Source organism: Phalacrocorax aristotelis, chromosome 1, assembly GCF_949628215.1.
Source record: "Phalacrocorax aristotelis chromosome 1, bGulAri2.1, whole genome shotgun sequence".
NCBI classification, from domain to species: Eukaryota; Metazoa; Chordata; class Aves; order Suliformes; family Phalacrocoracidae; genus Phalacrocorax; species Phalacrocorax aristotelis.
In genome coordinates this window covers 202106591-202624242 of record NC_134276.1, presented here as the reverse complement: position 1 = coordinate 202624242, position 517652 = coordinate 202106591, and the positions used below count along the sequence as shown (strand labels likewise).

Here is a 517652-nt window from a genome sequence, read left to right as displayed (position 1 = left end):
TGGACTTTTCCAAGGTGGATGAGCCACTTATACATGTTCCTTTTCTGGGTAAAGTATATATTATATATGTTTGATAAATAAGCCTGCTGTGTGGTGGTTGAGGTGAAGCTGTAGCTCACCTTGCCTGAGGGAGGCACGTACTCTGTGCTCCCCAGTGCCTCATGGACTCAGGTCTGTGGGTTTGTTTAAAAACAAAACAAAAACCCAACCCCCCCAAAACCCCTTTGATGTACTTATATGTCAAATTTCCTTCCAAGCCTTGCAGTGAGAGATTGCTGTTTGGAGATAAGGTTCTCTTACTGTGGGCATGTGTTGCTTCATTTGTGGTTGATGGGACCTTCCTGAGGTCTGGCAATATTTCTGGTACCTCTGCTGCCCCTCAAGACAGCAATGTGTGGGTAGAAGTCTAGTAATCAGTTTTAAAACTAATTGTTGATTAGAAAAGTAGTATCAGTGGAATATGTTACATAAAGAACTTGCATGTATGTTGTGGTTTAGCGGCAGCTCAGCCCCACACAGTCGCTCGCTCACTCCCCCACCGGTAGATGAGGGAGAGAATCAGAAGGGTAACGCTCGTGGGTTGGGATAAGAACAGTTTAATAATTAAAATTAAAAGAAACAACAGTAGAAATGCAATGTAAAGGAGAACAACGAGAGGCGCAAAGCCCTGGGGGAGGGGGGAAGGGAGGGGAGAGGGGGAACGAACCGCCGGAACAAACCGCACGCGCCGCAGCCGCTCGCCGCCCGCCGACCCGACGCCGCGCCGCCCCCGCGCTGCCACTGCCCCCCCTCAATGTATTGGTCATGGTGTCACATGGTATGGAATGAACCTGCCATTGGCCAGTCGGGGTCAGCCGCCCCCACCATGGCCCTGCCCCTCCCAGCCCCGCCCCCGCCACGCGGCAGAGCGCGGGAAGCTGGAAAGGTAGCCGACCCCCACAGTGAGGAGAATTAACCCCTTCTCAGCCAAAACCAGCACATTCTCCACCCCTTATTCCATACCATTTACACCATGCCCAGGTCCCATATGATGCAATACAACCGTACCAACCACCACCCCTCCCCTTCCCATCCTTTAACATAATACACAGACATCATTCCCTTAGTTCATGGATCTTCCCTGTAAAATGTCCATTAAAATGTCCATTGAGTTCACCCAGTCCATGACTCTGGGCTCCATCTGTTGTATCAGTCTTTCCGGGTGGGAGAGATGGTGTGTGGCGTTGGGTTGCTGCATACCGAGTCAGTCATCGTTCCATCACTGCTGCACGGCTTGTTTCATAGTTGATCTTCCATGGGTTGGGAGGCTCGTACTCTGATATCATTGATACAACACAGAGGTGACACACAGTATTATATAGCAGTTCACATTGTGCCATTCAGTTCATTGACTGTTTTCACCCAAAATCAAATCCCCTTGAGGCACACATCGGATTTCTCCATCCTCCCGCATCGCCCACCAAGTGCACCCAGGTCCTCGAGCAAAAGCAATCCCACGAATGGGTTTGCCTTTGCCGGAGGCAGGAAGAACCCAGACTGTTTTGCCCAGCATACTTTTTGTGTGCACTACAGGGACTCTATCCCCTTCCACAGTATGTAGGATTTCTGACTGGGCAGGGCCAGCTCGGTTGGCAGATCCCCTCGTGTTGACTAACCACGTGGCTTTTGCTAAATGTGTATCCCAGTGCTTGAATGTTCCACCCCCCATTGCTCTCAGTGTAGTTTTTAACAGTCCATTGTACCGTTCAATTTTCCCAGAGGCTGGTGCGTGATAGGGGATGTGATACACCCACTCAATGCCGTGCTCTTTGGCCCAGGTGTCTATGAGGCTATTTTGGAAATGAGTCCCGTTGTCTGACTCAGTTCTCTCTGGGGTGCCATGTCGCCACAGGACTTGTTTTTCAAGACCCAGGATAGTGTTCCGGGCAGTGGCGTGGGGGACAGGATATGTTTCCAGCCAGCCAGTCGTCATTTCTACCATTGTAAGCACATGGCGCTTGCCTTGGCGGGTCTGTGGGAGTGTGATATAGTCAATTTGCCAGGCCTCCCCATATTTATATTTCAGCCATCGTCCCCCATACCACAGAGGCTTTACCCGCTTCGCTTGCTTGATTGCAGCGCATGTGTCACATTCGTGGATAACCTGTGCAATAATATCCATGGTCAAGTCCACCCCTCGATCACGAGCCCACCTGTATGTTGCATCTCTCCCTTGATGGCCTGAGGTGTCATGGGCCCACCGAGCTAGAAATAGTTCACCCTTATGCTGCCAGTCCAGATCCACCTCAGCCACTTCAATCTTGGCAGCCTGATCTACCTGCTGGTTGTTTCGATGTTCTTCAGTGGCCCGACTCTTGGGGACGTGAGCATCCACATGCCGTACCTTTACAACCAGTTTCTCTACCCGGGCAGCAATATCTTGCCACAATGTGGCAGCCCAGATGGGTTTGCCTCTGCGCTGCCAGTTGCTTTGCTTCCATTGCTGCAGCCAGCCCCACAAGGCATTTGCCACCATCCAGGAGTCAGTATAGAGATAGAGCACTGGCCACTTTTCCCGTTCAGCGATGTCTAAGGCCAGCTGGATGGCCTTTACCTCTGCAAACTGGCTCGATTCACCTTCTCCTTCAGCAGTTTCTGCTACTTGTCGTGTAGGACTCCATACAGCAGCCTTCCATCTCCGGTGCTTTCCCACAAGGCGACAGGACCCATCAGTGAACAGGGCATATTGCTTCTCATCTTCTGGCAGTTTGTTATACAGTGGGGCTTCTTCAGCACATGTCACCTCCTCCTCTGGTGATAATCCAAAATCTTTGCCTTCTGGCCAGTCCATAATCACTTCCAAGATTCCTGGGCGACTGGGGTTTCCTACTCGAGCCCGCTGGGTGATCAGTGCAACCCATTTACTCCACGTAGCATCAGTTGCATGGTGTGTAGAAGGGATGTTTCCTTTGAACATCCAGCCCAGCACTGGCAGTCGGGGTGCCAGGAGCAACTGTGCTTCAGTACCAACCACTCCTGAAGTAGCTCGAACCCCTTCATATGCTGCCAATATCTCTTTTTCAGTTGGAGTATAGTGGGCTTCAGACCCTCTGTATCCCCGACTCCAAAACCCTCGGGGTCGACCCCGGGTCTCCCCAGGTGCTTTCTGCCAGAGGCTCCAGGTAGGGCCATTCTCCCCAGCTGCAGTGTAGAGCACATTTTTTACATCTTGTCCTGCCCGGACTGGCCCAAGAGCTACTGCATGGACTATTTCTCATTTAATCTGTTCAAAGGCTTGTCGTTGCTCAGGGCCCCATTTGAAATCATTCTTTTTCCGGGTCACTTGATAGAGAGGGCTCACGATCAGACTGTAATTTGGAATATGCATTCTCCAAAAACCCACAACGCCCAAGAAAGCTTGTGTTTCCTTTTTGCTAGTTGGTGGAGACATGGCTGCTATTTTGTTGATCACATCCATTGGAATCTGACGACGACCATCTTGCCATTTGATTCCTAAGAACTGGATTTCTCATGCAGGTCCCTTCACCTTACTTTGTTTTATGGCAAAACCAGCCTTCAGAAGGATTTGGACTATTTTCTCACCTTTCTCAAAAACTTCTTCCGCTGTGTTGCCCCACACAATGATGTCATCAATGTATTGAAGGTGTTCTGGTGCTTCTCCCTGTTCCAGTACAGTCTGAATCAGTCCACGGCAAATGGTAGGACTGTGTTTCCACCCCTGGGGCAGTCGATTCCAGGTGTACTGGACGCCCCTCCATGTGAAAGCAAACTGTGGCCTGCATTCTGCTGCCAGAGGGATTGAGAAGAATGCATTAGCAATATCAATTGTGGCATACCACGTGGCCGCCTTTGACTCCAGTTCGTATTGAAGTTCTAGCATGTCTGGCACAGCAGCACTCAATGGTGGAGTGACTTCATTCAGGCCACGATAGTCTACTGTTAGTCTCCACTCTCCATTAGACTTCTGGACTGGCCATATGGGACTGTTAAAGGGTGAGTGGGTCTTACTGATGACTCCTTGGCTCCTCAGTTGGTGAATGAGTTTATGGATGGGGATCAGAGAGTCTCTGTTGGTGCGATATTGCCGCCGGTGCACTGTTGTGGTGGCGATTGGCACCTGTTGTTCTTTGACCTTCAGCAACCCCACCACAGAAGGGTCCTTTGAGAGACCGGGCAAGGTAGACAGCTGTTCAGTTTCCTCCGTCTCCAAGGCAGCTACACCAAAAGCCCACTTGTAACCTTTTGGGTCCTTGAAATACCCTCTCCTGAGGTAGTCTATGCCAAGGATGCACGGAGCCTCTGGGCCAGTCACAATGGGGTGCTTCTGCCACTCATTGCCAGTTAGGCTCACTTCGGCCTCCAATACAGTTAGCTCTTGGGATCCCCCTGTCACTCCAGCAATGCTGATGGGTTCTGCCCCTATATAGTTTGATGGCATTAAGGTGCACTGTGCGCCGGTGTCCACTAAAGCTTTATACTCCTGTGGGTCGGACGTGCCAGGCCATCGGATCCACACAGTCCAGTAAGCCCAGTTATCCCTTTCCTCCACCTGGCTGGAGGCAGGGCCCCTCTAGTCCTGATCATGGCAGTCACAACTCACTTCCTGTAAATGTGAATCAGGAGTCCCTCTATTACACTTAGAAATAAAATCTGCGCTTCTACTCCTCTGTCTGGGGACTTGCTCGCTGGAAACTGGAGCAGCAGCTTTCCTGGAAGAGCCTCCCTGAGTGACTGTTCTTCCTTGCAGTTCATGTACTTGTGCCTGTAGGGTCGAAGTAGGCTTGCCATCCCACCTCATCATGTCCTCTCCGTGGTCACGCAGGTAGAACCATAGGGTGGCCCGTGGTGTGTATCCCCTTCTTTGAGCCAAAGGACGCTTATTCCTAACAGCTGAGACACTGCTCTGTCGAGGTGGGGAGTAGGACAGATCTTCTTTGAGTTGCTGGACCTCTTGGGATAGCTTCTCCACAGCAGAGACAAGCGAGGAAGAGATATTTGTGTCGTAATCCCGGAGCCTATTTATCACCTCTGCCACCGTTGGTGTCTCGTCATCTTTCCAGGACATCACTGCCAGTGAGTTTGCATGCGAAGATGGTGCACTCCGTACAAACTTCCGCCACATGGGTCGTGTGCACTCGGCTTCATCTGGATCTTTGGATGACCGTTGATCATCCAGGTCACCATAAATCACCTCAAACACAGCTAATTCCCTGAGATACTGGATGCCTTTCTCCATAGTTGTCCATTTTCCTGGAAAATATGTAACATCTTCTTTAAAGGGATACCTTTCCTTCACTCCAGACAGGAGTCGCCTCCAGAGGCTGAGGGCTTGTGGTTTTTTTCCAATTGCTTTGTCAACGCCCCCTTCCCCAGAAAGGGATCCCAATTGTTTGGCTTCTTTTCCCTCTAGTTCCAGGCTACTGGCCCCATTATCCCAGCATCGGAGCAGCCAGGTGACAATGTGCTCACCTGAACGACGGCTAGAATCTTTTCGCATATCTCGCAACTCGCTTAAGGACAGGGATCGGGTGGTCTCTATTTCATTTATTACTTCTCCCTCCTCTCCCCGCGATGGCCCTGGTTCTTCATCATCCCGTTCTAAACGAGTTGATGTCCGCTTCCAATATTTCGTCTTGTGTATGGGGGCAACTGATACTGGTACGGGTTTATTTTCTGAGCTAGCTCCGGTACTTGTTGTGGGGGTTTGAGTGGCTGCAGTGCCTGTCCTCAGGGCTGGATTGTCTAGAGTGCCAGTCACTTTACATTTCAATCCAGAGACATTCTCTTCCCCCTGGGGGCACTGAATACTGTTGAGCAGGGCTCGGTATGCATGGGCCAGACCCCAGCATGTTGCAGTTATCTGTGTCTCTCTGGAGTTCCCAGCGTAACAACATACTTTCTCCAAATATTCTACTAGTTTTTTAGGATTCTGCACTTGTTCGGGGGTGAAACTCCAAAACACTGGCGGTGCCCACTGCCCTAGGTATTTGCCCATGCTATCCCACATGCCCTGCCACTCGTAACTATCAAGCCTCGGGGCAGATTTCTGGGTGATATTCTTAAGTTGCTTAGTCAAAACCAAAACAACATGCCCAAAAACTAACAATAAGTGCACCTTAACCACCCAAGGATGTTCAAGATACAAAAACGTTGTTGTAACAAAGGCACAGACATCATAGAACAAAGTTGCAAAGGTATTATTCTGTATTTCCTCCATATAAAATCTCTCAGAGGAGGAGGTATAATTGCTAATTGCCTCAACGAGGTGGTATCCGAAGTACAGTAACGGTTTCAGCAAAAACCCCAAATACCAGATAAAGCTGAAAACGAGTGTTTGTATAACAAATCTTGTAGGCAAAACATTACTAATCACAGCAGAACACAGCAGACTCAACAAACCAACGCCGATTTTTAACACCAACTGCAAAAAGGACAACATGGTGCTGTGACCAGCAGCTGTTGTTATCTCCAACCCTTGAGCCCCACGTTGGGCGCCAAAATGACTGTTGTGGTTTAGCGGCAGCTCAGCCCCACACAGTCGCTCGCTCACTCCCCCACCGGTAGATGGGGGAGAGAATCAGAAGGGCAAAGCTCGTGGGTTGGGATAAGAACAGTTTAATAATTAAAATTAAAAGAAACAACAGTAGAAATGCAATGTAAAGGAGAACAACGAGAGGCGCAAAGCCCCGGGGGAGGAGGGAAGGGAGGGGAGAGGGGGAACGAACCGCCGGAACAAACCGCACGCGCCGCAGCCGCCCACCGACCCGACGCCGCGCCGCCCCCCCGCTGCCACTGCCCCCCCTCAATATATTGGTCATGGTGTCACATGGTATGGAATGAACCTGCCATTGGCCAGTCGGGGTCAGCCGCCCCCACCATGGCCCTGCCCCTCCCAGCCCCCCCGCCCCCGCCACGCGGCAGAGCGCGGGAAGCTGGAAAGGTAGCCGACCCCCACAGTGAGGAGAATTAACCCCTTCTCAGCCAAAACCAGCACAATGTACCACTTAAGTATGGATGTATTAATTAAGGGAGTAATCTCTCCAGTTGAACTGGACTTTTGTTAGACATACATGTTTCGGGGGAGTATGGATTTACTTGAAACTTTTGCTTAGATTGCAATGTTTGGTTGATAGAGATGCATAATGTTCATTAAATAGCTAACAGGTCACTAATTTTTTTCATCAAAATAAACTTTAAGAAACAGTATTTAGTAATGCCTCTGAAACCACATCATCCTGGATAAACTCTCTCTGGTCTGTTGGTGTATTGATCTTAAAGCTTGCGTGTGTCATCATCCAGTGTTTCTTAGGGTTTTCGTGCACAAAGAAACTATTTTCTTGGCATCCCAATTACAGCCTGTTAACTAGGACTGCCCTTGTTAAGCGGTGAGCTAGTTCCTCTCTCTCTCTCTGAAGCACTGGAAAACAAATACAAATGTAAGAGAGCTTTACAAAATAGTGACTCATTGTTTGAGATGTGTGGAATGTGTTACATCTGGACTAAAACAAAGATTAGCTGAATTAAAGATATTGAAAGATATTTTTCCTTTCTGTAGAAGCAGTAATTCAGGCATAAAGAAGAACTTACAAATTTATTTTCTAGATTAAAAGCCTCATTGCTGGCTTCCTGCAGTTTTGACAAGATCATTTTATCTTGCAAATGGTATGAATGCAAATAGAGTCTTTCAGGTTGCATCACTAATCAGCTTCCTCCAGTGTCTGCAAAATTGTAGCCATTGCTGGACTTCAGCAAAATATTTTTAAAGGTCAATCTTCATAGTTTATACAAATCAGAAATGCCAGTTGTGAGTTACAACTAGTGATGTGGATAAAGTCATATCAATACAACTTTCAAATCCGGATCTTAAACTGCATTTGTGGCTGTTTTGTGTATTTAGCAGAGCAGCCATACTGCTGCTCTGGGCTTGCTTGCATCATGGTTTATATAGGAATGCACAAGTAGATGTATTAGTTTCAGTGAATAAAAGTGGAAAAAAGTTGTGGATTTCTTTAAGGAAAATTGGGGACCAGGCCTTTCTCCTGAAATATGTTGAGATTTCTGTGTGCTGGATGCATACCACTTGAGTTTATGTGTATATGTGTATTACATATATGTTTCTGGTTTGCTGCTTTTAGAGCCTTTTCTGTGTTACTTCTTTTCTGGTCAACTCCATCCCAAACAACTGTCAGCTGTTTAGCAAACTTAAGGCCAGAGTATTGGACAAATAAGTAGAAAGAGAAAGCAAAGATTAGAGCTAAAATGTAATCTTGATTTAAACTTCAAAAGATTTTTTTTCAGTCTCTTAAGAGATCTCTACTGCAGTTTCTTCAGTGTGTCCTAGTTAGGCATCGAGGGGGGTTGTTTTCACTCCACCTCTCTTGTTGCTTCTTAAATTCCAGATGACTTTAACTTCCAAGCACTTGTGTTCCCTTGAGGTTTCCTTTTCATATCTTTTATGAAATCTGCCAGATTTATGTAGCAGCTGGTTTGTTCTTGAGGCTGCGTGCTTTGGGTGTAAAAGAGTTATTTCCCCTTTTTGTTTTTAATGAGATTGGTAGCTAACCACCCAGTTTGGACTGTTCTGTATTTATCCTCTTAGACTTGGATGGGACTAATAATACTCATTAAGTAGTATATAATCTCTGGTGTGTGAACATCGAGACAGGTATAAAGACATAACATGACATGCTAACATAGCAGAGACTAATAAATTGTTCTGTCTGGTAATGCTTAAGAACAGATATCTGCCTCCAGCTTTTGCATTCCTGTATCACAGCTGGAAAATTGCATGACATCAGAGATCCCTGGAGTTATGACACACTTGTTCAAATGAACTGGGTCCTTACTGCTTGGTGGTGACATTACCAATAGGATTCCTACTGGTTTAGGCCACCCTGCTTTTTTCTTTCCTGCTGTAGCTTATGAACACCTTGAGGTAATGTGGAGCTATGTGGAATATTAAACATAGCTTGAAGACTGAGATTTGGCTTGTAGTGAGAATATAGAACAACGTGAATGTTTGTGTTTTGCCTTGATCATTGTAATTTTAATACACATACATTAGGAAGACTATGTCCTTATTTGTCACCTAATTTCAGTGAAAAAGTAGCAGCCTGATCACACTGATGAGTATTTTTATTGTATAGAACTTGGAATGAGGCCGCTATTGCACACACTTTAAGGCTGGATTTTAATGTTCAGATCGTTGTTAGGAATCACTAGCTTATTGTAATGACTGTGTGAATGTTGGTGTCTGACCACATGTACTTGGTACAATCACTTCTGCATTATGCCTGGTTTCATCACATATGTATGTAATGAGCTTTTGGCAGCATTATGCAATATCAAAACTGAGCAGTCTGTCTATATTTAGCACTTCAAGATTTCCCAGTTGTTGAATTTTTTTCTTGGCTACTAGCCAGTACTGACATGGTATCTTATATTTTATTTTTCAAATGGATGATAGCTGTCCCTGTGGAAGGCACAAGAAGACAGGGAAAGCAAATTATACTAATGCATGAGCTTAGACAGTACTGTAAAGCCAGTTGTATTGGGTCTGTGTCACAAGGTTTTGGTAGTGGGGGAGTTAAAAGGGTGGCTTCTGTGAGAAGCTGCCAGAAGCTCCCCCATGTCCCATAGAGCCAACACCAGTCAGCTCCAGGATGGACCCACTGCTGGCCAAGGCTGAGTCCATCAGCGATGGTGGTAGTGCCTCTTGGATAATGTATTTCAGAAGGGGGAAAAAACTGCCATGCAGTAAAAACAGCAGCCAGAGAGAGGACTGAGAGGAACAATTCTGCAGACACCAAGGTCAGTGAAGAAGGAGGGCGAGGAGGTGCTCCAGGCGCCAGAGCAGATTCCCCTGCAGCCCCTGGTGAAGACCATGGTGAGGCAGGCTGTCCCCTGCATCCCATGGAGGTTACAGTGGAGCAGATACCACTGCAGCCTGTGGAGGACCCCACGCCGGAGCAGGTACATGTGCCCGAAGCAGTCTGTGATCCCATGGGAAGACTGCTGGAGCAGGCTTCTGGCAGGACCTGTGGTCCCATGGAGAGAGGAGCCCACGCTGGAACAGGTTTGCTGGCAGAATTTGTGACCCTATGGGGGGCCCACACTGGAGCAGTCTGTTCCTGAAGGACTGCACCCCGGGGAAGGGACCCACGCTGGAGCAGTTTGAAGGACTGTATGTAGCCAATGGGAAGAACCCACATTGGGGAAGTTTGTGGAGGACCTTCTCCCATGGAAGGGACCCCACGCTATAGCCGAGGAAGAGTGTGAGGAGGAAGGAGCAGCAGAGACAACATGTGGTGAACTGACCACAACCCCCTGTGCTGCTCAGGGGAGGAGGTGGAGCAAAGCAGGAGTGAAGCTGAGCCTGGGAGGAGTGGGGGGAAGGTGTTTTAAAATTTAGTTTTTATTTCTCATTACCCTGCTTTGACTTGATTGGCAATAAATTAAATTAATTTTCCCCAAGTCGAGTCTATTTTGCTTGTGATGGTTACTGGTGAGTGATCTCTCCCTGCCCTTACTTTGACCCACAAAGCTTTTATTATATTTTCTCTCCCCTGTCCAGCTGAGGAGGGCAGTGATAGAGCAGCTTTGGTGGGCACCCACCACAGTCCTTTTTGGTGCCCACCACATTAGTCTTGCCTGAAACCACAGATGTCTGAAATCTTCAGTGTGTATCTTCTACCCACCTTTATAGCAAATGTTGGGTAGTTGCAGACTCCCTGCCTGTTCCATCCTGTTGTGTACAGCTGGCACGCTGTGCCAGATAATCTGTAGCTCCTTGAGTAATAATTTGCAGCAATTGTAGGTTCTGGAGCTAGGCAGCTTGTGGCCTAGGTTAATGTTGCCTCCTCTTTCCACTGGTGTTGGTAAAGAGCAAAAAACTATGCTCGTGTTTCTGAGGCAGCTGAATAAATAAAGGAACCAGCTTCTTGAGATCCAGGCATCTCAAGCCCAAAACTTGTAACATGGCTCCCAAGCTTCATTCCTTTGCAGGTGGTAGTGCCCTGGAGGACTGGTTGGAGGGGATGCGAACTTCTGCTGTCTCCATGAGTCTGCGAGAGTTTGCTAAAAGTCTTCTGCAGTGTGTTAATTAGTTAGACCAGAGGAGAATGGGAAGAACAAGATGGTCCCAGTAAGCATCTATATTGTACAGTTTTCCTAGATTTTCCTAGGAAAACCTCGTGAAGATATCAATAATATCTGTAGAAGTGATTAGGGATTGTAGACTGAGCAGTCTTGTCTTGACTGGCAGAGTGGCTGAGCTCTGATAGTAAAGTAGTTGTCTGGATGGCTCTTTTATGGGAGCATGGGAAAAGTGGCAAAAAATCTGTCAGTCTATTTCTCTGCATCCCTCCGCAGCTGTTTCTCAGGATGGTGGTGTTCTGTGTGTATGAAATTCTGTGTAACCTGTGTGCTTGTAGATTCATAGTGAGCATACGAGCTGGGTAACTCCTCAGTTGTAGCCCTTTGTGCTGCTGTGAAATAAGCTGTTTTCTATATAGGCTGGGAAGTATAATCACCCTTTAACAGTACTTTCGATGTTAATATTCAGACTTTGAAGGTATGCTTATACAAGCCTTGGGATTGTAAAGATGTATAAAATTGTGAGCTTTTGGAGAACATTTAATAGAGCTTTTCTAATATTAGAAAGCTGCGATTCAGTTTTGTCAGTAGTTCTGGTTTAGGAGTTGCTACTTACAGATCAATTTTTAGTTAGATGTCTTTTTTAAAGTTGCCTGGATGCTCATACTGAGGATGTTGGACACCGTCCAAGGACTGCAGTTATTGACTGTGTAGGCATTATGGCTGGGTTTGATGGAAGACTTCATGACACTTCTCCCTCTGGGTTTGTGAACCGGTGTTTTCACTGGAGACTTCTGTGTGAGAGATATCTGTTCCCATGAGCCTCTTCTCAGGACCAAACTGCCAGCAAAGGCTAGGGTGGCGGATCTGTTTTGTCCATGGTGGAATCTACTGCTGATGGCCTCTAACTGGCAGAATAATGAGTTTGTGGTCATGTTGGATCTTCTTTATTTAAACTCCAGTCTTCATAGTAATTGACTTAATGAGTTCCTTCAATTCCAGGTGAGGGAGTAACAGTTTTGTCTGCATGTAGGATTAGTTCAATTATGTTGGCAACAAGCCTCTTTTGTCTAAGAACCCAGAGTATATGAAAGAGAGTTGATGGCTTCACCAAAGTGATAAACACTGCCCTCAGGGAATTGTGCTACTTTTTGGCATGTTGGATTATGAACGGATGTGCTTTTTAATTTTTGGAGTGGTCAGCTGCAGTTATGTAGACTTTTTGACTTTTAAGTGTTCCTACCCGAAGTAGTAACCGGTCAGGTACAATATGTGTTCAGTTGGGCTTTATTGATCAGTTGAGCTGATTGATGTAGAAGGGAAAAAGAAAAAGCATTCAAGGGGAAGACAGTCAGGTATGCATATGCACATGTGGTCCCTCTTACACCAGCCTGAGGAGCTTGGCTGGCTGGGCTAAAGAATCCTTGGTGAATTGATGCTTCCTGAAGTTGGTAGATATCCTGCAGTTTTGACTTAATGTGCAGCAAGACAAAATCTTCTGGCCTTTGCTCCCCTGGGGTTGCCAGGCTGAGTCTATGCTGCAAGCTGACAGGGCTGTCAAGCGAAGGTCTCAGGAACAGCCATGCTCAGCAAATCTGTCTCGTTCTGTGGGGCTGCATTTCCCAACTGGTGTGTTCGAATCCCACACTCTTCCTACTCTGACTCACCACAGTTTTCACTGTAGCTGGTGGCATCCTCTACCTTTTTGAGCTGATTACACCTGGCTCTGAGAGTCTGGGACTCTTTAGGGACAGGAGTAATCACATTGGTAGTGCATCCGGTGACAGCTTCATGTGGAATCCAGGCATTTGTCAGGCAGGTCCCCCTCTTCTTGGCAATGCAGGGATGTGGCCGAAAGGCCAATCCAGAATTTGAAGTGGTAACAGGATGCCTGAGGTGCGGCTGGCCAGTTGCTGAAGGTTAACCACTGCAGATGTAAATCCTTCTAAATATAACATAAGAATTAAAAAGCTTTTGTTGTCTCTCCTTTGTTGAATGGGTAATTTCCTGTAAGAAGCAACTAGTCATTTCCCTTTTTTTTTTTTTGTAGATGAAGCCCCCCGCCCCTCCCACGAGAACTTAAAGAGCCAGGGAAGATGAGATTGGTGGACAAGGTTTTTTTTCTTGCATGTGAGCTTGAATTTTATTTTTCTTGTAAATGGGATGTCATGGACCAAACTGTAACTATTCATGTTCAGGCCATACTCTTGGACTGCTTAACTCTAAGATGTTACATGTATAACATGGGGAAGTACTACTCTGGTTTCTCTTTCTTCCTCATTCTATGTGTTTGTGCAACAGGAAAGATTTGGCCCTAAGTGCTCAGCCACATGGCCATGCTCAAGAAGTGTCAGCTCACTTCTGGTAAGCCTTGTCTCTCTTCAGGGCCTGTTCTGTGTTCCCCTGGTCCTGTTCTTTGGCCATGACTTCAGCCTGCATGGCATGCCAGGTCTTACCTGTACCTCTGAGAGCCTGCTGCTGCACTTCCTCCTCAGCCAGTGCAGCTAGTAACACTGAGCAGTGACGCATTTCTGCCCGTGTTGAACAGAGGCACATGTAAAGTAGCTGATTTTAGCCATCCTCTTTATGTGTTTGGTTTGGTGGCCCCTCTCCTTGTAACTAGCCCTCCCCTCACTCTCTAAAGAGAGAGGACTGTGGGGAATGGGAGTACCAAGAAATATTATTTGTGCTTGGTGTGATTTTCTGCCACTGTGTGTGGTGGTGGTGGTTGCAACTTCTTGACTTTGTCATGTAGCTTCCCAGAAGCTATGGGCCTGTGTAGGCAGAGCATCGTGTAACCTGTACACTGTGCATTGATTCTCACTGTAGCCTGATTAGTCAATACACCTCATGGAAACTGCTGAAAGACTTTGTGATTTCCCAGATCTTATATTTCATAGGTGTCAGCAGAAGCAATGATAGCAGCTGTGTATCCGAAGTCTTGATAGATGGAGTTGATAATTGAGTAAATTTGAGGTATCTTGCAGAAACTATGAATGGGAGGGTCAGTAGAGGGTGTACCAGGAAAACACAACATCCAAAGCAGGCTAAAAGAAAATTGCAGCACTAAGGCCGTATACCCATTTCCCTAAAATGGGCATTGTCTGTCTGGTGTGGAATATAATAGTACTTTCCCCCCATCAGGCCGATTATAAAGCTTGTGGAAGTGGTACCACAAATACAGCAGGTGAACTCTGGACAAAGACTAGTAAAGCTAGCTTTCTTTTGAGTGTAAAATCACACTTAAGTATAGACTTGAAAAAAAAGTCTAATGTAAAACCTCCTTTTTTTGAATAAATATGTTCAGTATAGTATAGTATACAGCTAGACATCCCTGTAGCTGAAGTGCTTTGCCACTTCATGCTTCAGTATTGTGTTACTGTTTGTGTGATATAGTTGGTGTGAAGCTTACTAGCTTCAAGCAGTTATCCCAGTGTTTTTTGTTACCCCTAGCACTTACGCTTTGGTGTGACCTGAATTTTGTGCAGTATTTAAAAAGAAAAAAAGGCAAGCAAATCTTAGTCTATTTAAACAATTTTATTAGGTTGTACACACATGACAAAGTTTCAGTCTAACTTGTTGCTCAGGAAATGCTAATGTCCTTAATTAGTTTGACTTTTTCCCCAGAAAAACAGCTAACTGGTTTTGAACAGCCACATTGAAATCACCTTCAGGAGTATTGTAATTTGTGCATCAGCCATGAATCTGCAGAGGTCTGCATGGGTCATTGGCTACACAGAGGGCCATGAAGTTGTGGTTCCTGCAGATTTCTGGTTGCTGTGTCATCCGGGTTGTGTCACTCATGTTTTGCAGTTCTGTGGGCAAATACATGGTGCCTGGCCACAGTGTTGTGTGAGGAAGATGTGGCGATGCTTGAGGCAGTCCACAATCCATTTGGAGAACTGGAGCAAGCTGTAGCGTGGCTGCACCTCTGATGTGGTTCTATGCAAAGTGCTTGTTGGGACTGAGCTGCCCCCTTTCAGAGGGGGCTGATAAGTGTGCCCCAAGTAGGCACTCTGGGGAACAGGTGCACACCTTGCAGTGACCTCATAGAGATGCCCAAGGAATAGGAGGTGAGCTCCCTTGACAAGGACAATATATTTCCTAAGGGCAGTCTGACACCTGAATAGTAATGTAAACATCTAAACTGAAGCTAAAATTGTGGCCAGAATAATCTGTGCCTTTTGTTTACTGAGTCAGTGCAGTCTGGGGTGTGGCTTAGACATTGATGGTGGCAGTGTCATAAGCAGTAACATAGCAGCTGCCTTAGCAAAACAGCAAGGAATTTTCTTACCATGATTTGTTTATTGGACTTATACTTTTGGCAGTCTTGTGACAGAGCAGTCAAAGTGTAGAGCAAATAAAACCTCCATGAGTGCTAGCAAGGATGGAGATATACAAAGACTTTCGCAATTAATCATGAACCTACTGAGGAAAAAATGTGTCTGTTCTTCCAGATTGAAATAGTATTCACACTCACCTGATTCTGAACATTGAACGGTTATTTTTTCTTTTGTGTGTAATTTTCTGTAGCTCAGTACCTACCCACGCAGTGACTTGGAAGTGCTCTGATTCTTCTTCTGTTCTCCTGTCACTTTTTCTGGCAGTGTGGCCTGTGCTGTTGTCACACAACAGTTCCTGCAGGACACTCTCTTCTATTTCTCTGGATGTGACCTGTTTTCATTTGCTTAAGCACAGCCATTACTATAGCCCTACACTGAAAGGCAGGATATGTGATATAACTGAAAAGGAAATTCCAGTGGGGCTGTAGGACTCATTGCCTTACCGTACAAATGTGTAGCAGAGTTAAAGGAGCACAGGATATTCCTCAGAATTCCCAGAGCTAAAGCAGTTAAGCTTCTTTTCGAGTCTAAACATTTGGGCTATGTGGAATAAATCTTCGGTCACCTTATCCTAAGTCTCTCTCAAGGCTTTTTGCTCTTTATCTGAAGCATTTCTTGTTGGCCACAGGCTATAACTCCAGATCAGCCAGTGTTCTGATTTAATGTAACAATTTCCAAGGCCTTATCCTCCATTGCATAATGAATATCATAATGCTTTCTTGGAATTAGTGTAATATTATACATGAATGAAGGATGCATTGAAACATATAGAAACTTCCTAAGTGAATGCAATGATAGATTTGAGTCTACTGTAATTGAAGTTTTTTTTAACTCTGTGTAGCCATTGATTGGGATAGGAATTCAGAAAACATGCAAAAAGTTCATCAGCACTGCCTGCACTTGAGAGCATGGGGTGATAGCAAGGCAGTATGTGGGCTGTGGAATGAGGGAGTGCAGATCATGGGACTGTGCTTTCTGTTCTGAACTGTGCCTCTTTACTGCCCTCAGATGTAGGGGTGACTGGAGCAATGGGCTCTGCTCTGCATATCCATAAACACTAACCTAATAGTCTTACAAATGAATAGAATTTTCTTCAATGCGATTTTACCTTGACTTAGCATTTTCAGGAGTCATGTATGATCTTGGTCCTTTGCCATCAGACCTAGAGGGAACTGGTGATGGTAACAGTTCCCATGTTTCCCTATTGAATTCCTCTTTAAAAGAGAGGTAGTGTTGACTAAACTGTCCACATGAATAAGCTTATGGTAGCTGACTAGCTGGAAATCTTCAATAACCTGGCTATATGGTGACCCTTTCTGAAGCTGATCCATGTATGATATGGATTTGATGTAGCACTTTTGGTTCTGACTGTACTTATGCAAGTGAGAGTCTCAAGAAGTTTTAATCTAAGTGATACTGCATTTTACTTCCTTTTCTTCTGTAGAGGATTGCCATGATGAGCTGCTCTTACCACCACCCAGTGAGCTCCCCCATCTCACCAAGCAGAGCCTTACTGCCAATTCTGATCTTCCATGACCTTTGATTTTCTTTCATTTTGCCTTCTGTGAAGAGGAAATAACTTTAACTTTCTGCAACATTTTTCCTATGAGACTGATAGATGCATTTAATCACTGAGAATGCAACTTTTTTTTTTTTATTATTTTACTGGCTAGGTGTCCACTAAGCATTAGCTATACTCAACATTCATGAGGAGTTTTTCCTAGACTAATCTTGTTTTTCTTCTTGAAAATTATGCCCAGGCTGGCAGACCCAATCAAAGCAGTCAGTTGTTTCAATACTTCATTCTCAGCTCGTGGCTTGCTCATACTAGAGAAAATTCCAGTTTACGCACTGTTTGTGAGCAACACAAACTTGGTTGAAGCATGGCAAAACGCTCTCTAAGAAAGGTATTCTGGGGGTTATAGGTTAGGAATAAGGAAGAATTACCCTGGAATCCCAAATGGCAAAATGCAGCCCCAAAAATATCTCAAGTCCCATTTTGTGATGTCCAAAAGCAAGGATTTATAAGGACATCAAGCCAAAAAGCTATTGTTTGCATAGTAGAAACTTACTGAGCATGTCTATGGAAGTGGGAACTGTTTTTAGCATTGGGCCACCAACATGGCCAAGGACTAGGAAGACCTGCCCAGTGAGGAGAGGCCGAAGGAATTTCTTCAGCCTGGAGAAGACCACTGTGGGGGGGGGGGATCTAAAAGCAGTCTGCCAATATCTTTGAGGAGGTGGAGCCAGGCTCTTTGGTGTTGCATGGTGGGAGGACATCCAATTGGTTTTCTGAAACCAGCTTGTGATGGCAAGGTTTCTATCTCCTGTTTCATGTCATCTTGAAATCTGCAGAACAGAACGTCTCCTGTGTGCAGTTGTCAGCACAGGTTGTTTTTGCCTTTGTCCAGGCAGGACTGGGAGGTGGGGTGGGCGGAGAAGCAGATTGCCCCTCTGTTGCTAATCTTCATTCTAAATGTGACTGTTTTTGTGAAATCCATGGTGCAGCTGGCAAACTAAAGACAATTGCTCGTATTGGCATGTTTGATTCATCGGAACCGTGAATATTGTGACCTGATCTCTTGTGACAGTTGAACTGTTACTTTTACTTCTGTTTTTTAACAGTTTACATAACCTGATCCTGACCTTTCTTACATGCAAAAATAAAAAAAGGAAATTGTTATGGTTATATTTTTTTACTAACCTTTCTCTGATACTGTATTGATATTTTTCCAGTTGTGACAACTGATTCCCATACATCTAACCAGACAATGTGGCATTGTGACTTCTGCTTTTTCACTGAGCTTGTTTTATCCACATGTAAAATGGATCTGGAATCTGCTTCTTTTTGACCTTTGAGTTTTAGACACTTATTTCAGGACTTAGCATTGTTATTTCATTGACAAGTCAATATTCCATGGTAATTAATCTCAGAATCACAGAAGAGCTGAGGTTGGCAGGGACTTCTGGAGACCGTCTAGTCCAACTCCTGCTCAGAGCAGGGTCACTTAGTGCAGGTTGTTCAGGCCTGTGTCCAATTCAGTTCATGGAGACATTCAAGACCCAAGGCTTTCTGAGCAGCCTCTTGCAGTGGTTGACAACTTCCCAGTAAATTTTTTGTGCTTAAATGGCATTTCTTGTGTTTTAGTTTATGCCACTGCTGCTCATCCTGTCAGTGTGCACCACTGAGCAGAGCCTTACTCTGTTTTCTTTACTTTCCCCTTTCAGGTATTATCTATCATTGATATGATACCCCCTGAGCCTTCTCATCCTGAGGTTTCTGAGTACAGTTCCTGGGGTGGGTTGACCTTGGCTGGATGCCAGGTGCCCACCAAGCTGCTCTATGACTCCCCTCATCAACAGGATTGTGGGGGGAGAAAATATGACGGAGGAAAAAAAAAACCCCAAACCTTGTGGGTCAAGATAAGGTCAGTTTAATAAAACAAAAGCAAAAGCCATGCATGGAAGCAAAGGAAAACAAAAGATTTATTCTCTGCTTCTCCTTTATTCTCTAATTCCCATCAGCAGGTGATGTCCAGCTGCTTCTTGGGAAGAGGGCTTCAGGATGGGCAGTGGTTGCTGTGGAAGCCAAAAGTTGTAATAACAGGTGTCCCCTGTCCCCCTCCTCCTTTCTCTTAGCTTTTTATTGCTAAGCAGATTTCATGGTATGCAATATCCCTTTGGTCAGTTTGGGTTTGATGTCCTGGCTATGTCCCCTACCAAGATCTTGTCTGCCCCCAGCCTACTCAGTGACTGGGGAAAGTTGGATAGACAGTTTTTGTGCTGTGCAAGCACTGGTCAGCAGCAGCCAAAACACTGGTGTGTTATCAACACATTTCTAACTACCAATACAACGCACAGCACTAGAAGGGGTGGTATGGGGAAAATTAACTCCATCTCAGCCAGACCCAATACAGTTTCTAATATCTTTACCTTCTCACACCTTGTTCCAGACTTAGCCATCTTTAATTTAGTGATTCTAATTTCAGTTTCAATATTCCCATTTAAATATCTGGCTACCTCTGTCCTCATCCCTCCTCAGCAGGGAAAAATAGGTATTAATCAAAGAATTCTGGAACAGGCTCTCCAAGATGGTAGTCTTGGTGCCAAGCCTGACAATATTCAAGCAGCATTTTGACAACACCCTCAGACACATGGTGTGAATTTTGGGATTGTCCTACACAGGGACAGGAGTTGGACTCAATGATCCTTGCAGGTCCCTTCCAACTTGGGGCATTCTGTGATTCTATAATTCTAGAAGCAAAAAGTGATTGCAGCCACTTTCTTAAATAGTATGATAATACATAGTGCTCTGAGCACAAGCTGACTAAGAGTGAAGTAGCCATTATAGCCTTTGGTGTTTTGTGCTAGGAATGCCTCAGACTTGTCTATAAGCAACTGAATAAAGTCCACAGGCATGTATCCCTTTAAACTGCCAGCTTTCCTTTCTAGCTCTTCATACTCTTAAGCTTCTAGTACTGTGTGGCAAAAATGTAGTTTGGTATATACCATGCATTTCTGCATGCATTCTATCATAGAAAATGTAGTCCTGCCTTTGACCTTCCTTCTCAGTTTCTGATCACAGACATGAAGCACTGATCCTAGATTTTTGTCTAAGATCTGTTCATAGCACATTGCATGCTTCCAGCCTTTACACCTTTCCACATAGACCTTGCTCTGATGGTAGTGAAAAAAACCCCAGTTTTCTAACAGCCAAGGCCTTGTGCCTCTGTAAATATTCCCCAGACCTGCACATCATTCTGCAGCAGGGACCACATAATCATGTGCCTTTGTTAACTGTGCAGCCTTGCAAGAGGCAGAGTAGGCTATAATTCTGCTGTGGTTTGTGACTATACGATATATAAGCAATGCTCACAAATGTTTATTGCCTCATATACCTTTCTGACATCTTTAGCATTGTAGTAATGTTCATAATGTGAAGTGAGGAATCAGGACTTGGATTATATAGTTTTTATTTGGCTTAAAAATCACCCACCCTTTTTTCCACTCAGGAGGAGTATGCGTGGATGACAGTGTTATCTTCCTGACCATCCCAATTGATCAGATAGCAATTTTGTTTTGCTCAGCTGTTCTGCATCTATAAGATCCCCAGTGCCTCACCAGAAATGCACTTTGAAGCTTTCCTGTGGGAGTTGCTTTTAAGCTGAGGCTTTACTGCTGGCCCCTGCATCTTCTACATTATAGCTGTGTAGCTGCTATGCCTACTTCCAGCCTTAAACCTCCTTGATCCTGACCTTGGCCTGTGGTTTGGCTTCCTGGCTTGGCCTTGGACCTGGTTCATCACTATGGACTTGCTGGATGATCTCTGCACTGTGCCTGCCCAGATACCTGTCTCTGGATGCAATTCTGACACAGACTTGCCCTGCCCTTGCTGGGGAGGTCCCTGCTGCCTGTCTTCATGCTCAGCTCCTGGCACAGCTCTCCCTGCAGAGCAGCCAGCTCTTGCTACTCCGTGGCAGCATATCACAACCTGAAGGGTTACCTGGCCTGCAGGTGTGCAGAGATCATGACTAGGGGTTTGTAGGATTCTGTAATGCATAAGGACATGGAGGCTTTTTTCCTCTGAATTTATCTAAGTTATTACAAATTACCACAACTACCACAAAAATAATCACTAGCAAGTATACGTATGAATAATAAATTGAATTCAAATATCAAGCTATCACAAATTACTATCAGCAACCAATAATATAGCAACAATCAATAGTACGGCAGAAATCAATTGTGTAGCAACCATCAATATAATAGCAACAACCGAATACGTAAATACTATTACAGGTTACTACAAACCTATCGCTAGTGAAGCAAACTTATCAACAGTATAACAGCAGATATACTTACGGTGGATTATATATATATACACATGGTACCAAGTGCATTAAACAGATTCCAGAAGGAGCCAAACCATCTGAGAGGGATGGACAAACTGATCCCAGAGGGGAACCCAACGATCTCAGAAGTGAGAGAACAAACCAAACTGACCCCAGAGGTGGGCCTAGATGGGGACCAATAAAATAACAGTCTCACTGCAAAGCCGAGCTATGTCTTGGAGTTTGGAGTCAGTCAGGTATCCCTAGCAGTGGTCCAAGATCCCATAGAAAGTTTGCATGGAGAGTTCAACCCATTTAGGAAAAGTAAAGTATGTGCAGCACTGGAAGTTCTCAGAGAAAAGGTCTACTCTGGATAAAAATTAAGTCTTGCATCATAGAGACATAAGAGGGTGTAGGACACCACTGCTTCCAGCAGCCAATAGATGCTGTTATTTTCTATTTTTTACCAGTAACAGCCAATAGATGATGGTTCTTGTTCTTTCAGACCAATTTTTATTTTCCCAGACTGTTTCCTCTTTTTCAGATAAATTGTTGTTGCAGTTTCTTGGTTGTTTTTACACTTATGGATGGTATCTTAGGATGTCTCTGGTTTCTGGGTGCTCAACCGTCTACTTCAAAGAGGCCAGCTGTGCTTTTCAAGGATATTTCTAGTTCCCAGGCTGGCTGGCGTTTCTCTGTCAGCATTTTTCAGCAGACATTTTCTTTTGCTTGTAACTTTTTTTTTCCCCTTCTAACCAGGCCACCTTTATGGCTGCTCACATCACAGGATTAGGAGAGGGACACTCTAGGGCTCTATTTACAGTATGAGTGCAAAGGAGGCACCAAAAGAAGGCATAGGCTGCCAAACACCTCTCCCCTGAGACCTGCTTGGTCTAAGTCAGGGCTGGCATCTGAGGGCTGAGGCTGAGAGATGGGCTAGGAGCAAAGCAAAGCCTCAAGTTCCACTTGGTGTGGGCTGAAAGAAGCTGCCGAGGGAGATTTGGGCTGCCCAAAGGTGTCCCCCTGAAAACATTGGTTTTGGGCTGTTGCTGGGATTCTTGGCTTAATGCTCTGTCTATGCCCATCCTTAGGGTTAGGAGAGAGGCAAATCATAGAGCTCCTGTTGTAGTAGGGCTGCAAAGGGGACTCCAAAGGAAGGGGCAGGCTGCTAGAAGACACACCAGGTGCCTCCCCAGGAAGCTTTTTGTCTGAGTTATAGCTGGGGTCTGGGTCTGAGGCTCATCCCATTCCTAGGATTAGGTTTAGAAATTAAATCCAGCTGGGAGCTCCAGGTTGACCGGGGTTGTAAAGGGCCCATTTTTGCCTTCTGTTCTCAGGCATCTCTGATGTCTCTTCTGAGAATCATTTTCCTTTCTTGGGCCCCTTGCCCCTCTTGTCTACATTCATTATCATGTTTGGAATAAAATTTCCCACTTCATGTTTGCATTCAGTCTGTCCTTGGTATCAGCCATCTCTCGGTTCTTCCTGTCAGTTGTGTAGCATTTCTTCATCCTTCCCAGCTTTCGTGTTGACACTGATTTGGGTGTTCTATGATGCTTATAGGGTGAGAGATCAGGAAACAAAGAGAGACTCTGGGTCAGTTGTGAGAGGACTGAATGTTGTGGTATGATACAAGCATATTTCAGAACTGAAACTTCATCTTTTTGACAGGAGAGGGAGGCTGTGTGCAAGGAAAGATTGTAGGCTGTTTCTTCTGCATTGCTGGAAAGGAAGCTGGTCTTCTGGAACAGTTCTTTTCCCTGGACCATTGCTAGTTCTGGTTGGTTTTTTTTTTTCTGTTTCTGCTTTCCCATTATTTTACTTGCAGTGCTTTACATCACTGGTGAGCCCGCAAAGGCTGTGATAGATATTGCCTGGGGACTCTACTCTGCAAGCTCTTTCTGACCAAGTGCAGTGTCAGTCAGGTCTATTTTTCCATATTCAATATTGTCTCATCGTACTACCCCTGGAGAGGGGAATAAAAATGTAATTATAGGAGACTTCATAACCACCTTTTCTGTTTTTGCACTCTGCTTTGAAAATCCCATGCATATTTATGACCGAAGGCATAGTACTCTAAATAAATATTTTTCCCTGTGTTATATCCCTGTTCTGCGTGTTTTAAGCCCTGCGATTGGAAAGGGGGTGGTGTTAGTTTGAATGACAGGAAGTGCTCAGACAGGGTCTGTCCAGAAGTGATATGACAGTTATTTGATTCTCTCCTGGAAGAAATGCTGATAAATGGTCCATCTGCTTTTATCTCATAGCCAGCAGGGTCTCTGTGGTGTTAATGGATTCATTGCTTCAGAAAACAGTGGCAGGGCAGGTATTCTGCCTTGACCTTTTCAGCTCACATTTTAGCTGTCGGGGCTTTTAATTTTAAAAACATGATGTACTGTCCATGGGCCTGAGCTTGTTCTCTGTACATGAAAGTGCATCATCTCCACAGTCTCCAAACAGATGGGTGTGGACAAGCTTACTCTTCACTGGGTAAAAAGCTGGCTGGATGGCTGGGCCCAGGGAGTTGTGGTGAATGGAGTTAGATCCAGCTGGCGGCTGGTCACAAGCAGTGTTCCCCAGGGCTCAGTGTTGGGGCCAGTTCTGTTTAATGTCTTTACCAATGATCTGGACGAGGGGGTCGAGTGCACCCTCAGTAAGTTTGCAGATGACACCAAGTTGGGCAGGAGTGTCGATCTGCTGGAGGGTGGGAAGGCCCTACAGAGGGACGTGGACAGGCCGGATCGATGGGCTGAGGCCAACTGTATGAGGTTTAACAAGGCCAAGTGCCACGTCCTGCACTTGGGTCACAACAACCCCATGCAACGCTGCAGGCTTGGGGAAGAGTGGCTGGAGAGCTGCCCGGCGGAGAAGGACCCAGGGGTGTTGATTGACAGCTGTCTGACCATGAGCCAGCAGTGTGCCCAGGTGGCCAAGAAGGCCAACAACATCCTGGCTTGTGTCAGGAACAGCGTGGGCAGCAGGAGCAGGGCAGTGATCATGCCCTTGTACTCGGCACTGGTGAGGCTACACCTTGAATATTGTGTTCAGTTTTGTGCCCCTCACTGCAAGAAGGACATTGAGGTGCTGGAGCGTGTCCAGAGAAGGGCAACAAAGCTGGTGAAGGGTCTGGAGAGCAGGTCTGATGAGGAGGGATTGTTTAGCCTGGAGGAGGCTGAGGGGAGACCTTATTGCTCTCTACAACTACCTGAAAGGAGGTTGTAGTGAGGTGAGTGTTGGTCTCTTCTCCCAAGTAACAAGCGATAGGACAAGAGGAAATGGCCTCAAGCTGCGCCAGGGGATGTTTAGACTGGATATTAGGAAAAATTTCTTCATTTGAAAGGGTTGTCAAGCAGGGGAACAGGCTGCCCAGGGAAGTGGTTGTGTCCGCATCCCTGGAGGTATTTAAAAGACGTGTAGATGTGGTGCTTAGGGACATGGTTTAGTGGTGGACTTGGCAGTGTTAGGTTTATGTGTGGACTCAATGATCTTAGAGGTCTTTTCTTTCCTAAATGGTCCTATGATTCTATGAAATGTACCTTTGTGAAAGCAGGTGCCCTACTTGCATTTCAAAAAGGTGCTAGGTATTTGATGGTATGCTTTTCTGCAAATGTCATTGGCTGTGTTCCTTAAAGTCAGCTTAAGCGTGTTATTTACATATGTATATGTTTTATACGTGTGTATGAATATTTCCATGATATTGTAAGAATATTAAATTATAATGAAAGTGAGATTTTATTTAAAGAAGTTTGTATATATAATATGTTAAATTGGGCTGACACCTAGTGGTGTACATACTTTTAGTTCAGCAATATAAAGTTTATGGATCCTTTGGTCTTGTGGGTCCTCTAAGTTAAACTGAGGCTGCTTAAAACTATGCTTTTCTCAGGAGAGGCCAGAGAAGACCTGGATTTGCTCAAAAGAAGTGCTGTCCAAGGACTTCCTGCCTTCCAACTTTCCTGAAATTCCTGCCTTCCTCCTGCCTGCTTTTCCCTCTCATAATCCTTTGGGGTGCACTGCTTTGCCATATACTGCTAGGTCTATATGTTAACAGAGCAGATAAGATTACGATAGTAGTACTTCAAAGCCCATATAATTTTTTCCTGCTCTTTCCTGCTGAATAGCTGATGATGTCCTTTGTGAGTCTAAATTAGAAACTGAAGGAGATGTTCAGGATGTTTTCTGCCAGTATCCAGCTGATTTAACAACTTCTGTTAAAGAGACGAAGCTTTCACTTGATCAGACCTCTAAGGAAAGAAACCCAACTGAACAATTAATAAGTGGGACTTATGGCTGGTTTCTGAGGTGCAACATAAAGCCTAAATTCCTGGGCACTGACTTCAAGGTTATCTTGAAGAGGACTGGGAGGAGGAGGGTTAAGAGCCAGCTGATCCAGAGGGAGCTGCTGATCTGTGGGGATGTAGCACTTGGCTGTGATGGACTTGCAAGGGGATGTATGTTTAAAGAGGAGGTCCCCATAGGTGAAGGTCAAACAGCACTGAGTGCATGAAAACATGAGTCAGAAAGAATCAACACTTTCAGAGTGGCTGAAATATAGGGACCCTGGACATAATAGGAAATGTGGGCTGTTTGTTACTTAATATGGTCTACTTCATAATGTTTAGTCTACTAGAAGGTACTACCTCTCCTTATGCTGCTTAGACCATCCAACCTACGCTACAATGCACACAGAAGCAGCTTTGCTCATTGGCTAGAGGCCAACACACTGTCTGACCTGAGTAGCACTGCTCATCTTGGGATTATTTCACTTCTTACTTATTTCATTTTAAAGTATTTTCTTAATAACTGGAGCTAATACTACACAGCACCAGTGGGTTTACAGGGCCAGGTATGATGCATTTTGCCTGTATCTAGACCTTTGTCTGTCTTTTCCAATTTAATTTTTATGGGTTTCTAATTGTTCTGTAATGTCTATCATCAACTTTTATAAAGAGTACAAAAAGACAGGGATGCAAATAAGCATTAATCCCCAAAACAGAATTTAAGAATGTGGCACCAGGCTAAGTCATAATCCAGCAACATAATTTTTCCCCTCTCTGTCTGTTCATTTACTGGTGAATTGATCTACACTGTTTTTAGTACGGAAGAAAGTTCTTGGCTCTTACATAGGCAGTTATTCATATAGGTTCAGTATTTATACTAGATATATTTTGGCAGTTTATAGAGAAAATATCTTATTGGATTTGCCAATGATTATAAAATATAAACTTTCCACTTTCTACAAATCTTTTTAGGGTTAGTAGGTTTGTTTTTAGTTCTTCCAGAGAATGCATTGTTGTCCAATACATGTTTTTGCACTAGTTATAAATCAAAGGCATTTTCTGTACAAGAGCCTGTTTCATTAATTCAAATATTAAAATTGTTTTAAGAAGCACTCACCAGATTTGCAAGTGGCTAAAATGACAACTAGATAATCAGGGTTCTTAGGTCTCCAAACGTTCTGGTGCTATATCAAGTAACTGAAAGGTAATAGCTAAACTATCATGTAGCAGGTCCTAGTTTACCACTGAAATAGTATAAAACTTCCCATTCCATTTACCAAGAGGACATCTCTCTAAATTATTTATCTATTTATTGCCTTTCTCAAACTGGAAAAAATTTTCAATCTACTAACATTCTCAGAGTAAAATAAAGGAATACTAGTTGGTAATGCTCTTAATTAACCAACTACTTTTGTTAAAATGTTGGCTGAAATTGGATTAGCCTTTGTCAGCAATGACAGGGTAAAGCCTGTCATCTTTATTTCTTTAGTTAAGCTAGTAGGACTAGTGTTAACTTCATTCATATTCTTGGGAAACTGAGTATTTAAGTGCTTCAAATTAGTCTGTTGTCACTGCAAGGGGCTACTGATCAATATTTTTTCTCTTGATCATTGGAACAGCTTTAATCCCACTAAAGTTTTCTGTAAGAATATTTTGACAAATTACCTACTGTATCAAATGCATTATTTATTTTTACAAGGTTTGTGTGACATTATGCTGCTACGATCAAGTAATATTTTAATCTTGTTATTCTAATTTCATAATAATTCTTAATTTCTATCACCAATAAGAAATCAACGGTGAAACACATAACAGGAGTGAAAGGGAATATTCCTCTGGTTTAACCCCAGTCCATAATTTCCAAAGTATAAGTTAGCATCTCTCTTTTCTTCAGAGATAGACTCCACATATTCTCTGTCCAACTTCTTAAGGTATCTTGTCAGTTCTGCCAAATGGACTTATTTTCCTTTTTTTTTTTTTTTTTAGTTACAATTAAATTCTCAATTTTTTTTACCTTCCGTACAACTTCTGGACATGCCAGAAGGCAGTATGGGGGCACCTGAGGTATACAGTTAACCTCAGAAATTATTTAACACAGCACTGTGATAGTCCTTATCTACCAATAGCAAAAAACTAATTTTTTGTCATTAGTGAATGAAATACAATCAAGGCCTGTGCAACCTGTCATATATGATGTGTCATAGCTGTGCTGACTCCAGGGTGAACTGATGCTCCATATGCTGCAAAAGTTGCTGGAGGTAAATGAGGGTTGTGCTGCAACAAGTCTGGAAGATGCCCACTCTGCACACTGTAATTTGGATTAGACCAGAAGTCTGTCGGTGTCATGGAAGATTCTCCAGTCTTTGTTCCCTACTCCTGTTCTTGTCCCTCAGTGAACTCCTTTTACTGCCCAAGACATCTCTGGCTTGAATTTGGCATGTTGTTTCCTGTTCCTGCTGGAGGTACGAGTGGTGCCTGCCCTGAGACAGGACTTGTGATGGGGCCCCATGTGGCAAGAGGATTGTGCCCTGCTGCCACATCCTCTGCAGCATCACTCCCCTCCCTCTTCCAGCTTAGCCAGGTGCCTGCCATCCCTGTTGCTGCTCCTAGTAGTGATTATCTTGGATATTCCACAATGCTGATACAAAGAAATTATAATGGCACTGTCAAATACTGTGATAGAGCATTATTAAACTGATTTGAAAAGCATTATGGTATATAAACTTTCTAATGGTACACTTCCAGCTACTGTGCATAACTGATTATAGTGTTGAAATTACATTCCAGTTACCAGAAAATTACTTAAATCACTTCATTAAATGCACTGCTGTGTGAGCAGTATAATGTGATACTCAGTGTGCTGTCACTGGTACTGAGTATGTAAACATAGCACACTTATGTAGTTCTTATACTGCTTGTGGTGGTGATATGGAAGACTTTGTGTTCTATTTACACTGGCTGATCTTATCTTAGCAGTAAGATGAAAGCCACAAGCCACAAGAAAGTCAGTCAAAAATCTCAGTTAATGTTCACCGCAAGCGTGCCAAGCCCTCCATGCTTTTGCCTCTTTCCAAAGAGGGTATGTGTATCAAAGTGTTCTTGAGAAGGACAGCAGAGCCTTTGGCACCAAGGGTGCAACATTGAGTGCTTCCAGTAGCACAGCTGCTTGCTGTAATGTGCATTTATCTTGGTGTTATCAATACTGGCAGTGGTTGGCTTTCTGGCAGGCTTCCTACCACATCAGTGGGTGATGTTCCAACTCTGAAAATAAAAGGGTAAATTTTACTTCTTTTCCTTGCATTCTGTTAACAAGAGTACTATATACAAGGTCCTTACTGTTTTACTCAGCATTGCCGGTGTAATTAAGCCCCTCTCAGAATTGATTTGGCATTCACTTCAGTCACTGAATAACGCTCTACATCATATCAGGGGCGGGGTACCTACAGCAGTAGTTGGCCTGTCTGCTGACTTACTGCAGGACCTGCTAGAAGGGGAAGTGTGCAATGGGCTCTGCAAGATCACAGGAAAGAAAACATTTATTTGGAATACACGTGTGGCCCTTTTGTAGCCATCTCTTTAAAGGAGAAAAAAGATTAGCCAGAAGTTTACTATGGAAAAATACTGATTTAAATAAGCTTTGTCTCAGCTGAGTTCTTAAACAGAAAGGCAAATAAGGCCTTCATATGGGTTGGTCATTGCCCTGTCTGCCTGAGCACTGTGATGCCTCAGGAACGAGTGTCCTGAAGCCACTGCTCAAGTCCTGGCCCACATGGTATGCCAGGATAGCCAGCAAAGAGGCATGAGGACCGAAGAAGTTGGGGACTGTGGAAACTGAGAGGCTTTGCACAGAGGAGAGGGAAGCAAGCCTGACTGGGAAGATGGGATTCCATTCGAGGGCTGGAGCATGGTCAAGTGAGGGCCTGATGTAAAGGCCATGTCACCCATGCCTGTCCTGAGCTTCGGTAGTATTAGAGACCTGGTGTTAGACCAGTGGTCACGCACAATCAAGTGCTGCCGCATGTGCCTGCAGTTGAAGCATAGTAGGGAAAGGCATGTGACCATCCTCCCTGATATGTTACTAGCTCACTTTTCATTTTCTTCTGTGTGATGCTGGTATAGATTGCAGCACTGTGCTTTAGTATTCCCCTGCTACGCTTGCCCCAAAATAATGGGTAAGGCCACTTCGCACTTTGCTAAGTTAGTGTTTATATGGCAAGATAGGAAGGATGAATATAAGATGCCTTAGAATAGGGTGTTGAAACGTGTCTGAGCTTGGGAAGCCTCAAGACTATTGGCATGGGCAAGTGGCAGACTGTGGCAAATAAGGTGATGTTATGTTAGCAAAGTCTCATCCATACAACCTCTGAACAGCAATCCTTGCTATCAGCTTACCCCAATCACTCCAAGGTTTCATTCTGGACTGAGTCACTTGAATCACTGGGGTACTTATTATGTAGATGAGGAGGCTGGCTACTCCCAGGCTTGCTTCTTAGGGTTATTTTGTACAAGGACACAGCCTGTGAGGACTTTTTGCTGTTTCCTGTGTGAGAATGGTTAAATCAGTTGGCAGTATGTACTCAGTCTTAAAACTGTATGCAAAGCTACACTCACTGCTGCTGGTTCAGAAAGTTTGCAGCGGTTCATGTGAGAATTTCATGTGTCTGACTCATTGTGAATGAGGTTATGAGTGACAAAGTACCTTGCAGCTATTTTTCTTTTCTCCTCCTAAAGAGTAGGAGGAAAGCAGAGATATTCCTCCCCTCCAGCATAGAAATAGCATGCCTGGATTTGATCTATTTTCTTTCTTTTTTTTTCCTTAATGCACAAAGCTAGGTTATAAAATCCATCTGTAGGCTGCCTGGAAAGTTTCTCTGAACTTCCTTCAATAATCAGCCATCATGTTTGATGCAGCCAGTGTCTTTAAACACCACTGGTTATAAAAGGTGTGTGTTGTATAGAAGAATGCTGCATTGCTTTCTCTTGGATAGTCAGCCAATAGTCCCACACAAGACAAAACTGAAGCACGTCATTTCTCAGTCCAAAGTACTGCTTAAGAGTATTATCTGAGGTGGTTTTGTCTGCTGTGCAAGTGTAAGAGGTCTAATATGAAAGACTCATGGACTTCTGTTACTATTCAAAGTGTGGTGATTTCCCTGAAGAGTTTGTAGTTGAGTATTCGATACCTTGCATTTAACACTTTCAGGAGGTCTGACATCCTCCTTCCTCCATGGTAAAAAGCAGAATTCGGTGTCTGCAAATATTCTTTACAATCAGGCTTTTAATTCCTTTTTTAGCTTTTTGTAATCAGTGAAGTGGGACTTATTCTTGTTGATGTATGGCCTCAACCTTTTGATGAATACTATCCCCACATGTCTATTATTGAGCTAAAATTATTCCACATTTAGATGCATGAATTGGGGTATAATGACAGGAGTGAATATTTAGGGATTGCAAGAGTATTCCAGAAGTTCCTGTGTTCTCAGTACGTTGGCCAGCAGTTGTACTTTCCATAAGATAAACCTGGGACAAAATGAACATGAGCAAAGACTTTAAACCTAGATGATTAGTACTATTGTCAAAACTCTTTTTAAAGTATCAGTGAAGAAAAACTAGTTGAAGTTTTATAAACTATTAAAATATTTATGAAAATCACTGAACAGAAAAAAATGCCCTTTTTACACTTACTTAGTGGGTGTTAGTGGCTGACAAATTTCAGTAAGTCTTAATCTCTGCTTATGTTATACTCAAAGTTTTAGTATTGTTTCTCAATTCTGTGTAGTTTTGTGCTAGTCATCTGAATTTCGGGGTCAGCAGCCAGGCAAAAATTTCTTGGTCCGGTCTTGCTGGATGGCATTGCTTTTCAATGTCAGAGGTTTCCAAATCTATTGCACTGACTTTAAGTTAGTAATTTTTGGTGGGAGGACTGTTTTGCTCGTGTTTTTTTGTCATGAGTCAAATTGAAGCCTTGTTTTGTGCAGGTTTTGTGCAGCTTCTTGCAGTTGTATTTTGCTAATCTTTTCCCACAAAATAGCGGATAGAATGAAGTATGTCAATGGATTGGCCATGACTAAAGTCTTTGAAACTGAGAGTTGATTTTAATACTTACTAGCTGAAATGATTTCACTCCTATTTTATTAGAAAAATATTTCTTCATGTGACTCTATTGCTTGCCCCACTGAAATAAAGTTAAAATTCCCTGTATTGCTACTATAGATTTTCTTTTCTGCCTTCGAACACATTGGTTGGAAATGGCTGTAGATAAGTCTTGTTCTTATTTTATCAATTATGATTTGGTTTAGTCTTTTTATTGGTAAAAAATGGTGCTTTGAGCTATTTTGAAATGTGTGCACTGGAGGATTTTGAATTCAACCCATTTTGGCATATCCTATTTTCTGTTTGTCTGGAGATTGTTCAAGGTTTTTACTGTGTAATTAGTCGGGTTTTGGCTTTTGGATGGAGTAAAAAAGGGAGACTGTGAAGCATTTTGTAACATAGCCAACTCCTCCAAAATATCTGTTACAGAGCTAGTTTAATTTAAGAAACTGTAATTAGCTATCTTTTTCATCATTCTGGCACAAATGGCATTCTTTGAAAATTAAGTATATAGGACAGAATATTTGTAGTGGAACATAGACTACAGACAGATCCAGATCTGGATCATGGCACATGCAAATCTTGCCCATTTTTCTGTCAAAGTCTTCAGTAACTTCTTAGAATTCAGCTTGATTTTACAATACTTATCACAGATAGACTACTTCCAAACACTACTGGATGAAATGTTCTTCACTTCAGGTACATCATAATCCAAAACTAACCACGGGCAATGATTTACTCTGACACTGGCTGAAGGAGGACGAAAACACTAAAGTAATTGAACAGCAGTCCATGACTTTTACTTGTAATTGTATAGATATTTATAGCAATGTTGTATGCACACATATCTGCACATCCTGAGATGAACTGTGTCCAGTTGTGGATATGTGAGTTCTGACCTGTGCTCCTGTGGACAGAGATTCCAAAATTATTTGGTCAGTTAGGGACCACTTAGGTAAAAGGAAGGAGACTTTCTCTTGAAGGATTGAGCAGTTGACCCCTCTTTGTCCCAAAGCTCAACGTTTTCAAAGGGCAGCCCAGATTTAGCTTGAAGATAGCTCAATGTTCAGTTGTTGTCAGATCTGCTTTGAGGACAAGCATTTGACACTGCCACTAGGTATGATATGAAAAGCATAGCCTACCTCCCAGATATATCTGTGCTTGGCCAGCCCATGACTGAATGCAGATTTTTATACTTTCTAGTCATGGAGTGACCTTCTGATAGATGCACAGACCCATAGAGATCTAACCCTACTGGTTTCTCTGTGCCCAGAAGATACATATTCTGCAACAATGACATGTTCTTTGCCTCATGAAGTCTGTCCTTGTTCCAGTCCTTCAGTATTTGGTCCTGTCTTAGGATCATAGAACGGATTGGGTTGGAAGGGACCTTTAAAGATCATTTAGTCCAAACCCCTTGCCGTGGGCAGGGACATCTTCAACTAGATCAGGTTGCTCAAAGCCCTGTTCAGCATGACCTTGAAGCTTCCAGGGACAGAGCATACACAACTCTGGGAACCTGTTTCAGTATCTCACCACCCTCATAGTGAACTATATAAAGTATATAAAAGTATACGAAGTGTATAAAACAATATAATCTAAATCTACCCTCTTTTAGGTTAGAACTGTTGCCCCTTGTCCTGTCACTAGAGGCCCTGGTAAAAAGTGTATTTCCGTCTTTCTTATAAGCCCTCCTTATCTACTGTAAGGCTGCAATAAGGTCTCCCTGAAGACTTCTTCAGGCTACACAACTCTCTCAGCCTGTCTTCATAGGAGAGGTGTTCCAGCTCCCTGATTATTTTCGTGGCTCTCCTCTGGGACCCACTCTAACAGATCCATGTCTGCCTTGTGCTGGGGGCCCCAGAGCTGATGCAGTACTGCAGGTGGGGTCTCACCAGAGTAGAGGGAGAGGATCTCCTCCCTCTACCTGCTGACCATGCTTCTTTTGATGCAGCCCAGGATATGACTGGCTCTCTGGGCTGCAAGTGCATGTTGCCAGCTCACATCTAATTTTTAATCCACCAGTATCCCCACCTCCTACTCTGCAGGGCTGCTCTCAATCCCTTCATCCCCAAGTCTGTACTGCTACTGGGGGTTGCCCCAACCCTGGTGCACGGCCTTGCACTTGGCCTTGTTGACCTTCATGAGGTTCCCATGGGCCCACTCCTTAAGTCTGTCAGGGTCCCTCTGGGCACCAACCCTTCCCTCAAGCGTATCAACTGTATCAGCTTGGTGTCATCCGCAGACTTGCTGGCAATGCACTCAATCCCACTATGTCATTAATGAAGATATGGAACAGTACCAATCCTGACGCAGACCCCTGAAGGACACTACTTGTTACTGATCTCCGTTTGGCCACTGAGCTTTGACTGCAACGCTTTGGCCACGGCCATCCAGTCAATTCCTTACCCATAGAAGAGTCCATATCTCTAATTTAGAGACAAGGACATTGTGTGGGACTGTGTCAAAGCCTTACAGGAGTCAAAGTAGATACATAAGTTGCTCTTCCCTTGTCCACTGATTCAGTCACTCCATCATAGAAGGCCACCAGGTTAGTCAAGCACAATTTGCCCTTTGTGATGTCAGAAATCCTAGAAAACAAATATGCCCTAACTTGTTAAGGTTAAATCAATGTGTGACAGATCTCTTTGTTAGGAGAGCACCAGTTATGTGCACAACTGGTAGGCTGTGGTCTAACAGTCTAGATTGTCCAATTCTATATATAAATCATGCCTACTAAATTCATTCATAGACCAAAAAAAAAAAAAAAGAATAAGCTCAGAATTCAAGTATTAGGTTTTATAAGGCTAGGTCTGCAAGAAGAATTTAATAGAGTATTTATGATTATAGTAATTTGCCATTATCGTTGTTTCTGTCAGATTGCTTCTCTTTAGGAGCTAAAAAGAAAGCTAAAGTCTGCTTTTGATGGCAAAATTATTATCATTCCTTCTTTTTTATTTGCTAATTGAAAAATACACAGATGAGACTTAAATGCTCAGTGTTAGTATATCCACATTATCCTATTAGCACAGAGAGGGTTAACAAAAAATGTACTTCAGCCTCATTCATCAGCCTTACTACCCTCCCTGCAGTCATCACTGTATTTAGACGTGTTGTTCAGTCTTGCATTGTTTTTTCACTTCCTCTGCAAACATCAGAGGTGAACCTGAGGTTTTGCTTTAAGCATGGTTCTGTTTTGAGAACTGTTTTGTATTCTACTTCTTGTACTAGACCTGAAAGTGTTCATTAGGGCAAAAGTGCTCAGTGTGCACATTCCTTACAGATGTTGCTGAATATAATCAGTGTGAGTATTGCTTCCTGATACTGCCATAATATGTTGAGCTATCTTTAGCAAACTAAAATCATTGTTTATTTGGAAGACCGTCATGCACTATATATTTGCTGTCAGGTCTGCATTTCCTGCTGATGAACACATCTTTGAGTAACATACACTTGTTTTGGAGGTAGTTACCATGAAAATCTAGTGACTGCTGCTATTCCACGCTAACATGCTATTTTTCAGGCTTCAGTTGCTTTGGCAAACAGTGAAAGCACGGAACTGATGAAGGTAGCAGCCTGCAAACAAAAGAAATGTGGAAATTTTATGAGCAGAGCATTTCTTGTGGAGTCAGGATAAGCAACTTTTGAGTGGTTGCCAAACTTTAAGCAAACCTTATACTGCTAAAGACCACAGTACCCAGCATTTTTGTAAATGGCATATGCCTGTGTGCTGTGGTATAGTCAATACAGTTTTATAAGTGTCTTCCTAAAAATCTGGAGGCATTTTGCCTCCTTGTTTATGAAAATAAGTAACTGAGAAACAAAATTTCTTGTCTTGTTTGATGTATCTGCTGATGAAAAAGGACTATAATACAGTTTTTTCTGCATGGAGGACCAAAAGTTCACTTGGCCTTTGTATGTTCACATTCTATTGTACACACAGTGGGAAAGTCATTGAATATTGCAGCCATAATTTTTGTTTCCATGGTCTTGCACATCAACAATGTGGCTATGACTTATGTCACGAATAGTTAAAACAATTTCTGTGGATGCTACTTGTTCCTCTCTTTGCAGCTGCTGTTCCTGTCACAAGAGTCCTTTCACTGCCTTGTGTAGAAATGTTGCATTTCCCAGGCTTATTCACAGCTCTAAAGTCATCATGCTCCATTGTGAAGCTTAGTAGATGCAATTAACATCATCCTCCCTCAGCAACATCCTTTGCTTGTGCTCTTCTCTTTCCTGAACTGTTCATCACTGAATAGATATGTTACTGTATAAATCTATGGTATCCTGACATCTTGAACACTTTATAATTGGTCCTCTCATCTCAAGAAGAATATAGTAACACTGGAAATCTTCTATCTAGTAGACCTAATAGATAGAAATCTTCTATCTGATCTATCTAATAGATTTTCTGATCAAGTAATGGAATAATTCCTGTATGAGGAACAGTTTGCTGAATCCGAACCCAGACTCCTCGGTCTCAATGAGAGAACTGATCTGGGTTATGTATGTATGAAGCTGTAAGTGGCACAAACTGCATAGGGAACTTCTTCCATCCTCTTTCTGTGTAGGAATTAGCGGGTGTCAAAGCCACCTAGCCTGTGGTAGGTTCAAATCAAATGCAAAATTTAATTCATTGTAAGATGCTATTTAGCTGTGGAACCGCTCATCACAGGACATTGTGGATGCTAAAGATTTATTTGTGTTCCAGAAATGGTTGGATTAATTTACAGAAGAAAAATGTGTCAACGATTATTAAGTACAAAGATTCATTTCTGGCTCAGGAAGTCCCTGAGGTGATAATTCCTGGAAGCAGTGCCAAAGCTTGGACTGCTCAGATCATACCTTGACATCTGGCAGGTCTGTTCTGAACCATTTGTGTAGTGCTGTAATCTGACGCTCAGGGCTTTACTGTGCAAATGCTGGGGAGAAATTTGTACCAAAATACCCCTCCAGCTGAGGAAATGGAAGGTATCACCACAATGAGAAATAGTCCCAATGGCTCAGTGAAGCTGAGGGGGAAGCAATGTGGAAACCAATAAATATAGTATCACAAAATGTTTGAGATTGAAAGGGACATCTGCAAGTCATCTGGTCCACCCTCCCTGCTCAAGAAGTGCCACCTAGAACTGGTTGCCTAGGACCATGACCAGACTTTTGCATATCTCCAAGGAGGGACATTCTACCACCTTTCTGGGCAACCTGTGCCAGCACTGAGTCACCCTCACAGTGAAAGTGTTTCCTGATGTCCAAATGACATCACCTGTGTTTCAGTTTGGTCCATTCCTGCTGGTCCTGTCACTAGGCACAGCTGAAAACAGCATAGCTCCATCCTCTTTACACACTCCCTTCAGGTCATTTTCTGAAAGCTGCTTTCCAGCTGGGTGCCCCCCTGGCATCTGCTGGCGCATGGGGTTGTTCCTCCCCAGCTGCAGGACTTTGCACTTCTTGTTGAACTTCATGAGGTTTCTGTCAGCCCATTTCTCCAGCCTGTCGAGGTCCCTTTGGGTGGCAGCACAACCCTCTGGTGTATCAGCCACTGCTCCCAATCTTGTGTCATCTGCAAACTTGCTGAGGGTACCACCACCTAGATCATTAATAAAGATGGAAAACAGGATTAGCCCCAGTATTGACCCCTGGGGTACATTGCTAGTTACTGGCTTCCAGCTAGACCTTGTGTCACTGGTCACTACCACGTGGGCCTGGCCATTCAGCCAGTTTTCAGTCCACCTCCCCGTCTGCTCATCCAGCCCATACTTCAACAGATTCTTTATGAGAATCTTGTGGCACACAGTGCTGAAAGCCTCACTAAAGTCTAGGTAGACTATATCTGCTGCCCTTGTCTACCAGGCTAGTCATTTCATCATAGAAGGTTATCAAGTTTGTCAAGCATGACTTGCTCTTGGTGAATCCAAGATGACTGTCTTCTTTCATGTGCTTGGAAATGGTTTCCAGGATTTGTTGCTCCATCACCTTCCAGGGATCAAGTTGAGTCTGACTGGCCTGTAATCCCCTGGGTCCTCCTTCTTGAAGATATGAGTGACATTTGCTTTCCTGTAGTCTTCAAGCACTTCTCCCAGTCACTGTGGTCAATAAAAGACTATAGAGAGTAGTCTCGCAGTGACATCAGCCAGCTCCCTCAGGTTCATCTTCCATCCCCAGGCAGAAATCCATGCACTCCGACTGCTCTTTTACGTAAAAGGCAAGCCCCTTCCCTCATCTTCCCAGCCTGTCCTTCCTAAAGAGCTTCTATCCCTCCATTGCAACAGTACAGTTGTGAGAGCCATCCCACCATATGTCTGTGATCCCAATGAGATCGTAGCCCTGCAACTGCACACAGATCTATAACTCATCACATTTATTCCCCACTCTGTGTACATTAGCATAGAGGTACTTCTGTGCAGCACCCCAGCGCGTTTGCTTACTAAAAAAGGGTTTTGGGAATTTCTCCATAATGGTGCCTTGCAGGCATTTCCTTGCTTTACCTGTAAACACTGGAGATGACCATGCCTAAGGCTGTGCGTTGTTGATTTCATGATTCTTTCCTTTCACATCACCCTTTGCTTATTGACTCTGTCACTCCCCACTCCTGCACTCATTTGAAGGGGTGAGGAGGTATTTAGAGCATAGCTGGCTAAGCCTAAACCACCTTTTTGATCTGAAATGCCAATAATATCAATGATACCTATGCACTGGGGTAGAAGTGGGTGTAAAAGTGTATCAGTGCAAAAGGTTGATATTTGTACTAGCAGTACAGAGGCTTCCATCTCTGACAAGCTGAAATTTATTTGTGGTTGAATCCAGAACAGGCATTTCAGCACTCACAGCCTTTTTCTGATCCTTACTTCCTGGAGAATCAGTGTCCTTTATAGAAAACTTTCAAAGTTTCTCCTAGCGAGGCTAATTTCCTGCCTATGCAAGAATAGTATAAGCGGTATGTGGTAGCTTTGTAGTTTGCTAATGGCTTCATGTGGACATGCTGTGCTTATTGTACTTTATCCAGAGCTAATAGCTGGTTAAGGATGACAGTCAGCTGAATGGATGTGATTCCTAATGCGTGCATAAAGCCAGAAACTTACAGCTATCTCCATTCAGTGATTATGTGACTGTTGATATCTTGACTAATGGCAATATAATGATGGCAACTAAGTGAGGGTCTTGTTCCTGTGGAGGTATGGGAGTAAGGAGTGCTTGACATCTAGCCTGTGAAGGACTACCTCAGCTCACAAGCACATGAGTTTAGGTACAAAGCTGAGGCAGCTGTATTATGTTATTCAGGTAGATTTTGGACGTACCTTTTAGTAGAGGCAGCAATAGTATATCCAGCCTTACTGGAGAAGGAATTTATTTTATGCATATCTAAGAGACACATCCTAGAGAGGCTAAAGTCTTGGGCAGTGATGGGTGGGCACTGCCTCCTGCTGAAGATAAAATTTAAAAAGGTTCCTTTTTTCTGTCCTGCTTTCCTTGCACATACTTCATTCAACTGCATAACCCAGTCTCTACTTGTATTTTGTTAACTCAACTGAATTCTTCCTTACCAACCTAGAAAATATTTGTATTAGTGTCAGCACAGAACAAATATTATTATGGAGACTCTAAGGCAAAATGAAAATAGGTAACAGCTTGGTGACGTGAAAGAGGGCACTGGAGTCTGGAAAAATAGAAAAACAATGGTTTTATACTAAACAAATGGTCAAGCACTGGCTTGAAGTTATTTAATATTTTTGTCTACTGTACAAAAGAAAAAGATGGTGTGAAGGTATCCAGAATCCTGGCAATTATTGGACAGAATCTAATTATGTAACTTTTTAGCAAGTATGATTTGAAGGCCATGGGAACTGTGGCTGCTATGTGTAGGGCAGACTGACAGACGTGATCCAGTCAATGCCAAAATTCAGCAGCTACTTAATGCATAATATGAAATGCTCCCAAACCTTCATTATTTTCCTGCAGATATAACAGCAATCAATAAAAAGTTACGGCATTATGTAAATTGAACTTAGTGATACATGAAATTGTTGATGAGAAGCCAAGGTGGAATACCTAGGAGCCTGTGTTGACTATCATGAAGCCTTTATCTTTTATGATGCTCTTAAATATATTTTATGTCATTTATACTCTTGTAGTACTCCTGTAAACTTGCTGCTTTAGACAGGTTTATGCTGCTGTCTTTGTGCCATATTGCACACCAGATCTCAGGATAAAACTTGCAGTGATGATGCTGTGGAATCTAATTGGTTTTTAGGAGCTGAAGCCATGATGTTTGAGTTAGGCAGTATCTAAATTGAAAGTCTAGAAACAGCTCTGTCTTGAGCGTTGAAGCAGGAAACAAGCAACACTGAAGCAGAGTCTAAGTAGTGTAAGATTATTGCTAGTGGTTGAAAATTACTGGCATGTGACAAGTCATACTGGTGCTGAGCAGTTCAAGTTGGAGTGGGTAAGTATGGTGATAATGCTAAAACTGCTACAGAAGTCAAGAAACAGTTTCAAAAATGCCAGTAGCTCAGCAGGTTGAGCCCCTGGTTATTACTGAATACATGGGTAATCAACACCGAAAACTCATACAATTGGGCTTTGCAGTTAGATCTGTATGCATGAAGTGTCGTACTGCCAGATGCAGCATGCTTGGTTTCAAAGGACAGTGCAATGACACTCTGGAAGGAAACGCTGTCGTCTTCTGCTCATCAACAGGCTTCAAGTGCAGCTCCTGACTTAGAGAAAAGGTTTTAATACTACAGTCCCTGTTTAAGCTCTTTAATCTCTACCTTCTGCCAAAACCAAACTCAACACAGAAATCTGTTTGGACAGATGGAGGCAAAGACTGTAATTTCATACAGTTTCATGCTGTTGATATTCTGAGCATTATCCTTTGACCTGCCTACGAACAACTCACTTTGTCTTTCCCATTCTTAAATTCCCATGCCTAAAATTCAGTTTTGTGTGACAGCTCTGAAACCAAAATTAGAAAGTGATTCTAATTTCCTTCCTCCAGCTCTTGCTCAGTGTCACAAGCATCCAATACATCTGAAATCTTTCTTTAGAGAAGTAACGTTCCTCTGCTTCCTCAGCTCTACTGTGTGCTACCACAGATGACAGTTCAGCTGACAAAATAAAAAATTGCATCACCCACTGACATGTGTTAACTCCTTCTTGACTTCCGAGGATGGCTGTGTTCTTCTGGATGGTGCAAAACCAGGTCTACAAGTGTGAAATCAGTAGGCTGTAAGAATTGTAGAGTATATCCACTGACTCCAAAGTGTGTAAAGAAGGGCTTACTTGCCTTAGAGGGAAAAGTCCTCCAGGGAAGATATTTTCAGGACTATTGGAACAGTGTAGCTTGGGGTAGTGTCTACCGAATATAGCTGAGCTTGAATTTGTAGATGTTCGTCAGATCTACTACTTCAGGAACTCCTGGCAGAGGAGGAGGAGGATGTTGCCTGGATGCATGAAAAGGTGGCAGATTAACAGCTTTATTCTTCCCCTTTTGGGGGATTGTTGAGTTTGATCAAGATGCCCAAGCTGAGTGGTAGCAGGAGCCATTGTCTCTCTGCAGCCTTATCTAGCCAAAGAAGAGGCAGAAGATTAGAAAAACAGACATAACAGAATTGAGTGAGACATCCAAGTCACTCATGCGTAAGAAGATTCCTTCCGGATACAGAAGGGAGGTGCAGAGGCAAGATACCTGATGCCAAGATGAAGGGAGAATGCAGGAAAACTACATTGTTGTGAGAGTAGCATTTGGTGGTCATCAGTTGGACTGAGAAAAGAAAATGTGTCTGTCTTGGGCTTTGAATGGATACACAGAGAATGATGCAGCCATGGTGGGCACTGATGTTGGCATTTTGCTGCACTTGTAAGCCTCTCATATGCTCTGTACAGGATGGGATATCCTAGAGCCCATCTTTTGTGGTAGACGTGATTGGATCTGTGCTGCAAATTCCAAAAGAAGGTACTACAGCAGCTGGAGATGAGGTTCTTTTTTTCAGAACTAGAGTTATTGGCTGGGCTACCCTCTTCAAGCTGCATGGGCAGATGTCAGCCTTACTGATCTCTCTACCAGTTGTTCTAGAGACAGTGCTATTAGTGTTCACTAAAGGTTATGACACTTGAACTATGTATAGATGGAGCAGTGCCCAGACATGTGGTTTTCTTCTAAGCAGTAGTGGTAGCAAACATGCCTATTTAAAGAAAATCAGTCTCTCTGCATTATATACAGTTTGAAACAAAGGACTGTTCGCAATGGGTGGTATGAATGAGGCCCCTTTTGGCGGGAGAAGCCTATTTAGCTGTATGAGCATAAGCTCAGGGCCAGCCATAACGGCTGCCCAGGGCATTTTTTTCAAAGGTCACTGTTTCTTTAACCACAGGTCTGTATAGCAATGTCTTCTGCCTCTGAACATAGGCAGAAATATCATCTTCTCAGGACTGTCAGGATTGTCTATGGATTTCATGGCTGTCAGGCTGTTACTAATGCCAGCTGCAGAGTTTTTAATCTTCAAGGTACAAATTATATCTGGAGCTGAGCCCCCAAAACTGTTTTTCTGCTTTTGACACCTCCCTTTCTGAGTTATGTGCAAATGGCTCTTCACTTGACGGCACTGACCTTTCAATTCAAAACCGTAGTTACTTCCTTTAGGAAACTATCCCAGGGCCCACTGCAGAACTTTTGTGTATTTGGGGAAGTAGCCGCACCTGGGATTGGGGCTGTTGCCATTCACCCAGTCCCTTAAGCTTTGCCATCATGTGGTCAGCTGACAAATGCACATACTGGCCAAGGTCTTGCAGGTGGTCAAGGCTAGTGGAGGTGCATCAGTGAATGCTTGTGTGATTATGTCAAAAGGAGATGCACAGTATCTGCCAAGACTTAGTCTGGTATTTGAAACTTGGATAGGCTGGTATCTGTGCCTGGGAAGAGGATCTTGGCTTTACCTTTCTGGTGAAGAGAGGAATTCTAAAGACCTAGCTGTATCTTTCTCGGTGGTCTTCCAAGGGTGATGGGGAGGTAGCCTTTGCAACTGATTTCTTGTAGGAACCTCATGGGAGATAAAAAATGGGATATAGTTCTTGCTGATGGCCCCAACACAGCTGAGTAGCCCCTGGCTGGCAGGGCCTTCCCAACCTTATGTAACAAGAGTGTTGGGGAGCCAACACTCAAATTACACAATCTTTCCCCCCCAGCATGCTAATTGTGGACATGCACGGGTTTCCCTGCTCTTCTTTATGAGTCAGTGGTGGCATAGCTCCAGAGGGCAATGGTAACCCTCATCTCCAGCCATATAGCATTGTGGGAGATGGTGTGTTAGGGCTGAACAGCAGATGTTAGGCTCCTTGATATCCAGAAAGTTGTGGTACCATTATTGTTCATCCTGTGTGTATACATTAGTCATTCCCATCAGAAGTAGAATGGTGATGGATCAGGTGAGCTGGCCTGCCACAGCAGTACCATGCACCTCAATGGGCAGCTCAGGTCCTTAAATTGGAGTAAAACCTAGGACCTGCGGAGCAATTCTTGTGAATCCATCTGCAGGAAAAAGCCAGGCCCACAAACTGGGGACAGATGTCACAGGCTTTCTGGCAGGAGTACAAAGAGCAAATTCAGTGGATGTAGAGGTATCAAGACCAGTGTGTGCAGATGTCATTGCAAAGAGTACTACACAAAGGTAGGAGCCATCCTTAAGGCGTCTATGTCTATGATACGAGCAGGCAAATGGTGCACACAGTGCATGTGTTGTACTAAGAAAGTGTGCAGGTGAGAAAAAGACACCTAACATTGTAGAATAGATACTGAGCACTGCAAGTGCAGTGTGGGCGTAATAGAGTAGACGTGGTCTGTATTGCACTGTTCGGGCTGCGAGAAGGAAACTGCCCTTCAGGGGAGATGTTTGTGGCCTTGTAGATGTAACCTAAGGTAACTGTAATGCACCTAACTACATGCAGCTTAAATAGGTATGTCTAATGAGTCAAAGATATTTTTAAAAGCCATGTGTGAAGAAAGTATATTTTAGACTAGCTTTCTACAAAGTGTTGCCTTTTACCTCTGGTCAGCATAGTGTTCTTCCAAACCAATAAAGTTTGTATATAACATATATACATCATTATGTATTCTCTTACGCATGTGTTACTAGCTTGGGAGGCTAACTCACCTGTAGCCTTCCCCATTCTACTTCTGATGGGAACACAAAATGTACGTGCACAGGATGAACAGTGTGAACAGATATATAGATAGATAAAGATAAAAATATGTACAGAGAGACAGACCACAGTAGCAAGAAACTTTGATAAAATTTGTTCTGTAGGAGGTCTTTTTTATCTCTGGTAATAGACTTACGTTTCTGTGGTATGGATGTATTTCATACTTTTTACGTATGTGCTGGTTTTGGCTGAGAAGGGGTTAATTCTCCTCACTGGGGGGGTCGGCTACCTTTCCAGCTTCCCGCGCTCTGCCGCGTGGCGGGGGGGGGGGGCTGGGAGGGGCAGGGCCCTGGTGGGGGCGGCTGACCCCGACTGGCCAATGGCAGGTTCATTCCATACCATGTGACACCATGACCAATATATTGAGGGGGGGCAGTGGCAGCGGGGGGGCGGCGCGGCGTCGGGTCGGCGGGCGGCTGCGGCGTGTGCGGTTTGTTCCGGCGGTTCGTTCCCCCTCTCCCCTCCCTTCCCCCCTCCCCCGGGGCTTTGCGCCTCTCGTTGTTCTCCTTTACATTGCATTTCTACTGTTGTTTCTTTTAATTTTAATTATTAAACTGTTCTTATCCCAACCCACGAGCGTTACCCTTCTGATTCTCTCCCCCATCTACCGGTGGGGAGTGAGCGAGCGGCTGTGTGGGGCTGAGCTGCCGCTAAACCACAACAGTCATTTTGGCGCCCAACGTGGGGCTCAAGGGTTGGAGATAACAACAGCTGCTGGTCACAGCACCATGTTGTCCTTTTTGCAGTTGGTGTTAAAAATCGGCGTTGGTTTGTTGAGTCTGCTGTGTTCTGCTGTGATTAGTAATGTTTTGCCTACAAGATTTGTTATACAAACACTCGTTTTCAGCTTTATCTGGTATTTGGGGTTTTTGCTGAAACCGTTACTGTACTTCGGATACCACCTTGTTGAGGCAATTAGCAATTATACCTCCTCCTCTGAGAGATTTTATATGGAGGAAATACAGAATAATACCTTTGCAACTTTGTTCTATGATGTCTGTGCCTTTGTTACAACAACGTTTTTGTATCTTGAACATCCTTGGGTGGTTAAGGTGCACTTATTGTTAGTTTTTTGGGCATGTTGTTTTGGTTTTGACTAAGCAACTTAAGAATATCACCCAGAAATCTGCCCCGAGGCTTGATAGTTACGAGTGGCAGGGCATGTGGGATAGCATGGGCAAATACCTAGGGCAGTGGGCACCGCCAGTGTTTTGGAGTTTCACCCCCGAACAAGTGCAGAATCCTGAAAAACTAGTAGAATATTTGGAGAAAGTATGTTGTTACGCTGGGAACTCCAGAGAGACACAGAAACTGCAACATGCTGGGGTCTGGCCCATGCATACCGAGCCCTGCTCAACAGTATTCAGTGCCCCCAGGGGGAGGAGAATGTCTCTGGATTGAAATGCAAAGTGACTGGCACTGTAGACAATCCAGCCCTGAGGACAGGCACTGCAGCCACTCAAACCCCCACAACAAGTACCGGAGCTAGCTCAGAAAATAAACCCGTACCAGTATCAGTTGCCCCCATACACAAGACGAAATATTGGAAGCGGACATCAACTCGTTTAGAACGGGATGATGAAGAACCAGGGCCATCGCGGGGAGAGGAGGGAGAAGTAATAAATGAAATAGAGACCACCCGATCCCTGTCCTTAAGCGAGTTGCGAGATATGCGAAAAGATTCTAGCCGTCGTTCAGGTGAGCACATTGTCACCTGGCTGCTCCGATGCTGGGATAATGGGGCCAGTAGCCTGGAACTAGAGGGAAAAGAAGCCAAACAATTGGGATCCCTTTCTGGGGAAGGGGGCGTTGACAAAGCAATTGGAAAAAAACCACAAGCCCTCAGCCTCTGGAGGCGACTCCTGTCTGGAGTGAAGGAAAGGTATCCCTTTAAAGAAGATGTTACATATTTTCCAGGAAAATGGACAACTATGGAGAAAGGCATCCAGTATCTCAGGGAATTAGCTGTGTTTGAGGTGATTTATGGTGACCTGGACAATCAACGGTCATCCAAAGATCCAGATGAAGCCCAGTGCACACGACCCATGTGGCGGAAGTTTGTACGGAGCGCACCATCTTCGCATGCAAACTCATTGGCAGTGATGTCCTGGAAAGATGACGAGACACCAACGGTGGCAGAGGTGATAAATAGGCTCCGGGATTACGACACAAATATCTCTTCCTCGCTTGTCTCTGCTGTGGAGAAGCTATCCCAAGAGGTCCAGCAACTCAAAGAAGATCTGTCCTACTCCCCACCTCGACAGAGCAGTGTCTCAGCTGTTAGGAATAAGCGTCCTTTGGCTCAAAGAAGGGGATACACACCACGGGCCACCCAATGGTTCTACCTGCGTGACCACGGACGAGGACATGATGAGGTGGGATGGCAAGCCTACTTCGACCCTACAGGCACAAGTACATGAACTGCAAGGAAGAATAGTCACTCAGGGAGGCTCATCCAGGAAAGCTGGCTGCTCCAGTTTCCAGCGAGCAAGTCCCCAGACAGAGAAGTAGAATGCGCAGATTTTATCTCTAAGTGTAATAGAGGGACTCCTGATTCACATTTACAGGAAGTGAGTTGTGACTGCCATGACCAGGACTAGGGGGGCCCTGCCTCCAGCCGGGTGGAGGAAAGGGATACCGGGCTTACTGGACTGTGTGGATCCGATGGCCTGGCACGTCCGACCCACAGGAGTATAAAGCTTTAGTGGACACCGGCGCACAGTGCACCTTAATGCCATCAAACTATATAGGGGCAGAACCCATCAGCATTGCTGGAGTGACAGGGGGATCTCAAGAGCTAACTGTATTGGAGGCCGAAGTGAGCCTAACTGGCAATGAGTGGCAGAAGCACCCCATTGTGACTGGCCCAGAGGCTCCGTGCATCCTTGGTATAGACTACCTCAGGAGAGGGTATTTCAAGGACCCAAAAGGTTACAAGTGGGCTTTTGGTGTAGCTGCCTTGGAGACGGAGGAAACTGAACAGCTGTCTACCTTGCCCGGTCTCTCAAAGGACCCTTCTGTGGTGGGGTTGCTGAAGGTCAAAGAACAACAGGTGCTAATCACCACCGACAACAGTGCACGGGAGGCAATATCGCATCATCAGAGATTCTCTGATCCCCATCCATAAACTCATTCACCAACTGAGGAGCCAAGGAGTCATCAGTAAGACCCACTCACCCTTTAACAGTCCCATATGGCCAGTCCGGAAGTCTAATGGAGAGTGGAGACTAACAGTAGGACTATCGTGGCCTGAATGAAGTCACTCCACCATTGAGTGCTGCTGTGCCAGACATGCTAGAACTTCAATACGAACTGGAGTCAAAGGGGGCCAAGTGGTATGCCACAATTGATATTGCTAATGCATTCTTCTCAATCCCTCTGGCAGCAGAGTGCAGGCCACAGTTTGCTTTCACATGGAGGGGCGTCCAGTACACCTGGAATCGACTGCACCAGGGGTGGAAACACAGTCCTACCATTTGCCATGGACTGATTCAGACTGTACTGGAACAGGGAGAAGCTCCAGAACACCTTCAATACATTGATGACATCATTGTGTGGGGCAACACAGTGGAAGAAGATTTTGAGAAAGGAGAGAAAATAGTCCAAATCCTTCTGAAAGCTGGTTTTGCCATAAAACAAAGTAAGGTGAAGGGACCTGCACGAGAAATCCAGTTCTTAGGAATCAAATGGCAAGATGGTCGTCGTCAGATTCCAATGGATGTTATCAACAAAATAGCAGCCATGTCTCCACCAACTAGCAAAAAGGAAACACAAGCTTTCTTGGGCGTTGTGGGTTTTTTGGGGAATGCATATTCCAAATTACAGTCTGATCGTGAGCCCTCTCTATCAAGTGACCCAGAAAAAGAATGATTTCAAATGGGGCCCCTGAGCAACGACAAGCCTTTGAACAGATTAAACGAGAAATAGTCCATGCAGTAGCTCTTGGGCCAGTCCGGGCAGGACAAGATGTAAAAAATGTGCTCTACACTGCAGCCGGGGAGAATGGCCCTACCTGGAGCCTCTGGCAGAAAGCACCAGGGGAGGACCCGGGGTCGACCCCGAGGTTTTGGAGTTGGGGATACAGAGGGTCTGAAGCCCGCTATACTCCCAACTGAAAAAGAGATATTGGCAGCATATGAAGGGGTTCGAGCTACTTCAGGAGTGGTTGGTACTGAAGCACAGTTGCTCCTGGCACCCCGACTGCCAGTGCTGGGCTGGATGTTCAAAGGAAACATCCCTTCTACACACCATGCAACTGATGCTACGTGGAGTAAATGGGTTGCACTGATCACCCAGCGGGCTCGAGTAGGAAACCCCAGTCGCCCAGGAATCTTGGAAGTGATTATGGACTGGCCAGAAGGCAAAGATTTTGGATTATCACCAGAGGAGGAGGTGACATGTGCTGAAGAAGCCCCACTGTATAACAAACTGCCAGAAGATGAGAAGCAATATGCCCTGTTCACTGATGGGTCCTGTCGCCTTGTGGGAAAGCACCGGAGATGGAAGGCTACTGTACGCAGTCCTACACGACAAGTAGCAGAAACTGCTGAAGGAGAAGGTGAATCGAGCCAGTTTGCAGAGGTAAAGGCCATCCAGCTGGCCTTAGACATCGCTGAACGGGAAAAGTGGCCAGTGCTCTATCTCTATACTGACTCCTGGATGGTGGCAAATGCCTTGTGGGGCTGGCTGCAGCAATGGAAGCAAAGCAACTGGCAGCGCAGAGGCAAACCCATCTGGGCTGCCACATTGTGGCAAGATATTGCTGCCCGGGTAGAGAAACTGGTTGTAAAGGTACGGCATGTGGATGCTCACGTCCCCAAGAGTCGGGCCACTGAAGAACATCGAAACAACCAGCAGGTAGATCAGGCTGCCAAGATTGAAGTGGCTGAGGTGGATCTGGACTGGCAGCATAAGGGTGAACTATTTCTAGCTCGGTGGGCCCATGACACCTCAGGCCATCAAGGGAGAGATGCAACATACAGGTGGGCTCGTGATCGAGGGGTGGACTTGACCATGGATATTATTGCACAGGTTATCCACGAATGTGACACATGCGCTGCAATCAAGCAAGCGAAGCGGGTAAAGCCTCTGTGGTATGGGGGACGATGGCTGAAATATAAATATGGGGAGGCCTGGCAAATTGACTATATCACACTCCCACAGACCCGCCAAGGCAAGCACCATGTGCTTACAATGGTAGAAACAACGACTGGCTGGCTGGAAACATATCCTGTCCCCCACGCCACTGCCCGGAACACTATCCTGGGTCTTGAGAAACAAGTCCTGTGGCGACATGGCACCCCAGAGAGAACTGAGTCAGACAACGGGACTCATTTCCGAAATAGCCTCATAGACACCTGGGCCAAAGAGCACGGCATTGAGTGGGTGTATCACATCCCCTATCACGCACCAGCCTCTGGGAAAATTGAACGGTACAATGGACTGTTAAAAACTACACTGAGAGCAATGGGGGGTGGAACATTCAAGCACTGGGATACACATTTAGCAAAAGCCACGTGGTTAGTCAACACGAGGGGATCTGCCAACCGAGCTGGCCCTGCCCAGTCAGAAATCCTACATGCTGTGGAAGGGGATAGAGTCCCTGTAGTGCACAAAACAGTCTGGGTTCTTCCTGCCTCCGGCAAAGGCAAACCCATTCGTGGGATTGCTTTTGCTCGAGGACCTGGGTGCACTTGGTGGGCGATGCGGGAGGATGGAGAAATCCGATGTGTGCCTCAAGGGGGTTTGATTTTGGGTGAAAACAGTCAATGAACTGAATGGCACAATGTGAACTGCTATATAATACTGTGTGTCACCTCTGTGTTGTATCAATGATATCAGAGTACGAGCCTCCCAACCCATGGAAGATCAACTATGAAACAAGCCGTGCAGCAGTGATGGAACGATGACTGACTCGGTATGCAGCAACCCAACGCCACACACCATCTCTCCCACCCGGAAAGACTGATACAACAGATGGAGCCCAGAGTCATGGACTGGGTGAACTCAATGGACATTTTAATGGACATTTTACAGGGAAGATCCATGAACTAAGGGAATGATGTCTGTGTATTATGTTAAAGGATGGGAAGGGGAGGGGTGGTGGTTGGTACGGTTGTATTGCATCATATGGGACCTGGGCATGGTGTAAATGGTATGGAATAAGGGGTGGAGAATGTGCGGGTTTTGGCTGAGAAGGGGTTAATTCTCCTCACTGTGGGGGTCGGCTACCTTTCCAGCTTCCCGCGCTCTGCCGCGTGGCGGGGGGGGCTGGGAGGGGCAGGGCCATGGTGGGGGCGGCTGACCCCGACTGGCCAATGGCAGGTTCATTCCATACCATGTGACACCATGGCCAATATATTGAGGGGGGGCAGCGGCAGCGGGGGGGCGGCGCGGCGTCGGGTCGGCGGGCGCGGTTTGTTTCGGCGGTTCGTTCCCCCTCTCCCCTCCCTTCCCCCCTCCCCCGGGGCTTTGCGCCTCTTGTTGTTCTCCTTTACATTGCATTTCTACTGTTGTTTCTTTTAATTTTAATTATTAAACTGTTCTTATCCCAACCCACGAGCGTTACCCTTCTGATTCTCTCCCCCATCTACCGGTGGGGAGTGAGCGAGCGGCTGTGTGGGGCTGAGCTGCCGCTAAACCACGACAACGTAAAATCTACATCAACAAACCCAGTAAACGGGGCCTACTTTAACAGCTATTAGGTGGTAATTAGTCTCTTTTGGGGAACCATTAGAGCTCCTCCTAGTGCCTTTGGAGTAATACTGTAGAGGAGCTGTACCAATTACACTCAAAATATCTTGCAATTTTCACAGAAATAAAAAGTAATTAACAGCTTGCCTTAGTGTTCTCATTATCTAAGTTCAGAACTGTTTCAGGGCTAGGATTTTAATTGGAAAATGACTGGTAAGCTTTCCCTTAAGAACGATTTCTTTTTTCTTTTAATGTGTCTCTCTTACATAAACAGATTTTAGAGTACTTGTTTGTAATCCCACTGCTGGGGAAAAGAGTTACATCTTTGCTTTATTAGAGTAAGACAAAGACAACTAGAAGAGCTGCAAAAACCTGTGCATTTTCATGGTAAGACTATTTAAAATGTGTAATTATTTTCTGTTATGTTTTCAAAACAAGTGTATACTATAAAGGATACTAGCCAGTTAATTGTAGTTAGAGCCTAAGCTTTGTAAGCCATTAAATCGAACTACTTTATTTTATATTACTTATTTTTCTTAGACTCTGAATTGCTTCGTAAAGCAAAAATTTACTATAGTGATGACTTACAAATGCTAAGTAGCACTTTTGTAATAGCATATTAATATTTACCATAATCTTTAGAAATACAAGTATATTAAAGTTTTACGTGACATAGTTGAAGCATAATTGCATGTTCACTTTGGAAAGTTCCACTTATTCCTTATGAAACTAGGGGACATGTCATTACTGACTTTGCTCACGTTAAAATCACACTGCTGCCAAAAGGCAGCAGCAATTGCTTTTGGTTTAATGCAAAATCATGTCTTGGTGGAGTAACACTGGGGGCTTAAACCTGGTGAAAATCTTGACTTCTGTCTACTGACCTATTCTTGAGCTTGATCAAAAAAACTGGCATTGCATTGGGTACTTTGGATGACAGTGTGCTAGAACTATCCAGCTTTGGGAAATGTGAATGTTTTGGCAACTGAAACAGGTGAAAGAAGAAAAAAACTTGGAAAAGATTTAGTTTCTTGGAAGTGTTGACTGTGGTTTTATCTCCTTGTAGGTGCAAATTGAGAATGTTTAGGTAATTAAATGTATCGCTCAAACATTTTCACTGTGAATTCATCATCTTGAGTCACACTTTTCTAATTTCCTGTATTCTTGTGAGAGCAGTTTTAAAAAGCATGCAATCATTTAATCCTTGAGATAACAGAGGATCCAGGGCTCTTGACAAGCCAGTGGGCTCATTAGGACAATAGCAGATCACACTAATGAGTGGGGTACCAGCTGTCAAGTGATGCAGCACCTGGTGCTGGAGGTGCGCATGGGATGAAGATTGACTTTCATCATATTTCAGCTCATTATAAAATTGGTTTCACAGGCCACTTGGATGGTGTGTGCACTGCAAGGACTGTGCTAATAGCAGTAAAGCAGGCAATCTGTTTTCAGAGCCAGTTATCTTTCTTGCTACTGAAGAAACACTGCACCTACCTAGAAGTATTTTAGGTTGCTATGGTAAAACATTGCTTACCCAGGGACATAAAGAGTGGGAATTTAAGTCTTAACCTTTGAGTGGTATCTCTCTTTCTCCCTGTGAGAGTCACTGAGTCTCTCCTAGCCTTTGAAAGGAGACCAAAGTTGACCAGGACTACACAGTCCTGGAACCAAACACAGCGAGAAGAGGAAGAATCTACTTTGCAAGTTACTGCAGGGATGGCATGTTGAAAGCATTTGTCTCTGAGATGTAAGTGGCTGATGGTAGCGTTCAGGGCCATGTATGTCAGAGTAGGATTCCTTTACTTGCCAAACTAATCTGTAATGAAACAAGAGATTTATCATGGGTAGAAAAGTTGACTGTCTTATAGGCAAGTGTTTTTGTTTCTTAAGCTGACTTCACCAGGACGGTGAAGAAAACTTAAGAATACCAAAAGATTCTTCTTAACATTTTGCTTTACAGTATTTTCAGATCAACTGTAATTACTTCTTCTGAGGAAGAGTGAGAGGTTTTCTTCTGTGGAAAGTAGTTCTGTATTTTTCCATAATTTTTTTAAAAAAGAAAAAAAAACCAAACCTGAAAGCAAAAGTCCTTCTGAGCTGTTGCAAAGTCACTTGTTACAAGAATTGACATATGAGTTGCATTGCAGAATGGGTTTAACCCCACTGAATACAGACAGCTGGGGACTCCCCACCCGAGGCATGCTTTCAAGTTGCATGTGGGGTGTTTTGGTGTTGGGAGGTTTTAAAATAACACTAATTCTGCAGCCTGTATGTGCTGAGCATTGCAGGATATATTGTCAGCTTCCTCCCTACTGTCCCATTAATGGAAGGAAGCTCTCAGTTTGTAACAGAAGCTCTTTGATCAGAAGGAGACAGATCACATTCTAGTACGCATCTACACAATTTGTACCAAGAAAAACTAAGAGAATTCCAGGTGATAATTTTTAATCTGTGTTTCCTTAAATGAATTTGTCCTTTGCTAGTTGTGAAATTACCTATAAGCCAAGCCTTTTTTTCCTATTAGGGTTAAAAGGCAGATTTTAATGTGATGCACGACACACAAAGTATACTGCCTTAGCAATGAGCTGATGAAAGCATCTTCATCATCACCAATTGCACTATTTGCATAGAAGATATTGTTCAGTTTGGGTGAGCACACTGAGATATTTCTGAACTGACTTGGACATAATTTTTGTAAGATGTCATCTGGCTTGCTATAGGCTTATCTCTGTCAACAGTCACAGATGATATTGGAACCATATATCTCAAACAGACATTGAGTTTCTGTATCTGTTGAATCTGAAGCTGTCATGATTCTAAATATTTTTATAGCCTTTCTGTTTGAATTGTGGCTGACCATTGTAAAAGCAACCACTTCTAAGTAGATATAATTACAAGATTCCTAAATTTGGGTATCTGCTTCACTTGCCCCTATCCACATTTGTTCTGGACGTTTCCTGTTTCCTTGGAAATTCAAGCTTTCTCACTATTTGGTCTTGAAATGTTTCTGGTGAATCTGTTTTCAGGTGTGACTTTTGATTAAGTGAATGGAAATAAACTAGAAGGTCAACCTTTTGTTGTGAAATACTCCAGTACTTGCAGACACATTACATATGTCATGTTTAGAATGATGGGTTAAGTATTAAAAGGAAAGCTACACTTTTCCATTTGAGTTGTTTTGCTATCAATTTAAGGTCTGGTTCAGGGATATTCAAAGTATACACACTGTATACCATCTCTCGTAGTCTTTTCTTCCATCTCAACAGGCAGCATACAGCCTTTATTCTCTTGGTGAATTGCATCTGTTCTGTAGTAGATGGAGAACTGGTAGAAAAATGGCTGGAGTAGTTATGAAGGTAAGAAAAAAAACAGAGGAGTTATCCTGCTATGACCTGCATTTCATATTCCCTAATCTCTTCTTTCAGCTGTTGAGTTGCTTTGCTACTTTCAGTGTTCCTAACCCATTGTATTGAGAAGCGTGAATACACAAAAATAAGGTGTAACCTTAGACCTATATCCATTAATGTGTAGCATAGACCTTAAACCTTAATATGTAGCTTAGACCTAGCTTTAGACCTACCTCCATTAATGTGTAGCATTAAGTGTCATATCTTTTCTTTGCTACTTCTGTGGTCAAACTTACTTTTTAATAACATTCTCTGGAGGCTTAAAATTAAAGTAATCTAAAACATCTGTCAGTGGCAGAAGAAAATCTATTAAACAACAGCAGGTGAAAATCTAAGAGCTATCTTATGCTAATGTTACACACATCAGTTGGTATACCAGAAGTGTGAAACCTCATTTTGAATCATCTTGCAGTCTTGATTTGAAAATGATTTTTTTCCCATGTACTAATCTGCTCTGGAGTAAGATGGAAAAGACTTGTGCTGCACGCATAATTCCTGTGCATTTAAACTAGCCCAGGCTATGACTATGCATTAAAAAGTAGGCAATGGAAGATTTTCAAGTTTCTTTAGTTTGATGTTTTATCTTAAACTTCCAAAAAGCTCATCACTCTCTCACTAGCAAGCTAGTTTTTAAAAACGGTTTGTTTTCCTGCATGGCCATTTCTGCAGCTTAAATTCTTTGTTTATGTCTGTTATTCTTAAATGGCATGTGATTAAAATAAAGCCTTAGGGCTTTCTCAAAGCCAGTTCCTAACATCTGACAAATACCATAGTACTGTGTAAATATAAAATTATTACATTAACAGAACATTAGTACCAAGAAACCTTGTGGAAGATGAAGCATGCACTTGGTTGGTCTCATACTAGCAAACAAATTGTATTTGGAAAGCACATGGGGCTCCATATTATTAAGAACTGGACATTTTCCTAATGTTCTTTTCAGACAAGTCAACTGTAGAATTATCCTTTCCTTCTGACACTGAGTTTAAAAGAAAAAAACCATACTTCTTTAGCAGATACCATGTTTAACCCCCATAGTTCCAAGTAGCTCTGATAATGACTAAGCATACTTTCAGGACTGTTTATTAAGATTCACTCCAAAGCTGGGTTTGTAGATGTGGCCACCAATGGAAAACAACTTTATTAATAACTAATAATATAGGTAATTTGGGTGGATATCCTGGGCAGTTTGAAATAAATAATAAGATTGGATTAAGGATCTGGGTTCTGTTTCTTTACATTTTATTTGAGAGATTAACTTTGTCTCTATTTTTATTACCTTTTATGTCATGTGTGTTTTATGATATTTATAAAAGCTAGTGTTTGGTAAACATTACCAGAGAGTAAAATACAAATTCAGTTCAATATAAAATATATTTATAATATATTCCAATATTTATAAACATATTTCTGTGACTGTGAATTCAGTTAACATGCCAGGCAAGCCTCTGGGCACAAAGGAGATGCATCAGAGCATGAGCTGTCCTTACAAACTTGCAAATATGGTTGTGTTAGGCTAAGCGAATCATTGCTGAGGCAAATGAGCACCAGACCTGGGATACTAAAAGTAGCTCCTGGCCATAGCCTGTGGTTCAGCCGGGGAGGAATGTAGCTGGGAGAGGGCTGCAAAAAAGCATCATGACAGGATGAGATGGAAAGGAATAGGCAAAGTCGTTTCTGCAGTGGTACAGACAGCCTAGTTTGACAGGGTTTGACAGGCCTGCGACCTGTGGCTACCAAGGCTGAAAAAGGAGAAACAACTATTAAAAATAGGCGTAAGGGAAAGAATTTAAAAACAGCCAAAAAAATAAAATAGCCAAAACTAAACCCGAAACAAACCCTGATGGGTGATGAAGGGACTCGTGGATATTGCATGGCATAGGACTAAGAATGTAAACTTTGCCTGGTGTTTAAATTAAGTCTTTGCTGAAAGCCCAAAAGGAGCAGACTTGGTTGAAAGATCATTTCAGTCACTTACTTATACTTAAACAAATGAGGTCAAAGAGAAACTGATGCATCAAACTGAGGTGGGGAGGGGCAATGCCAGATAATATATTTGGGGTGATGCTGCTACAATATATTTCACAGTGGGATTAACATGTCTTTCATCACTGATTTGTCTGGAGCAGAGTAGGCAACCCTGTGTGTCAGCTTAGTCCATTTTTCTTGTTTTACCGACTAACTTTCTTGATGTAATAATTTCAAAAACTGTTGAGTTTAAGAAAGGCACAAGTAACTATTCCAGGACTTGCTATCTGCCCTAATACAGTATTGTCTTGGGTACTAGAAAACCAAAAAGCATTGTTTTGTAAAACAACCCTGAATACAAGTGCTTGTTGTCGTACTGTATAGATCACCAGCCCCTGGTTGGTAAGCAAGATTAGTGTTGTAAGCACTGCAGTAGTGTTGTGCGTTATACCCAGGAAGTCCTAAGAGAGGAAGAGCCAAATTCCACAGGGAAAAGCTGTATCTCTCTTTTATTAATTTATGTATTTAGTTTGTTATCTTTATTTGAACCAATTAAGAGCAAATTGAAATTGGGCCCAATTTTCTGACTATACCACTAAGCAGCATGCTTTATCCTGTTTCAAAGTATGACCACGTTGAGACTTGTGTTTTAGTGCCCTCCCCAGCCACAAGCACCCTGCACAAGTCAAATACATAATTATCCCCCTAATCTTGCTCTTTGCTGAGCTTGTGCTCAGTCATTTTGGTGATTTTCTTCACAGAGTCCTTGAAGTTGGCTGTTAGGAGCTTATTCCTCTCCCACCAGTTATGAACATCTCAGTTCCTTCCTCAAGGTCTGCACCAGCAAAGGCTTTGCCTGTTTATTGGATGCTGTGTAGAAATCAGTTGAAGCCTGATGGAAATTTCAGATATCTCATTGGGTTTCCAAGAATGCAAGAAATGCCCTATGGGGTCAGACCAGTCTCTGATGGTGGCAATCGGAATGCTGTTTAGGGAGAACACAAAAATATGGCTGCTTTCTGTTCCTATTCCACTTGCACTCCTCTAATATCCGCATTCATTTTGCGAAGGATGTTAGAAGGGAAACTCCTGGTCTGTTCCTTCAGTATCTGTTTCTGGACCTCTTGTCCATGAACTTGTACAATGCCTGCTTGAACCTTTTGCCTCTACAGATTCCTGTGGCAACAGATTCCACAAGTTTGCTACAACCCATGAAAAAAGAAAGCAGTGTATACATTTTAAACTGGTGCCCTGCTATTTTCAGTGAGTGATCTATAGGTCTGGTATTTTAAGGCTTTGGTGGATAAGTTGTGCATTTAACGTTTCCTCTGCCTTCATGATTTTGTAAGCTGTGCTTGTATGCCCCCTCAGCATTTTTAGTTTTCCTTGCAAGGCAGCTGGTTTCTCCCTGTCATCGTTGCCCTTCTGTGCTCCTTCCCTATCTCTGCTATTTCCTTGCTGAGATGTTGAGAGTGGGGCTGCAAATGATGCTTGAGATGAGAGCTTAGCAAGGTTTTGCATGGAGGCAGAATGGTGCCCTGTGTCTTGCTTTGCTGCCCTCCTGGGTATCGAAGACAAACTGCATCATCAGCTGTTCAGTGCTGCGATGCACAAGGCCTGGTCCCAGCCATTTCCTTTTGCATCTTCCTGATCTTGAGACCATGTCTTGATGGTGCTACCCAGAAGTGCAATAAGCACAGGCCCCTGAAAGTGCCCTGGGGATCATTCTGACCCTGGCATGTGAATTCTTGCTCCTTTTGGAAAGCTGCAAATAGGGTTTACTCCTCCCATCTGGAGGCTGACCATCCTTCCCCACAGGCTGGTGGGTGACCAGGGTGATTCCCCATGGGTTATGTTAGCACAGTCACAGGGGTGCATGGAAAGACTCCCCAGAATCCTGTTTGCAGTGGCTCTTGCCTGGTGGCTGCTCACACTGCTGGATAGGGAGGGAAATTTCTCATTTCCGGCAATGTACATCAACTCCCACAATTTATTTTGACTTCTGCATTTTCTTTCATGAAATGTTTAATTCCTTTGCATCACAGGCTGTTTTCCACATTAGCAATTCACTTTAATACACATTGCTTTTGAAACTGTCAGATTTTGAGAAGCAACTAGTAAGGCTGAAATAGTTTATGTGACCAGAAACTGAAACCTGAATATACTCAGTCATTTCTGCAAGATCTTCATTAACATTTATCCACAAACAGCTATTGATATTTTTTTTAGAAAAGCATCTTATTCCCAGAGCCATATTACTGCAAAATTAGAATATATTTCTTAGTGGGGCTGATAAAGAGTCCCTGAGACCCTTGTCCTGTATGTTCTTTCTCTCCCACTCCCTGCCATGACCCAATTCTGTTCATGTCAGAGGCATGGAGGCAGATGCTGGGAACGGTCCTTTCCAACTTGGGAAACAGGCTGAGGTATCAGCTGTTGGGAGGCCCGTGCTGCTTTTTAGCAAGTGGTTATTTGAAAAGTTATTCTTCATTTCACTGTGGGCATTGCTGTTGTGAAATGTCAACCTACGTAAATGTGACAAGAAAAGAGGGTATGAATGCATCTTAAAATGCATTGTTTTGGTTCCAACTTCTTCAGAGGGCTCCCCTTTGCCATCTTTAAGAGGAATGTACTAAAATATGGGCGGCTACTAGGTGCTGCCTTTTGCCCTGTTCTGTTCCTTCCCAAGAGGCATTCATGCTGGTGCCAAAGAAGCTCCTGGCTCTATGGGATTTTGGAAAGTCAGCTCCAAGATAACTGTAACTTGTGACTCCTTTGGTCTTTAGCTCCTTGGGGAAATAAAAAGCTGATGCCCCTTTCTCTTAGCTCCTGTTGCACAGAGAAGGCAAAGGTCAGGCTGAGGGACTTGGGTGGTCCTGTACTAGAGCTCATGCAGGTACTGGTTAGCTGCTAGAGGGCTATCGACACAACTAGGATCTGCACAACTAGGCATAAAACATGCCAGTTACACTTTTCATCTTTTTGGTGTGAGGCCCCTGAACACAATCCCTAATCCTGGAGTTTGACTGCCTGTGCTCAAGGCTGGTGCTGACATAGTGCCACTGCGCAACCTTGGTTCAAGTGAATTATGTTCAGGTGGGTTATGCAAGGAAGAGCTGTGAGAAGCAGCGCCTTCACTCAGGAGTTGCATTTCAGCTTAGATCCCTGCCCTTGTTTATGCCTGAGCTATGTTACAGCCATGTCCACCTACCCTGCCAATCTGCACCTGAACTCTTGGCATGACCTTGGATCAGCCTCATTACTATGAGCTCGTCTGGCCATCACTGATCCCTGGCTGCCCTGGCTATCCTCACTGCACCTGATCCTGACCCTGATTTGTTGACCTGATTTTCCTGCTTAGCCTTGGAGCTGCCTTATTGCTACGGACTTGCCTGGTGGATCTGCTGACCCTGGTTGCTGTCACTGGACCTGCTCTGCTCATCTTGTGCAGGTACTGGGGGACAGCACACTTGGCAGTGATGTTACTGCCCGTGCCTGCCTTGCTGCCTCCCTCTGGTCTAATCTCCCCTTCCCCAAGGATCTGTTGCTATAATCTTTCTCCCGGCATGAGAGTAATGCCTTCATTTCTAGTTCTATTTGGTGAATGCCTATCTTATGAAATAATACTTTCCTTTAATTCAGTATATTCTTTGGCCCGTTATTCTGTTCAGGTATATTTCTGAATATTTAAAAACTTAACCAAAAAGCCCAGAGCTTTTTTCTTGCTGAATAACAGGTATGAGCAAATCTGAACCTTTAAATATTTATACATATAAGTAGAATCCCTTGAAGCCATTGTGACTTCTTAATTGAATTTTTTTAAGGATCAGTCCCTAAGATAAATTCATGTTGCAGAACACATCTGGTGTGGTAATCTGCTGTTGTAAGACTGCTGCTTACAACAGAGGTAGTCCATTCTACAGTGCAACTGTTTTACTCTGTTTCATCCAACATGGACAGTTTGGGGACACAACTTTTGTCATGACTGAATAAAAATGAATTAATAAATTATTCTTCTGGCACAGGAGGGTTTGAGGACCAACTGTTACCATCTTCAGGCATGGCTTACTAATAGAAGATAGCTTATAATGCCTATATGAACTTGCAGTGTGTTGAGTGGCTTACACTAAGTGCAATAAAATGGAAGGCTGTAAGCCAAACAACAGTGCAGACACGCTACTAAGTATTGAGGGATTCAGTGGCACCTGGGCTACCTATTCAACATGGCTTCATTAGTGTGATGTTCAGCACTACATTAATAAAACCTCCATCTGAATGACAAATCAGCCGAAGCAGAGCTCTGTGCTCGGGTGCCTAGGTGTACCCTGCTCTAGGTCAGATATATACACCTGAAGCTGCAGCTTGTGGTACAGACATACTCTCACTTCTTCCAAAGCCAGCCACAGTTAAAGCTGTTCAGTGCTTCCTGTTGGAAATAAGACATAGTTATAACTTTGACTGCAGTTTGTGATTTGTCTTAGTCTGCATTTTTCCTGAAAATGTCAGTAAAATTTTCCAAAGAGTAAATGATGGAAGAAACTTGTTGATTTGACCATGTCAGTAACCAAATACCCAATTTTTGGGACTGAGAAGACCAGCTATCTCTTTGCTTTGGACTCAGATGATGATGATTGCTGGGTATAAAAGAGGACTTTAAATCAGCTCTCTGTTTTGCGATTTCTAAAAGAGACGTTAAAACCTTCCAGGTGAATAAAACGGTTGAGAAAAAGATTTCAGTAGAGACTTGTGAGAGATTCTCAGCTGCTCAGAAGATGAACTTGATGTGATTATGCCCCAGTCCAGAAAGTCTGGCCTCAAGCAGGCATTTGTACTGCTCCTGAGCAACAGGTCTGCTTTGGTGGTTTTCATAAGCTCATTCGTTTTCTTAGAGTCAAAGTCTCTAGAATGGAAAGTTCATCCCTTTCGTCAATGAAAGAGACCTTAAATCAATGGCCCGACTCACCATAGTGACCAATTAGAAAATAAAACTAGAACAGGGTGTTGGCTTTTAATGTTGCCTCAGAAAGGGAGAGTGGACATAGCTTCCCGGAGAGTAGCAGTGTAACCACACAGGCATCTCAGCACCTGGAAGTATCATCCAGAAGAGTTCCGGATGGACACCCAATTAATAGGGAACAGAAGCAGGTCCCATCCCAGGGTACCAGTCCCAAACATCTTTGCCTTGGGTCTAACAAGTGGTGATCCTAGGCTGCATCAGGAAGAGGCTGACAGTGGCAGCTTTCATGGCCACAGGCAAGGTAGTACCTGTGAGGAAAGAACATTGCTCATTTGTGGTCCCCCCACAACAAATCAATGGTCCATTTTAAAAGGCTTATTTTGTTTCATTAGTAATTATTTTCCCTGGTGATCTCAAACATCTAGGAGGATCCTCTTATCTCCTCTCTCACCCTCAGTCTCTGATACTTTCTTTGATCTCTGTTGATCTCTATTTCCCAACCTGTTATGAGAATCTGATGACTAAAAATTATTTTTTTTTTGTCCTTTCACATAACTCCCACATAACTGATGCAGAAATTTCAGATGACAGGCACTGTTGCATTAGTACTACAGAAAGTTCCAGTATAATTTGCGGTTCTATGGTGCCCTGCCTCTCTTCTTTGTTCACTTTTTATGAATGAATTTGAGGAATCAGCATGCCTGTAAGAAATAATCCATCTTACAGCCTATCTACTTTCCCTTCTTTTTCCCTGGTGGGGAATAAGGAGGACAATGCAGCTAATATAACTGCAAACTCTGTTCACTTTACATGCCAGTTCCATTTTCCCTATCTCTGGTTTTGTCTAAACTATAAACTTTCAGGGCAGGATCTGTTTTTTAATATTGCTGTTTGCTCAAAAACTTAACATTGTTTTGAGGCTCCGCTGGCCCCAAAGCACAATGTAATATACGCAGCAAGATTATTGGGGAAAATGGAAAGATCACTGTGATGCTGGAGTAATTTTTCCTGTTCAAACAGAACTTATCACCACACCAGTTTGTGTAAAATGTGCTACCTGGAGGAGCAGGAGAAACAGCACTGTCGGAGATGTAATTTCTGCATGGAGAGTGGCAGACAGCCTGGTCTGCAGGGACCAAAGTACGTCTGGCTTGGAGGAAGTGAGCTGCAGTTGAGGGAAGGTGTTTGTCGTGAGGAGGCTGTACTACTCCCTGTAGAGGAGTCAGAGCCCAGTTCACAGCCATATTCATGAGAGACAAGCCCATCCTGGCTTCATCTGCATGTCCATGGTGAATGACAACAGTTGCAGAAACCCAAGTCTTTCCTGATCTGGTGGTCCCTTGCCCTCTTCCAGCAGCAGGGGAGGGCTGGAAATGGCAGGCAGGATGCCCAGGATGGAGGGTTTTGCGGCATGTTCACAGACAGGGTGGGCTGCCCACCTGCAATGGGCTCTGAACCTTGCACCCACATTAAGGGGTGGTGTGAGAGCATGGAGAGGAAGCAAAAGGATTACCTGTACCCACAGATGACTGCTGGGATAGTTCACCCGTTCCCATTGGCTCCAAGCAAGAAGGTATGTGGGTGCTGAGCCAGCCTGTATCCTCCAGGGGTTGCAGTCTTCAGGCATGGGTTGAAACCTCAAGCTGGCAGGGCAGTAATAAATGCTTTTCCTGAGGCAGGCTATTAGCTGTGTTGGTGAAGGCTGGTGATGTTTAGAGAAAGAAGATTCCAAGTAGAAGAGAACCCCATCTACTCCTCTCACCCCTGCCTCATAGAAAGGCAGGATCGGGGTACAACTCTAGAGAGTGAGCAGCTGTGTTATACCTCGCAAGGAGCCCAACTCACAAGAAGGCTTGGGATGCATCCTGCCTGGGGTGTGGGGCTGACACTTGGAGGCAGATCTAGACTATGTCTTCCTGGAAAGAAACCTAGTAAAGGTCTGTCCTTCTGTCCTGTGCTTCAGCAGAAGTTCCTCTTAACAAATGCCAGGCTGGAAGCTCTTTGACACACAGCTTCCTCATCAGATTACAAACAAGTGTGGTTGGGCTTTTAAAGCAACATCGATCTCAATAGCAAGAGGGAGCATAGGGAGGGATTGTGCCACAAACTATTGGCTATTTACTCCTCTTCTCTTAACTCAAATACCATGGATGTTCAGAGTTTTTTGCCTTAAAAGCTGCTGCTTGTTGATTGATTCTCCTGACCTAACCCAACCCAGCTGAACCAGTGTCTAAAACTTAGATTTTCACCTGTCACCATGTCTTCTTTTTCCTGTCACTTTTTCTCCATCTTCACTACCTGAAAGTTTCCAAAAGCCCACAACCCTATTTATTTGTTTGATTCTGACTTCCTCCTGCTGTACTTCAAGCTTCTTTGATTCGTCTGCCATTTTTATCCTCTTCTGTTTCTCTTTTTCTTTTCTTCTCTCTCACTCTTACATTATCTACCATGGTGCTTGTCCTGGTTTTGGCTGGGATAGCTAACTTCTCTAACGGCCAGTTTTGGAGAGCTGCGTGTAAGAATAAAATGATGACTCTTCTTCATTTGGCATTGGTCCTGAGCCATAACTGCCCCATTGCTCATAGAACCATATATTTTATAACAGCGGTAAATGCATTCGCCAAATTGTGTTCCTCAAATAGTTCTTGTTCACTTAGAGATGTTCCACCTGTTTACTGTTATAAAAATATAGACCAGTTAAATTCCTACTTCTTTATTGGGTGTTTCCTTCTGCAGTTAAAGTTATCATCAGGATTAACATATCGCTGCAGAATTGCAACAAATAAAATATAAGTTTAGTAGTCTTCAGTGTTGAGAGTAAGCATGCATATTTCAGTGTAGCCAAACCTTTCACACTTTCTTAATATGTTTACAGTCTCATGGTCTTGTTGTGAAGACTATCAGTCTTGTTGCATAACTCAGGATGCAATCCTTAAATGTGTTACCTCCCCAGGCCCCTACATTTACATACCTCCGTGTGAGCTCTTTGGCTCTGTTCCCCTAGGGTGCATTCAGGATACCTGTACAATTGACTAGCAGTAGGTACCTGCCATTTCTATGTTAACTGCTGTCAGAGCTAGAAGCCACACGTATCCTAAACTGCATTGCTAATGTCTTAGAGGGAGGCTGAATACTAAACTGTCCTTATTACCTTGTCTATTTCATATGAACACATTAATACATACAATGCATATTGCTTTATTCTCTACTGGCAATACCACATGTTGCTTTCTGTTTTGCATCTGTGCCTGTATTACACTCGGGGCTGTGCCTCTCAGGGACCTAACTGTTTTCTGTAGTAAATGCTTTAGTACAGGCAGCATGCCCAGTCACTTATGTCAAGGTGGGTATCACGCCACCTGCTTCAAGCATGTAAGCAGAAGTGCTGAGGCAGGAGATACAGCTCTCTATGTAGTCAGCAGAGAGGGTCTCCTGCTCTGACAAATACAGTTGTGCTAGTGAGTGAACTCGAGTGCTGATGTCTAATAGGCCAAAGTGCACAATTTCAGTTCACTCCAGCCTCTGTTTTGGAGCAAACCAACTGGACCCGAGACAAAGCCTTGGGAATGGTTAGGGATGGGTTGCTCCCGGGACCATTCCTGGCAGGCAGTATGAACGTGGCTGCACCAGTTGTGGCTCCCTGCCTCGCACAGTCCTCCAGTGTGGTCCCAGCACCCCTCGTGCCACACGCACTCTTGGTGCCAAACAGACACCTCTGGCATGGAGGGCAAAGTTGTCTTCTTATTCAGGGCACCCCTGCACTCCCTCAGATAAATGTTCCAGGGATAACAAGGAACAACCTGGTGGCCTGGCGACCATGGCACCCTGCGTGTCTGTAAGGAGCAGAAATGAACCTCTCATGTAACTTGCCAGGGGCTGCTCCAGCAGCTTGGCACTCTGCACTGAGCGGTTCTCCACATTAAGACACCTCTCAAGGCTGCCTGCACCAAGGCTTCCAGCATGAATGAGATATGTGGCACGGGTGAGTTTGGGCTCCACCACAGCACTAAGTGACCTGTGCCAGCTTCTCTGGTTACCGGCAGGAGGAATAGGGTGCAGTCAGGTACCATCTTCCCCCAGGGGATCAAGCAGGCTGACCTGTAGTTCCCTGAATCCTTCTTGTTGCCTTTATTTTAAAAATATGTGTAATGTTAACCTTCTTGCAGTCATCAGGGTCCTCTCCTGCTTGCCGTGATTTCCTGTAGATGGTAGACAGTGACCCTGCAAGGACAGTGGCCAGCAATATCCACACTCCTGAGTGACTCTGTGGGTTTGTATGCATGCATGTTGTCTCAGTGGTCCCTAACTGCTGCTCTCCCATTGCCCTTCTCTTCTCAGCCGGTGCTGTGGGTGCAAAGGTCAGGGAGCACAATTCACATGTGACAACTGGTGCAAAAAAATGTGCTGATTACTTTTCTGTGTTGTATATCACCGTATTGTCTCTCCCATCCACCTGCGGACCCATGTATACCTGTAGGTATCTATTTTTACCTTGCTATACTTCACGTCCCTCACTAATTTTAGTTGCAGCTGGGCTTTAGCCTCCCTGATTTTACCCCTAAGTGCTTGAGCAGTGCTTTTTGCTTCTGCTTCCTGCATATTCCCTGTCTTTATTTTAGTTCATTAGGATGGTCCCTGCCTGGCTAAATGGGCTGTCAGCTGAAGTTTCCTATGCTTCTGCACAAGGGGATAATTCATGCATGAGCTCTCAGGAAGTTCTCTTTAAAAACCAATTAGTTCTTCTGGGGACTCTTCCCCTTCACGGCTGCTTCCCACAGGCTATTTCCTGAGTAAGCCAGTCTGCTCACCCTGAGTCCTAACTCTGCTGCTCACCTTCCCAGCTCTCCTCTGCATCTGTCACCTCGTGGCTGCTGCAGCCCAAGCAGTGCTCTGACTGCTCTCATCCCCACTCCATCCCCGCTCCTCAGCAGAAGGTCAAGCCAGCCTTAAGCAGAAGGCCATAACTGTCCCCCTCTTGCATTTGTATTAGGAAAAAGCCACTACTGCACCCTAAGAACCTCCTGGACTGCCCGCCCGATGCCACGCTGCCCTTCCAGCAGACAACCAGGTGTCTGAAATCCCCCGCAAGAACAAGGGCTCCAAGTGGGAGACTTCTAGCTTGCAGAAAGCCTCAGCCCCTGCCTCCTCATGGCCTGCAGTCTGCAGTACACACCTACCACACAGGCCCCAGGCTTCTCCTCACTCTGATCTTGACCCAGAAACTCTCAGCAGGCATGTCTCTGGTTTGATACTGGGGCACTCTGTAGCCAAAGGGCTCCTTAATGTAAAGCGTGATGCCCCCTGCTCTTCCCTGTCTGGCCTTCCTAAGTATCCTGGATGCTCTCGTGGCCACGTCCCAGCCACATGCACTGCCACACAGAGCCTCTGTGACTCTGGAAGCAGAGACTCTGCCTGGCGGTACAGCTGCTCCCCTTTATTGCCAGGCGCCCTGCATCGGCGTACAGGCGCCTGAGGGAAGCCTTGGAATGCCTGCCTGTTTGAGGCAAGCAGAAATGGGATGGGATAAAATCTGCCTTCTTTAGTCATATAATCTGTAGCTGTAGAGGGAAGCAGGTGTAGGAATTTTCCATCATTAGCGAAAACAGCCTGGTACCTTGGAAGGCCTCTAGCAAGAGACCCCATGCATTTAACTCCCACCTGTTTTTTCACTTACAGCACCAAGTCAGAAATGTCTCCTGGATATGCCCAGGGCCACGTGGTAGCATAAGACTGTAGGCAAGAGTACCCGCTGAACTCACAGAGGCTTTTTAAAAATCAGCAGCATTTCTTTGTGATGAGTATCAGCGACTGATCAACACTTCCTACTGACGGCATTAATCTTCCCATGAGATTAGCACGTACTCATATCAATTGCTTTGAAGGGGTCAAGAATCACTGTTAATGCAATTTTCATGAGTGTTTAATGTTATATTTTAAATTATCAGTGGCAGGTGTGATGCTTGTCAGGGAATTTGTTAAAATGTCTAGAGGGAGTTCCATAAAACATTTCACAGAGGACCTATTTTAAAAATGTAGCAGATTTTAATACTTGCAGCCTAACAAAACAGACTGAAAAAAGATGTCTATCTGCAGTGGTGGAAACAGGACTTTTGAAGTACAGATACAGAAAGAAATAAGCAAGGAGGCAAAGAGAAGTCCCAGCTTGCTGCTGCTCCATCCTGTTTCCCAGCCATGGAAAGTGCTGGTTTTCACCTTCCATGCGCCAGGATGATGTCCCGGCATGTACCAGCTGACTTTAGGCACTCTCTGTGCATGTTTTGACTTTGCACAGGGAATTCATGTGGTCCAGTTTCCTTTTCAGACTTGCTTATCCCTCATTGTACAGCTCGCTCCAAAAAAACACCAAACAAATTTTGATGGATTCACCATCTGTCAGATCCAGAGGATATGACCAGCTTAATGAGTCAGTGACTGAATGCCTCCCAGTCTGTTTCCAGTTTCATTTGCAACCTCGGTTGAAGCACTTTTGCACAGTGTTCTGCTCAGAGGCAGTGCAACATCAGGGCTGATGGCAAAGCCGGTGTTTAACCTGCTGCTTAAAACATACGGTTTCCACCTCTTGGGACTTTAATTGGATGGCTGGATTTTGCTTTGATGAGGTAAGATCTTACAAAGTGGTGAATTCATGCAGGGTCAGCTGTTACTTTTCTAGGAATGCCCAATAGCGTGTGGTCATACATAAGCCTAAAAGCCTTTCTAATTTATTTTTCCGTTTTATTTCATTAAATGATGGACAACTGATCTGCTGGTCTGATATAATCTGTAGAAGGATTTGGTTTAGGAAGTACTGCCCACCTTTTAGAAAAATGGACTCTTGTAAATCAAATTTGTTTAGTGAACAATAGAATTAAGGGGGTTTGGACTAAAAGTGATGGTTTTGCACGTGGTTGCCTTCTTCCCACGTGTGTCTTTCATACATACCAGATGCTAGGTGTTGGCAAAGAGGATTACTCTCTGATCCCAGGGATCTGAGCTGACTGAGAGAGGATCTTCTGGGCCTCTCTGCAGCACTAAAGGAGGGTTCTGTTTGGCAGACAGACAAACAGCTCTGTGTTGACAGATGTCGTTTGAAGATCTCGTGTATCAAGAACAGCATTTCCCTGGTATCTTGTGGGCAGTGTTGTGCCAAGTCCTTGATCTGTATGCTGCCAGGTGTTGTAACTAAGCAATTATAACTTTTACAGGGCAATAACAACTTGGTAAGGATTGTAACCTGGCAAACCATCTTTTCAAGTATGTGAATGTAAAAATTCCAAATTGTACAGTAATGAAAGTCTTCCCCCCTCCCCTCTGTTTTGCATGGCCACTGGCTTTTGGTGTGTGCTGGGTCCTGATTTTTAAAGCCATGCATCTAATCAGGCTGCCCAAATCTCACCTCTGGATGCCTGCAGACAGGCGAGTGTACAGCCCTCAGTTCAATGCCTGCAGACCCACTTGGGGCACATTTGGATTTAGCAGCACACTCTCACACTGGTGCTGCTGAATCTGTCAGAGGCTGTGTTTCAGTCAAATCTCGTTAGATCTTTCTTTTGACAGCCAAAAGCAGAAAGGAACTGTTCTCCTGCCAAAAATCGAGTCCCTGATCTAAAGACTGAAAATACTGGAGATCTTAAAAATAGAGAGAAATTTAACTTCAAAAAACTCATGTTTCTTCCAATTGCATTTTCAATGGGTCTGAAGTGGGTTTGCTGGAATTCATATATTTAGCATGAGAGAGTGAGCAATTATGCAAAATATGAGCTCAGATGATTGCTTTGGTAGTTACCTGGAATTAAAACAGCCCGTGGTGTAAAGTCTTAGGAAACCTTAGCTGTACTGTTGCCAGGTCTGCCTGTCAGGCAAGAAACCATCATCCCACGGTTTGTCACCTTCTGTCTGCAACCACTACCATCCACACCCTTTTCCAGTGCTAATACTGTAACTCTTCCTACTTGTTAAGCAATTAATCTCTTCACACTTGATCAGTAGGAGTAAATGAATGGTGTTGGTAGGTTCCTTACCAATAAATTCTGACGTTACTTTCATTTTGAAAGGATTTTACAGAGGAGGTCAACAGTGTCGTCCCTGTTTACAGATTCAGATAACCAAGGTAGAAGGTAAATAATTGGCTGGAAGACACCCTGCAGGCCAGGACAGCCAGGAATTGAAGTCCCACGTAACAGGGTCCAACCTAGGAAGAGCAACTTTTATTGAGATATTGGGAGTAGGGTCTAATCGGGATCTGTACATATAAAGGAGCCCCCAAAGCAAACACTGGCTTAAAAAAAACTAAAGCTGCACTGAGAGCTAAGAGAGAGATACATTCAGATAAATGAACAAAATGACGCTGTCAACATAGTGAAAATGGCTGGAGAAGGAATGTTATACAGGGATCAGAAAACTATGGAATATATCTGAAAGTCTCTTCTTTCCAAACAATGTTGCGAGAATTGGATGAACTTTGGAACAAAATGAAGTTTCAAGGCAATACACAGCTTACTTCAACTTGTTTCTACTGCTAAATTCCTATTTACAGTTCCTGTTTTTCTTTTTTGAACTAGAGTGTTCCTTACTGTCCCAACCTTTTATTACCAATATACAATCATAAACTCAGAAAACTGACGTGATCTAGGATCAGGGTTTTTGTCTCGTCAAGGGCAGAAATACTTTTCTTATAAAACGGTACCTAACCATATTCCTTGGCCCACTGAGAATGCATAATTCTGTGTAGAGAAAAGGTTTCTGAACCTCGAGAACTACACACAATCTTAACTTGTAAGAAAAGGTTTTGGCATTACTGTCAGTGCTTTTCCCAGGTTCCAGACATTATGTAAGCTGCTACTATAAACAATATTTGCTGATCTTTTCTGCATATTCAGCTGGGTGATTCCCCGGAGCCCAGTGCAGTGGTATTTCTAAACTTACATAGCAATTCTGTTTGTGGTAAAATAACGTGAGTATCAGAGCAGGTTGCTTATCAGAGTTTAAGGCATCGTAACACCAACGAACAAGAAATCAGTTTAGGAGCCTAAAGAGGTTGCATGCTGTATTGCTGAATCCCACATGAGGCTAAAGCCCTCACGCCTACCTAGTCAGCACTGACCGAAATGGGAAGAATTCTTGGTTTGGGGATTTGCTCCTTGTATAATTCTCTTATTTTAATGCAACCACAGCTTCACGTAAAGAATATAACCAGCACTGACAAGGCTGGACCTTCTTCTGCCAGAGTCAGATCCTTTTCTGCCTCATTGTCCATCTAGCCCCATGGCCTTTACATTCTTGTCTGCAGAGCAACCCGATTTCCTCTAAGAATCCATCTTTCCTCATTTAACCTACAGCATTCTTGAGAGGTGACAAAGAGACTGAAATCCTCCTGGGCTGAAGCAAATCTGTGATTCAGGCCTCCCAATTCCTGGGTGAGGCTATCAACCATTAGGCTATCACAGAAAAGTCCTGCAGTGTCTCACCGTGCCTCTTGGCTGGACTGACATCCCCAGGAGATTTAGGCACTAATCCACCTGCTTCTGAGTACCAAGGAAGGGACAGGAGCTAACACCCAGCTCTTGGGGCTGTGGGGAGTTCTGGGGACATGCACAAAGCACTCAGTAGTTTTCTGGAAGGCATCTTCTGATGCATGCCATATATCAACAATGTAAAAGCAGTAAAATCCTGTAAGTATTCCTGCCTTTTGCTGAAACACAAAAAATTGAGTTTCTTAAAGCTGGACCAGTTCTCTGACCTAGTTCACAACACCACCTTGCAAACAATTGTGCAAACACACCTTAAAGGAACAACTGAGGCAGTGCTGTGAATATAAACAGTGTTTCAATTAAACATTTAAACTCTTGAAAGCATAACGTCATGCCTAAAATCCACCCAAATCCTTCTTTGGATCTGACCCCCCGTCTTAGATTACTAATCGTACCTAATACATTTTGCATTACTGTGAAATCATAAGTCAGCTCTTATCATGAAATCCAGTACTAAGGAGAGACGATCACAATAATGAAAATCTACACACAAACCAAACAAATCCTCCTCCTTTCTCAGGAAGTCAGTCTTTAGTGTAGCGCATCCTGCAGCTGAACTTCTTTGTTGTGTTTCTTTAGGGAAAGCTTTTAAGAGATAAGCTTGACAGCATGATCTGATGAGAAATTTTATCTGTTTGTGACTCTGTTGGGTCAGCAATGGAAAAAAAAAAGCTTTTTGTTAACTCTCTTGAGTCTTTATTAACTGTAACATAGAGAATGCCTCCAGCTTCTGAGATGGCTGTTAAAAATGTTGACAGGTTGTTTTTGTGACAGCCAGCTCTTGTGACAATATTCTGTGAAAGCATTCCTTCTAGCCAGCTAGGGATTTGGTGAATATTTTGTTTAATATACTGTGTCCTGCATTTTTTATTTGGGACTTACATATAAAAAGTATTGAGCGCTGTGCTTGTTGGGCAAGTCTGGAGACTTCTGGAACATGACAGATCTCTCTCCTGATGGCTTTGTAGAAATGTAAGCCAGTCTGCTCATGGAGGGCTGCCAGACGTGAGGGGACAGTTTCCTGTAGTGCAACATAACTTCATTCCTGATGCTACAGCCTGGACTGGATCTTGGTCTAGTGCTGCATCAGGACCTAATGATCTGTATAGGAATGAGGAATGCTCTGTGCCAATCACACCATATTGGCCAAATCTTTATTAAAAACAACTGAATGTTAATGTGTTTAATTTTTAATTAGTTCCGGCTTCTCAAATGCATTAATCTGGGAGCTGACCTCTTGTATTTATACAATACTGCTTTGAGGCAGAGGCAAACCACCAAAGAGGCTGTGTACAGCTGGCCGCTTTGGACTTTGCTCCCTCTTCTAATTTTTAAATTCATGTGGCTATGACTAGTACTGCGCTCAAGGTGTGGGCTGAGAATAACTGATCCAATTAATCACTGAAATTCTCCATCTACTGGCCAGCCTCATTATATGGACCTTTACAGAAGACAGCCAAGTCAGTAGGAATATTTTAATATGTGCCATTAGATCAGGCACAAATGATAATCATAGAATCATAGAAGAGTTTAGCTTGGAAAAGGCCTCTAAGATCATTGAGTGCTCTCACAATCCTAGAGCTGCCAAGTCCACCACTAAACCATGTCCCTAAGCACCACATCTACACGTCTTTTAAATACCTCCAGGGATGCGGACACAACCACTTCCCTGGGCAGCCTGTTCCCCTGCTTGACAACCCTTTCAAATGAAGAAATTTTTCCTAATATCCAGTCTAAACATCCCCTGGCGCAGCTTGAGGCCATTTCCTCTTGTCCTATCGCTTGTTACTTGGGAGAAGAGACCAACACTCACCTCACTACAACCTCCTTTCAGGTAGTTGTAGAGAGCAATAAGGTCTCCCCTCAGCCTCCTCCAGGCTAAACAATCCCTCCTCATCAGACCTGCTCTCCAGACCCTTCACCAGCTTTGTTGCCCTTCTCTGGACACGCTCCAGCACCTCAATGTCCTTCTTGCAGTGAGGGGCACAAAACTGAACACAATATTCAAGGTGTAGCCTCACCAGTGCCGAGTACAAGGGCACGATCACTGCCCTGCTCCTGCTGCCCACACTGTTCCTGACACAAGCCAGGATGTTGTTGGCCTTCTTGGCCACCTGGGCACACTGCTGGCTCATGTTCAGACAGCTGTCAATCAACACCCCTGGGTCCCTCTCCGCCGGGCAGCTCTCCAGCCACTCTTCCCCAAGCCTGCAGCGTTGCATGGGGTTGTTGTGACCCAAGTGCAGGACGTGGCACTTGGCCTTGTTAAACCTCATACAGTTGGCCTCAGCCCATCGATCCGGCCTGTCCAGGTCCCTCAGTAGGGCCTTCCCACCCTCCAGCAGATCAACACTCCTGCCCAACTTGGTGTCATCTGCAAACTTACTGAGGGTGCACTTGATCCCCTCGTCCAGATCATTGGTAAAGACATTAAACAGAACTGGCCCCAACACTGAGCCCTGGGGAACACTGCTCGTGGCCGGCTGTCAGCTGGATTTAGCTCCGTTCACAACAACTCTTTAGGGCCTGGCCATCCAGACAGTTCTTTACCCAGCAAGCGTATGTCAATTCAGGCTATTAGCAGCCAGTTCCCCAGGAGAATGCTGTGGGAAATGGTGTCAAAGGCTTTACTAAAGTCCAGGTAGACAACATCCACAGCCTTTCCCTCATCCACTAGGTGGGTCACCTGGCCATAAAAGGAGATCAGGTTGGTCAGGCAGGACCTGCCTTTCATGAACCCATGCTGTCTGGGCCTGATCCCCTGGTTGTCCCGTACGTGACGCATGATGGCACTTGCGATGTGACTTCTTTTTTTCACAACTCTTGCACCACACATGGAAGGCAGCTCCGCGTGCCCCGAGGGAATGGGCGTTTCTCCCCCATGCCCCGCCAACTGCTGACCGGGTCCCCTGGCCTCTGCCTGGGCCCCATCTTCAGCTTCGTCTTGGTGAAGACCCCAAACAAAAATGCTTAAAGGTGGAACTATCAAAACACCATGCTCTACTTCAAGTTTAAACACGAGAACAAGCTCCAAACTTTTCTTCTGTACGGTAACGGACCAGTCCCTGCCTGAACAACTGGTCGAATTTTTCCCTTTGCACCCATCGCTTAAGAAAACGAAAAACGTGAACTTTAAACGCTGTACTGAGGATCCACGTATTAAACTAACTGGGATTTTCACGTAGGTCAGCCGCTCAGCCGCCCTCCATCCAGCAGGAACACCCCCAGAGCCAGCGCCGCCGACGCAGCGGGCTGGGGGCGCCGCCCCTCGGGCTCCATTCCCGCACCCCTCCCTCTCCCGGTGCCTTCCAGCGTGGCCCCGCCGCTTGCCAGGACCTCCTGCCAGGACCTCCTGCCAGGGCTGGGCGGGCGGGACCGGCAGCGTCGCGGCGCTCGGTGCGCAGGCCCATCCCACGGCGCCTGCGCACCAGTGGGCGCCACGGCCAGGCGGGCGGGCCCGCCCCCTGGCGCCCGCCGGGCCGCGCTGCCGCCGTCCCCGCCCGCCCCGCCTCCAGCTCCGCCCGGGCTGGGAGCGGCGGCCGCGGCGGGCAACTTCCCCTCAAGTCTGTTCGGCGGCGGGGACTATGCGACCCGGCTGAGCGCGTCCCGAGAGGGGCGGGCGGCGCCAGCAGCAGCAGCAGCAGCAGCAGCAGCAACAGCAGCAGCCCCGCCGCCGCCGCCGCCGCCACAGGCAGAGTCGCCCGGCAGCCGCCCGCCTCAGCCCCCTCCTCTCCCCCGGCCGGGGCAGGAGCCGCCGCGGCCGTCCCATGTCCCGCAAGGCCAGCGACAATGTGGAGTACACGCTGCGGAGCCTGAGCAACCTGATGGGCGAGAAGCGGCGGCGGCAGGCGGACGGGTCCGCCGGCTCGGGCGCGGCGGCGGCGGGCGAGCGGAGCCTCATCGCTGCCGAGTCGTGCTCCAGCCTCAACAGCGCGGCGTCGGGCGGCGAGCTGGAGCGGGCGGCGCGGCGGCAGTTCCAGCAGGACGAGACCCCCGGCTTCGTCTACGTCGTCTCGGTCTTCTCCGCCCTGGGGGGCTTCCTCTTCGGCTACGACACCGGCGTGGTGTCGGGGGCCCTGCTCCTCCTCAAGAGGGAGCTCAACCTGGACGCCCTCTGGCAGGAGCTGCTCGTCTCCGGCACGGTGGGCGCTGCCGCCCTCTCCGCCCTGGCCGGCGGCGTCCTCAACGGGCTGTGCGGCCGGCGGCCCTGCATCCTGCTGGCCAGCGGCCTCTTCACGGCGGGGGCCGGCGTGCTGGCCGCCGCCCGCGACAAGGAGACCCTGCTGGGGGGACGCGTGGTGGTGGGGCTGGGTATCGGTGAGTGCCGCGCCGCCAACGCCACGCCGGGCTCCCTCCGCTGCTGCAGCACCCCCCGCCCCACTCCCGCGGGGGCACCCGGCCCCGCTCCCGGGGTGACCCCGGCTCCTGCCCCGGTGGGGTGGAAGAGCTCCCCCGGCAGGCGGGTTTCACCGAACCTGAAATCCACCCCGTCCCCGCGCGTCCACAACCCACTAACTGATGTAAGGCAGCCCCACGCAAAAGGCGGAGGCTGGCCCGTGGGGTTTGAAGTGCTGGGCTGCTGGCGAGAGCAAGGCGTAACCCAGCTGAGGTCGGGAGAAGGGTCTGCTGGCGAAGGGGCGAGGGTGCGTGCTTGCCCGCCTCGGTTTTCCTTACCCGTGGTGTAGCCCTGGCCCCTTCCAGAGAAGGGCTGTCCGGTTTCTGTACGAGGAGAATGGTCTCGCATTCTTTCTGCAAATTCATCTTTAGGGTGGTCTGGCAGTGTTAACAGCTCGCACCATAAGCTTTGCATCTGAGATGTTTCTGGGAAGTCAGGAGTGAGGAGGAGACCATGCCTGTCTTTCTGAAGTGTAAATACCTTTCTTCTGATTCCCTGCACAGCTTTGCTTTTCATTGGGCACCAAAGGAATGTTTTTGGGACAAAACGAGGTAGTAATCTCAGGTCAAATGAGATGTCGCTTTGGAAGGCTTTGGCTTTCATTAATAGTGCTCTGCAGAACTGAACACGAATTGGTGCTCTTAGGCAGCCTGTCTCTATGCCTTGTGTAACTTGCAAGCAGTAGGCTCTGATAAAACTTTATAGTTGTCCCGAAGAACCTGAAGTGGTGAGAGTGTTTCCTCTAACCTTTGAGACTGGTTTCTGTGCCAGCTATATCCTAAATATCCCCAGAATTTTGGTTGCTCTTCTGCTGCCATCCTGTCAGGCAGTAATTTCAATGATACTCATCATCCAAGATGGGCTGTATGAGGTTATTCAGAGTCCTTGGACTACAGTATGTATTAAAAAAAATTAAAAAAGAAGTAGTAAATCTTTCTTACTGTGATCTTGCAACCTTTCCTTTTTAAGTGCATGAGGACAAATTGAGAATTAGACTTGTTTTCCTCTCCGTAGCAAAGTTCTGTGTCTTAGCCATTGAATAATTTTTTTAATTCTCTGCCTAGCTATAAACACACTTGCTGTGATGTAATTCGTGGTCTTGTTAAGGAAGAAAGTTAGTGAGTCATAATATGGGCTGTCAGAAATAAAATTGGCTCTAGCCTTGAAAGGGCTTGTGCTGATTTCCTTGTACAGTAAGGGACATCATCTTCAGCTTGCAGTTTTCTTATCCTGAGTTGGGTGGTTGTTTTATTTTTTAAATGCTAGCCCCGTGCATTTATTTTTTAAATCAAGACTTCAGACTGAAGAATGTTGATGATGTTACTTATAACGTTCAGGAGACAAGAAAAATAAATTTGACTATGAGATGGCAGAACAGGTAGTTTGATGGCAATATGTAGCACATACATTTAGCAGTAGATGCTAAAAATATAAAATTTGACGTCCTTTCGTGTTTGTAAAGCTTCTCGTGTTCTTTGTTGTCCATAACTTGTCGCATTGACAACTTCAGGGGGAAGAGAGAGGAAAGGAATGGATGGTTTGCTTGATTCTTGCGTATGTGTGTCTTGTAGAGAGATACAGAGGCATGCTGGAATTGTCTTACAGTGGTGCAAATAAATGACATTGGTATTGTCAGAGGGATATGAGACTTGGGGCTTAATACAATATATAAAACACAGAAATGGCAATTGGGAACTAGGCGTTTTCTTTCATACAGTACAGTTGTAGATCTTGTATCTGGGGAGAGAGATCTCTCTTTGGCCTCTTTCCACATCAGGGACAGAGGTGATGGGGCTCTAGAGAGTTGAAGTAAGGACTGAGAAATGTTCTGAGGATTTTGGAGCACAAAGATGCTAATTTATATTTTAAAAATATGATTTTTTTTTTCTTTTATCAAAGGTTGCTCCTCCTCGTGATGGAGCTTATGGCCAGAAAGAAAGCATTACCTTAAATTGCTGTGACTGAAGCATCGCAAGAGACTCCAAGAATGCCAGAGTCCAATCCTAACAAGGTTTATTTTACAAAAGAAAAAATTATTGTGGTTCAAAACTGTTCTCATAAAGCAAACTGCAACAATCTCTACATTAAATCCCCCACCAGAGGGAGTCTGGATAATTTCATGAAGGCATTAGAAATTGGTGGAACTTTTAACCAGTTTCTTCCCTTTCTTCTGTTGGAGCCCTCTGACTATCTTTTTACTGCCCGCAGTGAGCAAGAACTTCTTAGCATTGATGTAAGGAGGTCACTCAATAATGTGCCGCTTCAGTGACTGTGCGAACTGCTGAAATGTAAGGGTGCGATGGTGTAGTGTTAGGAAATGCTTTCCTTCCTGCAAACCACTAAAAACTAAACAACTGTGTATAATTTTATATATTTTTGAGGTCTCTTTCCTGTAGCTCTCTCCCAACTGCACATCAAGAGATCTACTCCAGAAATGTGTGTTTGCTTGCATTTAATAAATGAATTACTGTGTTATGGGCAGCACTGTGGTGCTGTAAAAGCAGATGCAGTTATGGTTACCTATGGGACTTCATTCTGCCCTCACTGGTACTGGGCTGATCTGTGTTAATTGCATCCATGTGAGAAAACGGTCATTTTTCTCATGACTGAGATTTATAAAGGGCTACAGTTAAAGTTTCAAGGATGAAAACCACAAGATATGTGCTGAAATGAGGAATGTCTCTCACTTGTCTGTCTTGTCCATTTCTTACCATTTTCTGTAGAGCTGTTTTGAGGTAGAAAACCTCTCCTTTTCTCCCCAGCAATTACAGGAGGAGATTTTTCTGGAAAATAAAGATCTTCTCTCAAGGACAAGCCAAAGTCCTCTTTTGTTGCAAACACTGAATAGATTTTTATGGTTAGAAACAGTTATGTTCCCCTCCCCCCAGTGTAAATACAAAATATAGGGAATGCAAAAAAAGGGAAACCACATCAGCATTAGCTTAGAATATGCTTAGATCTTTTCAGGTCTGAACTTCTAAACATATAGTTTGTGACAACTCAAGGCAAAATGGCTTAAGAGCAAGGTTGTGGCCATCATTCCCTCCCCACACCCACCCCTTCCTGAGCAGCTGTGGTGCCCCTGACTCTTTAGGAATTTGACTGAGCCTGGTGTCAGGAATGCAATATTTGGACAGATATTCATTACAGCAAATGTGGGCAAAATTCAAACATTTAGGAAATTGTATTGTGTGTGCTCGGTAGTGCTTTATATGAGCTTAGCTGGCAAAAATGTCATTGGTACAAAGCATAATTGGACCTTTTGCATCTGGTAATGTTGGCCTGTTGCTGAAGCGTGACCAACCGCACTTGGTATGGGATTGAGGGTCAACATAGGTTTGCCTTGTGTTTGCTGTGGTAGTTTGCACACTGGGCAGGAAAGCCAGGTTCTTTACTTGCCTCACCTTTGGTCTGTCCAACAAAAGTCTGAGAACAGGCCAGAACTGAAACACCAAAGGTTAGAGCTAGGCATGGCCGTACATGAGAGCTAATTTTACTGAAAACCTGCTGCTGTGAGAAGGGAGGTGGAGAGTGAGTAGAGGAAGCACTGGAACTAGACATAATAGAGACTAGAAAGGATAATAATAATAATAAATAGCTGTATCTGCAAAGTCACCTCTTCCTTAGACTGTAATCAGTCCAATGTCCTAATTCTGCAATCACTTTGTTGTCTGAACCCGTTGGCCAGATGTGTTTCAGTGACTTGCCAGTCTGCAATGGGAGCAGTTTATCCTGCTGTCATCCGAGGATGCTGAAGATTTTAAGCCTGCAGATGATGTCTGTGGGAATTGGCATGGTGTTTTGGGTAGGGTGCTGTTCAGATCGGTTTTTCAAGAACATTTATGTATCTACCAGCTGTGGAAGGATAGCTGTTTGAGCTATGCAGAGTTCAGGAAGTGACAGAATTAAGCTTGCTCGTGCAGAGTTGATCTCTATCTTAATGTACAATCATTAGCTGGATGATTAGATTCTCCTGTCTTGTTGAGCATGCAGAATAGATGGTGCTCAATTAATGATCAGCTCTTCAGTGTTTTGTTTCTTTACTCAGTGTGTGGCTCAGACGTTACTTAATGCACGTACTACCCAAGCCCTTGTGGAAGGAGAGTTATGTCTTGGGACTACTGTGTGTGCATGCATTCTGTTACTAGGTCTGCAATGCAATGGACACCTGACTGGTTAGGTGCCTAGCTGCCTCTCTGACCCCTGGCTTTGCTGGTATGTGATGTCTGTGGTATTTTTATTTTAAAGTCTGTATTTGAATGTGACATATGTAGTGTCCCTAGTAGCACCTTTTTACTGCACATGTAGGTCATTTTCTTGAGCAGAAAAAACAAGGTTGTACACAGAATTAGGCAGGAGTGAAAAGTGCTGACATATGGTTCAGGGCTCCCCTGGTGGGACTGGCTTCTGCAGACAGTAATGTCCAGAAGCAAATAACAGAAATAACCAAATTTAACCAAAGCACTTGCATCATGTAGCACCTGCTCTGTATTATCTTTATAGTGGTTAAGTAAAGGTCTACTGAATCAGCTGGAGTACCATGTATGCTGTGAAAGTACTGGAAAACAACCAGTATGACCTGTTGCGTATTAAAGATGAGGATATGCATGCTGTGGTGTTTTTTTTTTTTTTTTTAGTGTACTGCTGTACTTTTTCAGGTGCTGTATATTTTATCTTGGGAAAAATGACAGGTTGATCTCTTTCCCTGCCTCCTTCCCCCAGTCCAGCCCCCCATGAGAAGATCTAAAGCTTCAGTATGTTTTTATAAGCGAGTGTCCACCAGATTTTTTTAAAAGGAGTTTATACCTTAGTGCATTTTGGAAGGGAGAGTCACCCTCAGCCCCCAAATATGCTGTGCTGCTGCTGCAGATGCTTGTAATTTTCAACCCAGAGATTCATAGGCTATTTTTTACCTCCAGAGGCAGTGATTTGTTAGTATAAGCTTGCAGCAGGGGTGGAGGGGAATGGAAAGACAAACAGCCACGTTGTTGGAATTGACTCTTATGCTGCCACTGACCAGAGAAGCTCACCCAAGTTTCCAGGATCTATAGCTACTAACATTACTGTGTGCACTCAGGGTCGGATCTCTGCATCTTAAGAGCTTAATCTGTTCTTGTGCAAAAGCATCTGGGAGGATACATTAGCTTCTGACTGGAGCTCTTGGATTTGAGTAACTTGTTTGGCTGAAGTTTATACCGGTCCCATCAGCAGTGGCCTGAGGCAGGGCGTCTGAGGACAGTCCAAGCAGCAGATTCGAAGTGCTAGCTGCTGTTTTCTGCTCTGCACTGTCTGAATAGGCACTTAATTTTTTTTCTGAGTGAATTAGTATGTACTTTGCGAATTGTATCCTGATAAGCAGTGAAAAAAGTAAAACCACTGCAAGTAGATGCTGAAAAGAAAGGAGGTTTTAAATTATCTTTTCTCCTTATTATCAGTAGACTTCAAGAGAATTAATTATAGCAGGTGAATGCTCTTAAGTGAGTTTTTATAGAATATATTGTATTTCTAAATACATTAATTTATTTTAAAATGTAGTATTGTAGGAATCCTAGGGATTATTCCATGAAAGTTTGGTAAGTTTTTGGGTTGCAAATCCTACAGAAGTCATCAAAATTGATGATTTCTGCTTAAGACAACTGGAGTGAAATTGGATTTCTGTGGCTGTGTTGTATGCTGGTACCACAGAGGTATAATGGGCCTGATGGATAGCTTTGCAAAATTCTTTTACGGGTCTTCATTGGTGAAGAATTGAGTTTTCATATCTGATCTGTACAATCAGTGTTGCTGGTGTGAAGCTTGTGAAGAGGCTGTGTCAGGTGGGACCATCATTGGAGCTGCTGAAAACCTAAAACAGGGACTGTGAAAAATCAGGGGAGCAGAGTTCTCCCTTTGGTTTCTTTTTGTAATGGTTATGCCTGCAAACAAATAGCAAGAGAAGTGGTTATTAAATATCTCATAGAGATTTTGCGCAACACAGCTCTGTATGAGCGTGTAGTTATTTCACTACTTAAGCTAAATGATCTTTCTCTAGGTCTTATGATGCAGCTTGAATGCAAACTCTTTTAAAATGTATTTTGCTTATGATAATTGAAGAAACAAAGCTTTAACAAACACACTTTCCTGTTTTTTCCATTTCTGATCTTCCTCTGATTTGTTGGCTGTTTTAGGCATGTGGTTTCATTAAGGATTTATTCAAAGCAAATGCCTGTTCTGAAGGTGAATTTTTCGTAGGTGGTTTCTCATTCTGGTGTTTGTATAGCCAGTCACTAAAGTTGGGTTTCTTAGCTCAGGGAGTATGACCCTTCTTCCTTCACAAGTTCCTTACAGATGTGCTGCCCATGTGGATGAAATGTCACACCGTGACCTTGGAGCCCCCCATGTGTCTGGCTGTGGCTAGGCCACTGAGTCCTTTCAGCCATGGTGTTAGCAAATGTGTTCCTGCCTTCCCCTTGGTTTGGTCTCTTACTTGGCTAAATAGCAAGGGTGCCTGCCTCTTCTGCAATTGGGGACAGACTTCCTCCTCATGATCCTCCCCTTCAAGCAGCTAATCCTTGTTTGAAGTCCCATGCGTGCCCTAGGGACTGTGCCTGGGTTGACTTTCCTGGGAATTCAGCCATCTCTTCATGTGGCTGTTGTGGTAGTGGGATCAGACACTGAAACAGTTCTGTGGATTTAAAAAAAAAAAAAAGAGAAAAAGTATGCTTATTGGTACATGCAGCTTTTTACCTTGGGCTTGTCCTTTAGTTGTCCCTCAGGGGTCTTCTCCCCCCTCCCCTAGAGATGGGTCTTCCAGTTGCATATATTCAGGAGCTGTCAGCCCTGCTTCTTTACATGGACTTTCTTCCACCCTCTCTGATTTTTCCAGTGTAATTCAGCAAGGGAGCAGCTCTCTGGAGGAGGTTTGCCCTCTGTGGATAATCTGAAAGGTTTCTTGGCTCTCATTAGAGCTGATGTTTTCCAGAAGCACCTGGCACCGACCTTGGGGCTCGTCCTTTGCTAGTAAGCATTTTACATCACAAGCGCGTTCTACTTTTGCTCCTGAGTGATGAGGCAATTTCAAGGCAAAAAAAATTTCCAGGCAGTGTGGAAAACCTTGATGATACCTGATCCTTTTAGCACACGGGCTGACAGACACTCTGCAAGGCTGAACAGTCTTAAGGGAGAAATAGGGTTTCTCTGGGAGGCAATTGCTTTAGGCATCAAATCTAGAATTTTCTGGTCTCTTTTCAACACACTATTTGGGAGATTCAGAGTTTTCACAGGTCTCATGCCAACTGGTAGCACTGAGGAGCTCTCTAATCAACATCCAGCCAAGCACATACAGCTGTGTGCTCGGTTGTCTCTGAGGCAGTAATGAAGTGATTGTCAATCTCCAGGTGATGGACACAAAACCAGAAGATGCCAGAAATGGTAGAGGACCTGCTGTGTAAACAAAAATGTGTATCCAAAATTAGATTAACCTGGCAATTGCCTGTATTTTCATAGTCTAGACTAAAGTAAATAGCTTTAGAAACCTATACCATAAGTGGGAGCCCTAAGGCAAGAGTTTTCCAGCCTTCTCCCAGAAGTGGGAGTTTCTGCAGGCTAACCTTTTCTGTCTGATACAGAAACAAGGAGTAACAACCCTTTGCTTTCCAGTTTCTTTTGGTCAGGTGCCTCATGTACCTGTTTTTTTCCACTGTTGCTTTTCTTGCAAGCTTTCAGGGAAGCAAAGCCAATAATTGTGGTTTTAATGTGCCTATGGACATAATCACTTGGGGAAAAGAAGATTATTTTCCTGCAGCTGGAAGGAAGTATTAGGGATGCCTTTGGTGATTAGCCACAGCTCTTCTACTTTCCTGTCGTACTCTGGAAATCCAGGGGAACACACTCCAAGTTGTCCAACAAGCTGTCCAAGAGCAGAAGAGCTTGCCTGGTGTTACACAGGTTGTATTGCCCGTGCTGTGGGCTGTGTGGTGTTGTAAATTGGGAACATATTCCAGTGAGTGCTGCTCTGAGAGAAACATCTACTGAGGTGATCGCTGGCACAGGCCAATGGAAGAAGGTCTTCAATTTCTGATTGCTTATAAGAAATTCTCTCCTGTTCCTTCTCTCAAATGCTTGTTCTGTTCCAGAACAACACAGAAACCCTGCAAACCTTGAACAGTCTACCTTGCTTAGTAACTTCTGATAGTTTTCCAGGTGTATTTTTGTAGTTTTAGCACTCTTGGTTCACCAGGTAAGACCTTTGAATGTAGGCATACTTGAAGGCACCAACAATTTGAAATTTAAATCCATCTTGAACTGATTGTACCCCTAATGAATAAGTGGATGTTGGAGTTTTGGGTTGTGGTTGGGGTTTTTTTTTTCCCCCCTCCCTCCAATGTGTTGGTTGTTCCTGCCTGACTGTCGTCTTCATGCTGACACAATCGTATTGTGTTCCGTTTTGGTCCCCTCAGTGCAAGAAGGACATTGAGTTGCTGGAGCGTGTCCAAAGAAGAGCAATGAAGCTGGCGAAGGGTCTAGAGAGCAACTGGGGTTGTTTAGTCTGGAGAAGAGGAGGCTGAGGGGAGACCATATTGCTCTCTACAACTACCTGAAAGGAGGTTGTAGTGAGGTGGGTGTTGGTCTCTTCTCCTAGGTCACTAGAGATAGAATGAGAGGAAGCTGCTTCAAGTTGCACCAGGGGAGGTTTATATTGGATATTAGGAAAAGCTTCTTCCCTGCAAGAGTGGTCAGGCATTGGAACAGGCTGCCTAGAGAGGTGGTGGAGTCGCCATCCCTGGAGGTATTTAAAATATGTGTAGATGAGGCACTTCAGGGCTTGGTTTAGGAGACATGGTAGTGTTGGGTTGACAGTTGGATTTGATGATCCTAGAGGTCTTTTCCAACCTTAATGCTGCTATGACTCTGATAAAAACATGAAGGTGACCTTAAGTAAGTGTCATTAAATGACTTCATGTTGCTACTGCCAATACATTAGTATCGGAGCAGTGCCATCATTCATAAGCCATAAATCACATTTATTGTAATCAAATAGAAGAAAATTTAGGTATTAGTAGTATTTGAAAATGATAGTAGTAATCTTGATTTGTGCCCTGCTCTGAACTGCCTTCTGCAGCTCGGTGGGTCCTGCTGTGGCATCTGTCCTGCTTCCAAGGGTGAGAGAGGAGCAGAGCTACAGGTATTCCTCCTTTGCCCTAGTACCAGAGCAGAGCTGCTGTGCCCAGAGGAGCAGGAAAGGAGGAGGAGCATTAGTGCCCTCCTGTTCCCACGCCCTGTGATAGAGTTCAGCCTCCAAAGCAAGACTGGCTGTTGGAAACAGGGAGCTCCTGTTTTTCCTCCTTCTGTCTTAACTCCCTTAAATTACCATTGATTCTTGTCCAAAGCATGTAATAGTACTACAATTCTTGGTAGTTATCTGTGATTCTGTGCGTTTTTTAAACAATACTATGCAAGATTCAAACAGTATGGCCCATTACTTTTTCACAGCTCTAATCCTGGAGGAACTGGCAATACTTTATCTGGAGAAAATATAGCTGTTGTTTTACTGCCTTTTGAGCTGCACATTCAGAAATGGATAGGCAGTCAGGATTCAGTAATTTCTTTAAGGAAGAGTTAGGTGATCCTGAGGCTGAAGACAACTGCCTTCTGAGCATGTTGCAGTTTTCTCTTGTGCTGCTGAACTGGCAGTTGTAGCATAGGCTTCACATTCTGCCGTTCAACAGCAAGAATTATCAATGGAAGAAAAAAACCAAAAGCTACTATCTTAAAGGTGCCCAGAGAAAGTTGGGAGCAAAAGCTGTGTTGAAGCTGATAAATGTACTTCATAAATTACTTATTCCTGAGCTTTTTACAGGAAAAGTAGTAGATAACTGTCCTGGTTTCAGCTGGGATATTGATATTGATGAAAACTACGACTATAACATTGAGGCTGGAGGAACTTCATAAATCTAGAAAGATAACTGAAGCACAGAGCCTACATGAGGTGTTGGAGGCAGGGAATATTTGAACATTTAACTGGAGTGCAATTGAGAACGGGGAGAGTTGGGAATGTAAGTTCTGGTGTAGGTGGTGGAGGATGCTGTATCAGGATCCCAAAGTCAGATGCCTCGAGTCAGAGCTAGTACTCCTTTGTAATCTACTTGTTCAGCGTGTGATAATAGGAGAGAAACACTGCTTAAGGTATTTTTTTTGTGGGATTAAGGTTCAAGTCTATGAGCTATATTTTTCTTCTTAGCTATATTAGGACTTTGCCTGTGATGTTGAACTTAATTTTCTCTTTGTAGCCACCCACCTATGAAGTTTTGTTTAATCCATGAGGTTAAGGAGATAAAATCGAATGGACTCACTGCTAAATACTTGCTCTCTTGATTTGGTTGGTTAATTTTTATTAAGCGTTGTTGGTTGTAGCTATGATGGATCCTGGAAAGAGTTTAACATCTGAGAAAGGCAGTGTGGTAAGAGGTGAACTAGAGTACAGTGTGAATGGAGGAAGTACTGGTTAAGACCAAAGCTGTGTGTACTTTAAGCATGCACTTCAGCAAATGTTTGCATATAAGCGACCTTTTTTGTTTGTTCACAGGTCCTTGATTATTGGACTGTTGAGGTCAGTAGTAGCTATGCCAGCACAGGAATGGGGAATCTGCCTGAGGGGAAATGGTAAGTCTGGTTTTATTCACTATGAGTTCAGCAGCTAAGTCTTTTGCCTCGTAGACTCCTGCTCCTGCATTAATCATAGGCGCTGCTGACCTCACCAGTCCAATTCACATTGGAATGGCTTGGTGTGAATGGAAAGCCAGAGCCACCCAGACAACTTCGGGATCCTGAAGAAAGGGGTGGAAAAGAATAAACATTGTACATAGGCATTCATGATGTTTTAGCCGAGGGATTCAATTGCTGTGGTACTGTTTTCAGCTGAATACTGGGGTCTGGTTTTGTGCTGTATGTAGTTCTTGGGTAGGAGGAGAAATAAGGCATAGAACGTAGATCCTTTCTCCTATAATGATTGACTGGCATGTTCCTGGAAAAAAATCATTGGTGCATATAGCAGAAATCTGGGCATGCATTGAGCATCTCATTACACAAATAACGTGAACTTCTCTTTTAGTGAATGGGTATGTACCTGACTAAATTGGCTGAAAACTTGGACAAGAAGGTACTATTTATCTTAAACCCTAATTTTGGGGCAGGGCACAATAGTTGTCTTCACCTGTACATTCTATGTGATTACCTCTGTGCATCTCACTGTCCCACAAGTTCAGGGCTTCCCTCCTCTCCTGACCCCAGTCTGCAGTTTTACTAGCTAGGATGAACAAAGTAGTATCATATTCAACAGTGTGCGTGCTTCTGGAAAAGCTGTAGTTTCAAGGTATAAATTTTAGGTCAAGCTCGGTTGTTGTTTTGCTTTCTTTTGTGTTTGCTGATGCTAACTTTAAGAACAGACGCAGCTTGTGTTTTGGCTTTGATTCTGCCTATCCCCACCTATTTCTGAATCTTCCTTCCCTGGAGTCAAAAGCTGTCAGTTGTATTAGTCTGCAGGGCCTCTCCCTGATTCAAAGTTAATTGCTTGCCTGACACCCAAGTACTATCTGGGCGATTACTCATTTTCCTCTTAATGTGGAGTGCTCCCTTGCACAGAAGGAAACAGTGCTCTGAGCTTATAAACACAGCAGTGCAGAGAAGGTTTTTCCTCATAGCTCAAGAGCAGCAGGCCTGTCTCCTCTGTAATAGCAACTGTATCTTTAGCAAGATCTGAGCCACCTGTTCAGAGTATTTATCTTTAGTCTGTTCAGAAGTTAATTCTCAGTAATTCACCCTGTAATGGTGAAACTTCTAAGGGACGTCTTCCTAGAGGCTCTTTCCAGGATAGGTGAAGTGACACTGTACACGCTAGGTGTGGTGGGCACTTCTTATGGACCACTTTGTTATAGTCAAGCTATTCAGTTTTTCAACTTGTCTAGCTGCAGTGGCTTCTTATCCCCAAATTTCCCCTATGAAGGAGCTTCATTTGGACTGGGATATAGGGAAACCATGCTCCTTGCACTGGTGCAAAGAAGGGGAGACTGAGGTGTGAGTGCTAAAGTAGCACTACTTGAACCTCAGTAACTCTGCTGCCATGCTTGTCTTTCCTGGCCTATGTTGGTGAAAGGAACGTCCCATCCAGGCTGCCTAGACAGGCATGTTGGGAAGTAGGAATCCAGACATCTGGAGAACTCTGTGTGCATGCACAGGAAGAATTGAGTAATGAAATAAAATGATATTAGTGGATATTTTAATTAGGAGTTGTTTGTATTTTTGTGTTGAGAAAAAAATGTGATTGAAGGTGGCTGTGCAAGAGGATACAATAAACCAATTGTGCAGATTTTCAGGAGTTGTGTGTTGGGAACAGTTTCCACAGCTGTGCTCTGGAGGACAGAACAAGGTACAAATAACTGCTTTGAGGTATGGGGCCATCCTTTCTGCTTCTTTAAAGCTTTTTGTCAAGTGGGAATATATAGTTCTTGGCTCAATTCTTTCTTCATTCAATTTTTATCAAGTAGGGATGTATGTTTCTTGGCTTAGATAATGTGGACTTGTATGGTCTAACACTTGCACAGGGTAATTAGTTTTCATCTGTGCTGTGGCAATGAGCAAGAGAGATCTTCAGGAGGCCTAACTTGGCACTCACCAGTTTTAAGCCAGGTGATTCCACTGACATTACAGCAACATCGATTTCTTTACCTCATAATCTGGTAAACTAATACAGTACTTTACAAGAGATATTAATCTGTTCACCAGGTAATTGTAGGTTCATATAAAATTAAGTCTAAGATAGACATGGATGTCATACTGAGATACAACTGAAAAATACAACTTTAGGCAGATTTGTTAGAGAAGTTCATATACTTTTAAGCTGATATTTGAAGATGATGTGAATTGGATTTCTTTATAAATGCTTATATTCATCTTCTATGGTATTTTGCTTACAGCAATGCTCTGTTTCTTGCTTAAAGCAAATGATTCAGTTAGTTGTAGTAAAACATAAAAATGCCAGTATGCGTACTTCTCAGTCTTGTACAAACGTTCCCAGTGTAGCTGAATCATCCAGAAGCAACGTATGGCTCTCTTTGTTTGGATTTCTCTTTGTCGTACATTATCAGCACTAAAATACATGTATCCCTTAAGCAATAATAGGTTGAGAAGTATTTGATGTACTCTGTCTCCTTTTCACAGTTGCTCTGTGAGTTCTTTGGTTTGGATTTCTATTTGTCATGCATTATCAGTCATTAAACTACATACTTCCCTGAAGCAATAATAGACTGGGAGGTGTCTGGTCTGCTGCATCTCACTTTCACAATTGCTCTGTGTGTTCTGTATGCGGCAAATTTGTCCTGTTACAGGATCTGCAAGCATCGGTTTCCTAAGTCACAGTGAATTTTGCCAGTGCAAATACCAGCTTGGGTTACCTGTCCTAGGAGCTGGAACCCATGCAGTTTGCTTGTGTGCTGTAGAAGCAGTAGTAGCAAGGATACTATTGCAAGGAAAAGAAGCTATTTCATGCTGATGCAAAGACCTAGAGACGCATAGCCTTGAACTAATCTTGCGATAACATGAAGTTTTTTGTGTCATACAGTTTTGTGGTCTCAAGGCTGAATGACAAGCCTTATGTTAAAATAAGTTAAATACATGCAGGTGTTTTTTTACTTTGCCACTCAGAAGGCTTTCTAACTTTAAATAGTGCAGTAAGAAAATGGCTGTTGTACTGTCAAAAGGCCTGACTTGCACATTGTGAGACCCTAAATGTCTGATGCCCTGTCTTTTGCTAAGTAAACATAAGAATATCTGTAATTCTTGAGTTTGTCACTCCTGGCCACTTGATCTTAAAGTAACTGTGGTACTTTACGTCTCCATTTTTCCTTCTGTAGAGTGGTGTTGGTGTTTGCTTGCATTTTGGAAAGGCATTCTGGGACTTACTAAAAACAAATAATCATCTTTACTTCTATCAATTATAACCTGTTCAACACTACAGTTTCTGTGAATGGATTTCATAGTCTGATATTCAGTTTCCTGGACAACTTCCTTGATAGTCAGATCTCTTCACTTTCCCTCCTTGCTGTGTGTTGGGCCTTTAGACAGGCAGTACCATTGGTGGTACTAGTCAGAGAAGCTATGCACCCAGCCTGATGTTCAAATCTTTCTGAAATGCTGGTAAATTATTTGTTATAAGTTACAATTAATGGCTGTTACATAATTCCCACTGGCTTTGTAACTGTAGGTAACTCAACAGAAGTGTAAACTGTGCATTAATAGATACAATATGCAAATTGTCATGTACTTCTCATTGCACAGAAAAATAAGATTGCCTAAAATCAACCCAACTTTATAAAGCATTCTTAAGATGTATTTCAGTGGCATAATGTAGACTTAACTTCAAGAATGTGTTCTGATGTGCAGTATCACCAACTATGCTTATTCTTGAATTACTCCCACGAGCCTTTTCTGTTCCTTACAAGCAGTTGGCACAAGAGTCGTTAAAGGACTTTGCTACTAAATACTTTTGGTAATTTATACCTAAACTTGAGTTTTCTGATATGGTATATCGAAACACTGCTCAAAGGGACTGTCTTCAAGAAGGTCTTCAAAAAGGTCTTCAAGAAAGGAAAGCTATGTCAACTCAGAGTGAGCAGATGAATGTGGATGTGAACTTGAGAGTATTTGAAAGGTGGATCATGCTTCATCTGAAGATGATGAGCAAAAGACATTTGAATTGCTGAAAGCACACTGCACTGGAAGCATGGTCCGTGGAAAGGTCTTCTACCTGTTATATTACTGCAGTAGGTCATGAGTATTAAGGAACCTTGTCCACATATAAACCTGTCATCAACGTGTGTGCTTTGCAACGGATTGTAAACTTTTATAGGGAAAATACTGTAGGTTTGTTGTTTTCTTACTGCATACAATTATAAGTCGTACTAACTGGGCAGGTAGGAGTGGGTAGTGAGTAATTCAGAGATCCAGTCACCTGTGAGCTATTTTATGCTTTGTTGCTGGTTCCTAGTGCTTTATTAGAAGCCATCACAACTGGTTTCTTTCCTACTCACAGTTACTCTATTAGCGCTCAGTTTAATAATCCTTCTCCAGAAGGTAATTAATTCTGCCTCCTGATGCTGCCCTACTGCAGTACTGTCAGCAGTCCCTGTCTTTTGTTTTGGGAAGTAAGGAAGAGGATGTAGACCAGAGACATTTTTCAAATACAAATAAAAGTAATTGTTTTACTTTTGAGTGAAAACTCAGGTTAATGTAGCTAGGTTTTACTGTAATTGATGTTTCAACTAGATCTTGCTTTATAAAAACTTAATTAAAAGATCAGGTGAAATGGGACCAGATTATAGGGACAAACAAAATAGGAGACAGTAATTACTTTGTAGGATTTCTTTGGAAAGAGTGCTGTGAGGATTCAGAGCTCCCTTCCTGCTCTGATGTTAAGATTTTCAGTTATCCTCAAATATGAAAATTTCTTTTTTAATTTTCTCTGTGAAAGTAGAGTAATGCCATAAGTGCAGAACTTGCAGTTTGTATTTCAGAGAGATCCTGGATTTAGTTGTTTTTCTTGTTTGTGGCTTGTGCATGGATTGTTTCACTTAAAACTTGAACCCGACATGAGAATGCCTTGTCACTTTGAAAGAGAACATGGCTTAATTTCTAACTGTAAACCTTCCAGTTTTAAGGATGGAATCTGCTTCTTAGTGGGAGCAGATATGAAGGAGTTCAAGTTGACAGGAGGGTCTCCATAGTACCCATGCCTCAGAGTACAAAAAAGTGGTGGCACTTAGAGGCTGGGGGACAGCAAACTGAAACAGCAAAATATTTCATTGCCCCGTTAGTCATCTTGCGACTTGCAGTGATTTATTGCAACTTGTACAGTGCAAATTGCAGGGAAAGCAGATTTTATCTTAACAAGGATATTTGCTGCATCTGTATTAATTAGAATGGGACTGTCAGATATGCCATTTTAAATGCCAACTCCTAATTCTTAAAATTTCTTGTTTTCACTATTCTCTTATTGGATAGGGACAACACAGTAGACTGCCAGGTGAGAGAATCAGTGCAGTGCTCCGAGTTACAGAAGGGCATTTTAGATACCCGTCTTTATTTCGTTTTAATTTTTAGGTTGTCTAGAGTTACCAGGGTCTTGTATCAGTTAACGAGATTTACTGAGAACATCATAATGTTTGCCTAGCTTTCACTGCAGGCTGACCTGCAGCTCTTCCTGGATCGTCCCCTACTAACATGCTTGACGAAGGAAAACAGGGCAGGAAAGAGCTGCTCTGTGGCAGGACCTTAGGAGCTGTGCTGTGATCTGCAGTTCTTGCATCTGTTTGCTCTAAGCACTATCATTAATAAGGAGGTCTGCAAAGTAGAGTTTGGAATAAAGCAACCAACCCTGTTAGCAGAATTAACATCTGTTGTTTGGAAGATGGCTGTCTATTACAATGTGTCTAGAGGACTGCAAGTTGTCAAAAGGTGAAAGCCATGAGAGTGGCATCTTGCAGGTTTTCCTGGGATTTTCTGTCCTCTACCAGTCTCTTCCCTGAGGCCTTGAGACTCGCAACCTTGTTTTTAGGAAGCTCTTTGGCAGTCAGCTTCCCTGATAAAATTTAGCAGTAGTTTCTTCCCACATACAGCATCCACCCACTCCTGGTTAGCTGAGGCTTTCCTCAGCTTTTTGTCCCCTAGATGTTGGTAATGGAGTAGTTAATCTGTAGTTAATTCCTTTTTCCCCTTCAGTGCTTGACAGCTACTGTCTTGGATTTTTTTCCACAAATGCAGCAGCCTTATTCTTCACTTAGAACATCTCCTTTTTGTCAGTATGAGCAACTGGTGGAAGTAAATACACACCAAAATAGGTTAAAGTACCCTTGTACTTTAGGTGGTCGTCCTAATAGTCAAAACTCTTTCTGAGACTTAACCACTTTACTGGAGAGATCCTTACCTGGGATTCCTCCAGAGGATGTTCTCGTATTGCAGTTGCATTTCACTGGCACCAAGCAGCTGCTACTGAAATGGTAGCCAGGAGACTCCAGACCATGGGGAGAATTTGCATGAAAGCTAGGCATTAAGCTGAGCTGCTTCTCATAAAGCAAAGAGATGGGCAGCACTTGGACTATAGACTCAAGATGTTGACTTGACCTGTGTGCACTGGGAACACCCTTACTCTTCCTAGCATGTAAAACATGCATGCCATGGAAGATATCTGGAGGAAGAAGTACTACACTGATTTCTGCTCCTTCCTCCCCCACCCCCAATACTGCAAATATAGACACCATTTACTTTCCCATTTGGTAAAAAAATTTTGTTTTATTATCTCTAAATGGATCACTTGTGTTTGTAGACACAATCTTGTTTGTGTATGAAACCTCTAGTATAGAAGGAAACTGAGCAGTCACTGTGACTAGTGGATTTTCATTATAATAATGGTTATACTTACATTACTGTCATGAGTGCTACTTGTGTTATAATGATAGAATTGAATCATTTTTTAAAAACAGGCTTTAGGCTGTAAAAGGCTTACAGGGCTTTTTTTTTGAGCAATAGTTATAAAACCATATAACTGGTACCTGTCTTCCTACAAATGATGCTGTTTCTTGCCCAAGTGGGTAACTAAATATAGTAATTCATATCAAAATATAGTTTTCTGTATTGATGGTTGCAATGTATTTACCCATTACAAGCACAAAACTATGGGGAATGTAAACTAGACAGACAGTATTTTTATCAAAGGCTTTCCAGAATACTGAATGAACACATTCAATGTTAATCCATGTTTTTTGTCTAAAATACTAAGTTTGCAATGAGATTAGTCTTTCTAGATTAGTTTTTTTGATTAAGGGCAAGTGGTAGGTAAGAAGGTGCATTCTTCTGCTCACCTTCATCTTAAGATGGGTGTTGGAGTCAAGTGCTGGACTTTTCGATAAATGATAAAACCTAAAGTAGTTTAGAGAAAGGTTAACCTGTTTATCTGTTTTAATAATTACACTTGTAGAAAGAGACACTGTTAAAACCAAGTTACTTCTTTGCTGAAGAGGGCTTTCAGGTATAAGTTGGAGGCATGCTTTTAGCTGAGCTGTAGTTCAGCTTCTAAAGCTTGTTCGTGTTTGTTTAGATATCACTCCTCTTAGGATTATTGTAAGTTGGATAAAGCATTACTGTAGTAGAACTAGGAAAGAAAAAATGGTTTATAAACAAAAGTGCAAAATTGGAAAGGAGCATTCATTTTATGTGTAGCTTTCAAATCATTACCCTTGTAATCTGAAAATAAAATTTCTCTGCACAGAAAATCTTTGCTAATCCTTGAAGTGTTCAACTGTTGTTCTGGGGTTTTTGGTGTGGCATTGTTTTTTTTCTAACCATGTAAAGACTGTACGGTGTTCATAATGCTGGCTTTCTAGTGTATATGAGTGGTTATGCAGGGGAGTCCTGCCAAATCTTTCTGGGTTGTTATAAAGCCATACTTCCCTGGAAATAGCTGTTAGCTTGGCTGAGTCAGCAGAAAGAGCTGATCGTCAGCCACTCAGTTAGCGCTTGTTGTCATCTTGTGCCTTAGCACGAGTCCGTGTCAGCCACCAGATCAAGTCTTGAATGGGAGATGGAGTAGCTGAGGTAGATACGCATCCTGATCTGCTGCCTTGCTGGAAGGGGAGGAGCCACTGGCTGGGGAAGCAACTCCTTGTCTTTGGCAGTGACTGCCTGAGGACTCCGCCAAGTTCTTCTGCCTGTTCTTCATCGGTGTAAGCAAGCGGCACGTATAGTGCATAGTCCGCATGTGCTAAAGAATGTCTACAGCAAAGCGCTGCTTATATCTATTACTATTTATTTGAACTAAAAGCTTCACTTTAAAGCAGATTAGGTAATACTTGTCTTACATGTTTGTACAAGCTGTCATAAAGAAAACTACCATGATGCATTTATAATTTTCAAGTGAAAGAAAAATAAAATGCTCTTATTTTCTGAAGTGAGAAGCTTTTGCAATATGGTAAAAATAAAGGTTGCACTGAGTAGTATAAAAATCTATGTTGCTTCATTCTTTCACAATGAAGGATCTTCCGCAGCTTGTAAGTTCCAGAATCTGTGCAAGTAGCGCTAGATCAAAATTAATTCAGAAACAAAACAAATCAGGACTTATTACTAGTTGCTTTTGGTAGCTCTTAGTCACTTTTAGGGCTGATTTTTAATATTGTATGCTGTAACGGTTCAGAAATGCATTTCACAATTCCTGGTACCTTTCAAGTAGAGGGGACCATAGCAAATTCAATATTGAAAATTAATGATACTCTTTCCCCTGCGTGCCTGTGTGCACACACACATACTTTTTGAGAAAGTTTTTCCTATGTAGGCTTTCCTAAAAATGCTGTTCCAGAAATAATTAATCTGCTCCTATCTAGATCACTTCAGAAAAAGAAGAAAATCCATTTCAATGTTGAAAGTTGCTAAATACAAGTTGATAGCTGCATAGGTGATCCAGCAAAAGACTTTTTAACTGTCTTGTTTGTTGAAACGTAGGTGTAGGGTAGCAACCAATTACTTTGCTTATGTATTTTGAAGAAACTGTTGCTGATGAGCTAGCTTGATGAATTACCTGTTCAGTTGTTACATTTTTATAATGCATGAAGTGGGTAACTGGTTTTAAACATGCCAGCTTTCTGGAACTACCCCTGTGAACTACAAGCACAGGTTCCCATTACGGCATACTGTGAGAAGGAGGTCCCTCTGTAGGATACCTTGGAACTAGGGCAGCTGAGTGGGGAGATGCTGACTGGGCATTTCACAACCTGGATTAAAAGGAATATGTGCTGGCCATAAAGAAAGACTGAATATGGGTAACTAATTCTGGGTTTCTGGGGAGCGGAAACTGTGATCTGAAATCTGTAGTGCTAGGCATGCTCTTATGCTTTGGACAGTTGCAAAGATCTCTGCTTCAAATTTTCTGGATGTTTACCTTGACTATTTTGTCTCTGGCTAATTAAATCCCACTCTCTTTCCCTCTGACTTTGCCACTTAAAATAAAGTTTCCCTTTATGTGTTTTTGGATTACTGTAACCTTGAATAATCTTAAAATAACTTTGAATAGAAAAAAATTATTTGTTTTAAAAATTCTCTCCCCAAAATGAGCTGTTCTATGTATAGTACTAACGCTGAGGCTGAGGTTGAATAGGACCCTACAGTTAAAGTGGTTCAAACACTTATAGTTACTTTCATCTGACCTTAAAAACTTTCTCAGTTCTATTTGCTTTCATGTAAAATTCTCTTTCTGTTCCTACGGTTTGACAGTTTTCCTACAGAAGAATTATTTTCTCCTCCTCTAGTTCTCCAACTTACTATTTTGGTATCCACAGATTGTGACATGATTTGTATCCCCCTCTGCATTGGGAAGTGATTTGGTAGAACAGAATGCCTGCAGTTTTCTGGCTGTGGGTAGTATTTTTTTATTTACTGCATGTGTATTATTAAAGATTCCTGCAAATTTTTTGTATATATTCAAATTTTTGCCAAACTAAGTTTTCTTTTAATAAACTGAGTAAACTTGGTTTTATTTTAATAAGCTTTCATGCTCTAGCCTGTACATGGTAGGTTGTCTGTCTTGCTTCAAGTGTCATGGCTCACTTATTTTCCCATTTCATAACGACCCAGTTTCCAGATTAAAAAGATTCCTTGACTTGCAGAATTTCAGTGTAGGAGAATAAGGACTGTGATAAATATTCCCTTCTTGATTACTCAATTCATTGAATATTCATGTGTCTCTATTATGATATGTGGTTTCCTTATGCTCTTCTTGCAAGATGCTGCCCTGAAGATGTCAGAGAAGTCTTAGCACTTTTATTATACAGGAATTGTACTCTGTGTTGGCATCTTAGTTTTTTATGATCTGGGTTTGCATCTGTATTTTTTTTTGATCAAGGGAGAGTTTGAAACTTGAAATTACTTTTGTGTGTAATGCAATTCACAAAGGCTGATGCTATCTTTTTGGGGCGTTTGCATTTACAATATGACAGTTGTGGTTGTTTCTAGTGAATACAATTTGAGTTGTTTTTTTTCTTAGGTGAAGGAGGATTTTGTACACACGACATTGAAAAATCTTCTTGTGGTCAACAGAAAGAATTATTCATCCAGGCTTATTAAGATATGTTTGTTCTGTAAATTATAAACAGTATCAACTAGTGAGGAGCTTCATTTATTTTTCTTCAGATAGTTCTGGGCCTTGGACTTCACAGTTGGATGCCACATAGTAACATACGTTTTTTTCACTAATTGTATTATTAGTTACTCTGGATTGGGCTAGTGGCTAGATAGGGACACAGAGATCTGTGATTACTTACTGTATTAGATGGTCAGCAGTATGGGTTCTTTAACTATGATGAACCAGCTCTCTCTGATTTAATAAATTAGTGTTTAAATAAAATACAAAACTTGAATGAAGTCTGCTGAGGTTGGACCCCTATTCTAGAGGAGGCACACCTAGACCTGCCCGTTACTGTGATTTATGTTCTCACTAAGCAACGTGGTTTTAGTGCTAATGGCTTGTCCCACTGCCCTTACGTATTTCAGAGCTCTGCTCATGCCGAGTACAGTTGTGCCACTGCTAAGAAATGTACTTTTTCTAATCTGATCTAGGGGAGAGATTGAAATGGGAAAGTGGGCTGCCAGTCATCCTTGAAATAACTTTCAGTAACCAGTTATAAACTGCTGATAATGCCTTTACTAGATATGTGCAGTGGGTGGAAAGGCTAGATATTAGAGGGGCCTTGAGCTTTCCTCTGATGTTCTCACTCAAATACAAGCTGTTTCAATGAAGACTTTAACTTCATCTGCTAGGGAAGTGGTTAGTGTACTAAAACAGTGTTCAAATGCATTGCTTTCTCAAGTATTTCCTATTAGCATGTTTAATGAGGCACTCTAATGTCCCCTTAGGTTGACTGTTATTACTAAAAACTGCGGTGTTAACTCTAACAACAAAAAAGGACTCTACAAGAGTATGAAAAGGCTTAATTTTTGTTTAAGTTGCGCTGTATAATTAAAATATGTTGTGGAGTTGTCTGTAGAATAGAGGTGGCTGGTTGTTGACACATGTCCTGTATGTGTGTTTGAAAGCTAATGGTCTTTTAAATATCCTTTGCAGGTAAAATGTATCCATTTTCTCAATGACAGGCATTTTTCTCTGCACAAACTAATTAAATTGATTCTTCTTAGATTGACAGTAAAGAATGTAAAATTATTGTGGAACTTGTCACTTCTTTCAAAAAGTTAACCAGCGTGTTGCCCTTGTCCTCTTGAATATTACCACTGAGATGTGAGCAGTGTTCTAAAATTGTGGGTTGGGAAGAATGCTATTCTTGTCAGAAATAAAATAAAAACCTTAGAGTATAATCTGTGGGAACACAACTGAAAGAAAATACTCAATGAAAGTCTCTTTGCCTGTATAATCTGATGTACTTCTGGGATCAATAGTGTTTCAAGGCACTAAATTTAGATTGCATGTCCAATATCCAAGATGTCAGAAGTTTATCAGATTTCCTGCAAGGTTGCTGGAAAAAGACATTAGCCTGCTGTTTAGTTATAGCTTGGCAAGTTTCCCCTGTCCACTTTAGAATTTACTATTTAATTAAAAAACAAACAAATAACAAACAAACCTTGAATTCATATTCAAACTTTCTCGTAGCATAACAACCTCTGTTAAGCTTTTTATTAATATTTAATTCCTGATTTTCTTTGCCATAAACTTGCTGCTTCATCAGGTTGCCTCCACAAATTCTCCATCTGTGGAATCCCTTGCCAAAGCTTCTCGGAATCCTTACAACTAGTACAAACCGCTATGGGCAGCTTCTTAATGAAGCGAACTTTTGAAGTTGGTGGCCTTAAATTCTAAGGTTTTAATGATAATTTGCTCTTACAAGTTCATGCTAAGATATGTGAAAAAACAAAACTACCACCTTAGTTAAGTATCTCAGGACAGCTTTCTATGTTAGTGAAGAATGCCTCATTCCCACGAGTATTCTCCTAAAAGGAGGTGTTTTAGTAACTGCTGTTTCTGCCCCTTTATTTGGAACTCCTAACAATACAAATGTCTATAATAAGCTGTGACTGTTGGCTCAGTTGCTGTACTCTGAAATAGGATCAGGGCTATCTCTGCTTTTTGTTTCTTGTGATTATTTCACATCCTGATTTTAGTTTCCAACTGGACAGTCTGGAGTCCCATGGCAGTTCAAGCCAGTCTCCATTGTTAGTCTCTCCATTTTAGACTGGATATAAGGAAAAAATTTTTTACTATGAGGGTGGTGAAACACTGGCACAGGTTGCCCAGAGAGGTGGCAGATGCTCCATCCCTGGAAACATTCAAGGTCAGGTTGGACGGGGCTCTGAGCAACCTGATCTAGTTGAAGATGTCCCTGCTCACTGCAGGGGGGTTGGACTAGCTGACCTCTAAAGGTCCCTTCCAACCCAAACCGTTTTATGATTATCATGTGTAGTCCTGTCTATGGGCCAGTACAGGCTTTTGATCTCATCATCAGCTCTATAAGGGAGCCAAGTGGTACAAACCCCTCAATGGGCAGGTGGATATCCTTTTAGCTGGTTGTATTCCCTGATTTACCTGGTGTTGACACAAAGGGTCAGCACGAGCTGGAGGGAAGAACCATGAGGCAAAGAGACACCAACTCCAGGATGTGCCTCCTTAGCACTTCTGGTTAACCATCTCTTTATTCCTAGGCATGAAAGGCCGATTGGGTTGTGTGAGCTTTTTTTAAAGTTACCCAATTCCTGTCACCTATCTCTTGTGTTTATGAACCTTTTGGGTAGCAACCTAAACAGCAACAGGAATCCTTCCCAATGTTTTTGTTGCTCCTGATGCTGATTATTGGCTGACGCCACTGAAATGACTGTCACTTACATCCCCACTACCTTGGAGCTTTTATGCAAGGAGTAAAAGTGCATCTCATTCAATATCATGTCTCCAGCTTTTGTTGCTCATCTGTTTGCGTGACACACCTTCCCTCATGTCTGCTAGACACATGATAGGAGCTGTAGTGCAAGCCCTGGTCTTTACAACATGCGTTTATATCCATCTGTTCCTGCAAAAAAGTCTTTAAAATTATTCCATCTCCCTAATATTTAGTCCCAAAAACTTTTATAAACAAGAACTTGGATTCCTTCTTTAGTCCTTTTGTTTTGCTACCTTAATTTCATTTCTTCAAATATATTTTAAATTCTCCTAATTATCATAGGAGTTATCCTTCATGACCATTTTATCCCTCCTGTCAGTAGGTTTGTTGACTTAATTCCTGAATTTCTTAATGAATTCTTTTAATGCTTACATGTTGATACTGAAAATACCTTTCTGGATGGTAATGTGATTCTAAGATGCCTTTTCACACCTTCTTTCTATTGATTGTCTTAAAATTGAGCTGTGCACTGGCTTGCCTCTGCTTTCCAATGGTAAGTCTGCAGATTATAGTAGCAGCTCCAGTAATTATTCTCTTAAGTGACCGTAGCAGTGAAAAAACGTACAATGATTTCAGTCCAATGTGCCATCTAATGCTTCCCGTATAATAATTAGATGCATCTTGTGGTCTAAATTTAAGGAACCTTTTATTATATTTTTTTCTGAACTATATTCTTTAATGAGGGCAGAAGGTTAATGCCTTGGCTACTGAAGTGGATGAAGATTGGTCTTGCCTGCTCTCTCTCCTCAGATTTCATAGCTGTGATGCACAATGTAGAGCTTAAACTTTCTCTGACAGATTTCCAGTTAATTCTTTTCATTTTCTTTTCCTCACATCTTGTCACTTATCAGCTTTATTAGTTAGGCAGTAACATAGTTGCCTGCAGCAAGAATCTTTTATTTGGTGTGAGCCGTTTAACAGGGAGGGCATATTAGAATAAGTCATCTAAGTGTAAATGAAAGCATTCTCATATGAAAGATTAAGACGATTACATTGCAGCCATGTTTATTTTGCTAGGAAAGCTGTTCTTTGTTTTCAAAAAACTTTAATACCTATCTATTAAAATAACTACATAATGAATACTGGTTATGTATCTTAGAGATTTTTATAGTTGATTAACATTTAGTGCCTTGCTTCCAACTATGCCTTTTCACAAGAACGTACCCTCCTGTGATCTAGTGTTTCTTAAATTGAAATTAGAGGAGGAAAATCTGTAGAACATTGATGCATTCTAAGGCAATTGAAAGCAAAGCTGTGATGTAAATAACATTATAGAATCTAACAGATTATTTCCTTAAAGTGGTCTGATTTTTCTTCCTTAATTTAATCTGTTTCAGAATAGCCTTTTTTACTCCAAGTGATTTTTTTAGGAAGAACTTTGGTTTTGTGTGTGAATGCTTGCTGGATGGCAGCCAGGCAAACTGGAGAGGCTTTCCTAATTGCCTCCTCCCGTTTCCTGAAACCTCCTGCCAGTCTGTTTCAAGCTCAGAGAACAAAGCATATGTTTTGATATCTACATGATAACTGGAAATACAGAACATGAATTCATCTTCTGAACTGAGGTTTTTGTTTGGATGATTTGAACTTAGAGGTTTTGGGAAACCTAGCAGAGGAAGTAAGGTCTAATCACAAAGCCAAAAAGGCTGGTTTTGACAGCAATGTTGTGAAAAGTCTCTGGGTGAGAAAGTTGACATGCAAGTCTCAGAATCACAGAATTGTTTTGGTGGGAGATCCACGTGTGGAGATGGTCAAGACCTAACTGAGCATGGTCCTGGGCAGCCTGCTTTAGCTGACCCTGCTTGAGCAGGGCTTGGACTAGATGATTTCCAAATGTCGCTGTCAATCTAAACAATTCTGTGTGATTTTGAACTAATACTGTAACTCCTTAGATTTTCCTAGGAAGTCATGTGCTGTTTGTTGCAGGTTTGATAATAAATAACTTCAACTATTGTAATAATGCTAGCTGAATAGCTAGTATCATTGGCTAGATTGTGACAGGACTGTTGAGGTGTGCAAGCTTCCTTTTCCACTGCTAATTCCTGTAGTCATTAGCTTTGTGGCAAGAATACAGCAGAAACAGTAAACCTGCTGTCATCGTGGCTCTTCTTCGAGACACTTGACGGACACGTTTTAACCTTCACACTACCGTTAGGTTACAGCAGTAGGCTTTGGTTTCACCTGGAAGTGGTAAGTGTTGCATTGGCCAGGGCTAATGGTGGTAGTAGCAGTGTCCCAGGACTGATAATGTGCGCTGAGTGTTGGCAATAGCCGTTGGTCTGGTCAATGGTGTGGCTCTGCTTTTTGGATGCATGAGAAGCAGATTTGGCTGGCATGTTTTGAACAAGATTTCTCTGCAGATACTGTGTAACAGCAGCCTTTGTTAAGAGTTGAATGGGGGAAAAAGTAACTTTTACAGAGCATATATTAGTTTTGGTTGTGAACATCTAAAAGCTTTCTAGTGAAATCCATGTAAAGGTGTGCCATCTTTATGTTTCAAATTAGCTTTGCTAGATGATTATCTATCTCAGAGATACCCTTCTTGGGTGTATATGTTATTTTTCTAAAGCTATTAATGGTATCTCTGTTTGCAGGGCATGGGGGAGGATGAAGGCAAGGGACTGACTTTCAGTAGCTGCCCTTGAAAGATGGAAACACAGCTATATTTTTCTTCTCTGTATTTATTGCAAGACCCTGTTCTGTTTCTATACCTGCCGGCTCCTTGTTGCAGGACTTGGTATCTCATTTCATTCCTGCTGCTCTGCATTCAGTATTCTCTCATTTCCATGTTACTCTCGCAAACAGCAAGGAAGGTGCTTTATGGGCCAAATCAAATGATAAAATAGCCACTGGCAACCACAGGGTTTTTTTTTCTTTTTTTTTCTTTTTCTTTCCATCTTGGAAGTACCATGGCTTGTTAGTGATGATTGGTCTTAACAGAGTAGCAGAGAGGAAAAAAACTGAAAATACCCTCAAAAAAAACCTCAAAAATGCCCTCCAGAGATACCAAGCGTCTGGTCCACCTAGTCACGAATTCCCAAACCTGGTGATTATTAGAAGCTTGTTTAGGATGTAGCAGGGGAATTACTCCATGCTTCTTTTGCTGCTGAGCCTTTCCTAGGCTTCTGCTGCCTGTTGCTGGCAGAGACCAGGACATGGGGCTTTGGCCCTGGCCCTGCAGAGCTGGACATCCCGCCGGGCTGGCCCTGACAGTGAGAAGATGGCCAGGCTGCAGTGGGGGACGGAGCATGAGCGTGTGAGGTGCCATGCCTGAGGCAGAGGGGCGGTCAGGGGAGCGGGAAGGCCTGGCCTGCCCAGACCAGGGTTGCTGCAGCGCCAGGGACCTTCCTCTCTGCTCCGGCATGAGCTGCTGCCTTGCGCGGGCCCTCGGTGGCTTTTGTTTCCAGAAAGCAGACATGCTTCTATGCTTTCCCATAAAGGCTTTTCCCTTACGTGCACACTATCTACATTGCTTTAATTGTCATTAGTTCAAACAATGATGTAAAGGTTGTGAGAGAAATACCTGTAATGGTGGACTGCATTTTGAGAATTTGCTTCTCTGTCAAACACACAAAGGGCTATTTGAATGCTCTTTTCCATGGTGCATTCTGGTTGGCTTTGAAAAATGGTTGAATAAATTTTTAATGTTTTGAGGTTTTTTTTATTCTCCTGACATTTTTATGTGTGTGTTTTTTATTCAGTGTGGGCTGCTCAGTCAATAGGAGGAGGTGGCATTGGTGCATCCTGGGATGCTCTGCCAGGAACTGGGTTGTTATGCTGAGAAGCTGCTGTGAGCGTTTACCTATTGTAACAAAAGATCTTCTGATGCCATTTTATTATTAAACAATCTATATTCCTCGCTTGAGCTTTTGGAGGCTCCCAGCAGTTCTGTCAGGCTAACTTTGTTGCTAAAGATGACTTTGTGCTCTTAGTTTGGTGAGTCAGCCAGGCAGCAGGGTGCTGGCCAAAGCCTCTGCCATTTTGTGATGAAGCCTTTCTGCTGTGCATAAGCTGGAAACCGTAGCTGTGCTTCAGGAACCTCCTGCATGCCTTTAGGTGACTCCCTTTCTTGCTGGGGGTATGGCACTAGCCCATGCTGGTGTGGGGCTGTCGGTGTGGACGTGGTGGAGCTGCCCCAGTCTGGAAGATGTGATGTCCCTGCTGCTGCTTGGTTGTGCTCACTCTGCTCAAGTTATATCTCAGCTGGCTTCAGTCAAAATGTGTTTTTGTGTGTGTGCCACCAATGTACTTTCAGTTTTAATTACAAAAAAAAATTTGCATTGGTTTTCACTGTTGGTTTGCCTAAGGGAATAGGGATACACATTTTCTTCAAATGAGAGCATGAATTTCTCAGTGGATTTAGACCACCAAAGCATGTACTGCACCCAGCTCTGCTCTTTATATGCCATTGAACTCCTGTTTTGAAGGTGTGTGTGTGTGCGTGCACGCACGGTCCTGTATGTGTTCCACTTGGCACTTCTATTTTTTGCACAAATGGCTCATTTAGAGCCATTGCATAATTTGTAGGAAATACTAGCAGTGTTAAGACAGAATAAAAGGCACCTGTACTTTAGCTTCAGTCCTTGCTTCCTTGTGGTGGTAGAGTTTTTTGCACTGTATATGGAATATTTTAAACCAAGGCAAGAATCAAGAAAGATAAGAAACAATACATTCTATATAACAATAATGAAATTATACCGTAATAATAATACTAATGCATTTTCTTGGAGGTGGATACTGTGCTAAAGTTCTCTTTAAAGTCACTTATGTTTACTTGGATTGTAGCATCTCTTTGTTTCAAAACTATTAATATATTTATGCTTTTCATTTAATCTTAGTATACATGCAACATGAATTGAAGTGAGTTATTCCTTGTATCATTACATCAATCCTTGAACTTGCAATACAGCTGTTAGCAACCAGTGTGTGTACCTGTTCGCTCTGGGTATTCTTCTAGAGTTCATTAGGTGTATTTTCTTTCATTTCATCTTTTGGAACCTGGAAAAAATTTTTTTCCAGCTTGTTCCATTTAAATGGTATAATATTTTATGATGAAAAAGGAATATGGTATCTCTTTCAATTCTATAACTGTAATTTAATTTATTCTTGTAGGTGTAGCATCTATGACTGTGCCAGTGTACATCGCAGAGGTTGCTCCACCACACCTAAGAGGCAGATTAGTCACCATTAACACTCTGTTCATCACTGGAGGGCAGTTTTTTGCAAGCATCGTCGATGGAATCTTCAGCTACCTCGCAAAGGATGGATGGAGGTTTGCGAGTCTTCCTTGCTAAAAGCAAAACTGGCGTCGTTGTGATTTGGTTGACAGCTATTATAATTCTTGTTGGTAAAATAGAGTTTATGTATAGAGTGATAAAACCGTATACTGAAATGGAATTTTAATTATTAAACTCTTGCTAAATAAGATCCATACGGCTTTCACTTAGGCTTAATATTCACAGTATACTTAGTTTTTCTGACTTTACTAAACTTGAAAATGGATGAGCAATAAATATGCGTCAACAGGCTTGAATGATTTGTCATGATGTTTATGAAAGGAGCTTGCCTTTTGCATTTAGAATAATACATGCTGATTTTTCAAAAGGCAAATTTCCAGCAAGTATGATGCTGTATGCGCACAATAGATATGTATTTTGAATATTCTTAATCTAAGCAGTAATAATCCAATTGAAATTGAAGTGAAGGATATTGTAGCATAACTTTATAGTTAAAAGTTTAGTCTTTAGAATAATACAAATGTCTTTTACTCTACTTTCTGGATATTATTTTCTTCCTGTAGGCATCATTAGATGTTTCTGGACTGCAGCCTTATACCTACCTTCTTTATGGCGGTCTGTCATTTGAGAGAGATGAGAAATTTCAGTGGCTCAGTGTTTTACTTGCAGTGCTACTTGAAAAAAATAATTAACAGAAATGTGTAGGAGGAATAACTTACGCGTTCCAGCTTCTGGAAACTTGTGCTTCATTAGGTGTGTTTTTCTCTTGAAACAGTTTGGGAAAGGGGAGCATGTTGTAGGGCCTTTGATTTCTGTTGCTGCAGCCTGGAATAATTTTCCTACTTGAAAATCCTAATTTGAAGGATCATCCCCCCAGCCCAATAACTTTCAACATAAATGTTATTGAGTTCTCTTGCTTCTGATGGAGCTGGATAGGGATTTCTAGGTGCACTGATGTTTGAGGTTTAAGTGAGGAACAATTAATTTGGGACTTGGTACATAGAAGAACTTGGAAGGTGATCTTTTTATAGTATGTAAAGAAATATGCATTAGAACAAAAAGCTAATGTTTTCTTCTTAATCTATGGTTCAATTTGTGTATGTCTGAAGATTCAAGAAGTTTGAGGTTTTTACTTCTTGTCCGTGTGATTGTTTCCTTTGCCTCTCTTGTAAAAAGATGCCACATTTTGACCTTAAGAAAAGTCACTTCATGCTGATCTAGTTTCGTTTAAGTTTCAGCTCTGCCTTACGCTTTCTGAAAATGCATTAGCTACTTTAGCTCAAGTGAAAATAGCATTTCACATTTTTACGTGAAGCTTTTGATGACCTTTTCATTTTAATGCAGCTGCATTCTCTGGCAGACTCTATGTCCACTAACAGAGAATGGAGAAAGAGCATTCACTGAAAGAAAAACTTAGTTCTATAGTATTGCTAATGCTTTTCTGCAGTTAAGGAAATGTGCTCAATTTTGAGAAAAGGATTGACAAGTACAGTTGTATTTAAATGATTAATAAGGGAAAAATGTCACTCCAGTTTGTTACACACAAGTTACCATCTTTTTGATATGTATAATTCAGGCCTTTTAATCTATCTGAACTGGAAAAAATTAAAAGTAAGATCCAGAATCTGAGGGTTGAGTAAGACTAGGAGGTTGGGTGTTTGATCTGAGCTGTGTGAGACTTTTGAAAATCTCCAACTATGGTCGTTTCCACTTCTCAAGACAACTTGTTCAGACGTTCAGGCACTCTTACTGTGAAGAATTGTTTTCCCTTATCTTTGATCTGAGCTTTCCTTGTTGCAACTTTTGACTATTGACTGTTGTCCTTTCACAGCATACATCTGAGAAAAGTCCGTCTCCATCTTCACTATGAGCTCTCTTTAAGTTGTGAAAGATGCAATTAGATCTCTTCATCATCTCTTTTCTGGGCAGTTCTCTCAGCCTCTTCTTTTATGTCATACACCCCAGTTGCACGACTGTCTTAGTGATCTATTGCTATTCCTGGTTTGTAGCTTGCCCTCATCTTGGTGGTCCCAGTCTTCCAGATTCAGCACAGTGTGTTGAATAGTGAGGAGTAATTGTTTCTTGCCTGCTGGCTCATGCTGGATAATTTTTGCTAATTCAGTAATACTATGTGTTACGTACAGGCCAAGTACTGTTTGCTGGATTGAGTGGAGCGAAGTGAAGTGAAACTGTTGATGATGCATTGGGCAGAAACTGAGGTCATGGTAGTGATGAGGGACCCAAAGATTCTCAGCTGTGACGCTGGAGCTGTTAACTGGGGGCTGTGTACTTGGCTGTGCTCAGCTAGTTTACTGCAACCTAAGACTGAGCCGGGAACAGTACAGATGGTCTGTCACCTGGAAAGAATGACCAGCAAACACATGGGGAGAAATCACAGATGTTCACTCCTGAGTCATCACGTATAAGAAGGAAAATTACAGCAATTATTGTAGTTCTTAGTGACTGAATGGCTACGTATTGGATTGCTACAAAAAACAATACAGAACTTTACTTTTCTCAGCTCTGCTTGTTCTTGGTATTGCTGGATATTAAATTAAAAATAAACCGAAGAAAACAAATATTTAACATGACTCTTATGTCAGGTTAGCTTTATAAACCCTGCTAATGCCATCTTAATAGTATTGCAGCAGTATGTCTGAGAAGGAGAAATGTTACAGCAGGCTTATTAAATTCCATGCTGGATTTTTTCAGGTCTGCTAGACATCTGGCTTCAAATGCAAAGTCTTGTACTCTGTGTAGGAAGGAACTATATTAGATTTCTGAAAGCTGGCTTACTGCATGAAATGTCTAAAATTGCCTGTTTTTACTCTAAATTGGTTATATCAAAGTTGCTTGATCTGGAAGTTGCAACAACTCTTGAACTTGCAATGGATGTTGCTCTTACCTGAAGATTTTCCTTCTCACCTCTTCCTTGTACTCAACTTTGTCCAGAAACATGTTGATTGGAAACTGACTTTAGTGAGTGAGTACTTTCTGTATATTTCTTTATCTTGCCTGTGATAAACAATCCAGTAGAGTCCAACTGGTAGCCTTAACAGGCTGGATCGAGCTTTCAGGAGTGTCAATTGATTTTTGTCTCCAAAGATGATTGCAGGTACCCAGTTGTTTAGTTCTGGAGGTTCTGCTGTGTTTAAGGGACTGAAGGGCTTTGGAGGAGCAGAAATTAGGTTTTATGAGTGTAAAGGACTAAATCTGTTTATTTAGATCCTTTTGCTTGCAGTTTGACAGAATACAGCAACTGTGTATTTAATCTCTATGGTTTTGTTCCTTTCTTCCTTTGAAATAGAAAAGGCTTTCTGAATACCACTCTAATGCAGATATTGAATATACAGTTTGGTGAGCTTCGATGGTGTATGTGTAAAGGTGATTCTGTATACAGCTACCAAAATGTTTGTGGAGAGGGAAGAGCGTAGGAAGAAATAAGGACATTAATGAATGAGAATGAAAACATAAGGAATGAAAGCATTAGTGAATTAGTGATACAGGTTAGATATGTTGGCTAAAAACCACACAGCTAATAATTCTTCCACAAACTTTGTGTTTTGAATTTATGTTCTTCCCATCTGCTTTTCTTTCTTTTTTAACTAATGATTCTTAAAGTGTTAGAAAATAAGAGACTTGCTCACAAATTTTGTTCTAGACCAAGATTTATTTGTACGAGCTTTGGAAATTTTTGCTGGTTTTAGGAAGAACTTGAAGGCTTAGCTTGGGGATAGGAAGACTGGCCTGCACGCACATTGTCCCAGGATGGCCATCCTCTTTGCATTACCTTTTGGGTGTTCTTTTCCCCGTTCTCCAGTTTCCTGCCCTGTGGCATTGCTTGTGTTTTTCTTTGTTAAACCTACAGATGCCTCTGAGGAAGTATTTTTCCATTTTCATCCAAAATGCATTTGAACTTGACGAATACCTTTGGTTCATTGCCCTGAAACAAGGTTTCTGTTAATGGTTGTGCTCTCTTTCCTACTCTATTATCAATCTTGTTTCATAGCATGCTTTATAAAAGCATCCAGGTGAGAGACTGCTGAATCAGGTGTGTCAAGGCATGCATCCTGGGGTATGAAGAGAGGAGCTGGAAGAGAGATTAGCAAATCTCCTTAATCTCTTGACTGATGTCATGGTGTGAACCTGTTATTGAGTACAGACTACCTCAGTATTCATCCTGAGGGCTAGTTTCTGGAGGTGTGTTAATGATTATAACCACTGATGTGAAACCTACGATAGCTGCAATAATGTAAGGGCGATGCCAGCACTGTTTAAGTGTCTTTAATGGAAGTGAAAAAAATCTCAGTGAAGTGCAAATGGGAAAAGGTCAGATTTAAAAACAGAGCAAAATTATACATTGTTCTGCAATTCTTGTTATTCTTAATAGATTTTTACTGAAAGAATATAAAAATGTGAAGTGTATAGACCAGAACCACCAATGAAAGTTGGTGTTTGCTTGTCTTCCACAGTCTTTTCCCCCCACTTTATCTGGGGCGAATCATGGTATCTGTGGGTGTTGTCACATGTGTCAGTGCTGATGCCTGGAAGCATAACCCTCCAGCCAGTGGTAATTCTCTGTTGAGCAGAGAACTAGCCTTAATGCTAGATATAGTAGCCCCCTCAGGCATCTAAAATGCAGTTTTGATTTAAAACCTAACATTGCAGCTGGCTGAAGATTTAAGAGCAGACTGTCTAAAAGCTCTGGGGTAAATTGCCATGCTGGTGAAGTGAACTTTTTTCAGTGTTTCACCTTGTAGTCAGAAACTTTCAACAATAGAACAGGTATCTCCTTACACAAGAGGTGTATTCCTTGGTCACCTGTATCTGTGTATGCTTATTACTGACCAAATTAGCATTTTTCATTGGCTGGTTTTGGGTTTATTTTTTTAATATGTCTGTAAAACAGCAGGATTTCGGTCTCATTTTTGCCGTCAGCAGTACCCATTTGCTCTCTGTGCCTTTGCTTTCTCTTTCAGTTCGTTACTTTCTTGTTTCTTTGCTGAAGGGATTATCGGTTTCCAAACTAATGGAATGTTTCAGGGTTTTTGTTTAGTCTGACTTAGTGTCCTCGGGACCAGTGGCTCTAGGGCCAGTTGTGGCAGAATAGGCAACATGTCCTTGAGACTTCCTGGAATTGAAAGCGAGGGTCCTGTTTTCTAAAATACTTGCAGAATATGATTATTGCCTGCTTAACTTCTGGTGATAAAGAATACAAGGGAGGGGAGGGTTTGATTTGTAAATGACAGGTTGAGTAGCTGTAGCTGAGTCTTCTCATAGCATGTTTTTGTAGGCAAATATTAGATATTTCTTTATTATTTCCAGGTACATGCTGGGCCTGTCAGCTGTTCCAGCAGTTATACAGTTTCTTGGATTCCTGTTTCTTCCTGAAAGTCCCCGCTGGCTCATTCAGAAAGGCCAGACTCAGCGAGCACGGAGAATTCTGTCTCAAATGCGTGGCAACCAGGCAATCGATGAGGAGTATGACAGTATCAAAAACAACATTGAAGAAGAAGAAAACGAAGTTGGAGCAGGTATGCTGAATTCTTGTTGGCCTCTCTGCCTATCGATGTGGAGATAAAGATGAGAAGAAATGTTGAAGTCATAGCCTGTGGGAACTTGATGTTTTGCTTTTTCTTGTCTGTTTTGCTATTTTAAATATTTCCTATACTGGTAGCTTCAAAAATGAACAGACGCTTGTATGATCCTACCCTTTTAAATTAGTTTCCAATTTCTCAAGTGAGGAAGAAGTAAAGCTGTATAAGATTCTAAGTTTATACCACCTATTCTTATGTGAGAATTGCACTCAGAAAAGTACTCAGTTTAAGGAGGCACATCTTGAAGAGTGGAAATAAAATAAAGTTTGGTTCCTTTCATCAGTGGAAAAGGCCAAACAGACACTAAGGAGGTCAGAAGGCATTTTACATGCCTGAATTATCCAGAGGCTGTATCCTGGCTGAGCATATCCTAGGCAAGCAGCCTTTGGAAAGATTTCAAAATTAGGTATGTAATACAGAGATTCTTTTTCAGTTAAGGCAGCTTCTGAAAGTCTCTTTGGTCTGCCCCCGAGAGAATACGACATCTAAGTCAAGTCCTTCTTTCACTCTTTTGTATCCTTATGCCATAATTGCTCAAAAGTTTGTGTGTGTACTTCTGTGTGTACTTACAAAGCAAGATTACCTTTCCTTTGACCTTCTATCCACTACATGTTTTTCCTCTGCTTTGCACTGAAAATATTAATGTGGGAATCTCAAGTAAGGCTCTTAAGGAAAGCTCATCTCAGTTCTTGCTTCTTTAAACACTGATAGGAAAATACTGTAACTTTTTAGAGCTGATGGAAAGAAAAATGCAAGTTAATTTAGATCTGTGTAAATTGAGATTCAACATCTTATAATACCTTATCTCATTGAGTTTGGCTTTGAGCCTTACAATAAATAATTAAGTATATGGAAAAAGTTATTTGCTATATTGTAGTGAAGGGATCTTCAAAATATGCATCACTGGTGTGAAGTAGAGCTGGGTTTTTTTTCTCCCATTATGTTTTTAAGGCTTTGTATACTTTTTTTTCCAGTTCTTCAGTTTGTGGGGTTGGGAATGAAGTTCACTGAAGCTGATTTGATAAAAAACTGAAGTGGATATTCATAGAACAGCTTGGGTTTAAGAGTCATGTGCCAAAGTTCTTGATCCTAATTAGGGATTGAGCTGTTTGGTTCCTTGGAGAGCCACTTAATGTCTAGTATTAAAGTTTTTATGCTTTGTAGAAACAAAAGGGTCAGGTGTTTGACCCATCCAGTCCCTTATTTTTAGTCACTGGGCTGTAGGGTATGACCTTGTTTCTCTCTTAAATCTTTCCTCATGCTGCTGTTTCACTACTCTTAAACTAAATGTGGTGGTGTAAGACTGCAGTGGCACTGACTCCAGCTCAGCTCTTAAATCAGTCCTCTGTACATTTGTAACTTGAATGGCACAATTACGAGGTTGCTGGTTTTCTGGGATGTGCAGATCTCTTGATGCCCCCCACCATCCCCCAATAACTTCCTGGAGTTTAGTTAAATCAAGCACATGCCTAAGAGAAATCTTGGTTACAGAGAATCAATGTTTTCTTCTCACCTAATCCACAATTTCCGAGTTGTCACCAAAGGGTATGAAAATAATGAGGGTAGTTAAAAGTGTGTGCTATCCCACTTGTTATAAATGCTTAGCAAATGGGCATTAGACAGTTACAGTCTTGGTTTTGATTATAACTTGGTAATAATTGCACTTCATCCCATTTAACCCAAAGTCTTTGTTTTTATAAAAAGGCATGTTGTGTGTCAGCATCAAGACATACATTATTTTTGTTACCTTTCTGTGATGTAGAGGTGGCATTTACAAGTGGTGTTAAATTGTAATTACTTTCATTTCTTGAGGAGTTGTCTGGATCCTCAGTATTGAATTTGGCATGCGCTGTGCAAGAGCAACTGTTCATGATTTCATTGCCAGTTTTTTTAGGTATTGACAACTCAAATGTGGGCTTCTGCAAAGGTTTTGCTTTTAATTTTTCTCTGTATTTTTTAAAAATATATTTCTGTAGTACTACTTGTATTCATTTCTCCTATTTGTGGCAGACAGTGTTTTAAAACACTAGTTAATAGCAATGACAAATGATGGTAGTAATTCCTATCAGACATTGTGAGCATCATTCCAGTTTTACAAAAAGCTTTAATGACCCTAAACTAGCAGTGCGTTTATGTGGCATTCAAGGAAAGATAACTTTGTAGATTGAAAATCATCCGGCTTATTTTTAGGTAGTAGTGTCTTTTCCTTTCCTGTCTTTTCCTTTCTTAATAAAGAACAGAAGTTTGTTGGGTTTGGTTTTTTGTTTGGGTTTTTTTTGTTTTTGTTTTGGGTTTTTTTAATTGATTGATACACAAACATCTTTGTGACTTTCTTAGGGCATCATTTTCTATGAAAAGAAGCCTCTGTTTGACCCCTTCTCTGCAAGGGAGTAACAGAATGTAACTGTAACATATTCTCCAGTCCCACACTAAAAACTGTTATGCCTTTTGTAAATGTTTCATCAACTTTTCTTGTCACGGAAATAATGAATCACAGCGAAACTTCATCTGTGTTGTTCAAGCTACTTTCTTAAAGGTTTGGTTTTAATGCCTGTGATAAAACCAGAGAAGTTCATTGCATTTTCCACATGGTCATCAAGCAGCTTCTATTTTGAAAATAATAAAAATGCCTTCAGCAGCAAACTTCTGTTTCAGAAGTCTTTTGTGCCAATGTGGGATACCTGTTAAGCAAACGATTCACATTTCTTTACCCTTTCCAATACATTCAGCCAAATCTCTCCTGCTGATACTGCTTAGCAGTTTATCTTTTAGCACTTTCAGACTGGTATTGGGAAAAGTATGTATCTCTTTGACAAACACTTTCTCCGTGACTGGTTATGCAAATGACATTTTTTCTGGCAGTCACGAATATTGCTTTTGCGTGCTCTATTCTGTACTTCCAGTGTGACTTGATGGTGTAACCTTGCATTTTGAGAAGGGAAGGGGAGGGCATTGCATTTTGTAGTAACATTATAAAACAAGTTGAATCTTGGTCAAGCCCAGCTACTCGTCATCTTTTAACATCATCCCCTTCTTAGGTGATGGGGCTGTAGTGTAAAAGGGAGCTGGTCATAAGAAAATCAAGGGTAGAAGGAAGATGTTAGAAGAGGGCTCCCCAAGAAGCAGTAGTTCATAGGTGTGAAGTGGACTTCCTCTGCAAATATGCTGTGGATCTTGCAGATTCCCCAGTGCTTGGCTCAGGCTCTGAAGCCTTAGAGGAGAGAAAAGGGGAGAGAATGCTCAGAAGGGGTTTGCAAAGGAAAGGGTTCTGTAGTGACTGTCTGTAGGAAAACGCATATGACACACTGCTGCTGAACTGTAGTTCTTAGTATAGTTAAGACAGAGGTTCTGTACTGCCCATTAGTTAAAAACAGGCAGTCAAATCTTAGCAATGCAGGTAAGCACTGGCACAGTGGCTTAATACATGGGTATAGAGGCAGTAATGTGTACTCCTAAGTGAATTAGGGAGTGGAATTTATAATGCTAATTCTAGAGCAAGCACTCTGGAGTGAATTTAGTAGTGGTGATTTTGTGCATAACGACAAAGCTATCTAGCACACCTTTTGTAAAAGTCTTACAGGCTACCACTGTAGTGATCATTTCAGACTGAAAGAAATCATTATAACATCCAACAGAGACATTTTAAATAGATCATTAATTTCCTATATATTTTACAACACTCCAATGTTCAAAGCGAATCATAGAAGAGTATCAGTTTGTACCGTCTTTCTGTGTGAAAGCATCTGCAAGCTGCATGGTTTTTCCTTGCGCCCCTCTTGCAGCAATACTGAGCTGTGATGTGCCTGGATGCGTGGTATTTCACGTTAAATCAGTAGTGATGAGTATAGTACTAACAATGTCTTGACGAAATGAACATCATTTGCATTAAGACTAGACATTTATTTTTGTAGATGAAGGATGTGTAACCATGGATCATAATTACACTAGGAGAGCAGTGTAATCTCTCCCATCCCTGTTTATCCCACATTTCTCTAACCTGTGAATTAGGGTTGAGACTCTTGTCCTTATCTGCTCTGTCTGTGGACCTTCACATTTTATTAGCTGTTCTTAGGCATGTATATGTGTCAACTTCTGATCATGAAGGTGTCTTTTTTTGCACGTTATACTTAGTAATTCTGGCTATGTAAAACTGCTGGGGCTCAGTGGGGCATGGAACCATGCTGCTTCTGTGAAATTCATTGAGTGATTTACAAAATTGATTATTATACTCTAATATTGTTTAACCTACCATTCTGTGTCTGTACCAGAATGTTACGTAATGGGCACTGCTGCTAGATCAGCCATTTTCTTGTGTTTTCATTATTTTTAATATATTTTTTGTAATAGCCTAGCTTTTTTTTCTGAGACCAAGAAAAATGTATCCATGCCACTCTTACACTTCTGTAGGCTTGACTCACTTTACTACTTTGCTGAATATCCTATTGGATCAGTGAATCAGTCTACTTTTTTAGGTTTTGTGTTTCCCTGTTGGAGGTAATGTTGCCTGATATAAAGGTAAAATCACGTCATTACCATTAGGTTTCAGCTCATAACTTTACCCATTTAACTGTCAGTTAAAATAGGATATTATCAGGCAGGAGGTCTGGACCCTCAGTCTTTCCTGGTTCCAGTATATTTCTATTTTCTGCACCTTTTCTTCTTAAGTAATATTTTTAACTTGTTAGTATTCCTGGCTATGGCTTTGGCTGGAACCATTTGACATGCATCTTTCTAGGGAGATACCAGAAGCTTGCAATGTTTTCACTCTTAATCATAATTCTCCCCTACTTCTGTGAGTCCTTTTTATCCTGGGCCATTGCCCAACATGCCTGGTGTTGAAAAAGATATAGGCATGCTTATTATTATTGGAAAACAGCTGGAATCTCATTTAATGAAACTTGGTAATACTGTGGTGCTCTGGTAGGGCTGTGCAGAACTCTGAATCATTCCACTTCCAGCCACTCAAATCTTTATTTTGAAGTTAATCGCTCTTTTATGATATTAAGTGGCTGTTGTTACCTGTTAACCATGAAGTTAGATGGAATTCTCTGGGGCAAAAGGAAACAAAGTAATTGGGCTAAGGATTTGCTGAAGAAAGCCCCAAATCCAATATGGTTGGTAGTTGTATTAGCTTGCAATTCTTGCTTGTGGCAATACCAAATGCCAGGGTCAGTTCCAGGTGGGTTTTGCCTTTGGATTTTGTGTGAAGTGTGTCCAATGCAAGAGGTACTTGAAAAAAATTTCTTCGTTTCATTCTTGTATTTTACCCATTTGATATGCAGAATTTTTCTTTGTCTGTTCCCTTACAAACAAAAATTCTTCCTGTGTATGGTCCGTTGGGATTTGAGTTGAACACAAAAAAAGAATTCCTCTGGATAATGGAAAATTCATGCAATGCAGGAAAATAAAACATGGAGACATTTGATCTTGAGAAAGTATACTAATTCAAATCATTGTACAATCAGATAACAAGAAAAATTCTACAAAACTTGGCAAGGAATATTGAAAGTATGATTAAACAATTGATAAAGAGAGATAATAAGATTTTTGGTTCTCCTTTTATCCTTAAAGTCTTTTAAAAGGCTGACTTATTCTTGCAAAGATTACCTTTGTTCTTTATACACTATATTTCTCAATTATTTTTTTTTGGCATTGGATAGAAATATGAGCGCAATATTTTAAAAATAATAATTTGTTTCTGGTATCTTAGAGTTCTGCTTATACCTCTAGTTTGTGTGCCTAACCACGAGTTTGGGAATGTCTGTATGCTTTAGGAATCCTGGTGTTAGTGTGTTTACCTGACAGGGCATTTCGAGTTGGCCTTGCTTCATTGGCTTACGAAAAAAACCAATCCCTTCATCTTTCACCTTGGTTTTCAGTGTGGTGACATAAATTCAACATTTATCTGGCAGTGGTGGTTAGTTGCCTGTCTGAAGAGCAGATTCTTTCTTGTAGACTGCTTCAGATGTATGCTTTGGAACAAACTCTTCTTTGCCAGTAGTCCAGACAGATTTCATATATGGTAGTCCTACAGGGCAGGAAAAAGGGAAACTCTCTAAAACTTTGTGTAAGTATGGGGAAGCACTGTGAGGCAGGAGGGTTGGGTTTTTTTTTTTGTTTCTTTTCCCCACTTCAGATTCACTGTGAAGTTTCTGGAATTAAAATTAGCTCTCCATTGTCAGCATTCTTAGCTTTGTATTAGTTCGCAGCTTCTGAAGCCTACAGAAAATTCAAGCTATGAGTCTGAAAAATAAAAGAAAATTAAAAAGACTTAATCTTTTATCAGTTCAAAAATAAATCTGGGCGTAATGATTTTGTTTTAAGCCAAATGACATTATTCACAGATTGAAGCTGAATTTGCTGACCTTCAGGCAGTATTAACTGCGGCTTTTCGTCTGAGGTCATTTGTGGGACTTCATATCTGCAAACAGTATTGGATTCTACTCCGGTGCTAGTGCATCACTGAACATTCAGCTGCTCCCTATTCTTTGTTTAGGAACAGGTATCTGTTTTGTGAACACACATGTTTCAGAGTGGAAAAAAAGTGTTGGAAGAATGAGACTAGTGATTGACAACCTTTCACGAGAGAATGTAGTGGTTCTAAAGCAAAAACTGACTGAAGGAGGAAAGAGTCTGTGAATAAGGATAGCGTGTTTTGTTTCAGTTGTGTCCAAGGGAATAGCAATTTGTGACTTGTACTTAAAAAACAAGCAAATCCCTACACCCCCTGCCCCTGCAAATTTGACTAGGATAGTTTATTTTCCCTTCTTGATATGAACAGCCAAAATTAGGCAGTTTTGGCTGGTTGTTCCGGTGTTCTCATTCTCTCTGCTTTGCATTTATTGTCTGATAGGGCTAGTTACAGGACTTCAAATTTATAGAAAAGTATCTTTTTCCTTTAACACAAGAACTACTTGTTTTTTGTATTTAAACAAGCTAGTCCAACTGACTTAGATCAGATAGTTTCTGATGGCTTCTGGCTCCAATTTCCATGCCTTCTAGGACCTCAGTTCAGTTCTAGACAGCAGTAAGGTAGACATATTTCTTGGATGTTTCTAGACGTAGTGCTTAGCTATATAACTTGGCCTGTAATTAAGAGTTTGACATGTAATAGCATAAACTTTAAACAGCATTTGTGACTGTATACTTTTGCAATTATAGAATCATTTAGGTTGGAAAAGACCTCTAAGATCATCAAGTCCAACCATTAAACTAGCACCTCCAAGTCCACCACTAAACCACGTCCTTAAGCACCACATCTACACGTCTTTTAAATACCTCCAGCGATGGTAACTCAACCGATTCCCTGGGCAGCCTGTTCCAGTGCTTGACAACCCTTTCAGTGAAGACATTTTTCCTAATATCCAATCTATAGTTCCTTCCTAGTTCATCCAGGGGAAAACCACAAAAATAGTGTGGCATGTAGTGAGATTTTAGGAAAGCTGGGCTAAAGATTCCTGGCAGAAGTGAACTTAAAGGTCTTGGGAGGAATATTCTTGGTCAACGAAAAGAAAAATGGATGTGCATAACGTGGGTAATAGTAAAGGAGTGAGGTAAGCAGAAAAGACTAGAAATAGGAGAAAGGGGGGTAAAAACAAAAAGACAACCTGAAGTTGTCCTTACCCAGTACAGAAATGGGAGAGAAAGTAAGTAGTAGGAGACACCTATGTACTGGGAAGGGAGCCCAAAGAAGGAGGTGGGCCAGAGAGAGAGAAGCCTATGTGGGTTAAAAGTAGTCATAGCATTTTGATGCTGGGATAGGAATGAAAGGGCAGAATACATCTGCTTAAAGGAAAGCATCTGGTGGTGGGCCGGCGATGGCGGTGTGATAACCTCTTCCAAACTGCAGTGCGAGGATTTGTTGCTGCTGTCGTGCTTGCCAGGCTCCTGGCTCTTCGGTCTGAATGGACCAAGCCAAGACTCTGAGCCTCGGAGTCAGTGCACTGGAGGGCAGGTTCGGTTTGAGGTGGGATGTCTGGTGGGTCAGCCCGGCTGCGTTAGAAATGGGAAATAGAATTTTGAATTTCCTGCTTACTCTTGTGCAAGAGATGGGCACACACTACCTTTGCAGCAGAATTTGCTCTTTGGGCCTTTGTTTTTTTCCTAACATGGTTACACTGATATACTTGTTTGTCATCTGAAATTAGGGATCTACTTTTTTTATTTATGTATATTGGTCTTAAAGGCACCATCATTTTATTGCTTTTTAGAGCTGCTAATGGTATTCAAGAGCTCAGTTAATTTAAAAAAAAAAAAAGGCCTGGTTCTTCATCATTTCCCTGCTGGATCCAGCATCTGCACTGAACACACAATTCTAAGCCGAATGCTCCCACTTGAGCTGCCTGTTAACATGCAGCAGGGATTCAGACAAAATATACAGTGTTGTGTGAAAATGTTAATGGGCATTGGGGAAAAATTTTTTTTAGACTGCTGAGGACTAATTATAACACTTCACTAAGCTTAGTAATATGATTCATTATTTAGCTCTTAAAGCAGGTTCTGTGGCAAAAGTTGGAGATAAATTTGCACCTTCTTTGCTCTCTGACCTTGTGAAGAGGAGTGGAAACTTGAAAATGGATTAAGCTTTTTAATAACTATTTATATATAAATGCCACAGACAAGTAGCTGAGCAAACTTTACCTATTGATCCCATTTTAGCCTTTTCAGCATAATCATTAGAATTAAAAAAGGGTGGGTTTTCTGTTTTAAGTTAATGTTGCTTTGCAGTGCTGTAAGAACCACATCAGTGCAGTGCTGACTCTTCCTCTTCTGCCCCCTAAGTGATAGGCTTTGAACAAGGGCAGAACTTGGTCCATCCCTCAGATATTAAGGATTATCAACAGCAGTAGTTTTTCCTTGGCTGGGTGGTCAAGTGAATACAGTGTTTATACAGCCTGTTTAAACTGAGCTACTTTGTAATAGGAAGAAACTATTAGGGAAGATAAAGGGTTTTAAACAGTGTTTGTGCTTATTTCTTTTGCATAAGGCCATGTTCTGCTCCTGCAATCTAGTCAGGCTTTATTTTTTCTGGAGACCTTTGCGAAGGTATTGTCTGCCTGATTTTTGTCCAATGCTCATCTTTTTCTCTTGCCTTTTGAAATAACGGGGTTGGGTGGTTTTTGATCTCTTCTGTTTTCAAGATGCTTTATTCTTCTATTGAACCTGAAGAGTTTGGTTCAGAATAAGCAGCTATCCTTGCATGCCTCCTGATAGTTAAACTAAAGTGTTCGTGCACCGAGCATTTCAGTAAATCTTGTCAACCAATGTGAGGTCTATCACAATCGGCATGCTGCCATGTGTGGATTGTGTTTTGTTTGACTGAATATGTATTAAAAAAATAAAAAAAGGAAAGAATGCTTCCATGTAGTTTGCCGCTGAGACTCCCAAACTATCCATTTCGAATGGTCTCTTACACAAATATTCTTGAGCATTCCCTATGCTAAGAAAGCAAGTTGTTAGGATTTATTCCTTTTGAAAATAAATGGAAAATAGTGGAGTAGTTCCATGTTGACTGTTTGACCAGAATATGTATTTAGATCTAGTGCATTTATCCAGGAGATAAGAAACAGTTTCTTCCTTTATGTTAATTCTTTTTGACCGTAATTTTTACAAGTGATGAACCAGTTCAGAACTGTGTTTCATTCATAATTTTTTTGGTGAGCAAAAAGTTAGAATTCTGCTTTCCTTTTTGGCGTTTTTTTAATTATGTCCCCTAAGCTGTAGTGATGCTCAATAACTGTGTAGTACTGTGCTAGTCTTGCTATAGAGCCAAGTCCCTAGAAAACAGCTTCTTCCTCATGTTATTTCACTCCAGAATAGGAAGGGTGAGCACCACCTTTTCCTTTTATCATCTGAATGAATGGGTGTGTGGGCTTACGCTTTTTGAGTGGTATTTCTGTAAGTGAAGTACTTTCTAGGAAGTTTATGATAATATTTTGTATTCTAAAATATTATGGGTCTTTTGGAAAACATCCATGTAGATTAGAGGGGGTTTATATGGTTGAAGTGTGTGTGTGCGCACGCGAGATAACTAATGCTGCATGAGTAATTCATAATGAATAATTTATCTAATTAATTTAGACTTTCTTTCTGCTTGTCAGTCGTCTGTGGGGAAACGGCAGTTTCCTTAGACATATTTGTTTTGGAAGTGTTAAAGTGCTTTGGAATTTTTCTATGTGCAGCTGTAACAAATGCATTGCAAACTTGAAAATTTTAGTATAAACTCTTTGGAAATTGTGGCTTTCACAAATATTAAACAGTATTTCAATGATGCTCTAGAAATACCTGTGCAAATAAAACTCTGAGTAGCTCAATGAACAAAATAAGAAAAATTTAACAGAATCAGTAAGACTTGTCCCTCTCCACCCCATTTTCAGGTTTCCCTTTTGCTACAAAAACCAAACAATCCCCGCCCCCCAACAAACAAATTAAAAAAACCCTCACCAACAACAGTTCTTTAACCAAAAGGTGTTTGACATTTTTCAGCACTTCCCCCCACGCCCTACAGGAAACCGCTCTTCTGTTAAATGTCTTTCTCCTATGAGGAAAGGATCACTCCACTGTTCTAGCAGTGGTCAATTTGTCTATGTTTTTTTTTTTTCTTTTTGTTTTCCTTGAACATTCAGAGGTAAATACTGCATTTACGGATAATGGTGGTTTTGGACTTTTTTTCTGATTCTGCATGTACTTGAGTATTTCTATTTCTGTTGAATAAGAAATAATGTTTTCAAAACCTGTATAGTTCAGTGTCTATGGATATTAAAATATTTACCAAAAGTCATATGGAAAATGTTGCTAGCTGGTCAAAGTAAGTTATCTCACAATGAAGCCGTGATGATTTATGAATGAAGAAATAATATTGTGAGTTACATTTAGAATTATTCTGTAACTAAAGAATGTGAGGGCTTGAAAAATTTCTCCTTTTCCCTGCCATACTTAGTGAGCATCCAGTTCCCTCCTTATAGAGTTGACTTTAGGCCAATATTTAGGGTCAGCAAACCTAGTACGTTGTTACTTTTCCCCTCTTTGGTTGCAAGGAGGTTGTAGAATTGCTAAGAAACTGCCAAGAGTTCAAGTTGCTGCATTGCTTGTAACTGCTTAAATATGTTTAATTGAACATGCTGCATGGTTATTCTGTCCCTTTATAGTGAAACAACAGTTTTTATCATAGGTTATGAAATGAGCATCTTTGCTTGTAACACATGATAGCCTTTTTCTGCTGGGCAGGGGCTGGTGGGAACCTGCTGGTATTCGTAGGGTGTCTGTGTGTCCAAACCTGTGCAAACTGGGGCTGTGAGGACTTCCAGGCACTTCTTTGCCTTGTAGAAAAGTACTTCAGGGCAGAAAGAGAGTAGATCTTTCTTTTGGTACTAAAACTGCATGAATATATTTGTGTTTTTTTTTTTATCAGTGCTGCATATCTTTAATTTTTATGTGCGTTCTCCTTGGCGTCAGTGGCTATAAAGAGAGCATAACCACCATTTTCTTTAGTTTGTTTTGACCTGTTTGCCATCACTTAGAACATGGAAAGGTTTAATTACAAATATTTAATAAGATAGATTGAATTAAGAGCATGAATAATTTTAGCATAATTCTTACCTTTTGTGATTATATAGAGTAGGTTACACTAGTTTCTTTTCATTTATATTTAAATGTTGTATAAATACCTTATATAACAGGAAACACATGTGATTCTTATTGTAGCTGAGATGGACGTAGCTCACTTAAGAGAGTCCAAGTATGGATATATAAATGCATAAATTATAATATCTTCTGTAGTGTATGATATAGAAAGTAGATGATTGGCTGTGAGCCAGGAGACTTCCTTTTTAGTTAAAGCAAACACACGTTTCTATGGCAATAAAAGCAAATTTAAACTGTAGGTGGTTCTGACTGTTGCTAGCCTAAAATAAAGGTGGCAGTTGCAGAATAGTTCATTTCATAGCCAAAGGAAAAGATTTTTATTACAGAAAAATGCACCTGTATTACCCATACCTAATTTTTAAAATTTTGGAGTTGTAAGCTCTTTCTGATATTGATTTTTCCTTCTTTTAATTTCTCCTGCTTGCTTTTCACTGTGTGTAGCAAAATTAGGAGTCTGCATATAAATGCTGTACAGATATTTTGTTATTATCAAGTAGATTTAAACTTCAATGGTGATATGTATTACCTTTGCATCTTTCATGTTTTGTTGGGACTTCAAATTTTTAATGTTTTGTTAAGTGATGACTATTTTTAGTAGTACTCAGAGACAAGAGGCATGAGAGTCTTACAACTGAAGATAAATTAAGTGGTATTTACTGAAGAACACCAGATTGGTGGGGTGGGTACGGGATAACAGGCTGCAAATAAATAGGGTTGAATATAGTGAGAAGCGTTTATCCTATTCTAATTATGGGGCAGTATAACAATGGAAGAGGTCTGAGACACCGTTTCATCTCTAGATTGGATTGTTTAGAGCTTCACATCCCTTTGAAGCACATTGAGAAGAATGATCCGTTATAGAATACCCAAACACAACCTATTCGCGAGCGAGTGGCCTCACATTAATCATCCTGCCCCCATCTGCCATACTTGGTATCCTTCAAGCTGTTTATTTTTTGGTCTCCAAATCTGCCCAAAATCAGTAGGATAGATTATAGGGGCCTGAGGATTCAAGATCTGTGGGGTTTTATTTTTGGTTTGTTTTTTTTTTTTTTTTTAAGAAGGGAGTATGGGCAGCCTATTTCATATGAGATTGTTTTGCAGCCAAAAATTGCTGTGATTTAAGCATAGTGTGTGCATACCTAAAAACAAAATGTATCTTTTTGGTCACTTGTATGCTTTGATTTGTTGTGCCATACCCTGACAGAGGCAGAGAGTCACAGGTACCTGAAATGTTTATGTTCATTTGGCAGGAGGGGAGCACGTGGTACCAATCCATGGTTGAAACTAGATCTTTCTAGATCTTTCAGTTGATCTTAATGTCATATTTCATGAAATCTTCTTTTGCAACAACAGTCAAGATTTACTTATAGTTATAACCTGAGAATACTTAATGTGAAAATATAAACTTAAATTGCAGAGGATCTGGTATTGTTTGAGATGCACGCTCATTTCCCTCATCACAGTGGATGCTCACTTGATTGTCCTTGTTAACTCAGATAACCGGTGTTAACTACTTGGCATCAAGGACAGAGGATGAAATATCATGAAAAGACAGATGGACTGTGCCAGCTGGCTGCTGCTTGTGGTGCTGGGATGGTGGGTTTGAGTGCTCCAGTTCCCATCTGATGGGAAGAGTCGAGACCTAAGGAAAGGACTTTGGATATCTGAGCTGCCAGGAGTCAATGAAGCTGTTGGTGTTGAATACTTTATTAGGGAAAAACTGCCCAGTTTACATGATATAAATCTGTATATAAATGCACCAAATTTTGGTTAATGGATAATGTTGTAAGCCTAGAAATAATACATGTTCTCCAGGGCTGCATAATGATAACGTTTTGTTTTTAAATATTTCTTGACATGCTGTATTAGATGTAAATCCTTGAAGTAAACAGAAAGATACATTTGTAAATGTAGCTTAATATATTCTATATTTAAATCAACTGTAGCAAAACCCAGCAGCCTTACAAAGGAGGTAGAATTTTTTTTTGTCGTTATTTAGTTATTTTAAGGCAAACGATTTGTGTTTTACAAATTTGAGAAGTCATCGCTTGGTTTAGCATTCTGTTCTCATCCGAGAAACATTCCCTACCATCTGCAGCCAGTCGTCTGTTGTGCTGTGTGAGCCTGGCTCCAAATACAAAACATCAGCTGGTGTGTATAGCCCTGCCTCTGACACCCCCCGCCCACCCCACCCCTTCCCACCCCCCCAAAAAAAAAATGAGTGATGGAGGTCAAGATATTCTCTGCTCAGGTGCAGGCAGATCCATTAAAAAAGTGAATTCTGGAAAATATTCACGGGGCTTTTGTGGATGCAGCTGCATTTTACTAGACCGTGCAATTTATAATGGGTGTGTTAGGAGATACTGCATCACAAAAACACTTTAAAATAAGAGCTCCTAATATGCGTTGAGTTTATAATTTGTTTTCTTCTTATCAGCTGAAACTGGTTTTCAAAATCACCTGAAATCGATTTTGGAATGTAGTTTTAATAAGCTTGCACTCTTCTGCCCTGCTGGTAAACTTCTGTTCCTCTCTTGTCTAACTCCAGTAGAGAGAAATTAAGCTGCAAAACTGCAAAGCTCCATGCCTTTTTCCACCTTGTATTTTGGAGCCTCATCAATCTGAAGAGCTGTCTTCAATTTTAGCTCAGCAGTTTCAAAGCTGTTCTCTTTTATCATGTCTTTGAAATTAACTATCTTCTCTTCCTCCTGTGGTGGTTCTTAAATGTATTAATTTTATTTGGTGGTCACATTTCCCCTCTACACTCTTAATGTGTTTCCAAATCTGAATATTGTTTTATGCTGATATCAGTACTAGGCCTAATTTTTCCTTACATTTTGTAATAATGATATTGAGACATTAGTGTTATATTAGACAAAATTTGTGTGCTCTAATTGTAAGACATAACGATTGAAAACTACTGATGAATTTTGTGTAAATCCTACATGATATTGTACTCAAAAGCTTAGTATTTTGTTGCTATGGTGATGAGCACAGTAGGTTTTTTTCAGGATTTTTTGCAGCAGCTTATAGTAGTTGAAATGGCTACAAAGAGAAAAAGTATCATCTACAATTTGAGTTCCATTGAGAATATAAGGCTTGAATGATGTATTAATTGTTTTTACAATATAAGTTGCCTCTAGGGCCTGGGTTGTAGTAATGCATTATATCCAAACGTCACCTGTAGAATAAACTTGGATTTAACACGTAAATTAGTTCAAGAAGTTTTAAATGTACTTGTTCAGTTGGAAAAATGTTTGCAAGTGATTTACTTGAAGGATTTGTTTATATGAAGTGAAACTCTTATTTGTCTTTGGAGAGCGTCTGTGTGGGTTTTTTTTTTAGTGATTCATTTTTCTGTGTAGATAGAGCAGAGAACATTGGGTGTAGCCTGTAAGGGCTGTACATATTTTTCCTGTTTGTTATATTTCTTAGTAAAAATGTGCAAGAACATCTATTACTACAGTAACCAAACCAATCCTGTGATAATATATCAACAAACTTCTTACATGCTTGGTTAAAGTAACTTGTAATTGTGGGCTAGTGGTGATCCTGAAAACAAGAAAATTTTGCCTTTTTTATTTAAAAAAAAAAGCATTTATTGTTGAACTGTAAAAATTGCACTGTGTTCATGAACTGTTGGGAAGAACATCATGGAGCCAAACTCCTTAAAAGCTCAAGCAAACCACTTTTTCCTGTTTTTCTCCATTTGAAGTATTTTGGGCAGGGGGTGTAAAAACCGGCCTGGACATATAGGTGTCTGTTTCTCTTACAACTCTTCAGCTACTAAGATTCTATGTACTGGATAGCCTATAGGTGGTGGTCCTTATACAGCTTCGTTGATGAGAGATCAAGGTCAACCTGCTGTTTTACAGAAAGAATTGTTGAGGCAGTGTGATTTAATTTCTGGTAGAACTGAGAATAGACCCAAGGTATTAAGTGCTTTGATCACAGCACCTTTCTGAGACACAATATAGTTCACATACAGTACATGTCACCTATGAAATGTGTTTACACCATTTGCTATTCACTGTTACATGGTGGTAATAAATCTGCTGCTAGATGACTATTGTCTCATTTACTAAAGTTACTATATGGACTCAAGTGACTGCAGACAGATAGTTGCACGATTTTTTAATTAACAAAATGTATGTGTTGGTAACCCAAAAGAGCATTCAGCAGTAGTATTAGAAGGACATGCAGAAGCGAAGAGCAGCATTCACACATTTATGGAAATGAATTAAATTGCCTGTAATTCTGCTTATGTGTTTGTTTATGTAGTCGTATTAGCCCAATCTTAACTGAGGAGTAGCTTGTATATTTTACCCAAGTACTCTTCCAGATTGTGATGATTTTGGATTTGTCATCCATGAAATTGGTCTCCCCATACATGCTTTTAGTATGTTAAGCATACTTAAACTTTTTGAAATCTGAGGGGGTTTTTCAGCTTTCCAGGAGATGTTCTTATGTGGTCAGATGTGGTTTGGTTTTTTTCTTTGGTTGGTTTTTTGATTTTTAAGGTAACAACTAACTGTTCCAAAAGTTTACGGCCACTAATTTGGTTTTTTGAACTGATTTTTTTGGTAGGATTTGCCTCCTGTTAACAAAGTTCTTTAGCCTTTTTCAGGAAAGGTAACTGTTGTTTTGCAATCTGATTAGGAAATGCCCCTGTATAAAAGGTATGCACCTCTTGATTTCTAAATAACTGTATTTTCAAAAGCCTTAATGCAGTCAAGTCCTACTAATCCTGCTTTACAGAGAGAGAACAGGCAAGGGCTTTGCACCAAAGGAGATTTCCAAGGGTTGCATAAGGCTTGTGATGGGATTCAGCTCCCACAACTACCCCTGGCAATACTAGGCCATCCTCAAAATTTTATGCTAAAGTACATAGGCATGTATATGCACCTTGAGGGGCCGTGGGTGGAAGCTCTTCAGAACCTCCAAGCGTGGATGTTGACAAAGCCGCCTTAGTACTGACACTTCTGTCAAATGTACCCAAGTGAGTGCTGCTAAACCAAGCAAGTGTTCAGACTGTTAATCCGTGGTTTAAAGAAATGTGTTACATCTTGAAATCTACCGTTGTCTTTTGATTTCTTTAATTCTTGTGATACTTTATAGGGATGGGTACTTGTTGTTTCTTCTACTATTAAAATAATGGCTAATGAATTGGTATCTACAAGGAATGCTTGGGGACAACTGAACTGAGACTTGCTGCTTGCAACTGCAGGTTTTGCTGTACTTTAGGGAAATCAGAACTTGAAATTTTGCCCATGCTTACTTTTGTTCTGTATCTGTCATGTCAGCCTGCCTTAAATGAATTTTCTTTTATAGCTTGTTTACTAAGGATGCCACATCCAGAAGGATACAGAGTTTTGTGCATTAGACCTCGGAAATAACGTCCTAACCTTTGCCTATATGCTATCAGGAAGTAGTGTTCGCCTCTGGGGTTAGGATGGATGTTTGATACTTTCTGTGATAGCATTATGCCATCAGGAACATTTTCAGTAAACCAGTTTCCATTTAGCGTAAAGCATCATTTGTGAAGGAGTGACGCAGTGGTGCATCTCAGCAGTATCCTACCCCGAGTTCATGCACTTTCCAAAAGATCAGTCTGGGCACTTGGCACATGCTATGACAGTGTTGCCATACTGGAACGAAAAACAAACTTGGGCTTGTAAAAGCTGCAGCTGATGTTTCCCCAATAATTCCGGGAACCTACAATATCAGCATGAACAACCAGACTCTGAAAAAGAGCAGGGAGAAAGGAAGTGCTTTCTCGCTTGTTGAAAGTGTAGTGTTTTAATGACCCTGCTTTTCTCCCCACCCTCCACAAGGATAAGTTATTAATGAATCTTTTTGTTTAAACCTTTTTGCGCTATCCATGTCCAGAAAGATTTGTTACTCTGGGGCAAGCAAGACCACCAGAGGCACTTCTTCAGTGTACCTGGAAGAGGTGGATGAAAAGTTCATTCTGAGTACATATCTGTATACATTTCCAGGTTAAATTTACTTTTCTTCAATTCTTGAAACTGAGTGTGTCCACTGAATATAAGAAATATTCTTTTAAAATACAGTGTATGGATTTCTTTTCTCTATTTTGTATATAAAACAGGAAGTGCACTTTAAGGAGCAACTGAATTATTTGTATAGTTCATTCTGAAAAGTCTTGCATTATTCAGTTTACTTTTTTCTTTGATGCCAGACCGCTGGTATCATGCTGGTGCTCTTTGAGGAAACAAGAGCAAGCAAAAATAAACAAACATTTGTTCTCCTCTTATTAACTGAAAAGCTGTTGTCATGCTGTAATTCGTTTCGGTTTTCTGCTCTCTAGTAACTGCATGTCTATGAGACTTGCCTTCCAGCATATACCAAATGGGAACAGCCAAAAGGCACTGTTTCAGTGACAGATTAGTGTGTTTATTACCTCCTTAAATATTTCTTTGCATCCTTGTAAAATAAGGGAAGATGTTGGAGATGCAAGTGTTGGATCTGTATCACAGTGCTTGAGATTGGAATAACTTAAACACTGTTTAGTGTAGAGACTTCACTTGTTTAAATGTTATACAGTGCATTTGTGGAAAAAGTGCAATCTACACAATCTTTCCAGTTGTTCTTGTGGTGTGAATTCACAGGGAGTTAGTGTCATTGATGAACTTTGAGATTATAAAGCAAATACCTGGCCTTCGGAAGGAACAAAGTATCAGTAAAGTGTGGTGTTAGGAAGGGTGTTAAGAGACTGGATTTATATGATGAAATGGTATAACGAATGCTGAGCTGGGGGCTTGTTCTCCTACGGCAGTACGTATTAGTAGAGCTTCATGGGCTGAAGAGTCGGGATGGTTCAGTGTTACCTGGCACAGAAAAAAGAGCACACTGGCGCTCATTTTGTATGCTGGTAGTCTGAAATGGTTATGTAAATGTTGATGCCTCTTTTCTAGGCAGAACAATGTTTTTGCTATTGTTTCGTTACATTGGCCGTTTTTGAGAGCTTCTCTCTACCCGAGATCTGGGAAGAAGTGTGTCATGTAGGTGACATTTGTGATCATTGTCTTTGTCCACTGGGAATAGAAAAGCCTCCTGTTTTAAATCAATGTCATTGCAATACCATCTATCAGACATGAATGGTGAAATGAAATACTGCTCTTCTCAATCACAGAATTGGGTTGCTGTCCTTCACTGAGGAAGGTCACTTGTTTAAAATCTGAATTCCTGTATTGTAGCACAGTGGGATGGCAGTGCTTTAGTTTCTTCTAGACTTACACTCATGGGTTAGTTTACAGAATGAATTATCTGGAAGAATCAATGTAAAAAAAAAACAAACTTCAGCCTCTTTTCTCATATAAATAGCATCTTGCATCACATCTTTGGAGGCTTGCACTTCCTCCATAAAATCCTATTTCTCTGTAGCTGTGATGGAAACTGGTGGAAGATTTGAGAACACGTGAGTGAGCCATGTGGCAGGGGTTACTGTGTGTTTTTGAGGTGAACAGTTGGCTTCGCAGTGGCATAGGATGGCACCCTCGCTGCAGGCTATCTGTAGAGAGCACAGAAGAAAGAATGGTTGTCTGACTTGGCTGCAAAGCTTCTGGGCGCCAGAGCCAGATCTACCCTCCTATGTCCTTCTCAAGTAAGGGCAACATGTGCTGATCTCCTTTGCTGGTATGTGTGTGGGTTCACTCCTCTGGATCTGTTCCTCTCCTGCAAGCTGCTGCCTCCGCAGCTCCTTCTGTAGAGGCTGTATTGTTTTTTGAATTTTAGGTGTTTCTTGCTGATAGAAACGTTCGTTGCTGGGTCCCACATCTTCACTGCTTCTCCCATAGTCCGCTGTGAATGATGAGTTATAGCCTAGCCTCAGTATTTTTCATGGGAAACTGGTGTGCTTTCCTTTAACAATAAGTTATATTTGACCACTTCCATCTACATATGTTATTTTAAAGATGCAGAATATAGTGTGTAGCGTTCCTGCAAAATGCTCTATTCAGTCCTCTGGGTTTGACTGTCACCTGGATGACCTTGCCAGCCAGCTTTTGCCCACCATACACAGAGCGACCCAAGCAGAGACAGCCACTGCTTGAAAACTCCTGCGTCTGGACTGGAAGTGAATGAGCCAGCATTCTTCTTCAGAGGTCTGCAATGCACCTGGAAGTGCCAGCTGTAAACGCCCTGATGTATTTTGAATCAATGTGGGAGAAATCAGTTGTATTTTTGTGGCATAAGTAAACACTTTCTCCTAGCCCTCTCATCTGACAGCAGCAAATAGTTTTCTTCAAAACTACCTCTTTGAGAAGTTTGGTGTCTTTTTGGTTTTTTTCCTTCAGTAAATTACAACTAGACTCACAACCACAGGTTTCTGCTTTCCTTTGTCCCAATTCAGTCACGGCTTTTGCTCAGCCTCTTCAAATGTCATGGATTTTTCTTAATACTGCAGAGTATGGTTTGAAATACAGAAGAAACTTAGAAGTATGTCATCTTCAGTCAGCTGCTCCTCATTATCTAAAGCCAATACAAAATCCCCTTTCCTGTGGTGTTTCCAAGCAACCAGGACTGACCGGCGAGGGAAGCGTGAGATATGCAGGAGCTGAGACCTCACCAGCTGCTGTGAAGTGTCCAGTAGCGTCTGCAGGGTGAGGCTGGGAAGGAGGAGGTGCGCTGGGATGCTGCAGGTGACTGCCAGGATGGGACGCCTGCCTTGGGACTTGCATTTAAATGATCAGGTGTGTGCAGGCTGGTCTGAAGAAAAGCTAGTGTCATCATTGAACACTTGTATTTGACGTGAAGGCTTCTATCTGAAACTATTAAATTTAAAATGTACTTAAATAGTGGCCTTCCCTGAAGTTGGAAGTATGGAGGCACCTTGCAGTAACATTGATAAGTTAATCTCTTCAACATTTACATTACTGTTGGCTTAGTAACAATAATATGTACCTAAATTTGTTCCTAATGGACAAGATTTGGTTTTTATTATAATTGAAAGGATACTTTTAGTTTCCAACAACTTTCAATAGCAACATGATAAACACTTCTTTAAACTGATTTTAAAAAGTAAAAGCCAATTTATTCAACCTTCTCATACCTCTTCTGACAGATCTATTCTAAAATTATTATTTTATTCCACTGTTGTATGTCAGTTGTCCCTGAAAATCCAGGATGCAAGAAGAGCACTGTGGTGGGTTGACCCTGGCTGGATGTCAGGTGCCCACCAAAGATGCTCAGTCACTGCCCTCCTCAGCCGGGCAGGGAGAGAAAACATAATGAAAGCTTCATGGGTTGAGATAACAGCAGGGAGAGGTCACTCAGCAAATACCGTCACAGGCAAAACAGACTTGACTTGGGGAAAACTAATTTCATTTATTGCCTATTAAGTCAAAGCAGGGTAATGAGAAATAAAAACTAAATTTTGAAACACCTTCCCCCCACCCCTTCCTTCACGGCCTTAACTTTACTCCCAGATTTTTTCCCTCCTCCTGGCCATGAGGAATGGGGGTTGTGGTCAGTTCATCGCACATTGTCTCTGCTGCTCCTTCCTCCTCACACTCTTCCTCTGCTCCAGCGTGGGGTCCCTCCTATGGGAGAAGGTCCTCCACAAACTTCCCCAATGTGGGTTCTTCCCATTGGCTACATACAGTTCTTCACCAACTGCTCCAGGGTGGGTCCCTTCCACAGGGCGCAGTCCTTCAGGAACAGACTGCTCCAGCGTGGGCTCCTCTCTCCATGGGACCACAGGTCCTGCCAGAAGCCTGCTCCAGTGTGGGCTTTCCATGGGGTCCCAGACTCCTTCAGGCCTATCCACTGCTCTGGTGTGGGGTCCTCCACAGGCTGCAGGTGGTATCTGCTCCACCGTAACCTCCATGGGATGCAGGGGACAGCCTGCCTCACCATGGTCTTCACCAGGGGCTGCTGGGGAATCTCTGCTCCAGTGCCTGGAGCACCTCCTCGCCCTCCTTCTTCACTGACCTTGGTGTCTGCAGAGCTGTTTCTCTCACATATTCTCAGTCCTCTTTCTGGCTGCAGTTGCTGTTACACAGGGTTTTTCCCCCTTCTGAAATACAATATCCCAGAGGCGCTACCACAGTCACTGATGGGCTCAGCCTTGGCCAGCAGCGGGTCCATCTTGGAGCCGGCTACTGTTGGCTCTATGGGACATGGGGGAGCTTCTGGCAGCTTCTCACAGAAGCCACCCCTTTAGCTCTCCCCACTGCCAAAACCTTGCCATGCAAACCCAGTACAAAGGTAAGAGCTTGCCTTTATTTCTCCCTTGCGCCCTGCCCCAACCCCCATTTTTTAAATCATCATTTACTAAGCTTGTCTAGTCAAAAGATGTACAACCCATCTGGAGGGAATAGGACCTTACAGTTCTGTTGAGAAAAAAATCTGTTCTACAGAAAAAAAAGAAAAAATCTGTTTCCTGTCAAAAGCTATCAACAATAATGGTAAAGCACCTGAGATGATTCTAAGGTTTTAGGCTGAACTTGCAAAACTGGTAATGAGGAGGGGGAAAAAAAAGGGAGGAGAAAGATTAAAAGTCAAACGCATGGGGAGCTGCTGCACGATTGAATACGTTGTGCTAGAGTTACAAAATAGTGAATTAATTTTGTCCTATATTTCTTCTAAATTAATTTTAAATAAAACCTAATGGCTCATAGAAGCAGCTTATATTGCTTTTTTCCTAGTGTGGTTTTATGCAGAACCATTCCAGTTGCTGTCAACTACTAGAAGATGCATTGACTGCATCTGCATTAGCATTTTGGCTCTGAACAGCAGCGTAGCTCTGCAATGAGTCTCTTCTCATCTCCCATCATCACCCCCACGTACTGTTTGTTCAGATCGCAAAGCAGTGTTAGTGCCTATGGAGTAACTTCCCTCAGGGGAGATTAAAACAGAGGTCCACTCCAGGGACGCATTTGATGTGCTCAGACTCTTTCGGAGATGTGGAGGTTCAAATCAATGATAGAGTCTTAGGGCAGCTTCTAACAGCCTGTGCATGGCAAAGTTCTGCCTAGGGGACTGGGCTAAAACTAGCCTGACGTAAAACCTACAAATAGCATGTTGTGTACGCTTAGGGACCTCAGCTTCAAATGGCTTTAACCTGTTGATCCCTGCCTACTGCACTTCATCATTTGCCAAGATGCACATGGTCATACTGCTTCCTGAACTGTGTGTTTCCCAGGAGAATTAATTTTCTTTATAAATGAGTGAGCTTCTGTGTTAAAATATGTTATATAACTTAGGGTACAAGCATATTGTTAAACTTAAGGATAACTGGGTGCATGGGGTTATGTGTATCCTCCCCTTACCCCAACCAGAGTTAGCACTTCCCCAAAGAGGAAGGAACTGCATAGTATTTTCTCTCCTTAAGGAAACAACTTTTCTTTGCAGTGGAATTGTTCTCAAAGTTACTGTGCTACGGCCAAGCTTTTCATCCCAAATCTTGTAGTTTGCACTTAGTGTGTTACACTAAGTGTGAATTTACAGTTGAGTAATTTTTGGTAATGCAAATTATTCATTTGCACTATATTGTGTTAGATGCAGTGATCAAGTCAGATGAGTATTGTGTCTCAGCGTTACTTTCAAGTTAAACGGTGTTTGATCTTAAGCATCCACCGTTCCCTTCAGATGAATGTTGGGCACTTGAATGATGATTCCTTTGTGCATTTGCAGGCTGGTAATTACCTTTGGCAAAACATTTGCAGAAATCAGTTTATAACTGCAGGCATACTTTGCTTTTTCATTATCTATTAGTATTTCTATAAAAAATTATCATTGTCTAGTGTATGTTACCCTAGTGCTCTCCAAAACAGAAAACTTCCTTGGTTTGTCTGGTTGCCAAAGTCAGCCTGAGAGTGTAAACTTATGAAAGGTGGTGTCATTTCTGTGTTGTAAACTTGATTTTCCATTATATTTGGTACTTAAGTACTTCTATATCTACCTTTTTTTTTTCCCCTGTGCTGTAGTCAGGCAAGTCGTTCTTACCTCCACTCTCAACATTCTTCCATGTTTGTCTGCTGGTTTTTTCATCCTAGCTGTGTAGGTGCAGAATGCATTTAGGTGTATAGGGGTGGAGAATGTATATAGGTGTGTATAGGTGGACAACGGAACTGGATTAGCTTCACAGCCTGCATGATCAGAAGCAGTTATTTCTCTCAATGACTAAGTGGCAGCTCAGAGAAAGCCAGCAAATGCAAGGTCAGTGAATGGAGATGTTTGGAAACTCGCTCTGAAATGTAGGTGGCCCAAACACTGCAGCTTTCCTGCAGCTGTGCTCTCCGTCTTTGTTTACAAGTTTCCCCCAGACTTCCTGCCCAAGAATTTTTCCTTTCAGCATGCTTAATGGGTTGGTGGCAGCTGGCAGAAGGCACAGTTCAGCAATGATGCTCTTACTGAGAAACATGAAAATATTTTCCTGGTATCCAGATAAAGATGCAGATGCTTCTTATATCTGACACTGAAAATTAAGTTTCATTGTTTCCTGACTCAATCCAGTGCCAACTAGGCTGTTGTATCTTGTGATGGTATGAAGCAGTTCTGCTGATGCCTTCAGGTTCCTCAGCCTCTGCCTCCTGACAAATTCTAAATGGAGTAATTGCTCCTTTTTTTTTTTTTTTTTCTTTTTTTTTTTTTTTTTTTTTTTGGAAACAGGAGGTAGGAGTGATACTATTTCTGTTCTTTTTAGAGCTTATCTTTGAAAAAAATCATAGCAAGTTGCATTGCCTCTGGAAAGTAGCTAAACATATCAGAAAAGTAGCACCTGTGTGTTAGAGACAATGTGCATGTCTGGGTAAAATTCTGCCCCTTCTCCACACCGCAGCTCATCTTTCTGGCTTACCACATTTGGGAAATCTGCTAGTGATATTTTTTGCGCTCAAATCTAGGAAAACCAGGAGCTCCTGGGGAAACTGAAATGCTATTCAGTGACCACTAGTTGCTAAGTGTGTAATTCTGCCGTGATGTTGTGAATTGCTATGTCAAGTTTGTCTTGCATCATGCTTGGCTTTAGGAAGTGGACGTGTGCTTCTGAGGCCCTGGGTAAGAATTCATACTGGCCCTAAAAACAGCTTCTTCCTTTAAAGCAGTTTAGGCTCATACTGCCTTTAAGACTGGAATCTGAGTCCTTTTTTACCTTTTAGTGTTACAGCTGAGAATGCTTGCTGCATTTACGCCAGTCATAATGTTAAGTTGAAACCTTAAAAATGCCAACAAGGTGGTAATGCAGATGGTTTTTCAATGCAGATGGTTTCCCCCCAGGTATTATTTCTTAACTCCAACAGACTTGGCCTGGAACCTGAGGAGACCAAAAATATTTAAGTAGCAGGTTCTAACAGCATCTTCCATGTGCAACAATTAGCCTAACATGTAGATTTTCTTGTATGTTTTATATATAGAAGTATATTTACTGATTTTGCTGTACATGCCTTGATGCTGCTGTAGTTGCTGATTCCGTTTCCATCGTTACTCTTTTGTCTCACTGCAAAAATGAGCATTAGCAAATGAAATTAGGAAGAAGTGGAACATAAAGTGTTCCTGTGTAGCATCTTTAGGGACAGCTGGGGTGATCTGAAAGCCGGTTGCTGGACAGATGTATAGACCCAGGGACATAGCTTCAGGGAGTTAGTAGTCCCTCAAAACACCAAAGAATCTAAAGAGTTTTCAGTAGATGGTTTTGTTGATTCTGTTATAATAGTGATTTTCTGTTACAGTCTGGAGGGTATATGTAGACCAACTTAAAGGAAAGGATTGTTTTGGTGCTAATCCAGTTTGTATTTATTTTTTATTTAGTCTTCATTTGACAACTAGGGCAGGTTCCCTCATGTTCTTCAGTGCTGCAGGGCAGTTTGAGTTGCACAGTGGTTTTTGCCCTTGTTCAGAGCTGAAAAACAAAGTAACTGTGCACGGGCTAGGTTGGACCCTGACTGAATCTGCCCTGTGTTGAAAACAAACCCGTAATTTTTACACAGAGGACAGAGGCTTCCATTCCTTGACACAGTGTGGAAGTGAATCAAAACTGTGTCTGTCCTAGGTGATTTTCTGGTAAAGAAATGGTTGCGCCCTATACCAATACCCAGTGTGGCCTCGGGGGTCTGCAGCAGCACAGCTGTTGTCCGCAGGCAGGACCTCTGCGCTAAGCCCCATGGTACCCAGTGGGTGACAGTGGTGGGAAGGGGCGAGGGACAGCTGTGCCGGCTCCTGTGGGAAGTACAGCCCTGAGAACACACTCGTAGGATGGACTCTGCTGGTTTGGCAATTTTGTCCTTGTACCAAAATAATGGGGGGAAAAATCAAGCCTTGCCAAGCAAAAAGAGTTCAAACAACCTCTACTCCTAAACCCCACTGGATTTTTGGTAGTGTCTCTCCACAGGGTCCTCCTGCCAGCCCACCCGTGTCTGCCTGAAATGGCATCTCTTCATGTCCTGGGGGACGGCAATGTGCTAGTGAAAGTCAGTGCTGTGAATGCTACCTAAAACCTCCCCTGCATCTTTTGGTGTGCAGGGGCTTTCTTAGTGCTTTGTTCCTCTCTGGGAAAAATTGCACATTATCTTTTAACATGATGATGTATCGTGGTCTGTGCAGAGAGCCAATGTTGTGGTCTTGAAGCAGATCACCTTTGTGAGTGAAGCAGATGTGTGTGCTCTTCCCTTAAAGTAGGACTTCCTGAGTACAAACCCTGACCTGTCCTTGCCCAGGGTGTATTTGGAGATCACTTGGTCTTCCTGTATCTTCTAGGGAGTGCGTAACAGTGTGACTCCTTGATAGTTACATCAAAATGTATGTAAATTTCTCAAAATATTCCAGTTTTCCTGTTTTTTTTCTCCATTTTCTCCATTTCCAGTTTTCTTCACCTTTGTTCTTACTGGCTTGCAGGTCAAAGCTTGCCATGCTTCTCACTGCTGCAGTGAAATTTGTTTGCTTTTACTCTTAATACTGAAGAAATCCTGATGCTCCCTTTTTATTCTAATAGAATAAGCCTCTTGCAACAGATTTAGAAGTGGTATTTTAACATTATTGTTAGTATCTGTCACCAAAGAAAGAAATGTCTCTCCCTTGGCACTGAAATGGCTCGGATCACTACAGGTGTCAGAGAAATGTCCGTTCACTTAAATGCTTTGATTTGAATGTGGTCAAACATGGTGATGGAGTGGAAATGTGCCCCTTCAAAATGGTGGCTTTTGTGGGCCTTGGCACCAGTCTTAATGGTTCCATTTTCCTTGCGTTATTGGGGCCGCCTCCTCTAATTAGGACCAGCTGCTGCATAAGAAACACAGGTTGAAAACATGATGTCTGTCCAAAACTTAAAAATTTCTGTTTAAAATTCTAAAACAGATGGAGTTCAGTAAGGGAGCACTAAAGGAGACTGAGATGCATCATTAAGTACCAGGTTTTATATATTAACACCCAGGATAGTGTGTTCTGAATTACATCTATCATTTAGATATTATCCTCTCTTGTAGATGATGGGTTAACTTGATGAGGGTATAAGATCAGCATAAAAATCTACTTACTGAAATTCATAAGGAAATCTCTCAGAATTCCTGTATCTTTTTGAAAAATGGGCCTCAGGCCTCTAGATAATGTAGTAGATCTTTATTATCTTCCTTTCTGTCTGCTAGATCTGTGAGGTTGCACAGAAGCAATGACAAGTCCTGCATGCTTCTATCTTGTAGTGCAACCAAGCATTAGTAGGTGCAGTTAAGTATGTATGGTTCTGATTTTTGTTTTCCTTTTTTTCCTTAAGGGAAAAAGCATACCTAACTGAGGGAAAACAGATCAAGCATTATATTATACTCTACTGGATTTTAAACATATTTTAAAAGAATTGCCTTTTAAAATATATTTATAAAGAAACTGCTAATAAACAGGGCATTTAGGCAACCTCACTCTGTCTTCATTATTCTGAAAATGATCAGAAGGATTTCCACTTGGTGTAAGGCAAGCAGCTTGCAGATTAGATATATTCAGTAGTACATGAGAGACCTTGAACTGTCCGTTATGGAGTATTAATTCTATTTTCCCTAAAACCAGCATCAAGATGCAGGAAGATGTCTTTTGCGTGCTGTTTTGTGCAGCATTATAGTATATCTTTTTGAAATTCGGTTTTATCTAGGAGCCATCGTTCACTAAGTTAGTCACAGATGATGATACAGGACATCTGTGTGTCAGGTTTTGAAATTACTTTTAAAAAAAGATTTAAGGAAAGCAAGACCCACAGTATGTTCTCCTATTAATCAACAGGCAAAAAAATATTTCAGCTATAGAAACAACTGTACATAGATCCTGCTACTTACTGTCAGTGTCGCTGACACTAGCAAGAATTACTCTTGAGAAACTCTCTGAAGTTTATGCAGAGGCAGTCTCTCTCTAATTCCTGGCAAACAAGATGACTTTATTATGCACTGCAAGTACATTAAAAACAGCCTGTACATCTTGCTGGGGGAATTTTGTTGCTACCGCTGCCAGCATTATAAAATAAAGCAAAAGAAGTTCTGATTCTCTACAAGCTTTCTTCTTTGTGCAAATAGAAGTAAACTGCTTCCATGACGGTTTTGCACTGATGCTAATAATTATATCGGATGTAAAATTGTGAAGAATCATACTTTGTTGTGAAGTATTTTATTATGTCTGAAACTCCAGAGTGCTGGAACATAAAAATTCTCACAGGCTGTATGTGAATTCTCCAGAAATTGGAAGATTTGAAAACTGTTACAAACATCAGCTTTTCATGATTGTTCAGCCAGTGGTAATACTTAAGCAGGTGGTGGATTTGGAATCATTGCTCCAGCAAGATATAATCTACAGTAGCAAAAACTTGGCCCTTTGCCCCTGTCTTCTGGACCATAGACATCCACTACACTTTGGATTTTTCACACTTCGGTAAAAATAGCCATGTTGCATCAGACAAAGTCTGTCTCACCGCCATTCTGTCTTGATAGGGGCCAACACATGGTGGATCATAACTGCTTTTGCATCTGCCATTTTATACAGCCCTTTTTCTGTCTTACCTTGAAACAACCATGTTCTTTACTCACCTTCATTGTGCCGCTTTTGATTTTATGAAACTTTTGTTTTATTCCCAACTCCTAATCCACGTCCTTTCTTCCACCTTGAAGGATGGTATACTTTATTTGTTGCTTTCAACTGTAGCTAAAGCAGAGGCCTGTAATGAAGGCAGAATCACACTAAACAGACTGTTAATATTAGCTTGTTGTGAATCCAGACATGAGTACACTAATATGGTATAATTGTACATGCATTTTAGTACTATAGTAGTAAAATTAATATTACCACTAGTAAAATTAGTATTACCACTACTGTGTGTTGGAACTGTTCCCTTAATTGGGTTGTTCTTTTTTGCCTTTTTTTCAACCTTTCCCCATTTCTACCATATACCTTTTTTAAGATGAGGGGAGAGTGCAAAGGGGACCAGAACTGCGTACAGCTCTTAACAATCATAGAATCACAGGATGGTTTGGGTTGGAAGCGACCTTTAAAGATCATCTAGTCCAACCTCCCTGCCATGGGCAGGGACACCTTCCTCTAGATCAGGGTGCTCAAAACCGCATCCAGCCTAGCCTTGAACACTTCCAGGGATGGGGCATCCACAACTTCTCTGGGCAACGTGTTCCAGTGTCTCACCACCCTCATAGTAAAGAATTTCTTCCTTACATCCAATCTATTCAACTCTCTTTTAGTTTGAAACCCTTACCTCTAGTCCTGTCACTACAGTCCCTGGTAAAATGTCTCTCCCCATCTGTCTTATAAGCCCCCTTTATATATTGGAAGGCTGCAGTAAGGTCTCTGTTACTGCTATGTCATATTTCATATCCATTATGGGAGTTGTCAACTGAGTATTTTACACTTGCTGATTTCAACACTGATTTGTTCTCTGCAGAGGTTATAAATTCAGGGTAAAAACTGTCAATCTAATGTGACTGACAGGTTCTCAATTAATGAAGCCTGGAACTGAAATTGCAAAAAGGGGTGGATCTGCTGTTGGTGGTATGGAGATGGCTGAGTTTTACAGGATCTGTATGTACGGACTCTTATTTTGGTTTGGGTTTTTTTTTTTTTGACTGATGTGAAGCACCAGACTTGCTTTTTTGTGGGGCTGTAATAACCAGTATGAACACAAATCTTAGAATTATGTAGGTTTTAATGTAAGAAACATGTAGATGACCTCTGAAGGTTGTCTAATCCAGTCCCTAATCAAAGCAGGACAAGTCAGAGCAGGTTGCTCAGGAGCTTCTTCAGTGAAGTTTTGACCAGGACTTCTTGTCCTGGTTTCACCTGGGATAGAGCTAATTTTCCTCCTGGTAGCTGGTATAGTGCTGTGTTTTGGATTTATCATGAGAATAATGTGATAACACACTGATGTTTTAGTTGTTGCTGAACAACTTGTGCTTATCCTAAGTCAAGGACTTTTCAGCTTCCCATGCTCTGCCAGAGAGGAGGTGCCCAAGAAGCCAGGACAGCTGACCCAAACTGGCCAAAGGGTTTGGGATATTGCATACCATATGATTTCATGCTCAGTATATAAACTGCATCTCTCTTTCTGTGTTTGACCACTTCCATGGTACAAAATAAACAGATTTCACATCTGGTCCAAATTTTCTCCATTCCAACTTGTCTGTTGCCTTTTGTCCTGCCCCTGCACACCTCTGAGGAACCTGGGACCATCTTCTCTCTGGCTGACCGCTAAGTAGGTGTAGAGAGCAGAAGCTTTCCCCTTTATCGTCTCTTTTAAAGCTGAGCAATCCCAGTTGTTTCAGCATCTCTTTGCATGTCACGTGCTCCAGCCCTGTCCACCTTGGTGGTTCTCCTCCAGGCTCATGCAGCAATGCGGTGTGCTGCTCAAGCTGTGGGTCTTGCAGGTGCCGGGTAGAGGGGAAGAACTGCTTCCTTGACCTGCTGGCAATGCTCCTGTTCCTCCTCCCAGGTTGTGGTCAGCCTTCTCTGCTGAAAAACATGCTGTTGTTGAGTGGTAATGGCTGTCTTATAGCCCTTTGTGTTTCTGATATAAGGTAGTTAATGCTAAAATGTAGTAAACCAGCTAGTACTTTTCGATAAGGTATGATCTTCAGCTGCAGTTCAGTGAAAGGTTTACGTGTACATCTGTCCTGTCTTCAGTGGAACTCAACTTTGTGCTCAAGTTTAAATGCTTCAGTTTTAAAAAAACTGTTGAAGCAGTTTTTTAAGACTTATTTTTAGCTTCAAACTGGTCTGCTCTGCTGTCTGTCATCTATACATCCATTGATGGCGCTGTCTTGTTAGGAAGCCAAAGTTAAAGTACTTTGACTTCAACCTACAGTGACTTTTTGATTTTTCTCCTCTGGTAGTTTTGGAACCCAACTGAGCTGTGCTGAAATTATATTGATTTCAAAACAGGTTTTTAAAATCTGTTTAAATGTGGACATCATCTCTAATTTAACTCTTTTGCTTTACTTTTACTTTTAATGATGCTCTTATGCTATTTTTCAGACCCCCTAGATAAATTGGGCTTTTTAAAAAACTTTTTTAAGGAGATTGTCTAAGCTAAGTGTGTTATTAATAAAGTAAAAAAAAAAAAAAAGAAGAGTGAACATGCAAAAGATTGTATCTAAAAGTTCCCATGGAGATTTTCACTGACCTCCAGGCTCCTTTCCCAGTTCTGTTAAATTTCCCTTTTTTTCCCTTCCCTCCTGGGAATGTGTCCCTGTGTCTCATTCTGTTGGAGGGCAAGGAGTAGAAATCTGTTTTCACTGCTAAACAACTGGCTTAGGGCAGGAACAGGGATATTTCATTTGGAAACAAGGGATGGGGGGGAAAAAATCACTAAAGTAAGGTTTTTGGCAGAAAAAAAATGCTAAAAATTAAAGGCTTTTGAAGTGTGTTGCCCAGGAAATAAAATACAATATCTGTATGGGTGTTAATACAGTAACAGCTGGGAAGATCAGCTTGAGAGTAGATAACTGACTGGGTTGGATGGAACTATGAGTCACCAGCTTTTTTTGATGCTCTTTTAATTGAAAAACAACAGCAACACCACCACTACCACCAAAAGAAAAAAAAAAAGCACTTGTGAAACTCCCCTGACTGAAATTTTCCTTTAAGTGCCTTTCCTCAGGTTAAAATGGAAGAAAAAAAAGCTTTATCATTTCACATTGCTAAATGCTCTGGGCTGCACTTCATTACTTGATGAGAGAGTGGAATGGGAAGCTCTTCAGGCTGTTACAACACTGGGCTTATTTTGGTTGTGCCTGTGTAATGCTAGCTCCATCATCTTATCTTCCCTCGTCTGCTTTCTCCAGGTTTAAGTGAGGGTCACATTACTGTTTCCTGTATAAAACAGTTCTAAAGCAGACCATGAAAAGAAATGTTTGTTTGCTAAAACCACATTGCAGGCTGTGGGTATGCACAAGCCTGCTGTAATACCTATTGCTTTATTTCTAAGGTGCTTGCCACAGCTAGAAGGAAAGCACAGAATGTGATCCGTGTTTTTCTCTGTCCCTACCCCAGTTTTCCTATCAGAGAGACAGGTAAACCTCCCCCTCTGTCATTCCCTGACTCCACAGGTCTGACAGTACCACACTGGGGTCCCTCCTCCACCCGTGTGGACCCTTGTCGGTCATTGTGGCCGCGTCTCTCAGCTCCCGCTGGCATCACATAAATGGCCACTCTTCTCTGTTAGTTTTCTGTTTTGTCCTGGTTTCTCCAGTTTTAAAGGTCTTTGTTACAGTTGTTTCTGTTTTCTATAAAGAACATGTCATACAGAGCCAGAATAAACTCCCTTTTTTTTGCTTTCCTACTTGCCACTGCTTCTTGTCCTATTCAAAGGTATTCTTAACTGCTGCTGCCTTTGTGCAAGTACTCGGTCATATAGATTTTCCATCACCAAAGCTTTATATAAAAGAATATGGTATCAAGGGAAAAAGTTTTTTTTTCCTTTCACAGATAAAAGAAAATTGCTTTGTTTTCAGGATTCCCAAAAGACCAACCCAACTTGCTGTCAAAACAAACCAAAAATCTTTATTCTTAGTGTTTATGTTCTCAGTGTGTGGATTAAAAAGATCATTTGGAGGGACCATTTATTTGAAATCTAGGTTTCCTGAGCAAACAAAACACCCCTTTCAGTTCAAATATGTGTGGAAAAACTCCCTGTGATACTTAGCTCTCTAGGACCAAAATAGTTATTTCTAATTAGCTTTTATTTGCTTTTAGAGCAGGCTGTCTTGTTATACCATCAGATTTATTTGCTGTGGAAAACTGAAAAATACTAAGACTCAGTTATTAGGCAAGCTACAATCTTTTCTCATTCTTGGCTGATGGGTTATGCTGTAAGAAGAAAAAAGAAAAAAGACTCACGCAAACTTTCTCAAAGGATTAGAGAACTGCAGGAGGTAGGAAGCTTCCTCTAGTGCTGGGAGTGGTTCTTCCAGTGTTACTGGAAACATTGTGAGACAGTGGGAAGAGCTTGTTACTTAGACAAAATTGTCTTGTACCTTCTCAGGATAAATAATGCAGTTTTGATCTTCTAATAGCTACTTCTATTTTCTTGTGTTTTGGTAAATTTTACAGAAAGAAAAATGAATGAAGTTGATACTTCTAGAAAATAATCATGTAATAAGCTAGGAGTGGGAAGGGGTGTTTGCTTTAGTGTATGATTCATATGCAGAAAATAATAGCTATCTCTGTGCTTTAGAGGACGAGTCTTAGGTGCAGGAATGTTCTGCAGATGATGCAGAGAAAGCTGTGCTGGAAGCTGTCATTTTTAAGGAAAGCCAAAACAGAGAAATGGTTCCCATGTCTGTCTGCTGTTATCCAGATCACCAGCCCGAAAGGGTTTTTTTTTGTCCCATTTCTAACTGTAGACCGGTTCTTGAAAGATTTATCTAAATGGAAGAGAGAGTATTGACTGGCATTAGGACAAGAATGGGCCTGAGGAGCTAATCTGAAGGTTGAGCTTAATTGATGCTAAATTGATGAGCGACTGTCTTGTTGCTTGGCTAAGCCTGCCTTTTTGGAAACACTCCTATAGAGCAAGAGCGCAGAATGCTGGCAGGAGCCCTACGTAGTTTTAAGCTGTTGCTACAAACTGTCATCTAGATTAGCTGGTAAAAAACGTCTGAACCTGCAGATTACTGTGGCAGAGCCCAGTCTCTAACCATAGTTTCCTGGTTGTGAAATTTTGCCAAGTATTGTACTAATAATTTGAGGGATGAGGGATCACAAGGTTTCCAGGCACCAGGTGCCCGCCTGCATTTGCTGGGGGATTTTCAGGTTGGCTTTATATCTACCTACAGTATTTTTATTTCCCTGGAAGTGTATATGGTACATTGTCAGAAGGAGATGCTGAAACATTGTTAATACAGAATCACGGAATGGTAGGGGTTGGAAGGGACCTCTGGAGATCAGCCTGTCCAACCCCCCTGCTTGAGCAGGCACACCCAGAGCAGGGGGCACAGGAACACGCCCAGGCGGGGTTTGAAAGTCTCCAGGGAAGGGACTCCACAACCTCCCTGGGCAGCCTGTTCCACTGTTCTGTCATTCCCATTCTTCTGCTTATTAGCTTTCATTATTTAAACTCCTTTTAGAAGAAGGGTTTGTTTGTTTCGTTGTTTTTGAAATCTCTGCATCTTTTATTTGGCGGTGGATCCCACCCAAGCTCCTGTGGTCTCCATCCAATCCATTTTACTTACAGAAGAAAACCAAAATGCCTTGCCAGGTGCTTCACAATTTCTAAACCTAACTTACTTGTGGGTTATACCTAGTAACAAGAACAGGAGCGAAAATTTAGACAGCTGGTGTTAGAAGTTTCAGATAATCACTCATAAAATGTAACATTTCGAAAGCATCACTTGCTTTCCAGAAGTAATGATTTGACAACAAACAGCTCCTGCCGTTTAGCTCAGTGTAAGCTAATACGTTTTTTTTTTGGATGTGAAGCCAAACTTCCAAATTCTGTATTTGCCTTCAGCTTATAAGAATGAATGTCTAGCTAGGGTAGGCAGTTTGGACCAGGCTAAGAAAAAGCCAGTTAGACCACAGCAATCCAATTCATGTATCATCACTTCATGTAATGCCACCTTCTACAACAGCAGTATCCTTATTTTTCCATTGCTCTTTACCTATTGCTACCATTTTTCACTCTCACTAGAGCAAGCTTCAGTTGCCCTTTACTGTGGCATATTTTGAACCCTCGTAAACATATGTATTAAGGAAATTTGCTTCAGATAAAGCAATTATCTGAAACCAGAGCACAAAAAGTCCAACCAGATCTAGTCTCGTTAAAGTAATTGTGACATTAGGAGGTCTTATCCTTTTGACTTCATTTCTATTCATAGATTAGAAGGAGGAAAACAAACATCTTGGTGGTTTCTCAAGTTCAAATGAAATGGTTCAAATGCAGGAATGTTTCTGATTCTCACTGAAGAGAACACAACAGCAATTAAGGCAGAAGTATAATGAAAAAAACCCCCTGACTTCTAGACACGAATATCTATTTTTTCCCCTTGTAAAAATTACCAAATGTTTAATTTTTTTGGTGATGTATTTTTGCATCATCTGTTTCCCTCTAGTTGTGTGAGCAATTAAGTCACTCCACTTTTTACAGATTTAATGATTTTGTTTTGTGCTATTTTAACCATTAAATCTGCTGTTAGTTATTACAACAGATTATCAGAAACTGCTGAAGTCCAATTTCAGTTTTCAGAAGACTTATTTTTCAGAAGAAAAATTTATTTCATTCTGAAAATGTTTTTGTGGTTTTTTTTTTAGTTTAGACCCATTCTCTGTTGTTAACGACCATGTTTTGCCCAGAGTTGTCTAGTTTTAAGGCTGTAATATGTGAACAGAACAGAAGATGGATTTCAGAATTGAAGATAGGAAAATGTGAAAATAGTATAGTTAGTTTTAGGGCTAAATAATTCTAATAAAAAGTTTCACATGCATTTTCTGTTTTAAAAACAGCCACCTCATGGTCAAAGTTGTAAAGCTCCTTTAATACAGAGATTAACGATTTCTTTTATTTCTTTCATTCCATTTATTGATTTGTAAACCTGAAGGCTGTGAATTTTATGAAAGAAAATCCTTTAATTTTGTGTATTCCTATTGAAGTATGTGGTTGCCATGGTACAGATTTGGAGTGAAACTTTTAAATCTCTGGCTTCAACCAGTAAGATGATTTTTAGTACCATTTTTCTGACACAATTAATCAGAAGTCTGAAAAATGACAAGTACTTACTGAATTTAACTGACTGGATGCTCTAAAACTCTCGTCTAAAGTTCCAAACTAAAGGTCTAGACTTTACTATGTGGTCTTAAACCTTCTGCAGGGCCCCACTTCAGGCATACAAACTGATTAGTCTGACGAAATTTTGTTGAGAGTTCATGACTCCCTCTGAGTTGGAAGCCATTGTCTGGGAGCAGCTGCTTTAATTTCTAGCTATTCATTTTAATGCCTTCTTTCCAATTGTTTTGTACAATGCCATTTTGTGAGTAGAGTTTTATATAACTTTCATCAAATAGCTGAGTGGATTGGGAATTGTTAAAACCTTTGCATCAGTTCCTTGGGACATTTCTGCTTCCTTTCCTGACAGCCCCTGCTGTAGCCTTCCAGTTTATTCAATGAGCATAGTCATTGATGGTGCACTTCAAGATTTATGTTGGCTGTAAGGTCTTTTGAAGATAAAGATGGATTTTGGACTCCATCAAGGACTTTACAGGAAGTTTAAGAAGAATGGAAGATATCTCATAGGCATTCAGCAGCCTGGGTTCATGACAGATGGTGCAGAATCAGTTGCCAGATAAAGGGTTTTAAGCCCAAAGCCTCCATGCTCAGGTGTGACGCTGAGTATGAAAACCTGAGGGCTGCCGGTGGTGAATTAAGGTCATGGTTGCATTTTTTAGCAAATCTTTTTTCTTTGTGAAGCCTGAAGTTGAGGGAGAAATCCAAGAGTATGCCTGAACTCTGGACTGCTCCTAGCTAACAGTGGGTGCTCATTTTGTTGTTTTTCCGCCAAGGAAATGACACTTTGACTACTGAACCTTTGATATACTTGTCTGCCCATTGATATCATGTGTCTTTCTTGAGAATTTCTTACCAGATAGATAGATTGGCTCTGTTTGTCAGTTGATTTTACTGAGACAGAGACATTTTGAAGGTAGTGATGTGGCTATATGGCAGGACAGGTGGGGCTGCATTGTTGATGTCACTTGGAAGCCAGCTGGAAAATTTGTCAGACTGCATTCTGCTGTTGATAATAAAGAAGCAAAATTAAGTGATGATACAATTGAGATATGAGTTAGAAATACCATAATTTTAAATGAATATAAGCTTTTCTTAAGCAGGTCTGATTATCTTTCAATGAAGAAAATGTTACCTAAACCCTCTTCTTGAGGTCCACTGTTGAAATTGTTAACAGATTGTTGGCTTTCTGAAGTTGAAACTCTTTGCATGTAAATCATTCTTCTCTAACAGACCCATATAGGTTTTTATACTGAATCAACACATTTAATATTTTCTGTATATTCAGGAAAGACCCTGAAAATGTAGCTACTCTTTACTTCCCTTTTCTTTTTTTTTTTTTTTTTTTTGATGGCAACTATTTTGACTTAGACATACTGTGCTCTATATTCGGTGTTGTGAGTGGGTATTCCAGATGTGGTAAGATGTATAAAACATTGAATTTTTCACCAGACTATGTTCTGCCCTAAACACCGCTCTGAGCAGAAAGAAATTCAAGTAAATAAGGGAGTCAAGTATTTTAAATTTTTACCTGATATCATATAGCTTTCTGTATTACTTTTTAAAAATAGGATACTTTGAAAATTTAAAATTAACAGAGAAGAAAACTTCCTCTGTTTGCCAGAAATTTTGGGTTTTCTCTTCATTGAGAAACTGTTTTCTGCTTTTTTAATGCAGCCTCATGCCTTTGCTACCAAAGATATGGAAAAAAATTAAATTATTTATGCTCCCTCAGCTGGCCTTACAGCTGTGCGGAACAGATCTGTTCCATACCTTCAAAGTACCCACACTTGCAGCTGTTTTTTGGAAATTGGGTCTTCGGTGGACTAGGGAGAACACTTCATCTGCAAGATCCAGATCTGAGCAGTGAATAATGGCATTTCTGAAATAACCTCTCAGTAACAGTGGGAGCTTTTCGAAAGGAAACAACAATGATATTTTCTGATAACTTTGAGTACATTCAGTTGCAGCAGATGTGCAATCTGTTAGTATGATACAGGAGAACTGTGCATTTGCCACCAGTAGTATACACTGTTTACAAAAATGGGTTCATGTTCTTGCCTGGGTTTCCTGAAAATCTTCTTTGTAGTACAGTACAGAAAAGCAGAACTGAAATGATGTTGTTAAAAAATAATTGAAATAATCCAAGTTTTTTTGAAACTAAGGTGCTAATCCTGTTATGCCTGGGAACATTGTCTTGATAGTGATCACTTAAGAACTATTACGTATTCTTTTGTTGTTGTTTGTGTTTTTTTTTTTTTAAGCTGGACCTGTGATCTGCAGAATGCTAACATACCCTCCAACTCGAAGAGCCTTAATTGTGGGTTGTGGTCTGCAGATGTTTCAACAACTGTCAGGGATTAACACCGTCATGTATGTATTTACTGCTTGCTTCTCTTTATAAAATATAAGAAAAAGACAATTAGACCAGTAGCAGTTGTAGATGGGCTTCTGGACAAAATCCGAAATGTGGAATATTGAGTGTGAGAGCTGGTTTGAAATCCAGATACTGACATATTTGGTGTCTCAGAAAATAGGTACAAGAGGATGTTAGTGTAAGGGCAAACATTTATATAGAGATGAAAATGCAAACTGTACTCTGGGAGATGAGTTATTACATGTTAGGGTTTACGGTCAAAGCGATGTAAGTCTAGAGAAGAAAGTACACTTACAGTTTGAATTTGCGTGCAAATAGATGAAAATACTGTGAGGGTTAGACTGTTGACCACATAAATCAGATGGAATATTACTGTGAAGTGCTAAAGGAGGTCAGATGCTGAGGGAAGAAGCATTTCCTATTATTACATGGTTCTGTTATGTGTATAAAAACTCGGTAAATGCAGAAGTGAAGAACAATATATTGGGTGTTCTGATAAGCTGTCAGCTCACAAGAGGAGTAGCTCTTGGCAAACAGGCGCTGCACAAGACCTAGTTTAAGATTAAATTACTGTTGAGCTACCCTACAAGAGTAACCATAATGAATATGATTTCCATATAGTTTTAAGAGCAAGTGTAAAGTATATTGCAGTAACATCTTACGGAGAAAACTACACTTAAGGGAGCAAGCTTGTTAGGAAATAGTTAAAAGGAACAGCTGAAAGGGTAAAGTTTTTAGTGGTACGAAGAGCTACTGTATTATATGTTAGAGTAAATATCTGCTATCTATCACACGGGGGGGGACGGACCCAAACTCAGTATTGTTAAACTGCAAAGGAGGGAAATCTGTAACAGGTAAAGAGAGAATTTATAAAGTAGAAATTGAAACTAGATGTGGGCAGCAAGAGAATGCATAACTTGTAAGTTATGTGTGAAAACCAGAGGACAGGCACAGAAGGAGCTTGGAGAAATTCTTCGGGCACATCAGAAGCAAGAGACCTAATAGTCTACAGGCCCAGAAAGGATCAAGATGTTGTGAGAACGCTAGCAGAAGAGAAATCTTCAGCAGCAAATCTCACAAAGACTCTTTTTGCATCTGTGTTAATTATGGACAGTATGTGAAGATTCCTGCACTGGAGATTACTTGAGATGCTTCAGATGGTCTGTTTCAAATTCAAGTGTTAGAGGAAGAACTTTTAGAACAAGCTGATTAAAATGAATAGTAACAAATTGCTTGGACTAATCAGGGTACACCCAACAGGTCTGGAGTAATATGAATACATAATCACTGGATTTGGAAATGTAGCATAATCTGTGTGAAGCTACAGCCCAGAAAGTTTCATTTCTGTCCTTATCAAAATTAATTAAAACTGTTACAGAATCAAATGAGATGATGTGTGTTTATAAATACAATAACCAAACATATACATGGAGAATTTAAAATAATAAAGAGCAGCCAACATGATTGTTGTAGATGGATTATAGCTTGCAAATTGGTTGGATGCGAGTTCATGGTCATGTTAGAATTGTATGTCCCATATGAACTAACCATCCATGACAGCTGCTACCAAAGTTTCTTGAAGAAACCAGGCGGTCACAAAAGTAAGAGAGAAGCCCTCTCAGGTTAGTAACTGTTTAAGATAGGAAAAAGAGGATAATAATAAAAGATCAGTTATCACAAGCCAAGCGTAGACTTGTACAGGGATCTATATAGCAGTCTTTGCTACTTTAATAAGTCTGGGAAAGGGGCTAAACAGCAAAATAACAGCTTGTACTCCTACACCATTCATGATATTAAGACCCCCAAATCTGTGAACATGAACAGTTGTGGGAAGACAATACAAGATAATAAATTAATAAAATGGCAAGTGCATTAACTATACAATAGTATACAGTAATGCTTTCAGGAGGGAACTGACTAACATGCATGGCAGTCTGAATTGTTACTACTCAAAAAAGAGGTCTTGAAGTTGCGTTATAGCTCTATAGAAACATGATGATGACATCCATGACTAATCTGGCGTAGCACGAACAATTGTAGACGCTCTATCTTTCAGTAAGGATAAACCAGGTTATATATGAGGAAAGAGAGAACCTGTATTTCAACAGGATGGTTAGGACTCTGCAGCTTGGAAAAGAAATGAGTTCAGAAGAAACGCAAGAGGTGTGTAAAGCTACTAATGTTATGGAGAAGGTGGAGAGAGCATGATTATTCATCATTTCTTATAACACAGTTTTGATGACTCCTAGGTCTTATCCAGCAGTAGGCTTAAAATAAACATTTTTTTTCATGCAACATATAATTACATAGTGGAACTCATTGCCACAGGATGTTACAGATGCTAAATGTAGAAGTAAGTTTAGAAGTTAGTTAGGGGAACTTATATAATAAACATTATTAAAATGTTATTAAACATGATGTGGGTGCAACCTCTGGCCAACGACAGTCATTCTCCCATTTTGGTTCCTACTACTTTAGGATGCCTTATTAGGATGTCCATCTTATAACAAAAAATTGACAAGGTTTATGACACTGGTACATTGACTTTGTTTATTTTAAACTCCATATATTTTAAAATCTCAAGCTCCTTTCTATGTGGGAGGTTTTACAAATAGTTTGGAATTGACCTAATTTGCTTGTGGATGTGTAGGAGGACAGAATTACAACTCTAAAACATAGTTGAATCTTAGCTTTAAAATAAGAAGATGCCTATGATAAACACATGAAGGCACTGTTGTTAAAAGTCTGGCTTGTAAACCATTTGCAATATCCAGTAGATTTATAACAATTCAGTATAACTAAATGTTTAGTTATCAGGTATACAAGACAAACATTGTCCTATGAAAGGACATTTTACAAATATAAGTAAGCAGCTGCCTATTGATGGTTTGCTTGCATAGAAATTGGTGATTGCTTTTTAATGCAGTCATTAAATGGTACCTTAAGGAACTGTCAGATTTTATTAACTCTCTAAGCACTATTTTCCTCTGCATAATGTTTGGCTGTGTCATTCTGGGATTGCTGTTCTGTTGCAGCAGGCATTGGTTATGTTTGGAGGTGGTAGGATTGTGTGAACTTCCCTTCAGTGGTTTTGCAAACTCATTTACCAAAAACAGTCACAAAAAATGTTTTGATGGTTGGTGCTCACTGTAACTTTGATGCTGCACCCCTTTCTGGGCTGTAGGAGAAGAGGCTGATGACCCCAACTTCCTATTGCCTGGCTTTCCCTTGCAAAGAATTTAGCCTCTGGTTGCCCTCTTTCACCTTATGTATTCCCATGGGACTCTTCAACACTGCGACTGGTTAACTTAACATGGCAGCACCAATGATGGGCCCTGACTTACTCTGGTTTGAGGCTTTCCACTATTTCTGATATAAAAGGCTTTGTTAAATCTTATATCGAGCAAGTGAAAAACATTGGCGCCCAAGCGATCTTCTCTCCATTTTGCCAGTTTGAGGGAAAGGGAACAGCCAGAAACAGGTGCATAATGTATATCAATTCCTGGCTACATGGCTGGTGCTGCCGTGAGGGGTTTGGCTTTTATGACAATGGGGTGTTATTCAAAGACTACAACATGCTCGGGAGGGATGGAATCCACCTGTCCAAAAGAGGTAATGGAATCTTCAGCAGTAGGCTGGCTAACTTGGTGAGGCGGGCTTTAAACTGAAGGACTTGGCGGGTGGGATCCGTTGTGAAAATGCTCACACCAGCACGTCCAATGGGGGAGTAAGTCAGGCCAAGCAGTGTGGTGATAAAGGTTCCTTAGCTGTCTCCCAGGAGGTGAAACGGAAGACCAATCACCTCAAGTGTATGTACACGAATGCACGCCGTCTAGGAAACTAACAGGAGGAACTGGAGCTCCGTGCCCACTCAGAAGGGTATGACATCATAGGGGTAACTGAAACATGGTGGGACAACTCAAATGACTGGGGGATCGCAGTAGACGGTTACAGGCTCTTTCGTAAGGACAGGCAAGGTAGAAGAGGTGGAGGAGTTGCACTCTACATTAAGGAAAACCTCAAATGTATCAAAGCCAACTATGGTGACCGCGACTGCTCTATCAAATGCCTCTGGGTTAAAGTCAAAGGGGTCGTCTCCAAGCAGGACCTCACAGTCAGTAGCATCTGCTACTGACCTCCTAACCGTGATGACAAAGCCGATGAAGCGATACTTGGGGCACTAAAACAAGCTTCTGGCCAACAGAACCTGGTCCTTATGGGTGACTTCAACTATGCAGACGTCTGCTGGAAGAACAATATGGCAGCTCGCATGTCATTCACCAAGTTCCTGGAATGCATAGAGGACTGTTTCCTGATACAAATGTTAGAAGTGCCAACCAGGAATGAGGCGCTGCTGGACTTGCTATTCACAGACCGAGAAAGCCTGCTTTGTAGTATCTCGGTTAGCGATAGCCTTGGCTGCAGTGACCACAATATTGTGGAGTTTGGGATCCTGCTGACTGTGCTGAAGGTCAGCTCTAAGACAAGTGTTCTGGATTTTAGAAGAGCAAACTTCAGTTTGCTCAGGGCTCAGTTGGGAGGGATTCCATGGGATGCTTCCATGGAAGACAAAGGAGCTAGTGGGTGCTGGGAGTTCTTCAAGAACTCTCTGTTGGACACACAAAGCCAATTTATCCCCTACAAAGGAAAGGGAAGTAAGTGGAGCAAGAGGCCCCCTTGGCTCAACCATGACCTCCTGGGTCTACTCAAATCCAAAAAGCGTACCAGGGATGGAGAAGCGGAGGATTATCCTTCAAGAGCTACAAGGGCATTGCCAGAGCATGCAGAGATGCAGTTAGAAAAGCAAAAGCCCAGCTTGAATTGAAACTGGCTGTAGATGTCAAAAATAACAAGAAAGGTTTCTTCAGGTATGTCAACCACAAGCAGAAAAAGAAGGAAAACATTGGCCCACTGTTAAACAGAATAGGAGAGTCAGTCACCAACGATGCTGAAAAGGCAGAGGTCCTCAACACTTTCTTCACCTCTGTCTTTACCAGCACTGTAGGGTCCCAGGCTTTGGGAACAAAATTCCCGGTTGATCCAAACACTGACCCACCACCAGTGAAGGAATAGTTAGTACATGAATTATTACAGGAGCTTGACCCTTAGAAATCGATGGGCCCTGACACCATGCATCCGAGGGTATTGAGAGAAATGGGTGATGACATTGCAAGGCCACTCTCCATAATCTTTGAGAAGTCATGGAGAATGGGGGATGTCCCAGAAGACTGGAGGAAGACAAATGTTACCCCTATCTACAAGAAAGGCTCGAGGGAGGATCCAGGTAACTATAGGCCCATCAGCCTTACTTCAATCCCTGGGAAAGTTAACAAACGAATCCTCCTGAGGGCCATCACAAGTCAAATGAAGCATGTGATTGGGAAAAGCCAACATGGCTTCACTAAAGGCAGATCGTGCTTGACAAACCTGGTGGCCTTCTACGACAAAGTGACTTGCCTGGTTGACGTGGGGTGGATGGTGGACATTGTCTACCTGGACTTCTCCAAGGCCTTTGATACGGTCCCCTACAGTCTCCTTCTGGAGAAATTAATGCGTTATGGCCCAGACAAGTGGTCTGTGCAGTGGGTGGGGAACTGGCTGACAGGCCGCACCCAAAGGGTGGTGGTAAATAGCTTTTTCTCAAACTGGCAACCTGTCACTAGTGGAGTCCCCCAGGGATTGATATTGGGCCCAATGTTATTCAATCTCTTTATAAGTGATCTGGATAACGGTATCAAGTGCAGCCTGATGAAGTTTGCTGACGACACCAAGTTGAGTGGGGAAGTAGACACTCCAGAAGGGAGAGCTGTTCTGCAGGAAGATCTGGATCGGCTGGAAGAGTGGGCCAGCAAGAACCTTATGAAGTTCAACAAGGGCAAGTGTAAGGTCATGCACCTGGGAAAATATAATCCAGGAGTGCAGCACAGACTGGGATCCACCTGGCTGGAGAGCAGCTCTGTGGAAAGGGACCTGAGGGTCCTGGTGGACAGAAAGCTCAACATGAGCGAGCAGTGTGCTGCTGCAGCCAAGAAGGCCAACAGGATGCTGGGTTGCATCAACAAGGGCATCGCCAGCAGAGATAAAGAAGTCATCATCCCATTCTACTCAGCGCTTGTCAGGCCACACCTGGAGTACTGTGTACAGTTCTGGTCCCCTCTATACAAAAAGGACATGGACAGGCTGGAAGGGGTCCAGAGAAGGGCCACCAAGATGATCGAAGGACTGGGAAGCTGCCATATGAGGATAGGCTGGGAGAAATGGGTTTGTTCAGCCTTGAGAAAAGGAGGCTATGGGGGGATCTCATCACCGTGTACCGCTACTTAAGGGGTAGCTACAAAGAAGATGGAGACTCCCTTTTTACACAGAGTCCCATGGAGAGGACAAGGGGGAGTGGGCACAAGTTGCTCTTGGGGAGATTCCGATTGGACATCAGAGGGAAATTTTTCCCAGTGAGGACAGTCAACCATTGGAATAATCTCCCCAGGGAAGTGGTTGACTCGGCCACGTTGGACGCCTTTAAGAGTCCCCTGGACAGGGTGCTGGGCTATCTTGTCTAGACTGTGCTCTTCCTAGAAAGGTTGGACTAGATGATCCCCGAGGTCCCTTCCAACCTGGGATTCTGTGATTTTACTGTAAGAAAGTGGGGCCATAGGAGTGATTTTGTAAGTGTCTGATAAACTAATTAAAAAAAAAACAACCCACAAAACATAAATCGCAAAGCAGGAAAATGAAATAAAATATAAGGAAGAAAACAGTTGTAGAATGATTTAATACTTCCCTGATTTCTGTATGCTTTACCAAGTAACTCTTCTATTTAAGAAAACAAAAGTTTAACCTAAAAAGTATGGGTGTGAGAAGTAGGAAATAATATAGAGGAATTTTGCAGAGTTCTAAAACTCACAGAGTGTACCCGGTAGTAGGGTAGATCCTAAAAAGCAGAAAAATATGTGCAAGAAACACATGTAGACAAGAACAAAAATCTAGACCTTCTGTGCTTAAGAGTTCAGAAATCTGTTATGTATTTTCTGGATAAAAATTGGGTATCAGTAGTGAAGCCGATGATAGCAACGAAGTCCATGTGTAGCTGAATTTCTCCTGAGGGTGGGGAGAGGAAAACTAGAAGAACTTCTGTAAGAATTTTTGAGGACTATGCTCTGTCTATCTCATTGCGTGATAAACTGATGTAGTTTTTGCACAAAAATAGATTTGTATTGTATTTGAATCTGCCATGTATGTGCGTAACATCCAGAAACTCTTGTCATGAACAGGATGTTATTCAACTGGTGAGAATGGCATGTGGAGCAACCTCTGCATTGAGGAGGTGGATCTGAAAGAGAAACAAAATATAAAAATAGGCTAAGGAGATTGTCATCCTCACAGGAACAAATTCTAGCACGATAAATTTGGTCAGTAAAAGAATAGAGCTCAGTGACCTACAGCTTTGATTCCTTTTTTCCTAAGAACAAGGGTACCACTGCTGTTTGATAGAGTGCCTGAAGTAGAAGAAACGTTTCCTTTTTGTCATGGCTTTTGTGAGCTTAACGGACCTGTAAAAGATCAAGTCATACAATTTTAGACAAGCATCTCTCACACTGGTGCAAGCAGGTCTGAAGCAGTTTGACTTTTCAGTTTCTTATCATTCTGCTATTTTCTCATCCTGAAGACAGAAGCTCGCTCTTTCAAGTCTGGAGTCACAAATCTTGCTGACACGAGACTGAAGAAGGCCCTGCGAAGGAAGTTATATTCCAGGATAGCAGTTACTACAAATTAGCTCCTTAGTAGTAACATATTCCAGAATTTTGTTACAACAGTGGTATGCAGTTATTTTCAAGCCCAGAGTGGTCCATAGTTAAAACTTGGGGGAGGAGGACCATTTTAAGGTAAAACTTTAAGCTATTTTTTCCCATCAGTTTATTCTTTAAAAAAATAATATTTTAAAAAAGGAAGAATTTCATTGGGGGGGGGCTGGCAGGAAGGGGGGGCTTCAAGGATTTTACTATTTCAGATTGTTTGATGAAAAACATCAATAGAATATATGGATGTTTCAGCTATATGCTCATGCTCCTGCAGGACGATGACTTCTGAAAACAATCCTGGTTCCCTGCAGCTTCACTGCAGTCAAAAAAAAACAAAAACCCAAACAAAAAGTAACCATGGGGAAGAAAGCTTTTGGAAAAAATCCTAAGTTAGCTTGAATACTAAGCAGTAATTTAGCCATAATTGGAGGGAGTTCAGTATTGTCTCGTCAGAACTACATATAGGTATTGTGGCCTCTGCTGCAGTTTCTGCTGCTCTTTAGGGGGCTTGCTAGTTTTGAGCGAGCTGATGGGCGTTGACGCAGGCTGCCTGTGCCCTCAAGACTATAAATTGGAGATAAGATTGAAGAGACAGCTTGATTATTCTTATTCTCACAAAACTTTAAGTAGACTTGATGAAAGCCAAACAAAATATTTTGTTCTGCAGTTGAAACACTACACTTGATATAATGCTAATTTAGTAATTTGCCATTGTCTTCTCACATTGTATTAGAAGAGCTTTCTGCAACAGGAAAGTGGTATAATATGTGAACAGGGAGAGCTTATGGCCCTCTCCATTTTTGTTAAGACTATATTTTTGCTGGTGTACGTGATCTGTTACTCCTAGTTAATAAAATGGTTTTTTATTGTTAAGATATCCTTGCATCTCCTAAAAGTTAAGTGAATCCACATGTAATATGTATTGGTGCTTGGATTTGGTCCACAGATGCTTTTGAGCTCTAACAGTCTTGCTTTTTTAATCTATGCAAGGAAACAAAAGAACCAAAAAATGAGATTACAAAGAAGCATCTTTTTCTGGCTGGCAAGAAATAGGGAGCGGAAGAAAATATTATATGGAGAAGGAAAAAAGCTCAGAGTAATGAGAGAGGAAAAAAAGCTGTGTAAAAGAAAGAAGGAAAGGACTAAAGAGGGCAAGAGGAGGTTATGTAACAAGCGTAAATTGAAGGTTTGAAGATAAGAATATTAAACAATTAACATGAAAAGTGAACGAATATTGTACTGAATGTAAATGAAAGTATGAAAGAGGACAGGAGTGGGACTGGAAAGAAGCCGGGATACTTCTAAAGTTTAGTAGAGGCTAGAGAGGAATTTAATGGAAGCAAAGCACATTTCCCGACAGGTATAATCGCCAGGTCTATTGTGCAACAATTGCAGAGCTGGAATCCGTGAAGAGCTGTAAACCTTCACTTCTGTTCGCTGAAGTGAGAGTGAGGTTCTGCTCGATAGGGATGTGCAACTTAATCCCCAGCGGGATGGTGAAAGTCAAGACTGAAAAACTTGCCTTGAAATTCCAGTTTTTAAACTTTTTTGAAATTAAATACTGCATAGGTATGACCCCCAAAAACTTACACAATGCTGTAATGCCATCCAAGTTGCACAGTAGTTACTGAAGAACAATATATCTTTTATTGTGTAGTATCCATTTAGATTTAAATCAGGCCACAGTAATTACCAAGCAGACTGCCTTGTAGCCTTTGTTTTTGCATGGCCAGTATGTTGTCGCCTCAGTTGTTCTTGAACACTCTCAGACCCAACTTTGCTTGAAGTCTGACTGAAGGAGGGACAATTACATTAATGTTTTTTTCAGATACAAACTTTGTAATATTGTCAATATAACTGAGAAGTCTTTGTAATTGACAAGTCTAATTTTTCTCTGATTAATCCATAACATTAAGGCTGCTCCCTGCTTAGGTCTTCATCCTTCAACGTTTTTGTGTGAGTAAACTACCTGGTTTATATCTTTCCCTTAAATTCTGCATTTTCCCCATAGGCTTTAGATGATGATTAATAAAACAAAAAGAAACCCTGAGTTGCACATCCACTTGCTTCTCAGATAATAATCCATTAAATCTTTTATTAGGTTTTAATAAATCCTTCCAATAACTTTTTTTTTTTTTTACCATATTGTGCTTTCTTCACATTGCAAGATGCTTTATATAGTACTGCATGCAAACTTATAATGTAAAAAAATATAGTGGAGAAGAGAGATGCATCTTTGGACTTGTATAGCATACAGATGCTTTTTAGATAGACTGCAAATATTTTTGGAAAAACGACTAAACAGAAGTCTAGTCTAGTCAAGCACATGAGGAAAGGTGACTCTCCTGTTATACCAAATGTCTCTGTTGTGTGTACTATACAGAAATAATGTGATTAACTTATAACAGCCCTTGAGATGAACAAATTGTAGTTAATAAATAATTTACTCAGTGTAAAACATTCTAAGTGAGAGTTTACGGAAGCCACCTGTATCCATTTCATAGTACTTGAAGGAAAATGAAACACTAACTCTGGTATTTTGAAAGGTTTGCACATTCAGCAATGATATTTCCATAGGCTAATAGTGTGCTATTATCACAGCTGAACTTGCTTCTTCTAAAATAAAGAGTATATTAACAATAAAATGTTAAAAAAAAAAAAAAAAAAAAAGCTCCAAACAGCTGATAGTCACCAACTCGTCCTTACCGGACACTAGTTTCTTGCATAGAAACCAGACTATAAGTTTTCTAGGCCTGGAACGTAGGTTGATTTCTGTTGTGTGTGTTCCCCCTCCCCCACTCCTCCTTCAGTAAATTGGCAGATCTGAACTGAACAGTTTCTTTGTGGAAATCTGTCCACTTAAGTTTGGAAAATTATCACACAGCCTGAGGAGAGAAGCGGTGGCTTTGGAACTGTGACTAAGGACAAACTCTGTTTCGGAGATGAAAATATTGCGTGAAGTACAGGGCCTTAGGTTGGGCAGAAACAGTTTACAAGCTAGCAGTAAAGATGCTGGTGGAGTAGATAACAGAAATGTTAAACACCCTTTCATCAAATGCTGTCTACAGGAACCGTGGGCAGTATTTACAATGGCTGGGAAATGGCCATGTTGGCACAGTCAACCCTTTCCACTGCCTCTTTCTGTTTGCCTTCACATCCCCCTCGGTGCAGGACAAGGGGTTTCTCTGACCAGAGTTTCTCCCAACCCTGCTCTGATGGTGTTTCTTCTTCTCAGTCATTAGAAAATATGGACGTGGGAAGGGAGTACTGCCTGGTAAGGGGAGTGTGCCTTGGTACATCTGCGAGGAACTGGCTGAAGCATAAATGTGTTGATGACAGGATGCCAATAGCTGTATCCAACAACTAAAACGAAACAAGCAAACAAAATATTAGCTGGCTAAGGAAAACTGCAGCAGGCCTGAGGAAAAAAAATTAACTCTCTGTTCCACAGGGAGGAAACAGGCTGCTGAGCACTTCAGTCGTGAATTAACATGATCTGCACAAATCCTAGTCCTTCCTGATGAGAGGGTGGTGGGTGGTAGTGAGTATTGGTATTTAGGGTCACGGAGGGGAATGGGGAGAGAAAATAGCAGGTCAAACTACTATTATATATCTTAAATACATCTTAAATGCATCTAAACATACATCTTAAATAGCTCTAAACCTGTGCAAGAACTATGAAGAGTAGTTAGACCTCAACCTTCATTTTGATTTTGTACGTAGCTAGCAAGCTGCAAGACTGAGTGATCCAGATGGATGTATCTTGCGCTTGAGGCACAAGAAGGCAATTCCACAAACTTCAACATTTTTAAGGCTGTCATGATATTGCTGAAGTTTATGAATTGTTTGCTGTGTTTTAAAGACAACTCCTGTGCTTTAGAAGTTCTGCTTACAGAGTGAAAGATTTTTCTTAAATATTCTTGTGTGTGCTTATTGGAGATGGCCTAGAAAGCCTTGAGCAGCTTAAGGGTTTAATGGTTTAGCTCCAAAGGCTGTAATCTATCAGTTGCAATAATTGTGAGAGGGTGTTTAGGATACAAGTAAAGAGAATATATCTGTATAAAAAACAAGTCACCTGTGTATCAGTGTTTCCATTTAAAAATAACATTAAAAAGAAAGTGAATCTTTATTCTCCTGTTGTGCTGACTTTGTGTGATGGGCCAGAAATTAATCTGAGTCAGTTTAAAAGTATAGATTTGTAATTCCCTGTAAAACAAAGGTAACAAAAACCTGAGCCTTGGGTTATTTGGGCAATGCCATACACCAAGCTCCAAGCTTCCCTCTCAGGCTGAAGCTTCTCACTGCTAGTGCTGGTTCTCTGCGTATTTGTGTTCTCATTCCTTTTGAAATAGAAAAGAAAAACCACAGCCTTAAGCCACTTAAAGGTAAAAAAAAAAAAAAAAGATGCAAAATAAACCAGTGAATCATGATGGAGTTGTTAACTAGATTAAAGCTGTAAAATGTTCATCTTGTTAAAGCAGCTGCTTGCTTTGTCAGTCTAACTAACCAGAGCTTTTGGAAGATGGGTTTTACAGATACATGCTTGTCCTAAGTATTGAAGATCAAAGAATAGGTAATTCCGATATAAAAGTTTTGAAGGTTTCAGTAACAGGAAGATCAGGGAATTAGTTCAACATGTTAAGTAGTGGGAGTAATGGGATGAAATTAAGGAAAATCTGGAATGATTGTCAGAACATAGGTTAGTGCTTAGAGATATTAGATTGAGTGTCTCAAGGGAAGTAGGAAACGCTCATTTCTAATTGCTTAAACTGTTACAACAGTAGAGAATGTATTAGAAATAACATGTGGGGGTGTTTTTGGTGTTGGAATTGGTAGACATAAAATAGAAGATGGATGTAAATTTAAAAGAAAAGGCTGATTCCATTTAATTTGAACTTCTACATCCCACCTCTCCTCTGATGATTCCTATAATCCATTTATTATTAAGAAAATACAACAAAACCAAACAATCCTCCACTAAAACCTAGACAAACCTAAAAAATCCTAGACTGCTAAACACATTAAATAATACTGAGGTGGATGTTTATTTGCATTATAATTTTCCTTGTGTTTAAAAATAAACAACAAAAAATCTTCTCAAATAGCAGAGGAAGCAGGTTCAGGGTGCTGATGCGAGGCACTGAAATGGGCACTTAACTATAGGCTCTCATTCTGTTTTGAAACACTGGATTTTTTTTCCATTTCATAAATCTTTAAATATTAGTCTTTTGCTTATTTCTCTGGAGCTGACCATCTCTTTGGTTGTGGGGTTTTTGTGGTGGTGTATTTTTTTTTGCTTCCCCAAACATGGACCTTTAACTCAATGAGTTGAAGAACTACCACATGAAATATTTGTCTTTTTTCCTGATTTTTTTTTTTTTAGTTCTCTCTTGGGTTACTGCCTAGAACAATTTATATTGGAGAATGGAATAGCATGAGTAAAAGTAAACCTCATGGTATGACAGCAGCAAATTATTAGCCACAGTCTGGAATCTTCTACTAGAGGGTCTGCCTGATGGATTGGTTAATTATTTTTAAAATGTCACAGATGTATTAAAAAGGATTCTTCTGAGTATTAATGGACACTTCAATAAACAAAAATATGTTTAAAACCCCAACAAACCCCAAAGTCAAATGTCTTTAATAAATCAGCATTTTTCAATGTAGAGCTTTCACAGAAGTAAATTCCTTTAAGTTTTGTGTTGAATGTTACTAATACAAAGGCTTGTAATATCTTCATTTGGAAATATTAATGTTTGTTTTTATAATGTGTTCAAAGAACTGTATAGGCGTTAACATACCAAGTCATTTTAAAAGAAATCCTGCTATCTTTCTTCTCATTTGGAATATGTTTTATTTTTAATGAAATCTGATCAGCAGAGACTATGTGCACAAGTGCACAATTTTTACCCCCAGTTTTTCCTACAAATTAATCTAATCTTCAGTGGCAAACCGGCCAGAATGTTGAGACATTTGTATTAGAACGTTGAAAAACAACTAACAGTCCTGCTGATTGTACTTGGTTTTGTTTTGTTTCGCCTTACTGTGATTTTTTTTAAAAAATTGTAAATGATAAAACCTGTACCTATAGTTCTTCAGGTTGTGAAAGCGTATTTAAAGAAGGACTGTCACTTTGGAGAAAACTTAAAAACAGAGTAATTATTTAAATAAGAAACTTATTCAAACCAGTATTTTCTACTATTTCTTTTGATGTTATTGAAGGATTTATGTCTTTAATAGAAATTTGTCCCAATTTTTTTGCTTTTGGCTTCTACTCTCCCTTTTGCCTGTAGTGAAATCATAATACTGTTTGATTTCTATCTGTTGCCTTGGTAATAGGTCTTATGTCACAAATCCAGTGTTAATTTCACTGCAGGGCCATACAGGAGGAAATGTGTGAACTGCGTGGGTGGGAGCAAAGTCTTTGCTGAAACATATGGCTCGGGTTATTAGCAATTATGGGAAAGCAACTGTGTGAAGTAAAGTGTTTTTGCTTTATATCTAGTATATACATGGTGTAGCTGTTAAGCCATTTAAATGTATCTTATTCATGTTGTTCATATGTAAAGCCAAGTAATGAAATGAAGTCAGAGCAGTGATGTTGTTTATAAATCATTCATGAATGATTGCTGGAGGAAGTTCCCTAAATAGCAATACTGGTTGGTTTGTTTGTTTGTTTTAATGTGTTCTTTGTCTAGACAGACGCTGGAGGACACTTTGGTCTCAACAGTTTCTCTTCTGTTATTACCTTTCTAATAATCTTGTAAACATTTTTCTTACGCAGTTGTTAATATTTAATATGCATCATTTTGTTGAACCGTACATTTTCATTATCTCTAGCAAAGGCCATTTTTTTATTTTAAGGTCTATCAGGTAATCAGATACTAAGCAGTGATCAATTTAATTTTTTTTTTTCCTTAAGCTGCAGTAACGGGAGAGGATTTTCTTTGTGTTGTAGGTTTGCTCACCTGTGAAAACCTAGAGGGCATGAATTATTCAAATGTTGGATAGTATTCTTACCAATAAAAAAGTATCTCCTTAGATGAAAAACAGGAAGATATAAATGTGAAACAATTCAAAGCTCACAATGTAACCGATCTTGAAAAGACACAAAATTAAAGTATAAAAGGTCACCTGATTAGATGCTGCCTGATACAGCAACATGGACAACCTCAGTGAAATATATTATTGATCCCATTCAAACATAGAGTAAGAGATATGCTGCCCTTTAGATCTGTTTATTCACCTTTACTTACTGGTTCTGTAAATTGGATTCTTTGGAGTCTGTCAATAAGAGTTAAGCCGCCACAGGCCAGTCAAAATGCCTTGTGCCACAGAGCTTGAGAGTCACCCAAAAAAAAAAAAAAAAAGGTTGGAAGGTTATGTGCAATGCAAAGATTTACCATAAATGAAAATAGTCCAGAAATGGATCATAAATAAAATGTGGTGGCATCTAAAGGCTAATCAAGACTTTGTTACTGTGAGCAGACTAAGAAACAGAGAGATCACTATAGTCAAAATAGCCCATACGGAAGGTGTGGTGTGGAGTACAGTCACCAAATCGAAAGAAAATAAGAAATCACAGAAGAGATTCTTAATTCATCAGTGTGGTGAAAAAGAATGCTCTCTGTAAGGCCAGTGGGGGGAATGAGTCGGGGAGAGTCCAGGGGGAATGGGATATCAGGGTGGGGCAACTAAACAACATTTGGCTTCTTATCTTTGGAGGGACTGGCTCTTTCCTCGAGTGCCTTCCAAGATCAGGTATGGCCAGAGCTGGAGGGGTGAGAGTTGAGTCTAAGCCCCTAGGGGTGAGGGGGTACTCACCTGTGACTGATTAAAATGGTTGGGCTTTTTTTCCCCAGAGTGGTAACAATTCTGTGGGAGGTAATAATACTTCAGAGAGTGATTTTGCAACTTCTTAATGAAAGAGCAAAATCCTTTTGTGATATTTTATTTCCTTTTAATAGCACTTGCATATGGCACTCGCCCAAAGCACATTTTACACATGTCCTGAAAATAGGAAAAATTCTGTGAGACTACAGTTATCATCAGCAGTATTTCATGTGTTTTCCAGAGGTGGCTAATTATTTTCTACATTTCACGAGTGAAAAAGTAGAACATAGAAATACTGGACTGCTGTTGCAAAGTTCTGCTTGCTGAAGGCCCCTTTCTCACATAAATGTGAATCTTTTGATCAGGATTTTGAATGGAAGAGGCTTTTGGTTTTTTCGAAGAAAGGGAGGGAGCCCTTTTAGAAGGCAGGGGAGGGAAGTAAAAACACAACAAATATAATCAGTTAAGACAATTTGGGCTTTCTTACCCCACTTTACTCCCTGTTCCTACTTACTCAGTTATATTATTTCTATGGTACATTTGTAGACTGAGGAAGGAGATTAAAAAACAAGCAGTTAAACTTTATAAGGTGGCAACTTCAAGTTTTCAACTTCAGGTTTTTAAATTATAGATTTAGTACCAAAATAATGAAATTGGTTCTTGAAAACAATTAAAAGTTGACAAAAACTAAAGCCTTCTGTATAGTAAAGAAATACTTGATGCCCTTGTATGTTGGTGAGAGAGGGAAGCAGGTCAAAGTACTGAAAAATGTACAGAAACTCATGTTGGCCTCCAAGGCTGTAAGGAACCAGGTAAGATCTCAGTAAAACTTGGACCAATTTGGCTATTTTTTGAAAAAGTTTTGAATGTAACCTTTTAAAGCCTCCTTCTGTCCTGCATCTGAGCCCTTAACAGAGTGTGAGAACAAGGGACTGAAACAGCATGTAACATACAATGTAATACCACAGTGAGACACAAACTACTAAAAGAAAACTTAGCACTATGCTGAGTCAGCAGCTCCATCCCATTTGCACGCAGGAGCAGAAGAAAAGGGGTCTTATAAGACTGAGACGTGTAAATTATGCTTGTTAATGATGGCACTTTTTCAACTTCATATTCCAGAAATTGTAGATTTTTCAACAACCATCTTAATATTTGAGAACCAAGTTTAAATTTTTGTTTCAGGTTGTGATATATGCCTATAATGTCATTTGTTTACAGTGAAAATCAAAGACAGGATACAGGCTGATGTTTTTTTCTGGTGCATGTAGGAATGGAGGGAGTGACTTGATAGTGAAATAGGACTGCTCTTTAGGGAAACATCTACTCATTCCAAGTAATTTTCCGTTCTTTTCTGTTTCAAATAATAGTAGAGGAATAATCACTGAGTTAAAACACTAATAGTTTAAAAATTATCAAATACATTACAGTAGTCTTTTCTATCTTACTGCTTTATTAGAGTTTTGAATAAGTAAAATTAGCAAGACTTAGCTCATAGTATTTTCATGGATATATAATCCTATTTTAAATGCTTATATCTTACAGCAAAACCCAATTTTTTATTAACAGTAAAAAATAATTTTTGATAATTCTTGTCGCATTGTGGCAAATGAACTCATGCACTGTCAGAATTCTGAACTGAAAGAGAAACAGGATTCCCTGTTGTTTTATATACATATAGTTATATATCTTAAAATATATATAATATATATATTTATGTATAAAAAGAATACGATTGACTGTACTGAGATCTGAAACACAGGCTCAGCAATATACCAATCAGCTCTCCACAGGTATTTGGATCTCACTGATTATTGATTTTTGATATTTGTTAACTTAAACTAGCTAGAAAATAATTTAAACAAATGTTCATATTGCCAAATTCCTTCTCTCTCTGCAAATTCTGGTCTGATCACCACCTCTTTCAGCATCTCTGCAAAAGATTCTGCTGCCCAGCTGTGTCTTCAGTTGTGCTTGAGCAACTGCAGTGACTTTTCCTTGCACAAGTATAACTGTTGCCACCATCTATGCAAACTCTTCAATGCAGAAATGCGCATTAACCTGGCAATAAATACAGGTAAGCAGTTTGAGATGGTGGACTTCTGTCCAGTTTTGGAAATCTTAATTCCCTTTATGGTGTAATATGCCTTTGCAAACAACTGGTGTGGCAGGGAGACTAGACAATGCTAGAAAGGGAAATAAAAAAGGAAGTACAGAAAGAGAGAAGAAAAACACATCAGCTGAGATGGACAGTGCTTTAAAATGTACTGGAAGGCTTCTCTGGAAAAAGAAATTCCATAGTTAGAAGCTGAGCTCACTTGCCCTTCCTCTTGGCAGAACCTAAGAGACATGTTTAGGTGTTTGCCTTTTGAAAACGGAACAAGTAGCACTTGGCCATCTGTGACAACACTTGAGCCCTCCTTTCTGCTGTGTCATGTTAGGATACATTGAAGCACATAGTTGTATAAAAGAAAAGATGCTATTCTATGACTTTTGTTCTTTCTAGGGTTGCTCTGAAAGTTGCACTTGTTCTGTTGACCATGTAGAAAAAGACAATCTTTTTTTCTTTTCCTGAAGGAAAGTTATTCCTGAAAGTTATTTATCCGAGGGACAAATTACATCGGTAGATTCCTGCAAAGAACATGTTATCTTGTCTCCAGTCCTCCTTACAAGGACTTACGAACACTGCAGTGGTCGAGCCCAGGGAGTAGTGGTGAATGGAGCTAAATCCAGTTGGCAACCGGTCACAGCTGTGGTTCTCCAGGGCTCAGTGTGGGGGTTAGTCTTGTTTAATATCTTTATCAATGACCTGGACGAGGGGATCAAGCGCACCCTCAGTAAGTTTGCAGATGACACCAAGTTGGGCAGGAGTGTTGATCTGCTGGAGGGTGGGAAGGCCCTACTGAGGGACCTGGACAGGCCGGATCGATGGGCTGAGGTCATTGTATGAGGTTTAACAAGGCCAAGTGCCAGGTCCTGCAGTTTGGTCACAACAACCCCATGCAACGCTGCAGGCTTGGGGAAGAGTGGCTGGAGAGCTGCCCGGCGGAGAAGGACCCAGGGGTGTTGATTGACAGCTGTCTGAACATGAGCCAGCAGTGTGCCCAGGTGGCCAAGAAGGCCAACAACATCCTGGCTTGTGTCAGGAACAGTGTGGGCAGCAGGAGCAGGGCAGTGATCGTGCCCTTGTACTCGGCACTGGTGAGGCTACACCTTGAATATTGTGTTCAGTTTTGTGCCCCTCACTGCAAGAAGGACATTGAGGTGCTAGAGCGTGTCCAGAGAAGGGCAAAAAAGCTGGTGAAGGGTCTGGAGAACAGGTCTGATGAGGAGAGGTTGAGGGAAGTGGGTTTGTTTAGCCTGGAGAAGGGGAGGCTGAGGGGAGACCTTACCACTATCTACAACAAATAAGGTTGTAGTGAGATGGGTGTTGGTCTCTTCTCCCAGGTCACTAGCGATAGAATGAGAGGAAATGGCCTCAAGCTGCACCGGGGGAGGTTTAGATTGGATATTAGGAAAAAACTTCACTTGAAAGGATTGTCAAGCAGGGGAACAGGATACCCAGGGAAGTGGTTGTGTCACCATCACTGGAGGTATTTAAGAGGTGTGTAGATGTGGCACTTCAGGGCATGGTTTAGGAGACGTGGTAGTGTTGGGATGGCGGCTGAACTCAATGATCCTAGAAGCCTTTTCCAACCTTAATGATTCTATGATTTTATGCGCTTGCAAGCAGCTTTAAGCACATTTTCTAAGTTGGGCGGGCCATTTACTGCCCTTAAGTGACATGTTTTAACTTCCTGTGGTGTGTTTATAGGGTGCATATTACAACAGTATACACTCAGTGATAGGATTTCATGCTGCTGAGCTTCTCTAACTCAGTCATGAGAATAATTTGGTCTATTAGCTTGGAAGGAATGGTAGTTCAGCTCCTGTAAAGCTCTTGGTCTCCCTAAATCTTTTAGCATTCTGAGTTGTATGTGCAGGGTGCCTAGAGCCATATGACTGTCATCAGCCTGGGCAGCTCCATGGACTGTCTTTTATCTTTTGCAGTATCAAAACTGATCTGCGGCTCATCTTTTCAGTAAATCAGCTTTTGGCTTATACTAAAACATAATCTTGCAGTGATTCCATGCTTGCTGCACAGTAAATAGTTGTGTCCAGAAGTACTGAAGTAAATTTGACATACAGATTTTAAAACTTTTATTGATGTTAGCATGTCTTAAGTTCTATGCATTAGCTTATTACTTTTTATTCTATCTGAATACAGTTATGAAGAGGTTATAAGCAACTGTTGTTTATGATCTCTTTCTAAACTAGACATTCTCCACAGAGTTGAAGTAATTTACTTGTTTGGGGATTTATTCTGGTTTCATAAAATACATTTTCCTTTTCTAACAGTGAAATTTTCTGTCTGGAAGGAATTAACTGCCTTTCAAGGACTAATTTCTTCCTCTGTGGCAGAAATTTCTTTCTCCATGGCACTGTTCTTCAGACTGACTGCTACACTCACTGTCACAGACACTCCTCAGAGGTTTCAGATCAGAATCACATCTGCTGCTCTGAGTCACAACTTCGTCCTATCTAGTGGGGTTTCGGTGTTCATTAGAATAATTAATAATCGAGTCCAGCAATGCCACCTGGCTTGGTTATTTTGCCATGTCAATGAGCTTTCTTGAAAATTCAAGGTATTGGCTGTTTTCTGTTTCTAAATGAATGTTTGGTTATACGCAAGATTTTAAACAAGCAACTTTTTCATGTTGTCATTAAAGTCAGAAGTAGTATATTACTTTCTGGTGTAATCTTGCTTAAGCTCTACAGAAGTATCTAAATCCAGTAAAACCGGTATTTGTGGAAGGGAATGGCCAGGCAGAAACCAATCCATAATGTGAAATTTCACCTATGTGAAATTAGAGGTATTATGAGGCAAGAGGAGTGAAAAGGTGAGAATGGGTGCAAAACATGCCAAAATTAGTTGCTCTCCTTAATAATGCAGAACACCACGTAGCACTGAAATCTGCTGCTGCTTCATTGTGGCCCTGTGGTTTTCACTTGTAAGAACAGACTCCCCACCAGTTTGTCCTCACCTCTGCTTAGGTACCTATACTGCTTTTCCAGGTTTTTGAGGGAAGGTGCTGAGATAGAGTTACCTCATAACTCTTCTCAGGGTAACAATGTTTAATTATATTGTGCGCTTATATAATTATTGTTCATATGCATTATAAATTTAACAACGAATAAATGTTAAAATTGTGTTAGCTCTTATGTAGCCAAAATTATGTACACCATGTATCTAAAGTCTGAAGGCTTTTCTGCTCTCCGGGCAGTTACAGAGATTGGAGGAAAGGATGGGAAGTTTCAGGTTAAAGATAAGTGAGTACATGGAGTCTTTCTAGACAGAGCAAGGTTGAAGACCTGACAGCTTTAAAATAAGCTATTGTTCAACTACGTAGAAATAGATTGAATTAATTTTGCTTTATTTCTACAATGTGTGGGTAGAAGCATAAACATGTGAAACATTCCTATCTTACATATTATTGATAAAGGTGTTTTGTGTGTTTAACTGCCTGCAGTGTTTGCAAATAGAATTTATTTGCAAAATATATGTTAGATACAGTAAACACAGGAATCTTAGTGACCACTGTATGTCTGAGCCAAAATGAACCAATTGATAGAATTATGTCACTGTCTTCATCAGAGAAACTTCTGCATCGTACTGATGACTGATGTAATGGGCATAGATTTAATATCTTTTGGAGAAGATTGAAAACTTGTGTGACTGGATGGTGACAAGGTATTAGACCAAGTATTTATCTGTCGATCACTCTTCAAGGGTTTTGCCCCTGCAGTCTTCTAAAGCCATGTTTTCCATCCACCATGCTTGAAGGCTGACTTGACTGGCAGAGTATGACCTTTGCTTCAGGAGATCCCACCTTACTTGTGTGGGGTCAGATTTCCCTAATACCATTAAGAAAGGCTTGGGTTCTAATCATCTGTCTAGGTGTTAGCCACCAAAGGGCAATGTGTCAAACAGTAGTCATCTTTTGTTACTGGCTCAACAAAGTAAACTAATTTTTCTGTGAATTATGGAGTAATTCATTTGATGTTCTTGTGACACAGCCTTTGAGGAAATTTTCTTCCATGATATATCTGCAAATATCTGTGAAGAGCACTGAAGAGAGGCATACACATATGTTAGAGGGCATGATTATTTGCTGTATGCATACTACTATTGAATATATTTTAAATGCGGTGAAATATTTGAACTTGCAACTTACATAGACAGGACTGCCAGATAGGTATTATTTAAGATTTTTTTCAACCTGTTTTTCATATATGTTGTTTCTGATTTTTTCCATGCCTGCCACATAAGAGTAAAATTAGCAAAAGCTGATTGTCTTTCAGTATTCCTTGTTCAGAAATGGTATTTGTGTCATATACTTTCCTTCTTCTCAAAACTACAAGTTCTGATTTTCTCCAGTCTCCCATTACATGGCAGTCTCTTTATGTCTATCATAAATGTTGACAACTCCCAGATCAAAAGTTATTTCCATCAAATGCAGACTGTTACATCACTCAGATTTCTGAGTGCCAGCCTGAGATAAGGACTTGAATGAAAAGGCAGTTGGCTTAAGGTTTGTGTCTGGAGAAGATGTTACTGAGTCTGGTAAAGGGAGGCCGCAGCCTAAAGCAAGAGCAGCTTGTCAGCCTTAACCTTCAGGGGATGGATGCCCAAATCTTCACCGTTGAAAGACAAAGCACATGTCCTTTTGGCTTTTCTCAGAAGTATTCCTGATAAAAACTGTTGGGAGCCAGTGAGAGGTGGTGTTTCCTTCTTTCCAACATGATGATGCCACGATGATCCAGGCTTTCAGCTACTCTGAACTAGGTTGCTCCAGTGTATTTTGCTTAAGAACAGTATGTTGAGCTCTGGCTTATTCCACACACAGGTCTCTGCCTGCTAGACTTGTCCCCGTGGGCAGAACAGCTTACTGTAGCCTGTAGCCACTGGGCTAGGTGTAAAGAGCTTAACATAGCATTTAAAAAAAAAATATTACTTTCTCCCTACTCTTTAAAGAACAAAGTTTTAAGGTAGATAAGCTGTGCAGGTGTACAGGTGACTACTCAGGAAAATTCACATTTCTGTTCTCTGCTGTACCAATCTTGTACTTCCCCAGGCCAGACATTTTTACCTGTGTTATCTGTGAAAGCTATTCACCTTTAATTTCCTTTTCCCCTGCAATGCAAGTTTTCTTCATGAACTTGGTTCTTAAAAAAAATAAAGCAGCCTTCTCAGAGAAAAATCTCCAGTAGCACTAGAGTGTCAGTGTGCTGACATGGTCGCAAGTCAGGGATTAGTGGGGCTTCCTTGTTATCTCATCTCCCCATCTGTCAGCATCCATTTGGTTTTTTGCCTTGTGTTTACATTGCAAGCTTTCTGGGGAAGGTCATTTAATCATTTGATATTTGTACAGTACTTAGCACACCGCGTCCTTCACAGTGGTGGAGACAGATATTTCAGTAACACAGTCAACCTTTAGGAGTGAGGCTATGTGATGTTTTGCTTCCAACGGTTGCAGACAGTTTTCTTCTAAGTAACTGGTTATATCCCAGTGTGGAATCTACTGATGTAATTTTTCCCCTTCTCCTTCCCTCTAATGTCCACCGATGGAAAGTTTGCTCTGTCCTTATCCAGGCTTCCCTTCCAGAAGAAAGGTCGTAGTCTTGCACTGCCAAATGTCACAGACAACAGCTTCTGCACTGGCCATAAGTATATAATTTCTCTGATTAAAGTAGTCTTTCCATTTAAAGGAAAAAAAACATCCCAGCGACATAGATAATCCTTTCTATTTATTGCAATGAGAGAAAGGAGCTTTACTGATAATATATGACAATCTTTTTAATAAATGAAGCTGACATTTTAAGTTTTTTGTGGGAAAATGATTAGATGTCACCCTTTTTTTTTGCCAGTGCAAGTGCAGTCTGGCAGTTGCAATGTCAGCATTGGTGTTTGAGGGTACAGCGGTTTTCAGAATTTATCTTAACTTTGTAATCCCAGAATACTTCTATTTTATTTTGCAGCGTGCTTTATTTTACAGTGAAATATTTAAATGAAAAACATACTTGACCATCTAGTATTAGATTTGAGGATTTGACAATTCGGGTATGATAATGATTTACCAATCTCTCTGGCATGCTGTTTTATGTTAAATACTACTCACTTCTTGTAACACCTTAGTGATCGGAGCTGTTTGCCAGACAGCGCTAATTATGTCAGCAATTGCAAAAGTTCCCTCAATCTTCTCAGTGTTAGAATGATGTGCAGATCAATGAGTTGCTCTTCTGCAAAGAGTGCCAGGCTCTTCGCTGGTCAGGAGCAGTGGGCCTGCTGTAGCTCCAGTGGTCACAGTGACATGACAATAACAAGACCAAGTTTTGCACCATGTAGAGAGTTGTGGAAGGTCCAAGGCTGGAAGTCAGACTGAGAGGAAAAGGTAATATTTTAAGCAAAAGAATGCACATTTAGTATGTGTATTGTAGAACTAGAAAGTACAGAGCAACTTAGTTTTAAGAGATCACCATTGCAGAAGTTTTATTTCAAGTGTGTTAACATCTCTGCACATTAAAATATGGAAATATGGAAATTAAATATGTTGTTGCAGGTATGTGATATTAGAAGCACTGTTATGAGAAGCTGCATGTGTGTAGGGGGGTCTTGCCAATGTATTTACAGGTATTGTCCTCCTCTTGGCAAGGATCCCCGAACAAGCTTTGGTTTGAGAAAATTGATTTGTCTGTCTCTGAGACACGGCTTACTTGGGTTTATCCTGGATGTTTTTCTTGATTCATTAAATAGATTCTGGGATGGAAATAAGACCAAATAAAAAGCCAAGAAGAGTGAAGACAAAGGCAGCAGTCAGCAGGGAAATCCAGCCAGAAACACAAGCAAGAGTTTTAGCATGTTGGTATATCTGTTAACTTACGTTTTATTGGCATGGGAAATACTTTGAACAAATAAGATTGTATCTTATTAAATGTTTCTTTATGTCAGATAGTAATAGACCATCACATTTTTGAGGGTTTGTTTTACAAGCTACATTTTGCTAACTTTTTAGCTTTTTTATTGTCAGCCAGTCACTGTTCGATTAGCCTTGTGTGTGACTAATCCATTACCATCCCTCTGACTGGACTTTTTAAAATCTTGTGAAACACTCCTAATCACAAAAGGTGTGTTATGACAAAACAACAGCATTCAGATTCAATGACTGGGAATGCAGAGATTACAAGAAGGCCCAGATCTCCTACATGCAGAGTTACTTTGCTCTGAGTAGGAATGAACACAACAGAGGCAGCATCATCCTACGAGCCATTCACAGTGTCACCTGCTGACAAATTTAGCTCTGTCTGAGCTTAAAAAAGAGAGAAAAGAAAAAAAGTAGATGAGTCAGAAGCTAAATTACTCGATCCTAGTCCATACTAACACTTGTATCTAATTAGTGTCGTACACAGTTTCACAAGAAGTAGTTTTCTCCAAATGTTTTAGGCCGTATTGAAGGAACTTAACATGGCCAGGTTGGCAGTGGGAACACTCACCCAGCATGTATGTGGATTACCTCCAGTTGGGATTTTTCACTCAAAAAGAGGAAAACCTTCTTCATGAACAGCTTTGCTTGAGGAGATTTCTACTCTTCACTTGCCCTGTATGTCAGGTGTGTCTGATCAGTATTTCTGTAGTATTTTGCTACCGCTTACTTCCTATTTTTGTAGATCTTCATCTTCCATTTGCCTTTTGGTTCCCCTCTTGTAAATGAAAGCTTGCTCTCAGGACTCTGATTTGAATGTCCTCAGGTAAAATGACCTTTCCTTTGTGCCAGTGAAAGTAATGGAAATTCCATTTATGTGATGGGATTTTTGCTCTTGGTTTCACAGTTGATGCCCCTCTGGTATTAATTTATCTTGGCCACTTTGAGAAGAAAAGGACTTTTATTCCAGTGGTATTTCTAGAGTCCCTCTTAGCAGACCAACAAAGCCGGTGCAATGAGGACGCGTAGTCACAGTCCTCAATTGGCTGAAGCAGAATATTTTGCAAAACAGTAAATCATCTGTCTTGCACGTTGTGAAGGCAGTCGTCTTCCATCAGTTGGGCTGTCAGGTCGAGATGTAGTTTCATTCAAGGTTGCTGTTTCTAAAAGGACCTTTGGGGAGAATTGACTTTGTCTGAAAGCTGATGCCTGTTGCCCTGTAATTGCTACTTCATTAAAATATTTCAGTTCAAATTCTTGTATGCCCTAAGTTGTGTACCTGTCATGAAAATTCTCTAATGTAAATTTTTGTTCAATGTGACATTTTCCAGCAAAATCCCAGTTGTGGGATTTAAATTAAAGTTGTCAGGTAGACTGGCTTTCTCTAGAGCCCTTAACAAGGCATCTGATAACAGAATTTCATCCATATTCTCTCTTGAATTTTTATACAGTTCTATTATTTTATCCTAATAGATCTTTCATTCTGATTTCCCTGTAACCGATTCTAATAAGAAATGAGAAGTATTCACCAGATAATCAGTTCAGTAGAACCTACTGGGTGAAGCGTGAATATATACCGAAATGAGTTTGTTTAGACATTACAGTCTACAAGCAGTGCACAAATCATAATAACTAAAAACAAAAAGAAACAGAAAAGACCAGAATAAAGAATCGAAGTTATTCCATGCATTTTTTGTAGTACATTTTTGCTGTTCATTGTCTTAGACTATACTCAAACAGGTAATTACTCTTCTGAAAATACTAGAGGTGAATTACCTTTGCCTGCATAAGAAAACTTGATACATTATGCTGTTCATATTTACTACATTATTAACATAAACCCCTAATGATTGTTCTAAACAAACCTTGTGTAGACTGCCATTTGTTTTTACCTGCTGAGTGTGGCTGAGTGATGAAAAATGTGTATAAAAACATTTTCTGTGTAAAACAAAATTCATCTTATGAATAAGGTCATGGCATAGTCATCTTCATTTTTCATTGTTCACAGTGTAACGATCGGACTTTTCCGCTTCTCTGATTCCATGAATTTGAATATTTGACTTTTCTGGCTTTCTGCATGCATTGGGTTTTATTTCACGAATTTGGTATTGTTTAAAAAAAGAGGAGGATAAAAAATTAGCGATAACTGGTGTGTTATTTACTAGAAGGCTTGAAAAGTTACTTTTTTCTTTCCTTCCCCAACCCAGTAGTAGCTGAATCATAGCAAGTTTCAGAAAGAGAGACCATTATATCCATTAACAGTAAGCTTTACTATTGGCCTATGAGTACAGGAAAACAGTATTGTTCATTAACTAGTGGGGAAAACCAGGCAATTTATGGTAGCCAGCCTCGAGCCTAATAAAATGTATTTGTATTACTGTTGCATTTTAAAGGCTTATTTGTGGATCAGGACAGTGCTGCACTAAGTGGTGTAGAATATAGAGTAAAAGGACAGCTTTTGTTTCAAGATATTATAATTAAAAATTAGGATAAAGTAGTAGCTGAATACAGAAGGAGGAGTTCAAGCAAATAGAGGAAAATTAATTAAAAGTATGGGGAATAATTGGATAAAGGAAAAGGGGATAAATAGGATAGAATGCATTGATTTAAGAAAGAACAATAAAGCTGTAGACCAACCAGATATTATTCTTTGAACAAAGAAGTGGCTTTGTTAGAACAAGAAAATGATGAAACTTTCATTTATCTGGACTCTAGCCAAGTTTTGATTCTTTCACATGAAAAATTTTTCGTTTGGCTTTAGTTTAAGAAGAGCTGGCATTGCTCAAGAACCGTAAGATGAGTAAAGGTCTAAGCAAAGATGATATGACAGAAGGTTGTGAGAAGAGGTACTGTACTGGAAAGACTAATTAATCTTGCCTTATTTATTATTCTTGTTATAGACCGTAGTGCCAAAGGCTTCGTTTTGCTAATAAACTTGAAACAAAGTTAGGATTCATTGCCACTGGTAATAAATAGGGGCTCAACATCAGAAGGCGGTTCCTAAATCCTGAAAGAGGGTGGTTATGGAGCGTAATGTAAGATGGAGCTTAACTGATTTTATGAAGTGCATTGTGGTTTCCTGAAATAGCACAGGATTGATTTAGAAGTTTCGTTCTCATCCTTTCTTCTAGATGAATCTCAAGAAAGTTAGAAATGGTCTTTGCATGTCTTAAATGCCCGATTGTGACGATGACTGAGCAGCCTTTAGCTATTGAGTTAACTTGTAGTGAGTAATGTCAATTGGGAAGAACATCTAGAGATCATTTGGTTCACCTTGCTGTTCCAGGCAGAGCTACCTTCAAAATTAGATTGGGTTGCTCAGGGTTTTATTCAGCCAAGATTTTAAAATCTCTTAAGGATGGATACAGACTCCCTGGGCAACCTGTTGTGATGCTTAATCATTCTCATGGTGAAGAGCTTTTTCCCCTTATTTTCAGTTGCAATTTAACTTCTTGCAGTTTTGACAATTGCTTCTTGTCCTTTCGCTGTGTGACTGAGACTGGCCCCGTTAGGAGCCCTGCTTAGGCTGTGGAAAATACCTGTAGCGTTTTCCAGACTCTACAAACCCACCTCGCTCAGCCTCTTCTCGTACACTTTATGCCTTTCACTGTGGGCGTGTTCAGGACTCTCACCTGGTTTGGTACTGTCAGAAATCAGATCTTTCGTGTTTGAAATCACATTAGAGCGCAAAGAAGATAACTTCCTACAATAATATGCAGCAGGCTACCTGCATTTGAAAGTTTTCATTTTCAGCACAGTTAAGTCTTGTTATTGTTGTAAATATACACCTGATATGGTGGAGCAGAAGTACGATGGAGAATCCCAAGGGCCTGTCATCATACTAATGTATGTTTAATAAATCTTTCTTACAGCAGTATATTCTGCGTAACTCCCACTGAGTCCCCTTGTTTTGTAACTGGCTGAGAATTGTATAACCCAAGGTGTTGCTGTTTGGTACCTTATATTGATTTCCAGTAGGATAGTACATTGATGGATATAAAATAAATTCTGTATTGAGGTTATGATTAGATGAATTTTTCCATTAAATTGTGGAATTAATACACAATTTAAAAATGTGATTTTTCTTCCTCATATATTCTTTCAGTTTTTTTAATTAAAAAAGAATAGCTTAGTTTTTCTTGACTTTGCTTTTGTGATTAGTGTTTGCCATGTGCAGGGCTTAGTGCTGATGTTGCTAGCGTAGCCTTTTGATGCGTTTTTCAAGTACTCATCACTTGAGCACTTCAGTGCTAAAGTTTTGTTGAGGATTGTTGCATGTTATCTTCAAAACAGCCAGTCCGTCATTCATTCTTTGCAGAAGAGGCTCCTCTTTGGAGTGGAAGATGAGCTTGACAGCACTTTCTTGTTGGACTCTGAAAGGAAGCGAAAGACAATTTTAGCTTCTTAACAATTTAAGAGAAAGATCCAGATTTCATTTTCATTGCCCTGAAAAACAACCTCACTCTTCACCTCCCCCTTTTCAAGATCACTGGTGCTGTCCAGCATATTCCTAAGCTATGACACAGACCTCCATGGGGTACTTCTGGTGAGCATTAGGGGAACGGATCAACACCTACCTTTGTTTCCTTTCTCTTTTCCAGTTGCTTTCAAGTACTATCCACATACGAATCTTCTCATGAGAAGTGTGGAAAATATGTTTAAAAAGCTTTTGCAGAGGAGGAACAAATATGAAGGAATGAAATGACATCTCCAAGGTTGCAAAGGCGTAGAACTGGGATTAAAATTTTGATTTTTTGATCTCGGCCTTGGGTTCACATAATGAACTCTGAAGGACAGAGAATATAAATTGTATGTAGTTGAGCTGTCCTTGCACATAGAATAATTGGTCTGAATAGTATAAGCTGTCAGGGATTTAAAACTTGGCAGCTTAATTAGTTGCAACAAGGAAATGATAAACATGAAAGTGATCTTTACCCAGAGGCAACACAGGAGAACAGAGAGCTGTCGTGGAAGGTATTTGTTTGAAGCAGTTAAACACAAAGACCGTACTGTATCTCTCCTCTGCTAGGTGTTCCCAAGTAGCAGTGATTATTTCAGAGAGAAGTTAAAATGTAGTTTCGAAAGGGACTCTTAAAAATATCTAGCATAGAATCTTTTCAGCTATTTATTAACTTCATGTTAGAAATTTTCATGCAATTTTATCTTAAACTTTGTTTTGTATGCGTTTTCTAGCCGCTTCACTGAACTTTTAATTCAAAGTATTTGTAAATATTATACATAACAGCAGTTAATGATGGCATGCATGCTTAACACTGAACTGTATACACTGTATAAACAGTAAGTGCTCTCCTATGTGGCTAAGCCATATATAAGAACATTTTAAAAGTTGTCTGTATACATTTAGAACAAAATTTGCCTGTCAAATAGAAGTATATAGTGTATAACATGCTCTAGAGATTATCAAACAAATCTGTTGCCTAGCATATGGTTCATAGATTAAAAGGCTACTATTCTGCACTGTAAAGAATCTCTTTATTACATTAGCCTTTAACTCTTTCTTACATTAGTTTTCACAGTGCTTTATATAGCTCTACTAATATTGATGTGGCTTAATTGCTACATTTTGCATTGAAGAAAAGAGCAATGTGTTTGTCCTTTTCAATAGGTAGCACATTCACAACACATTGCTTTGCTTTCCTTGTGCAGGCTATGTTGAAACATACATTCCCAAAATAGCCATTCAGTGCTTTTCTAAGTGCAGTTTTATTTTTCACAGTACATTAGAAACATATTGGATTCCTCTGCTAGGGGTCTATTTCGTAGCTGCTTTAACTTCCTCATTGCATCCGAAGAGTAATGATAATTCTACTTAGCATTTATGAATGGCAGCTGGTGTGGGAGTCACAACTTCAGGGCAATGGTGAAACATAGTTGCACACACAACAATTAAGAAAGTAAAAGCTAAGAGCTAAATCCATGGAGGAATGTGTAAATTCAATTTCCTTGGGTAAAATTCCTGAGGTCTTCACACAGAACACAAGTGGGCTGGGGTGTCTGTGAAGGGAATTCGCAAAGGTCAGTGGCTAGACCAGAGGACCAGCAAGCCATGCTCTAGGACCTGACGGGGAGAAATACCTCCCTCTAGAGGTGGGTGATACCTGTCTCCTCTTGCATTTTCAGCCATGCATCTCCTCCTAGAGTGAGGTCTAACCTAGGGTAGGCCTTTCTCAAAAGAAGTCGGAAGGGTTGCTTTAAAGTGAAGTAGGACTTGGTGATTCGGGCACCCAAGTGCACCAGGTGAGGCACGCTTGCTGAAAGGGGCTCAGCTTGTGCAAGTGATTCTCTAGATTTGGTACTGAAAGCTTGTTCTGGGTCTTTCCAGCTGATAGTGTTACATTTTGTATTAAACTTCTTGGACTGGGAATAAGAATCCAGTTCTTCTCACCTCTGCTGTAAGCAGGGCATCTTCACAAAGCATACTCGGCACAGAGCAAAACAATATGGGTAGGAAGAGGTCTAACTTGAGAATCTCAGGTTAGACCATCAGAACTTGAGACTGATGCTTTGTTTATTGGCAGAAAAGCAGAAAAGCATACTTGGGATGCTTGCAGATCACTTTCTAGTGAGAGGCCAAGGACTAGCCTGTTAAAGCAATTTTTACTGTTGAAAGTGAAGAGGAAATTTCAAAAGCAGCAGCTCAATGCTGCATTCAGATAGATTAATCATTCAAACATCAGAAATCAAACCCTTTGGTTTTCTGATTGTCATTTATATGCTATGTTAACATTAATTCTATGGTTTTACGCATCCTGAACATGAAAGGGAAAAAAATCTGTGTACATTGGTGATATTGCTCTAAGGAATTTTTTGGGTCTACCATGATTTTTTCCTTTCTCGGCTGGAACAGATGGGACGAAAGACAACAGAAAAGACTGTGTGTAATAGAAGCAGACACTGCCAAATTAATATTCTCACTGCACGCATTTAAGTTTGCTGTGCAATTAATTTTGTTTTCTAAGGAAGGAGAAAATACAAGTCTGTCGGGATCTAGTCTATGTGCAGTGTATGTCTGAAATACATTGCAAGGGTAATATTTGAATGTATGAATAATAAAACCAGAGATTGGATTTAGAAGTCTCAATTAAAGCACCACAAGTGAGTGTCATGAATTTGAAAGACACTGAACTGTTGCCATTTCTTGGTATTTGGTGCCAGAAACATCTCAAAATATAAATTCCTGAATGCAGATTTAAAATGGTCAGTTGAGGTTGTCAGCTTAGGATATTTGTGCCAAACCACTACTCCAAAAAAGGATCTCATCTGCCACCACGAATAATGAGCTCAGATGGTGTCACTTCAGAATTACTCTTTTGGGTTTGTTTTTTACACAGTCCTGAAATGGCTGTTGATAATATGGGTTCATCTGTGCATTTGAGCCCAGGGAAGACTTCTGTGCCAGTTAGTTCCCAGAACTACTTTTTTGTTTTTCTTACATAGAACATATGCTTAAAATTGTTACTACTAAGGGCATTGTGCCCAGTAGTGACTGCAGCTATGGTGTACTCATCTGCACATATGCATGCTGTTATTCCTCATTGCTCATCATGGAGTTTTCCCTGAATGAATGTGGGATTGATTCCAACAGATTTTATTTTTGTGTGTGTGTCTGTTCCTGTAATAGGCTAATTCAGAATGAGAAGAAAATGTATATTTACTGCAACATTCTTAAAGTAGGCTTCTACCATCATTGGGTCAATGTATTAGGGTCATCCCTAATGATATAGTGATGCTAGAGCCTTCCATGACACAGCACTGGCTGTGTTGCTGTATGCTTGGGCACTGCCTTTGATGCCATCCTGCACCACGTGCCAGGGCCTTTGCCAACCTCACTTACCTTGCAGATGAGTTTTTCCTCATTGAGTCATTAACTGTTGACTTTCTCATTTCTGCTGTCCTTTGTCCAGCCCTATGTCCCCAGCAATATATTCTGCTCTTGGTTATACCTTTTTCTGTTTCCTTTTCTTTTAATTGCTGGAATCCCTTGACAGTCAGTCATCTCAGTAGCCTAACATCTGGTTAGATTAGTTTTTTCCCTTGTGCATCCTCTTGCCTTTCCAGAAGTGCGGCCCATTGGCCTGACACTTGTTCTTCCGGAGGGACAGGGATGTTTTGTTCAACTATTCGAAACCTAATCCAAGGAAACCACAAAGCCTTTAAGACAGTAGAAGACTTCTGTTGGTTTTGAACTGCCTAGCCGCTCTGTTCTTAAGAGCAGCGTTGTCTCTGGCCACTTGGCTTTGATACTTGTGGCATTGGGGCTAGTAGGAAGGAAGCTGAAGGGCAGTTTTGGGCTTCCGTGGTTTTAAAATTGACACTGGCTTGTAGTTCAGCAACCTAAGAAAGGCGGCTTGGTACTGCAATTAATGATAGATTTCTACAAATGGCAAGACTCCGATTTAAAAGTTCTTAGGAAATCTGCATTAGAAGGACAATCAGTATCTTAAAGTAAACAAATCTATAGCTGGATAGCTACAAAGGCTTTATTATGTTCCTGGTAAGTTTTTCTTGGTGATCAGAAGATACCATAGTGTTCTATTCATAATTTTAGACCAATTTCATGGTTTCTTAGCAAGAATTACAATCATGTTCATGGGTTGAGCTCTAAAAATGCTAAACTGCGCAAGATAAACATTATTAATGCAACATCTAATTAAAATTGAAAAGGATAGAATATTAATAAGATTTCACATATGAATTAATACTTGTAGTGTCACTGGAATATTAACTAGTTTTTATATGCCATAGACAAATTATTTTGATAATTTGTATGATTGCAGTATGGAAATAAAGTTCTGTATATGGAAAACTGAGTTTTTAGTAAGGTTGTTACAGATTTGGGAGATTTACGAAAATCTTGTTTCTGGTTTTGTATGAACATTTAAAACTCTGTAAACTTTTAGGTTTTTAATGGTAAGTTTTCTGTAAGTGAACCTACTCATTTTAAAAATAATGAAGTGTGGTTTCATGGAAGGGAAGTATTCTTCTTTTGAAATCTGGTCTCCTGTGCTTAGGTGCTGAGCTTTCATAAGATACCCCTTACTTGAAAATATATGAATTGGAGGAGTGAAGGGGAGGGGGTTGGGTTTGTTTGGTTTTTTTTTTTTGGGGTGGGGTTTAAATTACATTTTTAAAAAGTTAAGTGACTAGCAGGAGTGAAAGATGAAGCATTCAGAAATGAGAAGATATCAGAAATAAGTTACTCTGTGCAAGGAGTGAAATGATAGAGTAGTAAGAGAGCAGGAGCCTGACAGAGCTTCTGGGGTGGAGGAAAAGGGGCAGGAGCTGGTCCGAGCATGGTGGCTCAGACCACCATGGGGCTAAGAGAGCAGAAATCAGGACTCAGTAGCAGAGCAAATGGGCAGTAATGTGGTCACATCTGTAAAGATCGTGTTGTATTTCATTATGGCATCAAAGGCCAAATTAGGGCTTTGAGCTTTGTGGCTGTAAGGTTCATGTATTTAATGTGTATTCTACAGCTTGTCGGTACAGACTACCTGTCTTCACTGCATGGATGCAGTACCATCTCTGGTGTATACAGTACCATGGTCTTTGAAGAATTGGCAGAAAATGTTACAGATATCATTTGTGAGCTATTAGACCTGTTTAATCACCCTGAACTATCTGCGTTCTCCCAAGTAGTTGTGCAATGCTTACGTCCTCCTACAAGAACATCCATGTATGTATATTAATGAATTTGTTGCTAAGGGGAACAGTGTGGCTAATGCTCTCAGGATTAAGTCATGTATCTCGGCCATGGAAAGGGCTATTTTTAAACAGACATATTTAAGTAGTTCCCATTTGTATATATTGACATTATTATTCTAAATACATATGTACTTGTCATATGTTTGTAATTAGGAAAAATATAAACAAAACTCAGATACTCCAGTGGTAGGTGACAGTATGGTACCTTTAGGCACTTGTTTCAGTGCTGTCTAATAAAATGTCTAATGGTTTCCTCAGGAATCTCCAACAATGGGGTTACTAAGAGCTGGCCTACATAAAGCTCCACAGAGTGTATGTGGGGAAACCCACCCTGCTGGAGTGAATAAAGAACTAGAGGTGCAATATTTTGAAAATGTACTATCTGAAAAGAAGTGCCATGTGAACAAAATAACACTTTTTCTTGCCGTGAATGCAAAATTCCTCTTTTTTTTCTTAACAGAAAAATGACTGCAAGATCAGATGCTTTAAAGAACAGTGAAATTACTGTTTTATTAAACACTTTATAGTGCAGTTATTAGCATATGATTTTCCTTCTGCCAGTCTGGAAGGGAAGTTTGGGACATTTAGCATGATTCCATTCAGATGCTAAACCATGGATGAAAAGTTGGAGTTGAATTGTGGTTATCTTTTTATTATTCATAAGCAAAAATTAGTAGTAGTACATTTTTTCCCAAAAGAGAAATAAATATTTAGCACAGAAGTTTGCTTTTTTTTGAGAAAGTGTCCATGAACTAGGTTCAAAAGAAAGCCTGTCTAATTTTTCTTTCATTACCTTTCAAGACCCCTTACTCTCAGCTTGCTAACCTCGGGCTCTTATAGTGAGAATATAGTGTATATAGTCCCTTTGTTTGCCTCTGAGCTTCGCTTAAACAAAGGGGCTTTCTTGAGATTTTTTTTTAATACTATGTACATTTAGCTAGTCTATTGATTTTAATGAGGACTGATTTGGTTTTTTAGGATCCCAGACAGCTTGTGGCAGGCATTAGTGCTTTCCAGCATTAGAATACTCTGGAATATTAAACATAATTTAAATTAAACTGAACTTGTCAGAATAAATGAATAATTGAATGAGATATATTTTGTGAAACACCTGGGGGATTTTCTTTCCCTGCTTTTATACTTACTAATTTGCAGAGAGCACTTATCTGCAGAGAGACTCTGGAGTGTCATTATTCTGCTGCAGGTAGTAGTACTGGTGGATAACTGCAAATAGTCCCACGTCTTCCTCCTCTTCCCAAAAGCCTCAGTGGTCTCCATTTATAAAATAGGGATGATGGTGGTGGTTCTCTTTCATAAAGGCTTTGTTGAAGAGTTAGATGCTTATATATTGAGTGCAGACAGTGAAGCCAAGGTGGAAAAGTTGACGTTATTTTGCTTTTTGTTGCAATACGAAACTTGTAGGTGTTACGGAGTCCCGCCTATTTGTTCTGTGCCGGAAACTGCATCGGGAAGAGGAAGAGGGTCAAGACTTTGTTTCACCCAGTGCTTTCATTTAATTTCCAGCTCTGCTTGTTACTCTTCAGTTTAACTCTCCAGTTAAATTCAACCTGCTTCTTCAGTGGATTTCACTGTAGAGTTCTGTCCTTGAATTTACAGAGCACTTTGCCTGTTACAGACTTACATTTGCATTTCGTATTGTTTTTCTGCTTTATTTTTTTTCTTTTGAATAATAGTTCTAAATCCTTCTTGTAGTTTATCTTTTTCTGTTATGAAGAAGAAAACAGTTTCCCTCCAGGAGTTTCAGTTGAGGCCTGTGAAGGACCCACATAAATGGGTGAAATGACTGAGCATGAAAAGCACTCTGGCTGCATGCAGACATGTATCTGGTGCAGAGTGAATAAGCAAAAAAACCCCAAACAAACCCCAAAAAGGAATTTTTCTCCAATCTCACAGCAGATACTGCAAGAGTATTTTCAAATGACCCAACAGCTCTGTGACAGTATCCCATTAAATTATGGAAGCAAATTCCTTTGTGTATCTTGCTGATGTTAAGCCTTTAAAAATATTTTTAATCCCTGTCAAACACTGGTACCCTTACTTCGCTTAATAGCTATAGAATTTAGTTTATTTGGACACTAAAAAAAATCCAAAGTTATATTAACACAATTAAATGGTAATCCTTAAAACTTTTTCATGTGCCTTGCACGTGGATAACGTGTGGTGAGTCAGAGAACATACTGGATGTAAAAAATTATCTGCCAAACAGTACCAAATGCTGAGGGGTTTTATTATCAAAATATACTGATTGTAGTAAGTGACATTCACATGTCATTTCAATTTGTGCCGAAAGCATTTACAACGCAATGCATCTTTACTGCTAAACAGGGAATTTGAAGGTATAATTACAGTAGGTAAGCGTACAGTGGCACTCCCCCAGGTTGCCTCCCAGGTACTCTTTTTGAAAAATCCAGTATAGACTTTGAGATTATACAAGCAACCTTTTCCTCAGAGAGCTCCTCAGGACTTCAAAAGTGGAAGTGTGGGAGAGAATATTCAACTGTTGGTCTTAAACTGGAGTCCTATAAAGCAGCAGAGTCTGCTTCACTAAGTTTTCAGGATCTAGGTATTTTAGATACCTTAGATATTTTGCCTTCTTAATCTGAAAATAAAGGTACATATATGCAGTGGTCCTGTTTGATAGCTGAAGTCCAGTTGTCATTGGAGCTAATGAGCTGGAAGGGTCTCACTGATGTCCTGTGGATAAATGATAAAGGACTTTTTGTTTGTATAGGCATGTCTCAGCTGTGCCACGAGAGATGCCACTGACATGCACAAACAGCAGCATCTTATAACTGATTAAATTTATTGTTAAGTATCGTTTGGAAGATAACAGCAGATGTGACAAAATGTCCCCTGCTGCCCTGCTGAAACGATTCATCACATGAAGTAAAACAAGATGCATTGCATTTAACAGAATGCTATTAGTGGTATTAGCCATAAAGGGCATGTGTATATAATTGTACATGGAGTAATATATATTTAAAGATACAATATTTTCTTGTGTAAGTGTTATTGTTCACATTCTCTGTGATTTTTAAATGCATAAGGTGAAAACAGGTTTACTAATATTTTTGAACCCTAGAAACTGTTACTATTTTAGGGAGCAGAAGCACGTCCTGCAGCAGGGACTGGTGCTGTAACAGTACTGCGCAGAGCAGAACTTTGAGACAAGCTAGTCGGTTTGGTTTGGGTGCTGCCAGTCTGCAGTAGTGCACAAGAATAGGTCATGAGGTACATTTTCAAAATATGAATTGAAGGAAGGTGGTATACATGCTAAAGGCGAAAGCCATCAAGTTATGCAATTTCAAGCAAGAGGCTGTCTGTATAATTTTCAAAAGCAAGTGAAAAGATTACTAAAAAGCTTACAATTAAGTTGGATCAGAGTAGAGCAGAGATTCTGAGGGGATTGTACAAGACCTGACAGAACTAGTTTGGCTGAACAGGTTTGCCCCGTCTGTCACTGTACGGGCTTTCAGAGGGTGGCTAATGTTGTCTGATACTCCCTTTTTCAATTTAACAGTTGATGTTTTAAGGTTTTAATTTTGTAAGGTATCTAAAGTCTGTAAACTGACTAATGTGATAGTCCTGGGACTGATGCCAAATCATAGTGATGAAATGGATTTTTACAGGTTTTGTGATCAACTTTATTATATGTCTAATGTCAAAGATAAGGTTAGATCTTATCCTTGCTGTGACTGTCCACTTTCATTATCCATAGCTAATGGAGATTCAAACAAAGTTTTGTCTGGCAAAGGCACTCTCATTGAAAAGTAGATTTGTGCTCAGATATTTCATAATATCAGTGCTACTGTTGATATTAATATTACCAATTTATATTATAGGAGTTCAGAAAGGAGGTGATCAAATTTGTGTTTCACAGAATCACAGGCTGGTTGAGTTTGGAAGGGACCTCTAGAGGTCATCTGGTCCAATCCATCTGCTCAAGCAGGGGGTTTAAAAATGGGGTTTAAAAAGCAAGATAAGAGATTTGGCAGATGTGATTAGAGATGTAGGCAAGGGCACAGCAGGTTTTCAGTAACTGCCAAGGTCTCCATACTGGTGTCTGTGGTTGCCCTGAACGCAACCTCTGTGAGTGGAAACCGCCGCATCTCCCTTATCACTGTGGTGTGCGGAACATGAAGCTGGGAAGTTGAACCACATTACCTGACACTCCAGTTATATCATCAAATGCTGCTATATTGCTCTGCAATACTTGCGTCAAACAAACCTATCCAAGGAATGTTTTTACTTTGCTGCTTCTACAGCACCTTGCTAATGTACCTCTTGCCCTTCCCTGGGCTTCCTACGGTGCTTAGCAGGGCCATAGCATCCCTCCTGTCGGAGATCCTCCAAGCCTGGCTCCCTCCAGATGTATCAACTTCTTCTTATCTTGTTTTCGTTTCCAGTACTTTGGCATCTAATTTCCCATATGCTGCTTTTGCTTTCTCCTGTTGTTTCTGGGAGTTCATCTACACAGATGGGTTGCCACAGTTTAATGTATTGGTGAAGCCATTGTAATTGTGTGGGCCATTAGTGATGAAAGTGTCAGCTTAAAGTTTTCTTCATTAAATCCCTTTCATAACAGGTGTAAATGGGTGGGACAGACAGATGCAAGCTTGCTCTGTCTACAAGCCTGCTTTGCTCTAGAAGGTGTTCTCAGGTTTATATAGTTCATCTTTCAGCAAACGGCAGTTACTCGATGTGTCTGGCCTCTTTGCAGCAGTGGTAATACCCATGGGAGTTTCCTGGCTTGTGCTTCCTGTTTCTTTAGCACTTCCGAATCTTCAGAAATGCCAGGCACAATAAGATTGTTGTGTTCAAGCTGCAAACAAAAGACTAAAGAGGAAGGTGTGTACATCTGCGGGATTAAAGAGTTAATAGTCCTGTTACACAAATTCATTTTCAGTTCTCAGCAAAAGTATATTGTGCAAATTCACATCAGGCCTTAGAGTAGGTGGGATCATTCAGGACCTGTGTGGAGGAGCATGAGTCTTTCCCCAACCCCTCCTCCTGCAGCGAGCAGGATGCAGCAAGCTAAGCCAGCCACTGGCAAGCGTTGTATTGCTGCAGAGGTTCTGTATTCCACACCATGGCAATGCCATTTGTTGGGCTCTTGCTGTTCAGCTTAGCAAGATGTAAAACCACTGTGGTCTTTTATCACCCAAAGGTGAAATGTGAAGGATGGCTTTCCTCAATTTTGAGGAACCTGCTTTCCTCATTGTTATTGTAATGTACAAATACATTCAAAGCGTGTGTCAGAACAACAAGCTATCCTGGAGAATGTTATAACTGTATTTACAGGGATGTGGGATAGTTAGCAACAAATTTGTTTCTGATTTGAAACAAATCAGAAGAACTTTTAAGTTGTAAGGCTCACTTTTGTTCGAATCAATGTGAAATTTGAATTAGCATTAGTCCCTCAGACTTTTTTTACAAGATTGTGTCTGTCTAAATGGTCCAGCTTCCCAGCTGGTGTTGGCATAGTCTCATACTAACGCAGCTGCCTGGCTTGATAGATGGCACCATGGCCAGCTTACAAGTGTCCATACCTGAAAATATGGACTTGCTGCCTCTCACCTGAACCTTTCACCACTTCAAAAGTCAGCTGGGGGACAAGACTCTATGTTCCATGTCTATGTGGGCTGTAATATGTTGCTGTTTTTAATATAACTGTGCTTTGCCTTATGCTTGGCAGCACAAGTCACTCTAGTCGGGGCTATAGGCAGGAGGATGTTGTGACTGGGCTTCCCTTGGTGTGATAGCCCTGCTGCATGGGGCTGGGGAAGCTGCAGTGCCCTCAGTACTTTGTCCAGGTAATGCTGCACACCTGGCCTAGCCTGGACACACTTAATGCAGTTCCCATGCTGGAAATCCTCAAACGTAATGGGAATAGCTTCAGTAATTCCTAAAGAATCAAAGAAACAGGTTGAAGGTGTAAATGAAATGCAATTTTGTGAGTGTGGAGCGTGTTTTGTTACGAATACTTTTGTCTGCCTTAGTCCAATGATTGTAAAATACATTAAACTGATAGAGCAAAAGGAGAGGATCTTTGTTCGTGCACAGTTGCGGAAAAAGAGCATGTAAATCTGTTGAAATTGCCAACATTTGGGATTTTCTTCAATATTTAATCATTTGCTTCTTGGCTATTGCACTACTTGCCACTTATTTAAGTTTTATTTAAGTTGAGTTGAGAAAAAAAAGTGTTGTGGTTTAGCCCCAGTCAGCAACCAAGCACCACGCAGCCGCTCGCTCACTCACCCCTGGTGGGACGGGGGAGAGAATCGGAAGAGTAGAAGTGAGGCAACTCATGGGTTGAGATAAAGACAGTCTAATAGGTAAAGCAAAGCCGCACACAGAAGCAAAGCAAAACAAGGAATTCATTCACTCCTTCCCATGGGCAGGCAGGTGTTCAGCCATCTCCAGGAAAGGAGGGCTCCATCACGCGTAACGGTTACTTGGGAGAGACAAACGCCATTACTCCAAAATGTCCCCCCTTCCTTCTTCTTCCCCAGCTTTATATACTGAGCATGACGTCATATGGTATGGAATATCCCTTTGGTCAGTTTGGTTTGACTGTCCCAGCCGTGTCCCCTCCCAGCTCCTTGTGCACCCGGCAGAGCACGGGGAGCTGAAAAAGTCCTTGACCAGTGTAAGTGCTACTTAGCAACAACTAAAACATCTCCACATTATCACCACGGTTTCCAGCAAAAATCCAAAGCATAGCCCCATCCTAGCTACCACGAAGAAATTTAACTCTATCCCAGCTGAAACCAGGACAAAAAGATAGAGGGTTTTGTTATCTCTAGGGACTGATTTTCTTGGACTGAGTAGTTGGACAGTGATTTCCAAAGTATTGTGCTAGAAAATGTTAAACCCTTGTGAAGCAGTGCCAGAGTACTCTGTTTTCTTAAAAGCAAAAATGTAAATGTTTTCAAGATGTGGAAGGGTATTTCTGAGTTACTTAGATTTATGCATTAATTTTACAAAAATTACAAATTTTGTCCAAAAAGACTGACATCCTTAGACAGAAACTTTGTTGGAGTAGACTTGATATAACAGAAGGGCTGGTGCAGCCCCTTTTGAAAGACGGGGGCAATCAAAGCTGTGATGGCAGCTTACTGGCAGTCTTTTTTTTTTTTTTTTTTTTTTGATTGAGAGCTACAAAGCCTGGCATGGTGGGCTGCTTCTCTGCTGCTAAATGAGCTAACCTGGGAGCCCTGATGCTTCTGGAATTTCTGTAAGACCTGCTGCTTGAAGGGGGGAAATTCTCCTTTTCTTTAAACATTGGATGTTGTTGCTTTAACAAAATACTGACTCTTTAAAGGAGAAGAGGGAGGAAAGTGTTTGGGGGTGCTTAATTTCCTCCAGTAGTATGCATTTTCAGTATATAGACAAAGGATCATTCTGAGGACTCTTGAATGTGGAAATGTTTCAGGGTTTTTTTTTAATATACAGCAACTCTTGATAGAACAACTTCATAATTTTGACATCCTTGGAAATGACCAGTATTAAAATCTTTCTGTATATACCTGACTCAATTACCTTGTGTGGCTTCATAATTATCTGTATTTATTTGCTTTCTAAGATGCAGTATGTTCTTAAAAGTTCTGAGGATACACATGTGCTTTTCTAATTTTCTTTTCATTTTAAAAAATAAGCTAGGACTGCATAACTTTGTCGCTGAAATTGCATTCCCTCTAGGAGCTGCAGTATTCACTGTGGTTGTATAATATCACAACTTGACCTTTTCCTGCCTCATGGACTTTTTCCTTGTCAGAAAGAAATTAGAAAGACCTGTCGTCTTGTTACATTAATAGACAGTTAGGGCTGCACAGGTTGGTATAAAAAATGGGCATACTAAAATAGCTAAACATAAGCAAATATATTTAGTAGTTATGATAGTCTGTGCAAGGGTTCTTTTAAATTTTTGAAATGAGATTGCTATGCCATAATGAACAGGAACAACATTGCCCAGCACCCAGGCTTTGGTAGCATGGTGTTTAGATTTGCAGAATCTGAATTTCCCTGGTTTGTTTCCCCCAGAAATAAATATGTTGTTTATTTATGGAGAAGCAGTGACCATCTACTTGAGAATATATAACCAGTGAGTGCAATGAGCTACCAGAAGGCATGTCAGGGGCAGAAGGTGCCTGTTTGTATATATCAGGCAGTAGACATCTACGTGCTTTTATGTGATTCTTTATTCTTTGCTTTTTTAACCATATAGGATCAGTACGCTATACATTGCTGCTGACAGCTGGCAATTTCTGACTTCCCAGTAGAACTGGATTCTGAGAAGATTTAGATGTGTGGAGTTAAACGTGGCTTCCTGAAGCCTTGTCTGGTGGAAGTAAATAGGAGTTTCATAGTAGGTGTCAGCAGGCCAAGACTTGACATTTATTGTTATTTTCCTACCCTTAAGAAGAAAAACAAAGGTGCATTGGGGGACCAGAGACTGTTTGGATTATTTTGGTGACTAGAACAGTGCAGTATGATACAAGTTTTAACAGGCGGTTAGCAGTTTAATTTAGAGAGCCTTAAGAAGTAAGGACAGTTTAAAATTAGTGTTTTAATTCAGATGATACCTATCCTTCATGAATCTTCATCTTCTGAGATTTGCACCCTTGCCGGGATCTCAAAGCATGCAGCGCTCTCAGACAAAACAAACCTGGATGAGGCACTGCAGTCGCTAACAGGCAGGCAGACCATGGAGCCAGGCACAAAACCCATGTGCATGTAGATACTGGGTCCCCAGTACCAACAGTTTCACCCTGGAGGTCCTCTCTTGCTGCACCATGAGTTGGTTGTATAGGCATGGCCTCAAATGGCTGTATGGTGGGGAAAAGGAGCTGAGGAAGGAATCATTTATGGCTGGTAGTGTCTTAAATGGCTTGAGCACTTTTGCAAGTAGTCAGCTGAGGGTATTTTCCATCATGGATTATGGATTTGAAATAAAAAGTGGTTTATGCTTAGAAGAGTGTGGACCACTAAAATTTCTGAGGATGATGCATCTGGGCATTGAGACAAGAAGGGGACATTTAAAGCAAGCTGCATTTTGACTGGGTGTAGGGGGGAAAGTGAGCTTTGACATTTTTGATGGTTATTACTGTGTGCAAGCCTGTAGACCCAGAGCTTGGGTATTCAGTATTTCAGTCAGCACAAATTAATAGAACAAGATGAAAAGTGCTTCTGCAGCATGAACAAAACTACTCATGTTTTTTTGAAGGTTTATTTAGCTCTCCCTGAGAACATAGGCACAATATCTGTGTTCAGCTGATCTCTGTGAAAAATGGTAGAAGGCTTCCTTTATTTCTTCCCTTTTCATTTTGCTCAGTTGATTTATTTAGTTACCATTTGTGTGGAACAGTTTGATTCGTTTTAGAGTGGAAACTTCTGTCAAATCCTTCTGTTGGGTGTGTATTCACATCCCTGCAACGTGATGCTAAGGCATTTCAAAGCAATCGTATTCTGGTTAAGACAAAAGTAATATGATAGAGAAGGTTTTGAGTGCTTCAGTGGCAGTGAAATAAGACTGCAAAACCTAAAACCAGGAGGTTGCAAGTGTCACTTGCAATGTGTTGGATGCCATAGATTAGTTCTGTATGACCTTTAGTGGGAGTGAAAATATATTTGATTTTTGAGCTATTTTTCCCTAGACAGTACACAGAGTGCTAAAATCCTGCATGTTTTGGCAGAAAAAAAGAGCACAAAGCAACTGCTGGATGTGAAAGCCAGATTTATTTAAATTAAAAATGCAGACCCCATTTCTAGCTGAATGTGATTGACCATTGAAAATATAAACAGCCAAGGGAATAGCAGTTTGTCTCTTGATGTCTTCCAGTCAAAATTTCAGTCAAGCGCAAGTTATGCCTTGCTTGTGCCTGATTTCCCAGGGTAATTGGATGTCAGTCTGTGGCTGCATTATGTTGGAAACCACGCTTGATATTTGTTATGATCTTTTTCAATTTAAAATCAGAAACTCTTAACATGAGCCAAGTTGAAATCAACAGTGTTTGTATTTGTCTCTCCCTCCACTCACAGGTACTACAGTGCTACCATTTTGCAGATGTCAGGAGTTGAAGACGACAGGCTCGCAATCTGGCTGGCTGCACTGACAGCATTTATAAACTTCATTTTTACTCTTGTGGGAGTCTGGCTTGTTGAAAGAATGGGTCGCCGGAAACTTACACTTGGTAGCTTAACAGGTGAGTGCTTTATTAGTGTATTGTATATTTCTTATAATTATTAATAGAACAAAAATAAAATTTCAAGTGCGAATTTTATCACAGTAGTCCTCTTTAAAATAACAGTGTTGACCTCGTCTTCTCCCTAAAATCATATAGCTTTTCAAGACTAGTGGAATAGTACCACAGCTAAAGGCTAATTTAAAAACTAGAGGTTTAGTATGTTATTTTTTCAGGTGCAGTTTCACCTTCAAGCCATGCTTGACAATATCTTCATTTAGCTTTTCATGCTTTTTTTTCAGTGTAAGGAATCAAATGCTTTGATCTTCAGAGCTGGTTAGTTTTTAAATCTCATGTGTGTATATGTGATATGTAATTTCCAGCTCATTAGTGTGAACAGAACATCAAGAACTACTGGAGAAAGCAGTATAGCACATACCCATTTCAGCACTTTTTAAAAACTAATGTGGTTCCTTGCATAGTTACCTCAAATACAATACAGTAAACACCTTAGCTACTCTAATGTGATTTTAATTCATCTCCTCTATGAGATACTTAAAGACAGAATTCTGGATTTGTGCATTTTCTCCAAACATTCATTGTAACTCATCGCATAGCCATCTCTTGGAAGCAGGAAAAGGCAGAGCGAGCAGTCTTGCCTATGCTCAGCCACGTCCTGCCATTTACCCAGGAAGTCCCTGCTTGCTCCCACGTTACGTGCTCATTCTGGCTGAAGTGATCTGCGACTGATACCTGCCTCTGGCTGAACGTCTGAAAGGTTCAGACATTTCCAAGAATAGGGCTTGGAAGAGAGAAAGAGTTCCTGCTCCTCTTGAAATAATGTTCACAAGTGTTTAGCTGGGAAGGTTTAATGTCTCCATATTTTGTTCTGTTGTCGCTGTCAGGGATCCAAGCTTCTAGTTAATGCAACACAGCAGAATGGGGGACCACCTGCCAAGTTGCTGGCCCTCTGCAGTTCCCAAAGGGTGGGACTTAATCTACACTCGCAGTATTCGAATGCATTTATATAGGCAGAACAGTGATGACGCAGTGTCTCATCTGGTTTGATACACAGTTACCCAAATCTGTAAATTAAAACATGCAGCTTGGAGGCAATTTGATATTTCCAAGTCATACTAAATGTGTATTTGGAGTGTTACCATTTTGATTTGGAGTCAAGAAACCTGAAGTGGTTTTCACAATCCAAGTTCAGAAATGTGGTCATGGCAGAGGAGATTGGGAAAGCACATTCCTCATGTCTTAAAAAAATGAACAAAAATATCAAATCACTACTATTGTCACAGTCTACCTCCAGATCAGTTAAAATATGTCTCACCTGTAAGTTTTTCTATGCCTTCAGCCAGCACTAAGTCTTTCAGAGGGGAAACACCCAGTTCTGTACTACTCCCTATGCTCAATACCCTTTTTTCCCCTGTGGTACTTGTCTGTTTTCTTGCCTTTCTGCAAAGTGGATCTCTCCTCTCACTGCACTGGTACTTCTGGTTCTGGGATGCTGCCTCTCCTTTATACTCTATTGGAGAGGAGGACTTATATGTTTATATTTTTGGCCTCCATACCTCGTATGTCTGGCCAGCCCCTCAGGAGTTTATTGCTTATCCGGACCCAGCTGTGTAGGTGAGATTCCCATATAGACTTGTCATACAATCACAGAACTCTTCACTTTCCAGCTCCTATTAACATATTCAAAGGTTATACATTCAAAATGTAGAAATAAGTGTCTCTTACAAAGCATAGAACAAAGGAGGATGTAGAAATAAGACATAGAATTAATGAAGGAGAATAATACAGTTAAGAGTTATTTGTTTATGATTTTCGGACACATAGTAATTGTTTGGTGAAAATATCCTTGGTTCTTCTGTGGTCAGTTGCCGGTCTGCAGCATCCCTTGATCCCTGGTGCATTGCTTCATGTGCTCTTTATCACACAGTTCCTCCTTAAGGAAGATACAAATAATGACAGTAATTAAATAGTATGTTATCTCTCTGTACTATTTAGAACTTTTTTATGCAATGTTTGACACTTTGATTGAGGTAGTGGTGGACACGATGTGTTTTCCTTAGCAAGAGGGCTGTTTACTAAAATGATAATTACTAAATCTGCTGATGGATCTGTTTTCCATGTTGAGTTTTCTCATGGGGTAAACTTACATTTTACTGCTCTGCTTTAGTTGGCGTTTCTAAGGACATTGACTTTCACACTGAGTTATTACTGGCTGCTTCAGTGATCTGTGGAGAAGCCAGGTATGCCCCAGTCTCCCATTACATAGAATGAGGACAAACTACCTTTGCTTGCTGCTGCAAGGGTGTGGGTTGGGTGGTTTTTTTTTTAAGATTAACTGATTTGACGGTTGTTAGTTGGAAACCTACAAGAATAATCAGTAGAGAGAGATAGTAACATTAATATTTTGATTAAAAGCCAACATACTGTATTTTAATTTTGTAAACTCGTACAACTTTTCCTGCTTTTGAAAACCTTTGTGAAAGAACTATTTTAAGTCTAATTTAATGTGTCTTTATAACTTCCAAATACTAGCAACTTTTGAAAAACTGAGGCTTTTGGATAGACCCAGAAGCATTAGGAAAATTATAGTAAACTCATGCGCAAAAAAAAAAAAAGACAATAAGTCACACCTTTTTAGTTTTCTCTACAGTTCCTGATTCTTCTTAGTTTCACATTCTTTTTATATCTTGGCATCATTTCTGTATCTTTCTTTTGTTCTTTTTCTTCAGTTAATTTATTTCTTCAAAGCCGTTAATTGGGAAGCATGCAGGAATTTTGACAAGGACAGTATCCATTTTGTTTGTGTTTTCCTTTTTCCCTTTCAGAAACTGTCAATTTGAAAGCATGGTGGTATTTGGGCATTGGACAATTTGTATCTCTTTTTGTAACAGAGAGGACCTGAAATACCTTCAGGATACTTCCTTTATTTTTCATGTCAGCTAATACGTACTGTAATTGTATGTTTTTGTTCATCATAGACAAACTTGCCACAGAATGAAAATATGTAACAGGCTTCATTCACTAAGTTTACATATTCAGTACCTTTCCAAAAAAATAAGACATTTGCAGAGGTACTGGAAGTGTTAGTGTATTTGGTTAACTTAAAAAGACAGACAAAGCATATTTAGAATTAATATAAATAAGATTATAGGCCCTGTCTAAAGATATTTGCTGTCTGGATTGTGGCATTTTGAAAGTACAGTAAATCTAGTGCAATAGGAGAGGTGCAGAAGGACTGCAGGGTAGCCAATGTCACTCTGGTCTTCAAAAAGGGGGAGAAGGAGGACCTAGGAAACTATAGGCCAGTCAGCCTCACCTCCAGCCCCAGAAAGGTGATGGAACAGTTCATTCTGGAGGTTGTCTCCAGGCATGCAGAGGAAAAGGAGGTCATCAGAAGTAGTCAGCATGGATTCACCAAGGGAAGATCATACTTGACCAACCTGATAGCCTTCTACGATGGTGTGAGTGGCTGGGTTGATGAAGGGAGAGCAGTGGATGTTGTTTAGCTCGACTTCAGCAAGGCTTTTGACACTGTCTCCCGTAACATTCTCGTAGGTAAGCTTGGGAAGTGTGGATTAGATGAGAAGACACTGAGGTGGATGGAGAACTGGCTCAACAACAGAGCTCAAAGGGCCGTGATCAATGGGGCAGAGTCTTGTTAGAGGCCCGTAACTAGTGGTGTTTCCCAGGGGTCTGTGCTGGGTCCAGTCCTGTTCAACATATTCATCAGTGACCTGGGCAAAGGGACAGAGTGTAACCTCAGCAAGTTTGCTAATGATACAAAACTGGGAGGAGTGGCTGATACACCAGAAGGCTGTGCTACCATCCAACGAGACCTGGACAGGCTGGAGAGCTGGGCTGAGGGGAACTTGATGAAAATCAACAAAAGCAAGTGCAAGGTCCTGCACCTGGGGAGGAACAACCCCATGTACCAGTACAAGTTGGGGGCTGAACTACTGGAAGCATGCTCCGCTGAGAAGGACCTGGGAGTGCTGGTGGACAGCAGGTTGATCATGAGCCAGCAATGTGCCCTTGTGGCCAAGGCAGCCGATGGTATCCTGGGCTGCATAAAAAGGAGAGTTCAAGAAAGACAGGGAACTACTGGAGAGAGTCCAGCAGAGAGCTACAAACATGATCAGGGGACTGAAGCCATCTCCCTTATGAGGAAAGGCTGAGAGACCTGGGTTTGTTCAGCCTGGAGAAAAGAATACTGAGAGGGGATCTTATCAATGCTTATAAATATCTAAAGGATGGGTGTCAGGATGATGGGACTAGGCTCTTTTCAGTAGTGCCCAATGACAGGACAAGGGGCAATGGGCACAAGTTGGAACACAAGAAGTTCCAGCTCAACATGAGAAAAAACATCTTTCCTGTGAGGGTGGCAGAGCAGTGGCACAGGCTGCCCAGGGAGGCTGTGGGGTCTCCTTCCCTGGAGACATTCACACCCCACCTGGACGTGTCCTGTGCCCCCTGCTCTGGGTGTGCCTGCTCAAGCAGTGGGGTTGGACAAGATGATCTCCAGAGGTCCCTTCCAACCCCTACCATTCTGTGATTTCCAGCCTGCTCAGAAAACTGGTATTATTAGCGTACCTACTAGCCATAGCAGTAGAAAGCCAAGTATAAACTGAAATCACATTTTATGGTGGGTAGGTGCTTTCTCCACATATAGTTTGTGTTTGAGTTCAAGGTCTTAGTTGCCTCAGTTCAGGTAAATGTGTGGTCCAGTCCTTTCCAGTTCATGCATATTCACACCTATTAGCCATGGCTGTTGCACAGACATATTCGTGAATAATTTTATGACAAAGATCTTGGTACTTAAGATATTATTTATATCTCAGAAAAAGTTTTTCACAAACTTGGTGGATTTGCCTACTGGGAAACTCTTGCTTTTCTCTTTAAAAGCACCATCAAACCCATGCCTGAAACTGCCAAAACATCCCCTCTGCCCTCTGCCCACCAAAAAACGCAAAACCCCCAAATAAAAACCAGATAATGTGTAATTTCTTAAAGATTACCAGAGTGACATGTTAAGGTTTTTAATGTAGTGGCATTTCTAAAGGTATGTGCAGATGCATTTCTGAGAAAATTACTTACATGCTTCTAACTTACAGAGTAGAGGGATGATGAGGAGGATTTGAAATTGAATGCTGTGTCCTTCATTTGCCCTCAACCCATAAGCTATATCACTGCACACTTTTGAGTGTATGCTGCCTTCCAACTGGGATGTGCTTCGGTGGTTTGTCAGCCTGTTTCTGTATGGCAAGGATAATGTTATTAGATCATTAGTAACTAACTCACAAATAACATTATTACTAGTTTTGTATTTTTAGATCAGGCTATACAAGTTATATGTGGTATCTCAAATAAAACATGCCACATAAATAGTGAGTATATAAGTAGTTATACAGGGTATTTTATACAACATAGAACTCGATGCCTCATCGAGTGGCAAGATGTAAAGATGTCTGAGTTTGGGATAGTTGCAGTAGTATCATGAGTAGTGAAGTATATAAATTTTCATTAAAATGATACAGCGTGTTGTGTGTGTGCGTGTGAGAAATAAGGTGGGAGAATCATGGGTTATGTTCTAGTAACAGCCTGTTACACAAAGCATGTATCTTTTTTGCCATCTTCCCTCTTGTCATTTCGCCCATCTTATGCACAAGGAATTTCTTGGGGGTATATGAGCAAATAGGTGAAAGGGGGCTTTTTCTAGCTGATATTATGTGTGCTCTTTGAAACAAGATCAGAAATTCTGGTAGGGCTTTTTGGTGGTGTTTTTATGAAAAATCAATTTTCTCTTGTTTCACAAAGGGAATCAGAGTCAATGAAAAAGCTGATGCTATTTTCTATTTTACAGGAAAGCCTGCAAGTCTGGGTGTGAGAGTGGGAAGAACTATGGTGATTTCAAAGTCACTGTTAAATTTTACCTTTACAGCATTATTTTCAATACCAAAAAGAATATATCCGTTCATTCATGCAGTCTTCAGTTCCACATATTAAAAATAAAAGTCTCAACCTGTTAATCTAATATCTGGCCATTAAACCTGATGCACTTGACTTTAACATCCGACCTAATTCAAGATGTGGATGTAGCAAAGGGTTTTTCTTAGGTTCTCATCACAACTCTTTAGCAAATGCTGTATGCATAGTAATGGGGCACCTTGCTTTCCCAAGCGTAGCTCAGTTCAATAGAGAATTATTTCATGTACTCTGGAGAAAAGTATCACATTGTTCTTTATTTGTATTTTTAGGTACTGCTGTAGCACTCATTATCCTAGCTTCGGGATTTTTGCTATCCGCTCAGGTCTCGCCAAGAATCACACTTAATCCACCAGATCCTTCACATCAAAACTCTACCTGCACAAAATACAGGTGAGATTTCATGATCATTCATCCAATCTTCTTGAAGATTGTTTCCAATTAATTGAGTTTTACCACCTAGTGTAATAGATCATTATTCACAAAGTCTAGTACAGGGAACTAAACTAGATACATAAAGTTAAAATCCTAACTTCCCTCAATAGAGAAAGTTAGACTCTTTGCTTAAATGCTCTGAATAATCTTTTGGAGTTTCTTGGACTAAATAAGGTGGTTAAGCAGCAAACTCCACGCTTGAGATCTCCTCTGTTATATCACACCTGCTAAAATTTATAGTGGACACAAAGTTAGGAATATTTTAAAAGTAATCTGTAAATATGCTTTCTGTTATTTGTCTGCTTATAAATTTCTCATGTATAACAGCTGTAAACTCTTTAAGAAATGTGTGTCTTGCCTTTTGTCTTCTTGAGTGGAAAAAAATAGTCTTCAGGTAAGTACAGATTAATTAACAATTAAAGCAAATGTGACTTTTTTGATCTTTTTTTCTGTAGTGAGTAGAAGATGCACTTTTATATGCTATCATAGCTTGAAATAACATTGCTTCTAGGGTGTTAGGAATATGTAGTTTTCTTCATTTTGTGGTTTTTATTCATGTGTGAGTGCTGTAACATTCATTTAGCTGGCAGAGTAGAAAATTCCCTGTTGAGAGAAGACTAGTTAAATGGCTGAAGAAATTCTTACTTATGCTTAAAATCTGTTTTACATGTGTTTGCAATAGAGATAAATATCAAGAAATGAGAGGTATGCTTGTAGTTTCCCAGTGATATTGGCTAGAAATACGGTTCATGGTTTTTCATATGCCAGCACAATGTCTTAGGTGAAAGATTCTGAGGTTTATAGACCCCTGGGAAGGGGACAGGTCATCTTCAAAAGAGTGTAAACAGACGCTAATTACTGCGACATTAGATACTACCACATATGAGGATCTGTACAGGCAGAAACTGTACTTTTACCTGTTTTCTACTGCAGAGTCAATTATACTTTGCAATTTTTGAGATGTGCCTATACAGCTTTTTCAAATGGCAAGCAATCTGGTTAAAAGATGCAAAGAGGGGAAGAGCTTCCAAACGTTCTCCTTTCAGAATAAGATAACATCAATAGCCGGATGTCAAAAGATTTGCCCAGGACTTAGGTTAACTATTTAGAAAGGATGTCTGGAGAGCACAGATGAACCATTTGCAGAACTCATTATTTGTTATCTAATCAAGCTGGATGATTATATAACCTGAAACAGTGTAAAATCTGCATAGAAGAAATATGGTTAGTCCACCTTAAGAAGTAATGAAAAATTATTTGACAGGATTTTCTTCTTCCAGTTAACCCCAGCTAGCCAGGAAGGAAATTTAGACTCGCTGCAGCTTGCTCAGTGTGCACTTCTGGGGAAAAAGCATGAAAAATTGAAGCAGGTGGTTCTAGTAAAGGCATGTTGTTTCATGAATTGTTGGAATATTTTAATCTGTCGTACTTTCTGACATGAAGTGAGCAAAAGCAGATATGATAGAAATTCAAAGCGTTGAGAAAAGAGCAACAAAAGAATTTAAATACTTTTATTTGGGAATATTTTGAAATAGGAGGAGCTCTCCTAATTTACAGATAAATGTGAGCATGTAGAGGGGGATGTGAAATAATGAGTAACATATGAGAAAGCTTTAGCTGCTCCTATTTTAATCATATAGTATACCTTGATAAAGAGACAGAAAAGCCAGGAGAGTTGAAACTAATAAACGGATGCAGTTGCCCACAGATCACAGAATTAGGCTACAGCACCCACTATTTAAAAGGTTTAAAATTAAATAGGCATTTGTATGGTTAATTACAACTTTCACACATGTGTATCTAAAACTATATTTGGGATATCAATTTTCATGCTTCAAAACATCACCAAACCCTGACCTTGCTAGAGACAGAGGAGGAATATTCCTTCAGCTTCATTAATAATAGTGTCCATTTTGGGAGGGGTTATCAGCCACAGACTCTGTACCAGAAAGCCTCAAAATTCCAGGTGTCTTCAGCAAAGGGAGCAGTAAGTGCAAGAAACGTTGTTTGCTTTCGGCATGGATCAAGGGAAGAAAAACATTTTAAATGTTTTGTCTCCAGTGATGTCTCCAGAGGAATTTAGTTTTAGCATGCCTTTCTGCCAAGCTGTTGTAGCTACACATAGAGAATATATGTTAATTTATTCCTTTAAATCATTTCTGCAGGGGATGACATACAAGCATACATTATATTTGACTTGGAAAAGTGGCTGTTCAAGATATGGGTATGCCTGCTTTCTGTGCACATGATCAATAAGCTGAATGAAATTTAAAAAAATGTTTTTGTCATGAGAAAGTAGATGTTTTCTTCACCATTCCACTAGGGTTAGAAGAACTTCATCACAACATGCATCGTCTTGGAAGGAAGAGGAGGTTGAGACTGCAAACCAAAGGAAATCTAAAGGCTGGGCTGTATTTTGTGGGGCTCGCCTCTCTGTCCCTTTTGGCTCTGAAGGTATTCCCCATGGCAGTTATGGAGCTGGGTCAAAGGGGTTCTCAAACCTGAGCACTTGGAAGTAAAAATCTACTCTGCATAATGCCATTCTTGCATATTTTCTGTGCTACTCCAAGAATAATGGCAATAAAGGAGCTGTATAGATAGCCACCATGTAGGGTAGCAAATGTTACCATAGTCAGTTACAAATAAGATATCCAATCAAAGTAAAATGAAGCAACCTAATGGCAGTCTGTTTGTTGTTCCCTTAGATCCATATTCCTTCGCACAGATAATTCCCGCTGCTAGGATAACAAGAGAGAACAGGCTAGCAGATAAAGAACACAGTCACTGTCCTGATTCAAAAAAGCACCATGAATGCTACATTCTGAAAGAGCTGTGCAGTGCAGAGAGAGGTTCAGGTTACCTGTGTGTGCTTGCAGAAAACAAACCAGTAAGATGGGCTGCAAATATCAAGTAAAATATTTTCATTTGGTGTAGAGGTATATGATATCATAGTTGATCAACGGCCAAAAAGTGATCTGTAAATCAGTGAAAAAAATTGAATGTAATCCTCATTCACAAATGTCATGGAAATAATGCAAACTGAGCAGGTCACCGTGAACATGGAAATTCTCTTTGCCTCCTCACAGATGGAAGTGGGTGGGTGTCTTACTGAGGAAAGGCAAGATGAATGCTCGTCTGTGTGCCATCCTTGAGTCAAACTCCATTTTCACACTCAACCTATGTAAGGTTGCGTAGATGTTTGCAGTGTGACCACTTCTCTTCTTTGATCTTAATCTCTTCAGGAGCTGTGAGCTGTTACTTATCAAGGCCAAAGAGAAGCTCACAGGTAAATATAGGAGTACAAAACAACATTGCCCCAAAATTTGTAATGTTAAAAATTAAAAGATAAGCTAGCCTTCCCTATTATCATTCTGACTACTCAAAACTCTATAAGCATGTTCCCATTTTTACTAGGGACTTCCCTAGTTCTGGAAGGAGGTCATGGTTAGGGTATATGCACTAGCTACCCTACTGCCTTTTCCCAGTCTTTAAAGAATCAAAGGTGTGACCATCCCACTCTACCTTTCTCTGGGACATTCACCCATTTCTGGAAAATGACTGTTCTGTTGCCCTATATTCTTGGTCTCTTTCTCTCATTCATGTCTCTATCTCTCTTGCTGCAGTTCTTGAGACTTGGTCAGCTCTAGAAGACGTAATGAGAACTTGTTCTGCTTAAGCAATATTTTTCACCTTGGCAGCTATATGAAAATGGTAACTTTTGTGTTAAGCTTAAGTTAACCCTGAGGCTCATATCCCAGGGAAGTGATACTTGTGGACAAGAACTTTCTCAGGTTCCTTCCCAAACTGATTGTCTTCAGAGTTTGATTGAAATAATATAGCCAGTGCCAGCTGTGCTGAACACACAAAGGCTCTGTTGTTCATCATTGAATTAGTCACTCTCACGTGGTTAATGTTCCTAAGCTCACTGTACAAATCACATACCACTGAGATGAAGGCACCAATATTTGGTAGTCTTACATAGCAATTTTACAAGACAGCTAATAGGCAGAAATACATATTTTCTTTATGAATTCAGCAAAGGTATATAATTGGGATCAGCCCTGAAAAACACAGCTAACCTAGTAACTGAAGCTGGTTTTATTGTATTTAATAGCCTTAGGATACATATAGCAAGTATATTAGCTATTGTACTTCATTTTGTTAATCCATTGACAATGGAATTTACCTGCAAACTAGACATCAGTATTTTTCATAATGTCACTGTATCACAGAACTAGAATTTTTTAAAAATATGATTCTCTTTTTATGTTTCTAATGGCAAAGTGACTGAAGTACTGTTCATTCTGATAACTGAGAATTGCAATAGTAAATATAGTAATGTGCTTCTGCAATCAAGGTCAGAAAATTATGAGTATGTAAAGAGATAAACATGTTTGAGAATGCTTTTGCCAGCTCTTATGAAATGTAATTAAAATTCAGATTCACAGTTTATGTTGTAGAACTGCAAAATGACCTCAACAGAGTCTTGAAATTTATTAAGGAGATAATATGATAATATAAGGATATATCACTTGGTAATAATTTTTCATCTGCTGGCATGTTGCTCCTATCAATCAAAACTTGTAATTGAATTGAAAAATCAGAAGGGAAGGAAGGAATACACCAGTTCCATATACTAAGCATCTTTAATGTGAATGAGGAAGAACTCCTCTCATCAATTTAAACACGAAGATCTGAAAAGTGTTACCTGAACTGTAATGTCTGTGAGTGTAATGCAGACCTTGTCACCATTGTTAACATTTCCACTTACTTTGTCTTTGAATCAAACTCTGCATTACTGAGGGAACAATGTGATATTCATATAGCAAGCTATTAACACTTCACATCTCTGCTAATACTTCTCAGACTTTGCCATTTAACAAAAACTGCAACAATGCTTAGGGAATTATTTTCACAGAATCCCAGGTTGGAAGGGACCTCAGGGATCATCTAGTCCGACCTTTCTAGGAGGAGCACAGACTAGACAAGATGGCCCAGCGCCCTGCCCAGCTGAATCTTGAACGTGTCCAATGTGGCCAAGTTAACCACTTCCCTGGGGAGATTATTCCAACAGTTATTTTGTAAAATCTTCCAAAGTGATGGTGTTATATTTTCTATGGTCTGTGAGTTTTAGTCACACAAGGATGATTTTAATCAAGTTTGACCAAGGCTTGTATCTGATCTGCCCAGAAGCTGGGAATATAGTATGTTTGTGTAGGGTCTCTTTGGAAGAGTAGTTTTAAAAGCAAAGTATTCTACAGAGACTGTTGTTATGCTCAAAATGAAGGTACATGTCAGTCAGTTGTTTCTGTTATTTATTGTCTGTGTTGCTCAGTTCCAGGCATAAATCAGGAAGGTGTTGTGCTGGGGGCTGTGTAAACTCAGAAAAAAAAAAGATCATCGAAGGCAAGAGGGAATTGATACCTATGTGTGAGTACATCAGGACACTTTTCATGTGGTGTCAGCATTTCAGCAGTCTGCTCTTAAGGTGCTTATAGTAGCAGTGGTGTAGCCATGATCGTCTTAGAACGTAAGCAAAGCAAGCCTTGTAGAAAGTAGCTTCCTTTATAGGACTATGATATGTAGGAGGAATGGATGAGCCATCGGGGTCATCTTCAGGTCTAAAGCAGAGGTAGTAAACACCAAGAAGCTGAAAACAGTTGTTCTGAGTTTATATAAATTGAGTTGCTTAGTTGAGGCATGTGAGTCTCTGAAAGAGAGGCCTTAAGGAAAGTCTGAAGAGATATAATGTATTTATATGTGGCTGGCATATCAAGGATAAGGATTCAGTACTGGTCTGGAACTTACCTAGGAAGGAGTCAGTGAAGAACAGTCTTAATGGACTAGATGGAGTGAGAGCCTGATTTGAAGATGAGGAAGGGTTGATCATACTTGAATGTAGCTGTGATTTATATCTGTTGGAGTAGATGCATGGTAAGTTACAGTACTGTGATTATGAGTGGTAGCTTTTTCTTATGGACATCATTGAGTGGATACATGTGTTACATAACAGACTGCCAGCAGACCACGGCAAAGAAACTCCTGTTGTTTGGTCTCCTATTATCACGGGAAAGTGCTCTTGAAGTCTGAGTGGGTTTTCCTCATTCTTTGTTAAATATTGTATTTTCTGTGTGCCAGATACAACAGCTTGAAGTGGTATCTTGCAGTTACCATGCATTTTAACTACTTAAAGCATCCTCTATATTCTTGGCCAGTGATATTTAATCAGAATTTAATGGTTAGCTTTTTGAAGCAACACAGGAATCATCGGAAGTATAATGAAGTGCTTGATTTCATGCCTGATGTGCAAACAGCACAAGACCTCAGACACAAGCATCAGGCAGTTTTAAACAAGGTACTAGTACCTAACAAAAATGAGTCTGTAAAAAAATGAAGCCAGCCATTTACCAAAAAACCCCTAAGCTCTTTAATTTTGTAGCTGGCTGAAAGCTAAATGCACCGATGTCCTCATGTGTCAACAGAGCTAATAAATCTACGGCAGTATTTGTCCAAAAGTCCTTATATTTTTGAGTTAAATATCTGGGCTGTTTTTCTTGTTTGGATTCATCAGTTGCTTGTGTCCCTTGTTGAGTCCAGTTGGGTAGGCATGCTCTGACCAGTGATACTCAGCTCAGCTGTCTTGGCCATCTTCTTTCACTTGGGGCTAGAGGAAGAGGCATTCTCTGGCTGTAGATAGGAGAATTCAAGCACAGAAGCAGGGAAAGCTTGATTCCAGTCTGTTGTTTTTCTATATGGATCTGGAAAGCAACTACACCACATGCTAAGGGAGGTAGAGGAATGTATGCATAACCAATCCTGAGAGCAAACAGGGCATGCCAGGTAGGATGAAAGATGTACCTGGCCTAGGATCATGTCTCCAGTATGGCAAACAGCAAGCTGGAAAGAATAGAAAGCAGCACAATCCAAGTGACGTTCCTTTCCAGCCTGTGGTGATTTGCAGCTTACATCCTCTTTGGGGGGTATGTGCTAATCCTCAGCAGAAACTGCAAGACCCTCCAGTCCCTACATCAAGCCTTTCCTGCCTGAGATTTTTTTTTTAAATTGTTCCTACAGTTCTGTGAGGGAAACCTTGTTCAGGAATATGAATACTTGCATCATGCAGAGCTGAAGCAGCGGGTTCAACAAGCTCACAATGATGGAATTTATTCTCTGAAGACAGGGCATTAGCAACATGTCTTGCATGTTGCGAGCATATCATATTTTCACACATAACTACTTCACTTACAAGGGCTGATGGTGCAGCGTGTGCTCAGTGAGACTGATGAATCCAAAACAGGTAGAAAGAGTCCATCTCCAAGAAATGTCTGTATTTGTGGACATTTTGATCCCCTGAGAGGCTGTTCATGCTACCCATGTAGTAGAATATTGTGAAATCAGGTGTTACGTTCTGGAAAAGAACTAGACAGTCCATAATACATTATCAAGCTGAGTTTGTATTTCTGTAGCTGCATAATAGTAACATATTAATATAGTTTTATAATTGGATAACAGAATATGGAAGGCAAAGTTGAAAGTTCCTTAAAATGTAGCAAAAGTGAAAATTCATTAAATGTTTTTAAATGAACAATTCAGAAATTGAGATTCAGCTTGAAAAGGACAAAATAATCTGACAAAAAAACAGCGCTTGCAGAGCAAGGGCACTAGGCAAAGGTCTTTTACTGCTAAATCACTCAACAAAAAGTGGCAAGGTACAATTTGCAGCTCAAATTAAGAGACTCCTGAGAATTGTGGGAAAGTCATTACTTACAAGGTCGTTTTACAAATTTAAAGCACAAAATATGACAAACCAAATATAAATATGGAGTATTCTATGCAGTTGGGAAAAAGCAGGGGAAGAAGCAATTGTGAATTTTTCACTGGCATCTGGAGGGTCACTTTATTCAGTCTTTTTAGAGACTGCACTAGATGGTAGTAAACTACACTTTTAAGAAGAAAAAACCCAGTGATTTTGGTATCAAGAAAAATGTGCACAGGTAGCCAATTAATAATAATTCTATATAGTTTAAATTCTCTGTGAAAGAGGAAGGAATTGTGACTTTTGCGATCAACCTGTAACCTCATCGGGCAGGTTGCTCCAGACCAGAGCATCCTGAAAGCTGGTGGTACTCAGGCTGGCAAGAAATTGCTAGCAAGGGACCCTGAAGTTAGTGCCGTCAGGCTTTCTAGACGTCAGATATTCCCACTTGGTCAGAATAGGGGGACATAAGAGCATGGAAGTCTTGACTGAGCTGGCAGAATTAGAGTTGGGAATTGCAGGTTTGAGGATATCTAGTCTCCTAACAGTCCATCAGCTTGTCAGTAAACGCAGTCTGACAATGAGGCAGGAACCCTGAAATCCCATGCCATGGCAGTTCCCAATAAACTGAGGGGCCAGGCTGCCGAGACTTTTGTTTTGTAAACTTCATGGCACTGAGCTGCAAAGAAGCTGTGCGTCTTTGGACTTCTGGAGCCTCACATTCCTAGTAGTTGTTATTCTGCTACATAGGCTGAAGCATCTGAAGTCTAGACGCTTGCCTTCTTGCTGGGTTGCCTAGGAGCCCAGCTGGTAAGCAGGGAGGGAACTAGGCACGTTGTAAAACCTTTCTGCTGTAATGTTGCCTGGTTTCATCAAAATCAAATAATCTCTCTCAGGTATTTCAGTCTTGATGAGCTGTCAGTCTCTGAGAACCAGCCTGCCTAGGAATGTTCAACTGGCTCTTCACAGAGGAACCTGTTTCCAAGACACTGGCTCACAACCTTAGCACAGATATAAATATTTCATGATAAAGTACAGGAAACCTATCTCCCATTTATAATTGGATGCAAATTTCCTTTTTAACAGAGACATCCTGGAGTATTCAGGTACAGAGCTTTCAAGGCTATAACTGATCTGTGATATAGATTTGAAGAAGTATCAGTATTTTTATAGATTTGTACTCTGACGTATATTTGCGTATATCTGGGTAGGGCTGGTAAGAAGGTCTGTTTGAGGACAGGAAGGAGATCTGTAATAGATAGTTACATGTCAATAAGTATTAAACTGTGCATTTCTTTTCCAGATGATTTTGTGTCTTAATTTATTTTCATCACGATAAGCATGTGAATACATGCTCAACTTCAAATTGTTTAAATATTTTCGTTTAGCCAACAGTAATGGGGCTTGAGTGAAGAAAAACTTAAACCTGAAACTACTATATAGTTTATTTCCATTTTTGAGAGAGAAATTTAGAGTAAACAGCCTCAGCACATGATTTTTTGGGTGGTTTTTAAATTGCTGCTTTTTAAAAAAATCTTCCGTGCTTATTTCATGCTTAGTCTTTATTAACTGGTACATATTTCTTTACTGTGTTATGAAAGAGTTGTAATGTATATATGTTGTAATTTTGGAGGAAGAAAACATTTATCTTAATCTTGGAAAAGGCGATGACTATCTAACTCATCAAAGTCAACATAAAAATTTTATATCCATGAGAAAATGGGGCACAGAAGAATGTTAGATGGTCTGAACAGCAACCACCTACTCTAAGTCTGCTGGGAGTTAGATTTTAGAGGGCTTTAAGTCTTGTATATTGAATTTCTGGGTTTCCTCAGACATAAATTGGTCTTGTCTCTAAAACCTGAAGTCAAAGCCTGATTGCAAGAACTCCCTATATAGCTAAAGACAGCAAATCCTAACTGAAAGGTAAAGGGTTTATAAGTACTTGTCATTTAACTTTTCAATCTGAAAGACAAGCTTCAGAAAAAACTGTGGAAAATAATTTTAAATTATTTAAACTGTTATGAGTAACTATAACCTCTGACATTTGGCATGACACAAAATCCAGCAGCCTTTATTACATTGAATGGCAACTAGAAGACACAGTTGTGCATACCCGATAAAGCCCGAGGAACAGCTGAACTAACAGCCATGTAGATGGATACTGGAATCAGTCAAATTTCTTAAGATTTTTCTGGACTGCTGGATTGGCAGGGAGGAATAAATAAGACACCTTCTGCTTCCCTACTGACTGGGTACTGATACCCAATGCCATCTGAGGTTATGTGGAGTTGTCTGTAGAGTGAGCCCCGTAGGACAGAACAGACAATGCTCAGTTCAGTTCTGTCATTCATCTCATGCACTGATTTTTTGAGGGCACTGAGGGAAATGATGGAGCGTCCAGTCCTCGTCCTGTCCTCTGCTGGCTACACTATAAAGATGATACTCATCGCCATGTCTAATTGTCATTCCTCTGCGTTCCTGTGTCCTACTGATGTTCTGGCTGATGTTGGGTATTTGACTATATTTTTGCTTAAAGTAAAACCTAAAAAGAATAAATACACAGAAATCTTGAATCCTGAAATTTTCTGAAGAGAAAGACCACTGTAATGTGTTAAATTTAGCACATGGTGTTCACATTGAATATAATTTGCATATAGTTGACTTGAAAATCCACTGCTGCACTTGATAGCATGTAGTATTTGGAAATGTCTGCTTTCTGTGCCAGGCTGCAGTGCTGGATGTGCTAGTACCCTGGGTCTTTTTAGAAATTCATGTTGTTGAAAGGTACTTTGATGTACAGCATAATTTGAGTGGAAGATGGTCTACAATTTGAAAATCATATATCAGCATCCTGTTTGATATCATAGGATTCTTTTCACTAGAATATGCTATAATTTTTAGTTAATTTTTAATATGATTACTATATACTGAAACACACTTGTGATTTATGAAAATGTTTTTATTCATCTACAGTCTGCGGTTCCTGTCAGCTGAATTGGTTGCTGCCCATTGCTGTTCTAATATTGATTAACAAAACATAACTGAGTCTTGCTGATGTAATATTGGAATCATCCTTTCCTTTCATAACTGATAATTGTAGAGATATAATTTTCTCATTTATCTTTGCAAGAGAAGCAATGTTTACTACAGTTAGATGATTGACTTCTACCTGAACGTTTAGTTTCATCTCCATTGTAAAAATGTTTTCTGTGGTTTATACCTCTGTCTAAAGAGCTGGTTTAATGCAGCTTTCCTAATGTAAAAAAAAACAAAACCTGTTCAAACCTAAATTTGACCTATCAGTTAAGCAAGAGGAAGGTCTGCTTAAAAGTAGGTTTATTTTCTAATAAGTAGACAACATGGAAATTCCGCACTAATTTGATAATTTAGAAAGCACACGATAACAAAGAGCACAAATTTCTGAAATTGGGAGAAGTAGAAAAATGGAAATTAATTCATTGTTTCTAACACTTTCCCAGCCCTCTCTTTGCCAGCTACCTATATGAATTGACCTTATTATAACTCTTTTGGAAACATCATAGTAAGAAAAGTTTAAATAACTAGATTTTAAACATGTACTTTCAGACATTTTAAATCCATATAACCTGCTTTATTGATTTAGTTTCTTGGGACTTTGTTATACAGTTACTTTTACTTTTTTCTTGTAACAGTATAGTAGTTTAAGCAGATTATTTCTTCATTCACTAAGTCATTGTTATGATAAAGATACATACTGAGAAAGGATTATTTCCTTGGTTTTGTTGTTACAGGGTTATATGTCGGAGCTATTTTGGTCACCTTAATTCTATATTTACAGATGTTACATTTCAAAGTTTAATTTTAATTTCTAATTTCCAGGCTTACTCCATGTTTTATGGTTTTTCATTCTCCTATTTTTAACTCCTAAAGTTATCCTTTAGAATATATCAGAGGCTTCACTGATGAGGATATATCTCTGCATCTGAGATGGCTTCTGGGGAAGATAAACGGCTGGGTAGTTTAACCACAGCAGCAATAATCTTGAGCGTTTGCAAGATCTGGGGGAGCTCGTGCCAGAAGCTTGCAAGTAACTTGCTCTGCATGAAGGGTTTTGGAATGCCTTCATAGCTCACGTGCCCAAATCCACTCTGTTCTCATAGGCAGGTTCCAGACTCACACCTAAGTGAGGTGTCTGTAGGGAGCTTGGTGTCTAGGCTCCCTGTAGTCAGCGGGGATGTGCTCAGTGCGACCAGAATAGTCCAGAGAACAGTTTCACTGTCTAGTCACTCGGATAGCTTGCAAGATTGCATTGAGGAAATTTTGCCTAAATGTAAGCATCTCTTGCTCTTTGAGTCTACCAAGGAAATCAGAGATTCCTGTATGGAGCTGGGAAGTGTGATGCATGGGAATGATCTGCAAGAGCGCTGCACACTCTGCAGCGGCAGGTGAAGGGCAGGCGGGTTATTTCTGGGCACTAGATGCCTTTATGTGAATAGGCTCCATTGACATATTGAGTCCATCCATCGAATACAGTGGGAACTCACATGCCATGTCCCCACATGGAGACACATGGTGTCGTGATCTCGGACTGACGCCCACACCTGTATGTGCCCAAATCCTAGTTTGGTTATTAGGTATGATGAATGATCTTTTCTTTTCAATCCCAATCTGTCTTTTTTTAATTAAAATTCATTCCATGAGTGAATTCTCCTACAGTCTGATCGGATGTCACTAGGAGATATGCAACTGTACCAGAACGTGGTACAGAAGAAGATAAAAGCAATCTGTATTAGTTTTGGGGCAGTTTCTGTTATCTTGTCTCCAACACTGACAAGTTGACTATGTGCATCCCAAGACTGACTAGGAGATGCTACTGGTTTTGACATGTACAAATGAATAAAGTGTTGCTTAAGTATTTATTTCTTTCTCTTTCAGTTATTGTAATGGATGTATGTTAGATCCAGACTGTGGTCTCTGCTACAAATTGAATAAATCAAGTGTTGTTGAGTCCTCATGCATTCCTGTTGATAAAGATTCTACAATTAAAGCAGCGTGGGGCAGGTAAGTCAGTTTTCAATATTTTCTGGTCTTCTGCTCTGCTGATGGTGTATTTTATGCTATTGAGAACAATTTTGCTTTTACATAAAATGTCACTCTTGGGATGTTCTTGAAGAAAAAAATAACTTTGCATTGTCAAAAATGGGCAATTACTTTCTAACAACTGTTATAAATAAAGCCTTGACCCTGATGGGTGCAGCCAGTCTGGTGTAGTCTGCCGCTTAGAAAGTATGGCAAAAGTACACAAGCAATTAGGGAAATTACTTTTCCCTGATGTCTTTATTCATCTGAGGGGCATAATTCCTAGGTACACACTTAAAGTCCTCTGAATTAATTTTCTTTTTAAATTCTTTAATTAAACCACACTTTTAATGTTGGCCTACTAAAGAAACGCCAGTTGCTCAGCTGAATGGTCTAAAATTATGAAAATATTAAAGGTTCGAATTGTCAAAAGTACGGTTTGTGGCAACAGATTTGTGTGTTCCTCTGCTTAAAAGCAGCATCATGCCATATGTTGCACTTAAGGTATAAAAATGTGTCCGTTCATAGAAAAGTCCCGATGCAACTACACAATACATCACACCTCTTTTTCTTAAGCAGCACAAAGATTCCCTGTGAAATTCACAGCAACCTTCAGGTTTTCTGAAGTATTGACTGTTCTTCAGAAATGACTTTATGAGTTGGAACACCGTCCTGTAAAAGCTTTATCAATACTTTAATAATGATTAGGGCTCGGATTACAGCTTAGAACGGTTCAGTGCCACAAGGCAATTATATAATTACTGCTGATAAAATGTGTAATTACTGCTGATAAAACATCCTCACCATAATTCATCTGTGCCACCCACATGCCATAAACATACTTGGGAAATATGCAGAGGTTCGTGTGGTGGTTTGGGCTGCTTTTTTGGTTTTGGTGGGTTTTTTTTGTTTGTTTTTGGTTTTTTGTTAACTTTCATGAATATTTCTCAGAAGTTAAAACCAAGTGCCTTAGTGGCAGTGAGTCATAGACAAAGGTTAGAAGGTATGAAAATATTTACTAATTGTAAAATCATTACTATAAAATGACTCTAAAATTGCCCTCCTTTTGACTTCAGTACTACTAGAATGTTATGCCTAGTAGAATAGGGCAGCTTATATCCTTTGTAGAACTAATTTAAAAGCACTGTGATCATTCTGGGGCTATTGCTTTTTATTAATAAATAACTGTGAAAACTACAAAATCTCATCCCTCTTGCTTTTTCTGTGACTGTTTTCAATGGCACATTATACAGCATATTTTGCATGTTACCTAATATCCTGGTATGCTTTCTAGCACTTGGACTCTCATATTTGTAAATTAACAGATCTGTCTTTGTATTCCAAGTCAGCGTGCATCTCACCTATGGTGTAGTTCTAAGTAGTACGTCTGCAGTTAGCAAAATCATGCTAACATGCAGGAAGATATAAATGGAAACAAACTAGTTACGAATAGTTGATAGATAAAATCAAATTTCATTTATTAGGCAGTGTTATTGTACAACATGTAGTAAATGTGGGCATCACTAATCCTTCCATATTTACTCTCACGTAACCTTCCTTGTTGTACAGCCTATTGGAGCAAATTAGGTAGGAAAGGAGAAATATTTCCTTTGCATATTGCAAAATACAGTATTTTCGTATTGTACAATAATTCCATAGTATAAGGACCCTTTTCAAAATCTTTCAAGCGAAAACTGAACCATTGTAATGTTATACTGATAGTTATTAGAGTGAAAGTTCTGCCTTAAGAAAGAAAACCAATTAAATTCTACATTTCTTTTTCCAAAGATTGTACATACATCCCTATTGCTAGTGTTTATTTCATTAATTTCATTATTATTTCATTTATTTCATTAATTTCTAATCTTGTCTCCACCTGGTCTGTATAATCAGGCAGTTTTCTAAAAACTGGTCCTTAAAGCTGTGAAATGTCAGGTGGCACCTTCTGTGCCTTCCAAGCCCTGTGGAACAGGCAAGCAACCTCCTCCTCCTCCTCAGTTACTTAAATTTCTGCATACTGGTCCAGAGGCAATCCCCATAGGTAATGGCTTCCAAGGGTTCACATTACGTACCGCCCCCAACTCTGCTTCCTCAAATCCTGAGCATGCTTTATAGCAGTCGGTCCCACCGAGCAAGAAGATAGCTGCAGTGAAACAGGGTGGTGACATCCCCAGTTGTGTCTCAGAGCAGCAGGAGTTGTCTGTATCTTTCTGGCAGCATAGGGAGAACAAGTGCATAAGACAAACTATCAGCACTGGTGAAGAAATTACGTCTGTGCTGATGCTTGAAATTGCATCCCTTCATTGCACAAAGCTGCTTTGTCACAAGCTAGACGTTCAGTGGCAGTTATTTTAAAAATACATGGCATTTTTACGATCAGAAACTGTTTTAATAATTTGAAAGATGATTTTGTGATCTATGTACAGCTGATAACCATGATTTCTCATGCAGCCTCTTTATAGCTCCTGGTATCCTGATGGCTTCATGCCATCCAGTATTGGCTGAATGGGTTTAAATGGCTTAAAACCTCCAGAGTTACACTGGCCTCATATGGAAAATTTAGTTTGCTATTAATTTTGCTCAGGAGAGAAGGAAGACCTGAGCTATTTGTCTGGGATACATTGGACCTCAGTTGCCTGGGTGTTAGCAAAAGCAACAGCTCTGACTACTTTGCTCGATGCAGGAGGTTCAGAGAAGCGGCTTCTGCTGGGCTCAGATTGCCGGTGCCGTGCAGAGCATTTCACTGCTCCTGCAATCACATTTTGTTTATGATTTTCCTGCTGGAAAGCTGGGAGCTGCAGCCACGGAGAGGTGCCTACAGTCTCATCACATGACGTGTGCGCAGCCACATAGCTCTGCAGCTGTCTTTACCCCAACCATCCTGACGTTCTCTCAGGGGCTTATCTATTCCTGATGTGTAACCTACCAGCAAGGTGAGAGGTGCTTAGAGGCACAAACAGAGGAGGCCTTGTCATATTTTTTAAAGCTTCTCTGCAACCACGCAAGCTGACATAGAAGACCCTCCTGTTTATATATTTATAGTTTTGCACTGTTCTTCGCAGTTGATCCCAGGGTACCTCCATAACACTGATGTAACAGGCAATGTTTTGACTGTTATCATAAAGCACTGTAATGTATTTTTATTTGCAGGAAGTTTCCCTAGTGCCAGCCTGGTGTACTAGAGGCCACCTCTATGTTTATTGTTAATCGTATTTATTAAGTTACAGTATGCTCTAAACTGAGAAGGTCTGGGAAGGGAGGGAAGAGAGCAGAGGCTTCAGCCTCCTGTGGCTGCCAGCAAGGCTGTTTATGTTGCTGTGGTTGTCATAGAAACCTAGGGAGACAATTAGAGTGTCCGGATGTTTTTCAAGAAGAATATATAGCATTTTGGTTCTTTTGAATATAGGGAACTCTCTGGCCAGCAGTGGCCCTGGGGGAGGGAGACCATGTAAGAATAAATCTGACCAAGTCCAAGTCAAGCCTTGAAGCAGCATGGGTAGTGCGTGACAGGTACACTTGTAAAATCATAATTGTGAGACAAAGAATATAGATTTACTTTTTTATTTATTTAACCAGTTACATAAGCCTGACTCTGGTATTGGAATAACACAGAGAGAAGTGTCTTGCCCAGGGCACCAGCACAGTCAGGTGCTTTGCTGCCCTTGGTATTACCGAGCCATTTAACAAAACAACTGCGGACATGCAAATGTTGCTGCCTCTGGCTCTGCCCAGGAGCATATAAAGTATGGTTTCAAGACAGTGAGCAAGAATATTCTTAAATTATTCACGTTGTAGAAAAAGAAGAAGAGCTGTCTTCTCTCTCAGTGTGGTCTGAGGGTTCTGTGTTGGGACTCTGCTCTCCAGGATTTACAGAAGTTTTGCATTTAGCAGTAGCACAGAAAGGCTTGCAGTTCTGTTCTCTTCGACATCAAATTATAAAATCTCCACGAAGTTGATGAAAAGCATTATCTCACTTTTACAGATGGGGGTGCAATGGGAAAGTTCCAACGTGAAGCTCAGGTGACACAACAGAGGTCATGGGCAGTGTCCGTGTCTCAGCCAGGACTGAATGGGGAGGCTATTGCTTTCAGATCTCTGCTTTTAGAGCACAAACTGAACTCTAGTTTTTCCCCGCAAGTGCAATTACTCCCACAGAACTCTAAGAAACCTTGAAACTTCTGTCTGTGTAATTGCAATAACAATAAAGGCCATCCAAGAATGCTTGAGAAATAACTTTAAATTGCATTAATATTCTTAAAGTTGAAAGAATAACCGCACAAGGAAAGAAGCTACTAATAATGCCTTGACATGACATTAACCTTGACATGAGTATGTTGTCAAGACCACAGCAGGCCCACCACTGTGAGCTAAAAGGCTCTCATGAGTGACTCTAAGCAATCTCCCTCTGGAGAGAAAGATGTTGGCTTTATACTGTAAACAGTTATGAAGAAATAATAACATCATCTCAGATCAGAGGCAAGCCTAGAAGCCATCCTGTCCGCAAAATTAGCTGGCAGGTCTCCACGCTCCCTGGAGGAGGACGATTGGGAACAGAAATCTATAAAGGGAGAAAAGCTGAATGATTTGCTTTCTTCAGCCATTTTTATTAACTTCATTAGAAGCACATCTGCCTGCTGCAGGAGTTTAATGCTTCATGGAGAATTCTGCATTTGTCAACATAAAGAAGCATTCCCCTCTCTAAGGGCATTCATTGCAAAGGCGAGTGCAAAAAAAGCTCGGCATTTGGGAAGCTCTTCATTTTCCTCTGTGCAGTGGTCTCTGGAGCTCCTTCCTTCGATGTCAAATTAATGGCTTGTTTACAGATGCTCGATAATGCTGTTACATATCACTGCGTGCCTGAAAACTGGGTTTAAATTACGCAGGCAACGTGAAGAAGCAGGTCAGGCAGGCAGTCAAACCCTGGTTCCCAGCTTCAGGAGAGTTTCCACGGCAGGAATGTGCCTAACGACCTCAGCATTTGAGCCTGGATGCTAACTAGATTCCAGTGATTTTAAAAAAAAAAAAAAAGTAAGAGTTCATTAGCTGGGTTCTCAGACAACAGCCTGGTTTACGTCCAACGGGGGACATGCCGGTGTCTGTCACAGCCTCGGGAGTATTCTGGGGAGCTTTACATTCATACAGTGCTGCCTGTTGTCTAATGCATAGCAGATGAGACTGTTAAAAAGATGAGAATACTTTTTCTTTGTAGCAACATTAGAATTTTCTAGAAATGTCAAGTTCCTTTTGCTTCTTGTAAATACAGACAGACATAAATAAGTTCATTACACTTGTTTTGCTAGTCACTGTCTTATAAAGATGCTTTTTCAATGTGACAAGCACTTTTGTAAAAGTTGCTGTGACTGCTTTTCTAATGCTAAAAAAATGTATGTATGTATTCACACATTTAAAGACTGAGAATCTATTTTCAGTATGTCATGGGGAACGGGTATACAGACCTTTCCTGTTACCACAGAAAGGCTAGCACCACAGCAGCCTTCCAGGAATGAAGTACTCTTCTGTCCCCGGGTAAACATTGCTTGTTTTGTCATGCAGGAGCTATCGGTAGAAGATTTTATTGCTGAAGTGTTGATTTGGAATCTTTCTACAAGGGCCTGCATTGAAAAGTGCTGCTAAATTCAGCAGCAGTTAGAGGAGAAACCACTATTTCTTTTACTAGGTCTTCAGATTGATAGATGAATATTATACATAGGATTATAGTTCTTACATTTGCAAAGTAGGAAGGTAGTAGAGGGAGTAAATGATTCAGGAAGGTAGCAGTATCTACAGAATATTTACATCTGCATGTATATTGGCAGCACTCGGAAGAGCTGATATTATAACCAATAGTCTTAGGAAAAATTATTTCTGCTAAAAATTTACTAGATTGAAATATTCATTACTTCAGTAGAAACCAGAACATAGAATCCCCCTTTCCCCCTCCAGGGTCATTTAGGAAATAAAACTAAAATACACGCAGATTCAAATATAATTCAGGTCTGATTATCTTCACCATTGCCAGTAAGTGTGGAAACCTGGAGTAGCCGGGTGACAGTACGCAATGCTGTTTGTCCTGCTTGATTAGGAGTACGTACTTCAGCATAATGATATCTAATACATGTTAGTGAGGTGTGTGAAAGCAGAAATGAAAAAAAGACCTGGGAGCTGATCACAGTCTTCGTCAGCCTAAAACCTAAGGCACAAGGTCTTTTCTGGGAGGAGGATATTAGGTGGCGTAATCATGGTCTAATGGCTGCACAGATTGGTGTGATTCTGGAGAGCTGGAGAGGTGGAAGAGGAGCTTAATAAATCTTGTATGCATATTTTAATGCCATCTCTACTAACTGGTAAGAGCAAATAGGAAGAACAGAAGGGTAAAGAGATGCAAAATATTGTGTCCTTATAGGTGAAGCCTGTGCTCTTGGTGATGCAGGAGTAGGTAGCAAAATAATTTCTATTTTAATGTTCTGATTCTTTCAGCCACTCTTCCTGCTCAAATCTTTGAGGCATCAGGTTTTTAAGTTCTTTTAAAAGGACATTATTTCATGGTGGGCCTGATAACCATGATAAGATCTCTTTAAGCATTTAAGAATACTGTAAAATCTATATATGTACTTAAATAATTCAAACTGAGGATGGAATTTTGTTGTAACTTTAACAGAAGATACAGTCTCTTCATATTCATTTTCAAGGGGGAGAAAAGCCATTTTGTATTATTTTCTTTTTGACTGAATCTAATGCTTGACCAATTAAGGTCCTTTGTATATTGTGTTTGCAATTTAGGTCTAAAATAATGAGCAGACCAACATTATAATCTAAACTGAAACTATTTACATTCCTTTAGGGTAATTGCTTAGGAATTACTGTTAATAGCTCTAACTCATTATATCTGCTCCAATGGTGAAGTCTGGATGCCTGAAAGGAAGGACAAAATATACTCCTAGTCAGTCCTGTTATGAAGCGAATGTATTTTGACTCTGGAAACATTTAGTTTATATGCTGAAGACAAAATTTACTTATTGGAGACACCCAGCACAAAATAGGATTTTAAAGCAGGCCTGGTTGGTTTGAAACGTCGTTTGTGGTGTTCTCTACCAGGTCGTTTGTATTGCACTTTGCTGCCAAACACTGCTTTGAGATCTTACTCTAAGTAACTATTTAAAAGGTGTTCTGGTACAGAACAATGAAGAGGCAGACACTGACAGCTATTTGGGTTAGTTGTTGTAACAACTGCTTCAGATGCTATAGCACTGCGGTAACTGGAATAGAAAAGCAAAAGTGTCCCTTGAGCTAAAATGGGAAAGGAAAGGGGAAAGGGAAAAGGAAAAGGAGGGGTGGTTTGTGTCAGGAAATATTGTGTTACAGTTATTTAAATAGAAACTGAGTTTGTGCTCTTCATCATTTAAAAGTGATCCAGGGAAGAAGATCCTGAAATTTGAATTTACATCCTATTGAAGGAAGAGCCTTTCTGCTCATTTCAGTCATTCTGTGGTCAGTTGCGATGGGACTAGAGTAAATCTTGTTTCCCGTTTTAAAAGCAGGTTTGCTGTTAGTTGAGAAAGGCAATAGATAGGAAAGCAAAGGGAAAAAATGCCAACATATATGAGAGAATTGGCAGTCTCTTGTCAGCGTGCTTAGATTATGTGGATAATTCCTGCAGCTTTCTTCTCCCTCTCTTACGACATGTACACTGGAGAAGAGTGTCTCTTATTGCCCACAGGAGCCTGCTGCTAATTAGCTTCATCAGCTGCTCATCTTTTTAGGGAAAGATTGAAAGACATCCATGCCTCACCAGGGGGGTTCTTCCAGGGCAGTGTCGCAGCAGGGGCAGAGTATGGCCCCGGCATCCTCCTCGGCCAAGGGAATTGGAGCGAGGGGCAGAGGAGGAAGCTTCACCAGAGGGCATGAGCGTGCAGGGAGCTACTGCTGGAAGAGAGCTGGGGATTTCCCCTTCTGCCTTGGGGCCAAAGCAAGAGGAACTGACTCATATTTGGGAGCATGTGGATATTTTTTCTGAGAGGGAAATATTTCTGATAGTTGTTTTTCACATTTGTTCAGTTGACTCTGAAGTGCAGATTTTAATAAAACTCCTCAGTGAAAATTGTCTCAGCAGATTCCTTTAGGTTTTTACACTCTGAAATGAATTTACTAAGTTGAAATTTTCTCCATTTTGCAAGTGGAAAGTATTTTTAAAAGATGCACGTGGTTGGGGTTTTTCTTGATCAAGAACATTCAGCAGGGTCAAACTCAGACCTCCGTACAGCAGCTTGCACCCATAGCAGCGTCCCTAATCCAATCTTAAACACCTTTATTCCATAATAAGTAACTCTTCAATAATCACATCATCTGATATAGTAAAATTGCGATCTCTTCCCTTCTCAAAAGGATGAAGTTTTTGGAGTTTTTTTCTTTTTCAGGGAAAATAAATTAACACATTTCTGCATTAGGACTGTTGAATAATTCAATATGTTTGATGAGTTTAATTCATATAAATTATTGTACGTGCTGCCTGCGTGTGTGGTTCATTTCCTCAAGAATGGAGGCAGTAACATCAATCCTTCACTGGCACAAGATGCGTTGGAATTATTGATTCATTTGATTTAAAGTCATGACCTTATTTTAACTCAGATTATCGGTCAGTATAGGCTAGGAAATGGGCAGTCTGTCAGATGGCAGGCCGTACTTCTGAACAGCAGCACTTCAGGCATTTCTTTGTGCTTGTAGGATGTATAGGCTTCCTTTTTGTCTGTAGCTTTCCACAGCTGTCACATTAGCTTTGCAGGGATGGTAATGAGAGATGAGTTTGAGGCTCTGCATGATTATTTAGTTCTTCAGACCTGTGATTCAGATTATGTATGTTCCCATTTAGCATATTTTCTTGGCAAAAGAACTATTGTTAAAAAGCACTTATTTATGTAAAGTTCTTTTTAGTTGTCAGAGGCCATGGAAAATAGATGATTACTTTGATTTCTGCTGAGTTCTTCTACTGCTAGATCCCAAACTTTGAGTTTCAAGTGAAAATGAAGGCTTTGGTACACGATGTTTATAAATGTCATAAACAAGAGATAGCGTAACTGGTTATCATTTCTGTATTTTACAAAAATCCTTAAATTTGGTGTAAGTTTTGCACCCACATGCACAAATTGAAGCAGAGCAACACTCTATGTTAAGTGCTCACTCTCACAAATCAGGCGTGAAATAATTATCTTGTTATAAGTGGTCTTAGAGTATTATTTAAATCTCCTTGGGGCTCCATTTTCAGTTACAACGTTGATGATTTCCAGTGAATTTTAGGGCTGACAGTAGAAGAACCATTCTCTGGATAGCTCGGTTGGTTGATTTAATTCAGAGCCTCCCCATTACAGTGTGTGTGGGCAGGGATGTGGTGCTTCATTCCCCTTCTGAAGCACCAGGTTCTCTGAGCTTTTTAGGGCAGAGCTATTGCCACCTACTGGAATCAGGTAGAAGGTCCTTTTAAAAAATACACTTCCGTCCTCTGTTTAAAATGATGAACACAAGATCTCAAATTTTTAGTCTGGATAGATTTCAGCTGTAATGGCAGAAAGACAGTTGCTGGCAATAGTTAAAATGTAGTATTTGTGTCTAAACTGCTGTTACAGAAATGGAATGTAACAGTTCAGTACTTCAGATGGAAGGTTAAGTTGGGCAGAGGTTATTGTAGAACTATTAAAACATAAACTTTTTATGTATGTCAGTAACTAGAAATTAAATAGAGCATGGAAGCGCTAAAAAAGGTATGCTAATACAGGTAATACTGATCTATATTTTAAACCTCTTGTCCTTACAGTTTTTTGTCTCAGGCTCAACAAAAAAAGCAAATTCAGAAAATTATTTTTAACCCCCCTGACTTTCCCTTTGACTCAGTGGAAATTTCAGAAGGATAAATATTTTGTTCTCTCTTTAATTCTCATTGAAATAAGAGGTTGATTGTGATTTTAAGGTTTTAACAGCTCTATGGAAAATCATTTCTGTGCAGTGCCAGTTTGGCAGGCTCTGTGAGGCACAGGAACTACTGTGTGGTATGAGCAGTAAATGAACTAGCTTTAAAATCTCATCAGCGTGCCTGCAGCAGCAGAGCCTGACCTGGGCTGCCCGCCGGGCACTCTGCTTGCAGGGCAGGCGGCCTTTCGGGGGCTTCAGGACTGGAACTTGGCAAGTTAGTTATTTGGATGATGAATTGAATTGGTAATGCTCACCATTCAGTGCCACATCTGGTAACTTGTTATAACTGTGTCCGTATCTCCCATCTGTGTTCTGAGTTTGGGGTTTGGGTAGGATTTGCCTGTTTTTCTAAATTGAATGGTGAAATCTTGACATTCTCTACTAATTTGATATTCGAGGTTTCAACCTAAGAGTATGTGTTTTACAATACCTTTGCATGTCTAAAACTTTGGGGTGATTAAAAGCAATAAATTTCTTTCTGTTTCTTTATTGTTTTCTGGAGTGTTGGGAAGCATTCGGAAAAATGAGATTATAACACTGAAATAGAACCTATTTCTGCTAGGTTACCTTCATCCTGAGTTACAACCACCGTCTTGATTTCTTTGTCTTTGGTCTTTTTTGACCACAGGCTTATAATTACTTTTGGTAATTGTAACTCAAGTGATGCTTTTGAGACGCTGAAGACATTCCTTCAATAATACTGCTGACACGTGGACAGCACAAGCATCAGTAAAGCTTACTTGTAAGTGCAAGTAAGAATAAGAACTCTGGATAGAGTTTGTTTTACTTGACTTCAGATATCTAAAATTTTGACCTTGAGCTGTCTTTTTGTTCCTTGACTGATGGAGGTACTGTTCCTTATTGTTCCTTATCTGCAGCTGGCCTTTGCCTGTGTTCTATAGAATAGATGTCATTATGTCATGCCAGCAATTCTTGCACACGGTTCTGTTACTAATACTTTCATTAATATTAAAATATTGATACTTGTTTCATTAAGCCCTATGCTCAGCCCTTTCCACCAGTATTTACTGAGGTGATCTGTCTTCATATACTGTAGGAAAGAGGTGTCTCTTGGGAGAACTGATACTTCTGAAGTGGATAGGCAGCTGGTTGATATTTCTGTTGTAACAGAACAACTTTACAAACGCTAATTATTAAGTAAATTAAATGTAAAATCAGGTGAAAAAACAAATGAGATTAACATTAAGTAGATAGTAAACTTGCATGAAATTCTAAAATGCTGCATTTGACATCATAATCTTCAGACCAATTTGTTTCAGTAATTTAATTATTCAGTATTCATGCTGCAAGGAGATACAATCAGAAAGACTAAATGCTTTTAGATCTGGAAAATGAAACTAGCAAGTCTCCAGTTTGATTACCCCAGTTCTGTCAGTAATTTGGTTGGAGTCTGGCACTCTGTCCATAAGCTCTCAAAAATGTCAGAGCAGGGATGACCCAGAACTTTCACACAAAAATGCTGGGAGCAGCAGAACTGCCCCAGGGAAAGACTGGGAGCACAGAGCTACAGAGAGGGGTTTTCACACAACCAAAATATTTAATACGCTAATCTATCATGGGTGCTAAATGCCAGTCTGTCTTTAACAAAAAATACTTATGAGTCCTACATTTCTGAGCATTTTTGTCCTGAAAGAGCTCCAACAGAATGAACCCTGCCTGCCAGCAGGCACCTGAGAGTAATAGAGAGTGGACAAATCTGTCTGGTTTTCAGTGGAAAGCATTGTGTGGCCCTGGTTAGCTCCGTGAGTCCCCCAGGGCAACTGGTAGCTACCTTCCAGTTAATGTTCATCACTGAGATCCCCCAGAGATTCATCTATCAGAAAAAAATTACCAAATCATTAATGAGCACTCCCTCCTTCCAGAAAATTAAGGGAAATTGGCAATGACTGGATGAAGGCACGGGTGCATATGTGTACTCACTGCTGAAGCTGGTTGTTCCAAAAGCAAACCATTTCTGTGTAACCACTGAAAAGCCACTAAACAAGTTGTAAAGCACCTTTTGGGGTCACAGGGAGTCCACGAGTCTTTCTCAATCCTGACAGCTGCCAGGAGGGAAATAATAGCTCATTCTGTTTCCAGAATGCATCTGTGCAATGCTGGTTGTCATGCGGAGATAGCTTTGTGCTCGTGTTGTTTAAAATTTGTGAATTGGCATCAATTTCACGAGCAATTAAATATTCCCAGACAGATGCTATTTCTTGCGAGGGCTCACCATGTGGCTGTGCCCATGGTGCGGCACAAGATGTTTCTTTTCAGTTCATGCTTCATTGCTGTGAACAGGGTGGAAAGGGCAGAGACGATTTGTGGCAGTCACCAAGGCGGTGGTAGCAACAGTTCTCTTGTCCCACTGACTGCTGTGTGTGCAAGTCACTTCCTTGAGCCACAGGCCCATCACACGTCACACCCAGACCTGCACATGGATATGTGATGCATTAGGCATTACAGCGGTGCATCTGCTGTATCTCTACCATATCATGGCCTTTTTTTCCGCTCCATCTGGTAGAACACAGCCATTTTCTTATATTTCTTGATACTACTGTAGTACTAAAATGCCTACTGATCATGACAAAGGCTTCAAAATGCTGGGCAGTATCACCTCCATTGTATGTACCCAAACTTCTAAACAGTTTTTGCTGATCTGCACCTCGGTGAAATTCTTTGAGAGTCGATGATACTTGAAAGGAAGAATTAGTGAAAAATACAGCATTTAATGGATAGAAATTTTTCAGTATGAGAATTAGGACTGAACTAAACATTTCTCTGTCTCTTACTGGATCTTACTCTTTGTGAGAATTGGCTTAGATTTTTTTAAATGCAGCACTGGAATCTGGGAGGCTTCATGGCCTGCTGATGGCACCCTACTGGAGCCCACCTCTGTGTTTATGAAGTGGTTGGAGTTCTTAGGGTTAGGGTTACTAGAGCTATTCAAGGACGTGAACAAATAAAGTTTTGTGGTGAGAGGCGAAATTTCTGTGGGCCAGCAGGCACAACCTCTTGTAGAGGCACAAACTTTTATCTCCAGGATATGCCTGTCAGTAAAAGGGACAAACCCAAGGTTTATACACATACTAAGTTTTGGTAAGGATTGCCAGATGGTTTAGTGCTTGTGATACATTGTGATGGTTTATTTGCGGGGGGGGGGGAAGAAGTGGGGAGAAGGGAGAAGGGGTGTGGGTGAGATCAGGGTTTGTATTCTACAAATGAAAAAGCAGGAAAAATTACTGAAGGTCTTGGTCTTTAAAATAAACAGGTGTAAAAGACTATAAATCACTGGAGTACATCCTTCAGAGGGGGAAAAAGGGCAAATATCTTACATTGCCTGCTGTTGCCTTCTAAGCCTTACTGCAAGCGTTGCGCTCTCTCCCTGCTGCTTTTTCATCCTTTTTGTTAGCCTGCAAATAAAAGAATGATCAAAAGTTGCAAAAATACATTCCTGTGTCTTCCCATGAAAACATTTAGCAGATGTGGCCTTTGCTTCTCCTTTAATGTTACCTTGATGTAATTTTAACCTTGTATGACATCTAGTTCCAGTGAAGCTTTCTCTGATATTTTAGAGAAATGTTTTCTGCAACTAAACATCAGCATATCAAGCTAATAAGTGAGTCATACTTTAAACTGGGAAAAAGCTGTTCAGAATATATATTAAAAAAAATCTCTGTCTTTAGAAAAAAAAGTATCTTTAAGCTCTTTACTCAGTTTTATGAGGAATCTATCCGGAAGAAATAACCAGAGTGTACTCTAGTTCTAAAATACACTGTATTTGATTCTCCATCTTAGAATTATCACTCACTGTTGCCAGTCAATGAATTTTACAATGTCAAACCCTAAAGTAGTCTCCTGGGTATGCATAATAAACCCTTTTTTGTCATGGCTTCTTAACTTGAGAATACCACATCTAGTTTTTACAGCTATGATTTCAACCTCTGAACCCCTTAGCTGGGTGTTAACCAAGTCACCTTCTGCCGTCTTTTTGTTGAGTGTAGTCTTAGACTTGGATATAAGTGGATATAGGATGGATGAATGGACCTCTGTGCACTGAGTTTGTGCAGTGATATGTTTAGATATTTGAGGTTTTTATTTAAAGTACTTTTTATAAGGTGCTCATTGTCTTTAAATATAAACATTTTTAATAATCATTTTCCACAAAAAAGATACAAAAGATCTTCTTTAAACAAAACTGAAACAATATTTTTATTTTATTATCTTTCTGTTCCTTTTTTTAATAATTTCATTTTTTGTTTAAAATTGGGACAATTTTGAGGCTTTCCACAAAAAAATGAAACAGATATGCCATTTTCCTTCATTGTTTTTCTCGCCTGAACAGCTAACTTTTTACTGATAACTATTTGATACCTGAAAGTGTCTGATGTTTAAAAGAAACACAAAACACCATATTTTGAAACTCTGGCCTATTGTCTAATGATTAAAGTAATTAAAATGATCATAGTAGAAATGCGTGAAGGGCAGTGGTATTAAGCTAAGATGCTTATGCTCAAAACTAATTGGATTTTTCATTTTGATCAGGTTTTAATTTTAATTCTGCCCATTAAAATTCTGGAGGCATGACTGCTAGTTGTTTAAGTGAACAGATAATTATTTTTCATAGTTGTTGTATGACTCCTCACAAGTTTATACGTTATTAATATAATATTTGAATTATTTGTGATTTGCTCATGATTATAAAATCGTACAATTTAATTATTACTGGTTAATTTGTAGTGGGGTAAACAGTGTGTCAAGTAAAATTATCATAGATTTATAGAATGTCCATTTCCTGATATTTTTATTACCATTTGATACTTTGGAAGAGTAGGAAGAAGCTTGGGAAGAAAAATAAGTCAATCTCTGTGTTGTTTGATAAAGATAATTGTATGTCCTATAACAAAAATCAGGTATTTGCTTATTTCTGCTCCCAGTTTTTAAGTGGGCTGTAGCTGGGCCTGGTGTACATGTGTACCTAATGGGTGCTGTTAGCTGTTGTGAAATCTCAGATGGTTGGGCTTTAACACTAGGTATAAAAGTTATTCTGCCTTTTCCAGGTTTAGGTCCCTTTCTCAAGGTAAGGAGAGCATGAAAGATGATGTGAGAAGCTTGTCAGACACTGTTCTGGTAGTAGCAGATATTTGTTTCTCTCCATTCCTGGTAGATATGATGAAAAATGAAGCTTGAAACACTTGTGGTGTGACAGCAGAGTGGGAAATTGTAGCCAACGGCCTGGAGGTGGCCAGCAGGACTCGGAGGGCACCAGTGTAGGATAAAAGAAGTGTAGTAGAGTAGCAGGCTGAATTTTTGAGAGGGCAGGAATAGGATACAGCAATATGAAGGAGAACCTTCAACCCAGAAACAAATCCAAACCTGAACATCTTTCACTGAGAGATGTGAGGTAGCTAATCACACAAAAGCTGCTTGCTCAGACCCACAGCTGATGAACATCCTAACGGGCACTGTCAGACAGCTGAGCTTCTTCCTTTGGCAAGAGGCACAGGAACTGTGTTGTCCACACTTCAGAATCCACTAATCAGTGGTTACAAAAATACTGAAACATCCAGAACAGCAGACAGTTAAGAACCCGTTTGATGTGATTAATACTGAAGAACAGTGTGTCATGGGGAAAAATTGCTCCTGTTTTCAGTCATGTGGTAGTCTATTGCTCAGTCTATTCAGATTGAATAACAGCTCCAGCACTCTATTTAGTGGGTAAATTCTAATGCAGTTGTAAAGCAGAAATTTCTCAGTTTGGGAAAATTGAAGTGTTTGAATTCAAACTCTCAAAAGATTTTTAGCTAAATAAATAATAATATAGAAAAATTATGTATATCTGTGACCAGGTGGCCAGGAACAGAGGTAAATCAGAACAGCCTACTAAGTCTCATGCAGGTGTGCATTCTGACATGACTGTGAATCATAGAATCATTTAGGTTGGAAAAGACCCTTAAGATCATTGAGTCCACCCATAAACCTAACACTACCAAGTCCGCCACTAGACCATTTCCCTAAGCACCACATCTACACGTCTCTTAAATAACTCCAGGGATGCGGACACAACCACTTCCCTGGGCAGCCTGTGCCCCTGCTTGACAATCCTTTCAGGTGAAGAAATTTTTCCTAATACAGAATCTAAACTTCCCCTTGATGAGGCCTTTCTCCCTCATCCTTGTTACTTGGGAGAAGAGACCGATCCCCACCTCTCTACAACCTCCTTTCAGGTAGCTGTAGAGAGTGATAAGGTCTCCCCTCAGCCTCCTCTTCTCCAGGCTAAACAAACCCACTTCCCTCAACCTCTCCTCATCAGACTTGCGCTTCAGACCCTTCACCAGCTTCGTTGCCCTTCTCTGGACACGCTCCAGCACCTCAATGTCCTTCTTGCAGTGAGGGGCCCAAAACTGAACACAGTACTCGAGGTGCAGCCTCACCAGTGCTGAGTACAGGGGCACGATCACTGCCCTGCTCCTGCTGCCCACACTGTTCCTGACACAAGCCAGGATGCCATTGGCCTTCTTGGCCACCTGGGCACACTGCTGGCTTATGTTCAGACAGCTGTCAATCAACACCCTCAGGTCCTTTTCCTCCAGGCAGCTTTTGATCCACTCTTCCCCAAGCCTGCAGCGTTGCATGGGGTTGTTGTGACCAAACTGCAGGACCTGGCACTTGGCCTCGTTAAACCTCATACAATTGGCCTCAGCCCATTGATCCAGCCTGTCCAGGTCCCTCTGTAGGGCCTTCCCACCCTCCAGCAGATCAACACTCCTGCCCAACTTGGTGTCATCTGCAGACTTACTGAGGGTGCACCCGATCCCCTCGTCGAGATCACTGATAAAGATATTAAACAAGACTAACCCCAACACTGAGCCATGGGGAACACTGCTTGTGACCGGCCGCCAGCTGGATTTAACTTCATTCACCACAACTCCCTGGGCCCAGCCATCCAGCCAGCTTTTTTACCCAGTGAAGAGTGCACCCATCGAAGCATGATGGAAGGCAGTTAAGTCTTAGAGATATTTCTGTGAAGTAAGTATTTCAGTAAGGTCTTCTGCTTGGGTAAATGAAATATTAAGTCTGCTTTTAATTTAATAGTGTGTGTGAGTTATCGTGCAATATTCTGGGTGATTGATTTTAGGAGGTTTTAGCAGTCTGTACGGTCTCTGTTTCTTTTATAAGAAAGAAAATAAAAGACGGATCAGAAGATAACAGTCAGTAAGGGAAAAGTCACTCAGTGTGAATAATTGACAGCTATTTCTATAAATGTTACATGCTGCCTCCAAGCAGATCTGTAGGAAATGCTGATTAAATGTAAAACCTGTTAGAAATTCAGTTCTTTCCCTACAGCGCACAATAAAGAAGGCATATCTAAACTCTTGTCTCTCTAATGGGCAAAGCAACCAAGCTTCTGGGTTGTTTTGGGTTTTTAAATTTATCTTTGAATATGTGCTTTCAGTTTCCCAGATGCGGAGTATGAATTGCCAGTCATTCAACTTGAGGAGAATAATTTTCCCGTTGGTATTGTTCTAGCCCTACTAGCTGCTACTAAGCTTACTTGGTGTGGAAAGTGTTGCACAGAGAAAGGAACTCGCTTTGTCTCTTTAGTTTAAGATATTTTGAAAATTTTTGGACAGTGGCAGTTACTATAGTTGTTATCTGTTAAAGCACCCTGGTTTCTGTTCTTTGTGCAGGATATGACCCACAGCTCTACAGGTATAATGGATAGATCCTATAGCAGGGTGCCTCGGCATGATAAAGGCTGTTTTTCAGCCATGTGCGAATGCATGAGTGATCTGCTGAGGTGCAGTTTGCTTTCTTGCTGTGAACTAAACTATTTTGCCAAGTTTTTTGAACCGCATGCTAATATTTTTAAAACTTTTTGCCAGTTATAGCAAAAGGCTTCAATGAGTGTCCCAAAATGCTGCTGTTATTTTTATGTAATGAAGGTTAAGCAGTGTCTAGCTGAATACCGTGAAATTTTATGGGTACATTTTTTCAAGGCTGCATCTGTTTGTTCTTTTCTGGTTTTTTTTTTTTTCAGTTGCCATCATCTGGCGTAAGAAGCTTCATCTGCACATTTTTAGCAACATCTGTTTAATGGATGAGTTATTTCTCCATGTAAACTACAAAGTCAAAGCGGTAGATGCAGACTGCTCCAGAGAAGTGTGGAGCTACATTGCGTCTTCTCAGAGGCTCAGAAGCAGGTAGCTAGGGAACTGTGAGGAGGCTTAGGAAGTATTGGTTCAGACATTAGTAGGTTTAAACTGATCTGTTCGCCTTCAGGAAAGAGTTCCACTTTACTCCATACTTCAGATAGCATCTTACCATCTGTATATATAAAAACTAAGCACTGAAATGAGCAGAGATTTTTCTTTAAATCAGACTATGCTGATCTGTAGTGCTTTCACTGGTTTCTATGGGTTGCACTAATATAACTGTTTTGAATGTATATGGGTGGATTAGAGAGACCACTTGATGGACAGGATAGAGGCGGTTTCCAAAGTTCTCCTTAGTTACATGTCTGACTACCACTGAATTATTATACAGTTAATCTGGTACCTTGCTAAATTCTGTCCTTTAAGTAATTTAAAGATAGTTAGGGGTCTCTTTGGACAACTAAATATCTTTAGCAGAAAAAGAGAGGCTTGAAGTTGTGAGAATTAACCCAAATGTCAAGGTCCAGATTCTTCTACAGGATGAGTAATTGCTTGTGGATAAATAATCTTAGTCGTTCCCAAGCATCTTCCACAAAAACCTTCCTCTGTCCAAACAGCAGCTACACTAAATAGTGTCCTATTTGGTTCTCTGTCCTTTCCATGACCAGGCTTCAGGTGAAAAGATGAGTCAGTAAGCTTGGCATAAGTTTATATTGTACAGTTGGATTGGCATGATATAAAAGTCAGCGCTCTACATGGGAGAGTTCAAAAATCTGTTTATAGGAGATTTTTTAAAATCCAATATAGATTTTGTGTTACACCAGAGGCTAAGTTGGTAAATTGTAGATTATCATCATCTTGATAACCCAGACACAAAAGTCTGGCATAAGAGCAGTCCTTAAGTAGATTTAGTCTTGTTAAAACAAAGAAATGGTGGATTAGTGAAACTGTGAATTAGTCTAAAATCTTTCTGTACCATCAGCACCTGATGCTACAGCTTATCTCAGAGCAGAATGTGTAATTTTGAAATATGCCTCTTCTAACAAGCATTTTAAGGAGAAGAATGATCACATTAGTGATTTTCTTTAGAAGTAATTTATTTCCTTAGCCTGACTTGATTTGAATTTTGACCTTTTAAGACTTTTGATCTAAATCCATTTAAGAAGCTTCTGAAGGGCTTAAAAGACAATGAGAAGTCAGCAGCTTTCATATTAAAAATACATGAACTGTTCAGGATGAAACATTTAATTCCCACAAAAGCCATACCTTTAGGGCTACACAGTCCTCAATGTACAGCTAAGCAAAAATTAATGGAAATTTGAGGAGAAAATCAGCTGGGTTTCTGTCTTGTGCTGTGCTCACTTGCCTGTGCTATGTACTCTCTAGCCATTTCCCTATCTGTGGTTTTCAGCGTTGCGCTTGAGAATTATTCTACAGCCAAATTGGCTCAACTATTAGGAAAGTGTAGCCTGGTTATCAAGTAAATGGTCTTACCCTGTTTCATCCTTTTGCATTAGCAATAACATTTTAGACCACTCGCACCAGCTCTTCTTCTCTTACCTTCTTTTATGTGCCATATGAAGGTAATTTAAGGAGGTGGGGAGCAAAGCTTTAGATCTTCTGAACTACAGACCATACCTGATAAAGGATAGATTCTGTGATTATGAAAGCAAGCATATAATGCCTGTAATTTAGAAATCTGCTGTTCTGATTTATTTCCAGTCAGTCAAATTGTTCACATCAATTGTTGGAAGGCCAGGTTTTCACTAATTAGAACAGATATGCATCTTAAATTATCTGTGGAAAACACATAACAAAAGGAATTCACGGTAAAGATTTTCAATGTAGCACTATTAGGTTTTCACTTTGGTGGTAATTTCAGAGGAAATGATGTGGTGCATCTTCACTGTTTATACTGATATGACAATTACCCAGCATATGGGTATTTACAAGCTCCTTGCACTGGTACCTGTGTGCATCATTTCACTTGTAAGGGGTTTATGGGGCATTTTCCTGTGTGTGTTTCAGCTTGTGAAGTGATGGGAACCTGCTCGTCCGCTTTCCATCATAGATACTCTCTTCATGCAGGACAAAATTCAGAATTTTAGCTGATAGTACATTACATAGTAACTATTAATATATTCTTTAGCAAAATAATAAATCTTGAAGAAATAGTAGTATAGCAGTACAACAGTAACAGAGCTTGAACAAATCCCCAGCCTTGAAGGAGAGTTATTTTTTAACATGCCCGGCACTGCAACACACCAGCAAATGCAGATATTTTTGCTTTTACTCTGTGTACCATGCTGGTTTACTACTGATGGATAAGGACAGCACAGTTTATTACTGCACGGTTTCTGTTAAATCTAGTCTCGAGTGCTATTTTTCCTGTTTCAATGCACTGAATAATCTTTCTTGCAACAAAATTTCCTCTCAGTTACGGGCACACAGCAGAGAACAGATGAGTGGCTGCAGCCATAGGAGGCTTTGGAGACATGTGGTTTTCCCTTGTATCGTTTGTGTTCCACTCTGTCAAAAGTAGGACGCATCTGGGGAAAGATGGTAGGGGAAGGAAACATCCAGACCTCCCGGCGGTTGTATCTGTATCAGCAGGTTGGTTTGCGCTGGTGGAGATGGATGCAAGATAATAAACCAAGTACTGTTTACAGTAGTGTTTGAGAGAAGGCACAAGGCTCCTCTCTGAGTGGCTGCCGATTTGGCTGGGCAGAATGGAGGAACCAGTCTCAGCCTCAAGGAGTTTTAAAATGCTAATCAGCTTGTATTCATTACCGAACACCTGCAAATGAAATGAGAGTAACAGTGAAAGAAGTGAATGTGATCTTAAAACGGTGTGAAACTGAGCAATCCTGTGACCTCGCAGTGGTGCAGATGCAGAGCAGGCAGCTACATGGAGCTGAGTGGAAGATGGCAACAGGATCACTGGGTGTTCAGTAATTAATCTTTCAAACACCATTTTTTTAACGTGTAAGGAACGGCTGGTTTAAACATCTGGATAGTTCTCCAGTACAGTTCAGTCCTCTGTATGTCTTGTACCTGAGACATAGCTCAAACCTGATTTAACCTGCACATGGTGAGGAGTGTGTAGAGTGGCAGGGAAGTGTCAAGGTGGACCCTAACAGGGAATGATCCTTGTCTCGTGCTTGTAACATGAAAAGAAATGCTGAACTGAGCCATGAAAGAGCAAAGTGACAGAAGAAGGAACCTGGGGTGATGCTGAGAAGCAAGATGGAGAAGCAGCAAGGATTACAGCAGTACTTTTTGCTGAGAAAAGGTGAAAAATCTCTGTCATGGAAGCTGCTGGTATCTTAGGCTGATGGGTGCTCCAGTGGGGAGGCAGCGGCTGAGGCCATGAGCCTGTTGTATCTGGGCACAAGGGACGTATCTTTGAGAGAGATGTTCAGTTGGCCTGTTTTCTCTGTGTGTTTCACCTCAAGACTGAAAGGGAATCCGTATGTGCTGGATGAGGTGGGCTTTCTTGGGGAGCTGGGCAAGGCAGGGCTGCAGCAGGGCTCTGGCAGGGTGGAAAGGTGCTCGCCGGCACTGGCTGCTTTGCTGGCAGCACGTCAAGGGCTCGGCATTTCTCCGGGTAGTGCTGGCACTGGCTGCTCAGGCACTGTTCACGTACAAGGCGGAACCGCAGATCTTGTGGCTTACTGCCCTTAAGGCAGCGTTAGGGTTTGGCTGGGGTTTCAGATGTGTGTTTTTCCAGGATTTGTTGGGTTAACCTCTCTATTTTAAATGTATTTGAGTTTTGCATTTCCAGCTGTCTTGAAATTGGGTATGGGACTTCACAGTGGTATCCTGCCTTAAGTGTTGTCTTGTTGGTACATCCATGCCAGCATAAGGAAGATTTCTGCACCAGGACTGGTTGTGGGTTGGCCACCAGTGCTTAGCACATTCCTGTTCAGCCTGGGTCTGCCTGGTCATTTCTCAACAGGAAAGTTAAAGGAGAAACATTCTGTTGGAAATTGCTTTTGAAAGTCAGCTGCAGTGGTGGTAGGTCCTCTGAAATGTTTCAGGGTGCCCGTTGCTCCACCATCTTTCCACTCATTGCCCAACTATGATTTATCACCCATTGCAGGTGTCTTCATTCTGGTCTTCCTACTTTCAAGAAGGTCATGTCCTTCACATAAGTGCTCAGCTGATCTGGAAATCGTAACCCAGGCAGATGTTCAGGTCTTTGTGGTTTCTTCTCTCCAAGTAAATAACACTGTTTGCATATGAAAGGGTAGTGTCTGCCTAAGTCTTCTCTCCCAAAAGCAGAGTTTTTCAGCTGTAGCAATCGATGTGGTTGCAGCTGAAAAATTTCTCTAGTTACAGTTATGACTTGATGTCCCTTTAAACAAATGCTAATTTTCAAAAATAAGATTTATAACAAAAAAATAAGTTGCCAGTATTCCTTCAAAATATATTGTTGACAGTCAGATGAAAATACCTGGCTTTATGCCTATTCCTAGATACATGATTTCCACATAGTTCTTGGAATGGAGTCACTTTTTCTTTCAGCAGCTTAATCACGGTTTACCTCTGGTCTGATTCTTATTTTTACTGTCTAATTTAGAAATTCTGCAACTTTCTAAATTATTTCACTGCATGGAAAAGAAGGTAAATGCCTCTTTTCCTTATAATTTCACTTGACCTTGGCATGCTCCATAGACATTACTGATTACACCCAAAGTGTGCAGCATATAGTTCATCAATGACTTAAGGACTAACTTCCATTTAACCTTAAATCCTTGCGTGCGGCATCTTCAGCTTGAAGACATGTTGCTGCAGCTCTTTCTGCACTGTGTGATATTCATGTGAATGGTCTCGTTGGCTTTGGTATGACCACTTGCGTAGTAAAGACTATTCATTTGAAGAAGATCTGTAGATACAAGGCAAGTGTTTAAATTCAGGAATATTCTGCTGGTTACTCTTCCTAAGACCAGCACATTTCTGAATGTAGGACTTGGCTCAAAGATCTTGATAAATTAACAGGGATGGAGCATTTTCATCTTAATTTTATGTTTGTCAGCTTAACATAAGACATTATGTGCCATGTTTATATTGAGATGTCACGCATTTCCCTGAAAATTCTTTAATACTAAGTTTTATTCTTATTTTTCAGGTGTTCAAATGAAACAGTATTCAAAAAGGAAGATTTGTTCTGGGCGTACAATTTCTGCCCCACTCCATACTCTTGGACAGCACTTCTGGGCCTTATTTTATACTTGGTTTTCTTTGCACCTGGTAAGCAAATGTTTGTTTACACCTGTAAGTAAAAAATTGTAAAGGGAAAATGTCGGATAGTGAGGCTATATGTTAAATTTACTTTTGAGTCTAGCCATTAAACTGAGATTGATCTTTTTTCCTGCTTCTTAGGGATGGGTCCTATGCCCTGGACCATCAATTCTGAGATTTACCCACTTTGGGCTAGAAGTACAGGAAACGCATGTTCCTCTGGAGTCAACTGGGTTTTCAATGTGCTCGTGTCACTGACATTTCTGCATACGGCCGAATATCTGACGTACTATGGTAAGAAACAGTACGTGTCCATGTGGGCAGTCTTAGCATTGGCACATAGATTTGCTACTGATTCTAAGCCGCTCAGCTGGTTTTGCTGTGAAATGTCACCTGTGAATGCAGTGTTCTCAACCCACCATGGTTTCGTAATATTAGAGACCTGATATGACCTGCCAGGATCATAGGGTTTGGTCCAGCTTTCATATAAAATGTTTGTTTCTGTCCTTAACTGAGAACCTAGAGAGTTGATTAACACAGGGAAGCTGGAAAAAGAACACTTTTGATTTACTGATATATGCTGATTCCCACTTAAGGAGACAGCATCTGCAGTTTTCCACTTTATGATGGCATCCAAGGCCAATATCAGATGGTCCTTGCAGAAATAGCTGTGTAAGATGCTGCTGCACCAGTCCCAGCTGTTGATTAAGTCTTGTCTGCTGGAGCCTGCGGAGAGTTTGTCAGATTACTGCTCAGCCGCTCCAGTACAAGTCATTTAAATTACATTAAGCTGCTAGGGAGTTGTTGTGACCTTCATGTCATTACTAGTACTGAGCTCTTCAGCTCCGCTTGTCATTCTTCTGAGTCATCAGTCTAGAAACACATGGCAGGTAAGTGTTTGTTGGTCCTTTGGTAACTTCTCTGACCCCCTAGGTAAGGCAGAGGGATGGGGGGGAAACGACCTCTTTCTCACTGCTAACTGTCTCTGCAGAGGACTTTTAAATAATAATTAGGTGTAAGAGTCACAAGCATTATTTTGATTCTATTTCTTTTTTGCTTAAGTTTCTTATTCTGAGGGGTTGTCTTAGTGTGTCCTTTGCTGTTAAGATAAACTAAAAGAGTTCCTGCCTTTCATATCTGTTTTTTTTAATTGGATATGCAACTGTTTAATTGCTGTTTATTTTAGCAGCAGAATGACTTGTCTAAAAAGACGTGTATAATCTTCCACGTGAAATGAAATTGCTTTTGTTGATTTACTCTGTTGTGGATTGATGCAATAAAGCAGCCTTCGACACCCACAGCCCCACAGCTTGTTATTTTAATGATGCTGCTCCAACCATTGCTTTTACGCACTCCTCTGATATCTGCAACCTGCTGCTTCTGTCGCTCCCTCTGCTCTGGAGCAGAGAAGGGACTAGAACTTCTGTAACCAACTGTGCCTATTGTTTTACATTGCAGGAGCCTTCTTCCTCTACGCAGGGTTTGCTGGCCTGGGACTGGTTTTCATCTACGGCTGCCTTCCTGAGACTAAAGGGAAAAAACTAGAGGAAATTGAATCTTTGTTTGAAAACAGGCTATGTACATGTGGTATGTCAGATTCCGATGAAGGGAGGTATATTGAGTATATTCGGGTGAAGGGAAGCAATTACCATCTTTCTGACAATGATGCTTCTGATGTGGAATAATTTTCAGCTGCTGATGTATTTAATCATTTAAAAGCCTTCTGGGGGAAAAGCAGCTCTCTGATGACCTCACTGCCCTGCTTCTGGTCTGGTTCTCCTTTCTACTGTCTAGATAAAAATGCCTTCACATTCAAAAATGCTCCATTGGGGAGAAAATTCAATATGCTAGTGTTTTCTTGATAACTAAAAGCAATGACTTCCAAAAGAGATTGAATTCCACAGTTATGTGAATGCACCAAGTGTGGATGACACTGCACTCTCCCAAGGTATATAGTAGGGTGCACTGCACCAGGTGAATACAGAAGGCTATCCTAGATGGTAGTGGTTGTCCTTATCTTCAGTACTGACAAAAGATAAAATAATAGAGTAGCTAATCAGAAAGCAGATGATGTCTGTCAGATGCCCGTCCCATAGCTTATAGATCGTCCCCCCGTCCCAGCACATAGATCTGCTGTGCAGTACAACAAATAACGAATGCATAAGCTGCGTAGCAGTAGCCATTTAAAAGATTAAATGATTAGGAAAATACAGATATCTGCTCTATCTATCAGAGGGAACATTTCCCAAATTTGCCCTAAGATAATTCCCTTTTTTGTTTATTTGAGAGAACAAGTAGAGAGCCGTACTCACCTGGGTGTAGGTTCACTAGGGTGGCGTACGTCTCTGTTACACCAGGTTGCCCAGCCATTGCTGCTCTTCAGTACACACTACAGTTGGGAATTGGTGTTTGTGAGAGAAACTGCCAAAACTAACTACCTGACAGCAGGAAATCAGAACTAAGTATGCGGCCACATGTACCAATGAACTGGGTGTGTATTGCTAGGTACAATGTAGAGGCTTCAGCTGGGAAAAAAATTATTTTTGTTTTCCTCTTATTGCATTTGAGCATTTGGGTTCGTGCCTACCTTTGAACACAAAAGACCATTAGCTAAAAGAAAGAAAAGGAGGGGAGAGGGTTTGCACTGCTAAATGCACGGTGGTCATCCCTCCTGCGCCTTTTGCTTGTGAATAATCATATTGCCTTCAGTTTGTCTTTGTGTGTGTGAAGTAAATGAATCCCAGCACATTTTTTCTTCAAACACCCTTAGTCAACTAATGTCTTGCTGTATCTAAAGAGAAATACTAGCAATGGGCAGAAGCCTACATCTCATATTAATTGCCTTACTGAAGCATTGCAAAATTGTCAAGAAAATGTCAGGCACAAAAATCAACTTGGCTGCCTTTACCCTGGTAATGAAAATTTGAATGGTATTTTAGTCACCTGCCATGATTGCTTGCCTTGGCAAATTGAATTTTATGCAGCTACATAAAAATATTATGTTGGGGTTTTTTTCCTTGCCCTGTCCTCACTGCTTTAAGTCTTCAGTGATGCGAGTTTGAAGGCATCAACAATTCAAATTCTTATCTTTGAAACATTTGCTTCATGAAAGGATGTGGAAAACCTCCTCTGCCTATGGGATGCCCCCATTTATTTGGTAAAAATACATTTGTTTTTCATTGTGTAAAGATTAAAGAAGTTGTTGGGTTCGTTAGCTTTTATAGATTTGCTTTGTGGGCTTTTCTTAGGTTGAAAAATATTCTGAGTGTGGGATTACTATCAAAACTGCGGCTGGACATTTGTTACTAAATTATTTTTATTTGATAATGTGGGGTTTTGTTGTGGTAAAGAAGTCATTATGCCATTATGTTATCTGATCTTCTCTTGGGGGCAGATCTTGCTCTCCAATTATTGACCTTCAGCGATTGGGTGTATTTTGCATTATTTTCTTTTTTGCTTCGTTAATCAAAGAAATATTTTTGGGAAGAAAACATTTTAAAGCATCCTTCTGTGACTTGGCTGGGGCTAAAAGGGGAAAGCGTAGTGGACAGAGGGAATTTCAAACAAATTGTTGCAAGGAGTGGCCTGACCTTGAATATCTACTTGCATGGTGTGAGGGCTGGATTCTCTTGCCTTCCATCTTGCCTCCTCTCTAAGCGCACAATATTTCTATGCTTGAAAGCACCATCTGTTGAAAATGTTCGGGTCTCCAGACCTATCTACAAATGCACCGGCCGTGGGATGTCTCCTTTAGGCTGACATATCTTTGAAACCTTCTCCAAAGGTGTAGTACCCGGAATGAGAAAAAGGGATACTTGGCACAGACAAGAACAAAATAGTTCTAAGGGCAGATTGGTTTCTTCCTGAAACCAAAATGTGTTTGAAAACCCTTATTCCAAACAGCTTTGTTACCCAGAACAGCGTGTGAATAGGTTTGCAACGCCCAACCTGTGCTTTACGTGGTTGATAGGTTTAAGTGGGTATTTACTGGTTTTTGAGAATAGGGACTTAATGGTTCTGATGCCCCCAAAACCGTGAGCCCGCACTCACCGTTACACCTATGAATGTCCCTTGCTTGACATGTTTTGCCGGAGCAGGTGTGAGCCAAGCGTCAGTGCTGACCTCGCGTTTCGTTACACTTGTGTCCACAGGTAGAGGTGGCCACTGCATTTATTGGGCATCACCAAAGCAAAGTCACCAGAAAGATCACTGACACATGATCAGCCTCTTCTGTTTTGCAGGCGGTGCTGGGGCTTTTTAGCAGCAGCAGACCATCTCTCTCTGCCAGCCTTGTTTCACGGACGTTCTCAAAAGTGGCGCTCAGCTGCGTACTTCACTGGGCTCGTTTTCTCACACAACCAGTTCGGTCTTAGAGTTTTCTGAAGGTTTGCATCCCCTGACCTTTTTCTCAAGGCAAAACAATTTAAATAAGTCCATTTCATTCATCATTGCTGCTGGCTATGAGGGTGCAAAATATATCGGCTTCTGTATTGTCACTCCCCCTTCCCTGCCCGCAGAGAATTGGGTTTAAGTCTTCCTTGTAGGGTTGCTTTACGCCAAGATGACATTCCATACCTTAGAAACACTGAACCTAGTACCAAGCATCATGTGTAATAAAAATGAGATCAAATACTTGAAATTAGTCTTACGCAATTAGGGTTTTATTTTTAGAACCTGTGAACATTTATAATGTATGAAGAAAATAAATGTTTCTATTTTGCAAAGATTTTTTATATTTGTGCATATTTTAAGTTTTAAGAGATTTTTGCTAAGTGTAGACTTAGTAACATTCCAGATAAAATAATAAAAATACAGTGTAGCTGAATAATTTCTTATGACAGGATTTTAATTTATGAAGTAGCATAAATAGTATGTCTAAGCACAATATTGTTTTTTGAAAGCTTTCTGCAGAAAATGTGAAATTGTTTCTTCACAAGGACTGCACACTTAATTCAGGTGTTCTGTGCATCAGGAATGCTAGAGTAATGCTGCTGGTAGAGTTGGGCATGAATTGCATATTGATTATACACAATAATTTAAGATGTTTTAATTCTGATCCATCTACTGACTCTACATGTTTTGGTCCAAGAGCAAGTATAAAAGAAACAAGTCTTGATGCAGTTTTGATCTTTTAGAATTTATTTCCCATATAGCAGTTTGTTCACCACATTGCAAATCTAAGGTGTTGGGGGGGTGAGATAATTTGCCACTTGTTTCTCCCCCTTGTCACTTTGCTGATCAAAATCAGTTTTTAATGAGAGAAGCAAACCTGTTTTGAAAATAGACAGTGAAACGAAGCAAGGCCCCGGGACTTGTTTGAGGGCTGAAATTGCATTGCTACGTGTACATCTTAAACAGATCGCTCTCATAGGCGTTGCAACCTCATGAGTTGCAATGACAGCCCTGTCAGATATTTTGGGACAAGAGAAGATACATCCCAAGGATCATTGTTCCAATGCCAACTTATTTTTACATGAGTTGGTAAATGTAGCATTTCACTGTTGTAGGAGTTAGGGTTGGGAAGGGAGAGGAGAGAAATGATGTATTATCAAAAGCCCCACAAAGTCATGTTTCAGTAGAGACAGGTGCCATAGGCAAAAGGAGCAGCCTCTGACTCCTCTCCCATGTGGAAGAAGGATGGTGGGACCGAGGGACGGTGCTTGGTCCTGTGGATGAGAACGGGGGGCTGGCAGACTAAGGGGGAAGAGGCGCCCAAGTGCTCCTCTCCCATGCCCGCGCAGACGTGAGAGCATGGCAATGGAATTGGCAAAGCTAGTACTTTTTTCCTCGGTGAAATCTCTTTTGTCCTTCTTTGTCACTCAGGTTGAGCTCTGGGGACAAGTCTTGACTTTCAGGGGCCGCTGCAGGCCCTGAGCAAGGGTCTTTCCTTCGGCCATGAGGGTGTTGGGTGCAGTCCCACAAGTGTGCAGTGGGCTAATGAAAGATAGACCCAGTATCTCTCAGCTTTATACCCAACTTTCTACTTCTCAATGTCAATGCTCTTCTGACATGGTCTTGAAATTTTACTTGTGCTTGCATAAGACGTAAGAGGCTTTGTTAGCTGAACGTCACTGCATGAGAAAGAGGCAGAGTCTTCACAGCACAGAGAGATCTCGGGGTAGAAATCAAGGAAGAAGACACAGTTCTGCAAAGCACTTTAAAGAGTAAGATATTTGTGCACTTTTTCCTGAGGGAGTGAAGCTAACCAAACCCCATTCCTCTGCATTGGGAAGAAAATCGAGCTTTATGTACCAGGCCAGAAGCAGATAATGCCACAATATGTGCTTTATGGCAAAATGTGTTTTTATTGCGGGTAACATTTACAGCTTACATGTAGCTGCTGCCTATAAAGTGACTCAATTGTTCTCTGGATTTTAACAAGTCACATTTTTGTGCAAAAATCTTAGTGGTTTTCTATTGATCTTCATCGCCTTGTGTACAGTATAGTTAAGCATAATCCACAAAGTGGTCTAGGTCGTGGCAGTGTTACAAATGTCAGCACAGTAAAATCTAGGTGAACATTGTTAAAGAAATATTGTTGTTTGTGATACTGGGGGTTAACACTCCTTAAAGGCAACTATATATAGATTTTAAAAGTCTGAAAAAAATGGCAGTTCTTATCTATTTTGTGTATGTTTTCATATAGAGAAGGAGTTTTTTATGTGCCAATAACCATCACTGTAGTGTTTTGTAAATGGGTGTTAATGGTGTTCCAGAGTTCTGTATATGAGAATATACTTTAGCCACAATGACCTGTTAATGTGAACCAGTGGCATGTTTTTAGTCTTACTCACACCTCACAGCAGAGGTGCTCACTTGTCGGCTTCAGTAGAGCTCACTCAAGCCAGGGGAAGTTTGACCAGCATCAGGCCTCAAGAGTACAGAGTTTAACTAAATCCCCGCTTTTTCATGTTGTCCCTAGACAGTGTGTTACATGTGAATGATCTGGCACACGTGATTATAAAACTTCAACTCTGGTTCAGTTACACTCCTCAGTTCTGTTGAGATAGAATCTGTCAAAATTTGGTTTGGCCTGTCATTGCATTTATATAAATAAATGATTAATTATGAATAACGTCCACCCATTTCTAAAGGAAACATCAGTTTCTGAAGTGTTAAAGGCAGATTTCTCTCATTGCCTTAAACATTACACAAACTTTGGAGAGGACTGAATGTACGACCATTATCATGACTTCTGCAGGAGGAACTTCATGGATCCTCAGCAGGTGTGAAACAAGATGGTTTCGTGGTGCCGGGATGCTGTGGTTCACCGCAGGCCCTGCCTAGCGCACGCCTGCCTTCTGATCAATTTTAAGTGTTCAGGTAGTCCCTGTGAAATCAATAGGATTATTCATGTGCTTGAAATTCCCCATGTGCCCAGTGTCCTGCTGGTCCAGGGCATGGCTGGGGAGTGGCACGAGTCACATCTCCGCTTTCTGTTGTGAATCTCACACCCCTACAATATTGTTTCACGGATCTTTCTGTGACAAATTCTATGTAGAATATTTGAGACATTATTGGAGACCAAACTGCCAGTAGTACTTCCGTATTGAATAATAACGTGCACATGATGCCATCAGGCATGCTCTAATCCCTGGGTGCGTGTAAGGTATTCAGTACAAGACAGGTTCTGGCAAAACTAACGGTCAGGTTGTCCAAGTGATTTCTTAACCATGTCAAACGTGCCATTTCCTTTTGCAACCAGTCAAGCCTATAAGGTATGAAAGTGTACATTTTCTGAAACTTAAGTGATGTAAAATTATTTGACTTCTGTTCTGATTGCTTTAATGAAGTTTGGTCTTTACATAAAAATAAATATCTTCAAAGAATTGTCAGTGCCAGAAGTGTAAATGAACAAAATAAAAGGTGAGATACATAATTACAGAATCTTTCTCAAGGTTTCCTTTGTTCGGGTATTTGGGTCGCCTTTAGAGTTGCAGAATTGCACTGCTCAGCAAAGTGGGCTAAAATAGCCCATGGGCTTGCCTGAAATAAGTGGAGGGTAAGAATAACTAAATATTATCTTAATATGATACGTTTCAAACCAGAGGGCATTTCTGTGATGATGGCACACCGGACAAGCATCCCTTCCTTCCTGGAGGATTTGCTGGAAGAGCTGAACGCAGCTACACAGAGTTGCCGACTGTCCCGATGTTCCCCCACAGATTTTCAGTGTCCCCTGCCCAAACACTGACCAATCTTGTGACAGCAATTTATACCTTCAGACTTGATTATTGACCGGGGAAAGGGCAGAAGTTGCTATTTGCTAATGGGGAAATGTCCTAACTGTATGTGTTTTATTAAGAAAATTGCTTAAACCAGTTTGATGATTAAAAAAGAGCAGCAGGGCCATGGCCATGCCATGCTGGGGGCTGCCCTGGCTGTGCTCCCCTGTGTGGGAGAGGAATCGCAGCTGCTAGACCGAGTGCAAATTGGTCCTGTTACCTCCACTGGTTACCGCAGGTACCACGATTGAACCCTTGCAAGGTGCAGAGTTGCCTCTGACAGAGCTGTAGCCTTTGGTCTGGGATGCAGAGAAATCACAGCCGGCGTCTGCCCAGCTGTTGGGGAGCTGCTGGCAGCAGGAGTGTGTTCAGCAAGCCTGTATCTGTGGCAGAGCTTATATCCGGGACAGGAGAGAGGAAGCTGATCATTTTGCACTGACAGGTTATGTTTTTAGGTTTCTGGCTGATAGTGCTTATAAAGGCGATGAGTGGCTGCAGTTCAGATTACTTGTCACCAAAACCACACAGGGGCTTTGTGGGATAATGAAAAGCTGGTGGCTCCACTGTCAAACACACTATTTTTTTGCCCTGTCCTACTCCCCACAGCTCCAGCCTCTATCACAAAACAGCTACTGAGGGATTGATTTCTGCCCAACAGATTCTGCCACTTGCAGAAATGAACTGCAGGCAGTAGCAGTACTTGCTCCCAAATCTTTGTGAGCATTTTCAGGATCAGACCCCCCCAGGCATCCAGGCTAGGTGGTCCTGCATCCGAACCAGTGTCACCCTTACAGTCCTGCATGGCCTTTGCTTTGTGCGTGGCATGAAGTGCTTTCTTCAAAGGCTGCTACAGTTTGTAGGAAGCAGGTGAAAAAGTTAAAGGTAAGCTGAAAAAAAAACAGTCCCTTTCCTCTGGTCTTGGTGGTCCCCTGCTGAGTTGCGCTGAGCTGGTTGAAGAGACCTGCTGGTGATCATCCCCTGCACTGGCGTCCCTCCAGCTGCCGCAGCCCATGCAGAGCTGCCGGCCTGAATGTACCTGGGCTCTTCAGCTGCTGCACTTTCACTTCCATGACCTGTGAACCAGTGGTGATTGTTTGCTGTCACCCTCCTTCCCCTCCGAGGGCAGAGGAGGACAGCTTCCGGGCACTGTCACCCTCTGGTAGATCAACCACATTGGAGTCCTTTAGTGCCTGTATTTGCTCCCTGCGGTGCCACCTCTGCACAGTAAATGATTTTTTGATAAGCAGATCGAATGGTCTAAATCTCTCTCTAAAGGTGTTTTTTTTCCAGGATCTCAGATATTCATAGGCTTGTTCTTCAACTATTTTTTTTACATTGCTTGGGCACTGCACTGCAGTTTGTTTACTACTTAATCTATCAAGGCCACATATAGTGAGAGAATTGCCCCCAGTCCCCACGCCCAGCTCCCCATCCCAGCTGCATTTGCCCGTTCATGCATGGTGGCAAGGTGCAGGTGCAGGGTGAGCCCTTGGCACTGCGCTCCAGGCCAAGCCCTGCTCTGCCAGCATGTACTGACCTTCTCCTCTTAACAGGGTGCCCTCATGCTTGAGGACATTTGGGTGCGTTTTGTTTAAATGGACCCAGCTGCTGATCATTTGCTGGCGGCCCCTGTCAGTGCTGCTCCTCACCATCTCCCTCATTTTGTGTTACTGGCGTACTTCATCCTTGGTGAAAGAGTCCTCCAGCCTCCTAAGGAAGGGGTCCCCACCGGGAACCCTGTGCAGAGCCCTCCCCCAGTTGCTGTAGTGGCCACAGGGGGGCACGGTGAAGGTCCTGGAGCATGAGAGGGGACAGCAGCAGCACCCCAGCAGTGTGACATGCCCAGAACCTCCAGTGAGGGGCATGGGCTGGGTTGCTTCAGATTCCACCGGGCAAAGCATGAGGCGTGGGTGCTGAACAGGCAGCCGAGGCACAGGTGACCTGCATTTGGTTTAGTCTTGTTCTCCAAACTTGTACGGGGGTTTGCACTACAATGGTCAGGGCTGATGCCACCCCACCTGACCTGTCTTACAGGTCTCTGGTCCCCTTGGACAGTGGCATTTGCAGCCTTCCTGCCCCCCACAGCCTTTCCTCATTCTCAAAGCCATTAACACAGCTGAGGCTGGTGAGACCCCAGGGCCCCAGCCAGCTGTCGCCAAATCCCGCGTTTGGGTTGTCCATCTGAAGCAGCTGCAGGAGGGGAGGCTGTCGGCAGTCAAGTAACATGCTGTCCTGCAAACACTAGATGACATCTCCATCCCCAAAATGGTGGCCGTGGCCTGCAGCGGGTGACCCGGTCCCTGCTGGGAAGTGGTGCTTTGGAGTGAGCTTTGCTGTTAAATTGGTGTTTGTTTTCATCTTTTCATCGCATGGTGGATTAAACCCTGCCTGACTGCTCCAGATTAACGCCTTTGTTTTGTCCAGGATGGCTGATATGACAGCGTGCCCTATTACTGGACTGTCACAAGATGTAACCGCAGTCAGAGCTGGTCTCTGATGCCTCGTGGCTTCTCCCACGCTCTCTCTGGCGTTTGGGGTACCCATAGCACCCAGGTTAGCTGGGGAGCAGAGCGGGGGCAGCTGCACCATGTGGCATTGGAGCAGAGTTGGGGCTGGTGCTGTTTTCCTCTCCTCTGTCTCTGCTGTTTTCCTCTCGTGGGCTGCTAAAAATGATGGAAAAAAAATCAAGAGCAAGCGAAGTTTTTGTAAGCCGGGTGGAAGATGACTGCCACCCCCAGCCTGGTACCAGCTTTTTCATTATCTGTGTGTCAGGTTTTGTTATGGTGGGTGGATTCACAGGGAGACGCTGAGGGCATCGTGACGCCCCTGTCCCTGGCGGGAGAGCGATCAGTGCCTGTCGTTAGCCCAGCCCCAAGGCGCTGCTGCAGGGCTGCCACAGCTGGGGCACAGCGGCTGTGGCTGGCGCTCAGGGACAAGCTGGTGTCAAGGTCAAACACCTCTTCATTGCTGGTGGGAAACATCGGTAGGCACAGATACGACCCGAGGAGATGGGGCAGAGCAGGGCAGCAGCACCCAGCCTCTTTCCTCACACACCCCCAGCTCCCCTTCCTCCAGCCCCAGGCTCCAGCCTTGCTCGCAGCACAGGGAGGAGACCGCTGCAGGCAGCGGCTGCCTCTGTCTGCAGCAGCCCCGGTGAGCAGGCACAGCTTCCCTGGCGTCACCTACCTGCTGCAGTTTATCCCCCCATCCCCAGCCTGGGTTCGTAGTGATGGTGGCTGGTCACAGCCTGGAGCACCTCGCTCCAGCTGGCCCTGCTCCGAGCGGGGCTTGGGCTCGGCAAGCTCAGACATCCCCACCAGCTTCAGCTGGTCTGGGGGTTCTCCAAAAATTCATGCATTTACAGGAAGTGCAGCTTCTCTCAAGAGCAACTCTCCCTACAGACCTCCTGTTCCCTGAGAATTACTCCAGCCCCGGGAACAGAGTAACTCTTCCACAGTGTGATGGATTGGCTTGTCCTACGAATGGCCGCAACTCTGGGTCCTTTGGGCAGGCCAGCACCAGGTGCTGAGTGTGCCACAGCTGCAGTAACTCACAGCCCTCCCCCTGTGAGCGTGCATGAATGGGGTTGATTTGGAAATGTTTTATCCCAGCTCTATTAAATAATACAATGGGCCTCTTGCAGCCTCCCACCTTATCTTCACTGACTCTCCACCCCTCTGGCTCTTGGCCCAGGGTTCCCCATCGCCTCACACGGAGCCGGCGTACCAGCATCCTCTGCAGCTGCCCAGGCACTGTGCGGGCGCTCCCTGCGAGCCGGTCTCCGCTGGGCTTCACGTCACGAGCGCTGCAGCACCAAGAGTGAGCACCCTCGAGGAGCAGGGTGTGAATTTACAGCAGTGTGGCTAGGTGAGAGGGAGTGTGTTTCGTACTCGGCTCACAGAAGCATGAGACCTTGTTGGAGCTCAGTATCACCACCCTAGAGAAGCAAGCTCTCATACAGCTAACAGGGACTGTCCCTGCTAACCCATCAGAGGCTGCCAGGGAGAAGGGGCTGAAGAAGGGCTACAGGAAGATCATTTGCTTTTGTGGGGACAGTTGCAGCATTAGATGCAGAGATGGAATATTTTTTCCAGGAAATCTCATCCTTCCTGAATCTGCTCTCTGCTAAAAGCCAGTTCACAAACAGTTTCCACCTGAGCAATAATCACTGGTATGAAAACTTAAGCTTCTCATTTCCCACAATGATAATCCTTCATGAAATTGAAATAAGGATTTCTACAAAGTTTGTGGAGGCTCTTGGCATAATAACATCTGGCAATGAACTGCCCCATTAATGAAACAAAACTTCTGTCGGTGCTTGCCCAGAAAACTTTGCCTGAATCCTTACCCTGCAGGTTATGTAATTAGAGCTGATTTTATAGCAAAAAAGGCTACCAGGTGAGTATTAAAACTGCTTCTGACTGCAGCTTAGGGTAACATTTTCAGTGAGAGAGTCTTTCTTTCCATCTATAGAAGCAGTCGAGTGTCAACGCTGAACAGATGCTCCTGGTTTTTGGTTAATTACAGGTACCCTTCTGCCCTTTTCCCTGGCAAAACTCAACTTATAACTGATTCTCACCAAACACAGCTAAAACCATATACATTTCTGTGGCCTCCCCAGAGGCACAGCACACTTCCAGGAAGATTGGCGTGGATGAGCAAGGAGCCTCTCTGCCTACACTATTGCCTCAGAGAAAGCTTGTGGTGCCTGTATGTGTATAGTGGGACGACACAATTACTGCAGGTTACAAATACGGGTGGCTTAAATAGTGACAGCTGCGAAATATCAGCTGAAGAAAGCATGATTTGTGGCTATCACTGAGAGAGCGGAGATCCCTATTAAAATAAACTCAGCTCTTCCCCAAAATTGCAAAAAACATCAGGTGAAAGGAATCACCTGAGCAGAGGGGGAGACAGGCACTGAGGTAAGGAGGAGGCACAAGGCTCTTCTAATGCACTAATAGTAATGTAAACACTTCAAAATACTGCTCTAGTGGCTAAAAAAGCGCACGCTGCCTTATTTATCATCATTGCCAGCACACATACCACTACAAAGATATCTTCTGATTGCTTTGCAATTACAAGTAAAAATTGTAAGGTAATTGGATTTTATACACTCTCAACTGAAGGCTTTGGAGCATGATTATCTATGGTGATTGACATATCCCAAGTGGTGCATTATTGCAGTAGAGACACGTACGCAGCTCTTACGCATGGTCGGTCAGAAAACGTGTGCTGCATAATTTCAGTCCTTACTGGGAAATGGTGCAGCCTAGGCTAAAACCTGGCTGGAACCGGACAGGTTTTGAAAACTTCTGTATTAGTGACTGCAGTGAAAATAAGCTTTACCCACTGAAATGCTCTAAATTACAAGGGATATGCGAGATAACTTAATAAAGATGTATTGCTTCATTTGAAACACCTACATTCTTACGTCCATACAGTGAAACCAGCTCTCTTTTCCCAATTCTGACCTGCACACCTTGTCCCGTAGGTTCACAGGAGCAGGCTGGGAATATGCCCCTCTCAGAGGCTCGCTCTGCAGATCAGGAGTGTCTGCCTGAACTTGGGTAGCTCGCTTCCCTGTAAAACAAAACAGATTTTGGAAGTCCCAGCCCTGATGCCACTCTCCCAGAGATCAACTGCAAGCCGATGGCAGTTTACCTTGGGCTGGGTCACTTGGGCACCTCTCTAAGCGCAGCCCCCAGAGCGCTCTCTGGCCACAGCAGTCTGCTTGGAAACACAAATACAAAGTGTGCAGCACTGGCGCTTTTAGCCGTAACGTGCCATTCACTGGCCCTGCCACAGCATAGTGCAGGAGGCTGGCAGCCCAATGGGCCGTGGGGAGGGCTGTGAAGCTGGACATGCACCCCTGGAAGGGCTGACAAGTATGTACCAGGCATGGGGGATTGCTGGGAGACCACGCACCTCAGAGAGGGCCTAATTCTGGCCGATGCGGTCTGCTGCTGCTGAGGCAGACTCTGACCAGGCTTTGTAACACCAAGCGAACAACTCTGCCTTACAAAGCCTTACCAGTAATGGCTGAGCTTTCAGCAAATCATAGCTGTTATTCAAATAAATTATAGTTCATGTGAAGAAGATGAACATGGCAGTTTCAGATAAAAAAAAATTACTAGGGAGCTTGCTTGGGCAATAAATTGAGGCAACCTAAAAAAAGAAAATCTGCTTATGTCAAGCCTTAGGAAGTGAATTGGCTAAATGATAGTTACCATTTCAGAAGTCGGCTGTGCAAAACACTTCCCATGTATGCGATTTATATATATATAAAAGACAATCCTCTTTTCTTCCGAGTACAGAAAAGTCCACTGAAATTTCTGAGACACTATTTTTAAAATGGCATAGCCATAAACCTGTAGACTGTTGGGCAATGTAGACCTTCTTCTAAAAATGGCTCTTAGCTTCAAAAATAAAAGCTGGTAGAAAACAGAACCACTAGTTTGATGATGAGAACGGAGACAAAGAATAGCACCAGATCTCATTCCCTTCATCTGCAAAGCCTTTTATTACAGAACGTAGAAATAAAAGAAACCGACCTGGTGGGAATAAGTGCGGTGACTCTCTTAACAGCCGTCTCCAAGGGAGAAAGCACAACATATTAACCTTACAAAAGCAAGTCTCCTGCCCTGTTTAAGGGATAGTCTCTGGCATAGCCTTTGCCCACGCCCAGTTTGTAATGAACAGGATCCTGCATGCTGCCAGCTGGCTAACGCCAGCCTATACACACACACAAGATACACAGATACAGGTATGTATGTATAAGTAAAGGTGTATGGCTATATAAGTAGATGTCAGTAACAGAGTGAGTCTCCCTGCCACCTTTACTAGGAACTTTTTTAGAAGGAAGGAATATAACCTAGAAACAATATTATCAGCAACTTTCATTTGTTATGATTTGTAGCTTCACACAAACACTGAAATGAAGAGGAAAGCATTTCAATCTGCAGGCAAAATGCATAAAACACAAGATTTGTCAGTATTAACAGCCAGAGAATGAATCAATAAATCTCCTATGGAAGGAAGATTAAGCATTTGTTTGTTTTGTAGTGTGTTTTTTTTCTTCCCTGCAAAAATTAATAAATTAGTACTTTTAAAATTACATTTTATTCGATGTGTGCAGACGTGCATTTTCTGTTGTTTCCCATTTTTGTATTTAGTACAAACATATGGCAAAGACTAGTTTGCCTGTTGAAATGGATAAGAATCAGACACTTGTTCTGAACTAAGAGCAACTTCAAATATGTTCTGAAGTAAGACAGAATCTTTCCACTACCTTCAAGAGAAGTGAAGTCACTCCCAAACTACAGAATCCTATGGATATATGGTGGGAAAGCAAATGTAATTCCTAAGGTTTATATTTGCTAAGCTATCATAAAATCCTTTGTTAACAGTTGGAAATCTATAGAAATTCATAGTTAGAGATAGCAGTAGGTAGATAAAGAGCCATCATTAATAATAATTTAAAGCAAACAAACAGCAAAAAAAAATTTCTCTAACCAGCCTAGAAAAATCAAAATATGCCAGTTAAATGAAACACAGTGAGAACAGGCCAAGTCTTCCGTATTCCTTATGTGCCACTCTAGCTGGTCACTGCTTATCTCTCTCCTTCATTATATCAATGTAGTTCAGCACCTCTAGAGTCCTTCTGCCGGCCAAACTCAGATACTCAGCTTCAGAAGAAAGCGCCGCTATTCCCGCAGCGGGGCCGGCGCCCGCAGGCTGCGGCGCCCCACCTGCTGGCGATCCGTGCCCCCCAGCGCTGCCTGCGGGGCTGCGGGCGGAGGGGACGGAGCTCCTGCAGCCGCACACCCGCACGGCGTCGCACTGGGTGGCAACATCCACTTTCTCTACTGCTGCAACAGAGCCCTCCGTCTGCGACCAAACGTCACACCTGGTACCGTGTGTGGCATGCTCTCTTTTAAGGGCTTGGTGTAATGAGCTGCCATCAGATGGGGCGGTGTGGTTTTTACTTTCTTCCTCTGTGGCACATAAAATAGAGTCTTTCTCCTGAAGATTGTTTGCTGCTTCGCTAGTCAAAATACTGCTGGGCTGGAGAGGCACGGTTCTGGTGTGAGAGGTCTCGGGGGGCTCTGTGTTTGCTGAGGCTGAGGTTAGGTTAGCATCATTTATCTTCAGGGACCGTTCACTCAGATATTCTTTCTTTTTGGCTGCATCTTCCTCTTCAGACTGTTTGAACAGAATTGTGTGAATGTAACTGTTAAAATAGTTCAATAACTAAGTCAGTGACTAACTAATAACTAAGTTAATGAAGTAAAGAGAAAGGCCAGAACTGTCCGGTTTTGATTGATTGGGGTTTTTTTCATCCTTTCTCCAGGGTCTTTCTTGTAGAGAAGGCGGGAAAGGCGGACCTTCACTCTCACACAGAATTTATATTCTTACGTTGCTGCATTTTTGTGTTCAAGAAAGTCTGAAAACACACAGTGTGTCAAACCCTCCTCCCTTACAGGCATGTAATGTGAGGCAGCTATATGTTAGGGTAGAGAGCAGAAGCTTGCTTAGCATCTTCCCACAGTCATGTTGTTGTAATTCCGCCAGGCTTGGTATTACCAAGAGATCAGATCACACGTCTGTTAAACTACTTAGGAAAATTTACAGCTAATCATTTCTTGTTTTCCTCACACATGACATTGCCTTGTACAAAACAAAGCCATAGATAAGACTCCAGCTACATCCTTCCTTAGATGCACTCAGGCCTAGAGGTGTCATTGCAGAGAGCCCTTCAAACCCAAAAAGGGGCAGTACTCACTGTGTCAGGACTAGAGCTGAAACAGCTCTCTGTCTGCCTTGGAGAGTAACTGGGAGACTGGCTGCTGAGTGATGACTCCACATCTGAAAAGGAAGATGAAAAGGAAAGAAAGGCTACTCTCCAAAAACTCCCCAGACATCCACCTCTCAAGTACAGCATGTAGAATTAAGCTTTACTATTTCTGATGCAGTTTTAAGATAATGTTTAATAAAGTGTTCACAAGGTCACTCTAGGTCTTGGAAGTAGCCAATTCTTCTCCTCTCAGCATAACACACCTTAACACATAGCATGAGACGGGTGCCGCAAAGCTTCAGCTATGCTGTTAATCAGCAGCCTGCACCAGGAGCAGAACTGTGCTACCCAAAAGCAAGGTCAGGTTGGACGGGGCTCTGAGCAACCTGGTCTAGTTGAAGATGTCCCTGCTCATTCCAGGGGGGTTGGACTAGATGACCTTTCAAGGTCCTTTCCAACCCAAACCATTCTATGCTTCTATGAAAAGAAGGAAGGACTCTGCAGAGCAAGGGTAGGGAGAGAACACAGCAAACTCCCTGCATACAAGTTACATGGCTTACGGCCATGTTTTTCTCTTCGAGGCTCTTGGGAGATGATCTGCTCCGAAATGCAGCCAGCACAGCTGACCCTTACAGCTACTGAGGGAGCACAAAGCACGTGGGATCTCTGTGTTGACCCCCCTCACTCTGCCCACATGTTGAACGACAGCAAATAGTCTAGTGGAAGAGAAGTAGAGAAAAGACTAGTAAAGACCAGACCAGCAAAATAACACGTCAAACATCTAATGAAGAGATTAATAGAGAAAACATGTCCAAGATTTTTTCCAACCAACAGAGGTCTGCAGGAATAGAAAGAAAGAGAGTGACTGGCATTTATTTGGCATTTTACTATGTGGTGATGTCGGTAAACTTGCATAGTGGTGTTCAGATTAATACTCTTGACCTCTCTTGTAGATTTATTTTGGGTTTTTTAGCAGTTACCCTTACTTTCAGAGCTGGCTTTTCAGTTTAGGGGACAACTTCAGAGGAAATGGAACAATATAAAATATGTGTGTACTACTCACCAGAGTGAAGTTAACCTGAATTTATCTCTTCAAGGAAAAGCAAATACAGATAGTTCTTAGTTACCTGGTAATGCTAGTCTTCTTTATACAGTGCTGTGTGAATCAAAAATACAAGCCCTCATCAAATGTAACATCCTAAAAGGATCAAAACACTTCTCCCCGGCTTTCAAAGTAACTGCTTTAGTTTCACATGTAGAGAAAAATGTGGTTTTTGACTTAATAATGTATAAATGGTACTAACCCTTCTCCATCTCGTGAAGAGTTGAACTCACTCCAAACTTACACTCTTTCTCTTGTGCTGTTGTGAACTTTTAAAAATAAGTAAGTGTTAATAATGAGGGTTCAGCTTGATCAACACCTCAGGGTAAGTGAGGAACATTCAGGTTTTGTATTATGTAAAGGAGTCACTGCATGGTACCACAAATTATTTCAAGAGGTACAAAATCCCTGAGCAATACTGTACATACCTGGGTGACTTCTACGGGCAAAATATCTTCAGGATTCTTTATCTGTATACTGGCATAAAGTTCCTTTATAATACTGAAGTGCCCTGCATGCAATGTCTGGGCACTGCCTACAGAATCTGATCCTAAGGGTTAATGGCTAACTTACGCAATGTATTTCAGGCATCAGCTTAGGTGTGAATCAAACCATATAAATTATGGACCCAAGGGGGCTGTCTGAACCACTGAACTAGACGCTGTTCTTTCTGCCTGCCTTATATAAGCCATGAAGGAAAATAAGCTTCCACAAAAGTTAATTCAGAGAAGCTAAATTCAGTTTCTAACTGTTGTGGACGTTCCTTCCCCACCTCAAATGAATGGTGCAAACAAAAAAAATTATGTTTCTGTAAAAAGTTACCTCTTCAAATCCAAAGAGCTGGTTCTGTCTCCAGGCTGATTCTTTCACAGACTCATCATCACTGAGGGATGCAAACACAGAGTTCTCTGGTAAGTGATTTCCCCTCCTGTACATTTATTTTCTTATAAATTAAAGTCATTACTAATGACCTTTTTGTCTTCAATTTTTATTTTCAGTAATGATGAAATGCTTACCACTATTAAGATCATCAAACCTACTTCTGAACCTGAGATTTAAAAATCTTCTCTTCTGTTGACATGCAAAGCGTAATATGAGAGATGACAGAAGATAGTGCTGCTCTGCAAAACGCCAGGTGTTATGGATCAGAGTCTTTGATAAAACCTAAAGCTAACTTCAGTCCAGGGAAGACGCTAACTTCCTCTGTACTCAGTGGAAGGAGGCAGGGTCTTTTAGAGGACAAGTCAGAGCACCAGCTTAACTTCAGGGACTCAGAACTGTCCCATGAAGCAGTCTTTCTCTACACTTCTTATAGGCAGCTGAACAATGGTACAAAGGGCTTACGTGTGCATAAGTTTCTTCACTACTATTTTCACTGGCAAAACTTGGGTCCTCAGCAATACTGTCCTCTTAGCAGGATTTCTCCAATTCAGCAAGGTCTCTGCAGTTATCACTAGTTAAGAGACTGATAATTTCTATGGAACTCACCTTTTTTTTCTTGAATAGTTTTGTACATTCTCCTCTAAGTTAATCCGCTGATCACGGTGATACGCAAATGTCTCTAAAATAAAAAGGTACACCTTGATTTTAAAACGCAACAGCATAAATGCTTCTGTCAACTTTAAAAAATAATTTAATTAATTGGATTTAAAATTAAATGAATGCATTCTGAAGATTCATTACATATCTTCAAGTCAGGGCAGACAAATCTCTAGTTATAAAAACATAGGTCTTTAAAAGGAGAATAAACCCCAGAATATATGTCCTTAAAATACTGACACTCACCAATTTTGTCAAGGTTTGCAGGTTTTTCTTTGTTTTCAGAGGGTATGAAGTAGTGCTGTCTCTCATGACAGTCCTGCAGGTGGGTTTTATGAAGTTCACTGGTTTTCTTGTAGCTTGCACTTGAGGCATTGTTACCTTTAAGTAAAACCTGTTCTGGAGCTGTGAAAATGCCTTCAAGGTGTCTGTCTACAGAACTTTTTTCTGCATTTATTGCAGGATAAGTCTCTCTAGTATCATAAGGATAATTTCTGTTGGTCATTTGCTTTCCATCATCAGGATCAATGAAAAAAACAGCAGTACTGCTTTGATTAACAAAAGGATTAAAATGCATTGTGGAAGGATTATTATGGATGGGTTGGCTCTCATCTTCGAACAGTGCCAGAAAAGAACAATCGCTTCCATCTTGGGGAGCTTTCTGTTCTGCAGTTTCTTTCACAACATCAAACAATAGTTCTTTTATTCCTTCACTGTTTTCTGATTCATTACTGGTCATTATCACTGGATTTTTCCTGGCAGAATCCATATAGTCTAGCCTGGGGGTGGAGGGTGGGGTGGAGGTGGGGGGTAGAAAAGAAAAAACAGTTCACTCAGTACATAAGCAAAATACTAATTGCCAACACACTAAATTATGATAACTTGTTGATAAAAATCTGAAAGACTTTACTCATCACACTTGCTTTTATCCCAAATGTATGTTATTTCAACTGAAAAAGTGTCCTGTATTTTATTTCCACTTTATAGTACGGTTGATTTAAGAGGGGTTCTGTTTCATGTCTCCAAACATTCCAAGACATGGAGCACATCCTCCTGAGTAGGAAACTGTGATTTATACAATCAGCCACAGTATGTCACTGCTGCTCCACCAGCTGACCAAAGTCCACTTTAGGAAAGGGAAAAAAAAAAAAAAAAAAGAGGAAGACAGCTGCTTCTGTTCATAAATATTGTTTGCTCTTCAAGACTACAGTTCTCTCCTGTACTGAAAGCCCATAATAAGCTCTGTGTGGTGCTTAATTCCTGGTCTCTTTAGTGAGTTACTTCCATTTGCACTTGAGGTCAGTAATCCTAATTCAGCACAGAATTTTTCTACTGCACTGTCAGGAGGCCAGTCAGGCATTTTGTTTTGCCCCTACTTCCCCACCCCACTTCTGATAGTAGTGGTTCTGAAGATGCGGACATGCTAGCCTCATTAACATGAAAGCTATCATGCTTTCACTGACTTGGCTTTTAATCAAACACCTTCACTGCTTTTTTCTAGGCTCGATCTGCTGAGTGACCTTTAAGAAAATCTGAGCAAAAAATTGAGAGGCTTCTGAAGCACAAAGAATTGGCAAAGAAGGTCATTCAAAAAATGCCCTTTCTTTAAAATTTTTTGAGCAATGCTATCAATGGAACTTGAAAATTGAAATGTAGTACAGGAAACAGTAAAATTCTGTAATGTTTTGATCAGCAAGTACAGGGAACGGGATAAAGATCCTAGAGAAGTAAGAAAGTAGCAAAGTAGCATCCTCTGCTTACAGAAACCACCCCTAACCCCCCGCCCCAGAACATTTTCAAAAGGCTAAACACACTAGAGCTGGTTTCTGGAGAAACTTGAAAAGATCTATGTGAAGAAAGCAAAAACATTTTGTGAAACAATTCAGAGGCTCCTTCACTCCAGCTGAACGTTTTATAATGCTAAGTAGAAGTTAATAGTAGATGAGGAAGTAGCTAAGCATTATTCAAAGACATCTGCTATTTTTATAAGACATCTAAAGTTTTTAGTTAATATTTAATGATCTTGCCACAGCTCTCAGATGTATGCACATTGATGACATCATCAGTATGTTGCAATTATATTAAACGACTAGATAAGTTTATAGTCTACTTTTCACATGCAGCGAAAGAAACTCCCTTCCCAGGAGAACTGCCAGATCTTGAGGTATAAGAATTTATGGCTATAGTGGATGAAAACAAAGCAAGGACGATACAAAGAAATTAATTTGAAGAACAGTTGGAAAAGAGAAGTTGTTAGTGAGCCACGAATGGGCAGAGGACTAAGGGAGGCGCCATAAGCAGGCAACTGCGGGCCTGAGGGCCTCTGGAGAAATGAAAGGGGAGATGCAGGTCAGAAAAGGTTAGGTGGGGCTTTAATGTAAAGTTATTCATTGGGAATTCACCAAGACATACAACGAGGTGAATGTTATCCTTACTTTAGGTTTTGCAGTAGAAAGCCAGGAGAAGCTAGAAGAGAGAAAGAGAAAGTTAAGGTGTCTGCGACTGGAAGCTGATGTGTTCATCTAGTTATCATGTGGTCAGTGATCTTATCAGTCACTTGCCTCACAGGCAAACAGACTGTGGGTACTTCAGGAACAGCAAAATAATATATGGCCTTTTTATGGCCAAAGCCAAAGCTAGAGACTGATAGGAACTTTCAACCAGACAGTAGACCTACAGTATAAAAAGAGTAAAGGAAGATTAGCCCTGTAAGACCTCTAGATCTAAGGCAAGAGCCCCTGGAAAGAAACTGAAATGAAATGTTCAGTATAAATGAGCCTGGCCCTAAACCCTCTGTGATGAAATAGAATTTTAATTAGCACTTACAGAAAGAAATATAGCCTAGATTTCTATCCATTCTTTTAAAGAAAGTGTATATTCTCATAAAAGTATTATTGAAACAGTTCTTCAAAACACTATAGTAGGATCACATATGAAAGACAAGGAAACAAATGCTTTGTTCCTGGAATCCCAAATGTAAACAGTGTAGGTGGAGAAGCTGCTCAATTGCTACAGCATCAAGGTCATCAGAAAAGTACTTGCAACAGTGACCAGAACTAATGAGAGCTGAGGCAGCTACCCTCCCTGTGGCCTCCCTGCTTCTCACTCAAGGTGAATTCAGTAACACCATCACGTGTGTGATGTTGCAAAAAATAGATCATGGCTCCACATGCCCACCTAAGATTCTCATTTTGCTGCCTTTCAGCAAATTTAAATAGCTCGGTATGTTCAGCCTTTGCATTTAATTGAAATTTCTGTTCAAAAAGCATCAAAAATCAGTGAAAAAATCAAGTAGCAATAACCTTCAGATTATCTTTGCGTTTTTCTTACTTCAAGTTGACTGTCATTTCTCTCTTTAATGTAAGATCACTGCCTACCTATGCAATGGCTTAAACAGTTCCTGATGCACTGTATCAGACTTCCTGAAAATACACTGGCTTTTTGTAATCCAAGGGTCTTGATCAGGACTATTTTCTGGCTGAGAAAACAGTAGAAGCTGTCAAACTCTGAATATATAGAATAGTTATAGTGCTTAAAACTTTAAAGTTGGGTTTGCAAACAATATACATATTTTCCCACTATTTTAATTTCTTTTTATCTTTACACTAGATGCCAAAACTTACTTACTGCACGAGTTCTGTATAATGCGTACTTTTCTGTATTTGTGTATCACTGTTAATATGCAAAATGCCCTTTTAGCACCCCATCCTCTCATAGTATGAACAAGGTTGGCAGACTGTAACAAGCTGAAATTCTACTGAGGATCACATAATCATAGAAAGATGTTGTCCGGAAGGGACGTCAAGAGGCATTTAGTCCAACTTGTTCAAAGCAGGGCCAGCTTCAAGGTTAGGCCAGATTGCTCAGGACTGCTCAGGACTCAGATTCCACAGCCTCTTTGGATGGCCTCTTCTGGAACTTCGCTACTTTTGTGACAATATTTTTTTTCCTATACAAACAGAATTTCCATTGTTGAAACTTGTGACTTTTACTTCTTGCTATTTCACTGCGTACCTCTGGCTCTGTCCTATCTGTAACTGTTTAGACTGTGGAAGACAGCAGTTATTTCACACCTCACCCCCACAGCCTTCTCTTTCTCATGCTTTGAAAGCCCTTTTTGCTCAGTCTCTCCACATTCATCATGTGCTCCAATCCCCTACCAATTTTTGTGGCCCTTCATTGGTCTTGCTACAATTTGTTGATCTCTCTGTCCAAAACTGGACACAGTATTTCAGATGTGGTCTCACATATGCTGCTTAGAGGGAAATAATCATTTGCCTTTGACTGCTGGGCATGCTCTTTCTAATACAGCCCTCTATGTAGTTGGCCTTCGCTGTTACGAGGGTGCACTGCTGACTCATGTACAACTTGTTGTCCACCAGCACCCTTGGGTCCTTCTCTGCAAAACTGCTGCCTACTCAATCAGTCCCTACCTGCACTGATGTGTGGGGTCATTTCTCCTGAGGTGCAGGGCTCTCTATTTGAGGGTGCATTCTGCCCCATTGTGCAATGCTCTAATGAAGATGTACCAGACTTAGTATTAATCTTTGACTGAGGTCTAGTTCCATAATCCTTTCAGGGATCCCCAGATCATGCTTATGTTTTTGCAGATGGGCATAACATTTGTGTATTTCTTGTCACTGAGAAGCTTTCCTGATCATCACAGTCTTTCAAAGATGACAGACATCTGCCCTGCAGTGGTGTCATCTGACTCTCTCAATGTACTTGGATGCACCCTGTCCAGTCCCACATATTTCTTTATGCCCAGGTTACTAAGGATTCCGTAACCTTTTCCTTCACTACTGATTTGTACCACTCTCCCCCAAACTCTCTACTGAGCTTGAAGATGTACCAGAGAGCAGACCTTGTCAGAAAAGCCTGAAGCAAAGTAGGTCTCAAGTGCCTCAGACTTTTCCATGTCCTTTGTCACTAGGTCATCAACTCTATTTAGCAGTGGACAGCATTTTCTTTGGTTTCCTTCTGCTAATGACATACCCATAGAAGTCCTCCTTGCCGCCCTTCTCACCCCTTGTGAGCTTCAGCTCTGGCCATCCCAATGCCACCTGTCCAAGCTCAGCTCAAGCTGTATTCTTCCTGGGTGGCCCATCCAATCTTCCACTCTTCTTTTTTGCATCTGAGCTCAGTCAGAAGTTCCCCGATTCAGCCAAACTTGCCTCCAGGACTTACTAATTCTCTTGCACATTGAGGTGGCCTGGCCTTGTGTTTTGATAACATGTTTCTTAGGCTCCTTTGACTTTCAGGTCAGCTTTCTGTGGGTTTCTGCCTACCCATTCTCTGAACAAGTCAACAACTCCCCTTCTGAAGCCCTGAAGTACTCCTTCCTCACTTACCTCAAGACTTTAAAATACCACTGCTGATACACACAGGATTTATTTTAATATTTCAATAAATAATAGATTTTCTAAAAATAAAGCATATTATGGGAGACCCCTTATATTTGCTACTACTTTTCTAAGGATGATTCTTTCAAGAATCCCAAAGTTAACAAAAAGAAAAAAATAGTAACGTGCATCAGAACAAATTAATTCCAATCATTTCTTAAACTTAACTTGAGTTAAACAGCAGGCTTTTCTCAATCCTTTTACAAGCACTGAGAATAGTGTAAGAACTATGTTTCTCACTGAGACACTGCAGGATTACAAATTAGGTCACGGTGATCACCTGGGATCATATGATACCCAATTATACTAACTGTACATTGAAGAAAGCTGTATGTATAACTGTAATACATTTCAGCTTTTTTTTTAAAGCAACTTTACAAGCCAGAAACAAAAGAAAGCCAGATGTATGTGACCAGCTTTCTTTTTGGAGATATCAGTGATGCTGACAGCTCAGTGAACAAAAGCTCAAGTTAAGCATATTTCATAACAATAAAAGAAATATATTTGTAAATATAGAATATTCATTGCCACCAGCCTACAAGAAAACTTGATCATTCATAATTATCTACACCATTACATTAATTCTACACCCCAAATAAATGAAACTTAGTTTAAAATAATTCTGCAGAAGTTACAAAATATTAATCAAACCTGGTTTTGCATCTTCACTTCATAGGTCTGTTCCCAAGTGTTGCCCATAAGGTTTGTGTTGAAATTTTCTTCTGAAAATTGTGTACAGTCAGAGGACCAAAAAGCAGAAGAGGAGAATGGACAAGCACTAAAAGCTCCTGCTATGTTCTCTTCATTTTCCATAGTAGAATCAGCATATGTTAATTCTGTTACTTCTGATAACTAGACAAAACATATCAAAGTGATACTTTATTTATCTAAACCTGTTTTGATGTAAGCATAAAGTTCAAAGTAATCAAACATTTCTACGTCTTTTACAACTCTGCACATACACCACATGCAACAGAAAACATTCATGTATTCTGATATGATTTTTTGATTAAAAACATAAGGTAATAATGGCTTATTTCAGGGAAACCCATAAGTACCTACTTAAGTTGAAGCATGCACACAAATATTATCCTGAGGAGGGATGGGTATAAACATATTTTTAGCTTTAGATGTGTAGGTAAATGACCTGCTGACTTGGTTCTTAAGTAGTAAGATGAAAAATATTCTACTCCATTGAGAACTCCAGCATGTTGTGATACCAACAATGCTACCTCATGCAGATCAGAAGACAAGAAGAAATTTGAAGGCAAAACTCATGAAATGTCACTGTATCCACAGCTACATGGAAGTAATGTCTGTAATCCAGTTTATCCAGTGAAAGCAGCACAAACTACTAATGGAGTGCAAAAGCCTTGTATGTTAATCACACAAAATCTATGTACCACAAAACTGTACGTCCAGAAAGCTGAAAATTATGAATCTTATAGACCCTTTAAAGCACTGATTGATAAAGTAAATAATAAAATTTAATACAACTTAAAATTATTACTTACATCTACTTAACTAAAATAATTAGTATCTTAATTACTTAAATTGAATATACTTCAACTTATGAAGATTTTTAAAACAGTTCTTTGCAACACACAGGCTTAGACTTTATTTTTGATCCATACATTAAATTAGCTTTCTGCGTGTGCACACTGCATAATCACATGTTTTGATGAATTGAGGTAAATGTATCCACACAAGTAGAGGCTGAGGAGAAACTTAGCCATCATTATTTCTGGCCACACTAAATCTGAAATATGTCTTCTCTGTCTTCAAGAAACAGATGAAAAAGAGTCATAAAGGAAGGCTGACTTAATGTGATATCCATAGTAGTGGCAGCTCATAGCAATTTCGGTGGCTGAAACACATTAGACAGCTAAACTTCTCACCCATACTAAGTAACTGTTCCCAACTCAAAAGAAAGGGACTTCTAACACTAGAAAAACACCTGTCTTTCTCACTCTAGCAAAACATGCTTTGGCAACATGAATGGGCCAAGAACATACAGAACCATACAGTGCAAGAATCTTTTGCAAGCATCTTTTCCTCAGAGTCCTACCTGATGTAAATAGCAGAGGTCAGCGGAGCCACATTATTGAGCAAGTCTGAGTAAGCTAAAATAAGTGTCTTCTAACAGATTTACTAATTTGGTTGGGGTTTTTTGGTTGGTTGGTTTTTTACACAACAGTGGAACGAGTCATTAAAAAAAAGCCTAAATTCTATCTAGGGAATGTTTTTCACTGTAACTTCAATAACTGTATGAACTTCCCAATTGTATCCACTGATACTTTTATTAAGTTCCTCTTAAAGACTCACTTCTGTCTATGCTTCTCACATTTCATCATTTCACATTTCTGCACATATATATTTTTAATTTACCTGCTGTTGGCCTTGCTTTTTCCCATAATCTCTGTCCTTTGTGACTAGCTTAGAACACAGATATTCTTAAAGTATTTTGGAAAACGCCTACAAAAAGGTGAGCCTTTCAAGAAATATGTAAGAAATAGCAGAAACAAATATAAAATATGACTGGCAAATAACATATTAGTATAGCCTTAAAGAAGCAGCCTTCATGTGCTCCAGTACCAATGAGATTTGGTCACTCTCTGAAAAATCACTTAAAAATACATTCATTGGTGTGCATTTTTAGCTTTACAGTGAGAACAATAAACTTACATTATCCTGGTATTTTACTTTCTCTGAGAGATGCTGCCTTCTGCTGTCTAATACTTGCTTTTGTAACCTTGTAAAATGAATAAAAACAGCCTAAGAAATACAAGATATAGGTGTATAAGACTAAAAACATTCTGTGTATTAATTTCAAAATAACTTAAGTATATTTTTCCATACATCTTAAAAGGCCTGACTCTTAAGCAGCTACGAGCAGCCAGTGTGTGAGTCAGTCACTTAAGGGTGTCTGAAGTTGGATGGGAAGACCGTGTAAGTGGAAAAAGCTGTTTGAATAGCCTGCTCTGTGAGATAAACTTAGTGTATGTACCTGACATGAGTAAAAAATATTTTTTAAAAAACCTCTTAGCTTCATGTACAGTTTTTTATTTAGAATACTTTTACTGTGAGAGAGTAAATAAATGTAACATTGGAATGCCAGGAGTGATAGTGAAACTTCTTCATCTTAGAATGGTATATTTGTGTTTACTTAAAAACCCACATGTGAGACCATCCTGAAATACCTTTTCCAGAACTTCCTTATAGCTTAACTACTGCCTATTTTATACAAGTACCTGTTCTGGATGTCATCTAAGTTTGACGTATGTTGTGTACGTAGTGGTGATGTGGGAAGCTCTATGTTGTGCCTCCTAAGAGGTATTTTTACATCTTCAGTGATATCAACATGGACCGGCTTCCTCACGTTCTCTGCAATTAAAGTATTTGGAATGTCAGCACTGGGCTTGGAGAAACTTTTGAGCTTCCTGAATTTTCATTAGAGTACAAAAGCTCTTGTTTTAGTTTCTTAATCTATTTAAAGCCATATTTTTTGCTTTCTTTGTTACTAGCAATGCAAAAGCTCTATTCTAAATGGTATTATAGTGTAAAATTATTTACGGTCAGCTCCTGTGTGTAGGTAAGCTCTGTCACCCTCCTCATTCATCTTCTAATCTTCCTGAGCATAGGACAACAAATTCTCCACAATCTGGTTTATGAATATGTCACAGAGGGCAAGAGTGAGGACTCAAGTTGTAGAGATGTTTTTTGGGAGCTTAATGATGGTTTTTAAGATACTCTGGGTAGAACTGACAGACTATTCCAAATGCCCCTCAAGAGTTATGAAAAAGAAAGTGCAATACAAATGGACACATTCAATGGCAAAGGGAAAAAAGAAATAGATGTAGGGTAAAATTATTGGATGGAATGAGGAAGGTGCATAAGTGTGCAAGGCTTTAAAGGTGAAGTAGGCACTAGCCAAGGTTACTTGTTTCCTCTTATGTCCTGACTTTTTATTCAATTGTAAGTTTTGTATTTACTTACAAATTTTTATTTAAAAATTAAAACAACACTTATTTGAACATTAAGGTATAAATGGAAGAAGAAGAACTACAATAATAGTAATAGTTAAGGATAACTGATTCTGTCAACTGTGAAGTCAGAACACTGTTACACTAAACTCACCGGTGTTGTCTTTTTTGGTTGATATCTGGTTAACAACATAAAGATTGAGGAGATCTAAACTGACTGCTGAACTCTTAGGAGATGATACTCCCAGGAGCTTCATCTTCGATTTAAGTTTCTTCTTTTCAAAGAATTCCTAAATTTTTTTAAAACAGAGAACAAGTTTTTGACAGAAGCTTCAACAACACATTAGCAGCATATATAATTCTTTGTAAAAAATTCCTAATAATAAAAGCACATGGTTAAATCTCACTGAATTCTCAGACCCTCTCTACTATTATTTAGTTTATTTTTATTGCCTTGAAAAAGAGTGCAAGTATAATTTGATCATATTCAAATAAATCACTGTTCTCTCAATGCCAAAAACTTGGTTCTTAAACAGTCATGCCTCAAACTTTGTGTATGATCATTAAAAATATTTCTTTAAAATGAAAGACATACCAAAATTCTGCAAGGTAAAAGTCTTAGAAAAATTAAATTTGGGCTTTTTAGGCAGCTTATAAGCTAGTAGGCAAATAATCAGCAAGATTACGTACACACAGGCATCTATAATGACACAAAGAGTTTATTGTTCTCCAGTTTTGTCTTTCTCGACATAGAAAATAGTCGTGTGACAAAAAAAAAGGCAAAAAGGTAAAGAAGAAAAATCTCTAAGACTGGGACCCAGAAAAGCTGTTTGTTGCAAGGAACAAAAAGAGATAAGACTGACACTTTTAATATATCAGGCAGATAATTCTGGAAAATTTAGGAAACAAAAATCTCCATTTTGTAGGAGACTATTAATAATCATCCTAAAATCATTAGCATCAAGCACAGCAGATGAATAAATAAAAACAGTAAGATTTCTTTAACCACAAGAAGGATAGTGAAAACTGAAGGTACAGTCAAAACAAAATACCATTGGCTTTTCTTCTGAAATGTAATTCCTCTCCTGACTGTAGGTTACATGTAACGAATATACCCAACATGTTTTGTTGGTAACTATTTTCCAGTATAATTTATTATACATGATATTTAGCTTTCTAGAATGTTATTATCTATGGAAAATACCTGTTCTTCAGTTAAGAGAAATATCTGCAGTAAGGTAAATTCAGCCTGTGTACAAATCAACACTTCAAAATTCATATTGTTTTGGAGTCCACACCCCCAAAACGCATCCATGTCCCTTCAGTGTCCCACATATTTTCTTCCCATTACCTCTAAATTACTATTTGTGTAATACTATTTTGTGTAATAGCAATTATAAAGTTACCAGTGTTCAGTAATTTAGTAATTTAGCACTAAATTACTAAAAACAATCTTGTCTTGGATCCTTTCCTGTTTTCTCTCCTCCACTGAAGCAAATTACATGGTTGTAATGTAAATCATGTGGCTTAGACCAATAAATCCCTGAGAAAACAGATATTTTGAGAATCTGCAGGCCTCCAGGAGACTGGGAAAGTGATGGGGGCAACAAGCCACTGGTTACTCCCACATTCCCTGAGGTAAAGGTTTTCATTTCAGAGGTTGCCTCCATACTGTCAGCCTGTTTTTCCTTCTCCCGTATACGTCAGTGCATCTGCTCTGCGCACTGGGAGGTACCAGCTTCAGTGGTGGAGCTTCCCTATACTGTCTCTTTTTTCCCAGCTGCTGAGAAGGAAACTTGACTTCTTTTACTATGATTATAACTATTTTCTCTTACTGTTTTCTTTCTCTTTCCTGTTTGAAATGTCTTCTGCTATGCCAGGGATAAATTTAATTCTATTATTTCACTTTCAGATTTAAAATACAAAGAAATACTATAAATAAAGTATTTCAATGAGCCTAACATTCTTTTATGTAGCCCAGAAAAATAGCTATGGATATGTGTGTAAGGCTAGCTGACCATGTGGTTGTCACTGTGGTGAGACTTCCGGCGATCTCATGTGTCAGCACATACCAATAAAATATAGTAACAGAAGTAATTCAGTAAAACTTAATTTGGCCACATTCATTCATTCATTCATGCCTTCTCCTACTCCCTCCTCTTCCAGCTGGAATTCAGTGAGGAAACCGAGAACAAGACTTCTGCCCTAAAAGTTAGTAGCAGTCAGGCAAATGCATTATGACTGTTATGCTACTGTTTTGAGTCTCACTCCAAATGCTTTGAAAGTTTTTCCTAAGTGGATCAACTAAAGTATTTACATAAGAATACAAAATCCAAGAGAGCTAGACGTGTTTACCTTTTGCTTTCTCCTTTCCTGCTTTAATATGATTCTGCTCCTGAAAGATGCAAATAATTATTAATTATAAAAGTATAATCGTGAGTCATGGCTTGAATTTCTCATCAATGGTATTGAGAATTTAGGACACAAATATGTTACATTACATTATAATGGATCAAGCCTTCAGGTAAGGAAGTCAACATAACTCTGCTGAAGTCACTTCAATGGATCCTGGTTTACTCAGGTAAGGATAGGACCACATTCTATCTGAGGGCTATCAAATACATTGAACATTCAGAAGGAAAAGCTTTTAGGTGTTTGACCTGTAATGCACCTTTTCATCAATTCTTAAATTTCTTAAAACATTATAAGAAATCTTTGTCAATATATTAATTTCTCCTATTTTTCTTTGTCATGCTACAACATAGTTACAAACCATATTAGCAAAGAAAACAGAGGAGCACAGTACAAGTTTCTACCTTTTGGGACTTCGCAGAATATTGTAAACATTTTGTAAAAAAGATAAAAAAATAGATTGTTGCTACAAGTTTTATCGAGCCGCTCTTGCTTGTGTAATATGGGAGACAGCTATACCTTAAAATACATATCCCACTTGTTAAACATAGTCTTAAATGTATTGCCTAGAGGACATGATGCATAAAATTGGAGCTCTGGGTCACTGCTGTGAGTAGGGTGAGCATGGCTGCAATCCTTGGGTCAGTAACATTAGGACATTTTTTTGAGAGTTAGAAATATAGAGTATCCCCTTGGAAATACTGGTTTCCCCCCTGCCCCCCGCCCCGTGCTTAAAACTAGAACACACTTTCTAAATCTATGCACATAACATTTACCCTTGCGGTGGGTAGAAGCCCCAGCAATGGACAGATTTTCTGATACCTAAAATGAAAATCCCAGACTCACTCAAGGAATCCTGACAGATAATTAACAGCAGCAGAAACCAGCAGGATGATTTGGTATTTGCTAACTGCAATACTCCCACACACTGCTTTTTCTTACAGACAGAATAGTATGATAGGCATTTAGGACAAAGTTGGGGTGTTTTTTTTCTTTTCAAACTAAAGCTCTCACTTCCCCCTGCTTCACATCAGCAACTTTCAAAACCTCATTTTCCTGGGAATGCTTTACCCATCTGGTAAAGCATTACTTTAGTTTGATTCTGCAAAGAGTCAAGATGATCACAAAGCTGTGTTTAGCAGGAGAGCCTCACCCAGCCCCAGCCTACTGAGAGATACTAGGCCCAGACATGACCCACCCTGCCTGGCATGAGAGGGCATCTGTGCCTCCCCACACAGTCTGGTTCAGGAGGAGACACCACAGCCGTCACACACACCATGGCTGTGCCCAGTCTGTGAGGGGACACCAGGGCTGTCACACGCGCCACGGCTGTGCCCGCTCTCTGAGGGGACACCAGGGCTGTCACACGTGCCACGGCTGTGCCCGCTCTCTGAGGGGATACTGGCTCAGCGCCGAGCCATTTCTGGCAGCCTTTGAAAAGTTTCACTCACCGGCTGCCACCAACCCAGTTCATTTTCTGCTGCTGAGGAAGGAGGGAGGGCTGCTGTGTGTGGTGCTGGGGATGGAGAGGGGAGGCAATGGCCACCACAGGGACAGTTTGCTGCCTCCCAGCAGGGCCACAGAGCCCTCCTGCAGGGCTTCCTCCTCCCCTGGAGAGCCAAGGCAGCTGCTTTCCATGGCCCCCAGGCTCCTGAATGCTGGCAGAGAAGGGGGAGAGGGCCAGGCCCCAGGTCTCCAGTTCCAGGCAGCAGAAAGCCAAGCAGGGCAGGCTGATGTGGAGGAGGCGATGCTCTGGTTACTGCCACTCTTCCTCTACCACTAGCACTTCCATACAGGCTGCTGCCAGAATGGAATGAAAACGCTAAAAGCCATTGCTCTTTTGCAAGGGAATCACAAGCCCCTTGCTGTCCCAAGTGAATCAAATTCAGAGTTATTAGAGTGGGTTACACAGCTGTTGATGTTTTGGCTTTCAGGCCCAGCTTGTCACTGCTACAATCACCCTAATTTTTAGGGCAAGAGAGAAGTACCTTCCTCTCCATCCTGCTCTCCCTCATATATTTTAGGGGCAGTAGGGGAATCAATGAGCATTTTCTACTAGTAGGCATCGTTGCCCTTGGAGCTGCCTGATGAGTTTTTGAATGTAAATAGCAACTAACCCTCAAGTAAGGACACAAGGCTGCGGGTGTTCCCTGTGCTCCCAGGGCATCTCTGCAGCAATGCAGCTCCCCTCCCTCCCTTCCCTAAGACTCACTGCCATCATTTCAGCAAGTGAAGGCACTCATTTACAAAACAATCATTAAAATTCTACACAAATCGTTTTTTGCAGTGTTTCCTTAGTGAGATATCTTTAGCCTAACGTTTTTCAGGGTAGCAATGCTCAATTGTCATTAGTACAACAATGTGGAGAGTGCTCAGAGCAGTTATTAGGAGCCTAATATTAAAAATTACCCAAGTTTTTTTCTTTCTAATACTTTTTCTAGGGTGTTTATAGAATCTACAGCTAAAAGAACTTAAAAGTGAGAAGGTCTGTTTCTCTAAAATATCACCAATTAAACTGAATAAACTTATTGGACAGAGTGTTTTATCGTTGAGATATCCCTGGTATTTCTGATTAGTATGCGTAAATGTTTCTTATAACAACACTAGATTAAAATCTTCACAGTAAAATATATCTATCTTTTAAGTGTATGTGCCTCTATAGCTAATATGACACATGACAGACTGAAACATTATTTAACTCATCAAATCCTTTATATTTTGTTTGCATTTCCATCTAGTATAAATGTTTAACTTGTCAATACTATAAAAGGTAGTTTCAGGCATGACATAATCCAATCCCTTTTAATTTTGTTTATCTGAGTATTGATATTTTCCGTACCACCCTTAATCTTACTTTTTCATGGCATTATCTGGATTTAAAGGAAAAGACTGCACTTTTCTTTATGTTTGATTTCTTGAATCTATTAGATAGCAGTAGCTTGTAGAATCCAGAAAATGTGACGTGGCAGCTTCAATCCATTATTTTTCACTATATGAAAACTTGCTTTCCTCAAATTATTTTCTGCAGATAAAGCTAAAATACCTTTCAGATGGTCATTAAGTAAAGAATCAATTCTTTCTTCACCAATGGCAAAGTAAACAGTGAAATAAGACCTGAGATGTATATGACTCCAATGTCTAAATATTGCACCTTGACTGTCAACACTTTGAAATAATTGATTTGAATTGTTGAGAGTTGCCATACTTTCAAAGAATTACAGAACATTATTATTGTGTTCTAAAAGATCATGAGAATGAGTTTCATGGACCTTAGTTGCTCCTCTGGGAAGAGAAGTAAGAATAGAACAAGACGACTTCCTCTGTGCATCAGAAAGTAAAGTTTAAAGAAGAAAAAAGTCTTGAAGATTTCCTTTTCTTTGTGACTTTTTAACAGCCACTCTTCAGACAAACTACGTCTCATGTTCCTTTGTTAAGAAAGTTTTATACAAGATTTTTGATCTTGATATCTAGCATTACGTAACTAAATCCAGCTGTAGATAACTACATAAAAGATGCAGAGTATCTGAAATGCTTTTGAGTCCTCTGTCCAGGGTGGGAATTTCTGATACTTTTAAATGCCAGGATACACTTACTTAGGTGCCTAAACATTGACTGAATTATGTAATGCTAGGAATGCATGACTGAAAAAGCCCAAGTTTGTTCCAAGTGAAAGCTTTTGTTTGGCAAACCTAGTGCTTAAACTTTGTTTACAAAGTTGCATGTTCTTCTCCCAGTCAATGCTCCTATGCCTGCTCCCCTTCTTGAAAGAACAGCTTATGGAGAAATAAATTAATACTATCTTGTGGTGTTTAATACTAACCTGGTTGGTGGTTTAGTCCTAAAAAGAGTTCTTTTAAAAAGATTGCTGTGATATTGCAAAGTCATGGTAAGAGTCTGAGGAAGTTTAAAACAGAAGGCAAAACTTGTTTTAAAAATGAAGTTTCCCCTTTAAAAAGTAGTTCCTCTTGAAAAACAGAACTTCCTTTCAATTAATTTCATGAAGAGTCCTTCCTCCATTCACCTTTAAAAGGCAGAGGCCTTTTTTGATTTGCTCTAAGGGTATTAGTTCAAAGAATTCTAGAAACTGCAAAAAACCCGAGGATTTTTATATTTTACCACAAAGCACTAATCTTCAGCTGAACATCTGAAGAAAAACACAGTGGGCTTCCTTATGTTCCTGTACAAGATATCAGCATTAGATTAGAAAAATGACAGTAAATCGCTGTATTACATGAGTAGCATTCATTTGGTATGAAACCCCAGTTTAAATACCTACAATATACATTGAAATCAATAACTACCCAGCCATTCAATAGAAGATCAGGTTTGGCCCTGCTGTATTGGAAATAGTGCAGTGAGACACTACCTCTTCCAGTTGTTTCTCCTGATATTTACCCCTTGCTGAGCTGGATTCATTAGGCTTGAAGGAGTTAGGAATGAGCAAAAATCGAAACAGATTATGCCATTAGTCCAAAGAATAGACAGTAGAGAGGCTGAATTGTTTCAAAACATAGCAAACCTCAAAGAGAAGCACATAATCTACATGGGCTGAAATTCAAAGCCCAGTTGGGAAGAATATGGGATCGGAACTACATGACAAACCACCAGCCAGGACAGTACCATTGATGACAGTATATTGACACATTGCTGTATGAAGCAGATGCCATTCTTAGGTGGTATTATTTAGACAGAATTATTTTTCACAGAATAAGGCCTCAAGACAAAGTGCAGTCCTTGGCTTGATGCAGAACAATGCACAAGATTTGGTTCAGAATCTCATGCTGGAATCCCCAGTTTATGAAAACAATATTTCTACAAAGAACAACAAAGAGCAAAGAATAGTTGCGCTAATCTCCAGTAGGGGAACAACGTGAGGCTTGTTAAAGACAAATTAGGAGAGGGAGCTAGAAGAATTGAATCCTTACATGTGGCTAGGAGAAAGCTGAAGGATACCAGGCTTGAAGCAAAGAGACAGTCTGAACCATAGCAAAAAGCTATAAAGTATTCAAAAGACGATAACAGAAAGGAACATGAACTTTGATAAACTTAAAAATACAATTAGGCCAAAAAGAATATGGGAAACAACTAGGCAAAGGAACCAAACTACTCGGTCATTCTTCTTACATGTCAACCAGCAGCAAGAGCCTGCTAGAAAGTCTGTAGGGCCAGCTGATGACCAAGGTACAACATGAGTGCTCAGAGGAGATGTGGATGTTACAGAAAAGGTAAATTAGTGTTATTAGTGTTCATTGATGAGGAAACTGGGGAGAATTTTTTGCAGGAATCCTTGCTGGGGAACTCAGCAGAGGATCTGTCTGAAGTGAAAATAACAGTAGACGAGGTGAAAACTATCTTACCAAGACAGATTGAACACTAGCATAGCACCAAGCCTAACTGGTATTCACTGAAGAGCTCTATAATGCAGCAGTGTGGAAAGGACCACTGAAAACTTCCTTGGTTTTTGGAAAGCAAATGTGGTAGCAAATGTGACACAATTGGGGAAGAAAAAAAGACTCTGTGGCAATCCAGAAAGCCTACTTCTGCAGCACAAAAAATAGCAGGAACTATAATATAGGCCAGCATGTAAGAGTCAGCATAGCTTCTGTAGATGGAAGTGCTGCCCCATAAGCATGTAGAAAGGAGTGACTGCTGTAGTCTCGATGGATATAATTAAGGCTGTTGACAACATCTGTTACTGAAGGTTTTAAGGAAACTAATAACCCATGAAATAAAAGGGAAGGTGGCTAAAATGCAAGAGAGAGCGGAGAGAATATTTAGTTCTTGCACCCATGCACTCAGGGGCTGGGGGCTGATATGGAATAGAGGCTGACAAACTCATGAGTGGAAGGGGAAAGTTGCAGTGGGGGGAGCAAGAGCGAGCCCTGTTGTTGAATGCCTCTTCCAGAACAGGCATAGGTGGCCATGAAACAGAGCCTGTGGGAGCCTGTATCAAAGCAAGGAGGAAGGAGTAGTTCTTCACATACAGGACAGTAGATCTGAGGAACTGCTTGCCAAAGGATGGTATTGTTTATGTAAGAGTTTACATGATTTCAAGAGACTGGACAAGTACCTGTAAGAGTGGAATATTTAATAGAAAAACCTCTCAGTCTCATGAAATTCTCAGAGCTGAAACTGGTCAGAGGTTTGGAGTGTTAGAGCTACAGCAGGGAAGGTAGCATCATATGTAATTGCAATTCTTATTCTTCCTTGGGTATCCGCTTAGGGGTGCTGGTAGAGACAGACACTGTGCTCGGTGGAGCACTGGCCTGAACCAGTTCAGTTATTCTTAATATTTAGAAATCTCCCAAATAGAAGTTAATTAATAGATTGCAGTAAATGATCTTTTTATTGTCCTACCTACCAGCTGCAATCTCTCAAATAAATTCTTGAGGCATGACAAAAGGATGGCAGCAGATCTCATGTTTGGGGTGCATGAGTAGGACAGGTGATTTTTGTGGATTTATTCCTGCCTGCACTTTTGCAGAGTAGAGCACTGGCTTTGCTGCAGGTTATATTTAATATTAATATTAATATTTAATATGTAATTAATGCTTAAATATTTAATATTTAAGCATTGCTAATTGACAGCAGCTACATGATTTTACCACTTGTACCTGTCCTATTGCACTTGTCATATAGCTGGTTTAAGTGTTTACAATGCACTTGAGCAAAGGATTAATATAGAAATGTTAGCATTTTCTTCAGATGATCTGAGAGCAGAAACCCTTACAGATTTAAAGCAAAAAAACAAAAATTAACATATTTGATACTTCTGAAGGCATAAAATAGACACATGCCTCCCATAATTGTATTATTCTGGAATTGCTGGGTTCAGCTGAATTTTCTGTATGAAATAGGAAATAAATTTGACAAAAGAAATATGTCTTAAAAATCCAGATATGAAAGCTTTCAAGTATTAAAGCCTAAATATTAAAGGCGTAATTCTTTGAGATCATTAGTCGTCAGTTCACTGCGGTTAGAGCAGCTGACACTGACCTTCTCTATCCTTGGCCTTTTCCCTCTCCCTCTCTGTGAAGGGAAAACAACTTGTTTATACTTCTTTCTAGAGCTGTATTCTGTCTAAAATAACTCTGTTCTAACAAGTCAGAACTGTTTGTGATCTGCCTGATACTGATTGTGCCCTCAGCCAGACTATTCAAATGCCTTATGGAAAAATCCTCATAACCTACAAAACATGCAGGATTTAAATTTAGGGAAGACAGAATAAGGGGAAGAGGACTACTGGCACAGGAAAGCCCCCCATTTACACCACCTCTGTGCTGTCTACACTCTGGAGTCAAACAACAGAGCAGGACCTTCCCATCTCCCCTCTTCTCTCCACGCTCTTGCCATGGCACATCTCTGCCCACTCGGGCTACCCCACAGACTCATTAGGACCAAAGCAGTTGGAACCAACTCTTTGGTAGGATCAGACCAGTCTCACCACAGTGACACTTCTTCAACAAACTTCCCCATCTGCCACCTTAAACTGAAGCTCCTTGCTTGGCTTAGATCTCCAGATCCTAAATGAATTACAGTGCCTGGCTGTTCTACTGAGGTGTATTATTACAGCCAACAGCTTCTCTAAAGCAGGCAGAATAGGACAAAAATTTCTGTTGCGACGAATTTGAACTCAAAGGTCCGATACCTTATCACTCTCTTCTGATGAAAAGCTCTCATTTGTAATTGGTTTGCCTTGATGTTGCAAACTAATTCTGTGGGTGTATTTCTGTACTTATGTAAGTGATGACATTAAAGTCAATAGAAACTTTGGAAGTACTTCAGAGTAAGGTATTTACTTGAATAAGGACTTGTATGATCATCCTCTGTTGAATTTGGCTCAAATTGAAGCCTACTGTTCCCACACCAGTATTTAAGCACACAGCTCCAAATTAAAGAAAAATCCAGAAATTCCTAGCTCACCATATTACAGTACATCACATTTTGGAAATTATTTACAGCTCAGTATTAACATGTAGTTGAAAACAATGGGCACTGTGGATTCATGTTTTATGCATTTCACATATATTTCATCCACATATAAACAATTACGTACTTGAGGCATGATATGCACGTATTTAAATGTTAAATATCTCAAATAGCAGTGATACAAAAGGCATAATTTATATCTATTTTCCAGTACTTTTATTTTTTATTTTATATGTCTTTATGGCACAGTGTACGGCACTCTGTAAGCAGTGAGGAAATTCTAGTTTTCTGCAAAGACGGATGTTACAGCCTTTGAACTCTGTTTTAGGAGTGTATAAGGCATCGGGTAAGCTGCCTTCTGCTTCAAAAACTGCACATTTTACCTTTTCAAACATTACATCAAAAAGTTTTAAAAATTATCAGAGACTGATATCTCTTACATGATGACCTGCAGGCTCCAATGCCACTATCTCCACAGCAGTCACAGAGCCGTGCAGGGATGAAGTGCTGGAGTGGAAGCCAGGAGGCATAAAACAGAAGAGAAAAAAGGCATCAGCGTTGCCATGATTACACTCAAGTTCCTACATGTTCAAACATTCATGGCGTTTAGTCAGCCTGACATTCATTGTTTCTATTTCTGCTTTGTGGCTGTACCCAAGCACAAATCATTTCTATAGACAGTGATTCTGTTACTTCCATCAGCAGAGCAGAACTGTTTGGATCAAAAACAATTTTAGTTTTGTAGCTGGGAGCAGAATTATGGCATTCTGTTCTGCTGGAATATTGATTTAAAATAGTGAAATATAATATTAAATAATTATAAAAATAGGATAAGCTCCTTTTATTCTTCCTCCTCAGTTATTGGTTCCTATATTCAGAAAATGCAAAGTTATTTTACTGTGTTTGATAAAAACTAACCATATGACTTAAAACCAATCACTTGGCACCAAAAAAAAAAAAAAATCTGGTTCTCCTTAAGAGAGGATAAACCCACAGCTGTTCTGGTTCTAATATAAACATCCCCCCAGTCCCACAGCCTAAGTTACTTGAACTTATTTGATTGCATTTATCTTAAAAAAATTTGTTTAAAAAGTCAATAGAAATTGCGGAGACAACAAAGCACTGAACACTGCATCAATATTACTGCAGCTTTGGTAATTATTTTTCCAGTAATATTGAGAAATTTTATTACGACTAACTGCAGTAAAATTGCTGCCTTCACTACTAAAAAAAAAAAATCTACCACCTAAGGCCATGCTCCACAAAGAGAAGTTTGTGCATGGATTACAGAGTGGGACTGTGGCAGAGCAAAGCTCTCGAGGCGGCAAGAACAGAAGAAAGGGTCTATTTAAAACAACCATTTAGGCTTTTCTCCATCATTTCAAATTAAGAAAATACTAAACTACTGCATGGTCAGATTTGCTTTACTTAAACTTTCCCACAGATGTGGGGGTGTATGTCTGCACTTAGGCCAGGTCACCAAAAGCTTCAGTCCTCCAGGATCTTGTGCAGTGACAGGTATGCAGAACCGAAAGCTATCTGTGAACTTTCCCCTTGGTAAGAAAACACTAGAGTAATGGAATATTGCAAATAACTGTGGTTTGGCAAAATCTAAGAGCATGCTGTGATACACTCCAGCCAGAATGGGAAGTATCCAACTGGAGACTATGATTAAAAAATAAAAAACCCTAAGCAAAGCGATTTCTGAGCCACTGCATCTTGTCAGAGTCTTTGTGTGCCACAAAACCTTCCTATTTTACTGTCAAAATAATCTGCAGCTAAGCCAGGCCTACTCAGCAACTGAAAGTTAGCTGTACTGCTCTAGCTCAGATTCTGACTACATTTTGCTAGCTTTGAGTTGTGTGTTAAAAACAAACAAACAAACAAAACCTCGAAGGACCTCTGTCCAGAGCTCCATCTTGTCCCCACTGGCAGAAAGTCTGATAAGCTCCAAGATCACCCCACATCTTCTCTACGTAACCCTCCAGCAGCCCACTGTGGACACGGTTTGTGCAGCCTCCTGGGAAGAAGTGAGAAATAGATCTCACTTGGCCTTATCTTGCTGGTCTTGGCTTACTGGGCTTTTGGGAAAGCACCTGGATGTTTTGATAAGCGGTGGCTGACTTTTTTTGAAAGCAAAGCGTGCTCTCTCTCAAATCAAAGGTATTATTTCTTCGTCCTGAAGCTTGTGCTGCTATCTAAACACCATCACTGCACTCTGTCCCAAGGGGACTGTTTTACATCAGCAACAAGATGTGATTTAACTCTGCATACGCCAAGTTACAGCGAGGTAGGTGGCCTCACTCTCTGTGTATAGGGGAGGGCTGGATGCCCCAGCTCTCCCGTCAACGCCTAATAACACATTTTTCAAACCTGCTTTTACACACACATCCTAAACTAATGCTTTATCATGCACCGGGTGAGGCAGTCACCTTACTACTTCATTTCCAAAGCGTGAAAGGACTCAAAGTATTTTTAAGTGCTCTGATCCTCCCCCTGTAATTTCAAACACAATACCTCTTCCAAACCAGTGAAGAAGAATAAGAAATTAGGGAGAAACACCGCGGCAAGACGACTGCCGTTACTGCCAGTTCCTTTATGCGAGTTCAGCCCGCTTTTGCCGCAGGGCCCGCGCGAAGCGGCCGGGGTTGTTTGTGCTAACAGCGCTGCGACAGCACAATACCGGCTTCCTTTTGACGAGAGGACGGGAAATAATTTCTGCGTATTTCGAAAGCGCTGCCCGGCTCCCTCCCGCCGCCGGCGGACGGAGCGCGCCCCCCCGCCCCGCGGGAGGGCCAGGCGCTGCCCGAGCGCTCCCCCCGCCGTGTGTCGTGTTCCCCCCCGCGCCGCTGGCGGGGCCGGAGGCGGTGCCTGCTCCGCAGGGCAGGCGGAAGGAAAGGGCCGGCCGCAGCCCGAGGGGGGTCGGGGCGCTGCCGGGCCGCGCTCCGGGGGATCACCGGTGCAGCCGAGCCGAGCTCCGGGGACCCGCCGTGCAGCCAGGCCGAGCTGCAGGAGACCCGTTGTCAGCCCAGGGCCAAGCGCCGGAGGGGCCGCGCTGCTGCTGCCGCCGCCGTCGCCGCCGGGCCCCGAGTGAGTCGCTGCGGGCCCGGTGCCGGGGCGCTGGCGCGGAGGAGCCGGTGGCGGTGCCGCCCCGCGCCGCGCAGCCAATGGTGGTCGGCGGGGCGGGCTGCGCGGCGCCGGGCTGCGTTGTGCAACGCGCCGCGCTTTGAAGGCGACCATCGTCCCTCGGAGGCTGGGCTCGGTCGGCGTCTGTCGCGGCACGGCGGCCCGGGGTCCCCGGCGGCCCGATGAGGAGCCCGCGGGGCCCACCTTCCCGCGGGGCGTGAGCCGCCCCCGGTAGGACCGGCGCCGGGCGGTGCCGGCGGCGGGGCAGGATGACCCACATCCTGCATGCGGCGGCGCGGCGGGTGCAATGGAGCAGGGCGAGCACCGCGAAGAGGGCTGCGTGCCTGCTGGCTGCGGCGTACGGGCTCAGAATCCTCTATCCCATCATCCGCAGGCGCATGAGGCGGGCCGGCTGCAAGGGCGGCTCGCAGGATGCCGGCCGGGCTGAGCGGGGCCGGGAGGCGCCGCACCGCGTCGGCGGCCGCGGCAGAGCCTCCCCGGCCGTGAACGCGGAATTTTTCAAGCAGCTGCTGGAACTTCGCAAGCTGTTCTTCCCAAAGCTGGTGAGCCCCGAGCTGGGCTTGCTCTGCCTCCACTCGGTCGCTCTGGTTTCCAGGACCTTCCTCTCCATCTATGTGGCCGCCCTTGATGGGAAGATTGTGAAAAGCATCGTGGAAAAAAAACCCAGGAGCTTTGTCTTCAAGTTAATCAAATGGCTGATGATCGCCATCCCGGCCACTTTCGTGAACAGCACCATACGGTACCTGGAGTGCAAGCTGGCCCTCGCCTTCCGCACGCGCCTGGTGGATCACGCCTATGAGACCTACTTTGCTAACCAGACTTACTACAGGGTGATCAGCATGGACGGGCGGCTGGCCAACCCCGACCAGTCCCTCACCGAGGACATCATGATGTTCTCACAGTCGGTGGCGCATCTCTACTCCAACCTCACCAAGCCCATCCTGGATGTCGTGCTCACCTCCTACACCCTCATCCGCACAGCGCGGTCCCGGGGGGCTAACCCCATCGGGCCCACACTCCTGGCTGGCCTCGTTGTCTACGCTACGGCCCGCGTGCTCAAAGCCTGCTCTCCCAAGTTTGGCAAGCTGGTGGCCGAGGAGGCGCATAAGAAGGGCTATCTGCGCTTCATGCATTCGCGCATCATCGCCAACGTGGAAGAGATCGCCTTTTACCGAGGGCACAAGGTAAGGAGGAGGGAAATCGGAGGGTGTTGGCGTTGCTCCTGCAGAGCCAGAGCCGACCCGCACTTCCCCTGCAGCCGTCCCCGAGCACTTTGGATCCCTCTGACATTTAAACCTGTTTACAGCTAGCACTTCCCGTTTCTTAGGAAATGCAGTCACAGGCAGTATCTGGGGGAGCAGACTGTAGTTCCCTTGTGCTCTGACCATGTTCCTGTTTGGAGCTGGATCCTATGCTTTTCTAGAAAGCTAATCTCCGTTTTTCCCCCCACCCAGTCCATACTACTTAACTTTTCCAGGCTTTTGTTTTTCCACCTGAGTTTAGGAATTACCAGATTTAATGCTGCAGAAATAGCAACCAGGGAACACTAGAAAGTCTGGGGGAGAACTCTGATACAGAAAGCACTACAACCTTTGACACTCTTTTACATAGCTAAGCAAAGATGTAGTCATCAGAGTCTTAAAATAGCTTAAGTACAGTACTTCACCAGTCACAGTTACATAAACTAATGGCTTGTTTTAAAGCCACCTTGTTAAGGAACTCTTTGTATTTTTGTTATAAGTGAATTTTGGCTGTAACACCTTTCAAACACCATTTGGAAAAAAAAGTTGTTTCATGTAAGGTGAAAATGAAAGCTGGAAACCAGCCTAAAGTATTACTTGTTCAGTCCAAGCAATGATTATATAATGTAAATGGTTTATTTTGGTAGAAGCAATTTTTCTCAAAAGCTGCCTACGGTAATGTTTTAAGTGCAGCTAAATTAAACATTTTTTCAATTCCCACACATACTGGCTTGAACTGAATGCATTATATCATATTGACTTGCGACTGTCTTTGACTTGTTAAACCTCTTGGGATAGTTCTCTGGTCCTCCAGACTGCTTGCAAAACCAAGCAGCATTGCATTTCAGGGATCAGCTCTACAGCTTTAAGTCATTGGAGATAATTGATCCCCAAACACTTTCCAGTATGAGGAGTTTCAGTTGCTGTGAAACTCTACAGCTGCCGCTTCATTAAAAGGATGTGGAATCAATCTTGTTTTGGTTGTTAGAATCAGCAGTTGTGACTGCCTTGTATGTTGTTCTCATATATACCAGAGATCTTTAAAAAAAAAAAAAAAGCTGAAAACCTGCCAACGTGCTATCGAGGGACGATGGTGTAAGTAAGAACCAGGTCCACTGACTTCAATAAAGCTGTGCACTTTTGCTGTGAGACTGCAGTACTGTGAAAATAAAGGACCACGCAGCAGATATGACTCAGAAGTCACAGCTCTGGGTGCCTGATTATTTCATCCACACATGTGAACATATCTTGTATGGCATGTGCATCTGTGTCACATTGTATAAATGTGGTTTTTTTTTTAACTGTAGGTAGAAATGAAACAACTGCAAAAAAGCTACAAGGCTTTGGCAGATCAAATGAATCTCATTTTGTCCAAGCGGTTATGGTACATCATGATAGAGCAGTTCCTGATGAAGTATGTCTGGAGTAGCTGTGGTATGATTATGGTTGCTGTGCCCATCATCACCGCAACAGGATTTGCAGATGGCGGTAATACCACTTTTTACTTAATTTCTAAATATTTCTTTAAAGTTGCATCCTCAAAAGACTGTACAACCCTGAATGCCATTCATATTTATTATGCACAGACTTTATCAAAACATCTGTGTGTTGTGCGTAACATTCAAGCATAGCAAGTCAGCTGAGGAAAGAGCAACACAAAGGATCCAACTTTGAACAAAGCCTGATAAACAGCATGGATTCAGGACTTTGAGGATCCTTGTGTCACATGGTAATTACAGTCCCTTTTCACTAGCCACTTTTGGGATGGCAGGCTGATTTTTGCAGCATCTCCTGCTACTTTACAAAATGATACCATTAACTTTCCTAGAGTGCTTATCTCCTCCTTCCATAAACCATTGGGTAATTACAGGTAATTATTCTCTTATGTGTTGACCTGTTAGGAACTGCTGTTTTTCCCTGGCTGTCTGGGAGAAGAGAAGGTGAAATTCAGATTCCAGGCTTGGATGGTATCATTTTTGACATCCTATCACAACTTTCCAGGAAGTGAAACGAGACTTAAGCAGTGTTGTTATTGCAGATGCTATTAAAAAAAAAAAAAACCAAAAAGAAGAAAGCAGAAAGAAATGTAATTAAGGAGGGGTAGTGAAAGACAAGTGGGGAAGTTTGCCTCAACAGGCTTCCTTATGTGTGATTAGAACCATAGATTATATTACAAATTCCTTAAGATTCTTTAAGCACAGATCCTACAATGTCTGCAGAAGGATCTGTTCTAATTTGAGTACGTTTAACCAGGAATGAGTCCTTTTCCATGCAGGTCTTGGTAGTTATATTCCAAATCAGGGTTGTCTGACTGGACAAGCTTGGTTAGACCAGTAGGATGACTTTGTGCAGCCCCTGCATGCTTTAGCTTACTTGCAATTGTGTCAGTGCTCAGCTGGGTGTTCAGCTGTATGAGCTGCTGCCCATCACATGGCTCAGGAGGGCACTATATCAAGACCCTGGCTGGCATCCTGGTAACAGCTTCAAAAATATCAGAATGTCCTATTCCAAGCAGAAGAGTTTGTACAAATCCATTTCATCTCACAGTGAAAGTTGTTAGCACAACAGAAAAAGTGATAAGAGTCTTTTTGCTGAGATGGGAATGAGGACAGTCAAGAAAAAGATTGTTTAACCACATGTTGTAAATATTTCCTTGGTATTGCAGCTTGAATTAAAAGAAGACTCATATTCATGCTAAACTAAATAACATTCCTGTTACTCCTGAGTATTCTTTTGATAAGTACTTTTCAAACGTGGGAGAAAAGAAGGATACAGTGATGGCTCATGTTGTAAAGTGGAAGAATATTTGCCACCAGCAACATAAAATGTTGTTAAAGCATGGGGCTTATTATGGAGACCGGAGGCATATCATAATGATGGATCACAAACATAATACTGACAAATCAACACTGTCTAGAGCAGTTCAAAGTATAACAGGTATTCAAAAAATCAAGCAGACCTGAAGTTACCACTGGCCTGCTTGGGAAAACAGTGCTTTATGTCTCAGCAAGTCAGATGCAAGTTTGTTCATATCTGAAGGAACAGATAGTGGGTTTATTACTTTAGGATAAATCACCAGAATCAGGGATATGCACAAAACTGGTACGGTAACCAGACCTGAGATGAAAGGTGTAAAGCATTAGATTTTGTACACTTCTTTGGAGGCGGGGTGTGTGTGTGTGTATAAAAAATATCCTGCAATAAAAAGAAAAAAGAATCTTCTATGATGGTGATATTTTTGACTGAAATTTGCTAATTTTGTTACATATTTCGGGGAAGAACTTAACTGGCAAAGGCAAGATTCCCATCTGATAACATTTCTCATTCTTTTTGTATTAAACGATTGGTGTTCCAAATGTCATGTGTCTCATCAGTTTCTGCAAGTAAATATTTCTGGAGGCAAGACTTTGATTTCTCTAGACACAGTGAACACTTATCTTTGTTTATAAAACAAGTATGACTATCAATTCCATAAATGACAATGAAAAGGGAAATGTTAGATTCTGTATGAAATGGAGACGTCCTGTCTGCCCTGTTACAATGCACCACTTCTTCAAACGCAGGAGGCCAGCCATATGAAAAATATTTTGCATGAAAAGTTCAAGAAAAGTAATCTTGGGGGGTTAGGCATGTACTGTAAGAGCTTGTGTTTTGGAATGGTGAAATGCTCATAAATTCTATATGATTTTAAGTTTTCAAATACCCTGAGAAGTATGCCTAAAATGACCAGTGCAGTGGTTTGTAGAGATCTCTAAACTCTTGCTAGATGAGCTAGCCTGGGTGCTGGAAGCAGCTGTCAGTAAATTCTGTGTTTACATATGGGAGGAATGCTGCATTAATGCAGTTAAACCATAGCTGATTCCTAAATGAATTAATTTTGGTGGTTCTACATAACATGGGCTGCATGGGCTGTAATCCAACAAGATCAGCAAAAGTTGGTTCTCTGAGAAGTAAGAAACAGATTTCAATTTTGTTTTTACTAATTAATTAACTGGATTCTCTCTGTCTCTCTAAGTTTATTCTTCTTTGAGCAGAAATGACTTTTTAAAATAAGTGAGAACTACATGAGCGAGAGTTTTGTAATTTCCCCTTTTGCAAGAGGTTTTATGTCTTTTAAAAAAAGCATGCCTCTCATTGTGTCTCAGGTGGCTGGATTACATACAACTAGTTGACAGTGTACTGATGTTGTATAAGTTATGCTAAAAAAATTGAACATGTATCTCAATTAATTAGAATTATTATTTAAAACATCTGAGGCCAGAAAGAGTAACATATAGATGGGGTGTGTGTGTATATATATCTCTCCAAAATTATGATGTAAGAATTTTAAAAAAGTTTCTCCTCAATTATCCATAGTGTATTTCAGTGATTCAGATGTAATTCTGTAGGGATACCTTTATGGGTGTGTAAATGAAAACAAAATAATGTTTAGATTTAACTAGTAAAGACAGAAAGATACACCTGGCTTTTGTACAGCATGTAGCATTCTAGACAAGAGATTTCTAGAATCTGATCTTGTCAGGGAAGTGAGACAGTTACTCACCAAGTAAAAAATATAATTTGTTATAGTGTTGCATTGCTTGACTTAGCCTGTAAAATTTACGGTCACATCACACCTGCAGGGAATTCTTCCTAGATTTTCTTGACCATAAGCACTGTGCAAATATCACAGAGGATGTTAATAACGGTTGCTAATACAGGAGTTGCCACACTGGATCCACCTATTACCTTACCTAGCCTGATGCCTAGCCGCAGCTTAGCTTAAAACAGAATCTTTACAAATACTTTAATACTTTTCCAACTTCAAAAAAAAAAAAATCCAGACCCCGTTCAGCACAGACTCAAGCAATACATAAAGATATATATATATATATGTTATGTGATGCAGAAAACCCTTGAGACCTTTCATTCTAAATCTTGTATTTGAAAAACATTTAGGAGTGGTTTACTACACACTGATGTTGTCTTTTTTGTAGATGCAACTATTAACACTGAAACAACATTCAGTCTTAAAATATGCAGCCACTATTTTAAATCTTTATTCCTTCAAAAAGCAAACGTTGCAAGTTGACTGTGCTGTATAAATCTGTAGGTCACATGGGAGGAAGAATATACGTAGATATGTTAAATGTAAACATATTTATTTCTCATGTATCATGTATAGTTTCTGCTGCTGTTTTCTCCTTGCCTGTTGCTCCCGTCATGTTTTTATGAGACAACTCCTTTCCTTGGAGCAAGAGTTTTCTTGGTAATAGGATGCAGTGTCATAAACAAAGCATCACAACTTTGTTCTGGGGTGAGACGAAGAGAGAGAGGTCTCCTACTTAAACCATGCCTTTGATAATAAAAGAGCTTATTGCTTTCTTTTAGAAATATAATCATGTTGCCAAATTTCCATTAATATGAATGCTTCCTTTTACATGAAATCAGTAAATAATTAAGGCTGGAAGTGAATAATTGTGAAAGTAATAAAAGTGCTACTAAAATTCTGTTTCAGATCATTGCTTAGGTTTCACTTTTTTCATAGCAAGTCACTAGCAGTAGGACGAGAGGAAACATCCTCAAGTTGTGCGGGGAGGTTTAGATTGGATATTAGGAAGAATTTCTTCACTGAAAGAGTGGTCAGGCATTGGAACAGGCTGCCCAGAGAGGTGGTGGAGTCACCGTCCCTGGAGGTGTTCAAAAAATGTGTAGATGTGGCACTTCAGGGCATGGTTTAGGAGGCCATGGTGGCATTGCGCTGACGGTTGGACTTGATCTTAGAGGTCTTTCCAACCTTAATGATTCTGTAATTCTATATTTTGAAAAATTTAGGTTGAGCAATGATATATTAAAAGGAAAATTATCTAGGTAGACAAATAGTATAAAATAATAGGATATTTTGCATAAGATGAATTCTATATACTCCCACTTATTCTTTGTTACCAAGCTATCTATGATAGTTACATTCACTGATTCTTTTTGAAAGGTTGTCTTCATAGAGTTAACTTTTTCGTAATTTAAAAGCTGGTCTATAATGACTCGCATTCTAATCATAATTTAATTTGTAGAGATAATTTTCAGAAGAATATTTTAACAGAAAACTTTTTTTACTTTTAGAATTGGAAGATGGCCAGAAACAAGCAATGGTTAGTGAAAGAACAGAAGCTTTTACTACATCACGAAACTTGCTGATCTCTGGAGCGGATGCTATTGAAAGGATTATGTCTTCGTACAAAGAGGTACTGTACATACATGAAATAGAAGAGAAAAAAAGTAAAACTGAATTTACATTTAATATAAAATGTAGGGAAAAAATTGCAATTTTTAAGGGTAAACTCTACTGCAATTAAATCCATGGAGATCTTTGAACTGATAGTTTGATCTTTAGAGTTAAGTCTACAAGTCTAAAGTGCACAGCTGCCAGTATGGTGCAACATTGTCAATGTCATTTTTAATACCTGTGTTCAGGTGCCATCAGAGAGCAATAGAAGTTCCTGGAATGTGAGTGATAAAGCTTCAAATTCCTCCTCTGGAGCACAGACCTGAGTTCAGGCTGTCTGCCTCCAGTGTATTGGGCCTTTTCTGTTGGAAGTGTCGTGTTTTGTATGAAACACAAAGAGGCTTGGATACTTATTTCCTGGCCACGTTAACTGTAGGGCTGTTTTCAGTATCTTGTGAACCTTAAATTGTAAGTAATTTTGAAAACTAGAGAAATTTTAGCAGGGAAAAAAGTCTACCTTGGGACAGCAGATGGTTTAGAAGTACGGGATGTTCGTCTGGAATATCAGAGATGTTTCAGGTCCTTACGCAAATTCCAGTGAAGCTGGGCTTTCATCTGTGATCTGTCTTGGGGGTTTCATGTAGAGAACCAGCAAAAGGCAAGTGAGGCAGCACTGTTATTCTCCTCAGTATTTCCTTCTGAGTGTTGGTTCTGGATTTGTTAATTGGTTTTTGCTTGTCCATCTGGTGGGGACCTCTTTTCCCAGTGCAGTGCGAGGAGACACACATTAGCTAGGCAGCTGATCAAAGACTATGGATTCTGTTACTTGGAATCCAGCCATAATAGCTACAGCTTTGTAAATTGGGGGAGGAGGAGGGGTAGTTTGGCACCTTCAGATATGGACTCTGACAAAGCCTGAGTCTGTGCTTTTTTCCGAAGTTGCTCTTCTAACGGATTGTGATTTTGACCTATGCTCCTTCAGCTGCTCCCCTGCTTGGCCTCTGCTCTAAGATACTGCCAGATAACCTATTATACGCTCATGTAATTTCTATTTTGTTTTCAATATTTAAGTCTTTTATACAATATACATGGGAACCTATGAACATTGGGGTTTATTTTTTGGAAACAAAAATACCCACAGAGTAGTAGGAACAACTGAACAAACTCACTTTGTTTATAACATGGTGAGATTTTAATCGAGACAGCATGAGATCAAAGACCAGTTCTATAAACTTCCATCTTAATTTCACATTTATACTTCTCTTCAAGAAACACTGTGGTACTTTAACCACATTGTCATTCCCATGTCGTGATTCAGGCAGTTTCCAAAAGACAGTGGTGGTGAAGTTCCAGTTCTTTCCCACCTGATCCACCAAAGCAGCCTCCTTCCAGTCAGTGTAATTCAGCATGCAGATGAAGTGGGCTCAAATTTTCTTTGCAGGTCAATGGTTTAGAGGGTAGTATTTAGTGCTTTGACAAAGCGAGTTTGTAGGGTCATGGTTTAGAAACTTAGTACAAGTTATGTTTCTTCTGGGGCACAGTTGGTACAAGTTTCATTCATCACATGCAGATTCTCTCCATTAAATGCCACTACCGACGCTGTGACGAGCGCTCAGTCCTGTTACAAGCTCCTGCTGAAATTGCTAGAAAGACTCCAGTGTGGAGAATGATGTTACAGCTCCTATGTGCTACCTTCTGCTTCAGGTGCTGTTTAACCACAGCAAACTAATGGTTTTATAGCTTGAACTAATTTTCTTGCTATTCTTGCTTGCTCTCTGATTTTAGTATGAAAATTCATCCTTTTTAAACCATCTAATAATGCATTTATAATAAGATGCCTGGGTTTAATTCTTTGCTACCAGCAGATGGAGGCAGTTCTTTGAGAGCTCTTGGTGGTGAGGCTGCCCAAGAATAGGAAGTTATCATGTCCAGAGATCTCTTGTTTCTGTCTTCACCAGGTGGAAATTGTGACAAAAGGACCAAAAAATAAGAGAAAGCCTTTTAAGAGACCTCACCATCTTAAAAATGCCCAGTTCTAATCCAAGGTCTCAGATTTAGCTTTGGTACTCTAGCATGCAGATGGCAGAAGAGTAATTTCTTTTTTGTACTGTATTTTAGATTAGGATGCCCTGGTGCTGCTGCCTGTTTTACACAGAAAAACACACCTTTCCCACAGGAGGTTTTGGGAATACAGGGAAGTAAGCATAAATAATTATAGATGCCAGTTTTTCTCACTTCTGTGGATCTTTATTTTGCTAGCAAATGCAGAGACTTTGTTTTTCTCTTGTGTAATAGGTACTCTATTTTCAGATGTGCTAATAGCTATGCTCTGCTGGTTGAAGACTCTACTGATCCACAGAAAAGAGCAGTCCCTGCAACCTCCTCATTTACTGGAGCTATCATAGTTTAAATTGGCTGAAACCTGTCCCCCTCAAACTGTCTCTGTCTGCTGGCTGGTAGGAGCTGTGGGTGGCATACGGGTTAGCACAGAATCTGAAGGAATGAAAATTGATAGGCATTGAAAGACACGTCATTGATCCTTCCAATACAATGTCATTTGAGAAGCACTGACTCAGAATAGCTGGGAATATTTTTCATTAATCTTTGGCCAAACATTTCATTTATAGAATTTGTGAAGTGTTTACTGAAATGAGGCATTTGCTGTTTCCTAGGTTACTGAGCTAGCAGGCTACACCGCCCGTGTCTACAACATGTTTTCAGTCTTTGATGAGGTGAAGAGAGGCATCTACAAAAGAACTGCTGTTATTCAAGGGTCTGAAAACAACAGCAAGAATGAAGATAAAGCAGAATTACACATTGATGGGCCCTTAGAAATCAGAGGTAATAATTAATATTTGTTTGTGTTTCCCTGTGTGTGGGGCTGGCGCAGTGGGGCAGGAGGCGAACAGAGGGTTTTTTTTCTACAACAAATCAGCCTCTCAGCCTTAATACCCCAGAGGCCATGTTGCTTTCTGTTTTAACCTCCTGCTATTTTGTTACTCTGTGCTTATGCTGTGCTTTTCTAATACACAAAATTGCCGAAATGTTTTCTATGAAAACTTTCAGTGAAAAAGGTATACTGTTATTGGTGGTGGCAGTATTATTCTTATACGGACAGTGCCTGCTTTCCTCAGCCAACTTTTTTCAGAAAATTGAGACTGTAACATTTTCATCTTCAAACACAGTGTTATTTTGTTTGGGATAGGAGAGAAAGATAGGTTGGTTCAGAAGCTTTTGATGAAAATACTACTTTGTTTTCAGTGACTAAAAATCAGCCTGTGCTATTTTTTTTCATAATTTAGTGGGAATTTTCAATTGAAAGTGGGCTGACAACTTTACCCTTCCCCTCACCTCCCAAATGATCTGATCAATATATACGTTATCCCTCCCATCCCTATCCTGTGTCTTTCTGGTACCACTATCTTTCGGTCTCCACCCTTCCCAAAGCATTTTCTGTGTACATCCGTTTCTTATCGTGCTTCATTATGTGCCACCTCTCCCTCTTGCATCCAGCTTCTCTCTGAGGTACTTAAAGGCAGCTTTTGCAATGGGCTTTCCCCAACAGACCCCTTCTGCTTCTCCCCTCCATGGTGTTGAAAAGGCTTATTCCCTCCCTTTGGTTTCTGAAAACTTAAACCTCAGTAGAGTTGAAGGCGCCAAAGTGCTCTTTATGAAATAACTTCTTTCAGCAATTTCAACAGTGCTGCCCTTCAGCACAGATTTCTTAAAGGTCCTCTGACAAGGTTCATCATCACAGTCTGATGCAGCATGGCAGATAGCTGTGGAAATAGCTGCTGTCTTAACCTTGTAGAATTTGGTAGTATTTGGCTGACATTAAAAGAAATGACATTCTATAACTGTTACATTTTGTCATGTACAAGAGAAAAGGTTTGTAGTTCCTGGAGCAACAAAGGAATTTGGGGGCTCTTTTTAGATAACTGTGTTTTAGAAACAAACCCAAATACAGTTCAGATATGCGAGCATGCTGTTCACATTCCCTTTTGGTTCAGTATACTTATACCGCACTCCTTTTTTTCTCTGCAGCCTTTTCCTAAGATTCGGCTCCACAACAGTCACACATTTCATTTGGCCTGAATTCCTCTTAAGTCATGGTGTGTAGCCTTTGCTCCTGAGCGATTGTAGGCTCTCAGAGGCAGCTAGCCAATACCAAGCATTGTGCATAAGGACTTAAGCAGAATTTAGGCCAGATGAATCTAGGCCACAGGCTACATGCTTTTTATGACAAGTCCCATTGTAATGCTGGATTTCCTCCTTTCTTTTGGTCTTGATACTTCAGAAATTCCTGCAGAGTGGTTTTGTATGTGGATAAAAGTACACATGCTTACATACGTATATGTGTCTACATTGTTAGAAAAGAAAAATCTTAATATTCAGCTTCCACAAAGGCCCTTTGAACACATGTGACTTGTTTCCTTTTGAATCATCCAATATAGGTTTATGTAACTAAGGGATGTCTGTTTTGTGCATTTACTGTTGTTAGTATGACCACTGTGAAAATATGAAAACTATTAGAATATTTTTAACAGATAATAATAGTGCCTTATACATAGTGTATCTAATAATTCAGAATTTTAAAGTTGAAATAGAATTTTTTACATCTAGTACAAATGCTGTCAAATTGTGTTTCTGATTACACATAGATATCCTTTAAACGCATGCTAAACTCACAGTCAAACACTGTGAAGTTAGGAAATAAGAATTAATATTTCATAATACTTATGTAGCTTACTATTTTTTATCATATTTTAACTAGAATTTCTCCACCATATCCAAGTGCTTCAAAAACGTGTATGAATTTTGCAGAATTTGCTTGAGATCCTTGTGAAGGAGAATTTTCTGTGGAAACATAGTCAGATGAATGCCAAGTCCTTCACAAGTATTCATGTGGTTGGTGTGACTGGATGACCTTTTTTCACAAAAGTATGTCTTGGCCAAATTTGTTAGCATTTTTCTGAACTTATCAAAAAACACGTGCCTGGTGTGATGTGCTTGACTCCCACTTGCATATCAGGTGCCTTTGTAGGAGTCTGAAGGCAACAGAGCCTCAGTGTGATGAGAAGGCTGCAATAATTTTTTTTAACAGCAAAATACTTTCCTTTTCCATAATCTCATGTTGGACACCACAGAACTTTTTAAAGTAAAAATTATTTTAGGAAACAAAGAATACTTGTGCTGATACACAGCACAGAAATTTTTGCCCTGTTGTTATAGCTTGGCAAAGTTGAACAAAGCAGTTGAACAAAGAGCCTCTTAATGGAAAATGTAAAACTAACCTTACCTGAAGAAAATGCTACCAGATCCTTTGGTAATAAACTCAAGTTTCCCTTAGTTCCATTTTTCTTTGTTCAGATTAGTTTAAGTTATAAAATAAGCAGTCTTCTAATACAAAGAGAAATGTCTTTTCTTTGCATCTTGTCTGAAAAGGTAATTTTTGACATTTGCCCAGGAGCGTGCTGTTTGGGCCCTGTTAGGCAGGCCCAGAGAAGTTAGAGTTGGTTTCCTTTTTTTTACTGTTTCCAGAAGAATTTATTTCAAAGTCTTTGTGTTACAGAGTATCCAAGTGTCCAACTGAGATTATCTATTTAGATTTGCCAGCAATCCAAATAGTAAGTGTAGCTACTGGAGTGCAATGTTATATGGGTTTCTGCAAATACTTACAAGACATGTTTACAGTGTCTGTGGCTTCAAAAAGAGATGGAAGCAAGCCATTAAATGTTTTCTCCTTTGCCCTCGTTGCTGGAGGAGACTGAATTGGGCTCTGAGTTTCAGAGCTGGTAGTGAAAGTTGATTCCATTTTCTAATTAAATCCTCAAGAGCAGAAAAACTGGTCTGCCTGTGGCTAAGGCTGTCCTTGAACTTCTTTACTGGCTAATATTGACCACCTCTTTAAAACAAAATACAGTAAATGCAGGTAGGATGTGAATAAACATGTCTTTATAGTGCATTATGTATTTATGATGCATATTGTGCATTATATTTATGATTGAACTTAGGATTCATTGCACACTCCTGGCTACTGCTGACAATGTCTTTCTGACTAGCTAAGATGTATTATCCAGATTTTCCACTAGGGGAACCTGGAGCACATAAAAGAGTTGTTTGAAACTCACCAGTTTATACTTCTCAGCCTTGCACAGAGACTGTCACATATCATTGCTTAATGGAAGGTTTCACAAACTCTAATTATTTTTTTTTTTTCTTACTAGGGAAAGTTATTGATGTTGATCATGGAATTATTTGTGAAAATGTTCCTATTATTACTCCGAATGGCGATGTGGTGGTTTCCAGGCTAAACTTCAAAGTAAGATGATATGCAAGAATCTTCTGATTGTTGCCATCACATTAACATAAACAGCACAGAATTCATGTACCTTTTGTTAAGTACTTGGAGGAGCATATGGATAAAAGGGGAAGTCCAGAAAGGTAGGCATAGTAGCTCAACAGAGGCAGACATATGTAGTTTATCCCGCTCAAAGAAAGAGAAGAGAGGATATCTGGTGCTGTTGCTAGGTGAAAAATAAACCTGAGATGTTCAAAGGTGTGTATGGGAGTCTGCATCCATCTTAATGTCAATGAAATTGGGATGCTTTACTCACATAAGCTCCTTTAAAAGTCTGATCTCACAGCAACAGTGAAAAAATTAAGTCTGTAGTTTTGCTTGATCACCACAAAGAGCAGTACTAATAGTTGACAGCATAGTTCACAACCCCAAACTGTGGAGTGTTTACTCATTAAAAACTCACATTGTTTCTAAAACACTATTCCAGATACCACTCAGTACCTGCTCACAGTGTTAATGGATGACCTTTACTGAATTACTCGCATATATATCCTGATTTTATGTTCCAGTGCAGATGTTATTTTAAAAAACAGTTTAAGCTATCAGAACACTAACATGAATAATTCCAGCAGGTCCTTTAATTTAGCTAAAGCAGAGTGTTCTTACCACCTCTATTGGTATAGGAATTAGCAACTAGGAGGACAGAGTCCTAGCTATGGCAAAACTTTCAACAACTTCGGTGTAGGAATTTCAGATTTGTAAAATTACAACTTTATGGTCAAGGAGACAGTTATATTTATTCACTTGGCTCAAGAGACCAAAACAACAGAAAATATAACATAGTCAATATATTTATGTAAAGCATAGACAGTGACATTGTGATTATGCATAAGTATACACTCATATATACACAGGGTAATACTCAAATGAATAAAGCCGAGTGCATCACACCCAAAATAAAACTGGTAATTAAGTAGGAAAGGGCAATGTGAGTAAGTTTTCCAAACCATTTGATTGGGCTCCCATAGCTTAAATTAATATCACTGATGAGCATAGCACCGCTCTGTACACCGTTAACACCTTTGGACCTAATCTCCATTAGAAAAATTGATTCTCACTGTGGTTTATTGACATTGTGATATAATCAGTGTAGTTTATAGAAATACTCAGACAATATAGAAATTATTTTCATTATTTCAGCCCGCATATTATGTCTAATGTCACTGTTTCCAGAACAGTTGCATAAATATGTGCAGGTAATCAATGAAATGGGTTGATAATTTGATATAAATGCTCATGTAGCTCCCTATAGGAGTCTTAGACTGTCTTGTGCTATATGTACTGCATAATAACATCCTTGCATTTTCATTGCTATTGTAGGTCCAGGAGGGGATGAATCTTCTAATCACTGGACCGAATGGCTGTGGAAAAAGTTCTCTTTTCAGAATTTTAAGTGGTCTGTGGCCTGTGTATGAAGGAGTTCTCTACAAACCCCCTCCGCAGCACATGTTTTATATTCCACAAAGGTATGTTTTGTTCAAGGTGATACTTTTTTTTTTCTGGTCACATGAATTTTGACCCTGCTTCTCTCATTTTCAATCTGTGACATGTACAGCCAAGTTAAAAGGTGGTAAGTACAACCTCAGCTGTGTGGAGAGCGCTAAAAAAACCCCAGATCCCTTCTTGTTGGTGATGCAAATCTTCAGTCATTGGGAAGGGCTCACATACCCTCATGATGGAGCCTATGCTCCCCTGATGGCTGAAGTCCCGAATGATTGGGATCATGGGAACAGACTAGAATCTGAAAGAAATTTGAAATAGATCTACAGATCTTAATTCTGATTTCACTTTAAAACCAAAGATCAAAACAAGTGAGAGTGTTTTGGTTCTAAATGTTGAATTGTTGAAAATAATTTTCAGAACTTCAACTTTTACACTACGAAACTAGAATCCAATCCAATATTAACTGCAAATTACCTTTTTTATAGTATGTGCCCATTTCACTAAGGGAAACATGGCTTTTTTGTGCTTTGTTTGTATTCTGATTTGCTGTTGGATTCGCAGAACATAATTTAATGCAATTGATTCTAGAATATCTCCTTAGAGACTTTTAACTAGGTTGTTTTGCAAAAGCAAAATCAAACACTGAAAATCTTTGATTGCTTTCTGTACTTCATTTCTTCCCATGGTCAAAAGAATTACTCTTGGTCCAGTTTGTAGTCTTGTTTAAAAAGTACAAGCTATTAAGCTAAATGGAAAATATTAACTGATGAGTAGGTTTCCTAGCTGTAGGTGAAGGTAACAAAGAACATTTACCTATAATTTTTTCAAATATATGTATAATTTATTGCTAGCCGTTGTCATTTTTCTGAGCAACTTGAGGGTTTTATTCAGGAATTTGGAGCAAAATGCTTTATTAAATGTTTTTCAAAACAGTATTTCAGAATTCCCATTGCACGGGACATTCTTAAAATCAGTTTTATTCTTAGGCAGAACAAAAGCTATTCTGAATTTTTTTCTTGCAGAAGATCTTGAGTTTCAGCCACTTCTGTCCTCTCTGTGATCCTAGTCCCTCCTCAGATCAACATCTGAGGCTGGCTTGCCTACAGCCCTTCCCCTTTACTTACGTCCCCTTTATTCTGTGAAAGCAAACAGACTCACATTGCACTCAGGCAGATTTGCCAAGGTGCCGGTTGCGGGGACTGAATCACATCTGCTGGAGTTTCATTTCCAGAAACATGGTCCTTTGTTAGCTGTTTCCCCTAACTTTTCAGTGCTGAGCAAGTTTGTCCAGCAGACCTCTTCTTCGAAACATTTCAAAACTTTTGGTCAGAAACGGAGATTCAGCCAGCATCTTTGCAGCCCCCTGTGACCGACACCGTGTAGGGGTTGACATATCATCTTTGCAGTGTACCCTGAAGGTATCACTCAGATGCAGTCCATCCTAATAGCATTTGCCAGGAGAAAGGATTCTGCCGTGATGTCTTCAGGGCATCTAAGTGACATTGCCAAGGCTTGACTCTGTGGAGGGTTTTTTAGGCAGTACAGAGGATTTCCCTTCTCAAGGGAAAGAACAGTGTCTGGGTAAATGGGGCAACAGTGAGTGACAGAGAGGGCTCTTCTGCAAAATTGCTACATCTTGGCTTGCATTTTTTTTTCTGCCTATATTCCATTACTGAGCATTTTAATAGTTCATTTATTTATGGCCTAAATAAATTACACATTCCGTTGGGTTTTTTGTCTGTCCCTGGCTCTAGAATACATTTAGAATTTCTGTAGTGGTTTAAAAATTGTTCTAAAATCCTGAATTTAAAGCAGCTTATTTTGGAAAGTCCTGCTGGTGCAACCATTTTGCTTATTAACCCTGTGCAAATTGCTGTTTGGTCAGGATTACCTTCTGTTCGTTTACTTTTTTTAGACATAATTCTAAAACTTCAGGCTGGAAAAGGTAGTGCCCTGCCTATATTTCATCATGTATTATTTCAGCATAACTTTAGGGCAGATATGTGTTCTGGACTGAGAGGATCTGGGAGGTGGTAGGATGGATTCACCTTAGTTCAACGTACCTCACTCTTTTGTTTGGTGGGTAGGTGAAAACTGTGGTGTAGCAGAAGGCTCTTGAATTGGTGAGTGTCTGTCAGAGCAGTGAATTAGAATGACATCGTGGGGTTTAAGTGTATACATTATGCCTCTGGTCTAAGCACATGGGAGATGGCTCTTCATGAGTGGACACAATTACCAGTGAGCCTGGTAAGAGCTTACTCCTGTGTGCCTGTGGCTGAATTTAATTCTGCATGAGCCCTCTTTGAGTCAAATGTAGGAACCTCATCTGCACATGGTGAATAATGGAGAATACAGAGACTGCTAAGGAACAAAATACTGCACAGTAAATAGAAGCTCATTGAAAAGATTATTTTTTCATTTCTGTGTGTAGTGTTCCAGTGCAGTATTCCAGAAATGTGTGGGAAATCATGTGTCTTTGCAAAGTTCAAAAGCTACACACTAAAGTATGATTTATTAAAAAGTGAATTATTTCATTTTATACTCCAAATTTCATCAGCACTGCAAACACTGGGGTTAGCTTTACTTAGCAGTATGTAGGCTTTAAAACAGAGCCTCAAGAGTCCCTATCTTTTTACCTTTTTAGATTGCTTAGCATCGTTATACTGCTTTTTTTAGATTTTACCTCTGTGAAGCTCTGTGAGGTTTTTTTTCCTCCCCTCATATAGGGCCAGGCCTTGCAGAATTTGTCCTTAATCGGTCATAGTTCTGGTGGATGCTGAAGGGACAAACTGCATTTTTGGGGGTCAGGTAAAGAGAAGCCCAGGGATTTCTGTGACTGCGGCTCTACCGCTCTCTGTGACAGACTTGTAAAAGAGGAGGCTGGACAGGAGAGAGGGAGGCTTTAAGCAGTCCAGTGTCATAGTGGTACCAAAAGCAGCTTGTTTTCAGGGATGGATCAATGCTAGGAACTGGTCACAGCTCAACAAGTTGTCACATCTCATTGGAGCCTCAGTAACTGGCAGGGTGTGTGCTCTTACCCCTCCTTCTACTTCTCTGTCCCTCTTTTGCAAAGTAAAATAATTTGTGTTAACCACATCTTTGCATTCCTGTTTTAATTAACTGGTCAAGAAGGTAGCATGAATGAAATAATAAATGCTTTTGGGTGCTCTAGTTGGTAAGGAATCATTATTAAAAGCAGAATTCAGAAACATACTTTTAAATAATAAATAACAAAAATATCTAGTGGGTAGCATGAGTGCCGATGCTAAAGATATGACCACAAGACGTTAATGTAGGACTTAGGGAATTAAAGGAGGAGTCAATCCTTTCATAGTATACGAGCAGTGTATCTGAAGGTAGCCTGGTTTCTCCAGACTTTGCCCTGTTCCTACTCTGTTGGTCTTAAAAATGGGAGGAGACTCCACCTCTATGCAATTAGTGAGCTCTAGCATACAATTCCTCCTAACATTTATTCCAGCTCTTCTTGCTCTCCAACTAAGCGTCTCAGCTTTTTCAGTTGTAAAGAACACAGATTCTGCACATGTTGGCTTTCATTTCCTTAGTTCTCCCTCGTTTGATATAAATGCCAGCAGAATTGCGTACCTCCATACTTGCAGGTTACCCTGACACCACCACAGGAATATTCCTCAGTGTCTCGGTACCGTAAAGCTGCAGTAAAGCTACAATCATCACTGGATTATTGATATAAGTTATTAATAATTTTCGGCCAGCTGTGTCTTGTCTTATTTGCATGGATGAATGTCTCATGCAGTCTCTGCTGGTTGCATATCATGACTCTTCCTAGCACAGCACATATCTAAAACATCCATCAGCATTTTCTCTGTCTTCCTTGAGGACTGATTCACTGATTCACATTCGTAGAGCTCAGAGTAATTCTTAATCCACTGTACTTCTTTCTCCTAGTCCATTGTTAGTTTTTTATCTCCAGCCTGCTTCTACTGTAATTTGGGTATTTTTGTGATAGAGGCATGTTTCTCCTGTAGAATGCATAGTTTCTCTGTAATTCTGTGTGCCAATCTAGTAGAAGACCAACCCTGACCACTTTCTCAGCAGTCACAGCGACAGTCCAATTCTATATTCTCTCTCTCTTTCTATTGCTCGTTCAGGTAGATCTCTAATTCCAACACCAGGCTTGTCAGATGCTAAAATGGAGGCATCCAAAGACACACTAGTACCAAATGTTGTTTGTTCTTCATCATTTAAGATTTATATACCTATGTCTCGCTGCCTTCTTACTAATGGTAGGACAGTAGGGAACATAACAAGTTTATGGCCTTCCTAAGCTGTTTGTTTTTGCATACACTGTTACTGTTAGCTGCATACGTTAAACTGTACTCTGACTGCACGTGCCAACGCCACACTAGCAACTGTCATTGCCCTTCAGCATTTTGCTGATGATACACCACCACATTGACTTGTTCCTTCAGTACTTTGCCATCAGTTCATGTCATGCTGTATAGATATCTGCTCCCTTACACACTGCATCTGTCTGTCATACTTATTGTTATCAAGTTCATGGTGCTCCTTTTAAATATGTTCATTTCCAAAGTTCACCACTTATCCGACAGATAAGGAAAAGGTCTGTGATAGCGTTAACACAAGAATAACATAACACACTTCAGTTATGAATAATATTTTGATATAGGTTTGCTTTAACAAATTGGCTGCTACTTGTGTCGTCTTTTTTCTTTTTTTTGAAAGGAGTTAATTCAAGAGAGCTTAACTCAGTATTCTGCTGTTCATTAAAAAGTATGGCTTTGCGTCTGAGGGGGCTGTTAGGCTATCCCCTCAGCCAGGGCATAGCTTTTCCCATTTGGTCTTACTGGGACTTGTATAGAAATGCTTGCACTTCTCCTTCCTGCTTGAAGTCCTGTCTTACCTAGAACAGAAAGTTCTTGTCTTGCAGCCCTGTAGGTTAGCGGAAGCTTTGCTTGTGAGGGTCAGTGAGAGACCTCACTGTTTCCACTGATGGCTCACTCACAGCTGTAAAGTTTGAAGGTTTTTAATTAGGTCTGAGTGCTGACTGATCACAAGTAATGACAGTACCTCTTGGTAGCACATCGTGAATGAGATTCACTTAATAGTCAGAGGTGGAAAATGGCTTTATGGATTAGCGGCTACTCCCTCTCAAGCCATGCAAGGTGCCTTCCTTAACTGGCCAGACACAAGAGGCATCTAATTAAAGCACAGCTTACAAGTCTTCTCTGTTACTAGGCAGAGTCACAGAAATCCCAGGCTGAAGGCTTTTGTCAGGTTGCTGCATTGGGATTTAGTTTAGATTTAAATTATATTTACATAAATCCACCACTGGTCTTAAAGGCTGCAGCTGAACTGATGTTTGTGAAGGACTTCAGCATGCTGTAGGGCTTTGGTCGCTCAGTCCCTTCAGACTGGGGGCCTGCCTGGAGCAAGCTGTGGCTATGGGAGATACCAAGAGGACTAAACGTGGGTGAGGAATTGAGTTGTGTTTTTACATACTCAACTTTTACTCCATATGGACACTAGTGCAGTCTCCTAGTGGGCAGTTGTCTGAAGCACAGAAGCCAGTACCACACTTAATACAAATGAAGACCCTTGTTGACAAGTTTTAATCGCCAGGGAAGTCCAAGCTTGATTTGATACAGAGTTTTCAGTACCATCTCTTATCTACCAGTGGTCTTTTCAGTTGAAGCAGGTACTATTATTACCGCCTTTGGTATAGATGGACGGAGAGACTTTGTTCTCCAGACTCATGGAGGTGACTCACTTAAAGCCCAATGTGGTCACTTAACTTCCTGCAAGCCAAGTCCCTTTAATTTGTGGTCCATAAAAGAACTTGAACATTCAGAGGATTAAGATCCATTCAGCAACTTATTGCATTCCTGCCAAGTCACAGATACACAGAGCTATAATATTAAAGTGCCGTCAGCTGTATGGCTGATTAAATACCATGACACGTAGGCAACTAAAAGGTGAAATCCATTCTTGTAATCAAAGCAGCATCCCTCCTATTGTGAATATTGCTTCAGTACTAAGCACATAAATCTTGTTTTGGTGCCTGCACAAATGTGGGTGTCTCTAATATGCAGAACTTCCTCCATTTACGTTCTTTTGAGATGTTTTCCTCAGTGTTGTAGAATAACTACGTTTTTGTCTGCAAGTATGCCCAATTGCAGGAATATTTCTACTAGGATCTCTGGCAATCGGCTGTTCCATGTTTCATAATGTATTTCAGACACCATGTTCTTGCCAGCATGAGCTTGTAATGCTTCCGCCCTCCACTTGCTTCTTTTGATGGGATTGTGAATATCAAAAGTCCTCATTCAGCACTGATAATTACGTGTTGCCTGCACCACCCTTCCAGGCATCCATGTATGCACCAGACTGTTATGGAACTTCACTTAAAAGCTGGGAAAACTAGGCTTTGAAATTTTAAGTACATTGTCAGGTCACACTTGGCAAACACTTTATAAATATGAAATCACTAAAGAGATTATAAGAACTGAGTATGTGGCTGGTATTATAGGATCCATCCAGCAAAGCAACTGACAACCTATGTAATCTGTGCTAGGTTCATTTTGCTCAGACAGAGCTCAATTGCTTTTAAAATTTAGTTTTGATAGCAGTGCCAGGGGAACAAATTCACCTAGAGGTTAACTGAGATTGCTGTGTAACTTAGCAGTTGTATGGACAACTTGCATGGTAGGGAGTAGTCTGGTGGTTGCATTTACATGACCTAGTTTCTGCAGAGAAGTGCCATTACTGTGTCCAGCTTGAGCAGTTACCTCCAGCTTAATGCCCTACATTGCAACTGTGCAACAAAGGATCTTTGACAGATGAACAGAACGGTAAATATTTACTATTTCAATAATACTTTACCTAGGAATGTCAAAAAGCATGCTTTAAATGCCATATGCATTTCACATTATGAGAAGCAACTTGGCTACATAACACTGGGAAAAATAAACTACAAAACCTGCCTCACATAAAAGGCTTGAAAGGATGCTGGCTTGGGTGAGGGGAGGACAACTGAAAACTCTAATAACAATTGTATCATCTTCCCTGGAAAGAAGTCCTTTCTCCTTCTTACCACAGTTTTCAATCAGAAACTCTTATTACAGTGCCCTATGCTTTTAAATATCCACATAGTAGACATAGCCAACACCTCCCTCTTGAGAAGGTGGTAGTCCTTCCCATGCAGTATAGGCTCTGCCTTTTGCCTGCCCCTGTGTCCTGGGCTCCAGAACTGTGTCCCAGCTCCAAGGTGAACTTCAGCCCTCTTCCCAGCCTCTCCGCAGTCTGCTCACTCAGACACATTTCTTAGAGTCTAGTCCCTTGTTTGCCTGCCTGCAGGCTGAGGATCTCATCTTCTGTCCCTCCTCCAACTCACTGTAGTTTCCAAGCTAAATCTAAGTTTATTCAGCATGGTGCGGTGCACCAATGAAAGTGTTCATTGTCAGTCTCAGTAAGAAAGGTTTTTGATCTCAGTAATGCATTAATTAAAATTCCTTTTACTAGAGATAAGGAATAAGTTGCTAGCATTGATAATCACAAAATCACAGAATGGCTGAGGTTGGAAGGGACCTCTGGAGGTCAACTAGCCCTGTGCTCAAGCAGGACCACCTAAAGCTGTTTGCCCATGACCATGTCAGATGGCTTTTGAATATCTCCCAGGATTGAGACTCCACAACCTCTCAGGGCAACTTGTTCTAGTGTTTGATCACCCTCACAGTGAAAAATTGTTTCCTGATGCTCAGATGGCATCTCCTGTGTTTCAGTTTGTGCCCACGGCCTCTGGTCCTGTCACTGGGCATCACTGAGAAGAGCCCAGCTCCATCCTTTTTGCACCCTCCCTTCTGGTGTTTATATACATCGATGAGATCCCCCTGAGCCTTCTCTTCTCCAGGCTGAACAGTCCCAGATCTCTCAGCATTTCCTCACAGGAGAGATGCTCCAGTCCCTTCATCATCTTTGTGGAACTTACGTCCCATCAGATGCTATGAACCCAGTGTTGTGCAGCATTAGATGGACCTCTGGTCACAGTATGGCATGCTGCATTTGGTCCCATCTGTGCTAAGGCCTGTTGACATTATGGTCTTTAGCTCTCTGATAGGATTATCTTAAAAGTAAACAATTCCATTTATCATTTTTACTGTAAAGCAAAAGGATGTTAGCATGAGAACATGCTGCTTCACTTCAAGATAAAGACAAGGACACATGGGTGGCGTAACTGCCAATGCCATGTGGGAGCTGCCTGCAGGCTTCTCTGTTATGATTAGCTGACAAAGTTTATCCTGCAGCCAAGTGCTAAGTGAAGCACAGCACAGGCCTGAAGGCCAACTTATGTGTGCAGCACAGCCCAACGTGGTGCAGAAAAGTACAGCACAGGCCTTTGCCCATTCAGGTCAACTGTCATGTGGATTGCTAACTCCTCAATGCACAATAGTCTCCCAGTTCAGGCCACTGCAGCTGTTCATCCTGTGTCCTAGGACAAGCATTTAAGGCACATGAGACCTGCTGGAGGTACCAGCTCAATCGAGGACTCCACTGACTGCAAAGAGCCAGGGGTGACTAACTCAGAGTTGGATGAGTAACTTTTAGGTGAGCTGAGTCTCTTCTACAAATAATGCTGAGTAGTCCCCAGAACACTGGATTTTCAGTTCTTTGTTTCTGAGTCATTAATTATGTCATGGTCTGGTGGGAGCATGTAGCAGGTGGATTTCTTTCTGCAATTCAGCATGTGTGTGTTAGCCGAGCTTAGATGGGAGCATGCCTTTCCCAGGAGGAAAGGCTTTTCCAGACTTGTTTATCTGCCTAGTATGTTGCATTAATTATAACCCTATCAGTTTTAGTTTCTGCTAGAGATTACTACAGCTCCCTCGTGGCCACTTCAGGTACCTATAACACTTACAAAATGGCTATATTAACATTCCATGTATCTATATACATGGTGCATCTCTGTATTTGCGCTGTCATGTTCTGTCGTCTGTAATGCAAAGTGTTTCACAGAGGATTGGAGAGGGAAGTCAGTGCAGTGTGTGACTTCCCACTTTTTGGCAGGGTATCTCACTGGCGACCCACTATTGCTCTTGTATTACTTGCAAATTCATATCCTAGTGCATGCAAAAAATGTTGCCATGGACAACTAAGCATTGTAGAAACCCGGAGCAAAAGCAGCCTCTGCTCTAGAGGCTTCACTGTCTACACTTCCTCTTCTCTGTAAAGTGTCAGCTCTCATCTGCAAAACCATTAATAATTTGGGACCTTTCTAAAAGAGGGAAAGTGCCTTCTCATTGTGTTACATTGCTGTGATAAAAATCAGAAAAACCTCTTAGGCTGGGGTATGCCTGGTGGGATTGGCAGGTTAGACTCTTGTCCAGAACACCTCATTTTTCTTTCTTCAATTTATTTGTCTTCATGATCATCCGTCCAAATAATCCTTTTATCATCAGGACTGCCAGAGGTATGAAAAGACTGGGCCTGCAAAAATTGGATGTTTAAGAAAAGGAGAGTATTCTTCCTTCATTTGTCTGGCTGGTTGATTTGATTCGTTGCAGGAGGTGTAATTATTTCAGATTGCATTAGCAGCTTGTATTTTGCAGAATTTGTCTGGGTTTTGTTTTGAATTATACATGTGTTCTTTCTGTTGTCTCTGCCTATCACAAGACACAAATAGACTGAACTAGATAATTTTGTGAATTGTTCATCTTAAACTTTTATGCCATCCGACTAGTTCCTGTAATATTGTAAGTAGTATTGGTAATGGTGAATAAGTAGATCATGAGATGAGATGATACCTGAGCATGAATAGAGCTTTAAATTAAAGGCTTATTTTACCTTTCTGGTTATTATTTCCTCCCAAATTATTTTCATGCAGAGATGTGCATAACTTCTTTGCAAAGAAAGCCACAGAGTGATTAGTGGGATTTTTTCAGCCTTTGATGTCAGATTCTCATTATATGCATTGAGAATTCAGTCTTCCATACTGTGTATTTTGTTTCCTGTTAACTATGTTAATGGATATAAGCTGATTGCATTCCACTCTGGCAACTGCTCTAGCTGAAATATTTAGAGGATGTTTGTGGCTAGTTTTGTATGAGTAGAGAGGAGAATTCAGTATAAGGTATTTTAAAGAAAGATCAATTATTTATATCTTTAGAAGGGCTGCTGAAACTTTAGCTGGCCCTAAAATCCCTTGGACTAGATACAATGCAATAAACTGAGACTATTGCTTTTTTAACATTTTGCTAAATATTATATTATTTATTGTTTGTAAACTCTTTGGTGATACCACCTTTTGTGTGAGAGTAGTGGATACAACACTACTTAAAAGGAGCTTGATTCACATTCATTCAAGACGTTTTATTCTCTCAAAGTTGTAGTGGTGGTGCCATCATTAGTTTTCTGCTGTTTATTTTATTAATGTCATCAGCGAACTATTAGGAATCCAGATCACGTTGCTTAGTGGAGATTGGCATTCTTGAGCATCACTGTTGATCAACCTTTGCTGCTGTTGAAAACTGTGGAGTTTTTACTACTGAGCTAAATTAGGACCGTGGCAAGAAAGATCCAGAATTCTCCTGAGTTGATTCCAGCTGAGGTATTACAGCACCAGCAAGGTGATGGAAATTTCTAGATACAGGTGGATTCCCTAGATAGTCAGGCAGAGATTTAGGGCTTTTGGAAATTTATCTAAAAAACTTGTGTGGTAGGTAAAGGGAGCCACCTAGAGTTAATCCATAGGTATCTCTAAATATAAAGGTTTATCCGAACTCCTGCCTCTTACTGAAGTTTAGGTGCCAAACTGAGAGCTAAATGTTAAGCCCCTTTATCTACAACAAGTCCTGTCCTGACAGCAGGCACCTAAATAAGATTAGAACCCCCTTTAAAATGTTTTCACATTGCTGCTGAAGGATTAGGATAGTTACTGCATTTTATATTCAAGAACACTGGGGAAAAAAGGAACAACATAAATAATGTATGGCACAAAGATTGGTACTAAAGCCTCCCTCCTTCCAGTTGAGGACTTTGGCTGGTACAGTGTATAATTAGACTCTTTCCAACAACTCTCTCTTCAGACACATGATTCCTGCCTCTTACCAGCAGTTCCCTTGCTTCGGTGGGAAGATTAGAATGTGCCCTCCCTTTGACTCCTCTTTAGCCTGGACGCTAACCTAGGAAAATGGGAAGTGGATACCATGCAAGCTGAGAAGAACTTAGCCTGAACCCAGTTCTTGGGAGAGATTTGCTAACCATTAGCTTGTCATACAACCCTCCTCTTGCCTCTCTAGTAGCTGCAGTGTTTTGTGCTGGACTTAAAGCTGTCACTTTCCTATTCCATGCTGTACTGGACCTTCTGTGAAATTAGTGTTGTGGCACAGCTGAAGGTGTGAGCTGTGCCCATGGGTTTCTGGACTGGAGATTCTTCAGTGCAAGCACTGACTCCTTAAGGTCTTCCCAGTTTCCTAGAAAGATATCTCCATGACTGGAGCTTGGACTCCAGTATTATCATCTTGAATAGAGGTGCCTAAATTTGGAATACGTTTTATTTTAGATGTCAAAGCAAGCACTCTGAATTGCACCCTGTGCCAATGCCCTTTGAAAATCCAAGATGCAATTTATCTGAAAAGGAGAATCCCAGGTATAGCATTCCCCTTTCTCTCTCCTACTTGGGTATATTGAGAGGCATCTTGTCAGCCAGCGAAAGAAACTTAAAAGATGGGTCAGTCAAGAGTTTGTGGTTGCATTACACATAACTTTCCCACATAACTTTGCATATCTGTGTGAATAATCGTGCAATAATAACTGCAAACACACTTATATAGCAAATGGTGAGTCAGGTCCTGATTGCTCAACTAGGGGCATGCAGATGATTTGCAGAATCACAAGCCACATGTTTTTAGACTTTACCTTCCATGGAGGAAGTGTTAATCACAGCCTGTGCCAAGGAAGGCTAGGTGAACTTCAAACTGTACCTGGAAGCAGTTCCTTGGGCACTTACATTGGATTAATATCCCTTATCTTCTGATGCCAGCCACCTAATTAAGACATATTTTTGGTCCCTGTGTTATTCCAGGGTGCTTATAACTAAGTCAGACCATTCAGATGGCTTTAAAGACTCTCACAGCGCATATTGATTAGTTGCCGTTATTCTTTAAAATAATATCATGGATGTCAGAACAGGTTATCAGTTCTGTCAGCACAGCTTATTTCACATGGAAGATGAAAACACCTTTAAATTCATTCAGGAAGTATTTGTAAACATTTCAAGTGGATATGGCTTGTTCTGATTTTGGAATGGAAATTTCTTGACATCTAAGCAAGTCATCTTCTTAACTTGCTACCCAAAAGAGTGAAGCCCTCTGCTCTTCAAGACACCGGAGAATTACTAGATGTTAGTGCTGCCTGGTTACAGTGTACAGTGTTAATCTACAGTCCCTCTGAATTGGCATTATACATCTCTCTCTGTGCCTGACAACTGTGGCGTGTAAGTCCCCTGTTTGGAAAGACAAGTGACGGGTTTTGTAGCACCTGCCAATATGTTTTGTAGCACCTGCCCCCTTCTCCCTCCCCAAAGCTAACCGCATTGAAGAGACTGTATTGTTGGCAACACTTGCCCTTCCTCTCCATATGATTTCTCTAATATTTTGCCAACACTGTACGCAATGTCATTTGTCAACAGGGCACTGGGGAATTGTCCATACCGCAGGCTTCAGATTGCAGTAAGTCTTGAGGTCATCTTTCTTTAAAGCCTGCACTGTAAGGCGGAAGCCGTAAGCCTTAGGAATGATGGCTTGTAAAAAGCATAATGAACTTACAACTCTGCAAAGTGAAATGCTAAGCGCACCAAACAGAAATTGGTGATGCAATAAAACTGTCAAACTGACTGAAGAAAGATCAGTTTATGAGAAGTGAAAGTGTCTCTTCTAATAAATGCCTTGAAATTCTGGAAAACCAGGCAAGAATCAGTAAGTTTTCTTAGCTTTATGGAGGTTTGATACCACAGCCTTAAAGAAGGATTACTGATCTTAAATCCTGTCTAAAACCAGTGTAGGGATCTTTTTTTCAGGAGGCAGAGAAAGAAAAAAAATTGCAGAGTTATTACTGTCAAAGGCATGACCTCTGCATGGCAGAGGAACTGCCTTTGGAGTCTGTACGAGTGCTTTCTTTGAGACTGGAACCCAGACACTCTGGCTGAAAGGAAAAACTCCATCAGAAATAAATTAAGTCCAGTTAAACTCGAGTATTACTTCAGGACAAAAAGACTGGTTTTGTTGTTTGAACTGATAAAAATTTGATTAAAACAGTATTTTAACAAGGAGCTTACTGGCAAAGCCAACGTTTCACTGTTGCTGTATCCAGTTACCCATACTTCTTACTCCTTAATGTCTAGCTGTCACACACATGTAACCTCAATTACAATAACATCTGATGTTTAACAGGTTTTAGTGTGTTTGACTTTGTGGTACCCACGATAGGTAAGGAGGTTACTGTCTTCAAGTTACAGATAGAGAAATCTGGTTTAGTATGAGATTATTAGAGTACAAGTTAGATGAGATCTCATCTAACTTTAGCACGTTAGAAGTCAGTTATCTAAGTGGCTCTGTCCACCACTGAGGGAGAAGACACCCCTAGGAGGCAATCAATCCCCGCCCTAAAAAATATGGCATAGACCAACCACAGAGTTGCCTCGCACTGTTGTTTTTGTAGCCCCAAATGAGACATCTCATGCCAAGCAAGATGAAGTGTCCCTTCAGGGACGTGAGTGGCTCTCTATAGGATGGGGGAAGCAGAACATGGTCTCCCACCTCCTGGGAAAGACTTGTAACCATAACCCATTCTTCCTCTCTGCTAGTTAGTCAGTAATTGATGGGGTTTGCTATTCCACTTCAGGCTGGGCTTTTCTTTAATTTTTACAAACTAGGTGGGGAGAGGCATGCTTGGTAGTACTGGTGTGTTTAGCTGGGAGGCCACAAGGAAAATCCAGTTGTACCAGGAAGTGGTGCTGGTGACTCAATAAACAGCATGGCAACAAGTGTCCTGGCGCGGTGCTTTTGAGCATTGCCTTCGCGGATGTGCTGTAGGTTAAATCTCAGAGCTGCTTGTCATTACAGGATCATACTTCACAAGAGTAAGGTATTAAACTCCAGACAAATTATATGATAGGTAACTCTGTTCTCCTTGCCCTTACCAGCAGTTTCACCTAAATTACGATCTTATGCACAACCTGATCTCAACTTTTCTGAGCCCAGGTGGAGTTGCTGTCTTCTGTCCCAGAGATGGCAGCAGTCTGGAGCAAATGGAGTGATTTCTACATATGCAAGAAGTAAAGCCCTTTGGGATTTTAGATGGAGAGTACTATGGAAATGTAATATATCATTACTTTATGAAGTTACATAATTTTTAGAGCTGAGATTTTGCAATATCCCCATTACTGTAAATGGTTCACTGCACTTGATGTAGTGTTCATGCAGCAGCCCATGTGGCAGTCTTCTCACAATAACCACAAAGCACAACAATAAGCAAAGAGGAGCAGCAATGCTTGTATTTGAATTGCGGTTCTGGTTTTGCTCCGTCTGGGTGCCTGCCCACAGCAGGGAGATGACCAAATATTTGTGAGCAGTTCAGATCCCCTGCCCTTCCCACACTCACACAGCTGGTGGTGAAAGTAGTTTAACTATGGGTGGGTACAGACAGTTCACCATGGATGTCTGCAACACTAAAACCAATGCAGCTGATGCCAGCTTGAAAGCGACTTTCAGATCATGTTGCAGCTTTAGTTCTGTAATTCTACATCTGTTGCATTATGAATTCCTTCAAATTACTCTGTGGTGTGTTTTATGGACTCTCAGAATAACAATGGGTAGATCCACCCCTTCTGCAGGCACACCTCCAAGGGAAGGGAAAGGAAGAAGTCTGCCAAGGTGCTACACATCTCTGTGAGGGAAAGCCACTGCTTGGCTGAGACCTTCCCACCTCACAGGTCCAGAGCTCTTCAGAGAAGAAAACTGACCAGTTGTCAATGCACTGTGAAGTTATCGGAGGCAGTTCGCAGTGGCAAGAGCAAGCTGCGTGGAATCCTCCTCACTGCTGGCCCAATTTTAACTGCTCCTCTCTGTCATCATCCCCTGGCACCATAGCTTTAATGTCTTATTGTTTTGGCACATGAACGCAGAGGGAGTTAGTGTAACTCTTGGCACAGAAGGACAGAGTCTGGAGCCTGGCTGTTCTTTAGCTCTGGCCTTCCCTTCCAAACTCAAAATCTCACAGATCATTCTGGGGTCTTTACAGCTTCCAAGAGCTATCAGCAGTGTCTGTGGGACAGGGTGGGTATTTGTCCTTCGCAAGAAATATTTAGAGTAAGACCACAAAAGAGATGGTCAGATAGATGTTTCTTAGATTGCCTTTGCTATCCTAGCCTGAATGGCCAGGTTATCTTGTAGAGAACTGTGAAACTCTTCTTTAAGCTGACTTTATTTAGAGACTAGGAGGATTTTGGGGGCCTGGGCTGTTCCATAGGCTGGGCACAGCTCATGACATTGTGGACTGTCCATAGCCATTCTAGGAACACGGCCATGATTAAGGGCTCTGGGTCCAAAGTGGTTTAGTGAGATGGATGGTATTACCTGGTCTGGGAATGTGGTGATTCAGAAGCTGCTTCATGTACAGCTCAGCCTTGTCTTTGGCAAAGGGAGGCTGATGCTGGGAGGTTTAAGCTGATCAGCCTCTCTAATGTATGCCTTTTTGCGATTCAGAAGCATTACACTGGCTTTTAGAGCCAGCTAAGTTATGCCCAGGCCCAGTTCTGCAGTCCATAGTAGCAGCGTGCAAAGGAGGCTTTCACTGCTCTCTGGCCTGACTTGGGTGTCTCCTGCTGCACCATGGAAGTCTTTCACAGTTTGAGCTGCAACGTTTTTGTTACAATTTAACGTGTGAGTGCTTAATTCGATGTCTAAATCTCTAAGCATACCAAACCTTGAATACAGCATAGTGTTTCCCTGATTCCAAGTGAAAGCATTCATGGTGGGCTATGAAGTGGCTGCTTGTTCTGCCTGATCTGTCATTTTGTTTTCATGCTATTACTATCCCTGTCGCTACCCTGTCGCATAACAGTAGTCAGCTGTTATGGAAACAATACATTGTCCCTAGGTTAAGTTTAGAAAAGCATTCACCCGCCACGCACCCCCAGATAAATCCAGTTTTAGCAACATGGTGTTTGAAGCATTGTACTCTGCTGATAAAGCATCAGCAAGATGCACTCGCTTGGAGCCATGTCCAGATTACTGGTTTCTCTGTATTGTTTCTCAGGCCCTACATGTCCATTGGAACGCTACGTGATCAAGTCATCTATCCAGACTCAGTGGATGACATGCACGAGAAAGGCTACCAAGATCAAGACCTAGAGTGTATCCTGCATATGGTTCATCTGTACCACATTGTTCAAAGAGAAGGAGGTAAATTGCATATTTTTGTAAAAAACTTCAAAAAATCTGTTCCTTGTGTGTGTGTCTCAGTGTGGCTGACCTTTAATTACACTACTGGCAAAACTGGATCCAGACCTTTTGTGGTTGTGGGAGATGCACAACCAGGTAGTTGTTGTTCCTGATGCTAATGGAGGGAGAAGAGATAAGGGCTCCTCTCCTACCCAGTAAATCCATACCCAAGCTGAACATCCTTGTTCTCTTGTAATGGCCAGTCTTTTCATGGAATTGTGGAATCGCTGACCTTCCCTCGTTTTCTTAGAAAATATAACTGGTCTTCAAACTTTGTAATGTCACTGACTACACCAACTTGAAAGCATGTGAATGAAAAGAGAGTCAGGTCTGCTTTCACCTCCCTGGTTTGCAGGATCAGCAGGACTATGTGCCATGAGAAGGAGTGTCTGATACCACACCACCAGAGTGAACAAGTTAAAAATAACCAAACGACACTGGCTGGCAGTAGTGTTGCCATGTACCACTTGCTGTTTAAGTTGCCATGTATTCTCAACATTGTTTGTCCTAGGAGTAGGGGACAGCATAAATACACCAGCACAGTAAATGTCAAGATGCTAAAGGCTTCTTATGTGTGTAAGGAGTGGAACATTTCATGGCTTTTTTTCCAAAGCATAGCAATAATTTTAATCTTTTTGTTCCCACCAGCCACTAATCTCTAGTTTGAATTTCCTGCCCATCATTATACTTTTAAAACAGACATAGGATAAAGTTGGTAACATTGAGGGAGAAGAAGGAGGATCTTCAAACCCCTCTAAGGAGCTCGGGAGTGCTGAATATACCCTGCCCTCTCTCTGCCAGCTGTCAGTGCTGCTTTTCGAGAGGGTACTTCGGGCGCATTGCCTTGTAACGTGTGTGCTTGGTATCTCTCAGGATCATTCTGACAATAGAAAGTAGTGCTTCAGCCATTGGGAATCCCAAGGCAATGTCTAAATTCCTGTTCCTAGATGTCAGTCTGTTGCTCTGTTCAAAAGGCAGAGGGAATATATTATTTCTGATGCATGCATGGACACTCATGTGGTATCTTTTCTGCACATTTTAGAGTGGGGAGTAGTAATTGTTTCCAGCAGCAATTATATACCTACAGATACTTCTCTACCTCGCAATCCTGTTGGTAGACTCTTATCTCTCCATGGTTTAATGTTTCTTTGTTCAGAACTTAATAATGGCCGTTGACCCTCAAGTTGCAATAGAAAATAAGAATCTGCCATCATTCTGATTCATATTATTATTCAGATCTGATACTATGACACAGGATTGAAAAAGCAGAGAGCTAAACTCAGTGACCGGAATAATTGCAGAGAAGGCCTCTGCTCCCTACACTGACATTATAACTGTTCTTGTTGCTATTCCTGAGTCACTTACTTCACTAAGTGAAGTGCCCCAATTGCAGAAGAACAAGCAGATGTGTTGGAATAGGGAGCTGGAAAAGGAGGAGCAGTTAAATTGTCAGTGGCACAAAGCCACTGTGGAGTGTGCATTCATAGCTTGCTGGTACTTGTATATAATGAACAGCACATGACCCTCAGTGGCCAAAACCAAACCCCAGCAGCCTCTGAATGCACATCATTGTGGTTTATAACCCTGCAGCTGGAGCCTGTAAGTGGTGATGGAGCAGTTACTGTGCTCCATGTATGAGATGCCGTTGGCTAGGGTTAGTGTTCTGTATTGCCAAAATGAAAACCCAGGTTTGGATCAGTCTTGCTCTACTTTCTGTGCCAAAGAACATATTTATTGCTGACCCTGTTCTTGCTCTTCTGCCTGCCTGACTGTGGATGAGAGACACGCACAATCTATAAAAAAGTCTAGAGGACACTGCTAATGTTCACTGGTGCTCAGCTGAAACTCCACTCAGGATAAGGGCACACTGCAAAAGTCTACACAAACAAATGTTAAAAAAATGCGTCTTAAGTACTTTGCGATCTAAAATGACAGAAGTGGGCAAAGCCGGAAAACAAGGGGAGAGATTACCACATGCCAGGGAGTTTTTAGGACCGTAATACACTTGTTCCCTTTTCTCCTTGGTCATTTGCAGGACGCAGGTGCCAAGGTAGGAGCAGAGAGCAAATCCGTGACATATGATTTGACACGTTACAAGGATTTCATATGCTTACATAGTCATCAGAGCTCCCCCAGTCTGGGACAAAGACTCATATTCTGGTTTTTTGAACCAGCAAGCCAAGGAAATACTTGTTGAAAGTGAACAACTGAAATTTTTTTTTATACATAGCTGAATTACTTTTTATTAAAATTTGTATTTTATTCTTTTACTTAAAATCAGATTTTTAAACTAAAATGATTTCTATTAAAAATTGAACTTTTTTCTTTGCAAAATAATGAACAATCCCATATAAAGCTTGTAGAACACAGGATTTGCCCCACACCATCTTCTTCCTTTTTGCAAACTGCTTTCACAGACACTGGCATTTTCCACTACAAAAAAGTTTTGCTGAAAAATTCCCAGCAAGTTTCTATTGATATATTATATATACCTTTCAAAAATGTACTACATCTGAAAAAAAATCAATAAAACCATTTTTAGTTATTCAGTTTCTTGTGGATATATGGGATATGTCCATGCTATTTTGAACTGTTTCCATAAACTGTTCTAAGAATGGAGCTATCTGTCAATCATTAAATTATAGAAATCTAATACTATTCTTCAATGTTTTTTTCTGTGCAACCTCTTCTCCTTCAGAGCCTTATCTCTGTCTCTTCCCCTTTCACCTATCCCCGGCGGTATTAAGCGTCTACCAGACAGCAGGATCCTTAGGGCATGACCCTGTTGTGCTTAATTCACCATGGAAGTCACGCATGTATAATACGATGCTTTGCAGTTTTGTGTTCTGCTTCCTGTAAGCAGTTATTAAAAAGCCAGATGGAGCCAGAAATACACAACTCTGACTCAATTTATTTGTCCTGGTGTAACTTTATTGTCTTTAGCTGAATTACTTCCACATTGCATTAGTACAAGGGTCAGCAGATTCCCAAGTGTAAAGTAGCCAACAAGAGCCTGGCGTTGTTCTTGTTGCTCCCAATGGCAAAAATTCCTCTCTTTTTCTAGCTATAAGGTTTGACCCAGTTAGAAGTAAATAGAAGGGGTAACCCCAGTTTGGCATTTAGCTTCCGTGTTACTCCCATGAAACTTTTTTCAGTTGGTAGGAACAGAATACATCAAACCCACCAAAACTGCCAAAATAACAATCCCCCTCCCCACCACCACCATTCCGATGTCGCTGAGCCCAAGCCCTAGAACCCTGGGCAGTTGCTGTTGACAGTAGCCCCCCTTGCTGCTAGGGGCATAATTTCCTTCCCACTGAGGCCCACAGTGACGTTTTTCTCACCTGCTGCATATTAGAGGAATGCCATTTTGTTACTTACGTTTAAATTATCAATAAGGTGGCCCCATCAATGCCTGCAAAGTTGCTAGCTCTACCAGAACAATAATTTCATGTAAAATGAGGGTAGCAAGGAAGGTTGTATTCAGCACAGGTGGTGAAAAGGCATGTCTAGAAATCATGGGTAATAGCATGGACATGCGCAGTAGATATACTGAAAGTGGTTCCTTTTTGACCTGCTTTGAAAATCTGTGTATATTTAGTAAGTGTCAGTCGTGATGCTGCCTTAGGCTGTTGATAGCCTGTCACATGAAAGGAGCCATGAGTACGTGTAGCAGCACGCTGAATGCATGACCAGGCCTGTCAGGTTGGGGCAGATGACATTACTGAACAAGTTTAACCTGTTTATGGTTTCTCATCACCTCAGATTATAATTATTCTTCATTAGTTTGCACATTTGTCGTATATTTGGGTCTTGTCCAGGGAAGCTTTGTGCTAGGCCACATATAAACACACAGACAAGCACACTTCATCCACTGAGATTTTTTCATCTGATCATTTTAGCCCTGGATTCACTTTTGTTACTGGTACCAGCAGGAACTCTGGAGTGCTCTGCTGCCTTTTCCAGTGGCTCTGAAATCCAGAGACACAAATGCCTGCAGTGTCATGCTGAGCTGGGGCTCACGCAGTTGATGGTCTCTTTTGTTCCTTCCTCAGCTAAGGATTGTCCTTGCATATTCATCCTGCACAGCACCTGGGCTCTCTTCCATTTTGACAACTGCCTGGGGACATGTGCTGCGCAAGAGGCCTCCATGTTCAAAAACTCACCAGGGTGGACTCTCTGGCTGCAGTTTGCTATGGTAGCCTTTCTTCTGACATGAAGCTGTAACACTCCAGTCCATGTCTGATGAGGTGCATTGGAGTGTAGATCTGGAAAATTAATTTTTAAGTGTATATTTTCATGGCAGCTGAATGCTCTGTCTGGTATGTAAGTGGGAGGATTCACAAGGATGAAGGGTACACAACACTACAGACCCCAGATGTAACCCCTTTTTTTTGTCAAATTTAGCTTGCTTTTTCCTTCAGAGAAATTGAGGTAAAAGGAATTATAAAAGAAGCCATGAAAGAAAATGAAATGCTGCTCTCATGAGGCTATCACTAGTTTCTGCTGACAGCTGTATGTATTTCTACTACTTTTACTCTGCCCCAGCACATTACACATGCTCTTTTGTCTTACTGGTTGCAGAAGGCATTTCTGTGACACCCAGTGTTCATCACATCAACATCATACCATGTGCAACCAAAGGCTACATGTAGCAAGAGACTGGGCAAGGAATTTGGACTCTGAAAGCCAGGATTATGTTTGTACCTACCGAGAGATTTGTGCTTCATTCATGGACAAGCCAATTCATTTCTTCTGCATTCATGGACATGCCATTTAATTTCTTAATTTGTAAAGTGTTTGTAGCTATGGATGACATAAGCCACTGACTTGGCTGATATTTTCAGAACACTGACGATCTTCACTGACCTGTGCCATGTCAGCAGGAAAAGAAAAGAAACAAGTAGGTGCATTATTGTTAATGAACAGTAGGGAGTCTGTTTATTGTGAGTTACAATGCTTAAGTGTTCAGAGGAAATTGTTCAGACATAAGAAAATAATTTTTCAAAGGGATAGTATTAAAATGGATCCTTCCTTATCTGTTCTTTGAGACATTCCCAGTGGCAAATAGGAAAATCTGGGGAGGGAGCTAGGCAGGAAGATACAAGACGCACCTCTAATATTCAGTTTGAATGTAAGTTGAAGTGACCACAGAGATGACCATTGTATCCTGGTAAACAGAGGCTAAATCATTCACCTGTAGAGGAAATAATGGAATGATTTTGCTGACAAGACCCCCTTTCGTCTTTTAATAAGTCTTTTTAAACAAGGCTGATCTGGAAGAAACTGTATGAACACAGGCACTGCTCCCCCAGGCACATGTGCACACATGTGGATGCACCCACACCCTAGCTCAGGTCCAGACCGCTGGGGTTCATCTATATTCTCGGCTTAAACGTAACGGAATGTAAGCAGCAGCCTGAACCTTGTCTTCAGAAGCATAGTTGTTTCTATGGCTTTCATGAAGGACCATTCCTACCCCTTGCCCCTAGAACCCCGTGCCAAAAAGGAGAGCTCCAGGTGTTTTACAGCCTTTTTTGGAAGCTGAAGGTGTCAGTGGAACAGCACTCCAGCTCTCTGCGTGGTCACAGCACCAGGACTGCTCAGCAGCAGCAGCCTCTGTCTGTCTGTTCCCTTTACCAAAGTTCATCCAATGGTGATTCAGTTAATCATTGCACAACTCGGTCTTTGCTAGGAGCCTGCTGATAGAAAGCACTGTATGCTCCCCCGGGGGAGCGCCCACTGGGATCCTTAAACAAGAATGGAAGGAAACTAAGGAAAAACAATAGAATCGCTAAAGGTGATGTATTTCTGATGGGTGTGTGCATGCCTGGCTTTTAAATCTAGCTATATACACATGTAATAAAAAATCATGACATTATATTTTGCAATTTTACATAGAGAAAATTATTGGAATTCAGTCTCTAGCATTATCAGTTCCTGTTTTCAGTCACACACCCTGTCACCAGATGCTTCACAAAGGTTTTGTTCAGTCCTCCAAGTCCTGGCGTAGCACCAAGCACAGGCAGAGCACTCCCCAGCCTCCTGCACCTTCACAAGCCCCACTTTTCTCACCTTTGTTCAGGTGTCAGAAATGACACAGCCCACCCTCCTTGCTTGACCTTGTTTACACTCTCTTCTGGCAAATTTTTATTTTCAGTTGGGCAGTGGCAGAAAAGGGTTTTTGGTTGTGTTAATTTTTTAGTTACAGTGCTTCTGGGCTGATTTGGAAAAATGTTCTCTTCCTCGCTTGGCCCCACTCCAGCTGCCTGTCTCAGGAGTAGGTGATCTATTGAGAGAAACATGATATCAGATTTTCTCTACATCCACACTCTCCCTTTTCAAAACTCATCTATTTTGCTACTCTTTCCATCTGGATTGTTTGATGGAAAACTTATTTTCAGTAGGGTAATTTGGGATTTGAAGTTTTTCATTAGTGAGAGTGAATCATGCCAGACTACTCGTAGAAACACCAGTCCGCCATAAGATGTCAGATAAAATGCATCACGCTCTGGTTGCATGTACCTGAAAGTGATAAAGAAAAAAATCAGCTAGAGGCCATGCAGAATATTCAATAAGGATACTAAGCGTTGTAACAGTTGTGGGTCATTTCTAAATACAAGGTAGCGGGAAGTTTGTATAGAAAATCCTCCTGTCTGTGTATGGCTTTGTATGCTAGCTGCTTGTCTGTGCACACAGAAAGCATCCCTGCATCTGCATCTGTGTTTCTGTTGAGTTTGCTGACAGTTATTCCTTGCCTACAGTAGTGAGTGGAGTCCAGCACTGCTCTTTATGTTTTTTACACTTCATTTCTTTGAATTTCTTTTAAAATTTCCACTCACACCTTTTAAGAAAGAATAGCAAATTCTATAAAACAAACATGACAGAATAAAATGATTAGTTATATACAGGTGAAAAATGTTTTTTCCAAAGAGATGGTAAGTCAAGTTTTTTTGACAATACCTACATGACCAAGAAGGTTAAATTCAACTTTCAAAATTGACATGATATTTGGGACATTTTTCCAATAGAGTGCTAGTGGAAAGGCATTGAGGTATTTCAGAAGATGTGATCCAGAGCCCTAAGAGGTCTCTTCTGCAATGGAAATACTCTATGATTTTGGTTGCAGATTGCAGAGGTGTTGCAAGTGAAGCTGCATTTCCTTCATAAACTTGTGTTGTCCTGACACATTTTGTTTGCATTTTTTTAAAAGGCTGGGATGCCATCATGGATTGGAAAGATGTCTTATCAGGAGGAGAAAAACAAAGGATGGGCATGGCTCGGATGTTTTACCACAAGTAAGTATTTTGATTTGTTCTTTAAGTAGCATCTGAAAATGAGAAAGAGTTTTGCAGGTTTGCTGTAATAGTTTGAGCAGTAGCAGACTAGAGTCTACATGCAGTATGCAGTACTGCTAGACAGTTGTGTAGGACTGCAGACCTTGTCGTTTATTCATACAAGCTCTGCTTTTAGTTTGGGTAATTCTCCTTACTTAAGTTTTGCTTTTGGCCACATAACGTTACATTTTCCAGATGTCCCTTTCTTTAACATCTCAGGCACAAACACCTTCTCTGCATCTCTCCTACAAATATTGCAGAAGTCTGATGGACTGTTGCAGAGGCTATGGGAATTTGAAAGCCAAGCTCCAAAACTTTTCGGTTTTGGAGATTGCAAGGAAGCAGGGGCAGCCCAGTCCTTATATAGCAGTGCATAGAAAGTTTCTGAGTTGGCTGCAGCTACTGCATGACTTGATGACAGGACAGAATAATACTAGGTCAAACTAGAAGATGTTAGATCGCTGTGTACTCAGATGGACCAAGAAATAAGCCCATTTTTCCTGGAAGCTGACTCTGCACCTGAATAGTGCATGGAAACGTTATGTTGTTGCTAGCAGCTGCCACCTGTAGATGAGGGATGGCTCTCTGGCAAAAATAGCTCTCTCCTTTCTGTTGTCCTTTCAATTAAACATCATACATGGGAATACTGTCCAAAACATAGACAAGTCATGTTCTTTATCTGCTTTTGAAAGGCCGAAATATGCATTGCTGGATGAATGCACGAGTGCTGTGAGCATTGATGTTGAAGGAAAGATATTCCAAGCTGCAAAAGCTGCTGGGATATCCCTGCTTTCTATAACACACAGACCTTCTCTTTGGTAAGTATGTTCAGGCATTTGTCACGGTCTTGCTTTTAGCTTTCTGACAGGCAGTGGATTGACCTTTATTCTTTGTAATAGGGCAGTTGTTTAATATCTACTGCACTATCTAAGATAACTTGGTACAGTAATAGTGATGTAAATGCATTTCGCATTGATTTTTTCATTCTTTGACAGGTATTTATTCCTCCCTCTTATTTTTTTTTTCAAATGTGTTTCAGTTATTAACTATTAATAGTAACATGCAGGTATCTAAGAGGCAATTAATTAGTCCACCACACCACAGCCACAACAGACGTCACCAGATTATTCTGTGAAGGTGAAAAGATACATGAGCTGTCCTGGGCAAATTTACCAGTGCAGGGAGAAGATGGGAAACATGGCAAGTGGTTAAACTACTCTTTGTTCTTCCATAAGAGAAATACATCCGGCATTTTAACTTCAGTTGTGTCTTCTATCTGCAGGGTTTGTGAGCTTTCAAACTTTGATCATCTATTAAGAAAAGAAATATCATAATTCTGAGAAACATCGTTGTAGTGAGGGACTACTAAGTATAGAAGAGTCCCTTAAAGGAAATAAATGTAGTTACTGGATACATAAAACAACCAAATACTTTAAAGGGCAAAAGGAGATCAAGAAGGTGTAAGGTAACATCAGCAGACACTATTTGTTCTGAACTCCTTGATCTCTACTGTCAGATTGTTTACTTTTTTTTAAACTGATAACAAAATCCATTACCAGTCTGTTGCCTTAAAGGAAAGAAACTGTATCAGTGTCTGCTTCTCTGAAAAAGTTTCCCCAGCATTCCTCCTTCCTCTGTGTAGACGGTGACAGTGGAAATGGCTTTTGTTGGATCAGGACCTAAATGTTAAGAAAAAATGGGTATTCTGATAGGAAAAACATGTCACATAGGTATTTGTTTTAAAAATAATTTAGATTGCACTTAAAAATAGTATTGATTTTTGTAAAGTTTGGCATTATTTAAAAACCACTGCTCAAGAAAACAAGTATTTGAGAGCATCTCACCTATAAATAGTGACGATGCAGAGGGAATTTTTGCAAAAGAACTTGTGAGAAAGATCTCTTGAGACCATTTTCCTGCCGACATTTCTTGTTCCCTAGCACTAGTGCTATTCAGGAAGGTTTGGGAATGTTCTTATAACCTCCAAAGTATTACTGAAATTATCAGACATCTGGTGACTTGTGGGGTTCTGGAGAAGTAAGCATAAGCGCTGAGTATTTAGAATTAAGCATCAGATGCCTTTAGCTTAGGTATGCTTCCACAGGGACTGCACTGCATAGACAAAAACTGGGTTCACATGCTGTTTTCTCCTCCTCAAGATGGTACCAGGAAATGTTTGCTCTTTTGATTAAAATATTGGCTACTTTCCTAGACCACAAACATTGAATGTCTCAATCAGCTATCTTAGCTTCCTGACTTTTTTGGGTTTTGGTGGGGGAAAAGTAGAGGGATACGTTAAGCATTTGGTGTCACAAAGAATAATATGCATGAAGTGGTGAATATAAGCCTGGAGTTGAATCTCTTTTGAGTCCCATGTCATAAGCTATTGAGTTTATTAAACTGTCACATTCCCTGGATGGGATTTATAATCACTGTTTTATGATGCATCTCATCTTTTATAATTTATAGTGATAAATTACACAGTCATACCAGCAGCTCTGAGGGAACTCTCTACTCCTTCTCTTGCACCTCCTGATAAATGTCTTGTCAGGTCTTGACAAACTCCACATGTACACCTTTGAATATTTTCAGTGCACACACCCTGATACTCACTGAAAGATCTGTGTAGGAGTCACAGGCTTTTTTATTTTGGACCTTTGCAAACTGAACCATGATTTAGGACTGGAGGTTTCTTTAGCCAACCTTGTAAGATGCAGCGAAATGGACTGAGGTGTAATTTTAACAAACTAGAGTTTTATCAGTAGCATCAGGTGCACTGTGCCTGCCTGAATGTATTTTCTGCTAAGGAGGTAAAACCGCTCTCAGAAAGCAAGGTAAATAAAATAAAATGGGACTAGCATTCGTGGGGGAGACGGGAGCCTTTTCTGCCACTGCTGTTCAAGCACCTGGACAAAAAGGAATCTGTTGGAGCTGCAGTGAAGGCAACTGTAGCCACAGACAATGTTTCTAAGAGAGAGGCAGAAAGAGGGAGGCTGCCACCTTGCCAGGGGCAGCAGATGCTGAGGGGATCCTCCACATCCCTGCTGCCTGCTCCTGCCAGCATCACTGCAGATAAGACCCTCAGCGAGCCTGGCCATGGGGGCTGCTTGAGGCAACACCACCCTGGCTGGGGAGCCCACACCAGTGCTGATAGCCTACAGCTGGCAACCCACTGCTGCGTTTCACTAGATGGCCTGGGGAGGTCCTGATGACAGGCTTTGAAATACCCAAATCCTTTTCGAAAGAGTGTCCTGGGACTATGAGTCACTGAAAAAAAGTCATACCCATTGATCCAAAACCGGGCAGCTCTCAACTTCCTGACAGGCACCATTGAAAAGAGACACGAACATCCAAATTTGCGTACAAAGATGAACCATCTGTTTCCTGAGCCATTACTAACGTTTTAATTTTTACCGCAGGAAGTACCACACTCACTTGCTGCAGTTTGATGGACAAGGTGGCTGGCGTTTTGAGCAGTTGGACACTGCTATCCGTTTATCACTGAGTGAGGAAAAACAGAGACTGGAATCCCAGCTTGCAGGAATTCCTAAAATGCAGCAGAGACTGAATGAACTGTGTAAAATCTTGGGAGAAGACTCAGTGCTTAAAACAATGGACAAAGAAGAATAAATAATTTATGTTTTATGTTTTTAAAAGTATTTTTTTAGTTAAAAGCATTACAAATTCAGCCATTATCCTTTGCATGCATTGTGATAGAGGCTTAGAGCATAGAGAAACACAGCCAGCAGAAACTAATGCTCTGAATGCTATGTAAGACTTTAGCGTTTTAGTATTAAGGAAGAAAGTTGTTGAACTGTGAAAAAACAATAAGCAAGTGCACAGCGTATAAGATTAGTCATTGCAGCTTATGTTAATTCCTAGTGAAAGCCCGATTCACTGCAAAAAAATACCAACACACTTCAGTAACGTAGGCGCATTTTTGCCCGAGACTTGGCCTGCAGAATGTGCTCTTGTACCAGGTCACTGTGTGCGTATGATATGCCTGCTACGCAGAGCAAAGCTGGCATGAACCTCAGGCATGGAGCACGGCAGAGGCAGCATCTGGGTGAGTATGCAGATGCATGCAAAAATCTCATTTGGGTATAAGAAACGTTCTTTCAGCCCATGTAAAACCAAACTCCTGTCCTACTACTGAATCACATACACTCCTTTACCTGCATTTCCATAGGAAATAACATAATAGGCTGTCCAGAAGACAACTGTCTGAGCAACCCGCTGCCCTCGCAACAGAGAAGCAGGGATAGAGCTAAATATGTAATATACTTGTGCTGTACTTTATGCCATTATGCTTAGCTTCAGAGGCTCTTTGCCCTTCATGATACATCAGTTTCTCTGGGGGATTATTTATGTCCCCTATTTAGTAACCTGGGGGCGGGGGGGGTGTGTGGAGCACTGGGCCTGGCATCAAGTGACTTAGTTTTTGCTTGACAAGTCATTCATCTGCTCCATGGGTCTGATCCAGCTGGTGTCCATCTCTGACCCAGTAGTTCTGTCGGTAAAATCACAATATAGGCACCTGTTTGTTCCATGAGACACTTTGTGATGAGAAGGACTGTAGGAGAGCCAAATGTCAGTTACTAACACTAGACTGAATTCTCAGGCATGGCTGTCCTGACAATTAAAATGCTCAGCGCTTAAAAAGGTCTGTGAAAAGTTAGTGCGTTTTGTAACTACTAATTAATATGCCTGCCGTATTTTGGTAGAGTGGCTGAACACTGCCCTCCCCATGAGCAAACTCATCAATTAACAGCTTTGTTTTCAGAGGCACTCACCGATTGTCCCATCTGCTTTTCAGTTCAGTAGGAACCTGGTCCCCAGTCAGTCAGAAGGTGCTTTAAACAGAAACCCCTAAGACAGTGCTGGCGTGAGTGCCTTGCAGGAGGCAAAACCCAGTGAATTAGAAAAAAAGATGTAAATAGTTCTGCTCTCTCTGACTGCAAGTGCATGGCAAATGGGCAGCTCAGGAATTAAGATCAAGAGGAGTAAGAGGCTTTGCAGATGGGTGAATAGCCTTAGCCGAGATGTAGCAGTCCTGAAGTTTGTTGGTTCTTTTTTTCCTAGAAGTGTGATTCCTCAGAAGATTTCTGTCCGATGTGCTTAGTTTGACAGGGGCAATACATAAGCTGTTAAGAACTGTTAAGAGAGGAGAAATATTTTGGTTGTATTTGCTTAGCTGGGAATGTTTGAGCACCCTGAAGTTAATATAAATTGTTTAGTTGTTCTGATTGCTTCAAGAACAAGGGGAAGGTGAAGTAACTCCACCTGCCAAATCCTTGTCCAGTGCACTAACCCTTAGCCCATCTTCTCACTGTGTGCTCATCTTGCTGCTTGATATGCACTTACACCAGAAAACGGAGTAAGTCTGCTCCCTGTCCTGCTCTTCCGGAGTCTCTGTCTTGAATGTAACCCTGTAACTTGTCCTGGTGACAACAGTGTGTTCCTCTCATTAGTTTTCTTTGTAGAGCCCCCTGGGACATCTCACTGACACAGAAAGGAATGTTCTTGGGAACCTTTGAAAGGGATGAGAAAAAGTTCAAGATAATAAGATGTGAAGTGCAGACTGGAGGTCACTGCTGTAGTGGATGACATGTGCATGCATTTTAATTTCCAAGTGTCTCTGCTTGTCCCCCTCCCTGAAGGCTAACTTTCTTCCTTCTCATCTTCAAAGAAAAATTCAGAACTGCTAAGGAAAGAAAGAAGTCAGCCAAGAATCTGTTCTCGGTGAGCATAAATGAGATGACTGATGATGTTAAAGGCTTGCACGTTTCTGAGTTATGTTTCTCTAAGATGGAGATGAATCAGGCACGCACCATGTGCATGCCCCTGTCCCAGCTGCAGCATATCCTGCTAGTGCAGAGCAGCCAAAAAGCCACCTCTCCACAAGCCTCTCCCCAGGCAGGAGCTGAGGTGGAGGAGGGGGCATTAGTGTTCCCCACCCCTCTGCTAAGCACTTTACTATGTGGCTGGGAGCTAAACCAGGGTTGTCCAGTCCTCGTATGAGTAGGACACTGAAAATGGTGAGCAAGTGGCCCAGTTCAGCACAGCTCCAGAAATGGCCCTGCATGCTCCCGGCCTCCCACCAAAGCTCTGCCATGGCGCTCGGCTGTTAGGAACCATTACGGGCAAGCGCAGTGCCTGAAATCGGCGGTACCACCTTGCAGAGGTCGAAGGTGGCCATCCCTTGTGGCACAACAGAACCATATCTTCTGAGGAAACTGTGTTTAGAAGTAGAAAGTTTGTTTGCTGTTTTTTTTAAGTGAGATTATGCATAAAACTTACAAAAGTTACGTACATTACTCATGAAATTTTAATGACAACTGAAATTGCACCAGGATTGATGTAATAGTATTTTCCTTGATGTTGCTATTTCTTGGATCCAGTAAGAGGCATAACCATTCCCATTCAGTAATATAGCATAAAATACCCTAGCATCTCACTCAACTATTTACAGTCTTGTAGGCCTGACAAGAACATTAGAGGATGGTATGAGAAGAAACCCTTCACTAAATAGGAGTAATCTGACTATTCTGGGTAATACCAAGCCAGTTTTAGAAGAATTTCCTGTACTGGTGGCTCATTATTTTTATAGTTAGTTTTCTGGCTGGAAGAGAAGCTGCCCTGGAGATTTTCTCTGCAAACTTTCTGAGTTGTTCCAAGGGCTAAATGAGATGGGAGTCTCCAGTTCTGTTTCTGGAGAGTTTTACCTCTGGTGTAACAGAGGGCACAAGCCCTGCCCGAAGCGCTGCTTCGGACCCAGCTGGGAAAACACGAGCAGAGGTGCACGCTGCCTGCACAGGGAATAGCTCAGGGAGACGCTGTTCTGGAGCTGAGACACAGGGAGTGCTTGGCCCTTGCAGTGCGAGAGGGTCAGAGCAGGGCAGGGTGCCTTGGTGGAATCCTTTCTTGTGGTGCAATGAGAGCTGCAACGTTCATTCCCTTTCTGGCATTCAGGAGCTGCGAGTCCCCAGGGGGCTGAGGAAGTGACTTTCTGGCCACCTTTCTGCCTGTCATATCTAGCTGGAGCTAGCCAGATCCAGCTCGTCATGTCACGGCACCTGTGCGTTCAGGGCTACATACTGCAAAGTGCTCGGTGCACCTAGCCTCCTGCGAGCACCCTCTCATCCCCCAGCACTCAGGGCAGACTGGACTTGCCCGGGCCTACATACTGAGCAGAATTCATAGCAGTCTTAGGAATGGAATAACTGTACAATAAAAATATGAATTATCCACATCAGTTCATTCAGGTAATGCTGGGATTTTTTGCAAGAATCTTCAGAATGGGAGGACGCAATTTTTGTGCATGGGATTTCAGTATTTTAACCTAGGAAGAGTTTGTTTTTCACTTAGTTTTGGGACCAGACTAATTCCTGGTTTAGACTTGGAAGCCTTCCTTCTGCAGGGGTAGAAAACCCTGCGTATCTTTTAAAGGAGTTTTTTGAAGCAGGTGGGATTTGTATTTGAGTGAGGAATGAAGGACTGGGTATTCAATGGAATATTTTAGGGGAAAATGCAATAAAAATTATATCCTAAAACAAATGAACACATCTACAGTCCCTTCAATATGTCTGAATGATGATAATGCATGTCAAAGTCAAGTTCCTGAGCCTGTGATCAGAGATTTCATTCATACATGGAATGAAATCCCCCTACTGAGCTGTTCATGAAGCTTAAGAGAACTGAACTGCTAACTGAATGTGTCTTTGTTTTGTTTATGTTTGATATTAATGCCTTTTAAGAGCAGAAAAATTTATAAAGCAATAAATTATGCTTTAGAGTTGTAATTTATTCCAGCCTCAAATAAAACATGTTGCATTTACTTTGAGTTTACAGTGTTCCGTATGAATCATTCATGTAGCAGTCAGGACCTGCCTGCCTGTGCTCTGGGAGCCCCTTCCCATCCCTTGTTGCTGTGATGGAAAGCTTGGGGTAGATGTTGCGTGTTTGCAAGTTAAAACAAATGTTTCATTCCTAGATCAGGCTGGCGTCAAAGGCTGCTGTGGGGTTTCTCACGTCTCATGCGCATCCACTTCAGCATGGAACTGATTCATGACAGGAAGGTGACAAGAGCTGTCACTACTTGCTGGGGAGTTCTGCAGGGAGGGTGGGTGTTGAGAAATGTGCCAGAGGATGGTGTCAGTAGCGCAACTTCAGGTGACCTCAGCAGCATCACTCTCAAAGGTCATTATTATGGTCTTTGTAAGATAAAGTTATGCAAAAAGCATCAATGCCACAAATATTACAAGCAAGTGCCCATGCTGGCCTAGAAAAGGAAAGGGTTTTTTTTCTTAGGGATTAAGATAAAAAATACTGTCTCTAGCCCTTCAGACTACCAGGAATATGAGGATATCGGTTGACTCCTTAGCACCCAGAGCTGGCTTGTGTCTAGCCCCTTCCCAGCTGCCTGGCAGGGGATGGTGAGGTACTGTGTGGTGGTACAGGACCTGGATTATGCAGCTGAGGAGCCCATGGTGATGGTGGTCACTTGAGAACTAGGTCCTAACGTGTAACTGAAGGCCTGTCCCCTGTGCCTCCCCTCCAGCTACGGCACCCACTCGGAGAGCACCAACAGAGAGTAAAGTGTAGGACACGAGCCACGGGAAATGCATTTTTGGGTATCTCTTGGGGGGCTGTATCACTGTGCTGGAGCTCATGCATCAGACCAGGAGGAGACAGGCTATATTGTAGTGGGGAAGGTGAGCCGAGAGCTGCAAGGCTGCACTTGAGTTTCACTTTTTGTTGGTAAGACATGCTTTGGTGTCTGCTCGTTGGAGAGCATTCCTGCTTTCTGATCAGGCCACCAGAGGACTGGCACCAAGCGTTCACTGTGAAGCGCTGGAGCCCTGAGCCTTTGCCCAATGGTTAAGTATTCCCAGAAGAGACAGGACAGCAAGGCTCGTATCACAGCAGCAAAAAGGACTCAGGAAATACTCAGAGCAGAGGTGTTCAAAGACTTCCCACGGGTGAAATTTTCTATTAAGTGGGGAATATCTGGAAGAACACCTTATGCTGCCTCTCTATGGCCTTATTTCTGATTATGTCTCATTCTGCAGCACCTGCTTTGTATTTTTTAAATTAGTGTCTTTAACCTCGTCTGAGGCCATCTATGAGAGGGTAACAGTGCCATATTAAAAATACTGCCCCCACCCAGTGCAAGTTTGGTGTGTATGAAAAATCTGTTTTTAAACAGGTAATTAAGAAAAGATGAAAGAGGTTGTGATGATGGCTGACACAGGTCTGAGGAGCCAGTTGGGTCCTGGGGCTGAGCCCCCAGTGAGGAACCAGGCTGGGATGAGGTCTGGGAAAAAAAACAGTCCGAGAGAGCCCGTGAGAGGAGCCAGGTGTTGGAAAAGGAGTAATGAAACCTGTCTCGGATATAAAATAATTATGCAATAGCACATTACTTTTCTTCTGTTGTCATCAAGCATATAGAGAGAAGCTGGACCTCACACAGGATTTGTAGGATAATACAAACATCAAGAGAAACAGAAATGTTCATTTATTGACCATTTTTAGCATGACAATTGTCATAAATGCTATTTAGATTGAAATGTCTTTGAAAGAGAGTTTATATTTGTTGTGTTTTAGAGCTGCTTGTCACATAGATCAGATTTTTATTGCTTTTCATAAAGATTTGGGTTTTTGGGAAGTAGAAATTTTTCTCACCATAAATGGTAAGCAGGGCACTGAAACAAAACCAACCTATTTCATATTTAAAGCAACCAAAAAATTGCACTCAATAATTCTAGTATTCTTGTTCTCTGTATATCAGTTAAAATGTTCCCAATTATGATCAAACTGTGCTATAAATACATGAACTTTATAAGAGGCTTCTCTATCAGTTGGTGTTTCCTGTGCTGGTGTGTTTGGCGATCTCTATCTTTATTATACAGGTTGCACTAAGTCTTCCTTCCCACCCTTTTGGCCCGCTTTCTGACCCCGCCGGGACGGGTGCAGCGCTGAGACATCCAGGTGCTGGTGCCCTCCTCCCCAGGAAATGTACTGCATAAACGTGTGGGTGAGCAGAAGTCCTTGAGCATCTCATGGCCAGACCTTGCAAATGTTTTTTATAGGTAGTCAGCAAACAGCTTGAGGAAAATTCTTAAGAAATAGCGTCTGCACAACTAAAATGATCAGTAGCTAACAAGGTACTAATGGAAAGCACCAAAGTGCAACAACTGGTAATGATAAAGCTGGGCTTTGCTAGATGTATGCTCATAATAACAGGACATTCTTGCAGTGAGCAAACACATCCTAGTATCACTTTACGCCTGCAATGCCACAGTGGTTTAAAAGTTTTACAGCTCATACTCATGACAAACTAATAATCCTCTTTTAATGCTAGCACGCGGTCATCAAAAGCACACAATTGCCTTTCATAATGTCCTTTGGAGTATTTCTAGGTAACCCATAAATATAATCATTCTTAAATAATGACATGGGTGCCTCAGGTCTGCTATTCAATCAAAAATCCCTTTATATCCATTATGAAATGGCAGCCACAGAAGCAAAACTATGAACATCTCCATTTCCTTGCTAGTGTAAAATGAGCATACAAGAGGTGCTGCTGCAGTCTCTTGTTAGCCTGTTTTTATACTGTAATCCTGTTACAGAGATTTCAACCCGTCTAATCACTGATTGTATGTATGTGCCGTATCAGAGGATGAGGGCTGTTTATTAGACTCTTCTTGCTTATGTTATTATGGGTGAAAAAAAAATTATTAATGCATTTCACGCCAAGATGAAAGCAGAGGCAATGCATGCTGGCCTGGGAGAATGACTGCACTTCCTTTGTAAGGACTTACTTCCAGGGACTTCTGAAGGGAGGTTCAATTCCTCTTTCAAAAACTGCTTGTCTGAGAGAGGTTTTAATTAACAACCAGGAAAAAAACCCTGGTGGCATGATCAGATTTAAAGATATTAAAAGATGTCTGTTTCTTAAAAATAAGCCTGCCAGATGTTCCCTTAACCAATCCAGTCTGGCTTTGTCAATCCCCTGCAACCTGCTCGCCCTGCTCCGACACTGGGCTGGGCCATGAGGATGGAGCTGTACCAGGTGGGTGTTGTTCTCTTCTCCCAAGTCACTAGCGATAGGACGAGAGGAAATGGCCTCAAGTTGTGTTGGGGGAAGTTTTGATTGGATATTAGGAAAAATTTCTTTACTGAAAGAATGGTCGGGCATTGGAACAGGCTGCCCACAGAGGTGGTGGAGTCACCATCCCTGGCGGTGTTCAAAAACGTGTAGACATGGCACTTCTGGACATTGTTTTGGAGGCCATGGTGGTGTTGGGCTGATGGTTGGACTTAATGATCCTAGAGGTCTTTTCCAACCTTAATGATTCTATGACAGCACCAAAGTGCCTGCTCCTTTGCCCTGCTGAGTGCCTTTGGGAAACCTGAGGTTATTGCGCCAGCATGGGCTCCAACCTTTCCAAACCCCTTCCCCTCCAACCAAGGATTATTTCCTAAAAAACAGTCTTCTCACTTTCTTGGTTTTAACTCCTGTTCTGCGTGTCAAAGTTTCCAGTGGGAGGCTGGAGTTCCCAGGGGCACCTTAAAGACAAACCAGATCAGATGGACCAAAGCATGCTCTTACCTAGGACATAGTTCAGGGGTGTATCATCAAATAGCTGCCTAGCCTGCTGTGAATTGTAAGGCAAAGTGTTCAAAGTGTTATGGTTTGTTTTGTTAAAGCCATGCTTGAAGATGTGTATTTACTTTGCTAATTCAGAGCCTTATGCTGCTGCAAAAGGCATAAATGAAATGCAGAAGTTGGAAGTGGACAAATTCAGGCTCAAATGAAGCCAGGACAGGTTTTGCTTCTGATGGGGGCTGGGGTGCTCCAGCAGAAAGTGCCTGTTTGGCTCAGGGCATTGTTCAGTGGCATCTATGGCCTCTGTTAGGCGGTGCCAAAACAGCCCCTCCTGGCCGACGGGTAATTACGAAAGCGGGAACTCCAGCACTGCTGGAGTCAACAGGGCTGCAGGGCCTCATGCTTTCATGGACAACTCAGCCAGCATGCTGAATGCCACTTCAGAGAAAAGCTACTTGTGAGTTTGGCAGGAGAGGCCTGAAGACCTGGAACCACAAAGGATGAGTTCTTCCAGCTCTTTTCCTACATTCATAGGTGGGCAAGTAGAGACAGACCCAAGCTGCTTTGCCCGGCATCCAGGAAAGCATGTTTAGCCAGCATTGCCCACCTCAAAAAGTCACTTCGTCACACAGGAGCTGCCCTGCATTACCCAGTGCCAGGCTGAACACAACACTGGGCTGCCCTAAACGCAGCGCTGGGCTGCCTCCATATCAGAGCAGGCTCCTGCTGATCCAGCCTGGAGTATGGGCACAAGACCTCTGCTGTCTCCATCCACCCGCTCAAGCAGGGCTTAAAATGGCTGTAATTGGGGTTTGTGCTCTAATACCATCTGACTGTCATGATCTTTTCAAGTTCTTTTAGATTTCTTATGGGTGGAGGGGGAAGACGCATGGCTGCACACTCTCGTGAAGAATGAGGCATGTGTAAGCAGAAACCTTTGGCTTTGTTGCACTTGAAGCTGAGTCCTCATCTGCAGTGGGCTCAGGTGGGGTGAGAACACAGCTCTGCCATGTGCTGTGGAGACTTTATGGTCTTAGAGTTTCACTACAAATACACTTCATCAGCAGGCAGGAATACTTAGGAGCTGGGAGAGCTCTTTATCACCTCTGTCTTCCTTCACTTACCGCAATCAGTTTCTCCTGCAGTTGGCTGAGCACCAGATTCAGGCACAAATACACAAGCTTTTGTGCAGTCTTACAGGCTCAGATTTCCTGTTCAACGTATAATGCTAAGCCTCAGGAATCCTGTTTGGAAAGTGCTGCTAAAACTCCCATCTTTCTGGCAGGAAAGAAAGGTGATGCTGAGCTGAACACCATGTTGAGTAGTGGAGCCAGATTTATTGCCAGTGAAAGGCAGGGCATGTCAGGGAAACGAAACAAAACAAACGTTTGGTCTGTGAAACTTAGAGTCACCAGGTATCTCTAGCTGTTCTTAAAAGGTTTCCTTAATGACGCTGATCAGATTATTAGAGAGGAACTTGCAAGAACCCCCATTACCGCTGAGTTTGCAGACTCATATCAGCATAGCATTGCCAAGGTTTGCTCCTAAGCCAGGCTTGCTCCCTTCACAGGATAACTAGGGTAAGTTTGTTGGCAACCATCTCCTGTAAAGATTATTGATAGTGAGTGCATTCTGATGATGACATATGCAACTCCTTTTGGTATTAGTGGGCTAAGAAATTGCCATTACTTTCAGGCACAACACATAATGAGTGTATTCATGACTCTTAACGTTATGAAGGTGCTTAAGGGTTTGTTTTGTAACAATACAATTTTAAGGTGCTCAGCAGCTCTTGGGAACAACTGACTATGCAATACACCAAGGAACTGGTAAGAGTTGAACTCAAAATTATTCACAGATCCTAAATTCCTTCCCAAATTCTTTTCCCCATTGTTTGCATGCTGCATTACTTAATTGGAGCAGATCTGCATCCTGATCAACACTGCTAAGGGCAGGGCTCAGAAACCACAGCGTTTCCCAGGAGTTTCATGACTATCTCTGCCAGGCTGACATTTTATTAGCCAAATACTTGTCTGCCACACTTAGGAAGCCTTCAGTGAAGATGACGTAAGCTTTGCAGGTGTAGATGAAAGGTGAATTGAATGTGGCCTTCGGTTATGCCTTGTTGTGTAGGACTGACATGACCAATAAGCTGGGGGAAAAATATCGGGGAAAAAAAAGAAACCCATCTAAGTTTCCTTCCAGTCAATTCCAGCACTCAAACGGGTGCTGTCTGCCTTCACAGAAACCAGCTGTAATAGGCTGGGAAGTGCTCTCATACTGCCTAGGGCATAGCTTTGATCAAACAACCTCGGCTTGCCTCTCACAAAGCTTTCTTCATGCACCTGATATGGGATCCTGCCTTAGATAATGAATCATGATGCATTTAAAAGAAATTAAAGGATTCACGTCAAACTCTGCCTCTAATCCAAACCAGCACCTTGATCATTGCTTCCGTGTGTGGTGCAGCAGGACAGCAACAATCCTGGGCTTTCGCTCATGGGCTGAGCACCCGCAAATGTAGGTCACTGCCATCTGAGAGGCAGAATCAATATTTCAGGGTGCATTGCCCTCTCTAGCTTATGACTTCAATTGAAGGGGTAGGAGAGCTAAAATTAATTTTTAAACAACCTGACTGGAGGGCAAAAATCATCTTAATTAAATCTCATCCACTCTTCTTCTGATCCAGCAGACAGATGGGGCTTCCCTCCTGCACTTTGAAGAGGTTAGCCCAGAGAGGCTTCCAGAGAAAGTAGATCTGAGACTGTCAGAGCTCACTTTCAGACAGGTTTCTGCTGCAGGGATCACTGACACTGCCTGTCCTTGGATCGGAGAATTTGAAAACGACAGACAGGATTAGAGGGAAATGCTCCCATCGCTATCCTTCCATGGTGAAGTAAGGGGACTGGATCTTTTGGAAAATCTTAGGGTTTTTTCCCCTTGTGCTTGTGCTTTTTTTTATTCACTGATTTTTGAGCACGATTGCTTATACCCTGGGCTGGTTTTCTCAAGAGGGGATGCTGGGGAAGGTCCCCGTGTCGGGGGGCTGCCATGCAATGCTGGCAGTACCTGACTGGCATACACACCCACAGCACCACTTTGCATTTGGCTTTGCCTGTGGTTCATATTTTCAGGCTTTATTCTCGGAGTGTGAAGTTAGAAACAGGTTGCTTTTATGTATTCTATTTTTAAAAAGGCTGTGGCCTTCTCCTCTTTACTTACCTCCACAGAACTTGAATTCCAGGGAGTAAAAAATCCAACTGTTAGGAGATTTGTAATTAAAAAAAGTGAGAATTAGCTTTGCTGAGAAAACAGCTTGGTCCCCTGGCCCCTTTCAGCTCATATGTTTGTTCTGTATTGCAAACACAGCTGCTAGCCTGCCTTCCCCAAACACCACGTCCTCTTGACCCCAGTGAAGGAGTGGGGCACAAGCGAGCAGCAATAGCGGGGTGTCCTTCTGCAGGGCTTCTGGGTGAGGAAACCTTGCCAAGCCCCCTCGCCTCTCTGCTAAAGCCCCCTGCCATGGAGGAAACGACTGGGGAAGGTGGAGTACATTAGTCCCTACCTCACACTGATAAGGTGAGGTTAAAGGCTTGGAAGCTGAAAGAGCAGGTGTGCATCAGAGAGAAAAGCAAGCAGTGCAGCAGAGGAAAGGGAAAGGCAGGGTGGTGGGAAGCCAGGGAGTGCTTCCCCTCTGGGGGCAGCAGCAACTTTCTTTTGAAGACCAGAAGCAGCACATCTTTGAAGTTTGTTTCAAGCTGAGTACCTAAGAGTGTCCACATAACAGAGATGCCTGGCAGTGGTTCCAGGGATTGTGCAAGGGCTGCCATGAAGTCAACCAAGAATGAGACTAAGGAGCCGCTCCCCAGCTGGAGCAGAGGGGTGGGACTGCCAGCCAGGGACTCACTCCCTAACCAACCGCAAGGGTGAGGTGGAGCGGCTGGAAAACCACTCCTCCCACTGCAAGGAGACTTCATTCCCACCCCAAAAGAGCCTGCCCACAGCCAGGGGCGTTGCTTCCCACCTCCACCAAATCATTAAAACCAGGCTGACATCAAGCCCCTGGAAGATGGGACGCTAGCCAGTGTTGCATGGGCCAAAGATATTTTAAATGCTGCTTTCTTAACCCATTTGTAGAACATTTTTAAACCCCTGGTCCTCATGGGATACCAGATGCCTTCAGGAACCTCTGGCCACATCCAGCCGTGACCACAGAAATGTCTTGCTGGCATGCTATGGTTTCTCTACCTGGACACCAGCACTTCCAGCATCCTCCTGTCATGCTGGAAAACTCGTCCCAGGCCACCCACCTGGCTTCACTGATAAGCATGATGACAATGTGGGGCACAGGGACAGATGGCAAGGGCTGCCTAATGCTTCGTGTGTGGCATGTGCTGACATGAGTACCCACAGCAGCCAGCTCCCCAGTGCCCTGAGGAGGGGACTCTGTCCCCAGAGTAGGCAAAGAGCCAAACTAGGTGGCTGTTGTGTGGGTGAGACACAAAGCAGTGTGTGAAGGCTGTTGGTGGATGGCCAACCAGCTCACATGGATGTAAAATTACTCTTTATTTCCACTGTAATCAAGACTTTTGAGAGCTATTGTTATACCTCACGTGGGTGCAGCACACTTAACATTACCAGCACCGAGTTACACCCCCGTACGCCTTTAGGTATGTGTATCCCCTGGTGATTATCAAACACGTGCCCTGAATGTGATGGCAAGACTGGAATGTTCCTAAATTGCTGGTTGTTGCAGCCTGGGAAATACATGGGTAAAGTTTTATGGTGTTTGTGCCTTTTTGGTATAGTCTTCCCCCTGCATCCAGTAGACACTGCCTTGATATGGCTGTCAAGGCTTGCCACACATATTGTGCAAATAAACATGGAAAACGTGTTTTCTGAGGAGCACTGTGGCACATACCACAGCCAGCTGGACTTAAGAGTTACAGAACGTGACAATATGTTTCCCTGCCTGTTCTTACCAAGAGATATTTCACTACCATTTCCCTGGTGATTCAAAACCTGTTTCTTCATGCTTCAAAACTAGGTGCTACGTGCTGGGCACGACTTGCACAATCTTTTTCCAATGACAGAGTTCAAACATTTGTGATAGTTACAAGAAGAACGATGGAGCAAGGTTTCATGTTTGCTAATGCCACACCTCAAACAGCTCTGCTTAAAAATAGCAATATTTTTGCAAAACAACAAATATGGGTTTGTTATCTTTGTGTTTCTGATTTCTGAGTCTTTAGGATACGCCTAATTTAAATTTTCCTATTTTCTTTGTGAATATGAGTGCTGGATACTTTCTTGTTAATCTGAAAGGATTTTACTCTTGCATAATTATGGCTATGCTGGAGCCTGATCTTTATGGAAAACATCAAATCTTTGATAGTCTCAATAAAATTACAGGAACTGGCAAAACTGATGTTTTATAAAACAAAAAAAAAATATCTTTTATCTTTATCTATGTTACTACCAAAACAAAACAAAAATTTTTTTTTTTTTATGTGTATACCTTTGAACGGAGTCAAGCCTGGAAAATTTCAGTCCTCCCAGAAAACATTTCAAAAGATTTTATTAGTAACTAAAATGTGGTTTATATCACAGTACATAAATCATAGTATTTGCCACCCAAAAATAAATTTATAAAACATGCCGGGTAACAGAAGATAGCTCAGCATGTGGCTGATTACTCTAACACAGGTTAAGGTTCAGACTCATTTGAAAGAACATGATCCACAGGTTAAAAGAAATACTGTGAGTAGTAGTTCAGTTAGAAAACATAGGGGAATGCCTGTATAATGATTAAGGATGATTAATTGAGCTTTCCAGACAAATGTTTGTAGTTATGTTGAAGAGTGAACAGTGAATTAGATAGTGGTAGATATTAACATGTATTAGTATGTAGCTGGATTCTGGGTCTACAGGCCTTAGGCACAACTCATTGATTATTCTTGTTGCCTCCCAATTTAGGGGTTAGAGGGAAAAGGCAGCACAAAGGCTTTCATGGAAAATCCTGTCTTTCTAATGAAATGGTTGCCCACACAGTCTGCCTGGCCAAGGCAAAGCAGGAATTGCCTCCTACGTTAAAAGGAGTATTCAGCAATTTTGCCCGGTTTGCAGGGCGAATGAGCTGCCACACAGAATTTAATCAATGTCTGAGTGACTTAGCTTGAGTTTGAAAGAGTTCAGAAGCTGCATGGACAAGTGCCTATAGTGGACAATTACATAAAGAATTGCCCATGGGGGAAGTTTCCTATAATTCCAGTTATTCACTATGTGGCTTGGACTTTGGTATGAGAAGGGTTTATTCATCATTACTATTTATGACTTTACATGGCAAAATACAGGTCACTAGCACCACTTGGCTGCTTGTACAACTGAGGAGCACCTTGCACAAGGACACAGAAGGATCTTGGTTTCTTCTGAATGTCACTGGGGTTTTGGTCTGATGGTATGTCATGGCAGGGAGTTTCACAGTTCAGCTGGACACATTTCCCATTTCCAGGCCTGTGTGCACATCATGCACTTCAGCTTGAGCAGAAAGAAAAGCGAGGTAGGACTTCGTCCCACAGTTCATCAAGCAGTAAAAAGTGGTCACTGTTTTACCAGGCATACAGGCTAATTCAGAGCACAAAGACTGTCTTCAGGTCTTCAATCTGAAAACCTTAACTCCAGTAGTGAAAGATACCAGAGCTGAAATCGATCTAGAGATCCTCTGTATACAGCCCTGGGGCTTCCTCCTGTCCTGCCCACATCTACCACCTGAGCTAACCACTGCATAGGTAGCAGGTTGGACTTACTGCATTTTGCTTTGTCAGCAAGGAGCACCGATAGTAACCCTAACAAGTTCTCAGAAAAATTTCTAAACCACTGCTGTATCACCCCAACTGGATGTGCTGGTTTTGGCTGGGGTAGAGTTAAATTTTCTTCATAGCAGCTAGCATGGGGCTGTGTTTTGGATTTGTGCTGGAAACAGCATTGATAACACAGGGATGTGTTAGTTACTGCTGAGCAGGGCTTACACAGAGTTAAGGCCCTTTCTGCTCCTCACCCCACCCCACCAGCGAGTGGGCTGGGGGGCACAAGGAGCTGGGAGGGGACACAGCCAGGACAGCTGACCCCAACTGACCCAAGGGATACCACACACCATATGACATCATGCTCAGCATATAAAGCTGGGGGAAGAAGGTGGAAATAGGGGTTGTTCGGAGTGATGGCGTTTGTCATCCAAAGTAACTGTTACACATGATGGAGCCCTGCTTTCCTGGAGGTGGCTGAACGCCTGCCTGCCCATGGGAAGGAGTGAATGAATTCCTTGTTTTGCTTTGCTTGTGTGTGAGGCTTTTGCTTTACTTATTAACCTGTCTTTATCTCCACCCACGAGTTTTCTCACTTTTACCCTTCCAACTCTCTCCCCCATCCCACTGGCAAGAGAGGGAACAAGTGGCTGTGTGGGGTTTAGTTGCTGGCTGGGGTTAAACCGTGACAGGTCTATGCAGAAATAAGTAAATAGGAAGACTAATTATCAACATATATTCCCTATATATCTTAGTCCTGTGCCTGTAATGGTAATCAGTTACCTCTTATTTTGGCTTGAGCAACAGCAATGATTTCCAGTCAGGTGAGCTCACTCTACCAGCATGCTCTGCTACTGAGCATGTCAGTCAAAGATTTGCTCTTTGCTTTAGTTCTTAACAGCATCATCAATTTAAAATCACCTTGCATGTTGAAGCCTTCAGGATGCCCTGTAACAGACTAATTTAAGGGCTAAACTGAAATACAGTGATGGCCCAAAATCTGCAAGATGGGGACTTTTCCCTGCCCAACCATGAAAAGAAGGGCTTATTAGATGTCTGCTAAAAATGATTGACATTTTAATATCTGTATCTGCATTAATATTGTTCTAAGTTGTGAGTTTTAATGCTTCTGTATTTGCTATAAGGAGGGGCTATGGTTAGTTAATCCAACTGGATTGCACAAAGTGCACTATCAATGTTGCAGGAGGTACAATATGGCACTTTTAAAAGTTCTAAAACAGGACAGTTTTCCACATAGGCTTCCCAGACTGTGGGGTTGGAAGGTGTGCTTGGGAAACAGCACCTCTGAAGCCATTGCTCAAGCCAATGAGAACCAGCTTGTTCAAGGTGTGCCTTATACACACCCTGTTCTGCTGTATAATTCATGGTAATTATATGCTCACTGAAAACACAGAACAAAACCATAACTAGGAAAAAATAGACAGTCTGGGAAAAAATTCTTTGGTCTGTAACAGTTTTTAAATAGATGCCATTTGTTTGCTCCTACAGAAGCTATCCTTAAAAGACAGCTGGACTCCAGTGTTTTGCCTGCAACCAACTTCATGCTTGCCAAACCTTTCCGAGAGTGGGCAGCTGTCAGGTGGGGAAAGAAAGAGGTCCCCCAGGGAAAGCTAACCTTCCAAAACTGGCATCAACACAGCTGTATTTTCTGAGGTGGGGGTTTGCTTCCCTAGAACCTGGCAGTACCTCTGGTTTGACGTGTGGAGCAAGCAGGCAAAGGAGGCTTGAACAGCTGCCAGGCAGAGCTGAGTAGGGCTTGCTGTCTCCTTGCACTGATGTTAAGGGAGATCAGTTTGCAGGGTAGGTTTGGTGACTTCTGCTTCCTTTTAAAACAAAAAGCCAAGGTTCCAGACCGGGGAAGGCAGAGCAGCAGGTCCTTGGTGCCAGCAGGGATCTGATCTTCTTCTGGGTGCCATGAACATATGGCTTCACACCCTCCTCCTTGCATGAGGCCATAAACCTGGCCTTTATGCAGTTACCAGAGTCTCTTACTGCTCCTGGTTTAGTCATATCAAAGTATAAATTTGCTTTGAATTGCTAGGTTTGGTTTTATTTCTCAGGAGTTTGTTTCCTAAGGAGAAAAAACACGGACTCATAAATCTCCCAGTTAGAAGTACACAGGCTATTCAATTTAGTGTAGCTGCAATACCATATTTTTAACAATTAGTCCCTACTAATTATTTAATTACAATGTCACTAGTGTAGCTATGAATAGATGTTAAATTCTATTGCTGAATGCAGCGACAAAATTAACGCTCCCTACAAACTCTCCCACGCTCCCCACAGTTGTTACTACAGAAAAGATTCAAAACAAAGCCAGCCTCTCCCAAAGTATTTTATATCATGCCACCATTTTGAAATTATACCCCTTAAAGAGCCCCAATGACACCCACTGGTGACCCACAGAAGAAGTGCAGCCACGGAGGTCGGTGTTTCTTGGACACATGAGGGTAGGAGTGTGTCTTCAGCAGTCCCCCAGCACAGCTGGGGATGTTCAGCTCTGCACAGCTCCTGGGCCACTGCAGTATCAGCTCTTGGGAACCCCTCTGCATATCTTGCGTGTGTGCTCGTGGAGGGAGGGGTGCATCCTTGGGAGTATAGTACAGCATACCGGGCTGGTGGTTCCCATCAACCAGAAACTGATGCACACAGCTACAGGCGTAAGTCCTGTGTATTCATGTTCAAATGAACGAGTATCCATGCACTGTCATGTTTCTACTTCATAGCCATGGGATCTTGGTACAACGAGTGTGTCCTTCATATGATAGTACACATATATTTTCAAGAGGCTGGGAGGAGAAAGCCCCTTTGCCTGCTGAGGTCCATAGGTGGTGCAGATGAGACTCTAATCCCAAGCCCCAGAAAGTGGAAGCTGTACAGCAGTTTTACTTCACCACAAAGCAGCTGAGACCTCTCCAGTAGGATGGGGAACCAGCATGGTTACAGATGTCCTGAATCAGGCTTTTTTGCCAACCTTTGTGTTAGCGTCCCATGGAGCTCTAGCGGGAACTGGACACGGTCCTGCCATGCCTCTGGCAGAGGTGATCACCAGCAGTCCCCAGACCACAACTTTTGTAGCTGCACTGGTAAAGGTCCTCACCCCTGTAGCTTTAGGGGGAATTAGAGCCCTGCAGCCACATGGCCTTTGAAATACCAATGCACACCAACCACATATCGCACACAGGCCCCGTGGTTATTTTGTAAGTACACAGACTTTGTACCACCGTTATTCAATGGTGTGTGCATATATTCAGATATATGTACCCATACAGACAAATTCTGATGTCTTCTCTTGGTAAAGGACATAAATCTGTAAGAATAAATCAAGATCTCACTCACTAAAAGAAACCCAACCAAACAAGCAAACATTCCTGTAAAGAAAAACACCCAAAACAAGTCACCTGATATTTTAGAAAGGAAAATAATATTCCAAGTAAGAAATGTTTGTGAGTGGGTGGCAATACTTGCAACAGTGAAGCTACAGATACGATATGGCAGAAACAGCTGCAGGTAACCCAGAGCATTTTTCTTTGGTTGAAGAACACACTTTGTGAAGACTGCCTGATAGGGTAAAAATGTAGAAGGATTATAAAGGGTGGAAATAAAAAGCTCTATGGACTAAACTATGTTTTGCAAATCAGAGGATGTGGAAGGAATTTGAATAGCTGAGTTTCATCATCTTCCAGTTCCAATGAGAGATGCAGTGCTGAATAATTTCAAGGGGAGAAGAAATAATTATATTATAGGAGAAATTTAATCTAGCCATGGTAGCATGCTGTCACTGAAAATCACTTAGGAAACTCACAAATTTTAATGGAGTAAGACATTTGAACGACATTTTACTGTAGACATCTTTACATAAATTAGCCCACATAACCAAGCTACATGTATCTTCAAGTCTGGAGCTGTTTAAATAATACATAACGATAGCTGATGCAGATTTACCTGTTTCTTGCCTTCTTTTGAAATGTTAATTACATTGTGACAGAAAACTTGATGTTGTGAGACAAAGTGGAAAGGTTTCAAGACCAAAAATATGAACACTAACTTTATGTGGATTGATAATCAAAAGAAAACAAAGCCAGCAGTAATGAATTTTAACCAAAAATGCTGAAAAAATAAATAAGGTTACGCATGATCTCTCTTCATGATAATGAAGGCAACTGTCATGGAAAGCAATGTTTTCTTTGAAGATCTCCCTCCTAAAAAAACCCAAACACCTCCCCCCCAAACCTAACAGGCAAACAAACAAAAAAGTGTACAGCTTCCGTATTTGTAAGAAAAGCTTGAAAATTTGATGTGAGTGTAAAATCAGAAGGTAAATGCAATTAATCCCTCTGTTTTTAAAAGTGCAAACATTTGGAGTTTGGTCTTCTGGTTTCTTAGGCCTGTCCTGTAAGCATTGATTAATTTTCACCCCAGCGAAAGCAGTGAGGCTTATCTGTGAAGCACATAACTCCACTGGGTGAGTAAGGATAGTAGAATCCAGCCTGAATGAATCAGGACAAATAACCATAATTATGTTAACCAGGTGCCTAAGGCATTACCTCAGTGAGCACAAAACTCTAAGAGATGTTGAGCTTTTGATGAATCATCTGCTCTTATCAGAGGCTGGGATGCTCCTTGCTGCTAAGGATTAATTCCTCTGCAACTGGATAAACTGTGGGGAAACATTAAAATCAAGACATGCAGAAGATGGAGCTTATGGAGACACTTCGGCATCAACAAATAGCATTTTGCACTAGGTGGTGCTCTTTTCTCTACTAGATTGCTATTCAATAGTTGTGAGAGGAATGGGCTTTTTTTATGACACTGTGCCCCATTTGTTACAGTAGGACTTCACTCAGAGAACAGAAAACTCATAAGCAGCAACGTAAAGCAAACCAGAATGCTTTCCTGTGTTGATTAGTCACCACCTGTAAGCCCAGAGATGTATATCAGGTCACGCAGTCCATTTCTGAGTGCTCGCTGCCGTTGTTCCTGGTCTTTTTTTTTTTCCCAGTGCTATTTGCATTGTCCCAGTGGTGAGGGATTTCTCACTTCCCTGAAGAGATTCTCTTGGATCTGTACATAGGTTGCTGTCATGAAATTTATTCCTGAGATCGTCTATATTCAGTTTACTTTTATATTCTTCTTCTCAACCACAATCTGTGCTCCACCCTAAGTCGTTATTTTTTCATTCCCTCCATATATTTCTGTTCTTTAGCTATGTGCTCTGTGGCTGTTAGTTAGTCAGGGATACATGTATATATATAATCAATTCTTTTAAGTCGTTTCCATTGTATATCAATCTGTCAGTCATTACAGGTCTTCCTCATTCCTGTTATTTTTCGATAAACAGCCTCAAATCCGTCAATGCTTTTATTAGCAGAGCCTCATGAGAATCTTTGCTAAGGTCTACATTTTCCATGAAAAGCTAGACAATGAGATAACAATTTTAATAGTTAGATCTAGAAGAATCTCCTAATACAGAATGATTCAGTGATAACAAGTGGTAAATGAAATTCAGAGCACAAAGACAGAGGAGACAATGGTATTTCATTTTGCAGGGGCGGGGGGGGGAAAATCATTATTACCACACAGGGAGAAGATGTTCGATGGTGGATAACAAATGTCAGCTCAGTGCCTGTCAAGCAGACAAATGCAGTCTCAGGACTTACTTGCAGAAGGACTAGGAAAAACAGAGAACTTGTGCTAGGTTAACAGTCCATGGTGCAGCCTAATCTTGAGTGCAGCTTCCAGTCAGGCAAGATGTAACAGAGCTGGAAGAGGTCCAGAGAAGGGCAGTAGAAATGCTCAGAAATGATTTGAGGAGAAATCAAATGGTGTTAGAGCCTTCAGCTGGAAAAAGAGACAGCTGTAGAGTCATGTCTAGTTTGCTGTCCCTCTTCCTTTCAGTGTCACCCCTGAAATTCAGAAATATCTGTTTTCATGCACTTTTTGGAGATTGACCCTTTTTGGTGCTATCCCAATCAATTATCCAACTCATACTGTAGTAACAGAATCTTCTGTCTTCCTCCATCTATATTTTATTGAGCCTCATTGAATGGTTTGTTAAAACCAGTTCCTTTTTGTTCTTTATAACTCCCTTCCAAGTCCACAGTGCTGGTTGCTGGGCCCTTTGGTGAGAGCAGCACCGCTGTCCTGCTTTCAGCTGGGGTAGAGTTAAATTTTCTTCGTAGTAGCTAGTATGAGACTATGTTTTGGATTTTTGCTGGAAACAGTGGTGATAATGTGGAGATGTTTTAGTTGTTGCTAAGTAGCACTTACACTGGTCAAGGACTTTTTCAGCTCCCCGTGCTCTGCCGGGTGCACAAGAAGCTGGGAGGGGACACAGCTGGGACAGCTGACCCAAACTGACCAAAGGGATATTCCATACCATATGACGTCATGCTCAGTATATAAAGCTGGGGGAAGAATAAGGAAGGGGAGATGTTTGGAGTGATGGTGTTTGTCTCTCCCAAGTAACCGTTATGTGTGATGGAGCCCTGCTTTCCTGGAGATGGCTGAACACCTGCCTGCCCATGGGAAGGAGTGAATGAATTCCTTGTTTTGCTTTGCTTCTGTGCGCAGCTTTTGCTTTACCTTTTAACCTGTCTTTGTCTCAACCCACGAGTTTTCTCACTTTTACCCTTCCAATTCTCTCCCCCATCCCACCAGGGGTGAGTGAGCGAGCGGCTGCATGGTGCTTGGTTGCTGGCTGTGGCTAAACCATGACAACCACTTAGGACTTAACCCATCAGAGCATTAAGAAACACCCTGTTGGGTCAGACCAACAGCCACAGATGCTATTGCTGCCCAACGCCTGTGATGGCACTGAGGTAGCTGCATGGGAGCCGGCCATCTTCCCTGATCAAGCCACAAGTTCTGAAGGCCCCAGCAGACCCTGCAAAGTCCCCCAGGCTCCCAGCACAGCATTGCCCGAGGCAGGGCAGGCAGATCCAGACAGCAAAACCTAAAGAGTGACAATCGGAGGCGGTGTTTGGGGAGAGCACGTGTGCCTGGCCTCTTCCTCTGGTCCAGTCTCCTAAGATCAGTCACTGGAGCTGCCTGTTCCTTTTATTATCTGTTAATAGATGCATTGTTCACAAGTCTTGTCTAATTCCTTTTTATGCCTGCTAGTAGCCTGCTTCCCCAACCTCCTGTGGCAATGAATTCCGGAAGTTCATTACCCGCTGTGCAAAGAAGTGCTCTTTCACTTCAGGAGCAAACTACAACTGCACTCCCGGTCCATAAATGCAAATTTATATAAGGTTCAGTCTGTCACTGTTCTGAGTATTATCCTTTGGCCTAAGTGTTCCCAAACGATATGTACACAATGAGTGGTACGAAAACAGCTTCAAATAAATATTAAGGAAAACAACGGTGCTCATTTTGTTGCATTTTTCCAGGGAAAGGTGAGGAACAGTTGTTTAGCCATGGCTGCTACCCAGACAAGTGAATGCCTCTTCTCTGCCTACGTGTAGTCCAGCACAGACCTGGAAGCACACGTCTTCTTGTGGGAAGGGGAGGGGAGGCTTGCAGCCTGCTGCAGAGCTTGGCGTAGCGGCCCTGGCTGCTGCTGCTGCCGTGGTACAGCACATGGTAAGGCAGTGGTGCTTCTGCAAACCCCCTTTGAGAACTCCTGCTTCTCACATCTCCTGGCTTATTTCATCACTATTTCAACTGCACTTTTTATTTCACGAGTCTGTGTGACGGTGCCAAGCCAGGCTGCACACACATAGAGAGTAAAACAACTCATGCCATGCTTAATCTACAGCTGTCATCCCTTAATTTATAAATTCCATGATGCTATCAAAATAAAGACTTTCAGTTTTGTCTTGCAAGACCTATTCTTTACACACCCATCCCACTGTTATGCGGGTGACTCTCCACCCACTTGCTCTTCTCCAAGCTCCCGTGCTGCCTGTGGCTTGTGGTCCCAGTATGGTTTAGGTAATTAGTCATGCCTTCACCCACCTTCAATCCTTGTTTTTTTGTTATTACTGTTTATTGTTTTTATTGTGGTAATGCCTAAGGATGCCAATTAGGAAATAGGTCTTCATTGTAAAAAAGTGTACAACAAGCTCTAACCCAAAGAACTCACCATCTGGGGCTTAGGCACACTGTGGCTAGTGAATACACAGACAAGTGGGAGGAAGCCTGGGAAAACAACACAGGGGGACAAGGTGTTTACACAGGGTGATCATAAAACTGTCACCAGCTAACCTCTACTAACAGCCATTGACAGGCTCTGCAGGGAAACAGAAAATCTCCTGGGCTCATTGGAACTAATTTCATCTGGGTATTTTATCAGAGGTGGAGAACTTAAAATTTATTTCATCTGGAATGTGCTAGGGTTTTGATGCTTGTTGTTTAAATATGTAAGCTCTTTTTTTCCTATCTTATCTAGGGCAGATTGGCAAGGCTGCCCAGAGGAGGCTGCCCTGCGACAGCTAACGCTGGGCTCACCATGCGCATACAGGACTCCCGACGTTCAATACCTTCCACAAGGCTGAACCAAAAATTGAAAGCATGGTGGTGATGGGGGAAGGGTGAAGGACAGAGGAAGGATGAGGATACTATTGGGAGGGACATTATGAAAAATCCATCAGGTTGGGTAACCATATCCTTAAGGCAAAATTTGTGTTGTGCAACAGCAACACATTCAAGTCTGAACAGCTGGTTCTGGTGAGAGGCAGCAGAAATTAATTTCCCGTGCAGCTTTTGTATTAATAATTCATCTCATTAAGGTGTGGTCTAATAGTGTTTGCACAGGCACAGGAGTCAGCCCTAATACTGGTTCTGACAACCATTTCTTCTATGGACATCTCTGATTCCAATGTCCTTCTTGCCTCAATTTCCCCATACGAGAAAGGAGAAAAGCCATACTTGCTTTGGTTATCATCCGTAAAACAGTTGGCCTACTACTCCTTTCCTTTGGAGATACCTTGTAGTCTTTTGTAATAGCGTGAAAAAAACAGAACATTCATTCACCCTCATCTAGCAGCATTTTGTGTTTATTTCAAGGCATTAGTGAATCAGGCCCAAAGATCAGGTTTAGAAGCGCAAGTTTCTGACCCATGGGATGGAGTGCCTTGCAAAAAACTGCAGGACCTGACTACATCTCAGGAGATATTTAATAACCCAAAGTCACAGTAAAATCTCATCCTGCTAAGACTTGACTTATTTTCTCCTTCATACTGTGCTAGATTTGAATAGTGTTGTCATAAACGATTAAACTAAATTACATTATTGTAAAGGCTACTTTCTGGTCTTTTTTCACCCTCATGTCCTTTATTTATATTCCTCCTGTAATACGTGAAGGGACTTCCAGTTGCCAGGGTGAATTTGCAAGATTTTACTGCAAAACAGCTGATCGCAACTTTGAGTTAACTGACAAATTCTTAAAACACGGTGACAGAAAAGGCATGTTCAGCCTTAATGTAAATCCACTGCTTTGAGTCATGAGTCCGTTAAGATCATGCAAGGGAGGTTTTCCCCAGAGATGTGTTCTAGCCCTGTTCTCTTTCTTATGCTTTCTTCTACTCTAGCAGTGCTAGTTTTGTGGGGGTCTAATGTATATGTGTACTACATGGGATATAATGCAACATGTATGTTTATACCAAAATATTTATCCTGATATAATCATCTTAGTGTAGACAGCAGTTATAGTAGTACAAACTACAGCAGTCCTTAGGCCCAGGAGACAGATAAATAAATGTAGGGGTATAAGCACATTTTAGTCATGTAACACAAACTCTCTGAGCTGCCAGGAGCGAAGGAAAACTGTACTGCTTTGTTAACAGTTGTGTAGTCAACACAGTACAATTTGTGTGTGTAAAAAGCATTATACATAGAGAAATGATTTCTTTCTTCATCAAGTGTAGTGGTATAGCTAGCAGCTCCATTCCCACTGAATCCTCTGCTCAGCTCCAGATATGATCCCTTAATCATGTGTTTCTTTCTGTTATATTTTCTCCTTTACACTTCATTCATTTTCTGTAAGGAGAATGGAAAAAACCCACCTCCTTTCTTCTCACTTTGGAGGTGTCTGGTGTTGCTTTTCCTCCTGTGCTCACCAGCTCCAGAAACAACCCTGCAGAGTCGTTGCTTGGCTTTGACTCCAGAGATCCCTCTTCCTTCTCCACCCCATCCTTTCTGGTTTCTCTACCATCTTCTCTCCACGCTTGTCTGTACTGAACCAGCCTGTTTCCTTTCCTTATCTGGTGTTATTCTTACTATATAAATATCACCTTGCACTCCTTTCTTCCTTCTCAACTTTGCAATTACCTTCCCCCATCCTGTCGCAAGCCAACTGATAACTTCCTTCAGCAGCCGGCTTTCTTTTCCACAGCTGTTGGAAGCAAAGTCTCCCCTGTTGTACTTTTTGCCTGTCAGTTTAGAGTGGCTTAACACTTTGCTTTCCTCATTGTTATTTAATCAAAACTCTCAGAGTGTGATGGGAAGAAAATGGAAAGCATTCAAAATGTCTTTTATGAGCTTGACTGCTTCCAAGACCTACAGTTTGAAAGGAGAAGCAAGTCAGAGAAGAAAAAAACTACTTCTAGAAAGTCCTTAAGATTCACTGTGTGACAGTTTTTATAAGTTTAGTTTAGTGCATAATGAAGATCTTTCAAAGGCTGCCTACAGAAAAGCCTAAAGTTCATGTAATCTTGAGGCATCACATGGAAAGCACAAACAAAATGCTGACTTTGCCAAGTAGAAATCTGGAAGCACTGTATATGTTAATGATGAAGAGTTTAGTGGTTAATATATTTAATAAATAAATGGTGTGATAAATGGAGTGAATGAAGTAATAAACAAATGGAGTAATTATTGCTGATGAATGAATGTTGTCGATTTAATTCCCATCAGCTGCAGCTCATGAAGCCCAGTGTCCTGGGAGTCCAGTCACCCTTCCGATGTCAGAAGATACTGAAGTACAAGCAGTCGTTGGGTCACACAGTTCATAGTATTATGACACACCCAGACAAGGAGAAAACTATAGAGAAATCCTGCAATCTCTTACCTGAGCAAAAATGTCTGCATTTTTCAAACTATTATACGAATTAATGTGAAAAAATATTGCTCATTAGGATGTACATATTATATAATATTTGCATAAACATTTAGGCTTCATGGTGTGTCATTCTAAGGCCACTGAATAAATTATGGCTTTTATGCGGCTAAAAAGAGTTTATTTAATACATACATTCAAGAAAACAATAGCTATTAATGAGATGATATACTAGCCATTTATTTCATGCCTGTGAATTTGACAAAACAGCAAGAATTATGCAGATGGTCAGATTTAATGACCTTCAGAACAAGGCGTCAATACTATTCTTCCACAGTGCTTGAACATTTCGTCTTCCCCAGTCTGTATCTGAAAGAGTATCTGCCTTCCCTGGTGGTGGGCCTAGTGTTCAACTTGACAAAACCCACCAATTTTGCTTGAAGCCTTCTACCAGTCATGGTGCAATTGCTTTAATTGAGAGAGATTAATCAGAAATTAGCAATTTCATATGTTCTTACCTGTCTCAACAAAACAGTGTCACTTCCACTACTCAGCATAAAAAGCACTAGAGAACATTAGAGACCATCAGAACCATATAATGAATGTCAGGCTGTTACTTGATAAGGTTTTGTACGGTGAAATCTTAAATAAAAGACCATTATCCCACCATTATGGAACAGATCCTCATGGTTATGAATTGTCTCAGTGTGAATATCTTCTAACACTTTTATGTTATTTCCATCAACAGAGTCTCTTATCTGAACAGAATTATATTTTCAGCAGGTCAAAGAAATAGGCATCTCCCTAGCGTGGCCCTAATAAGTCGAATCTTTGATTGAACTGGTTTATTTAACATTGCTAAATTATCACAGTTAAAAAATTTGAAGTGAGGGCTCTACTATTTAAGTGGTCTTGCATTATTTTAATTGGATCATTTCAGAAATAACTGGTACATCATAGGCAAGGCCTAGACACCTTGGCTGCAAACATACATACGTCAAAATGCAGGGCTCTGACTCCTAAGTGGAGTACCCTTGGCTTGTTCAGGCTCTGATTTTAGGCAGCTTCTGATGCTTAGAGGAACTCGATGGGCAGCTTCACCACCTGTGCAGGGCATGCATGCATGTGTGTGTCAGTCAGAGCCGTCACCTTCCAAAGGCAGGTCTTTGGTTGCCCCAGTGGATGAAGCTTGTGGTACTGAGTCATACGGCAGGAGAATGGAGGAGGTGAAAGTGTAGCAGCTGTCGCGCAGGCTGGCTGCCAGGGAGGGATGTTCCTAGCATGCCTCCTCTAAGCACCAAGCAGGGACCAGAGCTGTGAACTCCCTTCCTGCTCCCCAGAGCTGTAGTTTGCCCCCTCCTGGGAACCTTTGCAGCTGACCAGGGATGACCAGATCATAGAATCATAGAATCACAGAATCATTTATGTTGGAAGAGACCCTTAAGATCATCAAGTCTGACCATAAACCTTCCAAGCCCACCACTAGACCATTTCTCTAAGAACCATATCTACACATCTTTTAAATACCTCCAGGGATGGTGACACAACCACTTCCCCGGGCAGCCTTTTCCACTGCTTGACAACCCTTTCGGTGAAGAAGTTTTTCCTAATATCCAATCCAAACCTCCCCTGACACAACTTGAAACCATTTCACCTGATCTTACCACTTGTTACTTGGGAGAAGAGACTGACACCCACCTCACTACAACCTCCTTGCCAGTAGTCGTGGAGAGTGATAAGGTCTCCCCTCAGCCTCCTCTTCTCCAGGCTAAACAACCCCAACTCCCTCAGCCGCTCCTCACAGGACATGTGGCTGGTACCTGAGGTGTCAGAGCCACAGAAGAGACAGGCTGCTCTACTGCAGGTCCTAGGCTGACTAAGGAGCGTGAGGAGAGGGGACCTTCTGGGATACTTCATCCATTAACTGTGAGATTGGACTAATCTGTAAATGTTACAGTACAGCTTTATTAAAGATAAACAAGACATTGACAGTATGGCTGCATATGTAAACAAGGAAAGAAAGGGAGTGACTGTGCCCTTATTTATTCAAGTTAATCCTTCAATGAGTTGAATAGGATGCTGGAGAGCAGAGGTCAACCGCATTAAGAGAAATTAAAAGCAGGAGAATTGATTTAGGTTTCCTGGGGCAGCCAAGTTAACAGTATAGCAGACCACTTGTTTATGTTGGATGAATTGGGAAAAACCAAAATAAACCAGTTTATTTTAACAAAAGGATTATATGCTTTCTGGAAATGAGGAACACAGAAAAATCTGGCAATAAAGAAATAGGACCTGTGTCTTTTCCCTGTTTTACTTCTGAATGGTCACAAATTGGGTAATTTGTATGAAACATGGCAAGAAGCTAAACGTAACTTGCTATACCAATTTCAGAGGAGTCTGGCATTGGAGTGAAATATTTAAGATAGAAAGTAATCATATAATACTGTAGGGTTCAAATAACCTTAAATGAGAAGACAATAGTTTTACAATAGCACCAAAATTTATAACTTCCTGTTTAATCCCAGTGTCGATAACAAATCTGTGTCATTAACATCCCAAACCTGTAAATACCAACCCATCTGTATACATAACGTTAAACTCAGGAGGACTTCTGCCAGACTTTTTAATCCACTAACTTCGTTTTCAGTGCAAAAGAGAGAGGGCTGGATGTGGTCAGGCTGAGGCAAATGTCTAGGGACACACACACGAGGGCCGGAAAAGAAATGGCCGTGGCAAGATCTAAAATATTATTCTGGGTCTGAGCAGCCAGGATGGAGAAGGTCGCAGGCAGCTCCTGCAGCTGCTACTCTCTGCTGGGTTTTTAGCACAGCTCACACAGTGACCTGGAGGCACTGACTTAGCAGGATTTCATACGCATGCTCGGGGTGATGTGGATGAGCTTTGCTGTACTGGGGCATACCCAGCAAAAGATGCTGTGTGAAACAAAAGCAGGCTGGCAGGGCCAAGGGTCGGAGTTCGCTTGAGCGTGTTTGTTACATTAACCTTGTAGCTGTGTCAGCTGAAAAAGGAATTGGATACTTTTGGATAAGAAAGTATCCAAGTTACTAAAGCTATTACAGCAAAAACATAGCCACCTTTGCCTTTTCCATTTTTGCTTAAGCTTTATTTTAGCTTGATTTGTAAATCTGACGTAAATAAATTATGATAACCTAACTATGCTATAGGATGCCACTCACCACGGATGGGCTGCTGGCATTTTAAAATAGCTCAATACAATACAGGCAGATGTATGACACAGTCACGAGTGTTTAGTCCCCACTAGCTGGAAACGCCCTGAATGCCATTGATCATCTTCATTTTGAGGCTATTTCATATGCATGCTAACATAAGCCACTCACAAGAGCTTTTTCTTTATTGGCTATCTTGCCCGTTCTATAAAATATTGCAAAAAAAAAAAAGGAGGAGCAAAGCATCTGGACTGTAGCATTAAATAGAGGATAGTGAGCCTGGAAGCCCAGGAAAACATAGACTTTGTTCTGCCTGTACCAGATTCCCTCAGAGGCTTCAGACTGAACTACCTGTGTCTCCATTTCTTTGCCTTTCTGATAAATATTAGCCCAGTACACCTTAGTGATATGCTACGTCGCTTAAGCCCCCCATACCTTCAAATGCTGTCAGGGCGGTGTATGGTGGTGCTGTGTAATTCAGAAGAAGGCAGAAGACCATCATTTTGTAAACAACATCCAGGTGGGCCATTTTCCAGAAAGAATACAATTTCTTAATGAATACAGAAAACCAGAAAAGGGTGAGAAAGTAACTACGAGAAACATGCAGAGTAACAATAATACAGTTTATTTTTTCTGAGAGGAGAGACTTGCCTTTAAAGAGAGCCGGGGACATGGCTAGAGGCCCCATCCTGCCGGCAAACCTCACCTGCCCATCTCTGACAGGGGTTGGGGCCTGGGCGTGAACAACCTTCACTGTCAGAAGCAAAACAACTTGAACTGCAAGGTTTTTAGCATATCATTACAAATTCAAACCCAGGCCTATTCGGATGGAAAATCTTCCTTAGGAATGTGAATTGTTTTGGGCAAAATAACCGGGCTTGTTTCCTGGCAGGGATACTATTTGCATCAAAAATTAATGTCATCCACCCACTCAGTTTCCAACTAAGAACCAGTCATTTCATTAGCCGAATGAGAACAGCGATGCCTGGCTGGAGCAGCTAGGGCAAACAAACCTGCCGAGTACAGCCAGAAAAATGGGAGAGCTGCGTGCTCCCGCCAGCATGAGGGTCATAATGACCAGGAGGAACGAGGACATGGCGTTCCTGCTCAGGAGAGGGAAACAGGTGGAAGAGCAAAAAAGCCAGCCCTGTCAGGGGGTTCAGCTCCTCTTTCCTGCCAGGGAGGCCTTGAAAGCTGTGTGCAGAGCCTCTATGTGTGGCTGTGCATGCGCGCATGTGTGCGCAAGAGCTGTGCACGTTGACAGCGTGAGTAGAGAACTGCAGAGCTGTGCGTGTGGAGCACTGCGTGCAGGTGTGCGAGGGCCACACATGTGTATGTGTGGGGGAAGAGGCATGTGTAAGCCAGGCGCCATGAATGGCGTCGCGCGCACCCATAGCTGCCAGCGCCTCGGTGCACGTGCAAGAGGTGCGTGTGGGGCTACATGCAAGTGCATGCGAGAAAAGAGCTGTGCACGGAGGGTAAGCACCGCACGTGTGTGCGTCGAAAGGCCTGTGTGAGGAGGTGGGCGTGCAAGGTGTATGGGAAGGGCTGTGCGTGAGGAGCATGTGTCCAACTAACAGGGGCGTGTGTGTGTGGAGAGGGGTGTGTGCGAGGGGTGTGTGTGTGTGACGGAGGATATGTGGAGGGGTGTGTGGAGAGAGGGGTAGGTGGACAGGGGGTGTGCACGTGTGGAGAGCTGTGCCGTGCGGGGAGCTGTGGCGTGTGGGAGCTGTGGAATGCGGGGAGCTGTGGCGTGCGGGAGCTGTGGCGGGGCCGCGTACCCGCGCGTGAGGGGAGGCCCGTGAGGCGACGGCCCCGCGGCCGCCGTGCCCGCGCCGCCAGTGGCTGCCCGGGGCGGGGCCTGCTGACGCATTGCGGCTGGAGCGGGCGCGGGGCGGGCGCGGGGCTGGCGCGGGGAGGGGGGGGGCCGGTGCCCGGGGCCCGTTCCCCGCCCGCCGCGGGCTGACTGACAGCGCTCCCCGCCCGGGGACTGGAGGGGCCGGAGAGGGGCGGGGGGGAGGAGGAGGAGCGGCGCGAACCGCCCCGCGCTGCCGCGGCTCGTACCTATTCATTCAGGCACCTAAAATGGCTGGAGAGAGGAGGTGGCGGAGCAGGAGGAGGAGGTGAGGGGGGAGCCGCGGCAGGGCCCCCACCTCCTCCCCGGCAGCCCCTCATCGGCCCGGCAGCGCCCCCCGCTCAGGCTCCCGCCCGCCCGCCCGCCCCCGGCATCATGTCGGCCGGTCAGGACGAGAGCTCGGTGCGGGTGGCGGTCAGGTAAGAGGCGCTGCCGCCCCCCTTGCGGGGGCCGGGGGCGTGGGTGGGGGGTGAGCACGCCCGGCGGGCCCTCACGCCGCGGGTGACCGCGGCCGGCTGTGCCCCTGAGCCCCGAGCGGGCCCTCTGCGCGGCGCGGGGGTGCGGGATCCCCGCCCGTGGGAAGCGGCACCGCCGCACAGGGACGCCAGCGAGGGACATCTTCCCTGCGGACAGAGTCCTTCGCGCGCCCCCGCTGAGCCTCTTTTTCCTCGCGGCAGTTGGAAATAGCCAAAGGAGAAGGGAAACCCCCTTTCTGAGGTCTTTCTCAGTCATTTCTCTCTAATTTTCAGCAATGACCCTAAAAATACTCCAACTATTTATAGCCCGGTGCTGCAAGTGCTTACTCATGGAAGCAAAGCAGCCCCTCGGCTGTAGCGATGCCGTTTGCATCGCGGAGCTTTGCCAGAGTGGGTCCTGGCAGGCCGGGATTTTTAGAAGGATAAAGGCTTTTATCCCACGGAGGTTGTGTCTAGCCTCGCATGCTGGGGGCGGGGTGGGCGGGTGGGCTTCCACGAGGCTGCTCGCAGTAAATGAGAATAGGTGTATGTAGAAGTCATAATGGGAGTGGAGCTTAAACAATTTTAAAACATCAGCTAATTCAAATTACTCTTTTATCAGAGATAAAAATCTGTTGTTCATCAGTGAACTCTTGGCTCTTCTCGGTTTTCTATGTTAAGATATTATTTTATCGTTTGAAGACCTTCCAGATTAGCCCACGGATGTCTTAATTTTCAAGATGTCTTTACATAATTCAAACGTGAGGAGAAATATATGTATATGCATGTCAGTATTAGGATTTTAATTGTAATACTGAATGATGATTTATTTCTTCCCTTTAAAGAAGTTTATATTATATGCTGATGCACTTGGAGTATTTTGCCACAAGAAATCAGACTTTAGGGGAAGGTCTGTATCCACCAGTGCGGTCCTTGGAATGACTACATATATCTCACCCTCTTAGATAATTCAAGGGCTGTACAGGAAGACAAAGAGGGTGGGTCGTTTTTTCTCTGAAGGGTGTAGGACTAAGCGATGTTACTGCATGGTGTTGTTGGTATGTGCGTGTGGGGGGAACAGTTCAATAACATTTTCAGTAAACAGAGAAACACCGCCCCTGCATGATAACGTGGGGCGTACGCTGCAGTTTTTCATTAAAGTCTGCGCACTGATTCCGGTGGTGTTTTCTGTCGGGAGAGATGCTTTTGTGAGTGGTATTATCTGTTGAAGCATTTTTTTACATGAAGTGTAGGGAAGTATTATTCCAAAGCATAATTAGGCTGACTTTTTAAAAAGGAAAATATGAGATAGGTGTGATCCTAAAAATAGGGTGTGTTACAGGTTTACAGACTACTCTGTCATTTGCAGAAAATATTAACTACATTCTGAGCCAAAAAAAATAGTGATGTAGAAGTTCATTTACAAGTACAGAGGTTTGTTGCAGCTAGGAATTAAATAAGCCTACTGATGCAAATAAGTTTATGGTTGTAGGTGTGTGGTAAATAGGTTAGAAATAGTATATGGCAAAGAATTTGAAGTGAATTAAAATCACCCAGCTGCAGCAGCTCTTTAAAACAAATTCCTAATGTTAGAAGGCAGATTTCTTCAACGTAATTGTCTAACTAACAACTTACATCTGAGGGCAGTTCACTAGTAATAAAGAATTTCATCTTTCTTCCTGTCTGCTTTCTTCCTTTTGACGGAATAACTATTTATGTACAAGATTTCTCCCTCTCTTCTTAGCAGACACAAACAAAAGCATGCATATTTCTTTTTTCCACCAGTAGCTCTTTATAGATATTTTTCTATTATTTCTGGTTGTGTGTTTTGCACAGCCCTATAATTCAACTGCTGTGGCAATGCACTGTGTATCAGCGCCCTGTTGTGCTGTGCATTATGAATATTACATTCTGTTTTCTTGTTGGGTTTGTTCTTCAGCTCTTTTTGAGAGGTAGGGCTTAGCTCAGTGATGATCTCCACAGTTATGATGAATTAGGTGTTGTTTTTGCATGTACGTTTTCTGAAAAAAGCTTTCTCTACAGCAGGACCAGCCTTTAGTTTGCAAACCCTGTGGTAGTAACTGAAGTAGGATATTGGAAAGGCATATTGTACTGAATTTACTGTGAAGCTGAATTTGCTTAAACTTTAAACATAGACTATAGAATAGATATCACTGAAATTGTTTAGCAAATTGTTTTTCCAGAACCTGGTTATCTCACTTAATTGTATACAGCGCCATTCAAAATTACTTCATTCTCTCCAGTTAGTGCCCCCTTTAAGCTATCGACTTGCATGCTGATTGCTCCCCTTTTTCTTCAGCGAAATAATGGCTTTGTGAATGATGAGCTGATTACTCAGGTTTAGTGAAGCATAAAAGCTGAAAATAGTTTAGCAGATAATCCAGTAACTAATGTTAAATTCCCAATTAAGAAGAAAAATTCTTCCTCCATTGTCAACCATCACTGAAAGACTTTTGGAGTTACAATTTTGATGATGGTGTGCAACTTCAACAAAGAGCTTTGCTCTTCCTGTAACTGTGCATAGTGTCTGTTTTCAGATGAAATCAGAGAGCTCCCATGATAATTATTTAATCAGATGGCTGGTTTTTCTTTTAACTGTGAAAAGCTATCCTTTTTGTAAATCTGAAATTGCTGTAAATGTCTCTTCAGCATATGAAAACTAACGTTTCCTGAGGAGGCTATGAAAGGGTATAAACATCATAGGTTACATTTCTGGAACCACGACTGCAAAAAGGATAAGTTATACCTCCTAATTCTTGTGTGCCTTGCCAGTTTAGGGGTGTCCACAGCCAAAATACAGCATGTAGGCTTCCTGCATGCTGGGTAGATGAAGTTCTCGCCTAAGACTGAGATCCTCAGTAGTCAGTGGCCTGTGTCAGTATTTCATTTTAGAGAGTCATTGTATGAGGTGTCCAGGGATTGGATGGGGTGACTGCAGTCAGCGTGCTAAACCATTATGTCAGAGTTATGTTTACTTTCACCAGTCAGACCTAAGCTGTGTCATAGGAATTGAAATAGCTCCAACTGGAGGGGTAACAGTTAGTGCCTATCCTCACTCCATGTGGCTTGGAGCCATAGGGTTAGGATGTCCTAGCAGGGATGATATAAGACGACAAGAAATTTGGACTTAGGTCCTTGGCATTTTTGGGTACATTCTAAACAAGGGAACTCTTGGAGAGCACTAATGTTTGGGCAGAACTCACCAGAAGGCTTGAGTGGAGGGCTACTCTCTGATGAAGCATGGAAGGATGTCTCTTGTTCGGATCCTGTTATGGAGAAGGCACAACAATGTAGAACACTGAAGTAAACATCTGTCTTGTCATCTAAAGGAGGAAGATGGCCTTGGTTCACTCTTAGTCAGTGGAGACCTCAGACACAAAGCTTCAGTATTGATTTGTAATACTGCCTTTTAAGATGCTGTATGAAAACAGAAGAAATAATGAAGAACAGTGTGAAAAGATGAATGGATGTGGAAGCTGACCAGCAGTCAAAAGAAGTAAGATGGTTACTCAGATGTGCTTCGGTGATGCCTCAGGTGGAGTGGGTAGTTGGCGGAGCTAAAGGAAGTAGGGCTTTGGCTTTGGGCATGTTGTCATTGTGAAAGATGGAGCCCAGTTGAAACCGTGTAACGGGCAGAATGCAAAGAGCCAGGGGAGAGAGGAGTTATGGCGTGGTGTTTTATAATCAGATTTGTTAAATATCAGTAAGCAGTAAAGAGTAGAGATGTGAAAGTTTCCACTTTTCATCATCCTCGGTATGTTTGTGTATATGTATCTTCTTCCCTACTTTGGCAAGAGTACCTCACTGCTACTACTCCAGCTGCTGTGATTTACATCTGCTCTGTGTTTCATCCCTAAAGCAAAGAGGGGGAGCATTGCTACCATCTTCCTCGTGTGTAGAGAGGCTGTGGGATCAGCCACCCAGCTCTTCCCTGATTCATCTAAAAAGCTTCCTTCTTGTACCTGCCTTGGGTGTCTGCAATATGTTATGACACTGCTTCACAAAGGTGAAATGTTTTAACTTCCATACTTGGCAAACATCGTGTGCAAGAGGTAATAGATCTATCAGGAAACTTTATTAATAACAGTGGGAGTAATAGGTGTAGCTGATGAATTAGAACCACTCAGCTTCTGTTTCTGGTATTCCAAAGGGGAGATGAAGTACTCTAGCAAAACATTGATTACTAATTCAATTTAGGAACAGGGATTTTTGCAACTAATCAAGCTGCTTGTGGCATGAAATCAGGATATAGTGTTAACTTTTGATAAGGCAAATAGGGTATGTTCATCCCATGTAACCTCAGCCTTCCACTGGAAAGGTTTGTTATGGGAACACTGGATTCCAGCTTTTCATACCTGCAGTTCTTGAACAATGTGACCAGTTGGACCTCTTCTGTATTTTTTTTCTCTTTTGCTAATTTCTGTGTGGTTTTTTTCTCCCCATACAGAATCTGCTGTTGGCTGCTATTGTGACTGCCTCTGCCTTTTCTTTTGCATTCCTCATTTTCAGCATTTTTTTCCTAATGGCTTTCACGCTGAAGTTCTCTGAGCTAGATCCAGCTACCATTAAATATGTTAGGAAAGAAGCAGCTGAATGGAAGGAACCTGTCTTTTTTTGATAGGTGTGTGTTGAAGGACTTTGGCTGTTTAAATTGATTTTCTTTCTTGGGCTGCTGTTCTGCAAACATGGCTCTGTTTAAGCTTCCTACTGTGAATAGATCCTCAAATGTCAGATGAATGGCCATGTATGCTGTGGTATACATCATAAGCTCTGGAGGGCAGAGGTAGTCATTTCATGCTTCCCATACAGTGCTAAGCATTCTCTTAAATTGTTCTGTACCTAGATAAGCAACTGCAATAGATAACAGTACTATCCATTGGCTCCTTAAAACGAACCAAAGTTTTCCTTTTATTAGGCAATAGTTATTACCCACCTATAATCATGTGAAGCTGTGAAAGTTTTCTAGGGACAATGTCTCAAAGTAACTGTATTAATGAAGTTCAGCAGTCTATCAGTATGCAAGTATGTACCACCAAAGAAAAAATAGTTCAAGAGTATTAAATAATAATTTTTTGAGGACATGTTAGGTGTTGGGAAATACCTCTTTTGGAGAGAGAGTCTGTTAGTGGAAAGCTGCAAAAGAGATCTTGTTTTTGGAAAGCTCATGTTGCATATCTGTTAGTTTTGATGTTTCTGTTTGCTCCTAGACTTAAACAAACATTCCCTTGTCCTTCACTGAAACTTTACCTCATCCATATGTTTTGCATTTTAGCTGACAAAAAGACATGACACCATCTGCTGCTGAATTAATTCAGGTTTCATCGTATCTGACTTGGTCATCTGTAACTGATATTGCTTGGGGCAGGTTGAAATCTGTGATCTTGCTTTCTAGGAAATAAACTTCCCTTTCCTCCACTCATGTGATGTAAACGCAAACTCATTCTTTGATGGAGGGGAAAGAAATCCTAGTTGGGCATTTCCCTTGATGTATTCCTTGGCAAAAGATGTCTATGTCTTGAATTTAAGAAAAGAAAAAGCCATGAGTGGTGTGCATGAGTGGACCGTTCCTGCTTGTGGATGAATTATATTTCTAACTTGGCATTTCCCAAAGTTTGTAGAAGGCTTGGGAGTTTGCTTCCCTTTGAAAATCACAGAATGGTAGGGGTTGGAAGGGACCTCTGGAGATCATCTTGTCCAACCCCACTGCTTGAGCAGGCAGACCCAGAGCAGGGGGCACAGGAACGCATCCAGGCGGGGTTTGAATGTCTCCAGGGAAGGAGACTCCACAGCCTCCCTGGGCAGCCTGTTCCACTGCTCTGCCACCCTCACAGGAAAGAAGTTTTTTCTCATATTCAAGTGGAATTTCTTGTGTTCCAACTTGTGCCCATTGCCCCTTGTCCTGTCATTGGGTACCACTGAAAGGAGTCTAGTCCCATCATCCTGACACCCACCCTTTAGATATTTATAGGTATTGATGAAATCCCCCTTCGGTCTTCTCTTCTCCAGGCTAAACAAACCCAAGTCTCTCAGCCTTTCCTCACAAGAGAGATGCTCCAGCCCCCTGATCATCTTGGTAGCTCTCTTATGGACTTGCTCAAGCAGTTCCACATCCTTCTTAAACTGGGGGCCCCAGAACTGGACACTGTACTCCAGATGAGGTCTCACTAGGGCAGAGTAGAGGGGGAGGATAACCTCTTTTCATTGAGTTAGTTGCCAATTTCCATTTAATGACATTTTCTTTCCTGATTATGCTCGATGGAGAATTAGGATTTATATTGTTGGCCTAGACACTCCTCTATTACTAAACTCAAGGCTTCACACTTTCAGTTTTTCTGTGTAGCTTCTGTAAATTCTTCTGTAGGAGTTGAATGGCCCTTGTGCTTGGGATCAAGGGAGCCTTGCTTCCTCCTCTGCTTCCCTTTATTTGCTTTAAGTGTTTTATAGATTGGCCTTGCTGCTTACTCAGAGGTGGCTGCTGGAATTCTTGCTTTCATGTTCTGTTGCCTGATTATTGCTGGGGAAATAAAGCCATTTTAGATGCATTTTTTTTCTGTTAAAGGAAAAGATTCAGTAACCTGCCATATCTGCGGCTGCTGGAGCAGAGAATTTTTTTGTACACTAATATTATTCCTATGTAAAACACTTGCAAGGAGTTAAGTCATTTGAACTAGCAGACAAGAAATTAGAAATCAAATCAGATCTGAACAAGTCCAGCAAGAGTAACTACTTCAGCTGTGCCTTTTTCTTGTCCTATCCTTCTCTTCTCTAAAATTATTTAAAATCTTTGTTCATTTTCTTCCCATCCTTCCTCTTTTTTTTTTTTTTTTTGTAGTTCTCCATGTTTATTTCTACTTTTCCCTGGTGAAGCTTTTCTGGAATAAATGTGTCTGCTCCAGTGTGACTAAAGGGAGAAATGCAGCCCAGTTTTTCAAACATGTTCTCTTGTTTGATGTGCTTACTATAGCAACAAGATGCAAATGGAGAGCAGTGAAAGGGTTTTAAGGTCAGCATCACAGTGAGTTTGGTGCATAGAGAAGGTCTGTTCAATATGTATTTTAAAATGTAAAAACCTGCTGATTCAGAGCTAACAATTGATTAGCATAAAATATTTCATGGATAGACTCTGCATAAGGAGTGAGGAAGGGATACCATCTGGTCCTTTATTTGTGTTGGTATCCTCAACAGATTTGGTAAAGTTGGATGCCACTGGCATAATTAATTTTTGTTTAAAGAACTTTTTCTTTAAAATCAGCTGACAAATGCTAGGCTTGCAGTTTCAGACACTGCACCCTTTAAGCATCTTTAAGGTCTCTAAGTCTACCTAACAAAAATGAATGACATATCCCTTGAGCTTGTTTGTTGCGGAGCTTCAATACAGAAAGCTGAGAGCCACAAAACCTTAGTAAAAGGTTACGATGTTATTGTTTTACTATACACAGCAACTTATATGTGTTCAAGTTGAAGAGTGCATTTACATTGTTGGATTTGAAAATGGATTAGAGGATTTGTTGCCTAGGTAATTTTTGGTGTTTAACTGGTGGTTCTTGCATTCATGCTGTTACAGGAACTCTGCATACTTCAGTTGGTTAGCAAATACCTAATGCTTTGCAGGACGCTTGAGATTTAATGTAGTTTTTCCACACTGACTCTTAAATACTCCAGATCTCTTGAAATGCTTTCTCTTGAATGCTGTAGCTTCAGAGGACACTTATTTTTCCCTTTGTCATGGTTTCAGCTGGAATAGAATTAACTTTCTTCACTGTAACTGACATAGCGCTGTGCTTTGGACTTAGTATGAAAACAATGTTGATAACACACAGATGTTTTAGTTGTTGCTGGGTAGTGCTTGTACTAGTCAAGAACTTTTCCAGCTTCCCATGCTCTGCCAGGGGCACAAGAAGCCAGGAGGGGAGGGGGCACAGCTAAGACAGCAGATTCAAACTGGCCAAAGGGATATTCCATATCATGTAACATCATGCCCAGTATGTTAACTGGAGGGGCTGGCCGGGGGAGGGAGGCAGCAATCGCAGCTCGGGGATGGGCAGCATCGGTTGGCAGGTGGTGAGCGGTTGTATCATTTGTGGTTTTGTTTTTTCCTTTTTCCCTTTTTGTTATATTATTATTGTTATTATCATCAATATTATTATCATTATTATTTTAATTACTAAACTGCTCTTATGTCAACCCCCAAGTTTTTTTTTGCTTTTGGTCTTCCGATTCTCTCCCCCATCCCACAGGGGTGGGGGGAGCGAGCGAGCGGCTGTGTGGTGTTTAGTTGCTGACTGGAGCTGAACCACAGCATCCTTTCATTTATGTTCAACATAACTGATCCTCTAAAGACATGAATAAAACCTGATTCTCAAGGTGAATAAGAGTTAAAGGACTCTAGCATGGCAGTTCAGCTACCACAGCTGAACACATGGAAGGTTATATCTAATGGGACTGGACGGAAAATATTTCTCTTTCGTGAGACATTTTAAATGGAAGAGTTTGATCAAATGAACTTTGCTGTTCACCTGGTCTCATCTCATTTGGGATCTTGAACAAAAGTTTTCCACATTTCGGGTCAATGCTCTAACCACTTGGTTATTGTCGTTGTTTAACCTGTGGGTTTTTTTTTTTTCATTATTTTAATTGAACTCCACCACCACCACCACCACCCCCCCCCCCCCCCCCCCCCCGCCCCGGTCAGTTGTCTTCTGCTTAATACTGTTAAAACAAAGTTCAAGTGAAAAGTTATATACCTTTGGAGTATTAATGTCCATCAAGACTATATTGAAGTATGTGACTTGTTAGCAATGTTAACTAAAAGGTTATGCAAGTAATCAGTAATAGTTTAAAACATAAAGATAACAGTATACTCTGGAAATATATTGCAAATAATGAATTATAGTCTTACATAATTCTGGGGTCACTAGCAAGCCTGCTAAAAAATGTCCTATGTACAGTATAACCCTTAGTAGGGTATAGAACGTAGGAACTCAGATAAACCACTTTGAAGCATTCGTACCCCATTGCCTGTGAGACTGCATCTTCTTGGAATAAAGTGCTAGGAAGGTAGACTGACTTAAGTAAGGTGTCTGTTCATATAACGTATACCAAATATTGAAAATGAAGACGTTACTTATCTAATTAACTTTTGTTTTTCAAAGCCAGTAATTCTTAACATTCGTGTTATTGGATGTTTCTTCCCTTTAGCATGGGACTAATTAGGAGATGATTCCTGAGATCTTTTGTGTCACTCTGAGTAGCTCGTTATCCCAAGATCTTGGAGTTGCTAATTTCTCACTCAGTAGTATTGATTAAATATATTTGCCGTCTACAGCAGAGTCTCTTTGTGCTTGATTCTGTCCTAGGACAGAATCTCTTTGTCCCCATCTCCACCCTTGTGAAGATATGAGTGTGCTATGGGCGAGGTATTGAGTCTTTTGTCTTTTTTTAATATTGTTTTGCTGCTCTTCCCTTCCCATGTTCCACTGGTGCTTTGTGTATTGTAATCTCAGATTTATGTCGTAAGCTCATCAGGCCAAAGATGTAGCTTCAAAGTATAATAAACACTTCTGGTGTGATATAACACATGATGTAGTATGAGAAAAGAAACTGCTACTAAAACACCTGAGTTAGTCGTTACCTTCTATGAAAAGTGTTACAAGTAAAAATTCTGTTTTGCTAAAATATGCATATGGTTCTTTCTCCCTCCCCCCACAATTTGTTTCTGTGTGAAGAGGAAAAAAAATTATGCCTGTACCAGACACTTTGGTCTGAAGGAACTAGCTGACTACTAGGCTTTTTACCTGCTAAGCAAACCATACATTGCTTCAGATTTCATTCTACATAAGCTGTCCAGGTAAAGTTTATTTTGCTCCCTGGTCTCAAACGTATTCCTTTTGAAGTCTGGTCTCTAATCTTAAGTACCTAAGAAATAATTATTTTTAGGCTCTGGCTCTGTAGTGCGATGCCTTTGAATGTTGTGTGGTTGTGTGTGGCTTTTTTTTTTTAAGAATTCTTACCTATACAAATTACTTTGCAGACTGGAGATATTGATAGTGTCTAAACATCCCCCATATTTTCTTTTTCTAGTTAGCAATTATATCATGTGTATGCATAACTGGTATTTTGGGAAAGGTTGATTTGTTTTATGAGCAAACTGAAACACATTAAAGACCAGAAAAGTGTTTTCATGTTGGGTTAAGGGGGAGCAAATATCTGAATATGTGTTTTCTAGACATGATAGAAGAGAGAAGGATTCTACTTTTCACAGTGTTTGAAGAGGTAGTAGGTCAGAAAGAAGGCCACCTGTTCAATCTATGTCACTTAGAGTACAGCTTATGCTTTGGTCTAATCTAATCAGTCGGCCTGTCACTCAGGAACAATAAAAATACCACTTTGATGATCTTCACTAGCAGAACTTCAAGTTCAGCAAAAGTGGATTGGTTTCCAGTGAGCTCTAAAATGAGATCTGAGATAGGGCTGAACTGGTAATGACAGGTAAACTATTTGACAATTAAACATCAGTATAATTGTCCTTTTTCTTTTGTCCTCTCAAAAGCTTTGGACTTCAGGTTTTTGTTTGGGTTTTTTGTTGTTTTGTTTTTGTTTTGTGGATGTCTTCTTTTTTTTTTTTCCTTTTTCTTCCCCGCACAGTCCTTAGTGATCTACATTGGCTGGTCATCTAGTCAACCCACTGCCTTGGCTCTGCATTTTAAAGCATAGCTGTAGATATATTTGATTATTGTTGTTAGCAAAGCTTTTGAGGAACAGATGGACTTCTCATTGTTTTCTAAATGTCAGCAAGGAAAGCCTTGGTAGGCCCTAAAGAGGAAGAAACATTGTAGAGCTGAGAGCTTTAGATAAAAGTACTTTGTTCTGTGCTTGCAGCCCTGAAAGCAGGGCTGGCCCATGCCAGGCCAATGCATCTGTTGATGCTTACTTCTCATGACTGCTGAATGCTGAGATGCTTCTTTGGGAAGAGAGGACTTACATAAAATGGTGTTGGCCTACATCTTGGATGATACTTGACTGAAAATAAAGGGCTGGTGTGTTCTCTGCTGCTACTGTAGGCAAGGATTCAAGCAATTGAGTGATACATAAAAATTAAGCATGAAACAACAGTGTTGTGTTTTGGCAAAAGAAGAAAATTAGTGTAAATAGAAATTGGAATCTTTAATGTAAGGTGGAAAGTAATCCATGTCCTTTGTTCAGTACTGCTGATGTGTTAAGCTTTGGGTGCTGCATTTCAAGAAAAAATAAAAACTAACTGAGGGGACTTCAAAAAAGAAGGGAAAGTACCATTTGTCTGTGAAACGTGACCGGTTCCGGAGTGGGAGATATGAGAAGTGAAGATTGCTAAGAGGCATATCTTGAAATACCTAGAGTCAAATACAAAGTAAAAGGGAATAAATTGTTCTTCATGTTCAAGGTGAAGTGGATAACAGGTAATAGGCTTAAATTAGAGTAAGAAAAGTGAAAGATGAGAAGGAAATATTTTTCTATTGTAAGGATGTATGTCCTGGAACAATTTGTCTGCAGAGATGTGGAACTGCCCATATAGGAGACTTTTAAAAACAGTTCAAACTGGTAACTGCTGGGAATGTTTTGGACATTGGTGGTATTACCTTGGTCCAGAAAGGTGGAGTGGCTGAATAAACTCTGTGACCTTTCTAGCTCTTTTCCATCCCAATTGTCTGTAATTCTGTGAAGCTGGGTGTCGAGTTCCAGGGCCTAAATTCAGCACAGTTGGATGATCCTATTCATGTGTCAGAATATGTTTACAGGGGTCTGACAACATCCACATGAATAATAAAGCCTTACAGATTTGGAAGGGTAAGCTTAGCCTAATTCAAGTTTGAAGGAACGTCAGGAGGTCATTTGATCCAACTTCCCACTCAAAGCAGGGTCAAAACTACATTCGGGTGAGGTTGCTCAAGGCTATATCTAGTTAGGTCTTGGAAAAACCTCTGAGGATGTAGATTCCTCAGTCTCTCTGGGCAACCAATACTTGACTGTCTTAACGGGCAGATTTTTTTCTCTATGCCAAGTTGGGAAATCTCTTGCTTTAGTTTATGACCACTGCCTCTTGTCCTCCTGATGTGACCCTCACTAAGGAGCTTGGGTCTGTCGTTTTGGTAATCTTCTCTTCTGTATTGGAAGAGAGCAGGCAAGGCCTAAAAACCAGGAAGATATTGAAGAGCTCTGCCCTGTTGGAAAGGGTAAGATATGGGGGACAGCTTCAGCAAAGGGGGTGCAGCCTCCTCTCCACATGAGTTCTGAATATAATAGAGTTGATTCTTGGGGGACTGATAGTCATCCAGTGGTGCTGGTGATATGGCTGCTATTAGGCAGTAATGTGTTGTAAGCACACACAACGTGAAGTACTGGAGGCATCTGTTAGTTTGAATGGTTTCTATAGTCTTTCTGTTCTAAAGTCTATTCTTTCCCTCATCCAACCCTTCCCTACCTGTCTTGAAGACTATTTCATAGTAGATACAATATTGCTGCTGTGAAGGCATTGTGAGTGTGCTGCAGTTATGGGTAACTATCTGCTTTACTCTCCTCCTAGCAGGAATACATGGTGGTCACCCTCTGCCCCATTTCCTTTGTCACAGTTTAAGCTCACTTATTCTTTTGGCCAAGCTGACTATTGAGAATAATTAACCTCCAGCACTGTTCAATGTTTCTTTGCTTTTCAGATGTTCGTGCTCTCCTTGGCCACCTCATAGAATAATCGTGTCTATTTCCCTGTCCCCCCCCCCACCCCCAGTGACAGTTCATGTTTCATTCCTTCAGTTTTTCTGGCTTGTTCAAACAATATCTTCTCTAAGTCAGAAGGAAATGCAGACAATAGTTAGTAGTTTATCACACGAAGCGCATGATTATCTTGTGAATACAATCCAAAGCATCAGTTACTTATCTTGGGACAGTTTCTTATGACTACTTTGGAAATAAATTATAATTTGTGCATTACCAGTTTTTGTCTTGCCTGTTGAAAAATGGATTTAAAAATTTCATTTATTTGAGTTTGCATGCACACATAATGTGTGTGGAGCACTGGGCAAAGTTAACATTCAGCTTGGTTTGTATTGCTGGCTCTCTGCCTAGTATCTGTGCAAGAGTTATCTGGTTGAAGTTCAGTCTGTTTAAAACAGAGGAATGTATTGGTAGACTGAGGAAAATGCTTTGAAGCTCATGGTATCTGCATCTCTTGAAGATAAATGTTTTTGACTTGTAATATTGCAGCTAGGAAACGCTACTGACTTCCAAATTTTATCAGATATGTCATGGAGGTTAAACTAATTGTAGTCTAGCTGGATGACTGACAGATTTTTTTAAATTGTAGAATCATTAAGGTTGGAAAAGACCTCTAGGATCATCAAGTCCAACCGTCAACCCAACACCACCATGTCTCCTAAACCATGCGCTGAAGTGCCACATCTACACCTCTTTTAAATACCTCCAGGGATGGCGACTCTACCACCTCTCTGGGCAGCATATGGGTATTCTGTGATTTATACATGCATTTTTCATCTTAAGATTAAACTTCTTTTGGGCAAGGCGATGTGTCTAACCAAGGAATGTCCAGTGGGGCAGAATGCTTGTAATGTACTGCACTGTTTTAGTGAAGATTGCTCTTCTGTCTTGTTGCCTCCTTGATACAGAGGGGGATGGTCACTCCAGCACAGCAATGTGGGTGAGAGGTACTCTCCTTTGCTGAGAAGTTACATGAATTGGTATTGTGTAATTTTTCCATTCTAATTTAAAAAAAAAAAAACAAAAAACAAACAAAACCCAAACTGTAGGGTCCTGACTATTAACCCATTTTCTGTTCAAAATAGCAACAACGCTAGTTTTTAATTTAGTGTATTAACACATTAAATATTTTAGTGATAGTAACTGTCTTTCAAATACTAAATCGGTAAACTTGTTTTTCTTGAGTCACTCCTGCTGTTTCTGTAAGGCCTAGGGTTTTTGGTTTGGTTCTTTCTTGGCAGCTAATAATATGTTGACCTTTTAGTTGTCTCACATGTCTACGAGACCTGCCTCCAGCTTCTGGATGTCAGATCCTTCAGAATGGCTCTGGGGGTGGCATTCAAATATTCAAAACCAATCAGTTTAAGGCATGATTTGAAGCTATATTGTAACCCAGGGTTTCAGGTATTAATGCATTCCACACATTGTAAAACCTTTTCCCTCTGAGTCACTTTAAAGTGCAATACAAAAATTATATTGTTGAGGCTTATTTTCCATATCTGTCCTTTGAGGCTGAAAGCTCCATCTCTGGAGATCTTAAAAGTAGATGATGGAAACATCAGAGGGGAAACTGCTAAAATGAAGACTTGGATACATTAGTATGTGAGTACTAGTGTTGGCTGATGTAAAGTGATACTGGATGGATAACTTATATGGTATTCCTGGGACAAATAGCGGAAAGAGTGTTTAAGGGGTCTCTACTGCAGCTGTTACCAGTACTGGGAATTCTTTGGCTACACTGCTACCTGTCCAGGTTGGTGATGCCATATACCCAATATATACACCAGTGTCCCCACTCTTGTGTGCCAATATGAGCAAATGTCTGGTTAGGGGACACTGGCCATCTCACATCTCACTTCCAAAGTTGGAAATACTTAACTTGTATGACTAGTTTTAGATGTTTTTCTTCAATACAGGGCTAAGCTACAAAGTCTTGGACATCTGCTGCTGTTTATAGGGTCAGCTTTGGTGTTGGAGTATCAATGACCACATCCTCTGAGTATTGGCTCAGTATTTAACATGCTGAGGAGACTCCTATTGCTTATTGATCTAGGTACAATTGGAGCACAAAGGTAGGGGGTGTCTTCAATTACTTTGGAAATAGCTGAAAATTTTTTTTATTCCCAAAAGAAATGGCCTTTCAAAGCTCCCCTTCCTTCCCCCACAGCCAGGTAGGAATGACAAGAGGGTGTAGAACCAGGAACTTTCCAGTTTTATTATGAAGTTTGAAAGGTTCAAGGTCAGCCAGAACTTTTTTCCTTTCTTCTAATTCACAAATCTTTCTGGATATCCATATTATGTGCCACTACATACTTGACTTGCTCAGTTCAGTGTGCTTGTGACTAATGCAAAAATCATGGGAGAGCTACAGATTGCACAAGGACCTCTCTTATGTGGGGTGTAGTAGTTTGTTTTTTTTTCTTTTTAAAAGGAAAAATGGTTGGGTTTTTTAAATTATTATTTTTTTGGTCAGGTTTTTCTCACTTGTTTGAGTCCTGGTCTAGGTTGTTTACTTTCAATTGTTAGCTAAGGTAGGTGACAGAGGACTTCAAACATTAGACTTTATTGTTTTGAAAAGACCCCATGGTTCCAGCAAGAATTGCTGCAGGTACAGAAGCTATCAGTTTCTGCTGTGTCAGCAGTTTTTAGGTGGAGTGTCACTGCTGTACTATTTTCCAGCTGCTGAGTCTTTGTTGCTCCGTTTTTGCTGCATTTGCAAGACCCCTCTGCCAATGCTGCTGCTGTAGATTAGAGGTCAACAACCCAAGTGTGCTGCTTTGCACTGGTTGCCTCGGAACACAGGGTTGAAGTCCTGTTACTCTGAACTGAAAACTGTGATACCTCCAGGTTAGGATGATATGGTGGGTACTGTAGAGAAGATAGAGAAGACACAAGAGGTTGTGTACATTTTTGATCCATTCTGACGCTGACATGATTACCTGACATATTGTGGAACACCAGTGAACTGGATTTGATTGTGAATCCAATTATGTATTTAGTTAAAAACATGATTGTATGTGAAGTGCAACCAGTCCTGACCTCAAACTTCAAGGGGCAGGGAAATCCTCTCCTTTCATTAGTTCCAGGTAATCCCTCTCCCTGTCCTGAATCTGTCACTCACTCATAGTTTCCATTTGTCTTATTCCCATTCTTCAGCCAGTAGGTCTTAATTCAGTGGTCTAGAAATGGTTAACTCTGGCAAGTATAGTTGGGAAATAAGCTATTTGTAGTTTCCTATGGGCCCTACTAATTATTCATGTGATGAAGCTTACATAAGGGCTGCATTGCAGTTACACTTCATTTGATGACAGAGTTCTGTATTTCTGTGTAAACAAAAGTCAAGTGATAAGGCATGGGCAAGCAAAGTCTATAGTTGAAAGCAGGGAGAAAACAAACTTTTCTGGGAGGATCTTAAGGTGGTACTATCTGCTTAACCATCATGCTCCTTAAAAAAAGCAAAACGCATGACAGTACTTTTAAAAATTTTTTTAAATAAACCCCAAACCTGAAAGAGCCTTCATTGCTATCGTTGTTCCTTGCTTTAGCATTTTTTCAGATTCAGTGGTGAAATAAATTAAATTGTACAATTAAAACTTTGTGTAGCATGAGTTAGTAAAATATTAAAATTTGAAACAGCACAGAGGTTTTTCTCTTTAGCTTTGACACCAAAATTGTAAAAGTAGACTGTTGTGGAAGAATTGCAAGTACCTGTTTTAGAGAAATCTGGAAATTCTAGAAAACATACTGTTGATCCATTAACACCCTTTTAAGGCCTTGCTTAATACTTCCTGGCAATTTGTGTAGAACACAAGTTAGCTTAGGAAGTTTTGTCCAAATATTCAACTTTTCTTTCTAAATATCTGGTACCTTAGCTTATGCTGGAATAATCAACCTTCTACCTCTTCTTCCCATCCCCCAAATGTTGTTTGTAGTGCTAAAGGAAATTATTTTCAGTGGAAGCAAGGTTGGCCAAAACACTAAAGCTTTGTTATTTCTGTATGCTTCTTTGCCTTTTTTTTATTGTTGTATTTGAGGCTTACAGTGAGAGCAATGGTAGTATGTGGCTGAAGCTGAGTGCAGCCATGGAGTGGAAGTCTCATGTGTATATAGGTGTGGGAGACAGCTGCCTGATTCATAGCAGTTGGCGATGCAGTTTGTAGCTGTGTTAACATCCAGTCTTCTGACTTCTTGGTGCTGGTGAGGAAAGAGTTTGAAACAGCTTTAAAGTTATGGATTAATATGTAGATATATCTGTCTGTAGCTTTTAATAAATGTATGACCCTTTATGAAAGCTTTATATAAGCCTTAGGGTAAGATCCTCCCTGGCCTTTAGGCACTGCCAGTATGCAGTTAGCACATTATTTTGTGTGAACTCAGTTTCCCATTTCCTGGCAAAGTTTTCTGTTAACTTAGCTATTGATCCTGGAAAACCTTGTGTGTGCCCCTCTTCATGCACTGTTCTGATAGGTCTCACTTTAAGCCAAAGGAACTCTTCTCTGATGTTAAGTGCTTAGACGAATGAGATATTTGGTCACAAGTTTTGTGGCAGGGACCATAGCCTGGTTTTACTGTGGTCCTGATATGTAAACAGTTACTGTAAGCTTAAATTTCTAAGGCAAATTGAAACACTGTATTTTGTATTAGAATACTTGTTTTGAAAGCACCTGTGCTACCTCCAGTGTATGAGGGGAATATGAACTCTTACACAGACAAACCACAAGTGACTTGCATTGGTGATTTCTGAGAGCAGCTGGGAAATGACCGATTTAGAAGCATTATGTGCCAAGAAGAGCTGATTTAATTCAGTCAAAACAAAGAAATGGATTTTGACTCTCAAGAACCTTGTCAGGACAGACTTTTTCTGTCCCCAAGGAGCTGCAGCCGAGTGTTCAGCAGACAGACATCATCACAAGATCAGGTGTTGCTGCTTTGTGTGCGCTGGAGCTGAGGGAGGCTGGCAGAGCAGTGCCCAGGCTAGCAGCTGTGTGCAGAAGGGGAGGATTGTTCCAGAAACAGAGGCAGAGCCTTCTCTGCCTGTAATGTAAAATTGAGACAACTGTTTTTAATTTGTGTAAGCTACCTTGCTGCATGATTTAGCTTTTTTTTAAATGACTTTGCATTAATAGTGTTGGAGTTCTGGTTGGATTTGCAGTCTAATTAGGGAACCTGAGCCCTAATGAAAAATTAAGCCTACAGCTAGAATGTGAAGCGGAAAGTACTTAGTCTTGCTGTTATGCCAGCATAGATATTGGTGTTTAAAGCAAATACAAGTAGCAAGGAAGTAATGAGTTCTTCCTAGATTTTATTCACAGTGTGTATATCATAAGTTAACGACGTATTTGACTTGTGAACCTGTCAGTTTACATCGTGGTGCCTTACCAGGGTGTGCATATTTCATGGATGTGCTCTGTCCTGGAGCTAAAATTTTACTGAAACAGTATTACCAGTATTATTTCTGCTAGTGGTAATTCCAAACTGTAGGCTTTCTTGTGCAGTGAGGTCTGCATGCTAGTAGCAATTAACCAGGAGAATGACTCTAATTCCGCAATGATTTCCCACTGAATTTGCTCAGTCTAGCCAACAAGGACTTTCCACCTGCCTGGAGTGGAAGCTCAGCTGTTAGAAAATCAGGCAGCATCTTCTATTTTCTATGTTATCAAAAGTCAAGAATATGAAATTAGCCCATGCTTCCCTGATGAGGTAGCAAAGCATGCTCTTTCACCTTCTGTTAGGTTAAAACCTCCAGTGATGTTAGATATTATAGCCAATAAGTTATTTGGATAGTTTTAACTGTTAATGGAGAACTAGTAGAAGTAATATTGAAGCATCACTTCTTTAACTTTAGTCCAGTGATACATATCAGTTGATCAGTTCTTAAATGTTTCCTTTGACTTAAGCCATTCTTTACTATATTCCTCCATCTTTACACAGAGGATGTTCTTCTCTACTGGCAGTGGGGAAATTTAATACCCTATGCAAAGTGGGAGATGCCATAGTGGCTGCAGCTTTTTGCCCAATGTAGTTGGGCAAAACTATTTATCTTTGTCCAAATCAAACAAATAATATGTTGAAATATTTCAGTTATTCATTGTGGTGAGTTGACCCTGGCTGGATGACAAGTACCCACCAAAGCCACTCTATCACTCCTCAGTTGGATAGGGGAGAGAAAATATAATGAAAGGCTCGTGGGTTGATGTAAGGACAGGGAGAGATCCCTCAGCAAATACCATCGTGGGCGAAACAGACTCAACTTGGGGAAATAAGCTTAGTTTATTAACAATGAAATTAGAGTAAGGTAATGAGAAATAAAACCAAATCATAAAACACCTTCCTCCCACCCATCCCTTCTTCCCAGCCTTAATGTTACTTGCAATTTTCTCTACCTCTGTCCTGTGAGCAACACAGGGGGACGGGGAGAGGGGGTTGCAGCCAGTTCATCACACGTTGTCTCTGCTGCTCCTTCCTCCTCACACTCTTCCCCTGCTCCAGCATGGGGTCCCTCCCACAGACAGTTCTCCACAAACTTCTCCAATGTGAGTCCTTCCCACAGGCTACAGTTCTTCACAAACTGCTTCAGCATGGGTCCCTTTCCTGGGACACAGTCCTTCAGGAACAGACTGTTCCAGCGTGGGTCCCCCACAGGGCCACAGGTCCTGCCAGCAAACCTGCTCCAGCATGGGCTTCCCACGGGGTCCCAGGCTCCTTTGGGCCCATCCTCCTGCTCCAGCGTGGGGTCCTCCGTGGTCTGCAGGTGGTATCTGCTCCACCGTAACCTCCATGGGCTGCAGGGCACAGCCTGCCTCACCAGGGGCTGCAGGGGAATCTCTGCTCTGGCACCTGGAGCACCTCCTCCCCCTCCTTCTTCACTGACCTTGGTGTCTGCAGAGTTGTTCCCCGCACATATTCTCACTCCTGTCTCTGACTGCAATTGTGCAGGCCTGGGGACTTTTTTTTTTTTAATTCCAGCAGCACTACCATCATTGCTGATGGGCTCAGCCTTGGCCAGCAGTGGGTCCATCTTGGAGCTGACTGGTGTTGGCTCTATGGGACACGGGGGAGCTTCTGGCAGCTTCTCACAGAAGCCACTCCTGTAGTCCCTCTGCTACCAAAACCTTGCCACACAGACCCAATACATTCATTTATTTAGTAAAGTATGAAAATATTCAGAAAAAGTTTCTGGTTTATCAGCCAGGAAGTTATCTTCCATGCAGTATCCACCTTTAGACACAGGTCTTCATTTCAGTAAAATTCCCAATTTTCTACCAGAACTGTTTTTCATTAAAAAGCTTTCGATCATGCTGGTTTCTTGCCTTTCTTCAGGGTAATACATCTGAGTGTGTGCTACAGGTGTGGTTTTTTTTTTCTGTGAGAACTGAGGGTGTATAAATGAAGAGAATTGGATTTATCTATGAAAAGCTATACCCTCCATTTATAGAGTCCCATACATATGCTCTCTTGTCCTTCTCCATTACTTCCCTCAGACTGGAGAAAAGGCTGAGGATGTGAAATAGTGGCAGCTTGGCCCTTGGTGCAGAGGTTGCTGCAGTGCAGAGCTCTCTTCCTGCTAGCCTTGGGATGTGAATTTGTGTGTGGAAACTGGCCTTCCTATGAAGTTCCAGATTCTGGAGGATTTCTTGCACTGATGATGTTGAGCAAGGCCCTGATAGTGTTCACAGCAGTACCAACTGCAAACTTGTTTTACTAGCCAGTTCTGACCAGTCCCTTTCTCTTTACTTCTCTTGTTATTTTTTTTGTCAGGTTTCCATTGGTATTTCTCTATAAATGCTAAATAATTTCCCTTAACAAAAATATTTATTTCTTTTTTTTTTTCCTGTCCCCTCTCCACTACATCTGAAAATCAGCCCGCAGTTAACAGAACAAAAGATTATGGCCTATAGTTAATCTAAGCTTCGTACCTTGTTGAAACTTGATGGGGGAGTGTTGTTAGAATCAGTACCAGGAGGTACTGATCATCAACATCAACTGTTGGAATGGAGAATGGGAAGAAGGAGGGGACAAGTTTGGGGACTGTCAGTTTTTATTTGCCTGAAATCCTTGCTGGCAACAAAAAAGTATCCAGTGTAGTACTGAGCAATCAGCTTGGAGCATGACTCAGTGTGGAAAAATGCTACCTACTGCATTTCTAGCATAGTTTCCTGAATTGCCCTGAATTTTAACTAACAACTTAGCGGCCTTCTTTTAAAGCATCATCTGAAGCCAACAAGGAGTGGTGAGGTGGTTCACAGGGCAGCTGAATACAGTGATTCTGCATAGGAGCAGAAGGACGGGAGAATTAATCTCTAATTTTTGATACTGTTGCTGCTAACGTGGATGTGTTTGCAGCCTTGCAAATAGGATGAATAGACATGAGGGAAAGAATTACAAGTGTGGACTGACATTCAAACATAAGAAAAATATGTAGCTGAACCAGAAGGACTGAACAAGGTGGATAAAACTGTTCCTTTCTGGTTTGCAAGTTTTAAAACAGATAGTACTAAATAAAGCAAGTGGTTTTTTTTCCCTTACTGCGCAGTTAGGATTTACCAGCTCAGAGTTTTCAGTCTCTGCTTGAACAGTCTACCTTCTGTTTTGAAACAGAGCAACTTCTGTTCATTAAAAACAGTCAACAATAAATATGAAGAAATTTTCTGCAGTTTGCTTTGGAACTTGGTGGATGGGTGTATGGATACAACACTTTTTTTACAAGGAGCGACAGGGAAGTCATACTTGGTTTTTGTTCCAAGGAAGTTGAAAATTGACAGTGTGAAGGTACTATTCAGAGCAGATTATTGAAACACTGGTTTTAGCTGTCTTGACCCATTGTGAAATGTCTGGTTGTTACTTTAGTAGTGTTAGCTGAGCAGTCATTTCAGTAAGGATTAATGACAACTTGTAATTTTCTTTTAACTGACCTGATCATCCTTTTCTTTTGTTGTATTTTTAAACTGTATTTAACCTGGCAAGTGGCTTGTAGCTTCAGCTATAATAAATAACAAACTTTGTTTGTTTTGAGTTAAATGAAGTTGAAATGTAATTCTTGGACCTGTGGCTCATAAGTGTGAAGTCAACCAACTGCCCTAGACATGAGCATATATAACGGGAAAGATAAATTCTCTGTGTGGAGGTAAAAGAAATGAAAACAATTTTCAGAGCTACAGTAGTCTTGTCATGAATGTGTAGTGATTCCTGGACTATAGCTCTAAGGTCTGGGAGAGTAAGTGTGTGTGGGTAGGTTCTTTTGCTGCAGACATAGGAAACCCTTTTTTAACTCTGTTTAAAAATAATAGAGTAGCTCTTTTTAAAAATTAGGCTATTTTGAAGCAGTAGGGGGCTTCTAGATTAGGCATACATTTAACCATTATGAGGAAGAAGTTGGATGAAACCTAATGTTGGCATGACTGACAGTTTTTGTTTTTTTTTTTTTTTGTCAACTAGATAATCTTGCATTACATCAGTTTGCTTTTTCTCATATTAAAAAATACTATTTTCCTGTAGTGAATAAACATTGTTTTGTTTGCTTATTTCTGAATATACTTGTGGCACTTACTCTTGATTTTCCTGAAAGTGCTGGTAACTTGGAATGTGAGGAAGTTCCTGAATGTGTGTATTTTATCCTGAAAATATTTCACTTAATTACATGAAATAGTTTTCTTTTAAGTTTATTCCTTTGACTTTACAGGTTTGGTGTTTGGTTTTTGATTTGGTTTTTTTTGGGGGTGGTGATGGTGGTGCAGAAATAATGTCATTGCTCTGCAAGTAGGAGTGTTCAGCTTTTGAACCAGAAAGCTATTGCCAATTCTGTGTCTTTAATTGAAAACACTGTGTGGGCATTATTAGTTCGGTCATCGGTGTACTGTGATGTGGGCAATGTTTGTTGCAACCACCTGCCTCACAAAACTGTGTGTTTAGTGAAGTTTGACTCTGGTACTTATACAGTAGTTACAAGTGTGCTTTATAAACAGTTGACACTGTCCACATTCGTGTTGAGTGGTGTAGTTTTTATGGGCTTAGCGTGTTTGGATGTGTTAGGCTGATTGGGCCTTGGCTTACAAGAGGTACCTGAACTCTAAATGTGATGGTTTAGGTGTGCAGGTACTCAGACTGTGATTTTGTGTGGTCTGTGGGTTTTTCTCTGTTGTTCCCTGCTCCCCTCATGCCCCCAGTTCCTTCCCCTTTTCCCCCTTACACCTAAAAAAATGTTATTCTGCAGCTTGGTAAAGCAGCAGTGACTACGATATTTTGGAGGGTTGGATATCCTACATTCACCACATTACTTATGTAAGTACTGTTTTATCTCAGCTGAATTCTTGCACTCTAAAATTTCTGTAAACAAAGTGTCTGTAAAATACCGGCAGCACTTGTTATCGTGACTCATTATTAGGCTGCTGGGCTGTGCACTCTTCAACAAGCTTTCCTTAAACTCTCTTTTGATTAAGTTTTTTCATCTTAATTTACATATAATGACATTTGTTTAGCAGATTTAATCTCTGATAAGCATTCAGTCATATAGCAGAAAGACGCTACAGAAAGTGTATTCCTTTTCCTGATACTGCCCTAATTACATGTTTAATACTAGGCTCTGGTAAGCTTTACCAGTGGCATGACTCAGCTGCTCCTTACAGCTATGCACTCCAGACATGTAAGCTGCTAACTTACATGTTGATGCTAAATTTTGGAGGGAAAAAACCTCCCATAATTTGCAAAAGAAGTATAGGGTCACATGCTCTTTCTTTTGTATATAGAATTGCTTTCTTCATTAATCCTTATCCACACAACCATACACTTGGTGCCTAATTGGCATCTTTGTATCCACGAGTGCAGTAGTTATAGACACTGCTCTGGGGACATGCCAAACACCTTGCTTTCCTCTTCCCTTTTGAATTCGTGACCTCTACGTTCTTTAAGCAGTGTGACTGTCAGGTGCTGTTACCATAAATTTTTCCTGATAGTAATTTTTACGAGTCTTGAGTATGGTTAGTGCTAGTGATTGCTGTGAAACACCACCAGTGAAATGAAGATGGTCTTCTGTACTTCTATGTATGAACTTCTCAGTTACAAAAGCTAAAATATGTTTTTCAACAGAAACCTTAAACTTACATGAAGCAAGTGCACTCATGAGAGACAGATTTAATGCGCAGTTTAAGGCAGTCCTTCTGTCCTTGATTTTGATTTGTGGCTATTGGGCTTGGTATATAAATATATCCAGAGCTCATCCATCAAATTGCAGGCCTCTAGCTAGCTGAAGCCTCTGGGAGACTACAGTTTTGGTAAATGGAGCTCATCCAAACCCAGATGGCTCAGCTTCCTTGTGGTAAATTTGTGGGTTAAATATTTCCCTTGTTCCTGTGTTTCCTATGTTGGCTCTGGAGGCATTTGTTTTCTGACAGGCCTTTTGGAGATGTTAGGTTTCCCAGAGCATCTCTGGAACGGACCTGCCCTTCATGCCTGAACCAGGTATTTGGGATGTCTCTGCTGTTCTGCTGACTGTGGGGTGGTGTCCAGAAGTGCAGCATAAGCAGGCTAACAAGCTGAAAACATACACACGGTTTTCTAAAAGACTAGAAGCTACCGCTCAAAATAAAAACGGAAATGAGCTAGCACCTTCTGGAGTCCCATTTTGCTTCTTTTTTAAATGGTGAAAAGATTCCCAGGGATTATATTTTTCAGGATTAATCCTCACAGGAGAAGTAGCCAATGAGTGGCTTGAATATTTCAGGGCATGTCCACATATTGGGTACAACTTGGTGTCCAGATCTTGAGCTAATGCCAACCATGGTAGTCGTACAGACTAGCATGCGTTCCACTGCGCTGTAACAGCAGAGTTACATACTTAAGCTTCTTACTCCCTGAAATTACTTGTTCATGCTCCCTGATGAGGAGAGGCAGCCTCTCCAGGCTACTTAGCTACATGGACTTCAGTTGTAATAGTCCCTTTCAGCACTGGAGTATGTTTGACCTATTATTGCTGGGACCAAGGTCTCTATTCTGTGACTTTATTGCATGATACAGATGTGCCTGCATTCCTGTGTGAAATGAACTTTGAACTTTAGTTTTAGGAAGGCATAACCCCTTGTTTAATTTATTGGTTATAAACCATAAAAACTTCAGGTTTTAATTCATAAATTAAGCATTGCTGCATTTGCTTAGAGCTCATTTTCTGAGATACGGTGTTATTTGTCTTCTAGCATTCTGAGAGTGGTGAGACATATAACACTCAGTGTTCACAAAAAACCAAGGCAAGTAGCACAGTAGAACAATTTCGAGAAGATCTGTTTGCCTTAGAAATGTTGTTTCCAATATCAGTTTTGTTCTAATCAAATTGCATTTGGATTTGGAGGCGTTCCAGTTCTGTGCTTGGCAGGCACGTGGAAGCTTATGGTAGTGCTGTTTTTCCATAGCAGCTGACCTTGTCTTGAACTAGAAATAATCAAGGCCTGTACAAATCCTGTAACAGTGTCCCTTCTCTCTCTGAAAAGCCAAATTGTTCTTGAAAGCTGTGGATTTCTTTGCTCACTAAAGAGTAAATTAGTCCAGGAGAAATCACAAGAAGGTTTGGATGAAAGCATTAATTCGTGCTATAAGATGTTGGAGGTCTACTAGATCTACTGGAGGGTCTTTTAGCCCTTCTCTGGGAGGTGGGGATGGGGAAGGGAGCATGGGGGGCAGTAGGAGGTCTGTGTGAGGGCTGGCTTGAGCCTTTCCCTTCCCTGTGTTGTTTTTTCCTGGCAAAAGCACAGGACTGCTCCTGTCAGTGTGAGGATGCCATCTGCATTGCACAGCCTGCTAGGCTGTTACAGAGTTGTACAAGAATTAATCTGTGATCATACTGCTAAACTGTTTTCTGGCTAGCCGTAGTGGCTGCCTAGAGATGCGGCTATTGTACGGTGTGTCAGGAATCAAGCAAAATCAGCAGCCTGCGAAACTGCCTCAGCCTGGCACTGCGAATGCAACCCCCAGCATGAACAGTTAATGGGTAGATGAGCTGATCACATGCAAGCTGCTGGAAAGGGTAACTGTTTTATGAAATTAAATTTGTGTTTAAAAATTAAAAAAAAAGCCTGAAGAGGTAGAGGTTGAGTGTAGAGGGGGAGAACTGGACAAATCTGGATACAGCAGTGGTATATTTCCTCAACTTAATTTCAGTTTTACATTTGCTGCCTTCTCATTATGTGCAAACTGGAAGTGAGAGTCTGCAGCACTGAAGCAAAGTATTCTGCATGTGTATTTTTGAATAGGATTTTTTTTTTGTCTGCAGTAAAATAAGTTAGCTATTGAAAATGTAATATCTTGGAGCCCATTTGGTAATTTAGTGGCTGATTTTGCTGGATATTTTAAGCTAAGGGCTTAATGGTCATGTTTAATGGCTGCGTGTGGATTGAAGGGAGGCTGGTACCTTTTTATCAGTACCTTAATGGGAGTAAGATCTGGACCACATAGCTCCTGCTCTAACTTCTGCTGCAGTCCTTAATGCATTTTTCTGTCCAAGAGTCATCTGGGGAGTTTTATTCTCTGGTGTTGCCAAACTTTTATTGAGATACCTACTTGATGTGCCTGAAAGTTTCCTGGTGTCTAAAGGCAAGCTTTGGTACATGTGCCAAAAACCATCTACTTCACTTGTGCTTGCACAGGGAGCTGGTGTAAGTTTAGGCTGAGTAACACCTGGAATCTGCCTAGTTTCTGTGGGCTCTGGGCACACACAACACCTGCTGGCAGCGCTGAGCTCAGTCTAGACTGTGGCAGCCATGGCAACTTCAGAGAAACATTGATGGGAGCCATGCCCAGATCTTACGTAAGGGCGATTGAGTTACAGTCGAAGCAAGCTAGTGCTCGTTGTCCTGGCTGGGTGACCGGCATGTTCCCGAGCCTCTCGCAGGCGAAGCAGGTTCACAGGGTGGGAGCTGGCCCATGGCGGGGGGAATGTGCTGGGTGGCTAATCGCCACAGCTTGGCTGCTGAGCAGCGTCTCCTGTAATCACTGAACTTGCATATCTGTAATTGCATGTCCTTTTTACATCTTAATAGTAGTATGTGTAACACCAGTGACTGATATCACTAATACAAAATTGTACCATTAACTGATACCACTGAACACTAATGATCAAGGCATCCAGAAACTGAGTTAGTCTTTCTGCAGAAGTGGCACTGTTACAAAGGTACCCTGAATTTGCCTAACACTTTGTTTGCTTTTGTTTATAAAGATGTCTTTTATTCCATTATTCATTCAATCGTTGAAGTACTTTATGAAGGCTTGGGTTTCTTCTGCCATTGCAGGCATGTGAAACAAATGGATTCCACCCTGAAGACTATCAAAGGCTACAGATGGTACAGTATATTTATGGCTTGCTCGGAGACAACTGCCTAGCTGGCACTTAAAAAGAAAAGCAGAAGACAAATGACCTGGACTTTATCTGTAGTTCACTATAACAGTATAGTGGGTTATTTTGATGTTAACCGTGGGAAAGTGTGCCATGTGTTATTAATTGTAGGCATTGGTTTGAATTTAATTTGTATTTTGCGTCATTCTGAAGTGGAGTTAAAAAAAATTGTTATTTCTTCAAAAGGAGTTTGGCTGGAAGGTGAGGTATTGACCTGTAATGTTTTTACACATAACCATAGTTCATAAAAAGTGTGTGTGTTTCTGGAGGAAAAAAGCAGGGTAAAAGCATACTAAAATAGTTATCAAACTTTTCATAATTGTTTCACTGGCCACCAAGAACCTCTTTGGAAATGCTGAGAAGGACATTACAGAACTACACCTGTACTAAAGGTACTGAATTGTAACTCACCAAATACGAGCTTTTTTATTGACCCACCAGTGGTGTTTAGCACCACAGACTGTGCTGCCCCAGGCAGCAGAGGTGCAGGGGCCTCTGGGCCGAGATGTGCTGGCAACAGAACAGAAACTCTTAATGGGTGATGGTTGCTGGCACTAGCCTGAAGGTTTGTTCCTGTGTCCTTACTGCTGTGTTAACAAGAGGTAGACCTGGTATTTGTCATACGTGAGCCTTTTTCATATCCTTAAACCTTACTGAGAGGTAAAGAATAATGTACTGATAAGCTAGTTTAGATGAATGCGTTCAGGTGCTATAGCTGTGGTCCCATTTGGAGATGCTGATAATCATAGAAGCAAGCAAGCTTCCAATGTGTGCTAGCAAAAATCCTGAAAAGTTTATGCAAGCAGAAGTATTAGGTGTCTTTGGGATGAAATCTGTTTAGGTCTTTACTCCGTCCTTGTTGTGAAGGAGTATGTTTAATGGAAGTGGTTCGATTAGGGTAAATGTAATGGAATAGAAAGGAGATGGAATTGTGATGCCAAAGTAAGGGCAGGAAGCTGTTTTATTCTGGTTTTGGAGAGCTTTTGCTTGTTTATTTCCCAGTTTATATTGCCAGCTACATTCATTAAATGTTTTATTAGGTGCTCTTGGATTTAGTATTTCATATACCCCCATGAGAAACTTAATCGTGTGAAATTTAATAGGCTTAGTGTAGTAAGAGAGGGATATTGGAGAGTCTTGGCTTTACAGGTTAACTTGTTTCCTGCTGAGCACTGCATGTGGTTCGAGTGATGTTTGAATTTATGCTTTTCTGAGCAAGGTGAAAACAGTCCTTTCCCCAGAGCAGAATTTTTAATTAAAAAGGACTTTACATGGGACTTCATCATCATCGTTTCTTCTTTCCAACACACAGCTTCTGGCTAGTTACTGATATCTGAAAGATTAATCTGTGATTCCCCCTCCCCCCACCCTTTCCTTTCTGTAAAATGAATGATTTGACACTTTGCCCTTTGTAGGTCACTCTTAGAACTTCTTGTTTGCTTATTGCTATTCTATACAGGTGCTGAGGACGTATATGGTAGATACCTTTTGTTAGAGTAATATTTGCAATACTTCATATGGAGATGCAAAATAAGGAACTGACTAGTCTTATTTTGTTTAGTATATGAAACAAGATTAAGGGATGGCTCAGTCATAGATGTGTGGAGATTCCTGGGGGAAAATTAGATAATGGGGAGGTCCTTAAATGAATAGGCACAGAGATAATATTGTTCAGTAGCTGAAAGGGGATGTGTATGTGCATGTATATATATTTATCTATACCCTTATATATATTTACAAATAATACATATTTAAATCACTGGACAATCTTCCATCCCTAGAAATAAACTAAGATAGGATGCTTTTCAAAGGGATATTATGATATTATCTAGTTTAAACAGGAATCAGTTCTGGGAAATCTGATGTCTTGCATAACACAGGGTATTGACCCAATGATTGCTGTAGCCCCTGAACTGTATTATCTGAGTCTGTTCTAGCTGGCAGTATTTTTAGCAGAGACATTGTGCACCTATCCTATGGAGACATTAATTCCAGTACAATACAGTGCATTACTGGGACACCACTGACTATTTTAGCCCTCCCTAATTAGACAGCTTCTCCCAGTGTGCTGAGGCAGAATAGATTTAGGGGATTAGGTTTCATGTGTGTGGCCTTGAGGCTCTGCAAAGTACATGTAAACAAGACTTGGGTGTGTTCATACTTTGGAGACAGGGAGAGGGAAGGATGCAAGGCAAACTGTTTGGGAAGTTGCCACATCTAAGGAGATGTGATTGGAAAAAGGTAGAAAACACATGATTGTATACAAATAAGAGAGTAGCCTGAAAAACAGGTGAGATGGGGCCATGTAGAAGACTAAATTAGTGAAGTCAAATTGGTCCTGGAGAAAAGATCCCGGTGGCAGACTGCCAGGCTGGGATCTGGGCAAGGAGAGGTGACCAAAATGAACTCTCTTACTTTTTAAAGCATAGGTGCTGCCTGCTTTGCTGACAGAAGTGACCACACTAAGACATGAGAGTGAGAAAGGTTTGGCTGTAAGCAGAAGGAAAAATTACTTTCCCAATTAACGTGTAGGGCGGAGGAGGAGGAAATATTCCTATAGCCAGTACTAGAGCAGAATCTGACTTGCATGAGGACTATTGCTTGCCAGACCACACATTCAGTGCAAATAGTAAGGCTTTGAGAGCCGTGAGGTTTAGGTAATCCACTCACATTGTACATAAGTGGCTAGAAATCAGGTTGAAGATGAGGCATTTGTTGTTTACTCATTAAGGTTTAGCTTGGTGCTAAACTTATCAAGGGAACTGTATAGATTTCAGAGCATGAAGTATCCCTTGAACAGACCTCAGCTTTGGTGATGAAGATCTCTTGTCTGCACATCCTTTTTGGGGAAGATGTCTTTCAAACCTGACGCAGCCATGATCCTTCTCTGGTTACTACCTTCCAAGTCCATGGCAGAGTGGGATGTTGTGTAAAATCAATTACAAAATGAGAAGGGAGTTTGTCTTTGGGCTGAAGATCTCCTGATGTGGTGAGTCTTGCTTTGATTTTCCTCTGTGTTCCATATGCGCTGGTGAAATGCTACTTTTTCTCTTAACATTGCCTTCAGATTTAGTGGTAAGTTAGGGAGGAAGGACACCATCATCACTGCTGGGTCTCTGGATGTTGTGTTACAACTCAGGGGAAGTGATTGAACTGGTACAAAGCTGCTAGTAGTGATACAGATTTCCATCAGCTCAGCTGCTCTCTGGAATGGTATCTTGCTGTGGCCTGATTGTGGCCACACATAATGCACTTGCAGCTTGCTGTTGTGCTAGGTTTCATAGCAGCAGAGCGCTCGGAGGTGCGGCCTGGCTGCAAGGCAGGGAGCTAGCTGGGAGGATTCTCATGGGAAGTCTCTACAGGCCGACATCGAAAGTATTCGCTTGACAGTCCTGTCATCACTATAATAATTATCATGCAAATCATTGATATTTTAGGCATGCTGTTCCTCTTTGTGGTCACTCTGAGCCTTTACTTAGTAGAAAGGAGAGAATTATTCAGCACTTGTCATAATTGCCATCAATTCCTGGGCATAGAAAATTAATTTAGATTTTTTTGTTTTTTTGTTTTTTTAAAAGATAGAATGAAAGGCTTTTAGCACTAACTTGTAGAATGAAAATATATGAAGAAAAACTTTTCTTTTTAAGTTCAACAATGCAAGAAGTACCTCTGGGAGCTTTAGAAGCCCTCAGAGTTAATGCTTATAAGAAAAACTGATTGCCTTTGTGCTGTCTGCACTGGATTAGTGAAAGAATAAGAGTACTTAGTCCTAAAAAGAAGCTTGCCCTCTGACTTCACTGCATTAAAATAAGGCAGTAGAATAACCTTCCGAGCTGGCATTTTCTAAATATTAAGTGTTATAGACAGCATGCTACAATGTTTAACTTGTTCAACTTTCCAGTTGTGTAGAGTGCTTTTAGGGAAAGCATATGATTAATTCCTTTTTGAAGACTTTCTCTCTCTACCTAGAATTAAAAGTTACTTAATTTAGAAGGAATAAACTTTATTATGAACTTCTCTACATATTTGCCAGGTTTTGTGTTTAGTGGACACAGGTGCTAATGGGTCAAGTTGCTTAGTGAAGGAGCTATGTAAATCCTGAATTATTTTTAGCATTCTTATTTGATTTAAAGGGAAAAACCTTATGATAATGATTGTTATTACAGAGAAAAATCTGTGACCTATATTATGTACTTTGTGTCTTTAATGCAAATACTGTAGAATATTTATGCCTATTTTACACACCATATAATCTTTCCTTTAATGGTATTTTCAAAGGACTGCTTAATTTCCACTCTATACTAGAGGGTATGCTGACAAGAGAGGTATGCCTGATCCTTAATGAACTTTCCATAAAGGAATTAGTGTGCAGAAGACCTTAAAAATAAATTATGGTTATTCTCTAGTGTCACACAGTGGGATGTAATGAAACCTCTAAAATAAAAATTTTGAAAAGTACTCCTGATAGTGATGCATACCCCTGAGTGAAAAATAAGTAATCTGCAACAAAAGAAGATACATCATGCTCTGGGCAACTTGTACAGGATATTTCTAGCTTGAACTAAAGTACATGTGTATATACATAGTCCACTTGGAGTTGCTGGACACTAGCTCTCACTGGACCAGCAAGCATTGGCATGGTTGCTGTAGATCAGAGGGTAGCTTTGGGCCCTTATGTTTCTATTAGATTTTGGAACAAGTTCTGTGTGTTTGGAGTGGAGTGTTTTGGCTTAGTTCCCTCTGAAAGGGGTATAATATGTGCACACTGAAACTCCTCTGTGAACCAGACCGGCATGTGGTAAGTGAAGGTGTTGGGGGAGTTTGTTTCAAGACAGCACAGCTACTCCAAACCAAATGCTACTGTAGACATGGCCCTTAAAGCATGGAATATGAAACAAATATGTGCCTTTAAAGTATACTCTGTGTATACAGATCTTCAACTTTGACACTGTGTAACTGAAAGTAGCCACACAAAGGTAAATATAGGTACTTGAAGTTTGATATAAATGGAGAATCTAAAAAAAATATATTCCATGATTTTGTTTGTATGTAGCTGTACTGCTGACATTTTGTCATCCTTACATATAGCCTTATTTGTCCCGTCTTTTAAACTGCAGTCTATTGAATTTGATGCTGCTTTGAGAAACACTTAAAAAAGAAAAAAAAGTAATTTTGTAAACAAATTATTAGTTAAATACAGCTAGAATAATATGTTATGTTGGCCAGAGTTTTATTCCTGTTAGTTAACCATTAAACTAATTGTATCACAGATTTCCACAATTTTCTTTAGTCACGGAGCCAACCCATGAATTCAATTTTGACAAGACTGCAAGAGTATTAAGAACACAGAGGAGTTAATAACATGATAGAATACAACTATCTCAGACTTCATATATTCTATGAAGTAGTTTTTCAGAAACTGAACAAACTGAAATAAAAGCTGGAATTTGTCTCAGTGGGGAAATAATGAGGAATGAGACACTCCTACCTTTAGAACTTGTTAGATATTGTTCTTTTTCTTTCCTCTGAAGGTATGCTGCTTCACTGAAGCCAAACATTTCACAGAAGTGTTCTGTTTGTGACAAAGCTACTTTCCTGTCAAAGGAAAAGAAATGTGAGAGGCCTCCTTGCTGTTGTAGCAAGGAGACTTTCATTTAAGAAGATATATTCCATATAGGTATAGATATATTCCATATAGGCTTTGGGGGTTCTTGCTCCAAAATTACTACTTAAAGTATCCTGCATTTTTGTCATTTTTATGTTGCTATTAGAAAAAAATAAATTTTTACAATGAAATCATGAAGAAGTCTGATAAAACTGGAAAACTGCATTTCAAATTATGGAATGGGTCATGCAAGTTACTCTCTAGTAACGCATAGTATACATATGGAAACATTCAGAGTTCTAGGCAGGTCATCAACCTGAAGATGTTTGGTGAACTTTCAGGGAAGATCACATTTGCATGAACAGTTGTATGAGTGGGGTTCTGATATAGGCAGCCCGTGGCTCAGACAGCTGGAAGTTTCCTGGTGTGATGAAAAATTCTCATTTTTCTGTCAGTAAGAAATTCTTTTCAGATCTCTTATTGACATTGTTTATATGCTCTTCTTTCTGAGGATGAGAATTTCTAATAGTTCTTTTTGTCTCTTCCAAACAGAATTAGACCACAGCTAGCTAAAGAGAAGATTGAAGGATGCCATATTTGTACATCTGTCACACCTGGCGAACCTCAAGTGTTCTTGGGAAAAGATAAGGCCTTCACTTTTGATTATGTCTTTAACATTGACTCGCAGCAAGAAGAGATCTATATCCAATGTATAGAAAAACTGATTGAAGGTTGCTTTGAAGGCTATAATGCTACTGTCTTTGCTTATGGTCAAGTAAGCTTTACAATTTTATTTTAAAGTAATTACTTTGTAACTGCTCTTTCTTAAATTTTGGAATGCATGAACCTGTTTTTTAGCATCTTGGTATTATTTTAAATGAGAGATTCTGTAGAATACTGTTTAGGAGTTTGTATAGATTCTATGCAGAATGACAATTGAAACACAGAAGACATATGTAGGCAATAGGACTGAATTAATAGTAATGCTGAAAATAGCATGAGTCCATATAATTCCTGAATTCACCCCAATGTAGCAATACAAATTAGTGACTTAAATGAGTTGATATATAGAGATAGGTTGTACTGAGATTCTTTTCTGAGAAATTATTAATTTTCATATGTTTTTGGGAAGAGGAGGTTTTTTAAAATAGATCCTAGGGAACTTCAGGCCACATTGTTTGTGGGCAAAATGTAGACATCAAATTCCAAAGTCTGAGAACTTTTCATAGAGAGCACGCCCTCTCAGTACACCGAGCACACTATTTACTTCTCAAAGCTGAAATATCATCGAGCACAGTATAGAGAATATGTTATTGTCTTCTGAATATTGCTTTAGGAATTGATTGCATAAAATTTGGACTTGGAGGCTGCGTTTTGCCTGTTAAATGTCATATCTCAAGTTAGCTAGGAGAAGTCTAGTCCGAGTGAAACAAAGCAGTTTGCAGATCCAGTTTAGTAGAATATTATGCACGATACTGTCTTTTAGCCTTGACCTGCTAATTAAGTGAAAATGCAACACTACCTTGTCTTCTATAGGACTCCACATTTAATTAAGCTATTTTCCTAGTGAAGATAGAGCTTGTATTTTTCAGAGCTGTCTATAAATTGAGAGCAATGGTAATATTTTCCCTGAGATATTCAGAGATCATAATTAAGAGAGTAATTTGATCTACTTCAGTAATGAATTGCAAATGCTGCTTCAACCTCCAAAATATATGCTTTAATTAGCAGTCTCAGTTGAAAACATGAACATATTCTTTTGACCTCAGAGATGGTACCTCAAGGCTGACGTAAGCAGCTTAGAGGAAGCTTGTAGGGGAAAAGTTACAAAAGATTGAACTGGTCCCTGCTTTCTTGTATGTGATCTGTGGATAAACAGTAGAGTTTGCCCAACTCCCACTGTTTATCCATTTTTCAAAATGACCTGTTATTGTGCAGGTTAATATTGCAAAGATGACTTAGTAGTCACTATCCAGCAGTAATGTTCACAAACTGCATTTCTCTGTAATGATTCGGTACTATTAACGTGTTCTAGTGACTACCTTTTCGATTTAGACAGGTGCTGGCAAAACATACACCATGGGCACTGGATTTGATGTCAACATAACAGAAGAGGAACAAGGCATTATATCACGTGCTGTGAAGCATCTTTTCAGATGTATTGAAGAAAAAAAACAAGCGGCTATTAAACAAGGACTTCCACCTCCAGATTTTAAAGTGAATGCACAGTTTTTAGAGGTAAATACAGTCTGTGTTTGTCTGTGTAACTTAATGTATTTTTTTGGAAAGCCAATTCAACATTTTTCTGATTGCTACTTTTACATTCTTTTCCCATGAGATGTTTTGAATTAATCTTCAAAATTTCAAAAGGAAATTTAATGGAATTTACTTTAGCTCTTTTTGAAAGAACCTTTTTATCTTATTCCAATTATTTTAGTAGTTTCCTTTGCAGCACTATTTTGAAGTGTAGTAATAGTTATGTTAGTCATCATTTTAATCCCTTTCTGCAGCACACATTTGTTTGCAATTATTTACAAAACCTTAAAGAAACTATTAAAAAAAAAAAAATCAATTATACTTTGTGCTTTTGAATAGAGACCATGCTTTGCCTGCTTGAATTGTTTTGCTATAGGTTTCTTTAGCTTTCAAAATCTGTTCAGGAGACTTGTTATATTCCTTTCACCAAAGAAGAAACCTAGCATAAAATTACTTCTCTCTGTGATCCCCAGTGGTTTAGGACTGGGCTTCTCTGTCATGGTTCCCCCTTTCATTAGGCCCAGAGAAAACCTGGGTCAGTGCTGTGGAAAAACGGTTCCCTTCCTGTTTTCTTGCAGACTCAACTACTGGTAACAGAGGCCATAACATCTGTGATCCTTCCAACCTGCAGCGGCTGTTGGTTTAAGTCTTGCAGCTTTTATGCTGTGTCTCCTGCCCATGGAACTATTTTAAATTGATTGATCTGGGCGTAACATATTTACGTTCACTACCAAGCTGCAAAATCTGATACTTTAAGCACACAGAGAGGAGGAACCAATTTAAGGAAGAGCAGGTGTAAATTTGTATTACTTAGTTCAGTATTTGTAACTTAACTTTATCTGGTTCAGGGGGAGAAAACCCCATTTCTAAATTACCCAAGAGAAAAGCTGTCTGTTTTATTACTGCTGAAGTAAAGTAGGTTCTTTAGTAATATATTCCTATAATTGTTCTAAAGATTAACAAGCTGGCATTAGTTTTGCACTAGTATAGATCTGTCACTGCTAACCTTAAGCAGAGCTTTTTGTTGCTCTGGCTGATGTTTGCCTAGAGAGAGTCTAGGCGTGAGTGTGGGCCGTGGGAATGCTGTACTCTTCTGTTCTCTCTGCATGTCGGGGAGCTGCAGCTTCATTTCTCCTTAGGCAGCTGCAACATCACTACTGTAAGGAGTAGTAACCAGTGTAGTTTCTGAATTCCTTGTGGTTTTGCCATAATACTACAAATGTGACTGTGAGAGTCCCAAAATAGAGTGGTAATTGAATTGTAAATGAATGGCGTATGGAATTGCAGCTGTTACAACATTTAAGGAAATGTATATTCTAAAACCTGTCCTCTTTATCTAATTTAGAGAAAGGTTAAATGATGTGTATATAATACTTTCTCCCTTAACAAAATGTCTTTTTTGGGTAAATTTTTTTATTGTATTGAGGCTAAATTGGCATTTTCCCAGGAAGAGCTTTTTCTGATTAGTTACGTATTATATACTACTCTTGTATCAGAAAGTGTCCTCTTCCTCCCATCCTATCTACCATTGGCGCTGTGGATTACATAAACAATATTTTAGTCATTGAACAAGCTGAAGCAATGTTTGATTTTTGGAATAACTTTCAAGTGTGACAGCTGGATAATTATTGGGAACAGTGACTTCTGGTTGCTACATGCTCGCTTTTCTTTAGATTGCTGCAGTCTGCCTCTCTCAACTCCTTGCTTTCTGATAACTTTTTTCAAAAGATAGGCATTGCAGTGCACCTACAATTGCATGGGACTATCAGGATCCTCTCTAATTTGTGACATCAGTTAGTTTGCACTTAGCAAGGTAAAACATTAGTAAGAAGGCTCCTACTTAGAACATTTATGCCTAATAATTAAATATAATTCCTTTTTAATATGTAAAGAATTAAAAGCATCATATGCACAAATGCTGAGCTTTTTTTCTGCAAGGATGAATTTTCACTTGTGAGAGGAGAAAGCTTATTGCTTTCAGTGTATGAGAAAGTACAGTGGGTGAATACAGATCAATTGCAGTGGTTACTTGGCTTTTCCCTAGGGACTTTGATCAGGGTTTTAATCAGTCTGGCCTAAGCTCTGCTGAAGTGAATTGGTATAACCAAATTGGAAGTACTGGAGCTGTCCCAGTGTACATCAGCAGAGACCTGGGCCATGAGATTCCCAGTGCGATGCTGCTTTTTATGGGAGGTTTTTGATGTTTGCTCTGTTATCTTCAGCTGGATCTAAACACCTTTCCTAAAACCCAGAACATTCCTATGAAATTATAATCTTTCTCCTCAAACACTGATAACTGCATAGTAATTTCTGATGTCCTTGCTGGTTCTGATATAATTTACTGACGTAAAAGTCTGGTGTGCTTAATGATATTGAGTTGGAAGACCACTAAATGTACATTTACTTACCTTCAGCAGACCCAGTGAAACAGGCAGTAAACATAAAGCAGCCTGAAACATGTAGTAAATAGTTGCTGTTGCTTATATGATTGTGCCTGAAAGTTGTAACTAAATCTGGGGCACCAAAGTGTAAGTATTGTACGGAGGAAAGTACAAAAGCCCTGCTCAAGAAAACACAACACAGTATTTTTGGCTTGCTTGTTGGTGGCTTTAATAAGCAGCTTACACAAAAACTATTGTATGTTAAATTCCTTCCAGGGCAGGAGCAGTTTATCTACATGAAAGAGAGACATAGAAGTTTTCAGGTGTGAGAGAGGAGATTAGAAAAGGTGTGATGGCAGGGAGAGCAAGTGGAGTAAGTCTGAAGTGTTTGGAGGAGGGTGCAGCCAACTGAATCAACAAAACAAAAGCCAAGCCCAAGGTCAAACCTGAAGACAGCAGGTGCCTGTCACAGAACCCACTGCCGCTGTTGTGCTGCTGGCACCAAGTACCTCCCCTTCCCTGGCACCACCAAAGCATTTTCTCTCAGATCTGACAATGTAGAGGAAGTTATTGCTTCTTTTGGTGGCATAATATTAAGGTGGGCAGATGACTTGATTTGCAGCTGCTCTGTCTATCATCCTATTGTCCTTGTGAGTTTGGATTCTCACAGCATCCTTTTTTAAGCGCCTGGGCAGTTGGATTTTTAGAACCTTCTGTATGTGCCATGCATGATTTGTTAGTTTTTGGAGGAATTCCTAAAGTAATATACATTTTTTGTCTTTTTTTTTTTTCTCCTCAGCTTTACAATGAAGAAATTCTTGATCTGTTTGATACCACACGTGATATTGATGCAAAGAATAAAAAATCAAATATTAAAATACATGAAGATTCAGCAGGAGGAATTTATACAGTGGGTGTTACAACCCGAACTGTGAATGGGGAATCAGAGGTGATCATTGAAAATAAATCACTCCGTAGTGTACCAAGTGTTTTCTAAAAATATTGTCTGTTTTGATAATCAGCTAAAAATAGAGGTTATGGTTTCTAACCTCTGCAGCTCAGACCATTGAGGTGTAAAGTTTAGATGAAATTGTTATTTTCTTTAGTTTTTTGTACACTTAAATCTGATAAGTCTCTGATATTAACTTCATACCATTTTCACTTAATGCTAGAAACAGACTTTTGGTAATAGTATAGTTCTGCTGTGGGAGAAAATTTTGGTATGTGTGTAAATTCGACCTCCCAAATCTTACTATGTTATTTTTCCTGTGGCAGGAAAGCTTTGCATGATGACTGATGTGATGTAAATTGCTATTCATAAGTGTCTGTGCATTGCAAATCCAAGTACAAATGTTATTGCACTGTATCTTTTTGAACAAAAATTACAGAAATTGTCCATTTTTGCCACAGGTGAATGGAAGGAAGATTGCTATGTTACTACCAGGGGAAAGTGAAAGAGGGGTACAAAATTTTAAGTGTTTTCTTTCAGAAGCCACAAATCCTTCCTTTTTAGTTTGCTTATTTAAGAATCTTCATGCTTTTGGCATATAGGAACTGAAATCATAGCAAGGAGAAAAAGCTTATTTATATCTGAAACAGTAAGTGTTATAGGAACACGTTTTGTTTAAGCAGCAAGCAACACGATGTACTTCTTGTCTTTTTTCTAGATGATGCAATGCTTGAAGCTGGGGGCTTTGTCTCGAACCACTGCCAGCACTCAGATGAATGTTCAGAGCTCACGGTCACATGCTATCTTTACTATACACTTATGTCAAACCAGAGTCTGTCCTGCATTTAACACTGTATGTATCTTTGCTGTTATTAAACTTTATTAACCATTTTTCAAAATGTGAATATTGTTTCGGCAGCTGCTGCTGTTTGAATTGCACTTACTAAAGATGCTGCAGTCATCATGCTCGATGAATTTGTGAAGCATTATAATAATTTGATTTAATCTGTGCATATGTAACCATCCTCTAGCCAGAGGCAACAATAAACTGCAGCCTCTCACATGAACCTGCCCATTCTTCTCTAGTGTTTTTTTCAGTATTTCATTGCAACATATACAAGTAAGAAAGTTAAAATGTAATTTGTCTTTAATTGGGCAAGCGTTTTTAAGTGTCTTAGTAGTTAGTGGGTTTAAGTTTGCAGTCAGCTAACTGAAAATTCTTGGATATTCCAGATTAAGTGCTGATATCCAACAATGAGCAAGTAGAAAAGCATTTGATTCTGAAGCTTAGTGAATTTACTTGAAATAGACATATATTTGGGGTTCAGGTGTATTGTTAAGTCTATGTGCTTGACCTGAAATTTAAACTATGAATGTACATGGAGCTGAGTTTTAGATATTTTTTTTCATGTGGATGTTCAGTTGTTAGTTGCTGTTGGTGTATCTTGTAAAGAGGAGGGTTCTGAATAAATCCATACTACTGAAAACTGCAGTAGCTTCAGGGGGATTTAATTTGATTAGTCTAAAGATACCAAAATTTGTAAATATTTTGGTGAATTCTGAAGTACCTGGCCAGCATTTTACACATAGATATCACATTTTTAAGCATGTGGAAGAGTGAATTGAATTTGTAATGCATTTTTTTAAACACTACAAATAATCATTTGCAGTCAAATGAGGGTTGCTCCCTGGTACTTTGCGGTATGTGGACCTACTTTATACACCTGTTAAAAACACTTCTTCCTGTTTTCCATGCTGAAAACTCTGGAACTGGTGGTGTGGTCAACTGTCTGTCTTCTCATTCGGGGAGGGCTGGCACCACACTTGGAGGCCAGACAGGGCACTGTGGTCACCCCATAGTGACACTGTCCACCTGGAGGTTTTGTTGAAAACTGTCTGGGTAGCTGGAGAGTGAGATCTCACCTGGGAGCAGCCTGTCAGCACAGCAATCCACCTGCACTGGTGCACTTTCAGCCTTCCCCACCAGCTGAGCCACCCACAGGACTCTTGCCTGGCCCTGCCTGGTTTTTAATAGAAGTTTGTGGCTTCTGTTAAAAGGTGGCTGCCTCCTGCATTGTGTCAAAAAGTGGTTTTGTTCCTTCTTTTTTGGGAGATATGAGCAAGATAATTTGACTATCTGGAGCAGGATATTGCTAGACCCTGAATCTGAAGACTGCAGCCTCTTCTTTCCCTGCAGTATTTAGAAGAGTAGAGATTAGACCTGGCATTGGCCTCTGAACACTCCAGGAATACAAATTAATACAGCCCTTATTGGGCAGCCAGGAGAGACGCAGCTCAAGTTTCTGTTCCTGCCATCTGTAGAAAACAGTTTTGGGGTACCTTTGTTACTAGGGCAACACAGTTCCTGGGATGATGGTGTCCGCTCTGTGCCTGTCCCTCTGCGCATGGCCGCGGTGCCCTGGGCTGCAGTGCACAGACACGCTGCTCCTCGCACTGCGTTCACACCATCTGTGCTCCTCCTCAGAGGTTTCTGGATGTGCGTTTGGTTTACTAAACAAGAAAGAGAGAAAGGATTTGTTAATCAGAGAGCAAGAGAAAGGATGTCCTTTGAGAGCTGGGAGAGAGAGTGATCCACCAGCAGTATAAACATCAAAATAGCTGAAAAGGTGTGATAGTCCAGTCTCGTGGAAGTGGCACAGCTCCTTTTCTCTTCTGAAACTGCTACAAAAGGAGAGTAAAATGAAACTCCACAGTATATGTACAGCTACAATACATGACAGAAAAAAAGCTTGGGATTATCTAAAAAAAAAAAAAAAATCATTTTAGTGCTGTGCAAAGAGGCTGAGGCTGTGGCACCTGCCCGCAGAGCAGTGTGCTCCTGGGCAGACTCCCTGCACTGATGGAAGTGTGCATCAGGTACCAGTTATTACAACTTACTAGGGAGGGGAGGGGGGAAGAAAGGAATGTAATCTTTCTCTCTTGTCCCTTTTCCGGCCTTATTTCCTGGTCAAGTCAAAAATGCTGGTGGAAAACTGACTTAAAAAAAAATTATTCCTAAAATAAAGCTGAAGAATCATGCCACAGGGAAGATGATGGTGGGGATTAGGGAGGTATAAAATCAAAATATCTTTCAGTTATTTGGCAGACTTATGAACTGGTAATTCAGGCGAGTAGCATTATTGTTACTTTTAAAAGAATCAATTTCCTTTGACAATTGATTTAAGGCTTGCATTCCAGGAGAGGTACAAATTTTGTTGCCCAGCTTGCTGATGAGCTTTGTGTTTTTTAATATATATATTCTCCTCTGCCCTGAAACAATTGTAGCCCATATTTAGAAGTAATAAGTATATTGGTGTTCATGTGCATCTAGAGCGCAGTCTTCAAGAATGATATGTTAGTGGATATGACTAAAATGGAGAGTTTTCTGAGAGATACTGATGTTGTTATAAGAGAATGAGTAAACAAAGGAGGAGGTGGACATGACAAATAGGTAGTCTTATAAATAATTGTTGATTGAACTTTGCAGTAGACAAATGTTAATGTGAAAGATCTTACCAAGCTTTATGGGTTCTCTTTTATTTCAGGATAATGCCACCGATAACAGGATAATATCTGAATCTTCTGAGATGAATGAATTTGAAACTCTTACTGCCAAGTTCCATTTTGTTGATCTAGCGGGATCGGAAAGGTTAAAGCGGACGGGAGCTACGGGAGAAAGGGCAAAAGAAGGCATTTCCATCAACTGTGGACTAGTAAGACTATATAATTTGTTTCCATAGGCTTAGTGCCATCTTCCTTTTTGGATCACTTGTTTTTAGAAACCCCTAAAGTAAAAATGCATCCTGTGCGAGACAAGGACTGTAGCGTGAGATGTAAAAGCATATATTGATTCTTACTGGGTTCTGGCTTGCTAACATTTTCTTGGTTGTACTAGACCCAAACTAGCAAATTACAGTACTTAAACGGTTGTAAAATATAGTTAGTTACTCTGACTTTTAAAAGATATTGTAGAGAGATTCCTTTCACTTTTTTCTAATTTTTCATTCTGTGGTGACTCAAACAATTGGAGAACATTACAAGCAGTTAACAAGGAGTAAAACGTGGATGATGAATAAGCTTAACTGATCAAGAACATATAGTACCAGAGAGGTATTCTGCAATTAGAACTTCCTTAGTGATTCTCTTGCCATCACAACAGTGATTATATTCTGTAGTTATTCTGGTTGTATTATATGGAAGAGAAGGAGAATTCAGTTCAATTTCATCATTGATATAAGCACAGAGCCAACAGAAATTTGATGTATCCTTAACAAATAGGGTACATAGATGCATCCTTAACAAATAGGATACAAAATGCACAAAGGTGACAATCAGTGTAATAAAAGTGATATTTTATATGAACACAAAACTTTCATTTACAGTGAATTCCAGCCCTCAGCTTTCGGAAACAGATTGACAGTGATTTAAACACTTCCAAGCAGTCAGAGAATGTGGTGTATATGCAGTTCTTCCACTGCTGGATGCAGTAAGACCATTTTCAAGACAAAGAACTGGCTGTACAGGGTGCCATCTAGAGGAATATCCTTTAATTTGGCATATGAATAATCTGATTGAAGTACTTGCAGTTGCACATTAAGAAGAATTTTACAGCCAAATGTTAGGTTTCTTATAAACATGAATTTTAGACCTTTTCTTAACAATGAAATAGGATAGCTATGAACTTCATAATTTAAAGCCTTAAATGCTTAAATCTTCATCAGACATTTCTTATATCAGTAGCGGTAGTAAATTCTATTGGTTTTTTTTTTTTATATTAATGCCCCATAACTTATTCTTAATCTAGCATATAGCAGATTGATAAAATTAATTTTTAAAAAAATATAGCTACTGCTAGAAGTAGAGATCAGCTTTAATAATAATTGAAAGTAAATGATTGTTATATGAAGTAGTTCTATTATTAGTTTGTGACTGACATAGCAATAGACAGTACACAAAAATTGTGCTAAGCACCTAGCACCAGGCTGCAAGTGATCTGATTCACTGTTGATGGCATGGAAGTTTATAGATGTCTACTGTAAAATGTAAAAATCTTCAGAAATTTTTCAATATGCTCATGAAAGTTAACATAATTTTTTCACAATATGCAGACCTCAGTTTATAGCTTTTTTTTTTTTTTAAATAAAACTACTCAGGAACTGATTTTAACTTGTGCATTACGTGATTTGGTGTTTTATAGCTGGCACTTGGCAACGTAATAAGTGCACTAGGAGATAAAAGTAAGAGGGCAACGCATGTACCATACAGAGACTCAAAGCTTACAAGGCTACTTCAAGACTCTCTTGGGGGAAACAGGTATGAAACCTAGAACATTTTAAGTATTTCATTGTGAATGAACATGAATGAGTACATAATCTTCAGAAGGTAAAATAAACATTAAACAAGGATAAAAATAGCCACTCTTTTTGTTGGAGGGAGGTTTTGAATATTAAATACTGTCATGATAGAAAACACTGGCAATGCATGGAAAAGATGCAGGAAAAAGATTTTAAAGAAGGTTTTTACATTGTTCTTTTCAGTGTTATTGTAGCTTTACCAGGCATGAAGCTTTGGGTTATTTAGAAGCTACCATTTCCAGGACAAATCCTTTCCATGAGGACATCTTTATATTATAGACAGCATAAATGGTAAACTTCATTGTTGTGTTTTAGCCATACCAATTACAGCATAGTTTAAACCAGTGATGAGTTACTTCTTCAGAGATCTTTTTTTATACTTTTTTTTTTTTTTTTTTAAAAATAGTGCATAATTGTTTGCTCTGATCACCACGTGCAGGAGCTTAACAAGACACTGCCATCTTTTTGTAAAGGTTGTATATCTCAGGGTATGGTGCACATGTCCAGTTATCTGATGTTGGATTACAGCCTAATAAAAAACAAACTACTGTATCACTACTGTTGTTTGTATGAACCTGTTCTGTATACCTAATGCACAGGCAAGGAAGAGAGGCAAACATTAAAAAAACTTATTAAAATAATACAAATTTTGTGTTTGTAATATTACACCCCCGTTTGTATTTGTACATGTTAGTTAAGTATATTTTAGCAAGGTAGTACTCTTAATCCAGTTTTTAGGAGGGCAGGAGGTTTTCTGGGCATTTCACAAAGGAATAGGGAAAAGTGAAAGGGAATTCTTTTTAGAGAGATAATTTCAGCAACACCCTGCAGCACTGTAGTGGTAGGAAAAGCAAAGAGACAGACAAAACAAGTAAAAAATGTTAAAATTTTCAGAAGTGCTTAAGGGAGGAAGATGATCAAGAATTATTAATAAATCAGCAGAAATCGAGTGTAGCTTTTCTAAGCTTTGTCTTGAAATAGTTACAAATAGCGTTTTTTACCTAAATTTTACATCAAATACACTAGCTAATGAGGATTTTTTCAAACTATTTCTAAAATTGCACTTTGAAATAGTTTGACTCGCAAATATTTTCCCATTTTACAGCTCCACTGCTCCCCCTCCTGTTCTTCAGGAGAAAATGCATAGTTTAGCATAGAATATGCATAGCAAATGCTGTCCCAGAGCATTTATGATATTCAGGTATATTCTCTACGTCTATTCTGATGTTAAATTTGCGGACACCCCCTGCCACCACCACCTATTTTTTTTAATGTGATCATAGAATGATAGAACAGTTTGTATTGGAAGGGACCTTTTAAGGTCATCTAGTCCAACCCCCCTTCAGTGAGCAGGGACATCTCCAACCAGATCAGGTTGCTCAGACCTTGAATGTTTCCAGGGATGGGGCATCTACCACCTCTCTGGGCAACCTGTGCCACTGTTTCACCACCCTCACTGTAAAAAATGTCTTCCTTATATCTCGTCTGAATTTACCCTCTTTTAGTTTAAAACCATGACCCCTTGTCCTTTTGCAACAGGCCATGCTAAAAAGTCTGTCCCCATCCTTCCTATAGTTCCCCTTTAAGTATGGAAAGGCTGCAATAAGGTCTCCCCACAGCCTTCTCTTCTGCAGGCTGAACAACCCCAACTCTCAGCCTTTCCTCAAAGGAGAGGTGCTAAATCCCTTGAATCATTTTTGTGGCCCTCTTCTGGACCTGCTCCAACAGATCCATGTCCTTCCTGTGCTGAGGGCTCTAGAGCTGGATGCAGCACTGCAGGTGGGGTCTCACCAGAGCGGAGAAGAGGGGCAGAATCACCTCCCTCAACCTGCTGGCCATGCTGCTTTTGATGGAGCCCAAGATATGGTTGGCCTTCTGGGTTGTGAGCTCACATTGCCAGCTCACAGACAGCTTTTTGTCCAGTTTTTCATCCAACAGTGCCCCCAGTTCCTCCTTCACAGGGCTGCTCTCCATTCCTTCATCCCCCAGCCTGTATTGATACCAGGGGTTGCCCCGACCCAGGTGCGAGGACCTTGTACTTGGCCTTGTCGAACCTCATGGGGTTCACATGGCACACTTTTCAAGTTGTCCAGGTGATATAGATACTGAGATGTGTCAAATTAGCAGTTTGCTGTTAAGGAATACATATTAACACAATTTGAATAACTTCTTATCCATGTTCTGGCAACCAAAAAGTGAGGGGAAAACTAAATGTTATTAAATAAGTGGTTTTCTTCTGGGAAAAGAGATTATTAGATATGTTATTCTATTTTCATATCCTTCCAAATTCCACCCTAGATATTACAGTCCACATTGTTTTTCTTTTGCAAATACTTAAACAAGGTTTATTTGTAGTGATTCAGGTTAGATTGCAGTGAGTTCTGAGTTAATGTTGATGGAAGCATTGTAGCACTGTACTATTCTCACCATAATGCTGATTTTAAATACGTTGTAACAGTTCTGAAGCAGTATTTAATATTAATGTTTCTTGTATAATTCCAAGTAAGCATATGGAGTAATGGTGCTTTTGGAAAGGATTTTTATCCTACAATATGAAAAATGCAAACTTTTGTAACTTCTGGGGGAGGGAAGTAGTTTAAACAAGTGTTAAAATAAAGGGAGTAGAACAGTGTTTTAAAAATCTAGTCCATTATACGATTCAGATAGGAAAGTGGAGTTCATGTTGTTCAGTTTTCAAGGCAGACACCTAGCAGAACCAGTCCTCTGAGGTTTAGAAAAGTAACCACATTCTCAACTGAAAGCACAAGTAGTCCTGATGTCAGAATTAAGAATTTGTTCTCAATCTCAGATATTCCAATCTTGAGGACTAAACTCAAACAGTTTGGGGAACTGACACAAAGGTACACGGGAGGTCTGCAGAAGAATTGCTGAAACTGAATCTTCCATTTATCCCCAGGCTAGTTACTCCTTCCAGTTTAGTCTCCCAGTGTGTATGGTGAAGGTAATTGCCTCACAAAGGGTTGAAGGGATTAATTTGTTTGTCTCAGTCTGAAATTACAGAAAGTGAAGGTCAGAATGCAGTCTGCCTAATGCAGATATTGCTCCATTGCCCTGGGTACAGTGCATTCTTCCTAACACTGCCACCTAGGCTTTAACATGCAACAGAGAAACAGATTCCTCCAAACCTGGAGAGGAGGACTTAAGTCATTCAAATGTAGGTGTTTTGTGCTATCTGTTGAGAATTTAGGCCATGCAGGTACCTTCAGAGTATGATCTATGGGTGGAACTCTGGTTCTGACCTCTCTAGGCTGTTCTCATCTGATGTGAAATGAGAATGTGCTCCAGGGAGAGAGGGAAGGGACCCTGGTTCCTCCATCTGCCTGTTTAATGATGAAGTCACTGATGAAGAATTTTTTGCCTTTTTCTGCTTATGTCCTACTGGTTCGTGCTGGTCTGTCTGCTCAGTCTTTAATTGAAGCAGGGACTTATGCTCTCACCCTGCATATCCCATGATGGGATGGCTAGAGGGTGTTGTAGGAACCCAAAAGGAAGATGGTTGTCCATAGCCCCCTCCAGCCTAGTCCTTGAGTCCTGCTGCTTTTTGTGGAAGTGCTCTAAGAGTAGTGGCGTGAATCATGGAAAAAATAGTTCTGGCCAGATGTACTAAGGTTAAGTTTGGGCTTCCTTTGGAGAACAGGAGAACTTGCAGTAGAGTTTTTAGGCAGTAGAGATTTTTGGCAGTTTGGATCTTGGTAGAACCCAAGGTAGGCAATAAGTACCATAGGCAGTTGTATGCAAGCGTGGACAGCTAAGATGAACATTAAGACAACTTTCAGATTAAGTAGGTAGAAACTTCAGGGGTTAATGAGAGTAAGCAGTCTTGACTATTACATAATCCAAATCACTGTCTAGGACTTTAGGTTGATCTTAAGGACTTAAATCTCAGTTTATGTATGATTAGGCAAACTGAATATAATTTGAAAAACATTTAAAGGAACACCAACTAATTGCTTTTTTAATTTTACATGTAGAACAGTTAATGATCTAACACCTCTTATTCTATGCTAGAGTGATACAAGGTGTTAACAGTGCTGAACTTTGTGGTTAACAGTCTTCTGCTGTGAGTTAGAGGAATATTTTCACAAGTGTTATGAGTCACTATTCTTGTTTCGCCTTCTACCTGAAGATCTGTTATCTTACTCTTTTTGTTCCTGATGTGTAATGCTGACCTATGTTTGTAACTTGCAGTCAAACACTCATGATAGCGTGTGTGAGCCCTTCAGATCGAGATTTCATGGAAACCTTGAACACATTAAAGTATGCCAATCGGGCACGGAACATCAAGAACAAGGTGATGGTTAATCAGGATAGGGCTAGTCAACAAATAAATGCTTTGCGCAGTGAGATTACACGGCTACAGATGGAACTCATGGAATATAAAACAGTAAGTTTATCCTCTTAGGACTTCTTTAAAATGCTTGTAGTTCTACAGCTTGGGTTTTTTTTGTTGTTTTGGGGTTTTCTTTTTGTTGGCTACTTCATGCACTAAAAAAAATTTAATAGCAACCTTATTTCTAATTCCAGTGATTACCAAATGTTTTTAGAAAACTTAGATTGCATCCCTAGAGAAAAGATACATCAATGAATGTCAATGATGTTAACAGATGCTGCATGCTGTTTTCTTTTTGAAGGGCAAAAATTGACCTTGCCATGCTCAGCAATGAGAAGTAGTCACATCCAAAGCAAAAATGACCATAATTTATACTGGCACATAAATGAATGTGAACAGTTATTGTGTATTGCTTTTTAAAACTTACCAGTCGGCTAAAACACTGTGTTTTAAAAATAATTTTTAAATTATATAATCTGAATACTCATATGACACAGCAGCCATTTCTTCCTGAAACTTCAAACAAATGATGTTTTCAGCAATAAATGTGGTTACCAAACAGTGTTCTCCTTTGTTATCCCTGAGGTAGTGTCCTGATTTGATAAAGAATTGTCTTCTCGTTTCTTAACCTCTTCAAGGACTTGTATTTCAGACTGAGATGGAATGACACAGGACCCAAATGCTGAGGTGTTGGCCAGACATCAATGTTTTAAAAATTATCCATTTATCTGTTGTTTTAAACTTTGCTATGAGTGTCTATTTGGAGTTTCAAATAATCTGTGGATTGCCTTTGCCAAGTTAAAATTTTTTTATGTGTAGGTCAGCCTTTACAAGTAACAAAATGTATTTACTTTCTTAAGGGTAAAAGAATTATAGATGAAGAAGGTGTTGAAAGCATCAATGACATGTTTCATGAAAATGCGATGCTGCAAACAGAAAACAACAACCTGCGTGTTAGAATTAAAGCAATGCAAGAGACTGTTGATGCCCTGAGAGCCAGAATAACGCAACTTATGAGTGATCAGGCCAACCAAGTGCTAGCCAGAGCAGGTATGCTGTGTGTTGTGTATGTGTGTAAACTGCTCAATAAATTAATGAACTTAAATCAGTTATATGTTCTTGCTTCATGGGTCCCTTGCAATGAAGCGATGCCTTTGTGACAGTAATGTAGGGCCTGCTTTGGCAAGGATAGGCCCCCATATAATTATTTTCTCTGTTTCTGGAGACTTATATTAATAGAAATAGTTTGGTACCCCAATTTGACATTCATTTAGGACTATGAGGAACATGAAATGTGAAATACCTTTGGGTAGGAATTACTTGTATGATTAGCTCTACATGGTCCTAAGTATTTTGCTTTGGGTGACGACCTGGACACATATGGATAAATGTTGACTTGCTTTTCACCTCATAGAATAATGAACAAATTGACTTAGCATGACTGCATTGTTCTTTTTGTGCACTGTTTGTCAGGTTACTTTTGATTTATGGTACCTGCATTTTTAAAAGGTGCTAATATGGAAAACAAATGAAATAGAAAAAGTGACTTGTAATCATCCTGATCATATGACACAAAAGAACCAAAAACTTAATGTAGCTTAAGGAGGAAATAAGTTCTACAAATCAGATAAGATCTATACTTGTAGCCTGTATGACTCTCTATCTTTGCTGGTACCTTGTGCCTAGTAGCTTTATTCAGATACTTATACTGTTACGTCCTTTCTCAATCTTTCTCTTTCTTCCCCCTGCCCTGTTCTTCAAAGGAGAAGGAAATGAAGAAATTAGCAACATGATTCATAATTACATCAAAGAAATTGAAGATCTCAGGTATTTGCATGATATATATTTGAACAATTTTTATTAAAATCAAAAATACAAGTAGTGTTAGCAAGTAAATATTCAGTTGTTTTCCTGTGTGGGGATTACTTCAGGACAGTGGTCCTTCAGCTTCGAAGACCGTCTGGTGGTGTTGCCCTTGGCCACAGAAAATGTAAAATGTTAAAGATGAAGCTGACAGAAATGAAAGTAAGATGTTGCCTAAATAATGACGATGACTTGATACTGTTGCACAAAGAACAGCAAAACTTGAAATGATTGTTTTAAGATAACTCCATAACCTCATATGTAAATGGTAGTACTGAGAAATTACTTGTTACAATTTAGTGTTTAAAAAATTCTGCTTTCCTTCTAAATTATTTAATACTTTTTTTTTAATTTAAATGTTTTTAGCTCTCTGTTTCTTGGAGGTGTATCATGCAAAAAAACCCCAAACCTGGACCATTCCTAGTTAGTGTTAAAGCTACGTAATACTGTAGCTTTTGTGTAATGTGTATGTACATACAGTGGATGCAGATATATATCTGTACATATATCTGTGTGTATATTTATACAGACAATTAGCTCTGTCTAGGGTATATATGTACAATATACATAACCATTGTGTAAAATGGTCTCATCAAGGGATTTACTACACTTGTATTTTGTGAGACTTCACCTTGGTTTGTAGTTTCTTTTTAAACTGAAGGTAATGCATTGCAGTTACAGATGCTATAATGAGTATGTATCTCCTGCATTAGCAATACTTGTGAATTCATGGTCTACAGGTTGGTTTTGGTTTTTTTTTGTTTTTAAGAGCAAAATTATTAGAAAGTGAAGCAGTGAATGAAAACCTTCGACGCAACTTGTCAAGAGCGTCAACAAGATCCACGTACTTTGGTGGACCATCAGCATTTTCTGCTTCTATGCTTTCTTCAGAGAAAGAGACAATGGAAATTCTAGATATAGCCAAGAAAGATCTAGAAAAGCTGAAAAAAAAAGAAAGGAAAAAGAAAAAGAGGTAATGTATGAATTATAATGCTATTTGTTTTCCTTTAGTAGAGTGGTGTATTTTTTTTTAACCACTGGGAGTTTAAAATTCATCTGTTGTTGCTGTGTGGGTTTAGATCCTAAACTGCTGTTCCTTCAAACCCTCTAACACATTAAAGTTATAGGTGTTTTTCTTTTACATCTTTTCTTCCAGTGAAGTATGCAGTATTTGTAGAAGAATGTCTCTGTAATTAATTTTTCCATATAATTATGTACAGTGGTAAAAGCACAGGTGCTCTCCATAAACTTTGGTATGTTTTTAAAATGCATCTGAAATTCAACAGAAGTTTTCAGAGAGAAAAATGATAAACTTTTTTTCTACCGTATGTTAAAACTGAAACAGCTTTCTGAAGAAAAGATATTCTGAATAGCTGGGAATTCTTTGGTAGCTCTTGGAACGGCTTCTTTTGCTTTATCTTTCTGCTTTTATGAATGTCTTTAATTTGAGGTTTTCTAACTCTCATGCAACATCATGCTTTGCTGTTTTTTGCTGTCCAACTTCTCATCTACTAAAATGCTGTTAGATGTTGATATAAATGCCTGTTCAGACAGTAGTTAGTACAGCAAGGATCTGTTTGTGTACTCCAAGACTTTGATTCAATTAGAGATCTTTCCCTTTTCCTTGAAAATTTCCACACTGTTGATCTATGACTCTTTCTACTAATGGCCTTCATACTACTTCTACAAGTTAAGAGTAAAACTAAAACAGTATAAGCCTGAAATACAGTAGCTGAAGTATAAAGTAGATTTGAGTTAGTGATATCTGCAATTTGAGGTCCTATATCTGTAAGTCCATTCACCACACAAATGTCTGATACTTGTAAAGAACACTCATTTTAATAACTAGATTCTTCCTTTGCATATAATTTTTTCAGGGAACTCTTATACTTTTATGGGGATTTTGATAGATTTTTCTGTCTCATGTTTGTAGGCACTTGAGGGGATGATAGAAGTATTAAATGAAATCAGCAGAATGTTCTGGCCTCTCTTCATCCAAACACTTCAATATCTTCTTTAAATGTAAATGCAAGAATAAAGAGATTTGATTTTGTATGTTTCAACAGATTTTAAATTCAAGCATACATTTAAATACATGCTTATACAGAGCCCCAGTTGTTAGGTTGGGGCCTGAGTATTAGGCAGCAGATGGGTCTGTGACCAGAAATAAAGGGTACTATATATATCTCTTATTATAGATGATCACTTTAAAAAAACATTTGGAAGCTTTACTCCACATCCAGTAGCAAGTAAAACACATGGTTGTTCACTCTGGGTTTGGTGCTTTCATTTTCTTTGTTTCTCTTTGGTTTGGTTTGGTTTTTTCTGTGGGTGGGTTTTTTGTTTTTTTTTTCTATTCCCCCCTGAAAGAAGCTTCTGCGTCCAGTCACACTTGCTCACACAAGGTCAATAATCTTGTGCAGGGGATAGCCAAGTGATCTGACCCAGAAGTAGGGACTACTTACCATAAACTCTTTTTGAGATCAGTTTTCTATCCTAGCATATATAGAAATAGAGAACCATATTAAAATTTAAGTTGGAAGAGACCTCTTGATGGTCCAGCTTCCTTCTTAAAGCAGGTCTTGTGTTCTACAGAATGGGATCATGCTCTTCAAAGGGCTGATAAGGTTTGAATCTATCTAATGGTCCATCTGCAGACTGCTTTGTAATAAATATTTATAAATTTCTGAGGTGCATATGTTAGGAGAAAAATTCCTTACAAGCTCGGAAATGTTAGAATTTGAGAGATTGTGCATACAGCCTGTCACACTTGTTACCTGCAGAGTGTTTCTAGCTAATTGATGAAACGCAAAGTCTGTGTTCAGGTTAGATCACTGTGGATTTTTATTCTATTGAAATTTCAGGAATTGGCAATGGGTATGCTAATGTATTGCAAAAGGACAATTTACCCTGCAGTTTGGTAGGGACTTTTTGCTCTACTTCTGTCTTCTACAGGCATTTAGCTGCTTTTACTGTACTATTTCTTTTTAGGATTGCTGTTCTCTTAAAGTTGCCTAACTAGCATTTTCTTATTAAAGTGGGATTGGGAAGCCTAGTTACTAGTTCTGCCCCACCTGCTGCCTTTCCTAATCTGTTTCCTGGTTATAGGTCAGTATGATGAAAGGTGCATAATTTTAAATACATACAACTTATCTAAATTATTGTGAGCTAGCCTGAAGATCTAAGATCTAGTTTCTGAATGAGCAGCAGGTATGTACTGCTATATATCTGTAGCCTTTAGTAAGCATCTGTCATAAAGTTTATTGGAAACCGTTTACATGGCAGTGATGTTTGGCTACTGAACTACTGACATGCTTGATTGGAGTGTTCCATGGTATGAGCTACTCACCAAAAGCCCCGGAACAAACCTTCCATGTCAGCTTTACATACCTGGTAATTCTTTTTGACTGTTGCCTTTTGACTTCCCTAGCCTTTATTAAACTAAAATAGTGATAAAATGACATGGGATTCAGTGTGTTAGGTACTAGCTGATAATGAAGGAAGATGGCAGGTGGTAGGTGAAAAGGTAAAAAGACAGCAAAAGCTCTTGCTGAAAACTTGTTCGTAGTGGGAACGTGAGGAATTTCAGTAGTTGTTGAAATTTAAACCATCTCTATGCTTATATAAGTTATGCAGACATTTCTTTACTGATATATCCACAGTGGTTAAAGAAGAAAAAGTACAAGTAAAAATACTAATGCTTTGTCCATCTCATTGCTTGATACACATTTTTGTTAATTTTTTTAAAAATAACAAGCAATCATTGGCATGTACTTTTTGAATCCCAGATAAATAAACTGCAGTTTTCTGCTTTTTATTTAAAAACAAGCAACGAAAGCTCAAACCAAAAAATAAATGCAGTTTGAAGATTTTTATGTGAATTATATGTAGAATACATTATTTAGAATATTAGTACTCAAAATTTCTCATTACTATTTTGTATTAGAATATGTTATCAGTTACCATATTATAAAACTAGTGCATTGGTTTTTTTCCTGATATATTCCTAAGGATATATAACTTTGGTTCAATGGCAGTACTTCGTGCTTCATTTTTGGTATTTTACCTCCCAGTTTTAAGTGGCAAAAGAAGAGAAAGCTTTTTCTAGAACTAAGAGATTTTTTGAATTTGTATTAGAAATAATTATCAAAATGAAATATATTGTCTATATCAAAAACTTCTTCCTTAGTGTAATTTGAATTTACAGTTGTTGACAGTGACAGATTAGTTAACCTAAAAATGCTGCTTCTTTGTTTTAATTTCCAACTGTGCAAAATGTATTGCCTTTTTACTACTTGTTGTCTCTTGATGGTATCTTTTAAAATTTCGTTTTAAACTCCACAAGCTCATATGTCATTTTTTTTACCTTCTTATCACTTTTGCTTTTCACTGTCTGGTTTGTCCTTCATTGGCTTGGCCTTCCAATACTGTACCTCGTGCTTTTGAAGGCTACAGAAACTTGAGGAAAGCAGTCAAGAAGAAAGAAGGTTGGAATATTTCCCAGGTTTTTAATTACCTGTCATTTCAATTAACTGGTTGTCATACATGAAAAGAAGTTGGGCAGATTCATAGGTGCTTCAGGAGTAGTTCATTTGCCTTTTCAAAATTATTTTCTGTGTTTTGACTTTCAACAAGTGTTTTAACTGGAAGAAACCTCTGTTGTGGAATTGAGGTTGACTCCGGGATTGCAGCGTTGAGCAAGCGTTTGTGGGGAGGTGGTGCCTTTGGGAACCGCCATAGAATTAAGTAGATTTCTTTCTTGCATGGCCTGTATGGGATGAAAGGCAGGAGGAAGGCACAGTAGCTCATAAGGTATGAAATGTATAGCAGGCAGTGTACGACGATAATATTTTTGGTATGTGAGATCAAGAAGGTCTTGGTCCTTCACATCTCCGATAAGTCTGCTTCTTTTATTTTTGAAAGCATGTGACTGGAGCCTTGACCATTCCTTCAATTCAGTTTCAGACAAAGTGATAGATAAAATAGTTGGTTATATAGAGCATTTAATTTGAGGGCTCTAAAAAGATAAATATACCGTCATTAAATATGAAAGTAATGGAGCTTTTCTTCTTCAGCTGTCTGATCCCAAAAAAACCCCACGGAATTCATGCAGGTGATGTGAATCCACAGATCAGTAGCACACAAGTTAAGCAGTTCAGTTCTGCCTGGGAGAGCTGCTGGCTCTCCTCTCTCCTGTCTCTCCCCTTTATTAGGCAGAACACAAATTCTCTGTAGTGGTGAGCTCTGTGCTGTGTGCAGGCAGAAGGGGAACTGGGGATTTGCCTCAGTCTGTATGAAGACTGCAGCTAAGATCTGTTATCATTTAGGCATGTTAACCAACATAAACCAGAACATGTTGTGGGCTGGGTGAGATGGCAGTCTGTGGAAATGAGACTGTGTGGCTCAGTGTTCCCTGTTTGGCATTTATTTTTTGTACAAATCTGGTTAGGCTGTTTACTTCCAGCCTCCTCAGCTGCTGCATGAATTCAGACGGTCCAAGCAAAAGCTTTCTGCCTTGCACATGGTCAGCTGTAGCTGGATTTGGTTTCACTGGTGATGAGTGGGGCAGAAGGAACCAGTTATCACTGAACAGGTTAAAAAAGAGTGTAATAAAATATCGCGTGTGCACAGAAGCACTGTGTTACTTAACTGGCACTCTGAAGAGTAGAGCTCTGTTTTAAAGGTGGCTTTTCGGTGTCACTTGCCAAATTTTAGTGTCTCAAATCTACTGAACGTTTCTTGTCACTGCACTGCGTGTTGGATTTGCCTAAGAGTTAGACCTTGAGTCTGAGCCCCCCTTGGTGTCGGTGGAGGAAGATGTGCATTTCTAGTTACCTTGCCTGCTCAGTGACAGCATGTAACATGCCAAACTTTCATGCAGCTGAAGTTGGGTGAGGTGGATTCCACATTATGCAGTCCTAACCACATCTTTTGTTATTATCCACTATGGTATCTTGCCCTGTTCTATCAATTTCCCATCTATTGGAGATGGTTTGGGTTTTGCACATGTAGTGCTAGAGGGACTGCCATTTGATCTGTGACAATTTGCAGAGTGTTATTGACTTTTGAATTTTCCATTTTCATGTGATGTCTCAAACGTGCACTTAAAAATGTTATAACTCATCCTAATGGCTAACACTCCAAACCTTCAAAACAAAACAAACCCTGCTGTAATTTGCATAAGCCATCACTACAGTTCAGGTTGCCAAGAGAGGAGAGAATATAGAGATCCTTGACTTTTAAATAAGTTTTGAACTGTAGTCTGAAAAACAAAAGCATGGAAATATACTAAAATGTAATCTTGATAGTTGGGAAAACTTTCTTTTTGAGCCAGACAGTCCTATTGCAAAAATTCAGTATTTCTCGACCCTTTATTGTTGTTGTATCAGTGCCCATTTTGAGCATTCCCTTGATGTCAAAGTAGATAACTTATCAAAAGAGTAGTTATAGTATGATAAACTAGGATATTGTTTAAATCTTATAAATTTTCAGATTATTTTAAGCGCAGTAAACTGTTATAGCTTGCGAGTGTAGTAATACCTGTAATGTACGTTGTACCTACACACAATGTTCTTCCTTTGTTTTGTAAAAGCTGTTCTGGGTACACTGCAACTTCCATGCAAAATGAGTACTGCTGTAGTATATGAAGATGTGCATTCCGCTTGTCCCAGTTGTGCAATATGCCCTAAAACAATGTGCTAAACATTAACATTATTTTGCAAGCTAAGATTAAGAGTAATTAAGCATTATTTTATTATCTGCGGGAGTTTGGAAGTTGTGTTTTACCCATGCCCAACACCTGTACCTTTGTCTAACTACCACCTTGGTTTTCATCTTTATTTGGAGTTACATCTTATTGGTTTGGGGGATGGGAAGCACGTGACATTTCAGTTTGTGAATATTTTGTGTCTGTGCCTCTTCTGCTAGTGTCAAAGAGGATAACACAGACAATGAGCAGGAGAAGAGAGATGAAAAAGGCACTTCGGAGAGAGAGAATAATGAATTGGAAGCAGTAAGTATTTAGAAATGTTTGGCTTATTTGTTCATTATCTGTTTAAAGATTTACATGGTTATAGAAAGGAAATTAGGAATGGGTCAGGTGAATACTGTGGCTTCACAGTGATAGTTACAAGTGACTGGGGGAAGGAAAAGTGTGGGCATGCTCCAACATCTTTCTATTTTGTACATTTTGTAGGAGGAAATTCAGGAAGTAAGTGATCATGAGGATGAAGATGATGATGATGATGAAGATGAAGATGACATGGAAGTTGTTGAAAGCTCAGATGAATCGGATTCTGACTCTGATGAGAAAGGTGGTGTCAGTACAATATTTTCTGGAATTTTACAAATACTGTCTGTCATTCCTTGGGTTTGGGTAGGCAAGGTAGCATGCTGTTAGCCTATTGTCCATAATACTCTGTGGATTGTACATCCAGTGAATTCATTTTTGGTTATGGTGCTAAAACATGTAATATATATCTGATCAAGTGTCCCTGTAGAGGCTTTAAAATTGACCAGAGGCCATCAGGTGTTTGAGAACACATTTCTTCCTCAGTTAGAATATCCAAAGTGTAAGGTACTGGATTATTTTTATGTCTTGGGACTAATCACCAAGGTGATAGCTCCCATTCAGCAAATTTGGAAATAGATAGAATTTAATTTTGAAAGGCTGGAAGTCCATCAGCCTTCCTCATTTTCAGAGGCTGTGGCTTTAGGTAGAAGTGTCAACAGCTGATTTACGTGTGGCTGGCAATTTAGGATTGCTAAAGTCAGAGTCAGCATCATCAGCAGTTCTGTCATGTGAGTCGGGCTAGATGGGCAAACCAAACCTGTCGGTTCATTCTTGCCTGAGAGTTACAGAAACCAGTGGAGTTGCAGAACCTGAAAAAAAAAATCCTGAGCTGACATCTTTGTTCTGGAGCATATAATCTTAATCCAAAAAAGGACATAATTGACTAAAGAAATTAATTAAACTTTTTTAAACTTAGTGTGTGCGTTTGTTCTTTTCCCTTATTTTTTCCTCCTGTTTTTCTCATTCCCTTCACCATTCCACTTCCATGACTTAGGTGGCTCCTCTCATCTCAGAATTTTGGTTGTATTATTCTAAGAGCTAGAGAAGGGAAAGTCTCTCCTTGGAGTCTGCCAGCAGTCAAATTTTCCTTTTATAATCTGCTGGGTCTATGAATGACAGTTATTCTCCAGCCCTGAGATGTGACTGAAGTCTCACAGTCTGTGCAGCTTTTGTGTGGGGAAGGACAGATTGCTGATGTTGAGGTTTAAATGTGAGGAATTACAACATATGGGCAACTGTGATCCAATGAGAGTTATCTTTCCCTACCTCTTTCCTAGTTCTAGGATGGGGACAGTGTTTAAGGAGGAGACTTTATCATGAGCTGCAGATAATAGTTTTGCTTGCTGCATTGTTCTTTGAGTAGAATTCTCCTATGCACAGTGTACATGTCAGGAAATGACCCTAACATTGCAGGGGTGTATCTATTGTTATGTGATCTTCACTGTTTCTTTAAAAGAAGTCTTAATTTTAATTACTCAAATATTTTTATTTTAGAAAATTATCAAGCTGACTTGGCAAATATCACCTGTGAAATAGCCATTAAGCAGAAACTGATAGATGAGCTAGAGAACAGCCAGCGAAGGTTGCAAACACTGAAAAAACAATATGAAGAGAAACTAATGATGCTACAACATAAGATTCGAGACACTCAGCTTGAAAGAGATCAGGTTCTTCAAAACTTGGGTAAGAAGTATAGAGTCACTTAAATCTAGATGTTGTGTAAGATACTCAAATTGAATCATTTGCTACTTCCCTCACTTCCTTTTACAAATGTGATAAGAAATTGCAGAAAACAGAAATAGGTTTGTACCCATAATGCCTGCGAATCATACTGTACTCATTCTAGTTTCTACCAGAATTGAGAGATTTAAAAAAAAAAAGATAATGATGCTAACAGGTATTTGATTTGGTTGAATAAGCATTTTCAGTTTTCTAGGAGCTCTCATTTTAACACAGTCCTTGAAATAGTTTCTGAATTAAAAGTTCTTTCCCACTCCTCCCCACTTTCTTTTGATCTGCATAAAAATAAGAACTAGGATCAGTGGCCTTGCAGAGATATTTTTTTACAGATTAAACTTTTTTGAATATGTGATCATATTGAGATGAAAAACTAACTCTGGCTTGGGAAGTCCTAAGCCACAAATAGTTGATGTTTGGGAGAGTACTGGGGGAAGTGTTTTGTTTGTTTGTTTCTTTTTAAAAATACACTGTATATGCTTTATAATTATATATTTTATATGCTTTTGCTGTTCCCTTATTCTTCCTTAAGACCTTCCCTTTTGATCAGTGCCAGAAAAGGGATACTAGGCTTGATGGCTCTTGGGACTGTTGTTGTGACCTTGTGTACATATGTGTGAACAAGCATGTGTGTATCTGTGTCTTCAGGTACTCAGATATTTGTCTAGTGCAAAGAAATCAGGAGGAGAGTGTTAATACTTGATCCCTTATCCAAGAAGACATACAAGGTGGAAAGTTCAAAGCAGTACAGATGACAAGAGCTAGAGACAAATTAAAATTTTCAAAGATATTGCAGATAATGCTAGAAGCAGAGAAAGCAATCATCTGCTGTGGCTGGCAAAGTGACAATATCCTGAACAAAAGCACTCCCTTTCACTCTAGGTTCTGTAGAGACCTATTCGGAAGAAAAAGCAAAAAAAATCAAGTCAGAATATGAAAAGAAGCTCCAAGCCATGAATAAAGAACTGCAGCGACTTCAAACGGCGCAAAAGGAACATGCACGATTGCTTAAAAATCAATCTCAATATGAAAAGCAACTTAAGAAATTGCAGCAGGAGGTGACAGAGATGAAGAAAACCAAGGTATATTTTGGTATATTGAAGTATTGTACAATGAGTGTGTACTGAAAAATGGGTTGAAATCTCCTGTGCATTAATCTACCAGATAACTCTGTTCTCTCTGTCAGCTGCTCCAAAGTCTGAAAAGAGAGAAGATATGAAGACTAGGCTACTCCTGGGGGAGGGGGGTGGCTTTTAGGTTTAATGAACAGAAATTATGGTATCAAACATGGAGAAGCTTGCACTGCTTATTAGCTGTTATTCAGCACTTAGTGAAGAAGACACATTAGGTGGAGGAGTTTTATTGCTAAAAGAATGTAATATACTGGAAGATGTCAATTTGAAGAAGAAACTGTATGAGTGGGGGCAGGGAACTGCACTTGAGTGTAAACAGCTTTTTCTAAGTGATGTCCTCTTTACAGGTTCGCTTGATGAAACAAATGAAAGAAGAGCAAGAGAAAGCTAGAATGACTGAGTCTAGAAGAAACCGGGAGATTGCACAGCTTAAAAAGGAGCAACGCAAGCGAGAGGTGATTTGACAGATAAAGAATTTCATTTGGAATAAATATTTATCGTTATGATGTGCATCCACTTGCAGGCACACTATGTGTATATGCATTCACTGAGACTGGCATGTACCTATGTATTTTCACCAGTCAAAATGCCCATAATTTGGTTTGACTTCTAGGATAACTTAGTTACTAGCTTCAGGTGATAAGTGCATCAGAAAATAGAAGACTTATTGAATATGCATTTCAGTATTATTTTATTAGTTAATCTTTGCAAAACTGTTGCTACCACCTTACTTACATGTACGTATTCTTTTTGATAGAGAATTGATATAGGGAAACATTTATTTTCATACTGCCCTAGAAAGAGCAAGAACCCATTGTGACTTGATCTCTTCATGTCAAAACAGTTTTGCAAACTTTTATTAGTGTACAAAGGTTGTTTGGTTTTTGTTTGTTTGGTTGGTTTTTGTTGTTGTTTTGGGTTTTTTTGGGTCTTTTTTTACACAGTACAGCCCTTGTGGCAGATAATGAAAAATATTATGTACTGCTTTTATTTTTTCACAGCATCAGCTCAAGCTTCTGGAAGCTCAGAAAAGAAATCAAGAAGTTATCTTACGTCGCAAAACTGAAGAGGTATTGTGGTAAAACAGTAATGCATCTTTGAAAACACAATGATATTGTATTGCTATAACTGAGAATGCAGTTTTGGGGAGAGGTAATGGTGTCTTTGCACTCTGTTTCAGGTCACAGCCCTTCGTCGGCAAGTAAGGCCTCTGTCTGATAAAGTGGCAGGAAAAGTAAGTCGAAAGCTGAGTCTGCCTGAACATCCTGTACAGGAACCAGGTTCTAGCTCATCAGTTGAGCATGATGGTTCAAGAACAGCAACACAGCAGAAGATGAGAATTCCTGTTGCAAGGGTTCAAGCATTACCTGTAACTGCAACAAATGGAACAGGGTAAGGTCTAAAACTGTTAGTACTCTCCTAAGAGAACTGAAAATTGCATGGACTTTCTAGCAGATGATCTTGTGATACATGCAGTATTGTTATTTTTCAAACTGCTGTCATAAAATGTCCATTTTATGAGCATTACTCCATTATCAAATGCAATTTGAATTTTGTGGGTTTAAGGCAGTGTGGAATAATGTAAAATGGCGTTAAAGGACAAACCACATTAAGAAACCCCAAAATTTCAAAATCCAGTTAATCTGTTATTGAAGAGAAATGCCCTTGGTGGTATGACGTCTGCAGTGTTCTTAAGTAGAAAGAAAAACTTGTTGGAAAACGCAATTTAATATATTAGGTTTATTGGCGACCTTCCATCATGATTTGAAGCAGATCTCCTTGTTAAATAAGGAACAACTCTTAGGTGGCATTTGATTTCAATGGTGCATCATACAAGATGCCACGGTGTTTGATACCTGTTTTTGAAATGCAATATATTGAAGTGCAGTAGAATTCAGGGCTGGGTGCAGGTAGCTGCCTGGTGCGATTAAAAACTGCAAGAAAGTCTGCAAGGAATTTAAGTTGTCTCTGAAAAATATTCTGGCCTGATCATTTCCACATTCAAATGTGTAATCGGACTACTTTAGACTTATTGGTGTATTTCCCTTGCATTTATCACAGAAAGAAATACCAGCGGAAAGCAGTGACAAGCAGAGTTTACTCCTCAAAGGCAGCTAGGATGAAGTGGCAGTTACTTGAACGCAGAGTGACTGATATAATTATGCAGAAGATGACCATTTCCAATATGGAGGCAGATATGAACAGGTTACTTACGGTGGGTGATCTACTAAACACTGTTGGTTGTATCATCATATCAAATAGAGAGCAGTGCATTTACGTTTGCTGTAAATGAATTGCTGTGATGGTGGCACAGGCAAAGTGATTGGAATCTATTGCAGTCAGTGAAAAAGCTCTAAACAACTCCAGTAAGCATTTGGCCCATGGGATCACTGTGCTTAGTAAGAAATAAAAAACACCTTAATGGAATAATGTGCAAATATATTAGTACATTCACATGTATAACTTCCTGTAGAAATCATTACATGTTAGTTACAGTATTACAAGGAAAGGAAAACAAAACAAAAATGTGCTTAAATGCCCGAAGTGTTTATTAATTCCTTTTTATGCAATATTATGTCTTTGGGGAAAATAGCAACGTGAAGAACTTACAAAAAGAAGAGAGAAGCTTTCAAAGAAAAGAGAGAAGCTCATCAGGGATGGGGATGGCAGTGAAGCAGATAGAAATGTCCAAAACATAAATGAAGAGATGGAATCACTAACTGCAAATATAGACTACATTAATGACAGCATTTCTGACTGCCAAGCAAATATTATGCAAATGGAAGAAGCAAAGGTAGGTCAAGTACTAATACAAAAATGGTAAAATGAAGAAAAGAAAAAAACAATTGTGTTAACCTTGAGAATGTTCTCATTTAGAAATGAATTTTGGTTTGGCTGTATAATTATTGAACCAGGAAGTGAGAACTGATGAAGACTTGGGTGAAGTCTGAAATAGTGTTTTATACAACTGAACTTTCATATCTGAGTTTTAGTGTCAATAGCATAATGCAAGTTAAGATTGCAAAGCATTTAAATGTCAAAGCTGATGCTTTCTATTCTGCTGGCATTCAATTACTGTAATCCTTGGGACTGAAGGCTAACAGCTTGTATCATCTTCCTGCAGCTGCTGACATGCTTCTACTGCCTTGTATTGGTTTTGTGTATTTTAAATATATTCATGCATTTGAAGAAATGCAGTCGTTTCTGCATCCACTGTGAATAGCATAGCTTGTAGAAAGAAGGGGTCTGAGTTGGAGGTTGAGAAAAGCTTTCTAATAGGAAAGGAACAGAAGCACTGTAAGAGACTGGGAATGTTGCAGAATCTGTACAGTGGGGTGTTTTGGGGATAGTTTGGAAAAAAAATCTGTCAGACATGGTTTAAAGGTACCAAGGGTTTGAACTGGGTGATACTGCAGCATCTTCTATTTTCTATTTTCACTTTTTCTGTTTCTATTTTCTATGTTTCTGTTTTCTATTATTGCTGTAATTAATTTAAAACAACAACTTTAAAAATGCATTTTTCACCATCTGACCGTTTTTGTCTTTGCACGTATAGGAAGAAGGAGAGACCTTGGATGTAACAGCAGTGATTAATGCTTGCACTTTGACAGAAGCTCGGTATTTGCTTGATCACTTCCTCACGATGGGTATCAATAAGGTAGTGCATTAAGTGAAATATGTCAGTGCCAGGACTATGCCATGTACCAGGAGCAGAGCTGTGCCAACATAAAGACTGAGTAATGTGAATTTAGACCTGTGAAAAGTAAACCAGATAAAACAAAGGTGGTCAATGCTACTGAGTCACGCTTGTTCTTAGTGTGAAGGTCCTTGAGGTCTATTGTTCCCTTCAGTCCATTGCCTGTTTTTCAATACCCAGTAGAGCCTACTTTCCTAATTACCTCATGTTGTTCTTACAAGAGCACTAGCTTTTCATAATCGAATAAACAATCTGCTATGTTTTTCAACAAGCTCTTAAAGAACGCTCAGGACCTTTTATAAAAGACTGACTCAGCCACTTCCTTAAAAATACGAGCCTTTAAAATATATTGATGCATGGCGTACTTTAGTCAGACTTCTCCTTTTGGGTAGGGCAATATGAGCTTTTTCTGAAGGCCTGGGGGAGTAGTATTTGCAAAATTAGTATTTGGCAGTTAATAACCCTGTACATGAATGTATTGTATGCTTTTGCTGCTGCTTTTCCTTCTGTTTGGAGACCATACTCAGTGTTATTGAATGAAACATTGAGACACTGAGAGACTTGGGTTTTTGTTTAGCCTGGAGAAGAGAAGACTGAGGGGGGATTTCATCAATACCTATAAATATCTAAAGAGTGGGCATCAGGACGATGGGACCCAGACTCTTTTCAGTAGTGCCCAATGACAGGACAAGGGGCAATGGGCTCAAGTTGGAACACAAGAAGTTCCAGCTCAACATGAGAAAAAACGTCTTTCCTGTGAGGGTGGCAGAGCAGTGGCACAGGCTGCCCAGGGAGGCTGTGGGGTCCCTTCCCTGGAGACATTCACACCCCGCCTGGATGCATTCCGGTGTCCCTGCTCAAGCAGTGGGGTTGGATAAGATGATCTCCAGAGGTCCCTTCCAACCCCTACCATTCTGTGAAATGAAAGATTTCAAGGCTATTGAAATGGACTTTGGTCAGTTCTACTGATCAATTATCTTTTTGCATTCTTGATTCATTACTATGCAGGTAATCAAAAAAGTTTGTGTTGGTTTAAAAAAAGAAGAAAAGAAAGGAAAAAAAAATTCCCATAGTCACATTGGCTTCTGCAAATTTCAGCCTTTTGACTTTTTATCAGCCTTTGGGTGGGTTAAATGGATACCTGAGTCTGTGCAGCGGAGTTAATATGAGAAGTACCTCTGACTTTGTTAACAATTACTCCTTATCATGGTAAAAACTCCATTATGTGAAGGCATTTCTCCTCTCGCTGATAAATAATTATCATGTAGAAAAACTGAATGTGCATTTTCGTGCAAAATTGGTCGTGGCTGCTGTCTCTTCTGTTGTTTGTTTCCACATTCAAAATGTGTCTATTGATGTGTTGTTTTAGTTCACAATAAAATCGGAATCTAATGTTTAAGTCCACAGTACTACACTTCTTTCTCAAGTACTAGCACTCAAAGTCCTCTGTTATCTTACAAGTCTTTGAGAAGATGTGTTGTACCTTCATTTTTCACTACGGTTTCTTCTATTTGGAAACCATTCTCTGTAAATTGCCTTGGCTACGTTTTCTACCACTAAAAAATTCCCACTAATCCATGGGTCTAGGGAAGTTCCCTTAGAATGGATTCTCTGTTAAGTTAGGTCATGGGAGCTTTCAGCAGAAGCTGAAAGTTCATTGAGTGATTCTGTGGGAAAGATGACTGTTCTGGGGTTGGTGTTGGGTGATTTGGGGTTTTTGTTTGTCTTTTGTTGTTTGGTTGGTTTTTTCCTGTTGTTTGTTATAGTGTTATAGGAGGTGATAAAAAAAAGTGTTTGTGAAAAATGGAGTTGTTGATTTTTCAGATGCTTGCTACTTTTAAATAAATGCAAAGAATCTATGAATTGTACTTGGGAGCCAGGTCCAACTTAGCCACTAGATGCATATTTGCAAGGCAGAGTGATGGGTGAGGGTGAGGAACACAAGTTAAATGAATACTTAATGAGTCCCTTTCAAAGGGGAAAAAAACAACCCAAACAAACCCCAAAAACCCAAACCTGTAGTTGGCACCTGATCTTTAGGATGTGTTGTTTGTGTTTGTAGTTTTAAAAAGTTTTTTGGCAATTCTCACTTTGTAACAAAAAAGCTGTGATAAAGCATTTGTCATCTTTTTCTTTCTTTTTCTCTCTTAGGGTCTCCAAGCAGCTCAGAAAGAAGCTCAGATTAAAGTTCTTGAGGGACGCCTTAAGCAGACAGAAATTACTAGTGCAACTCAAAACCAACTGCTGTTTCATATGCTGAAAGAAAAAGCTGAGTTAAATCCTGAACTTGATGCTTTGCTGGGTCATGCTTTGCAAGGTAATTTTGTTGTCTTGTATTCTGAATAATCAGCTGCATGTCATGTTTACCTTTCATGCATGCTGTACTGGGCATTCTAGGCTATTTCTTTTTTGAATAGATGCTGTATTTTAACATCTTAAACTCTATTTCACAATTGATGTGCATGTATGTCATTTTTAAGTATATCCCCTCAGAAATGAAATGTAGGAAATAAAGATTTTTTTAAAATTATTGAGACTTTTAAAATTCAAATAACCTGCTTATTGTTTTTATAAAAGACTATGCAATTACAATTTGATAAGATTTTAACTTCTGAATATGAAATTCTAAATATGCAATCCTGTTCAATCATCATATATTTGTGATTTTTGAAGTGGTATCGTACGTCTGTTACGGCATCTATTCTATTTCTCGTGAGATGACATTAAGAAAAATTTAGAATACATTTGGGTACTTTTGTTTTATTTCTTTTTATAAATGGATATGTTTTGATTGGAGTGTTGCTTTTGTTTCCTTGTTGCTGTTATTTACACAGACCTAGATAGCATACCGTTGGGTAAGTATGTTTAGCTTTCTGTGTACTGTACAGCTGCATGAGTTACTAATTCATTCATGTTCACTAACTGGTGCATCTTAGAATTTGTGAGTTTGTGAAGTTTGCATGAACTATTCTGTAAACGTACTCATTATCATGAGCTTATAGGGCATTTCTTCCTTTCTGAAACAACCCATAGCCCTCGTGTTAGTTAGATCTGTCAGATAAGAATTGAACACAGTAAGCAGAGCTGCATTTCAAAGTCATGACTTGCTGCTTACGAACCTATGGTGTGTTCAGCTTAAATAAAGCTGTGTCGTGATATACTACTGCTGCAGTTGTGACAAATTCTTCCCATCTTTTTCAGTCTGAAAAAAAAGCAATTCTTAACATGCAGGTCAATTTTAACCCTTTGCAGATAGCTTATTTTGTAATGTAAATATTTTACAGAATGCGGATTATATCTCACTTTTTCAATTGGGTTTAGTTACTGACTTCACTGATTTTGAGGAGATGAGTCTCTTGCTGTTGTTGCTTTTAAATGATTCCCAAATAAATTATGCTTTTCTTCTCTCCCTGGCTCCTAGCCACAAAATCGAATACATCTGAAACTTGAAAAAATATTCCTGATGTCAGTAACAATTCCTTTTGTATTGTCTTGTATTACTCCTAATCCCATTATGCTGTCCTGAGCTAGTTTGCATAGGCATCTGAAACATTTCAAAAGCACAAGACTGCCTGAAAGCGTACAGATCTCTGTCTGGTGTAAACTCGTGAGAGCTTTGCCAGCTTCCTGACAGGTGACACCTGAAGATCTGTGTCAGGGCATCTTGCTGCATATGGCCTGTATTTATTCAGGAATGTCAGTGATTATTAATATCGTAGTGTATCTAAAACAGACCCTGAATGTGTGTGTATGTGTGTGCATTCACCCCTGTTGGAGTGAGAGCAATGCTTCTCCAGTCAGGAAGGTAGTGCATTTTCTTTAGCTCTGGACAGGCTTTTACTTATTAACAGCATCTGGAGCAATGAAAAGACATTTGTTTAAATATATTGGAACAGTAGCTCTATTGCGATAATTTTTGTGGAGTATATATGATTAAAGAAGCTTTTTGACACTTTGCAAGCATGAACTGAGGCTTTTAAAATGCCTCAGCCACTCAGGACTATGTTAACACTTTATAGGAAGGAAACTTCACTGTGGGTGTCTCTCAGCTGAATATGCCGTACTAACCTCGGTCCACACTGAAATCCAAACTGTTGATAATCTGTGTTTTGTAAATCACTAGTGGCTAAACCTTTTGAGCTGCAGGGAGTTCAGGCACAGTTGTAGTGAGGCTTTAAGGCTGGGACTGCCAACTGGTCAGCAGGGGCTCCCTGGTAACCTGAGATGATTCCCACAGGTTGAAGTGTGAGTGGCAGCAAATCCTGAGACCAACTTCACCAGGCTGCCTGAGAGCTCAGTGGCAGTATCCAGCCAGCTCCATCCCAGGCAGAGGGGCTGCACTTCCAGGGTGCTTGTGAATGCTTAGTTTCAGCTCTGATGTCTTCAAAAGTTCTTAGCCATTTGAATACACTTGACTTGACGAAGTTTGGGCATTCCCCAATGTAGTTGTGCACCTGCATTCAAGCATAGATGTAAGAAAAGGGTTCAGTCTGCTGAAGAGTACATTATGGGCTCAGGTTTTGTGTGAAAGCACACCTGCCTTGTTTGTGCCATTCACTATCTCATCTGATCTTGTGAAGAGTTAACATGACCATGAAGTTGAGTCCTGAAGTGTTGGTGGAGTGACTGCTTTCTGAAGAATTGTAGGAGCTGCTTTTCCTTCCCACCTATGACATCTGGATGTTCATGGATGTGACTCACAGCCATGTATGTGCAGATCTCGAGAGGGCGGACCAAATCTCATTTCCTCTGGATGAACTGTGCTGGTGTGCTGTACTGTACTGGTACTCTCCAGTTGCCTCTGCATGAGGATGAAGACAAGTCATCAGAAAAGCTCTCCACTGTTCCATAATCATTGGTTTATCAGCAGTCATCTCAGCTGCTCCTCTCAAGCAGTACTGCCTTTACTAACTTTATTGTTCCTTTCATCTCTTCTTGCTCAGGACTTCTTGCAGAATCTTGCTTTTCTGCCTCCTCTCATTTCTTTTTGTTGATTCTGTGTGCTGGTTTCTATCTGGGGGCTTCCTGCAGTCTTCCTGTGCTAAATTGCAGACAAACTGAAGAAAAATATCAATTCGTGCCTGGTCACATGAGTGTGAGCCTACAAAAAACCCACCATCTTTTGTGGCCATCCCACGCTTTCTGCTTTGCTACCTCCAAAAGCTGATCACAAGTTCTTTATGAGAATCTTATATTTTTAAAAAGTTGAATTTGCTTTATTGTTCCTCCTTCTGTGCCTTGCTAGAAGGAGCAGTATTCTGGATCCCCTCTTCTGCAGAAGACCTAGAATAATAATGTATAGAAAAGGTTTAATATGGGCTCAAATCCAGGATGGAATAAAAAAAAGAAGGTTGAGAGTGCTATTCCTCTGACCCTGCTTTATAATATTGTTGTATTTCTGATAGTTACGGTTACATTGTTAAAAATTATACAGCAGTTGAGCACCTCTGAAGTGCGTTGTTGGTGTTGGTGCTAGATTGACGTATGGTTTTGACTTTTTCAGGAAACATTTTTAGATGTAGCATACACAAGAAGGCAGCATTTTCCTTTTCTTCATTCCTTCTCAGAATTCAACTGGAAACTATATATCTCTTCTTCCTTTCTCCAAAGCATGAACTTGCACTTAAAACACATACATGGACAAACCTTTTGTAATATGGGTGCCAAATATATTAGCTCTATGCATTACAAATGGAATCTGCTTTATGGCAGAATTAAGTAAATAAACTTAAAGTGTCTCTAATAGTAACAGGCAGATGTAGTGGAATGTCATTAGAAGGTTATTTAATCCTTAAAATTTAATGAGTATGTTCAAAAATAAGAGACTTTACTTGCAGGAATATGTTACCTATGTCTTTAAACTATGCTTAAAATATATTATTAGAATAATATGCAAGTTAGGGGATTTCATTTCCCAACAGTTTGGAATTGATTGTACATGTGCCCTGGACTGGTTGTCTCAGCTCAATGTTTTGCACTGTTTGCATGCAAGCAAGTTAATCTGATGTTTGACAGTGTTAGTGTGACATGCACGGTGGTTTTGTCTTTTCTGGACAGGTTTGTGTACCCATTTTACTTCAGCAGCATTTCTACGGAACAGCTTAATTTTACAATTACCTTCAATACAATTAATCTCTCTTTAGGAAGCAGTTCTATAGTATTAAGTGGTGGCATCATCCTGTTTTTTAACCTAAATCTTATATACCAATAAAGTGCTCGCTTCTTGTCAGCCCAAATGGTGCCATTCTATATAAGCTGAGGCTGAGCCTCAGCTTGCAAGCCAGTTAAAAATAGAATTCTTTTTCATTATTAACTGGGATGATTCTGTCTTAGAATAAGAAAATTACAAAAAAAGAGGAGGAAGAGACACCCTTACTGTCCATTGATTTAAATCCTGTCTCTTCCATGTCTTACAGTTAATTTACTTTGCTTTTATCTTCTTTCTTCCAGATTTCATTCTACGATTTATTTCTGGTTTTCTGTCACCCCTGTTGCTCTGCTGCAATAGATAGAGGACCACATTTGCACAGTATGCCTAGGTGTATGATTTATTTAGATTATATGAAAAAACTTAGTTCAGATACTAGGAAAATTCAGTGGGGACTAGCTAGAAAATAGTCAAGATATTTTTAAAATCTCTGCCTTCTGTATGCTGTTTATCTACATTCATTTTCTGAGCTGTTTTGTATAGCACTTAAAACCTGCATGTCCTGTTGTAAATGGACAGACTAACATTATTCTCTTGGAAATTTTCTAGAAAATTTGGAAGATAGTACCGATGAGGATGCCCCATTGCATAGTCCTGGGACAGAAGGAAGGTGAGCAATCTTTGTTAACAGGTAACTGGATCTGGTTCTAGAAAAAATACTGTAATTTCCTCTTTTTGTAAGACATCATGTATCCATTAGAAGATACCCCTGACATGGTTTCATTACACTTTGCCACCATTTCAGCAGAAAAATAGAATAAAATAAAAATACACATTCTGCACAAATATGACTATTTTCTTTCTAACTGTGATGCAATTTTTCTTTCAGTTCATTATCTTCAGATCTTTTGAAGCTTTGTGGTGAAGTGAAACCCAAAAACAAGGTAGGCTGTACGATGATGATAATTCATCTACACATCTTTTAAATGATTCTGTGATTCTATAATAATTCATACTTTAATGACACCTTCTGCAGAATGCTCTTGCTTTGCTCTAGAGACATTAATGAAGACATACATGTATGTAATATGTTTTTGTGTGATACTCCTCCCTGAGAAGCAAGGATAAAAATATACTTTCTCAATATTTGTTGTTGAATTTTTACAGTTTCAGAAAGAGATACATTCTTCCTATTACTAGCACTCCAAGCTGGAGTAGATTTGCAGTTTAGTATTAGTTAGGCTGCAGTTTAATATTAATGCCAATGGGAACTGTGAACATGCTTATTGTTTGTGATTTGCTTCTGTGGTCATATAAATATAAAGGAAGTTTATAAAATAAATAGAAGTTTGACTTCCAGGCTTTTAATTACCATTGGTTTTGGAGGAATTTATCTAGGCTGACTGCAGTTTAATATTAACGGTGGCAGGAACTGGAAACGTGTGCACTCATTGCGATTTTGCTTCTGTGCTCACAGGAGCATAAACCAAGTTTGCAAAGTAAATAGAAGATTAGCCTCCACTCTTGTAACTGCAGTCAGCTTTGGAGGAATATATCTAGGTTGGCTGTTGCATTATCAGTAGCGTTCATTGGTGTGCAGCTCTTTGGGCAGGTAAACTGAGTGAGTTTGGTCTGAAAATGTTGGCATAAAATAAACCTGTCATTTTGTGTAATGACTCTGTTCAGGCTGGACCTTTGTCTTCCCCAGTGGCCTTTCTTTCCCTGAGGATAGATCTTAATTTCACAGCATCATCACACCTAACATGTATGGTCTGTTTTTTAAGAATGACTGTTGCACAAAGCTTGGCTCCTTTGTGAGGTTTTCTGTTGTTTTCTGGTTGTTGAAATTCTGAGTGAATCTTAATTCACGTTGGCTTAAACGACTTTTTGAAGTGATATTAAGTAAGAAGCAGAGTTTGTGTATTAGAAGAAGCATTGGTGTAAGAAGTCAAGTCAATATTTTTGTAGCTATTTAAATTTACACCTCATTTTATTCCTCTCTGCTTTATGACATTTCATTTGGATAAACCTTAGGAGAGTAATATTGTACTCCTGTAGTGTTGACAGGCACTTGTAGTTGGTGGAAAGGATATCCCTGGAAGCCTGTTGTCAAATCAGTATTTCATGCTGTTGAATTTGACTTGCCTCCTCTGAAATCATTGCCAAAGAGTAGAGGTGAGCTCCTTAATTTAGTTTCCAAAGGTAGTTGCCAAGTGATTGAGGGGGATGCTAATTACCAGCTAATGTTAAGCTTAAAATGTAGCACATGCGACACATACCGTGAAATATTTAAGTTGCAACTTGTTTTTATTTGTCTCCAGGCCCGACGGAGGACCACTACCCAGATGGAATTGCTATATGCAGACAGCAGTGATTTAGTCTCTGATGCTAGTGCTGCAGACTCTACTTTGGCTGGCCCTCTTGCATCAGTTGCAGAAACCCAAGAAAGTGGGATGGCTGCTGACACAAATGATACTTCTGCTAGGGACAGAGAGTTTATTCCCCCACCACCTGGCTTACCTTCTAAGATAGGCAGCATGTAAGTTTGGCTATGCTGTACTAATTCTCCTTTGCTTTTAAAAAAATGCATGTTGCCAATTTCTTTTAATCTATTATTTTAACTTTTACAAAGGAGGTTGATATACTTGAAGCTTACTAAATAATACTGATAAAGCTCTTCCTTCTTTTCTAGAAAGTATAAATGCACTGTTCTAAGTAGTGTGTTTCTTACTGAAGACATAAGTTCTGTTAAGTTGCTTTGTCATAGTAAAATTGTTTGTAGCCTTTTTTCTAAGTAGTTGGAAAAATCCATATAGTACCTTGGATGCTTTGCTGTATTAGTGCTATGGGAAATGCACATTCTAGGGAGCTAGTGAGAATCTGCTTAGAACAGCAGATATAAAAAAATAAAGCCAAACACCCAAAACCCAACCCAAAACCTTTATATAATGTAGTAGTATCTCTATATGGTCCTAACTATCAGGTAAAATCTTTTTGTGAGTCATCTTGTGTGGACCATGCTTAAAATGAAGTAGTCTATACAATAATAGAACATGCAAGTGTAAAGTTGAAAGAAACATGTTGGATATTATAAATCCTCAAAAATCCTTTCTATTTGCAGGTTGCACTTACCTACAGAACAGATTTACTAACTGAAAGTGTTACTTCATGCCAAATACAACTAAAAATATTATTTTTGTCTTTTTACTTTGGGCCAATAGGTCTCTCACATGCACTCTCTTTTTTCACTTGCTCTTGCTGTTCTTCTTATATATACCAATATCACTGTGGGTTATTAGCCATTCACTGCTGGAGACCCTTTTGGCTTTTTAGGCACTAGCTCCTATATTGCACAAACTCACATGTAAACTGAATGCGCTTGCCACATTCAGCGATATGGAAAAACTGTGTCACATAGCTATCTTCATGTTACAGATTCTGGAATTAGGAGTCTCTAACTATCCGTCTGTCCTATTTGCATAATATTTTTATCACAGTCTCCATCTAATGTACATTTGCAATTTGTGTTACTTCTACTGTGTATTTCTAGCATCTGCTTGAGGTGGCAATCATGACAGTGAAATGCTGCTGACAGCAATTATTAACCCATGCTGATGGCTTCAGTGCATTTTACAAGTAGAATCTGCTTGGACAGAATGCTTTTAGGGGTGAGGATAGGTGAAAAAAACCCACTTGTTTCAGCAGTTAGTGTGAGATCACTAGAGACTTTTGAAGCTTCAAGATTTAAATCATCAAGTGTTATGACCTGGCGTCCAAGACTCAGGTAATGCCAACCTTTGCCTCACTCTGTCTTCTAGAATGTATCCATTTGTGAAAGTCAGCCAGCACCAAGGCAAAACAGGATTTCCCAAAAACTGCATTCTGTGAGTGTTAGAGAGTTACTCACTGTCAGTAAATCAATTCAGTCAGCAGTAGGCCTCACATATTTTGATTTGTTATTGATAATTTTTTAGCATACAAGTGATCAAAAATTCTCACAATCAGTCTGCAGTGGCTTCCTCACTGCAACTGAGATGCTTTTTCAAAACTAGAACTCAGTATACTGTATACAGTATTGCTATTTTTGCTAGTCACTGGTCATTGTTGAAGAAAGGCTCTCTTTGTGAGCCATCTGACCTTCCTATATGGGCCTCCAGTGCCATCATATCTCTTGTAATAAAATACGTTCTTCTGGAGCAGATTGTAGTCTTATCTGCAATAAAAATTATCTCCCTTATGCCACTTGCTTATGTGGCATTCAGGGAGGTAGAAGCAGTAATAGTGATTCAAAATATGCATTCTTAAAGTGACAGAAGTTAGTTATATGCTTAGATGCGAATCTAGGTGTCTGCATTTCCACTCAGGAAAACTCTCGGTTTTCTCATATCTGTGCTGATTCAGATAGGCACCTAAATGCAAGTGGGCAACAGTTAGTTTGGCTGGAATTCTGTATACAAAGATGGCTAGTGCCACTGTCCTTTGGTATGCTCAACAAATCTATGGCAGCCTCTTCAGAGTGAGTGGTCTCCTGTAGGTCTTGTGCCAGCTCTGTTCATATGCCCAGTATCCTGGGAAATCTAGAAGGGCACTGGAAAACTGCGATTAGGTGTGTGTCTTGGTCTTTTTGATTCAGATTATTGACATCATGCACCTGTTTTTTACATCTATGCTTAGGAAGTTCATTCCAGCAAGACTGCTGCATTTTTATAATACCTGCATTTCCAGGCTTTCAAAAAAAATTCATGATATGATCATGCTCCTTACACCTTCTTCTGAAGATGTGCCACTGGGAGTCAAAGATGGAAGACTCAAGGGGCAGGTAAAGAGTGAGCAAGAGGGAGCTAGCTCCATGTCTGAGTATGCAGGACGCTGGTGTGAGGCAGAGGATCTTGGGTTCCAGTTTCTGGTGCAGATACTAGGTTAAATAAACCATATAGTAGACATAAGCAACCATGGCCCAAGTTTGCCATCCTTGCTGAAGGATCTAGCTATCAGGCTGATCATAGGATTTGCCTTGTGACCCCAGGACCTGTGCAATCCTAAATGCATACTGGTCCCGGATAAAGAGAGGGAGGGAGTGTGTCCTGTTCTACCTCTTTTTATGTCCTTTGTAGAGTATGCCTAGAGGTAATGGAGCCCTGCAGAGAAATGGGTGCTCTGGCCTTGAGGAGAGAATTGAACCCACCTGCTCCCCTTCTTTTGTGGACTTTAAGTGCTAGGCTTTTGTGTAAAATCAGACAGGTTATCACTTTTCCTCCTTTTCCTGTCTCTTTAAGACCCTCGCAGGGATGCTGTAGGGTCTGCATGCAGCTCTTGGCACTAGGTCCTACATATAGAACCTTCATCTTCCAATTAGGGCTTGTGTTCAGTGTGTATGTGATCACTTGAGACAGTCTCAGCTACTTGAGTCAAGTTCTTGGTTGTGCTGTCCTTGTTACATCATGTTATTCTGCATGCCAGTACCCAGGTGGATTTTACATAGTACAGACTTTCTGTCAAGGGAAACTGGTACAGCTTTTCTCATGCAAAGAAGTTGTAGCTCTGTAGATCCAGAGCCTGAGGAGCTCTAAGACCAGATGCTAGTAACCGTGTCAGGCAGGTGGCCTGCCAGCTGAACTTTGTCCACTTAGTAAAGTAGTGTTGCACAAAAGAACTTTCAGAATCTGCTTTCTCTTTAATGAGGGTTTCTGGTCCTTATATTCCTAGAAACCACTTCTAAACACACACAAAAAAAGGATAAACCAAAGCAAATACTGCATTTCTGATTGCTCAGCAAGTGAGAAATGGGAGTTCAGAAGAGTGGAGACCATCCAGATTCCCCTCTTCTTTTATCTGACTGTGGTGAAATGATGACATTTGGGTATCAGCATTAATACTGTACTCTTGATCTTTTTGTTATTTTTAATGGGCAGTAAAAGGTTGGGAGAAACACCACAGTGGCTTGTGAACCAAAATTATTCCGGTGCAAGAACTAGAGAGACAATGGAAGGATGGAAAGCAAGGAAGAAGAGAAGGGGGGACAAAGAGAAACAACATTATAGTAGTCAGGCTGTCAATGAGAAATACTTTTTCTCACTTCCTAATTTTGAATTTGATATCAAAACATGAATATGTTCATGCAAAGTTTAATTCATATGTAAGAGTCATCGTGACTTCTCTGTTCATGTCTGTCTGTGGTCTATTGCAGATGAAAGTTGTGGAATCTGAAATTTTAGATCTTAGACCTTCCACATTCTCCATGGTCTTAATTTGAGATGTATACCCCACTGTATTTCTTTTAGTCTCTTTTATTATTGAATATGTAGATCTCCTTTGCATATTCAGTATCTGACTATTTATATGTTGATGAACTGTGAAAGTTAATAAACTTGGTGTATTTTTATATTAAAATGTGAGAACAAATTTAGAGTCTGCAGATTCAAGAGAAACAATAATAGATTAAGCACATTCTGAAATTTGAAATCTGAGTGGGAGAATGACAGCTAATGTAAGAAAAGTAGGCTTGTAAAGAGCCTCAAAGTAATACAATAATTCCTCTTGCTTTAGTTCCAGGCAGCCATCTCTGTCAGAGAAGAAGATACCTGAGCCTTCACCTTTAGCAAAGAGAAAAGCCTATGAGAAAACAATGGAAAAGACAAAGGCAAAAGAGCAAAAACTGTAAGATTATTTAAAATTTATTTTCTCTAACATAATTTAAACCTTGTGTATATTTTCTCAAAAAATAAATCTGTATTTTTTTTTTTAAATTCTAGGACAGTTTTTATTGTTGGCAGTGAAATTATTCAATGCTCAACTTCTCAGTTTTTTTGTTTTGGTTTTTGTGTGGGTTTTTTTTTCTTTCCAGAGTATTTTTCTGTTCAGCATAACTCAGGAGCAGAGTCTTGAGAAAATGTCCTTTGGAGCATTTACAAATGACTTTTTTACTTTTTTTAATTAGAAGCCATCGATTTCTCTACGAAACTGCAGTTTTACAAGAATTTCTGCATTTTATATATGTGTGTTTTCTGCCTGGAGCTTTCATTATTAACACACAAACTTTGAACATTGTGTCACCTTGCACTCTGCAGCAATTCATAGTCTTAAGTTTATTGCCTTCTCTGGGAAATACCTGTAGCTAGCATTATAATTTTATTTATTTGCTTAAGAAAAGAGCACCTAACATTTGAGGCATGTTGCATTTAACTTCTCTAACCATTCATAACCTGTTAAAGAAGATGTTCTTTTTTTCTTGTAGCTCAGATTCTGGAGCCCCAGAGGCTAGTCTGTCACCTCCTACTTCCCCACCAAGCCGGCCCCGTAATGAAATGAATGTTTTTAGTCGTCTTACTGTTTCTCAGGGAAACACATCAGTTCAGCAGGATAAGTAAGTCACAGAGGAAAGCCTCAGCCCCCAAGCAGGGAACTGCAAAGTGCACTCAAGTTATCAGTGTAGCATCTGTTAGATATTTTGCCCTTCTCCTGCAAGACAAGAGGAGACGTTCCTTGTGTTTTTGTGTAGTTTTCGAAGAAAATATTTTAAACTTCCATGGAACCATTGTAAAAATTCAAGAAAAACAATTTCCTGCTGAACCTTGTTTCCTGTTTTCTAGGCTATGTCTGGTATTTGTAGTTTTAAACCCAAAATAGAAGAGAGCGGTAGAATTCTTAGACGTATGTGTATTTGTGTGTGTGTTTACACTTGAAAGTAGGATTTAGCTGACAATTTAGGAAATAGCGCTTTTGACAGTTATTCAAAACTACTTGGCATTTCTCCAAGTGCTGTCACAACAGCACCCCAGAGGATGGCGTGTTGAAATTGCTGGAACACAGTTGTTTAGAGATTATCCAAATTATTGAACAGACTGACTTCAGGAGGTGATCTCGAAGCACATGATAGTCATACCTTGTTTAGAAGAAGTAGATCTCTGTTTCCTGGAATCTTAGGCATCTGTTTCTGTAGGAGCCTTACTCCCAATTGCAGTGAATTTGACTTGAGCAGAACCTTTATTGCAGATTTCAGTAATGATAGTAGTGCCATGCAGTGCTTATGAACTGCAACTCTAGCTCAGAATAAACCTTTAGTTCTGACTGTAGCAAGGCAAGAAATTGCTCTTGCCTGTTGACCTATCGTATTTTGTAAAACTTTGGGGTTTTTCAGTGGTCTACAGCATCACCAAGCAGTAGCTTGCAAGGCTTTCAGTAGTTTAACTGTGCTTGTAACTTCTTTATCTTACCTTTTTACCTTTATTTTATTGCTAACTCCCACCTAATCCTTTTCGTTTTCTCTGGACTGATTTTGAAGTCAACTGAAACTGCTGAATCTGATTTGAGTTGAAAATGAAGGACATCTTTAGACATACTGCAAATGTTTATGTGTGGGGTGGGGTGGATTTTTTCTTGTTGTATGTTTCTTTTTTTTATTTTTAAACATTTTTTGAAAATGAGAGGTGAAGGATTTTGAACTTGGGACCGTTTTCGAAGTGCTGTTCTTATTTCAGTGGGCTCTCAATATGTTTAATGTTTATATTTTTGATTATCATTTTACATGTTTCTTCTACACTTAACAGGCATTGATGCTCAGAATTTTTTTTTTCCTTTTGAAATTTTCAACAAGCGCTATGTTATGGAGGTTAAATTATGCATCCATCTTCTCCTTTTACTTTATTGCCTTTAATCCCGTAAGAAAATGTTGGGGAAATAAGAAACGGCTCAGCTGGTGTTACTCAGCTTCTTGGGTTGAGACAGTCTACCAGTGTAACGTACTGCTGAGAGTGCTATTTTAAGATACTCCACCCCATCCCCATATTATCAGGGGTTTAATGTATACCCTGAGCAGTGCTGCATACTGTATGTGCATTTGCATTGCTTTTCTGAATTGGCCATGCTGTTGTTTGTTCTTCTCATATGGAGGCTTTACTTTGCTGATACCTATATTCTTTCTCCTCACAATTCCACCACTGTTGATTGTAGGTCTGATGAAAGTGATTCCTCTCTGTCGGAGGTACACAGGTACTCTCTCTTTCTCTTTTCTGTTTTCTTGGCATCTCTCACTGAAGTTATACCAATTCTTGGAAATTTCATTTTGCTGCATGAATTTTCCTGATACTTGTGCAGTGTATCTCTCTTGCTTTTGCCAGAAGTTTAAAAATCTGAAATTTTGGTCAAGCATGTCTCTCCCTTTCCTTTTTTACAGTGTTCTTTATTGTTGTTGAGCATATCAGGATTTTTCTTTTAAAAAGTATGGTATAAACCTTTCCTTAGACACATTCTTTCTCTCTTTATTTTATTTAAAAAACGAAGAGCAGAAATTTTCTTAGGTTTTATATGCTTCTCTCTCTTTGTTTTCTTTGTTCAGTTGTATGCTTTGGTCGCTAAAAATTAAATCCCAGTGTAAGTAAAAATGAGTAGGTTTTCTATTATGCCTTTCTGACAGAACACACAGTGGCTTAAGAAATGAAAGAAATGTCCCCACTCATGTTCCTAAGCTGTGGCTTCAGATTTTAATACTCAGTGAAAAATTGATTTATCAAGAGAAGGGCAGTCAAAGGGCTAATAATAATGTGATGGTGGCTTTGCCTGGTCATTGTAACAGTCATAGCATTTTTTTGTCTGTAAATTTCAGAGCACTGCACATAAGTAGATAAATATCTCTGGGACATGTGTTTTATGTGGCTTGTCAAGGGAATGAGTCCATGAGAACAGCAGTAGCAATAACTCAGTCTAGAGGCATCACGATCAACTGGGGAATACTACAGAGAAAACCATATTAGTTTTGTGTGTGAGAAAACACACAGAAAAACAAAAGCACAGAGACCTAAATTAATAATAACAATGAAGTAATTTGTTCCTGTATTCTTGAAAACATAAAAAGGTGCAGATTGAAAGGTGAATGCCTTTCCAAAATGAGGAAAATGGTGTCAAACAATTTAAGGCAATATTAATATTAGTAAAATCTATAAAAGGTTTGTGGAGGAATAACAAGTTACATGAATGAAGATGTCCTGAGCAGTAAAAAAAAAGTGTAAAATAATAATTTCTAAGACTGTACTAAATAAACCAGCTAATTGTTGCAAAGTTAGATAGTATCAGGAAGGACTTTACCCTTCCTGTAGCAGGCTTTGTGGCAATATTATGGAATTTTTACATTTTCCTAAAGCATCTGACAGTCTTTTGGTGAGATAGGTCTATGGCTTATTTCCTTTTTCTCAGTTTCATGTGTAATCCCCAGAAGAGCATGACCGTGAGTCTTAACTACAGGCTGGTCAGGTCATAGCATTGTGTTGCATGTTTGTAGGCATTACCTTGAGGCTTTTCTACACTTCACAGAAATCAGTGGGGTCTGGGTGTGTGCAGTTGTATGCATAGAACTTTAGACTGCTAATAATTTTTGTTTGGTGATGAACTGTGATTGATTATTTTTTTTGTTTATTTTAAATTCAGGCTTAGTTACAGCCTTTTTCCATCATCACAGAACTAGCTACAAATCCCCAGGAGGATTCCTCTGGGGTATCTGCAGTCCAACCGTACCCCCTTTCAGCTATTTGAGTACAAGTGTGGCATTGGGTGCAGGGTGCAGTAGGAACCTTCCTCAGGCACACAAGTTAGCAGCAGTTCTCTAAGCCTGCTCGTAGAAGGCAAAAGTGGAATGCCTGCTGAGTTTGGAATTGGCAGTGTACACTACGCTTGCTCCCATTTTTCAGACATGCTGTTTGGACTAAGATGTCTTTATGCAATTTGCAGTCTCTAAGGTTGGACTTATGAATCCAGGAGCTTTAAGCATCCTGGTTCTTTCAGCATTACACTCACTTTCCCCATGTACCCAATACTGAGCACCTTGACTTTTTCATATGTTTTTGTATGTGATTTCTTTTAACTGATAGTCCAGAGTTGACAATTGTTGAAGCTAACCAGTAAAAATCCTTACATAGTTTATGAAAGATATTTAGCTGTGCTGCCCATGTAAGAAAAATAGATTTTTTTTTTTTCCCCCTACATGTAAGTAAATTAATTTGATTTGTGTTTATTACTGTGCCCAACTCACATTCTCTTTTTTCTTTAGGGGGATAATTAACCCATTCCCTGCTTCAAAATTCATCAGGTCATCCCCGCTTCAGTGTATCTATACAGCTGAAGGACATACCAAGGCTGTGCTTTGTGTTGATGCAACTGATGATCTTCTCTTCACTGGATCTAAAGGTTAGGCAAACTTCATGCATCTCTGCTGCCTACAGAGGCTGCTTTGACAACTTGGGATGTTGTGAAATTCTCAGTCTGCACTTAGTGCTGTAAACACACTGGAAAATTGTGAGGATCACTTTGCAACATAAGCTGAAGAAGGATTTACAGTAATTATCTATGGCTTTTTAATTCTAATGGGTAGTATTTGGTTGTTTATATGTAGTGGAAAAAGTAACTCTCAAGAATAACACTAACATTTGTTGAGTGATATGATGGAACCAATCATGGTAACATGTGCACATGTCATGCAATGTGAAGTAATAGCCTCTGGGGAGGGTAGAGGTGGAAGTTAACACATCTTTGGCTGTGCTACCTACAGAGTTTGAATAGATTCTTTCCGCCATAGTGGATTCTTTGAGCAGAGCTAGGGCTATTTTCTGCTCTCCCATGCACCTTGTCTTGTCCCTTGTGGGTGGAAGAGTTGTATGGCTGTTGTGGGAGGGGCGAGACCTAGTAGTGACTAAATACCCTACTGGATGGTACAGCCACTCTATGAACTCTACTGGGTGGTAGAAACAGCACTTTGGAAGAAAGGTATGGTTTCTGTGTGGCTGTTCTACTACCTGGCTGTTAAAAATACCAAGGCACATTCGTACTGTGAATTGGCAAATTTTTGATCTAGTAAGTTATAAGCCAACATTTTAGCATTTGTGCAAGTGGATACAAATGCAAAAAAAAAAAAAAGGACATATTTTAGCTTCTTATAAATGTTGCTTGGTTAATTTGTATTGAAGCTTCAAGTTTAGTGGCTATGTGAAAAAAATGCTTTCGATTTATTTTTTATTTTATATCTAGATTTGTGTTCTAAAGGGTTTGTTTGTTTTTAACGTGGGGTGCCTGCAGATGTTGTAAATATTTGCTCTTGTCATATGCTAGCTTCCCATATTTATGGAAGAATTTTTCCTGTATATATTTTTGGAGGGGAACACTTTACAAGGTATACTTGTACTCAAGAGTACAAAGGTGTAGGCAGTAGTTTAATTGAAGTTAAATCTTTTGGAAATTGTTTCTGCTGAAGCAGAAAACCTCAGCTCAGTGACAGCCATAACCCTAGCAAACAGTGTCTATTCAGGAATGCCAATAAGCTTTCAGGTGTATTGCAGATATTGGGCTCTGGTCCTGATAGTTGGGATCATTAAAGTGGCTGACGAGTTCTTGGTATACTTATCTTCTTTGTGTTCTTAGGAACACTGCCTACACATGAAGTTTTCTCTTCATCCTCCCACTACTTATTCTAGTAAAAATGTGCTTCTAAAACATATGGGGTGATAAGACATGGCACAAAAAGGACAGTTTCCTGTGTGGACTCCATTTGTGTTGCAAAAGTCTTGAAAACTTCTAGGTATCTGGACCTTTAGTACACAAAAGGTTGCAGTATTTAAATTCCTTTGCTACTGAATTAAAACTGTGACTAAAGCAGTTACCCTGGTATTTTTTAGAGTATCCTACAGCACCAGATAGTTTGGATTACTTCTCACCTTTGTAATTTTGCTGTGGCAGTCAGCCCTCTGTCATGCTGAGGCTCAAAGCCCCTCCTGAACGATGTTCTTGATGAAGAATCCTTTAATTAAAAATTGAGTAGTTCTCTTGATCTGTCATCACCCAAATTTTACAGCCTCCAAACTGTCTGTCTGGGGTTGATGTAGGATTTTATCCTCTTAAAATGCTATGGGAGCTAATATACATTCAGCACAACATTTACTAATTAACCTTGCTTAGTTTTGGTGATGGTAGATAATGCCCATGCGTACTCTACAGAAACAGATTAATTATATAGGTCTTTGAAAGTGCCTTATGTATGAGTGCAAATGAATGTATGACCTTTTCTTAAATTAATTGAGTTTTGGAAAAACATGTTTTCGGTGGTGTTTCTTTGGTGGGTTTTTTGTTTGCTTAATTTTGAAATTTATTATTATTTTGCCTTTTTGCTTGTCTTTATTTAGATCGTACCTGTAAAGTCTGGAACCTGGTAACTGGACAAGAGATCATGTCTCTGGGGGGTCATCCAAATAATGTTGTTTCTATAAAATATTGCAACTACACTAGCCTGGTCTTCACAGTCTCAACCTCCTATATCAAGGTGTGGGACATCAGAGATTCTGCTAAGTGTATTCGCACATTGACGTAAGTATGCTAAACCTCAAATGCCAAGGGTTTAAATGAATCTTATTTTTAGATAAAAAAAATTATTAGATTTAACTCAGTAGTGCAGCACAGTGTAATTTAAGTACACTGTTTGGGGCTGGAGGCTTTCGTTATATGTTCAGGCTAAGTCAGCTTAGGGCATTGGTAATACATGGAAACAAAACAACTTGCATTCATGCCTATAGTGTTTTATCAAATGCTCAGTATTCATAATTTGCTTATGAATACATAATAAGGGAGTTTGTTTTTTTTTTCCCCTTTTCCCCTTCCTTCCTGTACTCAGGTCTTCGGGCCAGGCAATGCCTGGTGATGTGTGTTCAGGAAGTACTAACAGAACAGTCACTATCCCAGCTGGAGAAAACCAGGTCAATCAGATTGCACTAAACCCAACTGGCACATTCCTGTATGCAGCTGCTGGAAACTCAGTGAGGATGTGGGACCTGAAAAGGTACTGAAAACCAGTAGAAAAGGATGTTCTTTAGGTGGTTACATGTGGATATGAAACAAATTCAATGAAATGTTTCCTGTTTATGGTAATGTCTGTAACCTGGGCAAAATATGGTCAAGATATGGATCAACTAATCCATGCTGTGGTGGTTACTGAGATAATGGAGGTGCTCATGATCTCCTTGTCTCTTAAGGTTATGGTGAATTATTTCAGTAAAAATGATTGGAAAAATTATAGAATCATAGAATAGTTTGGGTTGGAAGGGACCTTTAAAGGTCATCTAGTCCAACCCCCCCTGAAGTAAGCAGGGAGATCTTCAACTAGATCAGGTTTCTCGGAGCCCTGACCAACCTGGCCGTGAATGCCTCCTGGGATGGGGCATCTGCCACCTCTCTGGGCAACCTGTGCCACTGTTTCACCACCCTCACTTTAAAAAATATCTTCCTTATATCTAGTCTAAATTTACCCTCTTTTAGTTTAAAACCATGACCCCTTGTCCTTTTGCAACAGGCCATGCTAAAAAGTCTGTCCCCATCTTTGTTGTAAGACCCCTTTAAATATTGAAAGGAAAACCACAAGGTTTTTAGACAGGCACTGTAAAACAGACTCTTGTAAGGTGATGTGCATGAATCCTGACTAGTAATTGTTGATGAGATGATGAAGCCAACTGACCTAATGTAATATAATATGGGGCTGTGATAACTACACTATAATAACACTTTTCCAAACAGAACTCATACCCAAAAAGTGCATTCAAAATACAGAGAATACTTTGAGGGGTCTGATTTGTCTTTACTTTAAAATTTTTTAATTCTAATTTTACATAAATAGAAGCTTTTGCTTACATTTAGCATAGATTTAACATTTACACATGGATATGAGCAATAGAGGACATGTAACCAGAGGATGAATAGCAAAGACATGGGGAAAAGAAAAAGATCCATTCTGACAGATGCTGTGCTATAGATTGTATTGGACATATGAAGAAATCACAAATCCTTATTTCTTCTCTTATTCTTGAAGATTTCAGTCTACAGGAAAGCTAACTGGTCACCAGGGTCCTGTTATGTGCCTTACCGTAGATCGAATTTCCAATGGACAAGATCTTATTGTCACTGGTTCAAAGGATCATTATATAAAGGTAAACCTTTAGTATTTGCTTACTTATTTTAACTCTTCACATCAGCATGGGATGAAGGCTTCAGCAGAAGTGGCTCACATCTCCATATCTGAAATGTGGTAGCCAAGATGGAAATTCTTTCATCAGTTATAGATTATGAATAATGTTTAGTCTTCACGAACATTTATCACTTCATTGCTATTTTTATTTGGATGGTTGTCTGTAGTTAATTTTTTTCTTAATCCCCAACAAGGTGGACATAAGATATATGAAGTCTTGGAGAAATGTTCATAACACCTACTCTTAAGTAACATTTAGCTCATCAAAGTATCTTAAGTCAGTGCCTCTGTTTGTTAGTGCAGACCTAATTGCCTCATCAGAGAGACTCTGTGTGCTCCCCACAGAAGAGAGTCTGGGGTCTAGCCCAGGCTCTTGCTTAAGTGTTACCGGAGTTCTGGAGTGGGGAATGAAAGAGAGGTCAGCACATCTTGGCCAAGATGCCCAGCCTATTTGGTGTATTCATTAGCATGCAGGTTGCTCTGAGTTGTGTTCAAAGCATAGCCAGTGCTATTATGATACTTTCCTGCTTCTTGGTGTTGTGATTAATTCACTCAATGACAGGGAATCTGTTTTTTTGTGGAGGGAGGGGTCTTTTCTTTCCTTTCTTTTTTTGGGCCCACCTCAGCCAGGGGGTATTTGAACCCACAAGCTCCTATTTCTCAGGAGTATGCCAAAACCACCAAACTATGGGAACTATACATCATCTTCCCCATAAAGCTGACCCTCACATTGCAAAGAACATGTAATTCATGAGGCCAATGAGTGAATGAGCAAGATACTCTAGCTTGTTATGAGGGGGTACCCTTTGTTCTGGTCTTTACACTTCTCACACCCTGGAAAGTGTATAAACACATCTGGGAGTGGAGCAGGAGCCAGAGCCTGAGTGAGCTTTCTCACAGAGCTGGCTTTCTCTTTTTGATGTTATCCTGCAATTCTTGGATGCTTGGCTGTGCACTGGGCTGGCCTCAGAAGATTGCCTGGGAGGTGGGTGCACAGCTTAATGGTTTGGGCCATGGATTTGAATCCTATCATCAGTCCCTGTAGTTAAAGGCCAGAGGATTCTTAGGCAGTAGGGTGACGGAGAGAGGCATTCTAAGAATTACTTCTCTGCACAGTTCAGGATATGGGGTTGGTTAAGAGCTACCATCCTGGCACAGTAATAAGTGTAGGACCTCTCTGGGGACAACATGATGTGATTGTGTAATGCAAGTTTGTCATGCTACCAACTCATATGACAAGCAAGGAGGTTGAAGGGCTTTTGGAAAAGAGAGCTATCAATGGTCAGTTTATCTGCTATTCTGTTGTGCTCCCTTGCTGTGGGCATTCTACATAAATCCTTATGAGACCACCTGCTTCTTGGCTTACACCACTAGAATGTATATGTGCTGCAGAGCGGTGTGTGTTCTGCCAGGTGAGTGCACCCATAATTGTCAAGCAGCTTTGTACAAGTACAAATGATCTCTATGTGCATGGTCAGTGCAGCAGTTTGAGAATTCTCAGTGCTTCTCCACATGGGAAGGTCCACTGCAGGTAACAGGTCTGGTCAAAGATACTGCTTTCCCCTGCCACAGGAAACTAGTGTCTTGTCTACCGAGCCATAAATATTAGTCACCTCTAAAAGCCTGATTTTTCTGGTGTATTGTTGAACTTTTTTGTTACAACTGGAACTGAGGTATGTTAATTGAATGCAGTAACTTTTAAAATACCTTTAACTCACTTAAGGTATTCTTTTATACTACTGAGCTGTCCCTTTTTTACTGCCAAGCGTATTAATTTTTAAAGGTCAATGAAGAGCAAATAATAGGAGATGAAGTCTGACATTTGCTTGTGAAACAGGGGTAGTGGTTTAAAAAGCTACGGCTCATCTGTTCCTCCTCAGCTCAGTCTAACTGGGTGAGCTCTGGGTTGTTACAATGCAAAATGAAACAGGGTTGTTTTTACACTGCTGCTCTAGGGGGAAAAGAGCTGATGAGGTTAATTATGCCTTAAACTGTTAAAATGGCCTCACTTAAAGGATATCTTTTAAGACCGCATTCTTGGAGCACAGACAAGGAGAGAGGTATGTCTAGTCCATGGAAAGCATCAGCATGTAGTGGTATGTAACCGCTGCAAAAACACCTTGTCCAGAAAAATATATTAATGCCTCTTCCTGCAGCCTTCCTGTACAATTCTCCCAGTGTGAGTCATGTTTCCCATACTCACTCATCTCTAGCCCACCACACGGTGTATATAGGTTCTTCCTTCTCAAGATACCATGTCATAACTAAGTAGTAGCACTTCTTCCCATAGAAGTCTTCTCTGAAGTCAGTGGAGCATTCTTGCTTCAGGCAGGAGGTAGAAGAGGAGAAAGAAATTGTTCTGGTAAATAAATACTGTCAAATATACGGCATGATACAGTGGCCTGTAATAAGGCTTTACAAGTTTTTCCCCTGAAGTTATTCACTACAATGGCAGATAATTTTGCTTAACATATTCGATCACTTATTTATTTATTTGTTTATTTTAAGATGTTCGATGTGACTGAAGGGGCTCTTGGAAGTGTAAGCCCTACACACAATTTTGAACCTCCTCATTATGATGGCATCGAAGCACTTGCTATTCTGGGAGACAACCTTTTTAGTGGATCCAGAGATAATGGAATTAAGAGATGGGATTTGGCTCAAAAAGACCTTGTTCAGGTAATGGAAAAAACCATGTGGCTAATGTGACAGCCATGCTGTAGAACTGTTTTCAGGCTATGTGAATGTTCAGGCTTGTGCAATGACTATTCACTTAGATACTTAAGATTTTAATAGGGAAGGCACAGAGCACTGACTAAGAGAAATCAATAATGTACTTGATCTTTACACTAGCAGTTGCTTTTCTCTTCAGTATATGGAGTGTCAGGAAATTCTGATGACGTGGTTAGCCTGCTATTTTAGCTCTGAGTATGTGGGCTTTTGGTTGGTTTTGGTTTGGTTTTTTTTCTTTCCTTCAGAATGAAGGCAGCACTTTCCTCCTCTATGATTGGAACCATTGGATATCATCTTTGTCATTGACAAGTTGGTAAATTTTGGACTGGGAACTCATTAATGACAAACAGTGCTTCAGAACAGATACAGAATATTTTCTTGTGATGAGGGTTTACAACCTACTTCACTCCACCCAGTCTTCTTTCTAAAAAGCTTACTTCTTAGATCTCTGTTTTGTTATACAACGCATTTGTTACGTAATGTATACAATACACACATAATTAATCTGTTTGTTAGAACATATTTGCTGTAAGTGTTTATTGTTGAAAAAACAAAAGCAGGGGTGGTGAAAGGACCTCAAATCCAGGGAGACTTTGAAGTTCATTGTAATTTGTCTGACATGGAGAACACTGATTTTTGGCTACTTGCTATAAGCCAATCTGTCTCATGAGAGGTGGTTGAAGTAAAGATACAGTTATTTAAGTTGAGACTATGTGAGAAATGAAAGGCAGAGAAACAAATGACAGAAGATACTGCTGGTTTTGCAAAGGTTTGGTTAGATGCCAATAATTTAATAATTTTTGGAGGGAGGAAGACCATGTCTTTTATTGTGCATTTAATGTGCAGACTGATGGCAAGGAAACAAATAGGATGTTAAAGTTTTGGGACATGAGAAAATAATGGACTGGTCACCTTAAGAAAAAAAAATCATATATGGACATACTTAGTACTCTATAAATATAGAATTCTTGACCTTATTGATGTTCTTTCAAAATTGTCCAATTGGGTGCCAGTTTCTTTTCAGAATACTACTAAGACTTCGCAGTTTAAATAAGGATTCAGAAATTCATCTTACAGGAAATCTTCACTTGGCCATATTGGGACGTCTACCCTCATATCTCACTGTCTAGGAAAATGTACTGAGCAGCTTGTTGGGAAAAACAGGAAGACTGCAGGAACAGGAAAGATTTTGTATTCTCGGGATGACTATCAAAGTTATAAGAAGCGTCTTTACTTTTGCATTTTAGGCTCATTAAAGTATTATGTAATGTGTATTTTTGCCATTGCAGTTAATTTAACATCAATAAGAATACAGGGGTGGGGGTGAAGTAGTATGTAATAATGGACTAGTTGTATTCCTTTTGTTATTTTCCTCTTGGTACGTGTACCTTTCATAATTTCTATGCTTCATGTTCCCCTTTTTGCTTGTTCCTTTTAAAAGTAGAAAGTAATAAAAATGATCTCATGATTCCTATTTTTTTATTTCTCTAAAATATGTGTTTTTCAAGGAGGTGAGACTAAAACATTTGACAAAAAAATATTTTTATTCACTGTCTTTCTATGGAATGAAGAAACATACTGTTATATTTGCTAATCATGGGCTAATTCAGGGTGAAAGGGGCCCCCGGAGGTCCGACAGCACACAGTTGGCCTGCTGATGCAAGCAAGGCCAACTTTGTAGCTAGGTCTGGTTACTCAAGGCCTTGCCCAGCTTTTTCAAAATCTCCAAGGTCACGGGGTTGCACAGCTTCTCTAGGTGACCCATTGCACTCCTTAAACTATTCTTGTGTGAATTTCCCCCCCACTCATATCTGGTCAGGATTTCTATTGTTGCAACTTTCTTTTGGTGTGTACAGTTGACTTGTTTTAGCTGAAGAAAAAAAAAAAAAAAAACCACAACCCACAAAAACCCACCCTGAAAGCAGAGCTAAGCTGCTTTAAAGTATAAAGAGAGTATTCAAGAGAGTATTCAAGGGAGGTACTGGTTTGGCATACGTGTGTTAAACAAGGTTAGTCCTCTATAATTGATGAAAAACACGTAAACATCCTATTCAAAAGAATTCACACATTGTCTACTTCACTTGGTGTTATACAGCCCAAGATGCAAAATGCTTCTGTGACAAAATTAAGATTTATAAGAATAACCCCCTGGCCAGTTTCATCAAGTGCTGCAGGACCAGACTGCCAGTGTTGTGACAGCAGTGTATATTACAGATAAAATGCGAAGATGATCCTAGAAAGCTACGTGTGCTCCATAATATGAGAAAGGCAGCAAACCAAAGCAGTGCCTACCAAACTGAACTGGAGAAGAGCCGCTCTTGGTCCCCTTATAAAAGACAGCAAATGTGGGCTGTTATTTCCCCAGTGTTGGTGTCAAGTGGATGTTCTTAGCTGGTCTGTGCAGCATTTTGCTTTCTGAATTAGCAGTAAAGTGCTAGTGTCCTTCCTCAATAAAGAATTAGTTTATTGTTGTCAACTGCTACATCACAAAATCAATTCATAATGTGCAATGGGAAAAGAAGAAATGAGGAAGGCAAATATAGGAACAGTTTCTGCTTCCCTGGTGTATTTTTGAGCAGTATTTTGGATTTTCTTTTTGTGTTTTAGAACTGTTTTACAGACAGACTTGAAACATATACAGAGGCCATATGTTTAAATATGCATTTGAACATATGCAAATTTCGCATTATCCTAAATTAATTTCTGCTCCACATCAGGTCAGTTGTGCATATTGTATTTTCTTCTTGTTTTGCAGTATGATCTCACAAAGAGAAACAAACTTGTGGTATAGAAATAGCCTCATGGAAGATAGTACTCTCCTTGCTCTAAATCAAATCTGCTGTAGGACAGAAACTGGGCTCGGAACTTGGGATCCTTCTATTTATGCACTTGTTCCTCCAGAAGTTTTTGCAGCCCTGTGAGACTTGCCTGCCTTCTCTTTTTCAGCAAGTTCCTAATGCTCATAAAGACTGGGTGTGTGCTCTTGGCCTGGTACCCGGCGCTCCGGTTCTGCTCAGTGGCTGCAGAGGAGGCACCCTCAAGCTCTGGAATGTGGATACCTTCGCAGCCATTGGGGAGATGAAGGGACACGACAGCCCTATAAATGCAATCTGTACCAACTCCAGCCAGATTTTCACAGCGGCAGAGTGAGTTTTACTCCTCCATGAATCTTTCTTTTCCAAAGCTCCTGCTAGAATTCTGTCCGTGCAGATCTTCAGTTAGGAAATCTTAGTCTTCAGTTGTGTAAGTCACTTCATAGCAAGCATGGGAAGAACTGGTCCATGCCTATAAATGCTAAAAATCTACCGCAGTGATCTCCAAAGTGGAGTGAATGCACCTCAGGGGACGCACAACATGATCCATTGGGGCACGGGAAGAAAATATTAGAACTTCAGTAGTACATGTATATAATTTATAAATGAATAAATACACATGGGGGTGCACTTAAAACTTTTTTTAGTGGTAGGGGTGCATGATCAAAATAGTATGGAGACCGCTGATCTGCAGGCTGGCAGGGAGAATTTGGCGACAGGTGAGAGCTTTACCAGCTTGTGTCTACAGTTGGGCTACTTACTGCTACAGCTGGTTCCCTGACCCGTGGGAATTTTTCTAAAAGCCATGGTATGTGATTGGGGTGTTTTTGTTGGTTTTCTTTTGGTTCTGCTTGTGTGTTTTTAAGTGCTGACACGTATTGCAGAAGCTTTGCAAGCTGTCCCACTGTCCTTTAAACACCTTGATTTTAAATACTTGCTGCCTCAGTAAAAGTGAGCAAATTGAGCACCTGAAACTTCAGGGGACTTGTCCTAGAAAAATATCTGTCTGAAGAAAGTGTGGGAGACGGCAGCGGAGCCGCTTAGTGGCAGAGTCTGAAAACATGAGCTGTGAAAGCTGTCATGCTATCTTCTAGCGTGAATCATGGAATCTTCTGGCCTTCTGAACTGAAAGCAGGTCTTGGTGAATTGAAGCAGGATTTCAAAGTCACCAAGTTTCCACGCTTGGTGGCCGATTTTTATGTTTCAGCATTGATGGAGGTAGAGACATCAAAGCTTGTGTCGCTGTTTGCCTAAAGGTTATTAATAAATTTAGAACATACATGCACCTGAAATTTTTTCTTTATTACTAGTGAAAGAAAACCCCAGCCTTTTGGCACTTGTAACATTGTGGTGAAGGTCTGCAGAGCTTAGGGTATTCCTGACAGTTTACGGTGAAGTGAATGCTCAAGTCAGAAAACCTCTATACTGTGATAAAAGTCTGCCCTGACTGCTGCCTCCTGGCTTGTTTTGAGGGGGTTATAAGGAATACCTGAGTTGGTGTTTGCTAGTCACGTAACTCAATGTTTATGAGAAATTCATAACTTCTCCTCTTGCACAGGATAAATTGATATTTAACAAGACTAATTCTTTGCTTTACTTTTTAATTATCATAATAGAGTTTTGTGGCACATTTGATGTGTTATTTTACTTACACATACTTTAAAATTGTGTAAATAATGATTGTTGCCGAAAGTACAGAATTATAGCTTGCCTCTCCTGGGCTGCTGAACACCAGCTCACTGGTGTGCACTTTCTAGCAGCTGGCGAGGGGGTTTGTTTTTTTTGGGCTTTTTTGGGTTGGTTGTTTTTTTCGAGGGGGGGGGGGGGCAGGGCAGGGTGTAGGCCTTTGTATTTTCTGGTGGTTCTGTGCTTTTTTTACCTTTTCTTATTACAGAATGACACCTCTCATGTGAACGGAGCACATTTCAGGGCCCGTTTGATTTACCCTGTTATAACTTTTCATGCTTTTTTAATGGCAGGAAGTAGTCTTGTCCTAATGAGCCTGTCTCTCTAATTCTTAGTGCACTGGCGGTTTGCTTGTGGTCTGCTGAGTTGCAGAGAGTTACATGATGGACACTCTTCTCTGATGTCAATCTGCTTAAGTCTTTTACCATTAGCTGCATTTTAAAAAAATAAGTAAGAGTAGGATTTTACTTTCCTTAGGCATATAATCTTTATACTTGCCTAGATGGTTAAAGGTAGTAGCCAGTGCTGTGATAAGGTTAGGGAATCTTAAATGTTGTACACCATAGATCACAGAGCCTCCTGGAGGAGGAATGAACCTTGCATATCCATTAAGGAAATCTTATTTAGCCAACACTGCCTTTCTGAATAAGACAACTGAGCTCTTAAGAAAGCTTCCTGCCTCCCTGCCCCGTCTCTCTCCCTCCCCAATTTAATTACCTAGCTGTAATACTGCTTTGTTTTGGTTTTCAGTGACCGGACTGTGAGGATCTGGAAAGCTCGAAACGTAATAGACGGACAGAGCTCAGATACAGGAGATGCAAGTGAAGATCTGGCCAGTAATTGAAATGATGGGGACAAATGACTATATTAATGAATTTGAGGTGCACTCTATGCAGTTTGCTGCATGCTTATTAGGTAAACACTGACTGGAATGAACTGAAAAATAAGAGTGAACTCTTCAACTTAGACCTACTGTCCTTAAAATATGTACTGTATTTAAGTAAAAAATAGCCTCTTGGTAACATGTTTGTGTCTCAATGGTCACATATATATGTCTATATATTATGGCTGAATTTGTGTGTATATGTAACACTTGCAATTAAAATTAACTGGAAATCAGTCTTCTCTAATGACCATCTCAAAATTATAACCTGGAATATATAACAGAAGTGCTCTGCTCTATTTCACTCACAAGTATGATCAGCTGTTTTGCATTTTAGGGTAGCAGGGGAATGATGATGATGGTGTCCCAGTAATAAGCCTTTGATTATGACCGGCGCTGTTTCAAGATTCTAAAGGTCACTTACACTGTTGTTAGGGAAGTGAAGTGAATAGAAGATGGGAAGAAGCTGTTAATGACACACCTATCTGACATGGCTGTATCCTGCTGACAGTGAATGCCGTATGATTTGTGTTAATGTTAGCATATAAGCCTTGTTGACCAAAGTTGTGCAGCTACGTATGCTCTGTGCTCAGGACTAGAACTAAAATGCTCATAAATTCGTATGTTTTATTAGTGTTTTGCCTATATTATGTAACGACTAGGTGTTCTTAATGTCAGAACATAAATATATCTTAATCTATTTTTCTTATGGATTTGTTTCTATCATCTCACATTTTCTTTTTTTTAAGCAAAATGTTTTTCCTTTTTATCTAATTTTATATGCTGCTAAATGTATTTTAAATACACTGTTTTGCAAACCTTGGCAGTTACTTTGAGAACTGAACCACGTGTATTAGAAAAAGCTTTGTAAATAGATGGTTGTACAAAGAAAATACCTTATCTTGTGCCTGTATGACTTTTAAAGTTCTTAGAGTGTGGATATTGAGGGAGGATGTACAATTTACCCAACTGCTCTGAATATTAATTTGTAAATTCTGCAAATTTTAAAAATTTATGTAGATTCACATACAGTGTTTGGATATTGAGGTTTTTTTGGTGGCTTTTTTTTTCCAGAAAATATCAGTCTGTAAATTATAGGTTATGTAGTTAACATTTAAATAAAGATGTGAATGTGAACTACTTCTCTTTGCCTTTTTCATCAAACTTCCTTATAAAAAATTCACTTTCCGTGCAAAGGTCCTGAATATAAAATGCACAATTTTACACAAAGCAGAAGAGATTGCCGAGTAATACAGCCCATAGGTGGTTCTGGTATCCCTTGTCTGTGTTCTCGTTGGCCATTATTTGTGTTTTGATAGTACTTAGCATCAGGGAATCCTACGAGGGTTCCTAAGTACAGTACAGCCTTCAAATGAAGCAGATGGTTCCTGTTCCTACGTGATGACTGTTCATACCTTATTACATATGGTCTGGCAAACAAAGAAAAGTTTTGATGCCTCTTACTCAGAGGAATTATTTCCTTCTCAGCTCAGCTTGAAAAAGAGGTGAAAATGCATGGTGCTTGCGATTTCAGGTTACTGGTTTATTCCAAGTTTTGGCAGAAATGGGTGATGATACATATTGTTAAGAAACAATGTATAGGTTAATTAAAATAAACAGCAGCAATACCAATCAGTGTTTATCTATCATGCTTTTTGACTACTCAAGGGTTGTACACACAAGATTTGGCACCGTATCACAACTTTGAGCAAAACTCCTGGTGGAGAACGGATTTATGTGCGAGACTCGTGAGAGGTTCTGTGTACCTGGTGGCGGGTCCCTGTTCCATCTGGCCACGTGGGTAAAGGCCGCCGCTGTGCCAAGCTACGCAAATGATGCCAAGAGCTTGCTGATCCCTGGCTTTGGAGCTGAGCAGTCGTGGCTGTCATCTGGGAACCCTTGGTAGTTGTTTTGTGTGTGTGTGTGTGTGTGTGTGTCTTATGAATGTTGTGTTTTGCAACTGAGGGACAAATGTCCTTACAAACCTAGGAAATGATTGCCTGCTCTCAGGCTGCTCTGCTTTAAGGGACCGTATGACGAGGGGCTGTCGTGGCAGCACGCTGAATTGCAGATGCTTCTCTCTGGTGATGCTGGACAACACAGACATGTTTTATGACGCTTTCTCCTGATAGGCACCAATATAACTTAGAAAACATGTGTATCAAAAGGTATTGCACTGGTGAGGCCGCACCTTGAGTACTGTGTTCAGTTTTGGGCCCCTCACTGCAAGACGGACATTGAGGTGCTGGAGCGTGTCCAAAGAAGGGCAACGAAGTTGGTGAAGGGTCTGGAGAACAAGTCTGATGAGGAGCGGCTGAGGGAAGAGGGGTTGTTTAGTCTGGAGAAGAGGAGGCTGAGGGGAGACCTTATCGCTCTCTACAACTACCTGAAAAGGAGGTTGTAGAGAGGTGGGGGTCGGACTCTTCTCCCTAGTAAGAAGCAATAGGACAAGAGGAAATGGCCTCAAGCTGCGCCAGGGAAAGTTTAGGTTGGATATTAGGAAAAACTTCTTAACCGGAAGGGTTGTCAGGCATTGGAACAGGCTGCCCAGGGAGGTGGCTGAGTCTCCATCGCTGGAGGTATTTAAAAGAAGGGTAGACGTGGTGCTTGAGGATATGGTTTAGTGGTGGAGTTGGCAGTGATAGGTTAGCGGTTGGACTCAATGATCTTAAGGGTCTTTTCCAACCTTAACTATTCTATGATTCTGTTCTTTTTTTCCCCTCCAGGAAGACATTCTGCCTAAACTAGGTCTTCCTGTGGTGCACAGCTTTACTCTGAAAGTCCTTGTCATCAAGTAATTGGAAGAAAATTGTCATTTTTGTAAAGGTCACAGTATCAGTGGCTTGTTTTAAGGGAGAATTCTTCAACTATTTGTTTTTTCACCAAACTTTTCATCTGTACTGTAAAACTACATATGTGACAAAAGATAATATGAAATCAGAAAAAGGTAAGTGCTGGACTCCAATTGTCTGAAGATGCTTGTTTAAAAAAAATGAAGGTGGTCTCTGAAAAAATTAGTTTTCTAACAACTATAAGAAGTAATGGGAAAATCATGTTCTCTCTCAAAGTTGGAATTCAGAAGCTGAGCAAAGTTTGTGGACAAATTAGTAACTACATCCCATCTTATCTGCTTTGATACATTCTTAAACACAGGCAAGGTTATGTGCTATAATTAATCTCATAAGATACAAATGCTAAGAAAATATTTGCAAAGTTCCTTCTTACGTATTGGAACAAGTGCTTATCATGCCCCTGCCTTGGATAAAAGGCTCCGTGCTGCTTGCAGAAATCGATGTTGAGCCATGGAGAGGACCGGGGGCCTGTGTTTCTTGGCTGTTGTGCTAGCAGGTAAATGTGTGGCATTTGTATGTTGCAATAGGCTTCAAAAGCAAGATATAAATGTGATAATAACAGAAGAGCTATTAGGGGACACCATCTTTTTCCATGGAAAAGTCATGGCTTTAACTCCACCTGAGATGACTCCGTAGGGAAGACAACAGGGCTGGCTTGTTTAGAAATACCCCAGCCCAGCAAGGTATTCAGCTCTTGGGTGCCGGCACAGGCATGCTGGAGTCAACGGCACCATTGAGCTGCATGGAAGATACCCTGTGCTCTGCTAGTTTGTTTGCTGGGGTTTTTACCCCAGTATACCAGGGGTTAATTTTGTCCAGAGTCTAATGAAGGGAGAAGGGATCTTATAACATTGCTAGATAAAGGAGGAGGGAACCTCTGCAACAAATGCCTTTGAAACATGGATGAACCAAAAATGTAAAGACTAATGCTATTGAATTAAAAGGCCTGTGGTAATATATTAATTCCTTGCTTATGCCTTATTGCGGCGTTTTCTAACCGAACTTCACAATACTGCAGTCAGGGTTTTAAAAAAAATCAGTGGGGATATTTTTTTCACTTATATCTTTCAAACTACCTCTCTTTAGCTTCTGTTCCCATGGAAATTATCATGAAAAGCAGCAAGTAGCCATAGCTATTGCTAAATTCAACTGCTTGTTTGCATTTCGTCTTCTATGTACGTTTACAGACGTGGACCATAAATGCAGTGGAAGTGATGGGGACATTCTAAAATACAAATGTTTTTAAAAAGGAGGGAAGGAAAATTGCACCTTCCCACTTGCTACTATCCCATTTGTACTGTAATAGAAGTAAATCCGGGAACAAAGGATGAACGAGGTTGCAGCCTTGTTCAGCTGCTCATACCTGCAAGTGCTTGTTTTCAAAATTAGCTGGAAAAATTAAGCTTCACATTGATGGGGGGAGGGGAGTATTAAAAATTTCTTGTCTCCTGCTGGGGTATTTTTTTTTCCCTTGAACTAGATTTTTCATTCAAAATATCCTTCTTATGAGGTACTTGCAAGTATTTTATTATATAAATGAGTTGATAAAAGTCTCCCATGGACCTATGTTATGTAAAATGATGCCAAGTTAATAATATGCTGTAGTATGTTCAGTCATATTCTTTGATTTCAACAATGAAAACAATGATGCTGTATTTGACTCCCATTAGAGAAAAAAAAAATATAAGAGTTTTACTCTGTTTTGGGCTTTGCCTGCCAAGGTGTTAACTCAAATGTGCAAGTCACAGTGGTGCAAACCTGCTGGATGCAGAAGCCACGCATCGGCTGCAGGGGTGGTGCTTGGTATGTCATTTTTTTAGCATCTGTTGTTGCACAGGTTTAAGGACCTCAGGATCCAGAGAGCTGCAGGAAGCCTTTGAAATCCTTTCACCTCTCCCTCAATAAGCAGGAGTATTTCGTGCATAGTGGTACAAAAAAGCATGGCAGTTGTTTCCACAGGACTTGCAGTCTTTCCCACATCTTCATCAGGGACAGAGTATGGAGAGGCAAGGCTCAGTCTTCAGTGTTTCATCAGACCACTGATGAATCCTCACTGATTTCTGCTCCAAGAAAAAATAATTTAGGGATTGCAGAGGGACGTTCATATTCTTCTTATGCTTTGGATGAAAAAGGGGATCAGGATTTAGGGCTTTCCTATGTGACAGATCACAGGGGGTGAATGCTGGACAGAAAGCAGCCAGCCTGTGGGCTGTGAGTGCCCAGCCCAGAAAACAAAGGGGGAAGCCAAGCCTACCTGTCTGGCAGCTGGCAAAGGTTAACAGGATTTCACCCATTAACTCCTGCCTCTAGAAGGTGATACAAGGCGTTGTGGCAGGGAGGAGTGAGCTCTGCTGTGCATCCCAGACCTGAGTATCAGATGCTCCTGCATCAAAGGGGACATGACAGTTCTCCCAAAAGACAAATGCAGATGGCACTGAGCTCCTGCGTTTCTGCATTCCCATCACCTACCTGGAAATCAACTCTGGCATCACAGCATGATGTTATTTTCTAGTAAATCTACAGGGTTTTTTTTCTGTAAATTTTCCCAGTATATATAATTATTGCTTGTGCACATCTGCTTTTAAAGTTCTTTATTTGGAGAACCCCAGACTGCATCAGCAATCATGTTTTAAACTTTCAAGCACACAACCGTCTGCATAAAAAAAAAATTTAAAGCAGAGGTATTAGTCATTTTTTGGAAAAGAGCAATTATCTTTCAAGTAGATTTAATCTTTGAGCATTGCTGTAATGACTAAAATGACATAAGTTAACTTCAAAATAAGTGTGCTCTCTGCAGTACGCCTGCTCTCTTTAAGAATATTTGATAACAGAGCATTGTGTTGGCACTAGCAGGGAGCCAGTCTTGTGGTCCCTCTGCTCTCAGGAGGCTTGCTCCACACGGGGGAATCACAGGGCTCAACCTGCAGCTGCAGAAAGGAAAAGAGTTAGCACCTTGCTAAGAGGCTTTGTCAGGATGATTCTGCAAATGACTAATTTGTGACTTTTCTTTTACTGCTAGCATCTTCCCCTTTAGTTGTAACCATACCCGTGTGAACACAAACTACTAACACTACATAGATGTAATAGTCATATAATATAGAAATGAAGCCTAATAGAAACATCTGCAATCAGTATGTTTATATTTTTATATATTGTACAGGTGCATGCTGATTTCACGTATTTGTATTTATATATCTAAATAACCTCTGTGTATAACACAAGAGAGAATAAGTACACATAAAATGTATTTTAATATCTATAACAGTTTTAGTCCTTACTGAAGGACATCTCCTGTTCAGCTAGACTGCAGCATTGCTCTCATGCCTCACCAGCAGTTTCATTAGCCTCCTATTTAACTTTCCATGAGTATTTCAAGCAAGTCGTGCTTCAGCTCAACACCAGTAGCTCTGAGAATTGAACAACCCAGACCTATTGCCTTTGCTTGTAGAAGAAACTGGTTGCTCTTTTCTCCATCATGAGCAGGCATGCTGCTCTGCTGTCATGTGGGTCAAAAGAATCATGTGTATTAGCCCCAAAATGGGGAACAAACAAACAAAAGGATAACTAAAGAACATTGCATTGTGGGGGGGGGGTTCAACATGGTTCTCTGCTGCTCTGACTGTTTCTTCCCTGTGTCCAGCCCTAGGCGGGTGCCTCGGCTCAGGCCAGGACGGGCAGTGTGCCGGGGCCGTGGCGGTGCAGAAGCGCATCGACTGCCACCCCCAGCCAGGTGCTTCCCAGGAGGCCTGCGAGGCACGGGGCTGCACCTGGTGTGCCACCGACGTGGCCAATGCTCCCTGGTGCTTCTTCCCCAAGGACAGTCCCTACGGCTACTCCCTGGGCGGGAACACCGAGAAGACAGCCAAAGGCTGGAGGTAAGCCTGCGCGGCTCCTTCGGTGCTGCAGCCCGGCACTGCACAGCGAGCACCGCTGCCGCCCGGGGGCAGCTTGCCAGAGACCTTCCCCAAACTACTTTGCTACCATGTGCTCAGCTTGTGATGAGAAGGATAAGGGACGTGTTTCACCTCATGTAAGGATGCGGAGTTGGGGTTCTGTGCTCGCATCATGCCACTGATGAGGAAACCAGGTGCTGGCACAGGGTGGTCCCTCCCACACATCTACTGTGTCCCAGTAGACCATGAGGTCTCCTTCCTTCAGGGGTGCTTATTTTATCCATTAACAGCAAGGAGAGCCTAATCTAACCTCAGAGATTATTTCTTTTGGTAAGTCAATGATTTATTTTTAAAGAGCTGAGGTAGAATATCTGGGTTGTTCCCCTCTGCCATGCCAGGGTGCTCACAGGCAGAGAGCGGTGGCGGTGGGTGGCAGCTCGTGTTTCTGCCGCAGGGTGACACTGAACAAGCGCCAGGCCTTGTCCCTCTTCGGAAATGATATTTCCCCGGTTGTCTTGGAAGTGGAGTTCCAGACAAAGGACAGACTCCGGTTCAGGGTGAGTATTTGGTGGTGGGGAATCATTTAACCAAAGCAATGTATGCTAATGACCGAGCTAACCTGCCCCCTCCTCACCTTGGTTTAGCTGTATGACCCCAGCAGGCAGCGGTTTGAAGTCCCACTCAAGATCAGCTCCCCTGGGATTGCCGCCAATGAGGCCAGCTACGACGTGGAGTTTGTGGATGACTCCTCACACTTCAGGATCAAGAGGAGAAGCACCGGCACAGTGCTGTGAGTTCCAGATGTCATTAATGTTGCTTTTTGCAGAAATTAAGAGTGACAGGGTGAGCGCTGTTACCTTACACCCTATTGCTTGGGTCTGTGTGATACAGGCTCAAGCACAAACTGCATATGGCATAAAAACAGATTTATGCCTTGTCCCTGGAAAACACTCATTATTAGTAGAAGCACGTGCCTGTATAATGTGAGATTATCTACATGCATGCAGGAAAGATTAAGTCAGTCCAATAACTTTTGAGGCTACAGTGTCATGGCTTGGGATGCCGGTAGACTCAACTTGTGAAAGCACTGAACCAAGTTTTCTGAAATTTAGTGTGTTTAAATATGTCAGAAATAAGGCACCAAATCTTCTGATGCTCTCCAAGATGTAGGCCTGGGAAACTGAAGCTCAAAGCTACTGAGGTCATAAGTCTCTAACTTCCACTGATTTCAGTGAAGGGCATCTTTGGGTCTAGTTTGTCACTCTGCAAAAATATGAGCCGTATTCTCAAGCTGGTACTATAAATTTAACTTCAGCAAAAGCTCCCCATGCCAGGAAATGTCACCAGGTGTCATAATTTCCCATTTTCTTGGCTTTCACCCACACCTCTCTAGTGTGTAATGCTACTTCTCATGAGAGTTTTTTTGGAAGGAACATCCCCCTGCATCCCAATCAAGGTGCGCTCCTGCCCGTTGCATTCGGGATGCTGCAGCATGGCGTTGACATCAGTCTCTGGCTGTCTGCAGTGACAAATAAGAGTGTTACAGACTGCTCTGGGTCGTCACCGCTTGACTCAGGCAGGCAAAGGAGATGCGCAAAACCAAGAAATATGGGTACCGTTCATATCAGGTTGTAGTTGTGTCTATATTAATTCAGATCGGCAGCACGTTTTGATGTGAATCTCCTGATTAAACCCACCTCTTGTGAGTTGGTTGACCTTGCAGTGGTCCCAAGGAGCATGGATTAGGTCCCTTTCATGTGACCTTACTGGGAGGTGTGCTCTGGGAGCACACACGGTGCGCTCTGGCTGCTAAGAGGCTGCTTCAGCGCAAACCCCTGACATGTATGCAGCCTTGCCCTCAGCACCAGCTCTGCCTGTCTTGAACCCCACCTCTAGTGCAAGCACATTCCCAGAAGGTCATTGGGATTCAAGAAGTTCATTTCATGCATTAGAAAATCACACACCAAATCAAGAAATTAAAAAATCAGGTCAGATTTCCAACCCCTCAAGAAATTCTTTGTTAAACAGACTCAAAATATAAGCTTTATCTTGTGAGCAATGTAAGGATGGCTTAACACGTGTGATACAAGTAAGACAATACAGCCTCTAGAATGGTTTGAGTCTGCAGATGAAACCACAGTGCTGAGTTTTTAATTAGCTGCCCATCCTTTTAAATTACAATCTTGTGGCATCTCTTTTCACACACATCACAGCCAGTTCTGTAAAGTTTTCTTTTTGCTGGCTATTGTAAATGAATGTATTATGCATTACTCTGATAACAAAAATAATTTAATTCCTTGTTAGACTTAACAGCTTTGTGAAAATAGTGGGCTAACATTAAAAGCCCAATTTTCTCTCTTTGTAATAAGAGATTTTTGTAAAGGCTGATTAATTGGAATAGTGAGGGAAGAGGTGAATACATAACGAGACATGGCAAGCAGCTAGCTCATGGCCCGTTCCCATTCAGTCCTCCTCATCTTCATGCAAAACCCAAGGATTTAGGCTCAGTTAGCCAGGGCACACTCAAACCTGGGATGTCCCAGTTAAGGGAAGGGGCCCACCATGAAGTAGATGCTGGGTTTGACCTGCTGAGCTGCCGAAGGTGCACCTCCAGCAAGAGGCAGAGGAGCACAAGTCGGTCCCTGCTGAGCAAGTTTCCAGGAGGGCACATTCACCTGCCCGCCGTGGGTCTGGGGAAGCCTCCTCTGCACCCCTGGCAGTGGGGCACCCCAGTGTCCCACAAAATCTGCGCTCAGCAGCGATGCAGGTGTGGGGTGCAGCAGCAGCAGTGCTGCAGAGCCTGGGGAGGTAGAGGGCAGTCTTGGTTAGAAGCATCGCTGCAGCACTCAGCAGCGATGATCTGCTATAGAGCATCACTGCTGGAAAAGCGTAAGCTGCCTCCGGCAGGTAAAGGAATTCTCCTGAAACAGAACACACAAAGAGGAAATTGCAGGTGAATGTAACATACAGTTAATGGGTTTTTATCCGGCAAACAATGGCAATCCTGCTACTAAAAAATTCTTATCAGCAGAGACACAGGATTTTGCATATAGAAGAATTTTTGTTTCATGTGAAATGGCACAGCCGGTACTTAGAGACTGAAGGATCACATCCCAGCAGGAAGCCATTCCTCTCACAGCTGAATCATATTTGGAGTTAAATTCAATGTGTGAGGAGCAAAAGTACTTCCCTTTCATTGGCTTGCCAGTCTGTCCCATCAAAGTGAGTGAACGCAGATGCTCAGGGATACCTCCACAGCCTGACTTACAGGGATTTGCAACATCCTTAGCCATCAGAAGAGCTGTGGAGATAAAAATCTTCTTTCAAAACAGGAAAGCAGGTTATATATCCTGACCTAAAAACCGTGCGCTGCTGCATTTACTCAACTGGGGAGGATGAACCCTCAGCAAGCAGCATTACAGGAGCATCCCCAGTGGTGATCACACTGGCTGGCTGGGGCCAGGGGAGCACCAGTGGCATCTGGCAAGTTAAGTAGATTTTCATGTTAGTTCAGCCTGCCCAAAGGCAGGTTTGGATGCGGGAGGTGGGTCTGAGTGTGCTCTGCAGCTGCAGCAGGGGCTCAGCAGGAACCACTGCAGAGCACCTTGTCTCCTTGTCCCTGTCCCAAGTGCAGTCTGCAGAGAAGGTGCTAAAACCCAAATCTTTTTTTCTGGGCTCCTTCCAGAGGTGGGGGCTGCAGCTCTAGGGCACCCAGCGCACCTGGGGCCAGGTGCTGAGCTGCACAGCTGGTGGCCTCCACGGCTGTGCCAGGTTAGGGCAGGCTCTATAGGCAAGTGTCCCTGAGAAACAGGCGAGCGCGTAACACCTGTGGGGACTTCAGTCTCCTATTTTAAGATGTGAATGGCCATAGCCTTGCTGTCTCAATGAACAGCTGAATCAATTGTTAACCTTCATATGCACACAAACATTGCTCAGAACAGTTGATGTGGGCAAATAAAGCCTCTTCAACAGGTGCTGCAGTTGCATTCCCGCTTGTGAGTGGAAAATAACTCTTGCCTACACCAAAACAGGTCCAGGTGTTCTGCTGGACCTTTCTAATGTCTCTGAGGAAGGCTTTCTCATTGTAAAGCAATCCCAAATCCTCAGAATTCTGTTTTACTTGATGCTCCTTATCTCTCACCAGCAGCTTCGTGCTGCTGGATGACCCACCCCCCCAGAAAAAAGTCTAAAATCCTTTATGAACCCCAGCATGCTCTGGCACAGCTGACAGTCCATATGGGGAGGGAGCAGCTTGTTCCAGGCAGAAACATGGTATGGGTTTGTGTTGTTCTTTGAAAGACCACACTTTCAAAGTCTTTCAAAGACACTTTGAAAGTCTCCCCTCCTTTCCGTGGTGCAGTCCGTCCCACCACCAGTGTCTCTGTGCTGCAGACTTTGCAGTGATGGGGTAGCTGTTGGCAGGCTCCCTGTCTGTCTGCTTGACATAAACCCCCATCCCAGCTCTGCCATTCATGCACACAAAGCCTCCTCCTTGTGAAGAATGATTTAATACTACATGGGAAACGTTGCAGGGGAGAGGCAGCGGAGACTTTGAGATATTCCTGAATGTGCTTTACAGCTGTTTCTCCTGCCCGCTGCACACAAGGAGCCTTTGCCGTAGCCGAGCTACCCACGTGCAGGCTCAGGGAGGGCAGGACAAACTCAGGGCTCCATGTAATCACAATGACAGGGGAGAGGAATGAATTATGTGAGGGGAGAGCCATTAACAGTTGATTGCAAACCTCACGTGGAGGGAGTAAGAAGAATAAAAGGCCAAGTCCCGCTACATTTTCAGCTTGCTCTAAGGTAATCAGGCAACAGCTGCTGCTTCACCTGCATGGGGCAAAAATTAGATGGGATCATGCAGGGAAATGATCCAGGCGCTGCTGGGGGCTCCAGGACCAGGAGCTCCTGGGCTGTCTCCCTTTCTCTTCCCAGTAATGCGTCTTGGCTTCCTCCGTCTTACCTCCTCCACTCTGTCCTTTTCTCTGTCCCATCCAGTCCTGCCTGCTCCTGCCCCTCTTCACCCTCTCTCAAGCTCCTGCTGTTTTGTTGGTGGTCAGGGAAGGTCCTTCCCCATGCCACAGCAGCTCTGCAAAGCCACAGGGATGAAGAGGTGCCACCTTCATCCATTCACTGGTGAGATCTTGATGTCAGTGCCAGGTGTTTTCCATTTTGCCTGGTATGTAACCCAAACTTGCAGCTGATTTAAGGCTGCAAGTCTTAGATCTGAACTATGAGGGACAGGGGTCTGGGTCTCCAGCCCTGGCAGTGAACCTCCCAAACTGCCTTGTGGGGCAGCAGAGGCTGTGGGGAGCCTCTCTCTGCTCCCATGGTGCTTGGAAAATACCTGCTTTGGCAAATTGGTGTGATCAGCGGCAAAATATTTTGTCAAGGAATTTGTAATTGGCTTTAGTTTAATAAATCCTTGCTCACGCTATCCTAGCTGATCTTGCATCTCTACTGGGAAACTGGCCTGTTTTTGGCCAGGGCCCTTCAGTAATAAATACAGGAGAGAAAATACTGGGTTGTAATAAAAGGCAGGCAAGGGAGCAAAACTGAGCCTCTGCATTATTTAGTGGCACATACTCTCAGGTAGAGTGCTATTCTTTCTGCTCCTGCCACTAACAGCAGAAACCATTGGAGGAGGCAGCATCAAGTGTGAGTACGAAGCTTCAAGAAAGCATAGATTTCCTCAGGCACAGAGAGTAGAAGGCCGGGAACTGTTTGCTTTAAGGCAGCGATAAATAACATCATCATTTTGCAGTGTGTGATTGCTCTGTGGGACTCATTGCATGGGGGCACTACTGACACGGGAGCCTTAGCAGGATACACATTCATGCATAATAAAAAAAATCACCTGTAGAAAAAAACCCCAACGAACTATTTTTGTCTCCATGTTTCACAACATAAGTTAATTCTATGAAAATAGCCAGAAGCTTCCTCCATAAGGAGATTATTGCAGGACTGGCTCTGAGTGACATCTTATGCCTTCTTCTGCAATATCTGGCCTGGGCCATTGCTAGAGGCAGGCTGCAGAGGGATGGACTATTGATTTGATTCTCCACTTTAATATTGTTCTCCAACTGACTTTTCCTTCATGATGTCATATGACTAATGGAAGACAGAACATTTTTCCCAAGCCAGATAAGTGCTCCTTTCTCTCTATTGAGGATTTGGAATACCTCGTTTGCTGTCACACTTGGGAAGATACGGCACAAATAACCAAAATCTAATCAAGATTTTCCCTAATTTCCAAAAAGGCTGCTGCAGAGTTCAGCTGCCTTTTTTATTGATTCTGGTAGTAAGAACAGACGCCACTTACCATGAAGACATTTTTACATAGGCAAGGCTATTAGAATGATTTATAATGCTATTGTCTTAAACTGCAATTTTGCTGAAAGCAACAGGAGCAAATTGTATGCATCATGGGTAGCTTGGGTTTGCTCCTAGTTTGTAAAAGCCATTATTTAGTCTTCTAATCATTAAGATTTATGTTATGTAGGCAAGAAGTGTTGTAGGCTTATCCAAGTGGTTTTTTTTCAGAACAAAAATGAAGCATTATATATCCAGCCACTTACAGGAGATGCCCTCATACCATGATGGTGAATACAGTAGAAGTAGAGCAGAACTGTGTCAATAACCGTAAATATACCTGCAATTCTTTCTTTTAAAGTGTCATGTTTGTGGAAAATCTGTTGGTTACTTCTGCTGACTTTCTCCACCTCTTTGGTAAATCACCTTAAAAGTAAGCTAAGCATGTAAAAATTCAATCTTGGTGCACCTTCTGCAGTCTAGTGGTGGCCCAAGATGTACACCTAATAAGGAATATGGCTGTTGTGAGAAACAGCAATCTAAGAGCAATGGAAGATCTTGAAGACCTGGGTTCCTGAGCTAATGCTCCCCAGTAGCTCAAGTGGGGTGAGTCAGAGGCCAAGTACATTTGAAGTTTTTCTGAAAATAGGGCCTATACTCCTCAGTCCCTAAGGTGTTTTACTGCTTTATAGGCAGCCTGTGCATACAGTGATAGCCTGTGCCCTCTGAAAAGGTACGCCAAAGCTCTGCCAGGAGGCTTAGACCCACTTTCCTGACAGATGTGTGAAATTTCCACCTGAATTTGCACACAGATGATATATATGGTGTGCTCCCTTTCACAGGGCTATGGTTTCCAAAGGGTCTGGAGGCCAAGAGAAGCGGATGTTAGAGAGAACATTTTCTCCAAGTGACTGAGTGGGCTCATATTTCCTGGATTCATTGTAACAAGAAGAAAAAAAACCCTCTCCCAACCTAACATGATTTTTGAATGTCCAAATAATGCATTATGTATGTCTTAATGGTGTATCAAACCTCCTCATTCTGGAGGTTTTATAAGACCTCTCAACGTGTGCCACCAGCTCCTTGCTCGCAGCAGGCGAGAGTCAGTGCTCCGTGCTGTTGCACACACTGCAGTTATTTGTCTCCAAAACCTTCAGAGTGAAGTCATTCAACCAGGTAAATGATCATGTCCAGTCTGCATTACAAAGGACTGATGATTGCACTTCTGAGAACCATCCTGTACTGCCTTTTAGTCATCCTCCTCAAAAGTCGTGACAATGTTAGTCATAAGCTACACCTTCAACATGAATGGGATGTTTTATCTCTCTGCCTACCCACCTTCCTTTAATACTACTTCCTTGGTCCGCCGTAGTTATGTTTTTGTCCTGGTGGCCTGAGGGTTGACTGCTGGATGTGAGACTGGTTCACTTGCTGGCCAGAAATGCTAATTTTAACATAGACCTTTTCAATCCTGGATCATTCTTTTTTTCCTTGATTCAAGGTTGAAAAATAGAGGGGGTTACTCTAGAGTACAGTGCACAGTACTTGGAAGAAAATGCGAGCTTTTATCAGTCAGACTTCCCAGACAGGCAGCAGGTAACTGTCAGCAGGCAATGGGCCAGGCAGACGTGTGGGGAGGCCAGTTTGTACTTCCACAGGCAGGAGTGCTCCCACCACAGAGGCACTAGAGGGTTAGGACTTTCAGCAGTGAACCTGAGTGCAGCTGTTACCTCTTGTGCAAAGAAAAGGGTTCTCATCTTCTCCAGCTTTGCCATGTCTCACTGCTGGTAGGGTTGAATTTTTGACAGTGAGCAACGTGTCAGCTGTGTTTTTAGATTTTTTAAGATATTTAGATCACTTCTGTTGTCTGTCACAGCACTGCTACTCTTTGTGGGACTGTCAGATGAGAGCCGTGCAAATTCTTGTCCACATGGTGTCATTTTATGCTCCCTCCTGTTTTGTTCCTTCTATCAGCTTAAAGCCAGCAGGAGGGGAGGTGAGAGAACTATAACATTTTCTTTTATTGTCTCCAAGTGTTTAAGGAATGACAGACAGAATTTTTTCATTTAAATGATTGCTGTTTGAGAAGACAACACAAGCAAACACATAAAGTAACACAACAGCTTACCACAGTGTGCTGCAGAGCACTAGGGCAGCCACTTGGGAGTGGGGGCAGAGAGAGGTGCCAGGGGAAAACCCGTCCATACTTTCCTTCAGATGGAGAAGACATAATGGTGCCTGGAAAAAAGAGGGCGTCATTATCAGTCTTTTTATGTCATAGTTAATGCTATATTTGGTGCATGGCTGTTCTGGCAAGCGGAGGTCTAACAAAAGGCAAGACTGATGGAGCGCGGTGGCTGGCAGCACGGCACGGGGAGCTGCACTGTTGGGAGTGGCAGCCCCTGGGGAGCCGAGTGATGGAGGGGTGCAGAGAGGGACACTGTTTTGGCAATGCCATGCAGAAGTTGTGTGTGTGACAGTGGCCTGAGGGAATGCATGAGGTATAAAACAGTTTCTCCATGCCATCTAAAGATGAGCTGGGGCAGAGAAGTTGTTCCTAGAGTTGTGGTTTGCACCACCCCAGTGACCCTCCTGGCAGGGAGAGGACTTGCTGAGCAGAAGGAGCACTTTTAATGCCATGGTAACATTAACTGCTCTCATGATGGGAAATGTCAGTGCCATAATGTGGGTACCATGAATGTACAAAGCCTCATGTCCTCTGAACAGACATCATGGAGAGTGTTCAATGAGTTAGGACAGATTTTTTAAGCTCTTCCCAAAGCACTTCCCCTCCGGCATCCTTTGCTTTTTGCATAACCCTGTGGTCTGCTCAGAGCAACGACTGTGCCTGCCTTGGCACAGAGCAGAGCTACATGATGGAACTCCTTTGGACAGGAAAAAGGCTCCAGAGCCCATCCCCATTCCTACACAGCAGCAGCCTCTTGCAGACAGCCTCTGTTTGCCAAGGGCTGGATCTGATTCTCAGGGATATTTTGTGTGCATTAACCTTCCTATAAGAAAATAATCTTATTCAGTACTGTGTGTAGGTGGAAGAGATGATGGAAGGGAGGGGGAGCTGCTGCTGCTGGCAAACAATCAAATCAAGATTTAAACACAAATTCTTACTTTTCCTGCTTGTAAGAAAGGCCAAATAAAGTTTTTCAAAAACACATAAATGCTTTGGTACCTGTGCTTGACTTAGGACTTGTCCAGGATACTTTAGGGATGGATTGTGCCTGCCTTTTGCATGGAGAGGCAGGAGGGTGCCTTGGATCTGCCTCTGGGCATCCCTGTGAGCGGTTGTCCTTGCTTCCCTATAGGGAGAGCAAAGATGCCCAAGGCCAGCACGGTGAGAGCAGCGGTGCCCTCCCAGCAGCAGGGACTTGTCCCCAAGCAGGGGTGCCAGGGGCACGGGTGACAGCCAGTGCTCACCAAGGAGCACTCCCCTTGCAGGGATAGTGCTGCTTCCCCCAACACAGCCCGTCTTCTACTGCTCTGATTTACCGGTCAATTTAATCAACCATTTAATTTTGTCACAATCATTGACAAAAGACCATTAAAAGGAGAGTTATGCCACTTGTACACTCTATGGCTTTGGCTCATTTATTTTCATTAGATGTGACAAATTCATGGTTAAACAAGGCTTGAGAGGGTGCTATCTAAATGTGGTACTCATGGCATACACAGTACCATTAATGAAACACTTCTCCACAGCTTGACTATGTTCTCCTCCATCTAGCTTGCAGCTCATTATAGCACTAGAGATAGGAAACTGAATGTAACACCTAATTAAAATGTGATCTTGTGTCCACAGATGATTCAATAGAAATAAAGGCATTAAGCTGGTGAGAGAAGCAGGAGAGTCATCACAATAAAAACAACTCATTCAAGCAGTGTCTGGAGGAAGCTGTCCCTCTGCTTTAGGTGCCTGCATAAAATTGGGGGTAACAAGAGTATTCGGGTCCTGATCCAGCAGAGCATTAAAAAGTAAAAACTGATAGCAACTAAGCGTTGTTCTCATTAAGGATTCTGAACCCCACTGTGTAATAACAATTTTTAGCCTGCCCTGTTGGTTGTCATAGAAATAGCACAAGCAACCAGTTATTTTGGTAATAGGATTATAGATAGTGTCTTCTCTTATTTCAGTTGTTCTTTTCAAAATTATACTGATACATTTTATTGTATAAATAGCTGAGATCTCTGCAGCCTTTGCAAAATGAATTTAATATGTGTTAGGTTAAGCACGTTAGAGGCATGCATAAAATTTAATGGTTTTTTTAATATTGTTACTGTCCACAATACAGAAAAAGTATAAATAGCCAGATGTGAACTTAAAATTATGCATACCGAAGATAAGCAAACTAACCATGTTCCCCTCTGTGGCAGGTGGGACAGTCCCCTGGTTGATCTGTTTTTCTCCAACCAGTATCTTCAGATCACAACTACTGTGCCATCCACTTCGGTGTATGGGTTTGGTGAACATGAGCACCCATCCTTCAAACACAGCATGGACTTCGTTACCTATGGCATGTTCAGCAGGGATCAGGCGCCAACGGTAATTCACTTCACGCAACGCTTTGTCCTAAACTTAACATATATTCTTATATATATATATATAAGGAAAAAAAATATATACATTCTTATATTCTGTGCAGTGGGTGGGGAACTGGCTGACAGGCCACACCCAAAGGGTGGTGGTAAATAGCTTTTTCTCAAACTGGCAACCTGTCACTAGTGGAGTCCCCCAGGGATCGATATTGGGCTCAATGTTATTCGATCTCTTTATAAGTGATCTGGATAACGGCATCAAGTGCAGCCTGATGAAGTTTGCTGATGACACCAAGTTGAGTGGGGAAGTAGACACTCCAGAAGGGAGAGCTGCTCTGCAGGAAGATCTGGATTGGCTGGAAGAGTGGGCCAGCAAGAACCTTATGAAGTTCAACAAGGACAAGTGTAAGATCATGCACCTGGGAAAATATAATCCAGGAGTGCAGCACAGACTGGGATCCACCTGGTTGGAGAGCAGCTCTGTGGAAAGGGACCTGGGGGTCCTGGTGGACAGAAAGCTCAACATGAGCGAGCAGTGTGCTGCTGCGGCCAAGAAGGCCAACAGGGTGCTGGGTTGCATCAAAAAGGGCATCGCCAGCAGAGATAAAGAAGTCATCATCCCACTCAGCGCTTGTCAGGCCACACCTGGAGTACTGTGTGCAGTTCGGGTCCCCGATACACAAAAAGGATGTGGACAGGCTGGAAGGGGTCCAGAGAAGGGCCACCAAGACGGTCAAAGGACTGGGAAGCTGCCATATGAGGATAGGCTGGGAGAGCTGGGTTTGTTCAGCCTTGAGAAAAGGAGGTTCAGAGGGGATCTCATCACCATGTACCAGTACTTAAGGGGTAGCTACAAAGGAGATGGAGACTCCCTTTTTACACAGAGTCCCATGGAGAGGACAAGGGGGAATGGACACAAGTTGCTCTTGGGGAGATTCCGATTGGACATCAGAGGGAAATTTTTCACAGTGAGGACAGTCACCCATTGGAATAATCTCCCCAGGGAAGTGGTTGACTCGGCCACGTTGGACGCCTTTAAGAGTCCCCTGGACAGGGTGCTGGGCCATCTTGTCTAGACTGTGCTCTTCCCAGAAAGGTTGGACTAGGTGATCCCTGAGGTCCCTTCCAGCCTGTGATTCTGTGATTCTGTGATATATCACAACAAGAAGGTGGCGAGGTACAGTTTTGCTGAGGGAGCACCTTGCTCTGTATGGTAACACCACTAATGTGAATCGATGGCAAACATGGAATGTCACAGGTGTTGCAGATGTCAAGTTTTAATTAAATGACAAAACCATGAGCCATTTTGAGGGGACTTTGAAACTTTTCGTCAGAAGTTTTCTCACAGTGCGGTTTTCAGAAAAATATGCTTTCTGTGCCAAGATCCTGGTTCAGGAAAGCATTTAATTTCATGTTGGATCAATCCCTGTTCATCCAAACAAGCTGGACTTCAGTGGGACTCGTTAGATATTTGGCTATATTGGGGCCAGTGGTTGATGAGTCTATTTTAACTAGCGAAGTATTTTTTACCCATGGTACTTTGGAGGCTTTGGCAGAATATGGAGAGTTTAACTAAGAGACACTAATACGAAGCACTGTGTTGAGGCAGAAAAAATAACCCTTTTCTATCAATTTGACTTCACACCAGTTCAGATGAAAAAATCCCAACCTTTCAAAACAATTCTCTAACTGTGAATGAATTTATTTCCTTGTCTTTTTGTGTATACCCAGCTGACAAAAATTGTTAAAATAGCAAAGTCAAACCATACCTAATGTGCTGTTTATGTTTCAGTCATTTGCTAACCTTTATGGAGTTCACCCTTTCTATATGTGTGTAGAAGCTGACTCCAATGCCCACGGCGTTCTCCTTCTGAACTCCAATGCACAAGGTAAAAAGATATATGGATTCCCTATCTGGACTGCATTTAGAAGGATGATAAGTTATTAAATATAAAAACCTATTTTGCTGATTGCTTTTTCAATGTGGTACAAATATGAGTGACTGTTCCATACCTGAGGTTCCAGGAATTATTATAAAGTTTTCAAAGGGATTTCATTAGAATGGCTGTTTATCAAGGTAAGGTATTTTCAGTGGAAAATATATGATTAATTTTTTTAAAAATAGATGCACATATAGGGAGAACAGAAGGTGGAAGAAATTTCCTCTGGGGTTGGCATAACTGAATCAAATCAATTTAGGTTAGTCCTATATGCTGTCTGTGGAGAATAGTTTTGTGTGTTGCCATGGTCACCTTACTGTATTAATCCAGTGGTATAATTTCAGAAAAGGGGAATCTTCACTCAGTCTATAAAATAATTTTCCCCTGGCAGGCAATGACTTCCAATAAGAAGACTAAAATAGCATAAAGAAACCCTAAACACAAGCTTGTGGTTGCTTTTTATATGAATGAAATTGAGACAAATGGATTGTGCAATCTACTCTGTGTGGGTTTCGGTGATTTATTGCTGCAAAATGCTAATCTGAAAGTGGAGATTACAGAAGCACTGGACAACTGCTAGCCTGTATACAGGTCCTGTTTGCTCATCTAATAGTACCCACAAGGCATCAGGTAGTGACTTGAATGTGTAGCCACCTCTGCCTGGGGTTACATTTATGCATGGAAGAGCCCAGCATGCATGCATCTAGGATAGGATAGACTAGACTAGACTAGATGAGACTAGACTAGACTAGAATAATTTTAGATGGAGGGGACCTACAACAATCATCTAGTCCAACTGCCCGACAAATTCAGGGCTGACCAAAAGTTAAAGCATGTTATTAAGGGCTTTGTCCAAATGCCTCTTAAACACCGACAGACTTGGGGCATCGGCCACCTCTCTAGGAAGCCTGTTCCACTGTTTGACCACCCTCTTGGTAAAGAAATGCTTCCTCATGTTCAGTCTAAACCTTCCCTGGTGCAGCTTTGAACCATTCCCACGCATAGTGCTAAGCTAGTTTGTACTGAGAACCTGTTTTTTTTTTTCCCTTCAGATGTTTCTCTGAGTCCAAACCCGTCCCTAACTTTTCGCACTATTGGAGGGATCCTTGACTTCTATGTCTTCCTCGGACCAACTCCTGAAAACGTAATTCAGCAATACACAGAGGTTAGTAGGAAAGTGCATATGGCACATGGGCGGTACCTTGTAACGAACTCCCATCAGTTTCTGATAGCATCAGCAGGTAGTGCAGCCAAAGCTTTGCCCTGGTCTGTCCATACAGAGCCGTAGCTTCAGGTCCATGGGCAACCTGGCATGTACTCAAGAGTCTGCGAACGATCTGCCTGAGTGTAGCAGACAGGCTGGGCATTCGATGCATGTCTCCAGCCTTTCCTGCAGCACTTCAGTATTGAGAGCAGGACTGCATTAAAGGGATGCAATGATTAGAAAGAGATTTGTCCAAGTTTACTCTTCTCTGGGCTATGACAGTTTTACAGTCTTTACTACATAACCATAAATGTGTTTTGACATTGTGGATGGAGAAAACAAACTAGGCAGACCACAGATGGGAATGTTTGGGAACTTTACATATGCTGGACTTCAGAGATGTTGAATGAACTTCAAAGGCTTCAAGCCTTTATTTTCCAGTGGAATTGCCTATTGATTTTGGAGCTGTCAGCCTGCTTTTTACTAATGAAAGCCCATGTAATTGCATTGGAGAGCATGGATGTGAAAAAGAACCATACTTACTGCTGTCTCACAGAGCATAACTATTTGCTTTCCAATTACCCGATATTTTCCAAAGAACTGAGAGTACACATGCAAACAGCTGTTTTGGGAGTGTACATGCAATTCTTATTGAGTGAGGGCTGCCCACAGAAAAGTAGCAGGTAACATGTTCTGCCTGGTCATGGAATTCCAGGTAATGCATTAACTGGGCCCTTGCACAGAAAATTGCCACCTCAGAACCAAGCTCTGTACATAAAGAAAACAGCCCCAAGCCTAAAGAATGTGGAGCAAAGCCAAGAAGGGGCATGTCACTGTGAGAAGGGGGATTAAGCCTCAACCAGAGGTGCCAAGCTGCCTGTGGTAGGGTGTCCCAGAGCTGGGCAGCTGGAGCTTTCAGTGAGATGTGCCTGTGCTCTTCATTCCCCTCCACCACCCCACCATGGGGCCTGAGCTATGATTTTCTGCAAACATTTTGTCTTTCTGGGTTTTTAAAGCCTTCATATCCTATGCTTGCCTTCTTTTAGAGTGTCTGAAATGGGAAGAGAAACATTGTGTTTTGGGCCAAGGCAAAAAGAGGATTTAGCCTAGAAAGAAAGTATTGCTGGGTTCTGTTTTGGTGATGGAAGGGAGAAGAAGCCTCACTCATGCCACTGTTTTGGGAAGACTGGAGCCTCCCCAGAGTGCTGGCTCTGCTACACCTTCCTTTTCCAAGAAGAGGTTCAGGTGGTGCCTCCCAGAGAGGTGGGAGGCTGCCGGTGCCTCTCCACATCCTGGAGTGGGAGTGACTGCTCTGTCGCTCAGAGGTGTCCAACTCCCTCTGCACATCCTCCCCACCAGCCACCTCCTACCCTGGTGCCACAGACCAAGCAGCAAACTGGGTTTTGAGCTTACACATTGGCAATCAAACAGAAAAAAAAAGAAAACAAAAAACAAAAACAAAGAAAGAAAAAAGTAAAGGCACCCTCCCCTTAGCTGCAGCTGTGATCCCTGGGATGAAAGCACCTACTTCAGGGGACTCGCTGTTGCAGTGCAATGGAGATTAGAGCCGTCCCCGTTTCTTTTCAAAGTCTTTTGCTGGTATTTGAAGGCAGCATTTCTGTGGCTTAGAAGGTGGCCAGCAGCTGAAAATAAAATGAAAGAGTTCTCACTTCCCAGCTGATGCGTACTGGCAGCTCACTTTCCACCCCTGCCTCCCTGGAAATGGAGCTGGAGTGAAGAAAACAAGGTAAGGGGGAGCCAGTGGGCGTCTCCTAACTAGACATGTCACATGCTAGGACAAAAAATCCCCTGTTTTGTATTCTTTGAGCTTGAGCTCAGCTCTCTAGGGAATCTTAAAGAATGCATGGTAGCAATTTCACAGTGAAATAATAACTTCTTCAGTAAACATCCTGAAATTCTCAGATCGCAAATGTTACAATTACCATATTATTAGTCTCTAGGGTAATGGTTTGGCTTTTATGTACAAGGTACGTGTGAAGGTGAAGGAGACAGAAAATGCTTTTTTTATTCCCAATCGTATTTTCTGTCACACTCAGGACTCTCCACGTGGTCATTGTCACTCCCCTGGGAAGGAGAGGGGGTGGAAAGGAGCAGTGTGACCGATGTCTGCAAGGCATCGCTTAGCAGCATCCCTCATCCCCCTCGGCTGTTTGCATGGGTCTCCTCTGGGAAGTGGGTTTTGGGAGCTCCCAGCTGCAGGGGACCCTGGTGGGGCCAGGCTGCTCTGTTGCAATGAGCTTCTTGGCGGGGATGGCACCTGCCTCCCATTTGTGCAAGCATCTGCCCAAAATCACTGCATGGGGCTTTTTGCAGGGACCACCCATTGCATCCTCTCTAGGATGGCCCCAGCGGTATGGCAGGGTGGCTATGTCCCAGCCAGTGCATGGCTGTTGAGAGCAAGGGAGCTGTGTCCAGAGCAAAGTCCTCCACACCATTCTCAAATATATTGTGTTGTTGCCTTCAGTGCCACTTCAAGACATGAGCAACTGCCCTGGCCACTGTCATGCTTGCTTCTGTGAAAGATTTAGGAGCTTAGTTCTGCTCGGTGCTTTTATGCAGTTCCCTCCAAAAAAGTGAGTTAGGACAGCTTTGCCACAAAGCCCTTTACTGTGTCTCTGTAGTACGTAAGCTTTCCCCATGTACCTCTCCAGGTGGCTGCCAGCACCCAGGGGTGGCCCACAGGCTCTTGCCCAGAGCTGCTGCTGCGTGGCCAGGTGGGGGCAGCCGGGCTGTGCTAAGAGCAGGGCTCCCTGCGTGGTGATCAGGGATGAGTGCAGCTGCCCTGCCAGGGCCACCAGCCTCTCTGTGCATCTTCAGGGCAAGGACAGGGGGGTAGTGAAAGCTGTGGTGGCCACGGGTGCCAGGCTGGCCCAGGCTAATCTGCTTTAAATGGGCTCCAAGGGTGATGCAGGGATTGGGAAGGGAGCAGAAGGCTGGTGCCTCCACCCCCCCTGCTGTGTCTTGCACAGAGCGGAGGTGGGCTGTAGGACGCACCCTGCCAGTGGCACCACAGTGCTACAGCAGTGACAGCAGTGATAGGGCATGTGCTGGGCATCGTACTACGGGAAAGATAAATCTCCATCCTGACTCTTCTGCTCCCTCCTGTCCCTGAGCACGGCCACAAGGATCACTGCTCCTGGCATGTCAGAGACAGTCCTGCCACAGCTATATACATGTTTGACAATAATCACACTTTTCTACTACTACAGAAGAGGTCCAGTGTGTGGAACAGTTATATAACACAAATCTCACTTTTTATGGCAAACGCCTCGGTTTGCAGGAGGATGGGAGAAAACAGTAATAAGATAAAGAGCTCAGCCATTGAGCTGAGCCTAGCTGAGGCTCTACAGCCAGACCTAATACCAGACCACCATTGTTATGTCCACTGGTGGCCTTTCAGGACAGAGTAACAGTGCGTACCAGCAGTGCATGAGCTCCATAACAAGACACTCAGGAAAGTTATAGTTGAACAAATGGATATTTAACAGCTGTTGGGTGGAGTGAAGTTGTTATTTTATCACAAATTACCTGATTACAAGCTTTAAGAGAGCATATTGCATGTCTCCTAATTCTGTTTTGAGAGGAAATTGCTGGTTTATTTCCTCTTTACAGAACCATAGGATAGTTCTGGGTGGCACAGACCTCAGGAGGTGTCTAGTCCAGCCTCCTATCTGAGAGGTAACATGGGGAACCTCCTTGTACCTACAGTTTATGACAGATGATTCAGCAAGAGTCTTGCAGTTGAATTCATGGGTCCCCCAAGAAAGACTAAGCAGCTGGTAAGTGTTTGTGCAGAAAAGAACAAGTTTTGAAGACCTTGGCATTGAAAGTCCTTAAAATTTTTAGCCTCCTGAGGTTGTGAGCATCTTCCTAATAGTTCAGCAGTTGCAGGGCTTTTCTTTTTGCTCTCCTAAAACAAAATTGAGCTTCTGTGCATACACTTTGAGTGAAGGTTACCCCATGCCTGACTAGGTGCCCACAGCACCTGCCTGCCTCCCTCAGCCATAGCTAAATACAAATATCTGGGCTATAGGAGCATCTGTGTAATTTAGCCATTGAGTGACTATCCAAACACACTATTTCTGTGTCTGAATCCAGAGCATTAGCCAACTTGGATTTTTATAGTTTCCTCCTACACCTCTTCCTAAAAGAAAGGAAGTTTAAGCAAATATCAAGCTTCAAGATTCATTTTATATAGATGCAAGATTAGCACTGTTTCATGTTGAGCCCCTGGCAATCTCAGCTCCTTTGTAAGCATGCGAAAGAGTATCTCTCTCTACGGCATCTATGATACATAGGGCATAACTCTTCAGCCATTTCTCTCACATCAAAGACTTTGGTCATAGTGTTAATAGAATAGGATCCTGATTTACTATATAGAATGTATAACTTAGTTCATATCCTTGATCCTCCTAGTAATAATGTTATTTGTCCAATAACTCAACACAGAGAAAGTGAATACAGATCACCTGCTCCCTGGGCACAGCTTTTAGCTGTTAGATATACATGTTTTCACTGAACTTTGTTCTTACTGCAAAATGCTTCCAGGGTACCCCCTAGATTCATCAGCTCTCAGGTGCATCTGAAAAAAAAATAAAAAAAAATTACATAATGCCAAGTTATGTAAACCTGGGAAAACTAACAGTGAATTTATTAAACAACACCAGGAGTTATTTAAGAACCAAGTGCAGGAGGAATTGTGGAACAGAAAATAGAATCTGGTTTTTTTTCTGCTTCTGCACTACTGTGTCTTCCCATTTTTTTCTCAGTTTGGATACCCCATATGTTTGCTGTTTCTGCATTTCTCATGTTTTCTTCCGTCAGTTCCCTTGCCATACCTCATTTACCTTTTCTTATTCTACGGGAATCAATTTTGCTAAGCAGGCTTTCTCTGCCTGCTGCATTTTATGATCATTTGTATGCGGAATGCAATCTATATGAATTAGGTAGATCCTAAATATATATAAAATCCAACATGAGTTTTCAGGTTTGCAAAATTACATCCCTGCCTCTGCTGATCCATCTTCAAGTAGGTACCATATGTCTGTTACTTTATCAGGAAGCTTCAGGGGGATCCATTAGAGAGAGTCCATGGCATAATTAGAAAAAAGAACATTTGTTTTCCCAGCTGCCCTGTTTTCATCCTTCCTCTTCAAATGTGCTGCTGATTTCAATTAAGTTCACCATAGACATGCCAGCTTGGTGAACCTGGGGAACTAATTGCTTTAAAACTTAATATCTTGCTTGCAAAGTGGATTTTCTTTAGCTGGTTCAGCTGTAATCCCAAACTCCTCAATGGACACCTTCACAAAATACTGCCTTGCTGTGGGGCAACTCTGTGGTTCTCAGGCAAGACTGCACCGTCATGTAAGGCTGAGAATCTGAACCCCAGCAACCCCAGTGCTGGGGACGTGCCCTTTGGGAAGGACCCTGGCCTGCACGCTGTTGACCACAGCTCCACCTCCAGCCCTGCTGGCGTCCACCTGGGCACTCGATAGGACGTGGGGCCAGAAGCAAATCCCCATCCAGCTCTTGAACCATGCTGTATTGGCAGTGCTCCAGGCTGACTGTCCTCCCTAGCCAGGAGCAACCTGGGGTGTCGCAGGACCCAGAGCAGGGCTGCCCAGTGGTTCCCACTGCCTCTGCCCAGGCTGGTCATCCCTGCAGCAGTTTCCATTTCCCTGCCTGCTCAGGGAGAGGCAGTGGATGCCACAAAGACATCCTGCCAGGGCACTGGGCTCTGTGTTCAGCCGTAAGACTAATTTATCGGCAGGTTTTCCCTTTTCTTCTTGTTCAAGGGGAGAAGCCTGTGCACAAAACATTTTATCTCATTAGGGAGTTCTTTTGTTTTGGTCTGTCTTTTTAACCTTGTTTGCAGAGGTCACTCTCTGTTTAAAGTAGAGAAAGCAAGGGCAAATACACATCTGCTTTAGGAGCACAAAGTGGTGGGGTTCACTGAGCTCATCTTGCAGCCTTGGCTGGTCTAAAACAAGCTCTGCCGCCTCCTCAGATGAATTTGTCCTTAATATGGTGAGTACGATTGTGGCAGAGAAGCAGACTTCTTGCCCTGAGGCTTGCTGAGCTCTGCTGCACACCTCAGTGCTGCTCACAGGGTGTCTAGGAGATTGTCCTGAGCCATCATGCCCCATTCAGCTCTTCATGGGAAACCCCAGCAGAGCTTGAAAGACGGACTGGGGGATCAGGTGTATCCACACAAGCTGGAAATAACTAACAACACATGTAACCAGATGAGACTTTACCGTAATGGCAACGGTGTGTCTCTGGCCACTGGCCTCCCCCTACATGGTAGGGGGCCACCACCGTCTGTCCAGGGCCTCTCCCAGCAAGGGTGCAGCAGCGTGCAGAGAAGGCTAAATCCAGTTGCGGCAGGAGAATGCTGCTGATAGCTGCTTTTGCTTCCTGTGAAGGGCTTAGCCTCCAATTAAGTTGGAGGTGAAGTAGGTGTTGAGGAGGGTAAAGAGGGTCAAGTCTTGTGGAATGGAATGAGTAGCAGGCATACAGGGCAGCTGTGCTGCTCAGCCAGACCAGCCCTTCTGGAGGGAATCAAGCCATGAACCTCACCAGTTGTTCTGGCCTCCTCCTGCTTTTTCCTTGGGTGAGATAGCAGCATCCCAACATGCAAAACCACATTATGTAGTCAAATCTGTAATACTTAGTGCTCAAAAAGTTCTCCTGCCTGCCCACAAGCCATTCACATTTGGGAGCAATTTCCCTGCGTGTTCCCTCAGCTTGGGTGCATTAAAACATCCTCTGCTTTTCCCTGCTTCTATTCTGCATCTGTTTTTTCCGTCTGGTGCGGTTTGCACATACCACCAGCTCTAGCATCTGTGATGTACTTTAGAGCAATTTCAAGTTCAACATTGCTTTCCCAGGTCAGCTTTCTTACTGGAGAAAATCCCATAGGAAGATGTGCCTTTATGGACTGTTATCTCTAGAGAGTTTAGCAATGCAATAGATACAGAGTGCCAGGAGTGCCTTGTTTTATTTCATTAAAGTAGACGGTGTTTAGCTGCCACTATGCAAGTCTTGTTCTTTTTCACTTCTTAGCATAATTACTGAACTGCAGAGATCCACAGGAAATAAGGGAGGAATAGTTATTTAGCCAAAGGGAGCCAATAGCTGCAACTGATTAATAAGTCATGGGTGCTTACTAGCTACTTGATTTTCTTGTATTGCCTGCAAGGATGTTAGAAACACTGAACAAAGGTTAATTTCATGGGATCTAACAGTTTAAAAATGGAGTAAGGGTTTCTAGAGCTGTCCCAGAGAAAACACCAGTGTGTACTAATCAGGCAACGCCGGATTTCAGCTTATTTCTTGAACAGACACATCGTGGTTGCTCACTGCTTCTCCCAGGTTGTCCTCAGGAGAGCAGCTCTCACCGGGGGAAGCAGAGCAGGATGCCTTGCTCCCCTCTGCCAATCAAGTTTCCTCATGTAATTTACAACTGGATTACGTGGAGCCAGTGGAAATAAAATATTTATAAAATCATATTTAACTCATTACCTCATGTTTGAGTTGAGAATTCTGGGACCAAACAGTAATTTTGATCTTGAAGAGGTTTGTCAATGCCTGGCAACAAAATGCTGTGGGCCAGCAATAAGAGCAGTCAGTCGTAAGTAACCGAATTCCACCAGGGTGGTGTGTAAACATTATTAAAACTTCAGAGAGTTCAAATAAACATCAGACTCTTGATGAGTTGGTTCAGCTGGATGTGGCAATAGGAATTAGCAAAGCTGATGTTGTTGTGTGGTGTCAGAGATTGTTGACCAAATGGTTTGTGGTCTTGTCACGGGCCAGGCAGCGCGAGGCTCCACGCTGGGTTTCCGCTGGCATGCACCACATAAGTCAAAGTGTGTGCTACTGTGCAGAAGTGATGTGCAGTGTTGGTGTCACTCAGAGCCTCTGATAAAGACAAGGGTCCATCAGAAGAAGTACTATTTTGAAGCCAAGCATACTGTACAGTGGGCTGTTCTGAGAAAGGAAAGGGTATTTCATGGGGGTGTGATACCTGTGCCCTGACCTTTGTGGCTTAAATGAGCTGTGAACCTTTCCTGGTGTTTCAGAATAACTTCTCTTCATCCCACCATTTGCATTTCTGTATTCTTTATTCCTCCTGCAGGCCATTGGACGCCCACACATGCCTGCCTACTGGTCTCTGGGATTTCATCTCTCCCGATGGGGTTATGGCAGCATTGATGTTTTAAAGAAAACTGTCGATCGCATGCACTACTATGATATCCCATATGTAAGTATGACTTTTTCACCGTGTACGCTAATTTTACAATCCAAAGTGAGATGAATAAAATTATAATAGAGGAAAAGTTGTTATCCTACTGAGAGAATTGTAGAATAAAAGGTTGTTCATAATCTTATGTAGTGGTTTTGCATGTAATATCTTTATAATGCTTAAAAGAACATTAAAGCGGGCTTTGAACATGAGGTTTAAGTACTGCTCTTGGCTGCATAGCAGGTGATTCTGGTATGGATTTACTGTTATGCCGTATGAGGTGCTGGCATTTTAAAAATAAATTATGGTAATTCTGATGCATATCACTGCCAAACAGTTGTTAAACTAGGACTCCTACGTTTCCATTTTGTCAATTGCTACCACGTAATTTTATAGAAGCTGAATTTGGCCAGACAATTATTTGCAATTATTATAGCCAATCGCTTAAGTTTCATTTCATATGTTAGTTACCTTTTAGAAATGCAGTTACATACGTTGTGATTTTCTGTATCAAATACTCCAATCATAGAATCATAGAATGGTTTGGGCTGGACCAGACCTTTAAAGGTCATCTAGTCCAACCCCCTTGCAACAAGCAGGGACATCTTCAACTAGGTCAGGTTGTTCAGAGCCCCGTCCAACCTGACCTTGAATGTTTCCAGGGATGGGGCATCTACGACCTCTCTGGGCAACCTGTGTCAGTGTTTCACCACCCTCACTGTAAAAAATATCTTCCATATATCGAGTCTAAATCTATCCTCCTTTAGTTTAAAACCATGACCCCTTGTTCTGTCACAACAGGCCCTGTTAAAAAGTCTGTCCCCATCTTTCTTATACGCCCCCTATAGGTAGGGAAAGGCTGCAATAAGGTGTCCTCGGAGCCTTCTCTTCTCCAGGCTGAACAACCCCAACTCTCTCAGCCTGTCCTTGTAGGAGAGGTGCTCCAGCCCTCAGATCATTTTTGAGGCCTCCTCTGGACCCGCTCGAACAGATCCATGTCTTTTCTGTGCTGGGGACTCCAGAGCTGGATGAAGTACTCATGTAATGTTTACTTTTAAAATGTTTAGGATGTCCAACATCTTGATATTGACTACATGGAACGTCGCCTCGACTTTACCTATGATAAAGTGAACTATGCAGGTCTGCCAGAGTACGTCCAACAGCTAAAGAAGGAAGGAATGCACAATGTTGTGATTCTGGTAAATTAACAAATTTGCTAATTATTTCTTTATTTCTAAGAACTATTTGCAGCATGGTGTTCACAGCAGTAGCTAGGTGCTAACGTGAGCGTGCTATTTTAGCAGATTTTCCATTTTCATCATTTGTTGAGAGGAGCTGAAGAACAGTTTCTCACAGATTTCATACTTAATTGTGTTGCATTTATCAGATATCTTTGTACCAGCACCATCTCTATATCATAACATTAATTCTCTTGTACTTTTCCCCACTCAGCTATGAGAAATTTTGCCTCTGTTCAGGGCTGAGTTGAGATAGGATTGTTTTTATGCAATTCTTTTCCTGAAAATGAACAAATGCATTTGACATGAAGACAAAAATAGCTGAACAGTGGAAAAAATCTCTTCCTAATCACTCTGGAAAGCTAGTAACTACAATTCATGTGCTTTATATTTACTTTTAATCTAAATTAACGTAAGAGATGTTCGTTTGCATGAAAATTTGTAGAAAATATGTGTTGAACCTGTAAGCAAAATTGATGTAAGACCAAATTAATTAATTTGGGCATAAGTGAAAATTGGAGTTTTCCATCTTGCCCCATCAATTTTTCTAACAAAATTTGCTGTTTCTCTCCAGCAAGTCCCCATACATGTCCTTATGCCGAAATTAGTCTTTTTCACAGTAGCTAAGTGAGTGCCAATAGTGGCAAGGAAACTGGAAACCAATTAAATTGAAATTTAAATTAAAAAAATAAATCAATTAAGAAATTAAATAAAAGTCCTTGATAGGTGCATAACACCTTGCTCTCCAGGGCCCCCAGCAGCGCAGTACTAGGAAGGCTGCACTCCCCAGCACAGGCCGGGGCAGTTGCACCACCTGGGAATGATCCGAGTGGGAAGGCTCAGGAGTGCCGAGACCCGGAGCAGTGCACGCAGGATGCAATGTGTTGCTGCAGAGAAGGGAGAGGTATAATTTCCATAATCACTAGGGACAGGATAAAAAGAAAAGTTTTTTATATTGCAGCAGAAAAGATTTAAGGTAGACATGACGATAAATGTCTGTCTGCAAGGTGAGCCAAGCAGGGAGCTGGCTGCCTGGGGCCAGGGGTCCCTCCCCAAGTGGGTGTCGCAAACAGGTCTGATAGATGCATCAGCGATGGCTCAGGCTGAGTTGATCCACAGGGGAAGGAGGAGGAGACAATCCCACAGAGTTCCTCTCAGGACTTTTTGCTCTAATTGTAGTCTTCTATTTTCCAGCCTAAATGGTCGACTTATATATTTCATTTGGGTGCCACCATTCTTATTTACCTCAAACTACCAGTCTCTCATCCTTCTACTTTCTTTCTTGATATAATTATTCAAACAAGTGTATTATGTCTCAGTCTTTTTTGCTAGGCTAAACAAACCAAAGTATTTTATTCTCCTTTCATTGGGTAAGGTCTTCAGATCTCATTGTAGTAGCTCTCCCTGACATGTGCCCCAGTTTGAATGCATTTGTCTGTGTAGCAGACAACTGGATTTCATGATGCTCCAGATGATGCCGCCACAGCGTTTGGAGAATGGCAGAAATATTTCCTTCTTTCTGCTAAATATTGTCTCATACGACAACGCCCTGCATCACATTTACCTACATTATATTGGTGGCTAATACTTATAAGGAGACCAATTAATCCATCTGAATCATAACGATCAGGCCACTAATATTTGGGCCCTAAGTTGATCCAGTCCTTTTAAAATAAGGGCTACATTCCTCATCTTGTCGTGGGGATCTTGTCAAAGGCTTGTGGGAAGAGAGACTGAGTAGCAGAGTCTTAAATTGTGGGACAGTTCCTCTTTCACTTGTGGTGGTGTACCAGATGTTTACTGGAGTCAAGATAACTGAGAGCTACTGCAGTTTCCTCGTCTAAAAATCACATTATCTTGTCAAATAGATAAAGTCAGAAGTGCCACCCTGTCCTTATTTCTTTCTCCACAATTTGTTGTAAAGTTTAGCGTATGACTGAGGATGGACTAGTCGGCACCACAGATACCCATATCAGTGCTGTCTTTTTAAAACACAGTTATGAGATTTGCTGTTTCTCAGTCTGCTGGGTTCTTTTTGGTAATTTAATTAAAAATACCTGCTCTGTATTTATTATTGGCCTAATCTTCACTTCGTTGTACTAAAATTGCATTTGCTGCAAGGAATCTCGAACAAACCCACACAGCCCAAATAATCAATTACATATTGATAACGGAAATAGCACTCTATATGAATAGGTCTCTATATAGAGAGTGCTGTCTGCCAGCAATTTGTCCTCAAAGATACATTCCCAAGAAGGTCCCAGTTCTTCTGCAGCTGTAAATCACAAGAAGCTCCAGGGTCAGGCAGTGAAAACAGTTTCCATCAGTAGAGGTCCAAGGCAGAGTTTAAACTGTAACAGATTACTAAGTCGCTCAGATGGAGAGCAACTTCAAGACAAGAATAGTCCAAAATTAACCGGATACATCACTGTAAATAACTAACCAAGCAGTAGATGAGCACATGTGCTGTCAGGACTGAATGCTCTTCCCAACTAGTAGGCAGTTTAGGCTTCCTGTATCCTCAGTACTGCTTTAAAAATTACCTAATCTCTTAGAGCTGTAACATTAAATACCACCTGCCTATTTATTGTTTTGTCTCAAAAATGTTTGCAAGACATGAATATATCAGCTAACCCATGAGTTTGGAGTAGCTCTTCCCATGCACACTCTTGCCCTTTAGTAAATACATGGTAGTCACCTCTTTTTCATCAAAATTAGGATGCCTCCAGTTGTTTTGCACTTGCTGCTGGGTAAGGTACAAGCAAGCAGTCACAGTTTAGTGGGTGACCTACATTATCTTCTTGTGAGTTTAACTTCAACACTTTAAAGCCCTTTCAGTTTCTCTGATGGCACATGCTAGAGCAGTGCAAGGCGCTGTTGCTATATAAATCTAAATTCAGCTGTAAGGCAGATGCAAGGAACGGAACAACAATTCTTAATTCATGCAATGAGCTGATGGGAATCCACATAGGGAGCCATTCTTTCCTCCTTCCACTAACCTGTAACTAAGTACTGTCTTCTGCTGTAGTTCTTTAGATAAGATAGTGAAAAAGAACAAAGTTTGTCCTTCATGTTTTAAAATGGGAAGTATAGGTTGCACTGCTAGTGAAGTTTTCTGTTTTCACTTTATTACAGTTGCTGATATTTCTGTCAAACTCGGACTGTTAGCATTTTTTAGTGATGTAAAGCATTCCCATAAGTTGAGTCAAGAGCTGGAACAGAATGAAGGGTTTCATTCCCAAGTGACAGCAAAGCCATGCTAACTGCAATCAAGGGGAGTGTAATCCAGTTAGATACCGAAAGAACAATTTTCTATTTAGATTCCCTTTGGGTAGTGACAGTAATGGGTGAGTTCCCCATGTGTAGCAGACTGTTGCCTCCTTCATGATGATTTCAGGAAATAGACTCTGATTGCAACCACTTAGTGTCATCTAAAATCTCTAGTAAACGGATTTGGGGTAGATGGGTTCAGTCCTCCTCATCTCAGACTGCTCTGGTCACAAGTAAAGAGCAGATCCTGACTGCCAGCAGTATTAACACCAGCAACCTGCCTGAAGGCAGGACCCTGAACTTACTTGTGCCACCACTGCTGGTGGGGCTGTGCCTTACCATCAGGAAGTCCAGTCCCCGTGCTTGCACCTAATGCTGAGAGCCTTCCATGCCTATGGTCACCTTGATAGTAGCATGGCCCCATTGCCATCTCTAAATGCAGTCCTTCAGCACTTCTCTGATCTCTTCTCTGATCTCTGATCTCTTTCAGAGGCCACCTCCATTTAAGGGAAATTTTGTTGAAGAGTGTCAGTACTTGTTCATTATTATTGCACTGAATAATGTGCATGCTTCAGCTGAGTCAGAACAAATATATTCTTTAGAAACAAAGAAAAGCTCTAAAAGTAACAATGGCTACAAGGTAAAATGATAAACATTATTACTGAAGAGGAGCTTTAATGAAAGACCTTGTATACCTTCCATTAAATCACACTAAAAATAGCAACAGCTAGGAATGACATGAGTGACAAACTACTTAAATGTCAACAGCAACATACTCATGATTCAAAATAATGCTTGATAGCTTTAATGTTTTAAAGTCCAGCTCTATGAGCTGTAGAGGCTAAAATTTCCAGAGATGTTTTGTTTTATGGATGTACATCAAAATCTTTGTTTGAGGCCATAGGTGGAAGTGTGTCGGTCTGGATAAGTGCTGGGTGCCCCCACATCTCAGGGCAGTCAGTGGGAGTTAAAGATGCTCAGCACCTCCTCTCCAAGAGCTGCTAAAAAGATGAGTTAGGGAAGATTTAACAGACATGAACTTCCTCCCCCACAAACAACCCGTGAATGTACGGGAGGGATTTGTTCTCTTTAGGATGATACTAAACCTGCATAATATATTAGATTTATGCACTGGAATAACCTTTCAGCTGAAGGAAACCAGAAGTTTGGATTAGGAGTAGCTAATTAAGTTGATTTCTTCCAGCCTTCAAATCCCTTGAGAAACATCTTTTCCACAACTGTAAGATAATTATTGCAGATGGACAGTTTTCTCTTTTCCAAAGCTGAACTACTGAACAAATTAAAAATGTAATGGACACATACCCTTTATGGAGGTGACACTGGAGCTAGATAGTTGAAGTTGAACAGAATTTTGCACTTAAGGTAGGGATTTAACAGGGCCTTTTGGTTTTGAGGCATGGAAGAATATACTTCCCTCACCAGGGCTATAGCTATCAGAGGGCTTATTAGTAAATCAGGCAATTAATTTAGGTATTAAAAAGAGCTTTAAAACATGACTTTAAAGAAATTTACCATTTGGGATCAGATCTTTTTGTTCTTAAGTTTATTAGTTAGACCTCTATCACATTTTAATTAAAATTCACTTAAATTGTTGCACAAGCTACAAGTGAATGGAAGAATTGTTTCAGTGGTGGTGTTCTCCATTGTGTTTCATAACTGAAAGGTTTTGCCTTAAGCAGAACAGGAGAAAATAACATTTTCTAGGAAAAAAGTAAATAATTCCCTTTTCTAAAATGGCTGCACTCTTCCTCTGTTCCAAATAACACAAAGCAGATGATAGCTGCTCCCAATTAGAGACATATTGCAAAGTGCACTCGTCTCCTTTTAGTTCAAATTGACTGCTGAGCAGAGTTGAATAGTACATCTTCATTCACTGGCATCTCAAAGTGTTCCTAACTTTACTACTTACTGGCATGGTGGGCCACCATCTTCTCCAGGAGCAGATTAGGCTCCCTTTTGATGAGCTTGGTGGCTACCGATGGCCATTCTGAGGCAGAGAAGATGGTGATGTCAATTCTGGTAGCAATGGTAGGTGGTGACCACCCCAAGCAGTGAAAGAGGCAGCAAGGATGAGCTATGGGGTGTAAAATGTTGTGGTCTTCATGCCTGGGGAGAACAGAGTTGTATGCCCCAGCAAGTGTGTGTGAGTTGGGTCACTCTGCACCAGACTGGCATAAAAAGCCCTTGTCTGACATTGGATCTGAAAGAAGGGCTAACAAGGTCCTTCTCAGGTTGGATGTGTCCCAATTTCAAGTCCCTTGACAAGTTTTAGTTATTCCAGCATTAGGCTGCTGAAGCTGAGACAGCTGGAATGAGGATTGCATTGGAGGAAACCCAGAGGTGTCAAAGAGTGGGAATGCCCAGTGTGGCACCCCACTCCACCAAGAATAGACCTCATCGGGGGGGAAGTAAAATCTAGTGCCACTCTAAAATCATTTGAACATAGAATGTCTCAAAAAAATGAACGTAAGCATATTTAATAATTTCACATCACTTTTGCCTTATACAAGAAATACTCATGACATCTTTAATGACTTTCCCTAAATTATGTGCTCTTAACTCTTTTTAAATATTAATGCTGCTTTTTTCCAATATTATTGCAATCTGCATTAAGAACATAATCAAAATTTTTCTAAATATACAAACAGAAAAGTAACTGTTACCTCTGGGGTTTTGATAATGGAGGTGTAATCACTGTTTTCAGGACCCTTTCATAACTAAGGATGAAGAACCGGGCACTTACAGGCCTTATGATCTCGGACAGGAAATAGGAGTCTGGGTGAACAACTCTGATGGCGTAACTCCTGCTGTTGGAAAGGTTAGTTTATTAAATTCTCTCATGCATTTGGTCTAGTGCTGCTTCAAAGTGATAAATCAGCTGTGTAACAGAAATGAGAAGATAACCAAGTGTTATACCTGTGAACTCTAGGCCTGGCCCCCCGGAGACTCAGTCTTTCCTGACTACACCAACCCCAGGACTGTTGAGTGGTGGACCCGGATGTGTCTGGAGTTCAAGGATGTCATTGACTACGATGGGATCTGGATTGTATGTTCCATTATATTTGTCCTCCCTTCTTTAAAAAAAAAAAAGAAAATGAGGCTTTTGATGTGTGCCTTACTCTCTTTATTAAAGGATATGAACGAACCATCCAATTTCTTAAGAGGCCAGTATCCTGGATGTGCTGTTAATGATATCAATAACCCTCCTTACACTCCTAGTAAGTAAAGTTTCCTTGACAAACTTTGTTTGGTTTTTTTTGTTTGTTTTTTTTTTTAAGTCTTGGATAGGCTATTTCTTGGAAAAAAAACTTCCACCCTCTCATTTTCCACCTTTCCCTGCCTGTTCTGTACATTCAGTTTCACATTTGTTCAAGACTCCATTGGCTCAGCTTTGGTGGAGTATCAAACATAAGCTACTTTCCTCTGTCACTGGGGCTGCCTTGTAAGAGGAGTGGAAAAATGGCCATCCCTGCCATTCACTAAGCAACTGGTCTGCATCAGAGAAAGGGCAAGATACCTATATACTGCCACTCAGCTTCACATTTATGGAAGGAGTAATCCTTACTACAAACCATGGCAAGGAAGATGGCATCTCCCTGATGCCTTAATTCAATATCTTTTCTTTCTTTTAAGGAAGAAATTTTCATTACCTTACTAGAAAGGCACTAAAAAGATGTTTAAAAATGCCCAAGCCTACAGGAGACTGATAGGAATGAGAACACATCTTCCAGTAGCCGAGTTAACGGCATGCTTATTCTTCCCCAGGAAGCCATGAGTACTTACAATTAGTGCCAGTGGTCCTGGCAATTAATCCAGCCACCATTTCCGAAGGAAAGCGTGACTGCCTAGGCAATGCTAATGTGATGCAGGAAGTTGATACATAAATGAGTTATTGACAGTGAAGTATTGGAAATGTCCCCTTTTTCCCTCAGGCTGTTGTACTCTCATGTGAATTCTTCATTTTATTTACAAAATCTCATTTCTTTTTACTGCATATACAAGAGAAGCATAAACATAACAAAAGCATGGCAAAATATTATAATAAGATTGCAAATTATTGAAACCAGAGGCAGAGCTTTTAATTATTATTTTGGTGTTTGCTCTCTTTGTGGGGAAACCACTGATTGTAACTGTTGTATGTTGACCCTGTGGGTCTCGCCTTTGATCAAAGCCCAGGAACTGTTGCGACATTTCCACCTTTGCCTTAAGTTATGCCCATTTTTGTCAGCATTCAGAGCTGCAAAAAAAACCAGCTGTGAGGCTTTGGGGAAGATGGCCAAAGCAGCAAGGCTCTCTTTACCGTCACAGATAAAAGGAGGGTTGGAGCCATAAAGAGGCTTCTGAGCCCTGAAGCTGAGCTTTGCAACAGCTGATGCTGAAGTCTGAGCCATTATAGAGGAGTCAGACTTAAAGATCTAGATATCTACATGACATGTAAGGACAAGGGATGCTGAAGACAGGGGTGTTTTGAACAGCTTCTCTCTCTGATTTGCTCCTTCTTGTGCACATATGCACCTACTTCTGCTTGTGACTCACAGTGCTGGTCTCCCTTCTGCAGACAGGAGCCTAAGGCGTTTTTTTCCAAGGTGTAGGAGCTCTGTTTTCAGTCAGTGTTTAAGGGCTTTCTTTTATATTCCACTTTATGCCAACACTGTGCATGCCCTTCGCTCTCCAAGCCCTTGACTGGTGTAGGTGTGAGGCGGGACCTAAACTGCTTAGTCCAACAAGATGTTAGGCCCTTCCTGGCATTGGCAGGGTTTTGGGGGCTCACTATTATCTCAGGTGACTGAATCTCTGCATGTCCCAGCCTCAGTGCCTCAGGTTTTTTGTCAATGTAGCCTTCAGCCTCCTTATCTAAATTATAACCACGATTACACATGGTTTGAAATGCTGAAAACAGATGTCCTTCAAATCTCTTCTCTATAAAACACTTTATACTGAAGATTAATATGCAATTGTAAAATAATCAGTATTACTGAGGCAGAATACAAAATACTCAGAATAAGAATGAAGCATGAAAATATGATCCGTGGCAGCATTTTCTTTCATCTCCCACATTAATTTTATGGGGCTAATAATTAAGCCCCACTGGGACATTAAGTGTGACTTTCCCCAGAACCTTGGTGTCTTCTTCAAAGCCATATCAGTAAAAGTTACTTGGAAATTGCCTATAAATTGAGTTATTTCTGATGCAGAGCCGCCACACTGGAGTCTCTGTGTCTAAAGATCCAAACACAAGGATTCCAGCTGTGGTGGCACAGCAGAGAAGAGAGGCTAATGGGGTTTCAGGTATAGAGAAATGCACTTTATAGTAATGAACTGCAAACGTACAGTCAATTGTGATTAGGCAGTGAGATTGCTTGCTCATGGAGAAATATTTACAATAATGTGTGCACCTAATTAAGGATGCAGAAGAAGAATATTTGAAAATCTACCTTCTTTCTTTTTCTGAGTGGATTTTATAACATTTTCAAATCCATCTCTAAAAAAAACTACATTGTAAAAACCAAACATCTGACCTACCCAATTCCTGCTGAACTTCACATGGCATTTTCATGGAGGCTACCTGTAGAGGATGAGAATCGCATTTTCCACACCAAATGGGCTTTGTCAGCATCTCCTTAACATGGGGTCAAAGGCCAGGCAGCATCTGTGCAGCCAATTTGTGCCTCATATTGCTTCCCCTTGGCTCAGCTGAACTGGTGTGCCAGCGACGTCAGGGCTACCCCTGACTATTCCTGAAGGCAAAAAGCTACTGATGTCTCCGCTGCCTGTGACCTACTGACAGAAAGAGTTACTGAATAATCCATCCGCATGTGGATATACCCATTACAATCTGTCCTTGCTCCCTTCTGTGCAGCCTATCGGGGCACAGCAGATGACACCCGGTGGGCTGCTGCACCTCGTGCTTTTTCCTACCCTGCACACCTCTGACACTCCCCGCTCATCACTCGCAATGCTGCTCGGGGCCATGCCATTAGTCCTGCTGTCTTTTAGTCCAAGATGCCTCAGGGGAAGAAAGGAGCCAGAGTTAAGCTTAGGTGTGGATTTTGCTATGAAAGGGCAGAATCGTGCTGCCTGCCTACATCTGCAGCTGAATGATATGCAAACTGAGGTCTCACAATTTCACACAACCATACAAGTTCTCTGGGCATCTGAATTTCTGGTTTTATTTTTCTTCCAACATTTTTGCTCTTAAGTAAAATTTGTTGCTATGTAAAAGAATATGTAGCTGTATTCTTAGTTCAGCAATGCAGAAATTTTCTTTCTGGCTATTACTTACTGAATACATGATATCTGTACAGATATTTTGAATGATTGGACATAAAAATTGAAATTAATTAGCAGTGTTTACTCAGTCCTCTTACCCTCCCAAGGACACATGTGCCTGTCTGCAGGCAGGTATTCATGGCTACATGCTAACTTCTAATCAGTGCAGGTCCAGCACTTCTTCAGCTTTTCCTCTTCCCAAATCCTGTGGTGTTTTCACCCCTAAAAGAGTAGAAATATGAAGAGATTTGTGATGTATCTAATTTTACGGTGTTTTGTATTATTCTCAGGCATTTCTGATCGTTCCCTGGCACAAAAGACGTTGTGTCCCGACTCTAAGACTTACCTTGGAGAGCATTATAACACACACTCTCTCTTCGGCTGGTCACAGACAGCACCAACTTTCCAGTAAGTTTTCTAAGTATTTCTAAGCAGATTTCAGGTGATTGAAATACATTTTAAAAGCCACTGATGTTTCCTGGGGAATCTGTAAGAGCATCTAATAAGACACAGCTCAGTGCTTCATTTTACTGTTTGTCACTTCGCAAGAAGTTTCAAGAACAGAGAATCTTGGAAGAAGAAACAGAATCTTTTCCAATTTTACATTTCTTAGCAAAAATTAGGATCTACTTGTAGGGCCTAACTCTTCAGCTGCTGCTTTTATGTAGCTAGAGCAAGATGTTCCTATCCTCTGTTAGAGCTGCTTATGTGCAGCTGCTGCAGAAGCAGCCTTATGTGGCATCAGGGGAATTTTTCCATCCCTTCATTACCGTGGCCCAAGTAGAGGAGTTTCTGTCACTGCTAGTGAAGGATCTGAACAATGCAGCTCCCCCGGCTGCTTCTGGAGCTGCCCCTGGTTCCTGGCAGGCAACATTTTGCATTTTGTCTTGGGGCTCAATTGGTCCAGGAGGGCAGAGCTGCATTGCAGCACAGTTGCTTTCCGCTGCTGTAAAATTCATTTTGCAGCTGGGAAGCACTCAAAATTAGCTTACACAGACAGACTGTTGCTGTGAAGCTGGAGTGACAGTGGAAAGCTAGCTGTTGGATTAAATCAAAGGGGCAAATCAGGTCTTTTCCAGCAGAGACTGTGCTAAAACACAGATAAGTCTAATACTGCAATGTAAGTACCAAAGCAGGGGTCCTTGTGCTGGCTTATTTCAGTATTTAGCACTCATTTTCAGCAGTTGTATTGTGATAGCATCCAGATGACATGGCTAAGTAAGTCTACTTGCAGTGTTGATGCACTTGTATTTTATACACCAAGCCTGGAGGAAGGGAAGCACTGGGTAAAAGCCAGAAGCAGTTTGCCAGCTCTTGTGGGCCTGGCTGAAGACCATTCCAGCTTTCGAGAGAAGGAGCAGAAAACCCTCAAAGCCTGGACCTTGCTGGCCACCCAACCCAGCTAGGACACAAGGGACTTAGTGTGGTTTTTGGGCCCCTATGCCCCAACCTCAGCAAAGATCCTCCCATCACTAGCCTGTCCCCCGGGATTTGTCCTCTGCACACTGGTGATCACATAACCATACACCGTCTTGGTAACACTGTTCAAAAAGAGACTTTAGATTTGCCTATCTTCTTGAGCTGTTTTCTTAGTTTTCTTCAGGCTCTGTGCCAGCAAAGTGACAAAACCTGTGATTTTAGCAGGAAAATCTCTGTGTGCTTGCACACCTGCCCCAGCCCATTCAGCACACACACTGTCCTGGCCGTGCTAACCCAGACCAATGCCACTGGGATGGTTACTGTTGCACGGCACCTTGCAGTCTTCCCCGTTCCTGCGAGCATTCGCCATTCCTGCAGCATTTGCTTCCAGGGCTCCTTCCAAAAGAAACACATATCTTGCTTAGCCAAATGTAGAGGGTCCCCTTCAAGGCTGGAGAACACCACTGAAAGCATAATCAGGCTGGATTCGCTGCAAAGCAGGGAAACTTTGGTGAAGAATTTTTCATACATGCTCATTTGGGTTTCTCAAACACATTTCTTTTCAAGGCTGGTTGTATACTCTTTCTGCATTCGCTCTTCACAAATAATATACTAAATTAAATTACTGACATGAATATTTAGCAAACCAGCATCAATTTCAGGATATTGGCTGAAAACAAATGACAAATTCATAACCATATAAAAAACAATTCTAAGAATTATTCTAATGCAGCCAGAGAATAGGAAATGTGCCATCTGACCCATGTAAAATGGCTTGAATTTGGATACATGAACTAGCGGCAATCAGCCTGTGCATAGCTTAATGCCAAGAGCTATTTACACATGATATTCTGTAAATAATTTCAATCAACAAATACACTTGACAACATTAGGACCTGTTTGGCAACGATTCACAATAGGCTGAAATTTATTCAATAAATTACTTGCTGCAAATTGCTTATGCAGCTCTGGGTCACAGTTGAGTTGATCTGATTTTGCCCTCATTAACATCTGCATTTGCAAATGGAGCCAAAGACTTGTGCTACACAGCCAGAGGAGAGGACTCATACTCAGGACATCCATTAAATGGCTCCTAAATGTCATTTATACAAAGCAGATGGAGTCTTGTGCAGTTATTGAGCCCAGCAGCGCACCTACAACCCAGAATCAGCAGGTCCCGCATAGTTCAGGAATTGCACCTTTTGCTGCATACGGCCCATAAGGTTAATATGTTCAGGCTTGCATGAAAGCTGTTGGGTTTTTTGCTTCAGAAACAAATATTGGAGCATTTTAAAGGCTCTGTGCAGTTACAGAACCAATGCTGATTATTGGCCATTACGAATATGGATGAAATAGCTCTTGACCAAATCTCATTAAGGAAAGGAAGATGGAGAACAACATGACTAATATTTCATGCTAGGGTTTCCCAGAGAATCTAAGTTGTGTTGCACAAATCGTATTAAAGCAGAGTTGAATTTGAGTTCCTGCAGTGTATAATATTGCAATATGTAATTATGTACAGATTATCCTATGTTGAGGAATTTTGTAACAGATTTGTTACTAAGGCATATCGCACTTCCTTAGTTTTCTGGTGATGCAGCAAATTTTTTTCAAAAGGCAAGGAAAAATTCATTACACCACTAATTCTGAAATGAAGCATCATATATCAAACAATGACAGGAAACCAGAGGAAATACTACAAGGATGAGGTGACATTTTGAATGATCACATTTTTGCTTTCTCTATTGATTATTTCTTTTTTAAAAGATGTTCAGATATTGTTTTGATGTTGGGGTTTTTTTTATTTACTTTTAATTCCAGGATATTAGAACTTTACTTGCCAATACAAATCTCTGAATAAATCCTATATTGACAAAGAATGTATTATACTGGTTTTTAGGAACCTGTAGGACCCTAAATTAAATGTACTAACACATAAAGGAAATTATGTTTCAATTTTTCAGTTGAGACACTGCTGAGAATAAATGAAACACAAATTATTTTTTAGGAAAGCTAAAATATCTGAAACAAATTGTTTTGCAGATCAGCTAGATTTTAGTTTTTTATTTTGGCTGCTGCGTAAAACTTCCTGTTATTTGCAATTTTGCAGCCACATTTGCACGTGACTCGGGACCACAACAATAACTGTTTCACAAATAACACCCCTTCAGATAAAATTGTGCCTGAAAGCTCAGGTTGATCATATGACTTTTTTGTTACCATTCTTGTTTTTAATGATTTTGTTGTATTTCTTCACAGTGCTGCCCAGCAGGCAACTGGAAAGCGAGCGTTTGTCTTGAGTCGGTCTACATTCGTTGGCAGTGGGAAGCATGGGGGTCACTGGCTGGGTGACAACTTCTCTCGGTGGAAAGACATGCACCAGTCAATCATTGGAATCCTGGAATTCAACCTCTTTGGCATCCCCTATGTAAGTCCAGTGTCCTCCAGGCTGTTGCTGGCTTGTACACAATATCACTTTAAATTAACTCAAATGTTTTCTGAAATAAGCTGCTTGAGACAGCCAGCAGTAGCGGCCTCCACAGCATAAGGAACTGCAAATTAAAAAACCCTAAATGTCATCAATCTTGGCTGGCTGAAGAGAAACAAAAATAGCACTGCTAGATTCAGATTAAATCACTGCATGCCATCCAAAACCGATCTCTTTATATTACGTATTCTATCACTGAGGTCCCTCAATATATTTCTGGTTTTGCTAGCTGGGCCGGAGAATTTGTAGGATTATTGAAATGTGGTCAGATCTTCCACAGTGATGTTAATGCTCTAGGAGCCAGTACAATCTCAGTCCTGGAAAAATTCATTTCATTATGGAGCATTCTTATAAAGTAATCAGAAATAGGTATCTCTTTCCAAAGAGAATTTTTATTAACAAACTTCTGTTGTTCCTCATTTTTGGGCCTCAGTCACAGTCACAAACACTTATCCAATGATTTAATTTTTTCTTCAGATCGGTGCTGATATCTGTGGGTTTAACTATAACACTACCTACGAACTCTGCTTGCGCTGGATGCAGCTTGGCTCTTTCTATCCATTTTCCAGAAACCACAATGCAGAGGGAAATAGCGTAAGTAGATGAAGTTACACAAAGCTGTAGTCTATGATTACAGTAACAACAACAGTGATTTGTATTACTTTCTCAGAAATTAACCTGCCATTCCCAGGTAAACTGGAGCCACAGGTGAAAAGAAGTGCTGCACGGAGAGCAGGAATTACATGGTGAAGTGTAAATTCTCCCCATCCACAATGTAAAGATGACACAGAAACAGTGAAAAATACGTAGTTTCTAACATCCTAAAGCTATGCAGAAATGTGTACCATGTACTTTGAATGACAGAAAATGGTCTTCCCACAATGTTAGTAAGATTCGTCCGCTCCATCTTTCACTTAGGGAAGCCCAGCTTTTAAAAGCCAGTGAGAGTCAGCACGTTTTTCTACTCCCTTGTTTACTTCAGTTTTTGCTTCGGTACTTCTGTAACTATAATAGGTAGTGCAGGAAGGGAAGAGAGGGCATTATACGCCACCCTTGTTATTTAAAAGCAAGTTTCAGACAAACGCCACAATTAGAAACTCCAGACAAACACGTGAGAACTCCAAGGAGAGGCAGCAATAGTGACATCATTATCAGCCAATAAGCGATGAAAACTTAAAAAGGCCAATAAGCCCATGAGAAGGATGAAAAAGTGTAGTCTTAGTCCAGACCCATGTCCTGGCTTCAACTTATCTTCGACTTGTTGCAGATAGAAAGAAGTATCAGGTTGTTTCTAACTATGAACAGTTTGAAGGTCTTGCAGCCTTTTACAAAGCCTTTTACACTGTGTTTATCTGTGACCATGATGAAATGGTTCTGCTAGTTCAATAAACGCCTTTTTTTTTTTTCTTCTGTAAACTGATCCATGCAATGCTGGAGGCCGGATTATTAGCTAACCTTCAGTTTTTGTTGAAGTTGTATCATCAAAATGTTGCTACATTTACACCCCCAGAAAGACCTCTGTCTCTTCATGAAAGTATGATGGACATTCAGCAACTGGGCAAATGCAGGAATAATAAACTCTAGTGCTGTTGTTAAGAGGGTCAGGAATTACCCTGTAGATCCCTGAGATATGCTGAGATATTTGTCTTTATGAGAACAAATGTCTGTGAGGTGTTAGCTACTGCTGTTGATCAATATTTTCTATTTACCTCTCCACTAAAATTAGAGGCTCTTTATCTATACATGTTTGCTTGGCCCTTCGAGCATGCAAGCGGGGGCTGACCCGGGTGAGTGGGTATTAATCACATATGCACAATTTAATAAGTAGGAAAAGAGCAATGGGTCTACATTGCTGCAACTCGGTGTTAAGTGAATGACAGAAGTTACAGAAGATACATTTGGTTTTATTGGATTACTTAAATCCATTTAAAACATTGTGTTCACTGAAAGAAATGAACAAGGCATTTTGGGTGACTCAGCATCACCTAAGAAGTCTGACTGGTTTTTGTGATCTTAGGCGATATTTGTACGGTGCCAGAATACTGGGAAAATACAGTGCAATTTTTGAAATAATGGATGCTGTGGTGCTCAGAGCTAGCAGGGAATATTATCAGTGGCTAATTCTGATGTAAACATAATAATGGAGAAATTTAACTTAAATATTGAATGTCGTTACTATTAAGTTAGTGTTAAAGTCTTAAATATCTACTTTGCCTAATTCATTGGAGATTTCAAATGGTTTAATTAATACTTTTCTTGTCTGAAAAGCACCAGATAATAGAAAAAGCTTTTTTACTTCTGTTCCCTTTATGTTTCATTATCCTTGGAATTCATCATACATTCTTCAATTTTAATGAGAAAACTGAGTATTATGGGAAAATTTTGTGAAGGAGGAAGGGAGCCATGTGACTCATTAGCTGGCTCAGTTCGGCGCTGGAGAAGGTCAGACAGGAGGAATTAAAGGAGATGTAACTCCTTCCTGTATCAGCGCTGCCCAGGGCTGCGTGCTCCGCATCCCATCACTGGGGAGAGTCAAGGTTGCCTAGAAGTAGATCAGAAGCAGCCGACGAGTGCAGACAGATTGCTTAAACCTGCCCTCTTGATGGTGGGACCCAGCATGTGTGCCCTCTCTCCCAGGAGAGCATCGCTGGCAGCGAGGAGGCGAGGGGCACTGCTGAGGAGTGAGTGTCCCTTTGACTGGGGCATCCTAAAGTGGAGGGCACAGGAGGAAAAATCAAGTTTCTTTGTATGTATGGAATGTTTTCCCTGCCACACACAGTGACTTTGGTCACTCCTGTTGGCTTCAGCAGGGCTATGAATTTACTCTTACTTTTAAATAGATTTGCCTTTATGTTCTTGGCCAACATATTTGTGCTTTTGCGTTTGTTTTGCAGATTATCAGTCTTCTCTTTTTCCTGTGTTTCACCTTCTCTGTCCCAGAGGGCTTGCATCTCCAGGGTAAATTAATTTCTAGAGACAAGGTGTCTGTTCTTGAGCACAGATATGACACCCCAGCTCCCCTCCTGTCAGAAGGTTAGGGGTGGTTGCAGAATGCTCACATACACACAGCGGGGCCTGATCTCTCTGAACTCACTGGAATTTTTCAACTTGAAAATTTTTATAAAAATATTAGTTTGGTGATAATGGATGTTGTTCTTAATACATCTTCCAGTTTGAAAATCAGTGGTTTTTTTCTTATTTAAACATTCACTTTTGTAGCATTATACCAGCCACAGCTCTGCTTAGGTTGCACATAGTTTCTCTGTTGAATTTACAGTCCCTAGTTTTAACGCTCAGCACAAATCAAAGCTTTTCCATAACAGGAACAAGACCCAGCAGCGTTCGGAGAAGAGTTTGCCAAAATATCTCGTGCTACGCTTCAGATAAGATACTCACTGCTGCCGTATTTATACACCTTGTTCTTCGAGTCTCATGTTCACGGAAACACGGTGGTGCGGTCACTGATGCATGAGTGAGTTTGGAGTCTCTCTTTTTGGTCATGTTTTACTCCCAAAAGCAGTTAAGCTTCTATGTATAAACTCGTTGATACCTATTTGAGAATAGTCACAGTAATATTACCGCATGCTCTCTCTTAAAAAGAACAGTATTACAATGAAATCTGATCAAATTATATGTACAAAAGTAACTCTTCATATATGAAATGGATTTTCATTTAAATATAATCTATATTTGTTTCCAGTGGAAAAAAAAGAAACTAAGTAAGGGGAATTTTGAAAATGTATTGTCTTAGGCAGATATGCAGGGTTTTTTTTTCATTTTAAAAATAGGAATCACACCCCTGCATTTTCTGTATTTGAATGTAATCTATGAAGTCTGTATTCTGGTCCAGAATGCCAAGGAGGCCTCATACAGAGAAGTCTCCATTTTCCAATTTTGGAAACAACTCATTTTTTCTGTTTGGAAGAAGCAGGAATCAAAGTGTGGTTCAGTTTCCCTCTCAGCATCTTTTAGTTAGCTTTCTACCTGCTTTTGTTAAATTTTCTACTTCAGAATGCTTTATGCAAAGGCTTGAGCAAAAGGAGTGCAAAGAAAGCATATGAAAGGCTACTGCCCGAAGCTCTGACACAATTTAGTCTCATTGGTGCAGGCTACATCCTGGACTGTTTAATTTTCTTTCTCCCATTAGGTTAAAAACATTTTGGTTAAAGGGTAAGGCATTTTTTGCAAATTAAACTGAGATTACACTAAAGTGCAGACCATTCGAGTATGGAAAGGATACACACAAAATCTGTTTTGCCTACTCAGCATAATGGCTAACTGATAAATTTTAAAAGCAGTATCCTTGCCCTTCCTACTCTGCTACCTCACTTAACTGGGTTACATTAAGGAAAAATTTTATAGGTACTTACATCTTACAAGGGGCCATATGCTATTTCAAGTATTCATTTTAGCTCTAGTTTTGCTTAATGAGATTCACGTTAATATTGGAAATTACCGAATTCATTTTGGCATTAATGCTAGCTAATCTTTGCTGATACAGAATTACTTTAGTGATGTTAAAGTGATGCATTTCTGACCATTCCCAGCATACGTGCACCCTATCTGGTCCACATCTACATTAGCAAATTTCCAAATTTGCTTTGATTTGAATTGTAGAGCAGTCTCAGACACACCAGCAGAGACTTCTGTTGGATGAAACTGAGCCAAAAGGTGCACTCCAGCCATTGATGGGGGTTTAGTCAGTGGGACCAGTCTGGGATTACTAGGAAATAAAACCTGTAAAATGCTTGTAGGGAGTGTCGGCATCAGGAGATCAGCACAAACTCTTTTGCTATCTGGGTCCCATTCTAGTAGGCACGTCACTTGCTAGTGCTGCCATAGCTAGATCCTAAAATGGCTTAAAAGTACTTCTTACTATTATTAGTTAATTCTGTTTGCTTTTGTTATTTAGTGAGTATTTCTTACTATTTCTAATTAATATTCATTGGTTTAGTTGGTCTGCTCAAGTAGAGAAAGTGACCCAGATGCTAACGGAGAAATGTGGGGTTTAGAGAAAGAGAGAATTGAAACAGAATTTTTGATATACAGATGATGGAATTGTACATCAAACCTTTCCCTCACTTGTAACAAATATAAAGGAGAGCTAAAAAAAACTGTATTAGTTTTTTGGATGGAGCTGTTACGGGTTCGCAAGCCTCACCATGAAAACAACTCTGCCTGGGCAGGGAGTCTCCAAGCAATAGCTATTTCATGTGGTCATTTCAGGTTTCTCATTTCGTTTCAAATATTTAGGTGCTTATTTCAAATAACAAATAAGAACATCCCAGTAGATTCCTATAAGCATTTTAGGTGACTCTGAGGCTCTCACTCAGTGAAGCAGAGGCGCCAGTAGCTCAGCTGTCCAAAAAGACCGGGAGGTGGTAATCCATTACTGGAAGGGAAAGCTCTGCTTAATGGCTAGACAGGGGAAAAATAAGATAGAAGAGAGGCCAGCACGTAACCATAGGAAGCATGTAGATGGAATTAAGCACCTTTCATGGCGCTTAATGGCTTATATTTTCGAAATGGGGAAGTTCATTTGTTTGCGGAATTTGTGCTCGTGGTTGCTGTAATTCCAAGAGAAAATAGTGCCAAGTTAGATGGTGAGATGATTGTTTCCACATGCAAATAAGATTATTTTTTGTCATAATTTCTTGATCAGGTTTTTCTCCTGAAATCTCCCACAACAAAGTATATTGAACAGTGTTATAATTTTATTACAGTGAAACTAAAAATACAGAGAAGCTATTGATATGACAAGAAAAACTAATGTTTTATATTTCAAAAACTTTAAGACAAGGTAATTAATAAAAAACAACACACTGTTTTAAATATTTACAAAGCATTATGTCAAAATGCAATAATGACCAAGATTAAGGTGTCCAAAAGAACTACTGTTCTTGAGAGAAAAAGAAACTCTGAATAATTTGAGATTTCTTTCAGGCAGACCTGAGGCATGTCTTCAAGAACATTTTGTCCCAAGTTCTTTGTAAACCCCTAAACTTGTAATACTTTAGAAATCCAAACACTGAATAGATGATTTTTTTATTGCCGAGGTGGTTTTGCTCATTTGGGGTAATTAAGTCTGGGCTGGGTGCAGTGCATGTCTATGCCCTGAGCAGGCGGGGTGTCACAGCAGGACACTCTGCTCCGGCCAGCATACAACAGGAACCTGTCTTTAGACAGGGGCAGCTGCACAGTCGGTTAAACAGACACAGTAAATAAATTTTTAAACAAATAATTTGTACAGTCCTAGAGAATAATACATTAATATGCAACAGCCAGTGCGAATTTGTCAGAAACTAGTGTTGGTAACCCAGCCCTGTTGCCGTCTTTGACAAGGCAGCAGGGTTGTTGGATAGGAAAGGTGGCAGAGGAGCGGGAGAAAGCAGGAGGTACAAGGTACCTTGATTTTAGGAGGGCTTGGGACATATTCTATGTGACTTTCTTATAAGATAACTAGAGAATGAGGATCAGTTATGAATTTCCTCAGAGATAGGCTTACAAATGAATGAAAGCCTATTTAAATTCTCAACGATTTTATGCCAGATGAGTTGAGGTTCCTGAGACGAGGAGGATTTCTCCTCTTTGCCAGGTGCTATTCAATATTTTCATTAGCTGTTGCATAGTGGAATAGAGATCTCTTCCCAGGCTGGCAGACGATGCCAGGTGGATGGGACTGTAAGCACTCTGGAGGACATGATCAGAATCCAAAACGATTTTAAAACATTGAATAAAATTAGCTTAATTCCATATGTTTTCATCCATTCAGAAAAGACAGCTAAAAAGCACATATGTATGAACATTGCTTTGTGTTTGTCCTGCAAAAGATTTCTAATGTAGATCTGTGAAAGGTGGGGGAAGCCAAATCTAAGGATTTTAGTAAATGCTTTTAATCATAGAGCATAGTGTTATTCCTCTGTGTTCCCTCTCCTGGTCCTGGCCCCTATCCTGCTCTTTGGCTCCCTCAATGAAGTCTCATTCCACTGGACAGAAATTTAGTTAGTTGTTTTCCCACTGCTGCTATTCTGAATGGAAATCAGCTCCAGCCTTTTTTGAGGGTTCTGGTCTGCTCCAGTATGGTAGGTGGCACTGTAATTTCTGAATCTCTGTCCAGCTTTTGGAATTCTCTCATCCAGGAAAAATATTCCGCAGTGTTGGAGAAAACAATTTCTTGTGCAGTGAGTAATATCAAAATATCCTGCAAGTTCTAGAACAATGTGAATTAACATTGCATATCTCACTTTCAACACTAGATTTACCTCCGATCAGCAGACTCATGGAATAGATACCACCTTCCTTTGGGGACCTGCTTTTATGATTGCTCCTGTTCTTCAAGAGGCAAGTACTGTAATTAAAAAATGCCATCATACTGGCATAAAAGAAATGAACTGCGCTTAGGGCATTGGATGACATTCAGGGCATATTTGCTCATATCCACCCATTTCTTCCCTCCACTGTCAAAGCTTGCAGAATGCATTTCTGGGCAGCACAGCCAGTACAGAGCTGCCCAGTGCTTGAAGTGGGAGGATGAAAGTGAGGGGACGGCATTTCCCCGCTACTCCAAGTACCAAATGGATGTAAACACACTGGATGCTGCCCCTCGCATGCTCCTGTTATTGTGCTGACAGCTCCCTCCAAGGACACACACAAAGCAGTAACTTTCAAGCCAGGAATAAACACACAGATATTAAACAAACTGGTTTCCATATTACCACTCACCCACAGCATTTTGGAACTGCAGCATCTCAAGGGCTGTGCTAGGAGTTTCCCAGCACCACAGGCAAATGCAGTCATTATGGAAACGGTAATGACATTGTTAGCTGCTAATATGACAGGTTTTAAAAAGCAGCATTTTCCTATGGCTGTGCAGGGCACAGCACTGGCATCAGGGCTTTCACTGCTTGGCTGCAGGAATGGTGGGTTTCTCTCCTTTCCCCACCACTGACTGCTGACAGCACCAGCAAGGTATATCTGAGCAGGGCTAGGTATTTACACATGGTGCATCCTAGAGCTGTTTGCAGTCAGCATGGTGCCAGAATACCTGATACATTTTCTAGATGTTGCTGATGATCAAACATATAAGCAGGCCACTGTTGGTCACCTTTTTTATCCATCCCTTATGCCTCTGTGAATTAAAAGGAAATTCTTACTCCTGCATCTAAAACCATTCTGACTCCACTGAGGCACTTCATTTGTCAGTCTTTCATCTTCAGACTCCCCCAGGTTTCCAAAAGCTGATGACTATCAAGGAGATGTCACAGGGTCTCAGACCAGCAAGATGATGAAAGATGTGAGAGAAACCTTCCCACAAAGAATGGGTGACAAGCCATGAGCACCTTCCTGCAAAGCAGTGGACGAAAGGGAACATTATAAGGATATGTAAAATGATAGGGGTTCTAGATATGGGGTTCCTAATGGTTTTTTGGGGACTGCAGCACAAAAGGAAGGCTGGGTGCCTGTGGCCTGATGGAGGAAGCAGAGTTCTAGAGGCAACACGTTGTTGGGTCTTGTAGTGGGAGAGAGGTGGCAGCCAGGGCTTGTGCCAGCTAGCAGGGTGGGGGACAGAGGTGAGCTGCAAGGCCCTCACCGTGGCATTGCAGGCCAGCAGTGACTGCATCAAGCTGCAGCATGGCACCTGCTTGTCTAAAGATGGATCAGGGAGAGCTTTCCCTTTGCTCCTTGTGTCCTATGGTGTGAGCAAGTGAGACATCCATCAAAATTAAACAGGGAACTGCCTTACACACTGGTTTGTTATTTAGGGGGTCATGAAGGCAAGGCTCATGATTCAGATGGTGATTACAGACTTCTCTGCAGACCAGAATATTCTGTGTTGTCATAAGAATGCAGAGACAATATGGAGAGAGGGGCATCTTGACTTTACAGGGTTTTTCCTTCAAGTTTTCAAGGTACTTTACAGATTAAGCCAACCTTTAAGATCTAAACAGATAGAGCAAACTACCCCAAACTTACTGCAGGACTAGGACATTTTGCCTGAGATATCTAGCACTGCCCATTGTGGGAGACAGGCTGCAGGACAAGACAAATTTCCAGCTTAGCAATTCTTGTATTCTAATGTAAGATTTGCATACTTAATAAATAATTTATTTCTTACTCCTTCTATTTACTTTTATATAAAAATCCCTAATATATCAAATGGTGGTTTGCCTAACTTTTCTCCTCCAGCTTTAATTTTATGCTCCACCCTGGGGTAAACCTTGGGGGTAAACCATATTTCTGCAAAGAGGCAGACATCTATGTTGGGAAACGAAATTAATCTGTTTGTGAGAATAAGCATCTCGTGACAAAACAGGAAATATGTTTTGATTCCAACTTTTCCTGGAGTTATTAATTCGAAGTGCCTTTAGTGTGGTTTCACCCCTGCAGCAATATGATACAATGCATGCTGCAAAACAAAGTACAGCAGTTGTGCAGTTAGCAGCGCATAATTTACTATTATTTATCTGCAACTTTAAATTGTTGCCAAGAAGACAAATATCTGTGTATCCTCCTTGCCTGACCTTACCTTTGCCTGTTTCTGCAAGAGGCACTAAGCAGTGGTGTCCCCCACCCTGTCATCAGATGTGAAGTCCTGTCTTGCAAAGGCTGCCGTAGACCTCACCAGGATTGTTCAGATGTTAGAAGAGTGCACCTGGGCCAGTTACATTTGCAAGACACAGAGATATGTACTAGACCAAAATAATCATATAAACATTGATCCCACGGAACTGCAGTAAAACCCTCCCAGATAAGATAGGCTCATCTGTTTAACATTATAGATTAGCCAGCACTAGTCCACTGCTATAATAATAACTCAGCCATATTATCCAAGATTTGATGTTATTAGAATATTCAGCATACATCTCTCCATGGGCAAATATAATAAAGCTAACATAATATCAGAAATGCAAAAAGAAAAAAGACTTTAATCACTTTATAACAATTACAGGGAGCAAGATCTGTGGATGTATACTTCCCTGAAGCACTCTGGTTTGACTACTATACCGTACGTATTTTTAAGATTCAGTCTCTTACATTTTTTACATAATTTAAAATGGTATAATCCCAGCAAAATAACTTTTAGCAATGTTCAGCAGTATTTTTACCTCAGCATCTGCGTTTAAAAAAACTACAGCACAAAAAGTCTACACCAGGCTAACTGGGAGAGTAAATTACACATCTTTCAGTAGCATTTTATTTTCTATTTTTGGTTTGTAAAGCTCTAAGAGACAGAGAACTGAATTTTTAAGAGCAGCCTAGAATTTTATGAAACTGCCAAGATTCCTTTCTTCCCCCCACCCCTGCCTTATTGCATGTTTTAATTCTTGTACTGATAGAGACAGAAACTTGAGTTGTACTCCTGAGAACATGCTGCAAGCCACTTTGTGCATGCAGTTTTGCACATGCATCACTTTTGACAGAAGGCATATTAAGAGAGCAGGGTGAGGCTTCCCTCTGAAAGATGCTTCCAAGAGGTGCAGAACAATCTGCTATGTAGAAAATGCCAGCCTCTTGTAGTTTCAGGGACTACACGTTCTGACCTTTCAAACATCACCCCCAGTACTGCATTTCCAGAAGTGCTCGGTTTCAACGTAACTATGCTGTGCTGTAATCTGCAGGATGAGACCAGTGTTGGCTTCAGCAGGCATAGTTAGGTTGATGCTAAGAGCTTTTGGAAAGATGAGCCCAGGAGCATCAGGCTGTTGTTAACTACCCTGAGTGATGCTGGCAGATGAGCGGGCAGGACAGAAATGCTCTCAGGAAATTCAGACTTATTTTATAGAAGTTTGGTAATTTTCAGCATTTGGCTGGTGTCCTCAGATGGATGCTCATGTGAGGATGAACCCTCTCCCTTTTCTCTTTTCATAAGACTGTGGAGCTGCAAGGTCAAGCATTTCATTCAGCTGTCCTTGCTGTGGTTCCCTCTGAGCCTCCCTTGCTGGGCTGGGTGAGGGGATGGCAGCCCCGGTGTCCCTTGCCCTGCCTATGGGGCATGCCCGCACCATTAGCAAATCTCAGCTCCCAGTATTTGGCACACACTTGCCCTACACATGATGGTTATCCAAAACCAAGGTTGGGTATTTACCATAAGTTACAATTACCATTTACAGAGGGCAAGAGCAAAGCTTTCCTGTTATCTACTCTGTATGTAAGCCTTGCCTACACCTGGTTTTGAGGCATTAAACCAGGAAGGAATAATGCAGATAACTTATGCTAGTTATCTGCACATATATGATTTTCACTTATTGAATGCTGTAATTACTTTTTGAAAGGGGAAAACTTGGCCTTAAAAGAGAAGAAAATCTACAGTTTACATTGCCAAATGATTATGAATCACTTACCTTAAACTGAAATGTGACAGGCTCCGTATGCATAAAAAGAGGAAGCAAAAGTTTCTTTTGCTTTTTACTCAGTGCCTTGATGAGGGTTTTTTCATGGCATATGGAATAATGATACCATTTTTAAAGATGATTTGCTGTCTTTCATTCATGATGTTTCTATCTCATACATATGCATAACTGTAAGGGCTAGATCCTCTTTCATGTTAAAAAAGGGAACGGGAATAATACCCCTGAAATCCTCTTTTCTGTTTTTACTTTCATGGATGTAACTGAGATGAAAATGTACCCCTTGGACTCTTTTTCAGTGCCTGGATTTGAGCTTTTTTAACTGCATGGATTTTTGTAGTAGGGTCATAAACTGCCAAGCACCTGGAACAAGACCTATGCTACTGTGGCTGCCCCGTTGAGCAAGATCCCTCTGTTCATTCGTGGAGGCTACATCCTGCCAGAACAGGCACCAGCCACGACCACTACTAAGAGGTAACATCATCTATGTCCGTCAGCAAACAACCACAGTGTGAGTCAGACCCACAGACAGCCAGAAAGCAATCAAAAGAAAGCGCAGGAGGGAGGCTATCTGCAGCTCGCAGCTGCCATTCTGGGTCATAAACCCGCTATTCGCTCCTTTGCATTAGGAGAAATCACCCCAGAGATGACCCACATCGTATGTTGCACAGCTGAAACGTACTCCTGGCTCTGTGGTTGTGCTTGGAAAAGCTTTTGCAGCTCTCACTGACACACGGACCTGCTGCCAGTCATTCAAAGCAAACACATGCAAGGGGAAAATGACCCTTCTCCTTGGATGTATTTCTCCAATGCCATGGGCAAGGTGGGAAGACTCAAATCTTTCTTGAGGAAAATGGTTTCCCCACACCAATGGGTAATATACTGGCCTCCCGTCTGAACCATGCTCAGAAGCTAATGTGAGTAGTGAAGGAAGGGAACAGCACTGTGCAGGGATCAAACCAAACCATAATAAGGTAGCACTGGTGACCAGTTGCCTCCCAGACTGCCCAATTATCATACATTAAGCTGACTAAAGAAGAGGAAACTTGCCCACACGAGCTCTCAGAAAGTGGGAATTTTACATTTCAGTGGGACAAGGCAAAGTAAATTTTTGTCATCATTTCAGGAGACATTTTGTGACTACGGTTGTCATTTTGTTATGGCCTTTTTTGTAACCTTAAAATTGGAGTTAATTGTGTTCAGCAGTTTTTGCTAAATAACTTGGGACAGTGCCCGCCAGTTTGTACTGACACTCCTCAACATCTTTGTCAACAGCCGTCTGAATCCATTTGGGCTCATTGTTGCCCTGGATGAACAAGAAGCAGCTTCTGGGTCTCTCTTCTGGGATGATGGTGATTCAATCGGTAAGCCTGGCCCCCTGCTGTGAAGCAGTGTCTGTGTACCGGGCTTTTCTCAGGCTGCCTTTTCAGCAGTACAATGGCACCAATTCCTGCTAGGAATAGGTGGAGAATGACCCTAAATTGAACGTTACAGAGGAGAAAAGCAGAGTGCAGCATTTTGGTCTGAGAAAGGTGTGACACTGGGAACATCTGCTAGAGAGGACAATCACGCATGTCGCGTTCCCCTGAGATCATCCAAAGAAGACTAGAGGAAAAGATTAACTCACCCACAAATCATCTTAGTCTGACATTAGCCACTTGCTACAATTAATGTGAACTCTGTATGGATTTTGCTCCCTATTTTGATAACTATCCTCCTTGTTCTGTGTTTTGACAGATACTATTGAAAAGGAGAACTACTTCTTGGCTAAATATACATACAGCAAAGTAAGTAGCAACATACAAGGTACCTACATACATACAGGTAGCTGTATTTTAGTGTAACCATTGTAAGGTGCTGATGTCTAACTCTTCTCTGGAAGGCTTTTTTTCTTAGAGCTCAGCCTTTAAACCTGTAAGCTACCTAATGCTTTCATTTACAGACAGCTACAAAATAATCCAACTATGACTTGGGGGTGTTGGTTGATGAGAAGCTCAACACGACACAGCAATGTGCGCTTGCAGCCCAGAAGGCCAACCATATCCTGGGCTGCATCACAAGAAGCATGGCCAGCAGGTTGAGGGGAGTGATTCTGCCCCTCCACTCTGCTCTGGTGAGACCCCACCTGCAGTGCTGCATCCAGCTCTGGAGCCCTCAGCACAGGAAAGACATGGACGTGTTGGAGCAGGTCCAGAGGAGGGCCACAAAAATGATCCAAGGGATGGAGCACCTCTCCTTTGAGGAAAGGCTGAGAGAGTTGGGGTTGTTCAGCCTGGAGAAGGGAAGGCTCTGGGTAGACCTTATAGCAACCTTCCAGTACCTGAAGGGGTCTACAAGAAAGCTGGAGAGGGCCTTTTTGCAAGGGTATATAGTGATAGGACAAGGGGTAACAGCTTTAAACTGAAAGAGGGTAGATTTAGATTACATATAAGGAAGAAACTCTTCACTGTGAGGGTGGTGATGCATTGGAACAGGTTGCCCAGAGAAATTGTGGATGCCCCATCCCTGCAAGTGTTCAAGGCCAAGTTGGATGAGGCTTTGAGCAACCTGATCTAGTGGAAGGTGCCCCTGCCTATGGCAGGGGGTTTGTAAATAGATGATCTTTAAGGTCCCTTCCAACCCAAACCATTCTATGATTCTATGATGTTGCAGTTTTGTGTTTGCTTCACTGTGACACATCATAGTGACACATCATTAACCTCCCTGCTGTGATGTGAATCTAAAAATCCACTTTTTCAGCTCATGTTTTTTTATTTTTTCCTGTGTTGTTCCTTCTGGGAATGAGCGACTTTTTCCTTGTCTTCCTCCTGTGAACACTTCCATTCTGATGGGTGGGAGAAGGCTACATTCCTCTCTCCAGGATATCCCAGCAACTTTTCAACTTTAATCACTTGAAGCTTGCATTTTGTGGCCCAGAGAATTACATAGTCTTACTTCATTAGCTTGCATTTCCTTGTCTGACAGCACAGATATTGCTCCCATGGTTGGCCTCCCATGGAGCGATTCAGCACGCTACTGGCAACCCACCATGCTGATCAGATGCTCCATGCAGCACAGAAATAGATTAGCCCAGGGTCAGTGCACTAGTGCCTTTCACACAGCGCTCACTTCTGCACAGACGTGTCCTGAGAAAACTCAACATGAAAACCCAACACTCTAGGCTTCAACTGAGAAAAATACAACAAAATAAATCTACTAGAAGCTCATTAAGTATATGATGGTAAGTTGTGGAGGTTATTGTAAAAAAAAAAAACCTAATTCAGGCGTCTACACAGATCATATTTTATCTACAATTCCAACATCTAGTAAGAAATAAGATATTGTATGTAGACTGTGGCATGGTTTTCATGCCATGTATTCCTAAAAGTCCCAAAGTAATCTACAGAAATTATTCAACTGAATAAAAACTTGTTAACCCCTATTGTGAGACTGCTCTTAGAATAGATGTCTTCCAAGAGTGAGAGCAAGCCAGAGTAAGCTGATGGGTTTTATGATGTAGCCTTGTATATCTGTGAGATATTTTCCTGGAACTAATACCACATGTCTGGACTTTAAATTTAATTTTTAATTTATTTTCATCTTGATTTACCAGGAAAAATATCTTCTTCTTTAAAAAAGGATATTTCAATGGAAAAAAGGAAAAAAATCACCTCAGCTTTCTGTAGTCTGTGTATAGTAATTTATTGCAAGAAGGCTACAGAAAAACAATATCCAGTTTTATATTAAATTCTGATCTGTGCAAATTAGATTGTTGATTCACTGGCACTTCCATTTCTCATTGCTTATATTTGACTTCTGCCTGTAAATCCATGACTGAAGTCCCTATCTGCATTCCAATAATCTCTAATGTTGATTTTTTATTATATGTTTCTAAAAAGAAAAATCCATCTCAAATAGCAAATTGTAGAGGTGTGAGAAATGTATGAAAGTCTTGGTATTTGTTGCACATTTCTATATTCCTGAAAAATTGTGGATGAATAATTTAATTTCACCTGGTTTTAGGGGAACACACAAGTTTTGGTCCTTAAGAGATTTACTGATAAGGTCTGACATCATAGCATTTACTCTGAACCCAGCAGAGAGTGTTGTGCAAGTAACAGCTACAGGATTAGACCCTCTCATTTATATTTTCATTTAAACAACCCAGAAGTACAAAGAAGAATTCAAGACTAGTGCAGGCACTTAAGTCTCAGAGAACAATTCAAGCTGCCTGCTCTCATGTATTGTCTCACTGCTGTCAGTATTTTCATTCACTTGACACCTCCATTTCGACACGCATAATGGCTAAGTGACCTGAGTCAAAGTGCCCCAAGTCAAAGTGCCCCATATATTAAGCCTACCAGTCTAGGAAAATACGTGAGCCAGATATATAAGATCTGCTGTACTTCAGGGATGAGCAGGGAGAGCCTCAGACTCTGCCTTCTTCCCCAGAGGTGGGCAACAAGGCAGCTGTGCTCAGGCCATACCAAGTGAATCCAGACACTAAACCGATGATGATGGGAAGGCTTGCCCAAGGAAATGGGAGCTTCTGAAAGAATATGCTAGCCACTAGTCAGCTGAATAGCCTGGGAGCAAGTTCCTCCTAAAACTGGTCCAATTTTCAGGGGGAAAATGTGGGAAAAAATGTGAAGTTCATACAACCAGAGCAAGACAGTAAGAAAGAAAAAACATTACTCTGCAGCTCAGAAGTGCAGGTGGAAGTCCTGCCTGTGCCCTCAGATCCAAGACTTGTTTGTGCTTTGCATTTATGGGGCTTTGAGTGGTAGTCAAAGGTTCCTTCCCTCTGATGAGACCTCAGGACTTTCCTGGACAATTGCTTTAACACTAGATGCCTGGGGAGGAAACGGTCACTCATTCCCCTGGACCATCACCTCCCTGTCTCCACAATACCTTCAGTTCTAGACCTTGGCCAGAGGAATAATGGTTTTTACTGTAGAGCCCTGGTTCAGGGCCTCAGAGCTCGAGTGCAACTTTATTAATACAGTCATAATCACTGAGTTCGATAGCACACAGTTTGCTGGGTCCATGTGGCCACATTGAGCTACCTCTCCTGATTGGACACATCTGAGACAGCAATAAGTCACTGTGGAGAGGTGGTCCCTATACTGAACCCCCCTGTATGCTGGAGCTTTACCAATGAGGAGAAGACACCCTATGTAAGTACCCTAGCACATTCTCCAGAGGCTTTTAGAGGCCCCTCCCCATTTGCTCCATAAAAGCCGACATTCCTACAGTTTAAATCAGTGTGCTGGGGAATAGCACTTATTTTTAGTGTGGATGCCTGAAATAAGCAGTCTAAGCACAGCCCTAAGTTACAAATACTGTGATCTAGCTTCTGCTCCCCTCCCACCATGCGCCACTGAAATAACATAAGCTAATTTATGCAAAAGGTTCCATCATGGGTTTCTCCTTGGCATATTTTTAAAAAGTCATGATTGCATAGCAATTCATCATTTCCTAGGCAGTGTAATTCATCTTTATTTCCTTAACAACTTTGATCATATAACAAATGCAATGATTCCTCTTCATTGCTTTTATGGGAAATTACTGTCACTGGTGATCCAAATGAATTTGTTTAATCACTTTGTGTGTCCTCTTGATACACCCTAAATATGGGATACATAGTAAATAAGAAGTATAACAAATAAGGCTTTGTGGACATACAGTATTCCTTCAGTGTCCTGAAAGCTGGGAGATACATAGCAGAGATTTCTAGCAGGAGCTGTGGAGATGTGGGACATAAAATAGGGGTAAAATATCTAGTAGATGATGTTTGTGGAAGATGCTAATGGTTTAAAGCAGTTAGTTGTGGATGTTAATTGAATCTTCCTCAGGGTCATTAATTGAATCTCCGTATCTGGCTTTTGGCTTTGCATATTCTACTGTACCCTGAAATGTGTACAAGAACCAAATTTGCTTTGATTACAAGTAGAAAAAACATGTCCAAAAAGATTCGAAATGAATGTTGTAAATGCTATTTTGTTTCTTACTTTGTTAGTTTATAATGATACACGAAACCTTTCTTAAACGAAAATTAATGTGACTGTTGTTTTTCCTTTATGGCCTCAGACTTTGTCTACATTGGAAGACATTCTATATGTTCATTTACAAAGATGAGACCACAACAGTAACAGTATGCAGTAAGTCACCTCCAAAGAGTTGTCATGGTCCTAAAATTTTCTCTGTGGCTTTTTCCAGGGAAACCTGAAGGCACAAATACTTAAAAATGGCTACCGAGGGGCTGATATTCTGAAGTACAACAAAATTACGATTCTTGGCCTGAAACTGAGACCTCATGCTGTTTCTCTGAATGGAGAAGCCATCCATAGAGATGCTTTCTCTTATGAACCGAGAGGGGTAAGAGCTGCACTGAGCAATTATGAAAAACCTTAGGGAAAGTGGGAGAGTCAATGAGTAGTAACAGGAGCAGTTTCTCATCCACACCCCTTTACACTTCCAGGTATAAGCAGACACCAATTCTTGATACAACAGTCTGAGGGTGGGGGGGACAGGGAGGAGTGACAGCAAGAGATTTTTAAGGAAACTTTGTTCTTTACTGTTACACATACATTGTTTCTCTTTCTCATTTAGTGTCTGCCACTTATACAAGTTTTTAAACTAATGATGAAATAATGAAAAGAAGAAACAGCTCCACAAACCAGGGAAAATGTTAGCAGTTTTAAGGACACTATTATCATTCTGATAAAATGATAAAACCTCTCAAAGTTATATATCAGCTGCTGAAAAGAAGTAGTGGAGATATTTTCTTACAACTACTTAGTGTCCAGAAATGATTACCCCATAGCTGGCTCTAATGAGTGTCTCCCTGTCTTCTGAGGAGGGAAAGGTGAATCTCTGCTGTACATTTGTTCCTCAGAAACTATTGCTACAGTGAGACATCTGTAACAGTTTCAGCATCTTAAAGTGTCCAACCTCAGTGTCCCAGATAAAAAAGCATGACTTGCTTGTGCAGTGCTCCTCCCCTAGCACCAACAAGGAGACACCCCAGAGGGGACGGACTGAACACCCCTAACGAACAGCGCTGACCACCTCTGTGGTCCCAGTTTCATTTTCCATGGGAGAACAGATAAAAGGAATAACACTGAGTAAACTACCCTTGCTCTGGTCACTTGTGCTATATCTGCCACCAGCCACCAGGCTGAAGTGGGTCATGCACACACTTTGTATGAGGTGTGGTACTGACATTTCGGCACTGGTCTACATCTAGGGAGCTCCCAGTACGAAGGCTGTAAGATTCCACTGACTGGTCATTCAGTCAAAGATGGCTGAGGCAACAAGCAATGGATGTCACGTCTTATGGTACTCTACCCACTTGGGTTAATGATTTAAGTCTATTTCTAACCAAAGTGTGATCCCCATTATATGCACCTGCTTCTAACATTTATTTTATTGAAGGAATCTGTAAAGGAAGGAAATTGCTGAGAATAAATTCCTGCCTTAAATAATTGTAAAAAACTCACTTTCAGAGACGATGTCATAAATAAGTGTAATCAGTTTTGCCTCAAGAGAAGAAATTGTTTAACAGCCAAACTGCCTCGAAGAAAGCTGAAAGCAACATAAATGTGGCAGGGTAAAGAAAATATTCCATTGAGATATGCCTGAAGGCACCAATCGCAGAAATCCGGAAGATAACTGCATACTAACAGCATCAGATGAAAAGATGATTAAAAAAGGCTAAAAAGCTTCTCACAAAAGTATCATTTAAAATTTGATTTAAGCACAAAAGATGATCTCAGTGACTTAAAAACTGCTTCAAATAACAGAGAAAAAAAAAACCACCAAGCTGTCACAGGAGGAAAGGTTCAAAACTGCACAAAATTTACATCATTTAAACCAGACAGTAACCTAAACCAGCTAAATATATTCCTCTTACAATTCTGAGAGTCAGTCAAACCTCTCCCACCATCCCTATACAGATGTTGTAATGCCATTACCTATAATCCTCTCATGTTTGAGTCTCTCTTAAAAAAAAAAAAAAAAGCACTAGCAGCTTGGGTTTAGATCTTGAAAATTTACGAATAGTTTAACAAGCACAAAGACTGTACCGTTTGAAGGGACGTAGTAGAAAGTAACTTCTACCGTATTGCTTTTGCTTTACAGAAAGCAGATTTTCCTAAAAGCAGTGCTTAAGTACATAATTGAACCATGGTTATTTGTATATAAATAGAAGTAGTTTGCTTAGTAATAAGCCACTTCTTTCTCTCTGATTCATGCAGTGCTACCCTGATCTGACATTTGTAATATCAGAGCATCTTCCTATTATTAGAGGTCTCTGTCTTTCCCCCTGTAGTACCATACCCTAAGAGCCACAGGAACTGGATTGTAACTGCAGCAGGGAGCTGGAGGAGCACTTCTGTTGACCAGGTTCTCATGGTCTGTAGTTCCCAATGTCCATGTAGCATTCCTGGCTGCCCGTCACTTTTAGGTTAGTGTTTAGATGGGTTTGCAGTGGTTTTGTCTGGATCTGGCCCTGTATTTGAATAAAAGGCAGATCATTCAAGAAGTGGACTTCCTACTTACTGAGTAGTGGCAGAGAACTGTTTCTGATGAAAGGTGAAAACATTACATACTTTGAAGAAGTGATCTAAACATAGACTGTTAGCATGATTATACATGAACTTGTGGGTGGGCAAAGAAATAGCTAAGATGTGTGAATGGATATCATGCATTTTAAGGATTATTAATTCTGAAACCTAAAGATAAAACTGGTGAAGTACTGAACACAGAAATTATCAGAGTAGCATAAAATACTTCAAATTTAACATTGAACAGAGAGAGAGCAGGACAGGTATTGTATTTATACTTTCATATTTAATTCATGATATTAATCAATTTTAAACTGTTCCTGAATTTCTAAAAGGGATGTTGAATTGGATATAGCAGTAGAAAGATGCCTACTGCCATCAAGTCAGCCTTGCTTACTATGAAGGTCTAAGTTCAAGTTTCCCTTATTGTTCTCTGTTCTGAGCTGGTCTTTTTTTAAGTTAATATAAAGTTGTACATTATTTTTCTGTGGGTTTTCTTTTTTTCCACAGAAACTCACTATATGGATTTCTGCCCCACTTACTCGGGAACTCAACGTTATGATTTACTAGAATGATCAGAAAACACTGACATAGTTTAGCATCCTTGGCTGTTAGATATTGATCTTACTTTGATTTTAATGTCAAAAAAATATTTAGCCATTAAAACATTCCTTGGTTATGTATTTGATGACTGTTCTTTTCCTATGTAGTATTTGTAGTATTCCTCAGATAAAATTTTCAATAGTAGTTAATGAGTATTACCATAAACTGATGTGTGTTCAAAATAGCATAGAAGAAATCATCCTGAAAGTTCTTTCTCACTGCAGATGGAGGTAATACTTGGAAATGTTCTCAACTGGACCATATTCTGGACCACATACACTGTTTTGTTCTGTTTTTTTAAACCTATGGTGGCAAAAAATACCCAAGGAACAACTAGATAGTCAGCTTAGCTCACATAGCCCTCTCCTGGGGGAGGCAATGCATGTGTGTCAAGAGAATGTGTGGGAAACACAGCTAATGAAAGGTTGGGGATACCTGGATCTACTTTGTACTTCAGCTATTTCTGGCTGCCGAATGATCTCCCAAGACCATAAGAAGCTCCAGCTTGTGGAAATGGCTGTAAGGAGTCAACGTTATTTTAATAATATAATACATAATCAGCCATTAATACTATATATAAAACATATAATATATAATAAATATTCATATAATATTTTGTATAAGAATATATGATCAGCTGGTATAAATCTGCCAATAGTTCCAGACTACAAAATCTGTAACTGTAGTGGTTATTTGGTTTTGTCTCCTTTTCCATGCCCCTGAGCTGTAATAAACACAGCCCGGGGCATGTCTTGGGATCCAGCAATCATAGAGAGAATTTGTTGAAAGCTTGGGGGATTTCTTTTGAGAATCTGGTTCTCTCTGGAGACTTTTCCCAGAGTTAGAGCAGCTTTTACCACAGCAAATGGTTGGTGACCCTAAATGTATACCGTGACTTCTGACAGGAGGAATCCACATCATGGCAGGGTCAGAACTTCTCAAATTTAGCTATTCCCACATTTTTAACTCTAAGCTAAAAAACTCTTTTTACCTTTGTTGAAATATATTAATCAGAAACCTGAGTCACAACTCTAACCATAAGAGCTTTAATAGTAAACAGATACTCAAGTAAGGAGGTTGGGAAAGGACTGTGATCCAGTCTAGGCTGCTAGCACCAGCTCTCCCTTCCCCAGCAGCGAGGTTCCCCCTAGAACTTTGCAGGCAGCATTAAGCTTTACCTCAAGCTCCTTAAGGTGTTCATGACTCTTCCTATTCCTGCCTCCCAACACAACAAAAATACATGGAAAATCCTACACATGGCAGAAATGCCATGTTATTTCCCAGCAGATTAATTCTGCTCCCAGAATTCTGCAGGGAAAGACCTCAGCCACATTCTACTCCTGCAAAAAGTTCCCCAGCGCTACTTCTCCATGGCAAACTGCTCCTGACATAGAGACACGAGAGCGAGTGCAGCATGTTTTAACAAGAATATCTGATTTCCACAATGTTCTGTTCTAGACCACTCAATGATAAAAGGATTTCATCCAGGTGTTTTTACATTATCAAGTTTCTTCTGAATCAGCCAGGACACAGAACACAGCAGTAAATTTCTCCAGTTTCTGCCAGCTGCAGGAACACGAACAAACATAGTTCTGCCTGGCTGCTAAAAGTTGCTTTCTCAAAGTGAGATGGGTCTTGCTGAGAAACCTGCAGATGTGGATCTGACCAGAGCTTTTGCTGCCTGCAGCGAGGTCTGTTGTGAAATATGTCTGCTCTGCACAGTGAGGAGAAAGCAACTTGCTTATCAGCTCTTTCATGGGAAAAAGCTGAAGAAGATACTACAAAAAGGCATTGCTATAGATGATAAGGAAGGGCTGAGGAAAAGCAGAATATGGGCAATGGGGTAAAAGCTGAGCTAAGGTCATGGAAGTGACAACCATCCTCCCTGCGCAGGAGTATAACATAAAATTAGACTCCTTGATGAAATAAACTCTAGAAACGATGCCTCTCTGAGTCTGTGGACTGGGCAGACTAAGGACTTCATGCAAAGGAAGGATGTCAATAGGGTTTGAGAGAGCTGTGTGTATTTGGGAGGGAGAAAATCAGGAGAACCTCTGTCAGAGCAGGCAGAGGCAGGCAGCCAGAAAGAGCAGTGCTTGTTGCATAAATCTGAGGAACAGCAGAGACCCAGAGGACATGTCCATAGCGTGTGTCATAGGTCTGCACCAGAGAGCTGAGAGTGAGGCCAACCAGCCGGAGGCTCCAGCTGGCACAGGCGGTGCCGGCCCAGCTGCCACTGGCTGCGCACACGTGGTCGTGGGGCTTGGCCACCCCAGCAGTCATCCTTTCGTGCTGCCTGTGTGAGCCTTGAGGCTGTTCACCCCACGTCTGCATGTTGCAGACATTACCAGAGAAAGCTATTGCATGGCCTGATAATGTGGGACAAATGGGGACAACTAAAGCAGACCAATCCTGTGCAGAATCCAACCTCTCCCATGTGATCTTTGCAAAGATGGCATCAAAGAGGTATCTGCTTTCAGTTTTCCCCCAAAAGTGAGGATGTTAGCTCCTCACCATGGCAAAAGAGCAAAGAGAGAGATAAATCTGAGCACTAGGTCAGAGACAGTGAATTTGTAAACACGCTGGCTGGGAGTGGGGGGACGAGATGTTTTGGTTTGTCTGCGGGGAGGGCTGGGGTTTTTTGGTGTGGAAGGTTTGTCTCTATTTGTGTTACAGCGTGGGTAAAAGCAGGAGTGAGAGATGAGAGGGGAGGTGGTAAATTCGCTGATAAATGGTGAAAGAGGAGACTGGTGTGGAAGTTGGAGCACGGATGTGGCTAGAGAGGAGGGAAGGTGTCACCTTGGCTGGATAGCTGTGTGGAGCCAGCCAGTGCTCACTGGTTTTCTGTGAAATCAGTGACTAACCTAGCAATCTCATATATATCTTAATAAAATAAGAGCAGAAAAATACATTCCTACTGGCATCATTATGCTGTTCAGGTTTGTATTACAACCTGGATTTTATTCGTTTCATGTTATCTTACTCCTTGTAGCTTCAGTGAACACAACAGGAAATACATCCGCCTTGGCCTCTGATTTCACATGTTTATTTTGTAAGAGTAAGCAAGACAGCCTTTGGTCGGCATTTGTATTAGGGACATCAAAGAAAATTTGGGTTTGTGTGCATGTGTGTGGCTATTTATCCTCTCTGAGCACTGAGCTGCAGGTATAATTTTAGATCTTTTACACTTTTTTGAAGTTCTGGTTATACTTCTTGTTCTTTCCCATCCCAACAATTTCTTTCTTTTTTTGTTTTTGAGAAAAGAATAAAGACTTTGACAAAAAATACAGAACAAATGTTACAAGTGAATTGAGCTCGATCTAAGAATCTACAGCTGAATATTTTACTGACTTTTAAGATTAGGTTAGATTAAACATGAACCTTCCAAAGTGTTGGCGTGGATTACGTTTATTACAGATACAGATCTTCAGTGGATCTTCAGTGGAGCGGGAACTTCTCAGGCTGGGAATTAAAAGTGTCCATAGTCAGCTGCTTTCTTCACCCTGCCTTTGTTAGCCATAAAACCCACCAGCTGAGCCCTTCCCAACCTTAAGGAGTTGAAATGTAAAGGGAAAAATCTTACTTTGCATTTCAAAAGCCAGTTAATTCTAGGCTTCTGCCTTACAAAGCCATAAAAGGAACACAGAAAATCACCAGCCAATATACACTGACCTCTAAGAATATGCCATTAAGCTTCACTTCTGCAGAGACATTCTCCATGCCACTCCATGTACACTTTGATTTTTTTTTCAATCTAAAATGGGTGATTTTAGGTTTAATCTCAAGGGGTTCTGCTGCCCATTCTTGCAAAAGGTTCATGCTGATTTTGCATAACATGAAAAGATGGTGGTAGCCCAAATCAGTTACACTGAGAGAAGGAGCACAAATTAAATGAAGGGGACAAGGACAGAGGGCTCTGCTGTGTTCGCTAAGATGGATATGAAAATCACATATGGCCAATGTAGTATTGTATGTCTGGAACAAACAATAGATAAAAGAAGATGGGATACTGCTAGAGTAAAGACACTGGAGGAGATTTGGGGTCCTATTGGATGACCACCTGAGCATGAGTTCCCAATGCAAGTTTTAATGAAAGAAGAGGTATAGCAATCTCAGATATACAGACAAATAAAGGCAGAGGTGTTACAATTTATCTGTTCGTTCTACTGGTACCACCTCACTGGAATACTGTGTTCAATTCTGGTGTTATAAATCTGTGGAATATACTGAAAAAAAGTTTGATACAGAAAAAAGCCACAAAAATGTCTGAAGGACTAGAAAAATGCATCTTCCAGTGAGAGCACCAAGGACCTTGACCTATCTCTAATGGCCAAGAGAAGGGTCAGTCCATGGAGTCTTAGTGTAACTATGGGGACAGAGATCTAGTGGCAGAAGGTAAGATTCAGTGTCTGTTAATGAAACGAGACAAATTCAAAAGCCAGTATTTTAACTCTCAGAACAGCTTGTCAAGAGCTGTGGTGAATTCTCCTGTAGTAGAAATTTTAAAATGAGAACCAAACACTTTTCTGAAAGAAATGCTCCTGTTTGATAATTCAGAAAGTTTTTTTGGAACTGTATCCCTAGCCTGTGTCATACGAACTGATCACAGCAGCCCTTCCTGGGTTTGCAGTTATGAATAATGAAGGGGGTGTTCTGTAGATTTTTGCAAAAGATATTTAGATTTCAGTGACAAGTCAGTGCTTTTGGAGGTCTCCACATAGTTACAAAGATCATAAAATGGCATTGATATAATCAACTTTTTTGTTAAGTTTTGATATGTAATATATTTGGAATGTTTAACTTCTTGTGAAGGTTCCGGTAATTACTTTTCCCTGTCACCAGGTGTAACTGGAATCTCTTTGAAAGTTAAAACAATTCAGTCCCATTCTCATGCAGGGACTGTTTGCCACTCAAGTTTCCAACGTGTCTAGAACAAAAAAGAACAATGTTACTGGGTCTCTGATGGGCCTGAAGCAAAGAACAAGACAGCAGAGCTGCTGCCTAGCTTCATGGAGCTGGCCTGTCCTGGCCCTCACCCCTTGTCCCAGTGGCAGGCTTGCAAACAACGCTGGGCTGCTGGTGTGACAGAGAAAGGTGAGTGTGGTATCTACTCATGCCAGTTACCCCTGAGGTCTGGGGTAACGTGACCAGGGGTGGATACAGGAACAGTTACACAGCAATGCTCAGCACTGCAATGCGAGCGAGAATGTAGCCTTCCCAGGATGCCCCCGAGTGCGGGGTCCCACCGGCATCCCTGTCCTCAGCTGTGGAGTGGCACCTTGGCTTCCCTGCTCCCAGATCTGTGGGTGCAGGTGGTTGAGCCACGACGGCAGCACGTAGAGACCTGGGCTGGGAGACCTGTCACTGTGCCCACAGCAAATGCATAAAATGCAAATGCTGTCATGCAGGATTATGAAATGACGGTAAGACAGGCACATTGACCTCACAGGGAAGGAGGCTCTCAGGGCTTTCTCTTGTGGGAAGCATTTCCATCACAAGGGGAGATGAAGTTGCCAGAGGATGTGCAGACAAAATTGGGGTCTAAGGACTAACAAACTGTAGAGTTTAAAACTTGCACAGATGCAGAATGCCACCTTTATAAGCCCTAGAAATGAAGACAGATCATGCCCTGGCTGTGTGGGCCACTGCCCTATGGCCACCGAGGAGCCAGCCTATAAGCACCTCAAAGAAAAAATATATAGCAGAGTATTCTGGTGTCCTCTCGTGTTTGAGAACACTTGATAAACTGAGCAAATCCTGTGAATTTGGGGTTGACACCACAGTTCCAAATGGCAAGGACGGAGGTCCCCAAACACTCCTGTGCTCTGTCCTGGCTGCTGCACTTGGGGTTGATGAAAGCCACGGTGGTGGAAAGTACCCTGCCCTGAGAGCAACTGAACATGGTCTGCTGGAGAAGCCCCAAGAGTGCAGATGCAGGGAAAAGGGCATGGCTAGCGGGAGCAGAGCCTGGGAGGTATTCTAAGCAGCACCAGGCCTGAGACAGATGGGGAGGCTTTTCCTACTGACCCAGAAGGGACCATGTAGACCTTGTAGCAACTAGATGGTCTCTAAAGGTTGCTGTAGAGTCACACTACAGAGGAAAACCCACACGGAAATGATCCTAAAGTAATGAGAGTTGTAAATGAGTCTTCTCTCTTCACTGAACTTTGCTCAGGAGATAATTACGGTTGTATCTTGTGTTCAAATATAATGGAGCTTCATGGATTTACCAAAGCCATTTTGGGGTGCTGTCTGTAAAGAAAAGGTATGGTAGATCCATTTAAAATCTCTGGCTGGTCCCTCATTTGGGCCCAAAGCAACCCAGTTTCCTACCTTGGTCCATTCTGCTTCACCTGCGCTTCCCGCTAGCAGCCCTACCTCCACTTCTGGTATGTGAGCAGAGTCTAGCATTTGTGGGATACATTATCATCTTCTCATAGTCTTGCTGCTAGCTCAGAAGGACTGCTCTGCTTCCTTCCACCTTTTCCCTCCCTGTCCCTCATTAAGCACATATATGGGGGGGGGAGGGGGTAATGGGGATGTGCAGAAATTATGCATGCCACTGACCTTGTACAAAAGCCTGTAGACTCAGGATTATTTAATGCAGACCCAGCTGCATGATGGAGCTCCCTATTAGGGGGAAAGTGCTGTGAAATACAACCTACTTGTCTTTTGTGTCACCATATATGGCAACAAAGCACGGGTTGCAAAGCACAGCAGAGCTGGGTGTTCTGGGATACTGCTGAAACTCATACCTGGAAGGCTGCTCACATCTGGAAGGCTGCTCAATATTTTACACCTTCGCTTCTATGGCCCTACTTTTACTCCTTAATGTGCCTCCAGTTAGAGCTCCTGGTAGACCCTTTTACCTTCAGGAGTGATTAAACTACATTGTGTCTGCCAAGTGAGACATTTATTTAACGGGACATATGTGATCTCTGACAAACCAATACCAAAACTGCCTTCTCCAGATCCTGTCTTCATCTATAGGTGATGGTGGATTATGAGGTTCTGCTCAGTCCTGCCATGGTTTCCCACTCTAGATCTGTCTAAGCCCCTTCCTTTAAATGTTGGTCCTGATGCTTTCTCCAAGCAGCAATAACATAATTCCAGGGTATTTTCCCTCTATATCAGCAGTCCAGATCACATATTTGTAATATTTCTTTGGTAGACCATGATTTCTTGATAGTTTTCCAATCATCCATAAAAGGTCTCTAAACTTCTAGTTTAAAAATCAATTTTTAAACCCAGATAAAGTATAGACATTTCAATAGAAATTCAGAGGAAGCAAAAAGAAAAGCAACACTGTTCTCTGCTCTTTGAAAGGGTGTTGATCAGTTTTTTTCACCACCTGATTATGCTTTCTGGAAAATAAGTCTGAGAAAGCTGAGATAAAAAGCATGGCAATTACTGGATCTATATATATGCATATGTACATATATATAAAACTTCACACAATAATTTTGAAGATACAAGCAATGTTCTTCTCTTTTTCCTTCCATGGGCAAAGTCTGAAAGGAAAACTGTTATGTGCCACTGCCAAGTTGGTGAGGACAAAGGAACACTTCCTTAATGCTGATGTGGTTTTAGATCAAGAAACTGGAGGTACTGTACTTTACGACAGAGAAGAAAAAAATTTTTAGTAATATAAGAAAGATAATAATATAGTGCATAAACTATGCAGCATTTCATTATTTCTTAATCTGCTTCATGTGATCATAGAGGTTTAGAGGCTAGAAAAGAAGGCATTTGAGAAACTCCATCTTCCAACATCTAGAATGGCTGAAAAGCAATGGAAATAAAAACAGTGTTTACTGGGAGATGCCAAGAGCCTGTTTGCCTATCTGAAACAGATGCTTCCTGTTTTTCAGCATCTAAGGTGAGTTTCAAACCATGAAGCAACAATTTGACAATGACTATTATGTCTTCAAGAGCTCTTTTGTATGTGGATGAACCTTCTTTTGTGTACACTTACCAAACAACTGTATTTTTTTGTGTATTGTAAGTACTTCTTTCTTTCTTAGTGAATTACCTGCAGCTACACATTTGAGCCCTGTTTTGAAAAAGTAGCTATTTATGTATTCATAAAATATACTTGCACATTAAATGTTCATGTCAAGCTGGCAATAAAAATAGAATAACAAGATGTTTTATTTAGTGTTTAAATGGCGATTACAAAACCACTCTTATATAAAATATTTGCATACATTCTTAATTTCAAAATGTCTGAGGGATAAATTTAATATTTTAGGTGATGCGCAGAATCCCTACTGACTTTTCTGCAGGTGATATATGTGACAAGGTGCCTGATATTAGCATTTTAGTTCAGATGTGGAACAAGCTTTTGAAGAGAATCTCCTGACTATCTCCATTTGTTGCGCTTGCATCTGGGAACATGTGAAGTGAATTCTTTCACGTGAGCTAAACCAGAACAGATTCTCTAGGACAGCAGGCAATGACTCCAACAATCAAGGAGCAGTCAGACTACATGGAAGTTAATCCCCATAAAGTGTACAAGGTAGGTGTTGGCTCTTCAGCACCTAGCCTTTCACTCTGCAGTCTGCTCCTATTGCACTGTATTGCTTTCTAAGTTAGACATTGGCTTCAAGGCCAAATTCAGCCCAGGAGCTGGGCTAAGTAGCCTGAAAATTTTTTGAAGTTTCCCCTAAAGACTAATAGAACTGGTGGGGGACAGAAAGAAACAGGAAAAAAATCTACAGAGAAGTTTGGGCTTTTTGTTTTTGTTTGAGCTCATTCTTACACAACAGAGAGGAGCGATAAGACGCACGTGCACTGCCTTTCCCCCTCTGAAACCTCATCCATAACACAAATTTGAAAAGCTTTCAGCCTAATTGCTGGAGAGACAGTGTGAACCCAGCACTTCCAACAGAGTCTTAAAATACTCCTAGTTTGCATTGTGCTCCTCTTTCTGCCTTATTAGTTTAGTGTGTCACTGCTAAGTTTTCTGGGACAGTGAATCAACTTTCATGATTCCTAATGCTGCACCTATAACACAGTTATGATATTTTGTTTTCAGGTACAGAGGCCAAATCAGCAGCTACCAAAGTACTGCTTTATGAAGGA

The 517652-nt window shown here is 41.2% G+C and overlaps 5 protein-coding genes and 3 long non-coding RNA genes across 21 annotated transcripts in view; 7 read left to right on the top strand and 1 right to left on the bottom strand.

Moving 5' to 3' along the window:
• The first annotated feature begins 73913 nt into the window (after positions 1-73913).
• Positions 73914-238213, top strand: SLC2A13 (solute carrier family 2 member 13). The gene is made up of 10 exons (XM_075081344.1): positions 73914-74711; positions 103854-104013; positions 109304-109512; positions 147697-147805; positions 192247-192410; positions 198665-198785; positions 211501-211626; positions 234892-235013; positions 235146-235298; positions 236463-238213. Exons 1-10 carry the CDS (start codon positions 74162-74164, stop codon positions 236687-236689), a joined length of 1941 nt encoding a protein of 646 aa, XP_074937445.1. The 5' UTR covers positions 73914-74161; the 3' UTR covers positions 236690-238213.
• Positions 238214-249723: 11510 nt separating this feature from the next.
• REDIC1 (regulator of DNA class I crossover intermediates 1) lies at positions 249724-277331 on the bottom strand. Its single transcript, XM_075081343.1, has 13 exons — positions 274834-277331; positions 266408-266447; positions 264207-264342; positions 263321-263453; positions 262755-262821; positions 260721-260921; positions 258045-258145; positions 254914-255446; positions 254617-254689; positions 253951-254011; positions 253331-253397; positions 252015-252097; positions 249724-251434 (listed from the first exon to the last, which is right to left on the bottom strand). Coding segments are annotated over exons 1-13 (2097 nt in total). The 5' UTR covers positions 274836-277331; the 3' UTR covers positions 249724-250834.
• A 287-nt stretch (positions 277332-277618) lies between these two features.
• On the top strand, positions 277619-324460 carry ABCD2 (ATP binding cassette subfamily D member 2). Of its 5 annotated transcripts, none has more exons than XM_075081338.1 (10): positions 277632-278724; positions 280089-280266; positions 284881-285002; positions 287656-287824; positions 291211-291305; positions 292665-292810; positions 309096-309241; positions 316494-316578; positions 317310-317435; positions 320037-324460. In XM_075081338.1, exons 1-10 carry the CDS (start codon positions 277789-277791, stop codon positions 320245-320247), a joined length of 2214 nt encoding a protein of 737 aa, XP_074937439.1. In that variant the 5' UTR covers positions 277632-277788; the 3' UTR covers positions 320248-324460. The 5 variants fall into 5 exon arrangements, with proteins under 5 accessions (XP_074937442.1, XP_074937440.1, XP_074937441.1 ...); XM_075081337.1 differs by having other exon boundaries at positions 277633-278724; positions 280089-280269; XM_075081339.1 differs by lacking the exons at positions 316494-316578; positions 317310-317435; positions 320037-324460 and adding an exon at positions 313865-314114 and having other exon boundaries at positions 277625-278724; positions 280089-280269.
• A 26789-nt stretch (positions 324461-351249) lies between these two features.
• Positions 351250-445478, top strand: KIF21A (kinesin family member 21A). Of its 10 annotated transcripts, XM_075081336.1 has the most exons (37): positions 351262-351513; positions 384849-385071; positions 386352-386534; positions 389733-389882; positions 390601-390735; positions 393428-393595; positions 395080-395195; positions 399446-399641; positions 400448-400637; positions 401351-401414; positions 402220-402423; positions 405899-405937; positions 408378-408462; positions 408646-408763; positions 410017-410205; positions 411142-411341; positions 411740-411847; positions 412394-412462; positions 412573-412784; positions 413454-413607; positions 413986-414186; positions 414949-415050; positions 417241-417406; positions 417924-417944; positions 421847-421907; positions 422127-422181; positions 423559-423776; positions 427784-427894; positions 428472-428600; positions 430187-430225; positions 432276-432412; positions 434398-434578; positions 434883-435047; positions 436071-436188; positions 438735-438905; positions 441906-442105; positions 444209-445478. In XM_075081336.1, exons 1-37 carry the CDS (start codon positions 351470-351472, stop codon positions 444300-444302), a joined length of 5016 nt encoding a protein of 1671 aa, XP_074937437.1. In that variant the 5' UTR covers positions 351262-351469; the 3' UTR covers positions 444303-445478. The 10 variants fall into 10 exon arrangements, with proteins under 10 accessions (XP_074937429.1, XP_074937430.1, XP_074937435.1 ...); XM_075081335.1 differs by lacking the exon at positions 430187-430225 and having other exon boundaries at positions 351261-351513; XM_075081330.1 differs by lacking the exon at positions 428472-428600.
• Positions 445479-464010: 18532 nt separating this feature from the next.
• LOC142056844 (sucrase-isomaltase, intestinal-like) lies at positions 464011-491547 on the top strand. Its single transcript, XM_075092391.1, has 10 exons — positions 464011-464026; positions 464942-465054; positions 473258-473383; positions 474433-474564; positions 480599-480712; positions 480824-481112; positions 484455-484572; positions 487843-488011; positions 488549-488665; positions 491395-491547. Exons 1-10 carry the CDS (start codon positions 464011-464013, stop codon positions 491545-491547), a joined length of 1347 nt encoding a protein of 448 aa, XP_074948492.1.
• Positions 491548-498025: 6478 nt separating this feature from the next.
• Positions 498026-500765, top strand: LOC142056486 (uncharacterized). The gene is made up of 3 exons (XR_012660366.1): positions 498026-498077; positions 499763-499893; positions 500695-500765. It is a non-coding gene; the product is annotated as an uncharacterized LOC142056486 (long non-coding RNA).
• A 390-nt stretch (positions 500766-501155) lies between these two features.
• LOC142056463 (uncharacterized) lies at positions 501156-508702 on the top strand. The gene is made up of 3 exons (XR_012660356.1): positions 501156-501206; positions 505618-505776; positions 508476-508702. It is a non-coding gene; the product is annotated as an uncharacterized LOC142056463 (long non-coding RNA).
• Positions 508703-516084: 7382 nt separating this feature from the next.
• LOC142056429 (uncharacterized) overlaps positions 516085-517652 on the top strand; it is a 2161-nt gene continuing 593 nt past the window's right edge. Inside the window, exons 1-4 of the long non-coding RNA XR_012660343.1 lie at positions 516085-516173; positions 516291-516447; positions 516854-517086; positions 517606-517652. The exon at positions 517606-517652 is cut by the window's right edge and continues 593 nt beyond it. This is a non-coding gene — a long non-coding RNA (uncharacterized LOC142056429). The remainder of the gene's footprint in view (positions 516174-516290; positions 516448-516853; positions 517087-517605) is intronic.

Bases quoted from the DNA above. Each gene is read 5' to 3' on its own strand.
- ABCD2 (XM_075081337.1), top strand. From the start codon at position 277,789: ATGACCCACATCCTGCATGCGGCGGCGCGGCGGGTGCAATGGAGCAGG. The intron at 278,725-280,088 runs GTAAGGAGGAGG...TTTTAACTGTAG, and splicing joins CCTTTTACCGAGGGCACAAG to GTAGAAATGAAACAACTGCA. The intron at 285,003-287,655 runs GTACTGTACATA...GCTGTTTCCTAG, and splicing joins TTATGTCTTCGTACAAAGAG to GTTACTGAGCTAGCAGGCTA.
- KIF21A (XM_075081336.1), top strand. From the start codon at position 351,470: ATGTCGGCCGGTCAGGACGAGAGCTCGGTGCGGGTGGCGGTCAG. The intron at 408,764-410,016 runs GTGGTGTCAGTA...TTTTTATTTTAG, and splicing joins TTCTGACTCTGATGAGAAAG to AAAATTATCAAGCTGACTTG. The intron at 442,106-444,208 runs GTGAGTTTTACT...TTTGGTTTTCAG, and splicing joins CAGATTTTCACAGCGGCAGA to TGACCGGACTGTGAGGATCT.
- LOC142056844 (XM_075092391.1), top strand. The intron at 473,384-474,432 runs GTAAGTATGACT...TAAAATGTTTAG, and splicing joins ACTACTATGATATCCCATAT to GATGTCCAACATCTTGATAT. The intron at 474,565-480,598 runs GTAAATTAACAA...CACTGTTTTCAG, and splicing joins TGCACAATGTTGTGATTCTG to GACCCTTTCATAACTAAGGA.
- SLC2A13 (XM_075081344.1), top strand. From the start codon at position 74,162: ATGTCCCGCAAGGCCAGCGACAATGTGGAGTACACGCTGCGGAGCCTG. The intron at 192,411-198,664 runs GTGAGTGCTTTA...TTGTATTTTTAG, and splicing joins TACACTTGGTAGCTTAACAG to GTACTGCTGTAGCACTCATT. The intron at 198,786-211,500 runs GTGAGATTTCAT...TTTCTCTTTCAG, and splicing joins TCTACCTGCACAAAATACAG to TTATTGTAATGGATGTATGT.
- REDIC1 (XM_075081343.1), bottom strand. The intron at 264,343-266,407 runs GTAAACACGTCT...AAAAAAATTTAG, and splicing joins AGGAAAGGAGAAAGCAAAAG to GAATTCTTTGAAAAGAAGAA. The intron at 258,146-260,720 runs GTTTGATTAATA...CTGTTTTCTCAG, and splicing joins AAGTGAAGATGCAAAACCAG to CCAGAAAATAGTCCTGATCA.